Source organism: Dipodomys merriami, unplaced genomic scaffold (genome assembly GCF_024711535.1).
Source record: "Dipodomys merriami isolate MVZ:Mamm:240054 unplaced genomic scaffold, mDipMer1.0.p SCAF_188, whole genome shotgun sequence".
In the NCBI taxonomy this organism is placed as follows: Eukaryota; Metazoa; Chordata; class Mammalia; order Rodentia; family Heteromyidae; genus Dipodomys; species Dipodomys merriami.
In genome coordinates, this window is record NW_027203248.1 from 1,019,116 (window position 1) to 1,500,279 (window position 481,164).

Sequence of the window (481,164 nt, forward strand, 5' to 3'; positions counted from 1 at the left end):
ACTCTCACAAAGCACACGATTGGCTTTTTTATTTTGCTTTTCAAACACCTCTGTCCCTTTTTCCCACCTTACTGTTTGTAATCAAGATGTGCACAATAGTTCATGGAAGAGAGATGAAGAAAACATTAAATGCTAATTTGGGATTGTGCTAGTAGGCCTGGTTGAAGTCGGCAGTGGTGGGAGACTACAAAGTGCAGATGAAGAACCCACCTTGGCTGCCTAATTGAAAAGGGGAGGAGTCATGCTGAATGAAAGTAAACATTTTGCAGCTGCCCTGAGAGTAGAAATGATTTTTGCAGTGAGTAAGGACTGATGCAGTACATAGGAAACTTTCATAACATTTTGAATCTTTTTTTTGGTGCCAGTCCTGGGACTTGAATTCAGGGCCTGAGCACTGCCCCTGAGCTATTTTTGCCCAAGGCTGTTCCTTAGCTTTTGGGCTCAAGGCTGGCATCAAAGCTCTACTTTGATATTTTTGGTGGCTAATGGGGGATAAGAATCTCATGGAACTGGGAAGGTGGCTCAGTGGTAGTGTGCTTGCCTCGCATGCACCTCGTAAGCAGAAAAAGCTGGAAATGACACTGTGGCTCAAGTGGTAGAGCGCTAGCCTTGAGCTGAAGAGCTGAAGGACAGTGCCCAGGCCCAGAATTCAGGCCCCATGACCACCACCAACAAAAAGGTATTTGTGTATGCAAATAAAAATATTATATTAAAAAAGGAGTCTCATGGAGTGGCTTGGAGCTGGCTTTGAACTGTAATTCTCAGATCTCAACCTCCTCGGCCTCTGTGGGTAAACAATCAACCCCAGCTGCTATGCTGCCTATTATATTACTCTAGGATGTGCCCCAGATGCGTATCATCTTTGGCTTGCATCCTGTTTCTGCCGTTATTATGACTTGAATGAAGGGAGACCATCTCAGGAGAAAGTGGAGATAGACTTGGAAGACCAACAGTTCCAAGAAACTACCATAATTCTTGCTGAAAATGTTAGGTTCTTTTCCTGACTTTTCAAATGAGTTTTTACATCAGATAGCTCACTTGAAGCCCTGCCCCTACCCTCAAGTAGGTTGTGAACACTTCCTTGGTCTGCAATGAAAACAGAAGTTTTTAGAATCTAAACCCAGCGGGGAAACGGAAAGAAGGCAAGTTAGTCCTACATGCAGAATCTATTTTGTGGCAGGAGGAGGAGACGTGCAAACAAAAACCACCTTGGTGGGGATGGGAGGGAAGAAACTGGGAGAGTGTGAAGGAAGGGGTGACCCTGTCAAAAAAGAAATGTACTCTACACCTGACATGTAACTGTAGCCCCTACGAACATCACCTTTGTAACAACAATAAAGAGTTAAAAAACAAAAACAAAGCAAACCCTGCCTCGTAAATCACTTGTCATCATCTAGGCTTATTAAGCGCAACACAACCTGGTCCCGCCCCATTTCTCCCTTCCCCACCAACCACTGGCGGGCTCCCGCGCACGCGCCGGGTGCAGACCCGGGAGAGGCGGGGCTTGCTGCCTGCCATCTTGCGCCGCGCGCGGGACTCCGGGGAGTCGCGGCGATCGCTCGTCGAAAAGGTCCCTCAGAAACGACGGCGTGTGCCGTCCCTGCTGTGATCTCGTTCCCTCGCCAGCCCTGTCCTCGCTGCCTGGCTGGCGAGGTCTCGGCCGATGAAGTAAGCCGTCCCCCGCGGCCCGTCTCGGCGCCCACCGCCGGAGCCCGAGCGCGGGACCCCCGGCCCCCCGCGGCCGCGATGCCCGGCGTGCCGCTGCCGCCCAAGGAGAGCAACCTCTTCAAACGGGTCCTGGTGAGTGGCCGCGGGCCCCGCGGGGCCTCCGCCCCGCCCCGCGTGTACCTGACAGCCCGAGGCCCGTGTGGCGGCTCCGCCGAGCTCCCCTCTCCACCCGCGGCCGCGCGCTTTCCAGAAACTTCCAGAAGTGCCCTGGTGCAGTCGTGGCCGCCGGGGAGGCTCTCGTGAGCCCTGCGGGGCGTCCCGGTGTTCCGAGGTTCGCCTCTGCTAGCCAGTCTCTGCCCTCGGACGTTGGCCGCGGCCCCGGCGCAGCCCCCAGGCCCTGGCCCAGCCGGAGCGAGGCGTACCCGCCGCGGGGGATGAGTTCGTCCTGGGAAGCCCGCGTGGCGCCCCTTCCTTCGGGAGGGGGCTTTGCAGCGTGGGGCGCTCCCCGTTTGGGAAGCGCTGAGAACTGCGGTTTCGGGCTTCACGCAGTCGGCTTTTTAACGGGGCTGCGCTTGAGACCGTTTACTTTGTTTCCTGGCACAACCCAAATAATGCCGGGGTAACGCTGACCACATGGAAACCGACAAGGAGATTAATCTGGGTTGTATACCAGCGTCCCTGGGTTTGCATCTCTTCCAGGGGGAGGGGCGACGTGTCATTGCTTTTTTCAGTGTATACGGGCACCAAAGATTTTAAACTTACTAGAAAAGGCAGTGCTTGTGTGCGTGCGTTCGTGCATGCATGTGTGCATGCATGTATGCATGCTTGCTTGCATGCTTGCCTGTGTGTGTGTGTGTGTGTGTGTGTGTGTGTGTGTGTGTGTGTGTGTGTGTGTGTGTGTGTGTGTGTGTGTGTGTGTGTGTGTGTGTGTGTGTGTGTGTGTGTGTGTGTGTGTGTGTGTGTCCTGGGGCTTGAACTCATGGTCTCCACTTGTGGCTAATTAGAGAAAAGAGGCCAGGCTGGCCTTGAACCGCAATCCTCAGATCTCAGGTTCTTGAGTAGCTAGGATTATAGGCATAAGCTACCTGTGTCCAGCTAGGGTGTTTTGTTTTGTTTTTTGCTTAGAGTGTCTGAAACATGCATGGGAGATCATCTGTAAATAATTAGATAAAAACATTTCTGTTGGGCTGGGAAGGTGGCTCAGTGGTAGAGCGCTTGCCTTGCATGCTCAAGGCCCTGGGTTCGATTCCTCAGCACCACATAAGCAAAAAGAAAAAAGCCGGAAGTGGAGCTGTGGCTCAAGTGGTAGAGCGCTAGCTAGCCTTGAGCTGAAGAGCTGAGGGACAGCGCTCAGGCCCAGAGTTCAGGCCCCACAACCGGACCCCCCCAAAACAAACAAACAAACAAAAAAAACATTTCTGTTTGCTAGTTCAACCTGTGCATCTGCAGCATAAAACAGTTGCATGAGGGGCTGGGAAGGTGGCTCAGTGGTAGAGCACTTGCCTTGTATGCTTGAGGCCCTGGGTTCGAAGTGGTGCTGTAGCTCAAGTGGTAGAGCACTAGCCTTGAGCTGAAGAGCTGAGGGACAGCGCCCAGGCCCAGAGTTCAAGCCCCACGACCGGCCCCTCCCCCCAAAAAAAGAAAGAAAAAAAAAACAGTTGCATGATTTATTCTCAGATTACACAAAAGTTTAAAGATACTACCTAGCTGTCTAGGGTGTTTTATTTTATTTTTTAATTTTTTTTTTGGTCCGGTTGTGGGGCCTGAACTCTGGGCCTGGGCACTGTCCTCAGCTCTTCAGCTCAAGGCTAGTGCTCTACCACTTGAGCCACAGCGCCACTTCCGGCTTTTTTCTTTTTGCTTATGTGGTGCTGAGGAATCGAACCCAGGGCCTCAGGCATGCAAGGTAAGTGCTCTACCACTGAGCCACCTTCACAGCCCTGCTGTCTTTATATTACCAGGTCAGTTTGCACTACTAAAAAGAAAGGTAAGATAAAGATTAAAAATAGGCAAAGTAGAGACCATAGGAGTGAAGCCTTTTATTGGGCCCATGGGGTGAAGAGGAAGAAATCTCAACATTGATTTGAAAGTGAACCAAATAGCTTAGAGGAGGGTGTGTGGCTAGTGTGTGCCAATTACAGCACATCCTGCATATAAATAAACGACTGTTGATACCAATCACAGCAAAGACTTTCATGCAGATGAAGGGTAAGTTTGCATCGTAGGCCTTCTATTGGGCCACTGGAGGAAGTGCTCCTCCCTCTAGCTTAAATGATAGTAGCTGCAGGAGAAGCAAGATTGTTTTAAAAGTTCACCAAGGCTTTTTTTTTTTCTTTCTTTAAGACTGTTCTTGCTTAGATGATCTCCAAGACAAGTGAAGTCTCTCTGGGGTGGTCATGACTGAAGCATGACTTGTCTGTAGTTGCAGTCCTCTGCAACTGCTAGAATATCAGTAGTGTGTAAAGTGTCCAGCTGGTTCCTAGTAAAGGAGGGCTGCTTCTCTAACAGATCCCTTGTCAAAGCTGTCAGGCTTACGACTTTAGTGCCTGTCAATGGCCTACACTCCACAGTTTTAATCATTCACAAAAAGTACTAAAAGGGTATTTTACAATAAAAATCCAATGAAAGCTCAACACATAACAATTCTAATGACATTTAATAATAGTACCTATAGTATTTAGCAAGATTTAACAGTATTTCTGCCCAGTTCACTAGGGGAAGATAGGGCCCTCTGATCTGCCTCAAATGCATAAAGAAAATATGGTGTATATTCTTAGTGGAATAATAATCTACCATAAAAAAAGAAATGAAGCTGGGAACTAGTGGCTATCCCTTTAAATCTAACTACTAAGTAGGCTGAGATTTGAGGATCCTAGTTCAAAACTTGGCAGAGCAGAACAATCTGTGAGTCTCCAATTAACCAGCAAAAAAACAGAAATGGAGGTATGGCTCAAATGGTAGTGCACCAGCCTTGTGAAAAAAGCCAAATGAGAAGAGTCCCCAAGTTCAAGCTCCAGTATTGGCATAAAAATAAGAAGCAGGGCTAGGAAGGTGACTCAGTGGTACAATGCTTGCCTTGCATGCATGAGGTGCTGGGTTCGATTCCTCAGCACCACATAAGCAGAAAAAGCTGTAAGTGGCACTGTGGCTCAAGTGGTAGAGCACTAACCTTGAGCTGAGGAACAGCGCCCAGGCCCAGAGTTCAGGCCCCATGACTGACAAAAAATAAATAAATAATGGCAATTACCAAAGAAAGGTGAGTGAGAGTGGCGGGGCAGGGAATAGGGGAAAACTCTTCAGTAAATACTTAGTTACCAATAGATAAATATAATATAAACGTACATTTCAAAAAGCTAGAAGGGATTTGGAATTTTTTACATAAGGAAATAGTGTTGGAAAAGTTAAATATGTTTAATTTAAACATTCTGTTATACACAAACACACACACAAACACGTATCAAAATACTACATTGTGTTTTCTTTTTTTTTTTTTTGCTGATCCTGGAGTATGAACTCAGGGTGTGGGTGCTATTCCTGAGCTTTTTTTTTTGCTCATTTGCTCAGGAGCAAAAAAGTGGAGCCATAGCCTCTTCTGTTTTTTTTTTTTTTTTGATGTTGTTGGTTAATTGGAGATAAGAATCTCAAGGACTTTTCTGCCAGGCACCAGTGGCACCTGTTAATCCTAGCTATTCAGGAGGCTAAGATCTGAGGATTGTGGTTCAAATCCAGCTCTACTACTAAGACTTGAATGCAGGTCCTCAAACTTGACTTTTTTTGTACACAGCTTATACTCTTCCACTGAAGCCACACCTCCAGTCTGGTCTTTTTCTGGCTAATTGGAGATAATCTTGAGGACTTTTCTGCCTGGGTTGGCTTCAAATATTGATCCTCAGATTTTAACTTCCTGAGTAGCTAGGATTATAGGCATGAACCACTGAAACTTGACTTTGTTTTTATTTATTACTGTAAAGAGAAATTTAAAAAGAGATAACAGATTTTGTACAGACATGTTAGTAGCTATTCAATAAATATCAGTACATCTGTGCAGTGCACTTGGTTTCATTATTTCAGCAGCAAAAGGCTTTTTTAAAGAGTTTCTAATGTTTTCTGCTACTATGTATGCTTTTACTTTGGGTCATTTCTTTGTCAGTATTGGTTTACAATGAAATTTTTTGTTTATTAAATATTTTTCTTGGTCTTAAATTACAGTGAAAATGTTCAGATTCTAGAATAGTTTTGTTAGCAGTAAAACAAAGAACACTTCATGTTAAAGTGGTATAAATTGATAAAGCTCTTTTTTTTCATTTTTTTTTAATTGCTAGTTTGGGGACTTGAACTGAGGGCCTGGGCACTGTCCTGAGCTGCTTTTGCTCAAGGCTTGTACTCTATTGCTTGAGCCACAGTGCCACTCTGTTTATGTGGTATTGAGGAATTGAACCCAGAGCTTCATGTATGCTAGCCAAGCACTCTACCAGTGAGCCACCTTCCTAACCTGATAAAACTATTAAGTGCAATATCCACTCTTTTAGACCCACGTTTAGATTTTCTTTTATTGTCGGTTATGGGGCTTGAACTATGGGTCTGGGCACTGTCCATCAGTGTTTCAGCTCAAGGCCAGTGTTCTACCATTTGAGCCACAGTGCCACTTCTGGTTTTCTGGTGATTAATTAGAGGTAAGAGTCTCACAGACATTCCTGCCTGGTCTGGCTTTGAACCATGATCCTCAGATCTCAATCTCCTGAGTAGCTTGAATTACAGGTGCGAGCCACTAGCACTCTGCTCCAACTTTAGATTTTGAATGTAGAATTTTTGATTGAATAAAAAGTTGCTTTTATTAAAGAACTATTTTTTATATTTCTTTACAGAAATGTTATGAGCAGAAGCAGTACAAAAATGGCCTCAAGTTTTGCAAGATGATTCTTTTGAACTCAAAATTTGCTGAACATGGAGGTATTACCGCATCTGTTTCAGAGTTTACTTTGGGGAAATCTAATTCCAAGTCTAACAGGAATTTAATAGTGAGAAAATATGCCTTGGATTCCAAACCCTTGCAGCTCTCTATGGAGTGTATGAATAGTCAACATTTTGATTTATGCTTCATATGAGTCTTTCCCAGACTTCATTATGTCCTTACATGAGAAAGTTGACCATTTAGGGGAAAATTGGATGAGGTAATACATAGATGGAAAAGCCCTTACCAGAATGTTTGGAAACTGTTTTAGATTTCATAGTTTTTCCAGTTGAACATTGAAAACTTTCAAACACTCATTGAGCCTTTTATTTTTTTTTGGCCAGTCCTGGGGCTTGAACTCAGGGGTTGGGCACTGTCCCTGAGCTTCTTTTGCTCAAGGCTAGCACTCTACCACTTGAGTCACAGGACCACTTCCAGTGGCTTTTCTCTGTGTCTGTGGTGCTGAGGAATTGAACCCAGGGCTTCATGCCTGCTAGGCGAGCACTATAACACTGAGCCACCTTCCCAGCCCCATTGAGCCTTTTTGTGCTCAGAAAGTTTTGGATCTTGGAGCCTTTTAGATTTTTGATATTTGGATTAGATACATTCAACCTGTTTTTTTTTTTTTCTTTTGTTTTTTGGTTTTGTTTATGTGGTACTGAGGAATTGAACCAGGGCCTCATGGATTCTAGGAAAGCACTCTACCACTAAGCCACATTCCCAGCCTATCAACCTTTTTTTTTTTGAGTCTGGTCTTGGGGCCTGAACTCTGGGCCTGGGCGCTGTCCCTCAGCTCTTCAGCTCAAGGCTAGCGCTCTACCACTTGAGCCACAGTGCCACTTCCGGCTTTTTTCTTTTTGCTTATGTATCAACCTGTTTTTATAGACTTGATTTTCTCTATTACTTTGAGTAGACTTTTAAGTTTATAACCTTAGTTTCCTATGTATAAAATTAGAACAATAGTTGCAATACCGAAATAGCGTGAGGGAATACTGAAGGGGTGAAAGAATACAGTCATTAATTAAAAAAAAAGAAATTGTGTGAAGATATAGCAACATTTGTTTTATCATTTGGTAAAGAATATAACTACCCTTTCTATATATCTACTTACCTTTTTATATGAATAGAGTATCATTGATCTATCAGTAGATTATGTATATTATTACCTAACACTTGTTAATTATGTCTATAGTTGTTTTTTTCACCCCCTTTATTGATAGCTAAGTTTGTTAAAAAGTATCAGACTAAAATACAAATTATCCTCGTACAGTTTAGAAACGCTTCTTTGGGGTCTCTGAGTATCAGACTGGGTAACTTGAGACCATTTTTTGGGAGTAGTCTGACCCTGCTCCCTTTTCTAAACACATTGGAAAGATTGATTTAAGAAAATAAAAAGGGGAAGTGGCGCTGTAGCTCAAGTGGTAGAGCGCTCGCCTTGAGCAGAAGAGCTGAAGGACAGCGCCCAGGCCCAGTGTTCAAGCCCCACGGCCGACCAAAAAAAAAAAAAAAAAAGAAAATAAAAAGGAACCTTCATTTAATGGAATTTTAGACATTTAAGGTTTGTTTTTTATAGCTATGGAGATTTTACCTGATTGGAGGCTATCAAAAAGCTCAAAATTTAAAAGAGATGAAAGATATTGATAATCAGGGCCGGGGCTGCCTGGATCACCATTTTTACTAGGCTATAGAGATCAGTATTTGACTGTTGTTCCTACCTGATTCCCCTTTTGTAGATTATTTAGCTAATTCATTCTAAAACATCTTCATTGTTCATTAGCTTTTTAACATTTTCTTGTCATTCCCATAGTTCAGTGTGGTACTCTTGAAATGCAAACAGATGTTAATTAGCTTAAGTAGAATTGGTTGAAATAAATTTGCTGCCAAATGAAATATGTTCCAGTGTGAATAATTATTTTTTTAAGTATTTCAGCCTTTTGAATAAAGTTGTTTTAAAGCTATGTCTTCATTAAGGTAGATTCATTGGTTTTGTAAGGTATAAATTAATTGATGATTGACTAGAACTGATCTCTGGAAAACTAGAACTGCTCTACTGGATTTCATTCAACAATTCTCAGATACTCTTACTGTTAATTTTTCTCTAGTAAGATATTTACCTACTTTATGGTATTCTTTTAGAATACTTTCTGCCTTTTAGCAAAAGCATTTTAGCAACTCTATTGTAGCCCAAGGAGGTTATTTATTTATTTTTTTGGTCAGTACTTGAGTTTGAATTCAGTACTATGTTTGTTTAGTACTTGTTCTGCTAGTTCTATACCACTTAAACCACATCCCCAATCCATTTTCTGTTCGTTATTTTAGAGCTAGAGTCACTCAGCTAATGCTTGGGTTAGTGTCCAACCATAATCTTCTGCATCTCAACTTTCTGAGTGGCTACAAGTATACTCTTGAGCTATTGGTACCTGGATAGCCTAGGAATTTTTAGAGACAGATGTAGTTTTCCTTTTGTATGGGGAGAGGATTTGTGGTTATTTTTTGAGACAGGATCTAACTATAAAACCTAGGCACTGGTGGCTCACGCCTGTAATCCTAGTTACTCAAGAGACTATGATCTGAGGATTGTGGTTCAAAGCTAGGAAAGTCTGTGAGACTCCTATCTCCAATTGACCACCAGAAAACCAGAAGTGGGCTTCACTTGAAGTGGTAGAATACTCGCCTTGAGCAAAAGAGCTCAGGGACAGTGTCCAAGCCCTGAGTTCAAGCTCCACAACCCACACAACCTCCAAACCTAGGTTACTCTCATACTTGCTGTGCATCACAGGCTGACTTCTGACCGTAACCTCTTGCTTCAGCATCCTGAGTGCGGAGATTACAGGTGTGCAGCACTGAGCTTGGGTGGAAAGAGGCTCTGAAATTAAAAAGATAAATAATATAAACATTAGAACACTGGTGATACTTCAGGTCTCAAATATTAGTGAAGTACTAGGGAGTAAATCTTTCTTGTGTAAATAGAGGTTAACATTATTTTCCAGAGACTTTGGCTATGAAAGGATTAATATTGAACTGTTTAGGAAAAAAAGAAGAAGCATATGAATTTGTTCGTAAAGGTCTTCGGAGTGATGTCAAGAGTCATGTTTGTATCCTTTTATAGTAATTATGGTTTAATTTCATTTGCCAGTTTTAAGTAAGTTAAAAAACAGCTTAGAAAATTTGTTTATAATTTTATAATTATCAATATTGTGTAGTAGTTTCATTTGCTCCCTCCCTTTGTTTCTTGGAGTATTTTTAAGAAGAATCCCTATGAAGTATGTGTATGTATGTTTACTTTTTGTCCTTAGGGTTGGAACAAAGAAAACTGGTAATTACAAGTGACTAGATTTTTTTCCTAAAAAAAAGTGAAATGATATTAGTCTTATTGCAGATAATAATTTTTAGTTACTTATTTTTTACTAACTTTTAAAAAGAATTTTTAGTAACTTTATTATTCCTTAAAATTTGTTTTAGAAATTTTTGAAGAAAATTTCTAGAAAAAAGATTTTAAACAGAATTTATTTTACAACAGGTTTGATTTTTTTTTTTTTTAAGTTTTTTTTGTTGTTGTTGGTCATGAGGCTTGAACTCTGGGCCTGGGCACTGTCCCTGCACTCTTCAGCTCAAGGTGAGCGCTCTACCTCTTGAGCCACAGCACCATTTCTGGTTTTCTAGTGGTTTATTGGAGATCAGAGTGTCACGGACTTTTCTGCCCGGACTGGCTTTGAACCAGGATGCTCAGATCTCTGCCTCCTGAGTAGCTAGGATTGTAGGCGTGAACCACTGGTGCCCAGCTAGTGTGTGTGTGTGTGTGTGTGTGTGTGTGTGTGTGTGTGTGTGTGTGTGTGTGTGTGTGTGTGTGTGTGTGTGTGTGTGTGTGTGTGTGTGTGTGTGTGTGTGTGTGTGTGTGTGTGTGTGTGTGTGTGTGTGTGTGTGACAGTATTGGGATTGAACTATGGGCCTCAAGCTCTAGTTCTTTTTCAGCTGATGGCTGATTATCTGCCACTTAAGCCACACTTTCACTTCTGTTAGTTGTAGAGAAGAGTATATCTGCCTGGGCTGGCCTCCTGAGTAGATAGGGTTATAGGCGTAGTAGGATTTTTGGCTTGTTTCAAAACTGATTTGGTAGCATAATACTAAGCTCCTACCTGAGTGCCCAAGGCCCTAAGTCTGATTGTTTACTTTTGCCAAACAAAAAACAAGTTTTGTTTAGTATTAAGATACTGGCTCCCACCCCCCCCCAAAAAAAAAAAAAAGATTCTGGCTCCCAAGTTTGGATTCCGTTAACACAAGGACATAGCTGTTATTTTACTCAGTCTTTATATTTATTTTTCTGACTGATGTTCCGGTACGTAAATAAAATATTTTTAATGTATCATTGAAATTGCCTTTAATTCATTTTATCCATGTATATGCTTAAGCCTAATCTTTTTACATAGAGCTCTGGTAGAGTTTTCTTTTTTTAATATTTAATTAGCAAATGACTAGTCTTAAATGACTAATATTAAACATGAACAGCGTTAGTAGTGATACCACATATTTAGTGCATGGTTCTTTTAGTACTAAATACTATTTTCTTATCCCAGTGCTTACTTACCCCAGAGTGAAGAGAGAGGGCATGTAAGTATGATAGTTTTTGGGGTTTTTTTTTAGATTTTTTTGGTTCTAGTTCCAAGATGTGCTAAGTCCTTATGATAAAACTGAATTTTTTGGTCTTTCTTATCGCTAGTGATTACATTTTTTTTTAAAGAATTGTTTGAATGTAGATTTAATTTTACAAGAAGATTTTATATAAGTGAATGTTGAGGTTGATGAGGTAAAAAATGAGAGGAAAAATATAGAGTAATATGAAGAATTTTTGCATAGACTTCTGAGGTTGCATAAAAATGCTATGAACTATCTCAAACATGGTACAAAAATGGAGAGAACTGAATAGTGAACCTCCATGTGCTTATTCCAGTTTCAACAATTTAACAGCTATTATCACAGCTTCTTTAGTTGTTTTTTTGTAGTCAGTCATGGGGCCTGAACTCTGGGCCTCGGCACTGTCCCTGCAGCGCTCTACCACTTGAGCCACAGTGCTACTTCTAGGTTTTTCTGCTTACGTGGTGCTGAGGAATTGAATCCAGGGCCTCATGCATGCAAAGCAAGCGCTCTACCACTGAGCCACCTTCCCAGCCCTACCTTGTTTATTTTTGTCTTTACCCTTCATAGTCCCTTCCTGTTTACCACAGACTATTCTGAAACAAATCTCAGATAAAATGCTATTTTTGTTAAGGTGCTTTTGGAGAAATTATAGTATATTCTAGTGTCTGTGAATGTCTCTTTTTCCTTAACTTAATAGGTTGGCATGTATATGGACTCCTGCAACGGTCTGAGAAGAAATATGATGAAGCTATTAAGTGTTACCGAAATGCTCTCAAGTTAGACAGAGATAATCTGCAAATCTTGAGAGACCTGTCTTTGTTGCAGATTCAAATGAGAGACCTTGAAGGTTACCGAGTACGTACGTACTTTAGTCTTAAATGTACATACTATCTTTTTAAACAAGAGATTACATTTTTTAAAAATATGTGAATTTTTTAAAAAGCAAAGTGGTCAAATACCAGATTCATGTAGATTTGACTCAGAATTTGTAGAAAAATTCACTTGATATCTTTCCATGATAATTATAGGACTTTATACTTGAGCATCAAATAAGAACCAGTCATTTAGTACTTTTTTGTGTGTGTTTGTGCTGGTCCTGGGGTTTAAACTTGAAGAATAGTGCCATTATGAAGTTCAGCAGAGCCTTTGAACTCACTAAATGTAGGAAGAAGGCAGAAAGAAACAAAGAGAAAAAGGAAAGAAGGAAAAAAGGAAGGAAGGGGAGGGGTGCTTAAGGAGAACTGGTGGTTTATTTACATACTTCATAATGGCACTGCTTGAGGCTATCACTCTACCACTTGAGCCACAGTTCCCCTTTTGGTTTCTTTTGAGTAGTTATTTAGAGGTCTCATGGACTTTCCTGCCTGGGCTGCTTTTAACTGTCATCCTCATATCTCAGCCTCCTGAATAGCTAGGATTACAGGTATGAACCACTGGTGTCCAGCTGTTTATACTTTTAAAACAACTTGATTATCTTTTATATGAAAATACTATTCTGGATTCTTTGTGGGTTTATCATTTACAATGTTGGTAAATAAAATTTAGGTTTGACATTCATCTCTTATAACTGAAAGCTAAAGATTAAATAATTTTTACTATAGACTAGGAAATATAAAATGTTACAAGGATTGCCATAAATCAGGCTTCCTGCTTCATACTTGCATTTTCAGTTCTCTGCTAGACATCCATGTGCCTGCTTATTCTCTGTCATATTAGAGAATCACCTGTCCAGAATGGAAGTCTCTCAATTTCTTATGTAAATGAGCCACCAATTCTCCTTGAGTTCCTCCTTCCCTCTCCCCCTTCTTCCCTTCCTTCCTTTCTTTCTCTTTTCCTTCTTTCCTTTTTCTCTTTGTTTCTTTCTGCCTTCTTCCTACATTTAGTGAGTTCAAAGGCTCTGCTGAACTTCATAATGGTATCATTCTTCAAAGGTGTGTGTTTTTTTTATCTGAATTTGTGATTTTTGGGTGGTATAAAGGTCTTGGGTATGGTTGTGTGATTCGATACCTAGGAGATAGGGAGAAGATGAGGAAGTTTTGGAACAAGGCAGATTTTTAGATGGGTGGTCGACATCATTGTTGTATTTTGCTAGGATGATGGAAGGATTTAATTGACCCAGACTTTAATGATTTAATGAGGCAGTTGTGGTGACAGATAATAGCAATGAACATAGAGGGTAGAGTGATACAGCTTAATGTCATATGCTAAAAGGAACCAAGCACATAAGGGTAGAGGAAAAGTAATTTTGTCAGTTATGGTTTCCACAATGGATCCAAGAAGAATTCTGTGGTGTGTAATATGGATGGACTTACTTGGCACTTATTCCAATCATCTAACAACAGAATAATGGAAATTAAAGACTACATCTTCTAGACTTTCTTGCAGTTCTTCATGAGACCCTATTTTTCTAATGAGTAGCACTTGTTTAAAACATGGAGAAAGAAATGAGTTAGTAGAGGTGGATTCATAGCTATATATCTATATGGGGGTCCAATTTTCTGCTAGAAATATCTTAATTCTCCTGAAGCAGCCATGATGAAATTTCTAGCATTTTGTCCTTAATATATAAGACAATCACTTCACAGTGATATGGGAGATGTTTCTCCTACAAAAGTCCAGTCCATGTTTGAATGTTTCCCCTGACTCTGTTTGGGGCCAATTATGACAATGTAAAAACATTGAAATTTCATGCAGCAGTTAAAAAATCTGTTATATAAAAAGCTCTCACAGTCTTTCTTGCAAAATGTTTAAATTTTATCTGAAGACATTTCATTATGAGGTTAATTTATGAAACAGCCCAAATTCATGGGCCTCAAAGACAAGTATTCAATGATAGTCTTTTAGTACCAATAATACCTTACAATTAATTGCATTAATATATAATTAATAATATATTCAATAATTTAGATGAAAAACAAGTATTTCTATCAATTTTTTTAAATTGATGTTTATTGGCTGAATTCACTAGAAATGTGTTAAATATAAATTACTATGCTAAAATGCTGATGAACTATAGACATTTTTAAGAAGGTTAAAAAATTAAAAATATAAAGTAATTTTTTTTTAAAGGAGACAAGATACCAGCTTCTTCAGTTACGTCCAACACAACGTGCTTCCTGGATTGGATATGCCATTGCATATCATTTGCTGAAAGATTATGACATGGCACTAAAGCTATTGGAAGAATTTAGGCAAACACAGCAAGTAAGAACGTCATTCTGATATTTTCTTTTATCTTCATAGAATAAAAGAGTTAACTTCTAAATTTCCCTTTTCCAAATCTGAATTAGTCTTTAAAATCTGTGGATCAGCTTGTAAGCTAGAATTGCAAGCATGAGCTCCTGGCATGCAGCTTTACAGAACATATTCTGTATGGGTTTGGCTGCTGAGTTGGAGATGCTGTGGAAGTTAGATCACATTGTGTCAGAAATCCACAGAAAACCGGTGTCTCATTCTTCCCTTTGTCATTTCAAAATCTCTTGATCACTCAGAAGTTCAACCATTTTTATATTTGGGGACAGGATTTCCTGACCTTTTCACTTAGCCATGGGTAGAAGTCCTATACCTTTATTTATTGTAATGAATGTATTAATATGCTGTGCTGGTGGTAATCACTCATATTTGAAATTGCTTGTGAGTTGCTTTTTTAAGTCTGCAAATGTCTTCTGAGACAAAAAAATTAAGATCTGTAACTACTTTATATAATTACACAGATAATCTAATTTGGTTTTCTTTCAGGTTCCTGTCAACAAACTAGACTATGAATATAGTGAATTGATACTATATCAGAATCAAGTGATGAGAGAGGCAGATCTCTTTCAAGAATCTTTAGAACACATACAAACATATGAGAAACAAATTTGTGATAAACTTTCGGTGGGAGAAATTAAGGGTAAGTGATTTTTTCTTATTTAATAGTACCCATAAGGAAAAGAATAAAAATTATACGTTCTGTCCTTCTCTAATAAATGACACTTGCTAGTATCAGTTGATATTCTAACTATTATTATTATTATTTGTTGATCCTGGGCTTGAACTTTGGACCTGGGGACTGTCCTGAGCCTCTTGAGCCACAGCGTCACTCCAGCTTTTTCTGAGTAGTTCATTGGAGATAAGAGTCTCATGAACTTTTCTGCCTGGGTTGGCTTCGAACTATGATCCTCAGGAGTGAGCCACTGGTAGTCAGTGCCATTTTAATTTAATCCTCATATCAATGCATGAAATTGTAATATATATTTTGGAGATGAAGGAGACTGTGGAACATTAGCTCTTTGAGCTGCTATTACTCTTACTTATGTACAGCACTAATTTGGTGTTTATTGTGCTTAATATGAATATTGATGATAATACTGTTTTTAGCCTTTTAATGAACTGTAGATTTAAATAGATGTTCTTGTGTCTTCTTCAACTACCTGCAATTGATGAAAGCTAATATCCTGTAGCATAAGGAGGGAATTCATTTTCAAAAAGTAAATAATATTGCCAGGCACAGCTCATGCCTGTAATCCTAGCTACTTAGAAGGCTGAGATCTGAGGATCACGATTCAAAGCCAGCCTGGGCAGGAAAGTCTGTAAGACTCTTACCTCCAATAAACTACCAAAAAACCAGAAGTGGCACTGTGGTTCAAAGTGGTAGAGTTCCAGCCTTGAGTGAAAAAGCTTAGGGACAACACCCAGACCCTGAGTTCAAGCCCCACAACTGATAAGATAAAAATAAAAAAGTAATATGGTAGGATCAATTCTAGTTAAAAAAATCTGCAAATGGCTTCAGAGGTATGTTCATCCATATATTGTTATTGTTAGTAGGGATAAATTTGGGCCATTAATCTTGATTTTATAGCTAGTTCTGCATGTAGATTGCTGTGATAGGTTATGGTATTATATATGGTTATCATTATTACTATTACTACTTGGCTTACATAGCTGACATTTTCATGATAAAATTTGATTTCAATCCTGGAGGGCTAGAAATCTGAATGGAGGAGTTCTCACAGTTATTTTCACCTTGGTCCCTCTTGGCCTTGGAGATGGCTTTGTTCTTATCTAGCTATACCTCTATACATGTTTGTATCCTAATTTTCTTCTCTTTTATCTTATTTTCTATTTTATTATTATTAAGTAGTTGCACAATGTGATAACAATTCCATAATTCTATGAGTACAGTACTTTTTGATCAGTGTCACCCCTTCCTTTGTTCTCCCCCATTGCTCTACTCCTATCACTACTCTCAAGTTACATAGTTTAGTTTTTATATAATGTACATTGAATATAATGGCTATATTTGCTTACCCATCCTCTCTTCTGCTATTATTACTTTTTATACTTTTAATGAACTTTATAGGCCCAATTAAACCTCTAATTTATGTATTTTGTAATTATTAACTTCTTTTATGAGCTGACACTATTATATGGTGGGGGAGATTTCATTGTCACTATGTCCACATGTTTACAATATATTCCAATCTATTCCAACCCCTATATCACTCTTCTTCTCTACCTCCCAAAATAATTTCAACATATATAAAAATAGAAAAAGAATATAAGCTGCCTCTTTTAATGTGTTGAGTTAGTATTACTAGAGACATTTAAAAGTTTTTTTTTTTTGTTTGGTTGTGGGGCTTGAACTCTGGGCCTGGGCGCTGTCCCTCAGCTCTTCAGCTCAAGGCTAGTGTTCTACCACTTGAGCCACAGTGCCACTTCTGGTTTTTGGTGGTTTATTGGAGATAAAGAGTTTCATGGACTTTCCTGCCTGGGCTGGCTTTGAACCACGATCCTCACTCACGATCCTGAGTTGTTAGGATTACGGGCATGAGCCACCAGCACTTAGCTATTTAAAAGGTTTTATATGGTTGAAATAGATCCTTTAGAGAATGGAAAATGTTGGTGACAGGAATCTGAGATTTGTTCAGAGAGAGAGGGAGAAAGGGGGAGGGAGGAAGAGAGGGAGGGAGGGTGTGTGTGTGTGTGTGTGTGTGTGTGTGTGTGTGTGTAGAGAGAGGGAGAAAGGGGGAGGTGTGTGTGTGTGTGTGTGTGTGTGTGTGTGTGTGTGTGTGTGTGTGTGTGTGTGTGTGTGTGTGTGTGTGTGTGTGTGTGTGTGTGTGTGTGTGTGTGTGTGTGTGTGTGTGTGTGTGTGTGTGTGTGTGTGTGTGTGTGTGTGTGTGTGTGTGTGTGTCTAGGGACTTGAACTCAGGGCCTGGGTGCTATCCCTGAACTTTTTTGTTCAAGACTAGCACTGTACCACTTGGGCCACAGCTCCACTTCCATTTTTGATTTTTTTTTTTGGTGGTTAATTGATAAGTGTCCCATGGACTTTCCTGCCTAGACTGGATTAGAACTGTGATCCTCAGATCCTAGCCTTCTGAGTTGTTGGGTTATAGGTACCAGCCATCGGTACCCAGTTGGCTATGTTCAATATTAAGAGTTTTTTTTAAATCTTGGATTACATATGATTATCACTATATTAAGGGTTTAGTTCCTCATTCTTGACACCCACTTTCACTTTACCAAAATGAAAGTGACTGACTTACTGACTTGCCATGGACATGGTTTGCGTGAGTTTTTAGTATGAAGTAATGTTGGATTTTATAATTTTGCTAAGTTAATTTCTCTAATTTTAGTGACCTGTAGAATTTAGTGGGGAATTAATTAATATTTGAGCATTTGCCTAGAATGCTAGCTCTAGGGGGCTAAGACAGGATGATTTTGATATCAAGCCCAATCTTAACTGAACAATGAGACCCTGTCTCAGGAAAGATACATTTACATCTTTTTGGAAGTAGATAGGCATATTTCATTAGAATTTCTTGCCAAACTAATTTGGCTGTGTAGAGGAGTCCTTAGTTAACTTAAAAAGTAGATAAAAGTAATGCAAGGATGTTTTTCTAAAAAATTATAATGTTGTAAGTGGCGCTGTGACTCAAGTGGTAGAGCGCTAGTCTTGAGCTGAAGAGCTGAGGGACAGTGCCCAGGCTCAGAGTTGAAGCCCCACAACCAACAAAAACAACAACCAAAAATTAGTGTCATACATACTATATTTAGTAGATGAGAGAGAGCCATAAATGAATATTAGTATGGTAGAATGCTTAAATGAAGGTCATTTCTGAAGTAAGCTATGAAGGAGCCTGTGTGTAGTTGCACAAACTGAAGCAGCATGTATCAGAGGGAAACAACGTTCTCTTTTTCATAAACACCTGCTCACTAATGTTGCCTAGTGAAATCTCTGGGCTTAGAAACATATTGTTAAAGTAAAATGAATATATGATTTAAAACTTAATTTCAGGGGAAATATTGTTGAGATTGGGAAGATTAAAAGAAGCCAGTGAAGTATTCAAAAACTTGATTGATCGGAATGCAGAAAACTGGTGTTATTACGAAGGCTTGGAAAAAGCTCTACAACTTAGTATGTAAAGATTTCTCTTTTCTACCTTAACTAGTGTTTGAAGTATATAAGTTGTAAAATTGTAATAATCCTTGAGAACTAATACTTTTAGTGTTATACTTGTTTTTCCTTGTAATAACATTATTGATTGAATGTAGTGGTGAAGATTAATTTAAAAAATGACACTTAAATGGTAATTCTTATCGGTAATTGTAGTTTTCACCCATTTAAAAATCTTGTAATCCCAGCAGTAGGAGGCTGAGACAAGATGATTTTGATTTTAAGTCTGAAGTTGGGAAATATGAAATGACTGTTTTTTTTAAAAACCTGAACCATTGATTACTGATCTAAAAAAAAAAAACTAGTAAAAGTATTTAAATGTTTTATTAAAATAAGTGTTATAATCTATGTTGACCAAAAAACTAATTACATTTTTTTAGGTTCCTTAAGATATTTTCTACTCCATGGTATTAAGTTCTGGAGCTCCAACTTGTGACTTGTAGTAGGGCTTTGAAATGCATCATTTATCTTAATGGTAATATAATATTTACAGCTTGTTGTTCTCTATTAGAAGTCAATATAAGCACTACTACTTAAAAATACTTAATAGGCTTCATTATAAATTTTAATGTAAGGGTCCTTATTAGAAGTCCCCAAGTGGTTATAGAATGTGAGACATTTTTTATATTTCCCACTTTAAAAAAATCCAAGCACATTGGAGCTCTAAAACAGATTACTGGGGGAGAGACTGTGTGTACACAAAGTCAAACATTTCTTGAAGTGCAGTGTTTTTATAATATTGACACTAAACTAAATTTATTATGAAAATACCTTGTTTGCTAGCACCAAGAATTATTATATTTTTGTGTTCTGAATTAAAATCCGTTTAGACAATAAGTTCAAAAGAGGTATGTTTTTGCTTTGAAGATTCTACTGTAACTTGTCATGGATTATGCAACATAGTCTTCCCTTTTATACATGTATGTAGGATATTTTAGAATAATGAACTACATATTCAAATATGTTCTTTTTATTGATGTTGCAAATAATTTATAGTTTACATGCAGATTCTTTGTGTAGTACTAGAAAAGTAGGTAGTTTTGGGGAATGAAGGTACACTTCTGTTAGAAGTATATATACATCATTTGGCAGAGATGGTTACTACTTTAAAGAATCTAGAGGTTCCTTTTGTAATGGAATTTCAGTAAAGATTTTGTGTCAGAGCAACCATAGATATTAATCTTTTAAGCTATAAAACATTTGTAATGTGGTCCTAAAAACATTTCCTTCTTTAAGCCCAATCATTAGGTATATTAGACTATGGAGGAATATGTGTAGACCTCATTGATTTAGACATAAGGATGTATTATAAGAGGATAAGTGCTCAGAATGTAAGAGAAATACAGCATGTCTCTATATGACTTGGGTGGATATGATTGGAATTGGATGTTGCGTCTGGTGTGATGAAATAAGAATTGGATATCTCTGGAAACTGCATTTAAAATGATGATTTAGTGATTATTGTATTTTCCTGCTACAGAGTTGTAAATGTCATTCTTGTCAATTGAGAGCAACTTTAATATTGATAATGCCAGTCTTATGACATTTTAAAGTGCTAGTGTTTTATTCACAGATGAAATTGTAATACTATGAATTTTATACATATTTACCCATAATAGGTACTTTAGAAGAGAGGCTTCAGATTTATGAAGAAATTAGTCAGCAGCATCCCAGAGCAATTGTACCTAGAAGATTACCTTTGAATCTTGTCACAGGTAATACTAGGATATCTTTTGTAACTTAAAATTACTTAACAAAATTAATACCATTCATACTTTAAAAACTTATTACGGAGTAATAGTTATCAGTTTTGAGTTTCATTATACATATGTTTAAGGACAGTACTACAATTCAATGTGTAACTGAATGTTCTTTTTTAAGTATCATAATTTGGCTATATAAAAATTTTTCTTCCCAGATACTGGTAGCTCACTTATATTTTTAATCCTAGCTACTCAGGAAGCTGAGATCTGAGGATTGTGGGTTGAAGCCAGCCGGGACAAGAAAGACCATGAATCGTTTACTTCTAAAAGCTGCAAGTAGAGCTGTGGCTCACATGGGTTTGCTAACTTTGAGTAAAATTGCTCAGGGACAGTGTGTAGGCCCTGAGTTCCAGCCCCAGGATCAGCATTTAAAAAAATTAAAAAATTGCACAAGAAAAAGTCACATGGACTTTCCTGCCTGGGCTGACTTCCAACTATGATTCTCAGATCTCAGCATCCTGAATAGCTAGGCTTACAGGCATGAGCCACTGGCCCCCAGCTTCTTATGTAACTTTTTAAAAAACACATGTAATGGCCTGATAAGGTGGCTTTAGTGGTAGAATGCTTGCCTAGCATGCATGAAGCCCTGGGTTTGATTCCTCAGTACCATATAAACAGAAAAGGCCGGAAGTGGTTCTGTGGCTTAGTGGTAGAGTGCTAGCCTTGAGCAAAAGAAGCACAGGCACTGTGCCCAGGACTGGCAAAAAAGCAAACAAAACAAAACAAAACAAAAAACACATTTAACATGTGAATGAAGTTCTTACAATAATTGATGATGAATTATATATGAGAAATGATTTAAGTTTTAAAGTTTTCTAGTTTTTATCTTTAGGTATATATTCAAAGGAAGAGTTGTGAACTGCCCACTGCAGTGTTTTTTTGTTTTGGGTTTTTTTTTCTGTCAGTAATGGGTTTTGAACTCGGGGTCTGGGCACTGCCTCTGAGTTCTTCAGCTCAAGGCTAGTGTTTGAGCCACAGCGACACTTCCAGTTTTCTGGTGGTTAATAGGAGATAAGAGTCTCATGTACTTTCCTGCCAGGGCTGGCTTTGAACTGTTGTCCTCAGATCTCAGCCTCCTGAGTAGCTAGGATTATAGGCGTGAGCCACTGTGTAGGCTTCAGTGTTTAAGATGTTTGAAGCATTGTGTCAGCTTTTTGTCTCTGTGATAATAAGATAAACATCCTAAAGGAGAAAAGGTTTACATTGGTTCATGGTTTCAGAGGTTTCAATCCATAGTAGTTTGGTTCCAATGGTTTCTGGGCCTTTGGTGAGAAGGCATAGTAGAGTAGAACTGTTTATCCTGTAGAAGCCTGCAATTAGAACACAGAAAAGATATACCCTTCAAAAGCATGCCCCTAGTGACCTGCTTCCTTCAGTAAGGTCCTACTATCTTAATGGTCCATTCAGGCCTGAACTCATCAGTGAATGGAGCACAATCCATTAGTGAAGTTAGCACCCTCATGATGTCACATTTCAATACAGTAAGCCTCTCATCAGCTTGTAACTGAGCCTTAACACATGAGCTTTCTTTCTTTTTTCCTTTTTTTTTTTTGTAGGTGGTGGGGCCTGAACACTGTCCTTCAGCTCCTTAGCTCAAGGCTAGTGTCCTACCACTATAGCCACAGAGCCACTTCTGGCTTTTTCTGCTTATGTGTTGCTGAAGAATTGAACCCAAGGCCTCATGCTTGCAAGGCAAGCACTCTATCACTGAGCCACCTTTATCAGCTTTCTTTTTTCTTTTTTTTTTTTTTTTGTCAGTCGTGGGGCTTGAACTGGGCCTGGGCACTATCCCTCAGCTCTTCAGCTCAAGGTGAACGCTCTACCACTTGAGCTACAACGCCACTTCCGGTTTTCTAGTGGTTTATTGGAGATAGGAGTCTCATGGTCTCTCCTGCCTGGGCTGGCTTTGAACCGAGATCCTCAGATCTCAGCCTCCTGAGTAGCTAGGATTACAGGTGTGAGTCACCAGCGCCCGGCTTTATGAGCTTTCTTGAGGGAAATTTCATATCTAAATTATAATACCATCTCTCACCAGAGTTAATTACATTCCAGAATTTTGCCATTTGTTTTATTTATAGAACTCGGTTTATTTTGTCCTATCATCATTATTGGCTGGCTGGTGCTGAGGTTTGAACTCAGGGCCAAGCATGAACTTGATAGGCAGGCAGGCTACTGCTGAGTCACATCTCCATCCCTTTCTTTTGCACTGGTTATTTTTGAGATCAGGTCTTGATTCCTTCCCTTTGATTTACCTATTTTAGGCTTTGCATTGAAAATCTGGGATGACATGTTACCATGCCCAGTTTTTGTTGAGATGAAGTCATGGGTACTTTTCTGCTCAGTCTGGCTTGGACCTGCTGTCTTACCCATCTTAGCCTCCAATGTAGTTAGGATGACAGGTATATGCCATTGCACCTAGCTATTGGTTGAGTAGGGGTCTGATGAATTTTTCTGCCCATTCTGGCCTTGAACCATGATCTTCTTCTTCTCAGCCTTTTAAGTAGTTGGAATTACAGGCTTGAGCCACTGGCATCTGGCTAAACTCTTCTTTATTTTTACTTGTAAGTGCTAGAAGGTTATGAATTCTAAAGACTTTAGGCACTTTGGTAGAAAGCAGTCTAGACTTTCACAAATTTATTCTGGGTATATGGAATGGATTAGAGTATATTTTTTAAAATGAATTCTCATTTATAGTTGAAATGTGTACTTAAGTAATGATATTATAATTTTGTTTTTATGAAAGTGTTCATGAAAATTAAACAGTTCACTCAGAAAAAATCTGAAATATTTCTTAGTAATCTATTGGATTAGGTAGTAGAATTTATTAAAACAGGTCATTTCTCATCAATACATTATAGTTCAACAGATGGGAATATTGCTATTTTGCTCCTCCCTGTTTATTTTTTATTTGATAAAATTCTGAAACCAGAACATTGAGTTTATTATTGGGCTTGGTGGGGCAGATTCTGGAATGCTGGGATATTCTTATTCGAGTGGGTTTGGGAAACTGGGTGAAACACATCAACAGTGTTCTTACAGGGCTGCTTAGAGTTGTTATCTGTATGTGACTTTCTGAGATGGGAAAATACTGTGCAAGGAGGAGCATTTACCAAATGAATGTTTTATGGAAGATGCTTAAGCTCATATTTTCTTTCTCTTTTTCTTCTTTTCTTTCGTTTCTTTTCTCCTCTCCTCTCCTCTCCTCTCCTCTCCTCTCCTCTCCTCTCCTCTCCTCTCCTCTCCTCTCCTCTCCTCTCCTCTCCTCTCCTCTCCTCTCCTCCCTGTTCCTCCCCTCCCCTCCCTGTTCCTCCTCTCCTTCTTTCCCTTCCTGTTGGTTCTGGACTTGAACTCAGGGTCCAAGCTTCTTTTGCTCAAGACGAGTGCTCTACTACTGCACCACTTGAGCCACAGCTCCATTTAAGTTTTTTTTTTGTTGTTGTTTTTTTGTGTGTGTGGTTAGAAATTAGAATCTCATAGACTTTTCTTGCCAGTGCTAGCTTCAAATCATGATCCTCAAATATCTGCCTTCTGAGTAGCTAGGATTACAGGCATGAGCTACTGCCTAATCTTATGTCTCTTTTTAAAAATATTTGTTGAAAGATAATTAAAATATAGAACCCACTCTTTTCAGGTGTCACTCAGTATTTTAGTATATTCACTGGATGATGGATTATTACTATGTGGTTTCAGAAAGTTTCATTACTCTAAACAGAAATCTTTTTTTATTGTGAAAATACAGTACAGAGGGGTTACAATTACATGGGCAAGATAATGAGTACATTGCTTATCAAGCGTTGTTGCCTCCTCCTTTCTTTCCCCTTCCCATCCCTTCCCATCTTCCCCCCGACCCCCACCTCCCACCAGAAATCTCTTAACCACTAGTAGCTACTGTTAACCTCACTTTCTGACACTCACTAAATCTCCTTTTGTGTGTATGTAGATTTGACTGTTCTGACATTTATATACATGGAATCATGCCATATGTAGCTTTTTGAAATTTTTTTTTCAGTTCTTTTTTTAAAATCAGTCTCAAGGTATATCTTTTATTAATAAACCTTGTTCTGGGCTGGGAAGTGGCTCAGTGGTAGAGCGCTTGCCTTGCATGCCTGAGGCCCTGGGTTCGATTCCTCAGCACCACATAAGCAAAAAGAAAAAAGCCGGAAGTGGCACTGTGGCTCAAGTGGTAGAGCGCTAGCCTTGAGCTGAAGAGCTGAGGGACAGTGCTCAGGCCCAGAGTTCAGGCCCCACGACCGGACCCTCCCCCCCCGCCCCCCCCCCCCCCCAAAATAAACCTTGTTCATGCTAGGCGATCTCTCTATACTTGAACTGTACTTCCAGCCCTTTCTGCTTTGCTTCATTCATTTGGGATAGGGGCTCATGTTTTTGCCTGGGTAGGCCTGGATTGTGATACAAATATTTCTGCTTCCTGTGTATGTGGGATGACAGACATGTACCACCACTCCTGGCTGTTTGAGATGGGATGGGATCACACTGGCTTTTTGCTGGGTGATCTCAAACCGTATCCTCCCAATTTTTTTTTTTTTTTTTTTTTTGGGAATGGTCATTGGGCCTGAACTCTGAGCCTGGGCACTGTCCCTCAGCTCTTCAGCTCAAGGCTAGCGCTCTACCACTCGAGCCACAGCGCCACTTCCGGCTTTTTTCTTTTTGTTTATGTGGTGCTGAGGATTCGAACCCAGAGCCTCATACATGCAAGACAAGCGTTCTACCACTGAGCCACCTTCCTAGCCTATCCTCCCAATTTTTACTTCTTGAAGCACTGGGATTATTGGGATTATAAGTGACTGCCACTACTCCTGGTAAAAGGTTTTTCTTATATCTAAAGAAAAAACAAAGCCAGAAGTGGTGCTGTGGCTCAAGTGGTAGAGCGCTAGCCTTGAGCTGAAGAGCTGAGGGACAGCACCCAGGCCCAGAGTTCAGGCCCCATGACCAGACCCCCCCCCCCAAAGAATAATAATACAAAAGAAAAAACAATGAAATAAGTTGTAATTTTGAAATATCATTTGTGACTATGCAAGCTTCTTGTAAAACTAGTCCATCTAATTTCAAATTAAAGGGATATAAAAAGGATGATGAGTGAAGTAATTTTCCTTTCTCACTGGCTGAGTTTACTTCTAGACAACCATTGTTACAGTTGGTATATTTTTCTAGAAATAAATTATGCAAAGACAAGAAAAATGTGGGAAGTTTGTGTACAGCTTTCTTTTTCCTCTGTCTTCACAAAAATGAACTGTTGTACATCTGGGCTTCCTTTTCACTGTTCAGAGATCTGTCCTTTTTCAGTGCATGAAAAGCATTTTCATTCTTTCTCATATCTGTATGGTCTCAGATAATCTAGTAATTATCAGTATTATGAATAATTGTGAGTTGGATAATTTATCTTTTAAATAAAATCTTCAGTATAATCTGAATTAGACAAAGGTGACTGAGAAAAGGAATTTAGAGTAGCTTCTGACAGGACAATAAAATATTTTATTTTTCAGTGGATGATTGTGTTTAAAAAGATAATTTGACTAGTCCTTGATTATACTGCCGGCTATAGGAGTCTTCAGAGTGCTTTATGAGTTGTCTGTAGGGTTTGAGTTGTAGATAAGACTTGGTCTGTACTAGTGAGTGAGAGGTCAAGCAAATGCTTGGTGTTGGCTATATTTAGGATGATCAGTGGGTTATGTTTATTCTTTTAAACTGCCCACTCCTTTTGCTTACCTATTTAAAAAATATTCTTTGAAGATATTTTTAACCTACTTCCAGGGGACATATAGTATAGAGTAGCCAAGTGAAGTTTTGGTGCTAACAGTGATTAATTTTGGGGGGCTTAAAAGTTGAATAGGGGGCTGGCTGGGAATATGGCTTAGTGGTAGAGTGCTTGCCAAGCATGTGTGAAGACCTAGGTTTGATTCCTCAGTACCACACAAACAGAAAAAGGCAGAAGTAGCGCTGTGGCTCAAGTGATAGAGTGCTAGCCTTGAGCAAAAGAAGCTCAGGGACAGTGCCCAGGCCTTGAGTTCAAGCCCGAGGACTGGCAAAAAAAATAAGTTGAATAGGGTGAGTCTTTAACTCCCATTCCCTGCATGGGGAGTAGGAACTGTTTTTCTTTCACTTTATTTTAATCCTGTTTTATTAAAATAATCCTTGCTAAAATGTTAAAAAAAATGTTGAGTAGGGCATAATTATTTATGAGGTACCTTTGTTTGTATTTGCAAAATCATTTAAGAATTATATCAATCAAACATAACAGAATGTGCTTTTGTTTCTAGGTGAAAAATTTAGAGAACCAGTGGATAAGTTCCTGAGAGCAAACTTCAGTAAAGGGTGCCCACCCTTGTTCACTACTTTGAAATCTTTATATTACAATACAGAAAAGGTAAAATTTGGTATTTATTCAGTTTTACTATTCTTATAGAAAGATTTCCAAGTAAAATATATGCTATGAATTAATCTCATTTCTCTATTCTATTAATGTTGTTTACCTTAGTAATTAAGTCTAATAACAGATAACTAAAACTACATATATATATATATATATATATATATAGTTGATATAAATAATATCAGGAAAATCAATCTATGAAATTTACAGAAAGCAAAAACTTTGAGATTATTATAAGATTATTTTTAGAGAGGTAGTAAAGAAAATACAATATATACATGTAGGGAAATCCTTTTGTATAATTAATATATACTAAAAAAGAAGATGACAGGTCTGGGAAGGTGGCTCAGTGGTAGAGTGCTTGCCGTGCATGCATAAAGCCCTGGGTTCAATTCCTCAGCACCACATAAGCAGAAGAAAAAAAGCCAGAAGTGGCGCTGTGGCTCAAGTGGTAGAGAGCTAGCCTTGAGCTGAAGAGCTGAGGGACAGCACCAAGGCCCAGAGTTCAGGCCCCATGACCGGACCACACCCCCCCTCCCAAAAAAAAAAAAAAAGAAGATGACAGCAGAGTGGGGAGTGGTATCAGGAGAGACGGTTAATGGAGAGGGCAAACGAGGGATAATATGATTGACACACCTATATGCATGGATAAAAATAGAAAATTGCTGAAATTATTTTCAGAAGAGGGGAGAATGATAAGGGAGAGTGATAGAAGGTGTGAGGTTTATAGAGTACATTGTAGGCTTGTGTGGGAATATCACAATGAGTTGGCCTAGTTACTCAGGCTGAGATTTTAGGATTATGAAGCCAATAAGGGCAGTAAAGCATATGAGACTCATATCTCCAATTAATCACCAAAAAGCTGGAAGTGAAACTGGCTCAAGGGGTAAATTACCAGCCTTGGCAAAAAAGTTAAGGGAGAGCATGAGGCCCTGAGTGGGAGCCCCAGTACTGGTGCACAAAAAGTCACAACAAATCTTGCTTGTACAACTAACATATGTTAATTTAAAAAGCCCAAAACCTTTGAAAATATTAATATTTTAAAAAATTTTTATTGTCATGGTGATGTTCAGAGGGGTTACAGTTACATAAGTAAGGTAGTGATTACATTTCTTGTCTAACTTGTTACCCCTTCCCTCATTTTTTTTCTCCCTCTTTCTCTCCCTCCCAACTCCCCCCTCCCAAGTTGTACAGATAATTTCAAACATATTGTTTTGTGTATATGGCTGTTACATTGGTTCCCCACCACCCCCACCCCCCCTCCCCCCCACGTGCTGGTAGATTTAGTGTGGCCTTGTTTGTTGTCATTTGGGTAAATGCCCAGAAGTGGGATTGCTGGGTCATGGGGGAGCTCTATGTGGAGTCTTTTGAGGAACCTCCATAATGCTTTCCAGAGTGGTTGAATAAATTTACACTTCCACCAACAGTGTAGTAGGGTTTCCTTTTGGCCACATCCCCTCCAGCATCTATTATTAGATTTCTTGATTATAGCCATTCTAACTAAGGTGAGGTGGAATCTCAATGTTGTTTTGATTTGCATTTCTTTTATGGCCAGAGAAGTTGATCATTTCTTCATGTGTCTTGGCCATTCTTATTTCCTCTTCAGAGAAGTCTCTCTTTAAATCTTTAGCCCACTTATTAATCTGGTGATTGTTTCTTTGAGGATTTGTTTTTGGGGGATTTAATTTTTGAGTTCTAAGTATATTTTAGATACAAGGCCCTTGTCTGTTGTACGGTTAGTGAAGGTCTCACAATCTGTGGGCTTTCTACTGATCTTGCTAGCTATGTCCTTTGTCATGCAGAAGCTCTACAGTCTAATGCAATCCTGCTTGTCCAACCTTTATTTGATTTTTTGTGTTTCTGGGTCTTTATTAAGAAAATTTCAGCTTGTGCCAAGGAGCCCTAGAATTTCTCCTATTCCTTCCTGTAATGTTTTTGGATGTCTGATTTTACTTTGAGGTCTTTGATCTATTTGGAATTGATTCTGGTGCAGGGTGATACATAAGGATCTAACTAGTTTTCTACAGGTTAAAGTTTAACCAATTTTGCCAGCACCGAAGAGGCTGTCTTTCTTCCACCCTATTTTTTTGGCTTCCTTACCAAAGATTAAGTGGCCATAGGTTTGCAGGTTCATTTCTGGGTCTTCAGTTCTATTCCATTGGTCCTCAGGTCTGTTCTTGTGCCAGTTCCAAGCTATTTTTATTACTATAGCTTTGTAATAAGAGTTTGAAGTTTGGTATTGATATTCTTCCAGGACTGTTCTTTCCGCTAAGGATTGCTTTTGCTATTCAGGGTCTTTTATTATTCCATATGGATTTTTGGATTGCTTCCTTTATTTCATTAAAGAATGATGTTAGGAAATTGATGGGTATTACATTGAATTTGTAGATAGCCTTTGGAAATATTGCCATTTTCACAATCCTCCTAATCCAGGAGCCTGGGAGGTTTTTCTGCTTCTTCAGTTCTGCTTTAATTTCACAATCTTCCTAATCCAGGAGCCTGGGAAGTTTTCCACTTCCTTAGTTCTGCTTTAATTTACTTTTTCAGGTTTTAAAAGTTTTCATCATAGAGGTCCTTCACTTCTTTGGTTAAATGAATTCCTAGGTATTTTATTTTGGGGAGGTATTAGAAAAGGAGGGGCTTTCCTGATTTCAGCCATACTCTTCTCCTTATTGCATTTAGAGAAGCCTTTTTTTGTTTGTTTTTTTTGGGTTTTTTTGGTCATAGGGCTTGAACTTTGAGCCTTGATGCTCTACCACTTGAGCCACAGCGCCACTTTGAGTTTTCTGGTGGTTAATTGGAGATAAGAGTCTTAAGACGTTCCTGCCTGGGCTGGCTTTGAACTGTGATCCTCAGATCTCAGCCTCCTGAGTAGCAGGGTTATAGGTGTGAGCCACCAGTGCTCAGCTAGCCATTGATTTTTTTTTTTTTTTTTTTTTTTGGTCCAGTCGTGGGGCCTGAACTTCGGGCCTGGGCACTGTCCTTCAGCTCTTCAGCTCAAGGCTAGCACTCTACCACTTGAGCTACGTCACCACTTCTGGCTTTTTTCTTTTTGCTTATGTGGTGCTGAGGAATCGAACCCAGGGCCTCAGGCATGTAAGGCAAGCGCTGTACCACTGAGCCACCTTCCCAGCCCTAGCCATTGATTTTTGAGGGTTGATTTTATACCCTGCTACTTTGCCAAAGTTTTGGATCCACTTGAGTAACTTGGGAGTGGAGTATATGGGATTCTTTAAATATAGTATAGACTCAAGTTCTCTGCAAAGAGGGAAAGTTTTACTTTATTTTTCCCTATCTGGATTCCCTTTATGTTTGCGTCTTGCTTTATTGCTGTAGCTAGGCATTCTAATACTAAATTGAAGGGAAGTGGAGAGAGTGGACATCCTTGTCTCATTCCTGAATTCAGAGAAAATGGCTTTAGCTTTTCGCCATTAAGTATAATGCTGGCTGTAGGTTGGTCATATACAGCCTTTATTGTATTGAGGAATGTTCATGGATTCCTAGTTTCTCCAGAGCTTTCATCGTAAAGGGGTGTGGTTCTTATGAAATACTTTTTCTGCATCTATTGAGATGTGGTTGTTTGTTCCTTTTGATGTGATGAATTACGTTAATTGACTTGCGTATATTGAACCAGCTTTGCATCCCTGGAATGAATCCTTTTTGATCATCATGTATGATTTTTTTGTGTGAATTATTGAAGTTGATTGGTCAGAATTTTGTTGAGAAGTTTTGCATCGATGGTCTCAAAGAAATGGGTCTATAGTTCTCTCTTTTTTTGTTTTTGTTTTTTTTTGGGGGACCGGTCGTGGGGCCTGAACTCTGGGACTGGGCACTGCCCCTCAGCTCTTCAGCTCAAGGCTAGCGCTCTACCACTTGAGCCACAGCACCACTTCCGGCTTTTTTCTTTTTGCTTATGTGGTGCTGGGGAATCGAACCCTGGGCCTCAGGCATGCAAGGCAAGCACTCTAACACTGAACCACCTTCCCAGCCCCTGTTTTTTTTGTTGATTGTGGGGCCTGAACTCTGGGCCTGGCCACTGTCCCTCAGCTCTTCAGCTTGAGGCTACCTCTCTACTACTTGAGTCACAGCTTTACTTCCGGCTTTTTCTGCTTATGTGGTTCTGAGGAATTGAACCCAGGGCCTCATGCATGCAAGGCAAGTACTCTACCACTGAGCAGCCACCTTCCCTGCCCCCCTATCGTTCACTTTCTTTGAATATTATTTTTTTTGTGGATATTTTTTCTAGGATTTAAAATTTAACATTCTAGAAGCCTTTTAATTATTTTATAGTGTGATTATAGGTTTTTCAACTTGTAATACAAGTTTTTAAAGTTAGAGCATGGATAATTGAGTTACTGCAACAGTAAAGTGCCATTTAGTCAACAGAATATGAATGACTAGCTTTTTTTTTTTTTTTTTTGCTGGTCGTGGGGCCTGAACTCTGGGCCTAGGCGCTGTCCCTCAGCTCTTCAGCTCAAGGCTAGCGCTCTACCACTTGAGCCACAGTGCCACTTCCGGCTTTTTTCTTTTTGCTTATGTGGTGCTGGGGAATCCTACCCAGGGCCTCAGGCATGCAAGGCAAGCGCTCTACCACTGAGCCACCTTCCCAGCCCCATGACTAGCTTTTTTGTGTATACCAGTACTGGGGCTTGAACTCAGGGCCTTATGCTGTATATACATGCACACACACATTGTGTGTGCATGTGTATGCATATATCTAAGTTGGATACCAGTGACTCATGCCTGTAATCTTAATTACTCAAGAGGCTGAGATCTAAGGATCATGGTTTGAAATCAGCCTGGGCAGGGAAGTCTATGAGTCTCTATTGCCAATAAACTACTCAAAAACAACAGAAAAGCCTTAAGTGAGCTGTGGCCCAAGTGGTAGAGCTTTGGCCTTGAGCAGTAAAGCTCAGGGATAGTATCCAGGATGAGTTCAAGCGCCAAGACCAGTACTCCCCCAACTCATCCTCCCCCCCTCCCCCAAATATATAGGTCTTTATATTTTGGGCATGTGTGTTCCTTGGGTTTGAACTCAGGGTCATGTGTTTGCTGGGCAGATACTCTACTTACTATTGGAGCCAGTCATCCAACCCATGTTTATATTTCTGTTTGGTATATGTCTTATACTTTTTTTTATTAATTTTTTTGTTATTTGTTTAGTTAGCTATAATTATTATTACAATTTACTCAGCATTTTATTCTCCAGAAACTAAAGTACACACCCTATTTAAAAATACCCTAGTTGCAGTTTTTGCCGACTGCCAGTAGATGGCATTTTAAGTTCATGAAAAAAATTGCCTATGCAACTTGAGTACTAAAAATTTAAGCCTAGAAAAAATACATTTTTAGTTATTGGTAGTCTAAGTGAAATTGGTGGTTATGATAGATTCAAGATATCCATTATCTTTAACTTTGTTTTATAGTATTAGTAGTTCTCAATCTCTTACTTGTGTATCAGACTTGATTAGGGGACTTGTTAAACAGATTGTGTTGAATCAGAAATGCTGATTCTTTCTTTTTTTTTTTTATCTTTTTTTTTTTTTTGTTGTTGGTCGTGGGGCTTGAACTCTGGGCTTGGGCGCTGTCCCTGCGTTCTTCAGCTCAAGGCAAGCGCTCTACCGCTTGAGCCACAGTGCCACTTCCGGTTTTCGAGTGGTTTATTGGAGATAAGAGTCTCACAGACTTTCCTGCCCGGGCTGGCTTTGAACTGTGAATGCTGATTCTTTCTGTCTGGGGTGCTGTCCAAAAGTATGTGTCTCTAACAAGTTACTGGGTGCTACTGAATCTTGATGATGATAATGATCTGCGGATCATACTTTCAGTACTGTTCTTCCTAAAACCAAAATAATCAAACTTTGGTAAAAACAAATAATGATAAAATTATAATTTGGCATTTATTTTACTAATATAAAATGCATGTTTATAGGGTACAGTGTAATAATTCAAAATGTGTACAATATTGATATAAATGCATGTTATAGGATACAGTGTAATAATTCAAAATATGTGTAGTATATAATGATCAAGTAGAGGAATTAACATTTCTTAAATCTGTATCATTTCTTTGACTGGGAATCTTCAGCTCCTCTCAACAATTTTTATGAAATACAAAAAAAAATTGTTAAGAGCTATTGTTACCCTGCTGTGCTATGGAGCATTAGAACTTAATCTTCCTATCCAACTGTATCTCTCTATCCATTGCCCACTTTTTCTTTGTTCCCCTCTTTTCCTAGCCTTTGATGACCACTGTTTTACTCTGTAAATGAAATGTATGCAGAGATTTCTTTTACGGAGAAAACAGTTTTTTGATATGAACAAAAGCCACCCTGTCTTTCCTTCTCCTTTTCTTCTCCCCTCTTCTGTTTTGCTTGTCTCACTAGATAGACTATGCTGGACTTAAACACAGGATATTTCTACTTCAGCCTCTCATTTGAGGATTACAAAAATATGCCACCATGCCCAGTGGAACCACTATATTAAAAAAATCATACATTTCATTATTTAAAACAAAAATAATATACCCATTTTTGACCACTGTAATTGACTCATACTTTCACTGAGTGTATTTCTCTGAATGTGTTAGTGAAATCATTTCATGTAAATTTTCTTGACATCTTTTTTTTCTGTTTCCCATTTTCCTGATTGTTAATGTGGTTCCATTTTATTTCCTTATTGCCTGTCTTAATTCTATTGGTGGGAAGCCATAATAAATTTTGATTAATTAGTAAAGAGGCCTGAGAAAGAAGGAAATGGCTTTTTTTCTCCTGAAAATAAAAATAACTAAAGCTCTAATTTTCACCAAATAGTAAGCAAAATTTCAGAACTTGTTTTTAAAATTGGGCAGAAAACCTGTAATTAAGTATAGGTTTAACTTTCTTCCCTTTGCCAGAGTTACTAGCAATAATAAGCAAAATATAGTCATTTAAAATTTCATGTTTACCTCTCAACCCTAGAATCTTTTTACTTGACTTTTTAATAAGGAGTAGCAGTTTTGGAAATCTGAATATTTATATGTCTTATAGCTTCACCAAATGGGAGTAAAAGGCCAAAAGATTGCTGTTAATAAATACATGGTGTATTTTTTTTTAAAAAATAGGTATTGTAATAATACTTGTTGTTGTTGTTGGACTTGAACTGGGGGTCTGGGTGCTGTCCATCAGCTCTTTTGCTCAAGCAAGTGAGCCACAGCACCACTTCTGGTTTTCTGGTAGTTAGTTGGAGATAAGAGTCTCATGAATTTTCCTGCCTGGGCGAGCGTTGAACTACAGTCCTTAGATCTCAGCCTTCTGAGTAGCTAGGCTTGTAGGCATGAGCTGCCAGTGCCTGGCTTGTAATAATAATTTGCCTTCAAAACCTTATACATGCTTATTGAGATGAGAAATTACTATTCTTAAAAATTGTTTATAGGGCTGGGAAGGTGGCTCAGTGGTAGAGTGCTTGCCTTGCATGAGGCCCTAGGTTCGATTCTTCAGCACCACATAAGCAGGAAAAAAAAAAGCCAGAAGTGGTGCTGTGGTTCAAGTGGTAGAGTGCTAGTCTTGAGCTGAAGAGCTGAGGGACAGTGGCCAGGCCCAGAGTTCAGGCCCCACAATCAGGAAAACAAACAAACAGTGTATAAAGACAGTAGTGTATAGGTTCTTTTTTCTTACCTCCTGCCTGAAATAGGCAGGTGGAACAAAGCAGACGCCCTAATAGTGATACTCTTAGTAGTTCAATGCCCTGAAATAAACTGTTTTTCAGATCTAATTTAATTAGTAATTAAAATACCTTCAGTAAACTTAAAAAATTTAAATGTTTCTTTGACAGGTTTCTATAATCCAAGAACTTGTTACAAATTATGAAGCCTCTCTTAAAAGGTGTGACTTTTTTAGCCCCCATGGTAAGTTCAATTTAGATTGAATTGGAATTTGATTACTCATTTCAATTTATTTTTAATCACAGGAATACTATTTTGTTTATTATATGTGTGCTACATGCTAGCTACTTACTAAATAGCTTTTGAACTAGTTCATGAAATGAGAGCACTTTCAATCTTTTTTTTTTTTTTTTACTAGTCCTTGGGCTTGAACTGAGGGCCTGGGTACTGTCCCTAAGCTTTTTTTTTTAATGATTCAAATGTAATGTTTATTACATGTTTATTACTGTGCCCATTATTAAAATAACCAAAGAAAAATCAATTTAAAAAATGCCCAACTGTCAGTCCAGGCAGTATTGACCTTTCAGCTTGACTGGTTCATGGTAGAGCATAAATATGTGGGCATCTGAAGCAATTCCTTAAAGACCCAGCTTGATTCTTCTCCAGTGTCTTCTCTTGGAGTTGTACCTGATTTTGTTACCCGTTTTCATCCGAATCCACTGGGGAATGGGGCGATTTTGCTTTTGTTTCTTGGCCAGAAACCGCTTGATTCTGAAAGTCTTGTGAGAAGACATAATGGGAAGCTGTGGAAGGCACAGTAACCACGATGGTGAACAAAAGCTGAAGTGTCCCTAAGCTTTTTGCTCAAGGCTAGCACTCTACCACTTGAGCCCAGCACTACTTCTGCCTTTTTCTTTTTATGTGGTACTGAGGAATGGAACCCAGGGCTTCATGCATGCTAGCTAGGCAAGTACTCCACCACTAAGCCTCATTTCCAGCCTTTTTTTTTTTTTTTTTTTTTAATTCCTGTTTTTGTTTTTCTGCTTCTGGGGCTTGAATTCAAGGCTATCCCTGAGCCTCTTTGTGCTCAAGGTTAGTGAGCCACAGTGCCACTTCTGGCTTTTTCTGAGTAGTTTTTTGGAGATAAGAGTTTCATGGACTTTTCTGCCTGGGCTGGGCTTCTGAGTAGGTAGGATAATAGGCATAAGCCACCAGCACTTGGCTTAATCTTCTTTAATTTAAAATTTCCATAATCTTTCAGAGTAGGAGTTAGACCTATTTTAACACAAGTAAACAGACCTGAGAGGTTGAGTGACTTGCTGAACATCAAGCAGTTAGTTTATTTGGAACATATTTTTCCCGAATTCCTTAATTCTCTGCATTTTCTACTGTTTTTTGTTTTTTTGTGTGTTTTTTTTTTAAACTGTTAATCCTGTGCGATTTAGTCATGTGTTTCCATATTTATGGGGCATATATAAATCAAGACAGCTTAATTGAAAACTCACTAGAGGGGCTGGGAAGGTGGCTCAGTGGTAGAGCACATGCCTTGCATGCCAGAGGCCCTGGGTTTGATTCCTCAGCACCACATAAGCAAAAAGAAAAAAGCCAGAAGTGGCGCTGTGACTCAAGTGGTAGAGCGCTAGCCTTGAGCTGAAGAGCTGAGCTCAGGACAGCGCCCAGGCCCAGAGTTCAGGCCCCATGACTGGACCCCCCCCCCAAAAAAAAAAAAAAAAAGAAAACTCACTAGATTGTTATCAGCCGTGCAGATAATATCTAGGGTTTTCATTTGTCTTTTTCATATCATTATACTTTGAATATATGTACCATTTATACATTACATAAGTATTTTGTCTGTATCTATATCTATGTACTTTTTTTCTTGTTGGTTGTGGGGCTTGAACTCAGGGCCTGGGTGCTGTGCCTGAGCTCTTTTTTGCTCAAGGCTAGCATTCTACCACTTTGAGCCCCAGTTCCACTTCCAGTGTTTTGGTGGTTAATTGGAGATAAGAGTCTCATGGAAAAAAAGTCTCATGGACTTTCCTGCCTAGGCTGGCTGGCTTTGATCTGTGATCCTCAGATCTTAGCCTCCTAAGCCACTAGGATTACAGGACCAGTACCCAGCCCTTTGAATATTTTTAAAGCAAATTTCAGATACGATGTTTCAAATAAAACACTGGAAGTATGCACTTCCAGTTAATATATACATATTATCCTGTATCATAATATTTAGTACCCAGTCTACATTGAGGTTTCCTTCATTATTCAGAATAATATATTCTTGCTTAATGGACATATTTCAATCTAAATCTAGTTAAGGCTACTTTTTTTTTTTTTTTGTCGGTCGTGGGACTTGAACTCTGGGCCTGGGCGCTGTCCCTCAGCTCTTCAGCTCAAGGCGAGCGCTCTACCACTTGAGCTACAGCGCCACTTCCGGTTTTCTGGTGGTTTTTTGGAGATAGGAGTCTCACAGTCTCTCCTGCCCGGGCTGGCTTTGAACTGCGATCCTCAGATCTCAGCCTCCTGAGTAGCTAGGATTACAGGCGTGAGCCACCAGCGCCCGGCTTAAGGCTACTTTTTGCATTGAGGTTTTATTTTCATTTAATGTAGGGCAGTAATCAGCCCTTCTTTTTAAAAATGTCTTTTTTAAAGGTCATTTGTTTTGTAGAGCATTTCATATTTTAGATTTGTCTGATTGCTTTCTCATGGTATCAGTTTACTATATGTCATTCTTATTATATATCATATTTTTTTGGAATGTAGATAGTTAGAAGCTGGTTGAGTACTTTACAGGCTGTACATTGTGCTTGATGTGTATCACATCAGGAGCCAGAAGGCATTCTGATGCTCTTATTTGATGTTAGATTGATGAGTCTATTAAAAGGTTTATCATGGACTGCTGACCTAAGGACTTCAGTACCCATTATCTAGCTCCCTCATTTCATTTTTTTTCATAACCTTCATTTTCTATATTTATTAGATATCTTTATTAAATGTATACGTTTCAACATTTATTAGAGTATTTTTTTTTGTAGTGAGAATATGGATTAAAGCCAGGAACTTGTGACTGAGCTATATTCCCAGCCATGGAATTCTTCCGTTAAAGAATTTGCTCACATTATAGTGTTCTAATTTATGCAGTGATATGTTCGCATCACTTATTGTCTTGTCATTTAGTTAGCTGCAAGAGGAAACCTGTTGGTTTTGTTGTGATAAGTTTACTCTTTTCCAATTTATTTTGGTTTTAGTGTCTTTTTTTTCTGAAATCCATTTTGAAAGTTTATTTCTACTTTTCTGTTGCTTGCTGATACAGGAGAGACAGCATAGAGCTATCTGTGTTTATATACATCTTTTTTATTTTATTTTATTTTTTTTGTGGGTCGTGGATGCCTGAACTCTGGGCCTAGTCGCTGTCCTTCAGCTCAAGGCTAGCGCTCTACCACTGGAGCCACAGTGCCACTTCTGGCTTTTTTTTTTGCTTATGTGGTGCTGAAGAATTGAACCCAGGGCCTCATGCATGCAAGGCAAGCACTCTACCACTGAGCCACCTTCCCAGCCTATATCCATCTTTATTAGAAACTTTGGCTATGCTTTCAAGAGTTTCATGGCAGAAATGTGTCTTTTGTGAAGGGTGTATCCTCTTCCTTTGAGTCATACCCTTCAGCTTTGGCTTTCTCTAACATAGTGTTGAGCCTAGAAAGGGCTCTATGCTGGCAGTGTACCAATTCTTGTTTCTACTAAAATTACATTCTTTGATTGTTTTTTTCATGTAGGCTCTTTATATTTTCTTTTAGCTTGAGAGTTCACAGAATTGGATTGATTTTATGTTTTCCCCCCACCACTGTTTTCTTTGGAGGGAGTTTGGTGTTAGAAGTCAGCCAAACTAGGATTTTAATTCTCTCTGCTTTGCTATTACCTTTTGAACTTTGGGGTATGAAGTCAGACTTCTTTCTGATGAAATGACTCATTTTTTGCTGTTTTTTTTTTTTTTAAACTGTAATAGCTACTAATTAATTGCAGTATGATAGGATAAAGTATGTGGTCTGTTTTACTTAGCATTCTTTCCTATAAGAATTTAATACTTGTTTAATTTCAGAGAATGGGGAGAAGGAACCTCCAACAACTCTACTTTGGGTTCAGTATTTCCTGGCCCAGCACTTTGATAAACTTGGACAATATTCTTTGGCTTTGGATTATATAAATGTTGCAATAACTAGTACTCCAACTCTAATAGAATTATTCTATATGAAAGCAAAAATTTACAAGGTAAAAATCTTAATCATGTTTTTTGGCTAGTTGAAGAATTCAATTGTTTTAATAACCCTTAGAATTGTAACAGTAACTTCTAGTACCTATGGTAATCTTTCTCTAATACTCTGATAATCCTAAGAACTTTTATGCTACACAGTTGTGTAATCAGTGTTAGTCACTTGATTAAATTCTTAGTAAACAGGAATTGTTATTATCTAGATTTCTAGTAAATTTGGCAGGCATCATGTCAAATTTCTTATTTTTTAAACTTACATTCATTAAGGTTCTTTTGATCATAGACTCTTGATGGTTAATGCTTTCATCTCTTATAGCATATGGGTAATCTCAGAGAAGCTGCAAAGTGGATGGATGAAGCTCAGTCTTTGGATACAGCTGATAGATTCATTAATTCCAAATGTGCAAAATACATGCTTCGAGCAAATATGATAAAAGAAGCAGAGGAAATGTGCTCTAAATTCACAAGGGTAGGAAAAACCACACATAGCTTGTAATTTTCTGAATTAGTAAAATTAACTTAAATTGTGAAATTGGCCTCTAAATATATTTTAGTCTATTTCTTTTTTTACTCTCTCTTTTGTCCAAGACTGGGATTCAAACTCAGTATCTGACACTTACTGCTCATTGGCAGGTACCCTACCACCTGAGCCACACCTTTAGCCTCAACACTGAAGCTTGTAAGAATTCAGCCAGGCGCTGGTGGCTCACGCCTGTAATCCTAGCTATTCAGGAGGCTGAGATCTGAGGATCATGATTCAAAGCCAGCCTGGGTAGGAAAGGCCTTGAGACTCTATATGTCCAATAAACCACTCAGAAAACTGGAAGTGACGCGGTGGCTCAATGGTAGAGTGCTTGCCTTGAGCTGAAGAGCTGAGGGCCAGCGCCCAGGCCCAGAGTTCAAGCCCCATGACCGACAAAAAAAAAAAAAAAAAAAAGAATTCATTAAAAAAATAACATTTAGCCTACATGCCAAGTATGATTGTACTTGGTTGTATGTGTATCTCTTGTATTTGTGGCAGAGGATGGTCAAAAATCAGTAACAGGAACAAAATTTCTTGATATAGGTATATTACCAATATGTGTACTTGTTTATGTATAAAATTCTTATGTGGGCTAGGAATGTGGCTTAGTGGTTGAGTGCTTGCTGATTATGTATGAAGCCCTGGGTTCAATTCCTCAGTACCACATAATAGAAAAAGCAAGAAAGTGTTAGAATGCTAGACTTGAGCAAAAGAAGCTCAGGAACAGTGCCCAGGCCCTGAGTTCAAGCCCTATGACCTACCAAAACCAAAATTCTTATGTGTAAAATTTGGTTTATATCCCAAATTATGTTTCCCTAGTAATATATGGCTACTTTTTAATTCTCTTTTATGTAACCTTCAGAACTGTGCTAGTCTCTTGACATTCTGGAGATTAAGTTCACTAGAATATTGGAAACTAGTATTCTTTTTGTTCTCTTCTTTACCATCTTTTCATATCCTTTTCCATATAGACCTTTTTTTCTATCATGAAAGTAATTCATGTTTGTGATTAAAAATATTAGAAGACAAATAGTATAAAAAGTGCAGAAACACCTTGGTTGCCGGTGGCTCACACCTGTAACTCTAGCTACTCAGGAGGCTAAGATCTGAGGATCATGGTTCAAAGCCAACCTGGGCATTAAAGACCATGAGACTTTCATTTTTAATTACCAAAAAGCCTCATTTGAGCTGTAGCTCAAGTGGTCTCTGGGTAGCCTTAAGCAAAAAAAGAAAAGGAATAACGCCCAGGCCCTGAGTTCAAGCCCTAAGACCAGTACAAAAAAAAAAAAAAGAGGAAAATCAGTAGGAGCCTTTGGAAGCACACCAATATATTTATTTGTTATTATTAGTTATTACTGTTATAATATAGCTATAAATAGCTATAAAAGAAAGCAATTTTTTTTCTGGTGTTGGAAATTACACAACTGAAAAAAACATGGAATTTTTATTACCCATTTTGCTACTTGCTTCCTGCATTTAAGACTGCTTCTATTTCAGGAAGGAATATCTGCCATGGAAAATCTAAATGAAATGCAGTGTATGTGGTTTCAGACAGAATGCATTTCAGCTTATCAGCGACTTGGGAGATTTGGGGATGCCTTGAAAATATGCCATGAAATAGAAAGGGTAAGTTGTTAGAATTCTGACTTCAGTTTTCTTGAATAAGTTGACAAGACAGCAGGTAGATTTCTATACAGGATCTTCTGCCTTGTTTAAATACTTTGCTTCCTTTAAAAAAAATTCTTGATCTTTCCAATATTTCAAACTTAAGAAATGTGAATAAATGATTGCTCTTGTTGACCTGAAATGGTTGTGCTTCTAACATGTCTGTATATTTTTATTTGAACTAAAAAGGAAAAAAGTTTTAGTTTATTAAACTACTATTGGAACTATTGACAGAAAAACTCAACGTATCTATTCCCTGAAGAGGCCATTACTTGAATTTCATCACTAGCCTAGGAGGACACATAGCTGATGGCAACCTCTTTCCACATCTGAATGTCAGGATCTGGTCCTCAGTCAGCCTCTCTCCAGTTCGTCTTCTCAGGATGTTCTCACATTCAGGACTCTGTGCAGCAATTGATGGCCAGATTGCTGGCTTATTACTTGCTTTTAGAATTGTGTGTGATTGCCTTAGCGAGGGGACTTTTCTTTTTCTTTGTGTGAATTTTTGTTTTCCTGTTCTTTGTCATCTCTGAAGCACTCTCCTTCCACATGGACCACAGGAGGAAAAGAGCCACAAATGCACTCCTGAGGCAGTCCTCAGCAGCCCTCAGTTGTGGGGGCACTCGGCACCACTGTTCCCCTGCTGACGCAGTATAAAACCACAGGCATCGTAGCCAGGTGAGCCTGATGTCTGCACCATGGCAGTCAGTCACTTTGGCCTTCTTCCCATGTCAAACTTCTGAGGTTACCCAAAAGGAAGGCTGTATGTTAGCGGGTGGCTTTTGATGGGAACTGGAGCTAGGATTATATGAAAGTCTTTATAGAAATAACCTAAGTTCTACTTTTTTTTCCTTTTACCCTTTTAAGCCTTGATGGCTGTATCTGTAGAGAAAAACCTTCTCATTTTCTTCTTGAAAATTATAAAGCGCTTGGATGATAGGTATGTGAAATATCCAAACATTCTAGTTTAAATCAAACCATTATTTCTGTGATGGGCTGTAGATCAGAGTTAGGAATTGGGGCACATTTATAATCCCAGCACTTGAGAAGTAGAGGCAGTAGGATTGTGAATGAGGCCAGCCTGATCTACATAGTAAGTGAGGTCTTGTCTCAGAAAAACTAAGAATCCCTGTGGATCACTAGTTTGTGCTAACACTCCCTATGTGATGTCACTTAAAAATATTCTACTTGGGCTAGGGAATGGCTCAAGTGGCAGAGTGCTTGGGTAAGAAGTGTGAAAACAGTCAACCAAATAATCCAATTCTGTTTATTAAGGAAAGGAACATTTTTATTAACAGGACATCCTTAGTGAGAAGTAAATTATTTTCTGAATTAAGTAATTTCTATAAGACTATAACTAGAACTTACCAAATTTTCTGTTTAAGTTAAATTTGATAACTTCTATTTTTTTTTTTTTTTTTTTGGTGTCAGTACTGAGGCTTGAACTCAGGGCATTGGCATTGTTCCATTGCTTTTTTACTAAGGCTAGTGGTATTCTACCGCTTGAGCCATATCACTTCCAGCTTTTTGCTAGTTAATTGGAATCTCACAGACTTTTCTGCTCAGACTGGCTTTAAACTGTGATCCTCATATCTCAGCCTTCTGAGTAGCTAGGATTAGAAGTGTGAACCGGAACACCCAGCTGAAATTTGATTATTTTTAGAATTATTTATTGTAAACTTAATTCCTATTCTTTCTACCCTTAATATTCTTTCTAATTTTTTGGTGATACCGATATTTGAACTCAGGGCCTTGTACTTGCTGGACAAGCATTCTACCACTTGAACCATGCCTTCAGCTCTTCTTTTTTCTGCATTAGTTTTTGCTTCAGAAAGTGTTTCATTCTTGCCTAAATCCAGCTTCAGATTGTGATCCTACTACCTCTCTGCCTTCCGTATAGCTGAGATTAGAGGCATGTGATACTATACTGTTTTGTTTTTTTTTTAAGTATGGGGATTTTGCTGAATTTTTGGCCCATGATGCTGGCCTCAAACTGAGATCTTCCCATCTCTGCCTCTCCTGTGGCTGGGTCTAATATTTTATTTGAGAATTGGTAGAATATGGTAAGTAGGTCTTTCATTACTAAGTTTCATTTAGGTTTTTCTCTTAAATTTATAGCGATTTTGACTGAGTAGCATGGATTCTATAATGTGAGTTAACTACTTCTAATTCAAGAAATGATTTAATTGGTAAAAAGCATTTTTGAAGAAAAAAGTTGCAAGAAGTCATTTTTTATCAGTGATTAAAACATAGCAGAAAATGTGATATAACACCATATTAGATAATTATTATTGCTAGAAAGTTTATCTAAAGAGTTTGCTACTGTCATTTGTTGATAGGAAGAACTAAAATCAAGTAGAGCCTCCTTTTATGCTACTTGAAAACTAATCCTTTCAATAATGAGTGTATCTATACTAAAAGTAAATAAAACCTAACTCATGATTAATATAAGTATTATACACATATGGTTTTATGTTAAAATATGTTTAGTACAAATAGAATTATCATATATTTATTAAATTAATACGATCTAGAAGAAAATATCTAGTGTCATTGGAAGAATTTGAGAGTAATTATAAAATTTAAATATTATATAAGTAACCGCATGAGTTACTTTAGATTTCGATTTCAAATATTTTAATAAGAAAGTAAATACTTTTCATATGTAAGAACTTTATTCTTCACCTTAAAGTAGGAATCAAGTGGGAAACAAGTTCAAGTAAGTGCTAGGTCTTGCTTTTGCCTTCAAGAATTCTTTCAAGCTAGCTGTGGAGGGTGCATATGTGTAATGCCCGCCCTTAGGAAGCAGAGGCAGGAGGATCATGAGTTTGAGGCCAGCCTAGGCTATATCCTGAAAGCACGTCTCAAAAAAACATTCAAATTTTTTCTTTCATTGAAGGCAGTTTCTACTAGGATCCATTACTGTTGTGAGGTCTTAGAAACTGGATTTGAAATGTTAAAATTCCAGTGTTCCACATAACCTTTTCTGTCTTCGTCTTGCTTCTTCAAGTAGGATTTTAAGATGATGTGCAAATGTTATGTAGCCCAGCCCAGTCTGATGCTTGAAAATTGAAATTTGTTTCTTGAAAATTTCCAGATACCTTTTACTCACATCTGTAGTTCTGGCTACTCAAGGGGCTGAGATCCAGAGAATAAAGGTCTGGGCAGAAAAGTCCATAAGACTCTTACTCCAAAATAACAAGTAAAAAGCTGGACTAGCCCTGTGGCTCAAGTCATAAAGGGCCAGCTGTGAGCAAGAAAGCCAAGCAGGCTCAAGACCTTGAGTTTAAATGCTACAAAAAGTTTTATTAAAACTTCTAAAATATTGCTTATAAACTTGTGTTCAAGATACATTGTAATCATAAATTGCATTGTTGAGTGGCAGTTCCTTTGTACAACTACTTAAAGATAATAAAATTTTTTTTTAGGAAACAAAAATAAACCCCAATAAAAAAAGATTCTAAATGACTTTAGCTCAAGAATTTTGAGTTTTTCTCTTTAAAATAATTGGCATCTCATTTAATTGAATCTCATTTATATTTGGTATGAGGCAGTAATACATATATTTCTAACTGATTAGTTCTAGGATTTCTGATAGATTAAAACCTGTTTCATCTTAGTCTTTCTTTGATTGATGTGTTTTATAATTGCAGATTCTGTAGAAAAGAAATCAAGTTGCTTATTCCCCTAGTTGATCTAGTTGCTATTTTAATGTCCAGGGTTTTTGTTGCTTTTCTATTTGTAAGATTTAGTTGTCTCATCTAAAAACTCTTGAGACATGATGGACAGGAGAATCTGAGCCAAAAGAGAGGGCCTAACAGAATTTTAAAGACAGTCACATTCTGAAGCTGAGTGGCATTTTTTAATTCTTTGCTCATTTGTTTTAATTTGACTCAAGCCTGATTTTGGGAGCACCACCAGTCTGCCAGCTCCCTACCTCATCACTGAGAGACAGACATAGAGAACAAGTGTTTAAGATTATTTAGTTGTTGATGTATTCTGCAATACACTCTTTTCTTCCAAAGCAAAAATATTAATAAGCCGTGGCTGAGTATTGTACTGATCTAGCTATACTCTTTGTACCTCCATTATTAGTTTATAATAATAAAGTGAGCAACAGTGGTTCTTAGACACAGTGCTTTCACAAGAAAACTGGGAAAGCTTTTGGCAAACTGGGATAAGCTGGTCACCCTGTTGATGGAAGACATTAACTGGAGAGAGGCAGCCTGTGGGCTGTTACTGATTAAGAGGCAGCTCAGGTGATTCGGTTCCTTACAACTTCTTTTGAGACTAATTTAAAATCTCTGTTTACAAATGCTGCTAGAAATACCTCTCTTAACTGGTTGTCTGCCTTTTTGCAAATTCTTAGTCTAATAAATGCCCTGTAGTCTCTTAGATGTTTCATCACATATGTGTTCCATGACTTTTAGCATTGTCATTTTTCCTTGGTCAAGTATCTTAAATTTTAACCTATTATAACGGTGCCAGATAGAACTTAAATCAAGGAAAACCACCAACAATTTTATGGAATAATGTAGTACTATGATATAAAAAACAAAGTTCATGTTTTTATTAATGAATTGTCTTATTAGTGGGGAGAATGAAGTTTTCAAATACAGTATATTTTTAGTAATATGAATTAATATGAAATGTTTATTTTCTATTTCTTGTCTACACTGTACTTAGAAATCTTCTATTGAAGTCTTAAGTAGTTAACTTCTTTGTATATAGCATGTTTCATATTACTGAGATGACTAAAATTAGCAAGTGATTATCGAGTTAGTTACTGTGTCTTCCATATAGTGAGTTATTAGGACTTTATCCCCAGGACAGAGGCATCATGAATATAGAAAAGTCTTATTTACATTGGTATATTGAATCTTATTCATTTTTTTCTATTTTTTTTTAAAGAAGTCAAATTAGGGGAAAAGAGAATCAGAAGTAGAAATTTATATTGAGGAGAACATAAAATTACAAAACTGGGGTTTTCTTCTTTCCATGGAACAGATTATTTTAGGGGGTCATGTATTCATGAATTAGGGGGTCAGGTTCAGGTTAAGAAACTTATAACTTTGTTGAATAAAACTGCCTTCGTTGCCTTTGTATTGCAGTTTACTGTTGAGAATGAACTTAAAAGTATCTTCTCATTTGATCCTTTAAAAACCTTAAGAATCTGGCAACAGTGGCTCAAACCTGTAATCCTAGCTATAGTAGCTGGGAGGCTGAGATCTGAAGATCACAGTTTGAAGCCAATCAGGGTAATCCATAGGGTTCTTACCTCCAATTAACTACCAAAAAGAGGGAAGTGTAGCTGTGGCTCAAGTGGTACAGAATACACCTTGAGCAAAAATGCTCAGGTCGTGAGTCAAGCCCCAGGACTAGCAAAAATTAATAAAGAAACTGGCTGATTTTTTAAATTCTTCGATTAAATAATTAAAGCTCTGAGAAATTAAAAGACTATTCAGGTTCACGTGCCTAATGAGCAGTCTGTCCCTTGAGTTGGCAGATCTGTGCTTACAGAATGTCTGCTATGTGTTAGGCTCTGTGTGAGGAAAGTAGGCGGAAGTGACAGGGTACCCTCTTAAGAGCTGAGTGAGATTTATGAACATTTTGTGTAAACCTACATGTGTGTAGTCTCCTTTCAGAGTTTTACTCATTTTTCCCTTGAATACAGAGAAGAAAAAATTTTAAGACTAAAATACCAATATGTAACCTGATCTTTTAATTTTCAGCATAGAAGTTGAGTGTCATCACAAGGCATGATTTATAGGGGACAGGTATGGATTATGGAAAAGATGCTTCAAGTTGAATGCGGACAACTTGATATCCTTTATAGTGTTAAAGTGAAAGGAAACAACTCAATGGAATTGTAACTTTAAATTGTTCTGAGGCTTTTTATGGTGTTTTTTCAAAAGGTGGACAGTATTGATAAAAATGTAAGGGATAATTTTGTGGTTTTGTTTTTAAGCATTTTTTTGAGATAACCGATGATCAATTTGACTTCCATACATACTGCATGAGAAAGATGACCCTTCGTGCCTATGTTGACCTCTTGAGGTTAGAAGATACTCTCAGAAGACATGCCGTTTATTTCAAGGCTGCTAGATCAGCGATTGAAATATACTTGAAATTATATGATAATCCCTTAACCAGTGAAAGCAAACAACAAGAAATAAATTCAGGTAACTAAAAAATTTAGATTTGTAAAGAACACCAAATTTCAGAATGTTATTAACTTTGTATAAAAAGCAGATAATTAAGTGTTTAAGGAGATGATTTGTACATTGTATACATGTATTGAATTATCTTACTGTTCCCATACATTTTTATAATAAATGACAATAAAAATAAAGGATATTATCAAAAAGATTCAAAGACAATATTAGATAATTAATATAACTAAAAAAGTCAAAGGATTGATGAGTCTTAATCACTCTAAGGGAATGGGTTTCTTAATTTTTATTTTCTTCATTTTCTTTTTTGAGACACATTCTCACTGTGCAGCTTCAGGCTGTTTCTGCTTCAGCCAACTGGTTTAGTAAGATCAGTTTAGGAAAAATAGAAATAGCCATGGGCTGTTTTTGTTTTGTTTTGTTTCTTTAGGTTATAACTGAAAATAGCTTTGAGCTTCTTAAAGGAATTCTTAAATGGTACAATGTCTAATTTATTAAAAATAAGATGCTAATTGGGGTATTAGCCCCTTTGAGACTTAAAAGGAATAGAGTGACTTGCATGAAATTACTTATATTGTGTAGAAGGCAGAATTGTGCTAGAATTGATTCATTATAGTTAATGTGATTGGTACTGACTGGATACCTTTTTTTTTTTTGGCAAGTCCTAGGGCTTGAACTCCGGGCCTAGGCACTGTCCCCGGGCCTCTTTGTGCTCCAGGCTAGTTCTTTACAACTTGAGCCACAGTGCCACTTTTGGCTTTTTCTGAGTAGTTTATTGGAGGATAAAAGTCTTATGGACTTTTCTGCCTGGGCTGGCTTTGAACGGAAATCCTCAAATCTCAGCCTCCTGAGTAGCAGGGATTACAGGTGTGAGCCACCAGTGCCTGGCCTGGATGCCTGTTGTGGGTCAGGTTTTTTTTGCCAGTTATAGGAATACATTTTCCAAAACCTTTGATGTAGATGGCATATTTATACACACATACATATGGTTATTTTAATACTGTAAACATTGATCAGTAACATTTCTTCATCTGAATATTTGTAGAAAGCCTGTCAGCCAAAGAATTAAAGAAATTACTTAGCAAGCAAAGAAGAGCTCAGAAAAAGGCTAAATTAGAAGAAGCAAGAAAACATGTGGAAAGGGAACGTCAACAGAAAAATCAAAAGAAGAAAAGAGATGAAGAAGAAACAGCCAGTAGTCTTAAGGAAGAACTTACACCTGAAAAATTGGAAAGGGTGAGATGAATGTACTAATATTGTTACTTGATCAAATTTATTCTCTTTGGTTCTTTTCTGGACACAAACACAACTTACTTAGATGTATAAATCAGAAGTTATTTGTGGGCCAGGAATGTGGCTTAGTGGTAGAGTGCTTGCCTAGCATGCATGAAGCCCTGGGTTCGATTCCTCAGCACCACATAAACAGAAAAGGCCAGAAATGGCGCTGTGGCTCAAGTGGTAGAATGAGCAAAAGAGGCTCAGGGACAGTGGCCAGGCCCTGAGTTAAAAAAAAAAAAAGCCATTTGCAATAGTCATCAGGTATTGTTGAGTGACAATATGCAGAATTTTTCTACTGTGAAGTATGCACAGAATTGTTATGTCCTAGAGTAATGTCAATCTCCAGAGCCTATAAATATGTGATCTGAAAAGGCAAAAGTGAATTAGGTAGCAGATGGAATTTAAGGTTGTGATTCTCCTGGATTTATCCACATTACCCAATGCGATCAGATAGAGTTGTGCAAACAGTGGAAAGCAGAAGAGATTGGGGTGATGCTGAAGAGTCTGAGGCCTGAGAGACTCCATCTTGAGCTAGCTGTCATCTTCCGAAGTATGAGTTATGCAGCTGACCATGAGCCCAGCCTGGGAATGAGCAGAAGAAGCAATTCTCGGGCAACTAGAAACATAAACAATCCTTGAGAAAATCTCAGGCAAGCAGGTGCTGGAGGGCGTGGTTACCCCTGCAGTCAGGCCACAGGTGGTGTTTGTTTAAGAAAGGAACCCAGCAGTTTAGCATGCATCCTCTTGAGACTCCCTGTAGTGCAAGCCAACCTGTTTAAAGTAGTCAGCCCTCTGATCTAAACAACAATCTGTTTCTGCTTTGTAGTGTGCCAATCATACTATGGAATTGTATTATGATTTTCCTGTGATGTGTAATAATTTGTTGTAAGATGCTATGATGTATACAAAGTCCCTGCCTTCCCTAAAGAGTGTATAAAAAGTACTGTAACCCTGGACTCGGGGCCTCTTAGCATCCATCACCAGTTACCTGGTGCGCGCAGGACCAAGCCCGAGCTTGCAATAAAGACGCCTTGCTTTTACATTGGTGACTGTCTCTGATGGTCTTTTGGGTAAGGATTTCTGAAATCCATTTTACAATGTGACTGAAGGATTGACTCAGCCTGTTGGTATAAAGAAATGGGAGAGGACCATAGTCCAAGGAATGTAGTTGCCTTCGGAAACAGAAAAAATAATGGAAATGGATTTTCACTTAGAGCCCCCAAAGGAAGTGCAGTCCTGTTGACCCCTGGATTTTGAGCCCAGTAAAGCAGACAGGTGGGGCACTTAAAATCTACGGCACTGCAAGATAAGAAGTTTGTTATACAGATGTCTTACGAAGTAATGGAACTTTCTTTTTTTCTTTTTTTTTGTGCTGATATTGGGGCTTGAACTCAGGGCCAGAGCCCTCTCCGTTTGCTTTTTCAGTCAAGGCTAGAGCCCTGCTATTGAGGCACAGCTCCATTTTGAGCTGGTTAATTGGAGATAAGAGTTTCATAGACTTTCTGCGAGGGCTAGCTTTGAACTGTGATCCTTAGTTCTCAGCCTCCTGAGTAGCTAAAATTGTAGGCATGAATCACTAGTGCCTGGCAAAATATGGAATTAATGACTTTATATGTTTAACTAGAGATAATGATTTAGCTGCACAGATGCAACACTTTGTCTCTAGGATTTCCTTAAAGGCTTAATAAAATTATTTTGAAGCAGATAGAGGAAAATATGTAGCTTTCTGGTTTATTCATTATAAATTGAGTGTACTTAAAATTTATCATTTTTTTCAAATTATAGAACGCTGTTATATTCATTTGTCACTAGATTTAGGTGTTGGTAATATCTAAGGAACACGATGTATTTTTTCATAAAGTACATGGTCTTATCTTTTTTTTTTGGGAGGGGGGTGTCTGGCATGGGGCCTGAAATCTGGGTCTGGGCACTGTCCCTCAGCTCTTCAGCTCAAGGGTAGCGCTCTACCACTTGAGCCACAGTGCCACTTCCAGCTTTTTTCTGCTTATGTGGTGCTGAGGAATCGAACCCAGGGCCTCATGCATGCAAGGCAAGCACTCTACCACTGAGCCACCTTCCCAGCCCAAGAATGAGACTCTTATCTCTAGTTAGCAAGCAACAAGTAGAGATGTAGCTCAGCAGTAGAGCATTAGGCTTGAGTAAAAGATGCTAAGGGACAATTCCCTGAATTTAAGCATTTAAGCCCAAATACCAGCATGAAAAAAGAGAAACTACCCAAACTACATAGATATGTTAAGATTTTTAGGAGATTGTGTTTATATAGGTCATTTTTAAATATAAATTTTTTTCCTTCCTGCTTCAAATAGGTAGAAAATCCATTAGAAGAAGCTATCAAGTTCCTTATTCCTCTTAAAAACCTTGTTGCTGATAACATTGAAACTCATCTCCTGGCATTTGAAATATATTTTAGAAAAGGTAATAAAAAGCTTGAATTAGTTTAAAAAAATAGTTTTGTAGTATGGGGGAGTTAAACATGTGCTAGGGCAAATACTTTACAACTGAGCTACATCCCTAGCCTTGAGTTTATTTGTTTTTTAAACTTTTTGTTGTTATTTTAAAGCCGATGTACAAAGGGGTGGGGGTGGTTATGGTTATATAAAGTAGGTAAAGAGTACTTTTGATGGGGGGCGGGGAGTCCTGGGGCTTGAATTCAAGGCCTGGGCACTGTCCTGAGCTTTATTTTGCTCAATGCTAGCACTCAACCACTTGAGCCACAGCATCACTTCTGGCTTTTCTTTTTATGTGGTGCTGAGGAACCAAACCCAGGGCTTCATGCATGTTAGGCAAGCACTCTACCACTAAGCCATATTCCCAACTCCCAAGAGTACATTTCTTTCTAGACAATGTCACTTCTTCGCTTGCTTGTTCCCAGTTTCTTTCCCTCCCATTCCCACCCACAAGTTGTATAGTTCAGTTTTTTTGGGTGTAGTTCATTTTAAACATAGTGTCCAGTGAGTAACATTGCTGCATTTGTTCACCCTTGAGTTTACTTTTTAATCTTTAATTATGTTGATGACTGTTCAGTTTAATCTCTGTGAGAGCACTTTTTATCTAAGAACTTTATTTCAGCAGTCCACAAAAGGCTACTAATCCCATTAAAATATTACATGCAAATCTAGTTTAAGAACAGTTTGACCAGTCAGACTGTTTACCAAAGCAGTTTTTCATGAATTTGCAAGCTTTTTTTGGAAAGCAAAATTGGCTTTGATAATGTAAGTCAGTTTTACATTTTGCTTATGAATGTTATCGTAAAAATAACATTTTGTTATTTTTTTTAAGTGATGCTAAAGATGAAGCAAATAAGGTACAAATACTAATGCTATGATTCTTGTAATTTTTTTTCACATAGGGAAGTTTCTATTAATGCTACAATCTGTCAAACGAGCTTTTGCCATCAACAGTAATAACCCATGGTTACATGAATGCTTAGTTAAGTTTTCTAAATCTGGTAAGTATAAAAAAGACAATGTTGGGCTGGGAAGGTGGCTCAGTGGTAGAGCATTTGCCTTGCATGCCTGAGGCCCTGGTTTGATTCCTCAGCACCACATAAGCAAAAAGAAAAAAGCCGGAAGTGGCGCTGTGACTCAAGTGGTAGAGCACTAACCTTGAGCTGAAGAGCTGAGGGACAGTGCCCAGGCCCAGAGTTCAGGCCCCACGACTGGACCCCCCCAAAAAAAGACAATGTTAACAGGCGCTGGTGGCTCACTCCTGTAATACTAGCTACACCAGAGGCAGAGATCTGAGGATCATGGTTAAAAGCCAGCCCGGGCAGGAAATTCCCCGTGAGACTCTTACCTCCAGTTAACCACCAGTAAACCAGAAGTGGTGCTGTGCCTTAAGTGGTAGAGTGCTTGCCTTGAGCTGAAGAGCTCAGGGACAGTGCCCAGGCTCAGAGTTCAAGCCCCACAACTCCTCCCCCTCCAAAAAAGACAATGTTTATGAAAAAGCAAGTATAGAAGCAAATAGGAGCTGCTTTGCTTTTTTTTTTTTTTTGGATAGACATTAAAGAAACATAATACAAGGTAATGCTTATAATATTTAACTGTAAATACCAAAGTAAACTAAACATGTTAGTTAAGTAGGAATTAGTACATTCTTTAAGCTAGAATATACTTATATTCCAAAGGAGTACTAATATTTGTACTGGGCATACAGAAAGCTTATACTAAATACAAAGGTTTGTCAGTTGATGTTATTTTCAAAAGGTATGAAAAACAAAAATATCCAAATGTTTTTGGTTTTGTAGTATCCAGTCAGAGTAATCTTCCTGATGTTGTGGGTCAGGTACTATCTCAAGAGATGCAGAAAATATTTGTCAACAAGGATTTGGAAAGTTTTAATGAGGATTTTCTCAAGTATAACACTACCTCTCTTCAACATCTGCTTTCAGGTTTGTGTTTAGCTATGATGGTTAAAATGTTTATGTAAACATTTATGTTAGAATATGGTGAGAAACAAACATTCAAAAATGCTTCACTAGGGCTGGGAAGGTGGCTCAGTGGTAGAGCGCTTGCCTTGCATGCATGAGGCCCTGGGTTCGATTCCTCAGCACCACATAAGCAAAAAAGAAAAAAGCCGGAAGTGGCGCTGTGGCTCAAGTGGTAGAACACTAGCCTTGAGCTGAAGAGCTGAGGGACAGTGCCCAGGCCCAGAGTTCAGGCCCCATGACTGGAACTCCCCCCCCCCCCCCCAAAAAAAAAAAAAAACTTCACTAGTTATGAGAGAAAAAATGAACACAATACCATTTATTTTTTTCAAATGAGCAGAGGTTTTGTTCTTGCTTTAAAGAAGAGTAGTGTTAGGGATGTGACAAGCAAGTGTACTTCATTGGTTTCAGTGTAAATTGGCCCAGCCTGTTATGAAAGCAACTTGTCATTTTTCTCAAGAGCAGAAAATAACTTGTGATTTTGATTCTGTAGTCAAAGTTTTATAAATAATTTTAAGCATTAATCTAGCACCAAACATGGTGTATATTTGTGATCCCAGCATTTGGAGGCTGAAATAGGAGGCTCAAGAATTTGAAGTTGGCTCAGTGGTAGAGTGCTTGCTATGCATGCATGAAGCCCTGGATTCAATTCCTCGGCACCACTTAAGCAGGAAAAAGCAAGAAGTGGTGCTGTGGCTCAAGTGGTGGAGCACTAGCCTTGAGCTGAAGACCTGAGGAACAGTGCCTAGGCCCAGAGTTCAGGCCCCATGACTGACCCAAAAAAAAAAAAAAAAAGAATTTGAAGCTACCTTGGGCTACATATTTAGATTCTATCCCAGAAAAACAAAGCAAACAAAAAAATTAATTCAAAGTAAACAGCTTTAAGTGTAGAATAACTACGTAGATACTTTGTGTAAATATTTAGTAAAGAATAGGAACAAATATATACATAGTCAATAATAGGAGAGCACTGTTAAATTGATGAAATACGATACTAGTATTTAAAGTGATACAGCATTTGTAATAACAGTAGCAAATAATTTTATAGCACATGTGGAATATATTGAACATATATCTTCCACTGTGTTAAAATTTTGTTTGAATTTCAGGTGCTAAAATGATGTATTTTCTGGACAAATCAAGGCAAGAGAAAGCAATTACTATAGCCACTAGGTTGGATGAGACTGTAAAAGATAAAAATGTAAAGGTAAGATTTTTTACAGACTGATTTATGGATACTGAGCAAGCAAGCGAAGCATGTGCTTCTAAAACATAATTCTGTGCTTCTAAAACATAATTCTTTTTTTTTTATTGTAAAGGTGATATACAGAAGGGTTATGGTTACATAAGTCCAGTAATGAGTAGTTTTCTTTTTTTTTTTTTTTTTTTTTGGGTCCTGTCGTGGAACTTGAACTCTGGGCCTGGGCGCTGTCCCTCAGCTCTTCAGCTCAAGGCTAGCACTCTACCACTTGAGCCACAGCGCCACTTCCGGCTTTTTTCTTTTGGCTTATGTGGTGCTGAGGAATCGAACCCAGGGCCTCATGCATGCAAGGCAAGCGCTCTACCACTGAGCCACCTTCCCAGCCAGTAGTTTTCTTTTTTAACAGCATCACCTCTTTTCTTTCTTCTCTCCCAGTTTTCCCTCCCATCTGCCCCCCCCCCCGCAAGTTATATAGCTAATTTTCAACATAGTGTCTAGTGAGTACCACTGCTGCGTTTGTTCACCCTTTGTCCCACCATTTCTGTGTTCCTCTCTTAGCCTCCCCAAACAAATAAACTTACAAACAAGATAAAAGGTACAGAAAACAAAAAGAGCAACAAAGGAGAGAAAAAAATTCTCTTGTTTCCATTTCAATAAACATCATTTTATATGATCATCTTTGTGATCCTCTCCCAAGAACATCCTCTTTTGACCTCACTGTGTGAATGTCTAGAGTTTTCTTCTAGAGTAAATGACAGTTCTATCAATTATTAGCTGGGTGACTTCAGGCAAGTTACCTTTTTTTTCCTTATTGAAGAGGAAGATGAAAGTACCGTGCCTCTCATGGAGTTAAGTGCATTAGTGACCTGAACAAACTAAGTACAAAATGCTTTGTGCGTGACCATGCACTCACTCAAATGGGAGGTGTTGTTATATAAAAGACACTTTCTTTGCTGATCACAATTTTAGTTTTTTCAACTATGGGATTTTACTTATTTTTAAAGGGTTTGCAAAGTTGTTTTTTGTTTTGTTTTTGAGATAAGAGTTCTGTTAGCTCACACTGGCCTAGAACTCTTGCTTCAGCCTCCTGAATGTTTAGTTTCTAGGCATCTACCACAAAGTGTGCTTCAGAAGTGTTGTTTCTGTGGTGATGCTGGATCCTTCTCCCTAATCCCCCCAGGAAGTATTGGTGACTGAACTAAGGCCTCACACTTGCAAGGCAGGTGCTTAAGGCTCTACTACTTGACCTTTTCCTCCAGCACTTTTTTGTAATTTTCAAGGTAGGGCTTGCTTTATGCCTTGGGTGGCCTGGGTTTTGATCTTTCTATTTGTGGTTCTTTATGTGGCTGGGGATGACGTGTGCACTGCTGTGCCTAGCCATTGCTCTTACCCTGTAGCTGGGATAAGTGAAATGTACCTCTTGCCTGGCCATTGGGTACTAGAGTCGTGAACTTATATGCCTGAACGGTTGAACATTGAGACTCTCCAACCATCTCCACTTCACAAGTAGCTAAGATTATAGGCTGACAGAATTGGTTATTAATGTTTTTTAAAAAATATTTTATTTTAGATGATTAATTACTATAGATAGGAAAATATTATTTTATACTGAGGCTTTGCCATCTTTATCTTGGCTTAAATAACAAATTGCCTCTTTTGATTAAAGTTGTAAGTAAGCTTTTTATTTAACTAATTTGTATTTTCCATTTGTTTCATTAGACTTTAATAAAGGTTTCTGAGGCACTGCTTGATGGCAGCTTTGGGAACTGTAGCTCCCAGTATGAAGAATATAGAATGGCCTGTCATAACTTGTTTCCTTTTACATCTGCTTTCCTGCCTACTCTGAATGAAGTCCACAGTACCAGTGAAGCACTGAACTGTACAGCTGATAACTGTGATGTCTTAACAAATGAAATCTGAAATCTTGTAAGAAGCTGACTCCTGCAGACTCACAGCTGAATTTACATCAAGGGTCCCCCCCCCCCAGGGTGCAATTTAATATAGATGTGAAATGAAATATTTAGATAGTTTTTAAATGGAGTATTTTGAAATCTTATTTTATTCCCTGACTGCACAAACATCTGCTAAAATTACTTCTTTAGTTTGTAAAAGTAAAAATACTTGCATAGTTTTTCTCAAATTATCAGCAGCACTGTGGTAGCTGCTCTTGCTGGCCTGTCATAACTTAAGAATTTCTGATTGTTTGCACTTGTGGCTCTAATTGTAGGCACTCAGGAGGCTGAGAGCTGAGCATCCCTCTTCAAAGCCAGATCAGGCAGGAAAGTCTAACTAACAACAGGCTCAAAGTAGAGCTGTGTAGCATGCTAGCCTTGAGTGAAAAAAGTTAAGGTACAGTGATATGGCTTTGAGTCCAATCCCCAGTTACAAGCACAAAAATAAAAAAGAGGGCTGGGAATGTGGCTTAGTGGTAGAGTGCTTGACTAGCATCCATGAAGCCCTGAGTTTGATTCCTCAGTACCACATAAACAGAAAAGCCAGAAGTGGTGCTGTGGCTCAAGTGACTGAGTGCTAGCATTGAGCAAAAAAGCTCAGGGACTGCCTGGGCCCTGAGTTTAAGCCCTAGAACTGACAAAAATAAAAATATAATAATAATAAGATAATTTCTGATTAAGTAAAATTATATATTGTCCTTTTGAATTATTTTTCTTAGATCTTTCAGAAGATTCTTTCAGAATCTTTCAGTATCTGTATTTTGATCCCTGTTTTATTGGTTTGCTTATTTGCTTGCTTTTTTTTCTTTTAAAGTATTAACCGTATGTGAATAGAGAATTACTTAGGCCATATATTGAGGTTTATTTTAAAATTTATTTTAATTTGCCTTTTTTTCTCAATTTTTCATTATTTGCCTTTCTTTTGTAGTATCTAAGGAAATGATACTTTATGGTTGAACAAAGGTACTCCAGTTCTATGTAAAATATTCTGAATGTGAAATAGATTTGCCTTCTAATCATGTAAATTTATTGGTAAATTCATTGCCTATCTATGCTAGTCTTAAAGACCCACATGCTAGAGTTGTGCTGTTTTAACTGAGTTGCTTAGGGAGTTCACAAGTAATTTACCCTAAGAAGTAATGCGTTTTGGAAGAGCTTAATGGGCCAGAATAGAAATAAATGAACCACTTCTTCTAGCTGTACAGTGACTATTAAATGTATTTTTAAATCTCTAAGTGAAACGAGAATTTACTCCCATTAGAAGAACTGTTAAATTGTGGTGGTGTTTTGGGGGAGATACCTTTTTGGAGAGATAGCTTTTTGTCATGTCTTGTGCAGGAAACAGTAATGGAATCATTCAGTATGTCTCAGAGCTGTGTAAATATGACTGTAATATTACTGCTTCCTTTTAAACAAATGTAAACTCAAAAAGGGAGATTAAGACAAATAATTTAATTAAAATAATGTTCTTTGACTCTAAAGCTTTCAGATTTATAATTACTGAGGGGGAGGAGGAGTTAAAACTCACTGTAAAATAATACCAGCTTAGATAATGCTATAATAAATTATTTTGTACACAGTTGCTTTTGTGTATTTGTGCTTTTATTATATGGCCAAAATAGTTTTGTAAAATGTTCTTTGAGGACAAACTTATTCATCTTTTCAAGTTGATAGAACAAGGAGTTCTCAATTACTAACTACCAAATATGTTTTGGTGTAATAGCAGCTTGTTGTTTGTTTGTTTGTTATGACGTACTAGGACCTGAACTTGGGGCCTGGGCACTCTCCCTTAGCTTTTGTGCTCAAAGCAAAAAAAAAAAAAGGTGGCCCTGGTGGCCCAGGCAAGTGACTTAGCTGAGGATTGTCGTTTGAATTCAGTCAGGGTAGGAAAGTCTGTGAGACTCTTGTCTTCAATTCACCAGCAAAAAGCTAGAAGTGGAGCTGTGGCTCAAGTGGTAGAGAGATAGTCTTGAGTGAAGAAGCCAACTGAAAGCATGAGGCCCTGAGTTAGCAAGCCCCATTACTAGCACACAGAAAAAGAGATACAAAATGTGAGATTCTAAATAAGAGATGTGAGAAGAAAGCCCTTCACTTAAAAAAAAAATTCAATTACAACAGATTCTCAGCATTATGATTGGAGTTAAAGGTATAGACTTAAGACATGAGAACAAAAGTTTCTTTCTTAGGAAGTTCCAGATACCTCTTGAGATCATGTTGGTGCTGGTCTTGGAAGCTTGCAGGCTGGTGCCCATTGGGTCTCAGGATCTTTGGATCTGCGGAGTTGCAGCCAAGAGTCCAGTGTGTGTTCCCATTTTTACCTCAGTCTGCACCAGGGTGTGGGTGAGTGTCAGGTGGGACATGTCCAGCTCTTCCTTGCCTCAGATTCCCAGGCTCTGTGCATAAGGACCATAGCTAGGTTAACAATAGGTGTTCATTCCAGTCAGGCAACCATTTAAAAAAGCAGACAATAATGCTTGTTGATCTCTTTCAGTACTTCTACATAGGTTTTCCCTACCTGTCACTTTCCTGGACATACCTATTCTTATCCTTTGTGATGAGAATTGTTTCTTAAATCATGATCTCTATTTTTAGCAAGACTTATTTCCTGAATTTCATAATCAACTTAATGTCTCGCAGTAGACATCAAACATCACATGAATGAAACTGAAATTCTCAAAGCCAGCCAGTGTCACAGCCCACCACAAACCTGATAGTCATGGCATTTTGGCTTCCCTTTTCATGCCTGCCACCACTGACGGGTTGTCCCACCTCCCTGCTCTGTTCGTGTTGCCCAGTTCCAAGCTTTCATAGTTAATCAGGGCAGTTGCTAGAATATCCTTAAATGTTTCTGTTGCTAAATGTTGCTGTTCCCCTCTACACTGTTGGACAACTTTTGAAAGTGCCACTTGTTCAGAGCTGGGGGCTGTGTGTGTGTGTGTGAGTGTTGTGTGGAATTTAACACAAAGATTAAGGAAAACTGCTCTGTTCCTAAGGATACATCCTCCTAGCAAATGATCTGAGAACAGTGTGGACAACTGCAGTTGGTCTGCTCTTCCGGTTGGGTGGCTTTGCAGCTTGGACTGCAGTGAAATTTGATCTGATTGCCTGCCTCTAAAAAAAATCAAACCTGGGGCTGGGTATCTCAGTGGTAGAGCGCTTGCCTTGCATGCATGAGGCCCTGGGTTCAATTCCTCAGCACCACATAAGCAAAAAGAAAAAAAGCTGGAAGTGACGCTGTGGCTCAAGTGGTAGAGTGCTAGCCTTGAGCTGAAGAGCTGAGGGACAGCACCCAGGCCCAGAGTTCAGGCCCCACGACCGAACCCCCCCCCAAAAAATAAACCTGAAGACAATTTGTGTGTGTGTGTGTATGCGCGCGCGTGTGTGCTTGCGAGGGTGTGTGCATGTGTGCTAGACTGAGGTTTGAATTCAGAGCTTGGGCCCTTAGCTTTTTTGTTCAAGGTCAGCTCTCTTGTCATTTGAGCTGAAGGCAATTACATGGAGGCTTGTGGAGGTGATGTAGATTAAGAAAGTTTGGGCAAAAAGTTTGGGAAGTCAGGCTGACTCATTAGGTTTTTGCCTCATTTAGATTAAGTTTACCAGAAGCAGAAAAAAGTTACCACATTAGGATTTAAAAGCTTCATAATTGGAATTTTAAAGATGATAAAATTCTATTTATGAACTTAACCAATATGCTTAAAACTACTCCTACTGTCAAATATTTCAGGCTGTAGCCAGGTGCCAGTGGCTCAAGACTAATCTTATCTACTCAGAAATCTGAGGATCAAGGTTCAAAGCCAGCTTGGGCAGAAAAAGTCTGTAAGACTCTTATCTCTAATTAGCAAAAAAGCTGGAATGTAGTTCCCTGCTCCAAGGAGTTTGTCAAAATGAGATCCCTCAACTGCCTTTAGACAAGGAATTTGCTAAGAAACATTAATATTTCTTTGGCTGAGAGAAGATACAAAGTTTTAAAAGTTTTCTACTGGATAAAATAATTGAGACTCACTTTAGGAGTATCAAATGTCTCTAAATATATTTTAAATAGGTTGGTACATCCAGCTATATAATAATAAATTAAGCATTAAAACATTCTCCATTATGGACTCTGTGGTGTGTGTGTGTGTGTGTGTGTGTGTGTGTGAAATGGATTGGGGTGGTGTGTGTGTGTATGTGTATGTGTGTGTGAAATGGATTGGGGTGGTGTGTGTGTGTATGTGTATGTGTGTGTGAAATGGATTGGGGCAGGACTGAGGATGGCCCTGGTTCATCTGTTTCCTTATTTTCCCATCCCCCTTCTCTTATATGGAGCATTGAAAAGGAAATCCCAGCCATTTCTTCTTCTAGCCTTTCTTTCCTCTAGTCACACCATACTTACCCTAAGCAGTTCTCAAACTGTGCAATGGACTCAGTTAATTTAGGGAATCTCTTCTTGCAGGTAGACTGAAGTACCAAGTCCTCCAGCCTCGTTTTGGGGACACATCACTGATACATATTAGTGGAAAAACAGCCGTTCAGGAGATTATGGCATATAGAACTTGCAGATGACTGGGTGAGCTGATAAGTGCCTGACAATGATTTTGGGGCAAGGGGCTACAAAAGAATGAGGAAATAAGGACAAAAGAATGAGGAAATAAGAATTAGGATAGTAAATCTTTGGCTTTACAACCTTACTGGAAACACTAACCAGAAAATCATTCAATTCTACTGTTTTAACCCTAAGCCAAGCTCTGTAATAAAGATGGCTCTAGATGGTGGAGCGGGCTGAAGTACTGTCTTTCCCATGGTTGTCTGTTTTATTTTTTTGTTGGTTGTGGGGCCTGAACTTTGGGCCTGGGCGCTGTCCCTCAGCTCTTCAGCTCTTCAGCTCTTCAGCTCAAGGCTAGCGCTCTACTACATGAGCCACAGCGCCACTTCTGGCTTTTTCTGCTTATGTGATGCTGAAGAATCGAACCCAGGGCTCATGCATGCAAGGCAAGCCCTCTACCACTGAGCCACCTTCCCAGCCCCCAGGTTTGTTTTTTTTTTAAACAGGTGATAAAGAGATGTTTTCCAGAGGGAGGGATCTGCAGTTAGTAGCCTGAAGACCAGGCCCTTATTGGAGTCACCCCCTCTTCCCCATTCTGTTTGCATCATTTGCTGAACGAAAGATGAGGGGGGAGGCAGGCTACCTCCAGGCCAGCTAGGTAGGAGCCAGAGATAGGATCCCCACTTGAGGCCAAGGGCAAAAACTCTAGACCTTATCTGAAAAGTAACTAAGACGAGAGTCTTTAACTCCCATTTCCTTCTTGGGAAAGAAAATATTTCCTATTTCTCCTTACTTTAACTTTGTTACCCTAAAATAAATTCTTATTAAAACTTAAAGCAGTAGCAACCAAAAATTCTAAGATATAAAAAGGTTGGGGGAGTGTGGCTCAAGTGGTAGAGCATCTACTTGAGGCCTTGAGTTTAAACTTGAGTACTACCAAGAAAAAAAGACAAAGTGGGAGAAAAATTTTGAAAATTGTGTATCTAAAATGGCACATGTATCTTAAATACATAAAGAGCGCAGCTCTGTAATGAAGAGACATAATGGGCAAAGAATATAAATAGACATTTATCTCAAGAAAATACTAAAGGCTTTTCAAGGAGAAGCACTTAAGCCAGGTGCTGGTGATTGTGTAATCCTACCTATTCTGGTGACTGAGATCTAAGGATCTCAGTTAAAGCAGAAGAAATCCATGAGACTCTTATCTTTAATTTAATCACCAAAAAGCTGAAAGTGAAGTTGAGGTTCAGATGGTAAAGTACCAGCCTTAAGTGAAAAAACTAAGGGACAGCACCAAGGCCCTGGGTTCAAGCCCCACTACCAAAACAGCAACAAAAAAGCACATGAAAAGATATTTCTTATGAGAGGAAAATGGGAATTAGAACTATAGTGAGATGGTCCTTCCCATCCAGGGGGATGGCTTTGATAAGTGTTGACAGATAAGTATCCTTGGCACAGCTGTGGAGGAATTGGAACCCTCAGGCTCTATAAAGTGTTAAAAAAAAAAAAGCAGTTCTCAAAGTATTCCCCACCCCTTTTCTGCTCAGGAATAAACCTAGACTCTGGTACATGCTAAGTAAGCACTCTACAGAAATATCTGAAATGCCAGGTAACTGAATTGGAACTTGACTGACTTTCAGGGAACCTCATGTACCTCTCTGGAGACAAACTGTCTGCACATGCTTTCTTTATATTTTCTGCTACTTTACTCATGGTCACAACCTAATCAAACTAATTTTGGTCTGGCCCAGTCATTTCATTACTCAATCTGATTAAAATACAAATGCAGAATATAGGCTGGCTTCTGAAGTAAGAGGTAGAGATGCTGGTGCATCTAAAATACGCATTGGACCAACTGCTTGGAATGAAAGAGGAAACTGATGTCATGGTAAATGTTTATAGGACACTTGGTGCTCTGGGTGTTTTCATCGTGAACGAAGGGCTGACCTGCTTCCTGTCTGCCCAGAGGCAGAGGCAGTGCAGTAGGCACATGGCTGGCTTTTTCAGTATTGGTCAGTTAGCCTCAGAGATGAGTTGGAGAGTTAGTGCTTGCATATTATTTTTTGTGTCACAGTCTACTCTCTCAAAAATGTATCTTTTCAAATGATCATATGCAGTCATTAAGCTGGTGTAGTGGCTCGCAACTATAATTCTAGCTACTTGGGAGGCAAAGATTGTAAGGCTTGAAGTTCAAGGCCAGCCTTGACAAGCTATTTCAGCCTTACCACCAATAGGCTGGATATTATATATATATATATATATATATATATATGTGTGTGTGTGTGTGTGTGTGTGTGTGTGTGTGTGTGTGTGTGTGTGTGTGTGTGTGTATATACACATATATATACACACACACACACACACATATATATATATATATATATATATACACACACACACACATCTGTTAGACAGGTATGAGTACGGTCTCCAGCAAAACTCTGAGGCCCTATTGAAAAAGTGGTAAATTGCTTACCTAGCATGTAGGTTCACACTCCTGTACTGCACAAAAGTGAACACCACTAATTTAGTATGGTTTGAATATGAGTTTGTGGGAACACAGTCCATGTAGGGGTTTTCTCCACTTGATTTTCTATTACTGAGAGTCATAGTGTAAGTATTTGTAAGGCATCCATTGTCATTGTTGTACAGTATTTTGTTGTATTAATACACCATAATTTGTTACTATGGTCTCCTGGACACTAAGTGTGCATATGTCTTGCTGTAGTGAATGGTGCTAAAGTGGACATTTTCTTTTCTGGCTCTTTCTTGGTTCTTGCCTATCAAGGTCTTACCTTTGTTTTTACTCAGGAATGGAATGTTGGGTTTGTTGTAGGGTGTGTGAATTTTCAGTTCTGTAAATAATGCCAGACTGATTTCATAAAGCAGGAGTACCAATTTATATTCTTCTGAGCATTGTACAGGTTGTCTTATTCATCTACTCTTATTGTCATTTGCTGTTGCAAGACTTATTAATTAATTAATTTGTTTTTCTCTGTCATGGGGCTTGAACCCTGGGCCTGGGCCCTGTCCCTGAGCTCTTCAAGCTCAAGGCTAGTGTTTTAGTACTTGAGCCACAGCATCACTTCGGGTTTTCTGGTGGTTTTATTGAAGATAAGAGTCTCTGGGACTTTCCTGCCCAGGCCGGCTTTGAACCGTGATCCTCAGATCTCAGCTTCCTGAGTAGCAAGGTTTACAGGTGTAGAACCACCAGTGCTGGTTCTTAATTTATTTTTGACACAGGATCTCCCTATGTAGTTCAGGCTAACATTGAATTCTTAATCCTCCTGTCTCAGCCTCCCTAGTGCTGAGATTAAAGGTGTACATCACCTATAACCCTTGGTTTCAGACTTAATTTTTAAGCAAATGGATATAAATTGATACTTTTCTAGGGTATTGATGTGCATTTCCTGGGTTGCTTTTGAGGAATTCAGTACATGGATTTGGAAATAATTATCCATATGGACAGTAAATCAGATTTTTATCTTATAGCAGACATACAAATCAATTCCACATGGATTAAGGACTCAACACCTCACTTTATTTATTTATTTATTTTTTGCCAGTCCTGGGGCTTGAACTCAGGGCCTGGGCACTGTCCCTGAGCTTCTTTTGCTCAAGGATAGCACTCTATCACTCGGCCCACAGCACCATCTCTGGCTTTCTCTGTTTATGTGGTACTGAGGGATCAAACCCAGGGCTTCATGCATGCTAGGCAAGCACTCTACCACTAAGCCACATTCCTAGTCCAACACTTCAATTTTTAGAGGAGACTTTAGACAAATGTTTTTAGATTTGAGGTAGGGAGATAAAATCTTACCATTGGTCACAGAGAAGACCCACCATAAAAAAGAAGTGTGACTTAAATTTTTATTTTTTCCCTTAAAGTTGCAGCAGTCTTATCAAATTCTAAAAATAAAATTATACTAGGTGCTGGTAGATCATGCCTGTAATCTTAATTACTCAGGAGGCTGGTGTCTCAGGATCACAGTCCAAACCCAGCTCAAGCAGGAAAGTTTATGAGACTCTTATCTCCAATTAAGCAGCAAAACTGGATCTGTGGCTCAAGAGGAGAGCACTAGCCTTGAGTGAAAAAGCTAAGGGAGAGTGCTAGGCCCTCCCTGAGTTCAAGCCCCAGTATTAGCACCAGGGAAAGCAAAACAAAGCAAATCAGATTTGTAGTTTCAAGACCTGTGTTGTCAACGGACTGGCTCTTGATCACAAGGTCAATTTGATTTTATAATCATGGTAGTACAAACCTGAGACATTATTGAGTGCCTTTTTTTCTTTTTCCCCCTGGGTCATGGGGCTTGAACTCTGGGCTCGGGTGCTTTCCTTGAGCTCTTCAGCTAAAGGCTAGTGTTCTACCACTTGAGCAGTGTCACTTCCAGTTTTCTGGTGATTAATTGGAGATAATAGTCTCATGGACTTTCCTGCCCGGGCTGGCTTTGAACTGTGATCCTCAGGTCTCAGTCTCCTGAGGAGCTAGAATTATAGTCATGAGCCACTGGCACTAAGTGCTTTTTATACTTAAGTTGTATCTTATTTTATCAATAGGAATTTTAAGTTTATGACTTGCTCATAGATTTTAGTTTTGTTGAAATTTTATGTCTTCCTTGGAAATTATGTCAGTTTGTATTTCACCTGGCTGGTATGATCAAACTCATTGTCCTGCCAATATGATGTATTAACCTGGCTTGATATTTTAATTGGAAACATATTGCTGCTTTATGAGTATTTTATTACAATGAAACCTTTAGGGGTTTTCTAGGGGATGAGGAACTGCATTTTTCCCCCCTTCCTTTTGGTCATTTGGCTAATTTATCATTTTGGAACACAAAGCACAAAGGCTTTGGTAATGGTGCAATACTGGTATTTGGCACCTGGACCCCTTCCTACTGCGCTATTTACTGTACAGCTGGTGATAATTACTTTTATCCACTTTGGGGGCAGTTCCTATCTTCTCTGAACCTGTTTCATCAACTTGTGCAATTTTTTTGTATGTACATTTATCAGTTACACGTATATGCTTTGTAAGCCAACTTATACTTAAAATGTAAACCTCCGTGTGTGTGTGTGTCTGTGTGTCTGTGTGTGTCTGTGTGTCTGTGTGTGTCTGTGTGTGTCTGTGTGCACACACTCCAGTTTGGGGGCCTAGGCTCCTTCCCTGAACTTATTTTGATCAAGGCTAGTGCTCTACCACTTGAGCCACAGCTCTACTTCTGACTTTTCAGTGCTTAATTAGAAATAAGAGTCTCACTGACTTTCTTACTCAGGCTGACTTTGAATTGTTCTCAGCTCTTAGCTTCCTGAGAAGCTAGGATTCCAGGTGTGAGCCACCAATCCCTGGTTCTAAACCTCCACATATTAAAAAAATATATATTTCAAACTTCCTTTCTGCACACTTTATATTTACTTTTCTTTTTTGAATATCTTTTTTTAATTTGCTCATAGACTCATTCAGTTAAGATGATTTATGCCAATGGTTCCCAAACTGTGGTCTCTGAGCCAGCAGTACCTTCTGGGAATGTACTAGAAATGCAGATGCTTGAGCCTCAATTCAGATCTGCTAAATCAGCAACTCTGGAAATGGGCCTGGTAAGGCATCTTTCAAAAGCTCCAGGTTTTCTACTCATTTACCCTGTTCGTGAAGATGTTGGTAATTACATTGCTATTGCAAGGCCAGTGGAAGCCCACCTTGAGTTGTTCTACTCCAGTGTTTTTACCTTATTCTGGGAAATTTAAGGTATTCCAGATTCAAAGTGATATATTTTTCCTTCAGTTAGTGCAGTTCTCCAAGGAGAACTCTGAACTTAGAAACCTTAGTGCTAGTGATGGTCATATGGATGGAAGATGATCCCAACAAGGGATCCATGGTTAATTAGAGAGCGTAAAGGTTCTATACATACATTTGGTGTAAGTTATTGTACTCTGTCTACTTTCTAGTAGGAGGTTTTGTTGAACACTAAAATCTCCTATGCCAGTCACATAGAGCTTAGTTTCACTGTTCCCCCGCCCCCCAGGCAAACTGTTTTTGTCGTTGTTGTTGTTTTTTGGGTCCAGTCGTGGGGCCTGAACTCTGGGCCTGGGCGCTGTCCTTCAGCTCTTCAGCTCAAGGCTAACGCTCTACCACTTGAGCTACAGCACCACTTCTGGCTTTTTTTTCTTTTTGCATATGTGGTGCTGAGGAATAGAACCCAGGGCCTCATGCATGCAAGGCAAGCGCTCTACCACTGAGCCACCTTCCCAGCCTCCAGGCAAACTGTTAAACATGTTTAAAAAGTTACTAAATTATTATATTTCCTCTAAAAGTCACCCTTCTGAAGAGCATGTCAAGTGGATGAAAGCATCATGTAGGGAAAGGAAGGGAGATTGGAAATTCTCTCCCACTCAGAATGTGAAGGTCAGAGAGGTCATGAGGACTGTTTCTTCCACAGCCTTGGAAGCCCCCTGCAGTTAGTCTGGCTTTTTATTATTATTGAAAACATATTGTTTAATTTCATTGTATTGTGGTCATCTTGATGTTTTCCTTACCCAGGCATTCTACAGTATAAGGTTACTTAGAAGATAATCTTACAGTCATATATCTATATATCTTATATGTATATAATAAAATATACATGTATATATACACATAGCTTATATACACACATATATATATATATACATGTATGTATGTATGTATATGTGCATATATATCTAAACCAAGGGGGAAAAAGATTACCTAGTGTATGATCCAGCCTTTTTACCCCTATTGCTCAAGAGAAACAGAATCATTTGCCCACACTTTAATATTTAGATTGATTTATAATAACCCAAACTAGAAAAAAACCAATTCCCATCAACAAATGAATAAACAAATTATGATATATCCATACAGTGAAATATTAGCAATAAAAACCAGTGTTCTATTAAATCATAAACTGCTTAGCAACATGGATAAACCTCAAAATAATTATAGAAGAAAGATATATATGCATAATCCCACTAATACAAAATTCTAGAAAATACAACTAATCAATAATGGCAAAAGTGTATTGCCTGGTCCACTTTTCCAGTCCTCTTTCCACTGGTGGTCTGGCAGAGCGACGGGACAAGAAGGAGTAGGAAGGGGGTTACATCTCCTTTGAGGTGGCTATGTTCACCATCGTGTGAATATATATCTTAAGATGTAATACATTTTTTTTACATTCTAAATTTTTGCAGTTTGTTGTATTGTTACATTAAAAGAAACCAGTAAAACACACACACACATACACTCTCATGTATGCACACAATAGAGGTATGTTTCCATCTTTGGAAAGTCTCTTGCTTTCTTTGGCATGCTTAGCCAAGGGGGGGGGGGTGCAGCAGGTGTGGAATAGTCTTCATACATCCTTCCCTTGTTTACTGTAAGTCACTGATGGTTCCTGCCAGGAGGCAGATGCAGTGCCAGGATTCAGGCAATCAGAGTAGGATGGAGGCTCCTGAGATCACAGGAAGGGGTCTGCTGCAGAGTCAGACAGATGTGGAGCAAAGTACTGACTGAGTATCTGGGTCATATCAAGAAGTCATATGCTTTCTTTTTTTTTTTTTTTTTCTTTTGTCAGTATTGGAATTTGGACTCAGGTCTTTATGCTTGCTTGGCTTTTCTTGCTTGGTTGGTGCACTAAGACTTGAGCCATGCCTCTAGCCTGACCTTTTGTTGGTTATTTTAGAGACAGAATACGATAGACTTTGCTGCTCAGGTAGATTCTGAACCTTGGTCCTCCAGCCTTTTGAGGAACTAGGATTCCAGGCATGAACTATTGGTGCCTGGCTTCACTTTTCTTGATACCAATTTTGTGGTTATCACAAGGACACAGGAAGAGGAATCTCAAGTGTGTGTAGTTGTTTCTCTTCCCTCCTACAGCCTGTGCAGGGGCGTCTACTTGGCACAAAGTTCTCAGGATTTTGTGCAACTTAGTGGGTGGATAATAGAGTAGGCAGATTTGGGGATCTGGAGTTTTTGAAAGGGTGTGTACTTGAAAAGGGGAACAGTGAAGTTCATGAACTGAGGACTGATAGTAAGGGAAGGCAAACTATATAGCTGCTCCTGATTCTTTCTTTTTTTGCTCTTGCCTTTAAAAATGATGATGAAGATGAAGTTGAAGAAGATGCATATTTTAACACAGTAAAGTGGGCAGTACTTCCATGTACCCATTACCTAAATCAAGACACAGAACATTTCCCAGCATGTCCTCTTGCTCCTTTTCACTGGGGAGATGTCTCTCTGCAGGCAGTCCTTGGTCTGACTGCCTGCTCTGTAGGTGAGTTTTATCTTTGTTAGGACTTGGATCCCATCAATGGAATTATACAACATGTTGCCTCTATTACTTTTCTAGATGCTAAGTGTGTAACTACACACTTAGTGGCTTAAAACAGCCTAAATTTAATTCTTTTCATTTTTGTGTTAGAGCAGGGTCTGTTCTTTTCTGGAGTCCCTGGGAGTTCCCTTGTCTTGGCCAATGATCTCTTTCCCATCTTCAAAATCAGCAGTTTATGAGCTGGGAATGTGGCTTAGTGGTAAAGTGCTTGCCTAACATCCCTGAAGCCTTCCTTGGATTCGATTTCTCAGTACCACATAAACAGAAAAAGTTGGAAGTGGCACTATGACTCAAGAGGTAGAGTGCTAGCCCTGAGCAAAAGAAGCTCAGGGACACTGTTCAGGCCCTGAGTTCAAGCCCCAGGACTGGCAAAAACAAACAACAATAACAGCAAAACCGAACAACCCTTAAAAACCAACAGTGTTACATCTCTACATCTCTGCTGTTCTTCTCTAGTCACATCTCCCTCTGGCCATAGCTAAGAGGAAAGGTTCTGTGTGTGTGTGTGTGTGTGTGTGTGTGTGTGTGTGTGTGTGTGTGTGTGTGTGTGTGTGTGTGTGTGTGTGTCTGTGTCTGTGTCTGTGTCTGTGTCTGTGTCTATGTATGCTAGCACTAGGGTTTGAGCTCGGGGCCCCAAGTTCTTCTTGGGCTTTTTAGTTCATTGCTAGTGCTCTACTACTTGGGCCACAACTCTGGTTCTGGCTTTTTGCTGGTTAATTGGAGATAGGAATCTTGAGATTTTGTCTGCTCCGGCTTGCTTTGAACCATGATCCTGATAGCCTCCTGAGTAGCTAGGTTACAGTTGTGAGCCACCAGGCATCACACATCTCTCTCTTTTTTTTTTGGTCGGTTGTGGGGCCTGAACTCTGGGCCTGGGCACTGTCCCTCAGCTCTTCAGCTCAAGGCTAGCGCTCTACCACTTGATCCACAGCGCCACTTCTAGGTTTTTTCTGCTTATGTGGTGCTGAGGAATCCAACCCAGGGCCTCATGCATGCAAGGCAAGCACTCTACCACTGAGCCAACTTCCAAGCCCCCGTCTCTTCTCTTTAGATGACTCATGTGGGTAGCTTGGGCCCTGAGATAGTTTGGATGTGGTTGTCCCAAAAGAATCATTTGTTAGAATTTTGACTCCAGTGAAAAGTTGGGAGGAGGTGCTTAGTGGTTAGGAGTTAGGTCGATGGAGGCACTAACCTAGGAAGAGATTAATGTAGCTTTGAGGAACCTGGTTAGTTCCCACAACATGGGCCTCATACATGCTCCTCCATGGAGTTACATTACCAGCCCCCGAACATTTTATTTTTCTCTTAAGTAGTTGTTGGCAATCCAGGATTGGTTTGGTACAGCAGCTCCATGGTATAAGAGATCCAAGTTTCTTCTTTGTTTTGTTATCCTGGTAAGTGGTTGAAAGCAACCATCCCAGAAGATCACACAAACACAGTCAGATACAGCAAAAGGAGTTTATTGTCAGCAGTAGCTGACAAGACTAGTTTTCCTCACACAGGAGAGGGAGAAAATGGTACCTGTCTTTGTTCAGGGGCATTTTTATATAGTCATGGGTGGGAAGTATTCTGCATGTGCAGCTGGATGTTGAAGATAGTGCATAGGCAGGGTGGAGTTCAGGTCTTGGGGGAGGGCATTCTGCTGATGTAGCTGGGGGCTAGAGATAAGTGCAGAGAGCCTAGGATGGAGACTGTCAAGCCCAAAATGCAAGAGAACGTACTAACAGTGGTGAAAACTCCAGCTTCATGTCTGTCTCTCATCTATCAGGATACAGCAGGGGTGGGGAACCTATATCCTCCCTCTGGGGCAGACAGTTTCTAAAAGAATATCTAGAAGTTAAAAAAAAATCTAGAAGTTCTAAAGACTGTCTTTGCTGGAAGTGGAGCCATGGCTCAAAATGGTAGAGCAGAAAAGCTCAAGGACAATGCCTAAGGCTTGAGTTCAAGTCCCATAAAAAAGACTATCTTTGCTTACAGCGAATTGTCCAAAACTTAGTTTCATCATCACTCCTCACTCGAGACATGCAGGCTGGGATACATTATTTCAAGAACCCATGAGTCCACCTATTCTATTAAAACCAGGAAGGGGAGATCTAATATCAGGGAACAAATAGGACTTTCTGTCACAGAATATCTGTAAGAATATCATATACGGAAGTCCCACAGGTAATTGGATATAAGATACTTAAGTGAAAATAATTTTACTCCAAGCCTGGAGATAGAAAAAATGGAAACCAGGATAGGAAGGTGGCTCAGTGGTAGAGCACTAGCCTTGAGCTAGCGCTCAGGCCCAGAGTTCAGGCCCCATGACCAACACAAAGAAATTTTTTTTTAAAAAAGCAGCATTAGCTGGGCACCAGTGCCATGCCTGTAAGCCTAGCTACTCAGGAGGCTGAGACCTGAGGATCATGGTTTAAAGCCAGCCCGGGCAGGAAAAGTCCATGAGACTCTTTATCTCCAATAAACCACCAGAAAACCGGAAGTGGCACTGTGGCTCAAAGTGGTAGTGTGCTCTCCTTGAGCTGAAGAGCTGAGGGACATTACTCAGGCCCAGAGTTCAAGCCTCACAACCAACAAAGAAAAATAAATAAATAAAAAATTGGCAACCAATGAGCGTTATACTTTTGAGGGGGGATGAGATGGGCTGGAGAAAGTAAGGGGCTATGGCATGTCATTGCCTAGCAAGGACAGGGCTCTGAGTTCAAATCCTGGCGCCACCAGGAAACAAAGAGGAAGAGAGGAGGGAAGAAGAAAGAGTAAGTGGGAAAGGGGGTAGGAAGAGATGTCAGCAAAGACTGGAGGAAAATGAGACTAGTAGAGAGAAGCTTCACAGAGCAAGCTTCAAAGAAGGAAAGGCCAGCTGTGCATAGGGGAAGAGATGCTGCTATGAGTTGAATATGTCAGACCTTACACTGAACTTTATGATGTTGAAAATGTGATAGTGCCAAGAGCTTTTAGGCGTAAATTAAGTTATGAAGGCACAGTCCTCAGTTGTTGGGTTAGGAATCTTATATAAAAGCTTGAGGGGGGGGGCATGGGGTTCTTCTCTGCCATTCCTTCAAACTGACTGCCTGAGTCTTGAGTTTGGACTTTCAGCTTTAAAATAGTGAGAAATAAGTTTCTGTTGTTTATAAATTACCCCATCTGTGCTATGTTGTTCTAGCAGCACAAGTAGATTAAAACAGATACCAATTAAGAGAAAGAGCTGACTTGTATAATAAGACGTCGCGAGGTGCCAGTGGTTAGTACCTGTAATCCTAGCTAATCAGAAGGTGGAGATCTAAGGACTGGAGTTCAAAGCCAGCACTGGAGGAAAGCCTGTGAGACTCTTATCTCCAATTAACCACCCCAAAAGCTGGAAGTGGAGCTGTGGCTCAAGTAGTAGAGTGCTAGTCTTAAGCAATAAAGCTCAAAGAGCCCAGGCTCTAAGTTCAAGCCCCAGAACCAGAACAAAAACACACAAAAACAAAACAAAAACCAAGAAGTGCTTGTTCTATTTCAAATCAAAAGTGACCTCAAATCTCTGTCTGGAAGCAGCTTACCTGCACGTCCTTTGAAACTTGGACTGGAGGTAAAGCTCATGGTAAGCAGGTTGTGTGTGAACAGCCCCCTTCCCCGCCTCCTCCTGAAGGAGGGACAAAGTCACAGCTGAACAATGAGGTCATGGATCCTCTGTAGTCTGGTGGCTGGGGGCCACAAGATCTTGCGTTCTTGGGACAGGAAGTGGAAGCCAGCCAGAGGCTCAGGGGATTAAGGGTTCAAACCTTTGCTTTTGTCTAGTTGCAGGGAAGGAATTAAGGATCACAGAAGTGCACTATGTTGTACTCTAGTGTTGCTGATAATAAAGGTTGGCGACAACCCAGTACCATCAACTGGAGAGGGGACAAATTGTACTGTAGTCACTTGGTGGATTTCTAAGTGGCTGTTGGCAATTCCTTGGCCTCAGCTTTCAGGTTGGTTGCTGCTCCGCAGGCTGAGTTTGACTAGAGGGTGCTGGAGGAAAGGCGGTGAGAATAAGAGAGATAAGGAGTAGGGAGGGTGGGAAGGAGAAGTGGGGGGCAGTGGAGAGATTGAAGGAGAATATTTGTAGAAGGGTAGGGAAAAGAAGAAAAAGAAGTGAAAGAAATCTGGGCTGGGTTATCTGCTTTCCTCTGTGTACTACCCATTCTCCACCACTTCAGAGCTCCTCCCAGGGCATGCACAGCAGGTGTGGGGACACCGAAAGTGGCCCTTGTGGCTCACCTCTGTGAACCTAGCTACCCAAAAGGCTGAGATTTGAGGATAGCAGTTTGAAGCCAGCCTGGACAGAAAAGTCCTCGAGACTCTTATCTCCAATTAGCCAGCAAAAAGCTGGAAGTGGAGATGTGGCTCAAATAGTGGAGCTCTAGCCTTGAGCAAGAAAGCCAAATGAACACAAGGCCTTGAGTTCAACACACACACACACACACACACACACACACACACACACACACACACACACACACACACACACACACACACACACACACACACACACACACACACACACACACACACACACACACACACACACACACACACACACCCCAAAGGCAGCCTTCTACCATCAAGTAGCAGGCAAGCTACTTTGCTGTTGTGGGTTTTTTTGTTTGTTTTTGCTAGTCCTGGGGCTTGAACTCAGGACCTGGGCTTCTTTTGCTCAAGGATAGCACTCTACCATTTCCAGCTTTTTCTTTTTCTTTTTATTGTGAAAATACTGTACAGAGGGGTTACAATTACATTGACAAGATAATGAGTACCTTTCTTATCAAGCTTTGTAGCCTCCTCCTTTGTTTACCCTTCCCATCTCTTCCCATCCTCCCTCTCCCCCACCAAATCCCCCCCCCACAAGTTGTAAAGTTTGTTTTCGACATGACAACTTGTACTTCTCATTGTTGCAACAGGTCCACCTGTATCCTTATTTAAACAACTTGTTTTTCCCCTTCCCCTCCACATATTATACCGACATCAAATACAGTGAAAGCAGGGGTTATACTGTGGGGGAGGGTCATACAAAGCAACAAAGAAATAATCTTATAAATGTGTTAGAAACAATCGCATGAAAGAAAAAAACATTTGAATACATATCTTAGGGTTCATTTCCCTAACATCACATTAACTGACCTTTTCTGCTTGACTCAGACATATACTAGATATTGCAAATAAGGGAAACCATGGGACCTATGTTTCTTTGGGCCTGGCTTACTTCACTTAATATAATTTTTTCCAAGCCTTTCCATTTCCTAACAAATGGGACAATGTCATTCTTTCTGATAGAGGGATAGAATTCCATTGTGTGTATAGACCACATTTTCTTGATCCATTCATCTACTGAGGGGCATCTGGGTTGGTTCCATATCTTAGCTATGGTAAATAATGCTGCAATAAACATAGTCGTGATTTCCAGCTTTTTCTGTCTATGTGGAATCAAACCCAGGGCTTCATGCATGTTAGGCAAGCACTCTACCACTAAGCCACATTCGCAGCCCATGAATCTCAGTTTTCTCGCCTGCAAACCACAGTAGTGATTCTACCCCTGAGGGTGGCTGTGTGAGCAGGATTTGTTGTCTACCAGTCTGATATCTTGAAGGCCCAGCATCTCCATGTCTCTGCCCCCGACTTCCTTTTATGCCTGTCTGTGGGCCAGACATTCTCAGCTCTGTCGTACAGATGATGCAATGATGGCTATCAAGCCTTGAAATGTGTCTAGTGCAAGTAAGCAATTGAAAATTCAATTTAATTCAGTTTGAACTGAATTCAGTTTTACTTCAAATTCAATTTTAATTGTTTTACAACATCATCATCATCATCATCCCCATGCTTAAAAGATAGGCAAGTCCTCCACCACGAAGTACATTCACAGCCCCGTGTTTCACACTTTTTTACTTATTTATTGGTGCTTGATTGGAGATAAGAGCCTCAGGGACTTTCTGGCCTGAGCTGGCTTTGAATCATGATCCTCAGATGGCAGCTTTCTGTGAGCCACCACTGGCCTCGCTTTTATTTATTTGTTTGTTTATTTATGCATTTATGTATTTATTTATTGTCGGTGGTGGGGCCTGAACTCTGGGCCTGGGCGCTGCCCCTCAGCTCTTCAGCTCAAGGCTAGTGCTCTACCACTTGAGTCACAGCGCCACTTCCAGCTTTTTCTGCTTAAGTGGTGCTGAGGAATCGAACCCAAGACCTCATGCATGCAAGGCAAGCGCTCTACAGCTGAGTATTGCCATCTGTGCCATGTAGCTAGCGCCTTCCCTACCAGCCAGCAGTGACCAGAGGGTCGTTCTCCGTCGTGACCGGTCCCTTGCCTAGAGCTCCCTAGTGCGGACACGGACACCGCGAGGCCCCGCGTTCGCGCTGCGTGACGCCTGTGCCTCTTCCCAATCGAGGAAACTGAGGCTCCTGGAGGTTGGGGCAGAAGGCCGGAAGCCGCGGGGCGGGGAGGCGCTCCAGCCGCAGAGTCAAGTTGGGCACTTCGGTGACGGGCCGCTTCCGTGGGTCGGGTTGTCAGGGTGCGTGGGGAAGCGGCGGGTAAATATTTGGGGCCGTAACCTGGGCTCCGGAGACGATTCGTCACTGCGGTTCCCCGGACGGACGGGCGGGCGGGCGCGTGGCGAGGAGGGCGGGGCCAGGGGCGGCCCCGAGGTCGGTGGGGACAGACCCGGGCGCCCGCCCGCCCCGCCCCGCCCCGCCCCACCCCGCCCCGCCCACAGCTATAAGACGGCGGGACCGGCGGGCGGCGGGGAGGAGAGGGACCAGGCGGGGAGCACCCGGCAGCAACCCCGGCCTCCGAGGGAGGTAGAGGCACCACACGCACCCGGCCGGCGCCTGGGGCGCAGGATCGCAGCACCGGGCCACGCGCGCCGCGCCCACCCCAAGCAGCCCCATGAAGCCGCCAGCCACGCAGGGCAGCCCGGCCGCCGCCGCGGCCGCAGGTGAGCGCCGGACTCAGGGTCCCCGCGTATTTCTCTCCCCTCTCCCTTTATGTATTTATTGTGCACACGTCACGGCACATGTTCCCAGCCACGGCGTCCCCCGATGGCGGACGCGAGAAGAGGGTCGTGCGGGGGTCGCTCCCTTTACCCTCCCCACATACACACGCCGCGTCCCCCCGCACGTCTGCCCGGGAGGGGCGCGAGCAGCCTGGCGCCCCACGCCGGGTTAGGGAGCTGAGCGCGCGGCCCTTAACCGGGTGCATTCTGACTCAGTCTCCCCACTGCCGCCAAGCGTGCGGGGCGCCCCCGGTGAGCGAGTACCCATGGAGGACACAAGCAGAGGGGAGAGTACCCAGCAGAGGGGACCAGTACCCAGCAGAGGGGCAAGTACCCAGCAGAGGGGACCAGTACCCAGCAGAGGGGCAAGTACCCAGCAAAGGGGACCAGTAACCAGCAGAGGGGCAAGTACCCAGCAGAGGGGAGAGTACCCAGCAGAGGGGACCAGTATCCAGCAGAGGGGACCAGTACCCAGCAGAGGGGCAAGTACCTAGCAGAGGGGACCAGTACCCAGCAGAGGGGACCAGTACCCAGCAGAGGGGAGAGTACCCAGCAGAGGGGACCAGTACCCAGCAGAGGGGACCAGTACCCAGCAGAGGGGCAAGTACCCAGCTGCGCACAGGTAATTGGATGGCCTCCGGCCTTTCGACTTCAGCTCCCGGGCCTCAGTTTCTTGTCTGCGCAGTGGGCTGGATAAGAGGCGGTCCTCTTGAAGAGGACTAAAGAAATAGCTGCGAGGCTGACACTGATTACTCCCTGGGGCGATGGCGGGCCCTCCTGGCGTCAGGTAGAGGTGACATCTTCCCTCCCCCCACCCCGCGCGCCCAGCGACTGAGCCACGGTCCTTTCCCCCAGCCCCAGCCTTGGACTCCGCGGCCGCCGCAGACCTGACCGACGCCCTGTGCGAGTTCGACGCGGTGCTGGCCGACTTCGCATCGCCCTTCCACGAGCGCCACTTCCACTACGAGGAGCACCTGGAGCGCATGAAGCGGCGCAGCAGCGCCAGCGTCAGCGACAGCAGCGGCTTCAGCGACTCCGAGAGTAAGCGAGGGCCTCCTAGGACGGCCCCTGTCCCCCCTCCCCCGCCCTCGCCCCTCATTGCTCTGGGCCTCAGTTTACTTCCTCTGTAAATCCAGGCCTGGGATCAGATCTAAAGCTTCACGTCCTCTCCAGGACGCAGGGAGAATGGGGTCTCTGGGACTGAAGCCAGCAGTGATCAGGGCCCAGGACCGAATCTAGGTGGCTGTCAGGGGATGGGTGGTTTACCTGTCACCTGCAGGTCTTTCTGCACTCTACCCTCTCTCTTCTCTCCTCTCTCAGCTGTAACAACTTCGTCTCCTCCTCCTCCTCCTCCTCCTCCTCCTCCTCCTCCTCCTCCTCCTCCTCCTCCTCCTCCTCCTCCTCCTCCTCCTCCTCTCCTTCTCCTTCTTCCCCTCCCCCCTCTCCTCCTCCTCCCCGTCCTCCTCCTTCCCCTCTTCCTCCTCTCCTTCTTCCCCTCCCCCTCTCTTCTCCTCCTCTCCCTTCCTCCTTCCCCCCTCCCTCCTTTTCCTTCTCCTCTCTCTTCTCTTCCTCCTTTTTGTGCCTGTACTGGGGCTTGAATTCAGGACTTGGACACTGTCACTGAACTTTTTCACTCAAGGCTGATGCTCTATCACTTGAGTCATAACTTTACTTTCAACTTTTTGCTGGTTACTTGGAGGCAAGCCAGTCCAGGTTGGCTTTGAACCATGATCCTCAGATCTCAACCTTCCGAGTAGCTAGGATTACAAGTGTAAACAAGCCACTGGCGCCTGGCCTCTCAGCTATAACTTTTTAAGAGTATGTGGAGCAAGTGGCACAGGAATGGAGCTGGAGGGGGGAGGTGGCAGTGTGGGGACAAAGGAGTGTGGTACTGAAATATTTGTGAAACCAGAAAAGATTTCATAAGTTGCTGTTCTTGGAATTTTTGAAATAACTTCTTATGCTTTGGTTCAGCTGAGAGATCCACACTTTCTTGCCCCACTGGATACAGTTTTGAAAGAGTCTCAGCAAGGACATTGCTGAGACAAATACCTACTTCCAGCTTATTGCTGGTTCAAGATGTATCTGGATTGGAACTTTGATCCTCAGATCTCAGCCTCCTAGGATTACAGGTGTGAGCCTCTCTCAGGGAGGACCTGGCTCTGGTGATCTTTTTACAATGGACTATTTTCACCAACTCTCCCTACCCCACTTTGTCCTAAACAAACAACCTTGTAGAGAGAGGGAGCATTCATGTTTTATTCATGATCTCAAATATCCTGGATGATTATTGGATATGAGTTTAGGTGTTAACAATAAGTATGGTAGCTTTTTAATTTTACTGAGGTTTTTGTTTTGCTTTGTGTTTTTGAGACAGGATCTTGCAATGTACCTCAGACTCGTAACTTAGAACTCATGCAGCCCAGCCTGGCTTCAAACTTGAGCCTCCAAAGTGCTAGGATTCCAGGCCTATGCCACTATGTCTGGCTTTAGTGACTATTTTCAAAGTGAATTTTAAGATTGCCTACTTATTCTTGAGCCTTTATAAGCATGAACATCACAACCTTTGCTGCTCTAATTCTGGGAGTAAAAGCAGTGTCTTTTCCTGTGATTCTCTTGTTTTGCAATCTGGAGCTTTTCCTAGTTGCTGGGCAGAGATGCAGTGTGAGATGTGAACTTGACAGAGGATATAGGGTCTCGCCACCCGCTACCCGCCACCCTGGTTAGGATTTGAGTCAGAAACTTGAGTTCCAGTTTGAGTGTCCTTGGCAGCTCCACCCCAGGGTTAGATCAGGCTGTCACTTTTGAGGTAATGGAAAGGGAATGGATGAAAGTAAAATTTCTACTTAGAGCTTTTGGCGTTTCTTGCTAGTGACCTGACTGCTCATTTTTGTTGTTGAAGAGAAGTCTTAATTTTTTTTGAAATATCTGCTGGGCACTAGTGGCTCATACCTGTAATTCTAGCTGAGGTTGAGATGTGAAGATTGTAGTTTGAAGCCAACTTAGGCAGGAAAGTCCATGAGACTCAACTCCAATAAAAAGCTGAAAGTAGAGCTGTGGCACAAGTGGTAGAGCATCAACTTTACACAAAAAAAGCAGAGGAATGGTGCCCAGGGCCTGAGTTCAAGCCCAAATTGGGGCACTTAAAAATTGTCTCAATAACTGTGGCTAAAATTAAAATATATCTCCTCCTGCTAGGGCATGGAGCAAGTTATTCATCAAATACACATTCTCTCCCCCGTGGAAAGCAGGCTGGAACATTTTGTCACTGATGCTCAAAGGCAAAGAATAGCTCCTTTCTAAGCCACAGCTTCATTCCGCTAGAGTATGGCCCAACCACACCCATGCATGGCTGATGGCAAGTTCCACTGGGAGGAATTTCAGGTTTGCAGGGGGTCTCAAAGAGAATGCACTAGAAGCATAGAAACAGTTTAGGGGAGATATTTGGGATGGACTTGCACATATAATTTTCAAAATTATGAGAATACAGAATAATTTCCCAAAGTATTTAATGGAAATTTTGCTCATTGTATTCCATATGTCAGCCAGTATGTTAATCTATGCTTGTTGCCCCGCTCCCCCCTCCCCTTTTTTTTCTGGCCTGGATGCTGTCCCTAGCATTTTTACTCAAGGTAGTGCTTTCTATCACTTGAGCCACAGCTCTACTTCTGGCTTTTTGATGATTAATTGAAGATATGCATCTCATGAACTTTTCTCCCTGGGCTAGTTTTGAACCTTGATCCTCAGATCTCAGCTTCCTGAGTAGCTAGGATTATAGGCATGAGCCACTGGCACCCTGATCTATTGTGGCTTTTATATAAGGTTGTAATATTCATTTAAGGTTTAAAGAATAGAATGAACTCATGCCTCTGATGTTTGGGGGTTTCACATATATTCTTCCTTTGAGGGGGGAAGTGCTTGACTACTTTATAGTAAAAGTGTGAGACCTAATGTGCGTTTGAGGCTATTCTAGATACTTCAGAGATGGAGGAACTTGCTTCTTTAACATGGAGCAAGTCTTAAAACATTTTTGCCTAGACTTTTCTGATGTGGTCCTAGGAGAGGGAGCCCCATGGACCCTTGCGATTAGAATGATAGGGAGCATATGGTGGCTGAGGTGGGTTAGGAGCCACTAAGACTAAAACTTGAACTTGTTCAAGCCCGACAGGATAGGCGAAGGAGGAGTCTTCAGGATGCCCTGGTATGTGTTAGCATTGCAAGTGAGTGACAGATCTTACTCAGATGCCTGGCACAGTGTCTAGAAGAACAGGGCAGTCCTAGAAGGAGCTTTTCTTTATCAGGTCCTTCTTTAGTGAGATGGTTAGAATTCAGATTTGTGGAAGAAGAAATCTCCCCTCATCTCTGCCATTCCCCATGGGAAAAGGGAAACAGATCCAGAGCTTTCTTTTTCTCAGTTAATTACTATAGTTTGCTTGCTGGAAACGGGTTAGATTGTTCTATATTTACAGGAGCTCTGGGCAAGGTTCAGTCTGTGGCTTTACTTTCCTCTGGAGTAATACATGTCAGTATGAACCCTAAATTACCTTCCTCCCAACCCTCAAACTCAGAAAACATACCTAACTTTCAAGTGGGCCTTTTTCCCCACTAGAAGTTCTTCAAGTTCTGTCAGTATAACAAAAGGAAGAAGATTTAACAGACTATTGTTTTGTTTGATGGTGTCTTAGAAAATGGCCCCATGATTTGAGGGTCTGGCTTCAGAATACCGTGTGGACCTGGAGAGGATGCTTCCAATGGGGACTTAGGATGCTTCGAGATGAAGCTTCAGAGATGACTGATGTAGATGCTTTAAGGCTTGACATAGCCCCAAATTGTCTGCTTTCAGTTCCTTGTACCTCTATTAATAGCAGCACCTGACACACAGGTGGGGCACTAATACATGAGTATACTATCAGCCAGCAACACATTGCTTTCATTTGATAAGACTTACTGGATGTCATTTGTCAAGGAAAGAGGTCTAGGGGGATGAAAAGAGCAGAAAATCAGGCCTTACATTGTAATCCACCTAGTATGAGATTCTCTTTGATATCAGTTTGTTTGTTTGTTTTTTTAACTTTTTTGGGGGGCCGGTCGTGGGGCCTGAACTCTGGGCCTGGGCGCTGTCCCTCAGCTCTTCAGCTCAAGGCTAGCGCTCTACCACTTGAGCCACAGCACCACTTCTGGCTTTTTTCTTTTTGCTTATGTGGTGCTGAGGAATCGAACCCAGGGCCTTATGCATGCAAGGCAAGCGCTCTACCACTGAGCCACCTTCCCAGCCCCTGATATCAGTTTTTAATAAGAGTCCATAGAAAGGAATTTTAGAGTTTGTAGTACTTTGTGTTTGGGGCTTGTTCTTGGGTGGGTTCCTTTGAAGAGAAACTTAAGAATTTTGCTGCTATCTGAAAAAAAGTGCAGGACGCCAGGGCTTGGATCTTGCTTCTATTCTTGATGATAACCTTTCTCTCCTGAGTTTTCTGATGTTCATTTTGTTGGGACCTTTGAGAATCAAAGGTAACCACAGGCATGGTTACACATGGGGCTGCTAGGTTATTATTGTCTTTCTCCTAGCCTCTCTCCTGTGGTCTGGTTTTGGGGTGTTTGAGGGTTATTCTCTCTCTCTCTCTCTTTTTTTTTTTTTTGCTTCGTGAATTACCTGTGTAGGCTATTAACACAGGGTGCAAGTGAATAGGGCAGGTTTGGTCAGGAGTACAGGGAGCTCATTGTCCCATGATGTCCAGAACTTGGAGTTGGCCTAGGCTGTATAAAGACATGGAAAGAGTGGAATGGTGGTGTGTGGCAGTGAGCTAGTATGTGTGTGCATGTGTGTGTGCATGTGTGTGTGTGGTTGTGCACGCGCGCGTGCATGCATGTGCATAGTATGTAGGGGGAGAAAGGAGTGAGCACACACTATGCTGATGGAGCCTATGTGTGTGGGTTTGTATAAATAGATGTATAACAAGTGTTTTTTTCTTTCCTCCCCATTGTGTAAGTAACATGAGTTCATTAGCAATAACAGGCAGCTTCTAATCATTTTAATAGTTTGACTTGCCACTGACTTTATCAGTCAAGTGAAAGTAAAATTGTATCACTGTTTCCTGAGTTTGTGGAAAATGCACTTAGAAGATAGAACAGGTTCTGAAGGCTACCAACACAAGCCAGGGCCATTTTCCAAGACTGTAGCTCCTCTCCACCATTTCCCTCAGCCATCTGAGTTGCCTGGAACTTCTGTATCCTTACCGGATACCTTTCTTCCTGCCATTCTCTTTGGCAATAGCCTTTTCCGTGTTGGGTTGTTCCTTCTTTGAGTACTCTGTAGTGTTTGGTCTACTTGCCTTGAAGGTGAGCAAGTTGGGAGACTTTCTTTGCCCTACCCTGAAGCATGAGTGTTATGTAAAATTACAGAAATAAACTCTAAAATCATGGAAAAAACCTGCTGTGCATGCAGGGAAGAATGAGGTGTGGCTACTTGAAGAGTCATGAAGAAAGTAGCTACTAAGTGCCAGCTGTTCTGGGTGATAGAGACCAGAAAGGAGCCCTGAGCTCTGAGCCAGACAGCCTTCCAGTTACAGTTCTAGGCAGGGAATGGAGGTGATGCTCTTGGATGCCTTTCAGAGCAGACAATAGGTTGCCCAGGACCTCATGTTTCTTCCTTCTGTCCGGTGAACTGACTCCCTGGGACTCTTCTGTAATTTTCTTGCCCCTAAAATTTAACCGATCTCCTCCCCTTGGTTATAGGCTACATTCACATTGTTTCCCCTGGTGACTGTTCAGTGATGAACAGTAATGTTCCTCCCAAGGTATCCTTAAGAGGTGGGCTCAGCCTCCACACCAAAGTCAGGTTTCAGAGTGCCAGTGTCCTGAGAAGTACTAAGGGTCACACACACACACACACACACACACACACACACACACACAAAAGTGTCCCGTGTCAAGTGTGCTTGGGAGACAGCGCCAGACCCATTGCTTTTTCACAAGCTTCTTGGGAAGGTCAGATGTGGGAATCATCAAGGGTGAGGCAGGTGTCTACCCCTTTGATGATGGCGCAGTTCTTATTCCATAGCACCAGCACTCTGGGGAATGCATTTGGAAAAAAATATATAGGTGTCAGATTAGCAGATGTTCATCATCCAAAAACCCTGAAACTAATTGTCCTTTTAGGTGATTTAGGATGGGTCTCTTGAGGGAAGAAAGGTGGTAAGGATTGGTTATGAGGATCTCTTAGGCATGTTTGGAAAAGTAGATGGCCAAGAAGAAGGAAGACAATAAAGTAGCTCTGGCCATTTGGTCAGGTGAGGCAGGGAGAAAGGGGGTCCGGTGAGGTGCTTCGAATAGCCTTATAGTTATGAGGTAATTCTCTCAAGACCAGAAACCTCTTTCTAGAACTTTGATTTCTTTTTATACCGGTATATATATTTATAACTGAGGCAAGTTAATTTTGAGCTAGGGGAACAAAAGCAGGATGTTTTTTGCCTCCCCTTGAGCAGGAGGGAATTAAGTTCAAGTTCAAGAACCCCACGGAGGAAAGGAGGTTGGGCCAGGTGACATTGCTCATCTAAGCTCTTTTCCAGAGCCCCTCTCTGCCACAGCCTGGCTGGCTTTGTATTCTGTTTTAACCAGGAAGGCAAGCTCCGTGGCCACATCCTGCTTCCGCTGCCTGCTCTGCCTTTGAACCCTTTGAGTGCTGCCTTTTCTATGTCACCAGCCCCCAGCTAGCCAGGTGTGAGTTGGCTTCCTCCTCCTCAGTAAGTCTGGGGGAAATAGAATCTCAAAATCTTAGCACCTCAGCACTGGTAGCTCATGCCTGTAAGTTAAAAAATTAATGAGTGGCTCAAGCCTATAATCCTAATTACTCAGGAAACAAATATGAGAATCATGGTTTGAAGCCAACCTAGGCAAGAAAGTTTGTGAGATTCTTAACTCCCATTAACTAGCAAAAAAGGCCAGAAGTGGAGTGTGGTTCAAGTGGTTGCATGCCAGCCTCTGAAAAGCTAAAGGACAGCACTCAGGCCCTTGGTTTAAGCTCCAGTACCAACACATACACACATGCATGTGCACGCATACATGCAGGCACACACGCACGCAAGTCTCTAAACTTCAGAGCTGTTAGCAATTTAAGAATCATTTGGCCCACCTTTCTAGTTTATTACTGGGTAAACTGAGGCTTGGAGATAATCTCTTGTTCAAGGGCACTTGAGGACATCGAAATAGAAGCTGAGCTGCTTCTGGGCCTTTTATAGCCTAGCACTGTTTCTGTGACCTTGCCTTGCTGTTACTTTGTGTTTTGGGGGTATGAGACTAGAAGGATCTAGAGAATCTATGCATGTCTGTGCTACTATGCACCACCAGGAGCAGAAAGCTTTGTCTTTGGTTCTAGCTTGTCCCAATAATGTAGGAACTTGGGGATCTCTGTGAGGAAGATTCTCATGAGCAGAGGATAATTAAGTGGCAGGACTAACTTTATGTTGTATTTTGGGGGGGCTCAGAGGGCAGTGGAACATTTTTTATGAGGGACAAGTTTGTATAGCTAACATCTCAAACCAACTACCCTCCACCAGCGTCCAAGCATTGGGTTGGCCATGGTGGAGGCTTTTGAGGTCTGGTTTTGTGTGTGTGTGTGTGTGTGTGTGTGTGTGTGTGTGTGTGTGTGTGTGTGTGTGTGTGTGTGTGTGTGTGTGTGTGTGTTTTAATCTAATTTATTATTATTTTTATGTGGTACTGAGGAATTGAACCCAGGACCTTATGCACGCTAGGCAAGCACTTTACCACCAAGCCACATTTCCAGCCATTTTTTTTTTGGAAGTGACTGTTTTAAGGAAGTTCATGACTGGAGACACATGCCCACAGGGATACATGCACACCTGCCTGTCTCAGATCCTTTGGGGGAAATAAATCTAAAATCTAGAAATTATCTATCTTCTTCACTATCAATTTGCAACTTCTGCTTCTTTTGGTGATAAACTGCTAGTTATCACTAGTTCAAAGAGAGATGAATGTACTGTGTGCTGGACACTGTCTCTAATGAGTATGTTTCTTCCTGAAAGGTGCAGATTCACTTTATAGGAGCAGTTTCAGCTTCAGTGATGAAAAACTGAATTCTCCAACAGATTCCACTCCAGCTCTACGCTCCCCCATGACCACTCCTCCTCGAAAGGGTAAGCTAGCTTGCTAGTTGGACTGAGTTTTCCTGCTTCTTTATTCTCTTCCTTTTCTCCATTCCCCACTTCCTCTTCTCCTGAACTAAGCTTTCCCAGATATGCAAGTGGGGAGGGACAGTAGAGTGTGAAGTGGAATTTGTTATGTCTCAGGATTTTGTTAAGTGTGGGGGAAAAAAATCAAATAATTTGCGGGGAGGGGTGTCTGAAAATCTGAATTCATGAGGAAAATTCAAGACAAATTTGCACATGCTTGCTTTACTGTTTTCTCCCATGTGGTAACAACAAGACTGCTAAGTGATAGTGCTTCTCAAAGTCTCTCCTAAAACTAGTTGGCTTGAAAATTTTAAACTGCAGTTATCCTTTGAAGAAAGGAAGAGTTTTTAAAATTGCACTAACTAATGTTTCCATGTGACTAATGTAGCAATTAAGTGGGGTCGTCCTGATGAAAGAAGCAGTGATCTAATATGATTCAAAATAGCAGCTCTAGCCAGTCTCCTCTGTGGATATTAATGGCTTAAGAAGTTTTTAAAGATGCAGGAGCTGTTCCTTCTTGGAACTAGAAGAGGGTCACCAGCTAGAGAGCTGAATGTCTCATTAGATTTGACAATCATTCTTTCAAAACCAAAAAGATCCCTCCCCACCCTGAAAGTTATATATGCCAAAACTACAAAATACAATAGAAATAAAATAACCTTAAAAAGAAACACGAAGATTCCATCACTTTTCTCCATCTGGCTTTAAGACAGAACTCCTTTCTTTTTTTAAAGAGAAATTTTTAAATTCCCTTCGCAGCACAGCACCATTGGCAGCCATAGGGATATGGCCAGGGTCCAGCCCTCTGCCTGTAATGGATCTGTGCAATTCAGGATAGTCGTCTACAAAGTGGCTTTAGTAGTGCCCGCATTTGCTACCTGATCCTCTGGAGGGTAGGAATTAAAGAAGAAGGTTTAAAAGAAAAAGCCCCCAGTTGGCAAATTGACTTGAAAGGCTAAGAACAATGCACCATTTGTAGCCATCAAGGCAAGAAAGAGGGAAGAATAAAAATATTCAGCCATGCATTTCAAGGAACGCAGGAATGATGAACTCTACCAAAGAAAGTAAAATATGCAGGAAAGTATATCTGAGGCTATAGAGAGAACAAAACCTAGCACTGCCTGTGCTGACACCTAGATAGGACAAGGCTGGCTGGGAACCAACAGTCTTACATCACCTTCTCTGTTCCACTTTGATATGGAGCGGGAATAATTCATTCATTCATGATGGAGGGACTTGAGGGTCATAGCCTTGCCCTGGGCCAAGGCACAAGTACAACTCATCACAAGAAGGTAAGGGTGGCAGGAGTTAGAACCTAGATTTTGCTGGGTGCCAGTCACTCATGCCTATAATCCTAGCTACTTAGGAGGTTGAGGTCTGAGGATTGAGGTTCAAAGCCAGCCTAGTCAGGAAAGTCCATGAGACTCTTAAGTCCAATTAACTAGCAAAAAGCCAGAAGTGGAGCTGTAGATCAAGTGGTAGAGCTCCAGGCTTGAAGGAAAAATAGCTAAGAAAAAGTACCTAGGCCCTGACTTCAAGTCCCTGTACCAACAGACAGGCAGGCAGGCAGGCAGGCAGGCAGGCAGACAGACAGACAGACAGACAGACAGACAGACAGACAGACACACACACACACACACACACACACACACACTGCACACACACTAGAATAAATAGAACTCAGATTCTATTCCACACAGTGCCATACTTTCTGAATGTTTTAACAGAGAACTCACATCCTACCCAATCAAAAAATCAAATCTTTTAAATATCTCCTTCCTTCTCCTTCCCCTTCTCCAACTTTTCAGACAGTGTTTTCATGTTAGGATGAGGTCAAGAAAGTTTGGGGAGTTATGGATGGGCAGTGATAAGTGGGAAAGAATCACTGAGGGTCTGAGTTGACTATAAATGATGTCTGGCACAGAACACAGTTCAATAAAGTCTCTGAAGATGACAGATATAGAATGGAAACAATCCATCCCATAACCCTGGAAATTACATAATCCTAGAAAACTCAGTGGGCATCAACAGTCTTTAATATGGAAACTGAACTCTCTCTCCTCTTTTACAGCCAAATTAGGAGACACAAAGGAGCTAGAGGACTTTATTGCTGACCTTGACAGAGCATTAGCAAGTGAGTATATGCCTGGTATTAAAAAAAAAAATCCTACAGAAAACCGAACAACACCACTGATAAAGTGCTATAATGTGTCTTAGCTTGTGTGAGGCAGGAAGTTACATCATAAGGCTGCTTTGCATTTAGAAACAGGACCCTGGTGGCTCAGAAAGAAGTTCAGAGGATAAGCTTGCATTGAAGTACACGTTGCTCCTTTCCCAACTGTGAGAACAGGTCACCAGAAAACAATGGTGTTCTGTGTGGCAAACGCAGAATGAGCAGGATTGGTGCTTTGCAGTGGAGATGCCAGATTTCTCAGAGCTGAAGTGAGCCAACTGACCTTCAGGCCAGAGCACTCTAGCCCAGGGTCCAGTTTAGAATTGAATGCCAAAAAGAGAAGCTTATCACCCAGAAACCAAGATTAAGTGGGCAATACTTGCTTCCCACTAGGGAATTGAACTAATAATCCATTCTGTGTGGTCCCAAATGTTGGGAACTGAAGACATGAGGTCATAGTTGCAGTAAGGAATAGGAGGTATAGTTCAAGTGGTAGATCACCAGTCATAAGTGGAAAAAGCTAAGCGAGAGTGAGTAGCCCTGGGCTCAAGCCCCAATACTGGCATAATTGCAATAGAGGTGAAAGGGAAGACTGCACACAATCTAACTGTATACTGTACTCCCAAAGAATATGATTGCAAGAGCCAGGCAGACCAACTGAGACCCCCTGAGATAGAGGTTTCAGAAACTCTACTGATGGTGGGTCCTGTTGAATCACAGAGTGGGCTTTGCAGAATTCTGTCCTATCTCTTAACTTTTTAGTGGAAGTGTTAATTTTCTATACGATGTATTCTAGGCTATCTCTTTCTAAATGGCTAGGTAAAAATCAAAAGTTAGATCCCTTAAAAATAAAGTCTCATGCCTGTAATCCTAGCTACTCAAGGGGCTGAGATCTGAAAAATGTGGTTTGAAGCAAGTTAGGACAGGAAAGTCTATTAGAGTCTTATCTCCAATAAACTAGAAAAAGGCCAGAAGGAGAGCTGTGGCCCTAGTGGTAGAGTGCCAACCTTGAGTAAAAAAGCTAAGGGACAAAATCCAGACCCTGAGTTCAAGCCCCAGTACCAGCACATGCACTTGCCTGCTCATATACATATGTTTATTTAAAAATAACTGTGTTCTTGCATGTCATGGTGGTAGGTGGCTCTCTGTAGTTCCAGCCCTTGGAAGGCTGGGGCAGAAGGATTCCAAGTTTGAGTCTAGCTAGGGCTACATAGTGAAATCAAAAGAAAAAAAACCCTCCTCTTCTTAAGAAGAGTCTCTCAGAGAGAGACTTCTTAAGGTAGAATGCCTTTGTGTCCTTTCTACTTACTTGAAGATTTTATTGCCCCTTTTCCAAAGCTGCACCAGGTCACAACAGAAGACCTAGGCCTGTTTTGACAGAGTTAATTATAATTGCAGCGTGATTTGTATTAGTGCCATGTAACAAGCCTGCCTACTTCATGGAATTGCAGGCCAGTTGTTAGAGTTAATAGATGGACACACAGTGCGTGGGGGAGCGGGGAGCTTTGATGTACAGCTGAGGCTGTGTGATGTGGTTAAGGGCAGGGATTGTGAACTTCTGGGAGTGGCTAACCTCCCCTTTCTCCTCTTTGCAGGTATGTAAAACAGGGAGCAACTTCAGATGAAGCTCCAGAAAGCTCCAAGGGCCTGGCAAATTCACCTACTAGAATCTGCTGCCAGAGGAGATGGAGAGGAGCCTCCCCTGCTGCCAGGCCATTCTCAGGCTCACCTTGCCACCAAGCCCTTGGGCCTGTCTCTTGGCAACTTAGACAGTGAAACTTTGTTTACCTGATTGCAGCATATTAGAGCAGATGATCTATGCTAATGTTATATTTTTCTCTTAAAAAATAGCTCTCTTGTAATTTAAAGTGCTTCTATGGAAATATTTGTAATTAATTATACATAGTAATATGTATAGTAATATGCTGTCCTCATTATAATATATTTTTGTATGCAAATAAAATTTGGACTGGTGTCTGTGCTTTGTAAGACTCCTTGTTTGTTTGTATGTTTCTGTTTTGTTATTTCTCCCATTGGCTTTCAGTTGAGTAATATTCAAGGTGGAGTAACAGGCCTCAGGGCTCCTAGCAAGGAGGTTCTTGCACTGGGTGTGGGAAGATCATCTCCTGTGAGCTTCCTTCTCTATGATTTTGAGGGGAATGCTGACGAATGGCCTATGGAAAATCTGAACTTGAGGATTCATTTTAATCTAAGTGAGGTTTGGTTTTTTTTTGTATGCTGCTACTGGGGCTTGAACTCAGGGACTTGAACTCTCACTTGGCATTTTTGCTCAAGTCTGGCACTCTGCCACTTGAGCTATATTTCCATTTCTGGAAGTAAGGTATTTTTTTTTTTGTTTTTGTTTTTTTCCATGTCCCTAATCATATCTTGGCATCTTTGCAGGAGCCATGGACTCTTTTCTTTGAATTAAGGGAAATAGCAGTTGTGTTCCAAATTCAGGACTTAGACAACAAGGAAAGTGAACTTAAAAATGATGATGTTTTACTATTTTCAACAGCTGAGCTATGGAATCAACCTAGGTGCATAGACTGATGAATGAATAAAGAAAATGAGATCTTGTGGAGGAGATGGGGACAAACAAGTCGTTTAGGGATTCAGGTGGACCTGTTGCAACAATGAGAAGTACAAAATGTCATGTCAAAACCAGCTGTACAATGTCGGTGTGGGGGGGGAAGGGGGGTATAATTGGGTGGGGGGAGGGGGGTATAATTGGTTGGGGGGAGGGGGGAGGCGGGGAAGGGAGGTGAAGGGTAAACAAAGGAGGAGGCTGCAATGCTTGGTAAGAAATGTATGCATTATCCTGCCCATGTAATTGTAGCACCTCTGTACAGTATGTTCTCAAATAAAATAAAATTAAATTAAAAAAAAAAAAAAAAGAAAATGAGGGCTGGGAAGTTGGCTCAGTGGTAGAGCGCTTGCCTTGCATGCCTGAGGCCCTGGGTTCGATTCCTCAGCACCACATAAGCAAAAAGAAAAAAGCCGGAAGTGGCGCTGTGGCTCAAGTGGTAGAGCACTGGCCTTGAGCTGAAGAGCTGAGGGACAGTGCTCAGGCCCAGAGTTCAGGCCCCACAACCGGACCAAAAAAAAAAAAAAAAAAAAAAAAAAAAGAAAATGAGATCTATATACATAGTGGAATTTTATTAAGCCATAAAGAAAGACAGTAAGATTTGAGGATCATGGTTTGAAGCCAGCCCAGGCAGAAAAGTCCCTGTGAGACTCTTATCTCCAATTAACCACTCAGAAACCAGAAGTGGTGCTGTGCCTCAAGTTGTAGAGCACTAGCCTTGAGCACAAAGAGGCTCAGGGACAGCGCCCAGGCCCTGAGTTCAAGCCCTGCAACCAAAAAAAAAAAAAAAAAAGACACCTGTGTCATTTCCAGGAAAATGAGTGGGAACTGGAGATTATCATGTTAAAACTCAGACATATGTGGCCTGTTTTCTCTCATGTGGAATCGAGATTAGACAAACATGAAAGTGAAAGGGGGACTATTGGGGAAGAACAAGTGGGAGGGAGTAGAGGGGACACGAGAGGCTAGTGCGAAGTAAATATGATCAAAATACGTTATACACGTGTATGAAGGTGTCATCATGAAAACCACTAAAAAGGTACCAAACACGATGGTGTGTTTTATACGATCTGGGCACAAAGGAAAGTGTGGTGGTGCTGTCATTGATACCTGTGTCCAGGCAGATTCAGTAGAGCTAGCAGGTTCTGATAGGTGGAGTTTGTATATAAAAGTCCCGAACTCCTACCCTAGAACAAGACTGGATATTATGTAGGCAAACTTGGTGTTTTTTGAATGGGAATTCTCTGCAGTAACTTCTAGAAAGAACAGCCAAAGCAAACAAAACAAAACAGAAATACCACATACACTCCTCATGTGTAAGAAACTCTAGTACCAGCCCCGGTATACATACACCAGCCAGTCTCTCAATGGGGCAGCGGGACCAATGGATACCTTCTTCTTCCCTGGTGATCGTGACAGAGGAGGGCTATACTGCTTTCAAGTATGAGAAGGCCACACGGAGGAGAGGTAGTCGCTGTGTGACTGGGAAAGCTTGTCTACCCATCAGCCACTCAGCTTCTTCATTATCAAGCAGAGAAGTTAGTGCAATCCCATCTCAGTCAATACCTGGTCATGGTGGCCTGAGCCTGTACCTTGGCTAGGTAGGAGATGACCCACTTAGAGAAAAATCAAATACAGAATATGAAAAGCAAAAAAACACAGAATATGAAAAGCCACCCTTGTTTCCTCACAAGGAGACTTTGGGCTCTTGTACACAAAGCAAAAATTAAGCTTCCTCTATTGTGGTTGCAGAGGGCCCTCCGATACTATTGTTGTGTGGGTGATGGAATAAGGTAGGATCTAATCTGATGGGACCAGACAGAGCAAAGCAGGGTAAACAGTGGACAAAGGGCCAGACAACAAACGTCACTCTCCAGCCCTACCACTGACTGGGTCTCTTCCCCTCTGGGCTTCAGATTCAGGAAAAGCACAGGATGTCTAGTCCTTGGGTCTGACTCCCACCTCAAACTTGAAGCTCTTCTCTTTAAAACACACACACACACACACACACACACAGGAATTTTCTGGCACTCTTGGTATGTGTTTCTTCCACACCCATGTCCAAAATGTTTCCCTGTGTTAATTTATTTGGCTAAGAATGTTTGTGGTAAGAGACACCAAACAGGAAATGGCTGTCATAGCTGCTGTCTGCAAGTGTTGTTTTTTTAAGGCTTTCTCCTGCATGGCTTACCTTCTCTTTGGTGGCTGGTTATTAAATGTAGAGTAAATGGAAGGGGAAAGGAAAAGGAAGTACATTTTTAGAAGGGAACATTTTCCTTCAAGTTCAAGGTTTACTGAAGGTTAAGGATGACGTCTATCTACAATGGTAGTATTAGGAGGGTCTTTGCTCAAGCTGTTCTCTGCCTGGATTGTCCTTTCTGCCTTGTTTTTCTAGTTAGTTCTACTTCTTTGGGATTAACTAAAATATCACTTCTTTAGAAAGCCCTCCCAGCCCCCTAGGCTGAGTTAGCTCATTGGTGCTATGTTCTTGTAGAGTATTTCTTAGTGCTACTCATCTTGGTTTACAATGAGATGTTCACTAGTTTGACCTTTTGGATAATGTCTCCCTAGCTTCCTGCAATTGAATCTCAGATTGTTCCTCTTGTACAGGAGCAGAAGCCTTCCTTCTGGGGTGTTATAGCCGTGTGACCCAGGTCACCACCATGGCGTCAGGTTCAGGTAAACATGGCCCTTATCCTTTGAATGAATGAGTGAAACTTCTCATCTCTTCCACAGCCTGGGCAGGCTAGGCATGCACAGTGTCAGTGGGCTGCTTTCCCGGCTTGTCTCCTTTGTGTCACCCTCCATACATAGCACTTTACTGTTTCCTCTTCTCCAGGGCTTCCTTCCCATCCTACCACGGAATATGAGAAACTCATCTAGAACTTCCATGGGTGCTGAGGTGCAAAACAGTCCCTTCTCAAGCGATTTAGAGTTTATGAAGAGAACAGGGAGCCTTGGAAGATTGTGAGAGTTTTGCGGACAAAAGGAATGGCCCTCATGGTGGTGGTGGACAAAGAGGCAGCCTTGATTCTAAATCACAGTATCGCTACTTCTTCCTGGCACTCAGAGACTCCAAAGTCAGCAACATCTCAGCCCCACTGGAAACAGAACCTTGTGCTAGCATACTCTGTGTGTGTGTGTGTGTGTGTGTGTGTGTGTGTGTGTGAGAGAGAGAGAGAGAGAGAGAGAGAGAGAGAGAGAGAGAGAGAGAGAGAGAATTATGAAGTATAAGGAGCAGGAGACAAAATATGGGCCCTAATCTGGAAGACATGGAGGAGAAGGTTGGGCCATGAGACTCTAGCCTGCTACAATGGTGACAGTGTGGCAGCATAGGTCTCTGAGACTGGGCTTGCTCTCTCCCGCAGGCCTGACTTTGCCTGCCAACCTTACGGAACTGGATTATGTTCATGTTGAGTTTTGTGCATCACATGGGAAGGGTCCATTCCCACATGCTCCTCCGAGGTGTGTGACCCTGCTGTCCTAGGCCCAGTGCCAAAGACTGTTCTAGAACCAGAAGAGTCAGGGCTTGGCAATGGAGCCTGAGCCAAAGGAAGCCCCCACCCAGCCAAGAACAGGTTTGGGAGGGGCAGAACCAGCATGTAACCCCCTCACTTGGCACAGGTGTCTGGAGGGTGAGACTGGAAGGAGGCCCTGGAAGCCCTGGGTGGAAGGGCGTAGCAGGCACCAGCCATTCCCAGGGGGATTCCAGTGAGGGCCTGCCCTTGCTTAAGGCAGTGTAAGTGTGAGGAAATTTCCTGGGCTAACATGGGCCGCTAGAGAGGAATTTGGGAAATTGGGTGAGTTCCACAGTGTCTCGACTGGGAGGTGAGGAGGCTTGGAGGGAAGGACATTGTCAACTTAAAACTTAAAAAGCAATCAGAGAGAGATTCTTCAAAGAATACTGGTATTTATTGGGGAATGGTGGAACATTGCAAAGGGATTTATGCGTGCTGTAGTCAACGATGGACATTTTTTTTTTTTTTTTTTTGGGTCCGGTCGTGGGGCCTGAACTCTGGGCCTGGGTGCTCTCCCTCAGCTCTTCAGCTCAAGGCTAGTGCTCTACCACTTGAGCCACAGTGCCACTTCCGGCTTTTTTCTTTATGTGATGCTGAGGAATCGAACCCAGGGCCCCAGGCATGCAAGGCAAGTGCTCTACCACTGAGCCACCTTCCCAGCCCCAACGATGGACATTTTTAAAGACAAAAAGTAAGGAGGATCCCGTCAGCTATTTCAAGACAACCATCCTTGGCCACAACTATTAGTAATAAGCATGGTGTCAGTTGGAGGTCAAACAGATGGTAGCTGGGCAGAGATCCTTGTAGAAACACCCTATGTATAAGATTGTGGGTGTCTTGGTGTTAGTTTAACATCTGTCAGTGTCTTTGGAGATAGTCACTGTCAGACAATCATGTGTGACAATTCTTCCTTTATTCACTCTGTCATTATTTACTTTTATTTTTTCCTAGTAGGGTTGACTGAAGCAGCTCCATTTTATTCTAGTAACTCAGATTTTAAAAAAGCAAAATGGAGCTCAGGATCATTCTGAAGGAGGTTGGAGCACCTTTTCTAAACACAAGAGTTGTTGAGATCTGCTGGTAATATTTCCTTATAAAAATGTATGTATACATAATTTACACATATATGTTTTCAAGTTGCCTCACTTATAAAGACAAGAAAACAGAGGCCTGGCCCTCACCCTGGTTGCTTTCCATAAGCAACACTTGACTCTTAGACAAGTAAGTTTCTAGAAGATGAAATCAGAGACATAAGTGTACCATGGAGAAAAGCTCCCCAAACAGAAAATGTAATTAACTGTCGCAGCCTTGGGTGGTTTAGGCCTGACAAAGAGACTAGCTGTGTCCAGAAAGGCATAGATAAGAGGGCTGCTCAAGGCACGAGGTAAAGTTGTTATGTCTCAGTCAGCACACAGACAAGAAAAACATTTAGAGAGGAAGGTCACCTTGATCCCAGGAAGTCCTCTATGTTAAGAATCTGGGAGGTTATGAAACAGGTCACAACCACAGCCCATGGCTCCCAAGTCTCAAGGGAAAATGAAATCTGGATCTTTTCAAATGTTTTAATGTTGGTTGAGAACAAGAAAAGATCACTTGTCCTCGGCAGGCTGATTTTTAAGCTCAGATGGTGCAGACTGTATAATGTGTGATCCTGAGATAGTGAAGTAGTAATCTTTCCTGCTTGTGAATTCTGCCTTTTCCGTCTGCCTTGTCCTGAAGTCCTGAATTTATTTTCAGATACATCACGTCCTGTTTTCCTTTTTCTTTTTCGTCCTTTTTCTTTTCTTTTCTTCTCCCTCCCTCCCTCTCTCTCTGTCTCTCTCTTTCTCTCTTTCTTTCTGGTGCGGGACTTGACCTTAGGGCCAGGGTACTGTCCCTGAGCTTTTTCGCTCAAGGCTGCCACTCTACCACTCTAACACTTGAGCCACCAGTTTTTGAGTGGTTAATTGGAGATAAGAGTCTCACGGACTTTCTTACTTGGGCTAGCTTTGAACCATGATCCTCAGATCTTAGCTTACTATGTAGCTAGAATTATAGGTGTGAGCCACCAGTGCCCAACCTACACATCCTGGGTTTTAAAGGCAAACTGCTTATCCCCAAGGAGAAAAAAGAGACAGATGCATTAACATTGTCCTGATGGTCAGATTAACACTTGATTGCTGATAATCGAGAGTATGCTAGATGATGACTACTTTTTCTCAAGAGGATGGAAACCTGGCTTCTTTTTCTCCTCAAAGCCTGTATATTTGTCTTCTGCTTCTCCTTTTGGAAGTATAATCCAGGAGAGACTGGAAACACTGAGCAGAGACAGACAAGTTGGGAAATAAAGTTTCCTTTTCAAAGAACTAGTTTTTCCTAGTCTGCAGAACAAAAAACAGTGGCAGTTTAATGCTACTCCATGTCACCTACTTTCCATGTCATTAAGGGTGGAGCAAGCGATCCAGGGTTGAGAGAGCACCAGACATCTTTGGTTGGACACATTTACCTGGTGGAGGAGTATGTGGGAGGATGAGGCTTGTTGTCTTCTGTAGTGTTTCACTTGGAAGACGATGGATTATTATTTGCCCCAATAGATAGAAGGAAACACTGCATGGAAGGTTATTTCTGCCCTGGGGCTGTTGCTCCCAGCTCTTATTCACCGCTGTGGACTTCTTGAGATGGTGAAACTTTGTTGAACTAAATGTTACTCCACAATGGAACTGCATCTAGTTCCTTCAGGGCAGGCTAAAAATGACAATGTAGCCCAGAGCACCTAAAGTCACTGCCTTAGCTACACGTTGTTGCACATAGGAGTTGGAGGTGACTGTCCAGAGACGTGTGTTCTTTCCAGGTAGCACTGAAGCCTTAGAAATCACACTGGGATTTCCAAGGTTAGAGACATGCTGTTCTGGGCATTACATAGACCAATCCAGAAGTGAATTGTTTGCAGAGGCCTGCTTAAAGAGAGGTGTTTGAGCGAAGGTGATATCAAGGGAATCTACTGCAGAGCTTTGGGAGATATACTTTGAAATGACTCCTGATGATTGGGAAGACAATTTCAATTATTAGCAGTACTTCCTGGGTAGTTATTTCTGGTTTTTTTTTGTCTTTTTTGGGGGGGGAGCAAAAGTGGGGCACAAAAAAGGTGAACAAATGTGCATGCACTTTTACATAGGTGCTGTTAGTTGGTTGTTCAAAGTGACCAGGCAGGCCTGGTCACTCCTCATGTTCAGAGGAAGAAGTGAAGGCTTCAGTCAAGGCAGGGCAATGCAGCAGAGCCAGCCCATATCAAGGCTTATCTAACATACCAGATGGCTCCCACAAAAAATGTGCTTGGTTGACCTGCCTCTCGAGGCTCAGAGTTGGCTTCTTTGGGAGTTTGATTAGGTCGAAGTCTCATAGACTTTGTCCTTGTTATTGAAACCAGTGTTTTTGTTTTGTTTTGTTTCTCATCATTTACCCAATGCTTGACAGTCTCAGGAGCAATCAGGGTTTAGTGTTGTCATGGTTACCATAAGACTTAGGCTCTGCTTGGCTTTCCAGGCTGTGCTCCCGGTGGGGGCTAGGAGTATAGAGAACAGGAGAAAGGAATCACCTGGACAAAAACATAGAAACAACTTCTTTAGAAGTCAGGAGAGAAAATGTGGCAGCCATTCAGTTGGGTCCTCAGTACAGCGAGTACATTGACAGCAATGAGACATGCTAGCAGAAGCTCTGGCGGTCTCACATGCCTTCTTTTTATATCTTCTTTTTGTTTCATACTCTGCTTCCATGATCAGGTTCGCATATACTGTCTCTTCCACTAGACCATGAGCTGTTGGAAGGTACCCACGGTAGGTGGAGGCCCAGCTAACCTGAGCTGAAAGGAATTTATACCACAAGCACTCAAAGCCCTGCTGGTAATAAAATCAACAACAGCAACAGCTCTCCCCCACCCCCACCCAAACCATGTACTCCATTTTAACTGTATTTTTTTTGTCTTTTATTTTTTGGTACTGGGGATCGAACCCATGACATTGCACTTGCTAGGCAAGTGCTTTGCCACTGAACTACATCCCAGCCCTGTACTCCATTTTAAAAAGCTAGCTTGGAATAATAAGAATAAAACTGGAACCAGAGACACATGAACTGATTTCAATCCTGGTTCTATTGCTTTTTAATTGTGAGATTTGGGACAAAGTATTTAATCCCTTTACACCTGAGGGTTTTTATTGTTGTCTGTCTGTCCTTCCTTTCTCCTTCCCTCTTTTTCTCCTTCTCTCCTTCTCTCTGTCTCTTTCTCTCTGTCATCTCTGTCTCTCTGTCTGTCTGTCTGTCTCTTTCTTTCTCTTTTGTGCCACTCCTAGGGCTTGAACTCAGGGCCTGGGTGCTGTCCCTGAGCTTTTGTGCTCAAGGCTCAAGCAAAAACTCCACTTCTAGACTTCTGGGTGATTAATTGGAATTAAGAGTCTCACAGACTTTCTTGCCTGGGCTGGCTTTGAATTGCAATCCTTAGATCTTATCCTGCTGAGTTGCTAGGATTACAGGTATGAGGCCCGGCAATGTCGTCCTTTTTCTTTTGGTTTCGTTTTATTATTTATTTATTTTAATAAATAAATAATCTAAGGAATAGCAAAAGATAAAAAGACCACACAGGGGCTGGGAAGGTGGCTCAGAGGTAGAGCGCTTGCCTTGCATGCATGAGGCCCTGGGTTCAATTCCTCAGCACCACATAAGCAAAAAGCCGGAAGTGGTGCTGTGGCTCAAGTGGTAGAGCACTAGCCTTGAGCTGAAGAGCTGAGGGACAGCGCTCAGGCCCAGAGTTCAGGCCCCATGACCGGACCCCCCCCCCCCAAAAAAAAAAAAGAAATACAAGGTGGAGATCTTTTTATAATATGGAGAAAATTATAATGTATAAAACAAATGATCATAGCAGGCCTAGGATTTTGTTCTGATTTTTGAATATTATTAGTAATATTTAACAAGCTCTTGGGGGAGGATGTTCTTTGCAGCTAATGTCTTTTAGATTGGACTCTTCCATTCTCTACACTGGTGATGTTAGCTGAAAAATAAGACTTTGGGTTTTCTTTGATGTGCCAGCTTCTTCCCTTGCCTTTCAGTTCTGTGGGGCTGGAGTCTCCTTCCCCAAAGGAGACCTGCTATCAAAAAATATGCCATAGCTGGGCTGGGAAGGTGGCTCAGTGGTAGAGCATTTGCCTTGCATGCTTGAAGCCCTGGGTTCGATTCCTCAGCACCACATAAGCAGAAAAAAAAAGCCAGAAGTGGCGCTGTGCCTCAAGTGGTAGAGCACTAGCCTTGAGCTGAAGAGCTGAGGGACAGCATCCAGGCCCAGAGTTCAGGCCCCACGATGGGACCCCCCCAGAAAAGATTAAAAATAAATGTATACCATAGCTGTAAGGCTCCATAGACCCTTGCTGTTGAGTACGTCCAGACTGGCTGCATGGTGTCTGCTTCTGTCACTGCATTTCTATAACCTCACCCGCATGTGCCTTAGAGTCTTCTCTCCCAGCCACCCTATATGGACCACACTGTACTCATTCTGTGTCTCTAGATCTCTGGCACATTGCAAGTGACAGTGAAAATCCTGAGTTGTGGAGTGGTATAGGACAGGATATCAAATCTGGCAAGTGTTAAATTCATTGCCAGAGTCAGTAATTCACTAATTCACAAACATCACCTTCTGTTTCAGTGGGAGACACTCCAAAAACATAAAAATAGCTTTATAACTTGTGCATTTATTTATTAATATTGTAAGAAGGAAAACAACCAAAAGTCAGGGGGGCCCAATGCCAGCAGTCAGCGTTGCAAACCCCAGATTGGCAGGGGTGCCATTGCTGCTGTGGAGGGTGAGGCAAAATCCTTGGGAACTCACTCCATATTTCTGTGTTGAAAAGACAAACTCCCCTGAGGTGAATATTTGTGCCAGCAGCATGACAAGTCTTGCAGCAACGCAATGACATGAAATTGGGTTGAAAGCCCTCACACTTCTTAAGTCCTATGCAGGGCATTTTGTCTGTGTAGCTTAGTAGATGTATGGTTCCAGGCCATGCTGCCAAACTGGTGCTGTGCCTTCTCCAGTGTTTTCCATCTTTTGAGCCTGTGTGAACTCTCTTTAGCCTCTTTCCAACTCAGCTTAACCCCACTTGCACAGTGAAGGGCCATCACCCAATTATTTCCATGTCCCCTGACTTACCTTCCTTCATCTCTCAAGTCTACCCTTCCCTCCATTCCAGCTTCCACTGCCTTGATTCAGTCTCTGGTATGTTTCACTGGGTCCCCAGTGTCCTCTCTGGTCTCTGGTCATTGTCAACCTCTCCACCAGAGTAATATCTGACCATATCATCATTGCCTATTTAAAGTGTTTGCATGAGTCTGCCCACTGTGGCTTAAGGACTGACTTAAAGGACACCCTCATCAAATATAATTCACCTGCCACAGAGTTCACCCTTACAGAGAATGTGGCCATTCACACAGTTGTGCAGCCAACACTACTTTCTAATTCCAGAACATTTCTATCACCCCTGGAAAGAAATCCATGTACATCATCACTTACTTCTTTCTTTATCTGTAACAACCACTAAGCTACTTCTTCCTGTATGGATTTGCCTATTCTGCACATTTCATATGAATGGAATCATATAGTATTTAGCCCTTTCTGTCTGTTTTTTTTACTAGCATTGTATTTTCAAGGTTTATTCGTGATATAGCATGTATTATTAGATTTTCATCCTTTTGAAGGCCAAATATAGAGATGTTTGTGGTTTCTACTCTTCTGAGGATTGTGAGTAGTGATGATATGAGCCATTGCATGCAGGTTTTTGTGTGGATACATTTTTCTTTTTTTTTTTTGGGTCCGGTCGTAGGGCCTGAACTCTGGGCCTGGGCGCTGTCCCTCAGCTCTTCAGCTCAAGGCTAGCGCTCTACCACTTGAGCCACAGCACCACTTCCGGCTTTTTTCTTTTTGTTTATATGGTGTTGAGGAATCGAACCCAGGGCCTCATGCATGCAAGGCAGGCACTCTACCACTGAGCCACCTTCCCAGCCCGTTTTCATTTTTTTGTAACTACCAAGGAGTGGAATTTCTGGGTTATATGGTATAGAAGGATTAGGTTCAACATTACCTTGAGGTCAGGGCCTAGACCTAGGTTTCTGTTGTGAACAACAGTCATGGTGTGACATGGCTTACCTCCCTGTAACTTCTGAATAGAGAAAACTCCTTCAAACCTCAGTTCAGGCATCATCACCAACTGGTGATTCTTCAGTGAACAAAACAGAATTCTTGCTTTTCTGTGTTAGAGTAGGAAGAAATGGATGGAAAGAAATAAAATTATCAATCAGACATATGCCTATTACAACAGTGCAACTAGATATTTCCTAAAACTATACTTCTTTTGCCATTATGTGGAATTATTTCTGTCCCAATAGAATGAAGATTACATTTTTCAGACTTCTTCCTATACAGATAAAGGACCTATGATGAAACTCTGTAGTGGGAGGTGAGTAGGGCAATGTCACTTCTGGGAGGGGGCTTTTAAGGAGTGGGTGGGGTTTTCCTCACTCTTTCTTTCCTCTGCAGTTTGGGTGTAAGGGGTTTGAGGCCAAATGGGATACAGGTCCACAAAATGGAAGGTGCCTGTGGCCCTGAAACACCATGTGGAAAAAAGCCACACTCAGGAGCACTAGCGTGGTGCTGAGGAGGAGGAAGATGGTAACTTCTATTGTCTGAGGCACTGAAATACTAGCTTTACTTCTTAAAGAAGTTAGTGTTTCCCAAATGAAAGTTTTCCATCAGTTATAGTCAAATAAAAGTCTGACTGTCAATCTACTGTTTCCAGAAGAAAATGGAATGCACGCTGATAAATGCCTGCTGTTTGTGCTGCCTTTTACGCAAGGGTCCTCTAAGCCAATCCTAAAACATTGGCCAGACATTTGAAGTATTCCCCAAAGCATGCTCAACAAAGCTGACTGATAGAGAAAAACATGGATTGTTGGGGAATGGGGCAGGATGGGATATCTGCCTTTTATATCAACAGTCTTCCCTTACCACTTGGCAAGTATCCCTGCACAAACTCATACAACTCTTGTTTAACTGTTACCAGGCAAAGCACATTTTCCAAACACTGTCTAGAGGAGGGGTAAGTGAGTGTTTAGCCAACCACCCTGGGCACATGTCCTCCTCTCAAACCTAACTACACACACACACACACACACACACACACACACACACACACACACACACACACACACACACACACACCACACACACTCAATTTACTAAGCATGGAAACATGATGAAAATTCCACAGGACAACACAGAAAGGAATTACATCTCACTTGCAAGAGCAAAGCTCCCACTAACTTTAACTAGATCTGCTCTTGGCCCAAATCTATCTTTCTTTTTTCTTTTCTCTTCTTTTCCTTTCCTCTTCCCTCCCTCCCTCCCCCTTTCTTTCTTTCTTTCTTTCTTTCTTTCTTTCTTTCTTTCTTTCTTTCTTTCTTTCTTTCTTTCTCTTTCTTTTCCTTCCTTCCTTCCTTTCTTCCTCTCTTCCTTCCTTCCTTCCTTCCTTTCTTTCTTTCTTTCTTTCTTTCTTTCTTTCTTTCTTTCTTTCTTTCTTTCTTTCTTTCTCTCTTTCTTTCTCTCTTTTTCCTCTCTTTCTTCCTAGAGGGCTATTTTCTTTGCACTCTTCCCTCTCTTTGGCACCACCTGTTCATTTTAGGGAGTCCTATGGCCTTTCCAGTCCTCGAGTCCTGGGTCTTAGTCATTTTTTCTTATATGCAACATCAGTATTTCCCATCTTACCCATAATCTTTGTGACATAAATGACCTTTCTCTGGATGTGCCCTCCTCAAATAAAGGAGAACAGTTCAATTATAAACCAACATAAGGTTGTTTATCCTACCAGAAACTCAAACCATGCCTATATTCTCCCTTTCTGTTTTTTTTTTTAAACTTTTGTGCTTGTCCTGGGCTTTGAACTCAAGGCCTGGGCACTATCCCTAAGTTGTTTTCAAGGCCAGCACTCTAGCCCTTGAGCCACATCTCTGTCTCTGGATTTTGGAGATAAGAATCTCATGGACTTTCCTGCCCAGCCTGGCTTTGAATTGTAATCCTGAATAACTAGGATTATAGACATGAGCCACCTGCCCCTTTCTGCCTTTTAGTTGTCAAAACATCTATTCCAGTATAAAAACTTGACACATCTTTATCAAATCAAAGGAGTTTGGAAACACATCACAATAACAGAAAGGAGACACGGGTTATTTTGAAAGTGAAATTTCCATGGTAACTATCATCTTTACCAGGACATGAAGGAGTTGATGTTGATTCGCCAGGTGATGCCCAGGAAAGGGCTGTTTTCCCCTGGAGGTGAGTCTAACAAACACCAGTGAGTATTCCTGGCTTGTGGCTGGCAAAGCATTGTTTCATATTCATGTCTGACCACAGACACCTGCACTCTTGCATACCCTCATATGTATTACAATATTCTCCATCAGAACGTTTGACTTTCCAGAAGTGGTTAAGGCCAAACTGGTATAAATACATTCCAGATGCATCCACAGTGCAGCCAGTCTTTCAAGTGTTTCTGGTGCTAGAGACATGAATTGACGTGGCCCAGGGTTCCTGCTTGTCTGAGTTCATAAGGATTGGGTATCTTCCAACTGGAGGCTAGTTTCCTCATCAAATATTATGGAATATTTATGTTTTGTAGGTACTGTGTTGAGCTCTTTTGTGTTTCATCTTACAGATCCACACAGTAGCTCTATGAAGTAACTGCTGCGTTACTCCCATTCTACCCAAGAGGAGCCTGCAGGTTAAGTAATTTGCCCAAGACTACATGGTAAGGAATAGATGGGAGACAGGTGTCCATCCAGGTCAGTCAGACTCCCAAATCCAACTCTTGCGACTACCATGTTTCACTTTGACAAATGACACTGTAATGTTGAAAAACAAACAAACAAACACTACTCTGCATTATCTCTGGGGTCGTCGTCGTCCTCCTCCTCCTCCTCCTCCTCCTCCTCCTCCTCCTCCTCCTCCTCCTCCTCCTCCTCCTCCTCCTCCTTCTGCTTCTCCTCCTCCTCCTGCTCCTGCTCCTGCTCCTCCTGCTCCTGCTCCTGCTCCTCCTCCTCCTCCTCCTCCCTCTCCTCTTCCTCCTCCTCCGTCTTCCTTTTTCATGCTGGTACTGGGGCTTGAGCTCAGGGCCTATGTGCTGTACCTCAGATTTTTTTTTCTTAAAGTCCTCTACCACTTGAGCCATAGCTCCACTTCAGGCTTTTTAGTGGTTAGTTGGAGATAAGCATCTCATGGATTTTCCTGCTCAGGCTGGCTTTGAACTGTGATGCTTAGATCTCAGCCCCCTGAGTAGCTAGGATTGTGTGAGCTGCTAGCACCTGACTGGTTCAAGACCTTGTTGGGTCAGGTCTGCTTTTCAAGTGGGTTTAGGGAGAAGAAAAGGAGAGGATGAGTTATTATTAACTTGCATTTAGTACATTCTGATGCCATGAATGATTGAATGAATGTGTGTGTGTGTGTGTGTGTGTGTGTGTGTGTGTGTGTGTGTGTGTGTTTAGATGAATGCTAGTCTCTGTAGTGATCTCAGAATGCCCGAATCTCAGTTAGAAAGACTCTAAAAGCCTATAACGCAAGCTATAGCCTTTACAAAAGACTGGGGAAAAGATGCTCCAGAACTGTTTCCTCTTCACAATGATAGGACTTGAAGATGCAGGGCAGACAGGTGACCTTGGGGCCTTTCCATATTGGCTTAGAAGGCTGGAAAAGGCTTCAGCCTCTGGTACTCTAGATTAGAGAAGGGTCAAGGAGTCTATCTCCCTGGACAATAACCATTACTTGCCCACTAATCTAGATGGAGTCCGGCTCGTGGCCCTCCTTTTAGAGACATGAAGAGGAAAAATGCTCCAGGATTGAGTATTGAAGCTTTTGGAGTTGGTTTTCAACAGAGGTGTTATGAAAACAACTGAAAATAAAAGCTGCCCCCCAGTTAGCCTCTGGTTAAGTAGTCAGTTTCTTGTAATTCAATTTTCATTTTCTATGTCTGCCTTTAATTTGTTTTTCTGTTTTTATTATTTATGTGCACTCGTTTAGTCCCTCTGGGTCTTCACGCCTCCCTGTTTTCACACATTTTCTCCCCATATAACTTTGAAGTTCCTTTCTCACTACAGGCAGAATTCTCTTACTTGTTCCTTGATTTTGGACATAATCCTGTAATTGTTTTAGCTAACGGGCCATAACAGTAGTGCAAGCAGGAATTTGACATGTATCTGTGTGGTTGGGCTTTTTTTTCTTTTTCATGCTTTTGCCATCATCGTGGGAGGGGCATGCCAGCCCAGCCCACTGTTGTAAGGAGGATGAGAGACACAAGCAGCTCAGATTGTAATTTGTAGCCCAGAGCTGCTCAGTTACACTCAGTCTGTAGCACATGGCCTCCAGCCAATACACACATGAATATGCTTATTATGGAAAACCAAGGAGATTCTGTAGCTGTTCTGTGATAAGGGCTGACTGATAGTACATTTTTTTTGTGAGTGCCAGCTTTGGTGTTTGAACTCAGGACCTGGGAACTGTCCCTGAGCTTCTTTTGCTTAAGGCTAGCAAGCTACCATTTGAGCCACAGTGCCACTTCTGGCTTTTTCTGTTTATGTTGGTACTGAGGAATTGAAGCCAGGGCTTCATTCATGCTAGGTAAGCACTCTAACACTGTTACATTCCCAGCCCTATCATTTTTATTTTACTATCTTAAGTAGCTGTACAAAGGGGGTTTCAATTCCACCCATCAGTTCAAATGCATCTTGATCAGTGTTTTCCTTTTCATTATTCTCCCCCATCTCCAACCACATTTATCCCCTCAATTTACCTGGTCCTATTTTTACATATGTACATTGAATATTACAATTTCTTTTTGATGTATGTTCTCTAATGTTCTCTCTGTTAATTTTTTTCTTTGTGCAGGTACTGGGGCTTGAAATCAGGGCCTGAGCACTGTCCCTGAGCTTTTTTGTCAGGGCTAGTGCTCTGCCACTTGAGCCACAGCGCTTCTGGCTTTTTTGATAGTTAATTGGAGATGAGCGTTTCACAGACTTTCTTTCCTGTCCAGGCTGGTTTCCAACTCTGATCCTCAGATCTCAGCCTCCTTAGTATCTAGAATTACAGGTGTGAACCACAGGCACTTGGCTGTATATCGAATTTGTAAGTAAAAGAGTTTCCCAAACCTTGCTTAGAATCTGTACTTGATTCTAGATGTTTCTAATAGCAGAATGCCACCTCCAAATCCTGGGGATTGCTGCAGCAAGTATAGAAAGAAGAAAGGAGTTAGATGCTAGTCACTATGAAGTAAGACTCTCTTATTGAATAAATAGGTTGTTGAAAAACAATCAACTCCATTCTATCTTTAGGATAAACCTTGAAAGTGCTCAACTCTGCTGGGGTAAACAGGGACTGCTTGGGCAGGAACTTTTGGATGTGCTTGGAATTTGTACAAGCTGAAGTGTGAGTCTGTGGAGAATCCACACAAACCACAGAACTAAAAGAGCCCAGACAGATGTCATCAAGCACTTCTGCTTCCAGAAAGGACCCCATTTTTAGACAGAATATTTTTGTTCTATGACTGATTTATCTGATAAAATCCATCCATTCTGGGAAATACAGATAATAATAAAGAAGAAAATGAAAATCCTCTACAATTGATGGTTGGAATTAGGATCCATTTATCCCTTCTTCTCCAAACTCTATGACCAGGTGGTCAGGAACTGGTCAACATTCCTGTGTATGCCTTTTCTCTCCATCTGGAACATGATCTAATACATCTTTTTCCTTGGCTTTGTTTTATCTTATTTGGGGAGATGGGGGTCTTTCTGTGTGGCTTAGTCTGGTTTCCAACATGTGGGCTCAAGTGATCCTCCTGCTACAGTCTCTTGAGTATCTATCTACAGGTTTTTCAACACCTGACTGCTACATAACCATTTAAAACAAGCAAAAGGCAATCAAAGCCCTCCACTAATGATTCCGTCTTCTAACTACTGACTACTTTCTTCTTTAAAGCAAAGCTTCTCAAAAGATTTGTCTTCTTCCTTCCTGTCTTTCTCTCTTTTTCTTTTCTTTTTCCTTTAGTGCTGGTCCCAGGCCTTGAACTCAGGGTCTGGCTACTGTCTCTGAGTTTATTTTGCTCAAGACTAGCCCTCTACCATTTGAGCCACAACTTTTAACTTCCAGCTTTTTTCTTTTTTGGGAGAGTCTCACGGACTTTCACCTCAATCCTCAGATCTCAGACCTCTGAGTAACTAAAATCAAGGTGTGAGCCACCAGTGCCTGACTTTTGTTGTTGTAATTTTTTAAGTGTCTCATCAGCCCAGGCTGGTCCTTAGTCAACTCTTCAGCCTCCTGAGTGCTGGGACTACAGGTGTGTGCTACCACACCAAATTCTTCCATTCTGTCTGGACCACACTCGAATTAATCATCTTTGCAGCCAGACAGCAATTGTCAAGGTCACCGATGATGGTGACAGTACTAGTGGTCAACGTATTTTCTTGACCTCTGGCAGTATTTGACACAGTTGGTACTTACTTCATCTTAGCTTCTGGGACATTGTTGGCTTTTATTCTGCTTGTTGGTTGTTCCTTATCAGTCTCTGTTTTCCTCAAAATTGGGGGCTCTTGACTTAACCCTTTGATATCTGCTCCCCTTTACCTGCAATAATTCCCTCTAGATAAACTGTCTCATGACTTTAAATGTCAGCTGTGTGCCAATAACTAATATTTTATCTCCTGCCTGATCTTTGCTCTGAATTTCAGACTTACGTGCCAAACTGTCTCTTTGATATACCAACTGGCCTCTCACAGGATCTCGAGATAACATGTCCAGACAAACGCACAGTTCTATTTCTGTCCCAAACATGCAGTCTTCCTCAGGCTAACTCTCCCTTCCACTTGTGAAGGCCCAAATCCTTGGCATTAGTTTGGATTCTTTTTTTTCTTTCATACTCGTGACCCAGATCATAAGAGTTCTTATTGACTCTACCTTCAAAATATACCAAGTCCAACTCTGACTACTTCTAGCACTGTGTTTTCTCACCTGAATCTAAACCAATCTTCAAGTGATCAGCTTTTCCTAGCTCTTCCTTATCCAAACTTGTTTCTCCCATATCTGCTTAAAGTCAGATCATGTAACTCTTCTTGTGAAGCCTCTCCTATAGCTTCTGGTCCATCTCCCACAGAGTGAAGTTTGGGCTTGTAAGGCCCCACATACTCCCACCCTGTTAGTCTCTGACTTTATCGCCCACTGGCCCCCTTGCTTACCTGACTTCTACCATTTGCAGCCATGTTGTTGTGTTGTTGCTCAGCAGTGTGCTCCCACTTGATGCCTTTGCCTTCACTTCACCTCCTTGGAGATTACTTTTCCCTGTGCTATCTCATTGACTCCAGCTTCCCTTTTCCTTCAGGTCCTGCAAGGGTTCTGTCCTAGAGGGCCATCTTAGAGAAACTTCAGAAAAGAGCAATAAACACCAACAAGATGATAGATGCCCAGGATCTTGTTAAGGTTATTACAAAGAGGGCCTCAATTATCTACCAGAATTATCTACCAAGGTCTTCTGCTTGCCCCAGGAGAGAAGGACTCAGCTTTTCATACCATCTTGTCCCAGAGATTAGGGCCACCTATGGCATACCCAACCAGGAAGAACTTTCCTTCCTCGGATGGCCTATTTTCCCTCCCTCTGTTGTCCCAGGAAGGTCAGAAATGATAGCAAGATGGGGAAGGGGAATAAGAGCAATGAAACTGGAAATGCACAAAGCAATGGGAAAACTCTTTCTATGCTATGGTCTTCCGGCCCACAATGAGCCTGAAGTGGGGGATGAAGAGAGAGTGCTATCAATGCCTTTAAATGAAGTTAGGTCTTTGTTAGTGCAAACATTCTAATATCCTACTGAAGGTTTTCTATTAGCCAGCACTAGATTAAAAAATTCTCAGGCTGAGTCTTCATCTAGGGTAGAACTAGCCCAATAAGATGACTATAAAGGAGCTTTAAAGAAGCTTTACTCATTCTGTGAATATCTTCACTCATTCACTTATAAACAAAGCATTAAGCATACCGTATTCATTCAATTCACACAGGTTATTTTCTTCCCTTGTCTCTGCTAAGGGTTGAGTTTCCAATCTGATTTAAAATAATCAGCTAATATACCAGCATATTAGAATTCAAAAAACCTCAGCCATCCAATTCAAGGTGAGTTTTAATTTCTTTGGTTTTAGTTTGGGCTTCTAAGGTAAGTCAAAAGCTGGAAACAAAGATAAGTATGAACAAATCTAAAGGTAAAACCGCAAAGCGACAGAACTTTTAGTAGAAAATGTAGCGTCTTTCCATGAATTAAAAGTAGGAATGTTGGCAGTTTGCATTTGTCCTCTTTCTAAACCATTATCTCCCTTTGCAACCAATCATATCGGGTTCAAGAAAAGACAGGACTGAGCTGTAACATCTTTATGACAAGGGTCTGAAACAACCCCTAAGGAACAATTACCTTTAACTGATCAGTCTGGAGCAGGAGTAATCATCTTGTAGGAACCAAATTGTTCCCCTCAAGTAGCAGTAGGACTAGGATTTGAACTTAAGATTTCTGATGCTATAGGGGTAAGTGCCATTGGGGGAAAACAAAACAATGTAACAAAGAATGATCAGCAAAGGAGCCCAGTGAATGCCCGATGATGTGAATGAACAAAGATGTGGGAGGAGGCAGACAGGAACCTAAGGGATTAAGGCAAGAACCTGCCATTCCAAAAGTCTGCATGGGGACTCCTTTGTTTCCATAGGTGCTGTTAGGTCAGCCATGTGGAAGTGATTTCATCCATGGGAATAAAATTTCTTAGAGATTAAGGGTTCCTCACAAAGTTGTGGCAGTCCTAGAGTTTAATGTTGTTTTTTTTTTTTTTTTTGGTCGGTCGTGGGGCTTGAACTCTGGGCCTGGGCGCTGTCCCTCAGCTCTTCAGCTCAAGGCAAGCGCTCTACCACTTGAGCTACAGCGCCACTTCCGGTTTTCTGGTGGTTTATTGGAGATAGGAGTCTCACGGTCTCTCATGCCCGGGCTGGCTTTGAACTGCGATCCTCAGATCTCAGCCTCCTGAGTAGCTAGGATTACAGGCGTGAGCCACCAGCGCCTGGCTGAGTTTAATGTTTTTAAAAAAAATCAAGGTGTTGCTTTAAAAATATGTCCATGGCCTGGGAAGGTAGCTCAGTGGTAGAGTGCTTGCCTTGCATGCATGAGGCCCTGGGTTCCATTCCTCAGTACCACATAAGCAGAAAAAGCCATATATGGTGTTGTGGTTCAAGTGGTAGAACGCTAGCCTTGAGTTGAAGATCTGAGGGCCAGCACCCAGGTCCCATGACCAACAGCAACAAAAAAAAAAAATCTGTCCAATTACGTCATATTTCCAGTTTGGTTATTCACTATGCATTTGTTTTAATATTAAATGTGTTGGGCTGGGAAGGTGGCTCAGTGGTAGAGCGCTTGCCTTGCATGCCTGAGGCCCTGGGTTTGATTCCTCAGCACCACATAAGCAAAAAGAAAAAAGCCAGAAGTGGCGCTGTGGCTCAAGTGGTAGAGCACTAGCCTTGAGCTGAAGAGCTGAGGGACAGCGCCCAGGCCCAGAGTTCAGGCTCCACGACCGGACCCCAAAAAAAAAAATATTAAATGTGTTACTACTTATACTTAAAAAGAGATTCCTCAGGAACAAAGACCCATAATGTTTGAATTATACCATTTCCTTTGTTGATTGTCCAACAGCTACTGTTTTTCTTGAATTGTTTATCTCCCTGGGATAGGCTGTGAATTGAAAGGGAAAATATCACAAGTTCAATTCAACTCAAAGTAAATATCAGAGAAAGGTCAGTGCCTTCACATGGGACCAGCCTGGCTCATTCTATTGGGGCAGTGTCACCCCAGAGCTACTCATGAGCCTTAGGAGCTTGAACATTTGAGCTATATCTCACTGTTAACATCTGGGTCTCTTGAAGAAGGACAGGAAATAAGAAAGACTTGGCAGCCAGGTATGTCTATGACAATTCCTGGTGACTGGGTCAGTGCACTGAGGTCTGGGTGCCAGATGGCTACCAGATTTTCTGCTTTTTTTCATTTTCCTCTGGTCCATTGCAGGAATCTTTCTAGTTGTCCATTCTCATCTTCCACCCCTCGTTCCTCTTGAGCTATCCCTGCTCAAAATCACCAGGGAACTGGGGACAGTGATCACAGTGAGGGAAGTACCCAGACAGGTGGAGTCAGGGCCCTTGGAGTAGAACAAGTCTAACCACAGGTGGGGGAAAAGGAAACGCAAAGACAAGGATCAATGACAGCCACCAAAGTCATCAAGTCCCTGCAAGTCCTGGCTAGCAAGATGGTGGTGGTGTTGGATCAGGTGATGGTACAAATATCCAGTAAAAATGTTATTGGGACCTTGTCAGAGAGGGGCTGCTTCGTATGGCAGTGGTGGCACACACTTGTAACCTCAGCTACACTTGAGGCTTAGGTAATAGGTAAGAGGATTGTGGTCCAGATTCTACTAGATGTAGTGTAGATACAGAGCATTTATGACCTGAAGTTAGTATCTATATAACCAGGGCCATTTGTCAAAGCTAAAAAATTAATTCCCAGACAAGAGCAAACTCAAGAGATTTCTATTCAGATTGCACCAATTCCTCCACTCTTGGAGCAGGATGAGGCTGCTTCAGGGCTGGTGGGCTGAGAGCAGAGCACCCTTATCTGATGCAGGATGAGCTCAGGGGAAATCCAGGAAGACTGATGGGCCTGCAGCAAGAGGATTTCCACCCTTCCCCAGCTCAGCTGCAAGTAACAGAGGAGTGGGGTGGTGGAACCCAGCACAGTCCCTTGAGACCCAGGTGGTTTCATCAGTTCTATTGTATTTCATGGATCCATTCTCAACTCTCTGTCCTAGTCCTGTTGAATCCTCTCTGAAAAAGGTATTAGTTTACTGTTGGTATTGCAACAATTTTCCAAACTCTTCTGTGGCTTAAACAAAAAACACATTCATTTTCTTGCTAGTCTGGAGATCGGAAGTTACAAATCCAATTGTTGGCGGGGCCATCAACAAGTCCTTCTGGAAGCATTCAGTCTTTTTATCTGCCCTACTTGCCTTCTTGAGGCCTCTACCCTTTGCCCTCTTATGGGGACCCCTGTGATTGATTGCATTAGGCCCAACCAGACAATCCAATGTAATCTCTCAAAATCATAGCAGTCCATTCAATCTAGTATCTCCCTGACCAGAAGTGACACACACAGCCCCCTCCTGTTCCATGGAGGCTGCTGTTCTTTGTGGCATCTGCCAGGGTCCTGCGTGCATGGGTCTCAGCTGGATATAGCCCATTTGCCTTTCCCACCAACCAGTGATGGAGATTGCTTGGGCCTAGTGTATGTTCCTCAAAGAAAAGAGGAGCCTAGGGCCAGAGAAAGATGGGGACTGTGCCTGAAGAATGAACTGAAGCTACCTCAAAGTCTAGAGAAATGGAGGCCTTGGGTGTCCTTAATAGCAGGAGAGCTGAAAATTATGTTGTTGCCAGAGACCTACCAGATGATTTAAATGGGGTTCAGATTTTCCTCAGGAACTCACTGCTTCTGAGGATCCTTGTTGATGTCAGAGCCCTAGCATATGCCTGGGCGTCTTAACATGGTTGAACGCTGGAGTTACATTCCAAAACCAATCGGCCACTGATCTGTTTCTCATCCATTCTGGATACTTGGCTAGATTTGTGTTGCAGAGAATTCAGAAGTGCTGCATCAACCATTTTTCTTCTCCTTTATGCTAAATGCTGGGCTGAATAACTTCATATGTGAATCCCAAGTGTACTTTCCACATTGCAACCCAGAATGCATTTCTGCTTGACCTTAGCCTTTAAAGAAGCCGTGACTGGGAGATGTTCCAGCCTTACCAGGAGAGGCAGCTCTGTGACCCATGCGATGAGGAACACAGCAACACCAGCTTTGTCCGGGAGGGCAAAACTGGCCATCCTTTTGTTCATCTAGATTCTCAAGATTATAATGTTTCATTCTCAGTCTTGGTAAGTCCCTACAGAATGGCACCCTTCCAAACAGTGCTCTGCCTACAAATTGGAGGGAGACAATGACTGCCCTTCCCTATAGTTTAAGCCGAGTGGATGATGACATCTTCCACTCATGACCTAGAGCTGGTATGAACATTCCTGACCCGATGTCATTCTGGCTTCTTGTGAAATTACCCTATCACAGTAGGCCTCTTCTTTTACATGAGGTTACAAAAATCTACCCCTTTTCCCACTCCAAGGGAACTGTGGCACATGACTGGGAAAGGCATGTAATTAGGGAAAAGTGAGACTGTGGCTTGCGAACCTTAGGCTCACAGGATCGTGTTCGGTACAGAATCTCCTGCTGTCTGGTGCTCACTGATTCCAGCCTCCACACTCAGTGGTAGGGTCCTGAACAGACCACATGTGTGATTAGTGTGGGTGGCCTCAGGCCCTGGGATTTTCAGACACAGTGTATTGAAACCAAAGATACTCAACACTGACGTTCAGGCACAGTCTTGGCATTTGTCAGCGTCACAGTTGGCAATCCTTCCTGCGCTCGTCAGCTGTGTTGAGTGTCTGTGCCAAGGGCAGCCTGGGAGACCCCTGAGGATTCCACCGAGCTGTAGGCTGCCCAGGGCGACGACAGATTGGGTCTGATTTTAGACAAAAGCAATTAACATAAACAAGAGACAAGTCTACTGGATGCTTGAAAAATGTTCAACACCATGCTCACTTATGTTTATCTCCTTTATCACACTCAGTAAAGCTGCAACTAGAAAACCACGGGCTCCTCTGAGTCCTTGGAGAAAGAAGGTGGTGCAAAGGGATAGCTGGTCCATCACTGAGCCAAGAGTAAATGGGAAGTAGGAGTGCCTGCATCCACAGTGGGACATTTGTCATAGAAGCTGGAGAGGCAGCTGGTCTTCAGACCCGAAAGGAGCTGATATTAGGTATCAGGTATCAGTTACCAGGGCCCAGAATGTGACCCCTAGAAAGCCATGCTGTACATACTGGCTATTGGCCATGGACATTGGATACTTGATATACTTGGAAGAGGTAGGATTTGGGATATAAAGGCCTAAAGAAATCCCTGTTTTAACCAAGAAAATGCAAGATCCTTTTATCTGTCAGGATTCATAGTTGCAAGCAAAAGCAACAGACTGTGATGCTGCAGCGGGAACTTGAACAAGACATTGGGCAGTGCCCATTGTCCCCGGAACCCTGAGCGTCAGTTTGGATCTGGAACAGTTTGGAGGAGGACCTCAACTCCTGCCACAGAACCCATGTGATGAAAGCATATTTGCTCTGCCTCAGGGTCTCTATGACACTCCAATAGTGGGCACTGAGTGCTTGCTGGAAACACAGCCTTTCCAGAAGCTGGACCTACTGCCATGATTGTGATTGCTCATCACTAGGATAGCCACTTACCTCAACTCTGCCAGGGGGGCTGGAAAAGCCAGTGCCAGACACTTCTGGATTCTACAGTAAGGGCTGGGGCCTAAACCCTGGTCTGTTTGGCCTTATAGTCTTCCCACAGTGCAATCCTGCTTTTAAGTTTTCCCCTTCTTAGAATAACTGAACCAAGTTGAAATATTAGAGAGGAATTTATTTACTTAGTCATTTTTTTTGTGCTGGTCCTGGGACTCGAACTTAGGGCAAAGACACTGTCTTTTAGCTTTTGTGTTCCAAGTTACCACTGTACCACTTAAGTCACAACTCTACTTCCAGCTCTTTGGTGGTTAACTGGAGATAAGGGTCTCATGGACTTTCCTGCCCCGGATGGCTTCGCGTCACAATCTTCAGATCTTAGCCTGGGTAGCTAGGATTACAGGTGTAATCACAGAGGGCCAAGTTTCAAGAGGAATTTTATTAAACTAAGGGTAATAGATTAAACAAATTGTAAAATTCAGCCAAGTATATGAGGCATAGGTTATGTTTTATTTTGGCTATACTGGGGTTTGAACTTAAGACCTCATACTTGCTTTGCAAGCATGAGTCATACCCCTTTGTCCTTCTTTGCTTTAGTCATTTTTCAGATAAGGTTTTATGTTTCTGCCTGCTGCCGGCCTTCGACCATAATCCTCTACTGGTCTTGAGTAGCCTTCAGGTGTGGACCACCTCACGTGGCTTATTGGCTGTCATATCACTAACATTTACCCAGGATTCCAACCATTGTTTACCTCCTAAATAGCTAGGATCACAGGCCTGAGCCATCACACCTGATGAGGGACAGGCATTTTAAAAATTTCAACCTTTTATTACCAATCCCATTTTGTATTCTGAGTAGGACAGTGGGAGCAGAAAGCGACATTGGAAGCAAACTACATCACTGATTAGTCACAATATCCCTGTGGTTTGGCACCTGCGAGATTATGGTGAGGACTTAGTGATGTAGGGGATGTAACTAACATGGATTTCTTATTCAAGATGGTGAACTGAGGGTTGGTGTATGTTTCCTTCCATTCAGAATCCCATTGAAATTACAAAAAAAGTTGTTAAAAAGTAGCTCCATAACTGTGCTGGAAGAAAAGAAGCCATCATTCCACCAAAACTTAAGGAAATTACTGGAACACAGTAGCTAGTATTGGAGTGGTATGGGATGTGGACTCCAGTTTTCCCTTTTTTTCTTCTTCTTATAGCCACATTTCCTGTGTTTTTACTCTGGGAACTATTCGTTTGGCTTCTTTCACTGTGATCCTAATGAAATTGTTCTTCTTCAACTGTCTCATGCCTTCCATCTTGCTAAATCTGCCTCTGTCTCCTATTACATTTTAGCAACCTTGTCTTAGCCACTTCTTGAAATAGTCTTTTCTTGGTTTCCATGGCATCTCGTTCCTCTGGTTTTCTTCACCTCACGGGTGGCATCTGTGCTGGCTTGTTAGCTGGCTCTTCTTTCTCTGCCAAAACCCTGGATATCACTATTCTTGCCTGTGGTCCCTTCTCTTTCTCTCCAACATCCCCAGGCAGCTCATCCATTCTCATGACCCTCAACAATGCCTGCGTCCTGAGGGCTCCTACATCTCTCCCTCCAGTCCAGTTCTCTTCTTACAGTTCCAGACTTACGTACTTACGGAGACAACTTCAGACTTATAGAAAGGTTGAAAAAACAAATACTTCACAAAGAACAACTGTTTCTTATTTACCCAGATTCACCTAATACTAACATTTTGCTACAGGACCTAGAAGTTGCTAGGCAGACACTCTACCACTTGAACCATACCCTTAACCATTTCATTAAAAAAATTTTTTTTTTATTGTGAAAATACTGTGCAGAGGGGTTGTTGTTATGCCAAGGTCGCAAGACCCGCCCCCCCCAAGAAGACCACCGAGAGTCAGACTCTACAGCTGTTTTATTTAAATGGGCTGCAGCTCGGGCCTTGTCCTACACTCCGACACAGCGGAGCCTAGGAGGAGAGCCCCGAGCTAAGGATTTTCAGGTCTTATATAGGCACACAATCAACTAGGTGTTTTGATTACCACCACGTGTTGCTTTGCTAGACAGAAACAAGCAACACGTGATCACTGCCTCAAACTTTAACCTTTCACAGTTACATGAGCAAGGTAATGAGTACATTTCTTATCAAGCATTGTTGCCTCCTCCTTTGTTTTTTCCCTACCATCCCTTCCCTCCCACCTCCTCAACTGCACTCCCCCCACCCTGCCTAAATTGTAAAGTTCGTTTTTCAACATAGTGTCTTGTACATCTCACTGTTGCAATGGGTCAACCTGTATCCTTATATAAACATTTTTTCCCCTTCCCCTCTCCAAATTATACCAACATCAAACACAGTGAAAACAGGGGTTATACCGTGGGGGAGGGACATACAAAGCAACAACAACAACAAAAATCACATGGTACCTTATAAATACGTTAGAAACAATAGCAAGAAAATAAAAAACCACTGTGTCCCTATCTTGGGGTTCATTTCATTTAACATCATCTTATTTGACGTTTTCTGCTTGTCCCAGACATATACTAGTTATTGCAAATAAGGGAAACCATGGGACCTATGTTTCTTTGGGCCTGGCTTACTTCACTTAACATAATTTTTTCCAAGTCTTTCCATTTCCTAACAAATGTGGCGATGCCATTCTTTCTGATGGAGGCATAGAATTCCCATATATATGTATATATATATATATGTGTACACATATATATGTAATATATATATATATATCACATTTTCTTGATCCATTCATCTATCAAGGGGCATCTGAGTTGGTTCTTAGCTATGGGAAATAATGCTGCAATAAACATAGTTGTGCTGGTAGCTTTAGTGTGGTCTTGTTTGTGATCATTTGGGTAAATGCCTAAAAGTGGGATTGCTGGGTCATAGGGGAGCTCTATATGGAGTCTTTTGAGGAACCTCCATACTACTTTCCAAAGTGGTTGAACAAGTTTACACTCCCACCAACAATGCAGTAGGGTTCCCTTCTGGCCACATCCACCATTTCACTTTTATACGAACAAATACTAGGTAGAGATTAAATTTAAGCATACAAGATTTCAGAGAACTTAAAAAAATAGTAATAAGGAAGGCTTAAGTATTATGCAAAAGTCAGAAGCTATGGAAAACATTAATAAATTCAACAAAATACAAATAAATTAATTCTGCATAGTAATCAGACAAAAACCCACTGTAAACAAAGTCCAAATACAAACAACAGGGGAAAATATTTGGAATAGAAATTAAAGGACTGAATATAAAAATGTGTTCTCTTAAATCAGTTAAAAAGAAGACCAGCCATCAAAGAGAAAAATGACAAAAGAATAGATAATCCATAGAAAAGGAAATATAACCAATTTATAAATATCTCCAGATTTTCAATTCCACACAAATATACTCAGCTTTGCTCAAGTTCTAGTTTGTAGATGCTTTTACTTCTGCGTCAGGGATGGAAATGGATTTTCTTTGGATTATGTCTTTCTAAACCCACAGACTGACTGCATACTATATACAACATTAATTGTGAAAGAACAAATTGGGAAAACTCTTATAATATAAATGATAATGGATTCATATTATGAAGATATTTATTCCTCAACTGTAAAATATTATAAGTTCAATCTTGCTCATTATTTTTAAAATTTTTATTAATTGTTGTACAAAGAGGTTATAATCTGTAAATCTGGTTGTAAGTACAATGCATCTTGATCAATGTCACCCCTTCCATTATTCTCCGCTGTTTGTCCCTCTGTGTTTTGCTGCTCACAATCATCCATTGCATTTCATTAATATTGACAACGATTTCCCCTATATGGTGAAGAGACCAGTGATCTAATACAATAGATCTGCCACAGACGTCTTGTTTCCCAGTCATCCTCATGGTGCTCTGCCATTGTGATAGCTTCCTTGCTATATGATTTTTGTTTCTGGAATTGTTATTATTGGTGCTGTGGGCTAAGCTGGGCTGGCTCCCCTCCCAGGGCCCACAGGCCAGCAGTATAGGTAAAGACTCTACAGTGGCCTGCTAGGAAAGAGAATCCTCAAGCTGCCATTCATCTTGAAGAAGCATGAGATGCAGTAACCCTGTTGTTGATATCTTGGCTACCTGCTGAGGACTTCCTGGGACAGAATGGGAAAAGAGAAGCCATCATATCCATCACTGAAATGGAATCTTGATGCCATTCAGAGTACATGCATGCCTCACACAGCATCAGCACGTGAACTTGAAGAGCAAGTATGAGGGAGAGTATTAAGTCACATGTTTTGGTGTAACGCTGGCTCAGTGTTGAGTTCTGCCAGTGATACAGAAGAGTCAGCCCAGGGTCATTGAACCTGCCAAAGCTTCATACCACCTGGCTGTCTTTTCCCAGAAAGAATCCATTCTTTGTGTGGAGCTAATTCCCAACATACTTGGATCAAAGGCCCTGCACTATTTACGCTTTATAGATGTTTAGCATCTTAACTCTTTCTGGCTGCCCTTCTGGGGCCAGCCAACTGGTAAGGATAACAAAGGGATCAGGTTCAGACCTGCCTTGAGATGCAAACTAACCAGTTCTAAGCCATTTCTCCTCTCAGTGTTGTACACCCCAGGAAACAATATCCTTCAAACTCAGTCACCCTAGACCCAGATTACTAGGCAACTAAACACTACCCCTACAGCCCCAAGCCTGAAAAATTTGTGTGTGTGTGTGTGTGTGTGTGTGTGTGTGTGTGTGTGTGTGTGTGTGTGTGTGTGTGTGTGTGTGTGTCTCGGTTGTGGGGCTTGAACTCTGGGCCTGGGTGCTATCTCTGAGCTCTTCAGTTCAAGGTTAGTACTCTACCACTTGAGCCACAGCATCGCTTCCAGTTTTCTGGTGGTTTATTGAAGATCAGAGTCTCACAGACTTTCCTGCCAAGGCTGGCTTTAAACCACAATCGTCAGATCTCAGCCTCCCGAGAAGGTAAGATTACAGGTGTGAGCCACCAGCGCCTGGATGCCTGCAGAATTATTAAACAAGCCAATCTTAAACTGCCTTGCCTCTCTTGAAGAGACTCAATGCCAAGGCCTAAGAGTGCTCTTGCCACACGCCTGCTTTCTGTCTCCCATAAGACCTAGCTCTGCCCTGTGGCCCTCTGGGGCCAGGAAATACAACGAACTGTGTTTTCCCGGCTCCCTTCTGTGGCCGTGCCTCACTGACCAGCACCTGGAAGAACACAGGGCAGGGAGTTTGAATACATTTCTCACTGTGTGCCTAGGGCCCACACCTGTTCTCTTTTGGAGTCATCCTGTCTCTCTCCAGCCCCAAGTTGTTGTGTGACCCATTCATGATCCCCTCTTCCCAGTCCAACAGAATCCCATCCCATCCTGAGAGGATGATGGTGGTTACATCATTATAATATGTATATATATATCTATAATTATATGTATGACAGGCTATGAATTCTGTTGTGAATATGAACCCTTCTTGCCCAACTTGGGTGTCATATAGTAATAATAATGATGACAGTAAGTCCCCTCCTCATCAAGGGAAGACTTAAGAGGAAAACACTGAATAATGACAGGAAACTCATTCTGTAACAGTATAGCTTTTGTTTAACAAAGGTCTTCTTAATTGGGGTTTGTCTCTAGGCAAATTTGTGTGTGTGTGTGAGAGAGAGAGAGAGAGAGAAAGTGCAATTCTTTCTCCATTCTCTCTCTAATCTATATATAAGACATTGCCATTTTAGTTAGATAGTAAGGATTCTTGCTTTGATCCTGTTTTTCTTTGTGCTTAAAAATGTGTGTGTGTGTGTGTGTGTGTGTGTGTGTGTGTGTGTGTGTGTGGACAATATTTGTTGTCATATAACTCAGGTTGTTCTTGAACTCTTTGGTCTATTGTTTCTGCCTTCCAAATGCCAGGATTACAGGCATGTGCTACCATACCTGACTGGGGAGTGGTTCCTGTTTTTAAGAAAGCTCTTCTACCTGTCCTCTATCCTTCCTAACCTAATGGAGTAGAATGTTCTTTGGAAACCGCGCTTCCTCTTCCTGGCTGTATTCCCTGGGTTGGGGCCCTGAAATGCCATCTATTCAGCAGGCCTAAACCTGTTTTCAGGGCTTGCATGGGCCTTTTTCCTGGCTCAGTCCTCCCCACAGGGACTTTTCCTTATTGGTGTATGCATTCTGGAACCAAAGGGTCACCGAGGACAGCTGCCCTGGCGGGGATGCAAGAAGTAGGAATATGCAAGGACAGAATTGGCTGTCAGGTGACAGGGCTGAAAGCTGGAGGCGCCACTGACAACCTTACATGGACCAGCACATGTTTTTGATATCACAGGCACATGGAGTGGCTTGTCACTGCTCACTTTTCCTCTACTTGCTCCAGAGTGGTTGCTTAACAGCAGTTTGGATTCTGGGGATATTTTTCCACCAGAATCTTTCAATTGCTCAATAATGAGCAATTGCTATTGCAACTGTCTAGATCATCTGTCAACAAATGAGGAAATGACGGGACACAGGAAAATGTCCACCAACATTTCCGTTGCACATTAGGCTAGGGTCCCTTTCCTGAGTCCCTCCTGCTGTCCTCTCTCCCTTCCTCCCGGCTTCTCTCTTTGATGTTGGGATGGAACCCAGGCCTTGAGCTTGCTAAGCATGCATTCTACCATCGAGCTACATCAATGAACTCACAACTCTCCTGATTACTGAGGTTTCACCCACACTAGTCTCATCTTAATATGGACAGGGCTGTATCCTATGCCACTGGGCCCAAGCAGGTCCTCATGGCTTTCCAAGGTGTGTGGGCAATGAGTGGGGCATTAGCATCAGCTCTCCTACGTCCAAAGTTTTTAGAGCTGTTGACTTTGGTTCATATATTGGATTTGGGGTTTTAGTTCTGCTCTTGGAATAGTTGGGGTTTTTTGAGGTGGTCGGTCACTTTCACCTCATTTCACACACAAAAAATGATGTCTGATGCCTTTTGGTTCCAAAGGGATGTCTGTTGTTAATTAGTACTTGTTACTGTTTTTGTGGTTACCACTTCTTCCTCTATAATTATATGCGTGTCTGTCTTTCCCAGGTCCTTATCTGTGCAATCTACTTGCTGTGACTCTAGGGACTGGCCATGCAATATCTTGTTGGATAGCTGGATGATGGGTGTATTGTTATGTAGATGAATGGACCTTGTGAAAGCCAGAGACCAAGTGACTGTGTGAAGAGAGCTGTGGGCAGTTGGAGCTGGGCAGGTTCAGGGAGGTGGGAGGCCCAGGTCTGAGGCTGGGATCCAGAAGGAGGGCTCAGGTGCTGCTATAGAAATGTCTAGAAGCAAGAGGGAGCTGCTTCACTATTCACTATTCACTTCTGACGTGTGTGTGTGTGTGTGTGTGTGTGTGTGTGTGTGTGTGTGTGTGTGTGTGTGTGTGGTGTGGTGTGTGTAAATTCAAAGTTTGGGGCTTCTTGGCTTTCCTCAGAGGATGGAAAGAAGAATATACCCAGCTTCGTGCCCCTCTGCCTGGCTGAGGGATACTTTCTTCCAGGGCCTAAGCAGTGGGTGATGGCCACAGACAGGCACAGAGAAAGCACCATTTATTTCCAGTCCGTGTGAACTCTCACATTTACATTTTTGCCAAGCTGAAAATAACAATAATATAAACTCCCCTTAGTTGTTGCCCTGTCCCTCTGAGAAGGGACAGAAGAAAACAGCACAGCCCAATTCAGAGAACAATGTCCCGTCTGTTCGCAGACATGGGCTTCTGTTCCATCCCCAGGGCCTCACGATGGCGCTGGAATGAGCTGGGTGGGGAACATGTGGTCTATTGGCTCAGCTCAAGCTACCCTTGTTCACCATCGTGGGAGAGGGGGAACCCGATGGGACCAGCCCTGTGGGAACCCGGGCCCTGAATGCCTTCCCTGTGCAGAGGGTCAGTGCCTCTACCCTCTGCCTGGGACACCCTGGTCAAGGGCAGACCTCCTCCCCTGAACACAGAGCGATCCCGGAGTCTCATCCTTCACAATGGCTTTTTTCTCACGGTGCTGCTCAGGATGCAGAAAAAGTTAAGATCTTCATCTTCATCTTAAGGAGACCTGCTGCTGAATGGGTCAGTCACAGAAGAGAGAGACGCTTATATAGAGCTGTTCTTCTTTTGCCTGGCTGTTCTCAGCTCAATGCTCTGCACTTCACTTGCTAGGGTGACAGTTTCTTTGTAGAGGTGCTGGTGCCAGAGCTGGGGAGGGGTGGGCCAGCCCCTCAGCAGGCTCTGTAGACTCAGTAGTCCCATTATGACCTCCAAGAGCAGAGCATCATGGTTCCTATTTCCAACAGCAACTCAGATTAGACTACTTTCCTCCTGAGCCATTAACCTGAACACCTTTTCTAGGGTCCCAGAATCCATGGGTTCAAGGAGGACATCTTACCTTCCCACCGGAGAGTTGAGCAAAATCAGGATCAACTGCAACATGAGCAGGAACGAGAGATGCAAAACCCTTTTCCATAGGAGTCTCCGTGTGCTTGGCCAGATGCAAATCATTCCACAGGTATTACAGCTCCCAGTGCAAGGTGGGCATCCAGAGAAATGTTTGGGTTCTCATAGGAATTAAAAAAAAAACGAACAAAAAAGTGACCTATAAATAGGCTGGGCACCAATGGCTCGTGCCTGTAATCCTAGCTATTTAGGAGGCTAAAATCTAAAGACTGTGGTTCAAAACCAGCCTGGGCAGGAAAGTCCATAAGACTTTTATTTCTAATTAACCACCAAAAAGCCAAAAGTGAACCTATATACTTCAAGTGGTGGAGTGCCAGACTTGAGCATAAGAAACTCAAGGACAGAGTTCAAACCTCAGTATTGGCCCAGCGAATACTGTTAAACCAGTAAGCGTGTATTCGCTGGACCAATACTGAGGTTTGATTTTGTAGAGGTTTATGAGGCAGCAAAAGGTCGCTGAAAAAGCTGTTCCTTGGAAGCTTTCTGCGGTCCCTATCCACAAGATAGCACCCTGCAAGTAAAAACAAAAACAAAAACAAAAATCTTCCTCCCCGTGCCCATCAAAGTTCCCTGAGAGACCAAGGAGAGGCTGTGTCGTAGATGCGGCAGAGCTGAGACCCACCAGCCTGGACCCTTCCCTGTGTTGCTGTGAGGATGGGCTAGAAGGAGTCACTCAGGAGCTGTGGGCCTGACAGCAACACCGTGCCCGGCCACAATCCTCACCACAGTTCCCAGACCACAGGGAACAGGGGCTGAGGGTTCCCCTTTCCGCAGTCACGCAAAGCCCGCACCCTGGTCTGCCGCCACGTCACATGCTAACAATACTCCAGAAGCATGCTCCTCTTCTCCTTTTCTTCTCGCCTTGCTCGCATTATGTGGCTTGCTATTCATAAAGGTGTCTGGGGAGTTGGATGACCAAGGAGGGGTCATGACCATGGAAGGATTGGGGGGATTCTGAACAATGGACGATTGTCTGTCTGCTGGATGTACTGGCTGCCGGATGGGCATGAAGGAGGGGAGCAGGACCCCAACATCTTGGCCTCCTTATTTTGAAACTGAAATCGGACCTGTCTTGGGAGACCCACCTCCCCTTTCCTTTCCTTCTCTCTCTCCTTCCCTCTCCTTCTCCCTTTCTCCCTTCCTCTTTCTTTTCTGGTTCCTGGTTGTTGGAGTCTAAAGATGCCCAGGCTGGGGAAGGCAGCCCCGCAGCCCCCTCCCCCCCAACCCGGCTTTGGCTCCACGGTCTCTCAGCTTGCTGTCCAGTCCAGACACCAGTGGGATTGTGGGAGATGTAGAGAGTGGCCAGGTGCTATACAAAAAAAGCTATTTGAAAATGCTTCAAAGCCAGATAGAGGTGGATCGGCAAGAACTGAGGCCACGTGGACTCGATGTTTGCTTGGTCATTTCGATTTGAGGGGAAGAATTTCCATTCGGAGCAGAAGAATGCTCTGTCCTCCTGTCTGGTTCAGCTTACTTCACAGTGATAGGGCATCGCTGTCTTCCTGCAGCATCCAGCCCTTTGACGAGCACAGGTGGAAATGTCAGAAGGCACTGCAGAAACAGGGTTTAAGGGACACTTTGTAAACCATGATGCCTCATTCCTACTCCTGTGCATTCTGGATAGAAACTCCCTATGTGGTTCTAATGTCCTTGACAAGGTCAAGGCCTCCTGCGTGGATGTCCTCTCTCCCCCACCTCTACCAGTCCTGCTCCTTTGAGCTTATCATCACTCAGCTCTGTCTGCTAATGAGGTGTCCAGAGTGCTGCTTGCTGCAGTCATTGGGACCTGGACATGCTCTGCTACTTCTCAGTCTATTTGAACCTCGTGACAAAGAAGAACTTAGTTGGAGATGTCTAAAAGGCCTCATCCACAGCCATGAAAGCAAAGGATAAACTTGCACATGTCTGCAAATGATTCCAGAAACCACCACTGAAGGGGTTTTGTGCTGTGGAGGAGGAGCAAGCCTTTGGAGGCAGAAGGTAGGATGGAAGCCACACATTTCCCCTCTACCCGCTGGGCTTCCTAGCGCCATAAATGACAACTCGAGGCTTTCAATTTCGCAGGCCAATTCCTTGAAGTGAATCTTTGACTTACATTTCTCTTTTGCATTCCAATGTAATTGGTTAGCAAATCCTTTTGGCCTCACTTTCAAAATATATCCCGATGCTGGCTCCTGTCCACTCTCTTCGCAACCATCTTATTATGTTAAATTATTGACCACCTCCTACCTACTGTGCCTGATTCTGTCCTTAACCCTTCATGATCTATTACCAACAGTAGCCAGAAAGATCCTTTCAAATACAATTCAGAGTAAACTTCTACGGTATAAAACTCATTGACGTATACATCTCTGCCTGGTCTGGAGTTAGCTTCCGCACTGAGTTCATTGTCTGATACTGTTCCTGTTGTTTATCCCAATCACTCACAATGGTCCCTTTCCTGATCTCTAAGCTTGTAAAAAATACTGCTTCAGGGTCTTTGCACATGATGTTCCTTTATAGAATGTTCTTGATATTTATCTATCTCATCATTCTCTCCCTTCTTTCAGGCTCAGAATACTTTTAATTCTTCCTTGTTTTTTTAGAGAAGCTTCACGGCATACGCTCCTTAAAATAATGTCCTCAACCCAACCTTAGTGCCATTTTATTCATTTGCACAGTTTATCATGACCTACATGTTTTCTGTTTACCTGTTTACTTACTGACTCTTGCCACTAGCATGTGTGTTCTTTAAGAAGAAGTTCATTGATGTATTACTAAAGTCGTAGAGAGGGTCTAGAAACCTAGCAGGGGCTCAGCAGATTATTTGTTGGACAGCTGAATAGATTTGATGCTGTGATGTGGTAGCAAAGAAAAAATCATGGGAAAGTTTAATGTCTGGAGTTCAGATGAACTTGGCCTTGAAAGACTTGAGCAGATGTGGGTGGAGAAGTTGGGCATCTCCCACTGAGCTGACAGGAAATGTCAGGTCAGTCAGAATTCTGGGGCTTGGGTGGAGCACTGGGACCGGGCTCCGGGCAGCTTTGAGGCTGAGATGGGTACTCTGCACAGATGGGGAGGTTTATTGTGATGATTCAGTTACTCTCTCCAGTGACACCACAGACCAGTAGCCTCTGGGGTTACTCTTCAAAGAACCACTTCTAAGCCACACCGACACTTCTAGCCAAGGCTGGTCTCCAGCAAAGGTGGACCGAGCTGGTGTGATTGGAGAGAAATGGTTCTTCTGCTTCCCCCTGAGGCTGCTGTGGCCAGAGGTGGCTCAGGCTTGTGAGTGTACTTGTGAGCATTACCAGCAGAGGCAACCTATTTGTAATGAAGACATTACCACCTAAAAACTGGCATAAGTGACTGGCATGTGGGAAAGGCAAGTTCTGACAGGGAGACCTGGCAGGGGTGGGCTGGCTGCAGAGGCCGAGGACAAGCTGCAGAGGCCTAGGGCTGGCTGGATCTCTGGGCCTGGGCTGTGTCTCTGGAAGATTGCACTGCTGTGGGCTCATGACTGAAGTTAGGCAGCCCCTGCATAGCCATCACTAGTTCCTTCCTTTTTATCTGGTGATAGTTCTCCTTAGCACTTACCAGTAAGCTCAAAGGCTTTGTACATTTTCCTCTCAATGGTATATAAAAGGTTTATGGAAAGATATTCTTTTTACATTGAAAAACTAGAGGTAGATAAAGCTTCCTTACAACCAATGGAATAGAACTGAAGACCAAGAAATGAACCCACAGACCGATAGCCACCTAATCTTTGATAAGGGAGCCAAAAAATTGGATCGAAGAAAGGCAGCCTCTTCAACAAATAGTGCTGGCAAAATTGGTTAAACCCTGTAGAAAACTAAAGCAAGATCCGTATATATCACCCTAAACCAGGATCAACTCCAAATGGATCAAAGACCTTGAAGTCAAAGCAGACACCCTGACAACACTACAGAAAGGAATAGGAGAAACTTGAGGGCTCCTTGGCACAGGCTGAAATTTTCTTAATAAAGACCCAGAAACACAACGTCAAAGAAAGGTTGGACAAATGGGACTGCATGAAACTGCAGAGCTTCTGCCTGGCAAAGGACATAGCTGGCAAGATCAATAGAAAGCCCACGGATTGGGAGAAGATCTTCACTAACCATACAACAGACAAGGTCTCATATCTAAAATATACTTAGAACTTGCCCATGTAATTGTAACCCCTCTGTACGGTATTTTCACACAAAAAAATTAAATCCTCCAACAACAAATCCTCAAAGAAACAACCGTCCAATTAATAAGTGGACTAAAGACTTAAAGAGAAACTTCTCTGAAGAGGAAATAAGAATGGCCAATAGATGCATGAGAAATACTCAACTTCTCTGGCCATAAAAGAAATGCAAATCAAAACAACATTGAGATTCTACCTCACCCCAGTTAGAATGGCTATAATCAAGAAATCGAATAACAGATGCTGGAGGGGATGTGGCCAAAAGGGAACCCTATTGCATTGTTGGTGGGAGTGTAAACTTGTTCAGCCACTTTGGAAAGCAGTATGGAGGTTCCTCAAAAGACTCCACATAGAGCTCCCCTATGACCAGGACTCCACATAGAGCTCCCCTATGACCCAGCAATCCCACTTTTGGGCATTTACCCAAATGATCTCAAACAAGACCATACTAAAGCTACCAGTACAACTATGTTTATTGCAGCATTATTTACCATAGCTAAGATATGGAACCAACCCAGACACCCCTCGGTGGATGAATGGATCAATAAAATGTGATGTGATGTGATGTGATGTGTGTGTGTGTGTGTGTGTGTGTGTGTGTGTGTGTGTGTGTGTGTGTGTGAGTGAATTCTATGCCTCCACCAGAAAGAATAATACTGCCCTATTTGTTAGGAAATGGAAAAACGGAAAAAATAATATTAAGTGAAGTAAACCAGACCTAAAGACACATCGGTTCCATGATTTCCCTTATTTGTAATAACTAGTATATGCCTAGGACAAACAGAAAAGGTCAAAAGCTATGCACATATGACCATATAAGGTGATGCTAAGAGAAATTAACCCCAAGCTTGGAACACAAGAGGTTTTATATTTCTTGCTGTTGTTTTTAATGTACTTATCTACTATGTGATTTTTTTTGTTTCTTTCTTGTTTTTTTTTTTTTTTTGGGTCCAGTCATGGGGCCTGAACTCTGGGCCTGGGCACTGTCCCTCACCTCTCAGCTCAAGGCTAGCGCTCTACCACTTGAGCCACAGCGCCACTTCCGGCTTTTTTCTTTTTTGCATATGTGGTGCTGAGGAATCGAACCCAGGGCCTCATGCATGCAAGGCAAGTGCTCTACCACTGAGCCACCTTCCCAGCCCTTTTTGTTTCTTTTTTATGTTCTTCCCCCATGGTACAAGGCTGTTTTCACTATATTTGATTCGGATGCCTGCATCTTGTATATACATTTTTCTAATTTGGGGAGGGGAAGGGAAATAAAATGCTTAAATAAGGATACAGGTTGACCCATTGTAGCAATGAGATGTATAAGATACTATGTTGAAAACAAACTTTACAACTTCGGTGGTGGGGAGGGAAGGGATGGTAGGGGAAAAAATAAAGGAGGGGGTAACAATGCTCAATAGCAAATATATTCATTACCTTACTCATGTAACTGTAACCCCTCTGTACAGTATCTTTACAATAAAAATATGTTTAATAAAAAGCTTCCTTATAGCAAGGAGACATCACTGAAAATGGTGGAAGAAGACCTTGAAAAATGCCACATTCTATAGAACAATGACTACAGGGGACAAAGTGAGCACATACAGTTTTTTTCAAAATTCTGGAACTAAAGACTTTCAGAAATCTGTGAGGCATTTATTAAAGGAAAATGGACAAATTTCAGTCAAAATTATGAGCTGTATGGTGTTTTGGGGTTTTATTTGGGTCCGGTTGTGGGGCCTGAACTCTGGGCCTGGGTGCTGTCCCTCAGCTCTTCAGCTCAAGGCTAGCACTCTACCACTTGAGCCACAGCGCCACTTACGGCTTTTTTCTTTTTGCTTATGTGGTGCTGAGGAATTGAACCCAAGGCCTCAGGCATGCAAGGCAAGCCCCAGCTTTATGGTGTTTTAATTCTCCCTACTTACAATAACAAGTTTGATAAGGTTAAAGATACAAGATCATTATACAAAAAAAGAATTCTTTATACATGAACATTAAGCAATTTGAAAATAAAATTAAGAAGAAAACAATTTTATAAATTCTGCCTGGGTGAAGGTGGCTCAGATTTGTAATCCTAGAAACTTGGGAGGCAGAAGTCAGGAGGATTGCAGGTCCTGGCCTGCCTGGGACTGCATGTGAGAGTCCATGTCAATAGCTAAGTATGGTGGCACATGTCACCCTAACTACATGGGAAGTGTAAATAGGTAAATAGGTCCAAGCCAGCCTGAGCATACATTTGAGACCATATTCAAAAAAGTAAACACCCCTTTTCTTGTTCCCCTTTTAACTTTTTAATGGGGTTCAGTATTTTATTTTTATATTTGCATATAAAATACTTTAATCATAATTATGGTTCTATTACCCCTTCTTTTACCCTTTCCACTCATACTTTTGCCCTTCAATAGTTCCCAATAGTTCTCTCTCACCTCTCTCTCTCCCTCTCCCCCATACACAGGTTTTGCATATTAGATAGAACATATGATATTTGCATTTCTCAGTCTTGTTTATTTCCCTTAACATGATAATACTTGTTTCATACATTTTCCTGAAAATGATAAAATTCAGTTGTCTTTATGGCTGAACAACATTTCATTGTGAATATATACCACATTTTCATTATTCATTTATTAGTTTGTTTATGAGTAGTTTCTGTAGTAATTATGAATAGTGTTTCTAGAGACATGAGTGTACAGGTATCTCTGCTGTATGCAACTTTCATTCCTTTAGATATGTGCTGAGGAGTAGTATAGTTGTATCATGTGGTAGTTCTAATTTTGGCTTCTTGAGGAACCTCTATACTTATGTCCATATTAGCTGAACTAATTTATTTTTCCACCAGCAGTAAGTGTTCTACTCCAGGGGATGTTTCTTTTTCTTTCTTTCTTTCTTTTTTTTTTTTTTGTCTGTCATGGGGCTTGAACTCTGGGCTTGGGTGCTGTCCCTCAGCTCTTCAGCTCAAGGTGAGCGCTCTACCACTTGAGCCACAGCACCATTTCTGGTTTTCTAGTGGTTTATTGGAGATAAGAGTCTCACAGACTTTCCTGCCCCAGCTGGCTTTGAACTGCAATCCTCAGATCTCAGCCTCCGAGTAGCTAGGATGACAGGTGCCTGGCTTCCAGGGGATGTTTCTAATTCACCATCTTGTCCCCTCCATCTCCATGTGTAGTCAGAGCTGGTGACAGATTAGGTAGCTGCCCTGGAGGCTCTGAGAAGAAGGCTGCTTAGAAATTCTTGTTTGAGAAGGGAATGCGAAACAGAGTAGACTTTCTCTTCTTCAATCCTTCTATCCTGAGAAGTCACAATTCAGTTACCTATCTACTTCCCTATTCACCCATCCATCCACCCACGTATCCACCCACCAATTCACCCCATCCATCCATCTATCTATCCATTCATCCATTCCTCCAATCAACACCTGATCATTCATTCCATTTTACTAATCTGTGTTGCACCAAGCTCTCAAGCCACTTACTAAAAGCAGTTTTTCCTGTGTTGGGGAAAATGGGCCAAGTAATTTTTTCCCCCATAAAACTTCCTCTAGTGATTCTTGAACTGGGGGGTTACAGAGCGTGGAAACTTGTGACAAGCATGATGGCCAGCCCCACAAAGATGGTGATGATTCTGATCCTCTGCTTCTTTCTTTCTTTCTTTCTTTCTTTCTTTCTTTCTTTCTTTCTTTCTTTCTTTCTTTCTTTCTTTCTTTCTTTCTTTCTTTCTTTTCTTTCTTTCTTTCTCTTTCCTTCCTTCCTTCCTTCTTTTCTCTTTCTTTCTTTCTTTCTTTCTTTCTTTCTTTCTTTCTTTCTTTTCTTTCTATCTTTCTATCTTTCTATCTTTCTTTCTTCTTTCAGAGCAAGCTATTTCCAACAAAGCATCTTGTAAGCATGTGAGTTCCTCCTGAATGCTCCTGTGTGGGGCATAGATCTTTCATCACCAAGCTAACTTGTAATCTTTGGGAAAGAAGGTTTTCAGCTCATTTTCAAGGAGGAAAAAAATGCAAGCAAAACAAAACAGCCACATCACGAAGCTGCTCCATGCAACGAGGCTTGCTCTGTTGAACTATTATTACTCTGGGCTCTGGGCAGGCCTGGGCTGCCAGGAGGCCTCCCATCCCTCCCCTGCCAGTAATGAATGGGATCAGCGGGCTCTGGGAAGAAGGCTGCTTAGAAATTCTTGCCTGAGCAGTGGCAGCTGAGGAGGGAGAGAAAAGTCCTGTCAGGCCTGCCAGCTCTGTGCTCCCTGGGAATATGCTGAAATCACACTTTTGCTCAACCTGCCCTCTCAGCTGCCTTCCCTGGAGATTCCCTCAATCTTCTTGGTTCATCCAAATTTTGTCTGTCTTTTAGAGCCAGACCAAGTTCCGCCCCCTGGGACCACAGTGTCTCTTTATCCTATAGCTATTCATTCATCAAAAATGTATCCACCACTTTTTCAGGGTCAGGCCAAAGTCAATGAACACAACACTTGGCTCCTGTGTTTGTCCTCCCCTACCCACAATTAGGAAGGAAGGTATGGAAACCATTATGAGACAGTGTGTTGGATACCCATGATGACTTTGTACCATGACCGTAGAGACTGGTGTGAACTATGGTTTCATTTTCCTCACACTCTGGAGAGTCCTGACTTTCTCACTGATAGTACTATCAGGAAGGGTCTTGCTGTGATTTGAATGTCCCTCCAAAACTTGTGTTGCAGTTCCTGGCAATTATATTAAGAACTGGAACGTTCACAAGGTGATTAGCATGAAGGTGGATGAATGCTGTGCGGGTGGGAAGGGGTTGGTAATCCTGGAGGTGGGCTGGTTATGGAAGGAGGAGACTCTCTTCTGCTCTCTCACATGTGCATAGATGCTCTTGCCCTTCTGTCTTTTGCCCTGGGTTGATGCAAAGCAGGCCCCCACCAGATGCCAGAACCTTGTTCTTGGACTTCCCCAAACTGTGAGCAAATAAATTTCTGCTCTTTTATAACTTACATTTGTGATCCTCTGTTATGGCTGAATGACGTGGACGAGTGTAAATCTTATTGCAAGGGACCCTTTCATGATTATTCAGCTCACCCGAGCTCCATTTCCTAATACGATTACAATCGGGGCTAAAATTTCAGCATATGAATTCTTGGAGACATAAATATTCAGGGTATACCACCTAGGACCCCAGCTCATGGAAGTTCTGCTGACTTGGAGCTATACCATCTCTACCACGTGGTTTCCTCAGTAGCTGCCTCCCTTACCTGCCAATGAAGCTGGAGGGTTGCACATTGGCTCTTACAGATAGCACTGGTCCATTGGTCAGATCTAGTCCTGTGACTCCACTGGTCACAAGATGATGAAAGTGTTAGGGGGCATGCAGAGAGCAGTGAACACTCAGAGGCCAGAACCTTGTTGAAAGTCTTGGTCGGACAGGGCCAGGATTATAGCCTCATCCTGTTGACACTGGAGCCCGTGCTTTGGAGAGTTGAGTTGGGGATTTTGGGGAGTTCTGTGGTCTGTCTGGCATGGAACTGGCCAAAGAAACCAGGGGAGTCTTTCCACTCTAAATTTCCATTTTGCTCCCTTGTGTACATCCCTTAATGATCCTGATTTATGGAATATATTCACAGAAGGCCCAGATGAGACAGTCTGACTTATCGATATATAAATGTCAGGACAAATGAGACTCTCAGGAGGAATAGCTGAAGGAGTTTTAAGAGGAAATTGATATCATAGGTATTTATAAGCTCTTTGGTGGTGGCAGTAGCTGGAAACAGACAAAACTGCATCTCCTTAGAAGAAGGAAAAGGTGAAAAAAAGGATCTATCTATCTATCTATCTATCTATCTATCTATCTATCTATCTATCTATCTATCTATCTATCTATCTTTTTGCAGTGCTGGAGTTTGAACTTAAAGGAACCTCTACCGCTTGAGTCGCATTCTTATGCTTCAGCTGTTTTTCAGGTAGGATCCAACTTTGATCCTCCTACCTGCAGAGTACCTACAGTTGGGATCACAGGTGTGGACAACTATGCACAGCTTATTGATTGAGATAGGGATCTCATTAGCTGTCTCCTTGAGTTAGCCTCAAATCATAGTCTTTCCAATTTCTGCCTCTTCAGTAGAGTACAGTGTGAGTCACCATGCAGGCTCTCTTCTTTCCTCCTCTTCCTTTCCCTCCTCCTCCTCTTCCTCTTTTTTTATATTTTTAAAAAAAAATTCCACTTTCATTTCTTGAAGACGGTTCATCTTTTTAGTGCTTAGGATGTAGTAGTTGTCTTAAAGAAATTGTCAAGAAAAACTGCTTCTTTGTAAAGACTGGATTGCAGATACTTCAAAGAGTGTCCTAGTAGAGGAGGCTATGTTGAAGTAGATTCCATCTTCAATAGCCAAAAGCACTATTTTTTAGTGTAACAGTCTCATGCTGGTCTCATGTCTGTTCTCACCAGCATGATCCCACAAGAATTGCCCCATGGCTTTTCAGGCCATTGAATGGGTCCACAGGTTGGGTCTGACCTCCTCACAGGGAGAGACTGGCTTCCAACAGGGGCATATGTTCTGTTTCTGCAGGCCCACAGCATAGAGGAGGAATTCTCTTGGCAAACTAAATTGGAGGCCTCAATAGCTATGTGCAAAAGATCATCTAAAATGATGCTTATCAAAATGAACTCCAAGAAATGGAAGTATGTTTGTGTTTTCAGTTCATTTTTTTCTTTTTGTTTCTTTTATCCTTTTTTCTTTGTTTTATTCCCTTCTGTTGCTGTTTTTGGTGTCTGTACCCTTTGTCTTGTATATAAGTTTACTTGATTTGGGGAAGAAGGGGAATTACAGGAACAGTGGGACTAAGGGTAAATCAAGTCAGCAGTGAAACCCACTAGACACTATGTTGGAAATGAACTATACAATTTAGCAGGGAGGGAAGTTCAGAGGGGAAAAACTGGGAATGAGGGAGGGGATGACATTGTTCAAAAGGAAATGTACTTATTATCTGACTCATGTAACTGTAACCCCTCTACATCACCTTTATTTTTATTTATTTATTTATTTTATCGGTCGTGGGGCTTGAACTCGGCTTGGGCGCTGTCCCTGTGCTCTTCAGCTCAAGGCGAGCGCTCTACCACTTGAGCCACAGCACCACTTCTAGTTTTCTAGTCGTTTATTGGAGATAAAGTCTCACAGACTTTCCTGCCCTGGCTGGCTTTGAACCATGATTCTCAGATCTCAGCCTCCTGAATAGCTAGGATTATAGGCATGAGCCACCGGTGCCTGGCTCTATATCACCTTTATAGTAAAATTAAAAAAAAAAGAATAAGCAGATGCCAGTGGCTCTCACATCCTAGCTACTCAAGAGGCTGAGATCTGAGGATCATGATTTGAAGCCTGGACAGAAAGGTCTAAGTTTCTTATCTCCAATTAACACCAAAAAAAAGCTGGAAGTAGAGCTCTGGTCAAGTGGTAGAGCATTAGCCTTAAACAAAAAAGCTCAGGGACACACACACACACACACACACATACACTGATAAAAGGAAGAATAATGTTGTTTTGTTTATGTGATCAGTTATGGCTCTGAGGCTGCAGACAGATGTGCAATTTAAAGGCCTTGTCCTTAAGGGATAGTAGGAGAAAAATGAAGGAGGAAGTAACAATGCTCAACAAGAAATGTACTCATTACCTTACTCATATAACTGTAATCCCAGGCTGGGAAGGTGGCTCAGTGGTAGAGCACTTGCCTTGCATGCTTGAGGCCCTGGGTTCGATTCCTCAGCACCACATAAGCAGGAAAAAAAAAGCCGGAAGTGGCGCTGTGGCTCTAGTAGTAGAGCGCTAGCCTTGAGCTGAAGAGCTAAGGGACAGCGCCCAGGTCCCCGTTCCCCCCCCCCAAAAAAATAACTGTAATCCTTCTGTACAGCATCTTTACAATAAAATAATACAAAACAAAGGCCATGTCCTTCTCTTGAACAGAAGTCCAGGAAATCTACTCCCTCACATGTGCTATGCCTCTGTCTCTAGAATATGGTTGGAATGGCAGAGAGCTTCTACATGATGGATGTCAAAAATGCATACGAAAATTGCATATCAAAAAAAGGCACAGATTGGGAATGTGGCTCAATGGTAGAAGTGCTTGCCTAGCATGCATGAAGCCCTGGGTTTGATTCCTCAGTACCACATAAGTAGAAAAAGCCAGAAGAGGCACTGTGGCTTAAGTGGTAGAGTGTTAGCCTTGAGCAAAAGAGGCTCAGGGACAGTGCCCAGGCCCTGAGTTCAAACCCCAGGACTGGGAAAAAAAAAAAAAAAAGAAAAGATAAGAAAAGAAAAAAAGCTAGGTATAGGAGAACCCAGCCCTTGCCCACCAACACTTGACACAGCCTTCAGTGGAAGTTCTTGGGAGTACCAGGAGGCATAAAATGTAGCTAGGCGAGAATGCCCCCCTCCAACTCAAAGGTGCAATGCCTATGTGCGTCTGATCATATAAAATAATATTTCTCTAAATGAACTCCAGAAAATGGAGTTGCTGCTTTCGTTTTTTTCTTTTTGTCTTGTTTGTGTATCTGTTTTGGGGATGGCAAGGGGGTATAGAAATGGGGGACAAAGGGAGAACAAATGCAGCAATGGTATTTACCATACAACTTGTGGGTGGAAATGAGAGGGAAAAACTGGGAGGGATGTGTGTGTGAAGGGGTGACATTGTCCAGAAAGAAATGTACTCATTACATGATTTACAAAACAGCACCTCTCTGTACAACTCCTATGTAATAACAATAAAAAGTCAACTACAAAACCTCCCACAAAACTTCAATCCATTGGGGGGAGGGAAGGGAAGAAAAGAATGCCTCCACCACGAACCCAGTTTCCCTGCCATGTTGCATCCCAGACCTAGACCTAACTGCTTGCTGGATGGTCCAAGTGGCTAGGCACTGGACCTGTGCCCTCTGCTTCCTCACTCCAACCACAGCCCGTGTCTGAGGAGCTCGAATCCATCTCAGCTGGCATACAGAGGAAAGCATGTGAACAAAAGAGTTCAAATCAAGATGTGCATGATGGACAGCTGCACAGGGCAACTTGTATTAGGAAAGAGCTGGCCCTCTTGCAGAGAAACACCACAGGGAGGACAGACTTCAGATGTAGGGGGCGAGGAGCCAGGCCAGCTGTGTGGGGCTGAACTCCAGCCAACTGACTGAATGTCTGCTTTCAGGCCGTTTGTGAAGCGGCTTTAGTTCTGTGCCTTTGCTGTGGTATCTTTACCAAAGGTCAGAGATTCAGAAGAGATTCTTTAGTTCTGACATCTACATTTAATATCAGACTTTCGTACTTGAGCCTCAATGTATGCACATGCATATTTCATCAGCCCTGAAAATAGTTGTTCAAAAGCAACGGAGTTCTGAAGGTAACTTTTCAAATCTAGACCCATACTTTGTCCACTGCACCATAAGTAAGTTTATTATTCAACTCCTGTGCCTATCCACTAGCCCTCTTGTCCAAACACGCTTGCTTGTTAAGTGGAGATAAGAACATTGTCGATTTTCCTGTTTGGGCTGGCTTCCCTAGTAGCTAGGATCATGGGAGTGAGCAATCGGCACCTGGCTTGCCCTTTTGTGTCTGTGCAAAACTCCCTGGAACTGCACTGGTCCCTGGTGCCCCAGTAACCTTGAGCTCTGTTAGAACCATCCTCAGGTGGTGAGGCCACCGCTGGCAGGCTGCTGGTCCAGGTTGGTGGTGTAATTTCTACCAGTCCTGGGCAGAAGTACTCTTAACTAGCTCAGTATTTTCAGGACTGAATCTCTCTCTGTCTGTCTGTCTCTCTCTCTCACATATATATGAGAGATACATCTCTATATATCTAATCTTTAAGTAGTTGTACAAATAAGTTCCCAGTCTACAAAACTGTATATGAATACAAGATGTCTGACAATATTGTTACCTATTGCTCCTAATCCATTCAGGGCTGAATTTCATGTGAATCATAAACTATGTCTGTCTTGGGGCCTGAACTCAGGGCCCAGGCACTGTCCATGACCTTTTCTGCTCAAAGCTAATGCTCTATCACTTGAACCATACCTTTACTTCCAGCTTTTTACTGGTTAATTGGAGGTAAGATTGTTATGGACTTTCCTGCACTGGCTGGCTTTGAACTGCAGTCCTCAGATCTTTACCTCCTGAGTGGCTAGAATAACAGGCATGAGCCACTAGCACCTAGTTGGTCATAAAACTTTTATATATGGACCAACTAACTTTGTGAGACTCTATTTCTGGAGACTCCACAATAGAAAATTTAGTTATTGCTGAGATGAAGAAGTGGTTGGCGTCATTCACATCAGGATTTATCAATATAAATATACTGCATGTGAAAAATTCAACTTTAATATGCTGAGTAAATATACTTATTTTTCTTTGAGTTTCAATAAGTAGGATTTCATGTACAGCCATGATGCTGTGAGATGATTACTGACAGGTTCAAGTTCAGGTATTTTGTCATATTTGGGCCTCCATTAGGAGGAAGTCTGCTTTAGGATATTCAGAAATGTTCCTTCCTTTTTCTAGCCAACTGAAGTTACTGTCACCAATGATTCAGTGTCCTGCTTAAATTGAATAAGTCCTTACAGTCGTAACTCCTCTCAGTTGCATCCACATCTCTGGAATCTGGGTTTAAGGACACACTCTGTTCCTTCAGGGAAATGGCTGGTTGACACAGGAGACTCAAGGTGTGTGGCATCTGGAGTAAGAGAGAGAGGACCATACCAGATGGCTCGTGTCTCCTTCATGAGATTTCTTAGAGCAGGACATGCCATTCTTGCCACCCTCTGGATTCAAACCACTTTAAAAAAGAGTGTTCTACTTTGCTCTGAGTGGCCAAATACCACAAGCACTACTCAAATTTAAAATTATGCAAGTCTGGCATTCCAATGCCAACGTGCTCAGCCAAGCAAGAACACATGCGGTCTCTGTTTGAAGGTGAGAGCCCAGATAGCGCTCTGGCTCCAGAGTGTCAGATCATTCTCAACTGGAGGTTTGCTTGGCAAGCATTTTCACACACACACACACACACACACACACACACACACACACACACACACACACACACACACACACACTCACACACACACACAGAGCATTGTTTACCTCCAGTACAAAGGTCAGCTCTTGGCCCACAATCGTTTTCCAATTCCTGATCCTTTTTGCATCTCACTGTTGCAGATCAGCAGATAGAGAATTTTATTTGAAGGGAGTAAATTATGAGACTTCAAACAACAAAGTTATAAAATATCTGTGTAGCTGTTGAGGGAAAGCTTCTTTTGTCTAATTCTAAGGATGTTTCTGTAACTTTTAGGATACATCTTTGGCCAGTAACACTCCTTATATAGCTATAAAGTCCTCTGAGGCCCGAGATTGGGGCTACATGTGTGTGGGGCTCTGGACACAAAAGTCACACTGAGTCAGGATAGTGTTGTACACTACACCAGCACTCTGGAGGCAGAGGGCTGGAGGATCCAGGCCAGCCTGCTCTACAAAGCAAGACCCAGTTTCAAAAAAGAAATGAAAAGCTATCCTGGGTCTTAGGAGTTTCAAGAGACACAAACTCAGTTCCCTAATAAATGATACTGGGTGCAAGATTTCAGCATTAAGAATTTCTTTTTCCAGCCATATTAACTCATAGATTTAACTTAATTGAGACTCAGAAGTGACTAGCTCAAGTACACACAGGTAGTTAATAGCTGAGTAAGGTCTAGAACTTTCTACAGGCTAATGCTAGAGTCTGTCAGTTCTCTTCACTGTAAGAGGGAAAACGTTCCATTATGGGTAGTAGTTTTTCCACAGCTAACCTTAAGAGGGGAAAAAATTAAAGGCAATGTAGAACTTATGATACAACCTTGAGAAGAAATTGAATTTTTCTTCTAAAGCTTAAATTTTATTTATTTTTGTGCTGGTACTGGGGTTTGAACTCGCTGGCATTCTACCATTTGAGCCATGCCTCCTCTTTCTGGACTTTTGCTGGTTAAATATAAAAGTCTCCGAAGTGGAGCTGGCTCAAGAGGTAAAAAAAAAAAAAAAGTAGCCTTGAGCATGAAAGCTTAGGGACAGTAACCAGGCCCAGAGTTCAAGTCCCAGGACCAGCAGAGTGTGCGCACACACACACACACACACACACACACACACACACACACACACACACACACACACACACACACACACACACACACACACACACACACACACAAAGTAGCCTTGAGCATGAAAGCTTAGGGACAGTAACCAGGCCCAGAGTTCAAGTCCCAGGACCAGCAGAGCACACACACACACACACACACACACACACACACACACACACACACACAAAGTAGCCTTGAGCATGAAAGCTTAGGGACAGTAACCAGGCCCAGAGTTCAAGTCCCAGGACCAGCAGAGCACACACACACACACACACATACACACACACACACACACACACACACACACACCCGAAGATTTGTACACACACACACACACACACACACACACACACACACACACACACACACACACACACACACACACACACACACACACACACACACACCCCGAAGATTTGTCTGCTAAGCCTGGCTTTCAGCATTGATCCTCAGAATCTCAGCCTCCTGAGTAGCTGAAATTGCAGACACATGAGATCCAGGTGCTTGGCTCATCTAAGTATTTTTCTTTAAGGCTATGTATGTACAGGTGCCAGGGGCTCATATCTATAATCCTAACTATGGGCTGAAAGTGGAAGGTTTGTGGTTTGGGCCATTCTGGGTAGACTCCATCTTAAAACTAATCATCAAATAAACAGGTGTGGCTCAAGAGGTAGAAGGGCAGTCTAGCCAGTTCAGATCCCCATATGATGTGGGGAGTACAGTGTGTGGTGGGAAATCTATGTTTAAAAAGATTGGATGTTTCAGCCGGGGGCTGGTAGCTCACACCTGTAATCCTAGCTACTCAGGAGGCTGAGATCTGAGAATTGCGGTTCAAAGCCAGCCTGAGCAAGAAAGTCTGTGAGACTCTTATCTCCACTTAACTGCCAGAAAACTAGAAGTGGTGCTGTGGCTCAAGTGGCAGAGTGCTAGCCTTGAGCTAAAGAGCTCAGGGACAGTGCCCAGGCCCAGAGTTCAAGCCCCATGACTGACAAAAAAACAAAAAAATAACCAATGAGCAAAAATGGCTCAAGTGATAGAGCACCGGCTTAGCAAGTAAGAGACCAGAGTTCAAACCTTAGCACCAAAAAAAAAAAAAAAAAAAAAAAGGATGTTTCATTTCTTAAGAAGATAAAAAGTTATGCAAAGGTTACCAAGGACAAGTAGACATCTAACAATTCCAAAGATGCAGGTTTTGAGTAAAGCTGTCCAGGCAGGAGAGGCTAGTTGAGAATTTGTGGAATGTCTTCTATAATTGTGATGATTAGAGACAAATAGAAATTCGACAAACAAGCAACTGTTGACTACTATTTCCCTCATCCGCGGTCTCTTCTGTGCGTGATGAGGAATTTCATTTTGGCTGATCTGACAGGCACAGGAAGGAGCCAGGTGCACAGGGACCGCGGGGGCTAAAGCCTGCAAGCTGGCCTTTCAGGAACTCTGACCACAGTGTGCTTAGAAAACCACTTCTAAATGGCGTTCAAAGCCCTAGAGTTTGTTAGAGAAAATCGTGCTGGCATTGATGGATTTCTCCTCCTCTGAAGGTTCACGAGAAAGGGGGTAGTATAAAGAATTAAATGATTCATTCCAAACATCTGATGGGTTCCCTTCAAATCCTCCCACTCTGACCCACTTCTTGTGGTTTGTTCCAGCCACCCCATCTGGGATGAGGTCATCTTGTTGGGGCACAGAAAGGATTCCAGGGGAACACACATCGTAATCTGTGGCTGCTTACAGCTTTCACTCCTCCTGCCTGCTCAGGGGGAAACAATGAACCTTCTCAGTGTTACATGTGCTCATTACAGAGATGGGGTTCATGTGTCTTTCATCTCCCCTCCCCCCAGGCACACAATCAATGTATTTATTATAACATCCTGGTTCTCAGAGGGGCTTGGGAACAGCCTAGGGTGGTCTATAATAATGTATATTTAATAATAAATGCATACATTCCTTAGGTACTGCAAGACATAAGAAGAAACCATCTTCTCCCTTTCCCCTACCCCCTCTTCCATCATCACCCTTCTCTTTTACAAATAACAAAAGCCACGATAGTGTGTGTGTGTGTGTGTGTGTGTGTGTGTGTGTGTGTGTGTGTGTGTGTGTGTGTGTGTGTGTGTGTGTGTGTGTGTATCAAAAGGATGTCTGGCTAGTTGAGAAAGGGAAATTAAATTACTTGAGAACATTCTTTCCTTAAAAAAAAAGTTTTTGTGTCCTCAGGTAGTTATGCATCGGGAGGATTTTCTAGAAGCCTGTTTTTCGAGTCCTTTTTGAATCTGGTTCCAAAGGTGTTCAGGTCAGCAGCCCACTCGCAAAGGGTGCCCTTCGGAGCTAAGCTGCCGTAGGATGGGCATTTTCTCAGTTCACTCCCGTGTCTCATGTCCTGGTCCCCACAGCTCTGAGTGCCTGAATATGTGCAGATACAGCTGCTCAGGACAAGGGAGAGGAAGAGGCCCCATGACGTGTGGACAGGGTACAGGAAAAGTAATTAACCTGGAAGAAAAGGAACAAAGCCCTCAGAGGGCAACATGTAGGTGTGCAGGGAGCAGCTTGGGGTGTGGGAAGAGTGGGTGAGAGGGGTCCTCAGCCATCAGCCTGTCTCTGCTTGCCGGTTAGGGGGGGACTGATTTTCCTGTGCTCCTCTAAGCCCCTGTGTCTTCATTTAAAATGGAAAAATGTTAATAGTATAATGCTTAGTCAAATTTTAACAGGAATCCTGGAAAGTGGCAAGTTCCCTGAGCCTCACTTTATCTGTAATGTAAGGTTAAAAATAAAACAACCTTTCTAACAAACATTGTTGTGAAAACCGAATGTAATAATATATGAGATCTGTTAGCATATTACAGATGCAGAATAAATGATCAGTAATTCAAGCTCTTATTAATGATGCAATAACATTTTTAAAGGCACTAAATGGCTTGAAATAATTTGCATCATTGGGTGATTCAATACACAGAGCAAACAATAATGTGTAGGTAGAAAAACAAGACAAAGTATGCAAATTCATTGGGTAAGAATACCATATTGAAGTTTGATTGCTTTTATTTCTTTGATAATTGAGAGGGAGATGTGGTAGTAGAACAAATGAATGTTTTCTTTTGTCCTAGAGTTAATTAAAATAAAATTATGGACCCATTCAATTTCAATGTACATGGATGAATACATTCGCATTATTAGCAAGATTAGTTTTTCTGACTCACAATAAAAAAGTACACCTGCAGTGGTGCCGACAGCATTTTTGACTTTGCCAGCAATGGTGAGGATCATTTCATCCTATGGTTGGGAGAGAGACTAAGTTTTGCTGCAGCTTTTGATTTTAGAGATATGATGATCTTGCCCACTGATGAAAGTCAGCCCAAGGGGGAGGGAATGAGGTATACTTACCAAGAAAAAAAGGATTGGGCTTGAAAAAGAGTTATTTTTTTAATATGTTTACAGCTAAGAAATCTTCAATCTCCAGTCGATTCAGATTTTTTTACTTTGTGTTAAGTAAGTTTTATATGAATGATCTCAAAAATAATTTTTCTTATTAACATTTGCTATGTTGAGCCCTATTTTTGGACACCAAAGTGTAATTCTGTGTAAGTGCTGAGAAGTGCTGGCAGGGCAGGAAGCTGGAGAGCCGAGGTAAGTTGTCTATACTCTTCCACTCCATGTTTGCTTTTTACTACATGATAAGCCTCTTAAAACTCACATGGGAAAGCAAGTACTCTAAACATCTGATTCTTTTTGGCTTTGGTCAAGAGACTGAATTATTGAGAAAATCCAACCTTTGGTAAAATACTGCTGCTGGAAGGACTTTTCAATGGAGTAAATACTGTAACCTCATTGTTTCCTAGGCAATACAGAGGGGGAGAAAATAAAAAATAACTGTAGACTGGAGCATGCTGGGTAGAGTGTGTGCATATGTTTCTTAGTGTCCAGAAGTGGCCTGCAAGGCTTGGTTTGCCTGGATTGCTTTCTTATCTTAGACAACAAATAATGCATTAAGGCAAAAACAAGATATTCTTCAGATTTTGGAAACTGACCAAGCCCTGTCATTCTTATACCATCTTCCTTTAGCCTGACCTTTTATAAATGCAGGTCACCTTGCTTCCTCTGAGGACTTGGAAACCATCAGTGGTTGTAGATTTCCATTCACAAAACTCCTTCTGGATGTTTCTCTGAGTTCTGATTATGGAGCAAGTGTAGGAAGACCCGGGAATGCCAGCTTTATCCAGATACTGTATCCAGACAGAGTCTGCCTTGGAGATGTCTTCTCTTTTGAATGCTCTTCAGCTCCCATCAGTTTCAAGTCCTAGGGTCAATTAGGGGAGCAAAGGGTGTTTCTTAAACACTGGACAACATGGTGGAGGTGAAGATCTGTTGTAAAATCTGAGGGATGTCCTTGGTATCCATGGCAATGAAAGAGCGGCCAGCTGGTAGAGTTCTCTGAAGCCTGCCAGGAGAGCAAGGGAAAGAGAATTACCATTACAAATCAGCACTTCCCTCCACCTCGGGCCCTGGAAAAACCAGGGCATCTGAATGGGTTCTGAGGAAAGGAAGTTTTTACACTTTCTACTACCTTGCCTGCAATTTAATTGGCTGTCACTAAGCAATGAAAGGCCTGGAAGGGAAACAGGGAGAGAGATGCAGTGATCTGAAAGAAAGGTCTTTTCAGTGAGAAAATCTGAATTTGAAAAGGGGAAAAAAGTTCTTCCTTTCATGACTTCCATTTCCTGGTACTTCATAGTCTCTTGGTAGATTTTTAGAACAGAGCCCTAGGGACCCATCTGGCATTAGCTTACCTGGCAAAATGTGTTGGCCTCGTACTATACTAGTTCCAATGCTTTTCGTTCCTGAACAACAAAAATGTTGCCCAGACAAATCCAGTGGTTCTCTTTTCTCTCCCTTTTTTACCTTAACCTATTCTTTTTCCTTCCTTCCTTCCTTCCTTCCTTCCTTCCTTCCTTCCTTCCTTCCTTCCTTCCTTCCTTCCTTCCTTCCTTCCTTCCTTCCTCCCTCCCTCCCTCTCTTCTCTTCCCCACCCTGCCCCATCATAAAACATGCAATCTGGCTTATCCAACTGGTTTTGATGATACTGAGGTATGGACTTATGGCAGTTTTTTAAAATACCAGTTTATCATTTGGAGCTAAAGAGGTTTTTTTTTTTTTTTTTTTTTTCCTTTTTTTTAAAATTCTGGACCCAGGGCTTGCACTTGGCTTGGACACTGTCCCTGGTAGCCCAGCGCCCTATCACTTGACACAGTTTCATTTCCAGTATTGTGTGTGTGTATGTGTGTGTGTGTGTGTGTGTGTGTGTCACTGTCCCTGGTAGCCCAGCGCTCTATCACTTGACACAGTTTCATTTCCAGTATTGTGTGTGTGTGTGTGTGTGTGTGTGTGTGTGTGTCACTGTCCCTGGTAGCCCAGCGCTCTATCACTTGACACAGTTTCACTTCCAGTATTGTGTGTGTGTGTGTGTGTGTGTGTGTCACTGTCCCTGGTAGCCCAGCGCTCTATCACTTGACACAGTTTCATTTCCAGTATTGTGTGTGTGTGTGTGTGTGTGTGTGTGTGTTTAATTGGAAATCTGAGTATCACGGACTTTCCTGCCCCAGCTGATTTCAAACTGTGCTCCTTAGATCTCACCTTCTTGAGTAGCTAGGATTACAGGCATGCCCCACCAGTGCCCACCTCCAAAGGCATTTTTGAAAGGACTAAAACTGTAAGATACAGTTGTATTCAAAAGAAGGCCTGCTTTCATTGTGCCAGCAAAGTTTGGTTTGGTAATGACATTTAATAAAAGTCAGCCATTCTGTGTAGTATCATAGATTTGGCATGCTCAGTACACCAGCTAATTCTGCAACATATCTTTTGCCAGTAGATGTTGGACCATTTCCCTAGGAAACCACAAGGGTATTATTGTCCTTTCTTAAGTATTCTAACAGGATCTGTTCACTAGAAAGACAAAATAGCCATTTCAGTAAAATTAGTATTTGTTGAGCTTTCTGCCTGCCCAATACTGGGATAGAGCAGAAGAAAGTCTGGGTAGAGAAGGACAAGGAAGTTCTAGAAGGTACAAAATGTTAACACATAAAAGTAAGACAAATGCAAAGTCTGTTACAACACAGTGACAAGATTATATAAAATTATGTCTGTCCTCAACTTTATTTTACAAGTAAGGTAAAGGAATAGAAAAAGGTGCCAGCACTTAAGATACCAAAATACTTCCTGATACAGAATCCTGTACCAGAGTGTGCAGGGAAAAGAGGTGCTGAACCAAACACAGGCCCTTGGTGTGCTCATTAGGGACTTTAAAAAAAATTCTTTTTTAAAAACAATTTTTTTGAGATGTGTTTTCTGCTTGTTCTAAGTAGTGTAAGCAGAGAAAAAACACAACTCCTTTCAGTTTATAATTCAAAAAGATAAATGTTAGGATGTTAAGTTATGAAAGTGCTTCCAGATCTCTCCTGTCAGATCATTCCCAGTGGTATTTACTGTTTGACCATAAATTTTTCTAGCATACCATCTATCTGTCTCCCCTATAAGGGATACACACACACACACACACACACACACACACACACACACACACATATATGTATATAATTTATTGAAGGGATAAGTTTATGGACATATACATACATGCCTGTATATATAAACATGAATGCATGCCTATGTATGTATGTATGTATGTATGTATGTATGTATGTATGCATGTATGTCTGTATGTCTGTATGTCTGTTTGCACGTGTAGGTCTGCATATAATACATCTAAACACATACATACAAATTCTCATGCTAGTAAAATAGTGGATGCTTACTATTTTTTTTTGTTTTTGGTGGTCATGGGGCCTGAACTCTGGGCCTGGGTGCTGTCCCTTAGCTCTTCAGCTCAAGGCTAGAGCTCTACCATTTGAGCCACAGCGCCATTCTAGCTTTTGTTGCTTGTGTGGTGCTGAGGAATTGAATCCAGGGCCTCATGCATGCAAGGCAAGCACTCTACCATTGAGCCACCTTCCTAGGTCTGATGCTTACTATTTTGAACATGATTTGAACACAAACTGATTAGACTGAGCTTGAGACTTTGATATAATTATAGTATCAAATATACAAAATATTGTCTAACTTATTAGCAGACAAATACACTTGCTAGTTATTTTATTGTCACTTTAAATATAAACTGAAAAGCCATTTCACTTAAAATTATAATTGCTAACCTAAACATAGGCTAGAGAATCACATCTGCTCACCCAGACTTTAAGCTCCTTGAGGGTAATGTCTCTAGATTCTGTTCTTCCTTCCTACCTCACTCCATGGTGCTAAGCCCATGACACAGCATGCAACAGAACTCATTGGCTGCACATTTTCTCTTTTCTTTATCTTGTGGCTGCACTTACCTGGTTGCTTGATCGCCTAAAGATCCAATAAAAATAGCAAAAGCATTTACTTGAGGGTTACTTGTCAGGATTTGGGCAAACTTGGTTGGATGTATTCCATATCGTGACAGATTTGCATCACTCAAGACTATGACAAAGTACTCATCAGCTTCTTCTTTGACAATTTCCTTGATAGCATGTTCTGTTCCTTCTAGCGTGTGGTCCCCACTCATGCAGAACTGGGCGTGAGCATGCATCGTCTGGAGGTAAGAGACAGGGCACAAAAATGCCATGGGTAAGAAACTTCCCATTCATAAACATAATGATTTTTTTGACAGTAAGAATGCAGAATCACTATTTGATTTGCACAGTACAGTGACAATAGTACACACTAACTTTTTAACTTTTGTTAGAAACAGGAAATATTACAAAACTATCACAATGGACACTTAGCTTCAAAACGCAAGCTTCCATTTAAAGTAAGAAAATGTAGGAAAATAGAAAATCTGGTATTCCCTGGAGGATAGATATTATATGAGGAAGAGGAAAATAAGCAATGGGTTGAATTTCCACTAAACAAAGTTATTCTGTAATACTTAACAATGAACTTAGTAACAATGGAGAAATTTGTTTTGAAATCACAATGTATGTTTCTATTGCAGATTTAAGAAGGTTAAATTGAACTTATCATTAGAAATTACTAAGAAATAGAAACATTGGAGTTAGAAAATAGTCTAAAAAGTCATTCTTTCTACTTCAGGCATGTAGAAGAACATGTAGGATATATGAAGAGAGGCAGGTTATGGAATCCTAGTGCAACACTGAGATTTATTATTCCAATGTAATACTGAGGACTCTAAAAAGAGGTAGGGGCCTGATGCCTGTGGCTCACACCTGTAATCCTAGCTACTCAGGAGGCTGAGATCTGAGGATCATGGTTTGAAGCCAGCCCAGGCAGGAAACTCTGTGAGACTCTTACCTCCAATTAATCACAGAAAAAGCTGGAATTGGTGCTGTGTCTCCAGTGGTAGAGCACTAGCTTTGGGCAAAAGTTATATGGTAGAGAAAAGGATTTGGGGACACGATGGGTATTTTCTCTGTTTAATGGTTGAATGTGAAATAGAAAATCATTTTCTTTCTTCTACCTATTGCTTCTTCAATGAATGTTTCAGTCTTTAATCTGACAGGAGTTTTCTAATATAGACTTAACTGAATACTTACCTTCAGAATTTCTAGTCTTTGCTTATTGTCCTTGGGGACTTTGTTCATTGGCACTAGGCCAATGTTATAGCCATCTCCTGAATGTCCAGCGATGTCATACTACATGCAAGAGTCAGAGAATTAGAAATCTGTTACATAGTGTATAATCATTGAGCTTATATATTGCCTACTCCTTGGACTTGTACTGTCCGAAGTTGCTCAGCCTTTGGTCATAAAGATATGGAAACAGATACGTGTTTATCAACAAAGGCAAACACTCTATAAATTTATTCATTTCTGATCTACCTTCTTCTGCAATCTCTGCTCTACAGCATATGATGAGGATTAAGGGACTCCCCTACATTTCATTGATAACTTTCAGAGGAGGCTCACTTAATACTCCCACCTCTCCAAACAGAATAATGGGCAGAATTCTAGGTAGCCCTCAAGATTCCAACCACCAGTGCCAATGTTCTTTATGATCTTCTCCCCATAAGGTTAGGCAGGACTTGTAAATCCAATGGATCATCCAGATTATGCTAATTGAACACATACTTTTCAGATGATATTAAGTTTGCTTTTCTTTGAGTTAATTGAAAAGGAGATAATCTAGGTGGTCTAATCAGATATGGTGTGTGTGTGTGTACCTGTCCTGGGGCTTGAACTCAGGGTCTGGGCACTGCCCCTGAGCTTTTTTGCTCAAGGCTAGTGCTGTGGCTAGAGCCACAGCTCCCCTCTTTTCTGCTTAATTGAGATGAGTCTCACAGACTTTCCTGCTGGGGCTGGCTTCAAACTGTGATCCTCAGATCTCAGCCTCCTGAGTAGCTAAGATTATAGGCATAAGCCACTAGCCCCCAGTCCCAAAAAGGTTTTTTAGAAGCCTTTAAAATTTTCTGGTTGGTGGCAGAAGAGTAAGACAGATTGGAGGTGTGAGGGGGATCTGATGTGAGGAAGCATCTCTGACTGAGATGGAGGGGACCATGGGTAATAGATAAGGGGCTGAGAACAATCCCACCCAGATGAGACTGGAAGGGAAACAAAGAATCTCTGTCTATAATCATGATGAAAAGAATTCAGCCAAGTTGAGCTTGCAAGCAGGTACTTTACTAGAGTCTCCAGATAAGAATTCAGTACAGCTGACAGTGTGATGTCAGCTTTATAAGACCCTAAGCAGATACCCTAACGGGACTTGCTTGGACTTCTGACCTACAGATACGAAGAGTTTGTTAATGGGTATTATTAGAAGGTACTATGGTTGTAGTGATTGGTTCACAACAAAATAAATACATGATAGTTCCTTCTTTTCCCCAAACTGAAATGTATTAATTGCAGAAATTACAGAAAAGTACAAAAAAACCCCACAAAAGTTAAAGCTCCCCATAATCTCATTAAGCACAATCTCTGATAACAGGGCATTGTAGAAGTGCCATTAATTCTTTATTTTGTGTGCACACAGGAAGTCTTGTCTTACTGAGAAAAGCCTAAGGGCTAGAAATCAGATATAGTTCTTTTAGAGAATCTGGAAGAATTTCAGCTAAACTGTATTTGAAAGAAGGCGGTTCTCTCTGTTGAATTTGTCCTCTCCCAAATTCCTCTGTTCTTTTTTTCCCCTCAAAGAACTTCCATAATGTTGATATGAAATCTCTTGGGCAACTGGGGCATCTGTGAAGAATGAGGTGTGCATATGGGGCAAAAGACTTTGGGGAGCATTTGGGATTTTAGGGGATGAAATGTATAAACATCACTAATACTTCCAACTTACCATGAGTTACCTTCGAACAGTAACTGTACAAAGAGCACTCTCAGCCATATGAGGAAATACAATCATTTCTTTGCATGTCTGCTCCTTTGGAAATGGTGAGCCCTTTGAAGGCCAGTCCAGATCAGATTCATCTTTGCATTTTTAGGGTCTGTGCATATTTATTGCACAAATTCTCCAAGAAAGTTTTGCAATCAAGTTGGAGCAAGACGCAGCTTTCCTTTTGCCTGTGTTCTACATACTTTAACAACTCATCTGGAGGCTGAAACACGCTGTTCTACCTCAGGATCACATGCTCAATGGTAGTCAGCCCAAGCTAGCTAACAAAAATCAACTCAAACTGTTCTAAAACCTAATATGCCATTCTAAAATGGCATTATTGATTAGGCAGCAAGGAATCTGAAGATAAGTGTGCGATTTAAAAGGTCAAGGGAAGTGCCAATTGAACCCAAGGGTATTAGCTAGGTAATAATCTATAGTTCTACCTGGCTAGCCTTTCTTCATGTCATACACGTCAATATAAAATGAATAATGCTCTGAAAGGTCAAAGATGCTGGGTATGGCTCTGACATTAACAAGCCTTTTGATCTAGAGCAAGTCACTTAACCTCTCCAAGGCTCTTTCCTATCCTGGCTTACATGACCTCGGACATCCATTGTTTATAAATCACTTGGCCTCTCTGGTAATTAAGGATCACCTGAGTTTTACTACATCCCAAGGACATTTCAAGGAAAGGACAATACATTTAGTGATTACAATGTTTGACATCTGCATAGTTCTTCACAGTATACAAAGTGTTTTCACAGATGTGATCTCATTTTGATTCTCCACAACCTTTGGTGCAGGTATCCCTCCACTTCACAATGAGGAAACTTTACTTAAGGTCATAGAGTTAGTGGCACACATGGATGCCAAATTCATGTGTTCTGACTCTAAATTCAATGTATTTACTTTAAAAAATAATGCCCCAATTACCCCTCCATCTGTACTTAAGCTTTTTGAATGGTTAGCCTGGCCAATATTTCTACATTAACAATTGAGTCAATTTTGAAATTTTGTTTATCTTTGCATGGATTCAGGAAGATGATCTTTGACCCTATCTTTAAGTAGCCATATGACTTTATTCAAAGCCTAAGCTAGTGACAGGATCATTAGTATCCATTTTTAAACCTATGAAACATTCCTGAGGTACTAGGAAAAGAATAATTATAGACACCAAACTAAGTTCTTGACAGAAGGAATTTTCTCAGCAGGTGTCAGTTTGTGAGAGTCATACCTTTCCTTGGCTTCTGGAAGTTACCCAGCTTTCTTTTCCTTCCTTCCTTCCTTGCTTTCTTTTCCTTGCTTCCTTGCTTTCCCTCCCTTCCTCTCTTTCTTTCTTTCTTTCTCTTTCTTTCTTCTTTCTTTCTTTCTTTCTTTCTTTCTTTCTTTCTTTCTTTCTTTCTTTCTTTCTTTCTTTCTTTCTTTTCTTTCTTTCTTGTCGTGGAGCTTGAACTCTGGGCCTGGGTGCTGTCCCTCAGCTCTTCAGCTCAAGGCCAGTGCTCTACCACTTGAGCTGCCACTTCTGGTTTTCTAGTGGTTAAATGGAGGTAAGAGTCTTACGGACTTTTTTGCCTGGGCTGGCTTTGAACCATGATCCTCAGATCTCGGCCTCCTGAGTAGCTAGGATTATAGGCATGAGCCACTGGTGCCTGGCTTACCCAGCTTTCTTGACCAAAACATCTTGGAGGAAAAATAAAATCTATTATACTGCTTTTGGATGGAGAGATGCTGAGAACAGGAAAATATAGAAATGTAAGTGGATATTTGTTGCCAGGAATAATAGTTCACTGCTGTAATCCAGCATTCAGAAGGTTGATACATCTGAATCATAAGTCTGAGGCTAAGCTGGAGCTGCATGAGACCCCATCTTAAACAAAAAGTATGTTTAGTTCTAAATTACAGTTAAAAAATACAGAATGGATAGAAATAAAACAACTGTAATAAATACAGAGAAAACAATTAAGGAGTGTAGAAGTGGGGCTGGAAGCCCTGGCTTTTCAGTCTACCTGTGTGACTTTGGGCTAAGCACTTAACTACTTTGAATCTTGATTTTCATATCTGCAAAAGAGAGTTTGGTAAAGATGATTTTCAGGGTCACTCCTATCCACAAGGGACTAGCTATGGCATTTCTATGGAAAGTCAATGGTGTATCAAGAACTACAAGGGAACGCTGGCTTTCCTTAGTTTTAGAAACACCTATACTTTGTTCCCACCTGTCTAGGGAACTGTAAGTCAACTAAAAAAAGTGAGGATGACATCTTTTCTAAAAAGAAAGCACTGGGATAAAATGAGACCTTATCTAAGAAAGTAACAGACACAAAAAAAAGATGGAGGAGTGACTGCTGTGGTAAAGCAGCTGCCTAGGAAGGATCGAGGAGGGGAGTGGGGTAAAGTACTGCCCATTCTTCTGAGCCCCCCCCCCCCCCCCCCGCAGGGTTCCTTGTGGAACTGGTTTATATGCTTCTATAGAAACAACACAGTTAAGGCCTTTTCATTTTTTAAAGTCCAATTTTTTAATAATGGAACAAATCTGTGTTAGAGGAGAGTCACCAAACTTTGGGTATTTTTTAGTACTTTGAAGGAAAAAATATGAATGCATTAAGAGGTTTTGGAAAGGAGATCTATTTTAAGATTACAGTGAAAATATTCCCGAGGGCTCGGCAAAAATCATGAGCAGCAAATTAAAGTGAAATGAAGAGAATAAATGCTTTTTGACTAAAACAAAGTGGTTTCATATAACCATTATTTCTCCACCTTTCATTGTAGTTCTAGGAGCTATATGAACATGAACAATTATGCTCATTATAAGCTTAGAGGAGTTTATGCTGATTCTAGGCAAATGATGTTGCTTTTGTCCTAAGTGAATGCCCTTGTGGGAATGACTGAATTTGGATGGTAGAATGATTATGAGAACCTTCAAAAACACAAAATGGCTTAGAAATGTGCTTTGCCATTGAATTACCTTTCCCTCTCACTAATTCTTGCTCAAACCCTGTGGTTTGGCATGGGCCATGTGAATGTGGAAAAGAAGAGGGGGCAGACCCCAAGTGAGTAGACTGTAATGACCACAGCTCAGCCACTGAGTTCCCGCCAAACAAAACACAGCAGATGCCTAGAGAGTTGGGGCGTGGGGGAGAGCTCGGCTCACCATGCCAGCCAGGGGCTACTGGAGGCTTCCAAGACAGACCAGACACCTCTACAGCCTAGGGTAACTGCAGGAGGACATCAACCGCGGCCTGAAACTGGGGATGGGCAGTCTCAGCACACGCTGTTGAATCCTGAAGACACTAGGAGACATGCCATGTTTGGTTGTGGGATATAAAAATTTCACAAGAGCTCTTCAACTGTCTTCTGTAGGTGTACTGTTCTATATTTTCTGAGTAAATGACACCCTTTCATTAGATATTTCTAATCCTTCACCTCTTTCACAAATGAAAAACTGAAAGTGCAGAGAAGAACAGATACATTAGGAATGTGGTCATATAAACTAAGAATGCAGAGCAAAGTATATGGTACACAGTCACCTGATCTATATACACCCAATTCCTCTAAGAAGATCCCCCAAATCCACTGATTTTTCTTTTGTGATCACCTGCAGGGAGGGGATCTGGGTGTTCTTCTTTTTCATACTTCTTGCACTTTGTGCTACGTGTACCCATGACTTGTAACCCTAAACACTGCATTAGAAACAGTAAACATTTTCATAGGGTGTGAGTTGTTCCATTCTATTTCCTTTCTGTCCTCTAGAAACTTCTGGGGACCCTAGTAGAGATGGGGCCCTGTGGCCAATAAAATCTCAGACACAGTTTGGGATATTATACAAAGTCTCCAATGTGCCTGCTGGGAGGGAAGGACAGCCTGCAGAAGCTCTTAGGATGCTGTTGCAAGTGGAAAAACCCAGATTGCGTGTGTGTGTGTTTGTGTGTGTATGTGCGCGCACATGCAAAGGCATCTGAAATCAGGGTCTGAGCACTGTCCTTGAGCTTTTGTGCTTAAGGCTGGTGCTCTGCGCCACTTCTGTGTGTGTGTGTGTGTGTGTGTGTGTGTGTGTGTGTGTGTGTGTGTGTCTGTGTCTGTGTGTGTGTCTGTGTGTGGTTAATTGAAGATCAGAGTGGCATGGACTTTCCTGCTCGGGGCTGCTTCTAACCAGGATCCTCAGATCTCAGCCTTCTGAACAGCTTGGGTTACAGGTATGAGTCACTGTTACCAGGCCTAAAACTCAAATACTTGTAAACACTCAGTGGCATCTGGCTATTTATACACAATATATACAACATACAATGATACCTATCCACTCAGTGGTTATGGGTGGCCCAAATGAGTTAAGAATAATATTCTACTATTCTGTGCTAAAAAGGAGCTAAAATAGTTTATATATACCTATATTTACATTTTCCCTTGACTCATAAAACATAAAAAAGTGAATAATATAAATCCAAGGAGATTAAAATATAAAGAGGGAGAGAGAGGGCCAAGGGAAAGAATACCAGGCTTCAAGTTCATTATAAGACTGCCACAATGGTCTTTGGTATTGGCTCTTAGCTTCCTGGCAACTAGTACCAAGAAGGAATTCTGAACAATTCTGTGGTGTTCACTTGTCACAAGGAACAAGAGCTACTGCTCCTTCACAGAGCTACGCCTCAGGGTGAATGTCCATATCTTATTTGTATTTGAATCTTGCATTGGTACAGAGTCTGCAGCCTGTGGCACTCACTGCCTAAGGCTGCCCTTTCCCTTCAACTGATTCTAAAAGGACTTTTTCTTGTTGAACTTCATATAAGCGACTCTAGGAGACTTAGTGGGCAGAATCCTTAATAACAAACTTAAAGTAAATGAAGTGCTGGATCCCTTCTATCTGTTTCTTGTATGCAGCATAATATAGAACCATCAGAAGCACTCCTGAGGTACCAGGGGAATGTGAGTCTGAATAGTAATCTAAGATCACCTGTTCCTGAAGGACATCTTTGATCCAAAATATAATCTAGTGTCTATGAACAGGTGGTGTTCTTTACACACAGTTGCACCCACAACATTTCTCTCTACTGAATGTTTGCTGATAATTCCACAGTATGGGACTAAGTTCAAGGTCATGTGCTCTGGTAGGGACTACAGGTGCAGTTAACTCTCAGCAGCTGAGGGGGAACAGATTAGAAGGTTCATGTTGGATATGAACATAACAATCTGGGGATCCTTTCTTCATGCTCAGAACTGAAAGGAAGGGTGTGAAGCAAACCAAGCAACAAAATGGGAATAGCTTAAATAGGAGACTGCTTTACTCCTGGGCAGGGAGGTAGGGTTGGGAGGTATCTTTACTGTCAGTTGCAGAGACACCAATTACTGTGCAGCCTTTGTCCACGTGGAAAGGAAAAGTGATGCTGGGGCCGTGTGCTCTGAGGCTGCACCAAGAGGCTGTGTAAAGGGCAATGGGGCAATAATGGGTGTTAGGATGAGGATGGGAGACTGAGAAATCTGGAAAGAGACTATGCTTCCATGGTTAAAATCCCACAACTTGTAAGAAGTGGTGCTTTCTTCAGTAGCCATTAGCCCTTTAAATTATTAGAGCAGATAAAGCAAAAGGCTCACATTCTCTACACACTGATGAATGAGCTGGTAAGAGGATGATTTTTGTCAGCCCAGCAGGGTGAGGATGTCTGGCCTGTGGGCTGTGTAAGGCTCAAGAGATCGTTTGGAAATTGACAGCACAGACATGTATGTTTCTTGTTCCTTACCAGCTGCCTGTGGCCATTTGTCTGTGCTGATAGTTTTATATGGCCCATGAATGATGTGACAAATGTTCAAATGGCTCCTGGTACATTAAAAAAAAAAAAAAAGATTCCCCACCTCTGTATCTGATATCATGATTATCTACCATCACCATGCTCTAACTCAGGGCTCACCCCCAGGCAGATGCGGTAAAGATACCTCATCATCCTCAGCTCCTGCAATTACCTTGAACTTCTCTTCATAGTTCTCGAAAGCTTCCATGACCATACACACGGCCTCCATTGAGCGCTCAAGCCGGCCATCCACCCCATTGAAGCGATACATGCTGCCAGACACATCCACCACCAGGCGGAGGCGCTTGGGTTTCTCTTGTGGGCTGCCCAGCTGAAGGAAGGAATGACAGACAAAGCTTGTGAACTAGAAACCCAGCATTGGATGCTGCCCAGGGTTTCTGGGCTCTCTCAAAGGTTCTAGGGTGCCAGCCCTGAAATTGGCAGTTCAGCATAGGAGCGCCCCCTGCTCAAGCCTGTCTGACAGGGGGAAAGGTGTCTATGGATTGTATTTCAATAAGTGAAATTTCAGTATAGTCAGGACATATGGAAGTGATTTTCCTGTGGAATATAGTCCTTCCAAGGTCTAGTCTAGTCTAGTAAAGTTGCTTTCTACAGTCTGATGACTTAAAAATAATGTTTTAAAAATAATAATCTGGAAAGATATAAAGGCCAACATGTCATTTTCACTCCTTGCCTCAGTCAGTAACTGGCAAGAGCTTATGTTATTTTGGAGGGAAGCCCACATCAATTTTACTTGTACCTGCTCTGCAGTCACTTGAAAATCATTTTCCACATATGTTGAAGAAATGCCAGATTTCTAAAACAAGGATATAAGATAGGGGGTCTGGCAAAGAACTAGAGGAAAATATTTTTTAAATGTCTTTTATCCTTCGTGAGCTTTCAATTTTTCTTTCAGTTACTGGATTGCTGCTTTTTTACCCTTCCTTCTCCACCAGCAGCTAAAGTCATGGAATTAACCGTTAAAACCTGAAACTGAAGCCGGGTGCTGGTGGCTTACCCTGGAAATCCTAGCTACTCAGGAGGCTGAGATCTGAGGATTGAGGTTCAAAGACAGGTTGGGCAGGAAAGTCCGTGAGACTCTTATCTCCAATAAACCACTAGAAAACTGGAAGTGGTGCTGTGGCTCAAATGGTAGAGTGCTAGCCTTGAGCTGAAGAGCTGAGGGACAGCGCCCAGGCCCAGAGTTCAAGCCCCATGACCGACAAAAACAACAACAACAACAAACCAAGGCGAAGAATTTCTCAACAAAGTTTGTCAGTTATATTGGCACACACACACACACACAAAAAGGATGAGAAAAAACAATCCATATTAGTTTGTTCTTATGTACTTGCTGACATGCATGAAAACTAATGAGCAGAGCCAGTAATTTAGAGAAAATACTGTGGGTTATTAGAGGCTGTCTTGAAGAAGGAAATGCAGTATGTTCTTTAAAACTTGTTGAGTCTGCCCAAATGAACAACGGTGCCACACATGCTTCTACAAGGACTCACAATTCCAGATGCATCCAAACAATTTGTTGACCACAATGAGTCAGTAAAGAAAGCAGTTGCTGACTCATACCAATGACACAAAACTAAGAGCTCCCGAAATTACCACCAGACCTTCTCTGAGTAAACATTTAAATAGATTTGACTCTCCCTGCCCCCACCAGTTACTGCACCCCAACCCACAGCAGCTATGCAGCGATTCCGGTTATGTTCAGTACAATAGGAGATCTCAAAACTCATCAAGAGATTCCATTTTTCAACCGATTGTCATTGTGTGGAAAATTGTTTTAAATTATGGCTTTCTAAAAGTTTACTTACTAAAATTAGAGTTACTTAGGGAGAATTTCTTATTTCTTGAAAATTTCTGAAGACATATGATGAACACTGATCTTTAAAATTATAGAACTGTGGAAAACCAAGATCACTGTACTGTATTCTTAGGAATTGTCTGGGTTTTATACAAGAGGACATCTTTGAGTCCCAGGGGTGGATCTAGACGGGCCACTTGGGTAGCTTTCTTGGCTGCTGGGTTCTGGAGGGTTTTGCTGATGGCAGGCACTGTCAGTATGAGAGGCTGGGGTACTTGTTCCCATAGCTCCTTCTCTGCTGTTGCCTGGGGACAGGAGTGCTCTCTACCCAAGACCTGTGAGCTACTTTCTTCATGTACCAGTCTCTACTTTCTTAGACCTTGGGACAGGGTCAGTTCCCTATTGTTGTTTTCTCTCTGTTACCACAACTGAATCTCCTGGGTTTTCCTAAACCCTGCCTTTACATCTGTGGATAGTTTTTGTGCTGAATTGTCCTTAAATTACCCAGTTAGAGTGTGCATTATGTGCCTTGCTGAGATTTTTTTTTTTTGTCGGTTATGGGGACTGAACTCTGGGTCTAGCTCAGCTCTTCAGCTCAAGGCTAGAGCTCTACCACTTGAGCCACTTCCAGTTTTTTTCTGCTTATGTGGTGCTGAGGAATTGAACCCAGGGCCTCATGCATACAAGGCAAGCACTCTACCACTGAACTACCTTCCCAGCCCCCTTGTTGAGATTTGAACTTACATTTTCCCTATATTTATTATTTCCTCCCTTCTCCTTTTCCTCCTCCTACTCCTCCTCCTTCTACTTCTTCTCTGTGTGTGTACCAATCCTGGAACTTGAACTCAGAGCCTGGGTGCTGTCCTTAAGCTTTTTTGGCTTAAGGCTAGTGCTCTACTACTTGAACTACAGCTCCATTTCTGGCTTTTTGGTGGTTAATTGGAGATGAGAGTCTCACAGACTTTCCTACCTGGGCTGGCTTTGAACTGTTCCTCAAATCTCAGCCTCCTGAGTAGCTCTGGAATTCTTAGCACCTCACTAAACCCCATCCCCTTTTAATGTACTGCTTTCTGTGGTTGTCTATTCTGGATTAAGGGTGTTTTGACTCAACCCAAGAAGACAAGTTCTATAATGTTTCTATAGAGAAGGTCCAAGGCTGCCATTAACTTACTTGTGGCTCCAAATCACCTCGGCGTTTGTAGATGGCTTTTTCTCCAGTCAGCCCATCAATGATCTTGGCATCATCAAGTTCTCCAGTAGCTTGGTGTCTGAGCCACTGTCTTTCTTTACCTTTAGCCTATAGTGACATACAAATACATACACACAGATCTTTAATTAATTCTTCAGAGTCTCTGACATACTTTGTGCACCACTAACAGGAAGCACACCAGGGATCTTTTCAATAGAAATGGTTCTGCATGAACACAAATGCATAAATGCATTGGTTTCTGCTCTACTGAGAAAAAAAGACTCTTTGTGTGGATTTTGTCAGCTTTAATTATTTTAACATATGGGAGGATAAAATGAACTCACTCGAAGGACATACAAACAGGAAGACAGTATGCAAATGAACCCCTGGAGAAAAGTTCAAGATCTGGAAAGACAATAAAGATGCATTTCATATGGATTTGCTGTCACAGTGCTCCTAGAAAATTTATTAGGTAACAAAATAATCAGCTTGAACTTGTTAGCACTGTCTGTAAGCCCAGAGAAAACGTGATTTTCAGGACTTTTGCTTTTGGAAAGGAATCTGCTTCTCCAGATCTCAGTGACATAGTGTGCAAATGGAAACAGCTGAACACAGTACAACATGAACATCTTGTATCCTACAAATTTCTCTGATCTTTACATTCAAAACTTCTGAATTTCTTTTCTAAAGGTAGCTTCATATAATGCTTTGCCACAATAACTTACACCCAGGCCAGATGGACTGAGAGGAAAGTTAAATTGTAAAGAACTGCAATATCCCAACCAACACAAATATTTTAACACATCCTACCAGTGTGTGTGTGTGTGTGTGTGTGTGTGTGTGTGTGTGTGTGTGTATTTTTGTTGTTGTTGTTGTTGGTCATGGGGCCTGAACTCTGGGCCTGGGCACTGTCCCTCAGCTCTCCTGCTCAAGGCTCTCTACCACTTGAGCCACAGTGCCACTTCTGGTTTTTTTCTGCTTATGTGGTGCTGAGGAATTGAACCCAGGGCCTCATGCATGCAAGGCAAGCGCTCTACCACTGAGCCACCTTCCCAGCCCCCATCTTACCACTATATTTATATTAAAAAGTGAGAAGAAGGGGCTGGGAAGGTGGCTCAGTGGTAGAGCGCTTGCCTTGCATGCATGAGGCCCTGGGTTCGATTCCTCAGCACCACATAAGCAAAAAGAAAAAAAAAGCCAGAAGTAGCGCTGTGGCTCAAGTGGTAGAGCGCTAGCCTTGACCTGAAGAACTGAGGGACAGCGCCCAGGCCCAGAGTTCAGGCCCCACGAACGGACCTCCCCCCAAAAAATAATAATTAAAAAAAAAAAAAAAGAAGTGAGAAGTTGGTGCAGCAGTTTGGAGGCTAAAGCAGGAAGATTGTAAATTTGAAGCCAGTCTGGGCTGCATAGCAAGTTCAAGGCCAGCCTGCACTACATAGGAAGACCTTGTTATAAAACAAAACATACAGAAGTAAAACACAGCTAATTTTTTTTTTTTTTTTTGTCGGCTGTGGGACTTAAACTCTGGGCCTGAATGCTGTCCCTCAGCAATTCAGCTCAAGGCAAGCACTCTACCCACCTGAGCTACAGCACCATTTCTGGTTTTCTAATGGTTTATTGGAGATAAGAGTCTTACAGACTTTCCTGCCCGGGCTGGCTTTGAACCGTAATCTCATATCTCAGCCTTCTGAATAGCTAGGATTACAGGCGTGAGCCATTGGCACTCGGCTAACACAGCTAAAAAAATTTATGTATGCAAATATGATTATGAGGTACTCTTTTCAGAAGCATCTAAATATGAGCAAAGAGCAGAATTATAGTTAAAATTTAAGCATTTTATACTTACTCTATAGTAAGAGGATGATATTTATATATGTTTTGTGATCTGCAATGATAACAAATCACAATTTGCTTCGAGGGGTCTAAGTCTTTTCAGTCTTTTTCCTTGCTAATGAAGCTCCCATGTAACATAAGATAAACCATAAACACTTAGTACTATCATCAGTCATGTGCAAAACTTATTTTCTTGGATTAAAAATTCTATATGTAGAATAAAAAAAACAAATCTTTTAAACCTAAGTCAGTGACTGAAAAAGAAAATAAGTCATTAAGAAAATTAAAATGCTAGTCAGGTGCCAGTGGCCCATGCCTGTAGTACTAGCTTATTAGGAAGGCTGAGGTTGAAGGATTACAATTTGAAACCAGCCTGGGCAGGAAAGTCTGAGAGATTCCATTTCCAGTTAACCAACAAAATGTGGGACTGGAGATGGGACTAGAATACTATTTATGAGCAAGAAAGCCAAGTGAGAACACAGGCCCCAAGTTCAAACTATGGAACCAGCAAAACATACAGATAAAATAGAAACCACAAATAAAAAACAAAAACTTAATTTTGTAATGTAAGGGAGAGAGGGATATGATTTTCCAATGAATCTTACTTTTCCTTCTTTAAAAAAAACTTCAAATTCATGAATAACACAGTTGGTCTGCATTGATCTTAAGTACAAATCTCAATGAACTGTTATTAAATGAATGTATCATTTTAACTACTCACAACTTGGAAGCCATCCAGTGCCCTGTTCTGGAGCTTCCCCCTCTGCCAAAGGTCATCTTTAATGGATGGTATGTCATCAATGAAGTTTACCTTTTTCCCCCTTCCTTTTATTTTTTTTCCCCATGCTGGAGTGGAACTGAGGGCCTTGCACATGCTAAGCAAGCATTCTATCCTTAAATTCTTGGTTTGAGACAGTGTCTTGCTCTCAAACTTGGCAGTCCTTCTGTCTTTACCTGCTTAGTCCTGGGATTGTAGGTATGCACCACTATGCCCAAAAACTTATCTGTTTTTAAACTTCATAAATGTGGAATTATATAACATTATTGTCTTTTGTCTCTGGATTCTTTGGTTCGACATTATCCCTAGTATGTAGTATTTTTTCTTTCATAGCTGTAACTATATCCAGTGTATAATCCCTATAATTTGTCCCTTCTACAGCTTCCATTGTTTTCAGCTTGCGGCTATTATGAATAATACCAATATAATTTCTTCTAAACATATCTTCCAGAGCAGTAGTTATGTGTGTATTTATGTTGGGTGGAAGTTCTGGGATGCAGAGAATAGCTATGTCCAGCTTTAGTTTTTCAGTTTTTCCCATGAATTGTATATTGTATATGATGATTTCATTTATATCCTCACCAAACTTGATGACCTGAAATTATTTGAAGGAAATTCTGGTGTATATATACATATGGCTCCTTTCATTTTTATTTTTATTGTAAGATAAATGAATTACTTTTGCACTGCTTATTGATAATCTTAGTTTAGGAGAAGCCAGTAGCTTTTGTTATTGAGAAGTGAAGTAAGTGTCATGCCTTTGATTCAGAGTTATTGGCACAAAGACTGTCTTTTATAATAGTAGCACTGCTCATTAGTTCTTTAGCATACAGGAATATTTAGCTGCATGCTATATGCTGTTATATATTGCTTAGAAGACTGTAGACAGTTTTTAAAGTATTCATTAGCTAGCTTACAAATTCTTGGAATCTCAAAATGGGAAGAAGCCTGTTAGAATGGATATTCTTGGGGCCAGTGACCGAAAGGCAATCTCCTTAAAAAGTTATTGAGGGCCAAATAGAAATATATTTATTGTTTTGAAAAGTGCATATAAAGGCTTCTGGATTTTTGTGGGACTCACTGAAACACTTCTTGAAATATATGTTTTTTACTGTACTTACATATATGGTTTTACTTATAACAGGGGCCAAACATGTTCTTTATCATATATCCTACTGAACGAATCAAAGTATCCCTTAATATGCCCATCTGTTTTGTGTTATTATACAATAAAGTCATTCTGTTAAAGAACTCATTATATATATATATATATGTATATATATATAATGCTAGCTTGTTACAGCCTTTCTAAAAATGAAATATAGTTTTATTGCTTTCACATAAAGAACACTTGAGCTAAGTGAAATGTTCAGAGGATGATGTCTTCTAGTTAATTCATTTTCTGGGAAATGTAGGTGAACCAGAATGCCCGTGCATGTGCGTGTGCACACATGCGCGTGTGCGCGCGCACACACACACACACACACACACACACACACACACACACACTGATCTATACACTTAGGACAGTAGAATGAATCAATTTAACTAAAACCAATCATGTGGTCTGGGAGAGACTTGAAATTTTAGCACTGAAGATAGCCTGATTTATCTCAAGCCTTTGTTTGCTTGAGTTGTAGTTGAATAAGGCTTCCTTTACCTATGAACTCTATAATCAAGACAGTTTTCTATTATGTCTTTAGGAGCAATTAGAAAGCTCAAATGGCAATTTTTGTAGGAAGTATAGACATTCTACAGAATAAAGAAAGAAAGATGAGTAACTTATCAGGGAATAAGTACATGAGAGTGGATCCTGAGGACATCTGGAACAAGACTTTCACTTAACACTAGCTTCCACCTGAACATTTCCCTTTCCCTCCCTCTCTTTCTGTGTGTCTATCTTTCTTTTATCTGTACTACTGAAACAAAATATTTGCCAGATTAAGGAAAACTTCATTTTGTGCTTACAAAATAACAATCAGTGGGAGAGTGGAAATTTAGCTTAAAGTATTTTACTGTTTAAATATCTTTCTAATGATCTGTTATATTCCAAGATGATTTAACCTGGGGCTTGAATTCAGGGCCTTGTATTCTTGTTCAACTTTTGTTTTTTTATCCATGGCTAGTACTCCACCATTTGAGCCACACCTCCACTGTCTGTTTTTTGCTTGTTAATTAGAGAAAAGTCTCCTGGATTTGTCTGCAAGGGCTGGCTCTAAACCTGGATCCTCAAGATCTGAGCCTCTTGAGTATCTAGGATTATGGGCATTAGCCACTAGCACCAAGGCTAATATTTTAACTATTGTTTATGTATTCTTTTGGGAGGATCTCCTGAAGAAATGTATGTTTATTCGGCCAGCTCATATCTCTGTAAAATTTAATTCTTCAAGCTCTGTTTTTATTAGTCAGTTTTCTTATGGTTTTTGCCTCTCATTTCTTTTGTGGTTTAGAACTTTTCAAGGTTTTTTTGGGTGGTTGTTGTTGTTATTGTCATTTTGTTTTTTGGCTATAGTAGGGTTTGAACTCAGAGCCCTGTTAGGGAAGTGCTCTACCACGTAAGTCATATTTTCAGCTGTATTTGAAGTTTTTTTTTTAAATTCACATCAATATTTAGAATTAAGACTGTTTGAGTCTGTTCTACTTTTCATGTAGATTTATATTTTGGCATCACTGTTTTCATTTTCTCAGTTTCTCCCTAGTGCATTCAACTTCTTCATTGTTTCTGCTTGTTTCTTATCCAGATCTCTTTAAGTCTATATCTTACTTCACATGCTCTGAGATTCTTTGAATTACAAAACACAAAGCAGTTGTTTTATAAGTTTAATATTTTCTGAGAAAAATATTCTAGCCCAGCATTGTCTCTTCCTTTCTTCATCCTGAATAACTGTTATTCGATCTCAATGCAGAGCTCTTCATAGATTCTCTAGCAGTTTCATTTTTTCCTGTCCTTATCCTTGTATGATGAAAGGGCTACAAAAAGCTGCTCAGGAAGAGATTGGATTGATCCTCCTTGCTTGTATCCACTTTCTACTTAGCATCCTTGAGGATTGTGAACTGATGTTAGCAGCTGAACTGAATCTACACCAGGAACTCTGCAGAGACCATCTCAGTGTGATAACTGTTTCTACACTTCCAAGTGTGTTCGGAAAAGCCTGTGCAATGATGCCAACTTTCAGCATTTGGCTTTTGTTTGAACTGCTCAAGCCAAGTACACGTTGAGGCTAACCTGACCCTTTTCCTGGTGTTGTCCCTTTCCAGGTTTCAGCTTGTGCAGGTTACTGCATGACACTTACACCTTCCCACCTCCTCTCCTTTGCAGGACTGCTGCTTTCAGATGCTGCCACTTGGCACTGACAGGAGGGAAGCCAAGTGGTGTGCTTATTCCCAGAGTCAGGGCACTCTTCCTTTCCCTGCCTTTTCAGTTAAGGTCTGTGAATGAGATTCCGGGACTCACATACACTTGCTAGACATGCAGTTTCCCAGGAAGACTTACCAGTTGCCTTTGCAGGGGACTCACTGCACTATATACAGTGAACATTCTTCAAAGCTTCTTGCATGTCACTAGTAGTAGCCTTCCCTATCTCCTATGGTCCTGTGAATATCCCCCCTTTTTAGCTTATTGTTATATCATTTTTTTTTCTTTTTGGGTGGGGGGAGCATCTGGCAAAGGCCAGGTTAAACCCAAGTGCTAATTCAACTTCCAGACTGCACTGGGACAACATTGTCCTCTCACAGCCATTGACATGGAAACAGGAACAGGTACACTGCTGTTCTCTCTGGCATGCAGACATTCCTCAAAGTAGCCATCTTCACCTTTCCTTTTCTTCCCTTTGTATGCTTACCTCAGGTGACACACTGCTCCTAGCCTAGTCTGTCTCCTACATAATCATTAAAGTACAGACACAACCCTGCCTGGTCTTAAACTTTGCTCCCGAACTCCAGGTTCACATCTTAAAAACTTCAAAAACACAACAAAATCCAGAGCAGACATTTGCTTTTTACACTAGTTTTCCTTCTTCCTATGCTTTCAATGCTGTCTTCTAGTGTTTGAAACCACCTCACTTGGTCCCCATTTAGCCAGTCACCTTCCTCTTGTCCTTCCTCCAAAAGGTATGAATTTGTCTCACCTTTTCCATTTTCATATCAATTGCAATATTTCAGGTTCCTATCACTTCTCATACTTAATAAATTTCATGTCTGATTTCTGGCCCTTCTCTTTTCTGAATTTTCCCCCCTATGGCTATGCTTCTTCCTGAAGAAGACAGACCACATCTGTCCTTTCCCCAAGCATTCTTCTCATTGTCTATAGACTACTTCAGCCTGGTGCTCAAGGTCTTTGGGATTTACATGCTCTCTTCCACTGCCCACTGCTCCCAAGCCACCCTCACTATGAGCCTTAGTCACTCTGGCCTGTTTGCCATCCTGCAAAGAGCCTAGTTCAAAGCTCCTATGTTTATACTGTAGCTTCAGAATCTGCTTGGAGTCTGCAAACATTTGTATTTAGAAACTCGAATGGCATTGGAGGATGGGAGCTGGTGAGAGAGGCTGAAGCTAACATGGGTGAAAGAGAATGGATATGGTCAAAATAGGTTGTTGGTAAGTATGAAAGCAGAACCATAAAACCTGTCAAAATTGTATGAGAAGGAGGGAGAAAAGGACAACGGAGAGATATAGAAGGGGGTAGATTGATTGTAATACATGTCACATACATGTATGTGACATTTCACAACAAAATTACCCCCACCCCACTACAGCAAATGTATGCTAATTAAAAAAAACACAAATGCAATTTGACAGACATCTTATATTTGTTGAATTTAATATTTTAAAATGTGAGTCTGTAATTTGTATCTCATCATCATAATTTTTTTCAGTAATTCATTCCTAAAAGTATTTGTCCAAATTAGTGGGAAAAAACCTGGCCCAAATAGTTGCTTGTCCACTTAATGCCCATACCTGTTTACCTTCTAACTGGACAGAAATTTATAGTCTTGCCTTTGTTATTTGCTGTTAGTATTTATAGTAGCCTCTGACTTGTTACTCCCAACCAGTCCACTATGTTCTCCCCTACCCAGTTGCCAAAACCCTAGACATCCCCTTCCTGGCCCAGTCCAGTTATTCCTCCTTCCCAGTAACGGGCTACAACTGGGCTTAAGCTTCAAATGGAACTTTTCTGGCCTGCAGCCAGGGTGTGTTCCCCTGTGCCTTGTCATCCTGTTATCTTGTCAGCCTTTTGCCTGACCTTTTCAAAGGTTTCTTTTAACAGGATAACAGCCCCCACTCAGGACACCACCTGAGAACAAGCTAAGGCCATCTTGTTACTACAGGCAACCAGAGACTTCACTTACTTGGCCCTGCTTTGCCCAGCGCAGACCAGGACCCTAAAGACCCGAGGCCAGCAGGATGTAGCCAAAAGACCCCATGACATCCATGGGCTCTGGTACCTTTAAATATCTCTGCTACCTCCGCCTCAGGTTCCTGTGATCCTAAAGCTGGAAAAGTCTTATGGACCCCCAGACCCCCACCCCAGAGTCAGCTAACTTGCTGTCTCCAACCATAGAAAAAAAAGGCAATCTCAGGTCTTTGATAGCCCTTTCTGGGAATCAATCTTTCCCTAGCTTATTCCCCTCTTGGGCCTGCTAGCAGCAATTTTTGCCTTTTGTTAATTCTGTCTTGCAGTTTAGATAACCATTGTCAGGGAAAAGGTAAGGACCTTTACCAACCAAAGTGTCAAGCAAATGTTTCTTGGACAGTACCCAGCTGAGCAACAAATCAGGGACCCCTGACTATGCCTCTTTACAGCAGGAAGTAGCTCCAGAAGAAACGTCCTCTACCCATGACCCCCACTCCCACCCCTACTTATTATTACTAAGCAACAAAGCTGGGAGTGTTAGCATTATCCCCACCCCTGGTTCTCAGCTCCACCCAAATTTGAGCTCTCCTAGCCCTAGAGTTCTTTTTTTTTTTTTTAATTGTGAAAATATTGTACAGAGGGGTTACAATTACATGGGCAAGATAATGAGTACATTTCTTATCAAGCATTGTAGCCTCCTCCTTTGTTTCCCCTTCTCATCCCGTCCCATCCTCCCCCCCCCCCACACCAAAGTTGTAAAGTTCGTTTTTGACATAACGACTTGTACATCTCATTGTTGCAATAGGTCCACCTGTATCCCTATTTAAATGATTTGTTTTTCCCCTCCCTTCCACAAATTATACCAACATCAAATACAGTGAAAGTAGGGGTTATACCGTGGGGGAGGGACATACAAAGCAACAAAGAAATAATCTTATAAATGTGTTAGAAACAATTATATGAAAGAAAAAAAAACATTTGAATACATATCTTAGGGTTCATCTCCCTAACATCAACTTATCTGACCTTTTCTGTTTGACTCAGACTTATACTACATATTGCAAATAAGGGAAACCATGGGACCTATGATTCTTTGGGCCTGGCGTACTTCACTTAATATAATTTTTTCCAAGCCTTTCCATTTCCTAACAAATGGGGCAATGCCATTCTTTCTAATGGAGGCATAGAATTCCATTGTGTATATATACCACATTTTCTTGATCCACTCATCTACTGAGGGGCATCTGGGTTGGTTCCATATCTTAGCTATGGTAAATAATGCTGCAATAAACATAGTCGTGCTGGTAGCTTTAGTGTGGTCTTGTTTGTGAGCATTTGGATAAATGCCCAAAAGTGGCATTGCTGGATCATAAGGGAGCTCTATGTGGAGTCTTTTGAGGAACCTCCATACTGCTTTCCAAAGTGGTTGAACAAGTTTACACTCCCACCAACAATACAGTAAGGTTCCCTTCTCTAGCCCTAGAGTTCTTGCCTGATAGCTGCCAACTCCCTCTCTCAGCCCAGACCCACCTGAGCATGTGACTTGCCCCAGACCTACCTGCCACCTGGATAGGGGCTGATGCCATGTGTTCCCTCTCCCAGGGGAGATATGGGCCTTCTAATAAACTTTATAATAATCTTTAAAAAAACAAAACAAAACTTGGCCCATCCCACAGAAGCACTGGCAATGCTGGCCGTTCACTTCATCCTTAGCGCGTACAGTATTTACCAAAGGCAACCAGCCCCATATTCCTGTTCAGACTCCAATGACACTCTCTCTGTGGGTTTTCCGCAACTATACATCTTACTAATGATGGACACATTTATCTACACATGCACAGACTTGGTTTATCTGTGCAGCGCTCACTGTATTACATTCCTAAGGAAAACTAAATATGCTAAATGCTTTCTGTTCTTTATATATGAGCAAAGTAGGTGCCCAGGTGTTCAAGCTTCTGACCTGGCTCCAGTTCATCTTTCAGTTCCTGTTCTTGATGGTATTCCTTACAGGTGGTCTCCTACCTTGGCTGATTCTAAGCTTTCATCTGAGACCACATAGTGCCATGCTTTGTTTATGTTGTGCCCTCTGCTGGGACACTATTCCCATTCTTCTCCAAATCGTTAATATTCCTGTGTCCTTCCAGACTTAGCTCAAGATACCATTCTCTTTAGCATCTACCTGACTCCTTTTCTTTGCCTTTGCTCCATTCTATGCATCCTAAGTTACCCCAAGTGATGACTTACTATGTTTAGGCACTGACCAATTAAACTGAAACGGTCTATTCATGTATCAGCTTTTTCTTCCCCTCAAGACTAGAACCTTATAGTAGGAAGATAATATCTTACTGGTTTTTGTACTTTCTCTGTGTAGCACAGGCATACCACATGTGGTTAGTGATTTTTAAAAACACTATTTATATGGACAAAAGTTCATTTTGAAACACTAAAGGAGGAGAGAACATAATTGTAGGTTCATGGAGATATGCAAGCCAATGCAATCACAGAAGGGCTCATTTAGTTTAGATAGAGGATGAAATTACTGATTGTAAATTAAAAAGCATTAGAAAGAAGATATGATTTAAATCGGTGGTTTTCAGTAGGAATGTATTATTTTCTTCCATTAGAGAATGTTGCAAGCAGACACTGGGATTCTGAACCAAGTATACCTGAAGTATTTACAGAATTTACTATTCTAATAAGGAAATTCTTGCTATGGATTCTGAAAAGAATAAAAGATCCAACAATCAGGACTTGTATGTTATTCATATAGAATCTGATCAAGAGGCCAAGGAAGGCAACTAAGGTAGCTATATTAATTGAGAAGAATGACACAGGTCTATGTTGAAGCACACATTATCATGGATGGCAATAGTATTTCCTGTTCCTCTAATTTCAGCCTACCCACCTAGAACCAGTGTGTGGACCTGAACCTGGGCTTTTGGAAAGTCACTCCAAGTAATGAGCTGCTAGTTCCTGATAGGATTGCCTGAACTCACCAAGGAAACATCTGTAGTTACTGGGATTATACAGAAACTTCAAAATAGCTGGAACATTTTAGTCAATTAGAGCCACACTAGACTGGCAGAAGACAGCAAGAAACTGAGATGATGATGATGATGATGATGATGATGATGATGATGATGATGGTAGTGGTGGTGGTGGTGGTGGTGGTGGTGGTCGTGATGGAGGTGAACTGGTTAATGCTGACAATGTAAAAGCCTACCAGAATGCCTAGCACATGATAAATGCTTAACAAATGCTTGTTATGTTGAAATTATTTGTAAAGATAATAACATACAATTCTTCATATTATTTAGACCTATTCTCTCTCTCTTTTTAGATTTCATGGAAGAAGAAATAAAAACTTCCCTGGAATAACTAGTTCTAGCCAGGTACCAGTGGCTCATGCCTATAATCCTAGCTCTGAGTTCTGAGGATTAAAATTCAAAGCCAGCCTGGGCAGAAAAGTCCCCAGGAGACTCTTATCTCCAGTTAACCACTAAAAAACTGGAAGTAGTGCTGTGGTTCAAGTGGTAGAGTCCTAGCCTTCAGTACAAAGAGGCTCAGGGATAGCACCCAGGCCCTGAATTCAAGCCCCACAACCAACCAACAACAACAACAGCAGCAACAAAAAACAACTCTAGTGCTCCCATTTGAGCATACTTAGTAATTCAATATCCCAGTTCCTTTAAGGATTTGTATTACTACCAAGTCTATTTTCTGTCTACTTAATCTTACTTGCTGTTTTCTTTTGTACCTTTCAGTGTCCTTTCATTTCTTTTTGAAAGGGCAAAGTAAAACTGAATTTGGTTTTTGAATATGGTCTTGTGCCTATGGTGTCTGCAGAAAAATCCTTTCTTGGGGCTGGGAAGGTGGCTCAGTAGTAGCGTGCTTGCCTTGCATGCATGAGACCCTGGGTTTGATTCCTCAGCACCACATAAGCAAAAAGAAAAAAGCTGGAAGTGGCACTGTGGCTCAAGTGGTAGAGCACTAGCCTTGAGCTGAAGAGCTGAGGGACAATGCCCAGGCCCAGAGTTCAGGCCCCACGACTGGACCTCCCAAGAAAAAGAAAAAGAAAAATTCTTTCTTGATGCCAAACCCAAGCTTTGTTAGTATGCTATGACTTGGATTTGACTTTTCTCATTTGGCTGGATTTAATAAACCTTATGTTATTTTATTTTATAAAATTGACATGAAGATTAAATGCACTGGTATTTGTAAAAGTAACTATATAATGGTGTCAGATGAAAACTAATACACAATCCAGGTAAGGAGTCTGATTCTTTTAATTAAAAATATATTCTCTTGGGAGGGAAGGAATGGTAGGGGAAAAACAAAAGAGGAGGCAACAATGCTTGATAAAAAATGTACTTATTACCTTGCTCATGTAACTGTAACCTCTCCTCTGTACAGTATTTTCACAATAAAAAACTTATTCAAAAATATTCTATATCCTTTTCTAGTATTATGAATCCTCTACTTGTATCTTTTTATTTATTTATTTTATTTATTCATTGTGAAAATACTGTACAGAGGGGTTACAATTACATGGGCAAGATAATGAGTACATTTCTTATCAAGCATTGTAGCCTCCTCCTTTGTTTCCACTTCCCATCCTCCCCCTGCCCCCCCACTCAGTCCTCCTCCCCTCCCCCACCAAAGTTGTAAAGTTCATTTTTGACATAACGACTTGTACATCTCATTGTTGCAATAGGTCCACCTGTATCCCTATTTAAACGATTTGTTTTTTCCCTTCACCTCCACAAATTATACCGACATCAAATACAGTGAAAGCAGGGGTTATACCGTGGGGGAGGGACATACATAGCAACAAAGAAATAATATTATAAGTGTGTTAGAAACAATCACATGAAAGAAAAAAAAACATTTGAATACATATCTTAGGGTTCATTTCCCTAACATCAACTTATCTGACCTTTTCTGCTTGACTCAGACATATACTAAATATTGCAAATAAGGGAAACCATGGGACCTATGTTTCTTTGGGCCTGGCTTACTTCTTCACTTAATATAATTTTTTCCAAGTCTTTCCATCTCCTAACAAATGGAGCAATGTCATTCTTTCTGATGGAGGCATAGAATTCCATTGTGTATAGTATACCACATTTTCTTGATCCATTCATCTACTGAGGGGCATCTGGGTTGGTTCCATGTCTTAGCTAAGGTAAATAATGCTGCAATAAACATAGTCGTGCTGGTAGCTTTAGTGTGGTCTTGTTTGTGAGCATTTGGGTAAATGCCCAAAAGTGGGATTGCTGGGTCATAGGGGAGCTCCATGTGGAGTCTTTTGAGGAACCTCCATACTGCTTTCCAAAGTGGTTGAACAAGTTTACACTCCCACCAACAATGCAGTAAGGTTCCCTTCTGTCCACATCCCCTCCAGCATCATTGCTATTAGAGTTCTTGATTATAGCCATTCTAACTGGGGTGAGGTGGTATCTCAATGTTGTTTTGATTTGCATTTCTTTCTTTCTTTCTTTCTTTCTTTTTTTTTTTTTGGCGGTCATGGCGCTTGAACTCTGGGCCTGAGTGCTGTCCCTCAGCTCTTCTGCTCAAGGCTAGTGCTCTACCACTTGAGCCACAGCGCCCCTTCCGGCTTTTTTTTTTTCTGCTGATATGGTGCTGAGGAATCGAACCCAGGGCCTCATGCATGCAAGGCAAGCATTCTACCACTGAGCCACCTTCCCAGCCCCTGATTTCCTTTTTCAAGTTTTTAAAGTTTTCATCATAGAAGTCCTTCACTTCTTTGGTTAAGTTAATTCCTAGGTATTTTTTTTTTGTGGGGTTATTACAAATGGAGTTGCTTTCCTAATTTCAGCCACACTTTTCTCATTGTTGGCATACAGAAAAGCCACTGATTTTTGAGGGCTAATTTTGCCAAAGTTTTGAATCAGTTTGAGTAATTTGGGAGTGGAGTCTGTGGGAATCTTTAAATACAAGATCATGATGGGTTGGGAAGGTGGCTCAGTGGTAGAGCACTTACCTTGCATGCACGAGGCCCTGGGTTCGATTCCTCAGCACCACATAAGCAAAAAGAAAAAAGCCGGAAGTGGCTCAAGTGGTAGAGCGCTAGTCTTGAGCTCAAGAGCTGAGGGACAGCGCCCAGGCAGAGTTCAGGCCCCACGACCGGATCCAAAAAAAAAAAAAAGGTTATGTCATCTGCAAAGAGGGAGAGTTTTACTTTTTCTTTCCCTATCTTTTGTATCTTGTTTTATTGCTGTAGCTAGGCATTTTAATACTAGATTGAAGAGAAGTGGAGAGAGTGGACATCCTTGTCTCCTTCCTGAGTTAAGAGGAAATGGCTTTAGTTTTTCACCATTAAGAATAATGCTGGCTGCAGCATTATTTACCATAGCTAAGATCTGGAACCAACCCAGATGCCCCTCAGTAGATGAATGGATCAAGAAAATGTGGTATATATATATATGTATATATGCAATGGAATTCTATGCCTCCATCAGAAAGAATGACATTGCCCCATTTGTTAGGAAATGGAAAGGCTTGGAAAAAATTATATTAAGTGAAGTAAGCCAAGCCCAAAGCAACATAGGTCCCATGATTTCCCTTATTTGCAATATCTAGTATGTGTATGACTCAAGCAGAAAAGGTTAGATAAGGTGATGTTAGGAAAATGAACCCTAAGATATGTATTTTAAATGTTTTTTTTCTTTCATGCATTTGTTTCTAACGCAATTATAATATTATTTCTTTGTTGCTTTGTATGTCCCTCCTCCATGGTATAACCCCTGCTTTCACTGTATTTGATGTTGGTATAATTTGTGGAGGGGAAGGGGAAAAACAAGTCGTTTAAATAAGGATACAGGTGGACATGTTGCAACAATGAGAAGTACAAGTTGTCATGTCGAAAACGAACTTTACAACTTGGGGGGGGGGGAGGATTGGGTAGGGAGGGAGGGAGGATGGGAAGGGATGGGAAGGGTAAACAAAGGAGGAGGCTACAATGCTTGATAAGAAATGTACTCACTATCTTGCCCATGTAATTGTAACCCCTATAAACAGTATTTTCACAATAAAAAAAATAAAAATTAAAAAAATACAAAAAAAAGAATAATGCTGCCTGTAGGTTTGTCATATACAGCCTTTATTGTATTGAGGAATGTTCCATGGATTCCTAATTTTTCCAAAACCTTCATCATAAAGGGGTGTTGGATCTTGTCAAATGCTTTTTATGATCTATTGAGATAACCATGTGGTTCTTATCCTTGCTCCTGTTGATGTGATGTACTTGCATCTTTTTATTCAGAGGATCAAACCTAAAGTTATTTGCATGTTCTCCCAGCATTGAGAGCTATCCATGACTATCCATGACTTCATGCCCAAGATTCTGTGAGTCTCCTCCCTCACGGTCTTCTCCACCTATTCATACTCTTCTCAGGCATAGTTGAGCACTCATTGTGTTCTCCCTTATCCTTGTGTGCTTGTACTTGGTGTTTCCTAGTTTGGAATGTCCTAACCACCTCGCAAATTCCTTACCATCTCTCAAGAGTGAAATCAAGCATTACATTGTCTCTGAAAGCTTTCCTCACTTGTTCCATTCTATCTATAAACTTCTCCATACAACCTAAGAAATCATTTATTGTCTTCTTGGAGTTTCTCCTTTGAAGGAAAGGACCTTGTTTTTATCTTTAACCCATATCTATGCCTGGTGAACATCAACTTGAACGAATAAGTTGTACTCATTCTTCAGTCTCAGTATAGCATTCATCTCCCTCTCTCCTGTGAGCCACTAACTTTAGTCCTTTGTCCGCTTTGCCTTGAAGCTCAGAGCCCAGTTGTCTGGATTCCTTCAAGGCCCATGGCAATGAATACTTACTAAGTGTGTAACTACATAAAAACATACCATCACCTTTTTCATATTACTTATGCAATGTATAATAAATCTTGTTTAATTCTAAATAACTTCATATAGATTTTTAAAAACCAAAATTGCTTCCTACATTCTATAGATTTTGAAATTAGACATTTTGCGAATCATGATATAGATCTGTCTTCTTGGAAATGAAAAAAAACTTTCTTTAATCTGCTGACAATTTAGGTCTTTTGAAAAATGGGGTTTCTCAAGTTTTGGGTTAAGACAATGTATTAGAACTACATTATAGAACTTCTAGACCATAGATATCTAACAAACAATAAGACTTCCCTCAGAAGAAGAGTTACAAAGAAGAACCAAAGAGGTTCTTCATGGAAAGGAAATACCAGAGTGCAGAAGTGTGGAGAAGTGTGTCATATCCCCATCTTCCCTGAAATGAAGCTTTGAACAAAATAATTAAGTCAAATGTGTCATTTAGGGACTACGCAGCCCTTCCCTTATTATTTGTGCAAATTGCCTAGAAATAATATCTCTGCTTAGGAAATAGAGAAATATCTTAGTCATTTCTTTAAAGGAGCCGTAGCAGTTATCCACGGATTCTGAGATGCCCAGTGTTTTGTGAAACTGTGAAAGGTTAGGCTGTGTAGTAGAAAAGGGCGAACTTGGGTGGAGGAGTGGGGGACCAGGAAAGGTACCCTTTGGATAATTCAAAATGCTAGTGTGTTCCTTCCATGACATCAACATGATTTACAGGGAGAGGCTTCTATTTGTAACTTTCCAGTAGAGGTGAGATGTTCATAGATCTTACATGAGGGGACTCAGGAAGTTGAGTGTCACTTTAGGTAAAATTACTGTTTCCTGGTCAGGAGGTGAGCTCAACTATATTTCCTTGGAAATTTAACTGAGGATGCCATGGCATGAATCTATAATTTTATACAGACATTCTGGCACTGATTATTTTTTTTCTGATCAGCTGATTGGAGTTGCGATAACTTTCTCAACCTGTTTTGCTTTAAGTCCAGCCTTGGGCCCAATCTATTTCCTCAGTCCATAAGTAGGAGATTACCTGCAGATTATCCAGAATGACTCGGAGGGAGTGCACCTGCCGTCGAACAGCACCTGAAAACCTTTCGTAGGTGGCAGCATCATATTCACTCATTTGGATTTCCTTTAGCCTGAAACCAGAGGGGGAAAGAAGACACCAGCTTAAATTATGTTCCTACGGTGTCTGACCTTTCCCCACCTATTTCTACAACTGTGGTTAACTTCCTTGGCCATGCTGATTGACTTTGAGGGGAAAGGGAAAAAAGAGCTGGTTGTAGAGATGACTCCAGATTCAAAACAGGGGAATGTTACTGGGTGCCGGTGGCTCATGCTTGTAATCTTAGCTATTTGGGAGGCTAACAGCTGAGGATCAAAGGTCCACAGGGAAGTCCATTAGACTCATATCTCCAATTAATCACTAAAAAGCTGGAAGTAGAGCTGTGGCTCAAGTGGTAGAGCTCCAGACTGAGTGAAAAAGCTCAGGGATAGTGCTAGGCCCTAAAGTCAAGCCTAGGCAAAAAATTGTTTTAAAAACGGGAAGAGGGAGAGATGTCTAATAGTGTGCTGGTAAATGATTAACAAACTGCCCTCCGCAACAAAACAAAAACAATAAAAACAGTCCTATGTACTGTGTATTTAACTATTTCTGTCATATAAAAATTCCCATCCTGATCAACTTCAAGCCCCCAACAATGAAGCCTAATCCACTGTATAGTACATTCCAGCTATATCCCAGACATGCTGCCTATGTTAGTAGCTAAGCACTTCATGTGGCAAATCTCTAAGAAAGTTCCCATGGGTTACTTTTAGAGATTTCGATTATATATTTGGTTGACCAAGAAAGCAAGTAAAGTTAATGTTTCACTATGTATCCTTATGTTATGATTGGAATATGAAGTGTTCCCCAGAGGCTTACGTGTTGAACTCAAGTCTCCATCTGGTGGAGCTATTTTGGAGTTGATGGAAACTTTAGGATAAGGGTACCTCTGAAGACGATGCCTCGTCTCAGGTCTTTCCTCTCTCTCTGCATCCTGTCCACCATGAAATATGTTTTACTATGAGATCTAGTTCACCTAACATATGCCTCTGTTGTACACTTCATGATGTATGCCTCGTGTATGTATGTATGTATGGGATGTGCATGTATACATGATGTATGTATGTATATATGGTGTATGTCATGATGTTCTGCTGCACTATGACCCCAGGGTCAACAGAACCAAGGACTATGGACCAAAACCTCTGAAATTATGAGCTAAAACAAATCCTTCCTCCCTTACTTTGTTTCTATACGGTATTTTGTAGCAGCAATGAAAAGCCTAATATACCGTTTATGATAGTCTTCTGAAATTACTGATGGTGTTCCTTAAAAAGGATAGATTGTGCTTTAATATATTGTAGTTTTGAAATTCTACCCTTCCAGTACACTGTTCCTTTGATCATTTCTCATTTGCCTGTTATAGCCCCACCAGCCTGCGGCAGATCTCTGAACATATCATGTCCCCATATCTTGGTGCCCTTGTGAGGGATTCTCTTCCATTGGTAGAGTCCTTTCCCTACCTCTTTGCCTACTTATTCTCCTTTACCCATTCTGACTCAAACCAGTTATCACCTCCTCTAAGAAACCGGCTCTGATACCAGTCTGTCTTCTGAGTTGTCAACTCACCTCATTCCTCCCTAAGTCACAGCATGTACTGCCCAAGTGATCACTGATTATCTTCTGTCGACTAGGCTCTGTGTTCCTGTAGTAAGGGTTTGGGGGAGGGGGTCACCTTTCTATATATAGTACCTACTTAACAGATGATAAGTGCTCAAGATAAACACAAATGAATGACTACCGTAAAAGTAAGATTTGGGAATATGCAGCTACTCTCTGGGCTTGTAATCTGTAATTTCAGGAGATTGAGGCAGGAGGATTGCAAGTTCAAGGCCAGACCAGGTTACATTGTGAGTTTCAAAACAACATGGGCTGCATAGTGAGACCTTGTCTCAAAAAAAAAAACAAACCCTGAAAAATGGGGACAGGAGGGAAAACTGGGAGAGAATGAGGGAAGGGGTGACAATGTCAAAAAAGAAATGTACTCATGACCTGATTTGTATAACTGTAACCCTTTTTCACATCACCTTTATAATAACGGTTTTTAAAAAGCTAAAAAAAAAGCCACATTTTAAACTAATCCTAAATAGAAGAGTCTTTCACCTAATGACCACTCTTGGATTTTATAGTGTCATAGCCATGGTGTGTTCATTTAATCAGCCATTTCTATGCACACCTACAAATATTAAGTGCTGATACTAAAACAGGGAGTAATTAATCCATCTCTTAAAAGCCTAACCAGGGGCTGGGAAGGTGGCTCAGTGGTAGAGTGCTTGCCTTGCATGCTTGAGGCCCTGGGATCGATTCCTCAGCACCACATAAGCAAAAAGAAAAAAGCCGGAAGTGGCACTGTGGCTCAAGTGGTAGAGCGCTAGCCTTGAACTGAAGAGCTGAGGGACAGCGCCCAGGCCCAGAGTTCAGGCCCCACGACCGGACCCAAAACAAAACAAAACAAAAAAAGCCTAACCATAACACAGTCTTCCTTTTAGTATTAGCTTATATCAATCATACTGGGGAAGGGATGTCATTGCTATATCCCTAGTACATGTTCATGCATATTCTAATCATTTCACCTCCTTCAGCACACTCCCTGTACCCTTCCCTTTAAGAAACAATGTCCCCAACAGGTTTCTTTGTTTTGTTTTTGTAGTTTAAATAGTCTATTTTGAGAGTATTCAATCTTCCTTATCCTCCCAGCATACCCTCTCCTGCTAGTCCCTCCTACCTCCTTCAGAGTCAATTTCTCTTCCCTCCCTTCTCCCTATTGATCATCGGCTTTTGTTGACTTTCTCTGTGCTGCTCTCATATATACTTGTGATGCCACAACAGTCTTCTAAACTGTTCTGTGTGTGAGTGTTTGTGAACAGGCAGGCATGTACATGGGTAATTAATGTGTGTTGTGTGGTATATGTGGGCCTACATGCATGCATTATTGGAAGTGTAGGTACTGGATGTCTAGATGCAACTCTTATATAGAGTATATTTATCACCTTGGATTGTAAGAGAAACATCAAATGCTGAAGGAAAATGGTTTCTATCCTTTCCTATCAGGCCAAGCACTGAGAAGAATCCATTCAGTGCTGGAAGCTAAGAACACCATCATAGTAGTCCTAGATTTCCATGGATAATTCCTGCCTGACCACTGATTAAGGTTTCATGGTTAGCTCTAAGACCATGCCCTATGAAGTCTGCTTGCTCTCTAAAATGGACCAGTCACTTTTCATGGACCTTATAGAGACACTACTCATGGAATGTGGACACTTCATTGTTTAACAGATAGGCCTGTTTCCATTGTTACAGTGCTCCTCAAACTTTCCTTTCCACATTTTATACTTAGATTCATTCACACAAATACATATGTGTGTGTGTGTGTGTGTGTGTGTTTGTATGTCTGAGTGTATGAATAAATCAAACCATTAATAAAAAAATACATCTACTAGCCTGGAGCTGGTGGCTGAGATCTGAGGATCATAGCTAGAAGCCAGACTGGTCAGGAAAGTATGTGAGACTCTTAGCTCCAATTAAATCACAGAAAAACCCAGAAGTGGTACTGTGGCTCAAGTGGTAGAGTACTAGCCTTGAGCAATAGGAGCTCAGGGTCAGCGCACAGGCCAAGTTCAAGGCCCAGAGCCAGCAAAAACAAACAAAACAAAAAACATCTACTACATGTGATATGCTTGATGTTTTCTATGCTATTCTTTGGGCTTAAAAACATCTTTTGTTCTTTAAATATCCAATAGACGGCATACCTCCTGGCACACATTGATGCTAAGTAAACACTACTGAACACTCTGAAAACACTACCTAAAGTTAAGTACAGAAGTCCACTGTAATGCTTGAGTGGCTACTTCCTGAGGTGACATGTCCAGATAGCCTTCTCAATTTTATTAACTATTCTGAAAAACAACAAAGTCTTCATTCTGAACAATTCCTCTCTATTTAGTTTTGGCAATCTGTGAATCTATCTATAAATCTTTACCACATTCAGTTATATATCTCAAGTTGTCTAGGCTGACAAAAGCTGGGCACAGTGAATGCCACAGAATATGCTACCAACCCACATTACACCTACAAAGTATGCGTGTTCTTTCTGCAACAAAAGAGATGAATACTGACTAGAAAAAATATACTGACTCTGCTGTAGTTGGGCAAAAAGTTAGTTGGATGCAAGAGAGAATGGAGGAGGAAATACCTGCATATATATGCATGCGCAAGTGTGTGCACACACACATGCATGCATACACTATGTATTTGAAGAAAGAAGCCAAGCACTGGGTAGGTCACCTTGAGCAGAGTGGTCATTGTTTAGAGGCCAGAATTAACTCTACTTTCAGGAATACTTCTGGGATGATCATATTGCACCCTAGAACCTATCACATGCTACTTTAATGATGAAGAAACCTGGAAATCATATTCCAGGTTGTGTCAGTATTCACAAACATCACCTACAAGATGTTCAAAGTGGGCAACAACTTCTAAAAGTTGAAGACTGCAAAAGGGAATGGAGAAAGAAAGTTGAGAATTTAAGTTTCTGGGATAGGCAAGCTTCCCATCACTAATATTCTCAAACTCACACAACAAGCTGAAAATACATCTTTCTGCTTCTTTTACCCTGATCAAAACTAGAGGGCACAGCTGTCTCACATCCTGGTAATCTATGGATGCACCGCATTTTGTTGGCACAATATATTGTTTAAAGGATGTATTTACTGTGATGTAAGAGTCTGGGAATTTGGGTTCTCATTTTACCTTTTCTTTGTTTTTTTGTTTTTTTGGGTCCGGTTGTGGGGCCTGAACTCTGGGCCTGGGCGCTGTCCCTCAGCTCTTCAGCTCAAGGCTAGCGCTCTACCACTTGAGCCACAGCGCCACTTCTGGCTTTTTTCTTTTGCTTATGTGGTGCTGAGGAATCGAACCCAGGGCCTCTGGCATGCAAGGCATGCGCTCTACCACTGAGCCACCTTCCCAGCCCCTTTACCTTTTCTTATATGTTAGATATAAATACTGTAATTTTGAGTCAATTATGAAGAAAACCAACATAAGTAAAGATCCACTGTGTGAGATTTAGTTTTGCAAATAGAAGTAGAAGTATTTTCCACAGCTAGGATACTCTCAGTTTCTTACATGTGTACCACTACCTCAGTGCCTATTTTATTCACTTTTTCTTGGCACAATGTTTGTTACATGTAATGCATGTCTTATGCTTGTTTCCTTCTGCTAGACTACCTGAATCTATCACTTCTTGGTATGTAGGAACCAGAATTTGGCTTAAACCACAAATAATGGATGCTAACTAAACACTGCATTGATAATGTAAGGAACCCATTGGTAATATTAAGTTCTTTGAGGTAATAGAGCACATTACATCTGGCTGATGTCTAGAACCGTCTAGTCTCAGCCAGTCTCATCTCAAAGTATTAAAGTATGATGCCATTACAGCCAACCCTCTACATCTGTGGGGTTTGTACATGCAGATTCAAATAACCTTGAATCAAATTATTTAAGCTAGTGACTCACTCTTATAATCTTAGACACTTAGGAGGCTAAGAATCAGAGAATCTCAGTTTGAGGTAGGCCTGGGCAGAAAAGTTTTGTGAGACCCTTTCTCCCTGTTGGCCACAGGGGCATGCAACAGTTATTGAGCTGAGACTGAGGGAATGTTTCCATGGAGGGAAGCTAGACCTGGAGGCATGAACTTGTGATCTTCGTGATGACTGGAAGCCTATAATTGGCAGATCATGGTTCATGCATGTGCCTGGGCAAGAAGAGAAGCCCTATTCTAAAAACCAGTGAAGCTGGGTACCAGTGGTTCACATTTATAATTTTAGCAACCTAGGAGTCTGAGACCTAAGGATCATGGTTTGAAGCCAGTCTGAGCAGGAAAGTCCATATGAGTTGTACTTCTAATTAACTACTAAAAAGCCACAAGTACAGCTGTGGATTAAGGGAGCTAACTTTAAGTACAAACTCTAACAGATAGCCCTTAGGCCCTGAGTTTAAGTCCCAGTACCAGCACACAAAACACACGACAAACAAACAACCAGTGGAAAAACAGGACTGGATGTGATTGTACTAGCTTTGCAAATGAAAGGCCCTCAGTTCAAATTCCAGTACTGCAAAGAAGAAAAACTTACTAAAAATTGCACTTCTGTTCAACATGTACAGACTTTTTCTTCATAATGATTCCTTAAGCATATTGTCTATTTCTATACCATTTACATTACATTGTATATTGTAAGTAATAGCGATAAAGATAGGAAAGAAGAAAAAAGGGTGATGTAGAAGTGAGCATTATACAAGTTTGCATATAATGTATAAAAGTACCACAATGAAACCCACCAAAGCAGAAGGTGAAAGGGGGAAGCAGGGTCAAGACAGAATAACAGAGGTGAGGTGAATCTGACCAAAGTACATAGTGTACATGTTGTGATATCACAACGAACCCCGCTGAATAATCAATTACATAATAAAAAATTAAGAAAATAACTCCAAACCCAAAGCAAATACTTTAACCTTTTTTCTTTTTTTGCCAGTCCTGGGAACTGAACTCAGGCCTGGGCACTGTCCCTGAGCTTCTTTTGCTCAAGGTTAGCATTCTACTGCTTAAGCTACAGTGCCACTTACAGCCTTTTCTGTTTATGTGATACTGAGGAATTGAACCTAGGGCTTCAAGCATGCTAGGAAAAAAACTGTATCACTAACCCATGTTCCCAGCCTACTTTATCCTCAAAAAGAAAATAAAATACATAGGAAGATATGTACAAGATATATATAAACACTAATACATTTTTAAGTTATCTTTTAATTGTCTTGTTATTTATTTATTGTGAAAATACTGTACAGAGGGGTTACAATTACATGGACAAAATAATGAGTACATTTCTTATCAAGCATTGTAGCCTCCTCCTTTGTTTCCTCTTCTCATCCAAACACTAATACATTTTATGTAAGAGATTTGATCTGAACATTTGGGACCCTTGGGTGGAAAGTGGGGTTCTGACACCAATCTCCCATGAATATGAAGGGACAACTTCTAAATGGGGACATTATTACTATACACATATGTATTTGTTCCATACTATGTGGCAGTATTTGCCATGCAGCAAGGAATTTACAATTGGAGAGACAACTACTAGTCACACATATAATAAGAAGAGAAAGACAGGAAAGAGCTACGGAGAAAAAGTAAAGGTGTTCTAAAAGCATAAATGGCAGTACTTGACCTCAGTATACAAGTGCTCAGAGTAGAAAAACAGGCTCAAAATGAATTCTTTGATGATTGTAAAGAATTATTACCTTAAAAGACATGCTAAAGCTGGCACTGGTGGTTCAGGCCTGTAATCCTAGTGACTCAGGAGGCTGAGATCTGAGGATCACAGTTTGAAAGCTGCCTAGGCAGGCAAGTCCATGGGACTCTTACCTCCAGCCTTGAGCAAAAGAACTCGGACAATATCCAGATCCTGAGTTCAAGCCCCAGGATCAGCAAAACACAAAACAAACAAGCAATATAAAAGAAAATTATGATAATAGGGTTCTGTTTGTGGGGTTTTTTTCAGAGCTGAAGACCAAGCTTAGGGCCTTGCACTTGCCAGACAAGTGTTCTTCCACTGAACTAAATTCCAACCCTGAGGTCCTATACTGTAAAGATATACTCTACTCATAATGACAGACTACCGTAGGTAATCTTGTCTTTCTTTTTTCTCTCCTTCCCTCCCTCCCCTCTCTTCTTTTCTCTTCTTTCCTTCCTTCCTTTCTTCATTTGTTACCTCTCCTCCCTCCTTCCCTCCCTCCCTCCCTCTCTTCCTTCTGCTGTAGCTGGAATTACTGACAATCACAATGCCCAGCTTTTTCTGTTGCAATAGAGTGACTCATGAAGTTTTTTTTCTTGGGTTGGCCTTGAACTATGATCTTCTCAATCTCTGTCTACTGAGTGTAAGCCACCATACCTGGCTTTTCTACTTTCATTTTGTGTTAGAAAAGGTCCCATAATAAAAAGCTCAAATTTTGTTTTCAGCAGTACTAAATGGAAAGTTGAAAGTCCTGTTTCTACATGAAAGTAGAAAGCAACATTTTTCTCTTGGTGTTTTGCTGTGTCCCTGTCTTTTCTTGGATCTCTGTTTTTATTTTCTCCTTCATATCCTTTCCCACTTCTTGTCTTTCAATCACATTATGGTATTCACTTTTACTTCAACTGAGAGTCTTCTCTCTGCAGTTTCTAGGAAAAGGTACACACTCTTTTCACTTATTCCCTTGTCCACATCCTGCTACTACCTCTTTTATATCCACGGAATCCAGCTTTCTTATTATCCTATTACCTCTCTCTTTTGTTGGGCAGATTCTTTTTTTTGTCAGTCCTGGGGCTTAAACTCTGGGCCTGGGCACTGTCCTGCACTCTTCAGCTCAAGGCAAGCTCTCTATCGCTTGAGCCACAGCCCCACTTCCAGTTTTCTAGAGGTTTATTAGAGATAAGAGTCTCCCAGACTTTCCTGCCTGGGCTGGCTTTGAACTGTGATCCTCAGATCTCAGCATCCCGAATAGCTAGGATTACAGGTGTGAGCCACCAGCGCCAGGCTGGGCAGTGATTCTTAACAGAAACAAGGCTCCTTATCCCTCATGGCAACAGAGAAGGAAGGGGCTGTATACAAGTGTCCAGGTGCCACTGACAGCCTTTCTATCTCCCTGTGGACACTTGTATGCCAGATTGCTCTATTTGCTCTTCTGCTTTGGAAAATTCAGACTAGATAATTACCTTGGAGGACTTGTTCCTGGCAACAATAGCAACTCATTAGTTGGGAGGGGAGAATGATGATGCATATCAAGTTATTAGGTTCTTTCCCCTAATGGACACTTATTATTCATATGAAATGTAGAGTGATACTTTAATTCCAACAAGACTTCCAACTACTTCTCTTTATACACTGATTTCTGAGACAGGGTTTTGCTATGTAGACCTGACCAGCTATGTAGATCAGTCTCAAATTCAAATCCTTCTGCCTCCATCCTGGGATGGCAGGTATACAACACAGTATCTGTTCTTCTTGACCTTTTTTTTAAAAAAAAAAATTGAAACTATTTCATTCCTAAAATTGTTATCTCTACTTATAACCTCTCTGAGAGGTGAAGAAGGAAGTCTCCCTATTCTTTTGTACCAGAAAAGCACAGTCAGTCACAGTGAAGACAAGTCAGCTGACAAAGGTCACCAGGGTAGCTACAGAAGAGTAGGGGGCTACACTTTTGCTTCTAATGACCAGTGGGTTATTTACCTGCTGAGACCTCCAGGCTTTCCTGAGGGTGTGGCTGATGGGACCTGCATCTTTGTCTCTATTGTTTTGTAATGTTTACTTACAGGATGTGAAAGCATAGCACACAATGTAATGGCAGATGTTTCTACATGGGTGGAACTGCATAACTCACACACACTTTAGCATGCTTTTATTTTTTAAGTGCACCCTGCTCCTTTCATGGAGCACAAAAATATAAAATGTGTACCTCAAACAACCAAGTCCCTCAGTCTAAATGAAGCTATGGCTGATTCTTTGGTAGTTTTCACTTTTAGCTGAAGAATAACTGTGGACTTCTAGTGAAAACATCATGTGGATTCCTCTTACTTTTTATATGGGGCCAAAATAGGTCAGAACCTTCCACCATCTGAAGGCCAAAGCCACTGGGATTTCAAGGTCTCTACTCACTGGCATAGCCTTCCCAAACAATCTCCCTGCCCACCTCTTTCATCAGCACCATTCATTCTGCCCTGGTACCTCTGTGGATTGTGCTTTCCCTTCCTGGGAAGTTCCACTGCTTTCCTTCTAATCCTGGCTGTGAGCAAGCCTACTTTTTATTAGCCTACTAAGTTTGTGCATGTCTAAAATGTCAGAGGGCATAGCCTCTGCACCTTAGGACTTAGTGTGTATATGTGTGCACACATTTGTGTGTGTGCATGTGTGTTTGTGTATTAGTCCCTAGTGCTGTTCTACATGCAGGAAGAACACTCACCTTTGTTGAAATGCTCTCTGGCCCATTTCTCTTGCAGCTCTTTTGACCTCCTCAGGAACTGCATCCTTCTCAGCCTGAGAGACCTGATACACTGTGTGGCCTGCATCCAGTCGGTAAGGACCTCCTTTTCCCCCCAATCCTGCAGTGTCTCTTCCTCCTAGAAGGAAAACATGGGAATATAGACGGTAAGTCTGAACTTGGACTATGAAACAAAATTGGGCTATGGCTTTAAGATAGTCTTGAGAGGTATATTAATTGTAGTAATTAAAATTCTGATGTTATTTTACTGTAACCAAAGTTGTCCCCTTGTCTAGGTAGATTTTCCTTTCTTTTCATCCATCTAAATCATATCTGTTTCAAGGTTCATACTAAATGTTATAACATCTTATCTGATGTCTCTACCTCACTGGGATCAATACTTTTGTGCTCAATTTGTTACTCTTCTTATTATCTTTTCCCACCTATTATATGATGGGAGGTGCCCTATTTTATTTATGTTTATACTACTGCTCCTATCTGAGTGTCTTAATATTGTTGACACTCTCTATTTGTTAAATATTTTTCTCTAAGTTACTGATGTAAACAGAAGATAACATTTTCTTTTGTTTTGTAAATAGTAAAAATGGTGCGCAGAGAGGTTAAGTCCCCAATTTGTGATCTCATTAGCACTAGCTTAACTAGTCTATATTTGAAGCTACTTATTATACGAATGTTGACTTTAAACTTTGAATAATATATAATAATGAATAAGCTACTTCTCTAAGCCCTCTTTTCCTGCCCTGGAAAGCATAAATAACAGTAATATGGAGAAATGATGAGTATTAGAAATAATATGTGCAAAGTATCTGGACTGTAAGCATCATGAGAGCAGAGATGCTTCTATCATGACTGTAAGCACTGAGTGACATATTGTTCATATTATCTCCCTAGTGCCTGGCACTCCTCAGCAGTACTCATGAATGAATGAATAAATGTTCCTCAGCATCCACTTCAGTCCCTCTCATTAAACTCTACAGTTTCAGAATAGTCTTTCAATATGAACCCAAATTTATATGAACTGTTTGTGTTAAAATAGAAAGTTAAATACTTCCATGGTACAACTACTTACTGAAAAAATAATTTAAAAAGTTGCCTTTTGGCCAGATTGGTAATATTTTACAAAGTATAGGAGAAAATGGCTACCTAGAAAGGATTTGTCTTGTTAAAATATGCTCAACCTCTAAAGGGCTTTTGATGCCAATAATCTACAGTAGGCGGAGATATCAAGCTAACGTAGGTGGGGATAAGCTAAAGTAGGCAGAGACAATAAGCTAAAGCAGGCAGAGACAACCTGCAGAACACTCAGTCTGGGTCCTGACTCTTTTCCTCCTGGAGGTATTACTTCAGTCTGGGCAGAACATGAACCTGACTTAATGCTTCCTAGGCATTTGATGTCATTGTTTTGGTAAAGGAGTGAAGGATCCACAACCACTAGAGGCTGACTGAATGATGGCCAAAATGAGTCATATGGCCCCATCAGGAAGTCATCCTGGGGTAGAGAGCACACGAAGAGAGTTCTTCATGGTAGTACTTTCCAGTGCTTTTACTTCATACTATGTACATGAAAATGCTTGCTGTGGGTTCTGAGGCATAGCTTCAAAGTTAAGCTTGGACATCTAAACCCATTTATAAGGTAAGGGTTAAGTGGGCTAGGAAGGCGCCCTAATAGTGAAAAAGGAACCAAATGACTTGTTGGACTTAGAATTCTAAGTGAGGAAAAATTTACAGAGAGAAAAGACAAGTTGAAGGCAAAGTGCCTCGGACAACCAGAAAATAAAAGGCTAGGAGAAGCAGACTCAGGGTCTTTGGTCTGGACAGATACAGGAGCTAGTAGATTCACAATGAATAAAAAGAACTTTCACTGTGAAGTAGTACATTGAAGGGAAGTTTACATCTGGTTAGCTCATTCCACAATGCATTCCACGTGGATTAAATCTTACTGGCTTGTCACTAACTTCTAGATCAAAGGATATTTCTAAAAATAGCTGTTCTTTAAAGCTGATGCTTGATGAATAAACAGAGTAGGCAAGAAGTCCTCAGGCCTACTTGACAGCACATTGTCTCAGCACAGAAACCCATTTCCTGTGGGGTGTCAAGGTCAAAGGTGCAGACCATATTAAGGGAAGGTGAAGTATGGAGCCCATGCCAGCACTCCTAACAGCTGAGATAAGCCCAGACAGTGTGCACAGTCTGGCCCTGTTCCTGGGGCCCAGAAGATGTGTCTGCTCCAGCTGCAGGGAGGAAAAAGGAAGAAGACAGCCATGGGAACAATGGTCTGGTCAGGCAGCCAAGAGGAAGGAATGGACCACAGCTATTCTTGCAAACTGCAACCAACCCTATTATCTCAAAGTCTTGTATCCTTTCCACACTTCTCAAGAGGTGGATGACAAGGATCATTTCTTTTCAAAGTCAGTTGCTCGAAAAAGAACTTGCTGTAGATTTCTGGTACAATCTCAAGGGCATGGAATTTAGAAGGGAGTAACAGTTCAATGAATACATTCCTCAGGCTAGCCATTATGCTCAGTGCTTACAATCATAATCTCATTTAATTCCCACCATGACCTTGTAAGGAAGATTCTATAATTCTCCTTTCATTGGTGAAGCTTCTGTGAAAAGGTGAGAAAGGTCTTAGGTCATTGGGCAGCAGGCTCTGTGAACTTCAAATGCAAGGTTCTGTGCATGTCTTGATGTCAACTGGGGCTGAGGGCAGAACACATCTGAGTAATAGAGGAGGCTGAGGAAGGCTGTTGGCCGCTGAAACTTCTCAGGGGTGGTGTGCTGCCTCAGGAAGCCTTGGGAAGTGCCACAGAGGAGAACGCAATGCTACCAACCTGTTCCACCAGCCCAAGTGTTGCCACCCACGTGGGGCTTGTTATCTGGGTCCTCCTTTCCGTGTTTGGGGGAGCTCACATCTTCACCACTATCTCTGTTGATTGTTATCTAAAAATGAAGAATTGAAACATGATCACTACCTGGGGCTGAAACCAGGTTTTTAGACCCTAGACCCAAAGTCAGAGAATTCCAAGTTAGATATGGTAACTCACCTCTATATACCAAATAAAGAGACATGGTGAAGGGCAGAGAAAAGAGATTTAGTACATGGTAGCCATGGGAAGACAGCACTTCTTCAGAGGTATAAGCATTTGCTTTAGGTTAGTGGGGAAATTGGGGGCAAGGGTGAGAAAGGTATTGAGTTGTAGAGATGGTCTGATTGACCACCGGCTCCGTCTTTGTCCCAGGAGGAATTCTGTAAAAGTTGTTACCATCTTATTACTGGAATGGGAACCAGGTGGTCTTCTGTTTTGGGCTGTTTGCTTTATTTGAATATTTTCTTTCCTTCTGCAAACAAGGTGACTGCAGCATAGAATAGTTCAGACGAAAGGGCACAGATACAAAGTTGAGGGACTTCTATTTAATTCACAGCATACATCAAGAGCAGCTTTAAAGTTGCCTTTTATATAACCAACCAGAAACTGCTTGACAGAATCTTTCCCTTAAGTTCTGAAGTTATCTTATAACCTCAGGCTACAGGACATGACAGATGTTTGTGTTTGGCAAAAACATCTTCAGATTTAATATACATTTAGTTGGAAGGAGATGAATTAAAAATTTAAGAAATTCTTCAAAAGAGAGAAAAGGTTGACTGGAGGTGTGGCTGAAGAGAGATAGAGGGCTTACATAGCTATTGTGAAGCTGAGTTTAGTCTCCAACAAAACACAGACACAGACACACAGACACACACACAGACACACACACACACACACACACACACACACACACACACAGAGGAGTGAGCAATGGTAATCAGAACAGTTCTTCTATCACTGCTTATTCCATTTTTGGAACGTCCAAATTTGCCCTTGCATTGACATGCCATGATTGATTCAGTAAATTTAAGTCTTTACATAAGGTAATCAAGTGGAGTTTTAGTCAAAACCACATGCAATTAATAATAATGGGACTGGTTTGCTTATAGAGGGTTTCACTCTTCCACAGCCAATGCTAAAAAAAAAAGTTCCAGTATTAGTGTAAGCAGGAACAGTTTAATTGAAGAGAACTATTTTGCATATTATTCCTCACTTTGGTGTGTGTGTGTGTGTGTGTGTGTGTGTGTTGGTATGGTGTTTAAAAATGAATAACTGAAAGAGATATGAGAAGCAAGTTTTTTATGTGTTTAGTAACTTTGATTTTTTTTTTGGGGGGTCCGGTCGTGGGACCTGAACTCTGGGCCTGGGCGCTGTCCCTCAGCTCTTCAGCTCAAGACTAGCGCTCTACCACTTGAGCCACAGTGCCACTTCCAGCTTTTTTCTTTTTGCTTATGTGGTGCTGAGGAATCGAATCCAGGGCCTCAGGCATGCAAGGCAAGTGCTCTACCACTGAGCCACCTTCCCAGGCCCCTGCATTTTTTTGGGGGTGGGAGGTCCAGTCGTGGGGCCTGAACTCTGGGCCTAGGTGCTGTCCCTCAGCTCTTCAGCTCAAGGCTAGCGCTCTACCACTTGAGCCACAGAGCCACTTCCGGCTTTTTTCTTTTTGCTTATGTGGTGCTGAGGAATCGAACCCAGGGCCTCATGCATGCAAGGCAAGCGCTCTACCACTGAGCCACCTTCCCAGCCACCCCTGCTTTTTTTTTAAACTAAATATCCATTATCTCCGGTAGACATTTCATACAACATAGCCAGTCTGCAGTACAGTGAAGAGTACAGCATTGTGAGAATAAGTACTAAAAAGATGGCAAAGAAAAAGAAAAGTCTTCTCCAGTAACCCTCTCCAGCTCCCTCCCAAAGCATGCTTTTGAAGTTGCAAAGATACCTATAATGGCCATCAGGGAGGTAGAAAAGTGGCTGTAAATTTCCTGGCAGAAAGGAGGTGGTGTGTGTTTTGCCACTATATGCTATGCCAGACCATCTGCTGGGAAATGGTGTGCTCACATTGCCCACAGACAGCCCCACACCAGCCCCAAATTAGAACTGAGAGATGCTTAGTCAAAAACTAACTCTTGACAAAAGTGATCATCAGCCAAACCCTGATTTATTCCACACAAACAAATAAAGTTAGATTCCAGGTATATTTAATTAAAAGAGATGCATCTGGGGATTAGCATAATTTTGTGTTTATGAATGAATGCCAGTGCAATCACCCACAGGATACATTTCTGTAGGTGGATGGAAGGAGTGGATCTGCACAGTGGTTTCAAAGCCCGTTTAGGAGGCTTTGATTCATAAAAGGCAGGAAGGCTTGGGCAGTCCAACTGAGGGCAGAAACTGGACCAGACACCAAAACAGGCCTGTCACCTGAGAAGCTTGTTTCCTGGAGACAGATGTGTGCAAAAAGTCACTGACCATTCAAAATTAGGTAAGCTGCTGTCGACTTTGATACATGCATTGAGAAGTAACTGGGATGCATTTTCCTTGAGAAAAATGGTCTTGTATATAAAAAAAAAGCTTAAGAAAGTCATCCTAATGACTGAAATAGACCCTACTGAATTCACATAAGGCGATTAAAACTTTTCCTACACCAGAAAACAGCCCCTTATAACTCATGATGCAATGTGACATGCATACTAAACCTTTGACTTATTTCTTACAGCAGACATATTCCACTTCCTTTTAGGTCAGTGTGTTGCAATCCTAAGAATCATTATCCTCTCACATATGAATTTAAACAGAGAAAACATGGATCTGGTAAATTACAACTCATAAAAATGTTCCAGAGTTAAGCCAGCAGAGTAAAAGGGACATGAGTCACTAAAGTCCTATAATTCTGGGCAAGGCACATATATTTTAGGTTCCTCCTTGAGCTTACGATTTTCAGGGAAAAAAAATCAGTGAAATGCTATAAATAGAATATAATTCTGAGAGAAATGTTAGCTCTTGGAGGTATGACTCCACTACACAGTTGATTGCCATTTTCAAGATGGAGCCTAGGTGTGGCTTGGTAGATATTTCCTAGTGGTCCACATAACATCTATTCCCTTTGTTCCTTTGTAATAGAAGCTAGGTGAATCATGGTTGGATGGAATTAGGTGCAGCATTCCCATTCCCCTTTGTGACTGGTCTAGAGGAAACCATTTAACCTGAAATGTAGAGAAAATCTGTGTCAGGAGGCTTTTCTGGGATGCTTTTCCTCTTATTGGAAAGAAAGATTCTCACTATTCTGAATGCACAATCCTTACCACCACCTCCCCCCCACCACACACACACAGAGTCCTGCAGAACAGTTGAGTAGTGACATGATACATAGGGCTTTAGCATCTGCCTGGTGACCACATGGCAACAAGCAGGTGGCAGAGTGGAAGAGTCTATGCTTTTAATGACACTGCTGAGCTGCTGAACCAGTCTTGCAGTTACTTAGCTCGGATCTTTGACACGAGTGAATGTCTAGGGTGACATTGACAACATAACAATGGTCACTGTTAGGATTTAGGTTACTTGGAGCCAAGTACATGTAAAGTAATTGCCTTATTTCTTAAGGAGCAGGGAAGAAGAAAGTATATTTTTGAGATTGTCCCACTTTTAAATATGAACATATACTTTGTGTTCCGACATTAAACGTCTCCATAATAATAGCAGCATAGTAATTCTATCTATTACAGTTGTATACTATTTTCTTGATTGTTTAGCTTGTTTGTACTATGTCTACTGCTTACTAGAATACAGAGATGCATAAATGTTTGCTTCTAGCAAGATACTACAAAAGGGAGAAAAGTCACAGAACAGTGTGACAAGGGTGTAATAAGGAAATGACCACATCTGTCTAAATATATTCTTGTCTGAGGTTATCCCACAGGTCAGAGAGATCTTTCATAGATATTGGTACAATAATAGTCCCATTAACCTGTCCTCTGGAATTATCAGCTGGTTTTGCTAAATAAAAAACTGACCACCCTAGTTCTCATAAATAGCCTGTACCTTCTTAATGCATGATGAAAATGTTTGTTGCATATTCTATCTCTGGCAAAGCCATCAAGTGTGAGGTTTATCTTCCATTTTTGCTTGGCTTGATGGAAATATTTGCTTTTCAGTGCTCAATGATCTTTGGCCCCCTTCAATTCTCCCCAGCCCTAAAAAGCAGACTCTGACTTTTGATCACTACTATTAATTTACTATTAATTGCATTGTAGCTGATATATACCTCACACTAAGTAGCTAACCTTAGAGGGCATTCATAGTTTAAGTACTTTTAATACCATGGAGAATGAAATCTGTACTTCTTTGTTAGCAGGACATGGGACAGGATGGGGTGGGAGCCTGTGAGGTCTATTTTCTGCCCTGAAAACAAACACCTAATAGGATGACTGGGAAACTGCAGGTGAGAAACAGAGGCTGGTTCTTGGTCTGTTGTGTAGGAGCCTTGTCTTCTGGTGGAAGTATTCTATTGCTTTCTCATGGGCTTCTTCAGGTCATCCAGCAGCCCATTCCTCTTCCTGATTCTGGGGGATGGACCCCTTTGTCCACTTCCCCACAGTCAATTCAACTTGGTGGAAGCTTGAACACTCCGAGAAGCTTTTGCACATTGTCATTTCTAGCATAAGTGGTACATTTGGTAAATATTTTAAACTACTAGAAATTTTATTAGCTGGGCATCTGTGATTCACACCTATAATCCTAGCTACTCAGGATGCTGAGATCTGAGAATCATGGTCTGAAGCCAGCTTGGGGAGGAAAGTCCAAGAGATTCTTCTCTCTGATAAACTACTTAACAAAGGCAGAAGTAGAACTTCTGGGCAAAAGAAGCTCAGGCATAGCACCTAGATCCTGAGTTCTAACACACACACACACACACACACACACACACACACACACACTATATCTATATCTATATCTATATATAAAACTATAACTACAAACACTTCCTTTCCTCTGTGTGGAGGTTCTGGGACTCATTCCTACTTTCATCTTAGATTATTTCTCTTTCTGAGTTTAGAGTCTCTGACAAAGAACAGTCTCACTGGGTGACCCTCCTCACTAGGAACTGTTCTGTCAACAAAATCACAAAATTTTACAGCACTCACAAGGAGGACAAGCTAACAATGTATTCATATTTTCCCTTATCTTTTATTGTGTGACAGGAGGAGTTGACACAGTGGCTTAGGTGTAAGCTAGGTGTATTTGATCTTTCACATATTAAATGAATGGGTAAGAGGTTGTTCAGAATACTGACTCTAGTCTTCTCTGTACACGCTTATCCAAAATAAGTTATCATCTTGGTGCCTGATGGGATTCTTTCTGGCTCTGTTTGTCAGCCTATAATCAGCATACAGCTGGACCACTGGTCAACAGAGAGCTATCTTCTACCAGGATCAGAAAACATGCATGCTGGGTGGCTCTCAGCTGTTCTTAAATTCAGACCCCATGTCCTCCTCAGCTTCATTCTGATCCAAGACCTCAGCTCACTCAGTTTCTGACCAGATCTTCACTGGGCCCTGGAGAGGCTCTAGGCCTCCAAACAGCTGTTTGAATGACTGCCCAAAATAATATTAGAGGGCTGAAAAATCCATCCAAAGTAACTCCCTTTCCTTGGAGCACCTTGTTCATTCTTGTTCTTCTTTGTAAATTCAAAGAGGAACAACAGATGAAGATTTTTTTAGAAAATATAGAAATATGAAAGGTAGAAGGAAGGGATCAAGAGGCTGTCTCGTGGGTTAGGATGCTATACTTAAGAGTGTTAAGAGACACCAAATATTATCATTGTATAGAGGTCAGTGTCAAAAACTAATATTAAAATCCCACAGGGCAACAGTTCACTGGCACTGAAACTCCCCTCTCCCAGCTCCTTACACAAGCACATTCAGTATTCTAACCATTCACACAAAAACAACTGGTAATTAAATTCCAAGCACCAGGGGTGGTACAAATGGTCTAGTCTTTATATATTCTACCCTTTCTATTTTTGCCTTTTATTTTTAGGAGCTTTCAAAAGGTTAACATTCAACACTGGAGTAAATTAAAGCCCAGTCATCAAACCCCCATAGCCATGGACAGGGCTCGCCACCAAGGCAACCTCAAGTATGCTAAAAGAGTGTGCAAATGATGTGGGTCTAGGATGTCCAGGTTGCCCTGACAACAGACACTTAATGTCATGAATTTTTATTATTAATAAAGCTAAATGATCTCTCATGGCATTTCCTGGCGAGACTGACTTCAGTTTGAGGATTTGAGTTTTGTGCTTTATCCAAAATAGAAGCTGATTTGGCAGTTTTTAAAGCTATTCTACTTTTTGTGTTAGCAGAGTTCTCTCTAAGGTGTTACTTGTACTTAGGAAAAGGAAGGGAGGGTAGAAAAGCCATTACTACCAACACTCTGGGTAGAAGCAAAAGGGAGGTTAATATGACCCAAGTTCTGGCAGTTCCATAATTATGTCCAAAAAACACTCAGCATTGGGAATTCTTTTCTGAAAATAATGATTCTAAGTGAATCGGTGCTAGAACCTTATTTCAGCAGAGGCTCCTGGAACAGATATTTCTAGCATCAAATTTGCCAGTGGTTTTCCATTTTGTTTCTGCTACAGCAACATTCTTCACTAGCCATCATTGTTTCTAGCTATGCTTCACACAGTTGTTGGTTTGCCATCTCAGGCTACAAAGATGTTTATGATGTCACTGCCTACTAAGGTTTACTTTGGGTTTCCCCAACTACTTTTTCAATGTATCCGGAGTCCCCGTAAAGGCAGTGTTGTGATATCCGGAGATAATAAACTCCCCAGGCTTTCCACAGGCCCAGCCCTGCTGTGTACCTGCTTTTTGACAGTGGCTGTAGGTCAAAACTACCTATCAGAATATCAAATAATGGTGCATGGAAAGGCAATGGAGGAATAGGCAATCTTCACTGAGTGCATGTGGTTCAGGAGGGCATGGTACACTGCCTCGGCAGTGGAGAGCATTATGGCTTTGTGTTCAGATGTTCATAATGGGGAGGAACCTGCCAGGCAGCTACATTGGTTCACATGGCTCCAATCAGCACTTGGAATGTGAGTAAAAGTCACACAGTAAGAAGAATGAGCACTTTTATTACCATGTATTTATGCACATGTATTTACTGGGTACATTCACATTTCTACCTTTTTTTTTTTTTAAAAAAAAAGAAAGTATCTCAATAATAAGATAGTGTGTCAGGGAGTTGGTGCTGGGGTGGGTGGAGGGTGGGACTAAGCGGACATGGTGGCAGTGACTGTAGGCAGGTCTTTGTCATGCTCTGTCTGCCATGGAAAGAAGTACAGTGTCCTGGGACAGCACAGCTCAGCTCAGTGGTATGGTGAGAGTATAAGTGCTGTGGTCTCTTTGCCACCAAATATCCAGAAACCTGGTAACAGGAGGGAAGCTGGGAAGTTTGGGCTAGGAGAAAATAATTGTATTAGACCTCACTCTGAGAAATGTTCTTGCAGTTTTAGGTTGTGAAAGGCCCATGCTGTGAGAATGTCAAACTTAGAAATTGAAATACCAGTGAGGAAAGCTTTCTTTCTTTCTTTCTCTTTCTTTCTTTCTTTCTTTCTTTTTCTTTCTCTCTCTCTCTCTCTCTTTTTTCTTTTTTTGGTTAGTCATGGGGCTTGAACTCTGGGCCTGGGCTCTGTCCCTGAGCTCTTCAGCTCAAGGCTAGGGCTCTACCACTTGAGCCACAGTGCCACTTCTGATTTTCTGAGTGGTTTATTGGAAATAAGAGTGTTATGGATTTTCCTGCCCAGGTTGGCTCTGAACCTTGATCCTCAGATTTCAGCCTCCTGAGTAGCTAGGATTACAGGTGTGAGCCACCAACACCTAGCTGAGGAAAGCTTTTTAATGAAATTTAGGACATACTAATTTGTGACATGTATCATTGATACTGAGATATACAGGATTTAGAAAGAAACAATGGTTGAAATGACTGTAATTAATGAAGGACATATAATCAAACAGAGGTGATGTGGTTGTTTTCCTAGTTGCCTTACTATTGTGAATCTATTAGTTTCCAACTCACACCCTAAAAATGCCACCTCCTCCTTCATAGATCAATATGTACAGATTTCAAAGCAGCTCAGTGCCAGCTAAGCCCCCTGAATTCAGCAATGTGGAGGCTCTGTGTGACTTTATCAAGGGCAGTCAGTACAGGTAGATAATGAGTCTAAGTAGGAGTCATGGAGGCCAGATCTGTGGGTTTCAGAAAAGAGCATCAGCATGTTTAAATGCCGATAGGAAGGACCCAGAGGGAGAGAGCAAGAAGACACTGAGGTAGAGGAGTCAATGGATGTTGTAAGGTGCCTACATAGGTGGGAGGAAGGACAGGCCTTTGAGGGGAGGGGAGGCCCAGACAACTGCTGGGGGTGGGGGCTCAGAGCTAGGGAAGCTGAAGGAGTTTCTATAATAGCTAGAGTCCCTATTTTCTCTGAGAAACACAAGAGTAGAAAATTGTCTGAAAATCTGAGAAAACAGTTTGAATTTGGAAGAACATAAAGCTTACAGAAGTCGCTGGGTGCCAGTGGCTAACAACTATAGTCCTACCTACACAGGAGGCTGAGATCTGAGGATCATGGTTCAAAGCCAGCCTGAGAAGTCTCTGGGAATTTTATCTCCAATAAATCACTAAAAACCTGGAAGTGGAGTTGTGCTCAAGTGGTAGAGTGCTGACTTTGAGCAAAAAAACTCAGGGACAGTGAGTGCTCAGGTCCTATGTTCAAGCCCCAGGACTAGCACACACACACACAGACACACACACATAGAGACACAGACACAGACACACATACACAGACTCACAGACACACATACACAGACACACATACAGACACAGAAACACAGACACACAGATACACACACGACTACAGAGATACTAAGTTTAAGACTTTGTTTGCTGAGTGTGGTGATGTATTCCTCTAATCCTTATCAGGAGAGAAGAAAATTCTAGATGAGCCCAGGCCAAGTCAGTGAGGCCCTATCTCAGAAACAAAATAAAGGGAATTGGATATGGTTGTACATATCTTTAATATCAGCTATTCAAGAGGAGATTGGGTGGATGGAGGTTTGAAGCCAGCCTAAACAAAAAGTTGGCAAGACCCCATTTCAACCACTAAGTTGGGTGTGATGGTACACCTGTAGATAAACCTACTAGGATCTGAGCATAGGAAGGCGGATCACCACTGAAGTTTACCTTTGGACAAAACCACAAAATCCTATCCAGAAAACAATTAAAGCAAAAGGTGATAAAACACCTGTTAGCAGGCTGGAAGCCCTGAGTCCAAACTCCAGCAAGTACTGCCAAAATAAACTAATAAACAAAAGGACTGGGAAAGTGACTTGATTGTAGATACTTTCAATTCCCAATACTACAAAAAAGTCTCAAAAGAACTTTTAAATGTCCAATCACAGTCCTTTAAATGCGATTGGGTGGAACACAGAATGTTGGAGACAAGGTGGCTCTGGCAGAGATTTCAGGCTATATTCTGAGCAAACTGCAGAACTGCAAGTACTGGCCCATGGAGGGCCACCCTGCCGGAAGATACCTTGTAGAGACTGGACCTGATTTCCTCTTACAAAACTTGCACCTCTCCCCCGCCACCTCCCCTCCCCCCCAACCATCCCAGGTCACAACGCTCATCACTCTAGGTGTGACATTCACCAATGCCCTAGGCACTGTGAAGGCAAAGGGCCAGTCTGAGGCAGAGTTGCATGGTGAAGTTTTGACTCAATGCAACCTTTCAACTGGCTCTTTAAATCAAAGCGGAAATGTCTGCTTTACACGAAGGGGCCTGACAGACGCTGAGGAAGCTGCTATGTCAAGAAGTGGGTATCACTGCAAGAACAAAGCGTCTCCAGAAACAGCAAAGAATAACAAATGGGTGGTCCATGATTGGAAGCGCTGGCTCTCTGTGGACCACACATCCATGGTTTTACAATTTCAAGACAGCCCTGGGTATCCAAGCAAAGAAAATTCTAGGAAATGAAGCAGCCCTTCCCCCCTCCTATTCTTAGATACAACACTTAGATAATTATCTAAAGTATTTCTCAATATGAACCAAATGGAAAAGTGACCTTTGAGTGTATTCACGTCAGTGTTTTTAGCAGGAACAAGATGATGGCCAGGCTTGGAGAAAGTTCACAGGAGCCTACTTTTGCTCTCCCTCACGTTACATGCACCATAAATAAAGAGAATGAGTCTAACAGGCAGCCAGCCCTGATTGGCTCATGGTCACCTCCCCTCCCCTTCTCCTGCTGGTAGACTTACACCAAAACGCAATGAATTTCTTTAAGGATACTCCCTCTGCTCAATAAACCTGAATGCTTGAAACCCACAAGACTCAGAAGGAAAATAAATCATTCTGGCAAGAAAAAGCAATCACTCAGAATGTTGGTAGATGAATTGAAACACACAGGCTATCAATTTCAATGATTTAAAAATCCTATGCTTGCTAGCTAAAAATCTCTATTTCTACTTTTTGTTCATTTAGGAAATATACCAAGGGGGGAAGGAGGATAGAAGGGGTAATGGGGGTAAAGACTATCAGAGTATGCCATATGCATGTCTAAACATATCACAGTGAAACCTATTATTTTGTGCAGTTAGTAATAGCTAATGAAATATACTGGAAGAGCTATATTTAGTAATCTGGCTACTTAATGCTTCAGCTGGGGCCCCTGCTCAACCTCCGTTGGTTTGTACCCAATACAGGAGATGTAATAAATTTAAGTCTGAAGTCTTTCACAGATTTATCTGTTGTTTGACAGAAAAAAAAAAAAGAAATCCAGCAAGTATTTCACTAGATGTCAAACCAGTTGATGAAAATGTAGCAGTTTTTTTTTTAACTTAGAGGCTTTTTCTTTAAAAAACAAAAACAAAAAACAAAAAAACCCAAATCTCTCCAGATTGGACCTAGGATCTCGCATATGCTAGACAAGCACTCTACCACTTGAGCTTTGTCCCCAGACCTGGGTTTTTTTTGTGATTTTTTTTGGGGGGGGGTTGGGGGAGAGTAATATTTCCATTTGTTAAAGCAAAACATGCAAACAATTGTATTATTCTATTTTAAGAAGAAAATACAAAATAATCAATGAGGACAAGATTGAAATAGGAAGGGAGTAGACTGGGGAATCTGTCTAAGCAGCTCTTTTACCTAGTGCTGCCCTCTGAAAACTGTCAGCGTACAACAGCCTACTTGAAGAACAGCAACCTCTCTCTTCTAAGCCTGGATTTGCTCCTTACCAAAAGCACACTCTTCAGTCTTCAAGCACCTGCTTGAATGAAGACAAAGGAGGAAGAAGACTGGCATTGGAGTTGTGTTGCTATTCTTGGGCAAGATACCATGAGAGGACTAGGGACATCTCCTGGGGGAGGAATGTGCTAAAAAAAAAAAAGTGAACACCTGGAGAACTACAGTTCCTAGGAAAAGGTCATCTTAAAAAGTAATGAGCTGGGTGCCAGTGGCTGACTCCTATAATCCTAGCTACTCAGGAGGGTAAGATCTGAGGATCATGGTTCAAAGCCAGCTCAGGCAGAAAAAGAAACCATGAAAACAGAAATAGCAATTTTCTGAAGAAGAATTATGTTCCAGAGCATCTAGATATTCAGTCTCAGAAGATTATATCATCCTTGATGTCTTTAGAAATGTGATGTTGGGGCATCTGCTCAAGGGTTCACATGGCATGTCTGCCTCTGTGTACCAGCTCACGTTTTCGAGAGTTACTACAATGTCTGCTGTGAGAGCTGAGCACTGCTGTTCTGCTTATGACTCTCAAGAGTTGCTCTGCTCACTCTTGATAGAGAGGTAACAATTTCATCAATCTTGGAGGATTCTGACCATGGGATGGAGGATCTGTGCAGTGTTCTAGAATGTATCATAGGTTTATACTATAAAGAAGACATCACAGTGCATGGGGAGACCTTTTTTGTATATGCATATGTTTTACATAATTGCATATTCTAGGCTTCTACTTCCAAAACATAAAGGGATTCTATAAAAGTACCTTCTAAAATAAAGTAAAATACTGGATAATCAACTGATCATATGTCCTGATGTACCTGGAAGAGTCCCAGTTAGTGCCTGCTGACTGAGATGGGATTTCTTTTTGCCCAAGCTCATCTTGAACTGTGATTGTCCTGACCTTCACTGCTCAAGTAGTTGGGATTACAAGGTAAGTCACCTTGCCCAGCCCTTTCCTGCTTCTAAACATAGGTAAAACCTTCCATCTTTCTCCTATAATTTCATACAGTCAGATGTCATTAAAATTTAAAGGCAGCTGGCTCACATTTGTAATCCTAGCTACTCAGGAGGCTGAGATCTGAGAATCACAATCAAGTTAGTTTGGGCAGAAAAGTCTGAAATTCCTATCTGGAATTACCCATTAAAAAAAAAAAGCCAGAATGGAGCTGTGGCTCAAGCTGTGGAATACCAGCCTTGAGTGAAAAAGCTAAGGGATAGTGTTCAAGCCCTGAGTTCAAGCCCCAGTACTGATACGCATACACAATAGTGAAGGCAAGAATTTTAGCACAGTAGCTTACTACCTGGGTTTTTTTAAAAATGTATATTATTGCATGCTTTCTCTAGGGAAATGAGGTGGTTTGCATTGCTCAAAGCATTTCTTGAGGACTATCAAATATATATTTTATTCAGTTTTAAAAGATACATACATATATTACCACTATTTAAAAATATTCTTTAACCAGTTTGCTTGGATCCAAATCCTGACTCTTAAGTATCTGATCTATAAGACAAGAATGGCGATGACATCTACTTCATAGAAGGTAAAACAGGTTAGTATACATAGTCATTTAGAATAACGCTTGACCATAGTAGGATGTATTTGGTAGTTATTATTTTTTATCTTATTTTCTGGGAGTAAAATGGGTACTGCTTAGTACAGAACATTCATTTTTCCAGTAGAGATGTGACAGGTGTGTATCATGTTAATATTTACACTGGTGGAAAAGTAACTCAGAATTCTGGTCAAGGATATTTTGTGTCATTAGTGTTGGATGAGAATTCTAATTCTTATAATGATACTCATGATCTGTTGTCCATTCATGACTTCACTCAGGAAGTTCAATGTTGTCGCAGCAAACATTATAAATACCTAAGTGATGTTTCCTAGCTGAGGCATGCTCTGTCCAGATTGTGGCTGGCCCTGCTGTGGCTCTGGAATGAAGACTCGGTGACTTAAGAACCTGAAATATGTTTGTTCTCAGCTGCAAAAGATGTGGCATGAAGAGAAGTCAGAGTATTTCCAGTCACATGACCAATCCAAGCCAGACTTGAGAGAAACATATAACTTAAGAAAATGAGATCATTACCTTGCCCATGTAATTGTAACCCCTCTGTACAGTATTTTCACAATTTAAAAAAAAATTGAGAACAAAAACACTGATGTGTCAAGGCAGTTCTATGTCAACAAGCTCCAAGTAAGGACCTGAACTTCAAATTATTCCACTTGTTCACTTGTCAACTTAAAAAGTTTTTAAAGTCAGATACCATCAGAGATGAATTTTCCATTTAGTTATTTTTCCCCCTACATGCATCTAAAAGAAAGACATTTCCTAGAATGCATTATAGTTTCTTATAGAAATTCCTTGATTTTCATGTGCAGAGTTGAATAAGGAAGACTAATCTGGCTGCTGAGGAGCATTCATTCATTCATTAATTCGTAAGTACTGCTGATGAGTGACTAGCATGTGCTTGTGTCATGCACTGGAAAGATAAGGGGAACAAATGAGCCATGATCACTCATAGTGCTTACAGCCATGGTTTAAATATGTCTGTCCTCATGGTGCTTATAGTTCAGGAACTTTGCATATATTATTTCTAATACTCATAACTTTCTATATTAATCATTGTTATTTCTGCTTTTCAGGGCAGAAGGTAAAGCTTGGAGAAGTAAAGAAATTTATTCATTGTCCCATAGCTATGAACTGACAGAACTAGGATTCAAATCCCATTTCCAATCCATTCCAAAATCTAGGTTTAGTAGAATTTTTTTTTCTTTTTGGTCCATTGTTGGTCTTGAATTCAGGACCTGGGCACTGTCCCTGAACTCTTTTGCTCAAAGCTAGCACTCTACCACTTTGAGCGACAGCTCCATTTCCAGTTTTTGAGTGGTTAATTGGAGATAAGAGTCTCACAGGGACTTTTCTGCCTGGGCTGGCTTTGAACCATAATCCTCAGATCTCAACCTCATGAGTAGTTAGAATTACAGGAGCAAACCACTGGTGATGGCTGATTTTTTTAAAACTACATTACACTGGCTGTTAACAATGAATGTGTTTTTGAAAGTCCAAGAATTCAATGTTTTATAAAGCATATCATGATTTAAGAAGGCAAAGAAACATATCTGACAGCAAATACATATATTATATATTCCATATGGAATATGGATATATATGTATATATGTGCATATACATATATATTCTATAAATATGAAATATAGTCTTTAAATCTAACATAAAAATCTAACATATATAGAAAGCATTTCTATCAATAAGCAAAACTATTTTAAAGGGCTAGTGCATCTTCTAGAAGCTTAGTGAAATGTAGCATGTACATATGGTCTGAACTAGCTTTTTACTAGACTATCTTGAGCAGAATCTGCGGACTGCAGACTCATGCCTGCTTTGATAATGTGAATTACTGGCCACAGGACATTGGGTTTGCTATATATCTCTAAGATTCTCTTTCTTTTGTAAAATGGGACCATTATCATTTATCACTTGGAAAGTGACCAAAGGGGAAAGGAGAAGCTATATAGAACAATAACACTAATGAACAGAGAAAGGTCTCTCACCTTCCTCCTAGCTTTTCTAACAATGGTAGTGAAGCAAATCCGTGTTTATCAGTAACAGAGCCAAAAACCATTCTAACGGAAATTGCCTAGAACAAGATGATCACTGACTTTGATGCTCTCACTAAGATAAAACTTGCAAGGTAAGTAAAGATAGATGCTTTCAGTATACATTTTTTTCTTTGATAACTCAGACTTAGGATGACTAAAGAAGGGTTTGATGAATAATTCCTAAACCACAAGTAATTTTCCACTTATAAATTAGGTAAGAATAAATACAGAAACATACCAGTATATCTACTGACAATAAGGGCTTCTTAAACACCTAAGAGTATGTTCATTTAAAAGACTGTTGTTGGAAAGAAACAAAAAAAAAACCCTGTTATTAGAAATTTTCATGTGGAATGTATATGCATTTATTTCATATATTCATTTAACAAATATTTACTGATCTAGTAAGTTCAGGGCATAGAGCAAAATAGCAATTTAATAATAAATATTACTAAAGGATTTCAGAGTCAACCAAATAAAGTCTAAGCTCAGTATGAAACTAGTCCTATATTCTATGGAGTAGGAGAAAATATTAAGCTAGGCATGTCTTGGAAAAATCTACATAATTAGAAGGGAACAATTTCCCAACATAAAAATGCCTTTGAATTCGTCTTTAGCCTTCCAATACAGTGCTTATTTCCTGAGCCTGATTACTGTTAATTGTGATGATTTTTAAAAAAATTTCTTTTTTTAGCCATGGGAAAAAAATTCTATATAAATAATTTTTGGATAATTGAGATTATTTATTTGATACAGGTTTTAAAAATACTTCTGATTTTTTTTTTCTGCCAACAACCAAGCCTTTTTTCCTTAGAGAGAAGAGAACAATCTTTATTTCTGAAATAGCCCTTCCCTTGACATTACTTGGGAGGTGGGCATTATTTTCCCAGAAAAGTAAACAAGGGACTAAAAACAAGGTGACTCAAAGGATGAGGAAGTATGTTTTTCTAGAGAACAAAAGATTCTTTCACAGTATGTCAAAGACTGAACTTTCCTGAATGTAAACACTGTTCAAATCACAAAAGGAATTTCATCTATGTCTATAAAAGGTCTCAAACAATAGTTCTTGATTGAAGCTACATTTGGTGGGCAGTAAAATAATCTTTTCTTCAAATACTTTGCCTGCAGATCTACAAAAAATGTTGAGCCTTGCAGGAGACATAAGATTATTAATTACTTTCATGATAGCAATAGTAACAGATCAGAGTGCTGCTAAAGACAAGTAATTATAAACTATAAGTAGCAACATTTATGCTTAGAGTCACCAGGAATAAAGAAGTACTTTAAAAGGCAGGTAAGGTTAAAATATTAATAAATGCTTGTCATTTAGTGTAAAGAGTTATAAACCTACAGAGTTCTTAAGATCACAGACTAGGAATAAATGATAACATTTAAAAATGTTAAGAAAAGAATGATATCAGTTTGCCAGGTTATTTTCTCCCTTTAATATTTTACTCTATTGTCACTGTTGTCAGCCAGAACCCTTCAGTAGCCACCGCTGTAGGATTGGATGTACATTTCTAGGAAACGACATATAAAGGGCTTGAGAAAGGAGTCAGAGAATGTTCTAGTTGTATTCTGGTTTTCTCTTCAAAATAATGAGTATCAGATTAGAATGTGCTATCTCCAGGTCCTTGTGGGATGAGATGGGAGAGGGCAAAGACAAGAGGATGATAGGGCTTCCATGCCTCGGCTCAGCAATCATCTGTGTAACGTTTGCCTATGTGCTGGGCTGGCTTTTCTCAGATGACAAAGGACACTGTAAACAACAGAAGTGGTTCACCTAGTCACATCCTTGAGAATGGAGCCTGTAGCTTCCTCAAGCTCCTGGGATCGAGGAAAGGCCAAAGGCACTTCTCAATGATTTATTCCACATTAAAAAAAAAAAAAAGCCTACCATTTACAATGACATTTTCTGGAGGCCACCATGGGCCACCATAGGCCTACTGCCACTCCTATGGAAAAGGCCTGAGAACTCAGGTTTCTGGCACAGACTAAGTAGGGCAGAAGAGTCATGGGGTTCCCACTCTAAGAACTCCCCAGATCTTGCTTCCCCAGTTGCCCTTAGTTAAAGAAAGGCTTCTACCAAAAGCAGACCTGTCTTTTCACATCCTAGTTCTAGTTCTGCCATGAAGTGAATATTTCATCTCAAGTGAGTCATTTAAGTTTTCTGGGACTTAGTTTACTATTTAATCTCTAAGTTTCTTAAAGTTGGTGACAATACTGAATATTTAATATTTTCCATATGCCAAAATATATTCTATGCATGGATCATCACACTTATCTTCACAGCTACTCTTTCAAGTCTTATCACTCTCATTATTTGAGAAACAAGTTTGCAGAACTCCAGGAAATTGCTCATGCTCACTTTGTGCAAGGTGGAGCCAGGATTCAAAGGCTGCTCTAATTCCAGAATTTGCCCTTTTATGAATTATGCTATACTGCCTCTGTTTCATGATTTTTTTTTTTTTTTTGTCGGTCATGGGGCTTGAACTCTGGGCCTGGACGCTGTCCCTTAGCTCTTCAGCTCAAGGCAAGCGCTCTACCACTTGAGCTACAGCGCCACTTCCGGTTTTCTAGTGGTTTATTGGAGATAGGAGTCTCACGGTCTTTCCTGCCCGGGCTGGCTTTGAACCGCAATCCTCAGATCTCAGCCTCCTGAGTAGCTAGGATTACAGGCGTGAGCCACCAGCGCCCGGCATAATCTTTTATTTCTTTTTTTTTTTTTTTTGGGTCCGGTCGTGGGGCCTGAACTCTGGGCCTGGGCGCTGTCCCTCAGCTCTTCAGCTCAAGGCTAGCGCTCTACCACTTGAGCCACAGCGCCACTTCCGGCTTTTTTCTTTTTGCTTAATGTGGTGCTGAGGAATCGAACCCAGGGCCTCAGGCATGCAAGGCAAGCACTCTACCACTGAGCCACCTTCCCAGCCCCTGTTTCATGATTTTCACAATAATAAACAGGCATGAATCACTTTAAGAAATGAGTCACTGGGTTGGACTGGAGGAATAGAGTAAGTACAGTTTACAGTTTTGCTCATAGTTGAAGAGGAAGTATGGCTCAGATTTTGGCTGCCACATGTCCCTTCTGAGCATCTGAAAGGAGGAACTTGCCAATCTGACTGAGCAAAGACCAAGACATACAGTGGCAGAGTCCCTGTGCCTTAGAGTCCCTGTATAAAGAGTCCCTTGGCACCTGTATGTTCCATTGTCCCACTTGGGTGACATGGACTGACTGGTATATTACTTACTTGCATTAGAGGAACCCAGCCAGGCTTTCTCCTCCTTTTCTACCTTTTCTGTGCTTGCACCGGAAAGGGGTGGTCAGGCTGGGTTTTCTGATATGGCTTAGAGTCTAAGGGGAGGATGCAAGAAGCCCTGCTTTGCCCCTCTTGGCCCCAGTTTTTCTTTCTCTTTTTCTACTACTACTACTACTACTACTACTACTCTTAACACTGAGAATAACTGAGGACTGGTTCATATACTAATAAATTCATACTAATGAATTAATACTGGTACTTAAGGTCTCATGGTCAATCTTCTTTTTTTTTGGGGGGGGGGTCCGGTCGTGGGGCCTGAACTCTGGGCCTGGGCACTGTCCCTCAGCTCTTCAGCTTAAGGCTAGTGCTCTACCACTTGAGCCACAGTGCCACTTCCGGCTTTTTTCTTTTTTCTTATGTAGTGCTGAGGAATTGAACCCAGGGCCTCAGGCATGCAAGGCAAGCGCTCTACCACTGAGCCAACTTCCCAGCCTATGGTCAATCTTGTTGAGATTAAAATTCCCTTCATTTTCTATCCTGGGGTGAAAAGGTATATGTGACAGGTAAGGTTACTTAGTCTATTGTTACCTGACATTCTCTAAACTTCAGCTTGACAATGTCAAATTAGGAGATCAGTAACTTAAAACTTTCCATGACAGAAAAGGCCACTTGGCTTCACTTCAGAATTCCAAACAATTGTTAACAGTTCCTCACATACTTATCCAAAATATAGATGAGGAAGAAACACTTCTCAACCAACTCTGTTAGGTCAGTATTACTCTGATACTCAAACTGTAAAAAGAAATTATATACAGCACTACAGACCAATGTATGTTTTGAGTATAGATGTAGAAATCTTCCACAAAGTATTATCAAATTTGACCCAGAACCACATACATACACACACACTCACAAACATGCACACACACATAAGCATACATATAAAATCAAACTTGACTCAGCACCATACTATATAATACAATATATATCATATATATGACATGATTATGTATTATGACTAAATGGGATTTACCCAAGAATACAAGGTTGAGTTTACAGATGAAAGTCAGTTAATGTAAAAATCACATGGTCACCTATATGTTATATAAAAAGATCTGGCAAAAATCAATATTCTTTCACAATAAAAATGTTCAACAAACTTAAGGATGAAAAAGGATTTCATCAATGCCCTAAAATACACTCATAAGCCCTCCACAGCTAGCTTAATGGTAAAAGACTAAATGTTTTCCTCTTGTTGTTGAACAAGATAAGGATGTTTCTGTCACACCCATTGTGCTGGAGAGTCTAGTCAGGATACTCAAGAAAGAAAGTGAAATAAAAGGTAATCAGATTGGAAAGGAAGAAGTAATGAGACTGATTTGCAGATTAAATAGTTATGTACAAATAGAACATCCTAAGAGATCCACTAAAAACTGTTAGAACAAGTTCTGGAATGGCACAGAAGATAAAATTGATAATAAAATGAACTGTATTTCAATACACTAGCAATAATCAAAATGAAATTATGTCTCTGAAAGGTAATAATCATGCTGAGTGAACTAAGCCAGGCCCAGAAAGACAGAGGGTGCATCTGTTCTCTTCTATGTGGATCTTAGATTAAAATATAACCTTCCTTGCAAACACACAGGGGAATATGCATATACATGATCAAGTTGACTAAAGTGTAGTGTATGCAGGAATGAAACAGCATGTTGATAACCCTTTGAACAACTGACCGACAGTTTAGCAGAATGAAGCTAAAAAATAGTTTGAACAAGAGAAGGGCTTAGTGAGAAGAAGGCGCTAAGTATGACATTTGTTATTCTAGGTCCCTTGCATCTTCCTGTGAATTTTAGAATCAGCTTATTGCTTTCTATAAAGGAGCCAACTGGGATATTGGTAGGATTAGTTAATATTATCACCTAAACAATATTAAGTCTTCTGATTTATGAGCATATGTGACATTTTATTTACATATTTCGATTCTTTCAAGAATGCTTTACAGTTTTTGAAATACAGATTTTTCAAGAGTTTATTCTTTTGATACTGTTGAAGTAGAGGTGTTTTTAAATTTCATTAAAAATTTTAATCTTCATTATACAAGAGGGTTACAATTTAATGTTTCCATTTATGTGTCCAGTGCATCTTGATCAGAGTTCCCTCCATCATTTTCCCTATCTTTTTTACCCTTTTATCCCAGAAACATGTCTCATTTCCCTCTTCCTTTTTCACATACAAATACTGAGTATTTTTACTTGTAGTTGTCCCCCATTCCCTTTTCCATTCAGCCACCTACACTTTGTGGCTCTGGTGCACCTGGGGTTGTGTTCTAATTTTAGATGTACACAAAGGAACATCTGGAATACCCAATGAAATCTGTGTTCATTTTTCTCCTTTTACTTTCCTCATTTCTTTTTCTTATATAAGCAAATTCTATTTTTTACATTATCTTAGGGTAAGTATATAACTAGATAGAAAGCAGGATTAGATTGCTCATTTGGGGGGGGGTTATTCTAAACCAGAGTTTGTAAACACTTGTAAAGGACTAGCTAAGTAAATATTTTAGGTTTTGTGGATTCTGTGGTATTTGGTACAACTTACTCCATTATTTCCATTGTTAGTACAAAAGTAGCCACAGATAATACTATGTGAATAGTGCTTTGTTTCAATAAAACTTTATTGTAAACACCAATATCTAAGTTTCATATAATTTTTATTGTGTCAGTTGGTGCAGCTCTTCTTTTGATTTTTTCTCCAATGGTTAGATTTTTTCTTTTCAAAAACAGATTGCCTAATTTGTCAGTCTTCTGTTTTCAGGAGAATTCCCTAAGAGAGTTTGCAGGGCAAGAAAGCAAATTCAGCAATTTGGAAAAGCTTAGAAGAGAATAGGACTTTATTTCCTGAGTGCCCATCTTGGTAAGAGGAAGAGTGTTTGATAGGTGCTAGAGTACTCTGCCTCTCTCCTACCTGAAAAATTCTAACTTGATGGCAAAATTCAAACAAATAGAATTTCAATTTAAAATCTAGATTTTGGTCTTGTCTTCAAAAGTAGAGGATAAGATCAGATTGGGTTCTCATTTTCACCAGGCTAAAGCTAAGTAATCTGCTTTCCTAAATGGAGTGTGTCCTCATCTACATTTCCTACACAAACCAGTAAGCATTCAGTCTAAGCTCTGCCAGGCATGGAATTAGGTATATCCTTTTCTAAAACTACAACCTCTATTAAAACTAGTCTTCTGATTCTAGGGAAATAAAAACATGGGCTTCTGCATTAGACACTTCAACTGAAATCTCAGCTTTGTATTTTGTTAGTGGAGGGCCCTGGGCAAATTACTTAACTGCAAACTGAGCATGGGAGCAATAATACATACTCATGAAGTAGGATGTAAGATCAGGAGATAAGATGTCAGGAGCAGTTAACACATAGTAAATAGCCAGTTAAACAAACAAACAAACCAAAAAGAAAAGAAACCAGTAGGATAGAGAAGATCTTTGATATGTATTAAGAAATTTTAGACTTTGTATTCATTATTGTCTTCTATGGAAGGGTTTTCCTGCTCAGTTTATAATCTACCTGAGTTTATAGAAAAAGAAATGGAAGCTCAGTGAGGTGAAGTTAACACTCAAAATGACATATCGCTGGTAGTATTAGGAGAAGGATCTGGATTCCTTAAGAAGTTTGGCCTGAGGAAAGTTCTCTGGGTGATACCATCTTACCAATAGTTCTGAATCCTTTTGATTACCCAAAGACCTTGTAATAGAATATTGAACCAAGACATCTGGATCAAAAACATAGCTTATTGACTGTGTTTTCTAATTGCAATTTCTAAATATAGGAAAATGGTAAGAATTTCTTGGTAGTTGAAGTCGTAAATTTATCTGAAATATTTCTGTTCTAAGCTCATGGACACCCCCCTGTGGTCAGTAGGAATAATAATTCCAGAAATCTGAACAAACTTAGTTAATGCTTAAATATAACAAGATAAATAAGTATCAAATAAAATGATAAAAATGTATTTTAATAACAAATAATATGATTATATTATTGAAGGAAGTAGGCAATGGCTTCAGTATTGGCTATCTCTGAGCAAATCTTTAATGAGATGGCTAGGTTACAATAGGTATTTTTTTTAGGCCTTGTTCATAATACAAATATTTCTTACAATGAAGAAAAATATTCAACAAATGTTGTGACTTAGGCCTTTGTAGGTTTTCCTCCAATGTACTTGATTATGAGTGATAGAGCATTCTGGGACTCAATGTCACCTATATTGTAGGGTTAGAGTCCTCCTGGAGGTTAGCTTAGAGTCTCCTACTAAATGCACACTTGGTACACACATAACCACTGGACACAGGTGGCTCACACCTGTAATCCTAGCTACTTAGGAGGCTGATATCTGAGGATCATGGTTCAAAGCCAGCCTAGGTGGGAAAGCCTATGAGACTCTCATCTTCAATAAACTACCAGAAAAGCCAGAAGTAAAGCTGTGGCTCAAGTGGTAGAGCACTGGTCTTGAGCAAAGAGAAGGACACACACACACACACACACACACACACACACACACACACACACACACACACACACACACACACACACACACACACACACACACACACACACACACACACACACACACACACACACACACACACACACACACACACACACACACACACACGGGGAAGTATCAGGAAGAAGCTGATCCAGATGTGCAAGGGCTCTGGAGAGCCATCCAAGTGGTTGAGTTAATTCAGTGAGTTGGTTAGAATACTTCTTTTGTGTAAAAGGTTGACCTAGGTAAATAGGAATAATGTGTACATTGATCATGAGGGCAGCAATAACCTGCTAAATGAGATGGAAATTCATGAGTTCATACTAATAAAAACAAAGGAATGTCAACCAGTATTCACAGAAGGTATAGTGGGATCAGAGCCATCACCAAGGATAATGAAACCAATGGATAAATATTTAATGAAGTAAGATGTTTACATAGGCTGGAAATATACATCCACAAAACACATGCATTAACTGTAAAAGGTAAAGATAGTAACTTCACCGTGGACAAATATAGTGAAGAGAATACTGTAGTGAAATATTCAAAGTTAACCTCATTAGTACTGGGACAAATCATTCTTGAGCAACTTAGTGAGACACACTGAAAAGAACCAACTATTTCAGTGTGATGTTCTTGCCAAAAATGCACAAATTGTCCCTAAAGTAAGAAAACAGATGCATCCAAATTGAAGGTGTCCTACAAAATAATAACTGACTTGTAATCTTCAAAAAACACTGAGGCCATGTAAGGAACTGTTCATATTGAGAGGCATGAAAGACATTCTACATGTGATGCATCTTTAACGGAACTATGTAAGAAGAAAGCTATTCCAGAGAAAAAGCATAAGTACAGAAGGAAAGAGAAGAGGTCTCATGATGTATCATTTTCCCCCTAATTTTTAAAATTGTTAATGTAAAGGTGATGTACAGTTACATGTCAGGTAAAGTATACATTTCTTTTTGGACAATGTCACCCCTTCCTTGGGTTTCTCTCATGACAATCTTGAGTCCTTTGGTTCTGGACCAGTTAAATTCCCCTTTGAAGCTTAAATTAGTTTAGCCTAATTTTTGTTACTTTCAGTGCTCCTGACAAACATCATTTTACATACTTTTACTTTTCTTTCAGAGATAAGATCTCTGTACGGAGTCCAAGTTAAGTTTACAATCCTCCTGTCTTAGCCTCTCAAGTTCTGGGACCATATTGGTGCCCCATCACACCTTGTCTTAGATACTTCTGATTTCATAATAAACCTGAAATCACATGAATAATGGATCTTCTCTTCAAAGTCGTTAAGGGAAAGACATGTTTTTATCAGTAGCCTAAACCTCACATACCAGATGTATTCTCTGAAGTAACAAATGACATGTGACCTGTCTGCTGTATCATGAATGAGAAGTAGAACTAGCACAAAGGTGTTGTCCATGGGAAACTGGGGCAGAGAAAACAGGACACAGGAACAGGCAAATTGCTAAAATATTTCTAAAAAGTAAAAAACAGGCTGTGTACTAGTGGCTCATGTCTATAATTCTAACTAGTCAGGAGGCTGAGACCTAAGGATTGCAGTTTGCCAGTCTTGCCAGTGAAGTCTGAGAGACTCCTATCTCTAACAAACTACTAAAAACATAAAAACATTGAAATTGGCACTGTGGCTCAAGTAGTAAAGTACTGAGGCAAAAAAAAGAAGCTCAGTTCAAGCCCAAGCCAGACACACACACACACACACACACACACACACACACACATACACACACACACACACACACACACACACACACACACACACTACTCAAATAAAATTTATTGAGTTAAATAAAGAGGTTTCTTTACATTGGGAATTCTCAAAACCGGCTAGTTGTAACTCACTAGTTGTAATTTTATCTCTACGAGGTGTCTAGGTTACATAGTGCTTCTTAGCACCTTGACTGTGGATTCCTTAAGAAAATAGGTTCTGAGAACATACTTTTAGAAACATCTGACCATATGTGTTTCTAAAAATGTAGTTTTATTTTTAAGGTTTTTTTGTCCTGACCATTTTAATGGATATCTCTCTTCTTGGCATCTAACATATTTTACGATTTCAGTGAAATCTCTGGTAGGGATCATTCTAACTCTCACTAGCTTGAAGCTCTAGTTCCTTAAAAACTTCAAATACCAGCTCAACCATCACCAGAATGTCAAACTCAGTGTATGCAAAATTCCTGAAATTGGACTAGGGTGTGGCTCAAGTGGCAGCACACTTCCCCAGCAAGCATCAGGCCCTGAGTTCAGTCTCTACTACCAAGCAAATGCCTGAACTCCATCCTCATTCCAGCTTTTCTGACTTCTTTGATGTTCTGCCATTTTGGCAGAAACCCAAACAGCAGATACCAGTAACATCTATCTCCCAGGTCCTGCACTCAGCCAGTTTCCATGGTGGTTGACACCTGGTTGTTACCTAGGGCCTGTCCCCTGCTGCACTAAGGGTTCTTTCCCAGACTGTCCATCTCCATCCTTACCACTGTGGCCTTCAGAATTGCTCTTCAGCAACTACCAGTCACAACAATATCTCCAAACTTCAATGGGCTTTCCCTCAGTCTGGTTTCTCCTATGAACTGGACTCCTTGTTACCCTGCTTCCCTAAGGAGACTATCTGCTTAAGTAAGGTTTGTTTTATGACAGGCTAAAGGATATGCTGAAGACAGACTAAGGGTTGTCTGGAAAGTGAGCTTCCTTTCAATTGCTTTTTAAAAATATCCTGTGTCAGCAAGACTACAGACATGAACTCTTATCTGTCTTTGCATATTCCTATTCCATGTGTTTCTGAAGTCTCCACACAAGTCTTTCTAGCCACCTCTGCTCTGAGGTACATTTCTGGTAGATTTGCCCTCTGGATTTTGGGGCCTAGTATACATAGTATTTACTCTCTGCTCATATGGTGTCTGGACTCAGGTTATCCTGGGATTTGTGGGTCCAAGTCTATGGCATAGTGCTTCTTCTCCTTAAGAAAATACAGCATGTTTAATCTGTGTGTGTGTGTGTGTGTGTGTGTGTGTGTGTGTGTGTGTGTGTGTGTGTGTGTGTGTGTGTGTGTGTGTGTGTGTGTGTGTGTGTGTGTTTATTAGAGATAAGAATCTTACAGACTTTCCTGCCCAGGCTGGCTTTAATTTGTGATCTTCAAATCTCAGCCTCTTGAGTATCTAGGATTACAAGCATCACCAAGCACCTAGCTCACTTTTTGCTGGTTAATTGGAGATAAGGGTTTCATGGACTTTTCTGCCCAGGCTGGCTTTGAACTGTGATCCTTAGGTATCAGCCTCCTGAATAGCTAGGATTATAGTGCCAGGCTAGCATGCTTACTCTTATATTTATGCTTGCAGTCATCCTTGCTTTTTCCTTTTTTGTTTTTTTGCATTGCCTATAATGTCTTTCCCTTTCTAGCTATTCAAATACATTTAAAGAGTCTACTCCATCCAACTCTATCTCCTTCACTCATACATTTTATCTGCATAGACATCTCTCCTCTGAACTACTACAGCATAGAACACTAGTTTCCTAATTTCACATGAACTATATACATTGTTCAGTAATACTACTGTTTCAAAATCAGCAGTCTCTTCTCCCTAGTTATATAAAACATAAGATTTCCTATCTCAGTCTCTCCCACAGTGTCTAACCTGCTGGGGTAAGTGCTCCGCCTGAACTAGCTGGCTCAAGGATTTTCAAAGGACTCATGTATCCATTGTTTGTTCAGCACCTCTGAATTCAATAGATGACACCCTGCCAATGCCACAGCTTGCACCACCACCATCTCCCTAGGAAATTGTAGTTTGCTGACCTTCCTGAAGCCAGGCTTCAATTATAAACCCTGTTGTTGTATGGCTAAAAATAAGCTGGAAATATTGGGGTGAAGGGGAACCCACAGAATTCCTTAGGAATTGAGATTCCTAAATGAAAGAGGCATGAGAGTGCAGCTATGAAGACATGACAGGAAAACTTCTTATCCATTAAAAAGGTGTTAATTAGAACAAATTGGGAATTATATTTGGATCTATAGGCATCAATTGTTGCTTGGGGCTGTGGAAGGCTATGTCATTAACAAAGAATTTTCACTAACATGGAACTTGCAAGTTTTTATTTTACTCATAGACAATTACTGAAAAATCAATTATTTAAAAAATATTACATTTAAAGTCCCATTTTGTATGAAAACATGGCTGAAATAAGACTGACACTTGCCTAGTAAAAGTGAAACTGTGGGAGCAGAGTGATTTGGAAAAGAAAAGTAATTTCTACAATAGTGAGATGCCAGCTTCCTCTGGAACAGAGCAGCATCTAGTTTCTTGGCTTTGTGTGCTAGCCAGGTAGCTGCTCTGCCCTGAGTCAAGAGCTTCCCACTTCTACTGTAGAAATAGTGCAAGTTCTCCCTTGGAGCCAATGTTTTTAGAAAGTTTTTGATGGAAGCATAAAACACTGGTGGCTCAGATTTTAGACTCTGGATCATGTAGGAGACAGGTGGGCTGTGCTTCCTGGAAAAGTGAGCAGTGAGCATATGAAGCAAGTCCCATTCCCTATCTTGTTTTTTGTTTGTTTGTTTTTTTGTACTGCCAGGAAATTTTGCTGAAGTTCAAAGAAAACTAGTTCTGGAAAATCATTTTGACCCCTGTCAGACCTTGTGTCTTGCTATGGTTTGAATGTCTGTCCTCAAAAATTCATGTCCAAGTTTAGTTGCCATTGTAACAGTATTGATAGGTAGGACATTTGAGAGAAGTAATTAGATACTGAGAGCTTCACCTTCATGGGTGGGATTAATGCTGCTATAAAAGGGTGAATTCTGCCCCTTGTCCTTTTGCCATTCTGCCTCTAGCCACATATACTTCATTTGGACTCGATATGAATTTTCATAGAACAGATAAATTGCCCTATTTCTACTCTCTTAACAACCTTCCTCTATGTTTTCCATACCTTTTTATTTATTTATTTTATTTATTTTTTGGGTCTGGTCATGGGGCCTGAACTCGGGGCCTGGACGCTGTCCCTCAGCTCTTCAGCTCAAGGCTAGTGCTCTACCACTTGAGCCACAGCGCCACTTCTGGCTTTTTTCTTTTTGTTTATGTGGTGCTGAGGAATCGAACCCAGGGCCCCAGGCATGCAAGGCAAGCATTCTACCACTGAGCCACCTTCCCAGCCCCTTTTTATTTTTTAATGAAGATGGTGACTCAAGAGGGAAAATGTGGAAACTCATAGCTGAGACAGTGTAATTGAAATTTAGTTTTTCTCATTTCATCTGCTATCATTTATTTTTTCAGAGACTTCAATAGCTACTATGTGTTCTGTCCAGGTTTTATAGATGCATGCAGGAGAGGCAGGAAAGAATATTTACTCTGTGGGTGCCGGTGGCTCATGCCTGTAATCCTAGCTGAGATCTGAGCAACATGGTTCCAACCCAGCCCGAGCAGGAAAGTCTGTGAGACTCGTATCTCCAATTTACTAAAAAAACGCAAATGGCTGTGGCTCAAGTGGTAGGGCATTCACCTTGAGCTGAAGAGCTCAGGGATAGCACTCAGGCCCAGAGTTCAAGCCCCACAACTGACAGAGAGACAGACAGACAGACAGACAGACAGACAGACAGACACACACACACACACACACACACACACACACAAGAGTATTTACTCTATAAGTGGGGCCCTCAATCATTTTAAAGGGGGCATAAAACAACAATTAAAAAGCCATAACATTGGGGCTGGGAAGGTGGCTCAGTGGTAGAGTGCTTGCCTTGCATGCACGAGGCCCTGGGTTCCATTCCTCAGCACCATATAAGCAGAATAAGCTGGAAGTGGCATTGTGGCTCAAGTGGTAGGGCACTCGCCTTGAGCCAAAGAAGCTCAAGGACTGCACCTGGGCCCTGAGTGCAAGCTGCAGGACTGGTAAAAAAAAAAAAAAAAAAAAGCTTATTTAAGCCAGGTGTCATTGGCTCACAAATGTAATCCTAGCTATTCAGGAGTTGAGACTGAGGATCGTGATTCCAAGCAGGAAAGGTTGAGACTTTTATCTCCAATTAACTACCAGAAAACCAGAAATGGGGCTGTGGCTCAAAGTGGTAGAGTGCTAGTTTTGAGCACGAAAACTCAAAGAGCACCCAGGCCCTGAGTTCAAGCCCCATGACCACCACCACCACCAAACAGCTTATCCAATTCCATTAATATATCTACTGTTTTAAGTGTCGATGGTTCAGATACATCAAATCAATCTATTCCTGAGGAACTGTATCAAACCTGTTCTTATTCCTATTTGCCTCTTGGCAAATTTCTAATTATTATCTTGTCCTCATTTTAATTTTTTATGAAATAACTGTACAAAGTTTCAAAACTCAAATAGTATTAGAAGATATATAACAAAAACAGCAAACTCACATCTCATACTCATACAATTTCCTACTCCCTAAAGGTAACTGTTGTAACTCTTAGTACTACTTCTGCTACTTACTTCCAAATTTCTAAATAGTATTCTTGTGTTAGTTTTATTTTCAAATACAGGCATAATTTATTAACTTCCTACTGAAAAGATAAGGATTATTTCAAATGTGTTTATTCCTCTCCCTTCTCTCATCCTCGAAATAAGAGTGCTATCATCAGCAAACCAATATTATTTACTTCATTGTTACTGTAATAGTCTGCTTTACAATAAATGTATACTAGTGGGTACTATATATTGCTGTATATTTCTATTATAATATATATGACTTAGTTAATATATTATTATGTACCATTACATTTTCATTTTCACTACTAATCAATATTCTTTTTACGTATTATTACTGCTTAATTTGTTTTATCTACTTATCATAAATTGTTCTAAAATTCTCTTATATCATCAGGTTATCATTCTACTAGTTTGTCTTTCTTAAGACAGATGTTTTCTCTAGAACCTTTTGTCTTTGCATGTTTTTTTAAATTTTTATTTATTTTTTATTGTGAAAATACTGTACAGAGGAGTTACACTTAGATGGGCAAGATAATGAGTACATTTCTTATCAAGCATTGTAGCCTCCTCCTTTGTTTCCTCTTCTCATCCCTCCCCAGCCTCCCCCCCCCCCCCCGTCTTTCCATTTGTTTAGGAGTTATTTCCAAGCCTCTTACACAGCTGTCATTCTAGAACGTTGTTTGACAATCATCCTGCTCCATCCTGCTCATTCATTATTTCTTCCTTAGCTTAATCCACTTTTTACCCAAGCCTTCTTTTTTCTTTATTTCTTCCTTTTGGTGAGAACACATTATATAGTAGCTTCTTGAGAAAGAATGTTAAAATTGTGTGTGTGTGTGTGTGTGTGTGTGTGTGTGTTTGTGTGTGTGTGTGTCTGTGTCTGTGTGTTGGTACCTGAACTCAGGGTGTGGTGCTATCCCTTAGCTTTTCCCATTTAGGGTTAGCACTTTACCACACCTCCACTTTTACTTTTTTTTGCTATGTTGCACTTAACATCTGTTTCTAGTTCAGTGAAATTCTTCATAAGTTACTTCTTGTGTCCTTTTCTCTTTCTAAAATTCATATTTGTCAGTCAGATAAAACTTCCTTATCTTGCATTTAAATTCTCTTTGTATTCTGGAAGACTTTCCAAATGCCCAATCCCTGCTATTTAGTTTTTATATTTCTGCTACCATTTTTTAATTTTTAGGACTTCTTTGTTCTTTGAAGATTCGTGTTAAAATAGTGTGTTGATTTTAATAGCTTCTCTTAACTATCACTTTGTGAAATATTACTACTGCTTGCATCTCCTCTATTTTTCCAAGTTTTTTTCTCTTCCCATCTTTTGGATAACAGGTTATTCATTGCTATTTAAGAGCAAGGCACTAAAAAAGTAGGGTTCTTATCTGCTTTTAAAAGCTGGGACTTTTCCACAGGTAGATCTTTGTAAGGCTATCAAGGAAAAACTCCATCTGTTTTAGTTTTCTGTTAAAGTATAGATGCCAACTTCCCTGAATCTAGCAGGAAAGAGGACTTTCATGCTTTCTTCCCATTGGTTGTAGTTTCTTTTTTGGCCCTAAACACTGTGTGAGTTTTCATTTCAGCTCCTGATTTTTTTTTTCTTTTACATTACTGAGGCCTGAACTTGAGTTTCATGCTCTCACTTGGCTTTTTTGCCCATGGCTGGTACTCTACCACTTGAGCCATGCCTCCACTTTCAACTTTTTGATGGTTAACTGGAGATAAGAGTCTCCCAGATTTTTCTGCCCAGGTTGGATTTGAACCTCGATTCTCAGATCTTAACCTCCTAAAAGCAGCTAGGATTATATATGTGAGCCTTATCTTTTTCAAGGGTAAAAGAGAGTCAGCTGCTTAGAAGTGGAAGATGGAGGAGAAAATCTAGATGAGATGACTAAGTAGTCACCTTACAAACCTCCAGTTTATATTCCACATTTAATGCCACGCAAGTTCCAACCTGTGGAACAGCACAGTGCCTTCAGGTCCTAAAACTAACAAAAGTTGTAAAAGAAAAACTGTGAAAGAGAAAACTAAGGAAGCTCCAAATTTGACTTTCTCTTTATTGGTCTCAGGCTCAATGATGTATATTTTGCTGAGTGTTTTTCAGACTTTTCTAATTTGTCTTTCGCATAAAGTTAAACAAACATTATAATCCTCTGCTGACAACTGTCCCATCATTGAATTTTCTGCTTTCCTTCAAGCTGACAAAGTTTAAGCAAAGGACATTTTTTAAATTCCTTTTTTGGGCCTGACAAAAGTTTTTCCAAACAGGATTATAAACAGAGCTTACATTTTAACATCAGGATAAATGATGAATTATGTAACTCACTGGGTCATGATTTAGTATTTGGTATTTGTGTAGCACTGTTTCATTTTACTTATTCATTACTTCATCTCCATGTAAGTATTAAAGAATTCGGTAGCCTAATATTACTTAAAGTTTAAGCTTCTAATCTGTATTGTTATCAAATAGTTACTGTGTGCCAGGCATTGATATATGTATTTCTTACAGGAACCTTATAAGGGCGAATGGTATTGTGATAGGTGCTTAGAAGCTATTCTTGCTTTAAAAAAAAAGTTAACGTCTCAGTTGGGCCTGGAAAAATCCAAAGGAGAATGAAAAGCAGGATAGAAGCTTAGCAACCCTGCTTGCATCTGTGACCTTTGCTCTAAGTCTCTGTGGAATACAGGAAGAGACAGGATTGAGGAGATAACATCTTGTGGCCGGAGTTAAAGCTACTCTCCTGTTGGGTACAATGACCTTAAAAAAAAATTGTAACAAAGGCCCACATGACCACTTCTGATATAAACTGAGCAACTGGACCATATGTTGGGCCATAAAATCACACCCATGATTGGGACTGTTTAATAATTATGCACACCTCTCATCCTCTGCCTCCATTCTTCTCTATTTAAAGCTGTAACTCATGTTTGTACCTTGAAGATAAGCTGAAATTCGTAATTTGCCTCTTCCCACTGTGTGTCTGACACTGTGTCCTTTACCACTATTTATCTTTTCATGTACTGCATTCGGCAGAGATGTGATATGTGCTATCTCTGGACTTGAGTCTTAGAACACTGGTTAGCATTATCTTTCTTATGGTTAGGAACTGAGGCTTCAACAGCATATGTTTTCTCTCATATATGGAAGCTAGATCTAAAATACACCAGAACATGATCAATTAATTATACAGGACTCAAGGCATTCACACACAGTGAGACCAAAGGAGGATACTCTTAGGGGAGGAATACAAAGACTCAATGCCTATGTATCTCTGATCATATAAAATAATATTTATCAAAATGAACTCCAGGAAATTGATACAAGAAAAAAAATGAGGCTTCAAAAGAATGTAATTTACCAAAGTACAGATAATGTGAAACCAAGATTTCAAGTCAGGATTGACACCTTCAAATTGTATGCTATTCAACAACAAGGTATTCTGCTTTTGAATAAAATCATAATTTTATTTGAAATATAATGGCAAGAAGATCTATTTCTAGAATTATTGTGATGTGTTGATTATATACTTAATAAGCTCAAGATTGTAAAAATTCCAGAACCATTGAGAATCAACCTCCTCATTACCTTTGACAGCTCAAGACATAACTGGCATAATGAATTAATTTGCTTTCCTTATACCCTTGATAAATATTGCTAAAATGGTATCTTTATTTCCTGATCATATTGCTAAACAATATTCATTGGGGATATACTAGAAAATATAAAAATGACTTAAAGCTTGTCATGAGAGAAGGGAGTTGAAATATTCCTGCTGATGGTTTGAAAAGTAATTTCTTTCTTTTATTTTTGGGGTTTGAATTCAGAATCTCCTGCTTGCTAGGAAGGTATTCCATCATTGGTATTCACAACTGAAAAGTCTTAAAATTAGGCCTTTCCTAAAATATGCTATCTTTTTTTTCCTTCTGGTCATGAGGCTTGAACTCTGGGCCTGGGCACTGTCTCTGAACTTCTTTTGCTCAAGGCTAGTGCTCTACCACTTGAGCCACAGTGATATGTCCCATTTATTATCTTCAAACAGCTTAAAATCCTGTGACATTCAATTTTCATAATTTAAAGGGTGTAGGATTCTCATTGGATATGCAAAAAGCTTGATAAAAACTCATAGCCTCTCTAAAATCATAAATTTGCTGATGCTTGTCCTGAGGAAGTGGCTGTTGATTTAATTTTGGTTGTATTATATTGGTTGCATTGCATTTCTAATAATGTTGTGATCAATGGAAGCATTAATTCTGGTGCAATATAAAAATCAACTAGTAGTGTGCTGAAGTATAATGTATATAATTCATATATGTTATCCCACTTGGTGGGGGGGAGGACCATCCCTCCAATTTGTTGCTAAACCAAATGACTGGTAATGGACGGACCATGGAACAAAGTAATTGGGAACTGCTGCAGGCTTGCACATTTCCCATAGTGTGACATGATCTTACCTAGGTGATCCATATTCCTTTCCTTTTCTGTTACCTTTATTCATATTTGCATTGCCCTATTTTTGAAAGGCTTTGTTCTTAGGTAACTGTCATATTTCTCTCCAGGGAGTTGGTTGATAAAGACTTAATTAAACCAGTGGCATCCTGGAGCTGAAGGGTACCAGTTTGTGAGAAATACTTGCTACATAGGAATTTTGCAAACAGATTGTTAACTCTTAGTAGCTTGGAATCAGTTATGGAAGAGATGTTTACATCATGGAAATTAGCAAATACTGCTAATAAACCCCCTGTTAGGGTTTGAATATGAACTGTTTCCTGCAGGCTCAAGCTTTCACTGTTTGGTCACCAGCTGGTGGCACTATTTTGAAAGATTGTGGAAACTTTGGAAGATGGGGTTTGGCTGGACGAAATAGGTCACTGAGGTTGTGCTTTTAAAGGTTATACCTGACCCTCAGTCCCATCTTCTCTCTGCTTCCTGTCTGCCATGGGGAGAAAAGCTCTTCTTGTTATATGCTCCTGTGGCCAAGAACCTGGGGCCAAGAGACCATGCACTGAACCTCCTGAAATCATGAGCCAAAATAAATCCTTGTTCCCCTCAAGTCATTTCTGTCAACTATTTTGGCCATACCAATGAAGAAAGTTACCTAACAGGGCCCCACTTACCCCAACGAGAACAGGCCTATTGGACCTGTCTTACTACCCTTTCTAAGGGATCACATATCATCAGTAGGTACACCTGAAAACCACAATGAATTTCTTTGGTTGGATTTGTCTAATAGGAATAAATTATAGAAAAATAATTTACAGGACAGAGCATTCACTGCAAGCTGCCGGCAGGGAACCTCCGAGAATGCAGACCACCGCATGGCCTGCGCGGGATTGAGAGAGAGTTCCCTGGGCAGATGGGTGGTGGCCTCACAGGAAAAATAATTTAGAGGCACTGACTAAGGGTTACCACCTAGGCAAACAGCTAGACCATCTTGGTAAGAGCCAAGTCTATTGGCATATCACTAGGAATATGACAGAGAATTATAAAGTTAAAAAGATAATGCCTTTCTAGGCCAAGAAAGATTTCAATGGATATATGTACATGCATCAATCCTTCAAAACATAGTCATTCTATTACAGTTACCCATTACAGACTAAAGCAATGAATGAAATACAAGAATGGACCATGTCTTTTTCAATAAAAGAACAAAAATGTGTACCATCAGATGGTTTGGCAATAACTTAACCTGTATATTAAAAAACTAAATTTACTAAGAGTGTCTAGTGTATAGATCAAAGGTTTCAAAACCTGAAAATACTGTGGGTATAGATATCTACTGAAAGCTTTAAAAAAAAGTAAAACTGTTGGACTAGTAGTTAGAGAAAGGCCAACTCTGCTAGGTACAGCAATGCATACCTGTAACCCCAGCACTCCAGAGTTTGAGTCAGCAGGATTATAGGTCCAAGGAAAGCTTGGGCTACATAGTTCAAGGTTAGCTCAGAATACATAGGAAATCCTGTCTTAAAACAACAAAACTAGAATAACAACAACAAAAAACAAAGACAAACCTAAGTTACTGATATGTTAAAACTACATTTATTTATAGTTCTATAGAATTGGCTTAATGGTAATTAATAGGTTAGTATCTTTTCTGTGTATTTTTTCTATCTCTTTCCTCCCAAATACCAATTTCATACCTATAAGCTGTGTCTATCTAAAAGGATGCATCAATGCTAATCTACATGAGTTTTAGCAGATACTACTCACTTTTAAAGTATGCAGTTAAGGAAGTACTATTTGAAGGTCTCAAAGAGATTCTCCCAGTAACATATGGAATATCTACTGATTTCTTTTTACTGTAATTAGAAAATGATATTTGTAGCTATGTTCTTTTAAACATTTTGTCCATATAAAACAGTGCCTAGGAGCCTTTAGAAGAGATTGAGTTTATTTCTGAGTTACTTTCTGTAGGCTCAACAACACTTGAGAGAAATATAAATGCAACAAAGTAAAAATGTGAAAAAAAGTACTTTATAGAGAACACTATGGTATGTGACTAGAAGAATTCTGGCTTACATTTAACTAATTCTAAAAACATAGAGTGTAAAAATAAATAATAGATTCTAGGAACTAGAATTAGAGCAATGCTTTGAATTTGTTGTCACAGTTGTTTACTGTAGGAGAAATATAGTGCTGTCAAAGCGTGTCACATTAATGAATACATTTTATATGTAGAGTTCAGTTAAGTATTCTCTTACAAACTTGTACTCATTAAAATACATCAGTGAATTCATTTGACAAAAAATAAAATCAACATTGGCTTCAAAGCAGGTACTTCTGGAAGACTCAACTGTAGAAAAGCATAAAGGACAGAGGCAATGCATGGGACTTCACTGTTTGTGTAAATATAGATGATTCATTTGCTACTACGCAGAGAAATCAGGGAAAGGTGGGGCTCAGTTGTAGCACATGGCTTGGAAGATTATCTTCAATGTCTTACTGCTGACCTAAATGAGCACCTACTGTCCAACAGGAGCTACACAAGACAAGGGTGTGTAAATCTCATTGTCAGAAGGCCTGGGGGGTGGGGGTGGGGGGGTGACTCAAAACTGCTAAAGTACATACGTAGTAGTGACATGTAGTAAACCCATTTTGCCACTAGATGGAGATCAGGTCATTTCCACCAGTGACAAGGAACCCTGCTTATAGTCAGCAAATTTAAGTAGGGTACCAATTACTTTTTTCTCACTACTTCTATGAGGGTCATTTTCCAAGTTCCAAAGTTAGAAGCAGACCTGTGCTGAGTTAGGTGTCCAAAATGAGGCACTTTGAATGATCAAAAAGGAAAGGAACTGTACAAGAGAAATAGATCTGGCTGAACCATCTTGCAAATAGTAAGAGTAGGCCTACATAAGAGGTTTAAGTACATTGTTTCAGTAGTTACCAAGAGGCTTCACAAAAACTTAAAACAATGGCAGACTGGACAATTCATCCCTATCATTTAACATAAAGATCTATGTTCACCATTTGTTTCTTGTCTGAGTATGTATATAAGTATGTATATTTGGAATCAACCAAAATGGAACTGTATGTATAAAAGAAGAACACGAACAAATGGCTATCCTAGTTTTCCAAGTGAATCTGTCATTTAATTCTGATCTGAATAACTTTATTACTAATTGTGTCTAATTTCTGAAAAAATTTGAACTTTGAGCTAGGATGATAAAACTAGTTATTTCCTAGAAAATATTGCATTTAGGAAAAGTTCAGATAATAATACTGTACAATGTAGCCAAATATTTTAGTCATTCTTGAGATGTTAGATACTATAATGTTATTCAATTCTAACTTAGCTATATATTGCTATGCTATTTGTTCTTTGAATAAGTACTGATTTGTATACATGTAAGCATAAAATAATTTGTGACAGTTGAAAGAATTCCAGTTGTGATCAAATAACTTCAATTACCTATAGCACACTTAGATCTAAGTGTGAGTAGCAACAAAGATCAATGCTGTGTACTAGGACACTATGCTAGGAGCTGGGAAAACAAAGAAGTCTTTAGAAGAGAAGAACTCTGGTGACAACATAAGAAGAGGTTAAGTTTGGAGACAATTAAGAACCATTATGAAACTCATGAGCAAAGGTTATTTATAAAGTCCTTTTGAGGAAAAAAAAGGACAGCTTTAAGTCACAAAGCTTGACCACTGGAAAATGTGACCTTTGATTTTTTTACAACATATGAGCAAGTCAAATAAAGTAGATGAAATTCAAATACAAAAGTATTTACAATTAGGCCTCAATGACTAGAGGACAGAAACAATTCAAAGAGGGAAGAAATTAGTGTTTAGAATAATAGGAGAGGAAATCCTATGTAATTAATTCTCAAATATTGTTTTGGATGGTGGATAGGTATGGAGAAGGATTCCTGTGCTATGTCAATACTTCATTGTACCACATTCTATGTTTATTTTAGAGCAATATGTTTGCTTTAATTAAAGTGATATCTTGTTGTGCCTTCAAAAGGACATGCAATTGCTTGCTGACTTGGATTGAGATTTCCAAAACAGACTTTTAAGTCTTCAAGTATCTAACAGAAAGGTGCATTTCATCTACCCACATAGGTATTTCTGTTTTGATTGCAAAATAATCATATAAAATAGTAATTATTAGCCGATTACTGATGTAATAATTGGTGGAAGTATCTTACTGACTGGCTCTTTGGCAGAGTAACCATTCTGGCAGGAAGGTACCTTTTCTTTTGGTAAATAAGAATGATATGTAGGGGGCTGGGAAGGTGGCTCAGTGGTAGAGCGCTTGCCTTGTATGCTAGAGGCCCTGGGTTCGATTCCTCAACACCACATAAGCAAAAAGAAAAAGCTGGAAGTGGTGCTGTGGCTCAAGTGGTAGAGCACTAGCCTTGAGCTGAAGAGTTGAGGGACAGCGCCCAGGCCCAGAGTTCAGGCCCACGACCGGACCCCCCCACCAAAAAAAAGAATGATATGTAAACAAGGGAAGCTTTATTTTGAAATCAAAATTTTAAAAATTACCAACCAATCCTTTTATTCTGTGCTTCCTATAGACTATGATGCCTTACTCATTCTTCCACACAATAGCCGGGAGGAGCTGGCTGAGTGATGCCTGGGATGGTTGGGTTTCCTTTGGCTTTGGTGGCCTTTCCCATGTTCTCTTCATGGCAAGTTGTGTCAACTCATACTTAACTGCTAACCTTGAATTATCTGGTTCGCAGGCAATTGATAAAAGCTCTACTGGATGCATATTTTGCTAACTTTCTCTTGTCTAGAGGTTGCTTTTCAAATTATCTTTAAGTACTTGTACAAAGGGGTTTCAATTGAACATGTCAGTTTATGAGTACAATGTATCTTGATAATCTAGAGGTTTCTATGAGTCTGCTATGTGCCAGATTCTTAGTGTTTCTGTTGCCTAAGTAGCTAGGAGATGTGTTGATGGTTGCAGTGAAAGCAAGAACAGATACAAAGATGGTGCTAGAAACTGGCCAATGTGTCAGGTTAAAAAATGTAAGTTGAGCCGGGTACAGGTGGCTCATGCCTGTAATCCTAGCTACTCAGAAGGCTGTGAGATTTGAGGATTAGTGTTCAAGGCCAGCCCAGGCAGGAAAGGCTGTGGAACTCTTATCTCCAATAAATCACCAGAAAACTGAAGCAGCGCTGTAGCTCAAGTGATAGAGCACTAGCCATGAGCTGTGGTAGAGCACTAGCCTTGAGATGAAGAGCTGCAGGACAGCACTCAGGCCCAGAGTTCACGCCCCATGACTGACAAAAAAAAGAAACTAAGTTGATGATTGTATTTGTGTGTTGTCATGTCAGGAACTTGCATGTTTTAACAAAGGCATATTTCTACTTTCTCACATCTATACTATTAGACTTGTTTTTTTCTTAACTTATGAATCTAAAGATTACTTTAGCTATTTAAGCAACTATATTTGAATGCTTGAGCCAATTTTCCCAATTGTGTGTTTTGAATTAAATTCAAGTGCTACCTGTATATGTTGGTCACCATCCTGCCCCATCATGTTCCTCCACTCCAGGAGTGATTGCTGCAGACGTTCCAGTCCAGTTTCCCAGAGCCTGACACACCCTCCCATGTCAACAGTAACGATGCCACTTTTGTTCCATTCAGCCAGCAGTGCATCGGTATCCGAAATAGCAGATAGCCACGTGGTATATGGTGAGAGAGAGCTGGGGCTGAAAAGGGAATCCAAAGTGCAGCTAAGAAACCATAAACACAAAGCACATGATACATTTGCTATGTCTTTTTCTGTTAAAATGTGTGTTCACAACTGGATGTTGGTACCTCACGCCTGGAATCCCAGCTACTCAGGATCATGGTTCAAAGCCAGCCTGCGCAGGAAAGACCATGAAACTCTCATCTCCAGTTAATTACCAAAAAGCCTAGAGCTGTGGCTCAACTGGTAGAGTTCAAATTAGCCTTGGACAAAAAAGGTCAGGTACAGTGCTCAGGCACAGAGTTCAAGCCCCAGAAAACACAAAAACTGAGTTTGCAACATCATTAGTTTCTTTATATTTGCTCTTATCTATATCACAGCTTGGGGAAGTAATGAGGATAAGTGAAATTAAAAAAACAACAACACTGAATTTGTAAACTTAAGATAATAATGAATTTGAAAAAAAGGATTTTTGCTGGGTGTGGGCTCAAGCTTATAATCCTAGCTAGTTAGAAAATAATAGATTGGGCAGCTCATTGTTCAAGTTCAGCCTAGGTTAAAAAGTTAGTGAGATCTTCCTTTCAACAACAAAAAAAAGCTGGGCCTGCTTGTTCATAGCTATAAGGCCAAAGACCTGAGATCCTATCTCCAAAGTAACAAAAACAAAAAGGGTGTGGCACAGTGTTAGAGTTCCAGCCTAGCAAACTGAGGGCTTTGAGTTCCAATTCCAATGCTGCTAGAAAATAAAATAAAAAATTGAAATAAATAAATTGAAAATTCACATAATGAAGCTGAAGTGATTTAGAGTCACTAAACTTGCCATAAAGAATTTATTACTGACTAAATGCTTGTGTCCCACCAAATTTACATGGTGAAACCCTAGCCTTCCGTTTAACGTTAAAAGGACATAAGGTCTTAGGTGGTGATTAGATTCAGACAAGATAGTATTGGCAGAATCCTCACAATGGGACTGTTCAGATAAGAAGTGTCCACAGGCTGTGTGTGTTCCACAATAAGAAGTCAGCCATCTGCAAGAGTCCTCACTGGGAGTTGAACTGGCTGCTACCTCCATCTTGGCTTTCTCAGCTTCTAGATCATGACAAAGAGCAGTTACATAAGCCATGGAGCTGGTGGTCTTTTGTCATAGCAGCCTTGAACTAAAAAGAGATAAGATACCAACAGATCCACTTGTAACAAACAAAAATAGTATCATTTTCCTTGTGGACCCCAGATGATACTAGCAATTTACTGTTAGGAAGACCAGGCAACTTATCCCTTCCCCCAGCTGCCCTGGTAGACTCACTCCTGACACATCTATGGGAATGTTTTATGTTTTAAATATGCTTTCCAATAGATTCAGATTTTATTTTTGTCTTTGCTAACCTAGAAAGTGATGTGAACCTATAATAAGGAATTCATAGAGTTCATGAATTATGTATTATTATTTGCAGTAGCAGGGTTTGAACTTGGGGCCTTACACACTTGCTAGGCAGGCACTCTATCAACCACTGGAATCATGCCCTGCCATTATTTCATGTATTATATATTTCACATTTGTTTCTTATATTCTATTTTGGATATACATATCCATGGCTATAAGAAGTATAAAAATCATATTTTAAGGCTTTTACTATGTTTCCACTGGACAGTGCCTCTCTACATGAATGAATTATGGTGCCCAGTTGGTATTGGCTGTACACACAGCTGCTCTTTCAAGATTTCTTCATGGCAAGCAGAATGTGTGGCCTATTTTTAAAAAAAATTTAAAAAAACACTGACACAGTGAAGGAGAAACTAACAGAACATTAGAAAAAGTATTAATGCTTTAGAGATGTAAAAACTAGATATTCTTTGCTTTTATTATGAAATAATCATCTGTTTTAATGAGATACAACTAAGAAAGAATAAGATTTTCCCTTAAATGACTAAAAGTCATTTTTTATTAAGCCAGCACATTAAGGTGTTCCAAGACATTATACTAATATATATTGGAAAAAAGAAATCTCTTTCTTAGAATAATGATTTCATCTTTCATACTTTTTGAATCTGATTAACAGTCCCAGGAAATGAAACTGTGCTGCTGAGTTATTTGTACTGTTATGTTGAGCTATTTTCTTCTGGGTTTGGAGAAGGGAGTTTGGTGTTACTTTAGATGACTGACAGGCTCCTGGGCAGAAGGAGTATGTCAGGTAGGGATTTACCCACTGGGATGTGGATGACCAGACACAGGGGAGAAAGTGCATGAGAGATGGGGATATGATCTTAACCCAGACAATAGTGGAGAAGAATTGGAGAAAGAAGCTCTAGCCTGCAGGGAACGGTAGGGAAAAGGGAAGGAAAAGACAAAGAAGCACCATGTCAAGCAGATCAAAGAAGGTACAAGCTTAGCTTGAGAGAGGAGACAAGCCATGGATGCACCCAAGGCAGGTTACATACTATCCTACAGTTAAGGACACATGCATTCTTCAGGGATCTTCAAGGACAGGTGAGCATTATTGTTTCTACTTTTGTATGACAAGCCTCAGTAGTTTAAAGGCTTCGCTGCATGGTTGGACAATGACAGAAGCAATGAATGGTAATGAATCCCATTCTAAATCTCTGGGAATCCTTTAGCTACGGCATGACTTCATGACTAAGGAAACAGTAACACATTTAGAAACAACATTAAACAAATGCTATTTAAAATTCTTTGACATTTTTGAATGCAAAAAACTAATACATAAAGTTAATAATTTTTAAATTTTCTGCAATACTAGCAATGCCATTTCTGGTGCAGAAAAACTTAGCACAAGAACCAATCAAACAAAAGAGGATGAAAGCTAGAAATTTAATATTAAGACTTATACATATGTAAAATATTTTACAATACTTGAATATATTTTTCCAAAATGGAAATAAAAATGCCACTAAAGCATGCAGAAGAATAGTAAGAAATACACCAATTATAACTTGGGGGAAAAAAAGAGATCACTATTTTTTTTTTTGTCGGATGTGGAGATTGAACTCTGGGCCTGGGTGCTGTCCTTCAGCTCTTCAGCTCAAGGCAAGTGCTCTACCACTTCAGCCACAGAGCCACTTCCAGCTTTTTTTGTTTATGTGGTGGTGAGGAATCAAACCCAGGGCCTCATGCATGTGAGGCAAGCACTCTACCACTGAGCCACCTTCCCAGCCCCAGAGATCACTATTTAAGGAAGCAAAAAGCATGCTTCCATTCAGCATCCTTGGTAAGAACTTGGTTCATTTTTTAAAATGACATATCAAGCTAAGATCAAAGGTAAAATTAATTACCTGGGAATGGGGATATATCTGAGTTTCTTTGATTGAAGATCAGTAACTTCTATATAACCAGCTGTCTCTGGGGGGGTGACACCTGCAACAAGTCAGGACATGAGTCAAGTATTAAATGACTACTTGATACCAAAGCAGAACTCAAGAATGTTTGCATGCTGCTAAAGCTGAAGGAAGTTAGAGTAGAATTCTGGGACCTATTTGACAAGATACTAGGTCAAGTCTTGGCTAGACTTTGAAAATTATGACTCCTTCCAGGAAATACAAGGATGGTAAAAAGAAAAAAGCCTATTAGGCTGTAATTCTTAATTAATTTATTTATTTTTATTTTTTTAATTGTAAAGATACTGTACAAGAGGGGTTACAGTTACATAAGTAAGGCAATGAGTACATTTCCTCTTGAGCATTGTTGCCCCCTCCTTTGCTTTTCCCCAGCCATCCCATCCTTTCCCTTCCCACCTCCTTAACTCCTCCTTCTGCCCCTTCCCCTCCCCACCCCAAGTTGTAGAGTTTGTCTTTTTAGCATAGTGTCTTGTACATCTCATTGTTACAACGGGTCAGCCTGTATCCTTGTCTTAGCATTTTGTTATTTCCCCTCCCCAAATTAGAAAAATATATACACAAGATGCAGGGCACATTGCAACAATGAGATGTACAAGATGCTAAGTTAAAAAATGAACTTTACAGGGGGGGGGATTGGGTGGGGAGGGCGGGGGAAGGCTGGGAAGGGATGTGAAGGGTAAACAAAGGAGGAGGCTGCAATGCTTGATAAGAAATGTACTCATTATCTTGCCCATGTAATTGTAACCCCTCTGTACAGTATGTTCACAAAAAATAAAAATAAAAATTAAAAAAAGTGAACTTTACGGTTTAGGTGGGGGGAAAGGGGGAGAGTATAGTTGAGGAGGTGGGAGGGAAGGGATGGTAGGGGAATCAAATACAGTTAAAAGGAGTTATACCAATAGGGAAGAACATATGAAAGAAACAAAAGAACTCACATAGTACATTAAAAACAACAGCAACAAAGTTAAATCCTCTTGTGTCTCTGTCTTGGGGTTTATTTTGCTTATCTTTTATGGTCATATGTGCACAGCTTTTGACCCTTTCTACTTGTCTGGTAAGGTTGTCCTAGACGTTTACTAGTTATTGAAAATAAGGGAAACCATGGGACCTGTTTCTTTGGGCCTGGCTTACTTCACTTGATATAATTTTTTCCAAGTCTTTCTATTTCCTTTTTTTTTTTAATTTTTTTAATTTTTGGGTCCAGTCGTGGGGCCTGAACTCTGGGCCTGGGCTCTGTCCCTCAGCTCTTCAGCTCAAGGCTAGCGCTCTACAACTTGAGCCACAGCACCACTTCTGGCTTTTTTCTTTTTGCTTATGTGGTGCTGAGGAATCGAACCCAGGGCCTCATGAATGCAATGCAAGTACTCTACCTCTGAGCCACCTTCCCAGCCCCAGTCTTTCTATTTCCTAACAAATGGGGCAATGCCATTCTTTCTGATGGAGGCATAGAATTCCATTGTGTATATACACCATATTTTCTTGATCCATTCATCTACTGAGGGGCATCTGAGTTGGTTCCATATCTTAGCTACGGTAAATAACGCTGCAATAAACATAGTTGTGCTGGTAGCTTTAGTATGGCCTTGTTTGTGAGCATTTGGGTAAATGCCCAAAAGGTCTGCTGGGTCATAGGGGAGCTCTATGTGGAGTCTTTTGAGGAACCTCCATACTACTTTCCAAAGTGGCTGAACAAGTTTATACTCCATCAACAATGCAGTAGGGTTCCCTTTTGGCCACATCCTCTCCAGCATCTGTTATTATTAGATTTCTTGATTATAACCATTCTAACTTTGGTGAGGTGGAATCTCAATGTTGTCTTGATTTGCATTTCTTTTATGGCTAGAGAGGTTGAGCATTTCTTCATGTGTCTATTGGCCATTCTTATTTCCTCTTCAGAGAAGTCTCTCTTTAAGTTTTTAGCCCATTTATTAATCGGGTGGTTGTTTGAGGATTTGTTGTTGGGGGATTTAATTTTTTTAGTTCTAAGTATATTTTAGATATGAGACCCTTGTTCGTTGTATGGCTAGGGAAGATCTTATCTCAATCCGTGGGCTTTCTATTGATCTTGCTAGCTATGTCTTTTGCCATGCAGGAGCTCTGCCATTTCATGCAGTCCCATTTGCCTAACCTTTCTTTGATTTGTTCTGTGTCTGTGTCTCTATTAAGAAAGTTTCAGCCTGTGCCAAGGAGCCCTAGAGTTTCTCCTATTCCTTCCTGTAATGTTTTCAGGGTATCTGCTTTGACTTTGAGGTCTTTGATCCATTTGGAGTTGATTCTGATTCAGGGTGATATATACGAATGTAGCTTTAGTTTTCTACAGGTGTTTAATCAATTTTGCCAGCACCATTTACTGAAGAGGCTGACTTTCTTCCATTCTATTTTTTTTTTTTAGCTCCCTTGTCAAAGATTAGGTGGCTATAGGCCCGTGGGTTCATTTCTGGGTCTTCAGTCCTATTCCATTGGTCCTCGGGTCTCTTCTTATGCCAGTACCAAGCTGTTTTAATTACTATGGCTTTGTAGTAGAATTTGAAGTTTGATATTGATATTCCTCCAGCACTGTTCTTTCTGCTAAGGATTGTTTTTGAAATTTGGGGTCTTTTATTGTTCCATATGTATTTTTGGATGGCTTCTTCTATTTCATTGAAGAATGAGGTTGGGATATTGATAGGTATCACAGTGATTTTTTAGATAGCCTTGGGAAGTATTGCCATTTTCACAATGTTAATCCTCCCAATCCAGGAGCATAGGAGGTTTTTCCACTTCCTTAGTTCTGCTTTAATTTCCTTTTTCAAGTTTTTAAAGTTTTCATCATAGAGGTCCTTCACTTCTTTAGTTAACTCCTAGTTATTTTATTTTTTGTAGGACTATTACAAAAGGAGTTGCTTTCCTGATTTCAGCCACGTCTTCTCGTTATTGATATATAGGAAAGCCATTGATTTCTGAGGGTTAATTTTATACCCTGCTACTTTGCCAAAGTTTCAAATAAGCTTGAGTAACTTGGAAGTGGAGTTCATGTGGTTATTTAAATAGAAGATCATGTCATCTGCAAAGATGTACTTCATCTTTCCCTATTTGGATGCCCTTTATGTTTGCATCTTTTCTTATTGCTTTAGCTAGGCATTCTAATACTAAATTGAAGAGGAGTGGAGAGAGCAGACATCCTTGTCTCATTACTGAATTTAGAGAAAATGGCTTTAGCTTTGTGCCATTAGGTATAATGCTGGCTGTAGGTTTGTTATACATAGCCTTTATTATATTGAGGAATGATCCATGGATTCCTAGTTTTTCCAGAGCTTTCATCATAAAGGGGTGTTGGATCTTGTTAAATTCTATATCTATTGAGATAATCATACGGTTCTTATTCTTGTAGGCTGCAATTCTTTATTATCTGAAAATAGCCTGTTGTTTTTCCCACTATCTTTATTTCCCCAAAGGGGTCAATGATTCGGCAGTTAGAGTTTATTTGAAAATATGTTATCATTTTAATTCTGTCTTTGATCTTAGGATGTCACAATGTGCTTCATTGGGATTGCACGATGTGGCAGAATTAGCACTCAGTTCATAATCATACTAACCTGATGTAGAGTCCTGCTCATGTTTCTTAGGAGTGATATACTGGTTGTTTCCTGTTTGAGAGATGAGGAAGCAGAGGCTTTCCAGAGGTCAGATAATAATGGGACTTGCTTGAGGAGACTTGGCTGGACAGAGATGGAGGTGATTTTGTCTCACACAAGCCCTAGCTGAGCTAGCTTTAGGTTAGCATCTATTTATAAAATAGCCCCATTTAACATAACCTCGGCAACTAAGGCATCTGAATAAAAAACAAACAACAAGATTCATCTACATCAAATCTGTCTTTAAAGATTTTTGCCTATTTTCTGTTTTTCTGTCTTTCTGTTTTCCTATCTAATTTTTATTTAATTTTACATTGGAATGAGGTACTCAGGATGTCCACACTGAATTCATTCAATCAAAATAACAAATGACATTTTTATTTCATGTTTGAAGTTTAAAGTACTTTTTAACAGGCATTCTGTAAAAAACCAACGTATTGGGGGCTGGGAAGTTGGCTCAGTGGTAGAGCGCTTGCCGTGAATGCCTGAGGCCCTGGGTTCGATTCCTCAGCACCACATAAGAAAAAAGCCGGAAGTGGTGCTGTGGCTCAAGTGGTAGAGCACTAGTCTTGAGCTGAAGAGCTGAGGGACAGCACCCAAGCCCAGAGTTCAGGCCCCACGACCGGACCCCAAAAATAAAATAAAATAAAAAGACACCTTTAAAAAAAATGTATTTCTTAATTGTTCAACAGACATGTTTGAGTTTAGTTTGTACCATATATCCTAAGAACCACTTGGGAAGAGACAGAGATGTTGTCTTACAGTACTCACAGAATAAGAAGGAAGGTTTCCTTTTATTCTTTTTTAAAATAGTTTATGTGAGTCATTATTTCATTTGCATAATATATATAAGTACTGACTATATTTCTCCATTACCCACTTTTATCCCCACTCCTACTGTTCCCCTTCCTATTTAATAGTCCTCCTACTTTCATGTCTTTCTCTGTGTGTGCGTGTGTGTGTGCGCACACACACACACAAACTTGTATTTATTTGTTTGAAATGTCTTCTCTTTCTCTATAAGCCACTATAGGCCTTTGAAGAGTTGGAAAGAATCCCATGGTGGAAAATCTGGATCTTGAGTCAGGTCTGAGTGGAAGGGAAAGTCAAGGGAAGGTTCTAGGTGGCTAAGGAAGAAGAGAAGGAGATATGCAAAGGATGGGTAAGTAAGAAGAGTTACTGTGTAATCTGACCACCCTGCTAGACTGGGTATGCACATAGCCACAAATAAGTGAGAGTATTTATTTTAACATACACACATAATCTGCATTGTACTGTATAGGATATAAGGCAATCTTGGATAAAGGTTTACAACATATATCTTATTTTACAATTCTTGCTACTAAAGCCTAGGTGAAGTAAGTTCAATTATTTATAGACCAGGATTCTTTTCCCAAAATGACCAGTTATTGAAACTGATGGGATGACTAGACATGCCTCACTAACCAAGTTAAACATTTTGCTTGCAGACACTTAAAAAAATCAGAATGCTTTTTAGTTTTCCCATGATAGCAACATAAATCAACTAATTTTTAAGAACTTTTTTTTCTCTATTTTTCTTTTCTTTTGCTGTGCAAATTGATTTCATAGCATAGGGGTTGAGAAAATGCATTAGTGGTTTGTGTCTGCTATTTAAGAAGGAGAAAGTAAGAATTTTATTCCTAGTATATTAAAAAGTATTTTTTGGATTAAGGAAGTGAAAACAGTAGCCAGGTTTTCCTCCAAACTTATCCAAATGCTTGTCCATTCCTTCTAAATGTTTCCACATTTCTATTCCATGATAATCCAGGTGGATTTCAAAGAGAAGTGTAGGTTGTATTTAGGGATTAGTTCACTGGCCATTAAAGGGAAGTCACTGCTGCAGTGTTGATCATTCAGTTCCCATGAACAGGGGAACAGTTTATATGCAAGACGTAGAAAGGCTGTCAGGCTAGTTAACCAAGAAAAATTTCAAAGAGAAGATGAGATTATGCTAAAAATTAATTTCTTCTAGAAATGTAATTTGATGCATACCTATTAACTATTAGGTTTAATGCACTTCTACTGTATTTGTAGATAAATAGAGTGGGTATATAATAGTAAGTTTCAAATTAGGATGCTTTCCAGAGACCTCCTCCTTCACACTCCTGGAACAACTGTTGAGACCCCTGTGTGAGTGCAGTAAGTTTTCACCACAGTGCCACAAGCATACACCATGTAGAGACAAGGGAGAGCTTTCAAAACACACCTGGGTCTCTCTTGCTAATTCTAACCTTCTAGAATGATCTACATAAATATCAAGTTATAAATATCAAGTAATAATGACAAACTCAATGCCCTCTACCAAAAGCAAGATACCTTTGGTAAATGAGGAGTTGGTAAGTTCTTACCTTTTGAGTAGATGTCCTTTAGAGGGACTTCTCCTGGGGGTAAAATCCTGACTACTTGATTAGTATCTATGAGAGTCACACAATTGCTCTGTCTTGGAGTTCCAGTTTTCTTCTTTCCTCCATAGAATGCTAGGTCTGTGCTACTCTGTTTATGCAATGATGATGGCCTCTTCCAAGAGTAAACTTCACTGGGGGACTGAAAAAAACAAAGAAGAAAAAAGAGATATTAAAAAAAAAAAGAAGGTGTCTCTTTGAATACATCAACACTCGGTTAAGAGCTGTGTCTCTGCTTTTCTGCTTATCTGTTTTGCTTTTTGTCTGCTTATCTGCTTGCTCACTCACTCAATAAAGCTCTGCTAAGTTTTCTTACAAAAAAAAGAAGAAAAGAGAGATTAAAGTAATAGTATACTATACTCACCCCAACTTTTAGTGTAACCCTTTAAGAGTTTCACACACATAAGAAAATCACATTATCCCTCAGCCTTTTTGAATTTAGTCCAGAAGATGGCTGCTCCACCGATCATTATAGCCTAGACAAGTGTGAAATGTATAGGCCATTTTTTTTGTTTTGAAATAAATTACAATTAAAAGAAAATACAGCAGAATAGAGTGTCAGTGGACTCACATCTATAATCCTAGTAAGAGGCTCCATCTTCAAATAACCAATAAAAAACTGGGTTGGAGGAAAAGCTCAAAGTGAAAAGTACCATCCAAGCAAACAAACTAACAAAGTACAAGGCCCTGAGTTCAAAATCCACTATTGACAAAAAGTAATATAAGTGACACTTATGTATCTAACTTTTGGCATAAAGAAGAAAACATGACAAACTTTTAAAGCCCTTGGAGTGGCCTTTCCTAACCACATGTCTTTGTCTCTTATGAGTTTAACCATTTTCTTATGCATGACTTTAAATTTTTACCATATGAATTTGTCCTTCCTAATATCATAAGGCATATTTTTCCTATGTTTTCTTTGAAAGTCTTTTTTTTTTTTTGTCAGTTGTGGGGACTGAACTCTGGGCCTGGGCACTGTCCCTCAGCTCTTCAGCTCAAGGCTAGCACTCTACCACTTGAGCCACAGTGCCACTTCCAGGTTTTTTCTGCTTATGTGGTGCTGAGGAATCGAACCCAGGGCCTCATGCATGCAAGGCAAGCACTCTATCACTGAGCCACCTTCCCAGCCTTCTTTGAAAGTCTTAAAGTGGTATCTTTCATGTTTAAGTTCTTAACCAATAAAAATTTATTTCAATGAACTGTGTGAAGCAGGACCCAAATTCATCCTTTCCCACATGGACAGCTTTTTTTTTTGTCCAAATACCACCAGCCTTTGTCCATTGGTATTCAATGCTGTCAAAAAGACTGCCCATATTCACATGCTTTCTGTTCTGTTCTGTTCTCTCTCTCTCTCTGCATACTTTTTGTGGCTCTTCTTCTCCCCTTTTCTTTCCTCACCCCTTTTCTCCTTCCCTTCTCTTATCTTCCTTTCCCATCTCTTATTATACTGGAGTTTGAACTCAGGGATGAGCACTTGCTGTCAGGCTCTGAGTCAGTTAAGCAACACTCTCAGTTCTTTAACAGTATCTTTTCCTTCCTTCGTGTGTGTGTGTGTGTGTGTGTGTGTGTGTGTGTGTGTGTGTGTGTGTGTGTGTGTGTGTGTGTGTGTGTGTGTGTGTGTGTGTGTGTGTGTGTGTGTGTGTGTGTGTGTGTGTGTGTGTGTGTGTGTGTGTGTGTGTGTGTGTGTGTGTGTGTGTGTGTGTGTGTGTGTGTGTGTGTCTCCACTAGTCCTAGGATTTGAATTCAGGGCTTGGACATTGTCCCTGAGCTTTTTTTTTTGCTCAGGGCTAGTACTCTACTGCTTGAGCCACAGCTTCACTTACAGCTTTATTGTATTTAACTGGAGATAAGAATCTCATAGACTGGGCTGGGAAGTTGGCTCAGTGGTAGAGCGCTTGCCTTGCATGCCTGAGGCTCTGGGTTCGATTCCTCAGCACCACATAAGCAAAAAGAAAAAAGCTGGAAGTGGCGCTGTGGCTCAAGTGGTAGAGCGTTAGCCTTGAGCTGAGGGACAGTGCCCAGGCCCAGAGTTCAGGCCCCACAATCAGAGCCCTCCACCCCCCCCCCCCCCCGCAAAAAAACAATTTCATAGACTTTTCTACCCAGGCAGGCTTCAAATCGAGATCCTCAGATCTCAACCTCCTGAGTAGCTACACTTACAGGTGTAAGCCACTGATGTCTGGATTTTAACATTATCTTTTATAGAAGTTTTACATTTTGATAAACTATACTCTATTTTTCTTTGTGTATTGTTTATGATAATATAGTGTTTAATAGGATAAAAATACCTTTGTCTTTTTGTGTGTGTGTGCTTTGTCTTTTGAGAGAAGGTCTCATTATATAGTCCAGGCTGGTCTCAAACTCTTAATTCAGCAACTCCTACTTCAGCTCTTCCTCAGTGCTGGAATTAGAAGTATGTGTCACCACACCTGGTCTTCTTTTTGATTTTGAGATAATGTAATAGGATGGCCTGGAACTCATTATATAACGGCTGATCTAAAACTAATCCTCTTGTCTTAGCCTTTCTAGTACTGGGATTACAAATGTGTGCCATTGTGCCTATCTTCCTTGTCTTTTTTTTTTTTTTTTTTTTTTTGTGGAACTTGAACTCTAGGCCTGGGCGCTGTCCCTCAGCTCTTCACTTAAGCTCTACCATGTGAGCCACAGCACCACTTCCAGTTTTTCTGGTGGTTTATTTGAGATTAGAGTCTTGTGGACTTTGCTGCATGGGTGGCTTTGAACCATGATCCTCAGATCTTAGCCTTCCAAGTAGTTAGGATTATAGGCGTGAGCCACCAGCACCCGGCTCTTCCTTGTCTTATTTTTGATAATACAATGCATTTAAAGTTCACTATTGAGAAACATACTTCCATATATTTTATTTTGTTTTTTTTGTTTTTGTTTTTGGGTCCAGTCGTGGGGCCTGAACTCTGGGCCTGGGCACTGTCCTTCAGCTCTTCAGCTCAAGGCTAGCACTCTACCACTTGAGCCACAGCGTCACTTCCGGCTTTTTTCTTTTTGCTTATGTGGTACTGAAGAATCAAACCCAGGGCCTTGAGCATTCAAGGCAAGTGCTCTACCACTGAGACACCTTCCCAGCCCCACTTCCATATATTTTAAAGCAGCTATTTGATAGAGGAGGCAGGAGGGACAGGATGGTAGGGGAAAAACAAAGGAGGAGGCAACAATGCTGAATAAGAAATGTACTCATTACCTTGCTCATATAACTGTAACCCCTCTGTACAGTATTTTCATAATAAAAAACTTATTAAAAAAAGAAAACAATTTATTGACTTTGATAATTGTATAACAAGCTAATTGGAGGGTGGCACACTCCTTAACTAATAGTTCTATAAATAATACAAAGAAATTCACATAGAAGGGGCTGGGAAGGTGGCTCAGTGGTAGAGCACTGGCATTGCATGCATAATGCTCTGGGTTTGATTCTCAGCACCACATAAGCAAAAAGAAAAAAGCCAGAAGTGGCACTGTGGCCAAGTGGTAGAGCGCTAGACTTGAGCTGAAGAGATGAGGGGCAGCGCCCAGGCCCAGAGTTCAGGCCACACGACCGGACCCCCCCCCAAAAAAAAAAAAAAAAGAAATTCACATAGAAGCAGAAAGAAGGTGGTATAGTAGAAATGACATGAGTTAGAATCACAACTTACAGTCAAGTCTCAGGTCCCTTATATAAGCTCTTTTGCCCTAGGGGAACTTAATTTCTCTGTTTCTGTTTCTTCATCCATAAACCAAAAAAAATATTAAACATCTTTCTTCCTTTTCATTAAGGCTTCTCTATTTCTGTTTCTTCATCCATAAAACCAAAAAAAAATATTAAACATCTTTCTTCCCTTTCATTAAGACACTTTTTTCCAACAATACATTCCATTTTGAGTTATATTATATAATAGCTAATCTTTTTTACTTAATAATTAGGAAGGCATATGGCAAAGCCCTAAGTCACATCTTATCCACTGGGTTTTCTATTTCAAATGTCTTATATCCTGAAGCACTCAGCAGTCATTAATTACATAAAAATGTTGAGGCATATGGGATTGGTGTATTATCTTTAAATGATTCTATCAGCCCACATAAAAGCTACAAAGGAAATTATTAAAATTAAATGCTTCATCAGAACACATGGAGCTATCTAAGGGTATTAGATGATAATCTGTACTGAAATGAACTTTGTATTTCCTTTCTGCAGATTGTCATTAGGGGAAGATAGTGTCCAGTTTCACCCAAAGTCAACTATAAATAGCCTCACCTTTGCAGATAACCTAGGTAACAGCAGAAGGGCATATTTAGGAGAAAGATAAGCTGAGTCCTTATGACAGTCTTACCTAGATACTGCAAAAATAAGATGTATCAGAACAAAACTCAATGGAAAATCAATTGGTCTTCACAATCAAATGGTGTTGAAAATTTTAGTTTATAACTTGAAAAAAGTCACCTTTAGTATATCAGGTGTTGCGTGTCACATACTAAATCATATCACCACATTACATTGTAAACAATAATTTTTAAGGAATAAAACTATACAGGGTAAACACTTTTTAATAACTGATTTCAAATACAGACTTGATCTGAAATGCTAATCAGAAAATTATTACATTTTTAATTATCCTTCAAATAGGTTTACAGACTATAAGTCAAACTGAGAAGAAAAAGAGTCATTAATTTTAAAAGTTGATGCTTACCATGAGATCTGGGAAGCCAACAATTATAGTGGCATAACTGCTTTCATCTGAGAGAATTCGGTTAGGAGAGGCAATCTTTTGTCCCACTGCTGAACTTAGATTTTCAGATGATAGTTGATCACTTGAAATTTTATGAGGAAGGCTGAACTCCATTTCTGAGAAAGATCAGAAAAAAATTTTAGATATGATATACTCCTACTGTGCATCTCATTTTTGTAAGATTTTAGTTTAACAACTTAAACAGAAAACATTAAAGGTGGCCCAGTGGTAGAGCACTTGCCTTGCATGCCTGAGACCTTGGGTTCGATTCCTCAGCACCACATAAGCAGAAAAAAAAAAGCCGGAGGTGGCGCTGTGGCTCAAGTGGTAGAGTGCTAGCCTTGAGCTGAAGAGCTGAGGGACAGCGCCCAGGCCCAGAGTTCAGGCCCCACGACCAGACCAAAAAAAAACAACAAAAAAAAAAAACCAACAAAAAAAACCCTTTAAAGTGCATTAACTAGCTTTCACTAAGAAAACTGTTTTTATAATCTAAACATCTTCCCAAAATAATTCCAAGTAATTATGGAATTCAAAATTTTGTTAGCCACATGTATTATCTTTAACAGCTCTTTGCATAAAAGATGTAAAACTGAAATAAGCTAGCATTAGGAAGGAACATCAGATTTTTTGCTAATGAATACTATTAGAAATTAATAGAAATTAGTAGAAATTCTAATGGTCTGTGGAAGGAAAAAAATGATGCTATTTTCAATGAGACTTGGAACTCAAATGTAAGTAAAAATTATGATTTGTCAGTTAAAGAGTTTCAGGCATGGTTAAAGGAGTGAGTTTCCTCATGAGCATTTGAAAAGTGGCTAATTATTATTTCCTACTTCTAGTGTAGCTACTAAGTTTTTTCTTTTGGTATGGACTTCACACAGGCTGATGCTGCTGTTCTTCAGTGAATCTAGAGGACAGTGTGTGTACACACCACACAACCATACACATAGAGAGCATGGCATTTACCTTTTATAACTCCAAACCCAGTGCTAGGCAGCTCCTCTTTCAGAACATATAATTGGCAAACCCCACTGTTATCCGATTCAATGTGTGCAGGCTTAGTTAAAAGGTATTTCCTGTAAATAAATAAGACATCTAAGTGAAAAGTTTTCCTTTTTTCCAATAGTCATTGGGGCAGACCAAGAACATTAAGAGATTTTCTCCTCTCCAAGCCTTTCTAAAAATAGTGTGAGAATAATTTGTAGTTTCAGCATTTTGTCATGAGTTAACAAGTATCTTCTCTACACTGTTGTAACCAGTACTCCTCAATAACAATGCAGTAACAAATGTGATCCAAATATCCAACATTTTCTATTACACAAAGTACACAACATTATTACTATGGGGCCCTCTATTAATATGACTGGAAGCAGGTAGTTAAGTGGGAGCACAACCTCTCACTTGTGACCAGCTGAGGGGCAGAAGTCCTTGCATATAATCCCCTGGATGTGTGTGTGTGTGTGTGTGTGTGTGTGTGTGTGTGTGTGTGTGTGTGTGTGTGTGTGTGTGTGTGTGTGTGTGTGTGTGTGTGTGTGTGTGTGTGTGTGTGTGTGTGTGTGTGTACTGGAGCTTATATGTGTGTATGTGTGTACTGGAGCTTATGTGTGTGTGTGTGTGTGTGTGTGTGTGTGTGTGTACTGGAGCTTATATGTGTGTATGTGTGTACTGGAGCTTATGTGTGTGTGTGTGTGTGTGTGTGTGTGTACTGGAGCTTATGTGTGTATGTGTGTGTGTGTGTGTGTGTGTACTGGAGCTTATATGTGTGTTCTGGAGCTTGTGTGTGTGTGTACTGGAACTTGTGTGTGTGTGTGTGTGTGTGTGTGTGTGTGTGTGTGTGTGTGTGTGTACTGGAGCTTAAACTCAGGGGCTGGGCAGTGTACTTGAGCTTCTTTGCTCAAGTCTAGTGCTCTACCACTTCAGCTATGACTTCACTTCCAGATTTTTGGTGGTGAATTGGAGCTAAGAGTCTCATGGACTTTTGTTCTTGGGCTAGCTTTGAACCATGATCCTTCAGATTTCATTACAGGAATGAGCTACTGGCACCAGGCTCTCTTGATTTTTTTTTTAATTTTGAAAGATTTTTTTAAAATCTCACAATAAAAAATAAAAAATTAAAAAAAATCTTTTAGATGTATCAATACCCCATGTGGCATGCAGGGAGCCACCTCTATTTGTCAGTGTCTATACTTTGTGGATATGCTTCATGAAGATGGGGACCCCAAAATTTACCAAATGCCAAGTGCCACACACTGCTCTTCACTAAGAATTGTACAACACCAACAATTATAGCCACAACTATAAGAGCACACAGAATGAAAGGAGATTTCTAAGATGGAATTTGTGAAGTTACATAAAAAAGGCAACAGCTCTAGGATGGAGACTGTAGCTCTTAGAGGGAGGATCAACTGAAAATCTGCTTTGCTACTCTCCAACTTGATAAGAACACAGTGAATTCTCAATATGCAAGCAGGGAAATTCCAAATAAATATGAACCATATGTAAAAGTCATCTCTCTTTTTTTACTGTCAATTTTGTTGTTGTGTTCTGAAAGGAGATATTTAATTCTTTTAAATTTTTCTTTTCTCAGTCTTCTTATAACTCTCTTCTATAGAATAAAGCCGCAAAACAGGAATTGGTAAAAGACAGAAATAAGGAAGACAGAATACTAAGAGTGGCTGGACAATTGAGGAATGAGTTTGAGCTACAGCAATCCATGAGCTACTACATAGGATAGTTTCACTCACTGATTGGTTTTGCTCTCCACCAGAAGCCACTTGTCCTCTGCTACCAGAAAAGCTGCCCTGAGGTTGATGGGAAGCAATATGGTGTGTGTGAGGCCTTCTAAGACATCCAGTACAGTCAAGCTGTTCCTGTAAAGGGAGAAGAAAAGTATATCTGAAAGGAAATGGTGAGGATGACAGTTGAGTAACCATGGTATAATCATTTCATGATCTATTGGGCAATCTTAAAAAGAACAGTTTTAAGGTTAAGTAATAACAGAAAAATGTTAGTTGAGACGGCAGACAGAATTCTAACCCATGTCCGGGTATGTGTGAAAAGAAAACGGAAAATGACAGCTGCCACATTAGAGTAGCTGTTAGAGAATTACAAGTCTTATCTTTCATGTCAATTTCCCAAAGTCCTACATTATGCAAAGAGTTTCTTTTACAGTACACTAACACATTTGCAATTTGTCTGCAATTTAGTTTCATACTAAGTAGTTAAAATTAAAACAGAAAATTGAATAAAATAAGGATCTCATTTCAACATTGTCTACAACGAAGAGCTCACCCTTTTTCTTTGTAGAATACTAGCCAGTTTTTGTGTGAAAATTCTTTACACATTTTATAAGTTTCCTAAAGATAAAACAAAACAAAACATTCACATTAAATATGTTGGATATATTCATGTTTCTTTAGCTAGTTTCTCCAATACATTTAAGGGCATGTGCATTAATCTGAGTTTCAAAACTTACTTATAACTATGTACTAAATCCTCTTTAGAACAAAAAATTTAAAAACAGTGCCAAATCTGTTTAGAAATAAACATGTTATCTGGTGGCCCACCACAGAATTTAACAGAAACAAATGGTTAATTCCTTAGATCTGAATTCATTTATGAAAATCAGTATTTTCATAGTTTTAAGACCCACAGTTGCTGTCTTATTTTATATCTGACTGGCAGAATGAACTTTCCTAAACTTCTACTGTTTTCTTTCTATTAGTTCATAAGCTGAAATATTTACCCAGTAGAGGCAATTAGTCCAAGTTGTAACTCTATAAGTTTACAGTTTGATTCAGAATTTATTACAAGTACTATGTTCTATATTTACTAGTTCAGTTCTGACTATCTTCAGGTCAACTTGATGGATGCCAAAAGAACACACTGATATTTAATTCTACATGTATCTCTATATAGCTGTAAGGAAAAAATCTACTAATGTGTAACAGAGAACTTTCTTATGCATTATAGATTTTTTTAAAAAAGAAAAGGCACTGAAAGGGATGGGCAGGCACACATCTTGACTACAAAGCTACAGTAAACCCTCAGCAATTTGCCAGACAGATCCAGCATTCCTTACACCTTCCTCCTTGCTCCACCAGGAAGATTTCTTAGATGTCACCTCTTCCAAAGGGAGGATGAGACGACGAAGGACACGGCCAGTGGTATCTAACAAAAGGATCACATTGCTCTGGAAATAGAGAAAACAATGTAAAGTTCAAGATATTTACCTTTTCTTTTTGTTTAAAGCAGTGTCTTGCCAAGCTCAGGTGACTCATGCCTGTAATCCTAGACACTCAGTAAGTTGAGTTTCTGAGGATCTCGGTTCAAAGCCAGCTTGGGCAGGAAAGTCTGTGAGACTCTTATCTCCAATTAACCACTAAAAAGCCAGAAGTGGAGCTATGGCAAGTAGTAGAGTGCTAGCCTTGAGCAAAACGCTAAGAGACAACACCCAGGCCCTAGCTTTAAGCCCCAGGACTAGAACCAACAAAATAAAATAAAATACCACCCCAACAAACAAACAAAAGATCAGCACTTTTTACAGTGTGGCAATGAAAGTTACAGTGAAAGGATGACAAAGATATTGAACTACTACAACATATCATGAATATACTCATTTTCCTTAATACAGAATTTGTTTGATTTTTAGGAAGATATTTCTAGTTACATAATTACATAATTTTAAAATGTTTTCTCTTAAAAATAATTTCCTTCTACATCTAAGCTAGCTAATCCCTGATTGTGTTTCATACATAGGAAACAAGAGTACAAGATTAATAATTTTAAAAAGTTCATTTAGAGATCTAAATTACATTTATAGAGCTCTCTGTTAAAAGCTACCTTATAAGAGGCATAGTTAAAATGTCTTTTATCCTTTCTACAAATCTAGGTAAGGTTGTATTTAAAGCACACAAAAAAGTATAATCATGGATTAATCATGGTCTTTTTGTAAGAGAAATAAAACATAAAAATATCCATGGCTCAGCTGCAAATTTAGTGCTTTCTAGTGTGGTTTCAAATATATATATTACAAGTTTCATTAACACACTTAGGAGTTAAAACAATACTTATACCATGTAGTTTATTCCATCTACTTTAGATCTTGACTGTAGGAGATGATCTTATTAAGCATGTGGTCATTTAAATTTTTCCATAAACATTTCATTTAAGATGTATCATTCTAAATGCTTCATTAGGAATGTATGATATATTCTTTTAAAAGTTAATATCTAACATGGCAAGTATTATTGAATGGCATTTGAAGGTTTTGAAAATGGTACTTATAGCTTGCAACTTTTCTTAAGAAAAAATATAAGTTAAAATTTTACAAAGCTTCCATTTTAAATTAAACTTCCTTTCAGTGTTAATAGAGAAAATTTTTCTTCACTGATAAATATGTATAACACTGACTTCAGTTCTTAGACTTTAATAACTTGGAATTAACTGGAACACTAAAATGATGTTTTTTTTTCCCACAAAAGGATTAAGTGAAGAATAAGCAAATCATTAAATATATAATTAAACATAAAAATAAGTTAGTGCTATTTTCTACTTGTCTTTCTTTTAAGGGTCTAAAATTTTCATGCTCATCTCTTGGTGTAAATAAATTAAAAACTATCTTTTCAAGTGTCAGAACATATAATATATATATATATATATATTATATTCAGCCATTGCTGTATTTAGAATTACTTTTGTAGGTAATTGGCAGCATGAAGAAGTTCTGTGGCTTGGTTCTTTTAGATGTTAATGGTTTCCTTCTGTAAATGACTAATGATATTCTGTCTGAGTTTAAAAATAGAACTTAACGTCACACACGAGTACATGTAACTGTGGCTTTGGCACTGCTTTAAGGGCGGGAATAGAAGCAAGTGAGCGATTTTTATTATGTTTGTATTTGACTGAGAGAAAAGTAACCTCTGGATGACCTCTATGTCCCCAAGTCTGAAGTTCTAAATGTTGTGCAGATGTAATAAATAATCCCACAGGAGGAGGGAAATGTCTTTATTTTTAGGCATGGCAAAGTTTTCCTTTCCTCACTTAAGATTATATTTCAGTAAAAAAAAAATTTTTTTTTAAAACAACTACTTTAATTAACCAGGGGAATGTGTTTCTAGCAAAACTTTATTTTACAAGGATCAGGGATAGGTTTATTCATGACAACCCTCAACAATATTTGAGTTTCATTTTCAGCATGGGCAAAGTGGAGAAAAAGCAATTGCTGGAAGTCTACTCATTTAAATTTTTTTTTTTTTTTTTTTTTACTAGAAATAGGACTAGTTGTTAGACTTCACAGCTTGGTGCTGTTCATATGGAGTCAACAGGTCTGACATCCTAACAGACCCATCTTATAAGTTAGTCAGCTACAATAATTTCTTTGGGGATGCAGAATGTAGGGAGGCTGCAGGACAGATAGGTAGAGTGGATGTATCCAGGCACCTGGTGTGTCTACTCAGGCTATAGAAGCAGGGAGGCTGCAGGACAGATAGGTAGAGTGGATGTATCCAGGCACCTGGTGTGTCTACTCAGGCTATAGAAGCAGCTTTCTGACAAACTGCTGGAACTTTGGCCAGAGAGATGAGCAAGTAAGTAGCAGGTAAAAGAGCTGGGAGGCCAGGTATTGGCTGTGGAAGTCAAGGAGAGCTTTATGATGAAAACTATATTTCCTCCCATAAAAGTCCTTGCCACTGAACAGAATATTAATCAGCAATGTCGCAAAACAACTGGATCTTTTGAGAAAACAAAGCACTTGGTGGGAATTTATTTTAAAAACAGAATTTGTATATGTAAATTTAACAGTTAATTTGACTGCTGAAAATACGGCAAAACTATTTGAATAAATGCCCCAAATGTTCGATTCTTTCAATGCTGGTTAGTTTACTACATTAAAATTCACTGAGATACCTTGTTTATTTTATGATAGTTTCTTCTGGCTGTAAGACTCAACAATAACATCAATATTTTGTTGGAAATCTATAAAGTTAAGGTTCTTTCTCTAGTTTTTTGGAAAGAAACTTTTGTAAGAAATATTTGGATATGGATGAACTCTGCTTCTGGTAGAAAGTAAGTAGAAAGTTATATCAGAATTCATGATAATTACCTAGGCAAGAACTACAGTTAAAGCTGATTTATTTCTCCAGTAATATTTTACTTTTTAAAAATTTTTTTTTATTTTTTTATTATTATTATTTTTTGTGAACACACTGTACAGAGGGGTTACAATTACATGGGCAGGATAATGCGTACATTTCTTATCAAGCATTGCAGCCTCCTCCTTTGTTTACCCTTCACATCCCTTCCCAGCCTCCCCCGCCACCCAATCCTCCCCGCCTCCCCCCCCCAATATTTTACTTTTGATTAGATAGTTTAAAAATCGTTTCTTGACAGTACTTTGCTCTTCAAATACAGATAATGGAGTTCTTTTCAATGTTTCAGACTATAGTACTCTTTTCCCCAAATGCTTGTAGAAAATGAGAGTGAGTAGTTTACTTCTAGTGGGGTCTATCCAATTTGGTTTGGATGTCAGTCTTCAGATGTATTTGACTTTAACCTCTATTCCTAAGCAAGTATGTAAATATGGATTACAGCAACTCACCAGATAGTTGGAAACATGAGACTCTCCTTGAGATTTCCATCAGTTGCCTTTCAGGATACCTCCCTGAGTTTTATTCCTTTATGTCACTAGCTTCTCCTACTCAATCCCTGCTTTTGATTCATCATCTCCTTGATATCATAGTATTTCACCACCCCAGAGCTTAGAACTTGGGACTTTCCTATCTACACTTCACCCCTTCTCCCTCGTGATCTCTTTCAGATTTGTGACCTTAAGTGATATTTATACAGAAATGACTCCCAAATTTATATTTCCTGTTTTTACCTCTTTGTTGAACTCTAGGCTCATTGTTTATCTGGTAGTTCAACAGATCTCAAATTTAATCAAATGTTTTCTGTGGTTCCCTCCTAAATTGATTCCTTCAGTATTTCAGTTAAGGACAACTCATCCAAATTGCTCAGTCCCTAAATCTTAAAGCTGTCTTTAATTCTCTCTTACTCCAAACATCTGCTCTGTTAGGAAATGCTATTTGTTATATTTTGAAAACATACCAAGGATTTATCACTATTTATAACCTACATCCTCCAAACCACCATCCCTCTCTTGAATCATTTAGAAAGAAATCTCTTAACTACTTTTCCTCATTCTGCCTTAGCATCTCTAGGTTATTCACCACAGGAAAATAAAAAAATCCTTTACAAATATGTCAGATCATGCTGTTTTACAGTTCAAAAGTCTCTAATACTCATCACCCTTTCACCTAGTCAGGGTCCAGAATCTTTGATGTCACAGAAGAGTCTACTATCTGTGTCCCATTGCCCCTTCTAGCTCATCTCTGACTAACCAACTGAGTAACCTTGTTACTTCACTTCTCATTCTCATCTTCCAATCATCTCCAACACACTTCCTTAAAGAGAAAGAGGAATGTTCCACTTTTGGCTCTTGGAATTTAAGGTTTCCTTTGCCTAGAATACTCTTCTTCCAAGTGTCTGTTCTCCTCAACCCCAACAGCTCTTTGTTTAAACATCTCCTTTTCAGTTAGGTAATCTCTATCCACCTATTTAAAATTGCAATCCAACTTTCTCTTGCTTCTTACATTCTAGCTTCAGATATAATTCTTACTTTGCTTATTGTCTATCTTCCTGTACTACCTTATAAATATTTTTTCTTGTTTTGTTCACTGCAGTATTTCCAACAGTAGGTGAAAGATATATATGTATACATATATATGTACATATATGTGTATATATCCATAGAATGAATAATATGCCTGGTATAATACCTGATAGACATCTGGCCGATGATAGTTATACAGAAACATTATATTATTTTCTATTGGAAAATAGCTTAATTAGACATTTAGAATTCTCAATAATGAAAACAAAGCCTGCCATTTGAAAACAAAACCTGTCTTTCGATCTATAACATCTGTTTGGAATATTTTTAGCCTGACTCTGAGCATCCGTGCTTTACTACTGAAATCTTAGTGTGCTAATCCACAGAAGTGATAGATGGAAGTTAAGCATTATTACATAGTAAGGGATGGATCTCGGTGTGTTCTATTCAGTAGATTTATGTGGCTCTCTTTACAGAAAGAATGTCATTTAGACCTCAACTGTCATTTCCTTACAGTAGATATCTCAGTACTCCTTTCAATAGTATACACACTCCTGACCTCCTATGGTAGCTCCATTACTCCCTTAGATATTATCCTGTTTCTGTACAGCGCTTAAAATGACTTGAAATTGGCATTTTTTTCTTTAGTAGTTTGTTGTCTGTTTTTCCAAGAAGAATGCAAGCTTCATAACAAAGAATTATGTGGCCCCCAACTCTCAAAATATTGAGGTGGACATCTCTGACAAACTTGTTTCAAGACTGTTGGTCTTGCGCCTGTAATCCTAGCTACTAAGGAGGATGAGATCTGAGGATTGCGGTTCAAAGCCAGCCCGGGCAGGAAAGTCCGTGAGACTCTTATTTCCAATAAAGCACTAGAAAACCAGAAGTGGCGCTGTGGCTTAAGTGATAGAGTACTCGCCTTGAGCTGAAGAATGCAGCCCAGAGTTCAGTCCAAGCCCAGAGTTCAAGCCCCATGACTGACAAAAAACCCCAAAAAACAAAAACAAAAAAAACAACTGTTGGTCTCTACCTAGAGGAAGATGGAAGCCTACTATCTACTGGTATTACTGATAGAATCCAACTCCTGACTTTTCTACAACCTCTATCCTTGATCTTAAAAAAGCACACACTTTCAGTTATAGGTTGCAAATCACTCTTGCCTTTTTCTTCATGCAAGTTACTCTTAGCTGTACTATGTGAGAAGGCTGGTGTACATTACCTGCTCTTCATGGAGAATAACCTGACCCTTGAGGGGACTTCCCAGTGGTGCTACTGTCACAAAAGGTTGCCAAACTCCACTGGCCATTCTTGGGAAGATGTCAAAAAAGTCCACAAAGAAGACATTTTTTCCAGTCATATCCATAAAGTATAAGGAAACAGGATTGCATGCAGCTACATACAGAGTATTTTTTTCATTTTCTGAAATGACAAAAAGTTTTACATGGGCAAGATAATGAGTACATTTCTTATCAAACATTGTTGCCTCCTCTTTGTTTCCCCTTCCCATATTCCCGTACCCCCCTACCGGATCCTCCCCCCCCAACCAAAGTTGTAAAGTTTGTTTTTCGACATAACGACTTGTACATCTCATTGTTGCAATGGGTCCACCTGTATCCCTAGTTAAAAGTTTTAATTTTGTAGTTTGCAGCCAATTTTCAGATTGGTCAAGAGGTCTAGTGAAAAATGGAAGCATGAAAAAGCATACATAATAGAAACTCAGCAGATGATACGTAGATGATTTGACTGATTAGGTTGAAAAGACTACAAGTAGCCACTTAGGTTTTATACTAAATGTAGATAGCATGATGTGGAAATAAGTCTCTATTTGCTCCAATGCCACATATCTCATAATATCTTCATTATATTTTTAACAGTCCTCAATGTCAGGAAATTCTTCCTGATATGATAGCAGGATGTTGTATGCTCTGTTTTTTTTTTTCAGAAGGACAATAGATTTTCAATATATTATATCCACTAATCTTTCCTTTTCTTTAGGATTTTCTTACTATAAATAATTAAAAATTTTTAAACATCTTAGTCCTGTGATTTTTTTTCTAGTGCTAGGACATGAATCCAGGATCTTGTACATGGAATCCAATGAAGTTTTAGAGATATTAATTTCTAAACTTCTGTTCATACTTGACTATTTCTTATTAAAATCTTCCTTTTCAATCTATGTCCAATTTATTTATTTTATTATATCACTAGTTCTTCAAATTCTAAATCAAATGAGAAGTCAATGAAAATGCAGACTTTAATTCAGTAGATCTGGGTGGGCTTTCAGATTCTATCATTCCAGTGAGTTCACAGGAGTTATCAAGGTTGCTAAACTGTGACACAACCTTTGAGTAACCAGGTTCTGAACTAAGATTCTCATAATTTCTCATGTGAACATGTAGAGGCAAAGGATTAAGCCTCTCCTTTCTAATAAATACAATCAGTATCACAGATCAATAAAATATCCTCTTTTATGGTGGGTATATTTTCTGAACCCAAAATTAAGACACAAAATATGACACAAAATATGTCCTCAAAGTGAGGAAAATACTAAAAAATCTGGACCACATGTATATACATCATATTTATAATATCATATATACATGTACCCAATACTATATCCACATTATATACTGATATATATGTAAATATGATTATATAGTATATGATTATTTACATTATAAATGTGATTATATTATATATAAAGGTCAAACCCCAGTATCACCAAAAACAGGGGGAGAAAAGAATCACAGCCATCAACAGAAGGGCTAAGGAAGACGCATTATTATTTAGGTGTATTACAGTTCTAAAAGCAGAACCATAGTGTGCATGATTAATGGACTCTTAAACGATTTCATTATGAACACAAATAAGTTCGGCCTACCAGTTACTGGGAAGCTTCCTAAGCTGTACAAAGCAATGAGGAATATAGCAAGAATGTTTATAGATAAGTACTTCATAAATGTGTTAACTGTTCTATTGCAGGCATTCAGTACCACTGAGTCTCTGGCTTAGACACATAGATGTATAATTAACTCCAATTCTAATTAAGAAAATGCTCTTTCCTTTCACAAATGCAGAATTAGGTTTTTAAAAAAATGATTTCCTGGGCTCCTGAATGCTCCTATGTAACCCTTGCTGCTGCCCAGATACCTGTGGTAGGAGGAAAAGAACTGTTTTGTTCTTGGTGAAGCATCCCTGAAAAATGTATATAGGTCAGTTGCTTTCATAGATATTACAGCTAACTGCTAGCAAGAGTCACGCTGTTAATTATCTGGTAACATTGAACAAAACATTTTTGCAAATGAGGCTAAGTAGCTGTCCAACAAATTTTAATTGGCAATCACAGGGTTGATGGTTGATGGCAGAAGAAAGCTTATCGTTATACATTTACCATTTGCTTGTAATAGTTCCCTTTTGCAAAACATGATTTTTGGTGATCTAAATAAAGCTTTGCCTGTCTTGTTTGAGATTTTACAGCTACACTTCACTTTTAACATTACAATTCCTTTTCTGTAAAATGCTATTTTGGGTGATCTATTAAAAATAACAAAAAATATCAAACTTGCAGATGTGGATACACTAAAATAAAAGGGTTGAATTATATTGGCCAAATCTGACTGACTAGTCAGGGCCGCCTAGAATGTTTGGCTGAGAACAGGGAGACCATAAACACTGTTAATGAGAAAAGTGCAGCAGTTCACTTGCTGCTTATACAGGAAGGGAAAAGGATCACAGTGTACTTAGGATACCTAAATAGAAGACAAGGGCCAAAGGTCTCTTTACTAATGAATGCAAAATATGTTAACAACAGCAACAATCTTCCACCATAAACAACTGTAAGTATTTTGCAACATCAATTTATTTGCAATAGCTGACTTGGGAAATTAACAATATTGATAGACCTTAGAGGAACACAAATAAGGTACTGATTTTTTTTTTCAGTCTGAGAAATTTCCGTTTTAGTCAAGTTAGAGAGATTCTCCTTTCCCCCAGCCACTGCTTCTGTTTATGTCCTCTTAGTAACTGACATCAACTGAAGAACTTCTGCCAAAGATACCCAGGGTCATTGCATGAATCAGTAGGTAGTGGCATCACTCCAAAAGCGTGGTGCCATAAATTCACATTCGTATTTGTCTTCTTTACAATGAAGAGTTTAATAACTTCAGATCACTTCAGCCTTGGTTTTGTGGTTCATGTAATCACTAAACTGGAATCCCAGCCCCCAAATCCAATGTTTCTTCTTTTTCTTCTACCTTTCTATTTTTAGCACATTCTTGGGCATGTTTAACTTTGTGCTACAATTGTAATGAGAAACAGATATATGCACACAAACTCAGCAGTGCTTATGTGGATTCCATAATAGCATTCTGTTAGGTTGTTACAGGAAATTAGTTCTAAATTATATATAATTGCTGTCCAATCTCCAAGTGATCAACTCTCTCCTTGATGCACAGGATTATTTTAAGACCTCTCTCCTTGTTTAAATCACTGCAGAAAGAAATGATCAAAAGAACAAACCAACATACCGTGTGATACAGCAATGTCACAGATTAAATTAGTTTCATCCAATGGCAACTTCCAGGAAGCGCATTCCTCAGTAAAGCTTAGGGCTCTTCCTTCATGTCTTTCTATTGGATACTCTTGTATGTTTATAGGTACTGGACCCTATAATAAAATAATTATCTGAATTTGAGCAATCAGCACAATATGGGACAGGTAAAGTTCTTCAAAGATACAGAATTTATACTCAAATATTTAATATATTAATAAACTTCATTTTACTGTTTGGTATAGTGCTTATAACAATAATTCCACACTAAACATTTATAAATGCTTTCATTTGTGTTAACCCATTAATTTCTTTTGTTTTTACTTACATAATATACTAGATATAAAATCCCAAAGGATTTCACACTATTTCATTTCATGCTAAACTAAGAACCCATTTTGTACTTCATGTATCAAGATACAGAGTTGTCCAAATCAAGAGAATAATTTATAAGTTAGTAAACCAGGGCCTAATATATTTCTATTGTAGAATGATTTTTATATTGTTATAGGAATGAAATGGTTAAGTCTTTTAAATAGATTATAATTTTTCTGTTTCTTTTGTATGTTCTTCCCACGTGGTATAATGCCTGTTTTCACTGTATTTGATTCCGGTGTCCTGAATCTTGTATATATTTTTCTAATTTGGGGAGGGGGAGGGAAATAATAAAATGCTGAAATAAGGATATAGGATGACCCATTGTAACAACGAGATGTACAAGACAAAATGCTGAAAACGAACTTTACAACTTTGGGGGCGGTTGGGGAGGTTGGGAGGAAAGGGATGGTAGAGGAAAAACAAAGGAGGGGGTAACAATGTTCGATAGGAAATGGACTCATTACCTTGCTCAAGTAACTGTTACCCTTCTGTACAGTATCTTTACAATAAAAAGTATTAAAATTTTGAAATAAAATAAAAATTTACCAATAATCAATAGCATTCTTGATGAAAGAGTATGTTGCATATATTGATAATTATTCAATATGAAGACAAGTACTAAGTTAATAATGTTATGGATATTGTTAGTTCTGGATTAGACATGACTTCCTGGAAGGATTTTACATCTGCAAGTAAAATTTCAATTTCCTGGGCTAGATACTGGCATCTATGACCCCTCTCCTATCTAGACTTTACCTTGGGGGCTGGAAGAACAAAATCATACTCTCTTCTTCCAATTAAGCACAACTGCATGAGATTTTAGGCAGAGAGGTGTTGGGCATCTTCCTGCAGCTACAGCAGCCAAGGAAGCAGTTAGAAATCTAAGCAGAGTCTATGCTCTACTGAAGGGATGACAAATTATGACCCACAGGCCAAGGATGATTCCACTGTTTTTGTAAATTAAACTTTAGCGAACATAGCCACATCCATTTGTTTATATATTACTATGGCTGCTTTTGCATTACAATGGCAGAGTGAAGTAGCTGCAAAAGAATTCCACATGACCACATAGCCTACGATATCTATTTACTGAAAAAGTTTTCTTACGCTGTGTTTCCTAGCATCAGGGATAGTAGCAGATGAAGGACACTGATAAACTATAAATCCAGTGGAGCCCTCCGACTTCTGTTCTCCCTGTTTCTCCTAATGATTTTGTAGCCACCTGATTTCCTAGCATAGATTCATTTGTACTTGAAATACTCAGAGTGATTTTAATTCCAATTAATGACTAGTGATCCTTTGCTTTCCTTTGTCACATGAAGACAACAATGGGCAGCTAATGAGAAGACAAAAATTTTAAAAAGCACAAAGTTTTAATTCCATTGGCAAATACAAGACAGGTGTCACAAAGAACTATCCCAGTTCTCTGAATACTCTTGGAAATTAAGCAATATACTTGACTAATTCTCCTGAAATACAGACTTGTTCTCAGATATTCTATCTGGTCATTAGGAATTGCTAACATTGGGTTTCTCAGAAGTCAGCCTGATTTGGAAGGTAGAGTAGGAGCCAAAACTAGAATAGAATAGAATAGAATAGAACAGAAAGAAGACTAGAATAGAATACAAAGCATAGAATGAATATATATCAGACCAAGTAATTTCTGAGACTGTATGGATTGTATAGAATTTCTCCAGAGAGAATAGAGAAAATTTTGTAAGAGTGACTATTTGAATAGAAAATCATAAAAATACCAACCTTTATGTCGATATGATGAGTTTCTGCTGGGCACAAGAGTTTTTGCATTCCATTTCTTGCCTGACCAATTGTCCAGTAGCCCATGAATGTTTGATCTGGCAGAGGCAACCTGTCAAAGATGATTGAAAAAATAGGCATTTTTTCCTTATTATCAAGTCATAGGGACAAATGAGCTAACTACTACCAACTACACAAATAAATTTGAAGAATGCTTTACTTAGAAGTGAGTTATACTAATTTTATCTAAAATTTACAAAATTGTGTTTAGAAAGGATATTAAGAAGAAAAAGATACCACATTGCATGAACCTGCAAGGTAAGATTTCATCCTTATTTATTTATTTATTTTTTTGGTGTTGGTCGTGGGGTTTGAACTCTGGGCCTGAGTACTTTCCCTGTGCTCTTAAGCTCAAGGCGAGTGCTCTACCACTTGAGCCATAGTACCACTTTCGGTTTTCTAGTGGTTTATTGGAGATAAGAGTCTCACAGAGTTTTCTGCCTGAGCTGGCTGTGAACTGTGATCCCCAGATCTCAGCCTCCTAAGTAGCCAGTACCCAGCTGATTTAATCCATTTTTATCTTAATGACAAATATAATGTTTTTTTTCCCTTTAGCTGATAAAATATTTAGTAGCTTAATATGTAATTTCTTGGTAAAGTGATAGGAAAGCTTTAAAAATACTGGAGCAATCCATCCAATTTTCAGTTTATCCTTTTCAATTTTGAACTATATAACAATCAGTGTCCATTACTACTATGCCCATCTTTCTAACTTGTAGAGGGTCACTTTAAGCACTTTAGTTTGGCTTTTTTTTTCACTTTAAGTTTATCCATAACATGAACAAAGAAATGCTTGCTTACATGTGTCACTTAGTTTTGAATACACCCATGTAATCAAAATGAAACATTACCCAGAGCCCTCTTAAAATCGTCTTTCATCACTTCTTCCACCAAGCAAGCTATTACCCTGACTTCATGTTTATTTTATGTGACTTTCTTTGTTAATTTGTTTTGAGAGAGGGTCTTGCTAGCTAGCCTTAAATTCTTAATCCTCCTGCCACAGACTCTGAGTGACCAAGATTACAGGGAGGTGTTAACATGCCCAGCTAAAGCTGATGGCTCAACACATGTAATCCTTGCAACTGAGGCTGAGATCTGAGGTTTCTTGCAAGCAGGGCAGGAAAGTCTACAAGACTCTTATCTCCAATTAACTACCAGAAAACTGGAAGGGAAGCCGTGGTTCAAAGTGGCAGAGTGCTAGCTGTGAACAGAAAAGCTCAGGGACAGTGCACAAGCCCTAGTTCAAGCCCCTTGAACAAAGTCCCCCAAAAAGCAAGCAAGTAGAGTAGCACAAAAGTATGAAACTAGAGACAATATAAGAATAAAGCTATCTCTCTTTACTCATATTATCTCTTTAATCTCTTTTTAACAAGGAAACATTTGTCATTTAACTCATTAGAAATTTCTTATTCTATGATAAATTAAGGTAAAAAGTGATTCAGAGTTAAAGATCTCTAAAAATAATACATATGTGACTACAAATTGAAATGTATGCTTAGAACAAACTTAATGATCATTAAAAGAGTACTATTTAGAAATCATTTTATTTTCAGTAAAGCAGTCTAACATGGTAGTTCAGTATGTTTAGCAAGAGCACAGTAGGCTTTTACTATTTTTCCAATAAAATAAGGAACAATACACTTTGGTGAAATTTGATTTTTGTCTATTTGAGATATTAATTTCTGAAGAAAAGAGGAAAGAAAAAGAAATTGACATAGAAATTCTTCTAAGCCATATGACACATATCTCTCAAAAGGTCACATGTACTTTTAAACTTATCTAAAACACATTATAAGTACTGAGACAATTGTCCTGATTGGTGACTTGTGTTTACTGGAAAAAATGTGTGTGGGTGTGTGTTGAGTTAGAACATTGAGTATAATTGTGATCTGTTTCTGAATGTTAATAAAAATGCATTTGTGTCAATAAGATTCATCTCTTTGTCTAGGATCTCTCTCAGAGTTTATTCTTCACTTGATAACATAAGTTCACCAAAGAATAAGGTCTTCAAATATAGGAGGATAAAAGAGAGACACATTATCTTCAGTATACAAGATGAAGTAATAATAAAATGCAAAGAGATCTGGGTTTTACTTTTGGTTCTTTTATTACGTGTCTATGCAAATTTGGGAAGGAAATGCCAGCTAATATCTCAGCAGTAATTTCTTCATTTGTAAAAGAGGGGGATGAGCTGTAAGTTGCCTTTATAACTCAATTTATCTGTGACAGTCAAGGAAGTGAGAAGAAGTGTCAGTGGTGGTTTAAAGATCTTGAATTATGCCAGGCGCTGGAGGCTCACGCCTGTAATCCTAGCTCTCAGGAGGTTGAGAACTGAGGATCGAGGTTCAAAGCCAGCCCGGGCAAGAAAGACCGTGAGACTCCTATCTCCAATAAACCACCAGAAAACTGGAAGTGGCGCTGTAGCTCAAGTGGTAGAGCGCTCGCCTTAAGCTGAAGAGCTGAGGGACAACGCCCAGGCCCAGAGTTCAAGCCCCACGACCGACAAAAAAAAAAAAAAAGATCTTGAATTATCCTGGTGCGAGGGAGTGAAACTTGGAACGAAAATACTTATTGCTACTAGTGGATTAGGTGTGCTCAAGTTGATAATTGGTTTTTTGATGACAACAAAATAGTTTCACATCTGGAAATCTAATTAGAGATAGAAATTGCTTAATAAAATGATCCTAGTTGATATCTAATATTAAAAAAATGGGTTTAATGCTGGAGATGAAGCTCAGTGGCAGAGTGCTAGCCTAACATTAGCAAGACCTCTAGTTTAATATTCAGCATTACAAAAATCACTAATGTACATATTAACAAATTTACAAAAATAATATCCAGATACTAAGAAAAAAAGAAAAGCATCATCCATTTGAGAAAAAGACAGAAAAGTTAACATTGCTCAATTTCCAGTTTATAATGACATTGCCTGAGATGTTCATAAAATCTGCTTTGGACTTGCCAACTCATTCTAAATAACAGTCATGGAAATTACAGGCTGCCTGGTTCTCTATTATAAACAGCACTGGCTGGTTGTCAGAAGGACCTTAAGGTAAGCTATATAGAATATATTCTGGAGCCATATATCAAATAGGACTGAAGGACACATATTCATAGTGCTCTAGATTTGCATAAACTGACCCCATCCTGTTCCCTGGTAACATGGAATGCTGTCTCAGGGTTTTTGTTATTGTTTGTTTGTTTTGTGCTGTCCTGGAGCTTGAATTCAGGGCTTGGACACTGTCCCTGAGCTTCTTTTGCTCAAGCTAGCACTTACCACTTGAGTCACAATTCCACTTGTGGCATTTTTGGGGTAGTTTACTGGATATAAGAGGCTCATAGACATTCCTGCCTGGGCTAGCTTTGAACCTCAGCCTCCTGAGTAACTAGAATTACAGGCGTGAGCCACCAGTGCTTGGCTCAGATTTCACTGTGAACTCTGGGCTGGCCAACTGAGTTAAATCATAGCCTTTCATTTATTTACTGCTTCTGTGCCCTCCCAGTGAGGTAGGAGTGGAAACTGGCCATTTCTAACTCTCCCCCTTCAATATGATAGTAAGCATGGAAAGGGGGATAACTCTAAGCTAATAATCAGTGAGTGAAAGGTTTAAATACTCCATTACTGAGATGTCAGCCAACTCAACAAAATTTCAGATTTTGTGTGTGTGTGTGTATGTGTATGTGTGCACACACACACACATACACACACACAAACACACTCTGTTGCACTTGCTAGTCGTGGGGCTTGACCTCAGGCCTGGGTACTGTCCCTGGGATTTTTTGCTCAAGCATAGCTCTGTATCACTTGTACCACAGTTCCACTTCTGGCTTTCGGATGGCTAATTGGAGAGAAGGGTCTCACCAACTTTCCTGCCAGAGCTGGCTTTGAATTGCCATCCTCAGATCCCAGATCTCCTAAAGCTAGGATTACAAGGGTGAGCAACTGGTGCCTGGCAGATTTCAGTTTCTGACTTGATTGAAACAATAATGGTATTTTCCATGGTTTTAAGACCTGTCACTTGTATTGTTTAATTCTGTTGAAGTCCTAGCTGGAATGATGTCTGGATTTGATTTTAAGAGGGGAGGAGGATGAACTTAAGACCTAAAAATAGCACTAATTTTTTTTTAATCTTCAGTGCCATTTACAAAATTATGTTTCTTAAAACAATGATATATTTTAATTCATTTGTTGTGATGTTTCTTAATTCCTTTGGGAAGTAATAGGCCCAGGACTACAAGTTTTAACTAAAAGAACGGTAAATATCACAATTATGACTTAGATCAAATTATAGGACTTAGAAAGTTACAGAGAGGAAAAAGAATATTATTTTGTAAACACATATACATTTCATACAAACACCAAAGTTAAGGAACATTGTCTGACTACAAGAGTTTCAAACTGCTTCCATAAAGAGGTGAGCTGAAGTTTTAAAGAATATGTTCTGGTAAATTTCTACTTTCGCTGAACCTTTGCCAAAACTATTTCTGGAGTATGGAAGAAAACACATGAAAAAGATTTGGATTTTTCTAGGGGTATTATGCAAGTGAAAGTTGTTGACCTACCTATTATCAATTCCCCAACATTTCTTGATCACAAGAACTACTAATTTTCATGGGAATAATGAAGCCTTTTAGGGTAGTTCCACCAATTTGAAAGCTCAACAATTACTACCAGCTTTGTATAGAAAAAGTGATTCCAATTTTAGTGGGCCTCACTCATTCTTAACATTTTCAACCTAACCTCTAGCAAAGATTAAGTCAGGCTGCCGAACTGAGTTCACTGGAGACTTTTATAGAGTATTTGTGACAAGTATTCCCTCTCAGTCTTGGCTCATACTCTTTCCTCTTATTCTCCAGCCAACCTATGCCTTAGTCCTATCTCCAACTACTTCTTGCTGCTCCTAAACATATTCAGCATTTTTTGCTTCCTCAAGGACACTACCCCTCTCAACAATTCCTTCCTGCTATTGCCTTTTTCGTTCCTAAGGCCCAATCCAAATATTACTACCCATTGCATCTCTCTCATATTTCCTTTTATGCAAAATGAATCCCCTGTTTTGGGGGGCATCCAAATAAATCTGCACATATAAAAATCTTAAAGTTCCACAGAATCTGTAACTTTCAAGTTTAAGATACCTGAGAAAATAAAATTGTAGGGAGAATATGTTGGTCAGAAATACATTTATAAAATCCATGGCAAATATTTTAAAATTACTAATGAAAGAAGCCAGAACATTAAAAAAAGAAAATATCCATTTCCCTTTAAACACATTCATAGTATTTGGTACTAGCATTAAACTCCCAGTAAGATCCTCCCTTGTTTTCTGGAAACATCAAAAAACTCTTATCCTGAGTTTCACATGTGGTTGGCAAATAATTTTGTTTTGCTAAAAATAGTATGAGAGAGAGTGTGTGTGTGTGTGTGTGTGTGTGTGTGTGCGCGCACGTGTGTGTGTGTGTGCGTGCATGTGTGCGTTCCCTCTCTGCCTGGTTTCCATTTAGAAATTATGGCTTTCACTTAAGACTTGTGTTCCTCTTCCTCCTGAATTCTGCAGACCGGGCAGAACTACAGAATAATTTGGATGTGTGACACTCTGCAGTCTCAGTGCTGTGGCTCAGCACTTCCCTGGACCACAGATGAGCCAGAGCACATGCTGTCAGCTTGCTGCACACATCTGTAGCTGTCTTCTTCCTTGCAGAGTTCTGGGTCTGAGTTTCCTTTCCTTCATCTTTCTTCAAGTTTCACTGCAAAATAATCTTTTTTCTTCTTCTTCTGATATGTGCAGCAATTGTACCTTAGTGTTTCCCTATCTTGTGTTCCATTTCCAGTCATCCTCAAGGAGAATGACAGATACTAAACTTTCCTCAGTGGTTGATATTTTTCCTGGGGTGGGGGTGGGGAGGTAGGGATTCCTCAGAGGGTGAAAATGCTATTGTGAATGTAATAGAATCATCCTAAGGTTGACAGTTTTTTTTTTGTTTTTTTTTTTGGATCCGGTCGTGGGGCCTGAACTCTGGGCCTAGGCGCTGTCCCTTAGCTCTTCAGCTTAAGGCTAGTGCTCTACCACTTGAGCCACAGCGCCATTTCCAGCTTTTTTTCTTCTTGCTTATGTGGTGCTGAGGAATGGAACCCAAGGCCTCATGCATGCAAGGTAAGCGCTCTACCACTGAGCCACCTTCCCAGCCCAAGGCGGACAGTTTTGTATTTTCTTTATTAAATTGTTGCATCCTTGAGAGTGAGGCTTATGCTGTACTCATTTAAATCTCTGGCATTTAAAAGCCATTGATTCTGTACTTAAATCCTCTCTGACTGTTGCCACAGCTATCATCTGGGTCCTCATTTGTTACCTGAATTCCTGCAGCTCCTCCCAATGAGTCTTTCCACCTTTAGGTTCCTTGCTTTGCGGGTTAGTGCACATAGATGAAAAGGAGCTGTTCTCTGACTCCTCTTGGCTCCTCTCTCCCTCTCCTCATCATCTAGCAGCCCTCATCTAACCCTCAGTGTTAGTCACTAGGTTTCTTCACTTTCCAGTGTATCATGTTTTTGCAAAGCTTCTCTGATTGATGTGTTCTCCCCTTCTTTATCTGCCTAGGGAATACCAAGTAATATTGTTTTTAGCTTTCTTATCTTCTCCAGGAGCACACAACAGCTATCTTGCTTTGTTCCCTCTTGTGTACAGCTCTAATATAACGTCACTTCTGTTTTTGTTTCGAGACAAGTTCTCACTTAGAGACCTGGGTTCTCAATCCTCCTGCTTCTCCCAAGTACTAAGATTATGTGCCACCATTTGAGGCCACTGTTTTCTCAAATAATTATGAGATCTCTGGCAAATACATTGAATTTCTTTATAACCTTAACTCCCTAGTTTTAGTATATGGGAAATATGTATTAAAAATTTCAACTGACAATGTTTTTTGACTTCTTTACTACCCTGGTGAAGCTTCTCTGTTGTGTTCTGTGTATATGTCTTACTGTTTCTTTTTAGAAGACCCTCAATAAAAATGATGTACTCTACTTTGCAGGTTTATTTGACAGAGGTAGCTACAGCAAGGACTGGGAATATCTAGCCAGTCAAGTGCAAGACTTTGTAAAATCTCACTTAAAAAGCTTAAATAATTGAGAATAATTCCATGAGAATGCATGAGATGGTATAAAAGAAGACCCATACTTTTCAAAAATTCCCATGTAGACAGGGTATATTTAAATTATTTTTCATTCTATTAAGAAACTGAATGGCCATGAAGGTACTTCTTAAAATAGCAAAGACCATGAAAATATGTAACTCAACACTGCCTTTCTGTTTACAGTATTTCTGAAATGCCATCATGCAGACAGTATTCTTTTTGAAAACTAAGCTCTTTTATGTAGAGAAAATAAATCACTTAGAGTGAAACTGTCTACATTCTATGATCAAAATTGTGAATTTATTTGTAAAAATTATCACTACAAAAAGAAAATTATAGTATATAATGGTTTGGGGAAAAAAGAAAGAGAGGCTCAAAACCATAGGCAGAGAGTATTTTATGTTAATAGGATAAACAGTGAATTGGTAATCATTCCTACCTTCAAATAGAAATCTAATGAAATTCTTCCAAAGAGTGTCTCTGGCTGAGATGTCCTAGTACTCTGAAGACACTATAGTTCTCTGTCAGGGAAGAAGCAGCTGCTGTTAACAGCCCAACTAGCTATTGACAGCACAGTTGCTACTGACAGCCCAGAGAAAGTATTCAAGGCAGAAAATCAATTGTAGAGAGATACCTTTCAAAGATAACTTCAAAAGGGATGAAGCTATTCTGTTTGCAAACACACACAACTGATGCTGCTCTGAAAAGGAAGATAAATACCCAATACAACCCTGCAACACACAGTGCAGTAGCACACAAATGGCTTTTACAACAGGAGGTCATAATCTCAGCCACTTTCACTGGGACTATTTATATATGTGAACTACTATTAAAGTAGCTAATAAAGTAATGAAAGGCTAAAGCTTAAGGGAGAATGGCTACTACTTATTCAGCTTCCATATTTCATTAGGAACATAAAGAATCTAGGGGTTGGAATTCTCTCATGTGCTTTCCTTAGGTCATTCTAGATGTGTCTGAACCCATAGGCAGAGGGTAGACTTCTCTCCTGGGTAGTCCATTCCATCTCTGAACACAAGGGTTACTAGCCCAACAACAGAATTCAACTCTCTAAGTTGTAATGGTGCAGAAGAAAGTCTGAGGACAGCTTGGACTACATGGTGAGTTTTAGGCCTGGGCTACATAGAAAGCCTCAAAACAAAACAATGTTCTCCCTTGAAGAATTTGTGAATTTCACTGCTTTTTTCTCTTTAATGCTCTACAAAAGAAATTAAATTTCCTTGTAGTAAAGCATTTGAAGGCAGGGAGAGGATGCTTATTAACAGGACACTTGAGAATGATTGTAAGACTCTATGTGAGCTTTTTCACCAGCAGTGGGGGTACTTTCAAAGTGTACTAACATGTAACAGTCTATTAGATGTACCATCTGTCTGGTCAAAACATTATACATAATGACATTTAAACATATCCATGAAGACACAAAACATTGGTATTACTGTGCTAATTGCTTATGAGAATACTTCATATGCTTTATGAAGCTGTTTGTTAAAGTGAAAATCAAGGTGTGAGGTGAACAGAGAAAAACGTAGATTAGTGTTTAATTAGGTCTCACTCATATAGATACGTTTCTTTTCAACCAAGATGCTTGAGAATGAAGGATTTTTTTTTTGACAAAGAATCTCCTATTAGGAAGGTGCTTTATATTAAAACCAAAGACTCTGAGAAGTGAGTATAGCTTATCAGTAGAATATGTGCCTAGAAGTCATGAGATCTAGATTCTAATTCATAGCACTAGAAAACAAAAACTCAGAAATATTTCTAATAATGTAAAATATCATATAATCATAGGAAAAGACAATTTTCAGTGTCTTTTCATTTCATTATAAAAATAACAACAAAAAAGCTAGAAGTGTGGCTCAAGTGATAGAGCAGTAGTCATGAATGAAAACACAGAGCAAGAGTATAAGGCCTGGATTTCAAGCACTGGTGTTAGCACAAAAATAAAATAAAACAATTACCTAACAAAACTTCATTGAAAAAATATAAATATTTATTAAAGAACACAAGTTAAATTCACCTTTCCACACTGGATCTTTATAAAGTGTGAGAGACTTACAAATAAGTAATAGCAATGTGACAATGTGCTATTTAGAAGAACAAAAGGAAAAGTGACAGTGTCTTTCTTTTGGGAATTTCCCCAAAGAGCACTAAAATAACATTACCACCTCCAAACAGCCAGAGTATATTCTGATTGCATTTGAGGAGGTCTATACAAATAGTGCCTTACATCCTCTCTGTGAGTATAGTATACCCATCTTGTTCAGAATCAAAGTAATTTAGTTCCTATCCAATAGAACAAGAAAAAACAAGAATAAAGTTGTATTTAATTTTTCATTTAGGACAAATTAATTGCAATGGAACCAATCTATCCTTTTTCTTTAGGAACAGAAATCCAGTGTGATTATGCCATCTATAATAAAATATTCACATTTTACCAAGAGGGAACTCAATTTAGTTAAGTAATTCTCTAAATTCAAATGGCCAATATGTAACTATGAGCTCTCTAAGGGTTGGATTCTGTATTTTCATGTTTCTGTACGTATGACACAGGGATAGTTTGAATGCACAACTAACTGCTTAGTTTCCAAAGTATTAACTTGTTTACTTAAACATATCCTCTTATAATTAGATAGAAATAGTGGTATGGAGGCTGTGGATTTCACTAAAGGGCAATAAAACATAATTGTCCCCTAAACATAAATGCTTTGAGTGAGTACACCAATTACAGTCTGCTACAGACTCCACTCTAAGGGTAATTTACTCACCTTCCACATCTCTACAAGTTTATTTTTAGCTGTACATAGTAGGTGACAACTGGTTGTTTTCAACTCCTTCAGCATGAATGCCTCATCCTGTTTCCGCATTCAATGTACTTTGCCTCTGCTAACATGTAAATACTAAAGTTGGAACTGCCCTGGCAAATACCAATATTCCATGTAAGAAATTTTCAATATACAACTGAGAAAGGTAATGAGTAACAAATAATTTATCTTTTTTAGAAACTGAATTTGACAACTATTTTCTTATGACTGATCTTACAGAAGAAATATGTGGGTTGATTTTTAGCAAAAGCACTGCATAATTATTTTTAAATTATAAGCCAACTTCCTATGAAACTAGAACTCCAATTCTATAAATTTGTTCACAGCAATAAAACCACCTCATTCCAACTGAAATTAATAAAACTTAGAAAAAGAAAATAAAATTTATGAGTAGTAATGGATGTTTTCATATTAAAGACAATGTCTCTCTACTATAGGAAAAATGTTATAGTCAATGAGTTAATGACAATGTCAAAATGCCCATAAACACTGCTAACCAATCACTTAAATAATATTATAGAAAAATGTATTCATTAGCAACTGAAACATTCACTCTTCTGGAAAAAAATTTAATCATTAATAATACAAACTAGTACACTGATAATTTGTAACATAACTTCAACTTGTGCTTTTACCACAAAAGGGAAATATTTGTTTCTCTAAGAAATAATACTTTACTAATTTATTTTACTCATATATATATATATATATATAAATGAGAAATTTTTGTAGTGACATGAAAACATAAATAATTTATAATGATTGTTTAGGAAAAAATTAATATTGCTAGACTGAACACTGATAGGTACTTAAAACCGTTTTCTGTATAGTGCTTCCTACATGAAAGTAAAGTCAAATACTAATTTATTTTAAGAATAATGATTATTACTTGTGAATTAATAATAATGGATTACATTTTTGGGGCAAATATGGCACTAGATATATTACCAATAAATTATGAAAAGTTAACATTATTGTTCAGTAAACTTGCACTGATTTAATTATTCCTCATATACTCTGTACTTCCTTTCTGGCCAACAAGATATTTGCAAAGCTCTTAGCTAAGGGTAAGTCAATGGCTTGTGATATTAAAATGAAAGGTAGGAACTGGCTTACATGACACTCGCCCACTTGTTCTTACTACCCTTTCATCTGCGAAGCTGAAATAAATAACCAAAAGTCTACATTAATGTGGTTATAAGTTTAGTAAACTATCATAAAGCAAACTATATAACAGAAATAAGAACATTTTAAGTATGTTATCTCTTTATGTAGTTTTTATGTTTATACATTGATTTGCACAGGATTATGAAATAATGAGACCCATTATAACTCAACAAAAGGACAGAGACTGTTATAGAAACAAATATTTCCCTTTATTTGACTGTATTACATCTACTCATGGGAAAGTCATGATAATTAAAATTTCCAATTTAAAGGCCTATAAATAATGCTAGTTAGCTGAAACTCAGCCAGCAAATAGCATCATATAGAGTGATTTCCGCATCAACTCAGTTTAGTAAAGTCTAATAGTAGGTTAGGAATTATCAGTATTTAACAATCATAAGAACCAAGTTCAAGTTCACTTTATCAAGTGAGTTTGCCTTACTCCTTTGCCAGTTGCACATTGGTAGGCTTTGCTCCAATTGGTATCCCATATTTATGCAAAGTGTTAATCAAAATCTCCCTCATGTCATTGTTGTAAGAATCAAAGTCAAACACATTCCGAACCACATTAGAGAGGCCTTCACTGGGAAATTTCTGTATGAAGAACAAAAAAAAATGCTTATTGTATACGTGATAAACTGTGCAGCATTATAAAGATTTATAAAAACCAATGGAACAATGAGACATTTACTGGTCCTGTTAGAAAACCAGATAGATAGCAGAAATACCTAAGTTTTTTTTTTAATCTTTCTTTTTTTCAAAAAAATATTTCTTTGGTTGCTCAGATGACTAAATAATATTTTCCTTTTAAAATAGATACCAAAATTTGAGGAAAGGCAGTTCTTCCTCTTAAACGTCAGGGTGCTGCTCAGATCCTGGTGTGCAGTCAGTGGTTCCACCACTGCTTTCTGAAACCATCTAGCTTTACGAGGAACATCAGATTGACCAAAGCAAAAAAAAAAATTGCTTTTACTTAAAGGAAAGTGCTGAATATCAAAAGGCTAAGTAGAAAACTCAGTCTACGAATAAATAGAAAAAAAATAAAAGAACCAGAAAATAAGGCAAGAATATAAAAATGAAGAAATAGGCCAAATGAGAAAGGAAAAAGCAAGTAACCCTAGTAGCTCCCCAGGGCTGTTTCCTGTATGTTTTGATATTCTTTAGGTGCTAGGTAGGATCTAGCCTTGTGGTACTGGATTTATCATAGTTTTTTAGGTAAAACAAAGTGGTTTTTTTGTTTTTCGTTTTTTCTTTTGTTTCTTCCTAGAGTTATATTATTAATAGACATATGAAATAAAATGTCATCTTTCCATATATATAAAAGAATGTACATATAATCACTTTATAAACAGCTAAAACCTACTTAGCCATTTAAATCTATTTCATTTTTATATAACTACATTGTACAGTTATGATATGTAACAGATTTTAAAAACATTCTTCCTGTGCATTTGAAACTGGGTACCCTTTACAAATATCCATTTGTTTTATAAATATAATTTACATGAGGTTGGCTTTCATTTTCTTTGCCAAGCAGACTGCACAGTGTATATGGTCAGAAGGAGATCCATTTCCCTTCCCATTTACTCTAGCCTGTGAGACTTTACAGGTATCTTAGCAATGCTGTTAATTACTATTGTTTCTGCTTTCACATCATTTGTTTCAAAATGAAGAGATTTTCTACCTAGATGTGACATGCTTATAGAACAATAGGCCAAGGAAAGTTTTCTACTGTCTCATTGTTGTACTCTTTTGACTCCAAACACTTCTCCCCTCCAAAACCTGTCACCAAATTTCATAGCTTCTTTATAATGGCCATAGCATAGAACCTTGCCAAAGCCAATCATAAGACTAAATAATGTTCTTCGTTCTAGTTACATTATGGATTATTTTCAGAAATTAAAAGGCCTGGCATAGTTGATAGGTATACTCCATACCTGTAAGTGTTTGACAATGTTGACAACTTCCCTGGTAGAATATGGATAGTTAATAATACCCTGGTCAGCCAAACTCCTCAGCTCTCCAAAGGCAGCAACAAGTTTCTGAAGGATTGGTTCTGGCACATTTGGTCCATATTGTTTGAGCATCTCAAGCTCTGAGTGGGGTCTGGGGTTGTCAACTGCATGGCAGCTGAAAATGTCACCTAGGGAAAAGAGAAGTGTCAGATTCAGCATGCAAAGAATCCATCAGAAACTCCAAGGACAAATATAGTTGTTTAAAGAGTCATCAATAGCTCATCAAAGTAGTCAGCCTATCTCAACAATAGGGTGGCACAGAGAAAAATGTAAATGATGGAAGCAGACAGGAGGTTGACCTCATTGAGAAGGTAATACTCAAGTAAATATAAATACTGGGACAGAACATTTCAATGGCAGGTAGAGCTAATGCTAAGATCCAAGGTAAGTAACCTAGTGTGTGTGGATGGGAGAGGCAGGAGAATAGAGTGCCTGGAACAGAATTACAAATGGGGAGAGCAGTCAGATATGAGATAAGACAGATACGCTATAGGAGACATATGCCTGTGTAAAATATTTTAAAGATTTTTGTGCTTATACTCAGAGTAGGATAGGAAACTAGCCCCCACCCCCATCCAACCTCCCTGCCTCATAGCTGGCAATATACCACCAGAGTCATGCCTCCAGTTCAGACATAATCTTGCTCTGTTGCTCAGGTCTTGAACTTAATAGGCTACATATCTTGTTAGCAAAGGCTCTGACCACATTGCCTGTGTGAATGCAGAGCAAATAATCTTGGAGGATAATGCTTGTCTGTCTGTCTCTTTCTTTTTCTGAAAAAAGTAACATCTTTATTCATATAATTTCCTCCTATCTCTGTGTTTCCCAATGGGAACTGGGGCTTAAAAATCAGCACAAGCTGGGCGCTGGTGGCTCACGCCTGTAATCCTAGCTACTCAGGAGGCTGAGATCTGAGGATCGCGGTTCAAAGCCAGCCCGGGCAGGAGAGACCGTGAGACTCCAATAAACCACCAGAAAACCGGAAGTGGCACTGTAGCTCAAGTGGTAGAGCACTCGCCTTGAGCTGAAGAGCTGAGGGACAGCGCTCAGGCCCAGAGTTCAAGCCCCATGACCGACAAAAAAAAAAAAAAAAAAAAAAAAACCAGCACAAATACTGATAATTTACTTTTTTTTCTGTGAAAATAAAATTCTTCCTTTGTCCCTGAGCCAGGGGTCTAGTGTCTCCTGCCAGTTGTTAGGTTAGAGGCAGGGCAAAATCTTAGATTCTTCTTAGATCATGACATAAGGTAAGAGTAAGGTAGGGAAACCTACTAGAAGACTATTTCAAATAGCATGTCTGAAAGATGATGGCATTAAGATGAGAATGGGGGTAATGGAAGCAATGTGAAGTAACATAATTCTAATTATATGTCAAAGGGACAGCCAATAAGACCTGCTGATAGATGGTAAGAAAAAAGGAGAAAAATCAAGAACTATTTTGACACATGAAGGATGGAGTTATTATCAAGGAAGAATGAAAATCAGGTTAATTATATATATATATTATATTCAAGATACAGGAACTATTACATAGGCAATTGCATGTGAATGTAGGGTCTAAAAGAGAAGCTGGGCCTAGAGATAAAAATCTGTCAATAACAGATATAAAGATGGTATTTTAAAATATGAAATATTCTTATTTTTCCAAGGAAATGAACAGAGATAAGTAAAACAGAACTAGGGCATTTCAACAAGGAGGCTGAGAAGGAAAGGTCATGAATACAGGAAAAAAGCCCAGAAAGCATTTAAAGGAATATCAAGTGCAAGACAAGATGTGAAGAAGAAGAGATTGATAAGCACTATCAACTATATTAAATATTGTTGATAGTTAATAAAAAGTAGGATTTCAAATGGATTATTGGATTTATCAACAGGAAGTCCCTTTTAATGAGCCAGGCAAAACCTCTTTTCTGAGGCACAACATATGCAAAACTCTGATTAGAATAGACAGAAGAGAGTGTAAAGAAAAAGAGATAGTAAGTATAAGCACCACTTTTGAGCACCCAATAACTATTAGGAGGAGTTTTGCTGCAAAGTAGAGCAGACAAGTCTAGCAGCAGGCAAAAGCAGTGATGAGAAAGTCTTTTTTTAAGACTGAGTAAACAGCTGCTTGATCATTTCTTGCTGGGAATAATCTATCACAGAAGGGATTACTGAGGTAGGAGAGGTGGCAGCGTCTTTGAGGAGGCAGGATCCAATACTTCTCTGGAGGACTGGCACAGATCGAAGCATGGGAAATGTAACTGAGGGGAAAACACAGCACTGTGGTTGAAAGAGTCAGAGTTTGAGGACATTAGTTTCCAAACTCTGTGTCTTTCTCAGGTGTTTTTCTCAGTAGGACTCCAGGAAAAAGTGGCAGGCACCTGGAAAGTCAGTAAACTGTATCCTGATCAGATATGGGAAGGAAAGGGAACTGATGGAAATGAAGCACTTCTTATTTCATGAATGCTCCACTCCAGTTTCTCATGGTGAGTGCTGAAGGACTGTGCAATTTTAAAACAAACAAATTCATGCAGCAGTGTTAGAACTCTAAGGAGGGAGAAGATCTGAATTACTAGCCTAGGAGAACAGGAAAAGGAAAGGAGCAGGGAAACAGAGTGTAACTGCCCAAAGAGACACTTTAGGTTCACAGTCAAGAGTTTAAAGAGATTGGTCAGAGTGGTTTTATGCTTTTTCTAACCACATTCAGCTGTACAAGTATAGGCTCAATGTAGTCAGTGAGTTGGCAGTAACCAGGGCTGAGGGGTTCTAAATGGACAGGATAATCTGAGCGAAGCAGTATGAAGTAGAAGACGTATATAAATGAATAAGAAATGTGAATGATCATGGAATCAAGTGGGGTAAGGGGTGGGGGGAAAGGCCTAGTAAGAGGGAACAAAAAATACTAAAGGGGAAGCCAGACACCAGTGGCTCACACCTGTAATCCCAAGTATTCAGGAGGCTGAGATCACAAGCCAGCATGGGCAGGAGAGTCCCTGAGACTCTTATCTCCAATTAACCACGCATGTGTGTGTGTGTGCCATGTGTGTGCGCACGCGCGCGCACACACACACACACACACACACACACACACAGAGGAAATGAAGCTGTGGTAGAGTGCCAACCTTGAGTGAAGAAAGCTAAGGGAAAATTCAATCCTAGAATTCAAACCCTGGCACTAGCACATGCATGTGTTCTCGTGCGCATACACACACACACACACACACACACACACACACACACACACACACGTGCGCGTGCGCAATCAAAAGGTTAGTGAAACAGTGGTAGGATCCCTGGATTAGAGTTTCCATTAGGGTTGTTGAATTTGAGAATAAGAATTAGTAGATTGAAAGATTGGAGATGGTAGGATGAAATGAAAATCCTAAGGAAAAGAACAATGAACCAGATTATAGTTTCAGTTACTGAAACTAGAGTATGTCCACAAGAACAGGTGGCTAAAGTATGAAATGGGAATAAATATTTCCAGGGAACCAAGAGATCAAAGAGGTAGGAAGGGCCACATTTGTATATACAGTCACCACCCCAAGAAGAGTAGAGCTGGAGTAAGTAACAAAAATCATTGGGCCCAGTGTCAGGGGATGAAGCAATACTGCTTGAAAGATTTTCACTGGGAGGAATCAGATGAGGATCATAATTTCATCTGAACTAGCAAAGAAGCTCACAGGATGTGGGAGTGGATGGGAGATGGAGACACATTAGAGAATGTGTATTCTTGTAGGTATTAAAATAAATGTGATGAGGGATAACCTAGGGGTAAGAATGATCTATGAAATGCCTACAAGTAAGAAGAACTCAAACCTTTTCATACTAGAAACAACTACAGATTTACTTTGCTATGTTTACATCCCACATGAGTTCTCAGTGATATTTAGAGTAGTATCTATATATGGTAAAAACTACAACAACAGTTTAACTGAGCATTATACTTTCTGTGTGGATACAGATATACACATGAATATATGGTATCTTTTGCCTTTTGATTTTCTATTTCTGCATGAGATCATTGATCTCATTCTTTTAAAATAGTTGAATAGTATTCTATTGTGTGGATAAAACAGATTTTTAAAAAAATCTCATCCCATTTGGATGGACATTTGGGTTGTTTCCATTCTTGGTGTTATAAACAATGTTGTGCTTCCTATTCTTGTACATAAATCAATACACAGTTAAATGCCTTGGATAAATCCCTTGACACAAAATTGCTAGACCAAGTTCCTAATAGGAGATTGGGCCTGCTTATTAATGAGTACGGGAGTCTAGAACTATATGCTTGCCACTAAGAAGGTCCTTTTTCAAGCCTTCTGATGATTATCTTTATCCAGGGCATCACTAATTGGTCTGAATTAGTTTCCTTGGAGCTGGCCTCAAAAAAAAAGATACTAAAAACTTGTTATTTTATTCCAAGAAGCTTTGAAGAGCAAAGTATAGTTGTAACTGTTTAAGAAGAAAGGCCCTAGAATCAAACTTGGATATGAAGCATAGCTATACCACTTATTAGCTAGATGACCATAGAAAAACTTCATCTCCATGAGTATCAGATTCTGATGGTGGCACAATGCAAGCTACAAAGAGATGGTCATTACATGTCACTATTAGCATTATTATGATGAACTCTGTTGCTGTTATTATCATCACCACTGTTCTTACCCAAGGTGCCGAAGAAATCATTGCCTAAGAAAGGAAATCCAGGTCTGTTGGCCAGAACAATCATCCTAAAATCAGGATGGATTACTATTACATTTTCTCTTCCATTCACATTAGTGGAATCTGAAAAACAAAATGACTCGTTACTCCACATTGATATTTAAGAATTCTTAAGAATATTACATTATAGGCTTAAAAGAATATATGTAGACATACTGCTCAGTTAAAAAAAACTCTATGGGATCTGCTGTAATAACTGGATTACACAAAAACAAATTTTCTGCTCAAGAACAGAATACGGATGAAGTATACAGTAAATTACACAGATACTTGTACATTTATGTAAAATTCAACCTAGCTCTAAAAAGCAAACTTGTCTAAATGCTGTCTTCCAATGCTCAAAACTGTCTTGAAATGTAATTATTCTTTATGAAAAAAATATAAAATAAAAGATAAAAATGCATCATAAGGTAATCCAACATTCTTCAGTTTTTGTTGTTGTTGTTGTTTTGGGTCCGGTCGTGGGGACTGAACTCTGGGCCTGAGCGTTGTCCCTCAGCTCTTTAGCTCAAGGCTAGGGCTCTACCACTTGAGCCACAGTGCCACTTCCAGCTTTTTTGTTTTTGCTTATGTGGTGCTGAGGAATCGAACCCAGGGCCTCAGGCATACAAGGCAAGAGCTCTACCACTGAGCCACCTTCCCAGCCCACATTCTTCAGTTTTTATCAGCTATATCCCTTTGGCATAAAGCCTGATATTATGTAGCTTAAGGAGCCATTCTTATTTAGATCACACACTTGACAACCTAAGTCAGTTTATTAGTGAAATGTTGGTTTATTTCTAGTTAGGGGATTCTAACATAGCTCTTAAAAGAAGTGATCAAAAAAAAGAAAAAAAAGAAGAAGTGCTCTAAAGTAGACTACCACTTTCTTTATGCAATAGCTAAGGTACTGCCTGTAGGCAGTACTGATTAGTATGTATTTCAGATAGAACTGCCATAGCTAAGACATACCTTGAAATGGTGAAACCCTTATTATGTTTATTTTAAAAGAAGCACTTGTCATGTAAGCTTCTTCAAACCCTAGTGTAAAACTGTCCATCTTTAAAACATATGGTTATGACACACCTGCAATTTTATCTGAGATGAACAGTAAAGTTAACTGACAGTCATAATTTTTTAATACCAGTAATCCTCAAGGTGCCACGTGCACATGTAAATATAGCTCTCAGTTTTAACATTTGATTCTCATTAATTGTATTTATTCATTTTTATTAGCCTGAATTACTTATAATGGGGGATGTTTATTGTTGTCTATTGTTGTCTATCCACACATGTTTACAATATATTCTAACCCATCTCACTGACTTAATTTGTTTCTTTTGAAAATTAGTTTACATTTCTTATACAGAGGGGGATTTCACTGTTACATTTCCACACATGTTTACAATATGTTCCAATCAATCTCATTCCCTTGATTTTCATTAATTTTATTATATACAACCGTATGTAAAACCTGATTTAAACAAATAATAAAAAAAACCGAGGCTGTAAAAAGGCAAAGAAAATAAAGTTCTAGAAAACCTAGAATTGATGACTTATAAAACTCTGTTTAAGCTGGATGCTGGTGGCTCATGCCTGTAACACTAGTTTCTCAGGAGGCTGAGAACTGAGGGTCTCAGTTAGAAACCAGCTTAGACAGACAACTCCATGAGACTCTTATTTCCAATTAAACGCCAGAAAACCGGAAGTGGGAGCTGTGGCTCAAAGTGGTAGACTGCTTTTCTTGAGCAAAAAAGCTCAGGAACAGCAGTCAGGCTCTAAGACCCACGTCAGACAAGAACAACAACAAAAAAACACCACAAAACAAAAGCCTCTGTTCAAAAGAGTTTCTTATTGTCTTGCTCAAAGTGGTGTCTAAGATGGAAGGAGAATAATCAAAGTGGCATTGATCACAAGTATATTGTATTTACAAACTGACAATAATAGATAATAATAATGTTTTAAAACCTCTAAAACCAAAAAAAGTTCTGCCTACAGAGCTGGGAGTATAGTTTTTAACAGAACACATGCTTGGCATTTATGAGGTCCTAGGTTCAATCTTCAGCTCTTAAAAAAAAGACATCATCCTTGAGTTTGAAAATCATTATATGCTCCTTCTACTTGTAGGCTATCCCTCAAAAGCAGGAGAGAAATGTAAAATGTCACCAGGAAATAATTACTCCTTTAACCATGAATTGTTTAATTAATGTTTATTTTCTATTTCATTGAACTGTGATGCCTTTAAAAATGGCAAATGGCAAATCCTGAGGTTCTGATTGATGTCAAGGAACAGTATTCAAGCTAACTCAAATTCACCTTTTTCATCAATCCATTGTGAAGTTGAATATTACAATGCTGTTGTGAATACTGAGGCTCAGAAGGGTAGTTCTTTCAATGATAATTTCCAAGAGAATATCTTGTACCATTCTACTTGCTGTTTTTACAGTCTCACTTCAAACACCAAAAATGTTATTAGTTCTGACTCGATGGGTCACTATGTTGTAGGTTATGTATGTCTGATGGCTAGTTGTAAATTTTCAAATCTTCAGAAATTTTAAATAGAAACTAGATAATATTCTCATATTAGATATATTTTTCTTTGTAGGTTAAACACAATGAGATTTTGCTATCTTTATTTTTTCCAAACAATAGCAACAAAAAGGCACATGAGTGAGGAGGGCAAAAAAGATACAGTGGAACAGACAACAACTTCTCCCAGAAATAGGTATGTGTGTGTATACATACATAAATATATTAGTGTTTACCTATGAAACAAAATGTTCAATATTTTTCTAATTACACTGAGCTAATAATACAATAAATCTTGATATTATGAGCCAGAGTTGAAAAAATTCCAGGCTGCAATTAAATGAAAGAAATAACACATAAATAACTGAGAAATGAGAGTAAAGACTATATGTAGGTATTCTCAGAACAGAAAAATATGAAGCTGATTTGTCTTAATGCCACTAGAGAAAATTTCAAAGGCACCTCTATTCACATACAAAGTGAAACTAGGGGCTGTAGACGTAGCTCAGAGCACAGGCTTCTACATATGAGGTTCTGGGGTTTAACCAATAGCACCACAATTAAAACCAGTGAAGCAAGATTTAGACATTGGTTAATTAATTACTTTTTATTTGATAGTACTCAGAACCTCAAGCACTATATAACATTTGAGCCATGTTCACCAGCACTTAGATATCAATTTTTGGAAATGATTGTTAATATAGACAATTTAATTTATATTGAACTTAAACTTATTGTTTGTAAATAAGTAGCCACCTAAACTTGTGCCTTAATATCAAAGACATAAAAATCAGTGTTGCTTTTTTTTTAAGCATCAATTAGTTGTGCATGGGTTTTTGTTTGGATATTGCTTTTTAAATACTTACTGGCAACAATTCGTCTTCCATCAGCTAAAATCATTTCTCCATTTTCTACTAGAGTTTTCAAAACACAGGTGACATTTGTTGGGGCTTTGTCTGCCTCATCCACTACTAGAACATGACCCAACTTTACTGCTTTAACCTTAGAAGACAAAAAAGTTATTAAAGAAAATGAAAGTAACCATTATTGAAATTTCATCTCTTTCTGCTTTGGGCATACAATAGCTACTTTTAAGGTATCTATACTACTCTCGCCACAAAAAGTCTATAACAGTCTTGAGCAAAACTCATAGATCTCTACTAAAATTTTCATGTAGTTCCTAAACTGCCAACTTCACAGTAATTATCTCATTTCCCTTCAACATTAGAGTTATTCACAATAATGTTTCACACCATAGGATAGGGAAGATAAGGCAAGTATAAGAAATATAGGAAGCAAAGTGTCATGGAAGTTAAGAGGAATAAGATACTACAAGCAATTGTGGGCATTAGAACATTGCATTTGTTATGGCTCTTGGAGTAGTGCTATAATTTAATCAATAGAATCAATGACAAAGAGGTGAGTATTCAACTCAAAGAGAATAAAATTCCTGGGCATATTTACTGAAGAATAAGTATGAATAGTCTATGTTGGCTAAAATGGAGATTAAATGTACGAAAAGAGAGAAAAGGCTCTGGAAGGGTAGACCACAAAAGATCTGGTTGCCAGACCAAGAAATATGTGTATGTGTATTTATGAGTTCCAGTAGCAGTATTCAAAATAAACTAAAAGATGACTATAAGAATTTGGTTAGAAAAGATCTGGGAACCAGGTTAGGGTAGGCATGGAAAAAAATAGAGATAAAATGTATTTGATCAATCTACAGGGCTATGCTGTGGTAGAATCTTGCATCTACTTGGATAGGAAGTGGGGAAAGGAAAAGTAAGAGAGAGAGACTTAGGTCTTCAGTGACTTGTGAATGTGGATATTATAGAAGAAAACAAAAACTCAAAATATTTTTTAGGCTGGGCATTGGTGGCTCATGCTTGTAATCCTAGCTACCCAGGAGACTGAGATCTGAGGATTCTGGTAGGAAAGTCCATGAGCCTCTTATCTCTAATTAACCACCAGAAAACTGGAAGTGGTGCTGTGGCTCAAGTCGCTGAGCATTAACCTTGAGCTGAAGAGCTCAGAGACAACACCCAGGCCCAGAGTTCAAGCCCCATGACTGAAAGAAGGCAGAAAGGAGGATTGTATAGTTCTGACTTATAATTTTAAGGAACTATAAATCAATATGGGAAGATTCCTTTTATATTTATGTCACATTCTCAAAGGGATACTAAATAATCTTTTAGGGTAAAAAGAAGTTTTGGAAAAATAAAATAGGTAGCTTCTACCCAATAACCACTTCTATTCAAGGAAAGTTGGTCCAATTAAGGAGAAACTAAAGCCCTCAATTCCCAGCACCAGGACCATAAAAGGGATCTATGATGGCTCATTTGTGCGAAGGAGTTCTCTGCATCCAGGAACATACCTGGTTGCCTTGATTTGTTTGGGTCTTGAGTGGGAAGTTGAGAACTGGATCTTTCCAGCTTCCCCAAAACTTGGCTAATATCTTAATAGTTAAAACCACTTAATTTTTTCTAGATTTATTATCTAATTTCAAGCTAGACATTTAAACACAATAGCGAACAAAAAAATCTTTTCTAGAAGGAAAATCAACAGAGAATTGTGTTACTCATTAAATCTTTCACTGAACAGAACAAGAAAACAGATTATATTCAATAATTTGTATTTAAATATCTATACCTAAAATGACACATGAATATGTTCTAGTTAGACTGAGATATTTTCAAATCTATAGAAGACTCCTATATACTCAAAGGCTGAAACAGAACTATCACTCAAAAATACTTTAAAATACTAATATAATTGGATTACCAACCAAAGGTGAGTCTTCATACACAATTAGTCCATCTTTGACTGAAGGCTGAAGAGTAAGACTTTGTACTGTGGTATCCCTAAAGTTAAACCAAAACATTCCAGTTAGTAAGGAAATAAACTGATGTTTAGACATGAATAAAATATGAGTATTTATTTTAAAGTTTTTATTCATTATCCTACTTTTCCCAAGGGGAAGGAAGTAACAAGTACAATTCCACCAGGCAATAGTATTTTGTTGATTTAATATAAATTACAAGGTCTGGGAATTAATACAGGTTTATCTGATTCTTCTTTTCTTTCTGCTTTTTTTTTGTTGTTTGGTTTTTTTTTTAACTGTATTTTTTTTGTCTTTTTTTTTTTTTGGTACTGGGGATCGAACCCAGGACGTTGCACTTGCTAGGCAAGCGCTTTGCCACTGAGCTACATCCCAGCTCTCTTTCTGGTAATCTCTTTTGTGACCATTTCATACCTCAAAATCATATCCTGAGTGTGAGGAGACAATTTTAAATATATTCATATTGTATATAATACTTCTTTTAAAATAATTTTGATGGCAAGTTTGGCAATGACTGCTGCTGATTAATTAAATAAAGCAAGTCTCTGAACTGCATAGTCAGATCCAAACTACCATCAATAGGGGCTAAAGATAGGCATGTCATACCACTGATTCCAAAGGCACAGAAGAAGTTTTTAACATTTCTGCTGGGATTCTGTCTCTTTCTCTCTCTTTCCCTGTGAAACACACACACACACAAACACACACATACACTCACATAACCATTGGGTTAGATAAAGGCTGTCTTTGAGGTAACAAGTGATCCTATTTCATCTGCAAATCTGAGTTAGAGAGCATACTCATATTTAGAATGATTACTTGGGGTTGGGTAGTCAAGGGAGTAATAACTGAGGGTTTACTGATTTGTTGAATCTAACTCTTTGGTACAACTACTTACAGGTAATACAAATATAATTATAAAATTAGAATTGATGGTTTCGGTATGGCATCTACTCCAGTGGAGCTAAATTTGACTTACTACTGTAGTGGGTAACATTTGCATTAGAATCCTCATTTCCCAAAGCCAGAGAAGGTATGTTGGCAATATAATTGGTGACTTTTACAATTTTGAGACTCCTATCTTATACCCAGCTTACAGGGATCCTCTCTATAACCAGACAGAAATGTGATGGGTTTTCTTAGTAAATTGCTGTGTCTGGCCCACTGTCATTCCTCACTCTCTTCTAAGCGTCCAACCCTGACCCTAACCCTCTAGGGGCCTAGCACTCATCCCACAATCAACAACTACCTACAGGTCACAAAGAACAGATTCCAAAGAATTCTTTTATCTTCACCAAAAAAGTCAAATCAAAATATGACTGAAAATAAAGTGGGAAGCACAAAGGAAACTGAAAATATATTGTGATAATTTATCAGTGCTTTTCAACTTTTGAGATGAATATGTTTGTTGCACAACATTATGCTATCTATTTTCTGTATTCACTTGTCTTATAAATTGAATGTCAGATATACTTTATATTGCTTTTTACTTACAAATTAACTTTTAGTTTTGGACAAAGTAAGAGTAGAGTTTAATTAACTTATTTAAACTCACTGTTAATATCCTAGCAATAGAGAAGGGGGTTGGTGAGGAAGGAAAAAAGATGTGCTCACACAGATTTTTATAGCAATAGAATGAATTTCTCACATATCTAATGGGCAACAACATGTCACCTTCCAGCACTGGAAAGGAGAAAGAAACTCTTGCTTCATTGTCAGTAGCAATGTCAGTTGTTACTTTAATAATTATAGTGTTTCAGAGCAGATTAAGAATTGTAAATTCAAACTGAATTTACAATTATTTACAAACTGAATTCTAATTATTAAAAGGCAAATGAAGTTACTCGCTAACACATGAATTCTGGTAGTACACAGCTTGTCAAATTAGATTTCTTAAAACACTTTTGTGCTAAAATAAAACCTATTGCTTGTTAGAACGAACACAAATCAGACAATTTTCAAAAGAAACTAAAATAAAGATAAACACAAATGGGAAACACACTTAGAGGGGAGTAGTTTACAAGAAAGATAAAGAATCTCATGGGCAGTGTTCTGCTCAGTCTGGCTTTGAACCACAATCCTCAGATCTCAGTCTACTGAGTAGCTAGGATTACAGACCTGAGCCACCAGTATGAATGAATAGATTCTAAAAGGCAATATAATGACTCCTGTTGAGAGTATTTGATAAAAACATTGCTGTGCATTCATAAGCATCTTGGATAGAGATATTAATTCTCTACTCAAAAAATAATGATCCTAAGGGAATATTTTTACTTGTTCCTTTCAAAACCACTTTGAAGTATGAGCTAATAAAGGCTTAGAATCAACAATATTGGGAAGACAAGATGGTTAAAACATGTGTAAGTCATATTTTCTTTAGCATATAGTTTAATAAAGAGGTGGTTTTCTAGTTGCCAATAATGGCTGGTAAATTAATACAAGTATTCAGCTAATTGTTGACATTTATGTTTTCACCAATTAATTGTTCACACTTCTTACCAGCTATCTATCAATTATAGCTTGCATCAGTAAGTGGGCTGAGATACTGTGTTAAACTCTACTCTTAACACTGTCGTTTTGCTTTTTTGAAAATTGGGAGTTATTAATGCTTCAGTAGTACCTTCAAATAATTCCAGATGCAATAGTAATTAAATTGTGTAAAGAACAGGTTTGTGTTAAAATCAAGAAACAAAACTTGCTTCTATAGAACAAGCACAATGTGTTCTCAAATGCTTCTTGTGAAGGTAAAACAAGCTAATATCTTCTCATTTATTGAGCAGCAAAAATAAATCTCAAAATAGTGGTGTTTGAGGATGATATTTTAATAATTTTGGTAACTTTTCTTTCAGATAAAATAACAGAAATAGTAGTAAAGGAAAAAGACACAAGATCTTCATACAGCAGGCAAAAATCTCCATTAATACTTTATAGTTCATTGAAATAAAAATGGCTGCAGTATATCTGCAGTTTATTCAATAATACAGGCCAAATGTAAGAAAGGAAAGACAGACTATAGCTCAAAGGAACTAACAGATATTTGTTCAATTAAAAAACAGAGAAATGAGCTGGGTGCTGGTAATTCTAGCTGTAATTGTCGCTACCCAGGCTGAGATCTAAGGATCACAGTTCAAAGCTTGTTTGTCACTTATCTCCAGTTAACCAACAAAACGCCAGAAGTGGAGCTGTAGCTTAAGTGGTAGAGTGCTACCCTTGAGCAAAAAAAAAGAAAAAAGAAAAAAGAAAAAAGCTCAAGGACAGTGCCTAGGCCTGAGTTCAAGCCTTAGGACCAGTACACATGTGTGTGCACACACACATACACAAAAGACAAAAAATAAATAAAAGAAACAAAGTGATTGCAAAAATAGAACTAAATGTTAATCTTTTACCAATAAGATATAAACATAGTATCACTGAGTGAGAAGTGAAATTCTATTAAAAGACATCTTTCAAGTGAAGAAGAATTAATAACATTATCAAAAATACATTTCTACAGGCTAGGTAGTACAGGTCTGTAATTTCATTTACGTGAGAGGTAGAGAAAAAAAAAAATCCTAAGTGGAAGCTAGTCCAAGAAAAGTATGCAGGAGATTCTCCCCCAGAAACCAACTACAAGAAAGAAAACTAGAGATGTAGTTCAAGTGGCAGAGTACTTTGTCCTCAGTTCAATCCACAGATGTGTTAAAATGTTTTTTTCCAAAATAAATAATAGAATAAAGGTAAAAACACTAATAACAAAACAGTACTTCGAACAAATTAGGTTACAAATTAATGTTTTACAAACATTCTAGACTTTCTTCTGAATAGGAGCAAATGATTCTTCTGCCCCTACCTGCAAAGACAAATTTATTTTGTCATAGTGGGAAAGAAACTTCCTCTAATTCTCTAACAAGTCATGTTGCCATCCAATTTTTAAAAAAACATAAGATAAAAATAAGCCTATGACTCCTGGTAGGTCCATTTAAAAACCAGCATGAGACTATATCTAAGTACCTCTAGCTTGGTTGATCTATTAACCCCCTAAAAGCCTAAGATCACTCATCTCTACACTGGGAATGAACAGAACATAGGAGCAAATACAACTGAGTGAAAATAAGGAACCTGACCTGTAAGGAAAGCGAGACGCAGAGTAAAAATGAGTCTTATTACCCACTGTTCTGAATATTTTGACGGAAAAGTCATTTTAGAAAGATAAGCAAATATTATTTCTGCCAAAGTGACTGAAAAGTCTCCAGCTCTTAAAATAGTTGTTTTGGAGGACACACAGCTTACTTAATAGTCAATCATTCTTTGCTAATACATCCAGATGCAAAAACTCCTAACAAACTATAAAGGGAAGGAAGACCTTGGGGAATAATATTTATGCAAGAAAATCTGCTGGGGTGCAATGCGTTGCAGTTGTTCAGAAGTGGGCTCTTGCTGGGAACCACAGGCAGAAAATCAGCACAGCAAAAGTCATTTGGTGGCAGCTTACTCACACCATGTCTTCTGCTGTTAGTGATGCAGTGTTTAAAAAGAAAATCTTCTAGTAGTCAGAGCCATGATGACTATCAAGTCTTCCTGAAACCCATAATATTTTCTAAGTTGTCTTTAGAAATAAATAAAAACAAATATCTAATAACATTCAGATAACTAGAGTCTTTTTCCTTCTTTTTCAAATTTTTTTTAAAATCTGTACTCTAAACCAAGCTATTCATCTTGAGAAATTTTAGGGACTCACAATGACCTAGTTTCTTTGCAGGAACTTCCTTTTTTTGGGGGGGTGGAAATAAAACAGTGCACAGCTTTTTTTTTTAATCAGTTTTTTAAATGAGAAAAATAATGGATTGAAGACAAAAATGTAATGGTATACACAAAGGCAGCCAGGGGAAAAGGCTGATGATTTTATCTGCTGGATAAATCTTTATCAGAAAATAGAGTATACAGTAATTTATGTTTTTAAAAGACTTTACCAATTAACTACAAAAAATGTTATAAAGAGTAAAAATGAGCAAATCACCATTTTTCATATCATGACATTTCAGTTTCCCATTCAACGAAGAGAATTTTGAGACTTGAAGTGTTAGGCATGAGAAATTCAGAGATCTTGCTCTCTGGAAGTGTACATGGTAGATAAGGGGATAGATATAAGATGATGAAATATAACTCACATCAGAGGTGATAAAGGCTATCATAGACGTCAAAACAAAGTTTAATGGAGACCCAGAGGAGAAAGGAATTCAATCTGATGGAGGAAGACAAGTTTCTGGCAATAGAATAGGATATTTATAGGCAGGGATGGATAGAAGGTATGTTCAGGCAGAGCAATAATCTAATGTGAAACTTGGAGATACAAGAGAAGTTTAAGGAAACACTGAATGATATGCAATGTCTAGAACACAGCTGTGTGGAGGGAAGAGACTGGACAGGTTGAACAAATCTAGAGTGTTCATTCTTAAAAATGCTAGAGTTCTGACTTACCTTTCATGGGAAATGTAAAGCCATCGGGGGCAATCATCTATCTATTTCAGAGGAAGAACTCTCTTTATGGATGTCTCAATAATGAATGGGAGTGAAGAGACACTGCATGTATTCATTTGTTTACTAGATGCTTATGTAACATTGGCTAGTCTCAGATCGCATGCTGGGAGAAGGCTACTGAATACATATGCTTTCCTTTAAGGAGAGCTCACTGGTCAGCCTGAAGACAGGAGCAATAACATGTAAGACAGGCACACTAACAGAGCCTGTTCTAGGTCAGAGGCCCTAAACTTACCATCAATAAAAGGTGTTTTGCAAAACACACATTGTGAAACAAGTGAAAAAATAGAAACAAAAAAACTATGAGCTAAAATTACCTTAATTACACTCTTAAATTTTAGTTGTTAATAATGAAAAACTTTTTTGTTCTTAAAAATTAAAGGAAGCTATTTTTGGGAAAGCAATGTTATTGGTATACTTTGTTATTTGTATGATTGAAAGTGTGGTCCTAAGTTTAGTTTATTTCAATAGCTGAGAAACAGCTTGTGAAGATATCTGCACAGACCCAAATAGAAGAAGTATAACACGGATTGCACTCCTTAGAGTCAGTATGCATTTTTCAATCCCATTTGTCAAACACAGAAAGTTGTCTTTGATCCCTCTTTAAAAAAAAAACACTTTGTGCTAATGATGGCACAATATAAGGAAATGTCAGCTTATAAAAAAAGAAGGGAAGGGAGAGGAGAAGGAATAACAAAATGATGAAACAAGGACAGAGGATGACCCAATACAACAATGATACTCACAAGACACTATGTTGGAAATGAACTTTACAACTTCTGGAGGGGGGAAGTGGGAAGTGGGAAGGAAGGGATAGTAGGAGAAAAACAAAGGAGGGGCTAACAATGTTCCACAAGAAATGTACTCCTTAACTTACTCATGTAACTGTAACCTCTCTGTACGGAATCTTTACAATAAAATATTTTTTAAAAGAAGGGAAGCCCCTCTGTACAGTATCTTTACAATAAAAATATATATATTAAGAAAAAGAAAAAAAAAGAAGGGACGTTTGAAGACTTTTTTTTTTTTTGGTCGGTCCTGGGGCTTGAACTCTGGGCCTCGGCGTTATCCCTCAGCTCTTCAGCTCAAGGCAAGCACTCTATTGCTTGAGCCACATCACCACTTCCGGTTTTCTAGTGGTTTATTGGACTTACCTTGTCCGGGCTGGCTTTGAACCATGATCCTCAGATCTCAGCCTCCTGAGTAGCTAGGATTATAGACATGAACCACCAACACCCCAATTAAAGACATTTTCTTACAGAAAAAAATTTTTGAGTGTAGACTTAATGCTTCTGGGGGGTAGAAGCCATTTAAAGGATCCTACCTGATATGTTGACCCTAATCACTATTATTTCCTGAGGCTTAGATTGTTGCTAGTCCTCATACCTTTGCTATTGGCTAGAATCTACATTGTCACTAAACAACCCTCTACTCACTGATCAGAAAAGGACTGGGTATTACCTCTCTAACAGATCACACACATCTTGGGTCAATTTACCTACTGAATCTCTAGAAAAGGCAAAAAATTGTTAAGATTCATATCTTGCTGCAAATTCTAGCACTGTTCTGAAAATAATCATTGAGTAAAATTTATTGAGTTCCATTCCTGAAGTAGTCTCCTTATTTTCTTCCAGTCTCATAATCCTTTAAATCTTTGTACATCATTTAGCATTTATATTTCCCCATATACTAAGGAATTTTTTTAAACCACACATCTCTGCCAGCCCTAGAAAGAATGCCTCCTGTCATTCTTGTCTATCCTGCTTTTTGCTTCTCTATCCTGCTTTTAGGCCTAGAATAATGTTGGCGACACAATAAGAGTTCAATAAAGGCTGGTACCCGTTCAGAGATCTTTTATCTCCAAAATTACCTGGCTTCCAGGTGCAAAAGGCACTGACCTCTGAATGAGGACAGTGAAATCTTTCTTCAGAGACTCCTCTCAGAAATTCCAGGAGGTTACAAGTCCTCCACCCCATCACCACTAAGGGGTAATTTTTAGCAATGATTTAGTAATATGGGAGTGAAACACTTTGCTCTCTAACTTCCATACTTCCAGGTGGGATAATGAAGATAGCATCCTCCACACTGAAGCCTCTATTGAACAGGCTGAGGCCATACTTCACCTACAACCTCCTCTGCCCAATCTATCTAGCATCTACATTTCTCCACAAACTTCCCCTTCCAAAATCATTTACACAAACATCCTCAGGAGGAATGCTCTCTTCTGATCCAAGGGAGCCCAATCCTAGATTATTTAATGATTTATCTGCCAAGTTCACATAGTAATGGTCTGGAACTCTAGACTTGTAGTGAGCATAACAAGTGACAAGTTGAGAACAGCTTCGAACAGTGAGGCATGCAGTAACCTCTATGTGTTTGCTAAATAAAGAAACAAGAAGACAGGAATTCAAATGGACTTGAAGATCAACCAGAGAAGAATCAAAGATTATCATAAACCTAAAAAATACACATAACAATTAGAGGCATGTGTGTAATTCATTTGGTTAAAAGTAGGAAGTGGAAGGCATTCTTCATGGGAGAACTACTATCCCAGTGCTGCTCCAAATTCTTTAAAAGAGTTTTCAGATTCATCCCTGGGAAGATGACATAGAAGTTTCCTGTAGCTGCTGCCATCCTACATGTCTCTGGTCTTGAGAGCTCTTACCAATACCAAGACTGCTGTGATGACTCCATCATATTTTTTCCATGAGACAGCTTTGACTTTTCCTGTTTTTCCACCAATACTTCAATCTGCCCTCTAGGACTTCATAAATTTCAAAATTTATTCTGTCACATTCAGTTTTCCTTGGTTTGAGGAAAGTCTACATGTGTGAGTATGCTGTGCTTCATAGAGCATACCATCAGTGACTCTGGGATGTATGATTTTAAGAGGGCCAAGAGTAGAGTTTTGCACTTAATTTGCCATGTACTTTACTAATTTGTTCAGTTGTAGCACAAGGAAAAAAATATACAAACGTATTGTGCAAAGGTAAATGGTTTATAAATAACCATAACACAGTATTTTAACCCCCCACACTGGTTACAACACTTACATAATACAGTCCTAAGAATTGAAATGTCTTATAATCTTAAAAATACTCTCAAACTCTCTACTAGTCTGAGAAGAATAGATGAAAATCACTATGCGATATCAGTTTATGCCCTTGAGACAGGTAATATGGGCATAACCTTTAAAACAAAAAACCTTTTGATAATGGCAGCTGTTGGCAAATTGTGGAATGACAATTATTGTTTCTCAACATTCCTTTTCTTCTTTATTAAACCTTTCACCCACTAATTTTTGGCAAAGCCCATAACCACTTCAGAATAAAGACCTCATGTTCTAATCAGTCTTGCAGACTGACAATTTGATGAAGGTCTGTCTGGCTAATAGGTAGCTAATAGCTTATAAGCACATATAGATTACTCAAATTCCAAGAAGTGTTTTGTAAATGTCTGGGGAAGAAGGCATAACCTTGTTTCCCTCTTGTTCCTTCTGAGGGGCTGAATGCAGAAAACCTCTGGGGTAACAAAAGTGGAAATGACTAAAACTATCATCTGAGTCTCCCTAAAGAAGATGACTTTAATGTATAGACTAAAACTAGACAATAGAACTTATTTTGATAGAAATGTCCTTTGCACTCAGTCAGTAGCCACCATAAACATGTCTAGCACAACAGAGGAGCTGACTTTTTAACTGAATTTTAATTCAGTTAAATTTAAATAGCTACGGGGAGCTAATGGCTACTGATTGGTACAAGTCTAAATAACAATTGCTTCAAGAAAAGCAGTTTTCCAACCCTTTGATTACATATTTCATATGTAACCCCAAATCTGAGTTGAGACTTGAAATTCAATTCTGAAGCAAAGCTATCTGTGCTTCTAGGAAAGAGTGGCTGATTACATGGAGTGTGAGCTAGAAGGCCTAGATAAAATCATGTTCTCATCATTTTGACAAATACTTATTGGCATCCACTCTGCATTAAGAAGTATGCACAGGGGCTAGGAAGGTGGCCCAGTGGTAGAGTGCTTGCCTTGCATGCATGATGCTCTGGGTTCGATTCCTCAGCACCACATAAGCCTTTAGAAAAAGCCGGAAGTGGTGCTGTGGCTCAAGTGGTAGAGCGCCAGCCTGGAGCTGAATTGCTGAGGGACAGCACCCAGGCCCAGAGTTCAGGCCCCATGACCGACCAAAAAAAACCCAAAAAACAAACAAACAAAAAAAACTATGCACAGTACTGGCCTCATTATTGTAGTAAGACCATGCATTTGGAAGTTCCTATCAATTCTCTATTTTCCCTTCTCCCTCCACTTGAATCCTTGTCAGTTGTCAAGGATTCTAAAATCAGGCATTTAAACCTATTCAATATGCCCCTTCTTTCCATTCTCATCACTGGTATGTTTCGTTAGGCCAAGCAATTCTTCCTGGATTCGTAAAATCATCACTCTCTTGTATTCCCTGTGTTTAAAGTCCCATCTCACTCTGACCAATCCACAGACTGGTTGAAATGGTCTTTCTCCCTTTAACTCCCTCTCATTACATACAGGACTAGTCTAGCTCTGGAAAGGCCTAAGAAGCTCCTAAAAGACCCATGTTCCTCTTGCCATTAACTCTTGCATGTATACACACAAATACAAGCTACATAAATTCATTTCCTATATTTAGGATTTTAGATATAGCCTTTGTTAGTGGTCATAATACTGCTTTCTGTTCTCTAGTTAGAAAATTTCTATGTATTCATTAAGTCATAGTTTGAGGGCCACTTTCTCCAGATATCTTCTGCTGTCAGAGGATTTAGTGCTTCTGCAGGCTGTCAGGGCCCCTTCCACACACCTCTTTCACACAGTATATAAATGCTCACCAAAGAGCACCTCTAGGTCAATGAGAGTACTATCATCTGTAGATCATCCGTGCCTAAGCCAGTTTCTGGCAAATATAAAGACTTTTTTTTTAAGTGGTATTAGCAACTGAATTTAGGGCCTCACCATTTTGCTAGGAAGGCACTCTAGTACCTGAATAAACCTTGATCTCTTTTTTCCTCTGGTTAATTTTGAGATAAGGTACTTTTTGCTTTTTGCCTGGGCTGTGATGCTCCTATTTATGCTTTCTGCCATAGCTATTATAAACATATATGTACAACTATACCTACATTCTTTTCTGCTGAAATATGAATATTTTGCTAAGGTTGGCCTTGAACTGTGACCCTGCCAAACTTTGCTTCCTAATTGGCACAAGCCACCCATACTCAGACATATTTAAGGAACTTAATAAAGATAAATTAAATGGATAAATTCATATATGATGAATAAAACAGACTCCTGCCATCAAAAGGTTCCCTGTTCAGTTGGGGAGGCATGATAGGGGAAAGTAAGCGTGGACAGCAGATATTAGAAGTTACCATAGGCTGGGTATCTCTTATCTGAAATGAAATTTTGGAACATGAAGCATTTTGGTATTCCAGAGTTTGTTTGATTTTGAATATTGACATAGTATTTACCAATTGAACAGTCCAAATAAAAAAACCATCAAAACTCAGGTATACAAATCTGAAATTTATCAACCATCATACCAATTTTTAAAAAGCTGGAACATGTTGACAATAAAAATAATAAATAAATAAACAAGCTGGAACATGTTAAGCTTCAGAGTTTTGAATTAGGGATATTCCACATATATAACGTAAATCAAAGTGAAATAAGAAAGTCAGATAAACAAGTATTCCCAAATGTTTGGCTACCTAAAAGTACCTAACACTGTGTTTAGCATACATTCTCTCATTTAGTCTTCAGAGCTACCTGCAAAAAATTACTTCAGTCTGATAGATAGGAAACTAGGATTCAAGGAGTTCAAGGTCACATAAAAGTTAGTGCAGACAAGATTTGATCTCCAAAACTCACATTTTTTTTATCACAATGAAACAAACCCCTTCCTTTTTTTTTGTCAGTCCTGGGGTCTGAACTCTGGGTCTGGATGCTGTCCCTCAGTTCTTCAGCCCAAGGCTAGCATTCTACCTCTTGAGCCACAGCGCCACTTCTGGCTTTTTCTGCTTAAGTGGTGCATGCAAGGCAAGCACTCTACCACTGAGCCACTTTCCTAGCAAAACCCCTTCCTTTGAATATTGAGAGTAGGAACTCAGTATGAAATATCAAGAAAGGTTCCAAGTAAAGTAACTACAGACAACTTTGAAGGATTGAGGGAGATATGAGGTGCATTTTAGGTAAAGGGATCAAGATAGATATGGATTCAAGTTCAGTACTTGTGAGTAGCATCCAGAATCACCCAGTCACAATAAGGTGAGCATATGTGAGGAAAAACTTATTGGAAAAGAAAGTCAGGACTATACTGGGAGACATGGAAACACTGTATTTCCAGTGGGGTTCACTAGTGGAAAAACAGCCAAGACAATAAATAGCTCATGCTAATGATCAGACCTATACTGTCATCCTCACAGCTGTGAGGGAAGGAAAAAATGCAATTGAGTATTTCAAAGCGTTGATCTTAATACAGTTATGTGCTTTTGCTCAAAGAGAAAAATGTAATCACAGAAGTTAAATAATCAAATAACATCTCACATATCAACTGAACATCATAGAAAATTAAATGCATTTCACAAATGTGAGCCACATTGCCTCTTCTACTTGAAACAGAGACCATGAAAAGTAATTACATCCATTAATCTTTTAAATTACTTAACTCATCCTCAAGACAAGATCTTAATTTTAACTAAATACACAAATTGTCCAGCTTATTCATTTTATAAATATGATTTATAAATAAGATGACCATACTTAAAAGTCTGCATGTCTGTGTTTGGTGGCAGTTTAATTGTCAGATGATGTTTGGAATGGCTCTTATAACTAATCTTGTTCATATGACATCCATAAAATAAATTGACAGTGACTGATTATGGATGGAAACACCACAAATCCATTAGAAGGATTCTAAAATAAACAAAGTAAAGACCATAAGTAGATCATCTACAGATCAGAGAAGTCCTCAACATTTTTTTCACTCTATTTTTAGGTCTTTTAAACAGATGTTTCCCTTAAAGCAATTTCATGAGCTTAAATTTCATGGCACATGTAGCCCTAACACTATATAATAAATAAAGAAAAAAAAATCCCCACACTGAAATTAGTGGGAATGTCAATCTCATTGGTGAAAATCTATAATAGGATATATTTTAAATTAAGCCTTTTCACTTCTAACTTTACAAAATAGATTACATCTTTAATATTGTTAGATTATATAGGATTCAGCTAAAATGAATTATATTTCTAATAATATTATTAATAAATAATAAATAGGTGCTATAAAACATTTAACTTTGATAAACATTTAACTTTGAAATTTTTTTATGTACATTATTTTATTTCCCCATTACTAATAATTTTTGGATTAACCATTCTCCTCAAACTTTTTAATTTTTTTCTCCATTAAATCCAGAAGTAAAGCATTTTGCTTTGTCATTGATTTTGGTATTTGTCCCAATATCTAGACCAAGAAATGGGATAGTTTTCATTCCCACTAGGAAAATTTGTTATCTTGTCAAATGATGTAGACAAAATTTTCCCTACATGCTACTAAAAGGAGGTCTCATCTTAAAACCCAACTATAGGAGATTACATGTGAAAATCAGGAATGCCAAATATATTTTTACTCCAAAGAATTTTTCTGGGTAGAAAACTAGCAAATAAGTTTATAATACTGATCATTACACAGTATGCATATAACCTTTAAAAGTACATATATGCATAGATAAGTATATATAAATTTGTGTGTAAGTTTGAAATATTGTTTACTGTCTATAGAATTTGCAAGTACTCTATTGGCTGTACCTTTTGTTTTTTTGTCTCATTGTCATAATAGGCATTGATTTTTGTTTTGTTTTGTAAAAATACCAGTCTTCACTAACCTATTTTGTGAATAAGCTGGTGTCAAATCTTACTTAAAAAAAGAGGTGTGTGCCTTGACTTTGACCCAGACCCTAATCCTCAACAAAGCTGAAGAGGAAGGTTGGCCACTCAAGATTGGTTAACTAGTATATTATTTTTACCTTGGTAACAAATATGGGCTTAAATGTGGGCTATTTTATTTACATTGAGCTATGTTTAAAATTAAATAACAAACCAGCCTATATCAAATAACCTATCCGTTTATTAAATTTTCCAGGCCATATTAAGCTCTTAACTTTGAAATTTTATTACATCTGAATTTCCAAAATTTTGAAGAGAATATATTTCACATTTATTTAGCCAATATTAGAATTACTCCATAATATAAATCAGCAGCTTTCAACTGCATTCTTTCATGGACCTTTGTTAGTCCATGACAAAAGGTCAGTATGAAAGGCATTTGAGGCAGAATAAATTCTGTAGCCAATCTTGTAAACTTCTAAATGCATGTTGAATATCCATGTTCTCAACTAAACAGCCTTAAACATGTATGATAATTTAAAGGCTGAGAATCAGGATTTAGGCATTCATATAAAAAAAGCTAGCAAAGTAACAGTGTACTAAGTCTAAAGATGATAAAAGGGAGGCAAAATCAGAAATTACTGAAATGGAAAAGAAATTCAGTAAAAGGGAGGTTCAGTGATGGCCAGTGTTGTTTCTTTGAACAGACTAATAACACTAATGACTGCCAGGGGCAAGTATTTGAGAAGGCAGACAGCCAATTTCAGGTACAAAACAGACACCAGCCCTTTGCATTCCCTGCTTATGACATATTATCCAATTACATGTTGCTGAAATATAACTTTGCATTATTGAAATGCAATTTCTTTCCTTTTTGTGCAAGTATTGGGGCTTGAACTTGGCCTACATGCTGGCCTTTAGCATTTTGATCAAGGTTGGCACCATATTAGTTGAGCCACACCTTCACTTCTAGATTTTGCTGGTTAATTGAAGATAAAAGAGTCTCAAGGACTTTCCTGCCTGGGCTGGCTGTGAAACTCAATCCTTAGATTTCAGACTCCTCAAAATTATAGGCTTGAGTCACTGGTGCCTAGCTTTGTAATTTCATCACTCAAATTTGGTGATGAAAAATACTCTGGCTTTCGTTCATCTGAAATGTCTTTGACTTTACATTTAAAGAGTATTTGTGACAAATGTACTAATCTGATTTTTTTTGTTTAGCACTTTAAAAGCCAACCATTTTAATGAATTTGAGTTTTTTCATTTCTCATGAGAAACTGGCAGTCATATTTTAAAATCATTGTTCCCCTTTGCGTAATATTCCTTTTCCCCTTCTGTGATTTAAATATTTTCTCTTGGTTTTCAGCCACTTGGTTATGATGTATATATTATGTCTTTCTGCTTGAGATTCACCAATCTTTCTACATGCATGACTTTATGTTTTACATTAAATTGGAGGATTTCCCACGATCATTAGATACTGTTCTGTCCCATTTTATCTCCTCCTTTGGAGATGCCAGTTGGTGCATGTGAAGCTGCTCTGTTTAGGGTGGCAAACTCTACTGGGAATTCCTAGTTATCCCTCATTTGTTTATTTCCCCCTTTGAATTACTTACCTACATTTAAGGCAGCTATTTTATAAGTCTTTGCCTGCTAATTCCATGGTCTTACATTTTTGCCTCTGTATTTATTGATCAGTTTTCCTGCTTTTTTGTGCCTATCAATTTTGTACTGAAGGCTTGACATTAGAAATGCTATGTTGTTTGTTGTTGAGTGTTGGCAGTTTTCAGATCTAGTAAACATGAGCTCAAACACACATATCTTTCCAAGGCATTCCTTTGTGTTTTCTCAAATATCCATTCTTTTTTTTCCTTTCTCCCTTTCTCCCTCTCTTCCTTTCTGTCTCTCTCTGTCTCTCTCTCTGTCTCTTTCTCTCTCTCTCTCTTAGATTTTAAGGTTCCTGTTTGGTAGAAAGATGATGCTCCACTTGAGCCATGCTTCCACCCCTTTTGCTTTACTTTTTGGATAGGGTTCAAGTTTTTGCTCTGCCAGTTGGACTACAATCCTACACACATCTCCGGTATAGGTGGGGTTGTATTATGAATGCTAACCACCATGTTCACCTTGTTAAGTTGAGATGAGTACTCCCTGGCCTCAAATCTTGACCTTCCTGATGTCCATTTCCCAAGTAGCTGGGATGCTAAGTATGAGTCACTAAGCTCAGTCAATTCTTTTTCTTTTTCAAATCATTCAGTATGAGAAAGAACTTCCAAAATAATGGAAGTTTATTGCTAAACTTTCTCAGGGTAGATACAGAGTTCCTTTTATTATATGGAAAGGCCAATCCTACATCTAAAGCATAAACTTTCCAGGATCTCCTCTGAATATTAAGAATGCTTAATGAAGGCTCCTGATCATGCTGGAGCTCTGCTACCATTGCTCAGTGTTTTTTCCCCAGTGCTTGCGATTCTGGCCAGTTTTGTAGTTCTATACTGTGCTAGGGTTAATCAGGTACCATTGCTATTAAAGCCATAGGTATAAATCCCAAGAGGAAGCTTCTGGCCACATCTCATCTTTCCATCTTTGCATGGTCCTTTTCTCTTTGTCCTTTCACTACCCTCCTTCTATCCTCCACAATTCGCTCTCAGAAACTAGTCATTATTGAGCAAAAAGACCATACTGGAAAGTAATTCTTTTTAACTACTGTGATTAGGTTGTTTGATACTTACTGTGTTTGCTGAAGCTCCTACCTCTCTTTTTAGATTGTGATGGTGCTTCTTATGTATTATTATTATTATTATTTAAGTGTTTTTAATTTTGTTGGTTGTGGGGCTTGAACTCTGGGCCTGCCTGGGTGCTGTCCCTGAGCTCTTCAGCTCAAGGTAAGCAGTCTACCATGTGAGCCAGATCACCACTTCCAGTTTTGTGGTGGTTAATTGGAGAGAGTCTCACAGACTTTCTTGCCTGAGATCCTCAGATCTCAGCCTCCCGAGTAGCTAGGATTACAGGCATGAGCCACCTGCACCAGGTATATTTTTTTAAACAGTCACTGCTAAAGCTGAAATTATCCATGTTGAAAAAGTTTATTTGCTTCAAAACTATTCTTGAGCCAGCACTGTAACCATGTACCAACTGCTTTAAGGAAGAAGAAACAACAAAAACAGCATCCTTTATCTACCTTTCAGCGCTCTTTATTTCTCACCTGAGACCCACTCAGTTGTTCTTTCTCTCTGAACTACTTGAGCATCTTGTGAAAAAAGGTGCTTAGGCTCAATGTGTTTTTCTTCTAAATTAAGGGCCTCAGAGCTGATCTGATCTGTTCCTAGAATATAATGTTCATCACTCTCTGTCCACAAAACTGTCTATTAATTCATGTTTACAAAGCATGAATCACTTTAAAAATAAATGGTTGGTGAGGGAAGGGGTGATATTGTCTGAAAAGAAATGTACTCTTTACCTGACTTATGTAACTGTAACCCCTCTGTATATAACCTGTGTAATAACAATAAAAGTTTTAAAGAAATATACCAGATAGATATCTATTACCTAAAAAAAATGGTTGCATGGTTTTACTGCCTTTTAAAGAAAAGAGAAATAACAGTAGGAAGAATGAATGAAACTGGCTTATAAAATGAGCTTTAATTTGTACTAGGAGAGTGATGGATTATTTAATCAGACTTTAAGAGCTGGTGGCTCAAATGCTCTTACCTGTGCAGCTGGATATATTCTCGGGGTCTGTTGAGCAGGTGAAGGAACCGGTCAACAATCTTGTTTTTGCCAACTCCCTGCAATTTCAAAGTTTGCTTTAAATAGAAAGACACTTTGGTTTAGAGGTTGTTTCTACCAAACCAGAAAAATATTTTGCCAGGACCTACTTTATTAAGATTGTAGTATTTTAGGGGCTGGGAAGTTTTGGCTCAGTGGTAGAGCGCTTGCCTTGCATGCCTGAGGCCCTGGGTTCCATTCCTCAGGACCACATAAGCAAAAAGAAAAAAGCCGGAAGTGGTGCTGTAGCTCAAGTGGTAGAGCGCTAGGCTTGAGCTTAAGAGCTGAGGGACAGCGCCCAGGCCCAGAGTTCAGGCCCCATGACCAGACCCCCCCCCCCAAAAAAAAAAAGATTGTAGTATTTTAGTTTGTTGTTAATGAACATCAAACAAGAATTTTTACATAGCCCATTTTCTAGGGCATAAATGTTTCCATTTCCAAGCTTACTCTAAACATACTTGATCTAAGCTATTCTTGTTTAAAGAAAATGTGTAACTTACCCTCCTATATCTTGGCTTCTTTTTAAAATAAGTTTATACTGAAGCTGGGACATTACAGCAGAATGTCAACTATTTCAGTTTTAAGAATGGCACCAAAGTTGATCAAATATGTATAAAAACAAAAACAAATAAAAACAAGTATGTATAACATTTTTTTCTCATCAGTGATTTTTCTCATACTTCAGAAGCATGGCTTTCAGTTACAGGAAAATAAGTATAAAAATAGAAACATAATTTCCTGCTATAATCAAGCACTTATCTTTTTATTCCCTCTTCATAGTCCTCTAAAATCTTGCGACCCTAATATCCAATGTATACAAGGAGCTCAATAAATTAACCCCTTCCAAACCTACTAAACCAATCACTAAATGGGCAAGGGAGCTAAGGAGAGACTTATCAGAAGAGGAAGTAAGAATGGCAAAAAACAAAAAACAAAAAACAAAACACCACATGAGGAAATGCTCATTACCCTTGGCCATAAAGCAAATGCAAATCAAAACAACTCTCAGATTCCATCTCACTCCAGCAAGATTGGCCAACTTTGTGTATTTGAACAACAACAAATGTTGGTGGGGATGTGGAGAAAAAGGAACCCTATTGCATTGTAGGTGGGAATGTAGTTGTTGTTGTTTTGTTTTTTTGGGGGGTCCGGTCATGGGGCCTGAACCCTGGGCCTGGGCGCTGTCCCTCAACTCTTCAGCTCATGGCTAGCACTCTACCACTTGAGCCATAGCGCCACTTCCAGCTTTTTTTTCTTTTTGCTTATGTGGTGCTGAGGAATCGAACCTAGGGCCTCAGGCATGCAAGTGTAGGTGGGAATGTAAATTAGTACAACCACTCTGGACAGCAGTCTAGAGGTTCCTCAAAAAACTAAACATAGACCTTCCCTATGACCCAGCCATACCACTCCTGGACATCTATCCTGAACATCATAAGCCAGGATATGACACCTACACATCCATGTTCATTACCATACTATTCACAATAGCCAAGATGTGGAAACAGCTCAGGAACCCGTATGTCCCACAATAGATGAGTGGATCCAAAAAGTGTGATACTTACACACAATGGAATTTTGCACAACCATTAGAAATAATAAAATAATGTCACTTGCAGGGAAATGGATGGAACTAGAACGAATCGTGTTAAGTGGGGTAAGCCAAACTAAGAGAGATAAACGGTGCTTGTTCTCTCTGAAATGCTGAAATTAGATCTAAACTGTACTGGAATATGATAAATTATAAAGGATTCTAGATACTCACACACATTGAAACCAAAAGAAGATACCCTTAGGAAAGAAGCACAAAGGTGCAATGCCTAAATGCCTCTTCATATTTACATAAAATAATATATATATATAAAATGAAACTCCAAGATATGGAAACAAGAGACTTCTTTTCCCCTTTTTTCTTTTTTACTTTTTGATGGCTCTGTCTTCTTTACCTTATGTATAGTGTATTTAAGAGTATATCTTTTGAAGGATTGGGGAGAGGATACAGAACTAGAGGGAAAAAGGGTGAAAACTGCAACAGTGGAGCTCACTAGACAGTGATGAAAGTGAACTATATAACTCATAGCTGGAGATGGAAGGAAGGGACTGGAAGAGAATGAGAGAACAGAAGACACTGTATGAAAGGAAATGTATTCATTAGCTGACTCATGTATTTGTAATCCCTCTGTACATTACTTCTATAAGAACAATAAAGTAAATTTTAAAAAATTAAATTAAATCCTGAGACCCTAAAACTAGAATCCAGATATAGTAATAAAACTCAAGTATATGTGCTTTTAGAAATGCCCATCTTTCCTTACCACATACTGAAGACAGACTATTAAATCTGGAATTACTCCCACACTACTTCCCTGTTTCAAAGTTTTCACTTGCAGGTAGAATACAAATGATGGCGGTAAATCTACTATAAATTAGTTTTTGTAAAAAGACTAGAAACGGATAAAGAGCCAAGTTCTGTCATAGGCAGTGGCAATAATAACTTTATTATCTTGTAGTCGGCTAGGTTCTATATTACACATTACCATGTGTTATCTACTGAGATAGACCATGAGATAGAAATTGACAAGAAAGTTCATGAGACTCTTATCTCCAGTTAACCAGTAGAAAAACTGGAAGTGGCACTGTGGCTTACAGCAGTAGTGAAAGAGTTCAAAGGACAGAGCCCAAGCCCTGAGTTCAAGACCCATGAGTAACAAAAAAAAAAGAGGGGGTTGTTTCACTCTCACAAATCAAGAATCCAAGGCTCAAAGAAGGTAAGCAAGGTGTTCATAGTCATATTGCTAGTCATAGTGGAGCGAGGACTTAAACTCATGTGTGTATATTCAGATGCTCCTTCTTCTAGCCTCTACATTATGGATTATGTTTCTTTCGGTTTGAAATTAATATAGGGACTCTGGACCTTTCTTCAAATAATCAGGTGGGTAGAATAAATGTGTGGTGCTTTGTAGAAATAGCAGAAGCCTAGTAGAGAAGTAAGCACTACTACTTGTATTTTTTTTTTTTTTTCTGTCGGTTGTGGAGCGTGAACTCTGGGCCTGGGCACAGTCCCCCAGCTCTTCAGCTGTAGCCCAGTGCTCTACCACTTGAGCCTCAGCCCCACTTCCGGCTTTTTCTGCTTATGTGGTGCCGGGGAATTAAACCCAGGGCCTTATGCATGCAAGGCAAGCACTCTACCACTGAGCCACCTTCCCAGCACCTACTACTTGTATTTTTACTATATACACAACTAGTAAATTTTACTACATACATGTTTTAATAAAACTACCAATGGCTCTGTCATTGTCTATTCAAACCATACAAATGTGCATGTACTGAGGGACAGGGAACATGGGGGCATTCTGCTTTGCTTATTATTATATCTGAGCCCAGTATAGCACCTGTCACAAATAATGTATTTAATAAAGATTTGTCAAATAAATGAATACAGAAAGAAAATGCAAATCCTCCTAAAACACAAATGATGATCAAGGTAGTCAGAAAACTAACAGAACTGTGGTATGGTACAGACTTATGAAAGTAGGAGAAATTTTGTGAATTATCTTAATTTATTTCACCTACTAAAGATTCAAGGTTGTCAGAGCTGAATGTCAAACTAATAAAAATCACTAACAAGAGAAGAAAGGGTCATTTCACCTTCTAGGAATCCTTTGAACATCTGACTGGATTTTGCTAAAAGTAATTTCAAGCATAGCACAGAAGCACAAAGAAGAAAAATTTTATTTGCACATTTGCATGTCAACTTCAGCAGCTATGTAGGCTTAAAATGGTATTCTGCAATAAACATAAAAATTTAAATAGATAAAATCAGTGACTAAAATGCCTGTGGTTAAAGCTGTTTTAAATTTGGTAATCTTAGAGAAAAGCAAACATCACAAATGCACGATCATATCAGAAGGAGAAGGATTTTCTGAATGTAGTGAGTCCTGATAAGCTAAGGGAGTTCCTCCTCCTTTCCCACCTCTGGAATTGCTGAAACAGCCATGCTTTTTCAAATTCTTGAGCAGTGTACCATTTAGAGCTTAAACTTCTCACAGATATAGAATGAAACCCCCAGCTGCCAGAAAGAAGCTTTTGGCTGTATCTTGAAATGTTAAGGTCTCCAGAACCCTGGCCTCAGCTGTCTTCTGGCTCTATGAACTCTCTCTCACCCACTCTCCCAGCCTCAGTAATCACAGGTGGCTCACACCTCTTTCCTAAGCTCCATTTGAGAGTGCCTGTTCCAGTCATCAGAATTTCTGTTTCACAGGTTCATACTGAACTCATTACCACACCTATTTGCCTCTCTTTTCAACCCCAATTTAACAAATGGCTATGGATCTCACTATTCAATGCATACATCTTTGATTGCAATGATGGAGACTGATTTGGGCTTGCTAGTGTTCTTGAATCTCTTAATAATTTTGATACTTTCCTTTTTTCCCCCTCCTAACTTCATTCAAAATGTCACTAGGATCTTTGTGGTCACTATCCATAAAACATTTTTTCCCTTTCTTCCCACTTTCCTTCTCCTCTTTTTGGCTTTCCTCTTCTTCCTGTCCTTCTTTTCTTCTTGTCTAATTCATTAACTATTGTGAGGACCTATATGAGCTCAGCACGAATCTAGCTGAGCTTTTTTATATATGATAATAAATACAATAGCTATGGTGCTTGGCTATGCCCACAGCTTACAGTCTAACAAGAAGCATAGACAATTACACAAATGTTATGGATATCCAAAGTGAGTGTCATCCAAGATGCTTTAAGATTTAACTTAAGGCTCAGAAAAGCCCATTGCAAGAGTGATGTTTAAGTTGAGTTAGTGAGGATACAGTAGGAGGTCTGGGGAAGAAGGGATAGGGAGTTCCAGGTAGAAAGAACAATGTGTGAGTAGTTCTTGTGGACAAATGACTGGATAAGTGGAGAAAAAGAGCTGAAGGAACAAGGCTGGAAAGGTAGGTGTCAAAACCTTGGTAGAGTTTGTACTATTCCCTAAGAACACATAATGGTATCAGATTTTCTGTTTTGGAAGCTCACACTGATGGAATGGTCTGATAGAAAAATAACAAAAGTGCCAGCAAAGGGAAGCAGTTTGGAAATTCCCTTAAAAAGTTCAATAAAAAATGATAGTGGATGTTAAAAACGAACTTTACAATTTGGTTGGGGGTGGGGAGTTTGGGAAGTAGAGAGGGAAGGGATGGTAGAGGAAAAGCAAAGGAGGGGGTAACAATGTTTGAAAGGAAATGTACTCATTACCTTACTCATGTAACTGTACAGTATCTTCACACACACAAAAAAAATAAGTGGGCGAAAGACTTAAAGAGAAGCTTCTCTGAAGAAGAAAGAAGGATGGCCAATAGACACATGAAGAAATGTTCAACATCCCTAGCCATAAAAGAAATGCAAATCAAAACAACATTGAGATATCACCTCACTCCAGTTAGAACAGCAAAAATCAAGAACTCCAATAACAACAGATGCTGGAGGGGATGTGGACAGAAAGGAACCCTACTTCATTGTTGGTGGGAATGTAAACTTGTTCAACCACTTTGGAAAGCAGTATGGAGGTTCCTCAAAAGACTTCACATAGATCTCCCCTATGATCCAGCAATCCCACTTTTGGGCATTTACCCAAATGTTTACAAACAAGACCACACTAAAGCTACCAGCACAACTATGTTTATTGCAGCATTATTTACCATAGCTAAGATATGGAACCAACCCAGATGCCCCTCAGTAGATGAATGGATCAAGAAAATGTGGTATATATACACAATGGAATTCTATGCCTCCATCAGAAAGAATGACATTTCCCCATTTGTTAGGAAATGGAAAGGTTTGGAAAAAATTATATTAAGTGAAGTAAGCCAGGCCCAAAGAAGCATAGGTCCCATGGTTTCCCTTATTTGCAATATCTAGTATAGGTATGAGTCAAGCGGAAAAGGTCAGATAATGTGATGCTAGGAAAATGAACCCTTAAATATGTATTTTAATGTTTTCGTTTCTTTCATGCATGTATTTCTAATGCATTTATAAGATTATTTCTTTGTTGCTTTGTATGTCCCTCCCTCACAGTGTAACCCCCGTTTTCACTATATTTGATGTCAGTATAACATGTGGAGTAGATGGGGACAAACAAGTCGTTTAAGGATTCAGGTGGACCTGTTGCAACAATGAGAAGTACAAAATGTCATGTCAAAACCAGCTTTACAATGCCGGTGTGGGGGGGGGAGGGGGGTATAATTGGGTGGGGGGAGGGGGGTAAAATTGGGTGGGGGGAGGGGGGAGGCGGGGAAGGGAAGTGAAGGGTAAACAAAGGAGGAGGCTGCAATCCTTGGTAAGAAATGTATCCATTATCCTGCCCATGTAATTGTAGCCCCTTTGTACAGTATGTTCTCAAATAAAATAAAATACAATTTAAAAAAAAAAATTTTTATGGACACTGAAAAAAAAAAAAAAAAATCTGTCTGCCAGAGAAGCCCAAGCCAAAGAGGGGAAGAGTCTCACCCCGGAAAAGGACAGCCACCCCACTTGTGATTAAGCGGGCCGCGGCAAAACCTACACAAAAAGTTCTCATCTCAAGGCACGTCTCCGTACCCACACAGGTGAGAAACCTTACCACTGTGACTGGGATGGCTGTGGGTGGAAGTCTGCCTGCTCCAATGAACTGACCAGGGACTATCGAAAACACATGGGGTACCGCCCCTTCCAGTGCCAGAAGTGCGACAGGGCCTTTTCCGGGTCGGACCACCTGGCCTTACACATGAAGAGGCGCTTTTAAAACCCAGACCGTGGATACATACGACGATCCACACTGCCAGAAGAGAATTCGGTATTTTTTTTTCAAACCTCTCACGTTGTCTTCCCATGTGGAGGAGAGCTCGGCTGGCAAAGCACTACAATCACGGTCACAACAAGTCAGCTTGTGAAATGGATAATCAAGAGAAAGGAGGAATCACAAAAGACAAAAAAAATTTTTTAAAAATCAAAGAACAGATGGGGTCTGAGACTGGATCTTCTATCATTCCAATTCTGAATCAACTTGAATATGCCTGGATTTACAAACACCACAATGGGGGTGACTGGAAGCTGTGGATATCAGGGTATAAATTAGATCCCTCAGTTGGGAGAAGGGGGAGAAGGGAAGAACATAATTCCCTTGAATTGTATTTTCAGATGCAATATAAATATAAAGATCACCTTGTATTCTCTTTGCCTTCTAAAGGCCATTATTCAGTTAGAAGAAGAGGAAGAAATTTCAGGTACAGAATATGTGTTCTAATAGCCTAAATGATGGTGCTTGGTGAGTCTTGGTTCTAAAGGTACCAAAGGAGGAAGCCTAAGTTCAAACTGCTGCATAATTTGATCTGCATGTATGACCTAAGTCAGGTAAATTACACCTGGTTTACTTTAACATTTTTTTTTCATTCAGGCAGTCTTGTTATGCACTGTGGTTTCATATGTGCAACAATTTGTACAATGGTTTATTCCCAAGTATGCCTTAAGCAGAACAAATGTGTTTTTTCTGTATAGTTCCTTGCCTTAATAAATATGTAATATAAATTCAAGCAAACTTCTATTTTGTATATTTGTAAACTACAAAGTAAAAAAATTTGAACATTTTGTGGAGTTTGTATTTTGCATACTCAAGGTGAGAATTAAATTTTAAATAAACCTATAATATTTTATCTAAAAAAATGATAGTGGCCTAAACGAAGGGATAGAAAGAAGTAGGTGTATTAAAAAGATTCCCAGGAAAGTGAACTAACAGGATGCTGTGTTATCCTGGATGAAGGGTGAAAAGGCAAAATAAAAATTTCTGTCTTGGACAACAGACTGGTAGGTTATACTATTTCCTCAGAAAGAAATGTGGGAAGAGAGAAGTAGATTGGCTGGGTGGGGGAGGGCAGCTGAGTTTAATTTGGGATGTGTTTACTTTGAAGTGACTGTTTCTCAGATTTGCTTTTTCCTCTCCAATTCACTGACTCAGTCAGAGAGGAGAGCATTCTCTTCTCTGTTCCTGGGAAGAACTGGATTGCTTTCCCACCTCTAACCACCCCACAGGCTAGTCCACAACTTGTTTAGTTTGTTTTCTAAGTCAGATCACATCAGGCCATTTCCTACTTCATTTTATGAAGATCTGATGGCTCCTTTGAGGAAATGTTGAAAGAATAATCTAGGAAGGAATTTCTGTAAATATCCTGAACAAAATTAAACGGTTAGAGCAATTTGTTCCTTTCACTCATAGTTTCTGCCTAGAACAGAAAATCCTTAGGATTACTTTAATTGCATAAATAAATAATGTTTTCTTTTTCCATTATAAAAATTACACATCCTCATTTTTTTCTCACTGGAAAATTTGGCAACTAAAATATCACTGCTAAAAAAACCCTGCTAATATTTTCATCTTATTCATATTTATCTTTTCTTGCTAGTCATTTAATAAAATTGACATAGCAATTTGTTACATCATGATAAATCTTGAGGATAACATTGAGTAAATTTGTTTTTTACTCTATAGATGGAGAAAGCCTTAAAAAATGCCAGTTCTATCACGATGGTGCTGTCTTACTGAATTCTTCATGACAATATATACTGAATTCTTCATGCAAGTGTACTGGGAAGAGGGACCACGACAGAGCCAGGAGGCAAAGGGCTCTTTAATTACAGGTTTGGGAGAAGTAGGGAATCTGTGAAGTTCCTCAGATACAATCAAACTGAGGGCAGAAGTAAAGATGTTTCTGGTTTCTGTGAGAGAAAAGCCCAGAGAACTGAGTCAAGCAGAAAAGGCCAGATAAGGTGATGTTAGGAAAATGAACCCTAAGATATGTATTTAAATGTTTTTTTCTTTCATGCATTTGTTTCTAACACATTTATAAGATTATTTCTTTGTTGCTTTGTATGTCCCTCCCCCACAAGTATAACCCCTGCTTTCACTGTATTTGATGTCAGTATAATTTGTGGAGGGGAAGGGGAAAAACAAGTCATTTAAATAAGGATACAGGTGGACCCGTTGCAACAATGAGAAGTACAAGTTGTCATGTCCAAAATGAACTTTACAACTTTGGTGGGTGGGAGGGGGAGGATAGGGTGAAGGGGGTGGAAGGGAGGCTGGGAAGGGATAGGAAGGGTAAACAAAGGAGGAGGCTACAATGCTTGATAAGAAATGTACTCACTATCTTGCCCATGTAATTGTAACCCCTCTGTACAGTATTTTCACAATAAAAAAATAAAATAAAATACAAAAAAAAAAAAGAATTCTCAATGCCGGACAAGAAATGTACTCATTACTTTACTGATGTAACTGTAACCTATCTGTATAGCATCTTCACAAGAAAATAAAATTTAAAAAAAAATTAATTAAAAAAATTAAAAAAAAAAAGAATTCTCAGGTCTGCTATTTTAGTTATGTTGTTTCCTTAGTAAAATCCTTCACAGAAAAAGGACTCTGGGCCTGTCAACTTAGATAAGTAGGAAATACACAACTTAGGAAACTACCTGAATTCTATCAAGGGGGAGCAAGAGAAAGGAAAAGATTAGGAGACAAGGGTAAGGAAGAATGGAAGCAGGCAAAGAGAACAGTTTAGAAATGAGATTTGGGCTAAGAGGACAGTCATCCTGGGACTTGAATATGGAAAGTTCAATGACAGGCCCTGAAGCTTCAAGTCTGAAACAGCAGTTGAACAACAAACTGTCTGCAAGTCTCACTCACATGTTCCTGCCAGCCAACTGTCTCAAGAACAATTACCTGCACATTTCTGTCTTTGCTCATGTCAGCTAGTCTACCATCTCCCCCGCAACCCCCATAGCTTTCTGATGGGATGTTCTCACTTGTCCACAGCATTGCCTGATTGTCCAGTTATTTTCTGTCCTCTTGCCCTCCTTTGAATTCCTATAAACCACTGCCTCTCCCCACAGTATACTCTAGTAATGTGTCAGGTGCTCTGGCAAGTAGACATACTTTAAAAACAACACCACTCCCCTTGTTAGGGTTCCATCACTCACAATCTGCAGATATTAACTATTAAAATCAGAAGGAAAAGGGTTTTTTTCTTTTAAAAAAAGGAAGCCTTGAGACTTGCTCTTGCTAAAGGTGGAGAAACTTTCAGAAACTTTCTGCTCCCTTTGTGCAGGAAAGAGGAGGCATTAACATTTGTGCAGCATTTTGCACAGCATTTGTTTCTTCAGTGCAAAATGAACCCTCACATCAGTGTGACTGAAAGAGAAGGATATTCTTGTACTGGAGAGTGGCCAATTTAAGTTCTAAAAAGTTAAGAACCCTGCATACAAGAAATCATTAGCACCCATTTATCCTAACTAACAGTTTGGGTTGTATTTTATATTTCATTACAGAAAACAGAAGTCAGGAGCTGATTTGCATGAGAGTTTATATCTTGTTGTCCTGGATTATAAAACAGTCCAAGGTTACAAAACAACTAAACCAAGTGTCTGAGAATGTCTTAAATGGAATCTAAGATTCAGAAGGGTGAATAGTGATATGGTCCATTCAGATTTTTTTCCTCTATAGTAGTTTGTTTTTTTTTTTTTTACATGGGCTCAATGCTTAGCTTTCTATTGTGTCCTCTGTTATTTTGGGGCTTCCTTCTAAATCCCACTACTTAAATAATTTTCACAAAGTTGTGTAATATTCAGAGATGTTCTTTACATAGTAACTTCAGTTCCTTTTTAGAAAATACCATTAACAAGTACTAAATACAATAGCAAAATAAACTAATGGCAATAAATCAGGAAACAATAAAGTCTAGCTTCTGCTCACTTGAACATGAAGGTTCTACTAATCTCTTAAACTATCTGGCAGTAATATTCTATAATCTTATAGCCAAATAAGGTTTTCTTCTATATGAGAGAGAGAGAGAGAGAGAGAGAGAGAGAGAGAGAGAGAGAGAGAGAGAGAGAGAGAGAGAGAGAGAGAGAGAGAGACATAAGCAGAAAAAATAAAACTGAATAGAACATAGTTTCAATTTCCACAAAAATGGGTTCCACCAACAAAAAGCACCACAAAGACATTTTAAATGCACACTTCCAAAACAACTCATAAAGCTTCCGATCAAAATAATAACCTTTACACAATAATTCTTTACACAAGAATAATAAAATCTGTATCTCTAAAAATTTCATTTTGAATTGCTGTGCTGCTATAAATGGCAAAGATATACTTTTGGGCAGTGTGGTCAGCCACTAGTTACCACCAAAGCAGCCGTAACAAATAATGTATGAAAGCGTAGAAATCAGTGTGTTTGTGAGAACAAAATACAAATTCCACATAAATGTTGGGGAAACAAAAAAATACTCTAAGAAAATACCAGCTAGACAAACTAAATTGGCAAACATAAAAGCAAAAACTATAATTCAGGTACTCTTACTAACCAAGATGTTTGGGAAAGAATGATAATGAGGATGATGATGATACTGATGATGATGGTGGTGATGCTGATATAAAGTTAAATATCACTGTATTTGAGAAGAAAGTATTTCATAGACTTGAGACTCCTAGGCCATAAAGCCATTAACAGCATAGCACACTTAGCTTTTCCCTTCCCTGCTGCCATGACCAACCGGGAACACAGGCAAGAGAATTTCTGGATGAATTGTTCAGTCCCCCTACAAACATTAGATAATCATGCTGGCATAGCAACATGGTATATTTTTGATGGCACACTGTAGCAATCTGCCAGGACTCAATTCAAATTAATTAACAAAATTCACACATATTTTAATTTTGGCAATAAAATATGGATTGTATCTCAGTATTAAATAATTCAACAAATATTAAAAAAACTAAGTCCCTCTCACAATAATGTTGTAATCAAGAGAAAAGAGAAGATATAATGTTTATAGAACTCCACTAGGCTGATACTAAGTAGATTATTTGATTTTGACAATGTACAAATGATTTGATATAAAAATAAATAGCCATGGAAATTAAGAAAAAGAAATAAGAAGCCGGGCGTCAATGGCTCTCGCCTGTAATCCTAGCTACTGAGGAGGCTGAGATCTGAGGATCACGGTTCAAAGCCAGCCCCGGCAAGGAACGTCCGTGAGACTCTTATCTCCAATAAACCACTAGAAAACCGGAAGTGGCGCTGTGGCTCAAGCGGTAGAGCACTTGCCTTGAGCTGAAGAGCTGAGGGGCAGCGCCCAAGCCCAGAGTTCAAGCCCCACGACCGAAAAAAAAAAAAAAAAAGAAAATGAAATAAGATATTTCAAGCCATGAAAACAGGAGTGTAGTTTAATTTTATTGTGTAAATCAATCAATAAATTAAGTTGGTTTATATTGCTTTTCTCTAAAAACTATTTCATCAAGGAAGATGTGTTAATATTGGTAAATGCTGAGTAAAATGTTTATACATTTAGAGAGTGGCACAATACTTTGCAAAAGAATAGGGAAGAATATTCGTTCTCTCTGTTATCATTTGGATATGAAGTATCTCATCCAGGCTTCAGTTTTGAAAGATTGGGTCCCAGTTTGTGAGCCATGGAGAAATTGGATCATGAGAGAGATAATTTCATCAATGGACTCATCTACTGATGAACGCTATAGTTGCAGGAAGGAGGTCACTGAGGGGTAGGTATATTTCTGGAGGTTTAGCTGGTCCCTGGACATTACTTCACTCTCTCTGCTTCCCTGCTGTTATGAGGTGATCTGATTTGCTCTGCTGTACCTTCTCTTATGATATTTTTGCTCCAGGCTCAAAGCAGTTTTCACTGCTAACCATGAACTGAAACACACAAAACTGGGAGCTAAAATAAATCTACCTGCTTTTAAACTCTTTTTCTTGGGTATTTGTCACAGTGACCAAAAAATGGCTAATATGAAGGAGACTTGATATTATGCAATGACCTGGCTTTGATTAAAGCTGACTGGAACAAACCAATTTTAACATTATGATAAATGAAGAAAACTGAAAATAGACAATGTTTTAGATTATATTAAAGAACTGTCGTTAATTTGTTATATATAATCATAAAAATAATTATTTTATAGACAAAAACAGGATATGGTCAAAAAGCATAATGTATAAAAAGACAACATACAAAAAGTATTGGGGAAATATATAAAGTGCTCAAATGCTCAAAAGCTGGCTGATGGGTTTAATGGGGGTAATTATACTCTACTTTTTGTAGAATATATAAAATATTTACATAAAAGAAAAAACTTAAATGTCTTTTCCTCTATATACAAAGCACAGAATATTATGTTATTCTAGTCTGTTATAATCAATCACAAAAAGTTAGCTGTTTTGATGGGCACTATTGACTTATGTTGTATTCCTAGCTACTTGGGAGAGTGACAATGAGAGGACTCTGGTTTGAGGCCAGCTCAGGCAGAAAAGCTATGTGAGAGCCTTTGATTGGGAGGATTGTGGTTGGAGGCCCAACAAGTGTGAAGCTTTGATTTCAAATTCTAGTATTGTTTTAAGATATAATTACATATTTTTAAAAAGTTAGCTGTTACATTCTTCTTGCTGTTTTTAATATTAATGTTAATACAAGTTAGTGTGGTATAGTGAGAAAAATATGAGCCTTGAAGATCTAATTCTGTAATACTAGGTACGTGATCTTAGGCAAATCTTTCTATATTTTGTGCCTGCACTGTGGCTTGAAACTTAAGGCTTGGGCACTGGTCTCTTAGCTACTTTTTGCTCAAAGCTGGTGCTCCACCACTTTTGCTACGTCTCCACTTTTGGCCTTAAGGTGTTTAATTGGACATAATTGTCTTACAGACTTCCCGCATGGGATGGCTTTGAACTGTGATCCACATATTTCAGAATCCTCAGTAGCTAGAATTACAGATGTGAGCAATTGATACCAGCAAATTTAACTTTAGTAAATTTGGCAATTTTTTTTTTTGTAAAATGTGGAAAGAAAAAAATTTTATGTTGAAAGTTTCTTGTACAATAAAATGATATAAAAGTACATTGAAAATTATAAGACATACCAGTATTAATTTAATCCTTGCTCATTAAGAAACTTATAATTCAATCATAGTCAAAATCAAATACATATCACAACTACATAAAAAACCTGAATCACGACAGTGAGAAAATAGAATGACCGGTCAGAGGATTCTGAACAGGATTTTATTTCTACTGGGGGCAACAAAGAAAGAATTCACAGAAAACAAACACTGAAGCTCTTGAGATGGCAAAGCTGTGAAGTATATACATAGAAAAACAGCAGGACAAGGAAGCTGGGACTCTATACTTTGGAAGAACTGGAATTATAAACAGAGTTTGAAGTCAGAGCAAGACTCAGTGGTTTTAGGTGTCCTTATAAAGGAGATTTTATCTGGTAGTCAAGGTGGACCCACTTTAAGCTTTTAGTAGGAAAATAAAACAGATATTTTCTAAGCTTTGTCTCACTGAGTTTATGAAGAATCAGCCACATAAACATGTAAAAGGTAGAGATGGAGAGGGCTGTTTTTTTATATGACAAGGAAGATGTAATATGTTATAATTTTGGCATAGGCCACAAATAAATAATTGAGAATACAGGTCAATTAAAGCCCCTCAGTGGATGAATGGATCAATAAAATGGTAATCTATGCTTCATCAGAAAGAATGACATGCCCCATTCATCAGGAAATGAAAAGACTTGAAAAAAATGTATTAAGTGAAGTAAGCCAAACCCAGAGAAACAAAGATTGCATGGTTTCCCTCATTTGTACTTATTAGAATGTACCTATAAATCTATAAATAAACCCAATGGATAATAAAAGACAAAAATTATGCTTGGATATAATAAATCAAACAGGATTCTAGACATTCACACTGTGAGACCAAAGGAGGATATTCTTAGGAAAAGATCACAAGAGCTCAATAGCTATGTATATATGATCATATAAAATGGTACTTATTGAAATCAACTCCAAGAAGTGAAGTTCTATTTTACTTTTTGCAGTTCTTTTTTTGCTTATTTGTTTTCTTCCCTTTTGTTGCTGTTTTTGATTTCTGTACCTTTTGTCTTGTAGGTAAGTTTATCTGATTTGGGGAGTGGAAGGGAAAGCACAGAAATGATGTAACAAAGGGTGAATTAATTCAGCAGTGATATTAGACACTACCTTGGAAATGAACTATACAACTTGGGGGAGAAGGGGAGAGAGGGTAAAACCTGAGAGAAAATAAGGGAAGAGTGACACTGTTCAAAAAGAAATGTGCACAGGGCTGGGAAGGTGGCTCAGTGGTAGAGCACTTGCCTTGCATGCATGTGGCCCTGGGTTCGATTCCTCAGCACCACATAAGAAAAAAGAAAAAAGCCGGAAGTGGCGTTGTGGCTCAAGTGGTAGAGTGCTAGCCTTGAGCTGAAGAGCTGAGGGACAGCGTCCAGGCCCAGAGTTCAGGCCCCATGACCAGACCCAAAAAAAAAAAAAAAAAAAGAAATGTGCACAATACCTGACTTATGTAAGTGTAACCCCTCTGTACATCATTTTATAATAAAAAACTAAATTTAAAAATTTATCAGTCAGATATTATTTAGAAAATGATTTTAAAAGTCTGTCTTAGATGAAAAATAATGTTGACAAACTCTAGAAAGAGATTTTGCTGGATAATATTTATATAGTAGTGGTTGTAAATAATTAATTGTGCCTCATTAAGTATAAATTAAATTTTCATGACTTGCTTTGAAATTCTAATACTAGAAATTGGGTGGCATTGTGTGTTATTGATTAAATTTTCATTTTCTAAAAATAAGCACATGATATTTTTTATGGTAGGTCCTATGTAACGGCACTTGAGCATTTTAAAACATCATATTGCAAATATTTTTTCTTCTAAAATCCAATAAAATTCAATTCTTCCTCAAAACTCAAGCATTCTTACCCTCACAGAGAAGTTTTTCTTAGGGAGTTTTTAATCAAAAAGAAATGATGTAACTGGTTTTATGACTCCAAATTTTTACCATAAATATTTAGTGTATCAAACAGAATATAGTTCTACAAACCCAAATATTTCACCATAAATATTTTGTGTGTCAAATAGAATACAACTCTACAAAGCAAAACGCTGGTATAGAAAGATGAGGAAAGCAGGAAATTTATTCTCAAGCTAGAACTGGGGGAAAAAAAGCTCATTGGTTAGAAAATAAATAGCTATCTCTCTTTTTGTTAAAGAGAAGGTCATGTTATAATAATAAACAAATAAAACTCCTAATTGTATGAAAAAACATGTAATGATACAATTACAGTGGGTAGAAAACAGTGTGTGTGACAGTATACTATGGTGGTTCTATGATACTCAGCATTCTGCCCTAAGTGATCATTTAATGTGTAATTTTAGGGCACCCTATCCCATTTGGTTGAAAGGCAGCAATTCTGATTCACTTCCTGGAAAGACTATGTGCCACAAAATCCCACACAGAAAATAAAGAATTTTAAAAACTGTATCTTATTTATTTCACCAAAGTAAGAGGCAAGAGGCAAGCAACTTTATCCTTCTATGGCAATTGTTGCTTATGGGATTGTTTTTACCTACAAGGAAAAGGCAGGCTTAAATTCAATAAAGGCAATAAACTTTGAGATAAACTTAAATTAACACACAGTTCCTTTAATTTCTCTATCTGTAAACCCTGCCACTGGTTAACAGAGCAATTTTCTGGAACACCTCTAGTTAAAAATCCAACTGTTCAAAAGTTCTTTCATGGACTTCATCCAGTTTCTAGTTTGCAAACTGAAGGATATTTAGATGACATTCTCTGCAAGCAGCTTTATTAAGAGCATCCATTATATTTTATTGTATAATTATGACAACTCCCTGTTGACTTCTTTGTCGATTCTTAATCCCTAAAGCTTCACTTCAAATTCACTTTCTTTTCTGAATAATCATCATTTAATGTTTTAACAATCGAAAGGAAGGAAATTGATCAAATGCTACAAACTGGTTTCAAAACAAATCATGTGATTAAAAGCAAGCATTTTCCTAAGATAGCTGTCATACATTTGAGTGACAACACCAGTGATAACACCCATAAGAGCTGTCAGTCAACAGTCCTCAATCCACATCTAGACATTCAAGTCAGAGATGAACAGAGAGAAACATGTCCCCTTCCTGGGGAACACAAAGATAAGGTATCATACTACCATAAGGTATCATATGGCCAGTGTAATAGAAGGGACAGAATGAAGAGAAGTAGAATTTAACTCAGGGAAAGGACTTCCTCACAGAAGTCAGGAGAGGGTGTGGGAGGAGAGGAAAGGGAATGTTTTATGTAGAAAGAAAAACATGACTGAGACCTAGAGCAGAGACAAGAAACTACAGGAAGATCAAATCTAACAGAGAGAGAAAGAAGGGGCACATGCCTGGGATGGGGGAGATGGGCAGAGTCCCAATCCTGCAGTACTGTTCATCATCCTGAAGACTTAAATCATCTTTAAAAATTATGGGAAGCCCTTTTAAGCAAAATAGAGACTGAATCACATTTTTGTTGTTAATATCTATCTGGCTGCTGGTGGAAAGAAGTTTCTAGTGGGCATAAGCAGGGTGCATCTATCAAATGATAGATGATGGTGAACAAAACTAGGGTGACAGATGTGGGCAAGACGTATAAGTACTCATAAAGGAAGTAGACAGGATGATGGAGGTCAAGTAGAGGTTTGACTTAAGCCTTGAGGTAACTAAGATTTAGAAGGTAGCAGACTCTCCATTCTTACATCAATCTATCATTTTATCACTTTATTGTATTGTGGGGGGGGGATCATTTTCAGAAACTTATTCTAATACTAAGACACCTGAAGCCATTACCATCATCTATTCATTAGTGCTTGGGTTCCAGCCAAAACTCACCTGGTTTCCAACTAATAACAGGTGCTCTCCAAGGAGAAAGTCTTTGAGCATATCTTCCATCACTATCATGTGCTAGACAAAAAGAAGACCAGAAGTCAACTGTACTGTGCAAATCAAGGTGAATATCAGATTAACTATATAGGTACCTATTATGATAAAAAGACTGATTTTATTTTCTATAAAACAGAGTTAATGTTATGGGTATAAATAAGTTATACAATCAATTTGTTATGTGACAGTTTGGTTAATGATACTGAAAATTTGAATCCATCTGAGCAAGACCAAGCCACAGACCAATTATTTCAGAGTTTTTCTAATTCATCTATTTTATTAAAATTCTGTTGTACTGGCTTATAATTTAACATTTAAATTGATACTTCCTCATGTAACTATATGGAGGCTTTCTAAACAGTGACTTTTATTTTAGACTAACTTGTTTCCAAAGTTATGTATAACTTTACAATATATAATCTTTACCTTTCCTAGTTTATTTAAATTTTGACAAGATAGATTAAAAGAACAAGACTAAATTTGTTCACAATAGCTACAGAGGCAAACTACATTGCTCTTTTGTGTCTTGAAAAAATAGGACACCCATAAGTAGGTTACAAAGGGTCACTGGAGGCAAGGGAAAGAACTACCTCCCAGCACAATTAATATCCTTACTTACTTTCTCTTGGTTTGCACCAAACTAATAACCATCTCCTAAGAACTGAAGATATTAAAGTTCCTATGTCTAAGAAAGACAAATTAATCTTCTGTTATTTCCTATACAATATAGAGATTTTTTCTAGTGTGTCATTTACTTTTCTTTTTTAACTTGGCTTTTGACAGCAGAAAATTTTCCTTCTACTTGTCAAAATTTAGCAGTATTTTTTTCAGTTTCTTTCTTATAAGAAAAATAAGATTTGTCTCCCTCCTTTAAGAACAGATGAGTATTTCTCTGATGTTTATCTTGGTAGTTGTTTGCTTTTTAAAATTAGATACATTAGGAACTTAAAGAGTTTTAAGAAGGTTTAAAGTGAAGTGAGCATATCCGCTCATTGTCATTCTGGAACATACTTAAAAATAAAAAGACAGTACTAATAATTATTCTGGGTCAACAAGTGTAAACAGGAACTACCTTAAAAGCAGCAAACTGAGATGTGTGGTTGCCCTCTGAAAGGGAGTCCTAGAAAATCCTCTAAAACTGCGTTCTTCAGCAGACCTTCCTTTTAACTAAGTTAAAAAGTCAATTTCAACACAACACTAAATTCTTCCTAAAACAAATGGGCTAATCTACATCACATATGCTTGGAATAAACAGTTGTATAGGCATTTCTATTCTTTTCTTCTTTACTACTCATCTACCTTCCTACTTTAAACCCCATTACATCTAACCAGATAAATCAATAAACATTTACTAAAGTCACTGCCAGTATAATTCTTGTCTTAACCTCTTGGTATTTCAGCATGATGATTTCTTCCCCTTCCTTCCCTTTCTTCACTGCTTCCCTCTTGTTCCTCTCTCCTTCCCTCCCTTTCTCCCCTTCTCTTCTCTTCCTTTTGTCTCTTTTCTTTTTGCCTTTTGGTTTTGCTTCATTTTGGTTTTTGAGACAGGGTCTCATTATGTAGCCTAGACTGTTGTATAAATCACCATGTAGCCCAGGCTGGTCTTGAACTCTAAATCCTCTTGCCTCAGCCTTCCAAGCCCTGGACTTACAGGCATAAACCACCATGTCTCACAAAGTTCTTAATGATTCTCTGTATTGTCTGTCTTTCCTGTTCCTTCTTACCTCTCTAACTATTTTTCTCCATAATCTCTGGATAGATCATCTTGTTGTAGCAACCCCTTCTGGTGTTGATTTTCATTTGTTCTACATTACCTTTTTACCTGGCTTTAATATCACAAGATAGGACAAAGCATGTTGTGCCTACTAGCATACAGGCACATGCCTGGGGGTAGGGTTAGAGCTATGTGTGAAGTTGGGTACCAGCACATCTGCACACAAAGAGCTGTATGTACTCCCCGAATCCTCTCATCTATCTCATGGTCTCATCTACTAACTCTACGCTGACCATCAATTTCTCAGAGACTACTCAATTGCTTAGTTCTTTCCTAGTCTCCTAAGTTCACAACATTCAAACTTGGCTCATTAGATTCTATTTACCTTTCTTCATCATTCTGTATCTTTTCCCAAAATTAATAGAATCATTTTCTGCCTCCAAACCAAACCCCTGGAATCAGCTATATCTCTATCTACTTTGTTCTTCTCTTATCAAGATTCAGTTAAACACCAACTCTTCACTATTAAGCCACCTGCCCACCCATCAAAAAACTCAACTATATCTATTCTTTCTCTTCTCTCACCACAGCTTGGATTCAAAGTTTTATCATCTGTGGCCTAGATTTTTACGAGACAACTTCGTGACTATAAATTCAGTCTCTCTCTTAGCCAATGAGTTCTCATTATTGACCCAGGTATTTTGTTCAAATCTTGTCACTTCATTTTTCAAAACTCCCAAAATAACTCATAATACTTTAGGAAAAAAGGTTACTCCTTACATTCTTGACCTACATTCTGCAGCCTCATCTCCTACTACTTTTCTTCTCCTACACTAGATTCCAGTCAAGGGCATAGCTTAGAATAATTTTCACTTCTCTTTAGTTCACTTTCCCAACAGACTGTCCCGAGAGTCTTTGTCTTTCATCTAACATAGAATTCCACACACTCTACCTCCTAAACAACCCTATGATGTGACCTACAGCTCTTTGGCCTTATTAAGAGACTACTAATTCCCCTTTGCTCAAATGTCTCCCACTCACTGCTCCAAGTGCAATATTACTTAACAAAATGAAATAATACTCCTCGCCGTGAACATTCAAAATCTTATTCATTTTTTTATTAATGCCCTCAGCATTTATTCAGTAGTGCCAGGATATTTGCTGGACATTCACAATAAACAGAGCTGTTCCCAAGTGATAAGGAAGAAGACATTTTGAATATCAGTTTCAATATGATGTGTTACAAGGGCAACAGCACATAGAACAAGATGAGATGCACCAAATCTGTAAAAGAAACTGAAGATTATTGCTCCAAAGATAAAGTGTGACATTAGAAAACAGTAACATGCCACAAATGGAAATTTAATCCAGCCACTGTCACACAAATTAATACAGCTAGAATTTTTTTCATTAGTGGCTAAGTCATAATGCTTTAAGAGGAGAAGGTGCATTTGGAGACAGGTTACAGAAAGTCCCTTAGGCCCTCTGCATAAAGTTCCCAGTCCTCAGTGTCTATGTCATAAACACCATCACAACAGACACTGTGTTCAGAGGCACAAAAGTCCTCCTTCTTATGAATTTCCTACATATCTATATGCTGTGAAGTCTTTTCAACCTTCATAACTGTGGGGTTTGCCAACTGTCACCAGTAATGGTTTTCTGATTCTTTTTTTTTCTTTGTTCCTTTCCACTATGTGGACATAGTATGATTTCTTCAATACTTGGAAATAGTATATTTTCCTTCTAATCATGACTTTTGTTTATCTGATAGCACATTTGTCCTATGATTCATATATAACTTTACTGGATTATTCAAAAACACTCATGTTCCTAAAGACAAGTAAAACTCATATTAACTAGGCATAGAAGGAATAAAAACAAGTTAGGGTTATGTCTTTTGCTATGCCATAAATAGTATAGATTATTTTTAACCAAGATTTTTGAGACAGAAGAATTTGCTTAGAAACCTTCCATACATACATTTAGTATCTTTAAACATATAAATTAGGATACTCCTTGAATAACAAACAGAAATGGAGAAGGTCATACATGAAAAGAAATTCTACTTTTGTTTTGCTAACGCCTTAATATAGTGAAAACAGTAACCATAATTTGTAAAGAAGATGTGATTGTTTATATACAAATTAATAAATATTAGAGAAATGTATTCTTAATTATAAAAGAAATAATATAATCAATAGAAAATCTGAAAAAACATAGTATAAGTAATTTTCACTGAAAAGTATCTTGTTAAAGTGAACATCTATAATAAACTTTCTAGGCATTACTGTGTGTTGGTGGGAAGGCTATAACTGTTTATAAATAAGAAAGTCTCTACCATAGTCCCTTGAAACAAAAGACAAGGAAAAGAAAAACTGTAGTAATTTGCAGGAAAAGAAAAGAGGTATGTGGAAAAGGGGTTATAAAATGAATTCTTCTTGAACTACTAAATAATTTAACTAAAGAGCAAGCAAAAGGAGAGTAGTTACATTTTAAATTTACTAGTGTATACATTTTATTAATCTGAAGTCTAGTCTTATACAGTTTGTGTATGTATGTGAATAAAATCTACAAGCCTAATCATAGTAGCAACTTTGTCAATTTTTAAGTAACTCTGGAAAGAATTTTAAGTTTTATAATGCTTTAATAAAAGATATTTGATATTTCATTTTTAATCCTCTGGTCTGAAATTAGGGTATGATAAATATAATGAAGCATCAGAATCACTGGGCTCAGAATGAAGTATGATAATGAATGTGGTTGTTTCTCCAAGAACACAGAGCAATGCCTTTACCTGAACATTGTTGTAGAAGAGAACATCCGGCACTTTCATTTTCTCATGGGCATTGAATATTGGTGCACGCACAGTGCCAATCTGCAGAGATCCAGATTCTACCTCACCTGAACATTCCACAAGAACAAGGAATTAACCATGGTAAGTCCTACAAATAATATCCACAGAAGCCAAATCTACCTAACATAGAATGCAGAATAGCTTCTGTAACATATACAAACTCTAGGGATTTTAATTTAGCATCTCAAAAAATAAGCTTGGGGCTGGGAATGTGGCTTAGTGGTAGAGTGCTTGCCTACCATGCATGAAGCCCTGGGTTCGATTCCTCAGTGCCACATAAACAGAAAAAGCCAGAAGTGACATTGTGGCTCAAGTGGTAGAGTGCTAGCCTTGAGCAAAAGCATCTCAGGGACAGTGCCCAGGCCTTGAGTTCAAGCCCCAGGACTGGCAAAAAGAAAGAGAAAAAAAGAAAAAAGCTTGAAGAGGATAATAAAATATCATAGCTCTATACACAGCCTAAAACATTCCCAAATGCAATAAACTTCATTTAAAACAATGTATCTGTCACACATATAGATAGAACTGATAATTTTTTTAAAAACCTAGAATTCAGTCAAGTCCCATACAGAAACTTCTTCAGTTTTGTAATTTTACATAAAACAGTTATTTTCTATTTTTACTCAGATAATAATATTTGTGCATAAAATGTAAAAATAGTAAATGAGAAAAATAAAACTATTATACAATAAAAAAGAAACTTCTTCAGAGTCTAAATTATATACATAAGCCAAATACATATTCAAATGCTCTGAAGTACCCTGAATATCATCCTTTTGGTCATACTCAAATCTCCACAAGAGAATTCCCTAGAGCTCTAATAAAAAGTGCAGGTGGGCTAGGCATTGGTGGCTCATGTCTATAATCCTAGCTACTCAGGAGACTGAGCTCTGAGGATGATGGTTCAAAGCCATCCTAGTCAGGAAAGTCCATGAGACCCTTATCTCCAATTAACCAGTAAAAAACAGGAAGTAGCTCAAAGTGGTAGAATGCTCCATGTACCTCCCCACCCTCCAAAAAAGAAGTACAGATGAACAAACCCCTCATTTTCAGCAGTGGTCCAGAAAAGATCTCTATTTTCAAATAAATACCCAGGTTATTATGACACCCAGCTAATTGGGAACTTCTGCTAAATAATTACAAAATTATTCTGTAGTAATTGTTATTGTGTTGTTCCCTATTTGTTTTAGAAGTTGGACTAGAATAGATTATAAGATCATTGGAACAGAAAATTATTAACAAATTTCAGAAGTCAGAATATGCTTCATTTGTACTTTTTTTTTTTTTTTTTTTTTTTGGTCGGTCATGGGAGCTTGAACTCTGGGCCTAGGCGCTTTCCCTGAGCTCTTCAGGTCAAAGCTAGCACTCTATCACTTGAGCCACAGTGCCACTTCCGGTTTTCTGGTGGTTAATTGGAGATAAGAGTCTCATGTACTTTTCTGCCCCGGCTAGCTTTGAACCTTGATCCTCAGATCTCAGCTCCTGAGTAGCTAGGATTATAGGTGTGAGCCACCAATGCCCAGCTTCATCTGTATTCCTATAAGTAACCGAATATCCATGTTGATTGACATTTTCCAAAAATAATATAAGATAAATAGTAGTACATATAATAATATAAGTAAAATTAGTAATATAGTAATATTACAATAGCACTGTAATATTAGTAACCAAAAAGGATTTTAATGTACAAGAACCCAAAGTACATTTATGCTCTTTTATTCTCTTATTATTTCCAGTAACTTAAAATTATGAAGAAACTGAAAACATAAATTAAGCAGTTTTCTTAAAATCACCCAACTAGTATGAGTAGAGCTTAAAATAGAATTTAGTGTACTGGACATTCTATTAAGTACAGTGTGTTCAGTCCTCTGACTCCAAATAAAATTCCATCCTGTGGAAATACCCTAGCAAGCAGATACATAATTACAATCCCTTCAACAATTCACCCATCTTTATTTACCTCTAGTTCAAATACGAAATTCAATTTGTTTCTTTTCTAGCTATTTTTGTGCTAAGCCATTTGGAAAAACTAGAAGAGAAAGCAACATTTGCTTCTGTGGAGAATCACGAACTAAAATTTTGAACTAAAAATAATTATACTGTCTCCTTGTTTAATCACTACTGCCTTCTACAAGCCAGAGCAAAGCAGATCTCAAAAGTAATTCCTCCTTTCAATAGATCCCTGCCATTTCCACGTTATTCACAAATTCTATAAGCCATGTGTTGTCAAGCTGAGAATCTACTATTTATTTACTACCATTAAGCCTCCAAAGGAGACCAAATCTAAATATATTAAAGGTAAAGAATGGAATGTGGCAGTAAAACAACTAAAATACCTGTATGTCCAGAATACATATAATTTCAGATTCAAACTCTGCTTGTTTATGAAAGACATACATTCAGTAGACTTGTAAGTCTTTATGACAATATAAGTCACTTAACCAATGTTTATTGATAAAATTCCAAGCTAAAAGGGATGTCACTGGCATGTATCTGTAATCTTACCTATTCAAGTGGTTGAGATCAGAGGTTAGCCTGCATAGGAAAGACTGTGAAACACTTACCTTCAACTACCAAACTACCAAAAAGCTGAAAGTGGAGCTGTGGCTCAAGAGGTAGAGCATGATCCTTGAGCAAAAAAGCTAAGGGACAGTGTCCAGGCCCTGAGTTCATGCCCAGGACCACACCACACACATACTCTGCTTCCTGTGAAATTATATTCTCTCTCTCTCTCTCTCTCTCTCTCTCTCTCTCTCACACACACACACACACACACACACACACACACACACACACAGGGAAATACACTAATAAATGCTTATGCTAATACTTAGAGAAAGTAGCTAGGTGTCTTGTAAGAAATCTTATGGCATGGCTGGGAAGGTAGCTAAGTGGTAGAGTGCTTGCCTTGCATGCATGAGGCCCTGGGTGCGATTCCTCACCGCCACATAAGCAGAAACAATCAGAAGTGGCACAATGGCTCCAGTGGCAGAGTGCTAGCCTTGAGCTGAAGAGCTGAGGGACAGCGCTCAGGCCCAGAGTTCTGGCCCCATGAACAACAACAACAACAAAAAAATCTTATGGCATGACATTATTTGGGTAATTTTCTCAAGGTCTTCAGCATTGAGGCTCAAAACCTGATTTTTATCATCACAACACAGGGAAATCCAGCTTTTAAACATGTATTTTGATTTAAAAAGCCAGAATTGCAAAGTACGACATCACAATGGAAACCATGACTTTCATGTTACAATATACTAATTCCATAATCATTGTACTATTTGGAAGGGGATCAGAATGAAGAGTCAAGTACTATGAGAAGGCTGTTTGGTGGGCAAGCCTCTTAATAAAAAGAATGAATAAAATGAATTTTTTGCCACACAGATAGCTTCAAAGGTCAAGGGGAAAGGTCAAGTGAAAAATCTAATCACTTAGACCCCGACATCACACCTAATGGGCACTGTTGACTGTGTGACCTGTCACGGGAAAAGTAAAGTGCAATCTAAATGACAATCTTTCTTTGGATGTTAATAGCTTCAATCAACTAGCACTATGAAGCTACAAGTCCCATGTTGTTCTGTTTCTTTGAGTTGCTGCTGAATGTATATTTAGATCCAACCATGTATCAGATTTATAATTTTTTTTTTGTCAGTTGTGGGGCCTCAACTCTGGGCCTGGGTATTGTCCCTCAGCTCTTCAGCTCAAGGCTAGTGCCCTACTACACAGCCACAGCAACACTTCTGGCTTTTTCTGCTGAGGAATCGAACCCAGGGCCTCACGCATGCAAGGCAAGCACTCTACCATGGAGCCACCTTCCCAGCCCCCAGATTTATAATTTTACTGTAAAAAAGTCATGCAATTTCCTTAATATCAAATTGTTTTAGTGCAGCACTAATCATCAAAAAACATCTACTACATTTTGCAGCTACAATATTCCTTTTAGAAAGTTGGTCAGACAACTGGTGTTTTGATAAACCAGGTAATTACTATTAAAAATGGAAAAGCTGGCATTGTATTATAATTGAAGAATAGGTAAGTAGCCCAAAGGAAATTAGGTAGAAATGGAGTAAGAAGGCATGCCATATCCAAGAGGTCTACAGGACACTGGTGGTCCTCAAGATAGAGATGTTGTATGAACAGCACATGAACTAGATTCTATATTAGATTCTAGATTCTATAGTAAAATAGATACGGAAAAAAATTTATACAAGTTGATCTACAAAAGGAATTTTTAAAGCCTTTAATATATTACTATCAATTGTGACTCTTGTGAGTGGGCAGAACTGTTCTAGGATATACAGAAATAAATACTTAAAAAAAATATTTCTTCAACTCAACAAATAAAACAAAATGGACAGAAAATAAAAACATTTCTATTAAAATTAAAGTAAAAAATACTATCAAATGTTTTAATAATTGCCAGAAGTACTTACATTTGAAATTTACGGGATCTGGCTCCAGATTATCATCAGTATTTATTTCTATTGCAGCGTCTGCCAGATTTTTCTCCAATGCTGACCTAGCAAGGCTGGGTAAAAACCTGGTGAAAGGAGAGAAAAAGGAAAGATGATAACATTGAATTCGTCTGTTTCTTATGTATCTTTTAATACATATACAGAATATATATTTGCATATATATATATATATATATATATATACACACACACAGAATGTCTTTTAATACTCACACTGAATTTTAGTACAATTGAGAATTTCAGCCTAGATCTATGAAATCCAAAGCATATAAACTTTTAGTATAAATATAAACTTACAGAATGTGTGAATTTTATTTGTGGAATCTCCTTTAATAACTAAGTAAAGCTCATCTATAATTAGTATTATTCATTTATGTACAACATTTTGCAGAATAAGACTAAAAACAATTTGCTTCCACAGTGACTTTAATATAGCTGATAAATCTTGTTTATTGTGTAACTGGCTTGTTAAATTTTCTTTTTTTATTGTAAAAATACTGTACAGAGGGGTTACAATTACATGGGCAAGATAATGAGTACATTTCTAAGTAGATAAAACAGCAACATTGAAGTCTGTTTTAAACTGGCAATCACAAATTTAAATCAGTGGTAATAGATGTGACATTTTTCTTTACTTCTAATAGAAATTATTTAATGAAGGATTATCCAACTTGAGTTTTTCCTTCCATTAAAAAAATACTTCTTTATATATTCTATACATATATTGTTAAAACAACAATTTGGGAAGTGACAGAAGGATTCTGCAACTGCAAACAGACTACGAGCACCTTGAGCTTAGAACAGGAAATGCTTTCCCACCCCCACAAAGAAAGTAGTGCCTATAATTTATGATTCTTTCTACGTGAGTATACTCAAATTATCTTTAATCCGTGATTACCTGTGCTACACTACTATAAACTAACCACAATATGTGCAGCATTCCAAATAAACATACTAAGAACATCTCACTTCTAATTTCAATCTACACAGCTATGAATCTTTAGTGATAATTCTCAGAGGCTTAAATATAAACTCTAATAGTGGAGAAGCTGATGTGAGCCAGAAGGCAAATAGTTGACAGTGTAAAGAACTGTGGGGTCATATTTCCTGTCCCTGTAATATTCAAAGCGGCAGCACCTCTTATCTAATACCTCATCCTGGTCCTATAATTCTAGGTATGTAGCTCATCATCTCCGTATCAAGTCAGATTTAATCTGTGTTCACAGTTACTTTTCTTCACAGTTCTTTTGTCTTATTTTGCATTTTCTGAAGCAGAGTTTACTATGTAGCCCAGGCAGGCCTTGAACTCACAAACCTGCCTCATCTTCCTAAGTTCTGGCATATAGGCGTGTACTACCACACACAATTCTTATATTATTGCCTTATTCAAGCCCATGTCCTCAACAATCTTACATACCCAGTCACTGGGATTCTGTCCTCTCTTGAGCCCTTGTCCTGGCACTAAGCCTAACCTTCCTCTCAGTACTCTCCCACAGGCCCTGCAGCTACATCTCCACTTCCTGTCAAAGTACCTGGATGGGCTTAGACTTAGTCGACATTGTCACGCGTCCTTGAAATCTACGCTGCCTGTTCATGTATCTTCACACTAACCTTTATTCAAATCCTTCTACACTGCCCTCCAAAGTATGTAGCAAACATAGAGGGAGGAGTATTAATAGTAAGACTGAGATGGCTTATATCTGCAAAGCCAAAATCAGGAGTCTGAGGTAAGGGGATTTTGAGTTTGAGCCAACTTGGGCTACAAAGCAAGACCTTGTTTAAAAAATGGAACTATACAAAAGTACTACAGAGAAAAAGAAAGAATGGCATTGTGCATCTCAGGCAGTCTTAAATTGTGGAATGTATTAATTTACATTTGTTGCTTTAATTTTTAAATTTACAAACATTATTGGGATATTTACTATAACTTACAGTCTATGCTATTTATAAACATAATTTGCTAAATTTGTGAGAGAAATAAGTAACACAAGGAATCAAATTTAGCTATAAGAAATATTGCCTACTATACCCCTAGTCTTAAAATTCTTTATGCCTAAATAATATACTGCCTGAAGTAAGTCCTGATAACTGAGGGCCAAGTTGAAGTAGCTTTCTGTTCAGACCAATGCTTTTTGCAGACCAGTGAACATAGACTATCAATGAAACTTATGATACTTGAACTCAGTGGGAAAGGAGAACAGGGTTACCTGGAAAGGCAGGCTTTTGTAACAGCACTGTGAAGGTTTTCATTAGGATACTGTGACAGCCGGCGAGCAATCCGCAACAGTTGCCGGGTAGAAAGAGATGATGCTAAGGATTGTGCCTATTAAAAGGCAAAGATAGCCTGTTAAGAATCTTGCTTCAACTTGTTAAGGTCCCTTTAGATGGGTACCATAGCAGAATTCATTACTCCTGAGAGACAAATCCAAATTTAAATACATGTTGTTAATGAATCACAAATAAAAAGAAACAGAAACCAATTTACACTTAAGATATCCTTGAAAGTATTTAAATTTTGTTAAGTGCATGTTGTGGAGGGGAAGTTGGATAGGGGAAGGGTGTTCTATCTTTTGAATAATCCTTATGTAAAACTGACTACTCTGTTATAGTTTCTGCTTACAGACAGCTGACTTTTTAACACATTCTGGAAATGCTTCAAGGTTTATGCAAACTAGTGGTTTCTGAAATACAGAAGAAGAGTTGTAGGCAATTTAGGTGCTAACTGGGTATCAAGCAGCTTGTCACTTGAGTCTGTTATTTGCTATTTGGAATCCTTCCCAATACTTACAGAATAATTTCATCTTGTTTTCTTGGCACTTCTTCAAATTCATAGAGTTGTTAACATAGAGCCCAGGATATGGGGAGTGCTCAGTAAATACAGGCTCACTGAACTTTAAATTCTCCCAGTGGAGAGCATAATCTAGTGGTTCTAATAGCCACTAGCTTTAAAGTTATTCAAGCTGGGTTCTTATTTGTTAGCTATGTAACCTTGAAGCGTTACTTAATCTTTCTAAGCCTCAGTTTCCTCCTCTGTTTCCTTATCTTTGAAATGGCTACAGTAATGACCTGATTTTTGAAGTTGTTCTGAGAATTAAAAAGTTATCCTAACTCTAAAATATGTAGCACAGGTCAGAAAAATATGAGCACTCAAGAAGTGGCAGATTATTAAACATTCAGCCTCTTCACAATCAAGCAGAGGAAAGGGATGATACACTAACACAATTTGAGTGAATCAGATGATTACTGGCTTAATTCCCAGCTCAAAGCAACAAAGGAGAGACGCACTTTTGAAGCTACAGGGCCTGGGAGGAGGGGTGGTAGGGGAGGTGCAGCGGGCTAAGTTGAAATGTCATAGAGGGTGACAAAGACAGTAAAGTGGCTGTGAGCACTTTTGGAACTGGAGGAGGAGATTATAAAATTAAGAAAAGGTTCAAAATGGATGAGGAGAAAATACCAAAGACATCTCACACATTTGCTTATCTCAAAGTTTTGCTACAGGTCCTCTCTGAAGGTTCTAAAGGAAAAAAAAAAAGAACAGATTTCCCCTTCCCTACAAATTTCACAGTTTCATAGACTACTGTTAATAGCCTATTTCTGTCTACTGTTAATAGGATATTTCAGCTACCACATGACTTAAACAGCCCCCTGGTGCTGGATTAGGAACATGACTCTTATCTATCCCTTCTTTGTTGTTGTTGTTAAAAAAAAAAAAAACAATTTTAAGTTTCAAAGAACTCAGGCAGGGGCTGGGAAGGTGGTTCAGTGGTAGAGCACTTGCCTTGCATGCATGAGGCCCTGGGTTCGATTCCTCAGCACCACATAAGCAAAAAGAAAAAAGACAGAAGTGGCGCTGTGGCTCAAGTGGTACAACGCTAGCCTTGAGCTGAAGAGCTGAGGGACAGTGCCCAGGCCCAGAGTCCAGGTCCCACGACCGGAATCCCCCCCCCCCCAAAAAAAAGAACTCAGGCAAACGGTTGGTCCATTCTTGTTTGCAATAAATTTGTATTTGTGACATAGAGACAATTTTTAAATATAGGAAACCATAAATTATCTTTCAAAATAGCATATAATTTAATACTAAAATAAGTGGAAAGATTAACATTTGCTACAGTGGCTTAAAATGTTCAACTGAAAAAAATAAAATAAAATGTTCAACTGGACAGAAGAACATTATAAAGCATGGCATGAAAGCAAAGAGATGAAGTCCATAAAGAATGCAGGGGCATGAGCCCAGCTTCAGTACATAGTCCTGTTGGCAGGTTTGTTCTCAACCAACCCAGACCTGAGAATGACGGTTTGAGGAGTTTGGCTTCTTCCTAAGGGCAATAATGCATTGCTGTGTGCAAAGCAGTAATATAGTTTCAAATCAGATTATTATTGGCTTCATTTCTAACTTAAGTCAGTAGAAGTATGTACATTAGGTGAAGTGCAAAGAACTAAAGCAGAAAATAGAAGGCTACTTCATTCATCTGCCTAGAAAAAGATAAAGTCCTATTGTAAGAGTATGGCCATAAGAATAGAGAGAAAAGAGGAAAAAAAATGTCTTACAGAACTTGATGACTGACTAGGTGAGAACAAAGGAGGAACTGAGGGTAAGAACCAGGTTGATGATTGAAAGTACCAAAGGTTAGGGACAACTGGAATTTCCCATCTTTAATATCTAGGACCATCAGAAATTTTCATTTTACTCATGAAGAATGTTTGATAAGTGACTCCAAACAGAAGACTCTTTATAACAAGAGTCTTGATCAGCCCTCAGGTAACCTTCTAGAACACAACGTTGCAAGCATAATCCTGAATTCAAGCTTCATATTTGATCCTAGTGATCAGTGAGAAAATTTCTTATTTGAACATAGGCTCTTTAACGTGATGACACCAAAATGATCTACAGTAATAAAAAAAAATTCAGACCTCAAGATGACCCAATTAAGCATTTAAATTAAGGTTTTAGTTATCTCTGCTCTGATATTATCAATTAAAAATTTGTATAACTTAATTAAAAAGTTCCCAATGTACTTACCATTTATAATAATCACTAGGCAGGTGCTCTGCCACTTGAGCATACCCTTGGCCCTTTCTGCTTTAATTTATTTTCAAGTAAGATTTCAATTTTGTCTGGGGCCAGCCTCAGACCATAATCTTCCTACCTCTACCTTCCTAGAGGCTGGGATTAGAGGTATGGGGCAGCACACCCAACTTGCTTTTTGAAACAGGGTTTCTCTAACTTTTTTTTTTTTGGTCCAGGATGACCTTGGACTATCTTCCCATCTCTGCTTCTTTCACAGCTAGAATTAGAGGCATGTGCCATCACGTTTAGCTATATTATTGAACCTCTAACCGAAATTCTATCTTGCAGAAAAGAGGCTGAAAATGTAAAGCACATTTCCTCAGTTACTATGGCTATGCAATTTAAAACCATACCTCAAAGGAATTTTTATCTTAACATGAATATTAGTATTTTAGCTTAAAAGATCTCATCAGAAATTATCAAAACTAATATTTGTTATAAAAAAATGTAGCACTCTCAGGAGAGAAATCTCTAGGAATGATCTGTTGATACATTAGTAATTCATCAGTGTATTCATTCATTTCTCAAATATCTTCTAGGTAGAGTCCATATACTAACTGGAGAGATAAACTGTAATAACCTATAATAGGTAATATCAGAAGTACAGGTATCATGAAAGCAGTTACTTTTGACTAAGAAGGCTGAGAGGGACATCACAGAACAGGGAATCTGTGAGACAAGTAGAGGAAAAAGTACACATTCCAGGCATTATCCAAAGCAGAAACATCTCAGTACATGTTTAAGTTACAAAGTAGCAAGACTCCAAGTTTGGGCAGAACACCCTTGCTCTTATATCCTCAACTGGAAATCAGCAGAGTCAAATGAACTGGCAGGCCCACTTGGAGGCTATCTTTAGCCTATGGGCAGAGAGAAGAAATCCCTAATAGTTTTCAGAAGTCACTCCCAGGATAATATATATGACTTATATGCTCCTGTATTTAGCAGTATCTGTTGAATACCAGCTGTGTTGTAGGCAAAGGTCTTGATACTTGATACACAGGGAACACAACAAATAAAAAGTCCTACACCATGAACATAAAACCCGTGAGGGCACCAAAACCACAAAAAGTAACTAAAAATGGGCTATTTGACAGGTGCTAGTGGCTCATACCTATAATCCTAGCCACTAAGGAGGCTGAGATCTGAAGATCAAGGTTTGAAGCCAGATCAGGCAGAATAGACTTATCTCCAATTAACAACTAAAAAGTCAGAAGTGGAGCTGTGAACTCAAGTGGTAGAGTGCTGGCCTTGAGCAAAAACATGCCCTAAGCTCTGAGTTCAAGCTCCAGGACTGGCATGTGATTTGTTTACATGTGTATATGTATGCACACATGCATGTGTATACACTCATACATACACACAAACATACACCACACATACAAAACAGACTTATTATGTAAAAGGGTACCAGGGGTGGTGATGTAGTGGGGAGGTAATTCCACACTAAAACTGACTGCCTCAGAAAAGCCTTACCAGAAGGGTGACATCTGAGTAAATATGAGAGGGGCAAAAAGGAACCTGCAGCTATCTCTGGGGAGCATCTAGAACGAGGAAATGCCACTTGGCATTTCCTTGGCCAACTTGGTGTGTTCAAGGAATAGACAACAAAACCACACAACTGAAAAGAACAAGCAAGAGGGAAAGGTGAAGTGAGGTCCCAAGAGTACTTAACAGGAGACCTATGAGAGATCTGATGTTATCTACACACACACACACACACACACACACACACACACACACACACACACACACACACACACACACACACACACACACACACACACACACACACACACACACACACACACACACACACACACACACACACACACAGCCACATCATAATCTTCAGAATCTATGAATGTTACTTTCTACAGCAAGGTTGTCTCTATAGATAAAATTAAGATACAGATTTTGAAATAATGGAATCATCCTAGATTACTGAGTTAGCATTAAATGAAATCCTATACAGGACTGTAAGAGGAAGGCAGAAGGAGACTTGAAACCAATCACAGAGGAAGAAGGTGATGGAAGATAGAGGAAGTTTTGGCATAAAGAGGCCACAAGTCCAGGCATGCTGGATGATAACACTGAAAACATCCGGGGGCCTCCTCTGCAGCCTTCCAGGGAGTTCAGTTTGGCTGATGCTCTGATTTTGGCTCAGTGATAATGACTTTAAACTTCATTGTCCAAACAGAGAAATTTCTGTCTACTTTAACTACCAATTTATGGCAATGTTAAAATAGCCACAAGAAACTAAGTGAAGGCTATATGGTAAATGAACTAGTGGTAAAAAGGGCAGTGAAAAGGAAATAACAACATCCCAGGAGAAAGATTATGCAATCTGTCCTAAGACAAGTATTGACAGTAGATAAGAGAACAAATGTGATCTCAAGATGCTATATGGGAAAAATTTTCTTTCAGATTAAGTGAAGAAAGCAGGAAAACAAAGAATCAAAAATAATGTCAAGCTTTCTAATTTAGGTAATTTGGTTGAGAGGTTGCTAACAAGGTCAGGAAATTAAATCAGAAAACAGAATGGATTTAAAGGGAAAAGTTGCCTTATTTGTACATGGAGAATTTATAGTGATTTCAAATTACTCAGTTGTAAAATGAAGCTGACATTTATTAGGCAGCTACTACTAAGAAAGGGATTCTTTACATACATCTTTATGTTTGATCACTGCAAGCTACTGACAGAGGTAGATGGTAATGTTCCTATTTTGTAATTGACAACAGAGACTCGGAGTTAAAAACAGCCTTTTATCTTTCTACTCTGGCATCTTTGGATGGAAACACAAGGCATAAAGAATAAAGGGAAGTTAGAAGTTAGAAGCTGAAGATAAAGGCACAAGCATTAACTTAGAGATGAGACTTCAAACAGTAAGAATAGATAACTTTTCTTAGTGAAGGAGAGAGAGGGGGCAGAGCAGAACCTCCAGGAGCCCCAAGTATTTCTCGAAGCTAAAAGTGTTCTCTTCGATATGAACCAGGAGGACCTGGGAGAATGTTCAGATCACTGAAATCAGAGTTAAGAGTTAAGCATATGCATAGGATAAAGCATAGCACTAAGGATAAAAAAGTATCAGCTAAAAAATAGCTTTCAAAGCTGCAGCATGTCAATAATAGAAAATCCTGTGGGAAAATCCAGACTTACCGTTGGATCCTGGGTCTCTCTGAGTTTGTGTGTAAAAGATAACAATTTATTCAGTGCTTCCTGAGGTATATTTGGGACCTATTTTATGAGAGAATTGAGGAAAAACAGGAAGAATAAATTGGGAAATCCCATCAGTAAACCAGAAATGAAGACTACATAACAAATGATATTAGAATTAAATGTATATAAAGACTTCTGCTACTGATTACATACTTAATGTATGAATAAAGTTACTAAGCCAGGGCTGGGAATGTGGTTTAGTGATAGAGTGCTTGCCTCACATTCATGAAGCCATGGATTCGATTCCTCAATACCACATATACAGAAAAAGCTGGAAGTGGTGCTGTGGCTCAAGTGGTAGAGTGCTAGCCTTGAGCAAAAGAGGCTCAGGGACAATGCCCAGGCCCAGAGTTCACGCCCCAGGACTGGAAAAAAAAGTTGCTAAGCCAATTTACCAAGACACACTTAAGCCTCCACTTTGCATTAATAAATGAGACAAGCAAATGGAGCTGTAAAGTGCTGCCTTGAGCACAAAAGCTCAGGGACAGTGCCCAGGCCCTGAGTTCAAGCACCAGGACCAGTGCACACACACAAAAATAAATACATAAAATTTAAAAAGTAGGCAAATAAAACCAAGACAGTTTTCCACATATAACTTAATCACCCACAGAAAACTTAAAAACTAATCTCTAACTGAATTTTTTTAATGGCATATAGTGTGGAAAGGTTATAATTTCCTGTTTTGTTGGCTTCAGAGCACTTCTTTAAACTCTTATTTAGGCATTTCCTTATTGAAATCAAATTCCTTTAGTAGAAAATTTATATATGTTTACTAAGTGATATATGCTACTCTAGTACAAAGAATGGATGTTCAAAATGACTATTTTTCTCAAAGACTTTTAAAATACATACTTGAGAGCCACGATCAACCTATCAATGAACTCTGACAAAATTTGTCCAAATAACGCACACTGATTTTAACTCTAGCAAACCTTAATGTGATTAAGTATTAATTAAACTGCATGTAAATCTTTTGCAAGTAACAAATTCTTAAATTTTAAGTTAAAAGACCAGAGAGAAATTATTAAATAAGAGCTGGCATAATATAACCATTTCAAAAGACTATTTACTGCTCAAGATTTATTTGGTCATTTAAATAGTTGTTAGATTATCCTTGTTTTCAGCAGAAGAAACAATAGCTAAAGTATTTACCCTAGACCTAGAAGCTAAGATTTGGGGAATTTTGATGTTTAGAGACCAGCTATACAACACTGAAGCCAATGACCTTGTATATAACCATACAACAAAACCTGAGAACAATCAGACCATCTTCTATTTCAAAAAGAATGAATGTATTTATGTAAAAAATTAATTACTAGTGATCTAGAACAGCTCTGTCCAATAGACCTCTCTATGACAATGGAAAGGTAGCCAAAAAAACCTTATGGGGATAGCTATTGAATGTGACTAAGAAACTGAGTGTTTTTTCTTTATTAATTGAATGTGGCTAGTACTATTACAACAAATAGTGTAGTGGTAGAATTTCAAAAGTGCTAAACACATGTTTGGTTAAAGAAGACACTGAAATTAATAGAAATACACACACACACACACACACACACACGCATACACACACACATCCCAGAAATCCTAGAAGCTATTAGATGACTGGTCAGGTGAATGTAAGATTTATTGAGTCGGGACTGTGAAAATTCACTATTTTCTATAAAAATCTAAGGAGTTAAAATACATTTGGTTACTCTTTGCAGTAGGAACTTAAAAACAGTCATTTCTGACTGAGTATAAAAGGAATTGTAAGACTGCATCTACAAGAGGGTAGAGGAGAGGCGACCTAGAGCTGTGGTGTTCAAAGTCTAAAGACTAGTAGAATGTACATTACCTGGAAACTAATCAGAATGCAAATTGTCATATACCATCTACTGACAAAACATCTATGGAAAAGCTGAGATCTGTTTTAATCTGTTTTTCTGATTTTGAAAAGTATTAAAGTTTTAAAACCATTGACCTATATCCCATATGAAGAAAATACCAAACTCTACACCAGCATGTATTAGGGTACCTTAGTGAAAGAACAGCTATATACACTAGACTAGAGTTGGCCTCATTCTTACCATCTCCTTCACCACTTGGATTTCTTCACTTTTGACAAGTGGCTTCATATAATGGAAAAAGAACATGGTTAAAAATTCTGGTCCCAGCCACTGCTGTGTTGTGCTGCCAATAACAGGGGGTTCTGCCAAAGCGATGATTCTGAAGGAAGGATGGATAGGAAAAATGGATCTAAAAGGAGAAAGAAAGAAAACACAAACTTTTCACAGTAGAAATCAGGTCATGGTAGCTGAAGCTAGGTAATGATAAACATCATTACATTAATAAATGCAAAAATAATTATCCAAAAAATGAGATTTCAAGAAAAAGTCTAGTATTCTAAGATCCTAAGAGTAAGAGAAATAAATAGTTGCTACTAATAATTATTGTACATTATCTATTTATGAAACTCTAGCCCTTATCTAAATTACCATTTTTGATGTGTTACTACGTCTGATGTTGTTACTAGAGTCCCTTAAACTACATGAAATTCCATCTAGTTCATATTTGTTACATAGATCTTTTTTACTTATTCACTTTAAATCTCCTGTTTTCCAAGGAGCCCAGTCTATATCAGCCACAGAAAGACCTCCTAAGTAGCTGGAATTACAGCTGAAAGTTATGACTTTTAAAATGATCTATTTAAAAATCTCTGCTAGGAAATCTGAGGAAGCATGAAGTTACTCTAGGACATACAAGAGAAAAAGATGACCTGACATGGTTAGTGAAGTAACTTGAGTTGTTTTTGGATGAATGACTAAAAATTCCTTGTTGTGATCTAATCATAGGATTGATGTTGCCAGTTTTTATCAATTCTGCTAAAAAACCCAGCAGAAATATGTTTTGGCAAGGAAATATAGCTCTTGCTAAGAGGAAAAAGAGATAAAACTTAAACACTTGCCTAGATTTTCAGAAAACAAAAATACAGCTATGTAATTGGCATCTTATCATTCAATATTACATTAGAACTTCAGTTAGCTGATTAGATAGCTATAATACCAGGAGGTAGAACATGTATGAAAAGAATCACGTGAGTACTTTCAGGAGTTCAGATTTTTTTAAATGGCAGGTCCACTAATTCCTGGTTTTATAATCTGTAACTTTAAAGGTCACATTTTAATTTGTAAGTCAGGGAAAGCAATTTTAGAAATCACAATTTGCAGTATCTCAATGAATCTGTAAGGGCTACCAGATCATTTCCATTTTCTAGGTTTAAATAGAAAATGTAGCCAAGTGCTGGTGACTCATACCTGTAATCCTAGCTAGTAGGAGTCTAAGATCTGAGGTTTGTGGTTCAGTTCCAGCCTGGGCAGCAAAGTACACAAGACTCTTATCTCCAATTAAGCACCAAAAAGTTCAAAGTGCAGCTGTACTCAAGTGGTAGAGCAGATAGCCCTGAGAACAAAAGCTCAGGGACAGTAGTACCCAGGCCATGAGTTCAAGCTCCAGGATTGGCACCCGACAAAAAAAAGTAAATAACAAGAAATGTACTCTTTGCCTTACTCATGTAACTGTAACCCCTCTGTATAGCATCTTTACAATAAAATTTAAAAAATTAAAAGTAAATAAAAAGAAGATATAGTTATATTCCTATAGGACCTGGGGAATGACTTGTCCCAAAAAGTTGTTCTGGAAAAACAGGGAAGGATAATAACATGTATAGTTCCTAAAAATCCAGGACAGAATGGTCCCTTAGGACTGCTAGTGATTGAATAGTCATAGACTAGAAACTGGAGATGGGAAATTCTAAAATCAGAACATTAAAGAGGCAGGTTATTCCATTTTCCACTTCAGCTAAGTAGTTTGTTATATGCAGATGCCTCAGGCGTAGCCACAAATGTTCAACCTTGATCCTTCTGATACCTAGTTGGGATAAAGGTGGGAGACAGAGTCTGGTTTGGGTGCACAAAATTAAAATTGAAGATTAGTTTTTCACTTAAGATGGTTTGATGAGAAAAATCAGAGACTAAACAAAGTCAACAGCTAATTAGCTAGACAAAAGGAGTCCAATTTATATGGCTAAACCAAGAAAGAAGAAAGGAAGCTGGCCCAGCGGCTCACACTTGTAATCCCAGCTACTCAGGAGGCTGAGATCTGAGGATCAAGGTTCAAAGCCAGCCCAGGCAGGAAAGACCGTGAGATTCTTATCTCCAATAAACCACTCAGAAAACCGGAAGTGTGGCTCAAGTGGTAGAGCACTAGCCTTGAGCTGAAGAGCTCAGGGACAGCGCCCAGGCCCAGAGTTCAAGCCCCACAACCGACAAAAAAAAAAAAAGAAAGAAAGAAAGAAGGAAGGAGTCAAAGCAGTGCTATAAAGTCATAACTAGAAGAATAACTAAAATAGGAGCTAGCTAGGTGGTTTGAATTTAAATAAAGTAAAGGGACATATATTGTCAAGGGCTTTTTAGCATGGGGTCTTACAAATCTGAAGGGAGAAGTTTCTTAGACAGTTGATTCAGTGGATAGAGAAAAGTGAAGGCTGACAAAAACAGCTATCAAACTACTGAACAACAGGATGAGGAGGACTTTTGTTCTCGGTTCCCAGGTTCTCCCTGAAGGCTTCCTTATAAACAAATAGGTTATAGGGAAAGTCATTTCCTGATGTTATGTTCTCTAAGTCTGAAAGTTAGCAGAGGATGGGCCCTGTACTTTAGGATGATTAGACAAACGGGTGGAGAATTCCAAGGCTACAGAAGTAATACCTGATTAAAAACTGGGGAAACAAGAATGGTATGGTAGCTCATACCTGTAATCCCAGCACTCAAGAGGCTGAGACAGGGGAATCATAAGTTTTAGACAAGTGTGGGCTACATAAAAAGACCCTGTCTTCAAAACAAAGGAAAGGAAAGAAACATTGTAAAATTTAAATGAAGGGTTAATTTGTTGGAATATACAATGTCAACAACAAAACAACAAATGAAATAAAAGATATGGCTTACCTTCAAATAAATTGGCATTATTTCCTAAACATTCAAGGTTTTAAAAGCAAAACAAAAAAGGATTGCTGATTTTTTTTATTGTGAAAATACCTTACAGAGGGGTTACAATTACATGAGCAAGGTAATGAGTACATTTCTTATCAAGCATTGTTTCATCCTCCTTTGTTTCCTCTTACTGTCCCTTCCCATCTCTCTCCGCCAGAACTCTCCCCCCCCCCCGCTGCCCCCTCCCAAGCACCAAAGTTGTAAAGTTCGTTTTTTGACATAACGTCTTGTACATCTCATTGTTGCAATGGGTCCACCTGTATCCCTATTTAAACAATTTTTTCCTTTCCCCTCCCCAAATTGTACCAACATCAAATACAGTGAAAACAGGGGATATACCGTGGGGGAGGGACATACAAAGCATAAAAGAAATCATCTTATAAATATGTTAGAAACAACAGCAAGAAAGAAAAACCATTTGAGTCCTTATCTTGGGGTTCATTTCACCTAACATCAACTTATCTGACCGTTTCTGCTTGTCTCAGACATATACTAGATATTGCAAATAAGGGAAACCATGGGACCTATGTTTCTTTGGGTCTGGCTTACTTCACTTAATATAATTTTTTCCAAGTCTTTCCATTTCCTAACAAATGGGGCAATGTCATTCTTTCTGATGGAGGCATAAAATTCCATTGTGTGTGTGTGTGTGTATATATATATATATATATATACATACATTTTCTTGATCCATTCATCTACTGAGGGGCATCTGGGTAGATCCTTATGTATCACCGTACATGAGAATCAACTGCAAATGGATCAAAGACTTTGAAGTCAAAGCAGACACCCTGAAAACATTACAGGATGGAATAGGAGAAACCCTTAGGTATCCTTGGCACAGGCCGAAATTTTCTTAATGGAGACCCAGAAACACAACAAATCAAAGAAAGGTTGGACAAATGTGATTGCATGAAATTGCAGAGCTTCTGCACGGCAAAGGACATAGCTAGCAAGATCCATAGAAAGCCCACAGATTAGGAGAAGATCTTCATTAGCCATACAATGGACAAGGGTCTCATGTCTAAAATATACCTGGAACTCAAAAAATTAAATCCCCCAACAACAAATCCTCAAAGAAACAACTGCCCAATAAATAAGTGGGCTAAAGACTTAAAGAGAAACTTCTCTGAAGAAGAAAGAAGGATGGCCAATAGACACATGAAGAAATGCTCAACCTCCGTAGCCATAAAAAAAATGCAAATCAAAACAACATTGAGATACCACCTCACACCATTTAGAATGACTATAACCAAGAACTCTAATAACAACAGATGCTGGAGGGGATGTGGACAGAAGGGAACCCTACTACATTGTTGGTGCGAGTATAAACTTGTTCAACCACTTTGGAAAGCAGTTATGGAGGTTCCTCAAAAGACTCCACATATATGCTGTCTTCAAACATGGCTAAGAGAAAAAGCAAAAGGTTCTCCAGAATCTAATCTATTAAGAATTGTGTTCCAAAGTGCAATTATGGGCCATCATTTGTCCTGCAAGTAAGTTTTCTTTTTCTTATTAAAGGAAGCAGCTCTATTTGATCTTTATTTCCTGTGAGAAATTCAGGCACTGTAAGTATGTGTGGCCTTCACACTATTTCAGGTCTCCACATCAATGCATTCTTGGTATCTCACAACAATCTAAGTTTCTAATATTTCTAAGTGTGTTCTAAGTATTTGACCCACCTGCACAGTACTGAGGAAGAATTATTTAACAATGAAGGTAGCAAGAGTCAACCATCATTGCTTTGAAAGTGGGTTTCATACCAAGAAATTGAAAACACTGATAGCACACAACCAGCAGATGTTAATGATGGGACCTTATGCCATCAGACTTGTTATTAAAAGGCATTGAACTATCCCTAATTAGTAGGTTTAAACAAGGTAATATTGTTAGTCCAGAATTCTACCTATACCTGTATTAACAGAGATATATTTACCTGAATTTTCTAAACTTTATCCCAGATTTACTCATTGAAAAACATGTATTATATTATCTCCTATGCACTATGTACTATGACCTTAGAAACAAAGAGATGAAGCACAGAAGCAAGTCAGAGTCCTGGTGACATCCAAGCCCCAGGTTCTACTCTTCCTCAGGCCTAATTTTATCCTTTTACCATGAAGTACCAAAAATTTCCTATTGAAATATCTTGAAATTTTTTGCTACTTATAACAAAAGAAATCCTGCCAAGAAAAGGTCAGATAAGATGGTGTTAGGCAAAATGAACCCCAAGATAAGGACAGAAGTTTTTTTTTCTTTCTTACTATTTATTGTTTCTAACATATTTATAAGGTAATCACCTTGTTGCTTTGTATGTACCTCCCCCAAGGTATAACCCCTGTTTTCACTGTATTTGATACTATTATAATCTGGTGAGGGGAAGGGAAAAAACAAATTGTTTAAATAGGGATACAGGTGGACCCATTGCAACAATGAGATGTACAAACTGCTATGTTGAAAAATGAACTTTAGAACTTTGGCCAGGGAGTGGGTGGGGGGGGGGTGTAGTCGTGGAGATGGGAGGGTAGGGGAAAAACAAAGGAGGAGGCAACAATGCTTAATAAGAAATGTACTCATTACCTTGCTCATGTAATTGTAACCCCTCTGTATGGTATATCCACAATAAAAAAATTATTAAAAATTTAAAAAAAGAAATCTTGCCAACATACTTATAAAAATTGTTCTGATCTGGAAGCAGAAGCAGATATTTAAATTTACAAAATTTGGTCTAGAAGCAAAGACATTATTAAATCTGCATTACCACCACAGTATTCAGATTTCACAAAAAATCACCCAACTGCTGTAAAGTCCCCTCTCAAGAGACATTACTCCTCAGATCAGTAGAAGTTGTTCTTAGAATTCTGATCTCTTGGTGTGAGACTTATTTGTGCAAGACTATGGAAGCCAGCAGTCAGGCAGTTTTACCTGACACATCAGCCTTGGCCACCACTCCCATTCCTCTAAAACCCTTCCTCTTAAAAAAAAAAAAAAGCAATATTTTTCTTTGTCATCCTACCTTTAATCTTTTTTCCTGTCTTAAAATCAACTACAAATAAAACATTAATAAAATTAAAATGAAAGTCCAGTGGGTTTTAATACTATAAAGGCAAGTCTCTGCTGAACTTCAGTTTGTCATTAAGTACAGAAATGAAGAGATACGTTGGGTCATCAGTTTCTAGTAGTAGTTTGTAATGTGAATGCCAAGAATGACATTTGATATGGATAGAGTATAAATCAACTCAAGCTAGATAAGAGGTCATATTCACAAGAACAACTCATGAAATGAATTAATTTTCTTGCCCAGTACAAGTTTCTGCTTTTTATAGTGTTATGTGTCCTTTTTGTCAAACTGTTAAGCAATAAATTCAGTAACAAGCTGTTACCCAATAAACACAACACTGAAAGAAGTAATGCCAACTGACTTAGAAGAATCTAGTTCATTGTGATGATAAAAAAAAACATATTCATTCTCCGAAAAACAAAAATGAGTTTCCAAAATAAACCAAAGTTAACCAAAAAGAGGTAAAGAAATTTACAAGTAACCTATACCTAACAGTGAAGCAGATTGTGTAAAAAAGATTACACTCAAAAACAACAACAACAAAAACTAAAACCTGTTTACAATCATTTGAAAACTTTCCTTCTTGGTTACAAATAAGGAACTTATAAGAAATAGAATCCAGTTTTCAAGTAGAAAAACACTTTAGACAAGACAGGAGAATAATTGTTAGAACAGCTTATCTCAGAAAAGTTAATAAAGGCCCCCAAAATTGACAAAACATAAGAGAAGCTGAGGTATAGGAATGTAGCTCAGTAGAGCATTACCTGGTTGTATCAGGCCTTAAGTTTTATTAATACCATAAGGGTGAATGTTCAGAAGACAGGGAGGAAAAGGAAGGAGTGGGGAGAAGAGAGAGAGAGCGAGAGGGGGGGAGAGATTAAGAAAATTAATTGGGTGCTGGTGGCTCATGCCTATAATCCTAGCTACTTAGGAGGCCGAGCTCTGAGGATTATGGTTCTATGCCAGTTTGGTCAGAAAAGTCTAAGAGGCTCTTATCTCCAATTAACCAGCAAAACACTGGAAGTGGAAGTATGGCTCAAATGGTAGAGTGTAAGAACATGAGACCCTGAGTTTATGAAAAGGAATGAAAATTAGAAATTTAGCCCACGAGGTACAGCATATCTACATAATGAAAGATTTATGAAGAGAAAGTACAGGAAACCAGGGATATTGAAACAGAGAAGTCTAAGATGATATTACATAGCTTCATGCAAGTATAAAGAACAACAAGGGCAGATTAGGTGAGAATACAACATGGGAAAATGATGATTGTAAACATGAGACATGCTTGAATATGCTGAAAAGAGTTCCACAGAAGAAAGATTCAGGGTGAAAAAGTGATATATACATAGAAAATAGGTCCTCTTCTGTGCTGCCAGACTTTTTTCTAACATCCACATTGGTATTGTGATTATTTATTTATGGCTTTCATATGTAATTACTAACTTTAGAAAAAAAAACAGGATGCATGACTAAAGGGAAAATGATTACAGTAAACTAAGTGGCTCAGCCAGATATTGTCTTTATGATATCACAATAAAATGCATTATGCTTTTGCTCAATAAAAACTGAGCAAAGTTCTAAACAAAATAAAGTAACTCTTCAAGAAGAATGGAGACAAGTACACATGTGTAGTGAGAAGAAAGGAGCTATAAGGATTGATCCTTAATTTTCTATGTGGAAAATCAATATATAAATTTTTCCCCTGTGCCAGTACTTGGGAGTTTGAACTCAAGGCCTCAGGATCTTGATCAGCTTATTTGCTCACAGATGGTGCTCTACCATTTGAGCCAAGCCTCTAGTTCTGGCTTTTTTCTGGTTAGCTACAGATAATACTATCAGGTATTTGTTTGCTTCAGCTGGCTCTAAACTGAGCTTTTCAAATCTCAGCCTCCTGAAGAGCTAGGATTACAGACATGACACACTGGTACAGAGATATAATTTCTATCACTAAAAAATTATTCAAGAAATCTCAATGAAAACATATTGCTTAGTAGGTAACAAAAAAGTCGCTAAAAGTTTAGCAACTAGTTTGTAGAGAAGTAGAAAATGATAGATGATTATAGATGAAAAGGGCCTGATTTCTTTTCATAAATGGTTTGAAAAAGTCATTTAGTTCGAGTTTTCATGTATAGTCAACATTGGGAAATAAAAGTCTGAAGGAAAGCAAGCCTTGCTGTGATATCTCCATTTTCTCAGAGTGACCTCTAGAGGTGGAGGCAAACCGGGTTGCATACATAGTGGACAAAAAGTCATAAGCTGAGTTTGTAAGTATGGGAGAGATAGCATATGAGAGTGATAAAAGTGGGAAACTTCAGAAAGTATTACTGACCAATGTAAGCCAAACCCTGAGCATGACTCCCAGGGTCACTCTGTTCCTAAAAGTGTTTTTCATTTGCAAAACTGTTTGAGACCATTAGGAAAACCTTAGGTCCTTTTCATAGAAAAAGGGTTGTCATGTCTGGGACATCTGGCGTGAGTACAATGCTCGTGGTGTCCTAAGGAAAACTTCCAGGCAAGCTTGCTGTGAGGTATTGACCAATTGCTTTGATTTATCTGTCTGAAAAATACAAACTTTCTCCTAAGTAAGTGAGTCACATGTAAATAATGTATGAAAGATGAATGTTCTGAACTGAAGGTATGAAATGCATACAACTTGCATACGTAAACATTCAAATTTTTTAGATAGAGGAATTTCATAATATACTCTTCAGAAGAATAAGAAATTGTGTAATTGAGTGAAATTCTTAATAACACAGAAGAAATTTAACATTTCCCTCCCAAAATAATTTTAACAGGTTTGTTTCACTTTCATATATGCAAATAATAGTTGGATCATACTCATCCTCAATCTGTCTGCTCACCCTATCCCTACCACTGACACTTACTCCACTCCCTTATAGTCAGAGCCTATTTTACTTTCCTGTCAATATGGCAGCAAGCCCTATGGGAAGGAGAGAAGCTTCAATTAAAGTCAATTGAAGTTACTAGGAGTTCTCCAATATGCCAATCTCTAATCTTGTTAAAAACATTCATAGAGGACTGGGAAGGTGGCTCAGTGGTAGAGGGCTTGCCTTGCATGCATAAGGTCCTGAGTTCGATTCCTCAGCACCACATAAGCAGAAAAAAAGGCGGAAGGGGCACTGTGGCTCAAGTGGTAGAGCGCTAGCCTTGAGCTGAAGAGCTGAGGGACAGCGCCCAGGCCCAGCGTTCAGGCCCATGACCGCCCCCTCCCAAAAAAAATATTCATAGAATTCAGGTGCTGATTCTAGCTCTGTAGGATGCTGAGATTGCAAGGATCTTGAATTAGGACTAGCCTAGGCAAAAAGTTTGAAAGACTCTCCTCTCAACCAACAGGTGGGTGTGATGGGATATACCTGTCATTCTTGCAATGGCGGAGGCAGAGATGGAGAAGACCGAAGTTCTAGGGCAGAAAAGCTCATGATCCTTCATCTCAATGAAGGGTCTAGGCATGGTGTTGTGCACCTACTATCCCAATAGTTGGATTACTGTCCATATGTTAGACCCTATCTCAAAAATAACCAGTGCGAAAAAAGGAAGTATGGCTCAGCAGTGGAGTGCCTGCCTATTAGGTGAGAGGCTCTGAGGTGAAACTTCAATATCACACACATATATACATATACACATACACACACTCCACAGAAATGCAATTATGCATGGAAAATATTTGATATTTGCCAAACTTCCTCTAAGGGAAAATACATGCAGCTAAAAAAATATTTTCATGAACAGGTTTTATTCTGAAATTTTCAAACCTGTAGATAATTTAAAGAGAAAAATGCACACAATTTTATTTCCTTCACCTAGATTTTTTTTCCAGTTTTGAGATTTTTTTTTAACACGCTGTGTTCTCATTCTCACTTGATGTCTGGTTTGTGCATTCATGTTGACACATGTCTGTGTCTTTTATCCTTTTCTTTTTCCCTTAAATATTTGGAAATTGCAAACTTCTTTTAAACTTTATTCTATACTTAGGTATTCTATTCTTAGGTATTCCTAAGAATGGGAATACTCTCCTTCATAACTGCAATGACATTATGATATTTAAGAAAATAAATACTAATTCAATATCATGTAAGATATACAGAGTTCATATTTAGCTCTTTAAAATTGTCTTTTATATCTATTTTCACTTTGTTTCTTACTCCTGGAAATCTCAGCTGTTGCATTTGTGTTTCTCTCTCTCTCTCTCTCTCTCTCTCTCTCTCTCTCTCTCTCTCTCTCTCTCTCTGAACTTTCATCATTTATAAAATTAAGTCAATACTAACAACCTCATAGGAATTGCTGTGAAAATTAGTTAATATAACATGACTGTATATTAATGGTTATTCTCAACCGACTGTACATTCAGACAGAAGTCTGAATAGGTCCCACTGGAAAATAGAGCATCCTGTGTCATACTGATGATATTGAGGAAACTTGGCCCAGCAACTTTGTTTTGCTAACAAAGCTGAATTGGTAGGGCCCACATGAAGGATGACTTTCTTTCTTTCTTTTTTTTTTTTTTTGCCGGTTATGGGACCTGAACTCTGGGCCTGGGCACTGTCCCTCAACTCTTCAGCTTAAGGCTAGGGCTCTACCACTTGAGCCACAGCGCCACTTCTGGCTTTTTCTGCTCATGTGGTGCTGAGGAATCGAACCCAGGACCTCATGCATGCGAGGCAAGCATTCTACCACTGAGCCACCTTCCCAGCCCAAAGGATGACTTTCTTTAACCCACAGTTTAGATACTTGTTCAAAAGCAAGGCTGAGAGTAGAGAATAAAATGTGATCAGTGATCTCAAGTTCTACAAAGTTACAGACCATCACCATGCCCATACCAAATTAATTCTGGCTTGACCTTAGGTTTAGAAAAATAATGAGCAATACTATTTTCAAGTTAACAATAATTGAACAGTAAATGAACTCAAAATTACCTCTTCTGTAGCTGCTCATCAGACATTTGCAGCTCCTCTTTTAAACACATGTAGCGGTCTTCTCTCAGAAGCCTAGAGCCATCATAGAGGCTGAGCTCCCGGTCATGGATTAACCTAATGAGACAAGAGAATGTCAGGAAACAAGGTATTCCATTCTAAACACTGATATTATTAAAGGGAGAGTCACTCAGTCAACATTTTATTATGTTAACAGTTGTGCCATCTAAATTTTTGTTAGATGGACTTCTCAAATTTTTAAGATAGTTAGCACTTGAAATTATACCTGGCAGAACTGCTGGTTTCTGTATGGAGAGCAGCAGTCATAAATACAAGATGAGGTTAGGAAAGTTAAGGAAGAGGAAGCAAGAGAGAAGGTGGGAAACAAAAGAAGAGATAGCTAAAATGAGTGATAACCATGAGGTATACATTAATGATCTAGTCAGGTGGCATAAGTTTAATGCAACTTCTAAAGGGAAAATACTATCAAAACTATTTCTCCCTTTAGAAATACAGAATTTAAGATATGAAAAAAGTCTAGATAATATATACTCTGTTACTGCATGTTCAAGCTTTTATAGTAATATAATCTTACATACTATAAAATGTCTTCCAGGTACTATGATATCTGAAGCATATCAACAACTAAGTAGGCCAAAACCCATGTTAAAGTGCCTCATAAGCATTCTCCTGCTGGAAGGAAACAGACTGTAACATGGAGGTTAAGGACATGGACAGTGAGGTCAGTCAAGTCTGAGTTCAACTCTAGCTCTGCATCTTACTTACTGAATGACTGAGCAGGGGAGAGCCTCTCTTTCTCTCTCTCTCTCTCTCTCTCTCTCTCTCTCTCTCTCTCTCTCTCTCTCTCTGAACTTTCATCATTTATAAAATTAAGTTGATAATAACCTCATAGGAATTGCTGTGAAAAATCAGTTAATATAACATGACTGTATATTAATGGTTATTCTCAACTGACTGTACATTAAAATCTTCTGGGAAGTGTTTAAAAATGCCAATGTTCACCTTAGCATGGGCCAATTATGTCAGCATTTGTGCAGTGAAGACTGGGTATCACTATTTGTAAGTGTCCATCCTCTAAGGAGGAAATGTAGAAGTATAAACTTAGCAAAAGAGCCATAAACTTCAGCCTCTTGTTGGGCATCTTTAATTATACTCAGTATCTGCATCTTGTCAAAGAACAATATTAATGTATGGACATAATCATATTTCTATGTTAATAGGAAATTACATTGAACAATAGCTTTGTAGCAACTGTTAAAAAGATGAAAACCAAATAGTTGAAGAAATGGCTTATTCTACTTATTTGATCCCTTCCAATAAGTCCAAGTATAAATCAAATGTCTACAATGTACAGCACCAAAATAAAGCAAAAAAATCAGTAATGAATGCCCTAAAATAACAAGGTAGGAATATTTCCCTCAAAAGTTCTACATGGAGCATATTATCTAAATATTATATTGAACAAAAGTTTCAGGAATGTGTGGTGCTTTATCTCACCTACACTAAAAAAGAAACAACCATTTCAAAAATGTTCAAGTTTGTACATATGAAGTAAGCTTTACGAGGCATCTATCATATAAATACTGCACATTTTAGCTGGGTGCTGGTGGCTCACTCTTATAATCCTAGTTACTCAGGAGGATGAGATCTGATGACTGAGATTTGAAGCTATCTCTGGCAGGAAAATTCATGAGACTCTTGTCTCCAATTAACCACCAAAACCTGGATGTAGAGTTGTGGTTCAAGTGGTAGAGTGTTAGCCTTGAGAAAAAATAAAAAAGGCCCTGAGTTTAAGTGCAGGACACACACACACACACACACACACACACACACACACACACACACACACACACACACACACACACACACACACACACACACACACACACACACACACACACACACACACACACACACACACACACACACACACACACACACACCACATTTTATATTAAAACTATGTATTTTTCACTTTTCAAATAAAGATTCTAAGATCAATCAATAATGTAGATCTGTAAGGAATCTGTAATCAGTGAAGCCATGACTCCATGACTAACAAACTCCAGCTGTGACACTTGTGGCATGTGTAAATCTATATACAAAAAGTCTCTCAAAATTACTACTGAAAAGTTTTCTTTTCCTCAGCTTTTACACTGATAAGGCAGTGGTATTTCCAAAACTGTCAAAGATTCACAGAAATGTGTTTATAACAATAAATAATCTACCATTGTACTTGGATATAGAATTTTTAGTTTCTACCTCCCCCCCCCCATTTGAAAATAGGATTCCATGTCAATTGCTCATGGTGTGTGTATATGTGTGTGTCTATGTGTATATGTGTGTGTGTGTGCATATGTGACTCACAACAAACCTTTGCAACACAGCAAGTGTGCCAGCATTGACTCGGTGAATGCCATCCAACAGAACCAGCTTCCCTTCCAGTGCAGCATTCACGAGGGCGGAGGACCGCCAGGCAGTGTCTCCATTGGGAAGAGTGTATCTCTGCTGCAGCAGATCCCGTGCTGTCATATCCTAAATTTAGTCCCCACCACCCAGCAGAAAAAAATATGCAATTAGTCTTTAAGACATGGATAGGAGCTTATTTAACTTGATAGTCACCTCTCTCTCCCCACATACTATTTCCTATAATAATTGGAAGACATCCTCTCAAATCCACCAAAGAGAAAGATCTGTGGAAACCTTAGGGTCTCTTTCCTATTACATTTCACATACTAGGTAAGGATGAGGGATCCCATACTCTCTTCTCCTTTTAAAATGTCCATTTAGATAATGACAGTAATTTCTACTTGACTCTATTGGAATTTAAACTCAATTAGCTCTATTCCTTGGGTGGATCAGTGTTTGAATTCTATTTCAAATGAGATGTCATACAACTCGACACTCAGAGGCACTTGTCATGAATGTGCAATTTCTTCCAGTTGATGGGTTTTCCTAAACAGCCATGCAAAAGCCCATCCAGTGACTTGTGAAAGCTGTTTGGTGATGGAGGAAATGGAGGAGGACAGTTAGCAGATGAGGTACAGGAATTGGGAAATAACAGCATGGCACTTAGAAGTAATTTTGAAAGCAAAAACACAATGTACTAGTACTAAAATAGTGCTTAATAGACAAGCAAACTATTAATAGTTGTGGTATATAAAATCTATCTGCTATAAAAAAGTTGGTGCCATATAATCTGAACATTTTTTTCTTACATGTTAAAGTAATAATTTATATTTCTGTAATACATTTTTATAGTTACAATTATTTTTTTTAATTTGGCAGTCCTGGGACTTGAACTCAGGGCCAGGGCACTGTCCCTGAGCTTCTTTTGCATAAGGCTAGCACCTTAACACCTGAGCCATAGTGCCACTTCTGACTTTTTCTGATTATGTGGTACTGAGGAATCAAACCCAGGGCTTCATGCATGCTAGGCAAGCACCCAACCACTAAGCCACATTCCCAGCCCTTAAAAAATATAAATTCAGTGATAACTACTCCAAGTTTTAAGCAGATAGATAACTAATAAATTTGTTTATTTTTACAATGGCAATAAATCTGTATTGAAACCAATCAATATGTAAGTCCTATTTACTTCAGTGTTCTTACTATACAATGATACTAACTTCAAAACATAAACAGGTTTGCATTAAACATAAAGACTGAAAGATGAATGAGGTGGCATTGATCTGACTCATGGTACTCATAAGTGGACATGTTGAATTGAAAACTTCTTGCACAAAAAGATAATAATAGGAATAATAAAGTAGAAAAAGAAGGTACTTTAAAAAAGATAAAGATGCTTTATATCTTTATGAATTTAACTCTAAAACAAAGCTAAAACTCTCAATACTAATAATTCTAGAAAAACATTTATTATAGAGTTAAGTCACATAGAAAATAAACCAATAACATGCTATAGTACATTGGTTTGAAATCAGAGATAAAGATCAAAACAGCTGTGGAACTATTAAAATATACATAAATCCCTCTGTCCTGAAGATTCTGATGGAGTAGGTAAACTTAATTGTTTTATTAGTTTACTTTATTGTTATAACAGAGGTAAGGTACAAAAAGAGATACAATTACATGAGTCAGGTAATGAGTACGTTTCCTTTTGAATAGCATCTTCTGTTCCCTCACTCTCTCCCAGTCCCTCCCTCCCATCTCCACCTACGAGGTGTATAGTTCACTTTCATCCATCCAGTGAGCTCCACTGCTGCACTTTTCACCCTTTTCTCATATTTATATACAATAATATTCTTATTGAAATGAACTCAAAGATATAGAAGCAAGAGACCTCTCTTTTTTTTAGTTTTATATTTTGTTGATCCTGCTTTTAAAAAAAAAAAAATTAGCATCACTTGAGTAATTCTGGTATGTCTCCTAGGCAGGACACTGCTTTATAAGACATTAGGTTGATAAAAATCTTTGTCTCATTCTTTAAACTTATATTCTACTAGGATCTATGAGTTGCATAAAAATATATATACTAACAAAACAACAGAAAACTAAAAGTAAAGTGAAAAATTAAGGGAAGAAGGGGCCTTGTTCCTTTTAAATACTCCTAATTCAGAGGAGGTGGCAGTTCTGTGCAAAGAAATGGATGGATGTGAACTTTGAAAATCCTCCCTCTAGACTGAAAACATATGATATCCTTGTCCAACCAAGTTTCAGTCTTTTGTTTGGGCTGGGGAAGAAGATAAAGAATGTCATGACTTTGGCTAAAAGGGTTTAAGGTCTTAAGTAATTAAGGGTAGCAACTGATTTTTAAATTTTTTTTAAATTTTATGAGATAAAGGGCCATTATGTGAAGTAGTACCTAAGGATTACAGTGCATATTTAAAAATCAAATTTTTGGGGGCTGGGAAGGTGGCTCAGTGGTAGAGCACTTGCCTTGCAAGCCTGAGGCCCTGGGTTCGATTCCTCACATAAGCAAGAAGAAAAAAGCCGGAAGTGGCACTGTGGCTCAAGTGGTAGAGCGCCAGCCTTGAGCTGAAGAGCTGAGGGACAGTGCCCAGGCCCAGAGTTCAGGCCCCACAACCCGACCCAAAAAAAAAAAAAAAAAAGAAACCTGCCAAAAGTCAAATTTTTGGATTCTGAATTTATTTCAAGAGAAAAGTCTTCAGTCTATACCAACACACCCTGATTCACAAATCTGTGCTTAATATGAAAAAGTGCTATTTCATATGATCATTATTCCAAAGCACTTTATTTCTTATTAATTTACACAATGTTCACAGTACTTGCTTCATTCAAGTGAGTAAATATTTACCAAAACAGATGATGAGAAAAACACATAGTACACTGAGCATTTCTTTTCCAATCTAGCAGTTGGAGACTTCCTTGTATTTACTGAAGTAAAGCGAAATAATTATTTGTTGTTATACTGTGAGCTGTAACAGATCAATATAGCTCAGTGCTATTAATGCCCACCCCAACTACAGAAGAGAAATAGTTTTCTTCTATCTTGTGAGTGATAAAAATAGAAACTAGCTTAGTTATCTCACCTAAACTCTACATGGTCTCAATTTAAGAATCATTCTTTCTGAGGAAAAAAATGTTGTTTAATATAATCTCTTTTCATATATAAGAGCTTACCTTCAAAGGTAAACACTCCAATTTTTCATAAAGAAATGGATGGTCTTATTTCTCCAATATTAGTTAAAATCAGAAGTTATTTTTAATTGTGTAAAAGTCACTCCAATTGTATGAAATGCAAGGAGACCATCACAGAACAACTGGAACTAATAAAATCTAACAGAAAATTTTCAACATAATCTGAATTGACTAGTGATATGAATTAATTTTAAGTCATATGCTCTTTAAAACAGTTAACAATAATTGCAAATGTTTCTGTCCAGAGACAATTTTTAGTTCCCTAAAATTGTTGTTTTAATATTATTAAATTAATATTAAAGTTAGTACTGTCATATTAACTTGTACTGTATTATGGAATTGTGTACACATGCATGCATATATGTATACACATATTTATGTTACATTACATATATACACATATACACAATTTTCTTATTCTTCCTGCCTAATGCACATTCTATTAGTAAGCTGAAAGGAAAACATGTTTCAAAGTGCACGTTTTATGACATTTTGAATGTACATTAATAAAAATCAAGGAAGATGAACAGTTCCATTTTGCATATATTTTCCTTGTCCCTGAAACTTGTGAACTTAAGAGGATAAAAATAGCCTAATTATATCACAGCAACCAAACCATTTCCTCTTTCTGCAATTTCCTTAAAACTTTCAAAACAACAGGACATAGAATTGAGGTCCTTTAGAGGTATAATTCTTTAACTTCAGTGTCTCACATTCATTCATATCCCTAGAAAAAACTCTTATATTGCCAAGAGTCTGTGGTCAAGAATTATACTCTCCTCTTTTGCAACAGAGGAACCCAACTAAAAACAAAATGACCTAATAAAATGAGAAGCATAATTACATGAAGTGTTTCAGAGAATATAGATTTAACCCATAAAGCAATTGCCTGTCTTAAATATTTTTAGCACTTTAGAAAAGTCTAAGCTACTTTTTCTGAGACTTTAGAGAAATGCAGCTATATGTGATTAAATTTATAACTCCAGAAAGTGGTTGTGAGAGTGTTTAAAATTAGCCTAGATTTAATTTCAATTTATAAACTGAAATGGTATATTTTAACTATCTCTTTAATTATGAATATTGATATGGATGAAAAATTTTACATTTTGATGCATATATAATAAATTATTTGGCAAAAGTAGGATATTAAACTGCATACAGTCAAAAACCAGACAAATATATATATATATATATATATATATGTAATATATATCATCATCTGTAATCATAGCTAGTTGGACACTGAAATCAGAAAGATTAAAATGCTAGACCAATCCAGGCAGGAAGTCTGAGTGGGAAAAAAAAACAAAATACGGCATGATGGCACACATCTCTCACCTTGATACAAAAGGAAGTTAAAAATAGGTGAGATAGGGTCCAAGGCAGGAAGGAAGACTTTAACTCAAAAATAAATCAATGCAAAAAAGGGCCAGAGTCATGATTCAAAGGTATAGTACCTATATAGCAAGCCTAGTCCCGAGTTCAAACTCTAGTACTACCCTTTAAAAATTACAGCATATATAATCTCAACCTGATTAAAGAATATGTCTTTTTGCTCCATATATAAGCTCAGAAGAGTTATTTAAGTTGGTTTGCAAAAATATGTACAATGTGTTATGAAAAAGGAAAAATGAAATTAATAAAGGCAAAGATGGCATACAAAATGCATACTAGAAGATAATTAAAATTTGAATCCAATCATTAATACCCAATATAAAGATTATCATTAAAAGGCATATAAGCCATAAGAACTAGAACACTGACACAAAATCAGAAGTAGTAACAAGCTGGGCAACGTTGGCTCATGTTTGTAATCCTTGCTACTCAGATCCAGCAGTTTGAAGCCAGCCAGGGCAGGAGACTCACCACCAGAAAACTGGAAGTGTTGCTGTGGCTCAAAGTGGTACAGTACTAGCCTTGAGCAAAAAAGCTGAGAGACAGTGCCCAGGCCCTGAGTTCAAGCTCTATGACAAAAAAAAAATTGTAACAAGGTTTGAGATTAAAATTGAGAAAAATGTCAGGCCATCATAGAAGTCAAAAGCAGAACAAACAAAAATTATAGCAGCTAATTTTTATGAAATGCTCAAAATCATTAAAACTCTGATAGACCAATAATTATTTTCATTTTAGAGGTGATAAAACTGGGATATGAAAAGGTTAATCAGTTTACCCAGTGAAGGACACACAACTGGTAAGCACAACCAAGCAGTTCTCAAGAACATATAACAAAAAGCCAAGCATGGTGACATATATGTCTGCAATCTCACATACTCAGGTGACAGGCAGGAAGACTGCAAACTGAAGGCCAACCAAGACAAAGTTGGTAAAACTCTCTCTCAAAATACAAGAATTGTAAAACTAAAGGTCTGGGACTATGGCTCAAGTGATAGAGCACTTGCTTAGCACACATGAGACCATGGAATCACTCCCCCACCAAAAAACAATAATAATAAAAGAAAATCTAGGCATGGTGGCACCACCTCTATTCCCAGCACCAAGGGGAGATTGAAGCAGGAAGGTTGCAGTGAAATCTTGTCTCAAAAATAAACAAATAAAAAGACTACCATAACAGAGCAACAAGTTTCAGTCACAGAAATTCCAAAGGAAAAAAAGAAGTGATCTGGATTGAGCCATCCATGGACATATATAGCATAAATAGAGAAGTTAACCAAGAAGACATGCCTCAAGAAAGTAGAAAAACCTCCCATGCTCCTGGATTGGGAGGATCAGCATCGTGAAAATGCTAATATTGCTGAAGGCTATCTACAGATTCAATGCAATACCTATCAATATCCCAACCTCATTCCTTAATGAAATAGAGGAAGCAAGCTAAAACTTCATACAGAATAATAAAAGACTCCAAACAGTAAAAACAATCCTTAGCAGAAAGAACAGTGCTGGAAGACATACCAATGCCAAACTTCAAACTATTACAAAACTATAGTAATAAAAATAGCTTGGTACTGGCACAAGAACAGGGTTGAGGACCAGTGGAATAGAACTGAAGACCCAGAAATAAGCCTGTAGATCTATGGTCACCTAATCTCTGATAAGGGAGCCAAAAAAATAGGATCGAAGAAAGGCAGCCTCTTCAACAAATACTGCTGGCAAAATTGGTTAAACAACTGTAGAAAACTAAAGTTAGATCCTTCTATATCACCCTGCATCAGAATCATCTCCAAATGGATCAAAGACCTAGAAGTCAAAGCAGACACCCTGAAAACATTACAGGAAGGAATAAGAGAAATTCTAAGGCTCCTTGGCACAGGCTGAAATTTTTTTAATAAAGACCCAGAAACACAACAAATCAAAGAAAGCTTGGACAAATGGGATTGTATGAAACTCCAGAGCTTCTGCATGGCAAAGGACATAGCTAGCAAGATCAGTAGAAAGCCCACATACTGGGAGAAGATCTTCACTAGTCATACAATAGTCAAGGACCTAATATCTAAAATGTACTTAAAATTAAAATTTAAATCACCCTGAACCAAATTCTCAACGATTCCATTAATAAGTGGGCTAAGACGTAAAGAAAAACTTCTCTGAAGAGGAAATAAAATGGCCAACAGACACATGAAGAAATGTTCAGCATATCTGCCCATAAAAGAAATGCAAATCAAAACAACATTGAGAGTCTACCTCATTCCAGTTAGAATGGCTATAATCAAGAAATCTAATAACAACAGAGGCTGGAGAGGATGTGGCCAAAAAGGAATGCTACTACACTATTGGAGTGTAAACTTACTCAATCACGCTGGAAAGCAGTGCAGAGAATCCTTAAAAGACTAAACATAGAGCTCCCCTATGACCCAGTAATCCCACTTCTGGGCATTTACCCAAATGACCACAAACAAGGCCCATACTAAAGTTACCAGCACAACAAGTTCACTGCAGCATTACTTACCATAGCTAAGATATGGAACCAACCCAGATGCCCCTCAGTAGATGAATGTACCAAGAAAATGTAGTACATATACACAATGGAATTCTATGCTTCCATCAGAAAGAATGGCATTGCCCCATTCATAAGAAATAGAAACTAGAAATAGAAATAGAAAAACTTGGAAAAATTCATATTAAGTGAAGTAAGCCAGACCCAAAGAAACATAGATCCCATGGTTTCCCTCATTTGTAATAATTAGTATACACCTAGGATAATCTTAGCAGATGAGCAGAATAGCTCAATATAAGATGATGCTAAAAGATCAATAGAAAGCCCATGGATTGGGAGAAGATCTTCACTAGCCATACAACGGACAAGGGTCTCATATCTAAAATATACTTAGAACTTAAAAAATTAAATCCTCCAGCAACAAATCCTCAAACAATGCCCGATAAATAAGTGGGGTAAAGACTTAAAGAGAAACTTGTCTGAAGAGGAAATAAGAATAGCCAACAGACACATGAAGAAATGCTCAACTTCTCTAGCCATAAAAGAAATATAAATCAAAACAACATTGAGATTCTACCTCACCCCAGTTAGAATAGTTATAATCAAGAAATCTAACAACAGATGCTGGAGGGGAAGTGACCGAAAGGGAACCCTAATGCACTGTTGATGGGAGTGTAAACTTGTTCAGCCACTTTGGAAAGCAGTATAGAGGCTCCTCAAAAGACTCCACATAGAGCTCCCCTATGACCCAGCAATCCCACTTTTGGGCATTTACTCAAATGATTACAAACAAGGCCATACTAAGGCTACCAGCACAACTATGTTTATCGCAGAATTATTCACCATAGCTAAGATATGGAACCAACCCAGATGCCCCTCAGTAGATGAATGGATCAAGAAAATATTATACACACACACACACACACACACACACATATAATGGAATTCTATGACTCCATCAGAAAGAATGACACCAGCTCGTTTGTTAGGAAATGGAAAGACTTGGAAAAAATTATATTAAGTGAAATAAGCCAGGTCAAAGAAACATAAGTCCCATAGTTTCCCTTATTTGCAATAACTAGTATATGTCTGAGACAAGCAGAAAAGGTCAAAAGCTGTGTACATATGACCATATAATAGGACGCTAAGAGAAATTAAAAATTTAACCCCAAGATAGGGACATGAGAGGTTTTATCTTCCTTGCTGTTGTTTTTAATGCATTTATAATGTACTATGTGATTTTTTTTGTTTCTTTTGTATGTTCTTCCCACATGGTATAACCCCTGTTTTCACTGTATTTGATTCCGGTGCCCTGCATCTTGTTTTCTAATTTGAGGAAGGGAAGGGAAATAACAAAATGCTGAAATAAGGATACAGGCTGACCCACTGTAACAATGAGATGTACAAGACACTAAGTTGAACTTTACAACTTGGAAAGGGAGGGAGAAGTTGGGGAGGTGGGGAGGGAAGGGATGGTAGGGGAAAAACAAAGGAGGGGGTAACAATGCTAGATAGGAAATATACTCATTACCTTATTCATGTAACTGTAACCCCTCTGGTACAGTATCTTTGCAAAATGATGCTAAGCAAAATGAACTCCAAGATACAGTAACAACAGTGTTTTCTTTGTTGTTGTTGTTCTCAATGTACTATGTGATTTCTTTTTTCTTTTGTGTTTTCCCCACTATGGTTTATCCCATTTTCACTATATTTTATTTTGGTACCCTAGGTATTGTATATATGTTTATCTGAATTGGGGAATGGGAACAACAAAATGGTGAGACTAAGGACAAAGGGTGAACCAATGCAACAGTGATATTTACAAGACAATATGTTGGAAATGAACTATACAACTTAGAGGCTATGGGAGGTGGGAAAGTAGAAGAAAAATGAGGAAGGGGGTAGCAAGTTCAACAAGAAATATACTTACTACCTTACATATGTAACTGTAAACCCTCTGTACATCACCTTGACAATAAAATTAAAATTACAAAAAGAACACATGGCTCAGACTAGCTTCAGAAATCAATTTCTTATTATAGTCTCAATTTTTTGAGGAGACTTGAAAAGCCATGACTATAATGTTAAATACTCTATAAGTAATCTCAAGAACACTTTTATCAACACCACTGTTACAATATATCTTTAAATGCAGATATACAATACTAGTCAACATTATGAATGTCTAGATGAATATGGTTCCCCATTCTTTTTTTTTCCAAATTAAATACTTAAACATCTGTAATCCTAGCTACCAAGAAGGCTGAGATCTGAGATCAAAATTCAAAGCCAGCTTGGAAAGGAAAGTCCATGAAAATCTGATCTCTAATTAGCTAGCAAAAAAAGTCAAAAGTAAAGCTGGGGCTCAGGGGTACAGTGCTAGTCTTGAGCAAGAAAGCTCAACTCAGGACCTTGAGTTCAAGCCCTAGGACCCATACTATATATATATATATATATATAGTATATGTATACACCATCCATTTACTGTATATATATATATGTATATGGACTTGTCTCTTTGATGTTTGTAAACAAGTATTATTGATTATTTTGTTTTCTAAAAGAAACTAGCTGGAATTTGTAGGCTTTGCAACTATAACAACAACAACAACAAATCATATTATCACAGAAAATCTGAGAGCCACTTGGTTCATGCCTATAATTCTAGCTACTCCAGGAGGCTGAAATCTGAGGAGTATGGTTTGAAACCAGCTAGGGCAGAGAAATTTGTGAGACTCTTATCTCCAACTAATCACAGAAAAAGCTGGAGGTGGTGTTATGGCTCAAGTGGTAAAGTGCTGCCTTAAGGAAAAGGAGCTTGGGGACTGCACTCTGGCCCAGAATTCCCAGGACTGGGAAACGAAGGAAGGGAGGGAGGGAGGGAGGGAGGGAGGGAGGGAGGGGGGAAGGAAGGAGGGAAGGAAGGAGGGAGGGAGAGACGGAGGGAGGGAGGGAAGGAAGGAGGGAAGGAAGTAGGGAGAGAGGGAGGGAGTGAGCAGGGAGGGAGGGAGGAAGGGAGGGAGGGAGAGAGCAGGGAGGGAGGGAGGGAGGAAGGGAGGGAGGGAGGGAGGGAGGGAAAGAAGAGAAAGCAAGAAAGCAAGGAGGAAAGAAAGAAAGAAAGAAAGAAAGAAAGAAAGAAAGAAAGAAAGAAAGAAAGAAAGAAAGAAAGAAAGAAAGAAAGAGAAAGGAAGGAAGGAAAGAAGGGAAGGAAGGAAGGAAGGAAGGAAGGAAGGAAGGAAGGAAGGAAGGAAGGAAGGAAGGAAAGGAGGGAAGGAGGGAAGGAGGGAGAGAAGGAAGGAATCTAGTAGATGAAAGATCAGCTAATATAAAATAACCATCTACTTTACAGTAAGGGCTTAATTATATCTGTATCCATAAGTGGCAGAATACTGCTTAAATATGGTGTAAAGATAGAATGTTAATAATTTTTAGAACTTAGAATAGAAACGTGGTCATTATTTACAGAGGTTAAGCATGCTCAGTGAGCAGAACAGAGGGCAAGCTGCCAACATTCCTCAATGTCATGTATGTTTGATCTCAAAAGCCCTCTTGTTTTACTTAAATTGTAAAATTATTTGTAAACTCTCCCAGGCGTCTCACTCAAGTTATTCTTTAAAAGAATTATTTTCAACCTCTCACATAAAAAATAATTTTTCCTTTTTACATATGGAATGTTGACCTTTCAGCCACCATTTCAAGTTACTCTGCCATGGAGGGGAAGTTGATGTAGTTGTACTCACTGTAGCCATCAGGATGGATATTGAGATAATCTATTCTAGTTAAAGATTTATTTTATGAACACAGAACAAAATTGTCTGTTGAAGCTAGCAAGTGATTCAACTAAATGATATCTTAGTAAAACCTCAAAATATAGTAGAAAGTGTAGGTTAGGGTAGGTGCAAATAATGTAAAAGGTACTAAGCGAAGATAATAAAATTCAGTCCTAGTCTCCTTTCTAGGCTATATTGACTAGAGAACTGGGAGCTTCATTTATTAATGCATTTCAACTAGTATTCTACATGTAATCCTGATTTTACTAAATCTCTTCACATCTAAGAATAAAGGAAGATAACACATGACACCCTGAACAGTTAAGTTTTTCAAGGATCCTTGAGAAGTTCTAATAGGTAAGTTCATTAATGGGAGCCTCATAAGTCAAAGAGTTCTTTTATTCTAAGCACAATGGAAACCATTGATAGCCTCTAAACAGGAAAACGATGTGATTTTATTGACATTCTTGAAAGGTCACTATTTCTTAGTAAGTGGGTATGGAACATACATATTCTAGTTAGATATACACAAATGTTCAAGTAACACAAATGCTATGATTTAATAAATGAATTAGTTGAGCTAGAAGGGCAACACTTCTAGCCTTCCTACCCTCCAGCGTATGTGCTTGTCATAATGGGGATCAATCCTCCCTTGCTAGGAGGTTGCCTGCCTACAGCTACCTACGTCTACAAGAGCTCAATGAAATCATTTATTATTTTCTTTTTCAGTATATTCTTCACAAGGATGGATTCTAACCCTTGGCTAACTCCTCATCCTTGCAGTGATCTTCAATGACTATAAAATCCTAAAGACTCTTAAAAGATTTCCCTAAGTTCCTAAATCAAAATTATTGTAGAGGACATCTAAAACAACAGTGCTGTCGAAGAGTGATCATGTATAACCATTTCTTGTTGCCAATAGTTCCGCCACTTTATTACATAGTGCTAACTTTAGGCTTATTGCAGAGAATCCCCAGAATGGAAATTCTTTTCCTTGTCAATATAAAGGATCATCAGAAATATTAATTATCTTTTAAGCTAGAGTTCCTGATTTAGTAATTCCTTAGTCACTTTACTTTTGTTTTCTTCCTTGGAATATGAATTCAGATTTATTGTTTATTTTTATACACATATCCAAAGTCCTCCTTACTGTGTTTTTATAAGCCTAAAAAATATAAACCAAATTTGTTAAGATAACACAAATATAGTATCTATCACTAAGCATGCTTAACCTCTGTAAATAATGACCATGCTTCTATTCTAAGTTCTAAAAATTATAACATTCTATCCTTTAAGCAGTATTCTGCCATTTACAGAACACTTATCAGTTAAGAGGAAAGTACATATTTTAAAAGTAATTCAGAGCCAGGTGTGATGATTCACAGGCATATGTGCAAGCCCATTCTCAATGAATAAGTGATGTGGTGGCTGTCTACCAGTTGCACAGGAGGCTGAGATTGGGAGGATTAAAGCTCAAGGCAAGCCTGGGTAGACTTTTATAAGACTTCATCTTAAGTAAAAGAGACTGGGCATGAAGTTGTGTACCTGTCATCCCAGCTACACTGTGAAGCCTAAAATATAGATGGATACTGGTCCTGGCATTTGTTCAGGAAGTGAAAAAAAAATGGCCACAGGCATGGTTGGTCCTCCATTCAAACCCTACAACAACAACAACAAAAATCAGGCCACCACTGACTCAGGTCCCAGCCCATTCCAGTGGGCCTTGGCATCACGTCCTGCCTCCATGGATAGCAGTATCCAATCCCAAGGATCCAGTGATAGGTTGGATCTTGTAGACTCAGGCTCAAGGACTGCTACAAAACTATGTTAACTCCCATTAACCAAGAATCCGTACACACTTACCCATTGACTCTGGTATCAGAACTACTGCCCAAAGATTCTAACAGTGAGGTCAATGAAGGGGCTGGGGAAAGTGGGGAAATGTTGGTCAAAAGGGTATATTTTCAGTTAAATAGAACAAATAAATTATGGAGTTAGTATTCAGAATTATTATTAACTGTAGGTAATGGTCATTAATAATAATTCATTGTATACTTAATAATTGTAACACAGTAGACCTCATTAAATAAATAGACCTTGGTTTATCACAGTATATGTTAATTATCTTGGCTGTGGTAATCATTTCATGATGTGTGTGTGTGTGTGTGTGTGTGTGTGTGTGTGTATATATATATATATATATATTAAACATTACATTGAACATTGTAAATGTTTCATTTTTATTTTTAATTATATTTCAAAGCCAGGGAAAATGACAACAAATAATACAAAAATATAAATGTCTATTCATAATATTATTCATAATGAATGTCTATTCATTATACACATAAGACAGTTTACTCAAAATGAACTTTTGTAACATAACACATAACTTTTACAAGATTTTACATTTGTACAATATGCAATATTTATAAATTTTTAAAAAATTATCAAGTTAAACTACATTGCCTTTCAAAGATATAATTTTGGCTGGGTGCCAGTGGCTCACACCTATAAACCTAGCTATTTAGGAGGCTGAGATCTGAGTATCGTGGTTTGAAGTCAGATCAGGCAGAAGTCCCTGTGAGATTCTTATCTCCAATTAACCAGTTAACAACTGGAAGTGGTGCTGTGGCTCAAAGTGGTAAAGCATTAGCTTTGAGCAAAAGAGCTCAGGGATAGCACCCAGGCCCTAAGTTCAAGCCCCACAACCGACAAGAAATAAAATAAATAAAGATAAAACTTTGTACAATGTCCTGTAATATAGAGAGTCCAAATAACTTGAGTGGACAACTTTAAAATGTGTCGTCATACTGAACTTTCAAGATTATCTCTGTAAAACAAAGGACTAAGATGTCTTACTAAGTTTTTAAAAAAAAAAAAGCACTCTTGAGATGGACTTTGATAATTTGAATAAAATAATTACTTTGTGAGAACTTCTGTGTTCCTTTATGTTATTGTTTTTTTTTAAGCTAGCTAGTACAAATCTAGACCATCCTGAAAAACAATCTGTGGTGTAATAAGAATGCTAGTCTTCTGAAGCAAATCAAGCTAATACAAAACAAAACATTCCAAATTAAAACAGATGGCACTGGTGGTAGGGTTTAACCCAGTTGCCTCTTATTTCATAGCATGCCTGTCTGCTGCTTATTGTTTTTAAAGATGTACAATCTATCAGCCAAAAAAAAAAGGTCTGAAAATTAATAAGCCATGACTGTTGGTACAAACTTTGAGGTTAATCTAGAGCTTAATCTTTCTTATCGTTAATTTTGGAAGTCAGGAAATTCCACTTTACTGGCTTACTTTGGAGTAATTAGTAGGTTAACTTCTGGTAAATAACTTTGATCACTTCAAAGAGATTGTAGAAAACAAGATTGCTAAATTGGCACAAAGTCATTTTTGAAAAACATAATAGAAAGCAACTAATGATTTTAATGTAATCTTGCATATTATAAGTAGTTATTAAAAGATGCATATTAGGGCTATTAGGAAAAACAAAAAATAAGTACTAGAAAAATAAAGTGGGGAGAAATGAAGCTGAAAAAGTGTGGAGGATGAAGATGCTATTGGTGATTCCTGAGTGCTAAGGACTGATCCTCAGAAATAAAGCTACTGCAGAAGACACAGAGAAACAGTGACATAAATACACATAGAAATGTTCTAAGAGTCTCAAAGCAGCAAACTACTATGATTAGACCAAAAGAAAATGTAGAGAATGTAGATTGGAAAAGAGAAGGAAAATACAAAGTTGTTTTAATTTAGCTATGGGAAGAAAAGATGATCCCAAGACTTTAACAAGTATTAGACACTGATTTTTCATTAAAAGTTTCACAAACATAGTTGCTCTTAAAATTCTGATAGATATGGCCTGGCTTATAATGCAACTAGTACTTAGAAGGAGATCTCAAATATGGTGTATTTATGGTTGTGTTGACAGAGCTCTGGAAATATGCCTTTATCCGGTAGTGAGGAAAGAATAGTAACTTGTATTTTCTTCAAAATTCTGAGATCGCCGGCTTCAAAACACACACACACACAGAGCTAAAAGATTATAACCTAACACTTGAGTTAAAGGAATTAAAAAATTTACAGCCTATTATAAACCTTATTTTACATGCTGCCACAAACTGGCATTAAAGCCCTCTTTTCTTTTTACTCCATATGAAATCTAGGTCTAAAAATAGTGAAGTCTAAAAATAAAGCAAAACCCGCAGATTAAGTGTAGCTTTATGCCTGTATAAATAACAGAGAAGTCTCCAAATCTTCTAGGAAAACAGATGGTGGATCACTTGTTCCCACAAAATTCACTACATTAGGTCAAGCTTCTGGAACACTTTCATTAACATTAGACTTTATTATTATATAAACAAAATTCATTTTTAACTATATTATAGTAATTCAACTTTCTCTGAAAGGTCAATGAGCTTTACTAAAAAATATAGGTACAAACAAAAAAAGTCAGCACCATAACTTCTACCATAAAAACCAGTTGATTAACTACTAACAAAATCTGTAAATTTCAACAGTACCAACCACATATGTTAAATACATAGAAAGAAGACATAGAAATAAAAGGAGAAAATCCCAGCTGTTATATTTCTCTATTCATTTCTAAAATTTACCCTTCCAGAAACTCTTCTCTATACATTTCCTCTTTAGCTATCTAGGCAGAATAGCAAAGTACACCATTATTCCAAATTTTTTTTTTGCAATACTAGGATTTTTTAACTAAAGGCTTGCTAAGCAGGTGCTCTACTACTTGAACCATATACATCAGCTCCAATTTTCCCAATTCTTGCAAGACATCAGTAGGAATGTGCAAAGGATAGGCAAAATGGGAAATTTGCTGTCTTTCAGTTATCATCACCAATGTTTTCAAAGGGAACTAATATGATATGACTACATGAACTTATTTTATGGCAGAAACTACAATGACTTCGTAAGTTAGAAGTGTATCAGAAAAAACAAAATATCATGCCATCAACTTTCATAGTTGCATTTTCTATCATACATCATACATCTATCAACAACATAAACAAGAAAGCAAATTGACTACAGAAACCTGATACAGACAGGAAAAACTGATAAGGTATACAATATTTTCAGTTTTCATTAGAATGGCAGTTTTATTTTAATATGAAGAAAATTGTTTATATTCATAATTCTATACATATCACTAAGTCAATGGAGTCAAAGAGAAAAATATTTTCCTCAAAATGTCTTCTTCATAGGAATTCAAACAATGGCACCTGGAAGGGAAAGCATGCTCTAGTATTTATAATCTTAATCTGTTTTGCAAAGTTGATTCCAAGTACTTCCCTAGTTGTTTCATAGAGAAAAATATCTATTGGAAGTAAGAAGGTTGATGGAGAACAAGTTGGTGACATGATGAAGTGTTGTCCCCAGATGATTTCTAACAAGATCTATGAAAGGTTATAGAGTGATGAATGAGCACACTGAGAAAGCCTTCAGCCTTCTGGTTTCTGAGACACTAAGATATGGCTATGTAAAAGGGCAGGGTATTCCTCAGGCCGTCTTCTCTTTAAAAATAAATTAAAATTAACTTTAATTAAAAATCAGTTTGGGGGGCTGGGAAGGCGGCTCAATGGTAGAGTGCTTGCCTTGCATGCATGAGGCCCTGGGTTCAATTCCTCAGTACCACATAAGCAGAAAAAAACAGGAAGTGGTGCTATGGTTCAAGTGGTAGAGTGCTAGCCTTGAGATGAAGAGCTGAGGGAAGCACCAAGGCCCAGAGTTCAGGCCCCACGACTGACAAAAAAAAAAAAATCAGTTTTTTAATCTATTTATAAAAATGTATTCCAAATAGTTTTGTGATTCTAATACTTGCCACCCCTGTGGAATGTAGAAATACACCTTTCCTCCCTTCCCCATGTTTGTCTTTCAACATATAGAATACCCTTGCTAGTTATCATCTTAGTTAATATTCTTCAAGAAATATTGCATAAACTTACTTATGCTTCTTCACACATTTCATCTTTTAAGACCACAGAGATTCTTAGCAAGTATCTGAACCTTTTAGGCCCTTCAATTAGCTAATTATTTTAATGATCTTTTCTTTCTAATTTACCTATCTAGTCTACGGCCATACCACCCTGAATACGCCCGATCTCGTCTAATTTACCTATCTACCTTCACTTAACTTTTCTGAAATATGACTGATAATGAAGATTATACAAAACTGTAGAGCTATGGACCCACTATAGGTTTATACAAAGACAGAACACTTTTTTTTCTTTCATTTCGACAAATGTGTTCAATGCAAGTAAAATCTTAAATGTTGCTTGGTTCGCTGAATAAGTTAACAAGAGTAAAGGCAAAATTCTCAGCTTTACAATGCTTTTATAATGGATTCTATATTCTTCTGTTTATAAACAAGTTACCAGCTTTGTAAATGCAGTTCCTTCGAACCTCTGGTCAATTCAATAAATAGGCACAGAGCACCTTCAAGCAATATTAGTTGAAAGGAGAGCAGATAATGAAACATTACATGATGCTTTCAGAAAATGAGCAACTTAATGTAAGTGTATTTATTTAAAGAAACAATCCAAAAGTATAATTGAAAAAGAACCAAAAACACAAAAGAAGTCCTAAAATATAAACACACAATATCACATTTACTTTCAAAACCTCTCAAAGAATAAAAATAGAAACTGTGTTGTAAGAAAGTACCACAATTAGCCAAAGATTGACATACAGCATCAAAAAATTGAGTATAGAAATGTATCAAGAGAACATTACAAAAAAATTATGTCAGAAAAGGCTCCATTTCTTTTTTGACCATATGTTTTCCACAAAATCTATTAAAAATACTTTGGAATAAATTTAACCAAGGTGACACACAAAAGATTTGTACATTGAAAAATGGTAAAACAGGACTGAAAGAAGTGAAAGAGGAATAAAAAAAAGTTATTAATTGGAAAACTCTGTATTATTAAGATGACATTACTACCCAAAGTGATCTATAGATTCAATACAACCTCTTTCAAAGTCTTAGGTACCTATTTAAAACACAGAAATTGAAAAGTCTAGCATAAAACTTATATGGGAACCCAAGGGATCCTGAATAGTTAAGACAACCCAGGGAAGGAATAACACAAGTAAAGGCCTTGTAGTTCCTGATTTTTAAAACTTCTAAAACTGCAGTAGTCAAAACAGTGGCATCAGTGGAGACACATACATAGACAAATGAACTACAATCTGGAAATAAACACTTGCATATATGGTCAATTGATTGTTGGTGTGAGTGCCTAGACTATCCACTGAGAAAAGAACAACTGTGGTGCTAGGAAAACTGGGTATGGAAAATAGTAAAGTTGGACTTTTACCTTATACTATATACCTAAATTTATTGAAAATGGATCACAGACATAAATGTAAGATGTACAATGGCAAAATTCTTAGGAAAAAAATGAGAAGATCCATTCCATTGGATTTAGCAGTCATTATTGAGAAATACCAAAAAGAGGCAACAAAAATGATTAATTAGACTATAATGAAATTTAAAAGTTTTGTACATGAAATACACTACCAAAAAGGTAGAAATTCAACCCCTCCAAATGTGATGAGTTTTTATATCCAGAATAAGTACAGCTCAACAACAAAAACAGTTAACACATGAGTAAAGAATTTAAGATGCCCTATACCAGTGGCTCATGCCTATAATCCTAGGTACTCAGGAGGCTGAGATCTGAGGTTCTAAGCCAGCCAGGGCAGAAAAGCCCCAGTGAAATTCTTATCTCCAATTAACCAATCAAAAACCAGAAGTGGCACAGTGGCTCAAGTGATAAGAGTGTTAGCTTGGGGCACAAAGAGGCTCAGGGACAGTGCCCAGATCCAGAGTTCAAGCTCCGCAACAACAACAAAACAAAAACAAAAACAAAAATTAAGAGCTAGGCGAAAGATGGCAGAAAGAGAACAGAAAACAACCTAAGCTCTCTCTAACAAAGCAGAGTTTTAGGGTCCCATCAGGCACTGTATGTCTAGGGAGTCACACCAAGCTATAATTATATAGAGATATACACTAAAAAAGGTATAAACTGCTTGCATAAGAAAACAGAAACCAGTGAAGAAACGCCCCAAGAGGTGGTGGTATGTGCAGCCAAGCCCACCAGGTATGAACATACCTTCAGCATGGAATTTAAAGAGCCTGGAAAGGAAAAAGCAGGAATGAGAATGCACAGCCAAAATGGCCACAGTCAGATGCAGAGACAGTTTGCCACAATACAGACAGCCCAAAGCAACACCCAGAAACATGAATACCCCACCAAAGACATCCCCCTGGCTCCCAGAGAACAGCATCTGGATGGGAACTCCTTCCCCACCCCAGAAGAGTTTCATTTTTGAAACTGGCAAACTGGGCTGCCAGAGCACCGCAAGAAAAGTGGGCACCACTCTTGAAAAGGGCAAAGGAATCTGATACCTTTGCAAAACCCCTCTCTGGCTTCAAATAAAAGACCCAATCAGTGAGAGGCAGCTCCACCACTCAGCAGTGAGCAAGGACAAGCTTGGCATTCTAACCAAATTCCAGCATGGCTCACAGTGAGCAGAGCACCTTGGAATTATAAAAACAAAAGTTTCTAAAAATTCACTTGAAAAAAAAAAGACAGGTAATAAAAACCTAGTATGTTTTCAGGCTGTACTGAGACTGGAACATATTGAGCAATGTTACAGGTTCCAGATGTGATGCAGACCTGCCCACACTCAAGAACTCTCTCTAGACTTCAGATAAGAACCATCTCCAGTGAACTAAGGAGCCACACCCATATAGGGCTGCCTAATCTAGGCTGGGAGTTGCAGAGAATCCAATTTTGTAAGGCAGAGTATTTTTCTGGCCTCTCAAAATGATTACAGAGAATTCATCTTTTTTCTTTGACTTACAACCTACAGGCCTTAAAAAAATCTAGCTATTTGCCAATTATAGTAAGAGTGGAAATCTAGGTAACAGCCACATTCCTGTATCAGGAAGGCTTCAGAATTCAATTACAGCCCAGGCCCCTTCAATTAAGCAGTGTGGACCCCAACCAAAAAACATCAAAAATGCCTCCTACCTGTGAACTAAGGAACTCCACCCCTAGGTTCTGCCCAGATCTTGACAATAAGGACAGTTGTAGATCTCAGCAACTAAAGCAGATACTCTACTAAGATACTACATACAGGGTGTTGGGAGACACAAATTGGAGAACTCATTTGTTTTTGTTTTTCTCTTAGATATATGAACTATGGTGATTCCTAAGCATTTTTCTTAGTTGTGTGCATGATTAATTCTGGCAATATTTTTTATCATTTTTTCCTTCTTTTCCTTTTAATTTTTTTCCTTTTTCCTTCTTTCATTTCTCTTTATTTTTATTTTCTCCCTTTTTTCTGGTCTTTCTCTCTTCTTTATTCTTTTGTTCCCTTTTTTGTCTGTTTGTCTGAATGTCTTTGCTTCCATTTTGGTTCTGTCTTGTAGGCTCCTTCTGATATCTTTTTTGTTTTTGTTTGTTTTATCCTGACCTTTACAACAGATTTGCTCACTGACTACAAATGTATATAATCTCCTTTTCTGTACCACAATACCCCTTCCCAAACAAAAGTGAAGGCATATTTAGATAGGGGACTACCTATCTATGTTTTAAAGCCTCTGATTTAAAGACTATGCAACTGTAGGGTTCTGTGTTGCTTTTTTACTTTATATTGTGTCCTGTTGTGGTTTTGGATTTGGCTTTTGTTTCCCTCAGTGTTATTCTACATTAGCTCATATTGACTCTCACAACTGAATAACTCATCAGTCACAAATATACCTAATGTCCTTTCACCACAATTCCCTTTTATTCCCAAAAATAAAGGTATATTTAGATAGAGGAATACCTATAAATGACAGGCCACTATTTGTGTTTAGGGAGCCTCAACTTGATTTTCTTCAGGGGTATATACTACAAGGTCTCTCTACCTCATCTTTTCTCTACTTTGCAGCCATTACATACCCTCTTTTTCATTCTTCTTCAGCTAAATCTTCTATAACAGTAGACTTCTCTCACCCACAGTTCTCTCTGAAAAACCACTTCTCTCCAAACCTCCCCTGCCTAAGAACCTCAATTTCTTGTTTCAACAGATAGACAAGGGTTAACATCACAGCACTGAAACATGACTAAACTCTAATCTTACACTTAACACTCTCAAAGAAATATGACCCCCATATAAACAAATCCCAACAGAATATCTTGCCATCAACTGGCTAATCAAGAACACAGAGAACAACCTATTAGGAAGACCATAGTCTTCCCAAAAATTAAAACCAAAAGGGATTCCAAATGGGCAGAACAAACTATAGAAACACAAGAAAAATGTCAAATCAAGGAACCTCAACTTCCATACAAATTAGCATCAGAGGATTTTGATTCAAGGCCAACCATGCAAAAAGAAGTTTGCAAACCTTAATTAGAACCAATAGCTTGTCATGGTAATATCCTGATATCCCAGCTATAAAGGAAGCACAAGGGTACAGTACTGAATGTCTATCATCCCAGAGATGGCAAGTACAAGAATATTGTAGCTCAGACTGGCACAAGCATAAAGAGGCTACCCTGAAAAAAACCAATGAAAAGAGACTGGAGGTATTGTGTTAAGTGGTAGAACACTTCCAAGCAAGAAAAAGACCTTGAGCAAAAAGAAAAAAGCCCCACCCAAATAAGTCTGATTATACTCTAATTGCTTTATTGTTTTAGTTACCTACCTCAAAAACATATCTTAACTGTTGCTGGTCAAACTATATATTTATAGTGCAAGAGTTAAAAACAAACATTATACCTGATAGAGCATAATAGGTTCTATGTTGTATCCTAAGGCATCAGCAAAGTTCTTAGCAATCACTGTTTTTCCACAACCCTACAAATGAAAACAAACACATTCAACAGATGAGTCAAACCCAATCAAAAGCCAGGAAACTGAAGCTTACATGAACGTTGTCATTCTTACCTTTCCTCCAACAATACACATGTCTTTAACCATATGAGACTGAATCATTTCAGCCAGTAGTTGCTTGTGACTTAGTGTTGGTATAAAATGATCTGATGCACAAGGTTCATGTAATGGCCTGGTTCCTGCTGGCACCTATCATTAAATTATACACACACACACATAAATAAATAATTTTGACAAAATAATTAGCAACTTAAAGCAGGTCTCTGTCACTTCAAGTTCCCTATCAATTCCTTGGCCAATTCAATGCTGTACAGTTTTCTGACATTTTAGCAAAGCAGCAACTATTTTTTCATTCCATTATCATCATTTCCTTATCGTTAGCCCTCCAAATTAATTATCCCTCTAAATTCAATGTCTCACAGTCAAATATTTTCATAAAATCATGTCATTTCACATATCTTATAACTATTTTAAAAATCACTAGTAGAGAACAAAGTTTTTTTCTCAAATTCCAATGGTAAGTTCAGAATTCTAAATTGGCCTACACTTGGATCTTCAAGTCATTGACCAGCTCCTGACTTCTAATGTTATATCCACAATGTCTTTTCACGATTACCAAGTTCACCTAACAGTGAACCTAATTATAAAATCTTCTGTTCTCATTCCTTCACACCTACTTCTTTTATTTTTATTTTACACTTTTTCTTTTTCTTTTTTTTTGTCAGCTGTGAGGCTTGAACATGGGGCCTGAGTACTGTCATTGAGCTCTTTTGCTCAAGGCTGAGCCACAGCTCTACTTCTGGTTTCTGAGTGGTTAATTGGAGGTAAGAGTCTCATCAGGACTTTTCTGCCTGGGCTGGCTTCAAACCACAATCCTCAGATCTCAGCCTCCTGAGTAGGTAGGATATAGGCATGAGCTACTAGTGACAGACTATTTTATTAATTTTAATTGTGCTTTCTTTTTCTTACTCTTTGTAGCCCAGACAAATTGAGTTTTGGTCCTCAGTTGCTCTTTTCTTCCCTTATAACTTTTTAAAAATTGAATTTACTTTTTAACTGATACATTAAAAAATTATTCAGATCACTAGGGTACCATGTAATGTTCTGATACATGTACACATTGTGTAATGTTCAATGTAGACATCTATTTATTTCCTTTATGAAGGAAACGTTGAAATTCCTTTCTCTTAGCTTTCTGAAATATGCAGTACATTAGTATTATCTGTAGTTACCCTGCTATTCAGTAGTACACCAGAACTTTTTGCTTCTATCTTTCCAAAGCCACTAATTTACTCTGACTATGTATGAGGTCAACAGTTTTAGATTCCATTTTTTTTTATTTTATCATGAAAGTTTATTCTATCACAACATAGGAAAGCAAGCATTTACGCTTCTCTGTATTTATTTTGTAAACATTTGGGACTATGCTTTCTAGTTTCCTATGCCATTTTGGGGCACAGAGGACCCTAAAAGCAAGGGTTAGAAGAAAGGGAAGCAGCCAGACACCAGTGGCTCACACCTGTAATCCTAGCCACTCAGGAGGCTGAGATCTGAGGATCATGGTTCAAAGCCAGCCTAGGCAGGAAAGTCCGTGAGACTCTTTATCTCCCAATAAAACCACCAGAAAATCGGAAGTGGTATTGCGGCTCAACTGGTAGAGCACTTGCCTTGAGCTGAACAGCTGTGGAACAGCACCCAGATCCAGAGTTCAAGCCCCACCACTGATTTAAAAAAAAAAAAAAAGGAAGCAGAACAAGCAGGTAGAGCTCATAACCAAATAGAATTCCTTTCTACTAAAAGCTGCTCAATCAGAACAGCTCCTCTTTTAACTGTTTCCTAAAGCTGAAGAAGACTTATTTGAACAGAGGATTCTCTAAAGTATATTTGAAAACATTGCTTTTTATGAAGGACTACTAATTTTTACCAGAGGTTAACTTTGGGTTTTTGAGAAAGGCTATCCTGTTTCTCTTGAACTTTCTCACTTATAAACACACATGACTTTGAACACATAAATATATAGTTGGGGTGCTATAAAGCCAGAAATTTATAAGGAAATCCTATACCTAATTTAGCTTATAAAAATGGTCCGAACACCATATAAGATGATGCTAACCAAAATGAACCCAAGATATGGACACAAGAGGTTTTTCTTTGTTGTTGTTGTTTTTAATGTACTATGCAATTTTTTTTGTTTCTTTTGTATATTCTTCCTTCTATAGTATATCCCTGTTGTCACTGTATTTGATTTTGGTACCTTACCTCTTCTATGTACATTTATCTAATTTGGGGAGTGGAGAGGGAATAACAAAATGTTGAAACAAGGACATAGGATGATCCATTGCAACAATGATATTCACTCGATACTATGTTGGAAATGAACTTTACAACTTTGTGGCAGGGGGAGGAATGGGGGAGGGAAGGGGTAGTAGGATAAAAACAAAAGAGGAGGTAACAATGCTCAACAAGAAATGTACTCATTACCTTACTGATGTAAATGTAACCCCTCTGTAAAGCATCTTTACAAGAAAAGAAAAGAAAAACAAACAAAAAAAACCTGAAAAAACAGAGCTGGTTGCTGGTGACTGAGATCTAAGGATTGTAGTTCAAAGCCAGCCCAGGCAGAAAAGTCTGTGAGTCTCTTACCTCCAATTAAGCAGCAAAGGCCAGAAGTGGAGATATGGCTCAAGTAGTAGAGAGCCAGTCTTGAGCAAAAATGCCAAGTGAAAGCATGAAGCTGAATTCAAGCCCCAGTACACACACACACACACGCACGCACGCACGCACGCACGCACGCACGCACGCACGCACGCACGCACGCACGCAGAACAAGGCACACTGTAGAATAAATATACCTGAAATTACCTTAATGACCACCTCTTTTCCTCCAATTCGGATAGTCACACAGGCTTGGGAGACATGATTTTCACATACCCTCTCCACTCTTACAATCTCTTTAGGAAGCAGAGAGCTTTCTGAATCTTGGAGCTCAAAGCGCTATAAAATTTCAAACAGTATGTCATTTGCCTTTCATTTTAGGACTAATATTGAACATTTGGAGGACTTCAATTATAACTGAAATTCATTCTATAGTATAAAAGTAGAGATTAAAATATTAATGAGAATTTTTCTATTTTCCATTAATACATTTCTACTTAAACCATTGTTAACATTGATTTTATTAAAGTTCCCAACACACACTATTTTTATCAGTGAGAAATGTGTATCATCACCCTGTCCATTCAATTCCTGTTTCCATTAACCTACTTCAGCCTGTCACTGCTTTCACCAGAGCAATTCATCATATGTTATGGAGTCATAATGTTAGGATAGTCATTTGTTGGCATGCTTGATGCTCTAACCAGACAGTGAGCCTCTCATGGGCAGATCACACGGTATCTGCTTCTGTGTCCTACATTTCTGTACACATTATAATATAATCATTGTCAAATAAGGATGTTCAGTTACTGTTTACTAAACTGAATGAAAATACTCAAGGCAAGTTTCTCAGCCAAAAAATGATGGTGCAGATTATCAGCGAAGTTACAACACCTTGTTTCTAAGTCACCAAGGGAATGTATTCATTCAGCCATGGTTATGATGGGTTCTACTTAAGTAGGATTGAGAGCCAAGATTTGTAATGAGAAGACTGGATGCATCTGTTACTAACACAAAAAGACATACACATCATGAAGTAGGCCAAACTTTGAGAAGCTAGAAGCAATTTTATAACTACAACACATGAATGGAATGTAAGTGCCATGAAAGTCATTCCGGCCATTTTTATAGATAGCTCAGAAAAAAATATTCTGAATTTTGGCTGACGAAAATTTCAGTGTGTAATAATTTTTCCTTAAGATACAATCTAATTATGAGATACATAACTGATATAACATTACTTATTAATCTCTATGACAACCTTGGTATCGAATACACTGCCTTTTCACTTGCCCTATAATAGATAGCTGTACTCCTTAATTACAAACATTTTTCTAAATTTAATGAAGTTCCTCTCTTATCAAAATTATTTGAAGGCCATTAGGTTATGATAATGATTGAAAACATATATAAATTTGAATTAACAGATCAAGGAGAATACCCCAAAATGAGGTCACAGAGTATTCTACCAATTAAGTCTTTTTCTTCTCTTATCTTAGTAATGCCAATCCATATTTCCTTCTTTAAAAAATCTTGTAATATGTAGCTTTAGTAATTTTTCTATGTTTTTTCTCATTATAAAGGTCAAAAAAAAGAGCAAACAACTGGGAGTGATGGTATACACCTCTAATGCCAGCACTTGGGAGACAGGGGCTAGTAGATTCCATATTTGAGACCAACTAGGGCTACAGAATAACACTCCGTCTCAAAAACAAACAAACAAATCAAGGTCAAACAAAATGAAGCAATACTAGTTATTTTCAGAAAATGTACCACTTTGAAAGTATTCTATACATATAAAGAGTTTGGAATTAGGGAATAGAAACACATCTGTTTCTCTATTTGGGTCCCTTGATCATACTGACTTATCTAGACAATGAGCATCTTCCCTCAGCTGTTCTACAGAAAACTGGACATTGCTTTGTTTCACCATCATGTCCTCCTTGCACATGTTCTATGGTTTCCAAGGCAGAGGCACGAGCAGGGGCATGGTGTGGAGGGCACTGAGAAACTTCTCTGGAACTGAGGAGTCTTGATCTTTCATACCAGATGCTCTGCTTCACTGACAAGTGCCAATTTGGCTCAGATATTGATTCAATCAAAGACAAGTGCCAGTTTTCTTTTTTTCAACTCCTACAATAAACATAGTACTATCTTTAATCTCCTTCAACCTGGGGATTTCTTCAGTGTTTCCATGGCCATTATGGCCTAAATAGTTAATGAATGTTCCTAGGTCTTCTACCTAGGAGGAATACAGTATCTACTCATAGCCAGAAACAATGTTCCTCTCAGAAGAACATTGGAAGTATTGGGAGATACACAATCCTAGTTTGTCCCATGTAGTCAGATTGATTTTACTGGAAAAATATCATTTGCCTTTTTTGTCATCAGTTGACTATTTTGTAATCAATTTGTTTGTAATCAATTAACTATTTTGTAAGATGTTCAGAGACTCTATCAATATCCAGTTCCTCATAAAAGTCTACCCACCAGCTCCCACATCTTTTGGTGACAGCTTCCTAAATCAACCACCACTCTGATGGTTGCCAACTGGTGATTTTAATATTTCTGTAATTCCTTCTATAGTTATTAGTAAGCATTCCATATTAAGAAAAAGATTTTTGCTTTTCCTCCAGATTTCTAAAACTTTGTTTATCAATATGGACACACAGATTCCTGTTTTATGCAAGCTGAAGCCTCTGTTATTTTAACATATTGACATCATTTGTTGAAAATGCCCTTACTCTCTACAACAATAAGATATCCCAGGCTCAATACTCTTGGCCCAATACTGTTTCCGCCCTTCATATAAGGTGTTTTGATTCTTTTGAGGTGACTGTGGTATTTAGAAATCAATTTATAAGCACTGGGTGAGCTCATAGCTTTTAAGCTTTCTCAGGAGACAGAACAAAACAATATATGTATGCATATACACACACTCTATTATTATACCTGCTTGTTCATATATGTTGAAAAAGCCCATGATTCTTAATCACATTTTCAATCCCTATCTAACAGCTCAGGATTCATTTGTGCCTTTCCTCTCTCCATGTTTATAAATCCCTTCTCCAAGAGTGCCAAACATAGCTCTCATTATCCTTAATAAATTCTCATTTGCTTCATTGATTTGCTTATTTCCCACTATGTAAAATCTCCTAGCAATATTAGCCCACAGGCCTGCTTCCCTGTCACTGCTTTCTTGCTACTGGCATCTAGTGCCTCCAAGTCTGGAAAAGAAGAGGAAACGCAAAAAAAAACAAAAACAACTCACAAAAAACAAACAAAAAAACAATGGGGAGAGAAAAATAGGAGACACTTGGAAAAGAGAAAAAAGGGAAAAATGGAAATGAAAGGCAAGAAAAGAAGGGAAAGGGGATACTCACTTTTAAAACACCTTCCACAGCCATCTTCCCTTCATGTCCTAGTAAAATGGTATATGGATACAGCCACTGGATTGCTTGTTTGATTGACATCATGGGAAAGGAATCCTATTTGCAAGTAGATATAGAGAGGAATAATCACAGAAAAATGATCTGAAATGTATATATGCCATTAAAATTTCCTTAGTATTCTGGAAGTGTAGACAAGTAAATATTATTTCTTTCTCTTTCTCTGGGTGACATCACTCATTACTGTCTTTTATCCATGAAGCCATCTATAATGGCTCCCATTCATCTATGTCTACTCCTAACTCTTCTTGAGCTTTAGACCTGGACCACCAATTATCCATCACATGAGACTACAGTACATGGATTAGATAGCTAAAAACCACCATGTATTCATCCTAAGGAACCTAATTCTACTTCTTTAATTTGGATTCAGCTCATTCACATCCACCTGATTTTTGAAATTATAATGATAAAATTAGGAAGTATACTTTACTTATCCCCTGAAATCAAATTGCACTCCCAGATTTATTCATTCTGCTTTAAAGAGGCTTATTGACAGGAATGAATACAAAACAAAATTCAATATAGATTTTCTGTTAAATGATTCTAGCAAATTACTGTTAATATTGTATTACACGTAATAATACCTTCTAATTTTTAAAAGACATCTGCTTAAGGTTTAAAGGAATAGTGCAGTTTAATTTCAATGACTAAAGAAAAACAGTTGGGAGAAAGAATGTTCATGCAAGCCAATGGAACAATATGTTAACAACTGATGCTTCTATGTAAAAGAATTATGGATGTTTGTTCGCTATCTTTCAAATTTTAATTGACTTGAGGATTTTTAAAGTAAAAAAAGAATATAAGCAAAAACAAAGAATGAAAAGTATAAGATTTGATTTTAAAAGGGGCGGAATGTTATTCTTGATGTATATGACAATGTAAACAATGCCTGAGAATAATTTCCTGACTCACTAGAAACATTTAGAAAAAAAAAATTGAAAACAAAAATCTTAGGTTAGGCCTGATAGCTCACACCTATAATCCTATCTGCTGGGGAAGCAGAGACAGGAAGATCACAGTTTGAAGCCACTCTGACCAAAAGTGAGGGAGACTTGCATCTCAACCAATAAGCTACGCACAGTGATATATGTTTGTAGTATAGCTATGTGAAAGGCAGAGGTAAAAGGATTATAGTTTGAAGAAAAATTTTGAACAAAAAACACAAAACTATCTGAAAATGTAATTAAGACACAAAGGGGTGTAGGTATGGCTCATATGGATAGTTCTGGCTTAGCAAACACAAGTACCAAGTCTAAACTCTAGTAACACACATACAAATAAAAAATAAAAATGAGAATCTTATTAAAAATACTCTAAGGCAATACTTCCCACTGTTTAGATGATAGTCTCCTCAAGAGAATCTCAATAGTCTCACATTTGTTCCTATACATGAAAGCTCTCCCTAGCCATCCTTGCTCCAACAGACATGTCGTTCTCTAACATAAGTCTGATCATTGCATACCTTGCCTATGTCATAATGTTTACTGGACCACTTCTTCTCCATCATAAAATCCAGGCAACTCCATTAGCCATACAAAATATATTACAATACTGTTCTAATCTCTTTCTACCATACACACACACTTACTCTAGGATAACACAACTTGTTCTCATTCTCCAAAAGTATCAGGCCCTTCTATGACTGAACGCCTTTGTGTGTACCCTCTGCCTAGAAGGCCTCTCCATCATTCCAGCCATACCCTTTGTTGTAAGTGTAGTGGATTATGTCAGTGTTCTACCACATCCCCCTCAGGTCTGCTGGGCTTCCTGCTTTCCTACCCACAAAGCTGCCACAGGTCTTTCTAGGAAAACCATCCTTGGGCACCTGCAATCAACTCCCTCTCCCCTCACCCCAAGTTTAGAGAACTGGGAAGTTGTGTCCTCTGAGATAAACATTAACAAATGACCAATTGGTGCTAGCTATCTCAATGGCATACCTCTCACTTGATCAGGTTGAGAACGCATGTCCAGTTCTCCAAAACCACAAGCTCTTTAGGAACTCAGCTGTCTCTGTGCAGTTTACTAAACTGCACAACAAATCAATCCCAGGTCTTTTATAGAACAGTATGAGTGATCACTTCCAATGATTAACTTTCAAATTTCTTTGCTACGTTTGGGTATACCACTCTTTAATTTATATTATACATACCAAGATTTGAACTGCAGCTGGTAAACTATCTAGAGGAAAATCTGGAAGTCCAAGAGTAGAAGATTCTTGGGAACAGAGCGTTGTGGCAAAGGACAAGAGCTGAGAAAGTCTAAGAAAGAAAAAAAAGATACACAATTTTTCTTGAATCATTTTGAAACATAAAATGTACAAATATATTCAACATTAAACAGCTATGCCAAATCAATCTAAAAAGATGGCCCTTACTATTAATTCTAAAAGAACAATGGCTCCATATCATAATATTCAATTTAAAACTCAGAAGCTGGTTAGTTACACTGACACATTTCCTAAATCCATTACAATATGTGAACTTTTTCAACTTGGTACAAATCTACCTTGCCAGCCTCAGTGCCTATATAGTTCAATCCTAAAACAAAGTTATAGCCACTAAAAACATTTTTAAATGATAAGAGCACAGAACAAACTCTCGTATCTTGTGTTTTTTTTTAAGAAAAATCACTTAGAATTTCTTGATTACATTTGGCATATGGCAAAATCTAACTCATTTTATAGAACTCATTTCAAATGCTGGTTCATCTGTGAAGCACTTATTAAGTCTCAAGCACAAATAGCTCCAATAATTTGAAACTATGGTACTTAACTATACTATATCAAAATAAGTGACTGTTCAAATCTACTAGAAATTGAGTTTTGGCATTAAAGATCATTCTTTTATTAATTTTATCACCACACTTGTCAAACCTCTTAACATTAAAAATTTCTTCCAAAATAATTCTTGAGTAAATAAACCCATCAATCAGTGAACAGGCAAAATAAACTCAATATTAAGTATCCAATACTTATAAAAGCACACTTACCTTTCAGCAGGAACATTGGATCCTACTGAATACAGTAGTTTAAGTTGGTCCTAAAATAACATAGAAACATATCAAATTAATAAGGGATACAACAAATTAAGTATAAGCACAATATAAGCACAATACAAACTTTTTATTAAGCAGACACTACATAATCCATCAAGAAAATCATTTCTTGATATATCCTATAGTGTTTCAAAAGAAAAGTCAGTATTTAAAATATTTTTTTTCAATCTTGGCATGGTGGTTCAGGCCTGTAATCAATCCTAGCAATAAGAAAGCTCAGGTAGGTGGCTGGGAAGGTGGCTCAGTGGTAGAGCGCTTGCCTTGCATGCATGAGGCCCTGGGTTCGATTCCCCAGCACCACATAAGCAAAAAGAAAAAAGCCAGAAGTGGCGCTGTGGCTCAAGTGGTAGAGCACTAGCCTCAAGCTGAAGAGCTGAGGGACAAAGCCCAGGCCCAAAGTTCAGGCCCCATCACTGGACCCCCCAAAAAAATTAAAAAAAAAAAAAAGAAAGCTCATGTGGGAGGATTATAAATTCAAAGCTAATCTCAAAAGCAAAGCAAAAACAAAAGCCCTTTCAGACAAAAAATACCATAATATCTTTTTTTCCTTTAACTACTGATAAGGACATTTAAAAACACAGTAATATTTTATAGAATTGAATTTCCTCTTGTAAACAAGTTTTTTTGTTTGTTTTGTTGGTCATGGAGCTTAAACTCTGGGGCTGGGCAATGTCCCCCAGCAATTCAGCTCAAGGCTAGTGCTTTATCACTACAGCCACAGTTCCACTTTCAGTTTTCTGGTGGTTTATTGGAGATAAGAATCTCATGGAATTTCCTGCCTGGGATGGCTTTGAACTGTGATCCTCAGATCTCAGCCTTCTAAGTAGCTCAGATTACAGACATGAGCCGCGGGCACCCAGCTTTATAAACAAGTTGTTTAAAAAAAAAAAAAAAGCACTATCCTTGGTCACACTTACCTTGAAGGGTAGAAAATAAATATCTCTGGCTTGAAATCTAGAACGGAGAGGGGGGTCTAGTGGATTCCCAGAGTACCTGGGCACAGGCAAACCCAGGGCAATCACTCGGAAATTTTCACTAACTCGGACAATCTTCCAAGCATCCAACTCTGCTTTAGTGTGATCCTAAGAAAGCCAGAGATCAGAAAACCAGCGTAAGTGATATAGATTTCAGCTATAGGAGGTGACAGGCTTCTTAAGAAATGTTTTTTTTGTTGTTGTTGTTTTTGCGTGTGAAAATACTGTACAGAGGGGTTACAATTACATGGGCAAGATAATGAGTACATTTCTTATCAAGCATTGTAGCCTCCTCCTTTGTTTCCCCTTCTCATCCCTTCCCATCCTCCCCCTGCCCCCCCACTTCCGTGCCCCCCCAACCCCCACCCCCGCCCCAAAGTTGTAAAGTTTGTTTTCAACATAATGACTTGTATATCTCATTGTTGCAATGGGTCCACCTGTATCCCTATTTAAACGATTTGTTTTTCCCCTTCCCCTCCAGAAATTATACCAAATATCAAATTCAGTGAAAGCAGGGGTTATACTGTGGGGGAGGGACATACAAAGCAACAAAGAAATAATCTTATAAATGTGTTAGAAACAATTGCATGAAAGAAAAAAAAACATTTGAATACATATCTTAGGGTTCATTTCCCTAACATCACCTTATCTGACCTTTTCTGCTTGACTCAGACATATATTAGATATTGCAAATAAGGGAAACCATGGGATCTATGTTTCTTTGGGCCTGGCTTACTTCACTGAAAAAATTAAGCTCACTTGTTGAAGGAACTGTCTTTGAGAATACTCTCAATATCAAGGTGTCAAGGAAGAGAGCATAGTGAATGAGACTCAGTATGCCAGGGAAGACTCAACTTGAAGACTGGTGTTAGAAAGTCAACACATAGCTAGTGCTGTTGGCTCACATCTGTAATCCTTGCTACTCAGGAAGCTGAAACCTGAAGGATTGAAATTCAAAGCCAGCCAGAAAAGAAAGGTTAAGGAGATTCTATGTCCAATTAACCATCAAAAAGCTAACTCAAGTGATAAGAGCACAGCAGTAAGCAAACAAGACGAGCAAGAACATGAAGTCCTGAGTTCAAGCATCCAGATTAAGCATCCAGGAAAAAGAAAGAAAGAAAGAAAGAAAGAAAGAAAAGAAAGGAAAGAAAGAAAGAAAGAAAGAAAGAAAGAAAGGAAGGAAGGAAGGAAGGAAGGAAGGAAGGAAGGAAGGAAGGAAGGAAGGAAGGAAGGAAGGAAGGAAGGAAGGAAGGAAGGAAGGAAGGAAGGAAGGAAGGAAGGCAGTTCACACACCAAGGAATAAAGAGTCTTGGGTCAGATCACCATGCCTTAGTCAGTACTGTGGGGAACCAAGTCAGGAGGGTAAAGGAAATACATGATCAGAGGCACAAAAAGTAGTACTAAAATAACAGACCATTTGCATAGTGGAGAGTGGCTGGCTACAGATCTCAAACAGATAATTTTATTTGTGGATATAGTTCTAGCAAGCCATTATTAGTAATAACTAATATGCTTTAAAAGCTTACTACATGGTAAGTGCATTCCATGAATTTTTCTCATTAACTTTCCTGAAGTTCTCATTTAATTCCTCAGAGTTTCTCCTTTAATGAACTACAATCCAAGAAGACCACCTCCTTATATGAATGAACAGACTGAAGTCAAAGGCATTATGTAACTTTCCACGTTCTGTACATGGCAGAGCTGACAGAATGGAAACAGTATAGGTTTTAGAGTCGTAAATCCTGGCTCATTCCCTTGATTGCACACTCCAGCTAAATGATTAAGGAATGTTATTTTACCCTAGGACCCACAGCCTTCCTATCTATAAACTGGAAACAACTTGGCTACTTATTTTTAGTGCTGTGCAAACTCAATGTGATAATATATGGGAAAGCAACTGGTCCTGAGTATCAGTTCCTTTCCTCTCACAGACTTAAGTACTTAAGGTAAGTATACTTTGCTCCTTACACAGATTCCATGAATGTACAAGCAGATATTTTCAGAGGAAGGACCATGGCATAGCTTTCATTAGGTCTTCAAAGGTCATATCCTACACATCAGTGTGGTACTCCGAATATGACTTTGACTATGACCCAATTCCTTTCCTGGGACAATTTGTGTCTGACTCCCAATCTCAGCAACCTCCACCACCCATGACCCTGTGCTCCAAGTTACCTCACAACTATAATTCTCCAAACACATCATGCTTCACCAACACTGCTCTGTTTCAGAGGAACACCCCTCCTATTTTGCATAGCAGAAACACAAATAGTCAAAGCTTAGCAACTAACATCCTTGTAAAAAACTGTTCCTCTCCCCCTCCTTAGAAGCACCTTTGTACCACATCATTTTATCTTTCCAAGCTTCTATCATTATACATCTGCCTCATTCTAACTCCAAGCCCAAGAGGACTTATTGCCTCATGTATATAATTGGAAAAACTCTATTGATTAATTATATAATTTTTAAATAAACATTTTAATTCATACCTAAAGTCACAAATAGAATCACACTATAAAACGAAAGTATTGAAATACTAAAGTCATTATGTTGAATCTAGCTAGATGTAAGTAGAACTTAAGTTATAGTATTGGAATCTGTTTATAATCAAAATTGCCCTAAGATGCAAGTGTCTGGTAAGGGATCTTATTTATATTCTCATGAGATAGCCTCATGAATACAAAAACAGAACTTGTCAACAAAAAGTATGTATCTATACTGGTATTTTTTTAAGAAAAATAATGTAGCACACTCTTCTCATTTAATAATAACAACCATTACAGTCTATTAAAGCTCATTGAGCCCCGCTTCACAAATCCTTATACAAATATGTTCAATAACTTTGCATGGTATTCTACTATAAAAATAAAAAACATATAAACTTTTTGCTGTAAAGTAGTGCCTATGCTTCAAAAGAGACTTCATATTCCAAGTAATATTCTTCTGTAATTTGTTTGCTAAAGAGCTGGCAAATAATATAATCTCTAGTGGAAAAGTCATCTTGTAATTAGGAAGTGTCTAAAGAGAGTGTTCTGTATAATGTCTACCTACAATACTAATAACTAAAATACTAAAAATAAAATAAAATAATAAAAATTGCTTTCATTTTAGTAAATGAACTATAATAACAGAAAGGAATGAATCTGTTTTTCTTATTTATTAGCTATCTCTTTCTAATTGTATTAGAGTGAAAAGGATCCTTAGACAGCTCTAGAAGAAAATGACTCTACTACACAAGGAAAACACCATCTAGAAACTCCATAAACAGCAAAGAAACAGACTGCTATAAAGATTGCAAAGTAGGGTGCAGAGAAATAGAATCATATGGCAAGAATTGGAATAGGATGCTACTGGCCCAGCCATTAAGCTTCTATTCAAACAGACTTTCTGGTATCCACATCTATTATTCAGTGCCTAATGTGTTCTGAGATTATATTAGCACTCTGGGAGCAGGATCAAAAAGGGATAAGACACATATCTTGTTCTTGAACAATCTACAACACTGGGGTAGTACGATGAGCATCCATATATTTGTATAGAGCAGGTATAAGAAAGATACCAAATCCTACAATGCAAGTGAAGAACCTTCAGTCTCAGAGAATGCACTGTTTCCAGTGTGTATGTCAGCTCGAGAAAATGAACAAAGGCTAAACGTTCTCTTATCGTTTGTGACACCACTCCCACAGCTCCTGAATAGTCCTTTATTCAATACTTTGCTCTCTTTATGTACACATATAGCACAGCATTTTTATTGTACTTGTTTTCTCATTCAGTGAATAGTTAAAGAGAAGAAAGACAGAAAGAGATGAGACAGGAGGTAGTAAGATCACATATATTCCATTGGAAGGATGGATTCTGGACCTTACTGACTAGAACTAGAAGCTGTTGAGATCAGATCACAGGAGTGACCCAATCTGACACATTTTTTAAAACAGTCACTGAGCGCTGTGATGAGAATGGTGGAGGAAGCAAGGATGGAATCAGGAAGTTCAGTTAGGAGCTAAGAATAATGTGCTGCTGACTTGGATGGTCAAGGTATCTTTAAATACAATATTCCTTACTGGGTTTTTTTTGGCTTGGTACCTATGAACCCAGTACTGTCTATACTTTTAATAAGTTGTTGTTGAGAGAAGGATGAAAGTAGGGGAACAGAGGAAAATAAGTAAGAGAGGGTAATTATAAAGCTGACAAAAAGAAAAGGAGTAGAAATCTGAGAAGTCTTCTGACATGGTCTGCAAACAGAATGGCCTGGTAAAACCACAAACTCAAGATTTAATTACCTCATCAATTTGCTAAAGAAAAGGGCCATTTGAACACTTGTCTTAATTCCAATAGAACCATACTTACTACCACAAGATACTATGACTTGGCAGCAAAGGCAAAGCAATCCATTTTTCTTCTCTTACTTGGAGAAGTTTGTCATAGCGCTCAGCAGACATCAGGAAGCGTCCATCTTCAAGCTGCATCTCTCTGTTTTCCAGCAAGTTGTTCAACACAGGAAGAACGTTCCTTTCTGCCTTTTCCAAGCCTTCCAAAACAAGAATTCTGCCTTCTGTGGCAGCACGAACTGCACACTATATCCAAGAAACACAAAAACAAAATGAGAATGCTTAAGGTAGCAAGACCTGGCCTAATTTCACTTACACTGAAAACTAAACTTGCATTTCTGGCTATAGATGCTGTGAATGAGGAAATCTGCATTCGATATAATTTTGTGCTTTTCCCCCACATCTATATGATCTGAGGAAAGTAATTTTTACCTCTATAGACCTGTTTATTCATTTGTAAAATGAAGAGGCTAAAAGAGTTAATTCTCTAAGGTTCTTTTAGCATTAGCATTATAGATACCAATGAAATAGAAAAATAAGCTACCCATAAGCAGGTAACATAATTAAGTAAGGGAACACATTCCTTAATTAGAAAAGGGAAAAGAAGCTAACCATTTACTCCATCTATTCCACAAACTTCTTGTGAAGATCAAATAAGCTAGGCAAAAAGGCTTGAAGACCATGTTTGTGAATGAATCATCATGGAATGAATTCCAGTTTAGTCTGTGCTCAGGGCTGATAACATTACACGCTTGACAAAGACAGAATGAGAGTCAGGTTTTATAGGAGCCTACAAACAGACTGATTTCACCAGTATTAGAAGTCTTTTAATAAACTTAAGGAAATTAATACTGGAGAAAAATGAAAATTAAAGTAGAACTCCATCCAAAAGTGGTATTAAGACAGGAAAATTGTAATGCCAGAAAAGTATTAGAAATGTAACAAAACAAGAAAACTACTCTCTTTTAACAGACAGGCTCTAAACAACATAGAAAAACAATATTTTTATTAAGATCTTAAAAATCATATTAAGATTATACTATTTTTATTAAAAGTTGATGATATAAAAACATTAAGAAAAGAAAACCTCAGACACATCTCTCTTTTTTGCACATACAAGAGACAGGATTAAGGTACTAAATATATGTTAACATCCTCCCTTTGGGGCCATATTACACTTCATGTCCTAGAGAAAGAGTTTCTCCTTTGCTGTGTGTCCACTAAATATAAACAGTCCAGAATTATATCCTTAACATCTTCCTCTACCAACCCGGTCCTTCCTGAGTAATTTTTGTGTCTGTGCCAGTGGTAGGGCTTGAACTCAGGGTCTGGACACCGTCCTTTAGCGTTTTGCTCAAGGCTAGCACTCTCACACTTGAGCAACACTTCCATTTCCTTTCTTTTCTTTTCTTTTTTCTTTTCTTTTTTTTTTTTTTGGTGGTTAATTGGAGATAGTCTCATGGCCTTTCCTGATTGCACTGACTTTGGAACCTCAATCCTCAAATAACACTTTTAACTCCAACTCTGGAACCTCAATCCTCAAATCTCATCCTCTTAAGCAGCTAGTAATACAGGCATGAGCCAATTGGCACGTTGCTGGTGAGTAATCTTAACAACATGGAAGACAACACTTCTGTGCTGTTCACCCAGCAGTCTCAAGTTTTCTAGAACCCAGAATCATAGTGTTCCATTGCATGGACAAAACCTATTTTCTTCAAAACTTCCTGCACTTCTTATATTTTTTACTTAAGGTGGAGTTAACCATTCAACCATGACAAGATGCTTGTAGCTTTTTTTTTTTCCACGGCTGAGGACCAAACCCAGGGCTTTGTGCGCGCCGGGAGGGCGCCCTTCCGTTGGGCTAAACCTCCAGCCCCATGACAAGATGTTTGATTCCCATCTCACTTCCTACCTTCAGTTTGTCTCCACATTCTGATTATTTAACTTCTCAGTAACTTCTTGAATTCATTCATCCTTTTGCACTCCATCCTTAGCTCAAGCCCTTCACACTCTGATCTACCTAGTAGTACAAGCTGGTTAATTTGGCATATAAGCCTATCACAATGTACATCTGCAAGACTATGTTCTAACATTAGCTGTATCATATGTGGTCCTTGTTTGACAATGAATTAGTGGCAATTTCCCTGTCACTTGAGTATATGATGCTGCTTTATGAGAAAATCTCAATCTTTACTTACAGTGATGTCTTTAATTTTCCTTTAAGTACTAATCCAAAAAAAAGTCAAACATTTGAAGAAAGAAGAATACATCTCTAATGTTTTAACAGCCAGGGAAATTCCTGGAATAGTACTGATTTTCCAAATATTAAAGAGAAGATAAAAATTGCTTAAAATCAGTCTTGCTTTTTGTTTCCTTTTAATAAACTGATGAATTTTACTTTGTACAATAGAGCTTCTTTTATGCCAATTAACCATGATAAAAATATTTTATTAACTTATATTAGACAAAAGATAATCATCCATTTTAAGAATAAGATCAACTAATAGATAATCCATCAACTATTATTATTGCAAATATTGTTACTCTTTTATAAATAACTTATTTCTTCCTTTTATACATATTTATGTATTTTTGAAAGATTCATGGATAGAAGCGACTTAGTAGTTCCTGAAGAATGAACAAAAAAGAGGCTAGGAAGGTGGCTTAGTAGTAGAGTGCTTGCATAGCATGCACAAAGCCCTCAGTCCAATTCCTCAGTACCACATAAACAGAAAAGGCCAGAAGTGGCCCTGTGGCAAAGAAGCTCAGGGACAGCAGCCAGGCCTTGAGTTCAAGCCCCATGTCTACCCTCCCCTCACCCCCGCCCCACAAAAAAAAAGAAATAAAAAAAAGAAACCTAGTTTTTGCTAGTTTCATAAAAGAGCAAAGCCATAAAAATGGTTTCTGGGAAATTGAATCTCAAAACAAACTTTTTTTCTTAATAAAAACTTATATTTTGGGTAAGGGTCAGTTAAGGTTTCTTTACATGTATCTATTTACTCCAAGAAAGCATAGCTTATAAAAAAATGAATTATTGTAACCTATAACAACGTTATTTTTTTTATTTTGAAAATATACAGGGTTACAATTACATGGGCAAGGTAATGAGTACATTTCTTATCAAGCACTGTTGCCTCCTCCTTTGTTTCCCCTTCCCATCCCTTCCCATCTTCCCCTACACCCCCAACAATGTCATTTTTAAGCCAATTTTTAATCAAAGGTTTTTATAAGACAGGCTAAATATTGTGACTGACATAAGAACTTCATAGGGATGAAAACACATGTTCTCTGAGATAAAATTAGAAATGCAAAGATCAAAATTTTGTGGTTCACCAATTGCAGGCCAGGAAAACAAATCCTTGGCAACAGAAGTAGGGGGGGAAAAAAGAAAGAAAAAGCACTGTAGCTCTGCTATTATTGACTTCAGGTATACTTTGGTCTACTCTACATTGTTTTTTTTTTTCAGATGAATTCAGAACAATACATATAGAAAGATCATAAACAGCTGTCAACTCTACAAAGGATCTCTTTCATCTACTCTAATGGAAGGGTTGTGACTGGAAAGTTGAGAAATCAGTGATAGATGTAAGGAAAAGGGAGAGGGCTACTCTGGGACCTGGCTGTGGAAAGTATGAGGTAATAGTCACTAAAAAAAAAATATTTCACCAGGTGCTGGTGGCTCACTTCTGTAATCCTAACTACTCAGGAGGCTGAGATTTGAGGATCAAAGCCAGCCAGGGCAGGAAAAATCTGTGAGAGTCATATCCCCAATAAACCACTAGAAAACCAGAAGTGGTGCTGTGGCTCAAGTGGTAGAGCACTAGCCTTGAGCTGGCAAATTGAGGGACAGCACCTAGGCCCAGAATTCAAGCCCTATGACCCCCCCCACCCAAATAAAATTCAAGGACTTGGCCAAGTTGAATAATGAGGAGGAAGATCTAGCTGAAAAGTACTGGAAAGAGAATGGATTATTACTGAAATAAAACTGGGGAGGCTGCTTGTGTTGGATTAGAATCCAAGAGTACATATGATATACATCTAGTTTATTGACAGTTCTAGGATGCTTGTCGCTCAGGCCTGCAATCCTAGCTACTCAGGATGCTGAGATCTGAGGAATTCGGTTTGATGCCATCCCCAGTAGAAAAGTCTGTGAGACCTTACCTCCAATTAACTACCAAAAGCCAGAAGTAGAGATGTGGCTCAAGTGGTAAAACTCCCGCCTTGATCAAAGAAAGGAAAAACCAAAGCCAAAAAAGAGTTGAAAGCTGAGTTCAAGCCCCAGTAAAAAGTTCTAAAAAAAATTAAAACTGTAAATCTCCCCAACCTTTTATTCTTATTTAATTCAATATAAATTATTAATTTTACACACAACCTAAGTAGCATGAGAATGAATGTTTTATGGTGCAAATGGATCCAAGAATACAAACACAAAAAATAAATTTTTAGAGAAAAAAAACCTTTTAGCAAGCAAGGTTCACCCAAAATCTTTCTTTCTTCTGTATTTGGTTGGGTGGTTGCAAAGCCAATGCACATGCAAATTAAAATTTTAAATGTAGATAGGAAAAATAACTTAAGCAAATGCTCTTTGGTAACATAATCTGAAACATTCAATGTACATAAACAATACTATCTAGTTACTATCTCAGTATCAAGTTGCTTCTGGTTTCTTTCTTAAAATAATCTATAAAATGATTCAAATTCTTTAAAGAGTACTTAGAAAGTTTGTTAGTTTAATCTGGTTACATCTAAAGAAAAGAAAAGAACATTTAAACATAAGCAATCAAATAAAGCAATCAAATAAGTCCACTAAGAATACTAATATATCCATAATATTTTGTTCCATTCATAAATCCCAGCTTAATTGGAGGAAAAACATGTTCCCCTTGTTATACCTCAGCACCTCTCCCCTCTGCCTTGACGCTACCATTGTCTTCTGTTTGCTCAGTACTTAAGTGCAGTCACAACATTGCACTTTTCCTGTTGGAATCTTCAAAGGATGAGAGCCCTACCTTTTATGTCATGCTGGTACAAAAGTGGCTCACAGCAGGCTACTAGCATTTGTGAAACAAAAATGTAGTTGCTCCATCAAAAAATGCTGTTATGTAAGTTTAGGGAAATTGTTTATATTAAGGATGATAGTCATCTATGCCTACACTTTTTACAAGAACAAAGAGAATTCGCCTAGATTGTTTATTAATTTTGTGTACAGGGTGATAAAGAATTATACCATACTATAGAGTTTTTTTTTTCTCGAAATCTTTGAAAAAAATAAATAAGAAGTTCACATACGTTGTTATGTGAAATGACCAATTGTGATAATTCTCAAAGTAGAAATTGGACCAGTTTTGGAAGATTCTTTTATGTTCTTTGGGCTGCACAACTTCCAGAGATCTAATTTTTTCCAATAAAAATCAGAAATAAAACACAAAAGATTCTTCTGACCCAGACATCCCTATCACAGCTTTAACAACCCAGCAGGTACACATAAAGGATTTCAAGATAAAAGTAGGAGCATGACCTAAAATCAAAACTATCTAAGCCCTAGCTCTAGATTTGCTTCTGGTTTAATATCAGACCTGAGGCAAACAATTAATCTAGATGTCAGTGTCCTCATTTACTAAATGAGAATATCCTCAAGGGGTACTATACAGTGTAAAATGTAACAATTTAAAAATTAAAGTGATATTATTTAAAAATACAACCTATTAAAATGTATTATTACCTGGGCACTAGTGGCTCATGCCTGTAATCCTAATTACTCAGAAGATTGAGACTTGAGGATCACAGTTCAAAGCCAGCCTTGGCAGAAAAGTCCATAAGATCTCCAATTAACTACCAAAGGGCCAGAAGCAGAGCTGTGGCTCAAGTACTAGAGTACTAGCCTTGAGCAAAAAAGCTCAGGGACAGCACCCAGGTCCTGGGTTCAAGCCCCAGTACTGGCTTAAAAATGTCATTAAAAAAATCATTGTTAAGATTGACAGTACTTATGAAAATAGATTAAAATCACTTCAGATTTACTCAAAAGGGCTATAATGTAAACATACTAAAACAGCCAAAGAAAAGCTTAAAATACATGTTAAGATATTTATTTTAAAACATCAAAATAGAATCAGGTGGATTTTTGGTTTCTGCTACAGTCTGAATATGTTCCTAAGTTCATGTGTTAGAAATTTGATTCCCAATACAACAATGTTAAAAGATGGGATCTTTTAAAGGTAATTAGGTCATGAAGGCTCTTCTCATGAGTGGATTAATGTCATTGAGAAAATGTTAACCAATGTGGATGGGTTCCAGATAAAAGGATGATTTTACTCTGCCTCCTCTCCTCCTTCTGTCCTCTCCTCCTTCTTCCTCATCCTCCTCTTCTTCCCTCTTCCAAACTCTTCTCTCTTCTACTTTTCTGCCATAGGCAGAACAGGACTATGTACATAGTGGGTACTGTTAATACTGCTTTACTGAATAAAATTTTCTTATTTTTTACCAATACTGTGTACATAGTAGTTACTATTAATACTGGTTTACTAAATAAAGTTCTCTTATTTTTACAAGAGAACAATAAATATCATTAGAGAAAGTTTGCAGAGAATGGCCTCAAGGGATCCTCACATGCTTGAAAATTATGGCTTTGGCCTCATTAGTAGTATGACCCAATCAAGCAAAGCTAATTGGCCTATTTTTTCTAATATAAAGCACATTTCAGTTGTCTGGATTATAACATGACCCATAAACTATGATTCAATAAACTATGAATACATAATTACATGATGCTGACATTCAGGCATAGATGCCATTTATATGAAAAATTTTAAACTAACTTACTTTAAGAAAAATAGCTGCTATTATTATGAATAGAGTCATCATTAATCATCCTGACATAATGACCATCATTCCTTTTTTAAGGAAATAACAGGTAGAAAGAAGCTTCAGTCACTTCATCTGTAAGATGGGGAAGTCTTCTCACTCTTAAGCATGTTTTGAAAATTAAAAGCAGAAATATTAAGTAGTAAGCACAAAACAGGGCCCAGGCAATGTTTTCTTTTCATATTCCTTGCTTAAAAAAATAAATTATATATATATATATGCCCAACTGTTAATGCTGTATTAGGAGATAAAGGTTGCCCTGAATATTATAACAGCAGAATAGAGACCTATAGCCTCAGCTCCAATTACCACAGAAGCCAAATGAAATTGAGGGGATAGATTTAACTGGCCAGGTGATAACTTGGTCACAGCAATATAGAAGCTAATGGTCTGATATAAATACCAGAATTTAACCACTCTTTATGGTTTCTTCTTATTGGGAGATGTTCAAATTCCAAATACTCATTTGTGAATGAACTTCTGAAAAACATCTCTGTAATTTCAGCAATGGCTGAAAGTGACCTTTGCATACACAAATGAGATGGAGTTTACAAGTGAATGTTTATCTTTATTTGAAAAGATAGAAGTTGATAATATAAGCAATATGATCTGAAAACAAACAAGAACAGTTACAGTTGATAAAGAATAGTACACATTAATAAATAAAACCTTCCATCAAGAAGATATAATGAGGGTCTAGGAATATGGCTTAGTGGTAGAATACTTTCCTAGCATGCTTGAGGCCCTGGGTTTGAAGTCTTGGTACTACATTAAAAAAAAAAAAAGAATTTTTTTTAAGAAAAAGAAGATACAATGATTAGGAAGTGGAGGTATGGCTCAAGTGGTTAAATGCCAGCCTTGAACAAAAAAGTCAAATATGAGTGAGAGGCCTAGAATTCAAGCTCTAGTACCAGCAACTAATTTTTAAAAGATACAATGACTGTAATATATATGTACCTAACATTAGTTTATTTAATTGAACAAAAACAAGCACTATTGGACATAAAAGGGACAAACAGGTGCAGACACAATAAAAGTATGTGACTTCAATAACACACTCAACAGAAAAAATCATCTAGACAACAACAACAAATCAACAAAGAAACATCATAATTAAACTGTACTATAGATCAAATGAGCTTAACGGATTTATAAAATTATTCACTCAACAGCTGTGGAATACACATTCTTCTAAGCAGCCCATGAAACTTTCTCCACTTACACCATGTTTGTGTATACAAAATATGGTATACACAATGGAATGTCATTCAACCATTAAAAAGAATTACATGTCATTTGTAGGAAACTAATAAAACTGGGGACCATCATGTTATCAAATAATCCACACTCAGAAAGACAAATATTGTATTATGTGAAAGCAGAAAGGGGTAGGGGGAGGAGAAAGAGAAGGAGGAGAAGGAGGAAGAGGAGGAGGAAGAGGAGGAGGAGAAGAAGAAAGAAGAAGGGGACCAGACAAAGGGTAGCACTAATGGATAATATGAGGGGATGAATATAATCAGAGGACATTTTATATATAGAAATGTCATAATGAACCACAAAAAATAAAATACCTAGGAATTAACTTAACCAAAGAAGTGAAGGACCTCTATGATGAAAACTTTAAAATCTTAAAAAAGGAAATCAACACAGAACTTAAAAAATGGCAAAACCTCCCATGCTCCTGGATTGGAAAGATTAACATCGTGAAAATGGCAATACTTCCCAAGGCTATCTACAAATTCAACACAATACCTATCAAAATTCCAACCTCATTCTTCAAGGAAATAGAAGAGGCAATCCAAAAATTCATATGGAACAATAAAAGACCCCGAATAGCAAAAACGCTCCTCAATGGAAAGAAAACTGCTGGAGGAATATCAATACCAAACTTCAAACTCTACTATAAAGCCATAGTAATCAAAACAGCTTGGTATTGGCATAAGAACAGACCTCAGGACTAATGGAATAGAATTGAAAACCCAGAAATGAACCTACAGACCTATAGCCATCTAATCTTCGATAAGGGAGCTAAAACAATAGAATGGAAGAAAGACAACCTCTTCAGTAAATGGTGCTGGCAAAATTGGTTAACTACATGTAGAAAACTTAAGCTAGATCCTTATATATCACCCTGCACCAGAATCAACTCCAAATGGATCAAAGACCTTGAACTCAAAGCAGACACTCTGAAAACATTACAGGATGGAATAGGAGAAACCCTAGGTCTCCTTGGCTCAGGCCGAAATTTTCTGAATAGAGACTCGGAAACACAACAAATCAAAGAAAGGTTGGACAAATGGGATTGCATAAAGTTGCAGAGCTTCTGCAGGGAAAATGACATAGCTAGCAAGATCAATAGAAAACCCACCGATTGGGAGAAGATCTTTACTAGCCATACAACGGACAAGGGTCTCATATCTAAAATATACTTGGAACTCAAAAAATTAAACCTCCCAACAACAAATCCTCAAAGAAACAACTGCCCAATAAATAAGTGGGCGAAAGACTTAAAGAGAAGCTTCTCTGAAGAAGAAAGAAGGATGGCCAATAGACACATGAAGAAATGTTCAACATCCCTAGCCATAAAAGAAATGCAAATCAAAACAACATTGAGATATCACCTCACTCCAGTTAGAACGGCAAAAATCAAGAACTCTAACAACAACAGATGCTGGAGGGGATGTGGACAGAAAGGAACCTTACTTCATTGTTGGTGGGAATGTAAACTTGTTCAACCACTTTGGAAAGCAGTATGGAGGTTCCTCAAAAGACTTCACATAGATCTCTCCTATGACCCAGCAATCCCACTTTTGGGCATTTACCCAAATGTTTACAAACAAGACCACACTAAAGCTACCAACACAACTATGTTTATTGCAGCATTATTTACCATAGCTAAGATATGGAACCAACCCAGATGCCCCTCAGTAGATGAATGGATCAAGAAAATGTGGTATATATACACAATGGAATTCTATGCCTCCATCAGAAAGAATGACATTGCCCTTTTTGTTAGGAAATGGAAAGTCCGTGAGACTCTTATCTCCAATAAACCACCAGAAAACTGGAGGTGTCACTGTGGCTCAAGTGGTAAAGCGCTAGCCTTGAGCTGAAGAGGTGAGCTCCATGGCCCACCACCAAAAAAAAAAAAAAAAAAAAAAAGGAAATTCCATATAGCCCCAGAGTAGACAGTCACAGTCTGGCATGGGATCAGAACTTACCTGGTCAATGTAGAATGCTGTGCCTGCACGGATCTCTCGTCGCTGTTTGAGATCAGTCTCAGTGGTGTCCCTTGACAAAGAGATGTACTCAACTTCTCTCCTGGTCAATTCCTGTTGAGCACAGAATGAAGTTATTCCAAATCTAAAATCAAAACTATCTGCACTTAATAATGCCAAATCATGTTAATTGAAAATGCTCTAGAAAAATCTAAATCAAATTCTGGATTAAAACCTTTTGAGTCTCAGATTTGAATCAATGTCCATTACACTAAAACCAAAATACCATAGCTAATATCTATGATAAAAATGGATACAGGGGCTGGGAAGGTGGCTCAGTGGTAGAGCACTTGCCTTGCATGCATGAGGCCCTGGGTTCGATTCCTCAGCACCACATAAGCAAAAAGAAAAAAGCCGGAAGTGGTGCTATGGCTCAAGTGGTAGAGCGCTAGCCTTGAGCTGAAGAGCTGAGGGACAGCGCGCAGGCCCAGAGTTCAGGCCCCACGACCAACCCAAAAAACTAAAAACTAAAAACGGATACAGATAAATTTTCATATACATCTATATTGGAAGAGCTCTGTTTCTACTGCACTCAATTCTACTACTTAAGCAACTATTCAAAATGAGATCTTGCAAACCTTGATTTCTCCTACATAACTCTTTTCAAATATTATGAATAATAATTGGATAGTATCCCTTCTTGGTTTTCTACAAGGCTTAGCAATTTCTATAAGCAAGGAAGTTAAAACTAATTTATCCATTGACTAATATCTAACAAACATATACACTATGTTAAGTACTTTACCAGGTGAAAAACAAGGCAAATGTCAATAATCAAGTTAATGAAAGAAAGATACATGTACACAGCAGGAGATATAAAGAAAAGGTAAGAACAAGGAAAAAAGATAGATATAGAAGGAAAAGGGAGGAGAATGAAGAGGAAGATTAAAAACTATGTCACAAAAATATCACGGGATTTGAAGGAAAAGTCATCCAGACCTAGTTTTTTCAAACACGTTTTCTTTTTCTTTTTTCTTTGTCTTTTGGGGGGGGCGTCAGTCATGGGGCTTGAACTCAGGACCTGGGCACTATCCCTGAGCTCTTTGTACTCAAAGCCAGCACTCTACCTCTTTGAGCCACAGTGCCACTTCCAACTTTTGAGTGCTTGTTGGAGATAAGAGTCTCATGGAAACTTTTCTGATGGGGCTGGCTTCAAAGTGATCAGCCTCCTGAGTAGCTAGGATTATAAGCATGAGCTTAAAGTCATATTGCCCTATATCTAACCACTGGGTTTAAAAAAAAAAAGTTTTTAAACTCATCCTTAATTTTCTACTTTTCTTTCTTTTTTTTAATTATTTAGATTGACTTTAATTTACTGATTAACATTCTGAGCTGGCAGAAGTTAACCCAACTGTAAATCTGTAAATTTTTTGCATGTTAAGTACATGCAACTAATTTTCCACTTTTCAACTGAGAACAGTGACATTCTCCAGTCAAATAAGGCCTACAAATTTATTATGCAAAGAAAGCAAGTCAATTTATTGTATTATACAGGGAAAAGTTATGACAACATGCCAGTAATAGCAAAAGGAGATGTTTGCACATGGCATTTTTTTTCCTCCACTCTATATTGTATACTGATCTTAAAACTTCTGTATTATTGTCATTCATCTTTTAATGTGCCTTTCTAGTACTGTTATAACTTCAAGTGTATATTTATGAACAAGAGAAAGAATTTTAGATAGAGAATATACACAGTGAGTAGTAAAGATGTGGCAATATCAAAATCACCAAACTATGAGAGCCAATTTTGGAGTAAAGTAGCAGCTTCTCTTCTTAGCATATCCTCCCGCCTGCCTCTGGAACTCATCACCAGTACCTTCATGTCAGCTTCTTTGATTGGCTGAATGTGACCTCTATCCCTGAAACCCTGTCATTCATAATGGCCAACATAACGATTTATGTCTGTTCTTGTCAAACTAAGCTACAGTTAAACCCTGAACACTGAAGGCAGTGCTGGGATTTTCCTCAGTATAGACAGGCTCTATGGACTCCTCCTCAGCCACCATCCACATTAGTCTCCTCAGACCTAGCTTGATGAAAGGAAGAACAGGCTCAACTACCGCACATACAGCAGGAGTCTGCGGCAGTGGGGGGCTGAGTTGGTTCGAACAATCTACAAACCTCTCTTCTGTGAGCTAAATAAAGAAAACTATCACACTGGGCGCCGGTGGCTCACGCCTGCAATGCTAGCTACTCAGGAGGCTGAGATCTGAGGATCTCGGTTCAAAGCCAGCCCAGGCAGGAAAGTCCGTGAGACTCTCATCTCCAATTAACCACCAGAAAACTGAAGTGCCCCTGTGGCTCAAGTGGTAGAGCACTCGCCTTAAGCTGAAGAGCATAGGGACAGCGCCCAGGCCCAGAGTTCAAGCCCCATGACCAAAAAAAAAAAAGACAACTGTCAAATTATTTTTATTAATTTTTAGTTGGTTCATCAGTCTTATCCCCAATTTCTAATCCTCCTCCTCTTTGGGGGACTTAAGACCTGGTCTTGCTGTGCCACCCAATCTAGCCCAGAAAACTCACACTCCTTCCTCCTGCCTCAGAATCCTAAATGCTGAGATTACAGGTATACACCTCTACATCCAACCAATTTCTACCTTCAATGGTATTATCTGCCCTTGGTATTATTAAGTGAAGGCTTTTTTTTCTTTGGTCGGTTGTGTGGCTTGAATTCTGGGCCTGGGCACTGTCTCTCAGCTTTTGATCTCCAGGCTAACGCTCTACCACTTGAGTCATAGCACCACTTCTGGTTTTCTAGTGGTTTATTGGAGATAAAGAGTCTCATGGACTTTCCTGACCGGGCTGGCTTTGAACTGTGATCCTCAGATCTCAGCCTCCTGAGTTGTCTAGGATCACAGGCACGAGCCACTGGCGCCTGGCAAGTGAAGGCTTTTATACCTAATGGCAAGGGTACTCACTGAGAATCTTCCAGGTGGCTTGGGCCACTGTTGAGTTTCACTGTGTGATTTGCACAGCCCATCACTGTCTCAGCCCAATTTCATGTGTAAACTTTGGCTGTAGTGGTTGTTTTTAAAACTACAGGCTTGATACAGACTTACCTTGCATTTTGAACCAGCAAGTCTCCTATAATCTCCTAGCCACTCTATATAATTTCAACCAAGTTCAAAGCCTTGCCAAAAACAAAAACTCAGTATGGGATTATGGTCTTTGAAATAAGCAAGGCAGAAGTACACATTTGAAAACCAAAGAGGTTGCAGACCAGAGGCTCCTAGCAGCTGACCCTCAGAATTAGAAAAACTTTTCCCTTGTATATTTACCAGAACACCACATAGCACAGAGGGACTCCGGAGATAAATAAAAAAGCACAAACAGCCTCCTGGGCTCTGGTAACTCACCCCTATAATCCTAGCTACTCAGGAGCTTGAGATCTGAAAATCAAAGTTCAAAGCCAACCTGGACATGAAAGTCTGTGACAAACCTCCAAAAAGCTGGAAGCAAAGCTGTGACTCAAATGGTAGAGTTAAATAATATATATATACAAAACATATTTCAATAGTAAAGAAATTAACAATTCAATGCCAAACCACACAAGTAGCTTTAAACAAGGTTTATTCTTCATTAAGTACAACTTCAACTGATAATGTTTTTCCTAGAGAGAGCAGAACAATGCTTACTAATGCTGACCATTTTCTACTGAAAAGTCTTGTCAGTGCTCTTGTTTGGATTAGATTTGAACATTTCAATTCACATAACAACAGTTCTAGATCTTCTGTCATTAAGAGAATAACATGCCAGAAAAAGAAAACTAAGTATACAACATTTGAAGTCTAGCTGGATAAAGACTGAGTTATTTAATGTCTATAAACTTATTTTCTTATCTATTTAAAGGAAAAAAAAAGAAAAGCAAGCTAATACATAAGAAATGTTCTTCAATGAACTTTCTGCTCTATAAGGACCATGTAACTTCAGGAAGTTAAAAGAATTGCTTGGATTCTTAAAATGTGAACCTACATAAGGAAAAGTTCACCGAGTATAATAAAACTGTCTCTTTTTTTCCCCCTGGGACTGGAGTGTGAACTAAGGATCTAAGACATACTGGCCCTTAGCTTTTTCACTCAAAACTGGAGCTCTACCACGTGAGCCACACTTCTAAGTTTCTGGTAGGTGATTGGAGATAAGAGTCTCATAGACTTTCCTACCCAGGCTGGCTTTGAATCATGATCTCCAAATCTCAGTCTTCTGAGTACCTAGGATAACAGGCAAGAACTACCAGCACTTGGCACAAAACTATGTTTTGTTTTGTAACTTCAGAGTTACTGATTCTATCTACTACTCATTGACTGATTTTTTTTTTCCATTGAGAAGTTTTTTAGTTGCAGGAGAAAAAAAGAATCCCTGCTAAAACTATGAAAGGCAAATGCACTTTTTCTCCCTAAATAACTTTTGTCAACCAGGTGCTGGTGGCTCATGCCAGTAATCCTAGCTACTCAGGAGGCTGAGGTCTAAGGATCGAGGCTCGAAGCCAGCATGGGTAGGAATGTCTGTGAGATTCTGACCTCTACTTAACCAAAAGAAAAATTGAAAGTGGAGCTGTGGCTCAAAATGGTAGAGCACTAACCTTGAGCGAAAGAGCTCAAGGACAGCACCCAGGCCCAGAGTTCAAAGCTCCATAACCAACAAAAAATAATAACAACTTTGGTCAAACCCTATTAAAAAAAAAATCACTCATAGGGCTGGCTCATATCTGTAATCCCAGCTACTTGGGCAGCAGACACAAGGAGGATCAAGGTTCAAGGCCACCTAGGTATAGTACGATACAATCCCAGCTAAATAAGGAAGAAATAAGGTTGGTGGATTGTGGCCTGAAGCTGGTCCTGAGCAAAACACACATGACTCTATCTGAAGAATAACTAAAAGCTAAAAACAGCTGGGAACACTGCTTACATGATAGATGCATGCATAGCAAGCATGAGGCCCTGAGTTTAAACTCCAACATAACAACCAAAAAAAATTAAGCTAAAATAGGAAGGAGATAGAAATAGGATAGTAGAGGCCAGCTTTTTGATATTACTACTTCAAGTAGTAGCTAGTTCTAATGTTATACATTCTTAACCGTCATTTATTTTATAACAGAGCTTATCACAATGAAGATCATTAGAAATGAAGAAGAACTGATTGCTCACCAAGTACTGCATAGCAATAGTGCGTCGAAGAGGCCCAGGAGGTCCTATTAGAAAGACATCTTGCCCCAGAAGATCCTTTTGCATTATCCATCTTAGATGTTGAACTACTGACTGAGCCAGAGAATCTGAAACTGTAAGAGGTAAAAAGAGAAACTGACATGCAAACTGGACTTTTTCTTACAATACAAATTTGGCAACTACACAGATTATGTATTTTAAAATACATATTTGCATATATACACCCAGAAACTATAAATACCTGGGCAATGTTCATTGTTTCAAATAAAACAATTGCTAAAAGGTTAAAACAGTAAAATTTTTGATAGTAGAATTTACATTTGAAAACTTATAAGAATGAGAATAATCTATACATTCCTAAGGAAATGTTTTTCAAGGATTATTTTTTTTTTTTTTTGGGTCCTGTCATGGGGCCTGAACTCTGGGCCTGGGCGCTGTCCCTCAGCTCTTCAGCCCAGGGCTAGCGCTCTACCGCTTAGCCACAGTGCCACTTCCGGATTTTTTTCTTTTTGCTGATGTGGTGCTGAGGAATCGAACCCAGGGCCTCAGGCATGCAAGGCAAGTGCTCTACCACTAAGCCACCTTCCCAGCCCCAAGGATTATTTGAGAAAGTGGGTAGTTCATACAAAATCATAGACTAATCCTTTTATTTATAAAGAAGATGTATCCAAACAATCCAGAAAATTAGTATTTATCACTGAGTTGGAAAACTAGAGCTAAGTACATTATAATTAAAGGTGCAAAGGTTATATAATCTCTCAAACTTCACACCTACAAATCTGACACAGATTTTAAAACCATTTCAAAGGCAGTTAGTACCATTCTATACCTAGTCTTTTAGAAAAAACTATGCCATACAATATCTTCCAACTCTACTATTAAATCATCAATATGTTTATCTCCTACACAGCATTTTTTAATGTTTAAATTAGTGCAGTTAATTTGTGTTTGCTCAAATGTAAATGAGCCAGTGGCCCAGCAGGTAAACTAGAAAATCTCTTGTTCTTGTACATCAAGAGACATGTAGAATACTTTGAATAGCAACATTCAAAATAAAAAGCAGCAACAGGAGAATGAATAAAGTGTATATGACGAAAATTATAAAAATAATTTTATAAAAATAAATTTTTTAAAAAATAAATATATTATAACTACTGGCTAATCATTCCTAATTTTAAAATCTGAAATTTTAAAAGTTCCAAAATATGAATTCTGAGTATTTAAATAACATGGGAAGTGAAAAAGTCCACTCTTGACCTCAAGTTACAGGTTATTGCCAAAATGCTCAGATACCAAAAATACCTCTAAAATTATCTTCAGCCAATGTGTGTGAATTGTATATAAAACATAAATGAGGGCTGGGAAGGTGGCTCAATGGTAGAGTGCTTGCCTTGCATGCCTGAGGCCCTGGGTTCGATTCCTCAGCACCACATAAGCAAAAAGAAAAAAAAAAGCCAGAAGTGGCGCTGTGGCTCAAGTGGTAGAGTGCTAGCCTTGAGCTGAGGAGCTGAGGGACAGCGCCCAGGCCCAGAGTTCAGGCCCCACGACCGGACCCAAAAAAAAATTAAATAAAAAAACATAAATGAATTTTGTGTTTAGATTTGGATCCCATCCCCAAAGTATTTCATCATATATGCAAATACCCCAGAAATTAAAAATGTGAAATAAAAAATATGTATTTCAGAAGGGATATTTAATCCTAATAACATACTGAGTACTTAAATATATAATACTGAGTAAAAATAATATCAATAAAAATAAATCAAATGCTTTGCATCAAATACCATGTTAATAGAACTAAGGATAAAAATCACAAAACCACCTCAATAGATATAGAAAAGACCTTTTACAAAATTCAACATCACTTTATGATAAAAGTCCTGAAGAAAGAAAAAGAGAACTGTTTTCACCATCTGTAAATAGGGATAATTTCACCATCTTCCTTTCTCATTTTATTGCTTTTATATCTTCTCTTGCCATATAAAGAATTCAAGCACTACATTGAATGAGAGTGGAGAGAAAAGGCACTCTTATTTCTGATTTTAGATGCAATGCCTTCAGTTTTTCCCTATGTAGAACATTGCTAGAGACACGTTTGTCCTGAATAACATTTATTATGTTGAGATACAGTGTATACCCACATACACACACACACACACACACACACACACACACACACACACATACGTACATATACAGGAACTATGTGGGGCAAGAACTAGTGGAGGAGGGTGAGAGAAAGAAAAGGGTAATTGAGGGGTGAATATGATCAAAGTATATTATACCTAAATAGAAAAATAGATCGAATAAACTTAGTAGAGATGGTTGGGTTGGCAGGGAGGATAAAGTAGTTAAATACTGTTGAAATAAGCTTGGAGAACTCACAGAAGATCCATCTAGCCGGGTGCTGGTGGCTCATGCCTATAATCCTAGCAACTCAGGAGGCTGAGATCTGAGGATTGCAGGAAAGTCTGTGAAATTCTTATCTTCAATTAAAAACCAAAAAAAAACAAAACAAAAACACCAGAAAACCAGAAGGGCACTGTGGCTCAAGTGGTAGAGTGCTCACCTTGAGCTGAAGAGCTGAGGGACAATTCCCAGGCCCAGAGTTCAAGCCCCATGACCAACCCAAAAAAAAAAAAAAAAAAAAGATCCTTCTAACTTTTTTTTTTTGGGTCCAGTCATGGGGCCTGAACTCTGGGCCTGGGCACTGTCCCTCAGCTCTTCAGCTCAAGGCTAGCACTCTACCACTTGAGCCACAATGGCACCTCTGGCTTTTTATTTTTTGCTTATGTGGTGCTGAAGAATCAAACCCAGGACCTCGAGCATGCAAGGCAAGCACTCTACCACTGAGCCACCTTCCCAGCCCCCTTCTAACTTTTTTTGTTCTTACTTAAGGCTTAAACCCATATCTGTGATGAGGTCTCAGATAAGCCTGTTTCCCTGCTGCTTAAGGATGAAACAAGTAAGAATTATGAAACACTATCTTCTAAATCAGTAAACCAATACACTGTTCTTAGTGTTATAATCTACCATCTCTTCTTATTTGGATAATAAATACATAATTAAAAACCTAAGCATTTGGGGGTTTTTTCCTTTTACATTTTCATAAATCTTACCTTAATCTGACCTCGGACCTTCCTTAAATCTCTCTGAATTTTGTGCTACTCCTTTATATTCAACTTTGGCAGTGTGCCTGACATTCCATTACTTGGACTATTTAAAGCCTAAAATTGCAAAGTTCTAGGAGGTAAAACCAAGTTGGCCTCTCCAGTTTCTAATCACCTTTTTTTTTTTGTAACAATTGTAAGCTAATCATAATTACAGGGCATCTATTTAATTCTACATAGTTCTAGTCCACTTAAAATGTCTGAGAAGAATATTCATTTTCAAGATTTCAAAAACTCAAAGGCAGCAGTTCTTAATAAAGTGAGATTTGTCCCTTACAAGTCACTAGTTAACAAAAATGCTCAAACTTGGAGATAACATCCATTTTTTTCTTGAACTCAGGGACATAATGCCTGCTATGCTAATGCTCTACCACACAAATTATCCCTCTAACCCTACTTTTTCTGGCTATTTTGAAGACAGAGTCTAGTAAACTTTGCTGCCTGGACTATCTTCAAACTAGAATCTTCCAGATCTCAGCTTCTTGAATACTAATATTATATGTGTGAGCTACCAGTGCCTATAATTTATTTTTTTAAGGAGATTGCACAGGAATGGAGGGAGGGAGGGTGAGCAATGTACTCATTACATTCAAAGTATATTATGTAAAAAATGAACTAGTAAACGTGAGGCTGGAACAGAAGAGAGAAAATGGGGGAAATGAAGGAAGGTAAGACATTGATCAAGAAGCATTTTGCTGATAACCTGACTTAGGGTTTTGTAACTCTTTGTACTACTACTTAATAATAGTAATAAAAACAAACTAAAGAGGGCTGGAAAGGTGGCTCAGTGGTAGAGTGCTTGCCTTGCATGCATGAGGCCCTGGGTTCGATTCCTCAGCATCACATAAGCAGAAAAAGCCAGAAGTGGCACTGTGGCTCAAGTGGTAGAGCACTAGCCTTGAGCTGAAATGCTGAGGGACAGCACCCAGGCCCAGAGTTCAGGCCCCACGACCGACAAAAAAACAAAACAAAACAACAAAAGAAAAACAACTAAAGAGTAGATTGGAGCAGGAATCTAAGGTGTATCTATACAGAACAATAACCAATGACCTTTCTTGAATGAGAGAAAAGAGAATGAGGTATTAAAGCTTGAGCTATGGGAATTATGTCTTCCAATTCAGCCCGATGCTTATGTGTGTTAAGAACTGACCAGAAGAGCATCTGACGATCTCAGTCATGAGTTATTTTATTCTTATCACTGTATGGTGGTCCTCAACCAGTGACAGTACTGCTGTCTCTGTCCTGTCAGAAGGCATTCCAAACCATCTGTGATCCTCTACTTTGTCTCATAGCTTAGATGATTCAGTACCTTATTAATAGTGACATTAGATGCAATGTCCAAGGCAGTCCCAACCTGCCCAATGCAATAATGGCACCCACTACTAAGGAGTTACTTCTAACTTGCTATAATTAAGCCTAGAGAAAAAGTTCCTTTCAGGCTCCCCTAGCTCCTGCGTAATGAAACTGTTAAGGAGACAAGTCGGTAGCAAACAAATTCTTCCTTAATATTGAGTCTAAAGGACATATTGCTATAGCTCAGACTTTGTGCCTCACTACAATTCAGTTCTAGGAAGCTTCTGAATCGTGTGTAGTCTGTCTGTTCTCTACTTTTTCCTTCCTCCAAAAACAGACTAATAATGGACCTGACTTACCATATTCCTGTCATGTACCAGGTAAAAACATAAATGATTTTTTTTTACATTACATCTCATTTAGATCTCACAAAAACCAAAGAAGGCAAGAAATGATAGAATGTAAGGATACAAAATTGAGCCAGACTGTCTGTGTTCAAATTCCAAATCCACTATTTACTGAGCTGTATAACGTCAACCAATTTACTAACACCATCTGTGCTCAGTCCCCCCACTTTTGTAACAGATTACTTTACAGATCTATTGTAAGCATATACAACAAGGTCCAGTAATGGTGTATGCTGTGTGAGTGTTACTATATTACAATAGAAATATCAAAGGCTGAAAGGTGGTATCATTTTCCATATAAGTCCATGAGCCAATATTAGACTTAAGTCTTTTGAGTCCACAGTGTATACCAGTCACTAACTCCTATTGCCTCCTTTTTTAAGGCCTTTGATCGCATCTACCTTCATGCTCAACACCTTTCCTATAAGTGCAACCTGTACAGGACTACAGCAAATTTAGCAGGCTGCCACTCTGGCCATTGATTCTATTTTTCTATATTTAGTGACATTAATAATAAAGTTTTATTCTTCCTATCAAAATGTTAAAGTAATTGGTTATAAGCATTATGTTGTCAGGGAACTCACTTCTCCATAAAACTCCTACTTTCCTTATTCATGTTTCAGCATATATTCTCATAAAGAAAGTACCTCTGTATGTGTCAGGAAATTGTACTAGATTCCTGAAAGAAAGCATTATGTCAAGTTATGTGATGCATGTGGTACATTTTACATTAATGCTTGAAACTAGCTATATTTTTCAGATGGCCCCAAGAAAACATTAGTTATACTTAAAAGAATGTCAGAGAAAAAAGCAAGATTTAAGACTGTACGTTACCAACATCTGCAAAGCAAACTGCCAAGCTTCCAGACATAATTTAACATGTATACTGCCCAGTACATGAGAGAAACCCCCAACTTTGCTCATGCACAAGATGCCACCCTCTAGGAAAGCATTAGTACTAAATATTGATGATAAAACCACAGCAGAAAGCCTGATCCTATATTCTCTGATTTTCTTTTCTAGGTATGAAAGAATCCAGCCTCACCCACCAAGTCATCTCTCTACTTTATGCTCTGCACAGCAGGATGCACAATGTAAACTGGGTGGCTATGAACTGGCTCTGGAGTTTACACTCAAAGCATCTACTCAGCCTACAACACCCCCTGAAGAAGTAATGGTTGAAGGAATACAGTATTTACCTAATCCACTGTCCTATGGAGGACAGTGTCAGCTATTTTCCCATGACGTTTCACTTTAATCACCACCATCACCCCACAGAATCACTCAAAGATATTTCAACACACAACTATCACATTCCCCTAAATTTGATCTTGCCACCACAGTATACTGAGAAATCTCAAAAGATGTACAATAATCTCTTCACTGCAATTGGATGTCATCTACTGCCATCACCTAACTACTGTACTATATAGGTAGGACAGTGGACATCGTGGAGGGAAACATGGTGGTAAGGGACACAGGGCACTGCGTTCAGAACTGGAGTCCTCATTATTTACAACTGGGGCTAAATGTACTGAAATGTTAAATCAGTTCAGTAAAGACCTTTGAAGATTATAGAGGAAATCTATACACACAGACAATGTCAGTTTATATAAAGCCACTTACTAATTTATGAAATGGGCTGAGAGTCTTCACCCAATATAGCTGCAACCAAAACTAACACTGGCTAGCATAGCATAGCATACCACTGATAAGAGATTTCATTTTTCTTAAAATTGGAAAAAAATTCATCAATATAGATTTTAAAATTATTTGATGGAAGAGTATTTCCAGGGAGGGGGCCAGGCTAACCAGGAGAATGAAGGAGAATAAGTATTATCAAAATAGATTGCCTTCAACTATGAAAATAGAAAAATAAAATCTGCTGAAATTGTTTGGGAAAAGAATAAATTCTAAACAGGTATGCGAATCTAACAATAAAATCCTCTTTAATATAAGCTAATAAAAAGATAGAGCTAAGCAATGGTGGTTCACACCTGTAATCCTAGTAATCCTGTAACCGTATTCAGGAGGCTGGGATCTGAGGATCACGGTTTAAAGCCTGCTGAGGCAGAAAAGTCTTAGTGAGACTCTTATCTCTAATTAACTACTGAGAAACTGGAAGTGGAGCTGTTACTCAAAGTGGCAGAGCTCTAGCCTTAGGCAAAAGAAGTCAGGGACAGTGCCCAGATCCTGAGTCCAAGACCATGACTGACAAAAATACAAAAATTAGGAAGTGGTGCTGTAACTCAAGTGGTAGAGCGCTTGCCTTGAGCTGAAGAGCTGAGGGACAGCGCTCAGGACCAGAGTTCAAGCCCCACTACCGACAAAAAAAAATAATAATAATAGGGGGCTGGGAAGGTGGCTCAGTGGTAGAGCGCTTGCCTTGCATGCCTGAGGCCCTGGGTTCAATTCCCCAGCCCCATGTAAGCAAAAAGAAAAAAAGCCGGAAGTGGTGCTGTGGCTCAAGTAGTAGAGCGCTAGCCTTGAGCTTAAGAGCTGAGGGACAGCGCCCAGGCCCAGAAGTTCAGGCCCCACGACCGGACCCCAAAAAAAAAAAAAAAAAAAAAAAATTATATATATATATATATATATATATATATATATAAATTAAAAAAGAAAAAAAAGAGAAAGAAACAAGGAATTGCACAATATATCACTCTGCAGAAGTGTTCCCAAAATAATACACACACATAGAAGCCAGGAATGAGGCTGCAACTCTATAATCCCAGAACTAAGGAGGGTAAAGAGGGAGGATTTTGAGTTCAAGGCCAGCTTGGGCTACATAGTAAATTTGAGACCACCAGCCTTGTATATAATGAGACCATACTTGAAAATAATAATAGGATATTTTCTTTCTTACATTTTAATTAGCATATACTAGTTTTACAAAGAGGTTTTATTATTTTTCTATATTGTGTATAACGTACTTTGATCCAGTTCATCCCATTACTTTTTCTTAATCTCCTTCTCTTCCTTTTAAAAACAATTTTATTTGTTTTAAATAATGAAACAGGCTTCATTATTCTATTTTTATAAGGTGTGTGTGTGTGTGTGTGTGTGTGTGTGTGTGTGTGTGTGTGTGTGTGTGTGTGTGTGTGTGTGTGTGTGTGTGTGTGTGTGTGTGTGTGTGTGTGTGTGTGTGTGTGTGTGTGTGTGTGTGTGTGTGTGTGTGTGTGTGTGTGTGTGTGTGTGTGTGTGTGTGTGTGTGTGTGTGTGTATTACTAGGGTTTAAACTCGGGGCCATGCCTTTGGATAGGTTCTCTACCAGCCCTTTTTGTTCTAGTTACATCTGAGATAAGGTCTCACTCCGCCGCCCGCCCCCCAAGTCCAACCGAGGGCACTAACTTCCGATCTAAGCTTCCCACAAGAGTTGGGTTGACAGGAACATACCAACACACCCAGCTCTCTTTCTGTTGAGATGGTACCCTACAAACTTTTTTTTTTTTTTTGGCTCAGACTGGACTGAAACTATGATCCTTCTAATCTTTCCTGAATAGCTGGGATTATAGATGCAACCCAGCAGTGTCCAGCCTATATAATCATTTTTTGAAAAAATTAGATATAGTCTCTTGAATTCAAGTCATATAAAGTATATTCCCTAACCAAAATTAAATTAGAAATAAATTACAGAAAAATCTTTGGAAATTTTGCAAACATTTAGAAACTAAATAAAATACTTCTAAATAAAATATGGGATCAGTGACAAGAGATAAAAGTAGGTAGGATGGGCAATGTTCTTCCAACAAAATAAACAACTACATTTTGGCCAGAACAACTAAAGAAAAGCAACCGAGGAAGCTCCCAAAAGTTCACATTGTTTCCCTCAACATTGTAGGCTTTGCTGTTCTTCAGTCAAGCATTTATAAGTAGCTGTACTTCCACTGCTAGAACCTCCAAACAAGTTCTGAAAGGGAGAAAGTTGCATTGTACTTCTCTTCACACATCAAGACCCAAGACACAGCCACATTTTGCTCCTTACCCCTGGGTCATTGATGCTATTGCACAGAGTCAAGATTACTGTAGAGCCCAACTTTTCAATAACAACATGCTTATAAATTACAAATGTGTTACAACACTTTTTGAACTGAATGGAAATTAATATATATTAAAAGTTCTGGCATGCCACTATAGCAGTTCTTAAGGGAAATTATATAGCATTGAGAAAATGGAAATGTTCAAATTAATGGCCTCAGCTTCTCCCTTTAGAGACTAGCAAATGAAGAGCAAATGAAATCCAAAGGAAAAAAATGGTAGTGTCATTTCCCTTTAGGATCAATGACATAGGAAACAGGAAAACAAAGAAAATTCAATGAAACTAGAAATTTGATCTCTGAGACCAACAATAGAATTGAGAGACCCCCTAGAGAAGCTGATTAAGAAAGAAAGACACAGAGTACCAACATCAGAAATGAGAAGTACATGAAATACAAATAGTTTAGCAAGTAAATGGATGATGGCACAGTATGAAATATATTATGCCAACATATTACACAACTTAGATGACATTAACAAATTTCTAAAAAGATAAACTCCTTAAAAGAGCCAACTCTTCTTTAAATAACATTAGAAGAAATAGTTCCAACAACTACATCTAGAAAGGAAATTGAATTTTTCAGTTAAAAATCTTCCCACAAAGAAAAATGCAGGTCAAGATGATTTACTGGTGAATAACACCAAACATTAATGGAAAAATCATAAATTGTATGCAGACCCATTCAGAAAACTGAAGAGGAGTAAATATTTTAACATTTCATTCTATGAGGATACACTAACCTGATATAAAAATATGACAAATATGTCCCAAGAAAAGAACACTGCAGTATTCAATATTCCTCAGAAATATAGATGCCCAAATTTCAAACAGAATTTCTGAAAATTGAGGTATTGTGGTTCAGCTGTAATTCTAGTTACTCAAAAGTCTGAGACCTGGAGGATGAGAGTTCAAAGCCAGCCCAGGTAGAAAAATCTGTATGTTTATGTAAACATACATTTGTGTGTATGTGTGTGTTATTCTATATATTTTTCTACAATTTAAAAATTAGTTAACTTTATGTTGTATATCTGAGATGAAAACTGAAGAACACAACAAAAAATAAAGTGCAAAATAAAGAATAATAAAATGCATTATTTTGTTAAATCTGCCTAGTACATGATATCTAAGAGAAAGAAGATTTAAGAAAAATTAGGCACTGGCTAAAGTCTCTAGAAGAGACTTCAAAACAAATTTAAGGGCTTTAAAACTTAATCAGAGTCTTTCTTTGGAGAACTCTGTCCTTAAAAAATACATCTAAAGAAAGCTCAAAGTTAATCCTTAAAAGTAAAGTCTTACATAATGAGAGACAAAGTGCAATTTTAAAAATAAAGCAGATCCTAAGTATTGGAGGACTTGCTTCTCTCAGGTTTTTTCAAGCCCTGGCTCTATTAAGTGAAAGAATTTCAGTCAATACTTCCCCCCAGAGTCCTACCTTCTATACAACCTCTGTCATTAATTCATTAAAATTGACAACTCCCTGCAATGATTGTTCTAAATCATCTACATTTACACAGGGATTAGTTGTTTCACACCATTCAGTCATTTATGACATTGTTGAATTTCTCAAACCTCAAAATTATTTATAAACCAAAGGAAAAAAACTCTCATACTGTGATGTATTATACGAGCAGAATGTTGTAATTCTTGCAGAAAATTTTTGCAGGCCCTAATTGCTTGGATGAATGTGTCCAATAAACCCTAAATGACCTTATGCATAACTGGTCCACTGACTTCAACAAGCAGATTATGTAATGAAGCAGAATGGAACTCTGAGGTCAGGTTTAAAGTTATCTGTGGAAAATCTGTTACCTTGGACTTCATAAGGTAAATCCTGAAGGAAATACCTCCTTGATACAATATAGTTTAACTTCAAGCACAGAATATGAAAGACACTTTTTTTAAAGAATTGCCAATTTCTATTAAAAAAAAGAATTGCCAATTTCATCAAAACTATGAGATAATGATTTTCACATAAAAAGGCAAAAAAAAAAAAAAAGGTTCAGTTATCCACTTCAACACTTGCATGTGAGAGACTTTGGACTAAGATGATGAATGGAAATTTTAATGGTTAAGGCAGGAGCTGACAAGACCTAGATAATGAAACACAAAAAAGCAATCCAACTCTTGGATGAATAATGTGCTTGGTCCCTGAATAGATGCTAGAGCTAGTATAAATTTCTATGGTGCTCCACACTGTGAAAACAGAAGTAAATTCTAATGAAAAGTTGACAACCAACTATAGATTATAAACATTCATTACCTAAAGTGGTCAATGAAATGAGTATTTTATTTGATGAGACAAAACTGCTTTCGTGAAGTTTGTCAATAAACTTTAGACTTCCCTTTCAGAATACTTCTTGTCTATGGTACCTGCCAGCTAGCATTTATTAAACACATGAATAGCAGGGTTCATAGTTCAACAGTATGATTTATAGTTCTTCATTACTATAATAGGGATTTTCAATGATTTCATAATTACAAAAGTAGAAATAAAATATTATCACCATGCCTAACTAATTCAGTGGGTTTTTTTCAAAATCATCTTTCATATTTTTAAATCCCACGGTAATTTTCTAACATACCATTCTTTCCATTTCAGGATTAATTTTCATGGCAGACTATAAAAGGAAAACCAAACTGAAGTTAGGAAATATAGGCTTTCTACTTGTTAACTGGTGTTCTGCAAGAATTTTTGTGGTCCTACTTTCCTGGCTACAAAACAAAGTTTTGGAGAGTATGATAATTGCCAACGTTCCTTTCTTCAACAAAAGTCTGTCATTTTATGTTTCATTTGAAAATCATAAACATCCAAAAGCAAGAAACATTTTTAGAAAGCTCAACTAAAGAATAAACAAAGGAAGGAAACACAATTTCCAAAGTATTTCAGATAATCTTTAAGCTCCAAAAGAAAAAAGGAGCCATCAAAATTCCTTATAACCCAAACCAAAAATCTTCAATCATATAATAATACAACGGTAAAAACAATTGTATTTTTTCCCATTTTGGAAATATGGCCTGAGAAAGAAAGTTCAATAAACTTAATGTTTGAACTTAATACAATAAAGATACATAAAACATGTTGCCTAATAAATTACATTTTATCTGTCCAATTAATATAGCAACCTCATAATGCCTGAGCAACCAAATAAAGATTTTGTTTTCCAAGTCTCTTCTTCTAAGACACATTCTTAACACTCTTTCTCTTACAAATGGACATAGTTGCTCATAAAAGAAAAAACAACACAGTAGTAGAAACAACAGTAGTAATAACACAGTAGTAGTAACAATTTTACCACTGGATGAAAAATATACTTCCATTTTGATATACCAATCTTAATAGACCAGGATATTGTGTGCATGGAAGGAAGAATGAGGAATGGATAACATGCAAACTGGAGCTATAGACTACCCAGCTTCTCTCAACATAAATTCTTCGGGTAAATTTCAAACAGCAAGCTACTAACAACACAAAAAAAATGAAAAAATTATTAAGTTTTAAAGAAAAAGATCTTTGAAAGGAAATTGAGGCTTACATGAATGGCTGACAAATGTAAGCCTGCTAACAACCTAACTGAGGGAGAACACAAAATCAAATCTATATGAAATGCATAGCAGATTAAGTGACTTACATTTTTTGAAACAGGGTATTACTATGTAGTCCAGGTTAGTCTGAAAACTTGTGAGTGCAGCCTGGCCACCCATTTGGAATCTTCTTCTGCCTCCTAAATCCTAGGATTACAGGTGTGAGGCACCACATCAGACCAAGATTTATTTTATAAAGACAGAATGAAATCTAATTTTTTTTGCTTAGCTCTTAAACAGAACCAAAATAACCTTTACTAATTGTCATATTCAGGATTATCACTCATACATGTGAAATAAAAAGAGGGAACCAGACTAGGGAATCTAGAAAAATGATTGTGTGAGTATTCATTTTTATTGAACACTAAGTACAAAGCACTACCCTACACATTTCACTTATACTTTTTAATCCTTATTCTATATCCATGAGGTTGAAACCACAATCCCCTACAGTCAAGAAGACTGTAGTAGATGTTACCTAGAGAAATTCACATAACCAGAGAGTAGAACAGCCAAAATTATAAGCATAATCTCCACCCAAGCTATCATTTTCCTACAGAACTCAAAAAAAAATAAAAGTTTTTCTTCTATTAAGAGCAATATTATTCATCTCTGAAATTTACTGTAAAAAGTTAGCTACATTCACAATAAGAAAACACTCCAAAATCAGGAGAAATGCTCTTTTTTTCAATTATTATGTACCCATGGCAGGTAACATATAATAAATCTATTTTCTCAATTTTTCCCCAGATAAGTGTAACAACTTGTGAAGAATTTATGTCACTAATCTTGCCCCCAGAAAAGAAAACCTGTCTATTATAATAATGTGCTTAGACGTAACCATTAAACAATGAACATTAAAAACAAATGTTCCTGACTCCCACTTCTAGTTAGAATGAAGAGTACTGCAAGCAAATTTCACTCTAACATTACGAGCAGAACAAATCAGTTAATCTTCACAAAAAAAAAAATCACAATTTCTTGAAGCAACACAAACCTAAGAATACAAAGAAACCTAAATAAACTAAATTCTAGAAAGTAATGAGCCCTTCTAAAAAGAGAAAAGACCCATAGCTAACTGTCACCTACTGAAGAATGGCAGGAGAAAAACAAAAGAAACTTTCAACTAACTTAGAAATGGACAACCAATCATTGTATGGTGAATTAATATACTACACAGTCCAGTGACACACAAAACCTACACCAATGCACACCCACCAGCCCATTAAAAACTACACACTAGTCTCACACTGGTGGCTCACACCTGTAATCCTAGCTATTCAAGAGGCTGAGATCTGAAGATTGTGGGTCTAACCCATACCCAGAAGTTAAGTCTGCGAGAATCATCTCTAATTAACCACCAGAAAACCAGAAGTTGAGCTCTGGCTCAAAGTGGTAGAGCTCTATCCTTGAGCTCAAAATCTCACGAACAGTGCTCAGGCCCTGAGTTCAAGCCCTACAACCAACCATACCTCCTGAGTGAAACGAGAAAGGATCTCTGGGATAGGTCTGAAGTTTTCCAGACAAAAACTGAAGATCAAGATATAGATGAATGTGAAGCTGAACGTCCATTAGGTTTGAACTAGTATCTCTAGTTTTGTGTATTGTTTGGAGATTTCCATAATAAAAAGTTAATATTCATTCATGAACATATTTCTTACTGTAATTCCGTGGCACGAGTTCCGGGTTCTTAGGAGTTTTCAATGTGTAGGATACATCTCCAATATTAATTGTATCACCTAAAATGAAAACAAAGAAATGTAAATGCATCAGCTATCTTTCCTTTTTCAAATATGACTTGAACTGAGCATACTCACACATGTGCCTACCCTAAAGTAGTTCCTTTATGATTCTGTATAAATTTTCCAATAAAACTCCATGCACCCCTTTGTTCAAGGAGGGAACTACTTTGGAAACAACTTCCATGCTCTCCTTATCTGTCATAGGCAAGAAATCCTTGTCAACATATTGTTGTTGGGTTTTTTTGGCCACGTTTATTGTTTCCCTTTTATTCATCAAGATGAGAACCTGTTGCATTTGGTTACATCATCAGGTAACTATTTATGAAGATGAGGGCAATTTGAGAAACAACAAGGTCAATACAGTTCCCTGGAACGAACGCATCTAGAACCATCTCTAGGCCTGATAGGCCAAAGGAGAGAGCAAATAGCAGTCTAACAGAAGCCATGATCCTTTGTAGAAAAAGACAAAGACTTGTGGTAACCTGGGCAGAAGAGAGCTGGGGAAAAAATATGAAGAAAAGAAAAAGCTTGGCAGAACAAAAAGCGAAAAAGACAAACCCATAATCATATATGGATAACTTAATATGTTTCTCTAAGTAACTGCTGGAAGAAGCAGATGAGGAAAGGGCTCAAAAGCGGAGGAAACCACTTTGTGGCATTTTGGCTAAGAGAAGTGTAGAGATAAAGCCAGAGAGATCTGAACTCACTCATCCCCATCTAACTTAAATGATGGTTATGAAACAATATGCCAATAACAGCATGATACATTTTTTTAATTTACATGGAACACTCACAAAAAATATGACAGGCTAGACCATAATGCCAATCTTGATAAATGTCGCATAACTGAAATTATATAGTATGCTCTCTGACCACATCTGAGTGAAATTAGAAATCACCAATGAAAAGGTAACTAAAAGATCTTCAAACATTTGAATATCATACAAAAGGCATCTGTAACTCCTCTGTATAACACCTTTACAATCACATTAAATAAATTTTTAAAAATACATTAAAATGGGCTCAAATGCTCCATGCCTGCAATTCCAGCTAATCGGGACTGAGTCCAGAAGGATCATAGTTCAAGGCCAGGCCTTGAAAAAGAGAGTGAGGATCCCATCTTAACAATAAGCTAGGAACGGTGGTCTATACTTTGTCATTCCAGCTATGAAGAAAACAAGTAGAAGGATGATAGTTTAGACCAGCCCTAGCAAAAACAGGCTGGACTCCTGATTCAAGTGATGGAGCACTAACTGGCCAAATGAAAAGGAAGAAACCACAATAGAAAATGCTGTCACAGAGAAATAAGGCAGTGATCAATTAGTTATGTCTGTTGCAGACAGGGAAGAGTTAGGGCAACCACACAAACCAGGCATTTACCATTCCTGTCTTAACAATTCACATTTTGGGCATTGTTCTCACCAGGCTAGTTTTCTGACTCAGCTAGTCCATACCAATGGCACAGTTCTGTTCTTTACACAATTCCTAAATATCTATTTAGGTTCACATTTCTCCCGGAGTTGCATCCCTGCCAGTAGCCTAACCAAGACTATTTTAAAGGCATCTCAATCCCAACAAAAATGGAACTCAGTGGGCCCAAACACATCGAGCTCTTATATTCCTTCTTCAATAAATAGAAAGTTTACATCTTCAGCCTAAATGGCCTTCCACACTTCTCTTACACCATTATCTCTGTACACAAGTTAAATATCTTCATCTCCCCCAGTAAGCCCTCCCTAAATTTTCCTCTAGCATACCCACCCCCTCAAGAACTGACCACTCCATTCCTGGGGCTTGAATTCAGGGTCTGGGCTCTGTCCCTCAGCTTTTTTCCACTCAAGGCTACTACTTGAGCCACTCCTCCACTTATTCCTGTTTTTTTTTGCTAGCTAGATGTATAGTTTCATAATGCATTTCTTACACAGTCTTTATACTTTTATAATGCTTTCTTTCACAGCATTTCATCAAATTGTATTTCCTCTATTAACAGTAATTGTTCAGTGAGGATATATGAACACTTTCCAAGGTTCCAGAACTAGTTTTCCCATCTTCTCTTCCAGAAGTTCCTAAGGGAAGGATCTGCAGGTTCTCTAGTCCCACAGGCATTTTTTTGAAAAGCCCTTTTCCTATAGGTTGCAAGACACCACTTGCTCCAGGGCACTCAAATTAAAGAACATAGAGGTTTACAACCACAAGGGAAAATTCCGTTTTAAAATTATTCAAATCACACAGGAAGCTGAACTATGTCTTATCTTGGGGGTGGGGGCCCTCCTCCGCTGGTAGCCAAATAAAAAAAGATGGTGGGCAAATGCAGTCATAACATTCAATGTACATATGTGAAAATAGAACAAGGAAGCTTGAGGGGATGGGTAGGGCTTGGGAGAGAATGATGGAAGGGGTGCACTGACCAAGATGTGTTGTACGTACAAATTGATATGTTGAACTGAAACTCCTTTGTACAACTAAAGTTAATAAAAATTAATTAAAGGGCTGGGAAGGTGGCTCAGTGGTGGAGTGCTTGCCTTGCATGCATGAGGCCCTAGGTTCAATTCCTCAGCACCACATAAGCAGAAAAAGCCAGAAGTGGTGCTGTGGCTCAAGTGGTAGAGCACTTGAGCTGAAGAGATAAGGGACAGCACCTAAGCCCAGAGTTCAGGCCCCATAACCAACAAAAAAAATAAAAATAAAAAGGAAAAACAATTATTCAAATCAATTAAATAAATCTTAAGATTGTAATGTTCCTACTCAAAGTGCAGAGATACTTTAGCTCTGACTATTTGAGTCTACACTGGCTGTTTCAGATAGTGTGCCAGCAGATTGGGGAAGTAAAAGAGTATTGTCAAGTGCACTAGGATGGGAAAGGTCACAGAATAGGAAGCTTCAAACACTAGCTTTTCACACACTCAAAGATAAGCTGTCTCAATTCTTATCTTGAAAACATGCTATTGCTTTAAAAAGAAAAAGCACTTCTGAACATTAAAGCAATTCCTATCATTGAGACTGATCCATTTTAAACTGAAATCATTTACAGTACAGTATACCAAATTTTTCACAATATATCGGCTAAATATCAGAGACAATTTTTAAGTGTCTCTTTTAGGTCAAGTTGCAAACTTACTTTAAAACTTAAACCATACAATACTTAACACTACAGAATCATATATATGAGACACCCATAATTAAATACAATGAATGCCAATGATATAGACAAAGAAAAATTGCATAAGAAAATAACATTGGATTTATTTACTAACTTTACTGGTTTTTAGTAGTTTACCAAATGCATCCCATAACTTATTTTCAGTAGTTTTTAACAATATTCCTTATATTTGTGTGTCTATATATATAAACATCTATTTTAATTGAAAAGTGAAAATGCTTTTTGTCAGTAAGTTTGAGTGCTTTGATTGTTTTAGGGGGGTTTTCTGGTTTTTGCTGATATCAGGACTTGAACTCAGGAAATCATACTTTTGATCAGCTTGTTTGCTTAACTGGCACTCAACCTGAAGACCTGTGAAAACTTTAAAAGTTTGACAAAATATATTTAACCATGTCATAAAATATATTATAAATACACTGTATCAGCAAAAGAATTTAGAAAATAATAGTTTTATTTTGCCAACTCATTCTCAGCACAATAAACAAGGAGTTAGTAACTAAGAAAGTAAAATAGAGCCAGTTGATACATCTTGGTAAAGCCTCTTTAAATGTCCCTCCAAAAGACTGAGGCATGGTACACAGGCAAGTACACCATTTATTTGTAAGGTAGTTGTTTAGCCATTGTTACCAATAAAATTGAATAATGCCCTAATCAAGTTGTCAGTTAACAAATTATTAAAAATGCCATTTTTATAACAGAACAACATATTATTTTTGGCATATATCTTTAAAGTCTGCAAAGGCACTTTTGGGGATTTACCCAAACGATCATAAACAAGGCCTACTAAAGCTACCAGCACAATTATGCTTATCGCAATATTATTCACCACAGCTAAGATATTGAACCAACCCAGATGCCCCTCAGTAGATGAATGGATCAAGAAAATGTGGCACACGGGCGCATGTGTGCGCGCGCATGCACACACGCACACACACACACACACACACACACACACACACACTCACATACACACAATGGAATTCTATGCCTCCATCTGAAAGAATGACACTTCCCCATTTGTTAGGAAGTGGAAAGACTTGGAAAAAACTACATTAAGTGAACTAAGTCAGGCCAAAGAAACACAGGTCTCGGGCTGGGAAGGTGGCTCAGTGGTAGAGCGCTTGCCTTGCATGCCTGAGGCCCTGGGTTCCATTCCTCAGCACCACATAAGCAAAAAGAAAAAAGCCGGAAGTGGCATTGTGGCTCAAGTGGTAGAGCACTAGCCTTGAGCTGAAGAGCTGAGGGACAGCGCCCAGGCCCAGAGTTTAGGGCCCACGACTGAACTAGTATATGCCTAGGACAAGCAGAAAAGGTCAAAAGCTATGACCATATAAGATGATGCTAAGCAAAATGAACAAGATAGGGACACAAGAGGTTGTATCTTTCTTGCTGTTGTTTTTAATGTACTTATAATGTACTATGTAATTTTTTTGTTTCCTTTGTATATTCTTCCCCCATGGTATAACCCATTTTCACTGTATTTGATGCTGGTATCCTGCATCTTGTATATACATTTTTCTAATTTGGGGATGGGAAGGGAAATAACAAAATGCTGAATTAAGGATACAGGCTGACCCACTGTAACAATGAGATGTATAAGAAACTATGTTGAAAACAAACTTTACAACTTGGGGGGGGGGGGAAGAAGGGTTGAGGAGGTGGGGAGGGAAGGGATGGTGAAGGGAAAACAAAGGAGGGGGTAATAATGCTCAATAGGAAATGTACTCATTACCTTACTCATGTAACTGTAACCCCTCTGTACAATATCTTTACAATAAAAAATAGTTTTTAAAAAAGTCTGGAAAGGCTTGGTTGGCACTGATACATCAACTCCTGGGCTGGGAAGATGGCTCACTGGTAGAATGCTTGCCTAGCATGCATGAAGCCCTGGGTTTGAATCCTCAGTACCACTACCACTCATGCCTGTAATCCTAGTTACTTAGGAGGCTGAGATATGAGGATTAAGATTTGGCACCAGCCTGTTCAGAAAAATCCCTAAGATCTTATCTCCAGCTAACCACCAAAAAGCCACAAGTGAATCTGTGGCTCAAGTGGTAGAGCACTAAAATCTCAATGGGTAAAGGCCCTATACAAACACAGCCACAACACCCCACTTTCAAGCCCTAAACATCAAGATGGTCACATGCCTGAAGTTTGACTAATATATCTCTCTCCAGGATTATTGTCAATGATGGCAGAATAAGACTTCTTTTTCCTTCCTTTTACTTTCTTGTTTGTCTTCCTTCCTCCCTCCTTCCCTGTGAAATATAGTAACAATGAAGAAATAGCCCAGACCCTCCATAGCCAAATCATTGCTATTAATATAGTAGCCCAGAGACAGGGAAGTGTAAAAGGCCTGCAGAGTAAAACTGACCAGGCAGTTGACAGCATAATTCTGACAAATCTGAGATGTCAAGTTAGTCTGCCATATAGAACTAACCACACAGAAAAAAGTGTTGGTTGGTGCTGGAAGCAGGGGATAGATGAGAAAACAGACTTATAGATTGTAACCTGATAAAAGTCTGGAAGGCAGTTAGTATTGGAAAGAGGGAATCCCCAGGTCTGTTTTCTCCAAACAGTGTTAAACCAAGAGACTGATCCAGGAGACCTCCACACAGTGGCTCACTTAGGCTACTATCCTAGCCTCTTCTTGAGCTATTCAGGTGGTGGAGATCAGGAGAATCCTGGTTCAAAGTCAGCCTGGGCAAAAAACATTAAGATCCCTACCTCCACCAATAAAAAGTTGGGTGTTATGATGATATGTCTGATAATGTCATCCCAGCTAAGCAAAGAGTAACTAAAAAGTCTGTAGTCCGGACCCCACATGAGCACAACTGTGAGCATTTATCCAAAAATAACCAAAGCAAACCTGGCTAATAAGGGAAAGACTTGAGTTCAAAGTAGTAACACCTAAAATAAATAAATAAATAAATGATATAACTGATATTTTGTCTGCTAACTCATGAGAAATTTGGATACTCGCTCTAGGTATTTCAAGATCTTCACCAATCTGAAAAATGTATAGATTATATATTCCATTATATATTTTAATTACTTCTGTTAAAACTCTTCTAAAAAATGTGCTTTTTAGTATTCTTAATCTCTTCCAATTGGAGACTGGATTCAGTTAATGAATTGTTAATGTATGCATATTCATCCAGTAATGAATGTACTCTAGAGACATTCAGCTCTATGAAATATACTTTACTATGCAATAATTTGCAGCTGACTAAAGTAAATTTGGCCTTAAGATACCTCTGTACTCTGTCCTACATAATGAACTGAATACCTAACAGTAGACTTGTGTAACCAGTGGGTCTCAGCCAGTCACAGAAGTCCAACTTCAGTCAGGGAACAGCTTGCCAACTGATCAGAACACAGTTCAAATGAACATTGGCTTAAGAACAACCGAGCTGTTTCTGTATGCCATTTGTGTTTCCTGTCCATCGGTTAAGTGATGCTTTCTTATACTACTGACTGAATTTCTTGGAGCCTCTTCTTGTTCAGAGCTGTACAGCCTTCCAATCATTCTTTGTTCAACTGAGTTTGTTTCAAGTTTTCATTTTTTTTGGGGGGGGGTCCGGTCATGGGGCTTGAACTCTGGGCCTGGGCGCTGTCCCTCAGCTCTTCAGCTCAAGGCTAGTGCTCTACCACTTGAGCCACAGCACCACTTCCGGCTTTTTTCTTTTTGCTTATGTGGTGCTGAGGAATGGAACCCAGGGCCTCATGCATGCAAGGCAAGCGCTCTACCACTGAGCCACCTTCCCAGTCCTCAAGTTTTCATTTTAACAGTAGCTTTGCCAAGGAAGTTGCTTTCATTCAGGGCTCTAAGCAATGGCACTACTGATTAACTGATACTCTGGGCAAGGTAGTTCTTGGGGGTGTCATCATGTGCACTGTAGAGATTAGCAGCATCAACTACCAGATGGCAGTAGCCCTCCTCTTTCCTAGTTTATTCCCACATAGTGCCAAATGTCCCCTAGGAGGGGTGGGGAATTGCCTTGCACTAAGAACTAATGGTTTAGTGGTACTCTTTACTTTAGAAAGAAAAAAAACCAAGGTATCATTAATTCCACCTTAGTTCATGTGCTATGTACTTCTGATATATCTTCCTAACGATAAAGTAAAACCAATGAACCCATTTAATAATAATAATGGTAAGGGAGAACACATCATGTCATGGTTTGGGTTCTTTTTCTTTTTTTAACCTAAATGACCTCTCTTATTTCTTATCAAGCTTAATAAAGGTTCTATTATAAGCACCAACAAAGCAGTTGCAGCCTCTTGCACTTATTCCCTGCCATGAACTTTCACCTAGAAAGCCACTGGATGTTTATTAGGTACAAAGTGTTGACAGGCACCAAAGGAACATACAATAAATAAGATACACAGTCCAGGAGAAATAAGAAATCTGTTATTTATGTAGTTTGTTGCTTTTTCCCCCCTAACTTCTAGGAAGTAATGTCAAATACAAGCAGAGGAGACAGTGAGTGTGGTCACACCATGCCTCTCAGAGAGAACATCATTCCAGCATACACTCCATATGTGGAAGTCATGAAGAAAAAGCAGTGAATCTATTTAATAACAATGGTGGTAGCAGCCACAGCCTACTCCTTTCTATGATTTTACCTTTGTCTGTATATGATCTCTGGTTCCAAATGGGTCATTCCAACCTTGAAGGTTTTACATGCTGCGGTAAGCTAAGAGCTCACCTTTCATTTACCTGGTTCAGAACTGCTCTTGTGTCCAAACAGTTGGTGAGTTTACAGCTGCAAACCTTCAACATTATGAGTCTTTGCGGTAGCAAGACAAGTCTGGTTAATATACTTCTTGTGTTCTAAAGTACATTACGCTACTTATAAGATGGCCCTGACTCACATTAAGAACAAAGTTTGTGCTTTCATTCGTTAAATATTACACAAAGTTTGAGGACATTTACAACTATATGCCACTGCCTATACAATAGACTTTTTAAAATTCACACCATGTTTCCAATGTTTTTATAATCAATCTAGTGTGTGTGTGTATGTGTGTGTGTGACATGCATGCTAGTCCTAAGGCTTAAACTCAGGGCGGTGGACACTATCCCTCAGCTTTGTTGCTCAAGGCTAGTGCTCTACCATTTCAGCCTCAGCTCTACTTCTGACTTTTTGGTGGTTAATATGAGGTAAAGTCTCATGGACTTTCCTCCATAGGCTAGTTTGTGAACTGGGATCCTCACATCTCAGCCTCTGGAGTAGCTAGTATTACAGGTGTGAGCCACTGACAATAACATTTTTAAAGTTAACAAAAAAGTATTAATACAGATTGGTAGCCAGGTGCCAACTACCAATAAATAAACAAAACCACAAAGAATGTGTTAAGGGAGGGGAGAATGTGTATGGGTTGAATATTTTTGCCCTTTAAAAGCCATCTGTGTGGATGGATTGGTTCCCAGCAGTGAATAGATCATGAGGACTTAATTAATGGACAAATCCACTCAGGGAATCACAACTTGATAGCATTATAACTGGGAGATGGTAGAGACCAGGTGAGGCATAGTTGGATAAAGTAAGTCACTGGGATCTTTCTTTGAATAGTTTATACACCTCATCTTCTGGCTCCTTCCTGTCTCTGCTTCCCAGCTACCATGAGGTGAACAGCCTTGCTCCTGCCACCAGGATGTTCTCCCTTATCACAGGACAAGCAGTAGTCTAGGAGGCATAGTGGAGGAAAAACAAAATTTGAAATTCTGTGTGTGAAGTTGTTCAATGGATGCATGCATGCATGCATGCATGAGAAGTAAAACTACGCATTCCTTGGGAAGAAAAACTATTGAGTGGGGAGATAAGGGTAAGAGATACAAAGAAACAATTTCTCAGTTAAAGCAACAAGGATATTGACCAAAAGTTGTCTGGAATCGCTGACATCCCAAACAACGTCCCTTCCCTTAACCATCACGAACAACTCAAACACCAACACACAACCTAAAGCTAGCTCAGATACAGACGAAAACAAAACGGGCTAGCTTAGGCACCAAAGTGTGATTCTAATATAGGCACTAGTGTGATCTCCATTAAGCCATTCTTTTTTTCCTCTCTGAGGCTCAGTCACCTCAATTGGACAGTACAAGGTTTTAACTAAATGACTCCATGACTTCCAGCACTGAGAACATGTCAAACGTTCAGAGACTTCGGTTAAACTTGGAAAGATTCGTGGGTACACTTGAAACACAAGCGTGTCCTTGGGTGAGAATGTATACATTTCTGCGCTTTTACAAGCCCTGGCTAGAACTTGACAGCGGACCAGCTTCCAGGCTTTCGAGACTGCCGTCAAGTTCGGCGTTCCAGAATCCCCACCCCCACCCCAGGGCTGCTTGCTGCCTTGACCTCTGCAGGTGCTGCAGTCCAGGCAGAATCCGGGGGGAGGGGAGGGGGGGTTAAAAAGCACCAGTGGGAGAAGCGGAAAGCACGACTGCAGCTCATCACGACCTTTAATCTGGACCCCTCGGGTTACAGGAATGAGGTCCAGAGAGGACAAGCGCTTTGCTCCCAGGAGACAGCAGTCAGCCGCAGCGAGCAGGGAGGGAATCGCGATCAACGGGACTCCCGGGGGCTGAGCACAGCGAAGCGGGGCAGCGGCAAAAGGCTGGGGGGAGAGGGGCGCGGAGCGCGGCGGGGAGCGCCGAGGGGCGCCCGCGTTACCTGAGTCGGCCCCCGCCCCGGCGTGCCGCAGTCTGACCTCCGGCCGCTGCCCCTCGCCGCCCGGCCGGCCCCGCAACACCTGCCTCAGCAGCAGCCGCACGCGCCGCGAGGCCGCGCCACCTTGGCCGCCCGGCGCTCCGAGCAGCAGGAGACGGGACTGCATGGGGTCGCGGGCGCGGCCGGAGATGGCGAATGGTAGGCGCGGAGGGGGGGGTGGTGGGAAGGGGTCCGGGTCGGGGCAGCGTCCCGGGACAGCGGCGTGCCGAGTCAGGGGACCGGAAGCAGCGGGCACCTCGGCGAGTCCGCCGGAAATTCCTTCCCCCCCGGCGCGACAGGCTCGCCTCACTTGGTCCGCCAGGTCCGGTCCGGTCCGGTCCGGCCCCCCGGGGAGGCGTGGCATCCGGCGGGGCGGGGCCCAGGGCGGGGCCGAGGGGCTCCCGACTTCTCCCGGAGCCTGGGAAGGCTGGATGACGGCAGACGCTGGTGTGATCTTCACCTGCACCGCCTTCCCTTCCTCTTCAACCGTCCGGTGTATTATGGGGCACTTCCACTCCTTTTCTCAACTCGAGAAAATGTGCTCGGGAGGCTGGGAACTCTCACCTACATCCATCCGCGACAGCCTTACCGTGGGGAAGCTTTCGCCTTTCCCTTCGTTTCTCAGGTGTTAGTATCATTTGCTAAACTCCAAGCAGAAATAATAATAATAATAATAAATTACTGCTTTAATGGTGTATTCATTTTAAACTCAGAAATGTCAGAACGGATCCACAATGAAGCATAGTTCAACCATGCTGCAATACAAGAGTTATGTAAACATAATTTTATGTCTTTCTGTTAGTAGAGAAAAGTAGGACGCTGGCTGAGGCCGCCTCTTTGTCACACGTTCCAAAAGCTGCCCTCCTACAGGAACACAACCAAGCCTACTTTAATTATACTGCCTACCCTTCCCCACCCCAGCCCCTAAACAAGGTCAAGAGTGACTTGGTCAAGGCAAAGTATTTCGATGACGCTCCAAATAAAATCAACTAAACGATGCAGACCTCGTTTTCAGCTAAAGGTCTTACGAGAGTCATCACTATCTTCCAATATGTGTTGAACACCTGCCTTCCCAGTGCACAGCCCTGTGACAGATACTAAAAAAAGAGCTGGGCCAGAAAGGAAGCCTTTGTGTACAGTTGGTGGAAGACTTGGGTTTGAGGCATAAAATAAAGGCTGAATCACACTTCTGACCTACTTGGAAGACGCTGAAAATAAAGGTAATAAACATTTATGTGATCTATAACGTGTTCCTGTGTATCTCATTGCTAGGGGAAATGACATAAATGTAGGGTGTATGGTTATAAACTGCTTTCCCTATTTCGAGCACATATTCTGTGCCAGGGATTGTGCTAAGCACTTTAATGAATAGTCTTATTTCACACAATAATTCTTTGACTTGAGACAGGCTAGATTAGGGACCTTAGAGCATGAGAACCAAGAGCTAGAAGCTAAGAATAAACACTGCAATAGTAGGCAACTTGAAATCCTCACTCTGCATTAGGATAGCTTCTAACCATGCACTAGTAATTTGTCTGGATAAGCCCATTGTGGGTAAATACCTCCAGGAAAACATCTGCTAAAACTCATCCTTGGACTACAAGGAGAACGTGTTAATGGGAAAGAAACTGCCCTATTCAAACATATCCTAAAAAGAACCGACTTTTCTGCCCTAACAACAAAGATCTCAAACACCTATCCTCTGTGTTTGTAGGGAGATTTGGTCTCTAGGAATCCCAAACTTGTCAATTCCAAGAACAGAAGATTCTCTTAAGACAGGGTTATCACAGCAAATGAGAAGCATGCCAAGTAGAGGACACAAAGGCCACAGACATCAGGACCTGTAGATTCCTACACTGACTCGAGCCTTATAAATATGCCTTACACAAGGGACTTGGGCAATTTCTCATGTACCCACATCTCCAGCCTCCTGCTTTTGTGTTCCATGTATTGTTTCCTGCTTCTCTTCCTTGCTAAATGAGACTTCTCTTACACTTATTAACCAGATTCATCCTTAAGCTTTTTTAGCAATGTCCCAAATGCAATTGTCACTGGTGTCATGAACACAGCACCCCTGCCACCATTTCAGTTCTTCAAATTGAGGTTCTACCTTCTGGCAACCTCCTTGGATTTGAATGGATCCTGGTTCTGGGGACAGAATGAAATACTATTCTCCACTATTTTACAGATGAAAAAACTGAGGCTAAAAGGGTCAAACGCCTTAATCAATCAAAGCATCTTCATTTAATTTCTTTTTTTTTTTTTTCAGGTGTAGCTTTTTTATTTTTTCTCATTTTTTATGTTTCTTCATTTAATTTCATTGGAACTCAATAAACACTTGCAAGAATGGAAATAGGATCTAAGGAAATTCAGCAAAGTGTTCTAAACACTGAGGATAAAAGCTCTAAACCCTATATGAAAAAATTAAACAAAAAGGACTGAGTGCATGGATCAAGTGGTAGAGAACTTGCCTAAGCAAGGGTAAGCCTCTGAGTTCACACCACATTATGGCCAATAAAAGAAGAAACCAAGACAGAAACTCAACCATATCCATCAATGCTATTTTTTTATGGTACTGGGAATACTCTCAAGTGCTCTAATACTTGAGCCACACTCCCGGTATGTTTGCCCTCAGTTTGTTTTTCAGACAAGGTCTTGTGCTTTTGCCTGGGGTAAAAATTACTGTCATTCTCACTATATAGAGATGACCCACTTTCAGTCTATGGGAAGTATATTTCTTTCCTAATAAACTTCCCTATCACTTTCACTATGTGCCTGTCTTGCTTGAATTCTTCTCATCAGGGTCACTAGGATTAAGGTTGTTTAGCTGCAATGACTATCCCAGTAAATCAGGAGCCCAATCCAGGGGCTCCCAAGGAACCTTTTCCCTGTACTTGCCTTGGAGAACACAGGAGAGAATTGTCTCTTCTCTCCCCTCTAGGCTCACAGGGTTTCCTTTCTTATCTCACCTTCCCAGGCATTTTCCTTATTTAGAAATGAGATGCTGTACCTGGTGAGGTATCCAGGCCCACCAGGGTGTCAGTGGAACTCTTCAGAATGTGGAGTGTTTGTAATTTTTCTTCTTAGTTCCAGGACTTAGTTTCCATTAAAAACACAAGTTAACTGGATGCCAGTGGCTCATACCTGTAATCCTAACTTCTCAAGAGGCTGAGATCTGTGGATCTTGGTTTGATTTTTCCCTGGTAGGAAAACCCTTGAGTGCCTTAATCTCCAATTAACTACCAGGAAGCCAGAAGTGGAGTCATGGTTCAAATGGTAGACACCAGCCTTGAGCCAGGAAAGGGGATGAGAATTAAACTAGCCTCAGCATGAGGCCCTGATTTCAAGCTCTAGTACCAACACCAAAAAGCAAAGAAACAAACAAAAAATTACACATCTAACATGATCATAATTTTAATGTGTAAGGATACAAAAACAGAAAAAGTTCATATAAGTAATAAATTGACAACTATCCATTATATTGTTTTTGTTTCCTTTTGTTTTGGCAATACTGATATTGAACCCAAAACCTCATGATCATACTCTGCCATTTGACTTACACCCCGAACCCTTCATTTGATTTGGTGATTTTACTTTTTTACAGTACTAGAGTTTGAACTTGGGGACTTAAACTTGCTAGATAGGTACTTTAGACTCCATGCACCTAGCCTCTATTTTGTTTTTGAGACAGAGTCTCACTTTTGAGGAACAGTCTTTGCCTATGCTGTCCTTGAATTCATGATCCTCCTGTCTCTATCCTCCAAGTAGCTGGGATTACAGGCATGCCCACTATGGTCAGTTCACTTTTTTTTTTTGGTCGGTCATGGAGCTTGAACTCTGGGCTTGGGCTCTGTCCCTGCACTCTTCAGCTCAAGGTGAGCGCTCTACCGCTTGAGCCACAGTGCCTCTTCCAGTTTTCTAGTGGTTTATTAGAGTTAAAAGTCTCATGGACTTTCCTGCCTGGGCTGGCTTTGAACCGAGATCCTCAGATCTCAGAGTCCTGAGTATCTAGGATTATAGGCGTGAGCCACTGGTGCCCAGCTAGTTCACTTTTTTTTTTTTTTCCTGTACTAGAGATTGAACTCAGGGCATTTCCCTTGAACCATGTTCCCAACGCTTGTTTGCTTGTCCTTTTGTTTTGCTTTAGTTATTTTTTGATACAGATTCTTACATACTTTGCCCAAATCAGCCTTGGTCTTCAAGCCTCACATTTGCTTCCTATATAGCTGGAATTACAGATATGTACTATCATAGGCTTGGTTTGTTTGTTGAGATGGAGTCTCATTATGTTTTTACCCAGGTTGGGCTCAAACCATAATCCTCCTGATCTCTGCCTCCCAAATAGCTGGGGTTACAAGCATGAGCTACTGGGTCTAGCCTTGGCTCATAAATTTTGTAATCCTTTTTGTGTTTCAAAATATTTCTACCATAAACATATCATGGTCTTCCTCAGCATCTTCATAATCAGCATCATCACATTGGGGAAAATAAAATGAAGGCAGAAAAAGTAGCTCTATTTCTACACAAAAGTAATGAATTTTCCAGAACACACTTAAATCCATTAATTTAGGACAAACTATTACCTTATCCATGTCTGAAAATTAGACAGTCTGTTTCTGAAGTCATACATTTCCCTAAGTTCTAAAATATGTACCTCCTGAAGAATCATTTTCCAAGGAAAAAATGAAAGCTCCCAAGCAAAAAATAAAATCAATTTAATCTTTCTCTCATTTTTCTCTGTATTTCTCTATCTTCTCTGTATAGAAAAAAATTCCACAAGTTCGTGCCCCTTATGCCTTCAAAGCTCTGGCACCTCGTAGGAAATGCTGAAAAGAATATGTACATATGAAATGGAAATAATCTCCCTGGACTGAATTGGTTATTATCCTGTGTAGCCTATCTGGTTGTTTATTCCCTGAGTCTAGAGGAGGTGTGGGCTGAGGTGCAAATATTCATATCATTTGCATATGCATAACAGTTGACTGTGGAGCAATCTCTCTTCTCCACAGAAAGCAGCTTTGTCACCCAGGGAGTATCTGGTATGGTCTGGAGCCATTTTTTATATTCATAACTGAGGATTTGGCGCTCCTGATAGTGGTTTGCCAAACGTCCAGCAAGGAACAAAACAAACCCACACAACAAAGAATTAATCCAGCCAGGTGCTGGTGGCTCACACCTGTAATCTTATCTACTCAGGAAGCTGAGATCTGAAGGTCACAGTTCAAAGCCAATCTGGTCAGGAAAGTCTGTAGGACTCTTATCTCCAATTAACCAACAGAAAGCTGAAAGTAGATTTGTGGCTCAGAGTGGTAGAGTGCTAGTCTTGAGCAAAAATAGCTCAGGGACATGCCCAGACCATGAGTTTAAGCCCCATGACCAACAAAAAAAGAATCAGGCTCAAAATGTTAATAGTACCTAAATGAAATGATCCTAAACTTAAAGGCTAACTTGAAGTAACTTAAACTCAAAATTGAACTCATCCTTTCTCCTTCAAGACTTGTCGTTTAAGGATTCAGGTGGACCTGTTGCAACAATGAGAAGTACAAAATGTCATGTCAAAACCAGCTTTACAATGTCGGTGTGGGGGGGAGGGGGTATAATTGGGTGGGGGGAGGGGGGTAAAATTGGGTGGGGGGAGGGGGGAGGCGGGGAAGGGAAGTGAAGGGTAAACAAAGGAGGAGGCTGCAATGCTTGGTAAGAAATGTATGCATTATCCTGCCCATGTAATTGTAGCCCCTCTGTACAGTATGTTCTCAAATAAAATAAAATACAATTTAAAAAAAAAAAAAAAGACTTGTTTCTTCTCCCTTATCTCCATCCCTGTCAGTAGTCAGTAGTAGTAACCCTGTTTTAATCTGTTCAACTTAGAAAGCTTGCACTCCCCTTCAACCTTTTCCTACTTCTTTCTTCTACCTTTTTTCTTTTTTTTTTTTTTTTTGCCTGTCTTGGTAATTAAACTCAGGGCTTGGGTACTATCCCTGAGTTTCTTGTGCTCAAGGCTAGCTCTCTACCACTTAAGCCATAGTGCCACCTCTGGCTTTTTCAGAGCAGTTTATTGGAGATAAGGGTCTCACAGACTTTAGTGCCTAGGCTGGCTTCAAACTGTGACCCCCAGATCTCAAACTCCTGAGTGGTTAGGATTATAAGTGTGAGCCACTGGTGTCCAGCGCTTTTCTACTTCTTACAGCCAAATAGACAAATTTCATCAAAAGTACTTCTTTCAAAACTGCTCTATCCCTTTTATCGTCTCAATCTCTCTGTTACTGTTCTGTGAAGACTTTAATCATAAATACTTGGTTTATTGCAGGAACTACCTTGTGACATCCTTTCTCCAAGCCTGTTAACTCTGGTCTCTTCTCCACATAATTTCCAGTATGATCTTTTTAAAAGGCAAATTTGATCATGACTTACTTTATACATCTTTGATTTTTCCTTTGTCCTAGAGTTGAAAATTCCTTATCAATGAGCAAAGCCCCATGATGACCCAATCTTCTCCATCTCTTATTCTATAATCTATTTTGTCTCCCCTTTGGACAACTTAAGGGTGACAAGGTCAGTGTCTTAAATTTCTAGTCCTCTAGTTTATAGAGTCCCAATTTCTATTTGGTGAATTCATAGAGGAGACTATTGAGTGTTAGCAGCTGGGAGAGGGTCAGCGAACCTAAGACAGAACCATGAACATATGCTATCAGGTCAGGCAGTGAAATGAGAGGCTGAAAACAGGACATCCTAGAGTCAACAAAACCAAGAATAGAATAGATCATTTGAAGGAAAACAGGGTCATCAAATGCCAAAAGTAGAAGTAAGTTAATATGAAAACTAAAAATAGTACCTCATATTAAAAGACATGGCTGTTGTTTGTAACATTTTCCAGAGTCATTTTAATGCTCTATGGGCATGGACCCATGGTTGAGTACTTGAGTGCTGGGTTCAAAGTCACTATTGGTCAGGAACACCAGCACTTGAGAAGATAAGTTGGGCATGGAACAGAGAGATGAGGAAAATGTGAAACCTCCTCATTCCTTCACCAGCTTGTCTCAGCTTGTCTGTCCATAGCCTGTTGACGGGAATGGTTTCTGAGCAGGACACTGGTGGCTCCCACCTGTAATCCTAGCAAGTCAGGAGGCTGAGATCTGAGGACTGTCTTTCAAAGCCAACCCAGGAAGAAAAGCCCATAATACTCTTATCTCTAATCACAGAAAAAGCCAGAAGTGGCACTGTGGCTCAAATGGTAGAGAGCTAGCCTTGAGCAAAAAGAAGTTCAGGGATAGTGCGCAGGCCCAGCGTTCAAGCCCCAGGACTGGTTAAAAAGAAAAGAAAAGAAAAGAAAAAAAAGAAAAGAATTGGTTTCTGTTAATTGCTGAAATGCAAGTTTGAACTTCCAGCCAGCCATAACCTAGAACCACACAGCAAAAAGGAGAGGAAGAAATATAGCCTCAAAGGGGAGTTGTGGTACCAAGATAGCTACACCAATCCAGTATACATCCCCTGCTTAGAGTTGAAGAAAGTAGCTGGGTGTGGTGGCACATACTGGCAATTCCAGACCTCAAGAGACTGAGGTAGGAAAATTATGAGTTCAAGGGCAGCTTGAGCTACATAGTGAGACAGGTTTCAACAAAAATTAAAGCTCCTCTCAGGAAGCTAAGAACTGAGGATGGAAATTCAAAGCCAGCAAGGGCAGGAAAACCCATGAGACTTATCTCCAGTTAAGCACCAAAAATCCAGAAGTGGATGGCACCGGTGGCTCATGCCTGTAATCCTAGCTACTCAGGAGGCTGAGATCTGAGGATGGCAGTTCAAAGCCATCCCAGGCAAGGAAAGTCTGTGAGACTCATCTCCAATTAAACACCAGAAACCCGGAAGTGGCCCTGTGGCTCAAGTGGTAGAGTGCTTGCCTTGAGCTGAAGAGCCTAGGGACAGAGCCCAGGCCCAGAGTTCAAGCCCCACAAAAAAAATTTATTCATTAAATAAATAATTAAATAAATAAACATTATTTTTTTTAAAAATCCAGAAGTGGAGCTGTGCTGAGTGGTAGAGTGCTAACTGTGAGCATAAAAGCTTAGAGATAGTGTCCAGGCTGCGACTTTAAGTCACAGAAGAACTAGCACAGAAAGAAAGATGGAAAGAAAGAAAAAGAAAGCAAGCAAGCAGGAAAGAAAGCAAGAAAGGGAGGAAATGAGGGAAAGAAGGAAGGAAGGAAGGAAGGAAGGAAGGAAGGAGGAGAGAGGGAGGGAGGAAAGGGAAGGGAAGAGAAAGAAGGAAGGAGAAGTTAAGAAAAAAAATGAAAGTCTTCATTGATATTTACTCACATGTTTGCTATGTGTTGCATCCCATCTTCCAGCTCTGGGTTTCCATCTGTCTGTATTTTCCTCCAGCTGCACTCATCATCTCTTGTAGTGGAGTCTGATGGCAATGAATCTCTCAATTGGGAATATCTGAAATAATGTTAATATCTTCTTTCCTTTCTGAAAGACATTTCCAGTGAATATAGAATTCTAGTTTAATCCTTTTTTTAACCCTTTAAAGATGTCATTCTCCTGGAATCCTTTTTGTGGTGCAACTGGTAGTCGTAGAGCATCATTTTCAGGACTTAATTCCCCTCACCACCTGAGGTGGTAGTAATGTTGGCCACGAATGACTCACAATGCTGTTCTTCATAGGACCATGCTATTTACTACAGGGAACTAACTAACTGGTGAGCATCTGAGAGCCAATGACTAGAGACTGCTAGATTTAAAAGTTCAAGACAGTCTACATGAATATGAGGCAATACTAAAAGGTCCTCTTCCCTCCAGATTTATCTCTAAGATTAACTGAGCTCATGGTCTCTCTCTGCTTAATCTGCTTCCTTATAGGTATGCTTCCTGCAAATATTCTCCCAAGAATCTTTTACAAGTACTTCTCAATCTCTGAGTCTATCTCCAGGATTCCAATCTAAGAGTACTTGTAAGACAACATGATTGCTTGGACCTTTATATTCTAGCCATCCATTCTGAGTATGGGCAGAACAAGTTGTGCCCCAGTAGGAGTATCCAAGAGACTGAGATTATAGGAGAGGGGCCAGGAGCTTCTTGTATCCCTTGTTGGTGCTCAAAAATGATGCTAGTTCTTTCCAAGGAAATAGAGTCCTGACTGGACAGCAGGTTAAGAAAAGGAAGGTACAAGTTGTCAATGTTAGTGAAACCTGTTTGTTGGAAAAAGACAATGAGGTCTAAGGAAGGTCTACCTTTTTGTTTTCTTTATAGTTCTAAGGAAAAAAAACCAATTGCTACATGCAGTGGACTTCTAAAATCAGACTGCACTGTGCTATATTGAAATAGCTTTGTCTTTATAAGAGAATTTCTCAAAACATCATTTAGAGACAACCTGCGTCACAACTGAGTAAGCACTTGTTAAAGATGCAGAATTTTGCATCCCATCCCACATTTTCTGGGACTTGACACTCTACATGTTCAACAAATTTGTAAAATAAATAGATTCCGACTGTTTGATGTGTCTAGGTTTTCTTTTGAACATGATTGCATAATACATCGATATACTAAAATCTACTGAACATATACTTTAAAATGGTTAAAATTATCTGTCTTCTGTTGTGTGAATCTCATCTCAATTTAGAAATGACACTATTGGTTGCCAGGGACTGCAGGTGGGCAGGGCTAGGTTACCAAGGGTCATGCTGTAATTTGGAAAGACAGTGGAAATGTCGCATATGTTGATTGTGTTGGTGGTTACACACCATTGCTGTGACTCATGGAACTAGATACTTAAATAGGAAAATTTTAACTTATGTAACTTACTCCTGAGTAAACCTGGCTAGATACTTACATACGTATATAATCTCAAAGAGATTTTCTTAGGCAATGTAAAATTTGAGAAGTACTGTTCTGAATTACTAATTTCTAAACTAGGCATAAATATCCTTAGGGTCTTGGATAGGTATAAGAGGAAAGTTACAGAAATGCTATTTATTTATGTATTTATTTTTTTATTTTTGCTGGTTCTGGGGCTTGAATTCAGGGCCTGAGCACTGTCCCTAGGCCTCTCTGTGCTCACAGCTAGTGCTCTATCACTTGAGCCACAACACAACTTCTTGCTTCTTAAAATTTTTATTGTAAAGGTGATGTACAGAGGGGTTACAGTCAGGTGATGAATACATTTCCTTTTGAAAGTGTCACCTCTTCCCTCTTTTTCTCCCAGTTTTTCCCTTCCAACCCTCCTTTACCACCATTGTATAATTCATTTTTAATAGTGTTTAATGAGTATCCCTGTTACATTTGTTCATACTTTGCCCACCATTTCTATGTCCCCCCATTTATCCTCCCAAAGACAAATAAGCTTACAAATAACACAAAAGGAAAAGAAAACAAAAAATAGCAACAAAGAAAAAAAACTCTTATTTCTATTTCTTGGAGTTCATTTTGATAAACATCATTTTATATGGTCATTTGCACATAGCTATTGAGCCCTTGTGATCCTCTTAAGAATATCCTCTTTTGGGCAGCAATGCTTGATAAGAAATGTACTCATTACCTTGCTCTTGTGATTGTAACCCCTCTGTACAGTATTTTCACAATAAAAAACTTATTTTAAAAAAATAAAAAAGAAAATGAGATGAATAACCAACCCATTATAGGATTTGAAGATTCCTGATACACTATACCTTGTTCAAAATGACTTTAATTATTGTCTAATATTTTCCCCATTTACAATTTTCAGATAGCCCCAAAGTCTTCTCTTATTCATTTCAGGATATATAAACTTCTCTCTTCTATTTGAGATGCAAGAATTTTCCAGTCCTAACCAAAATGATTAAAACTATTAAAAAATGCAAAAAGGAAGTGACTCTGTGGCTCAAGTGGTAGAGCGCTCACCTTGAGCTGAAGAGTGCAGGGACAGTGCCCAAGCCCAGAGTTCAAGCCCCATGACCGACAAAAAAAAAAAGAATATCCTTCTTTGGTCTCATTGTGTGAATATTTAGAGTCCTGTATAGTTTATCATGTCCAAGTATAAGTTTTTGTCTTCTACCATCCAGTGTGATTACATGTAGATTTATAGGCACATTCTTGTTATAACAAATGAGGGAAACCATGAACCCTATGTTTCTTTTTTAAAATTTTTGTTTATTAGGCACATGTATGCACCATTGCCAGCTCTACTAGCTACCTTTAATGAAGGTCAGAGTTTGAAATCAAACAGTGGTAGGAGGGAATGGGTGACACTATTTCCAAAAAGAAATGTACTCATTACCTGACATGTAACTGTATTCTTTCTGAACATCATCTTTATAATAACAATAAAAAATTAAAGAAAAATCTAAAAAAAATTGTTTTAGTTATTTGTCTCTATGTTTATTTTTTTTGTTGTTGTTGGTCCTGGGGCCTGAACTCTGGGCATGGGCGCTGTCCCTCAACTCTTCAGCTCAAGGTTAGTGCTCTACCACTTGAGCCACAGTGCCACTTCTGACTTTTTCTGCTTATGTGGTGCTGAGGAATCGAACCCAAGGCCTCATGCATGCAAGGCAAGCATTCTACCACTGAGCCACCTTCCTAGCCCTGAACCCTTTGTTTCTTTGGGTCTGGCTGACTTCACTTAAAATAATTTGTCCAAGTCTTTCCATTTCCTTATGAATGGGGCAATATTGTTCTTTCTAATAGAAGCATAGAATTCCATTGTGTATATGCACATTTTCTTTGCCCATTTGTCCACTGAGAGGAATCTGGGTTGATTCCATAACTTAGCAATGGTAAACAATTCTGCAATGAACATGGTTGTGCTGGTAGCTTTAATGTGGCCTTGTTTGAAGTCTAATGCTCAGGAGTGGAATTGCTGGGTCTAGGGAAGCTATATGTGTAGTCTTTTGAAGAATTTCCATATTGCCTTCCAGAGTTGTTGAAAAATTTTACATTCTTACCAACAAGTGGTGGTGTTCTCTTTTGTCCATATCCTCACAAACATCTGTTATTGTTAGTTTTCTTGATAATGGCCATTCTAACTGGGGTGAAGTGGAACCTTCTATTTATATTTTTAATATAACATTGGGAAACTATTTGAAAAGTTTTGCTAATACTTACCTATAGAATGACATCATTGCCCCCTCTCCATCTGTGTCACACCAGCCACACAAGATGTCTCCAGGGAAAGAGAATGAATTGTGTAATGGCCTTTGTGATTGACTTGCATGATCTCACTCATTCACTTGCTTTCAGAACATTACACACTGCTATTTCCATAGATTTGTGGATTATAGTATCTAGTTATAAATAAATTAATCCTTAAAAATGGCCAGATGGGCCAGGTGCCAGTGAGTCCTGCCTGTAATCTTAGTTACTCAGGAGGCTGAGATCTGAAGATTTTGGTTTGAAGGCAGTCTTGGAAGGAAAGTCCATAGACGGGGCAGGCCAGCGGATTCTACTCAACAGCAGAAAGAACTGACAAGGAGCAGACATCTTCATCCTGCAGTTTGCAGACCAGAGACGACCCAGGAACCAAGACTTGGCGAGAGTAGCAGCCTGACATCCTCACTCCTTCTCAGGGAGCAGAGGAGGGTCACCACTCCCCCCACCCACTACCGAAGATCTCCATCTTTGATGCTGACAAAGGCCTGGCTAAGCAGCTACCTCCAACTCAGGCCTTGGAAGAAAACAAGAGTCATTTAGCAGTTCACAAGAACCTAACCTGACCTGCCAGGCTCAGCTCCACCCAGGGAAAAGTCACCCAGCTTGGGCTGCCAGCCCCAGGAGTGGCTTTCTTCACTGGGTAAACAGCCAGAGGCTGCCCCTCCCTATAGCAGCCTTGACAATCAATTGAAATTCAGTAAACAGAAATCCTGAGAATGGCTCCAGGCTGGGCTCTGTGAGTGTCTCAGAAGCTAGCTCCTCAGGGAAAAGCTGCTGTTTGCTGAAAGGCCTCAACTCTACCCAGAACCTAGCTTCATCACAGCATCTCCAAACTAGAGGAAACAGCTATCTCCCCCATTTGTGATACTCAAAGCAGATCTCCCTCCCATTGAACTAGCCTGGGAGGAGGATCACAAAACCCTGGGTAAAGCAGAGCATTTTTCTGCCTGCTCAAACTGACTTAAGAAGCCATCCAAGCAACAGGAAAATCAAATACCACAAGCAGACCAGAGACTCCAACAAGAGACCGGTTATGGATACAAGGGAGATACAGGATCTTCCCATCTCCCCCCCAAAAAATCAAGAACTCTTTCTTTTGTACCTTTTATTAAAACAATTTTTTTCTAAAACTTTTTTTAATTTTTAATTTTTAACTTTTTTTTTTGTTTTCTATTAACTTTTTTTTCTTCCTCTTATAATTTTTATTTTAGGGGTATATGTGTGTGTACTTTTTTTTTTCTTAAAAATTTTTTTTTGTTTAGCTCTACTGACCATTTGATCCTTTTTTTCTTTCCTTTTCATTCTTTTCACTTTTTCTTCTCTTTCATTCTTCTTTGAATGACTTAATTGCTGTTCTGCTCATCCTCAGATATACCCATAGTTGATTATTAGACCTTAGCCCCCATTATGTACACACTTAATCAAGAAATTTATTACACAATTTAAAACCTCTCAGACTTAAATTACATAATAGCAGTACTACCTGTTTATACCTATGTAATATTTTAAGCATTTTTATTTTAAGTTTTTCACATCTCCTTTCTATCCCTCCCCTTCTCTTATTCTATCCACGTTCTTCTCTGAATATTACGTTTTCAAATTTGCATAATTTTTAAGTGTTGCACTTTTAATTTTTAATTTTTGTTTTTCTATTTTTTCTTGTCTTTTTCTCTTTCTCTTTCTTCTTTTCTCTCTCTCTCTACTATCATTCTATCCAACCTATTTACTGCTTTGAGATTAAGTTAACTCTCTCTCTGCCTTTCCACGTCCCTCTATGCCTATTTTTACCCACATCTCTCCCTAAACCTAATAATTTCTGTTTGCCAAATTGTTCTTTGCGGTTCATAGCCCATTAATACATAGTTGTTTGATGTTGAATAGATATATCTGTTGAACTAGATTGTATCTGCAGACTTTTGACTGTGCAACTACAGACTTTGGTTGATGCTTGCCTTAAAATAGTGTGCTAGCACAAAACTGGTGCTACTTTCATCCCAAATGGGCAGAGAAACCCAGAAAAACACAAGAAAAATGGCAAGTCCAGGTATCTCAACTTCTACTCATGATAATCAGGGGATAGAACAGATAATGAATAATCCAGAGGAGAGTTCCCAAAAAGCTCTACAAACACTACTGGTAAACATGGTAAATGAAAATATTGAAAACCTGCAAAGGACTCTGTATGAGCATGATAGGGAGAGAGAGGAGGCAAAACAAAGGTTAATACAGGAATATCATGAGCGTGAGGAAGCTACTCAAAGATTGATACAGGAATTGTTTGAGCAGCTTGAGAACACTCAAAGTGAAATAAAGGAATGGCATGAGCAGGCTGAGATCAGTCAAAGAGAAAGTCAGGAATGGCGTGAGCAGGCTAAGAACACTCAAAGAGAACTACAGGAACTGCATGAGAAAGCTAATCAAAGAATAATACAGGAATTGAGATAGCAGGATGAGAATATAGAAAGATCACTAAAGGCATTCATGGAATCCATAAACAGAGAGCTGAAAGAAGTCAGGGAGACCACAAAGGGAATGCTGAATGGAAACCAACAGAAGGAATGGGAGTCCAAGGAAACCATAACCAATCAACTAGGTAATTTGAGAATAAACACTGAAGACCAAATTAAGGAAGTAAAGAAATTCATACAACATCTAAAACAAACCTCCAACAGAGAATTTGGAACCATCAAAGCCAACAAACTAGAAGGAAAAGAAATAAAAAAGTAGAGTCTTGATAGTAGGTTAGAACATACAGAAGATAGAATCTCGGGGATTGAAAAGAGCCTAGATATTATAGAGAAATAACATACAAGAAATATGATAGATCTATTCAACACTTGGAAGACACCATCAGAAGGCCTAATCTGAGGATAATGGGTGTAGAGGAGCACCTAGAGACAGAAGTTAATGGTCTAGGAAATTTGTTTAACAGGATCCTAGCAGAGAACTTCCCAAACATGCAAAAAGATAGGCCTATTCAGATACAAGAAGCTTTTAGAACTCCAAATAGACCTGACCAGAATAGAACATCCCACCATCACATTATAATCCACACAGGATCAACTCAGACCAAGGAAAAGATCCTTAAAGTTGTCAAGGAGAAAAGGGTAATCACCTATAAAGGGAAACCAATTAGAATCACCTCAGATTTCTCAGCAGAGACAATCAAAGCAAGGAGAGCCTGGAATGATGTATGCCATGCCCTAAAGACAAACAACTATCAACCAAGAATACTGTACCCAGCTAAACTCTCCTTCATAACCGAAGGTCAAATATAAACCTTCCATAGCAAAGAAAAATTGAAACAATATATATCCACCAAACGAGCCCTACAAAAGATTCTTAAAGATGTCCTACACATAGAAAACCAACAAGACCACAATAAAGGCCAAGAAACCACACCCAAACTGAGAATCCAAGAACCATAGGAAGAACCCAGTTGCTGCAGCCCCCAAGAAGGTGAATAAAATGGCAGGAACTCCCAAATACCTCTTAGTCCTATCTCTCAACATTAACGGACTTAACTCTCCAATTAAGCAACATAGACTGTCTAGTTGGATTAAAAAACAAGATCCTTCTATCTGATGCCTTCAGGAGTCACATCTTGCCCGTAAAAACAAACACATTTTCAATGTGAAAGGCTGGAACAAAATCTACCAAGCAAATGGTCCCCATAAACAGGTGGGAGTTGCAATCCTAATATCAGATAAAATAGACTTCAAATTAAAATTAGTAAGAAGAGATAAAGAAGGTCGCTATATACTAATTAAGGGATGTGTCCTTCAGGAGGATATTACAATTCTAAATACCTATTCACCAAACAACAGAGCACCCAAATTTATCCAAGAAACTGCTTTCCCTGAAATCCCACATAGATCCAAAGACATTAATTGTTGGGGACTTTAACACACCACTTTCCCCACTAGATAGATCAACTTAGCAAAACTCAACAGAGAAACCGCAGATCTAAACAGGTGCATAGATCAACTAGATTTAACAGACATCTACCAAATATTTCACCCAGCAGCATCAGAATACTCATTTTTCTCAGCAGCACATGGAACATTTTCTAAAATAGACCACATTTTAGGCCACAAAGCCAACTTGACCAAATTCAGAAACATTGAAGTTATACCTTGCATTCTCTCAGACCACAAGGGAATAAAATTAGAACTCAACACCAAAAGCCACCAAAGAAAATCCTGTAACACATGGAGGCTGAACAATACATTGCTGAATCACGAGTGGGTCATGGAAGAGATTAGAAGGATGGAAGGGAGGAAGGAAGGAAAGAAGGAAGAAGGGAAACAAAAGAAAATGAAAAAGATAGGCAGGTAGATCAATGGATCACAAAATGTCAAATAAAAGTCTTGCAAAACTAATGCAGCACCTCATTGCTTTTGCTAAATAAACAAATAAATAAATGTCCATGTATTTCAACGAAGTCAATCTTTGACATTTATTCTACGATCACTTTACTTCCATTCACTCTCACAGCTTTGATTACCATATCTAGATGCCTGATTTTGAATCTTATATTTTATACACCTGAACCTGGTTTCAACTCTAGCTGGTTCTACAGATCCTACAAAAACAGGAAAGGGATGGTAGGGGAAAACAAAGGAGAGGGTAACAATGCTCGATAGGAAATGGGCTCATTACCTTGCTCATGTAACTGCACCCTTCTATACAGTATCTTTACAATAAAAATGTATATTAAAAAAACAGTTTGTTCAAAACAGTGCTGGCTCCCTCTTCTCTCTACCCTCCCTTCTTCTCTGGTTGTTTCTCATCTGAGTTGGTGGCCTTAGTTCCTCACTCTTCTTCTGGACATTTTTCCTTGCTTATATCTCACTGCCCATCAGCCACCACAGCCCCTTCTACCTTTCTGGACTCTTGATATTGTCTTTCCACTTTGTGGCATGAGTTCTCTGTAACTGCCATCTCTGAATCTGTCTCTCATTTTATTCTCAAGTCTATCCCATTTATCTCTTATTTTCTTCTTTACAATTCATTAGAAGAAAGAACAAAACGTTGGGATTCTTTTCCTTTGCTGTTATTTATTGATATTTATTGTATAAAAGCACATAATGGAACAGTTTGTCTCTCTTTTTGAAATCTGTATTAAATTACTTATGTATGTAGGTATCGCTTAGTTTTGTTATTACCATGTGTCAGCAGGTTTGGGAAAAAAAACAAAAGGACAGTTAGACCAGAATTAGTAAATTTATGTTTTCCTGTGACCTAACATAATATGTAGCCACCTCTAACTCTGAGGCAAGCATTCATGTTACCAAGAATTTTATTGCTGGTATCAAAACATGTTATTTTTAAGTGCAAGATTTGATTGGGAGAAAATAGTTTTTAGATTGAAGGAGATTCCCCCAAATACAAAAGATAATCTTAATTTATTCTCTTTGGTGATCCCTTGCAGTAAGCTTCTTCTCAGAATATATGTTTGATAAAGATACGTATTTTATACAGTGCCTATTAAATATATATTTGTATTTAATGTAACCATCTTTCACCAAAATTGAATTTCAAAAACTTTTCTTAGAAAAAGAAATTGTGTATTTAGCATTCGCTTTCAATGGAGCTTTTAAGACTAAAACATTAAAGTCATGACTCTGGCTTTAGTGTTTGCTCTTGTTTATGTTGTGATCTATTAAAACAAGAGAGCAGGAAGTTCCTGGCTTGTTTGTACCTAATTTAGCCCCAGTCTTTAGCATGGTCTTGTTTGTGATCACTAGCAAGGGCTAGTGATTTGGTGGGGCTGCCTTGTGAGGCATCCTCTTCTGAACCAGCTGGGGAAAACTTCTCTCCTCTCCCAGGGTCCCTTTGCAGGCACTGGCTCCCAGAGCAGCACTGGTCCCTCAGAGGTGTGGCTCTTCCTCACCCCTGTACACACTAGCCACTCCTTGCCTTGCTTTACCAGGGCCTCTCTCTACCTGCTACTAGCCTCAAAACTGACTATGGACTGGATTTAATTCTGTCACACTTGATTACAGGTTAAAAGATCAGGGACTGCCTTCAAAATGATCATAGTCTGGTAGAAAAAAAATGGAACAAAGTAACTATAAGAGGTAGAGAGGGACTGAAGGAGGCCTGTCCTAGCCAAATTCATGGTCCTGCGAGAAGTCGAACAGATAAAATGAAAAGAGCCCTGGCAAGGAGATAGGGCTCAAGCAGTAGGCAGAATCAAGAAATAAAATTTGTCTTTCAGGGTGAAGAATGAGGTATGAAAATCTTGGGTTCCCACCTCCAATGCAGTAAGGTTCCCTTCTGTCCACATCCCCTGCAGCATCTGCTATTATTAAAGTTCTTGATTATAGCCATTCTAACTGGGGGGAGGTAGTATCTCAATGTTGTTTTGATTTGCATTTATTTTATGGCTACGGAAGTAAGCATGTGTCTATTGGCCATCCTTCTTTCCTCTTCAGGGAAGTTTCTCTGCAAGTCTTTAGCCCCATACTGCATTGTTGATGGGAGTGTAAACTTGTTTAACCACTTTAGAAAGCAGTATGGAGGTTCCTCAAAAGACTCCACATAGAGCTCCCCTATGACCCAACAATCCCACTTTTGGGCATTTACCTGAACGATCACAAACAAGACCATGCTAAAGCTATCACAACTATATTTATTGCAGCATTATTTACCATAGCTAAGATATGGAACCAACCCAGATGTCCCTCAGTAGATGAATGGATCAAGAAAATGTAGTATATATACACAATGGAATTCTATGCCTCCATCAGAAGGAATGGCAGTGCCACATTTGTTAGGAAATGGAAAGACTTGGAAAAAATTATATTAAGTGAAGTAAACCAGGCCCAAAGAAACATAGGTCCCATGGTTCCCCTTATTTGCAATTACTAGTATATGTCTAAGACAAGCAGAAACGATCAGATAAGTTGATGGTGAAATGAACCCCAAGATAAGGACTCAAATGTTTTTTCTTTCATGCAATTGTTTCTAACATATTTATAAGATGATTTCTTTCTTGCTTTGTATGTCCCTTACCTACTGTATAACTCCTGTTTTCACTGTATTTTATGTTGGTATAATTTGTGGAGAGGAAGGGAAAAAAACAAATTGTTTATATAGGGATACAGGTGGACCCATTGCAACAATGAGATGTACAAGACGTTACGTCGAAAAACGAACTTTACAACTTGGTGGTGGGGGGGGGGAATAGGAAGGAATGGGAAGGGATGGGAAGGGGAAACAAAGGAGGAGGCAACAATGCTTGATAAGAAATGTATTCATTACCGTGCCCATGTAATTGTAACCCCTATGTACGGTATTTTTACAGTTAACAAAAAATGTCAAAAAAAAAAAAAAAAAAGAAAGAAAGAAAAGAAAACCATTGGGTTGCAGGTGAGAAATGGTGAGTTCCCAAAGCAATGGCCATAGGTGAAAATAGAGATAAATTTGAAAGAAATTTCAAGGTAGAAGTGGTCTTGGTCTTACACAAGAAATAATAGCCCCAATATTGTTGGTTTGTGCCTATAATCCTAACTTCTTTGAAGGCCGGGATCTGAGAATCCTGTTTGAAACTAGTCCAGGCAAGAAATCCTGTGAGATAGTTATCTCCAGAAGTGGTGCTGTGGCTCTAGCAGTAGAGTACTAACCTTGAGCAAAGATGCTTAAGGACAATGCTGAGGCCCTGAGTTCAAGCCCCAGGGCAGGCACCAATACCAATCAAACCAAACCAAACCAAAACTACAACCAAAAATAAATGGTAGGAAGTTCAGCTCAAGGAAGGACAGAGAAGGTATTTAAGCTAAGAAGAAAAAAAGAGGACAGAGGGAATTATAGCCAAACAATAAAGTTAAGAAAACGGAAAGGAGGATGGAAGGAAGGAAGGAAGGAAGGAAGGAAGGAAGGAAGGAAGGAAGGAAGGAAGGAAGGAAGGAAGGAAGGAAGGAAGGAAAGGAAGGAAGGAAGGAAGGAAAAGGGGAAGAGTTCCATGGCTGCAATTTTAACCATGCCCTCCTGCTTGAGATATTGCTTGCAGCGTCATTGAGATGAAAGTGGGAAATTAAGAATGGGAAAATTCTCTAGCCTTTCTGGTCCATCGACACTCCACATTTCTGTTCCCTCCTCCTTTTTGACCATTCATAATCCCTTGTGTGTGTGTGTGTGTGTGTGTGTGTGTGTGTGTGTGTGTGTGTGTGTGTGTGTGTGTGTGTGTGTGTGTGTGTGTGTGTGTGTGTGTGTGTGTGTGTGTGTGTGTATATATGCCAGTACTGGGGCTTGAACTATGAGCATTGTCACTTTTTCTTAGTTTTTGCGCTCAAGGCTAGCTTTCTACCACTTGAGCCACAGGTCCATTTCTGACTTATTTTTGCTAGTTAATTGGAGATAAGAGTCTCATTCAGTTTCCTATCATAACCCTCAGATCTTAGCCTTCTGAGTAGCTAGGATTATAGTTCTGAGCCCTTGGTGCCTAGTTCTGTTCCCATTTTTGATGTATTTTTATATGTCAAGTAGCCACCTTGAATTATATCATAAAGTAATATAAACAATCTGTTTTTATATGGTTATACACATACATGTATTTTTTTATTGTGAAAATACCGTATAGAAGAGTTACAATTACATGGGCAAGAAAATGAGTACATTTCTTATCAAGCATTGCTGCCTCCTCCTTTGTTTCCCCTACCCATCCCTTCTCATTTCTCACCCCCTCCCACTCCCACCCCCAATACATGTATTTTATTTTATTTATTTATTTTTATTTTTTTTTAATTTTTTATTGTAAAGATACTATACAGAGGGTTACAGTTACATGAGTGAGGTAATGAGTACACTTCCTCTTGAACATTGTTACCCCCTCCATTGTTTTCCCCCTACCATCCCCTCCCTCCCTCCCTTCCCCAGGTTCTTTTTTTTTTTTTTTTTGATTGTGATTAAGTGATTACATAATTTCCGGAAATTCACAGTATTGTGGAATAATGATGCTCATTTAAAGTCACAAGTTCATTCTAACTTTCCTGGAGCAAATTGTCTATCACAGTCTGTAATATATAACGGTGCTCACATGTTATATACCATATATGTGATCAAAAGCATGGGGATATTTGGTAGTGGTTCAACCAGATGAGTGGGAGTTCTTTGTTTCTTAAGTCCTGTTAGTTTTGTCATATCACCTAACATTTTGGATTTAGCATCCACTTATCAGGGAGACCATGTACTGTTTGTCTCTTCGTTCTTGGCTTACCTCGCTCAACATGATTCCTTCTAGCTCCATCCATTTCCCTGCAAATGCCATTATTTTGTCATTTCTAATGGCTGCATAATATTCCATTGTGTATAGATACCACAATTTTTGGATCCATTCATCTGTGGTGGGGCATCTAGGTTGTTTCCATATCCTAGCTATTGCGAACAGTGCTGCAATAAACATGGAGGTGCACGTGTCCTTGTATATTGGTTCCTGTTGTTCAGGGTAGATGCCTAGAAGTGGTATGACTGGGTCGTAAGGGAGGTCAATCTTTAGCTTTCTAAGGACCCTCCAGACTGCTTTCCAAAGTGGTTGTATGAGTGTACATTCCCACCAGCAGTGTAATAGCGTTCCTCGTTCTCCACATCCCCTCCAGCATTTGTCGTTGGCTGATTTGGGGATGTGGGACATTCTGACTGGGGTAAGGTGGTATCTCAGGGTTGTCTTTATTTGCATTTCCTTCACCACTAGGGATGATGAACATTTCCTCATGTGTTTCTTTGCCATTTTTATTTCTTCATTTGAGAAGTCCCTCTTTAGTTCCCTTGCCCATTTAGTAATTGGTTTGTTTGGTTTGGGAGGGATTAGTTTCTTGAGTTCCCTGTATATACAGGATGTTAACCCCTTGTCTGATATATTGCTGGTAAATATTTTTTCCCAATTAGTTGGTTGTCTTTCTAGCTTGGTTGCGATAGCTTTATCTGTGCAGAAGCTTTTTATTTTAAGGTAGTCCCATTTGTCGAGTCTCTCTCCAATTTGTTGTGACCCTGGGACTCTGTTCAGGAAGTTCCTTCCTGTGCCTATTAGTTCAAGTGTCTCTCCTACTCTGTCCTGCAGTAGTTTCAGAGATTCAGGTTTAATGTTAAGGTCTTTAATCCATTTTGAGTTGATGTTGGTGCATGGTGATAGGCTGGGGTCCACTTTTAGTTTTCTGCATGTGGCTGCCCAGTTTTCCCAGCACCAGCGGTTGAAGAGGCTGTGTTTCTTCCATTGTATGTCTTTGGCTCCTTTGTCGAATATCAGCTGGCTGTAGGCACTACCACATCCAGTTTCTGTAACTATATTTTATAATAGAAGGGAAGAAGAACTTACAATGCTGAATACTAACTTTTGTGAGTTCTCCCAGGAAAAATAGTCATTGTTCCAATGGGAAATTTAAGTTTGAGTTTCCAAACAAATGTAACATTTTTTAAAAGACCTATATTTGAGTATAGTACTAACTAAGCATAGTAAGTATATGGAGGAGGAAGATCAGGTTGGAGTGTGTTGGTGAAGAAATGTAATCCCAGTAATCTGAAGGCTGAAACACGTGTTTGGGTCCAGTTTGGACTCCATAGGGAGATCCTGTCTTGAAACCAAACCAAACAAAACAAAACAAAATGAGGGAGACCAGAAAGATACTTCAAGTATTCTCTTAAACTTTGGCTTGTTCCTGCTGATTACTCACTATTTGAAATTCCACAATAGTTATATTTAGAAGGAAAGTGAGAAATTCAGTCAAGAATGTTTTCATACATCCATACATATTTGGCACAATCCAGATAATTTCTTGCATTTGCATAGAAAGTTAGTCTCAAATCTTTTTCACATACATTGTTCTTTTAATAAGATGAATGCAACTATTTTTCTCAGATTATGACTTTTGGGGCAAGGAGAAGGAGGGGGGAAGACTGGTATAAATCCTCTTGGATTCTTGGCAAAGTTCTTTTGGGATTAGTTGTTGATAAGTCACAGGTGGTACTTTGCTAAACAGACTAACCCATAATGTGGAAATAAGTTGTTATTCGATTTTTGTGTGATTTATCTTTATACAATCACAGAGCAGGCCACAGGGTTGTGAATAGTAGTAGAGTTACTTTGACATTCTCACTGTCAGTCAGATAGGAAGGCATAAGAACACAGGAATCAGATCTTTGATTTTCCCCTCTCTGACATCTGGGGCTCAGTTTGGCTAGAAGGAGAGACAAAGTAGGCCATCTGATGGTTTGGAATGAGTGCCTAGGACCGGGGAGCTGTGGGACAGATCTAGGAATGTGCTAGGATGAGAGCTCCCAGCTGGGAAGTCCTTCAGACTCCTCTTGCTATTCATCATGATCTTCTTGCTAGTCTCTAGTAAGCTCCAGTCCTTATCTTAGCAAGACCGTGTACAACAGTCCAGTCATTCTGCCCAGTGATGGGCTCCTCTCAAGATGATTTTGCTCTGGAGATCCCATTGGACAGGAGAGACCTCATTAGGGCTGCACCCCTGTCTGATAGCTCTCACCCAATCTCAGTTCCCTCATACCTTTCAGCCCCCTTTACCTCCATGTATCCCCCCCTCCCCCATGGAACCTTTTCCACTCCTACTTCCATGCTTCCATCTTCTCCCAGAGGACTGACAGGACCCATGCTGTCATGAAGTAGGCTAGAAGAGAGGTTGGGTATGGTCACTCAAAGAGGCCCTGGGGTATTATGTCTGAACCTGCACAATAGTTCCAAGTTCTTCTTTGTGATAGCTCTTAAATGTCAGAAATCTCAGTCAAAGCCTGGTGTCAATGCCTATTGCATTATGAAGAGGTTAAGGAGAGGCTGTCTGTCACCTTGGTTCCTCAGCAGCAAAGGGTGACAGGACCCAATCCCAAGAATGCCCAGGCTTGAAGAGCTGGAATCTCTTTCAGATGCTTATTCCCAGACATAAGATAGAGATAGTTAGCTTATTGATACGAGGGTTCAGTTTACTAGATTTCTACCATAAGATCCCCAAATGTGCAGTTTGTTATCCTACTTTACAGATGGTAAAATTGAGGTATTGTTTTAGAAGATAGGTTGCTTTACCCCTGTTATTCCATTATCACCTTTGCACTCTAACTTTTTAACCATGTATCTATTTAACCACTATTTCCTGTTAAATAACTGAATTTAATATAGAGTGGCATCTTAGCAACCTGAAATAAGTTGACGCTTCAGGTCTGAGAGTCAGTCTTCCAAAGAGCAGTGCCTTAGTTCCATTTTATTAGGAGATTATTTACTGTTTCTAGGAAATGCAGTCATTTGTTTCATGAGAATACTGTTTTGCTTGGTTGATTTTTGTTTTTGTTTTTGTTTTTGTTTTTGTTTGTTTTTGTGCCAGAGGCTCAAACTGAATTCAATATTCTAGGCACTCAGCTAAGTAGTTCCTTATATGAAGTCAATTACCCCTCAACTTTGTATAGTAGGCTCTGTTGTTATATCCATTTTACAGATGTAAATGTTTAGTTTTGAAAGGGTCTTGCTATAGCTAGTATGTAAACAGGCTGATTTTCAGTTCAAGTCTGTATCTTTCCATAGCTTTGATTCCTTGTGTTTATGCTATTATTTATTTTCCTTATTAGAGCTTTTTTATAATCTTGGGTTTTAGATGAGCATGTTTTGGAGGAGGGCTAAAATATGCATGACATTAAGTTTATCATTAAGTAAATAATCCAGTAACTTTAAGTACATTTCTAATGTTGTACAACAACCATCACCACTATCGATTTGCAGAATATTTTCAACAGACCAAACAGGAAATCTGTATCCATTAAACAACAACTTCTCATTGCCCCTGGTGACCCCCATTCTATTTTCTATCTAAAAATTTCCATAGTCTAGGAAATCACATATATGAAACCATACTATATTTGTCCTTTTGCTAAACTAATACATTTATGATTAATAAAATTATTATTGTGTCCAGTTTACTTAAGACATTTAAAATGGACAGCCATTCCTGCCCTTCACTGTGTGCTTAGCCTTCTTATTTCTGAGTATTCAGCCCATCCTTTCAGTCCTGAGGATTTGTCAGGCCTCAGCCCTGGGTTTTCTGATAGGATCACCTAGCAGTGCCCCAGTCCTGCCTGTGCACACACTGTTCCGATGCCACCACACCCTGTGCATACAGTACAAGCAAGGAATGTCATAAAGTACTTTATTATGCATAGATCTTGTTTCTTCTTCACAAGGCCTTGATGACATAGGTTGTACAGTGCTTCACAAGTAAGAGAACTAAGTGTTGAATCAATGGTGACATCCATATTTGGGTAGTTTGCAAATGGAAGATCGAGTCTTGAGTCTTGGTTCTTTGCCCCCACTCCCAAATCTGTCCCTTCATTTCTTTTTTTTTTTATTTAAAGAAGTTGAGTAGGGCAGAGGAATGCTTGGTGATTCTCTCTCTCTCTCCCTCTCTTTCTTTCTCTTTCTCTTTTTCTCTTTCTTTCTCTGTGTTTGTTAGAAGAAGGTGTTGAGAAGGAAGAAAAAGACATGAAACAAGCTCAATTTTGTTTCTATTTAGGTTCTTAGTTTGTATTTTTATACCCAATAATTCAGTTGAATAATTCAGTTGAATAATTCAATTGAATCCTATTTCCTGTTGCTGTGCTATCCTTTATAGTAAATAAGATGTGGGGAATTATAGCTAGGCACCGGTGGCTCACACCTGTAATCCTAGCTAATCAGGAGGCTGAGACCTGAGAATTGCTGTTCAAAACCAGCCCAGGAAGGAACATCTAGAATACTCTTCAATAAAATTATCAAAAAAGCCAAAAGTGAGCAGTGGCTCAGATGGTAGAGTGTTAGCTGTGAGCAAAAAGAAACTAAGGGACAGTGTCCAGGCCCTGAGTCAAGACTAGAACTGAAAAGAAAAGATGGAGATTTCTTCCAACCAAACACATACTTTTATAGATTGTCTTTTTCTTTTCTTTCCTCTTTCTCTCTCTCTCTCCTCCTTCCTTCCTCCCTTCCTTCCTTCCTCCCTCCCTCCCTTCCTCCCTCCCTCCCTCCCTCCTTTCTTTCTTTCTTTCTTTCTTTCTTTCTTTCTTTCTTTCTTTCTTTCTTTCTTTCTTTCTTTCTTTCTTTCTTTTCTTTCTTTCTTTCTTTCTTTCTTTCTTTCTTTTTCTTTCTCTCTGGTACTAAAGCCTGGGCACTGTCACTCTACCTCTTGAGCCAGTCACAGCTCCACTTCAGATTTTTAGTGGTTATCTAAAGAGTCTCACGAACTTTTCTGCCTGGATTGGCTTCAAATGGTGAGCTCAGATTTGTCTTTTGAGTATCTAGGATTACAGACATGAGCCACCAGCATAGAGCTGGAGTTTCTTCCCTGCATATCTCTACCTGCTTTCCCATCTCATTCTCGGAGAATCTTAAAGCAGTCCATAGAGCCTCTCCCCAAGCCAGAGGCTGGCTCTTAGCAGCCAGCTTCTCAGCTCCAATCCCCTTGGCCTCCCCTATTTCCTCTTGAAAGACTGGAATCAAAGATGTTGCCTAAGATGGCACACACAGCCATGTCTTTTTCTACAAGAGAATGGAAGGTGATTTTTGTAATCTTGTCACTTGTTCAGCCTGTCACTGGTTAAACCCTCAGCTCTTCAGAGACCTTTACTTAGGAGGCAGAGATGAGGAGGAAAAAGCTAAATGTGTGGCAAACACTTTTGCACAATTTGTAAGACAACCTGAGGCCTATAGGTAGAGATGCAGTTATGACAGCAGCATTTACCCAAAATCCCTTTCAGTACATGACTCTTTGTCCCATCTGGCTTTCCTGTGAGTCCTCACATATAGATTTCTCCAAATACTTTTGTAAATCCTCCAAGAAATCTTACATGCTTCTGCAAGCAAACCTCCACTGGGTACCACCTTCTCACACCTGGCATCCACCAGCTGCCTGGAGTATCAATATCTCCAAAGCAGGATACACAGAGCTCTTGAGATGCTGAAGCATTGCCCTGTTATGTTGCAAAGTGGGGGAGACACTCTCAAAGGGGAAGAGCGCTGAGCTTGTCCTGTGAGGTTATACAACATTAAGTAACTCCTTTAATTTTTTTTCTTCATAGACTTCCTCTTCACATTTACACAACATAAGTCCAATGTGTTCTTGCTCAAAGAAGAATATTGGATATTAGTGTTTGATATTTTGGATTGGTATTTGTATAACACTTTAAGGCTTTTTTTTTAAGTCATACCCCTCCTCCTCCCAAACCACCAAGGTTTTCCTGATGAGTTGTAGTTCTTAAAGTGCCCATATTTGCTCTGAACAGGATGTTGTCCACCCAAAAGGCATCTCAGGGGACAGGGGACTGTATTTGTGGAAGGCTTACCCTACTGTTTCGTTAAGTACATTCAGATATCTCCGAAGTGTAAAATGCCAGCCTTGAACACAAAAGCTAAGTGACAGTGCCTAGGTCCTGTGTTCAAGTCCCAGTACACACACACACACACACACACACACACACACACACACACACACACACACACACACTAGCATGGTACTCACTAGTTAAATGAACTGTTTAGTAAAAACAGAACTAACATATACCTATTATTCCTTTACAGAATATGTACCCAAAGATGAGATCTTCACACCAAGAAGACCTTTTGGACTCCTATGTTTATTGAAGCACTATTCCTAAAAAGCCAAAATGTGGAATCAATCTAGATGTCCATCAGTACAAAAGGAAAATATGGTATATTTACAAAATGGAATACTACTGATCCAGAAAAGATTGAAAGTCTCTCATTTATAGCAACATGATGGAAAGGAAGATCCTCAAACTGTATTAAACAAATCAGAACCCTCCTCCTCCCCCAAAAATGTACCTACATGTTCTTACTCATTTATGGAAACCAGTAAATCAACCTTGTAGAAGTATAAAATGAAAGAGTGATCATGTACAATGGATAAGGAAAGGGGGAAAGGGACAGAAGGAAATTAAGAGCTACTTTTAGGGACTAGGAAGGGTGCTGGGAATGGGGGAGGAAGGAAGAAAGAGTAGAAAAGAGTAGAGGGTGGATGGACATGATCAGTGCATGATGAATACATAAACAGAAACCCGTAAGTCACACGAATGTGTACAATTAATACAGTATGGTTATACTAGCAACTATTTGTAATTTTAAAAAATCAGTAGACAGTTTAAGACCTCAAGATTTGTGTGTCAGTCCTGAATCTTGAACTCAGGGTCTAAGTGCTATTCTTGAGCTTTTTAAATTTTATTTTATTTTATTGTGAAGGTGATATACAGAGGGATTTACAGTTACAGAAATAAAGTAATGAGTATATTTCTCGTTGAACAGTGTTATCCCTCCCTCATTTTCTCACTGACCTGGAGCTTTTGTGCTCAAGTCTAGTGTTCAACCACTTGATCCATAGTTCTACTTCTGGCTTTTTGGGTGGCCAGTTGGAGATAAATATTAATATTAATAAGTTATCATTTTTCCTGCCCAGGTTGATTCAAATTGCAATCTTCAGATCTCAGCTTCTAGAATAGCTATGATTACATGTATAAGCCACCAAAACTAACTAGACAAAAGATTTTTTTCTTAATATATTTTTTTTATTGTAAAGATACTGTACAGAGGGGTTACAGTTACACGAGCAAGGTAATAAGTTCATTTCCTATCGAGCATTGTTACATCCTCTTTTATTTTTCCCCTACCATCCCTTTCCTCCCCACCTCCCCAAACAAAAAGATTTTTTAATGGAAATTTTCAATTGATCTCTCGAAATCCATGAAAATTTAGACATTATTTCATCTAACTTTATCCTGCAGTAGGTTATTCTCTAAGTCAAGAGCATTCACTATTTCTCCAAAGTGTGTTTTATATAACATTAGTCCTATGTGATGTTTTTGTTTTGGTTTGTTTCTTGTCGGTCTTGAGGCTTGAACTCGGCTTGGGTGCTGTGCCTGAGCTCTTCAGCTCAAGGCTAGCACTCTGCCACTTGAGCCACAGCACCACCTCAGATCTCAACCTCTTGAGTAGCTAGGATTACAGGCGTGAGCCACTGGCACCTGGCTCTATGTGATGTTTTAAATCACATAGTGCAGCACACACACACGCACACACACACACACACACACACACACAGAGGAGATGGTGTACACTGTATCTTACTCTTGTAGTAATGATACATTTTGGTATTTTAAAGATTTTTAATTTTTTTAAAATTTATTTACTTATTGTGTGTGCTGGTACTAGGGCTTGAACTTACTGCCTGAGCGCTTTAGCTTTTTCTACCCAAGGCAAGCACTCTGCCACTTGAGGCACACGTCTACTTCCAGCAGTTTTGTTTTTGTTTTAGGTGGTTCATTGGGTATAGTCTCATGGACTTTGCTACCTGGGATGGCATTAAATGGTGTTCTTTAGATCTCAGCCTCCTGAGTAACTAAGATTACAGGTATGAGTCATTGAAGATTTTTTTTTTTTCTGTCAGTCGTGGGGCTTGAACTCTGGGCCTGGGTGCTGTCCCTGCCCTCTTCACCTCAAGGCAAATGCTACCGCTTGAACCACAGCACCCCTTCCTGTTTTCTTCCTGGAGGTAAGAGTCTCACAGAGTTTCCTGCCCAGGCTGGCTTTGAACCGTGATCCTCAGATCTCATCCCCCTCTGAGTAGCTAGGATTACAGGCTTGAGCCACCGACACCTGGCTTTGAAGATTCTTAAGAATCACAATTTGTTTAAGTAAATGGCTTCCCAATTTTGTGATAAAAGAACTCTTTGAGACCTAATGACTATGGTCATCTATGGCACAGGGGTTCTATGAACACACTTGGGGAAATGACCTACTCTATTTCTTATGTCAACTCTCTGCTCTCCAACCAAGTTCATACAGTTGTCAATCATGAAATGTCAATGATACAACACATAAAATGCTATGTTAGCGTGTAAGTTGTGTTCAAGTGGCTCCTTTTCCTTTTGAAATTTATTAATTGGAATCTTTTCACTTCAACAAGTAGACAAAATAATCTCTTATTCTGCAGATTTAAGAACGAAATGTTTTATTTTTAACATATGGCTGAGGTTTTAAAATTAGGATCAAAATTTAGGTCTTCAAAAAGAGAGAGATCATTTTGCACTTTTTCAAGGAAAAAAAGAGTATCTTGGAAAAGAGTTCAACTTAGCAACATGTAGAAGATATCAAAGATATCTTTTAAAAAGCATGCCAGGCAATAACTAGACCATAAAAACTAAAAAGTGCTAAAAAGAAATCAGGAGTGTAGCTGTATAGTCACAGGTAGGGATGGGGAAACTACCAGGTTAAAACTGCTGACAGGTTTCTACAAAGGTAAACCATGGTGGGGAGTCAAGTAATTGAGCAGAACCTGAGTTCAGATTACATGCTTCATTAAAATTTGTGGTCAGTGAGCAGAACATTCTCAAGTGCCTCAAGCCTGGATGCATTTTCTCTCATGTCCACACATACGCATGCAGAGCCATGAATGGTCCAGTGGAGACAACAGCCACATGCAGATGGCCTCATGCTGACGTTGAGAGGTGCACAAGCCTTAGAAACCCACAGGTCACACCTGTGGGTGGTGACAAGCTGGGCACACAATGAAGTTATCTCTGATCATGCTGTTAGCATTTTGCAATTAAGCATACTTTTATGTTAACTTCTAGAAGGTTATCTTTCTGATGTAAGGGTGAACATTCACTAGTTTCTAAATAAAGCCTAAATTAATCAGAAAATATATGGCTAATGCCTACCTCAGAAATGAATGTCACCTTTTATATATATTGATATATATATATCTATAATTATATATGCATATATATCTATATTTACACATACATATATATGTGTGTTTTGTGCGAATATCAGGGTTTGAACTCAGGTTTCTCCCTCTGGCATGGCTTATTTGCTCACATATTGTGCTCTAACACTTGAACCATGCCTCTTGTCCAACTTTTCGCTGATTTCTCAGGGTGACTTTGAACCTCAATCCTCCAGATCTCAGCTTCTTGAGTTGCTACGATTATAGGCCATTTTAAATAAATTTGTATGACTTTTAGTAGCTCTTTTACACATAGATTTCCAATGAAAGAGTATAAAATTTGACTTATGCTTATCACCAGATCTACTCATTACTTGCAACCAAATATTGGTGCAATTTTGTTGTTAGAAGAGAAACATCTTGCTGGGTGCTGGTGGCTCACTCCTATCATCCTAGCTACTCAGAAGGCTGAGATTTGAGGATCATGGTTCAAAGCCAGCCTGGGCAGAAAAATCCCCATGAGACTTAATTTCAATTAATCATTCAAAGAAGTGGAAATGTGGCTCAAAGTGGTAGAGTGCTAGCCCTGAGCAAAAAGAGCTCAAGGACAGTGCCTAGGCCCTGAGTTCAAGCCCCATGACTAACTGAAAAACAAGAAACATCTTATCAGAAAACATACAGTCCAGTGAAATGAGATTCTATATTGAGAACCCTTTCTGGGTGTTATCAATATAAGTGTTTTTCAGGGGAAGAGGTAAAGGCAGTGCTGTGTATTTCCATGACTTCTTCCAGAATGAAACCTTAAAACTATGCTAACACCAACATTATAAAGTGTCTTTACAAGTGAACATTTCTTTCTTTCTTTCTTTGGTCATTGTGGGGCCTGAACTCTGGGCCTGGGCACAGTCCCTCATCTCTTCAGCTCAAGGCTAGCACTCTACCACTTGAGCCACAGAACCACTTCTGGTTTTCTGGTGGCTAATTGGAGATAAGAGTCACACAGACTTTCCTGCCTGGGTTGGCTTTGAACGACAATCCTCAGATCTCAACCTCCTGAGTAGCTAGGATTACAGGCATGAACCATCAACACCCAGCTTGAACATTTCTTTCTTTTTTTTTGAACATTTCTTAATATAATATTATATATGAGAACTTAAGGAGGGTTTGGAAAATAAGAGATTAATTTACAGTGATCAGACTGTGGAACAGAAGCTACTCTAGAAATGGAAGGAAGTGTGAGCACCTGAGCTCAAGAGGATTTGTTTACAGACAGGTCTCAATCAACAAGCAAACTCAGCATTTACACATGGAAATCGAGGTGGGTGGAATTTAACATCCTAATTATTTGCTCCTGGAATAGATAACCTGTGACCACTATGAAGACTTGTCTATGGTTCACAAGCCCTGGAGATGGCATTTTCTTTCTGTATTACAGTCTAATAAAAGGACCATCTAGTAATCTGTATAGGATGAGCAAATTTATTCAAACATATTCTACTCTAAAAAAAATTGCTTGTTTCCAGAACTGAGGCCTATGGATGAAATTCTGAGCTCTTAAAATCATTAAGTCAATTTAGAAAACTTTTTTAAAAATATTATTTTATGGAAAGATGCTGTACAGAAGGGTTACAGTTACATGAGTAAGGTAATGAGTACATTTCTTGTTGAACATTTTTACTCCCTCCTTTGTTGTTCTCCCACTATCCCTTCCCTCCCCCACTCCATCACTCTTCCCTCTGCCCCCGGAAGTTATAAAGTTTATTTCCAATATACTCTCTTGTGGGTATCATTGTTGCATTGAGTCATCCTGTGCCTTTGTTTCAGCATTTGTCTAATTTGGGGAGGGGAATGGGAATAACAAAATGGGAAACCTTTTTTTTTTTTAACCAAGGGCTTTAGTTTTATTAGGGTACATTAGGAATTCCTCTATGAAGAGGGGATCTTGTTAGAGAATTCTCATGCCTTTCCATTAATGCATTTTCCCCATTAAAAAAAAGCTTTACATAATTGTGGTAAACTATACTCAACACAAGACTTGCAATCTGAGCCATGTTTGAGGGTGGTGTGCCAACACACCATTCAAATATACTCATGTTGTGGTACAACCACCACCACCCACCCACCTTTAAAACTCTTTTACTTTGTAAAAATAAAAGTCTATTCATCAAATTCTAGTAGATGTGGTGGTAGTAGAGTGGAGATAGTCAGTTAATATATAATAAACAGGAGGAGGTATGCAAAGAACAGGGAATTTTTACTTTAGGTTAAGCATCATCTGCTTGTGGAGATTCCGAATCCATAGATCTTAGTCAAATTTGAGAATATTTTATAAAAAGCCCTTGGGAAAATTACAACAAATTCAGGGAATATAAATTCTTCATTGTATTGTGTTGCACTGATCAGACCTGTGATTCTCACCTACCTCCAGTTGCTGCATAGGCTAGGCAAACCCAAACTTGTACAACTTTCAAATTTTGAACTTCCTATTCTTGAGACCAGATGCCCCCGTTTTGCTTTTGCAATGCAATTAAAAGTCACTTGGTTTATGTGACTTTTAATTCTTTGATGTCCATTTGCTTTCCTGGAGACATCCATTCTTGATGGCTTCTGTTCACTGCCATGTTTTGCGAGTCTGTTGGTGGTAGGCAGATTTTTAAGATGGATGGAGGGCCAGCTGCTCATCTGTTGGCAGTAAGAAAGGAAGATTAGCAAGATTACCCTAATTTAACCACATGAACCTTTTGAAAAGTAGTTTTCTTCTCCTGGCCATAGAAAGAGAAGTCAGAGTTTCGAATAGTAGAAGGATTTGCCATAAGGAATTTCTCCATTGCTCAAGTGGAGGGCACTATATGGCCAAGTCTTAAAGTTAGCCTGGAGAAGGTGAAGATGATCCACAACAAGAAAGTAGGGACTTCAGTCCTATAACCCCTAATAACTTAAGGGAGATTGAAAGTAGATCTCTCCTTCATTGAACAGCCAGCTGACATTGTGATTTTTTTTTAATCCCCATGGGATCTCCTAATAGGGGATCCAGGTAAACATAAGACTATGGAGTCACAGAAACAATGAGCTAATTAATGGGTGCTGTTCTAAGCCACTAAATGTGCTCAAAGTTATTGCATAACAACAGATAATGAATACATTGTCCCTTCTATTTTATGTTCTGGGACATCTTTTACTCTCTTAGTCTGTGTATTTGTGTTCACAATATTTCCTTGCCTGGAGTGCTTCCTTTTATCTGGTCAGAGGGACAAACTCCATTCTTCATTTTCAATTCATGCCAGACATTACTGCCATCAGAAAATGCCACTGCCTTCCCCAGGCAGACCTACAAATGAGTCCCTTTTGATTGTAGAAATTAGACAAAACACTGAAAAATACTCCTGGCAGGAAACTTTTTAATAATCAACTTTAAGTTTTAAAAAAAAAACAAATTTTCATTCTTTCTTCTGTGTAGATTTATTGACCTTTTATCACATTGACAATCATTGGTACTCTGCTTTTTAAAAAAAATATCTTAACCTCTGTTAAAACTCTTTTAAGTGCTTTCTTTCTCTTAAGTGTTAGTGAGTTGTTTATAAAAATCCTCTCATTTTGTTCCAGAGGCATGTGTGAGTGCCTCTGGTACACATGTATAAATGTTAATATATGCATGTGTTCTCACGTGTTTGTGTGTGGTCTCTGCTAAGCATCCTGCAATTGTTATCTGTGAGTGAGTGTGTGTGTCTGTGTGTATGTGGATCTGAATGATTGGGTACTGGGGCTTGAACTCAGGGCCTAGGGGCTGTCTCTTAAATTTTTTTTTGGGGTCCGGTCGTGGGGACTGAACTCTGGGCCTGAGTGCTGTTCCCCAGCTCTTCAGCTCAAGGCTAGCGCTCTACCACTTGAGCCACAGCGCCACTTCGGGCTTTTTTCTTTTTGCTTATGTGGTGCTGAGGAATTGAACCCAGCGCCTCAGGCATGCAAGGCAAGCGCTCTACCACTGATCCACCTTCCCAGCCCCTCTCTTAACTTTTTTAAGGACAACACTCAACCACTTGAACCACGGATCCACTTCTACCCTTCCCCCCTTTTTTGGTGTTTAATTAGAGATAAAATCTTTGTGGACTTTTCAGCTCAGGCTGGCTTTGACCCTCGACTGTCAGATTTCAGCCTCCTAATTAGCTAGAATTACAGGTATCAGCCACTGTTATAACTTTTAACACTGACATTTTGATTCTTGTCTTCTTTCCATTTACATTCTATGTAACTTGGGTTTCTGGCAATGTTTCTAGTTGTTTTCTACCAACCATCGGCCCTCCTATACTCCTCTTCCCCAACATCTGAGCTTGATCTTTCCTTGGACTCAAGTTTTAGACCAGGATATGAACATCAGATTAATTGATGTGGCCTTCAGGGTCTATTTCTACTTTCCTCTTTACTTCCTTGCTATCCTAATCCTACATTCCCTTTTCTAATTATAGCCATCTAATCTTTGATAATCCTCTGATGCACACATGCTTCATAGTATGTGTCAAGACCCTATTATGAGGCAGACCCTGAGGCCTCGAAGAGAAATCATAGGCAAAGCTGTTTTCAAGAAGTTCATCAGCAGAGGAAAATATTCCAGTTTAGCAGATGAAATAATATCTAGGAATCTGGGTTTAAGTTGGTACAAATAATATCAATAGGATTTAATACTTATTAACAAGGGTCCTAATAGGCAGACAAAGCTTTGAAATTGTAATTTAGGTACAGAAAGTTTTATTTCAAGATGCAAGCAGACATCAGAGAAATCTGTTCGGAGGTAACAAGGTAGTTGTGGATCTGGAAGGAGGTTCAGATCCACAGTCTGAATCTCTAGTAGACTTGGCAAAGCCAAATGTCATTTCCCTAGAGTGTTGAGCACAGGTAAAGGAAAGACAACGCTCTCTACATGGGAAGTAAAGTCTCTGCCCCAATTATCAAGAGCAGGCCAGAAAGCAGAAGGTTGACTCTTTAAAAGCTGAAGCCACTCAAAAGTTCTGTCATTCTACAAATCTATTAAAACAATTGCACAGATATACATGTGCTCTGTTAATTGCAGCCCTATGTAGAATAGTGAAACTTAGAACAAATGTTCACACATTGGGTTTTGATTATATAAATGAGAATTTATATAATATATATAAAGGTGGAAAGACTTCCACCTTATATAAGGTGGGAAGACTTCCAAAATGTAATGTTTGTTGAAGAAAGTTGAGATACAGAAAATGGGAAACATTTGATATCATCCATGCAAAAAGGAAGGAAGGAAGGAAGGAGGAAGGGAGGAAAAGAAGGAAGGAAGGAAGGAAGGAAGGAAGGAAGGAAGGAAAGGGGGATGGAGGAAGGGAGAAAAACAGTATATCTGGATAACATAGATGCATTTATTTAGTCATGCACACATTCACATATATATTAGGCAATGTCCTTTCAGGGAAACAAAAAAACATTCTAAGTATTCCAACGGAGGAGATTTAATAAAGGTGTTGATTAAAAACTGTTGCAGACACAAAAAGGGAAGCAACTTCAGGAAACAAGTAATACCTAATGAAGAGAAAGGAAAAACTCTTGAATGAAGAGACCACAATGGCTGTGCTGCTGCTGCTGCTGCTGCTGCTGGAGGAACTGTCTAGGGTAAAGTCTACCCACTCACCTCCGTTCAGGACATCCCTTTCGTGTGCTTCTTTTGATGCCCATTGGGCTTAGGAAGGGTCCTAACATATCAGTTTGTAGTAATATTATTAAACATTTTATAGCATTAATAAATTATGTCTAGGAGAGGAATATTAGGTCAAGCCTTTTGGGCTTTTTGTTCATTTTTAGATATGCTCCTTCTATCTTTCAACTACTAGACTCCTATTGGGAGAGCTAGCACTTGTGCAGCTGAGTTCTAGCCTTGTTGCTATCCAGGAAAATGAGGGGAGAGGGCCTGATCTATTACTAAAGACAATCAAAGGCATATTCCCAGCAATAAATAGTTTTAACCTATCTGCAAAGGGTAGTCTACCTAAAACCAAATGAAAAACTGTTGGGTTTTGTTGACTAACTTTCTACATGGAAATATGTATATATTTCAAAAGAGACAAGCATCTAACTTCTTATGAGGCAGTGGAGTCAGCTTCATCCCAAAGAATAAGATCTCTGGAACTGACACTTGTTGGGCACCACCAGGATTCTCTGGATATCACCTGTCTCTTATTCCATTGCCTGCCATGGCAACCAGCCTGTGCAGGCTGCAGTTTCCTGCAAACACAATCAGATAGCATTTGGCCTCTGCACACAGCAGTATGGGGCTTCTAGCTTCTCTGTTGACATTGAGGCAGGATGTAGTGGAAACCCACTGGCACACAACGCTTCTTAGGGCTGGGCCACCCCCTGCAAGGGTTGGAGCTTATGAATGAATGCTTTCTCCTCTTTTTGCCTTTATTGGGAAGTCCATGCATCAGCAACCAGGAGTGTGTCTTTGCATTTACTCTCCCTCTTCTCTCCTTCACTCTGTGTTTCACATCTCCTTAAATCACACTTGTTAGTAGAGAACACCAACCTAAGAGTTTTTTTTTCAGGCACTGCTAATGAGATTAGTACAGGGGACAGAAAAGGAGATAGATCTTTGACTAACATCACTTTTGCTTGGTGCCTGTAATTCATCCTGCCATGCTGTCAAGTTACAAAGGTATCCTATAAGAGGTTCTTAAACTTGCTGAAAACCATGGACTCCTTGCTTGGACCCATCAATTAGCTAAAAGCAGGAGAAAAGCTTGCCATCTCTGCCTATATTTTGTATCTGTCTTGGCTTTAACCTGTTCACTTTGCAGTTACTTTGGAATTTAGGAATGACAGGAAATTAACTAAGCCTCCTTAGGACTCCTCTCAAGTCTCTGGAATGCCTTCAAGAACAAAGGCTAAGATAATGATCTACCAGATTACCCCTTGAACCCCACAATTGAATGATTATTTCTACCTCTCTTACTGCCCCATCTTTGTCTATATAAATCTAACCTCATGTGTACGTTCCAAACATGGCTGAATATGGGCTGAAGTTCGTTATCTCTTTGGCATTGCGAGTGCTGTGAAATAAATCTCCTTTCTTTCTCTCTCTTTCACCATTATCATCTTTATTTGGTATATAGTTACAAGTGGCCTGACCTGAGATGTGGAATTCTAGGGATTTGGACCCAGAGCCTTAAGACTCCAGTTTCAGTAGCAGTTGCACAATGCTACACATATACACAATATTATTGGAGAATTATCTGCCAAGTAAGAGATAGTATGGGTTTTTTGTTTGTTCATTCACTATCAGATGGGCCAGGTCACATTGCTACATCACAGTGTAAGTTGTATCGCACTGTAATGAGAATATACAATCTCAGATTCAATGGGAACCGATGGCTGACAAGTCAACAGAGCAATGGTTTTTGGTGGATGCCATTGAAACAAAATACGTGGGGGTAATGTAAAGATGAAGTCAGCAGAGACACTGACATTGTACTTTCTGCTTCCTGAGGAAGTTCATGAATGAGTGTGACTATCAGAGGTGAGAGACAACACAGTCTGGTAGGTAAGAGATGCTAAAAAAAAATAACAACAACAAAGAAAACAACCCTTCAGCCAAACCATGATGAAATTCAAACTCGAATTTCACAAACAATTTCTTCAAAACAACTTCAAGCAAGAATATATTTCACAAGTAAATAATATGATGCCTTAACACCTAATTTATGAAGTTTTCATCACAATAACACCTAAACATTTCAGAGAAGGTTGATGCCATGGCCTGGCTGAAACTAGAGATTTATTAAACCCAGAGTACATTTGTAAATGTAATAAAGGCAGATGCACATGTACAATTGCTTTAGACAACCTAAATATCAACCTCAGGAGAAATACTATGATACAGCATAAATAAACAGGTTAGAAGTTCTTGCTCTCCAAAGGGGATTAGTGCTGGTAAATAAATCAGTAATTTAAGAGAAGTAAAAATTAGTCATAATAGATTCCAATTTATTTCTTCCATTTCCCTTTTTCTTCTACTTTAATTTTTTAAAATCTGCATTTTTTTTCTCCAGAAGTTGTTTTGTTTACATTCAGAAACATCTAGAGAGCTAAGAAGGATCCTTGGTGCAAAAAATGTCCTTTTAAAGAGATCTGTGGGCTTACTGATAATGCTTTCCTAGTCTGCTTTGCTAAGCCATAGAGTATCTAGAGAGAGGATTTTCACATAAATTGAATGACTTTAAACACCTAAAACACTGCTATATTTGGATGTGTGAGCTATAAACAGCAGGTAACCTGCAAGATTCTAAAACCTGCTATTTCCCCTCTTATTATCTCCATTTTCCAAAGCTTTGTGCATTTTAGCTTCCAAAGCCATTTCAGTTTCTCTAGAAAATTTACCTTTCACACAGTGAAAGCCTCCGGGTTTTTCTGACTTTTACCCACTCATGTCACCCCTAGCAATGATGCATAGCACTCAGTTCAATCTGCCTTGTTACACAAAAGGGGCTCTCCTTGGAAACCTTTTTATACACTTCTAAAACATAATAGCATTTCAAAGAAATGTGTTCTTTTTAAGATAATAACTGCTGCTCACTCCCCCACTAGTCTTGCTGAAATATTTGACAATTAACCCAGCTTACCACTGGCTTGAAATGATTTGACAGTCATTTAACTCTTTTGGGAAATGCTTTTGTTTAACTTACTACTAAGTGGTTTTCTCCCCACCCCCCCCCCCCCCGCCTCCTTGTCAATGTATTTTGAAGTTTTAAAATTTCATCTTTACTTTTTTCTTTTTGCTTATCCCATGAGACACAAATCCACTTTTGGTCCTCTGTCATAATGGATCTTATATACATCAGGAATTATTATGCTATCAGCTGAATTGTGTGCCCTCTCCCAAATCATATATTGAAGCTATAACATCCAATATATCAGAATGTGACTGTATTTGAATACAGGGCCTTCAAAATAAGTGATTATATTTAAAATGAGGCTGTTAGAGTGAGCTTAATTCAATATGAAGAGTATCCTCATGAAAAGAGGATCATAGACACATAAAGACCCCAAGGATGCAAATGCACAAAGAACCAGAGGCCATGTGAAAATTCAACAACGATGCCGCCATCTTGGCTCTTAAACAAAGGAGACAGACCAAGAAGAATCTGTACTCAAGTGTACCTTAATGTCCAGAACTAGGAGAAAACACATTTTTGGGGTTTAAGCTGCCCAGTGTATGCTATCCAATTATGGTACCCTGAGCAGACAAATACAAATTCTTTCTGTTTTGTCCTTTCCAAGGGTTCCTTCCAGCCTTTGGCCTGAAGCTCCCTTGACATAAAAAAACATGCTACTTCCCATTCCATATTTCATTTAGGGCAGTCCTTTGCTGATGTTTGCTTCTGTTTTAGGATCTCCTGCAGTGGTTCCACGGCTTGAAATTGCCTCATGATAAACACAGAGCTTGCTCTTCATCTTTACAGAAGCCAGCACTTTCAGAATAAAATTACAGTAAGTTGATTAAAAATGGCTTTAATGATTAGGTGTCCAATCAGCACCTCTAAGTTCTATTTCAGCATGCACATGCCCGTAGGTACTAAACCCAGCCTCTCTGCCTCCACCTCATCATTCAAGTAGCTACTCTCTTCCTTGTTTTCTTAATCTATGTGACCTGAGTTATCATCTTGCAAGTCTCGGTGCCTATACTTTGAATAATTACTTCCGGAAACAGGTAATTTTATGAACACTGAAGGGGGAAAAATATATTGTGGGCTATTTTTTTAATCAGAGAGATTAAATTATACTAAACAACAAAGCCTACCTTTATAAAGGGATGGTTTAGGAGCCCCACATGAAAAACTTGCTTTTTCCTTATACCTAATGTGTTTGGCACCAGTTTCTTATCAAGGTCCATGCGTCTGCCTTTACCTAACTCCACTCCACACAGACATAACAGCCCCATGATGATTTAAATCTAAATCTTATTTGCACAATCTCTGCCCCACCCTTGGCTTTCCTTCTGACTCAGGGCAAAACCTGAGTCCTCATAATGGCATGGAAGGATTTCATGCCTGGGCTCCTGTGAGCTCTCTGACATCTGTTGTCTTCAAATCCCTCAAGTCTGTCAGGTTTCAGACTTCTCCTTTGTTATTCACTCTGCTTACAATTCATTTCCCAAGCTAGCTGTCCTTGCTCAACTGACAAATTTCCTTTCTTCAGCTTTATCCATTCCTACCAACCATAAGAACATTGGTGAATAGGAACAAGAATAAACATGTAGTTCTTCCTGCCCTTGTTTAACAAAGGTCCCTTCATTCAGCTTTCTGGGAGGATGTAAAAGTTACCATTAATTCATTTATTCATTTAGTGCTGGTATTCAGGCTTGAACACGGGGCCTAAGTGCTATCTGACGTTTTCTGTTCAAGGCCAGTGTTCTACCACATAAGCCATACCTCCACTTCAAGCTTGTTGCTAGTCAATTGGAGATAAGAGTCTCCTGAACTTTCCTGCTTGGGCTGGTTTTGAACTGCAATTCCAAGATCTCAGCTTTCTAAGTAGCTAGGATTACAACTTGAGTCTCCAGGACCTGGCAAGGATGTACAATTTAAACTGCGAGGCTAGAGATGCCTTTTACCATCTCATTTGTACAAACCTGGGAAACACATGCTGAAAAGTACTTCAGGAAAACTGATCTTTTTTTCCCTCAAGCATAAATATATATATATATATCCAATTGCAGGCTTTCACATGGATTTATATAAAGGAAGGAGTGAATCAAACCACTGAATTTCTCAATGCATATTTCTTTTTTGCCTGGATCTTTGTCAAAAATTTAATTTTCAGCTTTCAGCCTCTTTCCGAAAAAAAAAAAAAAAAAGGTCATTTGTATTCTAGACTGGCCTTTTCCTCACAGACTGAGTCCTCAGGGAATGTCGGAAATAGTCCTGATGGAATGTGTTCCCAGTGGACACATATCTTCTAACTGTCTTGGGGTCTTGAAGGCTTACCTGAACCATCATGTAGCCACCTCTGAGGAGACATTTGTCCTACTTCAATCATGCTTCCTTAGACCCTTAATTGAAGCACATTACCAGATTGAATTGCAAGTAGCTCTTTCTTTCTTTCTTTCTTTCTTTCTTTCTTTCTTTCTTTCTTTCTTTCCTTTCTTTCTTTCTTTCTTTCTTTCCTTTCTTTCTTTCTTTCTTTCTTTCTTTCTTTCTTTCTTTCTTTCTTTCTTTCTTTCTTTCTTTCTTTCTTTCTTTCTTTCTTTCTTTCTTTCTTTCTTTCTTTCTTTCTTTCCTTGTCAGTCATAGGGCGCTTGAACTCTGGGCTTGGGCACTATCCCTGCGCTCTTCAGCTCAAGGCGAGTGCTCTACCTACCTCCTGAGCCACAGCACCACTTCTGGTTTTCTAGTGGTTAACTGGAGATAAGAGTGTCACGGACTTTTCTGCCCAGGCTGGCTTTGAACTGTGATCCTCAGATCTTAGCCTCCTCAGTAGCTAGGATTACAGCCATGAGCCACCAGCACCCAGTTAAGTATTTTATTGGTTTGCTTTATTTCATATGCTCTGAGCTCTTTAAGAACAAGGTCTTGGGCTGAGAAGGTGGCTCAGTGGTAGAGCGCTTGCCTTGCATGTCTGAGGCCGTGGGTTCGATTCCTCAGCACCACATAAGCAAAAAGAAAAAAGCCGGAAGTGGTGCTGGGGCTCAAGTGGTAGAGCGCTAGCCTTGAGCTGAAGAGCTGAGGGACAGCGCCCAGGCCCAGAGTTCAGGCCCCATGACCGGACCCCCCCCCAAAAAAAGAACAAGGTCTTTTAATAATTATTACAAAATTAATCATACTGGAAAAATTCCAACAGTGCCCAAGTAAGAAGTACCTTAGGGGTTCTTGTGTTTTCACTTCTGCCCACAGGGGTGTCCCCTGTGAAAGTTCTGCAGTGCTTCCGGAGTGTATCTATTTATAAACAAGGACATATCTACACATAACAGGCATGGTGATTTGTCAGGATGCCGCATTCAGGAGTGCAAAAATATAGCTCCTTAAAAATAACATCTTAATCACTATTTTGAGTATCAGTTCTGTCAAGAGACAGTAAAAAAAAATGGAGTGTTTGTCAATGCAAGGGAATGAGCCATTCCAGCTCTCGATGAAAAGGTAGCTTCCTCCATGTAGCTTTTTACAGTTGTTGTTGCTATTGTTCTAGATTTGGAGACGTTGTCAAAGAGGTGTGGTGTGGAGGAGGTGCCCAATCCTAGATGAGGTCTCAAGAGGCTGGCAGCTACTGGAATGTGCACTGCCACCTCTGGTTCTGAGCTGCTGCGGCTAGCCAGCAACCCTCCATATTGGAATCTCATCCAGATCAGCCAGCTGAAGCAGATCCATAACATTGCCTCATGCTGATCCAGGGGTCCTAACAGGATGCTGGTGTGTGTGTGTGTGTGTGTGTGTGTGTGTGTGTGTGTGTGTGTGTGTGTGTGTGTGTGTGTGTGTGTGTGTGTGTGTGTGTGTGTGTGTGTGTGTGTGTGTGTGTGTGTGTGTGTGTGTGTGTGTGTGTGCTGGTACTGGGGCTTGAACTCAGGGCCTTGTGCTATTAGTTCACTTTTTTTTTTTTTCCTGCTTAAGGTTGACACTTTACCACTTGAAACCATACCTCCACTTTTTGATGATCCATTGAAGATCAGAGTCTGGTTTCATTTGTATTACAGACTCAGCCTGATTAGTAGCTAGGATTACAGGCATGACCCACCACTGCCCAGCTAGGTGCTCATTCTTTACATGAAACTGAAGCTCTTTGTTCCCTGGGCTCCAGTCACGAAAGTTGCCCCTGGCCCAACTGTCTGGCATACCCTACTCATGTCTATTTTCTTTACTGCTGTGTATTAGTGATGAAACTGGACATAGTTCCTCATTCCTTTGGACCCTCACCCCAAGACAGGTAGAACCCAGTACCATGTTGCTTTCACCAACTCTCTTCTCCCCCTCTTTTTCCTCTCTCTCTAAGAATATATATTTTATCTTGCCTGAAGCAGGAAAACTGGCTCTTAGATCAAAACTCATTCTTTTTAAAGCTATTGTTTAACCTATTGTCTCTAACAAGAGTTCCAGAATTCTATTTTGAAACTAAAAGACTGAGAATTAATTCTTTTGTTCTCTGTTCTGGCCCTGTTCCCTCGAGGCCTGGGATTCGCAGTCATACTGCCTGCAGTGGGTAGGAAGGGCTAGTAAAGCAATGGCCTTGGCAATGGTGAATGCTTCAAAGGATTTTTGTTCCACAGTGATAATTTTTTTCTTTTTTCTCCCCATGACCACAGCTCTATAGCATTCTTTCCTCACTCAATAAAAATATTATGGGTATCTTTCAAATCCTTATCTTTGTCTCTTCATCCCTTGCCATGACTGCACAATTATCCATTGTTTTCATGCACTTTTGCTTGGGAATATAGGCTCTACTTTGACACAAAGCAGCAAAAATGAGCATCCTAACTAACCCAACATACTTGCCTACTAATGTGGAATATTCATAATATATTGTGCTAGAAGTACAATTGCTATATCATAAATTATATCCCCCAAGCCAGATGGTGTGCACCCTGAGAGACAAAAGGCTGTGTGTATTGCTGGGCACCAGTGGCTCACTCTGTTGATCATAGGTACTGAGGAGGCTGAGATCTGAAGATTGCAACTGAAAGCTAGACAGGGAAGAAAGGTTTGTGACACTCTTATCTCCAATGAACCAGCAAAAAGGCAGAAGTGGAGGTATGACTTAAGTGGTCGAATAGTAGCCTTGAGCAAAAAAGCTAAGGGACAGTGCCCAGGCTTTGCTGTGATATTCCTCTAACAGGACTATAGTTCTCCCAGGTGAAGTAAAACCATTTACTCAACTAAGGTAGTTTGTCATAATTTTATGAGCATCAAGATCTGCACCCTGGAAAAAAAGAACATGGTCATAGCATAGCCTCAGTCTAGCAGTGTGCAACCACTCTATATGTGCAATGCAGCCAAAAGGGTAACACACACATTGGACTGGTTGTGAGTTCAGGAAGTACCTTTCAGGGGCGTCAGAAACTTTGGGAAAGCCAAGAGGTACTTTCTTTCTAAGAGGTCAAAGATTCAGACCCAATGGGTGGAGGCCTCAATGTAATTAAGGTCATAAAGAGAAGATAATGTTCTTGCTCAAATCACCAGGGAGAATTCTCATTTTGTTTATTATTTTATGTTAGTTTTGTACTTGGAATTTTCACATAGGTTTAAAAATTAGTATATATTACATATGATAGTCTATAATAATGTTTTCATATTAGACGTTACAGCTGTTTCCTTATTTTAGGTTTTTAAGTTTGATCCCTTCCCCAACCTTGGCTCACTTATTGCTGACAGTCCAATAATTTTGGTAAAACTTACAAGAAACCAACTGTTGCTCCTATTTGACAATGGGCATTGCTTCCAATAGATCTGTTTTTAGTTATCATAAAGTCTAATTACATGTGATAGTCAGAGGAGTGACTTTAACATCCACATCTAATTTCCAGTCCTGGCATTATAGCTTGGAAGAACCACCACTAAATAAGAATGTACTTCAACCTATTGGCAAAGCACGATGACCTTGGGCCATTTCAACTTTCATTCACTATGGAATCTCCCAATGATAGAGATGTGGGAAGTTCAGAAAGTTCCATGGGCATGAGCACATTGCCCCATTCCTTTCACTGCAAAATTAGTTTGTTGGCCAGAAGAAATTGCACTATTTATTATTTTTATTCAATATATGCAAGCCTAATGTTCACTTGCACAAAAAGGTGTTTGGCATCAGGAAATGCAAACTCACCACAATGAGGTGTAAGGCTTCACACCTGTCAGCATGGCTACCCACCCAAAGACAGGAGAATCAGTGTTGGTAACAATTTGCCGGCAGGGAAATCTTGGGTACTGTGGGTGGATATGTAAATTATTATAGTCATTATGGAAACCAATGTGAAGTTCCTCAAAAAAATTAAAAATAGAAAATCATATGAGCTCTAGATGACTGCTAGGCATATATAGAAAGGAAATGGTATCCATATGTTGAAGAGATATCTGCACTACTAATAGTAGCCAAGATATGAAAACAGTCTGTGTCCATCCACAGATAAATATATTAGAAAATGATATATTATAGAATAGAATTTTATTTAACTGTAAAAGAGTAATTCTTTTCCCCCCCTAGTGTTGGTACTGGGGCTTGAACTCAGGGCCTAAGTGTTTTCCCTTAGCTTTTTTACTCAAGGCTGCACTCTATCACTTGAGCCATATCACTACTTTCAGCTTTGGGGTGGTTAATTGGATATAAGAGTTTCACAAACTTCCTGCTTGTGATAGCTTTGATCCTCAGATGTCAGCTTCCAGAGTAGCTAGGATTGTAGGCTTGAGATGCTGGTTTCTGGCTCAAAAGAGAAATTCTTGATACTCATAACAGCCTTGATGAACCTACAGGATATTATGAGTCAAAAACGTCAGACACAGACTTGTACTGTATGATTTTACATATAAGTGCAATCTAAAAAAGTCAAACATACAGGCAGAGTAGAGAGGATTTTTCAAGCAGACAGAGAAACAAACTAAGTTCTAACATGAATACATTCTGTTTTCTCTTTCTGTTTTTTCTTTTTTTTTTTATTGTGAAAATACTGTACAGAGGAGTTACAATTACATGGGCAAGGTAATGAGTACATTTCTTATCAAGCATTGTTGTCTCCTCCTTTGTTTCCCCTTCCCATCCCTTCCCATCTCCCCCCCCTCAATCCCCCCCCCCCCCCCCCCCCCCCCCCCCCCCCCCCCGCCAAAGTTGTAAAGTTCGTTTTTCAACATAACAATTTGTACATCTCATTGTTGCAATGGGTCCACCTATCCCTATTTAAACAATTTGTTTTTTCCCTTCTCCTCCACAAATTATACCAACATCAAATACAGAGAAAGCAAGGGTTATACCGTGGGGGAGGGACATACAAAGCAACAAAGAAATATCTTATAGGGGCTGGGAAGGTGGCTCAGTGGTAGAGCGCTTGCCTTGCATGCCTGAGGCCCTGGGTTCAATTCCTCAGCACCACATAAGCAAAAAGAAAAAAGCCGGAAGTGGTGCTGTGGCTCAAGTGGTAGAACACTGGCCTTGAGCTGAAGAGCTGAGGGACAGCGCCCAGGCCCAGAGTTCAGGCCCCACAACCGGACCCAAAAGAAAAAAAAGAAAAAAAAGAAATATCTTATAAATATGTCAGAAACAATCACAAGAAAGAAAAAACATTTGAATCCTTATCTTGGGGTTCATTTCGCCTAGGGGAGAACATATTAAGTGTCCCCAGCATCTGCACACACAAAGTAGCAACTATTGTGATAAATGTATTCATTTGATTTTGGCAATCATTACAATGTTGATATGCAAATCATATCAAGATGTTGAATATCTTAAACACACAAAATTATTTGTCAGCTAAACCTCAATATGGCTGGAAACATTTTTTTTAATATTGACTTCATGCTTTACCAGAATAAAATGACCTTAGTTAGACTCACTCTCATTTATTCCTTGTTATCATGTCAAACAAAACAAAAAGAACAACAAATGAAATAACAACAGTGAAATGCTCTGATGGTTTTTATCATCATGAGAATGGTGGGTTAAGAAAATGAGATATATTGTAGCTTGTATTTATCTTTTCCAAACTAATAGGATAAAACTTACTTGTACTCTTTACCTGACTTACGTAACTGTAACCCCTCTGTACATTACTTTTATAATAACAATTTTTAAAAGTTACAACTTTCCCATATGAGTATTGTATAAATATCAATTTTTGATAATAATACTTTAAGATAAATTAATATTTAGTTATATTTATAACCACATATGACGTTACATATAATTAAACAGATATATTATATAGATGTAGTTATATTACTGGATTATATCAATATATATTCTTAGACTCTTTAATACAAAAATCACATATGTATAGACCTTTATTTTAAATTTGACATCCTAGTGTAAATATTGTGTTAAAACTTGCTTTCTAGTATATGCGTGACATCTTTCCATTTAATGTCTATGGATGGATGTAATTGTGGGGTTCTAGCAATTGCCTTTATTTTATGCCTCAGCTTGGAAAACATATATATATATGTATGTATATACATATGTGTATATATGTACATACATATATATATATGTATGCTGTGTATGCTGGTACTGGGACTTGAACTCAGGGGCTGAGAGCACCACTTGAGCCATACCCCCACTTCTGGCTTTTGGGTGGTGAACTGGAGATAAGAGTCTCATGGACTTGTCTTCCCAGGCTGGTTTCAAGCCATGATCCTCAGATCTCAGCCTCCTGATTAGGCTAGAATTACATGCATGACCAAAAGTACCTGGAAAGATGTATTTTTAACTTATTGACTATCCCCTATCTAAGTTTTATAGTTTTCTTCATATTGGTCTTATACATTTTTATTTAATTTAGATATTTATATTTTGTTACTATAATGAACAGCATTTTAAAAAGTACAACTATTGTTGCTGTTATTCCTGGTTAAAAAGCCCATCTGTAGCAATAATGGGGGTGGGAAGGGCATTTGCCTTGAATCTCACTTTTAAGTGGTAAATTTGATTGATATTTAATGCCATTTTGCCTCCCTCTCTTCCTTCTCTTCCTTCTTTCCTTCCTTCCTTGCTTGCTTCCTTCCTTCCTTGCTTGCTTCCTTGCTTGCTTGCTTCCTTCCTTCCTTGCTTCCTTCTTTGCTTCCTTCCTTCCTTCTTCCCTGCCCTGGTGGTACTGGGGTTAAACTCAGGGCCTTCTGTTTGCTAGGCAGTTGTCCTTCCACTTGAGTTATATCTCTAGCTTTTCTTTGTGGCTTGGTTGATTTTTGAATACAGTGTTGTGTTTTTATGATCCTGTATCTATGCCTCTGCTGTAGCTGGGATCTCAGGTATGTATTCTCAGCTCATAGCTGATGACATTTTTATGCCAAGGAACATCATTTTTTCCAACTTATATGAAATAAATGTTGAATTTTATTAAATACCTTCTGTGGGTTTTTATTGACATGATCTTTGTGATATTCTTCTCAATTAAATGGAGTGTGAAAAATCCAACACCAGATTCAACTGAATTTGAAATTTTTATTACATTTCCAGTTGTATAAAATTATTGTATTTGCTGAAGAAGGCCTTTAAAATAATTTTGAGAATATTAAAATGAGAGCTATTTTTTAATAACCCATTGGTGAACTATTCCTATCATTGGAGTTAATTCTATTGAATTACTGTTCAAAAAATTGACTCTTAGAGAAGTCAAACCATGACCAAAAAATTGCAAAATGGAACTAAAACAGATTGTTTCTATGTTTCTTCCAACAAATGGTAAAGCTACTTATAAATTCATGTACAAATTAAGAACAGCCTTCTAATCTTTACAGAGCATCTGCCAAAGTAAATTATAAATACCTCAATTAAGCTTTGAGATTATATTGAAGAATATGATAATTTGTGCACTATGATTGACAAAGATGAAAAATCCTTGAGTGGTAAAACCCTTCTAAACAAGGTATGAAAAAAGTTCTAGCTCATCACTAGCATTCATGGAGTATGAGACAGAAGGAGGAAAGGACCACAAAAGAAATGATCAGTGTTTTAAGTGATGGATGTACAAAATTTCCTTGATATGATCATTTCTTAAGGCATACATGGATTGAAACATCACACCACACTGGGCACCGTTGGCTCACGCCTGTAATCCTGGCTACTCAGGAAGCTGAGATCAGAGGATCACGGTTCAAAACCAGCCCGGGGAAAAATGTCTGTGAGACTCTAATCTCCAATAAACCACTAGAAAACCGGAAGTGGCGCTGTGACTCAAGAGGTAGAGCGCTCGCCTTGAGCTGAAGAGTTCAGAGACAGTGCAGGCCTGAGTTCAAGCTCCATGACCAACAACAAAAAAAAAAAAAAAAGAAAGAAAGAAGGAAAGATCACACCACACCCTATAATCACATAAAATTATTATCTGTCCAGCAAAAGTAAAAGAATTACACATTATCTTACTTGAAGAAAATGTTGTTAAGAGATGCATTAAAAAGATTGCTACTGGAAAAAGAAATAAGCCATATGTCCTAGAGTTGGCTCTTCCACTTACAAGTAATGTCACTAAAACAAACAACAGCTAAAACAAATGGAAAAATATGGCTGGGGTTGGGGAATGGGGTGGGAAATCTGTAGTTTGTGTAGAAAATGGGAGGATTAAACAAGGTGATTCCCAAATATCTACCCACAGAATTCAACCTGGGGTTTACTGTATCATAGCATTCTTCTGAGATGGATTACTGAATCTTAAAAAGGAGCATGAAGTTAAATTATGGAGAGTCTTGGATACCACAGGCATAATCTTGAACTTCACTCTGTAGGTACTAGGGTGTCCCTGGGGAGTGTCAATGGAGCTTGCATTTATGCAGAGAACCCTACCCCTGTGAAGCAAGCATGAGGAATAGTGCTATCTGTTTCTACAGGCAAAACTGGTACTGTATCCTCTACTTTTTTCGTTGTTTGGAACTCATATAGTGAAGATCATGCCAGAAAAAAAACCAGTGAATAAAGAAAAAAATAATAACCGTATATATCCACCCTAAAGTAGTGGTAAAATTCTATATGGTCATTGTAGGGCACTCCAAAAGCTCATGCATCAAAGGCTTATTTTCAGAATGATAGCACTGGGAGGTTGTGGGGCCTAGGGGTAGGTCTTAGGTTCATGAGCCCTAGGAAGTATAGGACCACAGTCTCTTCCCCATTCCTTCTTCTGCATCCTGGTCATGAGGTGAGCAATTTTGCTAAGCCACATGCTTCTGCCAGATGTGCTACCACAGGCCCAAAGTACAGGAACATTCAGTTATGCTCTAAAAACTCTAAATCTATAGGTCAAAATAAACCTTTATACTTTGTAAGTTGATTATTTCAGGTAGTTGTTGCAGTAACAGAAGTTTGACCAATACTGCTACTCTTAGTTACTGTGTGTGTGAAAACTTGGGATTTTTTTCTTTTGTCCATTGTGGGACTTGAACTCTGAGCCTGGGTGCTGTCCCTCAGCTCTTGAGCTCAAGGTTAGTGCTCTACCACTTGAGCCACAGCGCCACTTCCATGGATTACTTCTGGGTCGGCAGTCCTAGTCTATGCTTCTTTTTTTTAATAAATACTTCTTTTTCTTGCTTTTAACCTTTCTTTAATAATAATACCTTTTTTAATACATTTTATTGTTATTATAAAGGTGATGTACAAGAAGCAGTAGTTACATTAGTTAGATACAGAGTACATTTCTTTTTGAACAATGTCATTCCATCCCTCACTCTCTCCCTTCCAGTCCCCATCCACAAGTTTATAGTTATTTTCAACATAGTGTCTAGTAAGTACCAGCTGCATTTGTTCACCCTTTGTCCTCCTATCTTTGCCAACGTCATTGAGCTGATCTAGGCAGGACCCAGACAGGAGCAGGGTGGTATTGCACCATGTGCTCTATCTGCAGTCTCTCTGGATTTTCTACTGTGAGGGCCAGGTTGATTGTAGTTGCTGCTCTTTGCTCTCTATAATTTTGTGGGAAAGCAGTCAGAGAGGTAAGCAGAAAAGCTAGACCTAGTGGTTAGTGTGGTTTGATGTCAGGACTCATGGAGATCCCCAGGGATGTTAGCTCAGACTAGATTTTGGCTGTGAATTGCAAGGTCCCACAGTGGGGGAATCCGCGGACAAATACTAAGGAGGAAATGGACCTGCCACATGGGAAAATGTCCAAAATTCAGACATTGACAATATCACACATACATACACATACATATACACATTACCTGCCCCCCTACACACACACACACACACACACACACACACACACACACACACACACATATCTGTACCTAATGGGCTTGGCTTGTTGGGTCCATCTAGCAACAAGGGGATCTCTGGTTTACCAGCAAAACAACACAGAGTGTTACAAATGCACAGGGCACGGAGATCTGTTGCCCAGGAAACAGCCTTAGAGTTAGACACGACAGCAGAAGCTAAAGGAGAAAAGGATCCAGAGAGGTGATTCCTGGAGGATTTAGATGTCAGGATAGGACCCTGGATTAGAAAAAGCTGCTTCAGATCTCATTGTTTTTTTCACTGTGGGACGAAAAAAGCAGGGGCATTTAGTGACTGGAGTCTATGTGTTTTGTAGAGCAGATAGAAGTGCTCAGAGAATAAACTGTAATCCTTGGTATCAGAAGTCCTATATCCTAGGAAAGATGAAGTGTGGCCTGAAGAACAAAACAAGGTCACAGGGCTGGGAAGGTGGCTCAGAGGTAGAGCGCTTGCCTTGCATGCATGAGGCCCTGGGTTCGATTCCTCAGCACCACATAAGCAAAAAGAAAAAAGCCAGAAGTGGCGCTGTGGCTCAAGTGGTAGAGCGCTAGACTTGAGCTGAAAAGCTGAGGGACAGCGCCCAGGCCCAGAGTTCAGGCTCCACGACCAGACCAAAAAACACAACAAAAAACCAACAAAAAACCAAGGTCACATGTAAACATCAAGTGGCTGAGTTCCCCTTGACATAAAATGAACATCAAAGTCCCTTCCATATGGTGACCTCTAGTCTCCAATGCGGTGGTACTGAGGTAGGCCGTTGGGAGGAGATTCATCTGGGGAGTTGTGTTGCCCCTCCTGTCCTGTGCATGGAGGCATTGTCCAGGAGGGAGCAGGTCATCACCAAACCAATACCTGTTCCTGTCTTGAGCTTGGACTTCCCAGCCTCCTGAATGGTGAGAAGTAGATTTGGTTGTTGATCAGCTCTGATATTTTGTGACAGCAAAATATTTTGTTATAGAGTCTATAGTATTTTGTAATAGCAGTTTGAGGGAGCTAAGACAGCCCACATCTCATGAGTCCTGGGAGATATTCTTAAGTTAAAGCTTCAAGTGCCCAGTGGCTTCTCAAAGAGTAAGACGGCTCTTCCAGTGTTGCTCTGGCCCTTTCCCTCTGATTATTACTGTGACTGACCAAAAACCAAGCCAATGTGGGTTCTTGTTCTCTTGTCGTGCCTTTTCACAAGGGTTGGTGTGATGAGGATGGACACACAACTATACATGCAGGAGTTTTTGTTTATGCTATTAGAGTGGTTGGAACATTCCACAAAAACAAGCAAAAGCCATAAGTTGTAAACTCAGAAAGGCTTGCTTTTCCTTTAACATGGTTTTATGTTCTTTTTGTACCCTTCCCCAGGATTCTCTCTCCCTTCTGGATACTATGCTGACAGCCTTGAGAATCCTTTTCCAAACTGATAAAGCCTTAACCACGGTGTAATGCCACATTCAAGCTGGGGCTTTGAATCTATGCTGCTTGGGATGAAATCCCAGCTCTGTTATATACTGGGCTGTGACCTCTTAGTGCTGCTTTTCCTCATCTCTGAAATACAGAAACAATCACATCTAGCTCCAAAGTTGCTTTGGGGTTTAAATGACAGGAGTATATATAAAGCTTTTGTGGTAGTCTTTAGCTCAGAGCAGATGTTCCCTAAGTATGAGCTTTGAGACAATGGGACAAAATATTTACTCAACAGTAAGTTAATGAACATCTATTCCGTGTCAGGGACTTTAAGTACTTGGAATAAATCAGCAAACAAGACCAGTTCACTGCTTGTGTTCTAGAATGGAGGCTCTTAGTAAATCAATGAACAAGTAAAAAGACAAGATAACATTGTGTAGTGACAAATGCTGTGAAGAATGTACAACAGGGTGGAGTGTTTGAAAGTGACCACTTCAGTTTGGGACAGTAGGGACAAGCCACTTAGGGTGGTGATGAAGATGAGAGGGAGACAGCCATGTGATGATGCAGGAAGTTGAATTCCAGGGAAAGGGAGCAGCTGTGCAGTCTCCAAAGCAAGAAGATGCCTCTCTGAAGAACAAAAAGACCACCATTACTAGAGGGTAGAGGATGGAGAGGAATGTCTATCATGTGATCAAAGGGAGGGGATAGATCATAATGGCCCTGAGAATTCTAGAACATCTGCAAGAATTGTAAATAACTTTAGAAATACCTTTACTGATGTGAAGCCAGTAGTACATGCTGAGCAGACAACTTGACACTATCTGGTTTTTGTTCTTAGCCTGGTGATGATGTAATTGTAGCTACTCAGTAGGCTGAATTAGAGAATCAAGGTTCCAACTCAACCTGGGCATACAAACCAGAGAGAATTTCAACTCCAATTAACTGGCAAAAATCTGGAAGTGAGTAGTTGGCTAAAAGTGGTAGAGCACCAGCCATTAGTGAAAAAGCCAATCTAGAGTACAAGGTCTTGAATTCAAAGCCTGGTTCTAGCACAAAAACAAAACAAAACCTAACAACAACAAACATTCTGGGGTCATGACTATAATCTTAGGTACTCAGAAGGCTGACAACAGGTGACAACAGGTGGATCATGGTTCAAAGCTAGTCCAGGCAGAAGAGTCTGCAAGACACCATCTCAAATTAGACAGCAAAATGCCAGACTAGTATCATGGCTCAAGAGGCAGAGTGCCAGCCATGAGCAAGAAAGCTGAACAAGAGTGTAAGGTTTTGATTTCAAACCCTGATAGTGACTTAGCACACACACACATAGACTATTCTGTCTGCCTTGTTGAACATGGGTTATACAGGAGGGACAGTGGAGGAATCAGGAAACAGTTCAGAAACAGGTACAATAGCCCAAGGAAGCGATCATGGTGACTTACACTATGGTGGAAGTTGAAAGAGCTAGAAGTGGCTAGATAGATTTTGGAAGTAAAGTTGACAGGACTTGCTGATAGATTAGCAACATGGGTGAGTGTGAAAAAGGGCTCATTTTAACTCCTACACTTGAAAATTTTTGAAAATAATATTGATACGTTTTCGAGACATATTCTCCCTATGTAGTCCAGACTGGCTTTAATTTGCTCCCCAGTCCAGCTGTCTTTGAACTCATTCTGTAACATCAGTTTCTCACATGCTGGGATAGCAAGTATGCACTACCATGCTCAGCACCAATATTGATTGGTATTGGTTATCAATATTGTTATTGGTATGGAGAAAAGGACAGCTATGCTGTAGGGGAGAAACCACCCTAAATTTTTTATTTGTATTGTCTAAATATAAATTTCAAATATGCAGGTGAATATCTGAAATTTGAGTAAGAAGAGTCAGGGTTAGAAATACAGATTACAGGTGTCATTCATATTTAGTGAAGCTACAGGATAGAATGAGATTAGGTAGAAAAAAGTGTAGATAGATAAGAAAGAGGACCCTGAACTTGAGCCCTGGATCACACCAGTATTCAGAGTTTGAGCAGAGAAGGAAGCAACAGAAGATTTGAGAAAGAGTGACTACTCAGGTGAGCAGAAAATCAAATGGGTACAATAGCATTGTTCTTCATAAACACAGAAGCCAAGAGAAGAAAGTAATTCCCCAAATGGGGAGTGGCCAGCCGTTGAAAAGTCAACTGTTGTGCAAAGGTTATGACAGAGAAGGGGTGTAACAAGTCTGCTTGCTGGACTGCTCTCAACGCTGAAGCAGTAAGGGGAGAGCCAAGGAATGGCCAGTCTGCTTTTCAAGGCAGAAAGAGCAAGGGAGGCTGGCCAACCTCAGTCTAGCTCAGCTCAGCTCATTCAACTCAGAGAGGAGCTGTACGAAGGCTTAGGACAGAGATTTCTGACCATCTAGAGCCCCACTTTCTATACTTTGTATGCTTTCTATACCTCTTCCATTTATTTCTAAAGAGCCTTGACCAGAGTTGGGCATGATCCAGCATTTCTGTTGTATTTTACCACTGAGGAACTCAATCCAGCTATTGTTTTTAACACAGGAATCAATCAATATTAATTACCTAAATTACTATTTCATATATATATTTGGTATGAGTATTTGATGCTAATGACCTTTTTGGACAGGGTCATTTTCAATCATAGCTTTTAGAAAGCTTTTAATCTTGTTAATGATATGCTTAAACAAATTACACAACATGACTAATTCTGTGGTCTAGTCACTGATTCCAAGAAGAAATCTCTTTAGGAAAGTTCACTGGGTAGGTACATTCATCTGATGTCTAGTCATAGATAAGGTGTTTTCTTCAGGCAACAGGGGAAGAATATAATATTCTAGTAACAGATCTTTTGAACCTGCACTTGTTTATTCTCGTATATTTTCTTAACCATTGCAGTGCATAAAAAAAACTACATTGTAAGGAGCTTGTGTTTGAATTTGGTTGCCGGACTCACCCCTTACCCTATCCCCAAAGGGTAAAGCTTGCTTCAGCTTGTACTCTGCACTCCACCCTAGAGGAAACTGTTCATTTCAAGATCTTTCTAAGATGCCAAACTGGTTAGTCACAGGGTTTCCAACCCTGTTCAGAATACCTCCCCTCTTCCATCATTACTCCTATGCTTCTCCCCTTTCACAGAAGAAAGGGAGAGAGGAGGAAAGGAGGGAGAAAAGAAGGGAAGAAGAGAGAGAGGGAAGCAGGGAGGAAGAGGGAAAAAGAAAAAATAAATCTTTTAACATTGTATCCTCACTACCTGGTTTTGAAGACATAATACCAAGGTATTAAGGATGGAAAATTCTAAGTTGGTCTAATCAAAATTCTCTTACCTCCTAGGATTTATAAAGTTTAATTAGCTAATCAAGTGATTAGTTCAATGCCTATAATCATTATGTTTTATAATTATTATTATGTTCAAGATGTGAATACTGAGCCAGGTGACAGTAGCTCAAGCCTGTAATCCTAGTTACTCAAGATGTTGAGATCTGGGCATTGTGCAGCCAAGCCAGCCCAGTCAGGAAAGTTGGTGAGAATTTTATCTTCAATTAACCAGCAAAAAGCAGGACAGAGATGTGGCTCATATGGTAGACCACCAACCTTGAGTGAAAAAGCTCAAAGACAGTGCCCAGGTTCTGAGTTCAATTCCCAGTATTGGCGCGCGCGTGCGCACACACGCACGTGCACACACACACACACACACACACACACACACACACACACACACACACACACACACACACACACACACTGAACGTCCTTGCTGTCTATGAAGCCCTTAATGTCCATCTGCCATTTGTTTTCTTGGTATCTTCTCTTATTCACCATCTCATATTCAAGTTAATAAGCACCCTCTCAAGTCTTTTCACAACTTGAAAGAACCAGAAGAGTTCTTTCTCCTTGGCTTTTATAAAGTTATTTTCCTTAGCAATACTTGTCTACTCTTCCCTTACCCATCTATCTAATCTATGGATATTGCTTCCTCCAGATAGCCCTCCTTAACCCTCTGGTTTGGTTTATTCATCTTTTCTTCATTAGCTGGTACCCACTGCATTGCTGCACATAATGTAAAAGTTTAGTTGGCTGCGCAAACATTGCCCTGCCACTATGCCTCAAGCTATAGTTAGGTGCTCAAAACATATATATATATACACACACACACACACACACACACACACACACACACACACACACACACACACACACACACACACACACACAATTTATTTTTGGCCAGCCTGGTACTTGAACTCAGGGCCTGGGCACTGTCCCTGAGATTCTTTTGTTCAAGGCTAGCACTCTACCACTTGAGCCACAGTGCCACTTCTGGCTTTTTCTGTTTATGTGGTACTGAGGAATTGAACCCAGGGCTTCATGCATGCTAGGCAAGCATTCTACTATTAAGCCACATTCCCAGTCTCACAACATATTTATTGAATGAATGAATTAAACCACTGATTTGTAAATAAGAAGCTTACCAACTTTCATGTTAATGCACTTTAAAAAAGCATAGGATTAAAGAAAGCATCAAATGAATGACAAATTTAACTTTGGCTGGCATTTGTGCGTTTCTAAAAGAGCCCTACTTTATGACCAGAGACACATAACTAGAGAGAACTATTTATCATGGTTTTTGAACAAGTAAACATTAAGGATCTTCACAAAGCCAAGTGTTAGGTAACTATTTCTTTGTGAGAAAACAGAACATTAAGATATTGAGGACTTGCCCAATGACACAAAGAACATGGGTTTAAGAACATCATTCTAATGTTCAAGTCAGCAGGACTACCATTGTTGTCTGTGACTTGGCATACCTACTCTCCATCATGAAGATGAAACTCAACAGCCCCCTTCCTCTACCTCCCCTGCTTACCACGTTAGCTACCCACTCTTGGGATCCCCAGTCTGCCATCAGAGAACTAGTCCTTTGAATGTCCTCTGGTAGAGGTTCC

At 39.0% G+C, this 481,164-nt stretch overlaps 4 protein-coding genes across 11 annotated transcripts; 2 read left to right on the forward strand and 2 right to left on the reverse strand.

The window, feature by feature from the left end:
- The first annotated feature begins 1,537 nt into the window (after positions 1 to 1,537).
- Positions 1,538 to 57,559, forward strand: Naa16 (N-alpha-acetyltransferase 16, NatA auxiliary subunit). 7 transcript variants are annotated; one of them, XR_011372984.1, is made up of 20 exons: positions 1,538 to 1,800; positions 6,534 to 6,618; positions 9,610 to 9,714; positions 11,952 to 12,109; positions 14,324 to 14,458; positions 14,993 to 15,146; positions 18,534 to 18,653; positions 20,312 to 20,407; positions 26,731 to 26,837; positions 34,653 to 34,725; positions 38,576 to 38,745; positions 39,063 to 39,215; positions 40,767 to 40,895; positions 41,470 to 41,612; positions 46,903 to 47,116; positions 48,153 to 48,343; positions 50,713 to 50,821; positions 51,756 to 51,854; positions 52,653 to 52,796; positions 53,942 to 54,039. XR_011372984.1 is itself a non-coding variant. In XM_070026681.1 (20 exons), the coding sequence occupies exons 1-20, from the start codon at positions 1,747 to 1,749 to the stop codon at positions 55,951 to 55,953; spliced, it is 2,595 nt and encodes an 864-aa protein (XP_069882782.1). In that variant the 5' UTR covers positions 1,538 to 1,746; the 3' UTR covers positions 55,954 to 57,559. The 7 variants fall into 7 exon arrangements, 5 of the variants coding, with proteins under 5 accessions (XP_069882782.1, XP_069882783.1, XP_069882786.1 ...); XM_070026681.1 differs by lacking the exon at positions 41,470 to 41,612 and adding an exon at positions 55,753 to 57,559; XM_070026682.1 differs by lacking the exons at positions 9,610 to 9,714; positions 41,470 to 41,612 and adding an exon at positions 55,753 to 57,559.
- LOC138830296 (large ribosomal subunit protein eL39-like) lies at positions 35,049 to 35,279 on the reverse strand. The gene has a single exon (XM_070026668.1). It carries the CDS (start codon positions 35,274 to 35,276, stop codon positions 35,121 to 35,123), a length of 156 nt encoding a protein of 51 aa, XP_069882769.1. The 5' UTR covers positions 35,277 to 35,279; the 3' UTR covers positions 35,049 to 35,120.
- Positions 57,560 to 75,613: 18,054 nt separating the features above from the next.
- Rgcc (regulator of cell cycle) lies at positions 75,614 to 89,194 on the forward strand. The gene is made up of 5 exons (XM_070026691.1): positions 75,614 to 75,802; positions 76,715 to 76,900; positions 84,898 to 85,008; positions 87,116 to 87,178; positions 88,813 to 89,194. The coding sequence occupies exons 1-5, from the start codon at positions 75,754 to 75,756 to the stop codon at positions 88,818 to 88,820; spliced, it is 417 nt and encodes a 138-aa protein (XP_069882792.1). The 5' UTR covers positions 75,614 to 75,753; the 3' UTR covers positions 88,821 to 89,194.
- Positions 89,195 to 141,368: 52,174 nt separating this feature from the next.
- Positions 141,369 to 423,290, reverse strand: Vwa8 (von Willebrand factor A domain containing 8). Of its 2 annotated transcripts, none has more exons than XM_070026692.1 (45): positions 423,057 to 423,290; positions 413,133 to 413,210; positions 398,966 to 399,096; positions 393,762 to 393,872; positions 383,758 to 383,925; positions 379,295 to 379,459; positions 378,312 to 378,361; positions 377,473 to 377,581; positions 375,255 to 375,359; positions 372,079 to 372,210; positions 369,271 to 369,405; positions 369,103 to 369,180; positions 347,387 to 347,547; positions 344,995 to 345,108; positions 334,036 to 334,204; positions 331,904 to 331,981; positions 325,886 to 326,001; positions 323,637 to 323,743; positions 319,147 to 319,253; positions 314,588 to 314,659; positions 296,742 to 296,818; positions 279,546 to 279,621; positions 277,627 to 277,762; positions 274,196 to 274,315; positions 269,468 to 269,673; positions 267,973 to 268,124; positions 256,342 to 256,450; positions 254,183 to 254,321; positions 250,876 to 251,075; positions 245,067 to 245,177; positions 244,277 to 244,341; positions 243,730 to 243,855; positions 241,952 to 242,061; positions 240,947 to 241,101; positions 236,196 to 236,391; positions 230,150 to 230,231; positions 226,676 to 226,880; positions 187,492 to 187,600; positions 184,622 to 184,778; positions 174,557 to 174,665; positions 157,657 to 157,782; positions 154,839 to 154,997; positions 147,110 to 147,208; positions 145,910 to 146,148; positions 141,369 to 142,965 (listed from the first exon to the last, which is right to left on the reverse strand). In XM_070026692.1, the coding sequence occupies exons 1-45, from the start codon at positions 423,217 to 423,219 to the stop codon at positions 142,857 to 142,859; spliced, it is 5,721 nt and encodes a 1,906-aa protein (XP_069882793.1). In that variant the 5' UTR covers positions 423,220 to 423,290; the 3' UTR covers positions 141,369 to 142,856. The 2 variants fall into 2 exon arrangements, with proteins under 2 accessions (XP_069882793.1, XP_069882794.1); XM_070026693.1 differs by lacking the exon at positions 423,057 to 423,290 and adding an exon at positions 411,519 to 411,618 and having other exon boundaries at positions 141,370 to 142,965; positions 413,133 to 413,207.
- Between the last annotated feature and the right edge of the window lie 57,874 nt (positions 423,291 to 481,164).

What these genes read in the sequence shown, in the direction of transcription:
- Naa16 (XM_070026681.1), top strand. Translation starts at nt 1,747, where the DNA reads ATGCCCGGCGTGCCGCTGCCGCCCAAGGAGAGCAACCTCTTCAAACGG. An exon ending in TGAAATATATTTTAGAAAAG is followed by an intron (nt 50,822 to 51,755) that starts GTAATAAAAAGC and finishes TTTTTCACATAG; the next exon opens with GGAAGTTTCTATTAATGCTA. An exon ending in TAAAAGATAAAAATGTAAAG is followed by an intron (nt 54,040 to 55,752) that starts GTAAGATTTTTT and finishes TTGTTTCATTAG; the next exon opens with ACTTTAATAAAGGTTTCTGA.
- LOC138830296 (XM_070026668.1), bottom strand. Translation starts at nt 35,276, where the DNA reads ATGTCTTCTCACAAGACTTTCAGAATCAAGCGGTTTCTGGCCAAGAAA.
- Rgcc (XM_070026691.1), top strand. Translation starts at nt 75,754, where the DNA reads ATGAAGCCGCCAGCCACGCAGGGCAGCCCGGCCGCCGCCGCGGCCGCA. An exon ending in GGCCGCCGCCGCGGCCGCAG is followed by an intron (nt 75,803 to 76,714) that starts GTGAGCGCCGGA and finishes CCTTTCCCCCAG; the next exon opens with CCCCAGCCTTGGACTCCGCG. An exon ending in GACCACTCCTCCTCGAAAGG is followed by an intron (nt 85,009 to 87,115) that starts GTAAGCTAGCTT and finishes CCTCTTTTACAG; the next exon opens with CCAAATTAGGAGACACAAAG.
- Vwa8 (XM_070026692.1), bottom strand. Translation starts at nt 423,219, where the DNA reads ATGCAGTCCCGTCTCCTGCTGCTCGGAGCGCCGGGCGGCCAAGGTGGC. An exon ending in CTCATCATATCGACATAAAG is followed by an intron (nt 254,322 to 256,341) that starts GTTGGTATTTTT and finishes ATTTTATTATAG; the next exon opens with GGTCCAGTACCTATAAACAT. An exon ending in ATGGTGACCAACATATACAG is followed by an intron (nt 187,601 to 226,675) that starts GTAGCACTTGAA and finishes CTTCATTTTTAG; the next exon opens with ATAACAATCAACAGAGATAG.